Below are 560,388 nucleotides of genomic sequence, written 5' to 3' on the forward strand. Positions count from 1 at the left end.
AAGGACAAGACTTTACAAAACTTTGAATTTCTGAAACATGTAGGAGGCCTTGGTGCCAAACTGGATCAGTGTTCTCTTTTAAATGCATATTTGCTTTTCCAGAGGAAAAAGGTATTTATTCATAGCCTGGAATGGGTGAATTTCTAAAATTATGTAATTATAGATCTTGAGTTCTTCCGCCACTGACTTTTAACAGCTTCTTTGGAACAGTGTTAATTGAAGTTACTTGAATGGTTGTCTCAAATGGTTTCAAACCTGTAAGGCTATATAACTGGACGGGGCTTCAGGGCAATAGCCATGGAGGGCAAGGAAGAGTAAGCAGGTCTGCATGTTCTCCTGGAGAAGAGGCTGCAGGGAGGAAAATAGACCAGTATGGAACTGAGTGCAGCAATGGAAAAGTAGACAGGAGGGTCCAAGACTGACAAAGCTGACCTCCCAGGTACAGTTGCTCTTCCTTGATAATCGCTTATTTCTGTCTGTTTCTATATTAGGTAGTGGGGAAGGACCTGTCTTATGTTGGTAAGAATCAAGAGTCACACAGGGAGCATCAGCAGGTGATAAATTTTTGTTCTACCTGTTATGTGGAGTGATGTCAATCAGAAATACCTTCTGTTACTAGATTGTGCTGTTTCTTGAAGCTTTTCTTTTGCACTGCCTGAAATACTCACATCTTCAGGTGATCCAGAGCTAAGAGCCAGACAGCTCTGCAGGGGCAACCTGAAAGGTGCTGTGCATTTCGGCACGGTGGTTATACAGCAAGAAAACACGGGCAGCGTTGTCACTGGCCACCTCGTTCATAGCAGTAGTGAACAGAAAGGGAGAATGGGAAGCAACCAGAAATGTTCTGCTCTGTTGCTGCATTGTGAACATGCACCTGGTTTAAAGGTGTCTCTGCGTGGCAGACATCTCTTGGACTTCGCTCATCTATTTATTAGGTTGGTGCAAAAGGAATTATGGTTTTTACATCGTCAGTATTTGCCGTTTGATATTGGAATACATTCTTAAATAAATGTGGTTATGTTATACGTCATTTTAATGCACTTCTCTTGCTTTGTTTTTTTGCTACTGATTTATTACTTGCTGTTTATTTTAGGCTATGGAAATGTTAGACAACAAGCAAATTTGAACAATTTTTATCTTGGAGTTCAAAATGGGTTGTAAAGCAGCAGAGACAACTCACAGCAAGGACAATGCCCTTGGCCCAGGAGCTGCTAACAAACATACAGTGCAGCGCTGGTTCCAGAAGTTTTGCGGAGGAGATGAGAGCCTTGGAGATGAGGAGTGTGGTGGCCATCGGAAGGTGACAACGGCTCATGGAGAGCGACCATCCAAGCTGATCCTTTTACAGCTACGTGAGAAGTTGCCGAAGACTCAACGTTGATCATTCTACAGTCGTTCGGCTTTTGAAGCAAATTGGAAGGGTGAGAAAACTCGGTAAGTGGGTGCTCATGAGCTGGCGAAAAATCAAAAAAAATGTTTTGAAGTGTTTCCTTGTCTTATTCTACACAACAACAAACCATTTCTCGATCAGATTCTGATGTGCGATGACAAGTGTATTGTATATGACAACTGGCGACAACCAGCTCAGTGGTTGGACCAAGAAGAACCTCCACAGCACTTCCCAGAGCCAAACCTGCACCAAAACCAAGTCACGGTCACCGCTGGGTGCTCTGCTGCCAGTCTGACCCCCTACAGCTCTCTGAATCCTGGTGAAACCATCACATCTGAGAAGGATGCTCAGCGAATCGGTGAGATGCACCGAAAACTGCAGCACCTGCAGCCGGCATCGGTCACCACAAAGGGCCCAATTCTTCTCCACGTGGCGCCCGACGATGTGTTGCACAACTGACGCTTCAAAAGGTGAATGAATTGGGCTACGCAGTTTTGTCTCATCTGCCAGATTCACCTGGCCTCTCGCCAACCGACCACCACTTCTCCAAGCATCTCGACAGCGTTTTGCAGGGAAAACAGTTCCACAACCAGCAGGATGCAGAAAATGCTTTCCGAGAGGTCGTCAAATCACAGAGCATGGATTTCTTTATGCCACAGGAATAAACGTATTTCTCCTTGGCAAAAATGTGGTGACTGTAATGGTTCCTATTTTGACAAATAAAGATGTGTTTGAGCCTAGTTATAATGATTTAAAATTCGTGGTCCAAAACCACAATGACTTTTGCACCAACCTAATAGTTAATGAATACTGTGCATCCACCTGTCTCTTAATATTTCTACCTGGTTTGCCCTGCTAGTGCTCCTTTGAGTTTGGTCAAGCTTTTCTGTGTTTCACTTGAGTAACTAGGAGAATTAGGGTTCATGTTTTTGTTTCCTTCATTTCTACTGTATTTGGAATTAACATGAAATAGTTTTGGTTTGTGTGTGTGGTGGTAGTAGTTATATCTCTGCTGCTATTTTTATAAAAAGTACCTCCTGCTAATAGCTAATGAGTATTAACTTAAAGTATGGAGAGACTCAGTGTGCAAATAGCTGTTTGGAGCCTGGATCGGTGCTGTGCTGCACACTCTGTTTCTCACGTTTGTTGCTGGAATTATGGTACAGTAATTCATGACATACAATGCTGAAAAAATTTGACCTCCAACTTGGAGTTCAAGATGGTAGTGTTCATTAGGAAGTGAATCAAGATTGAACAGATGGAATTACCATGAGGATCTACTATGAAATTTTGCTGGCACAGTTGTATTTAATCAGACAGGCTTTGTTTAAAGCAAGCAGGAGCCGACTGCAACCGTCCTGCCTCGTGTGACTGAGCGGTGTGTGGTAACTGGGATACGCTATCCAGCAGGGCTGTCAAAATAAGCTGAAAAAGATGGTTTTGTTCATAGACTAGCCTAAGTAGCATCACTTTGCCAGTTAGGCTTTTGTGTGTAACAATTTAATGGCTGTGACTTCAAAACTTGCATCTGGTTTTCTTTATCCCATGAGTTACGGGAGCCCAACTTTCACGCTGCAGGAGCAGTCGGCTCAGTCTCCTGTGTTGGGTGTGTGGTGCTGGAGGGGTGTTAGGGTAAGTTTTAATGCCTGGCCGGGAGCTGGGAGTGCCATGGGTGCTGTGGCAGGGACAAGTGCCAAATAAAAGGAAATCTGGTGCTGGGGAGGGCAGAACTTGGACTGCACGGAGTGCTTTGGTGCATGATTCGCAATTGCAAAATGAGTGTTCCCTCATGAAGGAAATATCTATAGAGGGGTGAGGAGCAAAGGAACTGAAACTGACAGGAATGGGCAGACTGTGTCAGTGCTTGATATTTTTTTCCTTAATCTTATAAACAAAAGTGACATCCCCCCTAACTAAGGAGAAGCTCCTCCGCCCCTAGAGCTGCTGCCTTTTAAACTCCGGCCCCTCGGCGGGCTGGGGTCGGTTCCGACACAACCTCCGGGGCGGAGGAGCGGCTGTGGCCGCGCGGGCAGGACCGGGCTGCAGCCGGCCCTCACCGGGGGGGGCTCGGCCCCGTTCCCCGCGAGGGGCCGGGGGCGGGGCCGGGGGCGGGCGGGGCCGGGGGCGGGCCGGGCGGGCTCCGGCGCTTCTCACGCGGGGCCGCGGCCGCTTTGTCTGCGGGGAAAGTTGGGCGGCGGGGCGCGGGCTGCGGCGCCGTCCCGGCACCTGCTGAGGGGGCGGCGGGGCCGGCCATCCCCTTCGCCTTCCCTTGTGTTCCCCGCAGCCGCCGAGGGGCCATGGGCGCCCCTGCCGCCGCCTGGGCGCCGTGGTGCCTCCTCAGCGCCGCGCTGGCCGCCGCTGCCTCAGGTGAGTCCCCGGCCCCGTCCCGCGGGCCGCCCCTGCCCTGAGGAGAAGCCGAGCTCCCGTGCCGAGGAGCCCCCCTCTCCCGGCCGCGGGGCTCGGGGCGCCTCTCCCCCGCCTTCCCCCTTCTCCTCGGCCGGGCGGGGGGCCGCCTCCCGCCCCCCGCCATGTTGGCGGCCTCTCCACACCCCGGGGAGGGGCAGCGGCGCGAAGCCGTGCGGGCCCCGGCCCGGCTCTGCCCCATGCCGGCTCTGCCCCCCGGCCCTTCCCGCTCGCAGTCACGCGTGGCGTGGCGGCTTTGGGCCGGCGGGCCGTGTCCCGCTGCCAGCACGGCGGGAGGGGGGCCCGGGGCTGCCCGCCGCGCTCCGCACCTTCTCCTGGCGCCTGCAGGGCGAGGAGGCGGCCCGGGGCAGCAGCCAGCCCGCGGCCGCGCCGAGGCTCGGCTCTGTGGGTGTAGTTGTCCGGAGCCACGAACACGGTGGTTTCCCGCGGCCCCGGGCGCTGGTGGCCCCGGCGCAGCCGCCTGCCCGCGGAGCTGGACACGCACCCGCCGGGGTGACAGGGACAGGAGCCGCGGCGGGCGGGAGCAGGAGCGGCACCGGCGTCGCTCTGGTGGCAGGAGGGTTCCGTTCAACTAGCTGGTGTGCGGGCGTTGCTGTGGGAGCGCTCCGAGCGCCCGCGCAGGCAGCGGGTGTTGCGTTCATCTCTTCTGTCACTGAGCAGGTGTTCTGGGCAGGCTGCTGGAAGTGCGCGGCTGAGATCCTGTGACACTGCCCGCACAGGGTTGAGGGTGTTCGGCTTGGGGGTGCAATGTGGTTGCGCACTTGTGATCTTGGGTTGTTTTCTGGTTTCTCCTTCGACAACGTGACTTTAGGTTCTTGGTTTCCAAGTGGCGGGCTACCCAAGCAGTGCTCCCGCTGTAACGCTGCGTGTCCCCTTTGATATACTGGTGAACACAAGTAGTTAGAAATAGCTCTGTGTGAGCTGGGGAATTGCTAGATGTGAGTTTGGGCTGTTAACTTGTGGGGCAGTACCCTGAGAGACTTAATGTTTTACAAAAAAACCAAGAGCCCAAACCAGTAAACCTCAGCCTCCTGCATCCAAGACGCCCAACACAAAAATACGAAGGCAAAAAAGTTTGAGGGTTTCTTCCCAAGCTTCTGCAGTATGTGAAAGATATGTTCGTTTGGGGAAACCCTTTTGGGTGAGCTTTGCGATTGCAAACAGTCATAAATCACAGCGGTGCCTCGGAGCTGCCTGCAGAGCCAGGGCTCTGGAACAAAGAGCGATGTTGCCGAACTTAACGTGCGTGGTGTGGTCACGTCTTGGGCTGGCCCAGAACTGGGAATAAAAATATACCTGAAAAGTGGTTATAACTAAGGATTTTTCAGAGCCCTATAAAGATGAGTTATATCCTTTGTAACTTGTGAGGGAGTGAAACGTGTTTTTGCGTTAGGAAGAATCAGATTTCCTGCGTTTGCTCTCCAGCCGTGCGCGCTGGAGCGAGGCTGTGTGTGCAGAGCGCGGTGCAGGGCACGGTGCAGAGCGCGGTGCGCACGGTGCAGGGCGCGGTGCAGGGCGCGGTGCAGGGCACGGTGCAGAGCGCGGTGCAGGGCACGGTGCAGAGCGCGGTGCAGGGCGCGGTGCAGGGCACGGTGCAGGGCGCGGTGCAGAGCGCGGTGCAGGGCGCGGTGCAGAGCGCGGTGCAGAGCGCGGTGCAGGGCACGGTGCAGAGCGCGGTGCAGAGCGCGGTGCAGGGCACGGTGCAGGGCGCGGTGCAGAGCGCGGTGCAGAGCGCGGTGCAGAGCGCGGTGCAGAGCGCGGTGCAGGGCACGGTGCAGAGCGCGGTGCAGAGCGCGGTGCAGGGCACGGTGCAGGGCGCGGTGCAGAGCGCGGTGCAGAGCGCGGTGCAGAGCGCGGTGCAGAGCGCGGTGCAGGGCGCGGTGCAGAGCGCGGTGCAGAGCGCGGTGCAGAGCGCGGTGCAGGGCACGGTGCAGAGCGCGGTGCAGGGCGCGGTGCAGGGCGCGGTGCAGAACGCGGTGCAGAGCGCGGTGCAGGGCTGTGGGAGGTCTGCGTGGGTTTGGCCGGTGTGTGCTGGGCTGCGGGCGGCAGCTGCTCTTTGCCGCCGCGGCCTTTTCCGTGCCTGCTGTGCGATGAGCTCTTTGGCACACGGCGGCTCTTTCACAGCGTGTTCACAGTGCCTGGCACAAAGGGCCCGAGATGTAATTACAGCCTCTTCAAGCACAAGTAAGAAATGCCTTTTTTTTTTTTTTTTAAATAGTTTTCCTGTGTCTTTTTGATGTCTTCAAATCCTTGGTGGGGGCTCTGATGCCATATTTTACATTTTAAGGTGATAAATCATTGTTACGTTCATTCTTTTAAGGATCTATATATGCTAGTGAGCAAAAAACCAAGGGCAGCAAGCCCTTTTTTTGAGTAAAACAGTTGAGTTGTGCTGATCTTCACTAACTGGTAATAAGTTTTGGGTGGTTTTTTTTTCCATGTGCCATTTAACAGTATATGACCTTGTGTTTTGCACCGATTTTTGAGGATGGTGAACCTTGAAATTATCCTCTCTTGCCAAAAGAAGAATGTGAGGGAGGAGAGATATGTTGGAGGGCAGGAAGATAATGGGTATTTGAAAATCAGTGCAGTAACATGAAGTCGGGAGAAAGCATGACCGAGTGTTTTGTTGCTTTTGTTTTTTTTCCCATAAATGGGAATTGCTTTGAAGTTCAGGTAAATAAATGAACAGGTAATTGCTAAGAGTCAGTCTCTTCATCACCTCCTGATGGTGCCTGTGCAGCCGCTCGTAGCTGAGCTGAAGACCAGCTGGAAGGAGGAGCTCTTGATTCGAAGCAGCGTAGCTCCAAGGTTTCCTGTACCAATTTGTCTAATCTCCATTTTACGCAAAACACGGCTCTTCAGTGAGGAAATTCTTCGTTCTCTGGGTGGTCCCTTGAGGCAGCTTTTTCTGCGTTCTTTTCATCTTTGAGTTTCTTGGGTTGCTTTTGATTTCGCATTCTTGTCGTGTTTTCAGCACACAGATACATGTAGTTTGAGAACAGGCTGTTTCCTAGATAATCAATTGTCATTCAGCTTACTCATGATTTTAATTTCTAACTTCTTAATCGAAGGAGAATGTATAAAATATGTTTGAATGGGTGTATATCTGTACCTCTTGCTTGGAGAACCTTTTAGGACGGCTGATGCAGGGCGAATGCCGTGAGCCTGTTGTTGGGTGCAATGTGACCCATTGTCCACAGAGGAGTGATCTGGGAGCAGGAATTCATGCTGGCTCTTTTTGCAGTGATTACATTTTTATGTATATGTTCCTGTGCTTTTTTTTTTGTTCTCCTGTAAATGGCAAGAGGGTTTATAGGAGCCCAGAGAAGACACTGCCTTTTAGCATGCCATTAATGTTGTGTAGCCTTGTGTTTTTAAGGGCTGTATTTTGCCTTTGAGTAGCTGTGGCTTCCCTTTAGTTCAGTGAGAGCCTGGACAATTATTCAAAGTTGAAAATGGGTTCTGAGTTTCATCTTAGGTGTATACTGTGCGAATTTCCATCTGACGGGGGCAGCCTTGGTGACAGCGGAGCGGGGAGACATGAGCACCTCCAGTGAGTGGGAGTTGTTGTCTGTGTCCTTCTGTCTGAGAAAGACTGGGTAATTTCTTGCAATTATAACGCTGTGATGCTTTCTGTGTTGCATAGGAGGTTTTAAGTTCACTGGGGGGTGTGCTGGTGTTACTTGCTTCTGATCACTTCCCTGGTTTTTGTCCCGCAGGTGCCTGTGTCTACCGAGGCTCGTCGTTTGAGGTAGGTGAGCTTGAATGTGTAACGTGGGAGAAGCGTTTGAGAATGTGCTGTTGAACTTGGCTCTGGTTTCTGATTTTCGTCACCCCTGCCGCTGGGGTGGCTGATCATGCCGCATTTCGGCCTGCTGGAAAGAAACAGCAAACTAAATATTGCCCTTAGAGGAGTTAGGAATTCTCTCTGGGCCTTTGAACCCAACCACTCTCATTCTCAGCACAGCTCCGCCTGCTTCTGAGGCTCCTTCTTTGTCCAGTGTGTGAAGAGATGTGAGAGATTTCAAGGTTTTTGGAAGCCGTGTGAATCGGAAATGTGCGGTCCTAGGCAGGCTAAAGGTAATATTTTATAAAATGTCTCAGTAATGCTAGGATATAGCTTGTGTTGTGGGTTTTTTTCCTGAATTAATAAGGTATTCATGACAACAATTTAACACCTTTTCTTCTGAGCTGATTATGGTAAGTACTGTGTACCCAAGCTGCTCTTTATAAACCCGCAGTATTTTCTTTCATAGTCTTCCTCTTGGCATGTACATAATCCTCAAGTAACTTTGTACAAGAATCATTGTTTTGCAGAGTTTGTAAGCAGTGTTTTGCTCTGTAGCACTTGTCTGCCTTGCTCTGGTTCTCTGGCCTAAAAGGAAATGCTCGAGAAACTTGCTTTTCTGGAACTTTTTTGTACCTGGCTCCAATCCCACAACAGGCTTGCTCGGGGATGTGTTCCCGTAGCCAGGAGGCAGCGTGCAGCGGCGCTTTATTTCCCGCAAAGCTCTCCAGCAAAGCTGGACACGTGCTCTGTGTGTGTGTGATGTGTGACCACCGCATATCTTGGAAAAAACTGGTGGCAGGTGGTTCTTTAGGCCTTGTGACATAAAACTGGGGTCTCGTAAGTTTTTCTACCCCAAGAGGGGAATGTAGGGAGGTGAATGGTTTTGGTGGGTGTCTTGGGAAGAAGCAGGAGGAGGCTAAAGGTGTTTTCTTGTGTTAGTGATGCTCTGTGGAGCTTCGCTGTGGGAACAGCAGCTGGAAAGTTGGTCTGGATTCCAGGTTCCATGCATCGTGAGGCAGGTTGCTTTCTGCTGAGCACCGCAGCTCAGTAAGGGCACAAGAGAGCCGAAGGGTTGGTGAGGGGGCTGTCATCCGCCGCTGATAAATACTCGCCTGTCAGTCAGAGATTTCATTTGCTTTCTGCTTGCTAATTGGTGTTTTTTCTCTGCTTTTTCTTTCGCTGCTGCTCTGTGTTTGAAATGCTAGTGCGGCTCTCGATAGTAGCTTGCCATAGCATTTGTACATAAAGGCCGTGGGATAATCTACGTTAGATGTATCCCGTTTAAGGAAATTGCTTCCAGTATCTTTGATTTTGTCTTTAATAAAAAGATTATTGTGTTTTTTATTAAGAAACCACATCTGTAACAGCAGTAGTTTTCGGCAGCTGTACAAGAGGATCGCTCTGCAGCAGAACTTGGAGCAGACACAGAATTGACGCAGGTGTACAACTGGCATTTATAATGAAGTAAAACTCGAGCAACTCAAGCTTGTCATTTTTGGAGCAAGGACCTGTCCCGTCTCTAACTGTCATGTCTGCAGATGTGCCTGCTTTCCTGTCTGAGTGATGTTTGCTGTGGGAACAGGCCTTTGCTTGCTCCTCCATGAGTATTTCAGTATTTCTTCCATTTTATGTGCACTAATGTAACAACTTTTCATTACTCTTTGGAATTGAATATAGATTGAAGGACAGGCTCTGTGGCTGCAGCGTGCAGTCTGAGAACAGGTACTAAACCCACATAGTTTCTGACTCAGACAGGGAAAATATCACGTGCAAAGTAACAAACCTGTGGGCCAGGTGCATCTTCCTCTGTAACGCTGCTTCACGCTTTCTTTGGGTGTCTGTGTTGGGAACTGCACAGGGAACCGTGGAAACTACAGATGGACAAGGAACTTGACTAGGGTTTGTTTCACTCTCTGGTTTGTGCCACTTGTGACAGCAGCGTTGATGTTGGCTTGGTTAAGCGTGGTTCAACGCAGTGCCTGTGAAGCACTGATGCAGCTGTCTGACAAATGAACACCGGGAGCTGTTGCCTCCTGGCTTTGCTGGTACACTTGTGTTTATTGGAGCTGGGGAGGAGGGCATTTTTTAATCACCAGTTGGGATTCTGCATGTGCAAGTTGCCATGTCATATCTGTAACAGTGTCATCATGATGAACACAATTGGTTTTTTTCTCCTGTATCCCAGATCATTAGCAAAGTAAAAGCCTATTCTGCATGTAATCTGTGTCTTTGTCTTGCTGCTTCATCTCTGGCAAGGCTGGGACCTGTGTTCACGAGCCTTTTTGTGCCCCCTCCGCGAACAAGGGCTGGCGTGCACTGTGCAGAGTAGGTGTTGTGCTCGGAAGGACAGTGGCACAGGGTAGTCCCAGCTGGAGCTTGTGACTGGCCTTGCTGGGAGCTCTGTGTGGGTCACTCCTGGAGTGGAAATCCCTTGGGGGTGTGTTGAGCTGGTGGGTGTGTATTCTTCTGGATGCTTTTCTTACTGTCTGCCTTTCCAAAACAGATGTGCTGACAGGGGCAGAATAATTTATAGAATAGGATGAAAATGGCACTCCTGTGACAAGTTCAGTCCCTTCCAGTTGGGTTTGTGTACCAGTTCGGTAGCATGAACGAAGCCTTCTTTAATGGAGCCGACAACAGCTTTGGTGTGCTGACTGCCCAAGCCATTACCCAGCCTCTGCAACTCCAGCTGTTTCATGTTGCTGTCATTTTATTGACTTGTTCCTTTAAATCTGTAGACAAGGTGAGAGGCAAGAAGCTGGGCACAGGAAACAAGGACAAGCAGATGGACAATTATTTCTTCAGAAGATACTGAAGCCTCTTGTGTGTGCAGCAGCTGCAAAATTAGCCTTAATATCTTGATTATAGTGCCAGCCAGAGGAAGCTGGTGGTAACATGGAACAGCCCCAGGTTTTGTGAGTGTGATGAGTAGTGGTGTGACCAGCTAAAGGAAAAGGTGGGCACAGTTTCATGCCGTGGCTTGACAAAGCTGGACTATAAAGATGCCATTGGGAAGGGATTTGGTTTGGGGAAGCTGTGCTGGGCTGCGTGCTGCTCTGTGCAGCGCTGTGGGAGCTCTGGCTTGAGCTCCGCTTACTGGTCTTGGCTGCTGTCGGCTGCATCGTGGGTTAAACTGAGTTTTACTGGTGCGGCGCCCTGCCAGAGAAGAGCTGGGATGGATGCGACAGCAGAATTTGGCTGTGGGGTTCGGCACTAGTGGTGCTGCTGTGTGCCCAGAGGGCGACAGGAAAACAGACAGGGGAAGCATTCGTGGTTTTATCATTTGTACATGACTTTAGAAATACGCACTTAATGCGTTCAGTGAAGAAATCCCAGTGGCAGGATGAACGTGCAAGCTAGAGATGTCATCTGTGTAGAATCTGTTCCAGGGGAGGAATGTGCCTTCTGGGTGCATTTGCTTACAAACCATTTACTCACTGGAAAAGACGGGTTTTTTCTGAATGACAAGAAGGCACTGGGCCAAAAATTGCAACCTCATCTGATGGCTCCCCCCTGGAGCGGCAGCACCCACGAATAGAGCTGTTGCCAAGCCTCAAGGCAGATCTGTAGAAACTCCTGTGCGTTAAACTGTGGCTAGAAACACCGTTATCTTTTAGTGTTCCCTGCTCTTGAGGGGTTTATTCGCAGTTTCATGTGTAAGTAGTTGCGGGCGGACGGTTACTGGCTTATTGCAGGAGGGCTGTTTGCTGCAAGTCGTGTTTTGTGGCACTTGGCCGTCTCTCTCCCTTCTGCTGCAAACCCGGACTCTGAAGTCAATCGAAAACTCCTTGGGGCATAAATCAAACATTTTAAGTGCAGTGAGCGCAGGCGCTGCAGAGTTGCTCCAATTATTAACACCGTTCGTGTTCTGCATCTTGCTTGGCTGACTGAGCTGCTTGTCTGTCAAGGGTCAGCTTGTGTTTATGCCTTTTTCTGAGGAAAAACACATTTTTGTGTTTGATTTCCATCCCTGCTGCGGAGGCTTGTGTTCCTCCTCTGCCTTCACCTTGGAGGAAGCTTTCGGATCCACACAACCAGCACGGCTGCCTCCTTTACTTAGCAGAGAAGCAAATACACATTACTATGTTTTTCTTATTAGCCGGGGGGTAGTGTAGGTGGGGATGAGGAGACATTCGCGCCACGCTGAAAGCTCCTATGTGTGGGAGGTATTGATGAAGCCGTGTCTGGGTGTCTCTGCCAGCTGCCTTGTGCTCGAGGAGCCTTCAGCCCTGGGATGATGAGACACGAAGCCACAGGGCTGTGAATTAAGGTGGGAGTTGGTTTAAATGGCAAGTGTGACTTGATAAATGACACTTCATGTCTGGTAGACACTGCAATGAGGAAAGACAAGTCCCTGTCTCCACTGAACTTTTACTTTGTGGTAATCCATGGACATCGTTGCAGCAGCTGCTGGTAATGCGTGCGAGCATGAGTTTGGGGCCTGGCTGGTTCCTGTGGAGGTTTCATGAGACAAACATGGGGCTTTTGTAACACTATAAAGCACCAAACAAGCCAGGCAGCTTTTCTTGAAAGGAAATACATTATTAATTTGGAGTTTGAATGGAAATGATGGACAGAATAAAAAGTCCTATGCTAACCCGCAGTAAACGGTACTGTACTTCTACCAAAAAACCCACCTTACTTCCCTTTTTCCTTTTGAAACTGCCTGAAAAATGATTCAAATTAATTGAAGTGCTTTGTTGACTTGAACATGTTCAAAGAAGAGATTTAGGATTAGCAGTCAATCAAAAGAGCAACGTGACTTTTCCAGAAAAGGAAAAGGAAATAAAATATAGCTCTTCAGATAGGCCAGCTGTTCATCTTTTGAATTCTGCTCTGCAGTCAGTCATGGTGGAGGCCACAAAACGATAGTGAAAGTAAATTTGACATGTTGACAGATATCCATTGTATAAATCCAGCTTCCATCAGCTCTGTTGTCGATCAGATCATTGACTTCACGTGCACATTAACTGTACCTTTCTATGAGCACTCGCAAGGAGCTGGACTGACCGGGGGACACGGCAAAAGATAAGGACATGAAATGCTGGAGGTGGCTCCTTGCTCAGCTTTGGAGGTGTTTCGTACGTGATTATGTTTGACTTCCTTAATTGCAGTGGCAAGTGTAATTGGAGTGGAGAAACCAAGTGCTGGTTTCAAGTTCTGCGTCTGAAGAAAAAAGCGCATGGAAGTGTTGGTGCTAAAAGCTTGAAGTTCATGACAATAAAACAGCTGGAATTATCCAAGGTGACCACATGTGTCACATTTCTGCTTAATAAAGTGTCCCTTTGAATCTTCTGATTAACGTGACAACTTCTTTCTGTTACCTCTGTATATTTTGCTGTCTCAAGTTTAAAGAAAGTCTGATTTTATGCTTTTTGAATCAGGTTCGTGTTTCCATCTGTAGTTAGTGCTGAGTCAGCAGTGAAAGGGACACGTACTGAATAGAAAATGCTTTTTTCAAGATTTTGAACGTCCCACTCCAGGTAGCTCATCTTCTGAATAAATTTAGTGACTATTTAAAATAAATCTTAGCCAGTGCAAAGCACTCTGCTTAGAGAATGTTTCCAATTAGCAATGGAAAAATGAGCCTCGCTTTAATTTCTTTAGAAGGATAACAAGTTACTGCTGAAAAAAGAGCTGAGAATTGAAGATTGCAGTTGAAGGTTTTGCATGCTATTTTCTACAGTGGCGAAAATGGGTTTTTTAAATCATGTGATTTAAGCACCACTGCTCATCCTCAGCTTCACCAGAGCACAAAACTATAAATTTCTGTTTATAACAGGCATATAACACTTGGCAGCTATAAACTCTTGTTCACAGCAGCACGATTCTCCCCTCTGTACAATGTTCAAGCAAACATTTTCCCAAATTCTGTGATATGACCCAGTTTGCTGTGGGGTGCAGAGCAGATGCGTTCTTGTAGACATGAGCACTGACTGATATCTACAGATAAATTGTATTTATTGAACGGGTATAATTAGGTGGGGTGACTCCCCTGAGACTTGGGACAGTAGTGATGGAAAGAGGGGGGAATTTGGTGCGGCGGGGCCTGATTTTGCAGCGCGGTGGTCTAAGCCTGCGGAGAGCAAGTGCCTAACACGGAATAATGGTTTTATGCAGCGAGTGGGGCTTAATATCCAACTTACACTTGGTTTGTGTGGCTGTGGATGGGAGCGCAAGGTGATGGAAAACGGGCCTCTCGATGTGAATTGTGTGCAGTTAGGGTTTATTAATACGAGATGCTCCTCACGTAGGAGATCCCTTCTGCTTGGTGGTTTCGTAAAGCTGAGATCAACCGCAAATTGAAAATAAAGACAGAAGTGTTGGCATGGAGAGTGTTTTTTGAATAAAGCACGTGCTACGTGTGTGTTCCTTCCTTGTGTTCCTTTAAAATAACAGCATGAAGACAGAGGAATGGGGATAGGCCGTCTGTACTTCATGGTACCAGGTCAAAGCAGCTTAGGTTTTAGGTGAAGATTATTCACCTGAGGAGGTAGTGAATTCTTGTTTCTTTACTGATCATGAATTATTTCTTTGTGAATCAAGGCACACACTTTAATATGTAATAACTCTTCTTGTGTTTTTTTAGTGATTCTAATATAGAAGATATCTAAATATCATTTTTTTAGACTGAGGAAAATAAACCCCTCATTTAACAGGGGAACACAACACTGAGAGCACAGCTGAGGCTTAGGATGTTCCAAGACTATCACATTTATTTTATTATGTAGCGACTTCAAACTTGCTCTGAATACCAAATAACATACAGTAAAAACTCTTGAACTTCTCCAGGTTAGTTCTCTATCTTTGTCCAAGGAGTTTGACATGGTCCCCGCAATCAATCAGTACAGCTTGCATATCAGTCTTATTTTATGTGCTTTTTCATTTTTCCTTCTGATAACAAGTCCTGTGAGCTCCACCGTCCTTGTGTGACTATCAGCTCTTTGAAACATCCATAAGGAGGAAGGGCTTGAGAGCTGGGTGGTAAAGTCGCTTAAAAAGCCGGAAGAGTCTGCTTAAACTATACCCTTAACTTACTGTAAGCAGGGGCGGATTACACCGTGCTGGGAGACTATGGCCGGGATCCAGACAACTCTATAAGCTGTTGCATTTCAAAGGTTTTTACGTTTTGGGGGTGCTGTGAGGGTGTTCACGCCTCAGAAAAGAACCGAGGCTTTGCCTGTGGAAGGGTAAATGCTGCAGCTCCTCCGGGATGGTGTTTCAAAGGAGAAACCAGTAAGTGACTGAAGGTGCAGCTGAAGTTCCTGATGTGAATGACAAATGCACCAAACCGGACTCTGTCACAGCTGCCCCCACGTTCTCAAGTGGGGGCAGCAGAGGTGGACACGGCGAGAGGAGCCGTGTCCTTCTCCTGACGTGTCCCCGTGCAGGGGCAGACTTTGCTCCGGCATGCACTATGTCTTAATGCACAACTCCTTGCAACTGGAGCACAAAACTGGTTTCTTTGTTCACCCCGAGATGGGTATTTCTCAACTCTCTCTGCAGTGGGCTGCAAATACACTAAATTTACTGTCCAGTTCCCTTCTGCTTGTCTCCTCTCCTGGTACACTTGCTGATCATAGATTGTTCCCATTCACACACGTGGTGTTTGTGGCAAAAAGAGATTTTGAAACGAGTCGTCTTTACTTTAGATAGCACAAAAGGGGCAAGGACAATTAATAAACTAAAAGAAGATTTTATGGGTCGTGGGGCTTTGAGCTTTCACCAGGGACTGCGGGCTGTCCGCAGTGACTCTCTGGCTGTCCACAGTGACTCTCTGGCTGTCTGCGGTGACTCTCTGGCTGTCCGCGGTGACTTTCTGGCTGTCCGCGGTGACTCTCTGGCTGTCCAGTGACTCTCTGGCTGTCCGCGGTGACTCTCTGGCTGTCCGCGGTGACTCTCTGGCTGTCCGCGGTGACTTTCTGGCTGTCCGCGGTGACTCTCTGGCTGTCCGCGGTGACTCTCTGGCTGTCCGCGGTGACTCTGTGCAGCCTGTGGTTTTCTCCTTGCAGATGCGGGTGTGTGCTGGCTGTATCGTTCTGCTTCAGGGGTCTCTGGTGCGTCCCGGCCGGTGAAGGGCTGGTGCTTCAATCTGCGCTGTGTTGTGGGAGGTGATCTGACGTCAGCCTTATTGCGAGATCAAGGGCCTCACAAGAGCTGCCCTGTTCCACCTTTTCCATCTCAGTGATCTTTCTGGATGCAAACACTGGCGTAAGGAGATGATTAACATTTAATAACAGATGTAGGAGCTGTATGCTAAAGCATTGTCAGGAGGTGTTGGATTTCTTGTGGATTCATTCACCAGGACAATTTGATAATTACCCAGCATTTATAAAGTTCACGAGTTGTTGTGCCTTCCGTCTTTCCAGATGCATTTGGAGAGCCTTGTTTAGGAAATAATTCCCTGTGCTTTATCATTTACTTTTCCTTTTTAAACTCCTCACATGAAAAATTCCTTTTTTTCTTCCATAGGTCACTAATGCAGGTTGTGTTTCCTCATTCCTTCCCTCTCCTCAACCCTGAAAAACCTCGACTGGGTTTCCTGTTTGCATTTTCTCTCTGGAGTAGGGGTTGTGACGTCCAGTTAATTGGTAAAAGAGATGGTGGCAATCAGGTTTTGCATGCCGGGGAGAAGGGGCAAGAGCCGTGTCTTTGGATAGCCCCCTTTGCAGGAAGATTTGCGTTCTATGTTTCTGTGTCAAATGTGATTTTAGTTTTGAACTATCAGCACTTGCTTTTCTGTCCTTGTTTCTTGCGTGTTGTAAATGACGGCTCACCAGAAAACTCATTTTCTGTCTCTTCAGTGCAATAATTCAGAGCTGCATAAGTCACCCAGTGGAGCACAGTTCTGGAACAGTCATCTTACTGTTTCTATGGGCTGCTCAAAAATCTTCAATCCTATTCCAGGGGCATAACTTTAACACCTATCAGATGGCTTTTAAAGGTCTTTGAGCTTAACAAGAAAGTTTTAATTATCCCCAGATTATATTTTACAGAAGTGGTGTTTATGCTCTGAATATACGTGTACGTCGGTAGTTTTAGGAGAGGTAAAACGAAGAGAGCTTGGTTTAGGTGGATCTGTACGTCACCGAACGACACTGAATATTTAAAAGAGAGTTTGGGTATGATCTTGTCAACTCTCAAAATGCCACATAAGTCTATTAAGGTTGAGCTTTGCGTCTGGGTAGCTGGATGGTCACACGGAGCAAAACAGAAATGCCAGTATGAAACCCCCTCACTGTCACAGTTGTTGCACGGACTGGTTATGTTAATTGCTTTAAAGTTGTCCAGGATAAATAGTTCTCTGAGCCTTTTCAATGAACGTTAACTCTCCAGTTGTTGTTCTTGTACCTGCTGCTTTTCTCAAGGTGTCCAAGATATTCCTTGGTGTTTTTGGGAAGGCATATTGTGGATGGAAAAAATCCCCGGTATGAAACTCTTCCAGATGGGCGCATCGATGTTGTATCCCCGCTCAGAGCTGTCAGCCCTGGAAGCGGCTGTGAAGAGCCACGTGGTGCTGGGACGCGCTCAAGTTTATGATGCCGGGAGGTCTGTATTTCTGCCACACATATTAAACAGCTTCTCGTGTGAATATATACAGCAGAGTCCGCTGGAAGAGCGCTGTAATTCTCCTAGTGCTGTGATTTATTGTCGAGTGCCACTGGAATAAAATACGGACTTGATTTTGTAATCATTATAGCTACTTCAGATTCATTCGGTAATGAATCCTCTAACTAACCCCGTGAGCTCAGCATTGGAAATATCTATATTAGCAGCTGGAATACCGTGGCGAAGGAAGGGTCCTCGGCATTTTCAGACAGTTGTGTTTCTGAGGATCAGCGAGGAAAAAAAGCTCTCGCTCCTCCCCTGGGTGGTAAATCCTGAACGTGATTCCTTCCTGCATGTATTTGAAGAATTTTAAACCAGATGTTTTGTTACACAAAAAAATTCACAAGTTTCATAAACTGCTTCCTGTGTGTTTTGTGGCGATCAAAATTAAACTTTTCGAAGGCTCAGAATTGGGAAATTTTAATTTAACTTTGATACTGAGCATAAATTTTCAGCGACATGGTCGGGAACTGAGTTAGGGTATTGCAGCGAGATGACAAAGATGAGAAATTTTGGACCTTGCCGCGTGATACATACCCTTTTATTTATCTTAGTTATCAAACCAGAAATCTTATTGCTAACAGCCGTGTGGTCTCCTTGAAAGTTTTAACCTTTTCATTTCCTGGGAATTAATCTGTTGTCCTACGTGAACAGATTTGGTCATAGCTGTGTGGGAATAATCCCTTCTGGTGCTGAACCCATGTGAGAGCAGGATGCTGGAGGTCAAGTCTCCTTTTGTGCTTCATGGATATCCAGTTTGCAGAGGAAATACAGGGTCGATGTTTAGGTATGAGCTTGTAAACTGATTTGCGCAGAGCTGTCGTTGCTGACACACTAATAGTCAGTTCTGAGTCAGTGGATGCGATAAATCCTTTGATGCGTTGAGCCGGGTACAGTGGTTTCAGGTGAAAACATGAGCAAACTTGTTAGCAATTTCTTTGGTGCATTTTTTGCAGATTTCTAGATTCTTCTATAAATGTAGAAGGCCTAATTTTGTTTCGTGTTTAAGGAGTTAATTTGCAGTTAAATTCTGAATATTACAGAGTAAAAGTGACTTGCTACATTTTTATTGTGCTGGATTTTTTGTTTGTTTTAGAGAATGAGAATTTTAGAAGTGTACAATTCTGAAAACCCAGGTTTGATTTCAACTGTGAGTACTGAACATTTGCATTGATTCCTTGCGATCTCCATTCCTCAGTGGATGTGCAAGATCACCACATGGAAAAGGAAGCTGAAAGTGTTGTGGGAAACTTTCTACAAGGAAAGTGAATTGTGTGCTCCCGTTGAGTGGTCTGAAGAGTAATTCTTACGTCTCTCTTCCTTATTTCATTTGATTTGTAATATGGACCCCTCATTGGTTTGTAATATGAACCCCTCTTATTAGCATTTTTTTACTGTTATTGTGATGATGGTTTCATTAATAAAAATAGGAAGTATTAGTATTAAAAATAAATTAGGGATGATGCCTTCTAAGCAGAATATTTTTGCTGGGCTCCCACTGCTTCAGTATCAGCAAGTAGTGTTGATGCTTTCGAGCCGTGTCTTTGTTAAGAATGTGCATGATGCAGGCAGCTCTGATTTAGAAGGCAGGCTCAGCCTGTCTGTTGTTAGGCTTGTTTCATTTTAGAAGCTTGACATTTCTGTGGTAGGTGAAGTATAGATTGTTAGACCCTTCTCTAATATTGAAGTCCAGCCCAGTGGACCACAGCAGTTTGCTAATAGACAATAATTTCTTTCCTTGTAGTCTTGCATGTAAATATGTATTTTGTTTTGCAGGTACCAGCAAGGGGGCTGATCTGACCTTCAAGGTCATGTCTTTTACTCAGCGTCCTGTTTACGCAAATGCCATCTTTAGACTCTAGAAATAGCTGATAAATCCACATGTTCAAACTGAGGAGATGATCATTCTGAGGAGATGATCATTTCTCGTATGGCAGCTTCGATAAGTAACCTCCTCGTTAACATCAGCAGTAGTGCTGTCTATGTAAGAGCTGCAATGAGGTCTCTAAACATAATGTTTTCAGTGCTTTCTGTATGACGCCAGCATGTTTTTAACCTTACTGAAGTCATTTCATGCTTCTGTAGTTCATTGGCTTTTTAGTGTATTTATAGAAGGTATTTTTTTTTTCAAGCACTGCAGTAGAAATGATGAGAGCATCTGGTTAAATCCATCACATCTTGTAGAACAGCCTCTTAATGGTTATTCTCAGTTAGATGGAACAGAAAAAAATAGCCTTGGTAATTGATCCTTTCTTCCTTTAGATGGTTACACCAATATTTTAAAGGCTTTAGATATTTAATATAATTAGAGTGCCATAAGTGTCACGGCTGTGCTTTTCTGCGATGGAAGCCGCCTCAGTTAGCTATGAGAGCTGCGAAACAGAGACGCGTTTCAGCTTACGCTGAGTTTCAGGGAGCTCTGTTTATAGCCTCTTGTTTTACTGGAACATGGTAAAGAATGCATCCGGGAGCTTTTACTTTTCTAAAGAAAATTTTCTTTCTCTTTTGGAGTCATCTGGTTTCTGTGGTGTTCCAGACCAGCCTGTGCAAGCAAATCCACAAGCGGACTGAACTCAGCACCCCAGTCCAAATGCGTGACAGGATGGTAGGCAAGGATACCAGGCTTGTGTAGGAAGACGGTGATTTACCTGGGTTTAGGTTAAAGCCATCTAAGGACCCTGTACTAAGCTGAGAGTTGGGTGAGGATATAACTCACCTGGGGCAGGTTCGGGTGCCAAACTAATTTCATTATTGTATGCAGGAGAATGTTCTGCTGTTTGCTCTCCCAGTAGTACAAAGTGGTCTGGTTTTGGTACGGGCTTACCCTGAGCCTTGCCCGCGAGATGAAGTGGAAGCAAGAGAGCTGCGACTTGTTGACATCTGCGTTGGGAAAGCTCCCTGAGCCGGCGTGGACAGCGGCATCTACCTGGAGCGATGGAGCGGGGTGGCGCCAGGATCCTCGGGCAGGTCAGAAAGCCGAGAAATCCCCGCCCCGCGCTGGCACGGGGAGTCCATCTCTTTCTTAATCTTTCTGGGAAGCGGTGCCGGAGCGATTTAGACTGTGACTGTAGACTTGCCAGTTTACAGAGAAACTGGAGGCGAGGCCAGAGATGCTTGGGGGAATGTGATCAGTGTACCTCTATTTGGGGAGCCCGAATTCCTGTGCTCTGTGGCTTCAGAGGGCTGGGTCCTCAGCTACTGTAAATGGCTTTGGCTGCTTTGATGTCCAGGGTGTTTTACCAGCTGAGCACTTGACCGTAACGCTGGCAGTCAGCCCTCCAGCCGCTGAGCTTTTTGAATACTTGAAGCAAGGCTGCAAGATAGGAACTGGTTCATCGGTGTTTTCCAAAGAGAGCATTGATTCACCTTTGAGCTGTACCTGTAAGGGATTTGCAGTAACCCCAACCGCTGCTCTTGTTCTTTCCTCATCGTGGCCGTACATGTGAAGTTTCGGCTCATTTCCTTTGAGCCAAACTCGCACATAATCACATCAAGAAATGACTTAGCTTTGGATACGAGTTGTAGGGAAAGCTGGCCTCAGGGAATGTGTTAAAGCAGATATGCTGCCGGTGGGATTGAGATTCCCTTCAGACGCCCTCACCGCCAGCTGCCCCGCTGGGGATGGAAGTTCCTCTTGTGCTGATGAACCTTTTTTGTGGGCCGATTCGAAGCGAGGGGTGGTGGTAGCTGTTTAGGATTCTTGGGGTTTTTTATGTTTTTTTGATTAAAAGAACGCCTGCAGGATTCAGTCTTACTCAGGCTACCAGACTGAGCAGTCTGTGAGATCTGCCCTGGTGTGCGGCTGCTGGGAGGGAAGAGAGAAGTTACTCATTAGTTGTTCCTTTTCTTTGCTGTTTGCATGTGAAGGTATCGGCAATAAAGCTGGCCTGGTAGGTTTGGGCCAATTCCTTCTTTTCTTAAACCAGGCAGCACTGAGTTTCTTCGGCGTGTCATGAAGAAGTCCCTGTCTTGTTGTCATGCTGTGTTGTGCCAGCTTCCAAATACAAAAATGCTGGTTACGGGGGTTTTAATAGAGCAAAGCATAAAGCTCGCATCACCTGGGCTCTTGTGGGCATGGCATTCAGGGTGTCCAAAAGCTCGACATTAAGACAGATGCAGCAGCACGGACACTGGTGTCAGATTAGACAGAAAAGGCTCTATTCTGTGCCCCACGCGTGTTTCTGCGGTAGTTTTGGTGGGGTTGCTCTCATCAAACGTGGTTATCTTTGCCTTCCCAGGCACTTGGAGTGCTGGCAACCCGTCTGTGCTTTGCCTCTGGCTTTTCTGGGCACAGCTCCCGGCTCCATGTTCGTGGCTCTGGTTCCTGGCAGGGCACTTGCTGTGGCTGCTGAGAAGTCAAATGAGGCTTTTTATGGTGCTTTATTTTTTGCTTGGCACAGTCGGTTTGGTCACTAGGAAGGTGATGATCCCCGTGTGTCTGAAGGAATTGGCAGAGGATGTTTTAGGAATCCGAAGAAAAGTGCGTTTCTGTCTCTCCTCCCCTTTGTTTCCCCTTTTTCTTAATCATCATTTTGTATAGACTTCCAGAGGATTTTCTGATGAGCTTTTGGCCTCCTTGTGTTCCAATCGCTAGTTTATTGACTATGTTGTCCATATGGTGACCTTGAAATGAGGGCAATGCAGTGTAACTGGTGCGCCTTCCTCAGCGCAGACGAGAAAGGAAAACTGAGCAGTGACAGGGCTTTTTATAGGTTTTTATAGTTCCTCGGATCCTTCCCTTCTCCCGCTCCCTTTATCCTAGTGTTTTGCCTGGCTTTTTAATACGAACATGTGTATAAATAAGTAAAAGTTCCTGCAGGCATCATACTTTTTGGCACAGTACTGTTAAAGACCTGTACTTACGGGGTCCTGTTTGCAATTTGATCAGATTTTGTTGTGGATTTAGGGAGGGAAGAAGCCTCGCTGCTCTTTGCTGTGGACTTTACACACTCAGTGGAGGCCAGAATTTAAGTACTGTAGGAGAATATAGGTCAACAAAAGGGCACTGTAGTAGTACTTGTTCGGAATTCCTCTAGGAAGGAAGGAAGGAGACGCGATGCTCAGCTCCGGGTAAGCTTTTGGAAAGGACGTCTTTTGCAAAAACTACTGCTGCGTCCAGAGTCCCTTGTACAGTTGACAGGGGACACTGGACATCCCGAAGAGCAGATGTGTAGCTGCTGGATCTAATCCAGCTTTTATTCGGGGGTTCTAGGGAGTACTTTGGCTGCACGAAGCTGTTTTGCAGCACCTCGTGGATGAACCTCTGGCGCGGAAGGCGGAGCGGAGGCCGGTGTGTCACTGAGGTCCTGAACCCCCTTCTGCAGGTGTGAAGGGGACAGAAAAGTTTCTCATCCTTTGGGGTCTCGAGGGGGTGAATCTGCTGTGAACAAAATCCAGGGCCGGGGGGTGTCCACAACGGCTGCTTGCGTAGGGGAAAGCGCGTACCCGAACCTTTGAAGTGTTAAAAGCAGGAATGTGCATCCGGTGCCAGGTCCTTGAGAAAGGTGTCTGTACCCTTTAAAAAAAAGAACTTGGAAGCTGATCAGAAAGGTGGTTCATTATATTTTTGCACCCTTAGGTTTACTGGGGATTTGTTTTCTGCCAGATGTTTTGCTGAGCTTGTTTTGTGCACACATCATCTGAAATGTGACTGTTGGTAAACACAGTATTTTGGGTAGTTCCTTGGGATAATATTAAAATAAAAACCAAACAACAGCCCTGCAGAATTTATCAGTCCAAACAAAAGAGGTTTTACAGAAAGATTTTTGTTGTTTTTCAAAGTGTTTTTTATTTGAAAGCTTTTGGTTGAGTGTTTTGAGCAGCTCTGGTGAACATGTCACCTTTGCAGGGGCTGTAGATGAAGGTACCGCAGAGACAGGCAATGAATTCTGCTGTCACTTTGGCTCTGTCACTGACCCCCCCAGTCACCCAGCGCCAGTCCCTGCTCCTTTCCCAGCTGAACTGGCCTGTTTTCTCTCGACCTCAGGTGTTCTCCGCAGTGATCCTGTGTACTGGCACTGGCTGTTTGTGCAGCTGAGGGAACCTCCAGCGGGTCTGGGTCTCCCAGACCCTGCAACACACCTGAGAGTTATTAGTAGAAGTTGCTGAGGGCGTCCTTGTGAGCAGAGATGCTTCATTTTGTTCTACTCACTTGGTTAATTGTATCAGAGCTGAGATCTTCTTGCACTCCTCCTTTTACCTGTGTCTTAGTTTCTTCTGACTGGGAAATATTTTTTGTTCCCATTTGAATCTCTTTTTTTGCTCCTGTCCCTCTGTGACAGGAGGGACCAAGGCACTGATCTGGCAAAGCCCCGCACTCAGATGTCTGCGGGTCTTTGAGCGCCTGGCGCTGGTTTCGGAGGGCAGGAGTTGTCCCTTTGCAGCGGGGTAGGAGCAGGTCTGCCCTTCTGATCACAAGGGACTTGGGAAATGGAAGCAGCTTGTCTCTGAGCCTTGTGTGTCGCTCCCATTAAACATTTATCCGGCGCGGGATCATTTCCCAGCCCCAAGGAAAGGAAACGTAAAGCGTCAGACTCTTAGGGATTGCTCCTCGTGGTTTGTGAGCCAGAAAGGCGAAGCTGGGTTTGCTTTGGAAAGCAGTGATTTGCTGTGTGGAGTCACTAAACGTGTTTGCACATGACTCCTTTGGGTGTGCATAATAGTTTATCTTGGGGACCTACCACAAAAGCATTTATTTCTTCTTATCTTGCACCAGAGGCCAGGGCCAGCTGTATGTTTTTGTTTCTGTTGCCCAAGAACTAGATGAATTAGAGGAGAGACATCCAGGGTCTTCAGGCATTCAGCGTTTGGCCCGTCTCCTACCTGCTCGCGCTTCCCTTTTCCCAAAGAACAGACTCCTCCAGCTTTGCGCCTTTATTTGTTCCCCAGGGAAAGAAGGTAACGTTTCAGAAGTGCTTTCATTTTAATTTCTTTTATTGTTTAAGGAGTTCAAGTGTGCTGCTAGAGAAGTGCCTACGAACATGGCCTTGATAAATCGGGCCCTACAATATAGGAGAGGGCAGATTTCAGAAAAGAAATCATAAACTCTAGTTGGTTTGAAAGCACTGGTTCTTTACCCGAACCGGTCAGTCTGTGCGGTGAGCCCCACTGAGCTGCGATGTTTAACTGGCGAGCTCTGGGTTCACAGCTCAGCAGGAATGGGGTTACGTTAACCGAGTCTCTGGTGTTGCTGGGACAGCTGTAGAAATACCGGTCTGACTGTTCCCTGTTCTGTGACACCAGTTTGGGGGGGGATGTAGGAGGATGGAGGAGATCTGGGGGAGACGCTCGACCGTGAGCTCAGTCTGAGTCATTTCTCAAGGGGAAGGTTAACGGGTTATTTGTAGAAGACGACAGAGGGAATGGTAGTTCTTAAAAATAAAACTCCTCTGTCCATAAGAAAATGGAGTAGCCAGAAGCTGAAAGCTAGATAAATTCATCTTAGAAATTCAGTCAACGTTTACAGTGAAGATAGAGAATCACGGGAACAATTTCCTGAGGTGTGCTGTGAATTATTCTGTATCACTAGAAATCTTTAATCACGGTCGGCTTTTTTCCCTAAAGTTACGCTGTGCTTAAATTGCAGCTTTTGGACCAGAATCGAGAGTTCGTTAAGTCAAATAGCACAGACCTCCTTGCATTAAAAACCAGGAAAGCTCCAATTTGGTATGAGATCAGTGCAAGTGCAGTAGCACACAGACAGCGTCATGAGGAAGGTGTAGTATTCATCTCGCCTACTTTTTCACGTCACACTGAAGGGGAAGCTGAAGTGCCGTGATTTTGTCTTTTTGCTTCGGTAATACTCTGTGCGTAAGCGAGTCAAAGGTAAAAGATGTTTCAGCTTCAAAGGCCGGGCCTTGATTGCACGTAACTCTTGCTGAAGAAGCCACCTGCAAATACTGTACAGAAATGGTCTGTAAACATGTACAATGAAATTATTTGTGTGCTTCTTGAAGCGCACCAAAGAAAGGAAAGGGAACAGGGGAGGATTCCCTCCCTACTCCATTACTGCTGACATCCAGCTCATTTACAACCTTTTCCTGTGGGTCGTGCTCTGCACCGGCTGGTGTGACTGACTGCAGGGAAGTTAGGATGGCATAAACCCAGTGCGAGATCAGAATTATGGAGGTTATAAGCTTCTGCTGCATTAGAAACACAGTTTGCAGTAACAAGCTGTGCAGTGTTCTAGCTCCTGCGAGGATTAATTACAGATGGGAGCTGTGACAGCTACATCAAGTACCTATAATGTTGTGCAAACCTCATTAAGCGAACTCGGTAGCAGTGCTGTAATCTAAGAGAAATGGGATAGGATGATGAGGGAAGAAAAGGAAAATACTCTGCAGGAACTGGAAAAAAATCCTCAGTGTCTAAATCCGCTGCAGCAATTGCTTCTGTCCCTTAGGCTTTAATGGGGGAATTTTAGACCACAAGCTTTTAAACCTCTTATCTGATAAAGCCTTGGTAGCTTGAATTAAGAATATCTTTCTGCTAATGTCTGCTGAGTTCCTCTGAGTCGGCAAGTCCTGGTTTACCTGGCACGCTCAATCCTTCCTGATGGCCGGCAACCACATGGATTTCATCGATTCTTTCTTGCTCGTGGAAATCCAAGAGGAGGAAAAGCTGAACTTCTATTTAGAAACGCTTCTGCTTTTAATATGCCACGTCTTGGTTGCCAGCACAAAAAGTTTGCGTGTTTGTTTAATGCAGTTTTTTATTTGGAATTGGGAAGCGGACATTGTATTAGGCATTTTGGACTGAATAGCTGTGTCGCTTTGCCTCTTTGTGATTTGTCCTCAAAGAAACTGCAGTATATTATCGAAGGAGAGGGTTTCTTTTAAATGTTTCCTCCAAATAGCCCTTACTGCCTGTGGCTCCTCTCCCGGTCCTTGTCTATGGACAGTTGCGTTAGTGATGAATTGTGCAGCTCTTCCAGGATAAGGAGGCTAAAGCGAGACTGTGGGTTTACGGATCCGGATTGTGTTTTGATTCTTTTCTCTGCTATTTTAGCTGTACGGTGCCCCCCGTGACTTGCAAAAGGTCAGCTGAGTACAGTATTTTTTGGAGAATAACACTGAACATTTTGATGCATCAATTCAGGATTGGGAGCATGACTTTACGCACCTGTTTTGAAAAATGTTGACTTTCAAAATGTAATCTTACTTTTATAATTTGGGAGGGATTAAAAGACAAACCTCTCCTGCCTAATGTTTCTTTTCAATGCAGGAAGCAAGTTAAAAAGTTACACTGTTTAAATAAAGGTAAATTTCCGGCTATGAAACTATTTCAGCTTTCATATTGGCGTTAAGTCTGGATTGTTTTTTTTAAATGCATTTTTGTCTTTAAAGTCTTCGTTAAGGAGCCCAAGACGAGAAGGCAGACCCTGCACTGACCTGTAGGTACATCCTGGCAGGAATTGCTTCTGGTTCCCTCCGGCTTAGATGCAGCTGAAGAGACATTTTGGCCTTTGGGCCTCGTCAAATAACACGATATGATCTCCGTGTTTGGTGGGTCAACCACATGTTTTTAGGGGGAAGTGCTGGAATTTTTATAATTAGTCATAAAATGGTGCAAAATTGCTTTTCAGTTTCCTCTCAAAGCTATTCCACTGAAGGAAATCTTCAGTCCTGCTCTAAAAATGCTTCGTGGTGTATGATTAAACTTGAATAGTTTTCCAAAGCTGATGTGTAGAGTATCAGTGGGATCTCTGTGAGCTCTTCTGCTCTTCTCTGCAGCCTTTACACCAATTTCCTTGAACTTTTCCACTCGGAATACTTATGGCCGTGTCATTTCTGTGCACGTGTGCATAAAATGATAAACCGTTCTGTGGCTCTTTTCCCAAAGGGGTGAGAGACTTTATCTTTCTCCTGGCTCTCTTGCTGTTCCGTGGGTTTACAAAGACGTCTATTTGTTTTTATAACATGTGGCACTGTGGTGTTTTGCAAAATTAGTGCCTGGGTTTTTGGCACAACTGTAGGGCAGGTTGCTCTTAAACAAAGCTCTTGCCCGGCGGAGATTGTCCCTTTGTAAAAGCGACAATCTAAAACTGACATAGTGATACATTTCTGGGGTTAACAAACAGTAAAATCCTTGTTTGCAAGAGCAGAAGTCTTGTCTGAACTCTTGTTTCTTCCCTGTAACCACTAGCTAGTATTTGACTTCAGTAAGCATGAAGGGCAGAGGCTGGTTTATGTCTGAAAAATAACTTTAAACAGTCCTAAAATCACAAATGACGTGGGATTGCAAGTTTGGGGAACAAGGCTGCAGTAAATACTTCCTAACCAGCGGCTGTGGTTTCTGCTTGGTCCGAGTGTCGGGTGGTTTATATGAATATGTTGCTTTTCAGATTCTGAGCTGTTCCTGCAGAGGATGTAATGATGGAAAGGCCTTTATTCCATTTCTTTTTTCAAGAAATATGGCTTTCCGCTCACTACAGACGTGGTATGTTGGTTGATGAAGTTCCAGCACAGAAATCACCCTTCGTATTGGAGCAGCATGAAACGCGATTGCCCAGGAAAGATGTGTCCCCAAGCAAGGCTCTGTTGGGAATATTAAAAACGGCTTTGCTAATTGTTTTCTGTGACAGTCTGCAGCTCACGTTGCATCTTGTCGCTGCCGCCTTCTGCTCTGGGTCCGGCGTGGAGCCAAACCTGCCCCGACCAGCGGGAGGGGATGGGCACGGCCCACGGGGCCCTGTCTGCAGGTCTGTAAAACCACGAGCGGTTCTTGAGCAGGGAGGAATTGTCGGGCAAACCATGCATGTGAATCAGTAGGAAAAAAGATGAGGAATCTGACTTCCCACACATTTTTTATGAATTTAGGGATCATAAAATACATCTGTTCGCCGCCGCTTTTTCCTCGGGTGTCCTGGCACATACCAGAGGTGTAATTGCGAATGTGAAGTCAGTTAAAACATACTTAAGGCCATTGTGAGGAAAACCCGTGGCCTTTTATATGCATGCGGGCAAATAAATCGCTCTCCAGACTTGATGGAGTTACGTGTAGTTTTAACTTTTGTTCTAGGAAACAGACGTGTAGAAAACTGCTCTGGTGAAAGGTGGAGTGATAAAGGTGCAGGAGGGACGGAGACGGTTCTGCCAGTTCAGGAGGGCGCAGGGTGGAGGAGACAGACAGGTGGATTAGGATGCGCAAACGTCGCGTCTCATGCGTGGCTTTCTTGTGCGTTTATAGCTACAATGAGAAAAGCACTATAAGGATTGTTGGGACTTAAATAGTTAGGATTGAAAAGCTAGTTTAGAGACTGGTAGGAAGGCTGGTGGGAATGGATGGCAGATATCACCATCTTTTTGGCAAATGTTAGTGGCTGGGCCATAGGGCACCTGGATTGAAATGCTGCTGCTTTGTCGCTCTGTTGCGTGGCTGGATAACCCCAGGCACATGGAATTGTTCTGTTGCAGGGAGTGTTGGTCCGTGTTACGTGGGGCTTTGTGACGGACCTGCTCGCTAAACGCCGTCACTAGAAGTACCAGCCCTGGTCCCAGTTGTTGTAGAGCTGATAATGTTCCGTTTGCCTCCTGTCTGGTGTCGACTAAGCGAGTTTTGCATCCAGCCCTCATTTTCTCGACACGTGTTCGCATCTCAGCCCTGTTACATAGTTTATTTTTTGACTTGCAGAATTTCTCTCTGTATCTGCGGCTGCTGGAAAAAAAATCTGTCCGCTTTGGTGGCTGAAAACAAAAAGTGTCTAGATATTAACATAAAAATTCCACAGCTGATCAAAAGGCTCGGATTCCTTGGAGAAAACCAATCATAAATGCACAACAAAGACGTTAATTTTTGGACAGAACGCTTGACTCCACTCCTGCGGAGAGACGTGGAGGGGTGAGCCCTGTGCTCCAGTGCAAAGCACGTCGCTGGTGTTTTGGTCAAAGAACCCAGTTCAGAAAGAATCCTTGTGTGTGCCACTTGTGGTGATTTCTGTAATGTTTTTTGCGCATCTGCCTATATAAGAGAATACAGCTCTCTCGATCCAGCTGTCCCTTGACTATTAAAAATACTTTCAAAACAAAAAACATTGGCTAGTTGTCTCTAAATACTTCAAGGTCCTCAGAGGAGATTTGCAAACTGAAATCTGTTTCCCATCTGTCAAACTGAGATCAAAACATACGGCCTGTAGCAGGTTTATTTGTTATTCAAGCCTTCATAGCACCTTGTCTCTTGCCTGATCCAGCACTGGATTTGCCCTTTTTTCTGTTTTTAAAATTCTGCTGTTAAGAATTGTGAACATGGGCTGAGAGGAGATTTTTCTATTAACTGAACTGGTATAAATGGACATAATGCAGACTTTTGAATAATGCGCAAAGGAATAATTGTGCCTACGGTGTTATTTTGTGGAATTACACTAACTTGTGCTAAATGCTGCAGAGATCTAACTTGTATCATTATTCCTATTCATATTATCATCTCTCATTCATTGATGTAAGGCAGGTGTGAGTCTGGAATATCGAGGGCTTGTTCTGGTGCATTCCTGTTTGCCAAGGTTTTTATTTTACCTGTGAAGTCAGCATCAATCCCAGGAAATGCTTTTCTGCAGATGCCCTGAAAAGGAACATTCCTGGAGAAATCGTAGGTTTATCACCATCCGTTTAACACCTTTTCCTTCCTGTAACTTGGAGTGACCTGTGTCGCTGCGAACCGTGCTTGCTCAGGAAAGGTATTTTCCCACAAGAGCTTTTTCTTCTACTGAAGTTAATTATTCACAAGAATCGCAGGGCTTATTCTGTCTTTTTGTTCTCATATCAACTGCCTCATCTCAGGTGTATTCAAGGTGATAGGAAATTCTTGCATAGCCCTCACTTAGTTTTTTGCCCATTGCTAAATATGGGGTTTTTTTCCTCAAAGTGAGAAATAGCTGTGTCTTGCAAAATGCAAGTGGACCATTTGTTGTGTGTTGAGAACCAGTTCTTTGATTACAATTGAGGACCAGCACTAAATGATTTCTGGAGGCTGCTCTTTGTGCAGAGCCATCACATCTAATACATTTTGCTCGTTGCTTGCTCTTTGTGAAGGGACTTTTGTGTGTAAAATGCCTAGTGCAATTAGCAGATGACAGAATGAAATGAAGCGTGTAGGGTCAGCTTGCAAATATTGACATCTGTTGAATGGAAAGCTGAGATGTAAATCACGATGTAGGTCGGGCTGCAGCGTGCTCATATGAAAAGCCATGAACGGGCTCACAGGTGAAGCTCTTCTGTCCGGACAAATGTACCAAAAAGGGCAAACTGCCACTGATTCCAGCCAGGCATCAGAACAGCTCGCCTTTTCCAGGCAGGGCTTGTTGCATTTCCCTCTGCAAGATAACCTTTGGAGCACGGAAACCTGGCAGAAAGCATGGATTTTCCCCATTGTGAAGTGCAAAATCTGGTGATGTTCTTTTTACCATAAAGGAAATGTTTTAGGTAGCTGAAGAATAGGTGAGGCTTAACTGGAATCAGGATATTCCTTTTGCATTGAATCGAATTGCACTTTCTTGCATTTGGAGCCTACTCCTTGCTGTGGGTAAGATTCTGAAACCTTTGCCTATTTACAGCTATTACTGGGCATAAAGCAAGAAAGTGTCTGAGAAAACTTCTGTATTTCACAGCCGCCACCTCTAGGGACAGACTGCGTGAACTAGAGGAGACTTGGAGTCATTCTGCCCATTTTGCATCCTCCATTTGGGTCCTGCAGACCTTTTTCTTTGGCAAAGCTCTCACTAGAAGGTCATTGAGGCATTAGCAGTTGGTAATAATAAACTCTGTTTCTGTTGTTATTCATCTTTGTTCTCCAGCTTGTTGTTTTGATAGCAGATCCCACGCGTGCTTCTTGTGAGGTGCCTTTTACTTTGGCATTTTAAAAATATAATTTAAATTTGTTTCTTCTTGAAGTGTCTGTTAAATGTCCTTTTTTTTTTTTTTGAGTCTTTCTAGAGCAGACGTTCCTGTTGTGGTGCAGCATTGGGAGCTGTGTTTCTCCCTGGAGTTCCTTTGGATTCTGGGTGTTGAAGCGAGACTCTGTGCGCATTTCGGCTGCGAACCCCAGTACCCCGCTCAGCCGCCGTTTCAGAAGGCACGCTGCTGAGGGGCAGTGCGAGGTGCAAATAGGCTGTTGGGAGTGAGGAGGGAGCTGCTGCAGGCTGCAATGTGCAGGGTTAGATCTCAGCAGGGGAACGGCTTCCCCCCTTACTTACTTTTGGCTCCCCTTTGTCTGGAAAAGGAATTTTTGTGAGAGGGTTCTGTACAAGAGATAGATGTTGGGAGGGCTTACGCTTGGCAACCAGCTGGGACTTGGATGTCTCTGCATCTATACTTGGTGTTTCCGCTTGGTATTTTCCTGCAGATATTCTTGTGTTGGGACATTTTTTTTTCCACAGAATAGCTGTTGGTACCACGCACAGGCAGGTACTGCATAGTACCGGAATCTCTTAGGTGTAAAAACATTATGTTATTGCATGATGCTTTTCGAATGGATGAGTGCCAAGGAACCTTCAGATCTCTCATCCTACCAGAAACAGGTCTGTGGGGACCATGCCGCTGACTTCAGCAATTTTCAGTGGTTCTGTCTTCCAAAAACACCGCATGACTTCCCGCCAGAGGGAATCCTGCTGTCGCGCTTAAGGTCTGGTGATATAATTTGATCACAGAGAATATACAGGGCGACGTTGTGTTGCATGTGTCGTGTGTGAGCACCACTCTTGGTCTTCCTTTCTGTGTGAAAAATCCTGCTGAATTTTGAAAGGTGAGAGGACAGCAGTGAATATATTAATAAATCATCATTTCATAGACATAAAGGAGGTTGGAGTGCGACTGGGCAGACTTGTATGTATCGGTAGCGAGGCAGGTGCTGGGGTTAATCGTGCCAGAAATAGAGATCCCGGCCAGGGCAGAATATTCCCCCCCTCATCGCCCTTGGAAACCTGTAAAACACGGGTTCTTAGGGAAGGTTTCCAAAAGTCCCTTGTCAGGACAGTTTGGTACTTTGGAGTCCGTCCTTTCTTGCTTGAAGAAGACTAAACTTGATTTTTCTGGCCTTCTGGGTAAACCATTCACATCATTCCCACTCGCCTTTGTTTGTGGCAAGCTCTGAAATGTCTCTAATTAGGGGAAACATTGAAATGGAAAGCCATTAAGAAAGGGTTGTATCTGTTGAGGTTTTCACACTAGCGCTCGTGCTGGGCGTGTGGATTTGAAGGAGGAGGGTGCTGTACGTGTGCTCTGTGGGTCCGAGTGACCGGAGGGCTTTGGTGGCTCTGATTAGCCACTGGAACACATTTTGCTGCTTCAGGCAACAGTGAAATTACTGCTGGCTCCGTCTGATTTTTTGCCCGGTGGGGAGTAAGCAGCCGCGTCCGCTGCATGCACAGGAGAGGAGGGCGGCCTCAGAGTCCTGGGAATACACAGAATAAAGCACTGGCCGCAGAGCAAAGCGCCATCACCAGAGTCTCGCTGGGGTCTGTTGGGAGAAGGGGAGCCGGGGAATTCTGGAGACTTTGCAGGCAGCATAGGAAGCTGTTTCGGGGAGAGGTGGGTGTAGGTGTTTAGTAGCCTTCGGTCCATAGGAGATGCTGTCCCAAAGAGTCCTATGGACCATGTTTGCACTGTTTGACCAGCCTCGCGTCAAACTGACCTGCGCCTTTCTTTGGAATAAACTGCCGAGCACTTACCCAAATGAAATTACAGACGCCTGTTTCAGCACCAACAAACAAGCATGATAATGGATATTACAACTGTGGTCGATGTGGTGTGTTTAATTGCGAGTTCCTACAAGTAAATGACTTTTAGATATCGTATAAAAGAATTAAATCCTAATGGCCTGACCGTATGATATAAAGCCCTGTGGCAACTGAATGGCTGATGGTGGTTCTCAGTGGCTGGAGCTGTAAACAGACACTTCACACACCATTTTCCCTGCAGCTGCGCTTTGACTGCGCTTGTAATTGAAGGATTAGTTGTCCTGAATTTAACCAGACATGCGGAGGGAACGAGAGAAAAAGAAGAGAGGAAGCCTGTTCTTGCTCATGTGTCTGCAAAATGCTGAACACACAAAGAATCAAGTAATTGAGACAAGTCAAATGTTTGCACAAGGGCATTTCTGGTGCCCCCATCCTTAGCAGGACTGAGGTTCAGTTTGCCTGCAGGACAGGATGAAGGAGACGATTGTAGAGCCGAGCCGTGGTTTATTTTGTTTATCTGCGGGAGAATCAAAGCAGGGCAAGGTACAGCTTTGGTGCAGGGTCAAGCGTGGGTTTTGTTAAGTGCAGCTTTTGTTTTTGATTCATTACGGGAGGTCGAGGGAGGAGGGCTTTCCCAGGTGGGCGCCAGCACCAGCAATCCTTTGGCTGGAAGAAGAAGAAAATCTGGGAGTGGAGTGAAGGGTACATTTCTGCTGACCTTGTTGGACTCCAGTATTTAAACAGTGAGGACTGATGGCTTTGTGTCTGGGTTGCTCACTGACAGACGCTAAAATGGCCTTCCGAAGGGCCGCTGTCTGCCATTATCCGATCCCTTTAAAGAATTTATTGTGGAGCACCTTCCTTTGTTCCCCTTCACAGTCTCACTCAACACTTTTGTTCTGGATTGGAATAGTGGAGATCCCTTCCAAGGAAGGTGGTTTTGCTCGCCGTTATGAATTACCTCCCGTCTATTAGCATTGCTGTGTTTCAGAGCGGCGCCCTGTTTGTGTTCAGGGTGTACTGAACAGCCAGCGTTCTTCCTCGGGTTGCCAGCAAACACACCTGGCTCCTAGAGACACGCTTGGGAGATTTTGGAACGAGCAGGCGAGATGTATAACGGTGTGCTGATAAGTCGTGGATACCTGATGGTTTTGTTTTAAAGAATGCTGACGCGAGGCACGCTGCAGCCACAACTGCCGCACGCAGGTGAGCTTTGGCTGCTCCCGCCAGGGTGCTCCGTGGAGATCCAAGAGCAGTTCTCAGATCTCATTTGGTTTTGTCTATTTTGCAGAAATTGTCGTTTAAAGGGACGCATGTTTCCAGATGTGATTTAGACATGTGAGCATGCGGGAGTAAAGCTGACACTAGCAGCTTGTTCTGTGGAGGCCGCCAAGCAGGACTGACCATCATTCATTTCCCAGCTTGCTGACACGAAAGTGGAAAGCTCTGCTTTTCTGCCATTTCCCGAGAGGTGTGGTTCCCCGCTGGCTCCTTCCTCGAGTTTGTGCAATTTGCCGTTACATTGGAGCGATGGACATAGTACGAGTATTGTGTGTGACAGGCTGCTCCTCCTAGGACTTCCATCTTGCATAAATCACTTTTCTTATGCCTCTCTATAAAATTTAAATGACATCTGGAAGGAAGGGACTTGCCAGACCCATCCATCTGAAATATTAAAGTTGTTTTACGTTATGTTGGCATTGCTCGAATCAAAATCTCAGCTCTCGGGATGGGACGTGTGACCAGCTGAAAATCAGGGCACAGCACCCACAGGAGACGTTTTGGAGAGAAAAGGTAATATAATTTTTTTCACTCCAAGAGTGTTTGAGCTTTAGGTTTTCTTCTGCTGGGATAAGCACTGAGAGTGACTGCCTATAGTCCTTGGGTTTTGGGTCTGCAAAGGGGCAGGTTTGGGTCTGTGTTACACTTTGGTCCACTGGTACCTTGAGGCCGCTTGCATTGGTTCTTCTGCTGTTTGGATGAATAATCGGAATGATCTCAATGTAGGAACTGAGGGGTTCACCACTGTGGTGCTGTTACCCGTTGACAAAGCTGCATACAGCACTGTGCAAAGTGATTTTCCTTTGCAAAGTTAGGGTTTGGAAACAAATGTTGTCATGAGACAAGATGTTTCGCGGGGATACTTCACTGTGGTTTTCCTCAGAGGTATTTCAAATCAGCACTAAATGTCATTTCCTTTCAGAGTGTTTTTACTTTTCTGGGAAAGTTTAAATAGCTTAAAAGACGAGACCTTGTCATCTGAAAATTTTGAAGGCATTTGAATGATGAGATTGCACCAGGAATGCAAAATTTGGTTCTTTTTGTTACAGTGTGACTTTCCACAGCTGATAAATTTTTGAAAGGTTGCTGAACATAGCAGAGCTGACCAAGAAAACAAAGTGAGTGCAGGGAAGATGGGAAAGGGTAGATGAAGTACAATGGCCTTGAATATTAAGTCTTTAATGTGCGATGACAATAACAAATGGAAAAATAGCAGAGAGAAGGAGAAATTATGGCAAAGAAGGACCTCATAGGAAGCTGTGGAAGAATCTTCTGCCCCACCCCAGGTGACGCGATTGATTTTCTGAAGATGCTTTGCCTTTTTCCAACCCGGCACCTTGCCAGGCGTTTGAATTTCCATTGGGTTCCTGAGTGCACGTAGCAGGGCTTACCGGGGCGCGGTGCAGGGCTGGATTAACATTCTTTACAGGCTCTCATTTTCGGACAATCTCTGTGATCTTTGCTGATCCCCGAGCGCGTGGTGGGAACCACGTGCGGGTGATTCCCCGCGGGTGACGGAGCTGGAGGAGGTTACTGGCAGTTCCAGTCCCTTTTCTTTCCCCTGGCTGTGACTTGGAGAGCCATCAGGGGCCTTGGCAGCCTCTCTGCTGTCCTGCTGCCCCATGTTTTCTGTCTTTTTTTCTGGCACGATGCTTTACAGCTGGATTTGTTCACTTGAGCATGGCGGCATGAGCAAAACCCCGTCCTTTGGTGGCATCCTGGTTACCATCTTTTCATTGTGCTTGCAGACCCTATGTGTAAATGCAGCTGTAATAATGTACGGATGACTCTGCCCGAAAAGTTATACTGGGGTAGCTCATCCTCTTCCTCTCGTTTTATAAAACTCTTGTTTTCACAGTGCAAATTGTGGGGTGGGGAGGGGTGGGGTGGACGTGATACGACTCGTGTGTTGTAGCTCATGGGCACTTGAGTCTTGGTGTGCCGTGTCTGCAGACGTGGGAGCGGTACCCAGATCAATCACACAGGTATGAGCAGTAAAACAGCCCATGTATCGGCTTGCTTCCAAGCCGAGCACGCTCTGGGCCAGCCTCTGGAACCGCGTGTCTCTCTGTCCCTCCTCAGGGGATGGGAAAGCTCTGCAGATTAATAATGGGATAAGAAGCGATTTCTTATCCCTCAGGAGATCTTTTGTTTCCGAGCGCAGTGTGGCTTGGCCGCCTGAACGCCTCAGCGCGACGCGGTGGGGAATTTGGGGCTTCCCTGTGCTGTCTGCTGTGGCAGGACAGCCCTGGCTCTCTGCAGGCTCCCATCAGCGTCGTTCCGCGGCTGGAAGGAGCGGTGCTGCACCCGAGCATCCTCCCGCAGCCGCACGCTGCGCTTCGCAGGCTTCACAAACACTCGTTCCCCTTTGAAGGTGGAGGGAAGCCGAAGAATTTTTAGCGTGCTGTGTTGAGAAGAATCACGGGTTTGCTTTTGATACAGTCTCCGTGTTTCGAGGAGTCTGCTCTCGATTTGAAGCCACCTGTGGCCGCGTTCAGCTTCGCGGAGGTGATCCCCGCGTGGTCCAGCTGCTGTTTTAACACCTGTGTCCTGGGAGGTGATAATGGAGCCGCTGCTCCCTCTGCCTCTCCCTAACATCCCAGTGCTTGTGCAAGGACGTTGCTACAGATTTGAGACAATCATAAAATGAAACGGGTGAGTCAGCGCTGCCACATGTGCGTTTTCTGGCCTTTTGTACCACCAATGCCAAACTGCTGCGTGATCACAGCCCATTCTAAACTCGCGTGGAGGCACAGAAACTTAACATGAATCCAGCTCTAAGGCCTTACGTGGTGATTTTTGGCTAGGCAGAGGAGGTTGCTTGAGCTCTTTCACAAAGCGATGCTGCCCTGCACAAAAACTGTCTCGTTTAGGCTGTTGCTCAGAGGTTGGTGAGGGCTGTGTTTATGATGGCTTCTTTCAGGCTTTCTCAGCTTGCAGAATAAACCCATAAACCTGTACTTCGGGGCCCAGAACTTGAATGAAGATTAATAGCAGGACTTACACACCTGTCGGGTGGCTATAAAGCGCCATATTTACCGCAGCATAGAAGACAGCACTGAAATACTTAATGTTCCCAAGCCACTGAAAAACAGGCTTTCTGACCATGTCTGTAAATGATAGCATTTTCTTTCCAGAGCCTTAAATAAGGTTTTTCAGGGTGCCGAGTCAGAAGCATGAGGCCCAAGTTCAAGGCTGTGGTCTGGGCTGTGCTTTCCACTGGTGCTTCATTTACTCTGGGCAGCTCACGAGAAGCGAAGTGTCTTGGGTTCAGGCCCATGGCAGATGCTTCCAGGTGCCTCATGGTAATGGAGGTTGTTGATTTTAAGTTTCTTTCCTTCTCGGATTCCTTGCATTCTCGACTGCAATTTGTTATGCTGTCTTTACAATACACCTTAATGAAACTTGGAGTGTGTTTTGTTCTAACATAGGTCAGTCTAGCAGGCTTGTGAACCTGTGGAGTCTTTCAGTTCAAATCAACGTTTATTGTGTGTTGGGGTTTTATTTTTCCCCTTCCAGCTTATTAGGTGGCCAGAAGTAAATATCCTACCGAAAAGAAAGTGGATTCACTAGTCTTGCATCTCCCAGTTCAGTTTCATTTATTTGCTGGGGGAAAAAGGGGAAGGAAAGGAAGGAAAAAACATAATAGAATATTCTTCTAAATCACCTACCGTTTTTTATTGCCAGGTTGTGCTTTTTTTTGTATGCTACTGATTTGAAGAGCATGGAAAGTAAAATGCAGACAGACCCCTGAAAGCGTTAGAAGCACCAAGGCCGTGGCGGTGGGAAGTCCCATCACCGAGGTGTCGGGAGAGACGCTTGCACTGAAATGAGGTTTGTGATTCAAGTCGCTGAAACTCCTTGTCAGGTCTTGGAGTTCTGGGAACGCTCCTCTGTAGTTCTCTGCGGCGTTCTCAGAAATAGGTCTAGTGCAGCCAAGGATTAACCTGCTTTTCCTTTGGAGGCTCTTCTGTCCTTGTAACTAAGTTCATCAGGTCACATTCGTACTTTTTGTGGGATTCCTGGAGCTTGAGGAAGTGTCCAGGCTGCATTTCTAGCACCAATTCCCTCTTAATTCCTCAGGGAAGCTCTGCATCCTTTCGGGTATAGGCAGCTGTCAAGTGTGGGATTCTTCCCAGACTTGCTCAAAGTAGATGCTGATGAATGAAAACTTTAAACCTTACTGGGATCCGGCAGGAACCTGGTGCTAAAGGCGTTGTGAGGGTGTTCCTGAAGCCCTGGTGAAACTACCTGAGCAACATCTTGAAAAACGGGATTTCCTTCTTCGACGGAAAATTTAATTAAAAATTGCAAAGAAGGGTTCTACCGTCTCACAGTATCGTTATTAAATCTGCAATGAGGCAGGAACTATTTCCAGGCAAGCGTGAAGCAGCATGACGAGCACGAGCTCCCCCGTGTCAGGGGACATTGATGCCCGAGGCTTCGCATACCCAAGAGATGTGCTCGGAAAAACACATTAGCAAGCGTTCATTTCAGCGTGTTGAGGAAACAGAATTTAAACGGTTAACAAAAGTGAATTTTCAGGTGTTACTTTCGATAATATTCTGTCTATTTTTGCATGTCTGAGGTTGGAGGAAATATGCATTTTCTTCTGAACTGAAAGGGTGCGTATGTTTCACCTCTGCTGAATATTTCATAGAGCAGCTCCTGTAGATTAACACCACACTACAGTGAAGGAATAAAATGCTTGGATATAAAACTGTCCCTTTTTTAAACCATGAGCATCAGAGAGATTTAAGGACCACCCAGTTTGTTTTCAAGAGTCTAAATAAGTCCTTCTGCGTGTGCTCTGTCTTACCCTTACTGCTCCAAGACCATTAGAGCTTGCCATATAAACTGTTCCCAAGCTTCTACCACAGATTTATTCTGAGCAGGATGCGAAGTACTGAGAAGGTGTGTGTCTTTGAAACGGTTTGAGCTACGATTACAGGCACACAGAGTTTTTTCATTGGGTTGTCTGTGCTGGAGGTTATGGCTTCCATTGTGGTGGCCACAGCTGGAGGGACGAGGACAGGAAAGTCGTCTTTCGTGTCTTCCGTTCTTGGCCAGCAGGAATCTTACTGGGATTCACAATCTGAAATTACGGTAGGAAGTTTTGGTTTTTTAAAATATTTGCCACTGAAAGAAAGCCAGTTCTGGCATATTTCAGGGTGAAACGGTTGTGTGTGATGTTTTTCTGCACTCTGTCCCGGCAGTCAAATGTGCTGATAATGCAGATGCTGACTGGACAGATGTAATCCCTAAATCAAACAGTAATAAGAAAAAAACGCTCTGCTGGAAGAGCTGCTCTTTTTCACCTGCAATGCCAACCTGGCACGAGGTGGTTCCCCCATGCACTCCAACTTCCAGCACCTTTAGTTGCTTCACAGAGGAGCTTATGTCACTGAAGGGTGCTGAGACCTGTCATTTGGGAAAACTGCGTTGCTCTGTTTGCCAGGGCCTAGAGATTGGCCTCGCGTTGCGCCAGGGGAGGTTGAGGTTGGATCTGGGGAACAATTTCTTCCCCCAAGGGCTGTGGGGCATTGGAACAGGCTGCCCAGGGCAGTGCTGGGGTCACCATCCCTGGAGGGGCTGGACAGACGGACATGAGGTTCTCAGGGACATGGGGCAGTGCTGGGGTGGGTTATGGGTGGACTCAGGGATCTTGAGCGTCTCTTCCAACCAAAACAGTTCTCTGATCTTTCCTGCTGATAGGCATACCCCATACCTGCTGCTACCCTTCAGTGCAAGTACTGTTGCTGGACCTAATGCCTGATTGAAGCTGCCAGACAGGCTGCGTGTGTTTAAGCAACTGTGCCAATCGCTTTTGCAGATGAACATTTTCCACTTGCTCCTTCATCTCAGACCAGGCTTTAGACACGTGCCGGTCATTCATTTTGGGGTTTGATTTTCAGTTTCTGTTTTTTTCTGAGTTTCCCTGTCTGTGCGAGGCATTTAACTGGCAGCTCCATGCACCACCTGGTTTTGATGCCCTGCTTGGACCATGGTGCTTCTCTCTGTTTTGGTTAATCAGCAGTTCAGGTCCTTTAGGAACAGGGCGGTTGTAATTAATAGATGGATGTGTCTGTTCTTTACACACACTGTCTGTTGCCGTTGCAAATCCAGTTGCCTTTTTTTGGTTCACTGACAGTGAGTTCCTCAAGATTGTCCCTCCCTCTGTGGGGCAGGCAGGAGGAAAATCCTTTTTGTGTTCCCCGATTAACCCATGGGGAGGAGGAGTGCTGAACGCTGCTCTACAGAAAGGTTTTTTATAAAATACAGAGGAAATAAGGCAAAAGATGTTTTTGAAGTGTTTAAAAACCAGTGGCTTTTATGACATCTTACCTATAAAAATGGTCACAGCGACCTCTTTCCTTAAAAGAAGAACACAGACACATACATCACCTTTGCCCTTTTCAGGACATTTTAAGCTTTATTATGTTTTCGAGCCTGTAGTTTCTGCGTGCCAAAGTCAATTAATTTAATCATTTGTAAGAGAAGGCAACACGGAACCTGTGTATTAGGGAAAAATACTAAGCTGTGACATACATTTTGCTGCCATTAATTTCAATTTGCTTGGTTGTAAAATTACCGCCTTGTTAAAGCCTGACAGCCAGCAGCGAAGCAGGGGCTCTGGAAACAATACCGGAGGACACGAGGCCAGCCTGCGAAATCCCTTTTCTGCAGGCTCTCACAATCATGTTTTGTTCAGTACTGAAGTCGTTGTTCAGGAAGATTAATGACTCCACAGGGCGTTCACAGGGGTCCGTCCCCTTCAGAAGGAAAGAGGGAGCCAGTTTATTAATCGCGTGGAAGGTAAGGACCTGAGGGCTGTGTTTTCTTGCAGCTGTAGGAGAGATGATTGTGGATCCATGGCAGGATTTGGGGGGCGTGATTCCTTGCTCTGCACTTTGAAAGGACGCGTCCTAAATATCCAGCTTGGCTTTGGAGATGCCCATATATTGGCTAAAGTGGCTTGCGAAATTGCTCCAGGGTGTATTGTTGCCTTCAAGAAGTTACATTTCGCCCAATACTCTACTTCGAGGGCCTGTTGCAAACTGCTCTTGCTGAAGGATATTTTCTTCCCTTGCTGAATCAGCTGGCTGAGCTGCAATGATTTTCATGCCCTGATGGTTTTTTTGTTAGAAACAGGATAAAAGACACAGCCTACCTTGTTCATTCTGCCCCGGCTGGGTAGAGTTAACACTGAAGCACTTGGCCCGGCGTAGCCAGCATTTCAGCCGCACGGCAGGATGGATTTGAAATGATGCACCCTGCTGGAAATATTACCTTATCATTTGACGTGTCTGTGTGGGGACTACAGCGGATATTCCCTTCTCCTTTCAAAAACACTGAGAAGAGGCCGTGCTCTGCAGGGATCCCTGGTACTGTATGTGCTGGATTAAGTCGGTTTAATGGCCAATTTCCAATCTGTGAATGATTTTTTTCAGGCTGTGGTTCCGTGCACGGTTCCCTGCGGTTCTGCGGCCTTTGGTGTTCGGTGGTGGCCGCTAAAGTCCCGCAGCTCTCACAGATGCAATTCTCAAGCAAGCAGCAGCATTTTCAGGGGGTAGAAGGTAACCTGGGTGCTGTTGGACAGGTGAAGCTGCACTTTGCCTTGGGTTATGGTTGAACTCGATGATCTTGAGGGTCTGTTCCAACCAAAATAATTCTGTGGGTGCACCCGCATGCTTTGCACATATGCCAGAGCATCGCACAGTGACGTTGTGACTCCTGCTGCAGAGACAGCCATTAGATTGTAATAAATGCTGTCATTAAAGCCGTCATCAACCTTAGGTTAAGTTAATCCTTTTCCTCCCTTCTTTTCAACAGCTGCTCAGTCGAACACTCTGGGTTCCACAGCCGCTCAGAAGTCATTTTGGGGGAGGATGTTTGAAATTTGCCACTTGGCAGGTTAGGAACCGTTTGAGTAAAGTGGGAAAAAACCTGCAGGAGGGACTCCAAATGTTTTTTTCTGCATGGTAAGGAGAATTGCTGGTGGGTGCAGCTCATCAGACTCGATGCAGGATTTAGCATGGAAGAGATGTGCTGCGAAAGAAAATGGCAGGAAAAGCCCTTTGCGGTTGAATTGTCTCCCGTGTGCCCTTTCGACAGCCGCAGCGCGAGCACAGCGAAACACATCGTGCCGAGATCTCAGCGCTCACCTGCAGAAATAGGACTTGAGTGGAGGAGTCTGGGGTTTTCTGCTCTTTTTTTGCTCGCACTAAGCTGCCAACTGGGGAAAATTCCTGCTCTCTGCAGAGATCTGCTGGGTTCTCCCACCATTTACTTGCCCGACCCCCGTTTTTGCCCCTTTTTCGGAGCAGCACGCTGCAGGCTTTAGTTCTACACGAGGGAGATGCTTTATTTTCCCTTTCCCTGTGTGTGATTAAGCACTGAAGCCTCGCTGCCGATGTCAGCCCTTGGGGTTTCCACGGGTTCAAGGGGAGACTGGCTGAGTTCCTGGAGCAGCGAGCCAGCAGAACTATTAGATGCAGAATCACGACTTCTGGCTTAGGAAGTCGGTGAACCGTGAACCGCACGGAGGCTGTTTTTGGAAGAAGTAGAACGTTCTATATTTGTGTTCTGGGCTGCCTGATTTTGGCAGTTGTCAACAGCAAACTCATGGGCTGGATGGGTCTTTGCTCTCACTGCCTGCAGTGGTATTAAAATTGTGACCCCGTCCCTTCTAGTAATTGCATTTTACTATTAGATATTCACCACGTCCTTTTATAAATGGACGCAATGTGTGGAAAAAGTTTGCAAAGAATCTGCAAGCTGTTTTGGGCAAGGCTTTCCTGCTTGTTGCTGCATAAGAAAATGTTAGTAAAGCAAGACAAATAAAGGAAGAATGGACGGTGCAGAAAAATGGGTGGTCGGAGCCTCTGGTGCTGTGCGGGTGTTCTCACCTGGGGCTTCGTGGTGTCAAAGTGTAAACCAACCTGTATTGCCAGATACTGCTATTTCCTGGGAGGCCTCTTGTGTTTTATTAGTTAAGAGGTGCCTTATTGTAGAGTCCTGAAAAGAGGAAGTAATTTATGATTTCAGCCTAAGAAAAAGAAAAGGAAACCAAGTTCCTACTTGCGTTGACAGCGAGTAAAAGTTTAAAAATGGAACTGACTTTGTTCCCTCCAGGCCTTGAGAGAACCTCATTGTCTCAGCACTCGAAAGCCAATCTTCTGCTTTGGGGCTTGTTGTTAAAATTGTGGGCTTTAATCTTCTTCTTTTTTTAAAAAAAATTTTCTTTCAAAATTCTCTGTTGGTTTACAGAAAGCAAGGAAAATCGCCTTCCTTCAGTGGTGAGAACTGGCCTGAGATCTACTAGGTCTAAAAACTTAGTGCGATGCAACTGTGTTGCCTTTAATTAACTGCTTTTAAATGCAACATTTTTCTTACATACTCATTACAGAGGAGGTTATTTAACTAATAAAAATTATAGATAGTACTGCTGTTAATTTTTCATTGTAGAAGTGCTGGTACGAATTGATTAGAAAGGGGGAGGAGTGCATAAGAATCAGAACAAAAATGTGGCAAAGTACGGTCACTTCGGTGGTTATCGGTAGCAGCGTTTCTTCCAGGTGTGCAGTGTTTAGTAGAAAGGATGTATTTCACTCCAGGTAAATCTACTTTAACGGCGACCAAGCAAAACACATTAACCTTTAGAGAGGAGCGCTGCCCAGCAGAGCAATTGATTTCTTGGTCTAAATAAAGATTTCTGTGTGCTGATTTAAAGAATGATTAGAAAAAAAAGATTTTTAAAAATGGTTTCAGTTCACCTACGCTGTTTGCTCACTGGGTTTTCGATTCCCTTGAGCCCTTCCCAGGCGGCTGCTCTTGTGCCTGTATGAACGATGATAAAGTGTGCAACAGCATCCCGCTGGTGTAAGAATAACTCGGAACATCCCAGTCTGCCCATCCCTGAAATCACTCAGGGCTGCTGGGAAATGGTGTTGGTAGACTCTTGATTTTTGCAAGGGGACGATTGATAAAAAACTTAATTAGAAAGTGTAAAAAACCACCAGAATAATGAACCATATTTGAAAACAGTACCTTGTTTTAATTTCTGTAACCATTCAATTCCCTCGATGGAAGAAGGGGGAAAGTATCTTCCGACTCCTGAAGCAGCACGAATGTGTTAATGTGTTAATTTACACCCTGCCGTAACTGCTCTGTTCTCTCCTAGGAATCTAGAGCCAAAACAGATGAGCTGAATTTCTGTTTGGTTTCAGAGACCGAGCCATTCATATGTTGTTCTGCTTGTGGGCGTGCTGGAATAACCCCATTAAAATCCCGTTTTCAAGGGGCTTTTATTGTCAGATTTGGAAACATACTTGGCGGTGGCAACAGCTCCCTCTTGCAAAAGATAAAACATAAAGTCTAAACCCAAATGGACACTGAGAATCTTTTATGTGTCTCTGAATTGCTTTCATCTCTTTGTGGCTCCATTAGCGGGCATCCCCACGGAGCACGCTCGCGGCTTCCCTGACGTCTGGCTTTATTCTGCCGATTTCCCGGTGCCGTCGACTAATTGGAGTGGAAATGAGAAACGAGAAATGAGAGCGGCCAAGTCTCCTCGCTTGGCAGCTGCCGGCGATGCTGGTTGTCGGTACCAAAAGCGAAATTGCTCTGTGCTCTGCCTGCCGTTCCCCTTGGGAAGTTCAATGCGTCCAGTTTTACTGGTTTCTCACAAAGGTTAGTGGTAAGGGCACGTGATAAGCAATAACAACCACCTTGTTTTCAGCACGGCGGTAAGAATTTCAGGCTCAATCGCTGGTGAAGATTTCGGCTGGAGGCTGCTGGGTTTGCTCTGCTGATTAATTGCCGCGTTGCTTGATGAGTGTGGTGTGCAACAGGGGACAGTCTGGCATTCGGATGGGCCGAATGTTTCCATAAAGCCGTAAGCGATGGGAAGGGGCCGAGGGGCAGCGGGGCCACGAGCCAGCTGTTGTGCTTCTCATTCCGACAGTCACCGCGCCGGAATAGAGCACGGATTGTTATCTGGGGCGGTGATATCCCACGTTAAGCAGCGTCTGATCAAATTACTGAGGCTTTTTCCGTATTAATAGCAGACTCTGATTATTTTCAAGCAGGTGGGTTGGGTTTTTTACTGCGGTAGAGGAGGAACAGGTGCAGCCATGTGAATTTAAGATAGCCAGTGGAAAAAGCCACAGTCAGAGAGATCTGGGTCTTTCTGCGCCCCAGTTAATGTGACGTAGTGGCAACAACAAACCATTGATGTGCAGCTCTTTTGCTCACTGTCCTGCGTTCTTCTCCTCATCAGCATTCTCCAAACCCAGTACATTCTTGCGCGATTCTCCAGTGTCTTGAGATTTATTTTATTTTGTCTCGTGTCTAGGTGCCTGCAAGCTCTAGAGGTCTGTGAGCTTATCTTGCTTTTTTGGCCGCTGTTCTGGAAACCAACCAAATAATGTAGATGTATCTCTTCTTGCAAGTGTGGCGTTTTAAAATTCAGTTGAATTAGATACCATTTCGTCTTTTGATGTAGGGAAATCCAAATAATTAATAAATTATAATGGCACTAGTTGGCGCTTAAGGAGCGCTTTCCATCTTCAAAGTGCTCCGTGCACAGTATTTCATTATTTATAATGTTAATTATATTAGTACTTGCAAGGCAAAAGCTCCTTAAGTTGTTGTTGATAAAAGTACACTCTTGATAGGAATTCAGTGCTTAAATTGTAGCAGATAATTTATCCAGTGAGGTACAGTACCTTGCAGAAGGTGTAGGCCAGATTTACAGCAGTGCTTTAAGTCTGGCTTTGTGTTTTAAACGGTGACACCTGGGAACTTTAAAGTGTCTTTGTAAGGACTGGATGTATAGGAGCCTTTCCTGTATGGCTGGGGCCTTGTGTCACTGCTGAACATGTTACCCAGCTCGGGTGGACCCAGGTCTCGGGTCAGCTAAGGGCAAAACTGGGGAGACCAAAAAGTAAAATAAAACAAAATATTAGCAGTCTATGTTCTCCAGGTCATAAGAGCTCTACATATGCACCCATAAATCTTTTTCCACTTTTCTGTATTAGCAGCTGTTAGCCACATGCTCCCATAAACAGGGAACACTGAAATTCGTTTGAAATGTGATCCTAGAATAGTCTGCAGCCAGCAATGCCACCAAAAGCAATTGTTGCAATAACCTCCCTGTTCTTTTCTGTATTTCCACCATGTGTGTGAAGTAAACGTGCTGCTTCTGTCTCCCATTGCAAAGGAATTAAATGGACTCGCACTTGGGATGGCTCACAGCCAGAGCATTGGGTTTTGCTCGATTTACTGTGGCTGTAACATTCAGACATTTGGTAGCATTACAGAGAATAAACCCCCCACCTTTCTGTTGAGAAATCTGTAAACCTAGTTGTTGTCAGAGTTTTCAGATTTGAGTGCAGGTCTTTTGCTCGATAGTGAGGAATCTTAAGCTGGATCTTGAACTGTCCAAGGAGCTGAACGCCCAGACCTGTGGAGGACTCACACATCTGAAAAATCAGGTAGTTTCCTGGTTATTAACTAGATTGTGAATTCTTCAAACCTCCGCAGAGCTGTGCTGGGTTTGGTCTGGCAGCTGGCTGGCGGAAGTCACCAACGCGTGCGCGTGCTTCTGCCCGGTGGATTTAGAAAAAGCTGATTTGAGGCCACAGGGCTGAGCCAGCCTGCTTGGGGTGTAAGAGAAAGTAGGGGAGGGAGAGGACCAAAGAGAAGGTTTTCTTGTCAGAAACTTGAGCATTTAAGTCTCAGAATTTGAGTAAGGGCGGCTCTGTGCTCACTTCTTGCCGTGTGAGTCCCTTGGCCGTTTTTAGGTTCCGAGCGCAGGCTGCTCTCCAGCCTGGGCATCGTCCTCGCACAGATTTTCTCCTTCGCCACCCACTGCTTCGGGATTCTCCTTTCCAGCTGGCAACAAACCAACGAAGCCATGAATCAGTAGATACATCAAATGGTTTCGCCAAGCAGACTGAACATCACTTCATGCCGGTGGAAAGATGTTAGGGGTTCTGGGCGTTGTCGTGGTTTTAGGGGTGTCAGAGCGGATCTGAGTACGGTAAAGCTTTTTTAAAGAGAGCAGAATGGAGCTGACTGTGGCGTGTGTGTTGCCTAAAGCTTGCCACACACCCAGCTTCACCTGAATTTATTGTGTAGCTGTGCCGTAAATCTGCTGGCAGAGATGGGGTCTTGGTTTCTGTTCCACACCCAGGGCCGTGTGTATGTGAGAGGAGAAGCGGCTGTGTTACCAGAGCAGAAATTACCGTCTCTCTTTGCCTCAAGGGACCATACACTTACCGCCATCTCTTGCTGTCATTAAGGTTAATTTTGCCACCATCATTAACAGAGAATCTCCCTAAATTTCTCATGCTGCTGGAGCATTTGCCGCCTGTGCATGAACTTCGCCATGAGAGCAGAGCACGGTTTGATACCAACAAAATGCTTTTGTAAAGCAGTGAAGAGCCAGAAGGATTTTTTTAGCAGTATTTCAGGTTGTCCCACTGTTTGTAGGTTTGCAGTCTTGATCCAGCGTCAAAGAAGAGAGAAGACTCTGCCAGGGCCCTTTTTTGGGCACACAGCGTGGTGACACCTTGTGAGGCACCTCTGAGTTGCTTGGTTTGCAAACCATGGTTTGCACAGCCCGGTTTGCAGGACATTACATTAAGTTTTCAGACCTGCACAACACCCGGCAGCTTCTACGTAAGTGCCTGAGCAAGTGGCCAGATTTTCCAAGCTTTTTCACTCTCATTAAGCAGTCTAGTGGGCCTGTAAGGCACATTTTGGTGCTTTATCATGATGCTTAACAGTTTCGGTAGTTAGTCCTAAATGTGTTCTTCATAGTTAGCCCTAAATGTGTTCTTAGTAGTAAGCTGTTAATCATGTTTGTGTGTCTTAATTTGCCTAAGTCGTACTTTACACTGTGAGTAAATTGACAGTGCTGAAGTAAATCACCACATCATGTAAATGAGTAGCGAAGTCTGGATTTTTTTTTTCACATGAATTAAAAATGAGGCTTAATGGTTTGGATAGCGGTCGTCTGTGCTACCCAGGAAAGTTTCCTGCATGGTGTAAATTGAGCCTAGTGCCTGCACGGCCGTTGTCTGATGGAAAAGAGCTGTTCGGATGGGAAACTCATCTTTTTGGTTCCCTTTTCTCGGGGATGCTGCTGATGCTGTTTGATGTCAGGACGGCTGGGAGTCAGCGTTGAGGAGTAAAGAGAAGGACGGTTTTATTTTCCAAGGTAGAGCCTGTTTGTACCTGGCTGTGCGTTCCAGCATTTTTGGCTGAATCCATTTAATTTCAAACCTGGTCATTGAGAAGCTTCCTAGAGATGTTGTAATGAGGTTATTGGAGGTTACGTCCCATCAATTATCTTGCCATTGTAGTTGATCATTTGCCGTGCGTGTCCTTGTCTTACAACTGCGTGTTCGACGTTACTGAGCGAATAGTACTGAAGTCGTACCTGGTGAGTGCGTGGCTGATGTGTTGCAGACTTTACTCTTCCAGTCTGTCTGCACTGAGCTATTTGAGCCGTTTGCTGTTGCATAAAAACAACACATGCCTTTTGCTGCGTAGGTCTGATTTAAAACTCGTGCTTGTTTGCAGAATAACACAACGTGGAAGCCAGATTCTTGCCAGGACTGCCAGTGCCACGGCAGCATCGTCACCTGCGAGCCCACGGCCTGCGCAGCCCCCAGGTGTGACTTCCAGCAGGTAGGAGCTGCGGCCGTCCCGCCTCTTCTGTGCCGTGGGAGGAGCGTCAGGTCACGCTGGAGTTCCCGGCCTTCCGCCGCTTTTAGCCCCTGGAATAGTTATATGTCAAAATGCCTTTTTGGGGTCCGGCACACAGTGCGTTAACATGTGAAGGAACGATGGGAGCAATTGGGGTAATTGGTCCTACAGTCCCTGTGGAGGCAAAACTGCTCTTGTGTTAAGAGGGACACAAAAAGAGGATGCGGCATGAGGTGCTTCCATGGAGGAACTGGCAGAGATGAGTTGGTCGCTTATCTTTATACACTGCAGTGTCAGCTGCCCTGTCGGCCGTCTGTGCTCGGCCGCCTGCCTGCAGCTCCCCCTGAGCCCGGCGCTCTGACCCGCAGCAGGATTTTGGGGGGAGCATCGAAGTCTCGTTTCTCCTTGTGGGGGTGTGTGTGTGCCCAGGCTCAGGCGCAGTCTCGGTGCCCTTTTGCTTCTCATTGATGCAAACCTGTGCTACGGCTAATTGGCCGTGGGATTGGTCTTGCTTTGGCATCGGGATTGCTGGGTTAGCACGCGTGAATGACAGTGAAAATTAGTGTTTTAGGGAGGCACTGCTGATATAATTACATGGCCTTATGAAGCAGGTTAAAATGTTTTCCGATATGACAGCATTAACAAGGAAATTATTTTGATTCTTACTGGTTTTCCCCATTATTATCACTATTCAAGCAAGACTGAAATATTGGGAATTTTTGTGCTAAAGAAGAGAGAAACTAAAAAGAGTGCTGTCATGAGCACCCAATAATGCGTGGGCTTGGTAAGTTGTTGTTCATTTAAAAAATCAGATAAATGAAAAGATGGCGAATTTAAAGCTCACAAAGGGAAATAGATTTAGAGTATGAAATGAACCTCTGTGATTCCTTGACATGGGTGATCTTCAAGGCAAAGAGTTTAAGTGTTCCATAAAGGTCTGGCCACTTAAACGTTGAAAAGGATCATGAAAGATCTCAGAAGAAAAAAAAAATCCAATCATCCTTCAAGCATAAACTGATCAACAAGGTCATAAATCACCGTCCCTCTCCATGGTTTATTTCTTATCTGCTTATTAGGAGATTTATGCTAATATTGCTGGTCTTGTTTACAGTGACAATGCAGAAATAGAAACAGTCTCTGCAGAAAGCGTAGCCAGAGGTGTTCTAAACATCTGTGTGTAAAACCTACTGCTGGGTGTACCGAATGTTTTGAGCAGGCGGAAAAATCCACAAACGTTATTTCTGTTGTGTGACCCAAACCAAACCAAACCAACAACCAAGAGATCCTTCAGTGAGTAATGCTGGGTTTTGTCTTGAAAAAGAGCCTTCTAGTTATTCTTTGTGCTGGTTTCAAAACTAGTCCAGCTGGAGACTTCTGAATTGCACTGTTAGGGGTGTAAATTCTCCTACCGTTGTTTTGATGGCAAAATGTCAAATAGAGCAAACTGATGTTCTGGCTCTCGGCACAGGCATCTGCTGGAGCAGCGTTATATATTTCACTTAATGCTTCTCCTCTCTAAACTGAGAGCGTTGGGTCCAGCAAGGCTCCACGTCTTTCCCTTCATGTCAAACCCTGTTTTTCATGTGCCCCGCTCACTGGATTTGTGTGTCTCTTAGGGAGAAGTGCTCCGCATCGCCCCCAACAAGTGCTGCCCTGAGTGTGCCTCCCGAGCCGAGGGATCTTGCCAGCATGAAGGACGGATCCACAGCGTGAGTCCTCTCTCACACTCCTCTGTTTTTAGCTCCCCGACTGTTTGTTTCACGTCAGTGAAGGATGTTTAGCCGACGTGCAGGAGCAGGATAGCTCGTTGGGATATTTTCTGTCGCTATGAGATAATGAAACGGGAGTTTGGTCACCAGGGTTTGCAGGAAGGGGATGTGCCGCTGAGCAATAGTGTATCCCGCTTGGCCTAAGGGGAGAAAGTTTCCCACTCATTCATTCTCTTTACTGGTTTTGTGGATGATTGAGACAATACAGTAATGTAAGGGGGGTGCAAAACACATTGAACTTGACATATTAGCTATCCTGAAAGAAAGCTTTTCTCTCTGTAGCCATCTATGCCGCTGGAGATTGATCTCTGTCGTGCCACCTGGGCTCCGTGTTTTGTAGTCCTGAATTATTCAAGTAGCAAGTTCCAGGATGTGGTTTCATCCAGGGGGCCCGAAAGGCCAAACCAATGTCCACAGATAAGAAAAAAAAAAGATTCATGGGTAGTAGTTAATGAATCATGTCGAGCAATAAGCAAACGGAGAAAAATGGCTTAGCAGTGAACCCAGGTCCTGCGTCTCGTCTCTTACAGACTTTTCTGTTTGACAGGAAGCAATCGTGTCCAAATCTTTAGAAATATGCTGAAATGCCCAGATATATTGGAATATCTGAACCTTACACTCTGTACCTGAGGTGGATGGTGTAACCCTCAGCATGAGGCATGACCAGCATGAAACTGTTACGAGCTGGGCAAAGACTGGAACAGGAGCGATAGCACATCCATCTGCTTTTCATATTTGTTTGTGCCTGTGATTCGGGTGAATCTGCACTATGTAATATTACATCATTATTTCTTCTTGTTGTTGCCGCATTTTGCTGTGTTGTACTCTTGCTGCAGCTTTTGCCTTTTTGCCCTTTGGAAACCTGTTCTTTGGGACGCAAGTGAATAAGCAGCATCCCCATGGGGACTGTGGGCATATTTGTACCTATAGTCATTATGTCACCCCCCCAGTTCCATTGTGCAGTGGTCGTTAAAGAGGGTTTTTGTCAGCACAAGGTCTCATCCTGATCATTGGCGCAATTTTCGTGAAGCAAGGAGTTTTCTGTTTTGTGGGTGAGCCACCGTACTACTTTATGGCCTGACCTTCATTCTACAGCTCCCTGGCTGGTGGTAGCTTCGTCAAAGAAAATCTGCATCCGTTATCTGGCAAGAGCTTTTCTACTCCCTGCCTAAGTTAATCTTGCAGGTTTTGTAAAAAATAACACGATCTCTTGGAGAGTGTTGCAATACACCAACATGTTCCTTCTTGGGGCCAGTTTTTCCTCAGTCTGCCTCAGGGTAGAGATATTTGTTTCTGCGTTAATGAATAAGCAAATCTAATGAGATTTTACTCGTAGTGGAGGGTGTAAGTATGTGAGGTGGGCGGTGTTCGGTGTTGTGGTCAGGTGTGTGTTGGAGCCTGTGTTGAATATTTCTCTGAAGGAAACATGTCTCTAAACTCAGAGTCTGCCCTAGAGGGGTACATCCCATCGTCTGGGGCTTTAGCAGATTGGTTGTTGCCAAATCCCTCTCTGCAACAGGATGGGAAATAGGGCTGATCTCCAGCTTCGCTGCTTTACCAGTTTTAACTTAATTTTTGCCCCTACCAGTGCAGCCAGGAGAGGGGGCTACAATGCGCGGAGCTTGACTAGCCCGCAGAAGAATAAACACTAGTTGTAGGGGAAATTAAAATATTTACGGGTCTCGCTGGCAGCTGGATTCACGTGTGTTTTCTGTGCCTGTCGTGTCGCACTGCAGCACGGCGCGCAGTGGAGTGGCCCGGGGTGCATGCTGTGCTCCTGTGCCCGCGGGACGGTGCAGTGCAGCCCCGCGGCGTGCCCGGACCTCGCCTGTGGAACGGGAGAGCTGCAGTACACCGCCCCGGGATCCTGCTGCCCACGCTGCGTGGGCCGCGGCCGTGAGTATTGCCTGGGACTGGGGCGCTGCTTCAGCGGTTTAAGCAATAAAACTTGCACTTAAGCCCCGTTGGGCTGCGGTCATCCAAGTGGTAGGTCACTGGAAATGTCCTTTCGGTCCCAAATCTGGAAAGATTTTCTTGTTCGGTTCTGTTGGGAAGACACTGGGGTCAAGCGTGTCTCTTAGTTTTCTCTGTCCTGCTACCGTATTTGCGTTTTCAATGTCTTCACCCAGAGGTCAATAGGAAGCGATAAGCTTTAAGCAGTGCGCAGTTGTGCCCAGTGCTTACTTATTTTAGAGATTATAATCTGGAGAAAAATAATGCTGATGCTTCCTGTGTAGTGAGGGCACTTCTGGTGCTTGCAGACTCGGACTGCAAGTTCCAAAAATGCCTGAGCTGTTGGATCCTTCTTCTCATAGAAGTCCAGTGGAAGAAGTGCATCCAGAGCTCTTAATTTTGAAAGTCTAAAGCTCTTGAAAACTGGTGGCCTTGCCACTGGTGTTACCTGCTTTGACAGTCCAGAATTTTGAATTCTGAGATGCACAAAATCCGTGTTTTAATTATGGGTGACAGAAAGGGACTAAAAGGTGCTGGGGAAAAAAAAAAAAATTAACCGATTTTTTTAAATGTCTCTTAGAGCCCTGCTCCTTTGATGGGCAGCTGTTCCGGGACGGCGAGGACTGGCGCCTGGGTCGCTGCTCCAAGTGCGTCTGCAGGGACGGAGCCGCTCGGTGCTTCACAGCGTCCTGCCAGCCCCTGCTCTGCAGCCAGGTCAGGAGCCCTCGGCCTCACAACTGTCTTCTTTCCCTTGGCAAGATCCGTTTCTCATGCAGATGTACAAATCAGCAGGCAAATCAGCCGAGTGGCAGGCAGGCAGTTTGGAAGAGCGAGTTTCGATGTGTGGAAAGAGTGACGGATAAGTCTGTCGGTACACACGTGCTGTCTCTCTCTTCCCCAGTGTGTTCTTCCCCACCATCGTCTATGATTCTATGCCTTTGCTGGCTAATTAAGCACAAATACCATCTAAAGAAACAGTAGGGTTGACCAGGAAGTATTTTTATTTCTTTGGTGGAAGGAATGAAACCACAAGAATGGGGGTTTATCCTCACAAACTTCCGTGTTTGGTTTGCAGCTGGGAAGTGTGGTTTCCAGGTCTTGTTTACTTTTTTTTTTAACAAGAACTCCAGAAATACAGTTGAAAGTAGTCAAATGCAGATGAAATGAGAATCTCAGAGAACTGTAGAAGGGTTTGTGTTGCAGGGCCCTCCCCAGCCCCCCCAGCGCCCCCCTGCCACAGGCAGGGACATCTGCACCAGCTCAGGTCGCTCAGAGCCCCGTCCAGCCTGGCCTGGGATGTCTCCAGGGATGGTTCAGCCACCACCTCTCTGGGTACCTGGGCCGGGCTCTCACCACCCTCAGGGGGAAGAATTCCTTATAGCTAATCTAAAACTACCTTCTTTCAGTTTAAAGCCATTGCCCGCTTTGACTTAAAGAGTTTGGAAATACAGGCCAACTTCAGCTGAAAGAAAAGTCTCAGGCCACTGCTCCTTATGTGCACTTATGTTTAGAAATCAAGAAATCCAGCGAGATTAGTTAGGCGAGCTCAAGGAGCGGCTCACTGGTTTAGTCCAGTTGGGAGAACTGGGACATTTCAGTCTCTAAGGTCTTTGCTGTGGACAAACGGTGAGTTTCTGGTGATGCTTGCCCAGCTTTCCGTTGTGGGACCAGATGTTTGTGCGATTAACATTTTTTTTGACGGAAGCCTCAACTGTTTCTGTGCGTGCTAGTCACGTTTTGCTTTGTCCTGAGATACTCAATTAGTATTGTTGACTAAGTACTGTCTGTTAGAACAAATGTATGCCTGCTTTAGATTCCTCCTTTCCCACTCCAAATGGGTGCATGTTACCTGCTGACTTGATCGCACTAATGTTTAATCAGCTAATCATTAGGATTTAATTTGTGGAAACAGAAATGACTGTGTTGTTGCTGTGATGTATCCAAGAACAATTGAGCGAGAGCATCAAATCCAATTCTGATGGTGTTCCAGATATTTTTGTCCCAAGGTGCCCTCTGGAAGGGACACGGGCAAGGTGTGCAGGGATCCTGCTCTGCTCTCAGTCCTACCGAGCGTTTTCATGCTTGCGCCTTTATCTCTCTCTTTTTCTGCATTATCCACACCCTGTCAAAGGCAAAAAATAATAAGAAAAAAGAAAACATTCTCCCAATATTAAATTCTCATGTATGTGAAATTGTAGCAGGAGAATTACAGATACATTTTGGATGGATGGAGTTGAGTCGAGCAGGAACCATTACACTGATGTGAAGTGCCAGCCTCTTCCAATGTGATCGAAATCAGTCGTGAAAACGTTTAAATTAAGATAATCCACTTTTAAGCATAATTTAACACCTGTACAGATAGTTATGCGATAGGGATTTAACTGAAACAGTGCAAATGCCTGAGAGATGGTGAGTGTAAATCACACGTTCAAAGCCTCAAAATGCACCAATACTGAGAAAAAAAATCTCTTCTCTCCTAATGTGCTTCTCTACACAGCTTTATGTATACTTTTTTCTCTGTATACCCAAATATATGTGTCTGTACTTGATCTCGTGTCTCTGTGTATGTGTCTTTACCTGCATCTATATACCTATCTATGTATTTGGACCTCAGTTCCCACCCAAAGAAGCCCAGAAAATGAGACAAAGGAAATATCGGTCTTGCCTTCCCCACTGGTCTCATGCTGTGAAAACTGCCCGCAGATACCGGAGCCAAAATCAAGCCTTGAGCGGCTGTGGGTTATCGCACAGATGCTAAATACCTGGAATTCCACACTGCGATGCTCAGCCCCGTCTTAACTGTTCTCTCTCCTGCTTTGTATTTAGGATGAAGTGGCGCTTGTGTCTCCTGGAAAGTGCTGCCCAGAATGTGTCCCAAAGCCCTGCTCAGTGTCAGAAAGAGTGTACCAGGTAACCTTGCACAAGCCGCACCAAAAGTTCTGGCACATCCCTTTTTCCCCTTCCCTGACACCTCGCTGTGTGCCAGCACTGAAAGCTTAGCGCAACCTTTCCTTTTTTACCTCCTGGAACGACAGAGAAATTGAAAGAAATCGGGACCAGATAAGAATTTGCTGGCAAGCAGAAAGGAAGTTTGCAGGGTGAAGCAGATTAGGTGCTTTCTTTTCACACTTTTTTGAGGGAGGAAAGCAGAAAGCACTGGTGAAGGTCCAAGTAGTCTGAAATGAATTTATTGTGTTATTTAATGAATGTATGTGTATGTGATTTTCTCTTAATGAATATTTTTTGCTAATAGCAGTAGTTAAGGCCTCACCAATGTCACTGACCTACAATTAATGACAAGCACACACCAGAGAGTCATCTTCGTACCTTTTCTTCCTGTTGATCACATAGACATAAGTGTTTCTTAAGAAGGGTTTATTGTCGGGTACAGACATGCAGAAGGAGTCATCACATTCAATAGACGTATTCTGGAAATCATTTGGTTGTTTACGAAGAGTGTTTAACAGTTGTATGGATGTTCTTTTTGGACAGCATGGCGAACAGTGGAAAAAAGACGCCTGCACTGCATGTGCGTGTCACAGAGGGGAGGTCAGATGTCTGAGAGAGACCTGTGATGCTGTCACATGTGATAAGGTAGCTGAAAATCATTCCTGTACCCGGGCGCTGTCACTCTGCCTGCACCAAAGGGTTCAGACAGTCCTGCTCAACGGCTGCGGATGTTTTTGCAGGGGGAGAGCAAAGTGCAGCGCTCCGGGAGGTGCTGTGAGGAGTGTGTGTCTGCCGGGGGAAGCTGCCTGTACGATGGCACTGTCAGGTACCACGGCCACATGTGGAACAGCACTCGCTGTGACTTCTGCCTGTGCCATGAAGGGCAAGTCACTTGCCAGCCAGCAGAGTGTGCCAAAGTGGAGTGTGCCAAGGTAAGAAAGGTTTTCTTCTTTCAAGATGTATCTATCAAATCTTCTGATTTTTTTTTCCCCCCTTTTTTTTCTTGACTGACATCTGGAGACACTCAAAGAACCTGTCCTTCTTTCGGGGCTTGTTTTGTGCGATTCCCTTGAAAACACTTGACAGGAGTAAACTTGAGATTTCCCATGCGAGATTGCCTGCTCGGTGCGCTGGCACTGTGCAGCAGCCCAGTGTGAGTCAGCGACCGGTTTACCTTGGATTCCCCCCCGCGCTGCTGTCTGCCTGCTGCCAGGGAGGCGCTGGCACCCAGAGGTTTCAGTCACCGCTGGCTTTACCAGGAGCCAAACCTGGGGAGAGATGGCCAGGTCAGAGATAGTTAAAAGCTCAAGAAATGTTCCTTTTATCTTCATTCCGTATGGTACAGTAGGCATCAGTAAAGTAGTTGGGTATGGAAGTCGGTGTTCCACTTTCCTTCATTTTTTTCAGTGCCATTCTTGGCATAGAAGTGGTATAGAGGTATTTTAGAAGGTATTTTATTGCCAGCACTGTTTACTCCAAAACTAAATCCTCCCCAGGTTGTATTGGATCTGTAGTGGATGTGCAAAATGCATTAGATGGGGATGAACACTTCACACACAGACACACACACACACACACACAAATATGTTTTGAATTGGGATAAGACTCTGTTGTTTGTCACTGCATCTGGTTTACTCGACGGGCTGATGTCGGCGTTACTGCAGCTACTCACAGCGCCAGGGAGGAGAGGGGAGGACGTGCGGCCACTGGGTTTTCTCTCGCTGGTGCCGCTTTTCTGGCCATGGCCTGTGTGTGAAATCTAGAGGAGCAGCACCCTGTGTTGTGCCCGAAGTCCAGCTAAAACCTGGATGTAACGGATTCGCTGGATTAGGTTGTTCTAATGAGTGTTCAAAAAAAGTAAGAACCCACACATGGGGTCCCGAATGATGATCGTGCAGAGAGGATGCACCCAGGAGTAAAAGTGTGTGCTCGCTCGTCTGAGATTGTGCCTTTTAAGTAGCAAACATGCATTGAGTATGGGACCCAAACTCTTGGCGCTGGTGTGGTACTGCCGGTGATCGTCTGACCTTAAACTGCACAGAGGGATTTTGCTGGGTGCGAAGTCGTGGTTGTCACAAGAACTTGTGCACTTGCATCCGTTGCAGTCAGCGTCCCGTGTGCCGTGGCTGTAAGTGGGATCATGTTCACTAATGATGGTGGCATGCTGTCATGGCTCAGCAGGGAGAATTATTTAATATTCATGCTCACGCCTTGGATACTGACAGAGAATCCATTATTCAGGAAAGCTGGGGATATTTTACAGGACAGTAGCTGGAGATGTTAACATGCAGGGTTCAAAAGCGTGCAGCATTATCGCTCATGCAGCAATTTTTCAAATTCAGGCTCTCATAGGTAACCGCCCAGCTAAAAGCCCAAACAACTAAAAAATGATACTATTCGTCAGAGTATGAACCGCTGCAATTTTGAATTGAATGAAGAGTGATTGCTAGGTGAAGGGAAGGAGGAAGGCAGGGTCCTTTTTAAAGACAAGAGTTACGGTCCCAATTGATAAAAGATATTTACCCAAGGATTTATTATTTTGCATGGCTTCCCTTAAGACAAAGTAGCTTCCTCAAGTCATGTTCAGCCGTAGGTGACCTCAGTAGGACAAGGTGCACATTAATTGCAATAAAATATTCAGCCAAAAGCAAATAAATTTTTTTCTCTTTCTCTTCTCCTTTTTGAGATGCAGGTCTGGTTTTTAGGCACCTGCATCAATAAATCAGCACCGGTGCAAACCTTGGAGCATTTGGATTCATCTCTTCATTAAGGCCCCATTAATTTTCTGGTCACATCGTCCTGTTTAAAGTGTAATGAGGCCACAGATACAAACTGCAAATCCTGGACAGCAGCATTACGTGAGGGTAGGGTAGAGTTTTAGCTTTCAAACCATTTCAAACAAACCTGTCCAGCAACTGCCAAACGCAGCCTGAACAACCCGTTGCTGGAATATTTCTGCTAGAAACTACAAGATGGGTAAAATAGAGCTGGTAGGGCGCTGTGTGAGTGCCGTGCAGCCAGCAAGCTGCAGAAATCTTTCTGATATTTAGAAGGCGCGGAGCTGGGGGATGGAGGGTGGGCATAGATTAAACAAGTGCTCAGCGTATGTCAGCACCAAATCTAATTTGGTAATTCCTTAGTAACTTTTTTATTTGTATGTATCTGTCTGTTTGATGGCTAGTATGTGTCACCTTGCCTGTGTTTACAGTGCACGAGAATCTGGTCCAGAAAAGCTACTTAGGCCAGGAAATTGAAGCTGTTGCTTTCGAGTTGTGTCCGGGCTCCCTAGGACAGAGTCTCCCTCTTTTCTAAATATTCAGCTTCCACTTGGGCACAAAAAGTTGTGGCCAATTAGGGCACTTTGTTCCTTCTCCCGCTGCTAAATTCTTATCTTCAAACTGAAGTTATTTAGGTGGATTCTGGGGAGTTGTACGCTTGTAACAAAGAACAGGCTTTTTCCATCTGGGATAAATACAGCATGTACTTTGAAATTCTCATGGGGAAAAAAAGTAGAATGCTGAGAATGAAGGTAAGCTTCTATGCATTGAAATCTTGACAGCCGTCTGGTAAAATCCTAGTGATTCACAGTAAAAAATGGCATTCCTGTTCTCAGTACTTGCAGTGGATTATATTGGGGGCTTCTTGCTCTGCGGGATTTAGGGATGAAGTGATGGAGCGATGGCCTTACCCCTGAATTCCCTGGCTTTTCTGAGGTTTGTTCTGCAGCTGCAATATTCACAGAGCACATTTTTCAAACTGTAGCTACAGAGATGAAGGGGGGATAGAGAGAAGATAAGGTGAAATTAGATATTGGAGATTGCATTCCAGGGCAAGAGCTGTTCTGCCTCTGCATTCCACGGTGGGTTTGGTGGTGTTGATTCCGTTTAAATTGCTGCAGCCTTTCTCTTCACAGGGAGAAGAATTAGTTCACTTAGATGGGAAGTGCTGTCCTGAATGTATTTCGAGTAATAGTTACTGTGTTTACAAAGAACATACCAAAGCTGTGAGTATCCTGGTACTTTGGAGCATGGAATAGTGAGTTACTGCAACAGGAGTCCAGTATTTTATGAATATGTTCAAGGAACTTTCCTTCTGAAGTTAAATAGAATAGAAAAGAAACGTGATTCTGTGATTAAGTAACATACTTTAAATTTACCAGTAACGGACTTTTCATTGCTCTGGCAGATGAGGACTGGAGCTAATGGCTGCTCTTTGCCAACAGATGTGAGAAATGAGAAGTTTAATGCTGTTCATATTTTTTTTTCATGCTAATACTTCCCTTTCCTTCCTCAGATCTCTCTCCCTGACCCAAGTGAGGTAAAATATATTAAAGTGTCAGGTTTATTCTAGTTCGTGCTTTATCCCTTTTAAGAGAGAGCTGGCACAAAAGCTTCAGGGGCATTTTTTCTGCTTTTTTACTTCCTCTCGTTGTACCAGCACAACTTCAGCTGCCGAGGGCAGGTTCAGGGGCCTCCCAGGCAGCCCCAGGGATGCCGGTTGCAGGAGGGGGACAGTGGGTGCGAGATCTTTCCGCTCCCTCGACTGGTAAAAGTCAGCAGACGTGAGGTGCGATGGGTGGTTTTGAAGAAATTAGTGGTACCTCTTCATCTCTGTCCTCAGTGATGGAAAACGAGGCAACGCGAGAGCAGGGGAAGTAAAGTCCTGTCAGGGTTGGGAAGAGATTTAAAGTGTCACACAAAGGTCATTGTGCAAAGACAGGGATTCAGACAAAAGACAGATGGTGGGAATCTGTTCAGAGATGCAGCAGATTCAAGAGCCGTGAAAAAAAGAAGTGGTCAAGTGGGGCAGCAAAATTTGCAGACGTGAGAAAATGCTGTGAGTGTGAGAAAACGAAGGTGGGTGATGAAGAAGGAAGGACTTATTGCTAGCCGAAAAACATTCCTCTTCGAGAGAGTCCTGAGGGAGAATGTGTTCGCGCGTTCACGGGCCAAGGACTCTTCTCGGTAGGCGCTTTGTAGGCTGCCTGACTCTGGCAAGGCAAAGGAGGTTAATGGTACAGGAGCACGCAGTCCCGTGGTGGCAGGTTTAATTTACTGCTAGCTCTGACGTAGCCTTCCAATTAACTCGGGGATTTCTGCGCGTGGCAGAAACACTTAATTTGTGCCAGGGCTCGCTGTTGATGTTTGCTTTTGGGTGTCACCTCGTGCAGGACGGCGAGAAGTGGGCCGAAGGGCCGTGCAGAGAATGCGAGTGCCGGGAGGCGGAGGTGACCTGCTTCCAGCGCTCCTGCCCGCCCTGCCCGCGGGGCCACCTGCCCGTGGGGACAAACACTGACTGCTGCCCGCACTGCCAGCCAGGTACGGACCCGCGGCCACCGCTTCTGACCCGCGGCCACCGCTTCTGACCCGCACTCGTCTCGGGTGGGAGCCTCTGGCGCGCGGGTTGTTCTGGCGTCCCTGCGGCCATCGCTTCCCCAGTGCCTCTCTAGCATCCACCTTGAATCTTAACGTGTCTTTGGTTTGTAGTTGCTAATCAACTGGTTTCCGTATAATTTAATTAGGGTTTCTAGAGAGGTTTAGGGCTCCATCCAAAAGCTTGCACCGGCTTCATTTAAATCACAGCTTTCCTTTGGCAAAACAGTTTCTCCTTGGGGTTGGTGTTTTGAAAATCACAGAAGAGTTTGGGTTGGAAAGGACCTCTCCAGCTCCCCCAGTGCCCCCCCTGCCACGAGCAGGGACATCTGCACCAGCTCAGGTTGCTCAGAGCCCCGTCCAGCCGGGCCTGGGATGTCTCCAGGGATGGTTCAGCCACCACCTCTCTGGGTACCTGGGCCAGGCTCTCACCGCCCTCAGGGGCAGCAATTTCTTCCTCAGGTCCAGCCTGAATCTCCCTCCTTTAGTTTAAAACCATCACCCCTTGTCCTGTCACAACAGGCCCTACTCCAAAGTCTTTTCCAATCTTTCGTATCGCCCCCTTTTAAGTCCAGAAAGGCCGCACTAGGGTCTCCCTGGAGCTTCTCTCTCAGCCTGTCCTCCCAGCAGAGCTGTTCCAGCAGTCTGAGCATTTTTGGTTTGGCTTTTTTTCTTTTTTTTTTTTCACACGAGTTTTATAAGGCAGGAGACTCCTTTCTGAATCTCAACAAGGGTTTTGAAGTTCATGGGCTCCTGGTAATTTCTTGGGAATTACCAGGAAAGAAGATTACGTGGAAAGAAGAAAGAACCCGCTTACACTGTTATGCCACAAGCTCACCTGGAGCTGAATGTCTGCGAGTTAATAATTGTTTGGAAAGATTAGGATAGCCTTAGCTTGTGTGTTGCTAATTTTGCATATAAATTCATTTTTCTCCAGGATGTTGTCATTCTTCTCGATTTACATTTCATAGCTGGTAGACTTTAGCTGTGGTTTGCTAATTTTTCATATTGGTGGCTCCTCTTGTTGCATTCATGTAACTTCAGTTTTATCAGAGCACTCCACTTAATGTTTTATCTCAGTAAAAGGAAAATAGCCTCACAGTTTAATTATCTTGTCATTTGCAGGAGTGCCTTGGCACTTTTGCTATGTTAATGTTTTAAAGCTTGTTATTTACTACATGCTAATAAAAATGCAAAGCACTGCGAGTAGAAAAGTGAGGAAAAGCGGTTTTGGGCAGTCCAGATAAAATTGTCGTAGATTTTCAAAATGGAACAGCATCTGCACAGGTTCCTCAGGAGGGAACAGTTTATGAAGTGTTCTCAGCACCCACCTATTCTCCTTCTTATCAAGAGGTGCCACTGGGTACTGGTTACCCTGGCAAACCGTGGTAGTGTTTTGGAAAATACAGGTTTTGAAGTCACGGTATTGAACATACAGAGCCAAAGTTGCATTTTTGTGTCCTAAGAGATAAATGGAAATTTCCTTTACCAAAGCCTGCCGTATTTCTGCTCTCTTTTCTTGGTTTGCAGTGGAACGGATGAGAAACAAATGCAAAATGCAGCCTGCAGCTGTGAGCCCATAGCTTCAGTCCCTAACGCATCTCCTGCATTAAAGCCAGGAAAAATTGATTGCTGCTTCTCAGGGATGCGCTGGGGGAAGCAGACAGAGAGAACCCGATCGTTCTTAGCCCGTGCAGAGCACCTAGCCCTGAGCAGAGCTGTGTTTCTGTGAAAAGCAGCAAATAATGCCCTCTCACGGAGAACATTCGGGTTGGAGCAGAGGGAATTTCTTCTGTACCCCCCTGAGTAGTCACTTCATTGTCAGACTGGAAGAATGGTGCTGCGTGTACCTTTGGAAAGTTGTTGGAAAGAAACAGGTAGAGACAGAGCCTCCCATTCATTCCTCCTGTTTATCAATTTGGGTTCATTGTTACCTTCAACTCTCTATCTTCTGTAGCTCCTCATTCTTTCCTCAGGTACAGCTCCCTGGAAATGTGCAGGTTATTTAGTGTAAATGAAGGAGACTTTTTGTCTTTCAGATCCTTTTTCCTTGCTCCTCAGCAATGTACTATTTTGCCCCTTTCACCCCATTTTGGAAGAAAAACACCCCCAAACTAACACATCTTGAACTACCAGCAGAAGCTACTAATGAATTTCCCTTTGATTTTGGAGGACGCTTTGTTTCGCGCCTTCCTGATTAAAGCACAGCTGATGCTTTTTTGCCTTTTGTGTGTTTTCTGTGTGCCAGCTGAGTGCCACCCGGACTGCCTGACCTGCTCGCAGTCCTCGGATCGCTGTGACGCCTGTCGCGACGCCAGGAAGTGGCTGCAGAACGGGCGCTGCGTGGAGACGTGTGAATCCGGCTTCTACCAGGATGGGGGCATTTGCTTAGGTAACTTCTGCGAGGGGTTGCAACCTGTCTGGTGACTTATTTTCTCTGGGGCTTGTTGTCTTTTTGTTTGTAGGATCCCACAGGGGCTGGAGCACGAGTGTGATGGGAGCGGCTGAGGGAGCTGGGGGTTCAGCTGGAAAACGGGAGCTGAGGGGAGACCTGATCAGCTCAAATTGCACCGGGAGAGGTTGAGGTTGGATCTGGGGAGCAATTTCTTCCCCAGAGGGCTGTGGGGCATTGGAACAGGCTGCCCAGGGCAGTGGTACAGTCACCATCCCTGGAGGGGCTGGACAGACGGAGATGAGGTTCTCAGGACATGGGGCAGTGCCAGGGGTGGGTTATGGGTGGACTCGATGAGCTTGAGCGTCTCTTCCAACCGAGGCGATTCTATGGTTCTGTTACAAATAGATTGCCAGGCTTTGTTGGGAGAAGCGTTCAAGCACCAAGTAGTAACCATGGGCTCAAGGCTCCAGGAGGTTTCAGGCCCCTGAAAAACATAAATTCTCGAACTTTTTTGCCAAAATAAGGCAAAATTATCTCCTTTTATCAGAGCAGGGGAGCCTTGCTGCATCGAGACATTTGGGATTAACGCATCTTTCCTTCTCTCTTGCTCTCTCTCGGCAGCCTGCAATGAAACGTGCTCCACCTGTGCCAACGGGTTTGAGTGCCGGTCGTGCCGGGCGCCCCTGCTCCTGAAGAACGGGCAGTGCGTGACCTCCTGCGGGGACCGACACTTCCAGGACCAGCTCCTCTGCGCAGGTAACGCCGAGCAAAAGGAGACTGCAATTCCGCTTGAGAGCAAACCGGCAGATAAAAGCTGTTCCCGAGCTGTTAGATACAATCCCGTTTGAGGGATCTGCTGTTGACACAGGTGTTAATGTTCACCCCAGGATAAAGCGAGGAGTGAACAGAGGATCTGAGTCACACAGTGTAAAATTGATTACCGATTGGGGAAATATTTGTCAAAATTCCTCAGTGGATCAGTTCTGTTGGTTTAAAACTCTCTGCTCTTGAACACTGTGGTTTTTCACCACTGTCCTCTTTCAATTCAGAATTCTCTTTTGGCAATGGGACTGTGGGTTTTGTGGAGTTGAGGAGGCAAGGCAGGGTGTATGCACTAATTTTACTAAGGATATAATTTTACTAAGGACTGAACCCCCTGAGCCGTGCCTGGCAACGTGGTCACGGGGCTTTTCTTTGAGTTCAGTACAGGCGAACTGTAGCTGTGATGCCAGAGCTTTCAGCAGAGGGGACTGTGAGGTGACCAGAAAATCGCTTGAAGGGATGGGGGATTGATAGGTCCTGGCCAAGCTCACAGAAAATACTTTTTGGAAGAGTTTTTTTCTTTGCTTTGCCATTTATTTGTTTCACATGGTGTGCTCTTCCAGAAAGTTGGTTGGAATAACGGTTTTCAGGAAGAATATCTACAAAGAAAATCAGTAATTCCGTAAAATGCTGAGATGTGTCTAAATCCTACATCTTAGCAATTGGAAAGACTGAGCCTAAGACTGGAAAGTTGCAGTTTTCTCTTTGATGGAGCTATGATAGTGCTTTTATGAGCTTCTCCTGCTTCTTTCAAATATTTGTAATTTTCCTGAACTGTAAGGCAGCTGCTTTTTCATCGTGACAGTTTAATTGTTTTCTCTAAAGTGAACTCTTTTCTCGTCTTGATGCTGACCTTTTTAGAAGGCTTCTAATGATTTCTGCAGCTTTAATTCAGCAGAGGTGTGGAGCACACGCTGCTCTTCTTGAGCCATCGCTTCACTTTCTTTGGAACTAGCCCTCTTGCTTAAAATTAAATACAGGCTTGGGGCTTTTGTCAGATTTCAGGGGAAAGCACTTGAGATTCTCAGCCCAGCGTCCCTTTCTGAAGCGGTTTGCCTCGAAGAGCTGACCATTTGTTCAGGTTTTGAAAGTCTGAAAAACCTCTGTCCTCCAGCAGTGGCTGTAGACTAAGGCTCCATTGTGCATGGTTAAATAGAAAAGAGAGACCCAATCCAAAAGAATTTATAGGCTCAAGTATTAAATAATCTTCTACTTCATTTGGTTTTATTTTAGCATTTCCTTTCCACCTGCTCCTGGTGTTTTAACTGGCAGTGCCCATGTGCTGCTGCAGCGGCAGGGAAAGGCTAATGTTTCATTTTATTACTGGTTTGGAGATTATGGTTGTGCATTCCGTCCAAGTTTGCAGTCACGCGTGCTTGTAGCTGAAAGTTGCTGGGAAAATTTGTTCCTGTTTCCTCAAGGGAATTAAACCAATTTGCTTTAGTTCTGCTTGGCTGCATTTTCTGCATAAAGTCAAAGCAGTGGAGAAAGTCTGAAATTTCAGATAGGGTCGATAATTCATTGCCATTCACTCTTTCTTTATATCCTCTTCATTTTTATAAATCTGTAATCTGATTGTCCAGATGAGCCTTAGACCGTTCAGAAATATTTTTCTTATAATGGTTTTAACATCTGCAAGGAGCATGTTCCAAAATCACAAAAAGGATGAACTAGACTGTGTTAATTGCTATAGCTCCAGTAAACTCCCTCTTGAGGAATTCACTCTGGAGATGAGAGAGACTTAAAAGAATAGGTTTCTTAGTCCATCCTGTTGTTGAGACGCCTTTGTCTGCGTTTTAACAAAACATAATGAATTAGTCTTTCCTTTTGTTTGTGTTTTGTGACATCTGGTCTAATTGATTCTATTTTGAATTTTGGAATACAGTTGTTTGACCTCTTCCCTATTTTAATCTTACACTGAGGTTGTTTCTTACTCCCTCCCTTCTGCTTCTGTAAATAATTAAAGCTGTTAAGAGAAAGTAAAGTTGAGAATAAAAGGTTCAGTTATGTAGCAGTGCATTTAAAGATCACGGATCGGTTGGTACTGGGAGCAGAAATGAAAGTTGTCAGCTTGGTAGAACAGAGCGGCTCGAAGGACTTGCAGTGCTCAGTGCTCTCGCTGCAGTTTTCTGACTTAATTATTTATGTTTTCAAGATTATTCAAAAGCCCAGGCAGAACTCAAGCGTTTCTGCTTTCATCTCCCAAAACACGAGTGCTGAAAACGTGTAACTTGACACTAACAGGCCTGGCTCACTCTCTAGCAAAGCGCTGGGATTTTTCCTTGCAACCCGTTGTTGCTCTGCGCCGTGTCCCGTTGTTGCTGTCTGCCGTGTCCCGTTGTTGCTCTGCGCCCTGTCCCGTTGTTGCTGTCTGCCATGTCCCATTGTTGCTCTGCGCCCTGTCCCGTTGTTGCTGTCTGCCGTGTCCTGTTGTTGTTGTCTGCTGTGTCCCGTTGTTGCTGTCTGCCATGTCCCATTGTTGCTCTGCGCCCTGTCCCGTTGTTGCTGTCCGCCCTGTCCCGTTGTTGCTCTGCGCCCTGTCCCGTTGTTGCTCTGCGCCCTGTCCCGTTGTTGCTGTCTGCCCTGTCCCGTTGTTGCTGTCCGCCCTGTCCCGTTGTTGCTGTCCGCCCTGTCCCGTTGTTGCTGTCCGCCCTGTCCCGTTGTTGCTGTCTGCCCTGTCCCGTTGTTGCTCTCTGCCCTGTCCCGTTGTTGCTCTCTGCCCTGTCCCGTTGTTGCTCTGCGCCCTGTCCCGTTGTTGCTGTCTGCCCTGTCCCGTTGTTGCTGTCCGCCCTGTCCCGTTGTTGCTGTCTGCCCTGTCCCGTTGTTGCTCTGCGCCGGCTGGCAGGTGAAGCGAGGACATTTCACTACCTAGGGATTTAGAGCATGAACTCCTACTCTGCAGTTAACTTTTGAGTGTAGACATGCCCTGAGAATCATCTAAGCTGGAATGAGATACAGCTTTTATCAGCAAGGGAAATTATCGACCGGAACAGAAAAGCGTGTGCAGTCTTCACCTTGGGATGGGAAGTTTGGTACTCGTTGTGCTGCGAGTCAGCCACGGTTTGCTGCCCTTGATAGCGGTGATGGCGCTTGCCGTACGAGCTGGGGGGGATCCTTTCGTGTTCGGGATGCCCATTGTCCTTAGGAAACACTCCTCATGTGGGACTATTCGCAACTAGAAGAGCCATGGCATTATGGAGAGATCAGGGGTAAGATGAGGAGAAAAAAAAGATGTGGAAGGTGAGAAGGAGGAAAGCAAATAGTTAACAAGGCACTAGAAGATGATGAGAAAAGAGAAAATAAATGAAAGGTGGAAGCGTGGACAAGACGCAACCAGAAGGAACACCCAGAAGACCGAGTGCTGGGCAGGAACTCAAGTGCCCCATTTCTTGGCACCCCAAACACTCCCTTTTCTAACCCCAAGCGTGTCACATCACACCTCTGTTTCAGTTCCCTCCCTGTGAGATGGAGATGATAACACTTCCCTGCCTTGGGGAGCGGCGAGATCCTCTAAGGTGGGGTGTTTATCTTACCCTGCGCAATGCAACTCAGATATAGGCACAAATACAGGTGCTCCAGCTCATTCATTAACAAACCCAGGAGCAGCTATGGCCTCAAGTAGACAGAAGCAGCATAACATGCAAAACAGTTGCAAGGTGGGAGTAGTGGCGATGGTTGATCTGCTGTAAAATTCCTTACGGCTACCTGGGTTGCGAACACTTCAACCTGTTATTGGAGAGAGGATGAATTGTGTCTCACTTAAGGGGTTTATCTTGGCAGGAAGGTGTTTGCTTTTGTCACCATTCCGTGTGTAAATTCGCTTGTAGTTACATGAATGAGCTGCTGCTACACCCCCTGGTTCCTGCGTTACACTGAGGCTACTCAGATGTGTTTTTCTTGGGTGGTTACAACTTTAGACATGTTTGCGGATACAGGGCAAATGTCGTCAAGCGCTGTTTTCTCCCACCTGCTGTGTTCTGGGAGCACAAGCACGTACCTGCCTTATTGTGAAATAAGAAATTTAAGGACATCTTTGGAACGTAATTGGGTGTAATCAAGAAAAAAAATCTAATAGCTGAAAGAACTGTAATTTGCACAGTTCCTGGAAGCACCGGTAGTACAGGATTTAACGTGCGTCTGCTGCACGGATTCCGTAAACCACAGTGGGCTGAATTTCCCTCAGAGTTGAACTTAGGCAGTTTGGAATAAGTTGTTTTCAGCAGCAGGCTGGCTTGGGTGAATTTTGCAGGATCCTGAGTGCAGCCCCGCAGTCTGGTCGTGCGTTTGTTCGGGAGGCTGGGTAATGTCAGTGCTCACGGCAGGGGGCCCAGCGCAGGTCTGGTTTTTAAGCAGCATGTGATGGGATCTCTTGTCGTGCTGCACATGCAAAATGGTGTGAGTTGTGCCTCTGAGATGGCCTGGGTCAAAAATACCAGAATAGAACAGAGGGTTTCGGTTGGGAGGGACGTACAAAAATCTTCTAATCCAACTGCCTGATGACTTCAGGGCTGACCAGAAGTTCAAGTGAATTATTAAGGGCATTGTCCAAATGCCTGTGAAACACCGGCAGGCTCGGGGCATCGAGCAGCTCTCCAGGAAGCCTGTTCCAGTGTTCGCCCACCCTCTCGGTACAGAGATGTCTCCTGACATCCAGTCTGAACCTCTCTGATGCAGCTTCAAACCATTTCAACGTGTCCTACTGCTGGATACCCAGGAGAAGAGCTCAGCATCTCCTTCTCCATTTCCCCTCCTCAGGAAGCTGCAGAGATCAGTAAGGTGGCCCCTCCGCCTCCTTTTCTCCAAAAGAACTAACGTAAGAACAACAGTGTGGTTTTTGTTTGCTTTTCCTTTTCCGAAGCGGGGAAAGCCTGCGAATTCAAGGAACAAAACCGCAAGAAAGTGAATTGCTGCAAACTCTTCATTTTAAATAGCTGGTCGATCGGTTGTTAATCCTTCACCTTTCTTTCCTGCAGCTTGTCACGAGTCCTGCTCCTCGTGCTGGGGGGCTGCCGAGAACAACTGTTTGTCCTGCAGAGACACCTCGCTCGTGCTGAAAGCCGGGCTGTGCGTGGCCAGCTGCGGACAGGGCTTTTATCCCAAGGATGGGATCTGCACCGGTAAATACCCCTTTTCTTCCTCCCATTGCAAGAAGTTTGAGAAATGCTCTACGAAAAGGGAATCAATATTTCATTTAGCCATGCGGCAGCTGTGATTTTATTCATGTCTGAGAAGCCAGATGCACCTTGTGCATAAATATCCGATGAGGAAAGCTGCTGTTTGTTTGTAAGATTATTAATTCATTTAAGCTAATCAGATGCTGAAAGATTTAAGGTTTTTTCCTCTCACTGAACAGCTTGAAAGCCTGAGTTGTTTCTGAGGGCTTGACAAATCCATTTGTCTGCGGAAAGAAAAATGGCCCTTGCCAGCAGGTTTCTGTAAATTTGATTATAACTCAGCATCACAGTAACTAATACCTGCACAACAGATGAGACTTGGGAGCTGGGAAGGTTCGCTGAGAAGAAGGGGAAGAGAAGGCTGGAGAGAATTAAAGACCTAAGTCAAAGAGACCGTGAAGGGGAAAAAAAAATCTCGAATAAATAAAGAATCTGAAATTGGGCACAAGCATTCAGGCCAGCTCTGGGTTTCCGCTGGCAGCCGCCTCCAGCAGAATGGAAGGACTGTCCAGCGTCGTCACCAGAAATGCCGAGGGCTTGTCTGTCTCCATGCAGGTCTGTCTGAGCCACAGCGAGCTAGAGAGGCCTTAAAGCCTGCTGCAGGTTTATAAAATCCGTGCTATTCTGGCCATTTCTGGATGGATTTCGCTTTGACCAGGTTTCCCTTCTGTTTGGTTGAGGTCTATATCAGTACATTTTACCTGGTTTTTGAAGTGTGTGGACTCGAACTCTTACATCTGTAGCTGAAAATCGTTTAAGCTCAAAAGGAAATTTTACTTAGATACAACTTTGCCGTAATTTTGATTTTTATTGCCAGTGACTTCTCAAAACTGCATAGCTGTTCCTCACAACCTCCAGGAGTTCAGGCCTTTCATCTTCTACCAAAACCACGCATTTTGCTACCCAACTGGAATGCTGTGAGCTGTTTCAAAGGGAGGGTGTGTGAGTAATGGAGAGAAACAAAAACTGGTTAAATAAAATGCTCGGCCCTTCTGAATATGCAGCAGACACCACCGGAGTTGATTGTCAACATTATCCTGTTCAATTTCAGATGCATTTTCACACTTAAAACTTTGACTTGAGGAGGGAAGGGGGTCAGAAATGGCCAATTTTTACATCATCTTTTATTTCCCGAGCAGTCTGAGAACCGATGCTTGTACAAAGATTTGTAAAGATTTATTGAGATGGTTTTCGTACGTGAAATTCTTCAGAATGGTGCTCCCTGTTCACAGACTGTTGGTGACAGGAAAAAATACAACATTAGCTGGCGAGGGTGCGTCAGGAGCGGAGGGAGCGCTGGTGTAGCCCCATTCCTGGTATTTGGATTTGTTTAGAGTCCTGGACGGGTGCAGGTCAGCACATACATGGCTGTACTCACACGTCTGCCCTGTGAACGTCACTGCTTACTCAGGCAAGTGCAGGAGGTGACTTGTGCTGGAGAGGGACGTTTAAAGATGCCTTTCTGACCAAGAAAGGAGGAGGCATGGTTTGTGTGACTTGACTTTATCTGTGTGGCCAGGCTGGTGGCTCCGTTCTTTGCTTTCTCGGTGCATTGTGTTAACGAGCTGTCCTCTTGGGCAGCTTGCGACCAGTCCTGCGAGACGTGCTCTGCAGACCAGCCGCGCTGCCTGAGCTGCGCTCCAGACCGGGTCCTACACGCCGGGCAGTGCGTTGCGGAGTGCCCGGACGGATACTTCCCCAGCAGCAGCCGAAGGTGCAGAGGTAAGAGGCATCTTTGCATCACCTTCTGTAAGGCTCTCGAGGCACCCTCCAGTGTTGTCTTATTTTCCTTTACCTGTGGGGAGGGAGTATTAAGAGTGCAGAAGTGAGAGCAGGGACAGGGAATTTGATTTTTTTGTTGTTGTTTTCTTTAGTTCACTCGTGGTAGGTTATTTTAAATAACCTCTTCGCTTCGCAAAGCACATTAAGACATGCCGAGATAAATATTCCAAACACTCTGTGAGTGGGAGTTATTACTGTTACTAGTTATTAATACATGTGCACTTCTGCTGAATATTGTGCCAGCTGGGAGTTGTCAGAGTTGGCCGGGAGAGGCTGCAGTCAGCAGCACCGCTCGCAAGGAGAAAAAACAGAGATATTTCAGTCCCGTGTGCTCTGTTTCTTGAACAGCTTGTCATGATTCGTGCTCCACGTGCGAGGGACCTCTGGCCACCCACTGCACCTCCTGTCCCCTTCCGCTGGCCTTGCGCCAGGGCCAGTGCCTGCAGGACTGTGGAGAGGGTTTTTACCAGGATCACGACGTCTGCAAGGGTAAGATATGTGCTTGGAGTACTTCCCCAGCTGCTGGAAACCGCCGTATCCAGATTGGCTTTTGTCGGGATGTGCTCGGAGTACCCAGCTGCGATGCTGATCCTTATTCTCTGCTGAACTGTTCAAGGCATGAGTGGTTCCTGTGTTTGCCTGCCATTTGTTTCCCACTTTGAGAAAAAGCGAATTTTCTCAAATACTTTCTGGTTTCCACCAGACTTAGTGATCTCGGGGGCTTTTATTTAATCCATGCTGTTGAAATAAACATAACATTGCTTTCAAGATTTTCTTGACACGAGTTAAGAGGTGAGTGAAATGCTACATGAACCTAGTAGATTTGCTAAGACTGAGATCATTCCCGCAGCAGTGGAAAACCTGAAAATTCAGAGGATGAGTTTATGCTTTGTATGAGCCCTTCAGACCGTCATTTCTTGCTGTCTCTCCTAGTGAGATTGTGTTCACCCTTGCACTTCCAGAAATTAAAGGCTGTCCGTGACACAATACTGCAGTTTTTTCCCAGCATAGTTTTGTTCATCAGCTTTTTTCAAGCAAAGAGCTGTTCTTTGGAGAAGGGAAGACATCAGAGTATTTTTCTGAAATCCCTATTCCGTTATAGAAAGTACAGCACCCTGTTTATGGCACAGATTTCTTAGCATGCTCGTTGCCGCATAGTTGCGCGCTCTTTGCTCGCTCCTTGAGTATCGGGCTGTCTACAGCAACACAAAGCTGGAAAGAGGGATGAACACGAGGGCCCAAACCAGCGTTTTCTCCCCTTTCTCTCTCACATTCACGACCCGATGCCAGGGTTTGCAGGCTGTCCCGTGGCTCTGACCGCTCTCCCCACCTCTGCCCAGGTTGCCACCCGTCCTGCCGCGCCTGCTTGGGCCCCGGCGCCTCCCGCTGCCGGCGGTGCCGGGTGCCGGAGCACGTCCTGCAGCCTCGCCAGCCCGCCGAAGGAGCTGAGCACGGCTTCTGTGTCTCTCGCTGCCAAGCCGCGTTCTACCCGGACAGCACAGGAGTCTGCAGACGTGAGTACAGGGTGGGAACGGTCGTTCAAAGCCTTCGGCACGGAGCTGCACTGGATCTTGGGTGTTCAGGGGCATCTTGTGTGATCGTTCTTCAGTGCTTTTAGCTCCTGTACTTCCCTGTGACAGTCCTTGGATATTTAAATTCAGTAGCTTTCAGAACGGCATATACTAGTACTTTTGAAGGAAAATATCCTCTACATATATTTTGTGACTGAAGGATTCAGGTACTTGGTTTTTTCAAACGACTTCGTTCAAGTCTGCACAGCTTAGCTTAGCTTTCTTTTTATTGAAGCTCAGTGTTTCATTTTCACTACTGACTGGTTTTGAAGCAGAATCAATCTTTAAATCCTTTTCAGAAAAGGCTGAGCTGTGTCCGTGTTAGCCCCTGGAGCAGGTCAGGACATCCCACAGCAGTTTTTAGTTCTGATCCATGCCCTGCAGCACACGTGCCATCGCTGAAATACCAAATAAGTATTTCCATCAAGGCTAGAGATTGCAGAAGAGGAGAGAGTGGCGTACATCAGGAATACGTGTGGTTTCCCACTGCTTTCAGGGAAAACTATCGTGGACTTGAGCGAACAACGTTTCCTGGGTGGATCAGCAAGTGAGTCTGGCTGTACAGAGCTTGTGGCAGACGCTGTGGATGTCTGTACAACAAACTTACTGCAATATCTTGAAAATAATGCAGACAGAAGCAGGCTGAGAGGTTAGACTGAAGGGCTTGTGCCAGCCTAAGCCCAAGGAGGAATGATAGTTTCACAAATGGCAGTGATTGATAGTTTCACAAATGGCAGTGATTGATAGTTTCACAAATGGCAATGATTTCCCTGCGTGGAAAGACCAGTCACAGAGACAGTGACTCTACAGCGCTTGGATAAAGTAACAATAATAACAGCAACAGTGCTCCTGATGGCTATTTCTTCCTGTTCACAAACAAGTGGACGTAATTTAAAATCCATTTATTTTGATTTTGTCTCTTCATCTCAACTTGATGGCAAGAGTCTGTACAAGCTTATTTTTTGCCTTCAGGGATCTTAAAAAAGGAAGAAATGGCACTTTTTGTGTGTGTGTGTTTGGAGTTAGTCTGTTTTTAGCAGTGTCCTACACAGACCATAAAGTGTCCAGCGCTCTGAATTGGTTCCGAAGGCTTTAATGTGGAGCCCCCAATCCACGCAGTGGCCCTTCCTTGGCAGGTAGTGGGTTGTTTTGGCTGAGTCCAGGTTACGGTATGGAAAGCGAGGGAAGAAATCCCTATACCTCTGCCTCAAACAGTGAACAAACAGGCCTGAGCAGAGCTCGGTGACAGCGCTAAATTATGTCATTGGTTAAAAATGCCAGCACAGCCCCACACGTTATTAGCTCTGCCAGCTTAGGAATGGCATTAGGACAGTGGTTTGATTTATTGCAGAAGGGTGGGAAGCTTCAAGATTTCAAACTTGGAGCTACCCCTGTAAAATAGTTGTGCAAAGTTTGTAGATGCTGCTTTCTAAAAAGGCAAACCCACAACAGATGTGCACCATGCCCACGATACCTGTGCAGAACAGAGGCGCGTTCATATGTAGGTTAAAATGCGTCGTTTGAATTTTTACCTCTGTGGTTGTGAATTTCTCGCTAAACCACAGAAATATTTTTACCCATGGTTTTTTAATGCTTGAGATTTCCCTGGTGAAACTGTAAGAAATTTCTCTCTGATTTGATTTGAGTCACTTGAGCTGAGTGTACTTGGATAAATCATTTTATTTCATTTGATTTCTTCTCTCCAGCCCTGTGTCCGTCTTCTCTCCCCAGAGGGCAGGAAGAGTCTCTGTGTTTAGCAGAGGTCCACGCGTGGAACCTGTGCCCTCCAGTCACTGCCCTAAGAAATACTGAGTTTTTAACTGGTGATTTTATACATTTGTGTCAGATTACCTAGTTTAACATGGCTTGTTTTAGGATCAGTACCAGTAAAGGTGAAGAAGTCTCTAACTTTGTAACTCCACGCTCTTCATTCTTGGTGAATCATACTTTTAATGAGCATTCACTTCGGTGGCCGTGAAGTTGTTTGGCAGCCCAACTCTACTTATATTTGCTCTTAGTGCACCAGGATGGCTGATGATAACCAGAGATGCTGGATAGAAAATCCTTCCCGGGGTAACTGCAGGGTGATAGCAAAAAAGATTATTTTGCAATCTGGTAAGTTTGCGGAACCCCAGAACTCCTATGGGGAGGTGTTGCACGGTGTTGTGCATCTCAGCTTTCCGCGTCAGAAATTAACCGTGTGGGTGCAAAGACAGATTAAATTTGCAGCTGCCATTGCTCCTTACCTTCAAGAAGTGTGTTGTGCCGCCTTTGTGCTCCTGCCCTTTCTGCCTTTCACGAGCAGAGAGTCCTGCCGAGGAAGTCCCTGGGGAGAAAGCCGTCCAGCCGTGCTCCAGGGCAGTGACGACGAAGAGAAGCTGGACGCTAATTCCGCTCTCCCCACCGTCTGGTTCTCCCTCCCCGCAGAGTGCCACTCCTCCTGTGCGGGCTGTGCGGGGGACTCGTCACAGGACTGCACGGCCTGTCGCGTGTCCCACGTCCTGCTGGCCGGCCGGTGTGTCCCCGCGTGCCCCGCGGGGCTGTTCGCCCGAGGACACCGCTGCTCCGGTGAGTGCCTGGCGCAGGAACGCGTCTCAGTGTGATTAGGGATGCTGTCAGGCTAATATGAGGCTATTTAAGTATTTTCAGGGGAGAACAGGGTAGTCCAGTTTCAGGAAATGGAATCTCCTCCTAATGAGAGGGAGGCACACACATTGGATCATAAATTATAATCAGTTTTGCTCCTCCGGGCTGCTTCCCTGAAGATATTTCGTGTTTATTTCACTGGGCTCGGATGGTGTTCCCGGCCAGCACGCCGTGGCAGAAAAGGTCTTTGCTGGACAACACTGATGCGTGGCCTGCTTTTGTTAGGCTAGATAACCATATTGTCCATGTGAATTAGCTTTATTTTTATAGCTGCTGGCTATAGGGCTGGGTTTAGAAGGGAGGAATTCTGCAGATACGGGAGAAAAGCCAATTACATCTCTGGGCACACCTGATCAGTAGTGGGGACAGCGTTATTTATTTGTGTCTTAGCCTTGCCCACCAGCCGGCCAGTGGCCTTCGTGCGGCTTGTTCAAACTTGTCTTAAGTCCCCTCCTGAGGGACCACAAGGATTAAAACATGTTTGCCACTTGCAGAAAACGGTGGCCTCTGGGGTACGCCGTTCATTAGCAGCTGCTGAGTACAACGGGCGAGGAAGTGCAGGCGTTTGAAATCTGATTAGTCCCTCCGAGGTCATCTGAAAGTTTTGTGTTGTTTTATAATGGATTTATTGAGTCGGGCATCCATGTATCTCTTCCGGCAGTAGAAGTTTGCTGGTTGCTTCCCTGGGAGGCCTCAAGTTCAGAGAGAGAAACCTCTTCTGAAGTCCATTGCTCTATTTATTCAATTTATTCATCCAAGGAACAGCTCTATAAATACATTTATTTGGCAGGCCTTTGTAAAGATTGGTCGATTTAGAGGTTGTGAGAGCCCAGGTAGCTGCCGAGTGCTGCATCGGGCACTTTCCGGCTCCCGCAAATGTCTCAGAAACAGAATTTCGGTGTCAGGAAAGCGGCATCTTCCTGTGCGCTGCCAGCTTAGATCTCTGCTGCCTTTGAACAGCAAAGCTCAGTTCACGTAGGTGCGTCTCGAGAATGGATTTTTTCCTTTTGAAGGTGGATCCATGGGCAGGATTGCTGAGAAGGTGCTGGGACGTGGCACATCAGGTCTGAACCGCTGAAACCTGCTGCTGTGGGGAGGCAGCAATTGTGCGTGGCCTGGGGAGTCCTGACCTGGGAGACTTTGTGCTTTTATTCACCGAAAAGCTTTTAAAGTAGTTTTTAAGAGTTTTTTGCAGGTCATTAGCCGTAGTATTTCTGTCTCCCTCAGATCTGTAGCGTGGAAATCACGTAGTACCGCATCTGGCTTTAGAGATGCGAGGGTGCAAAAGCAGTCCGAGTGAAATGTTTTTGAGGAATCTTAACCACTTTCTCTGCAATCTTTTTTTCTGAGATTTTCGCAGACAGAACAGCTGATGAGCTGGCGTGACATTCAGGTTTTATTGGTTTCGGTTTGGGCAGAAATCATTCCTGGATTGTCCACTCAGAAATATCAAACTCATGCCACTATAATTTTCATACGATCCCAAGATGTTTAATGCATCCCACTCTTTTTCTTATGTGCACAGCATATGCCGGAGGGAGGCATAAAAGGACCAGTCTCTTTTTATCTTGTATTGGTCTATACCTTGATTAACGCACAGAACAAATCACCTTTTAAATTTTTCAACTAATTTCTCATCTGGTTTATTCAAAATGAAGGACGTAAGAGCCTTCCAAAGCACAACTCTGCAGTCACTGGTGCTACTAGGTCGTTTTATGACCCCACATTTTGTAGGAGCACATGGTTACGGTATTACAGGGGCTGGCTTTCTGGGGAGGGCAGGGAGTAAGATAAGCTGTAACGAGAGCGTAACAAGCGTTGTTGTCCCCAGCGTGCCACCCATCCTGCAAGACCTGCCGTGGCCCCTCGGACTCGGAGTGCGTCAGCTGCCACCCGCACGCGGCCCTGGCCGGCGGGACGTGCAGGACCAGCTGCAAGGACGAGCAGTATCTCAACCTGGTGGGATATTGTGTGGGTGAGTGAGAGGGGGCGGCGCGGGTCACACCCAGCGACGATCTTTCCGCGGCGCTAACCGGGTGCTTGAGCACGCGGTGTGGAGAGATCAAAATGCCCGCTACGGGTAAAGTGTCACACAACCGAAAATGCCATTCGGAGAGTCTCCAGTGCGTGTAGTATATAGCAAAGCCACTTGCCGCTCCCGCTGTACATAATTTTACAAATTGTGTAGGGCACGTAGTAGAGAGAGGGAGACAAGGCTGTGTTTTGCCAGACTTGCTGCTGCGCGGTTTGCTGGGAAGGCTTGAGCTCACGTGTGTGGAGCCGTGTGTCTGGGCAGCAACAGAGCATTCGTATGATGAATAGTATCATCATGAACACGCTCTCAAAACCAGGATGGGCTGCAGCTCATCTCTGTTGAGTTTGTGTCTTGCTGCAGTCCGGGCTTTCCAGCGACCGCCTGTCACTGTATGGGGGACCAGCACCAGCGCTTCAGAAAGCGAGTTAGGGAAATGCTGGGGATTCCGAGAAGCAGTTTTGTGGGGCTGTAAAGACAAACTGGCACAGCTGGCACTGCTCTGTGTGTTTTTGGGAGGTTTACACAGATTTATACACAGGGGTTATACTTTGAGGATGCTCGGTGCCTGCACTTAAGCCTATCATCAGAAGGCACTGATTGCATTTACCTGTTTAAAAAGAAAAATGGTTTTTAATCCATCACACAGACTTGTATAAACATATCCTGGGAACTGCTCCAACAACTTCTGAGCTTTATCAAGCCATTTTTTTCCTTTATCAAAAAAAGATACTGTGTGTGAGGCTTACGCTAGGCTGAGCAATTCCAAATGAGATAAAGAATCCTAAGAAAAGGGAAAAATGCATTAGGCTTACTAAATATATCCATTGAGAGGCTATCGTTCTCAGTTTAACATAAATGATTCCTGCTCTCAGAGACTTATTTTTATTTACATATATGCGTTGTGGTTCTTTTAATGAAAGACTTGTTTTTCCACTCTCCACAATTTTACGAACTGTTTCTTCATCTCACTTTTAAACAACAGGGGAAACAAAGTATCTGGGGAGTAAGAAAATATCCTAAAAGTACTGTACAGCTCCTTAGGTGTACAACAAATCAGGTTGGGGAATCAAGGTGTTTCAAACGGTCCAGTAATTACAGTGTGGAAATAATTGAGCATTTCAGTGCAAAGATATGGCCCATACAGATACATGTCACGTGGGCACCCTTGATGTTCACCTGGTCTTGCATGTAGATGCATTGATGGTTCTTTGTCCAAGTGAAGTTTTGAAAATCCTTGTAAAGGAACATAGTTACTGGTTACCCTTTACAAAAGAAGTCGTGCTTTGGCCTTGGGTTTGCAGTCTGAAATGTGTTGCTCTTTGTGCCAAATTTGTGTCTGATGTCGAAGCAGAGGTTGTGTGTTGTGAGTTCTGCTAAATAGCTCCACGTCCAGGTTGTTAAATTTCATTCCTCATTCAGCACTGATTGAATTGCTAAATTTGCCCTTGCAAGTTATTAATTACCAGCTAAAGAGCAGCTGTCCCATAAAAGAGAACATTAAAACCCCTGACACTTGCATAATATATGATTTGCATCGGAATCCAACAAAGCTTTTTCCTTTGCATCCCAAAGCAATATTTTTTACAATTATCTTCCCGTTTATCTCGAATTCCTGACCCTCCAGGCAGAGCTGCCTTATGACTTAGAGGGGCTGCTGTGCGTTATCGCCGCCTGTCACACTTCATGGGCCTGCGGGGGAAAATCTTTCATACAGGACGGAGAAAACCCACTGTCACTTGAAACCATTTCCTGTGAATTAATGTTGTTATTGTACAGGTTACCTGACTGAGGGTTGGATCATTTGCCTTGTTAGTAGAAGAAAAGAGCTTGTTTTCAGCAGTTTATCAAATAAGCCTTTCAGATGTAAGCAGAAGAAAGACGAAATGGCCTCGAGTTTCAAAAGATCAATGAGTTCCTAAGCTTTGGTTTGGGCACACTGAATTTGTGCCTGTCTTCTTGGGGAGTGCTCCATTGATTAATTTCGTTTTATAGCTAAGGGGTATGTACAGGAATGTGTTTGTGGCTTTAGCAGTCCCCTCTTGGGTCTCAGGGCTTCTGTGCTTTTTGTCTTTTCAGTTTGAAAACGTTCTTTGATTTCTCTCTCTTATCCAAGGCAACTTCAGCTTCAGGAAACATTGCAGCCGCCAGTGTGAAAAACAGCGCTGTTGCCAAAACTGTTGTTTTGCTCAGAAAACCCTGCCCTTTTCTGATAAATGTGACTATACTGAATAAATCGCATGCCTGTCTTGAGGGTTCCGTGTTGATCTTGAGGCCGGTGTTGTCCCGATTCGGTGGAAGGGCACTTAGAGAAAGGCGGAGGGACCGTGCGTGGCCGAAGGAAGGAGCTCAGGGGCTGAGCTGGAAGAGGGCGCACCGGAGGAGCTCACCTCGCCGGTCTGTGTGGCAGCTTCCCCTGCAGGTCTGTGAACGGAGAGGCAAAAAAACCCCCTCCAAAAACCGAGCCAAAGCAAAAGTGCTGGGCAGTGCTCGGTGTCTTTCTGAATCAACCAGGCTGATTTTCTTTCTGGATTTCCTGTAAGGTGCTGGAAAACGTTTGCATGCCGAAATACCTGCAAATTACACAGTGTTTTTTAAGTGCTAATTTAAAGTAGGGGTCTGTTGTAAGACCCATACCTTACTTTAGAATTAGAAACTTGGATCAGGGAGGTGTATTCTAAAGAGCCCTTACGAGGGGAGGTGTATTTAAACAATACAAGTGGTTGATTGCTTGGCAAATGGTGGAACTGAGAGGTAGAAATGCCTCTGGTTTCCTTTATAAGCATTCACAGACACTTCAGAGATGATTTTGTCTCCCCAAACAGTCCTCTCTGTCTTCACAGGCAAGAGAACAGATACTTTCCATATAGGAAGGACGCTGTTTTCTTTGTTATCTTTGCATGCCAAGAGAAAGCTAGAGAGTGTGGAAATAAAGTAGCTTTGGAAACACAAGTCTGTGTAAGTAATTAGATTATACTTTACAATGAAAGTTGATTTCCAGGAGATCAGTGATAGGCAAGGTTTTGTCTGGCAGGTTTTTTTTTGCATAGAGGTGACTTGACAAGGAGGAAATTAGAGCTGGCCGAAAGAGTGACAGGAAGAAGTTGTGTTTGGATAGTGGGAGGCAGGTCCATAGCCTCGAAAAGACGCGCAGCGGGGCGTTGGGACTGTGAGCAAGGTGGTGACGTGCTGCCCCAAAGATCCAGTGCGGGAACGAGGTAACCGTCACACTGACCGGCAGCAACCTGGGAACGCGAGGCCTCCGAAAGCCCAAAGCCCGCGGGCGAGAACTGGCCTGCGAGAGGAGCCGGGGTGAGGGTGGACGGGGAAGAGCCCGAGGCAGGAAACAAACCCGACTGTGCAGTGCTATAGGGAAACATGCAGAAAACTCTCTGCTTCTGTTAGTCCTCACTTCAAAGGGAGCCTGCTGTGAAAAATTTAAATAATCTTTTCCAAAACAAAGCACTTCGGTTCTTCCTTTACTCTCTCACTGGGTCCCCAATGTCTGTCAAATTCACCATGAGTGTCGGTCCTGGTTTTTTATTTGGTGTTGTGTGCTCTTTGATCTCCAGGCTTCCAAAGGAGCAAGAGACTGATGGGGCTGATTCATCCTAAAACAGTAGCTGAGAAAAAGAGCTCTTTCAATACAAAGGAGCCACCACAGACTGTAAAGAGAAAACCGTACTGCAACAGCACCTAGTTTTGTAGATACTTATTTTTGTAAAGGTTCGTTTGGGAGAGTCTAGTTATTTACAGTAGATATTGGTTATTTGGGCATCATAAGTTTTCTCTGTCTCATTTTTGTGCTTTGTTTGTGGGACCTATTGGCTGTACACAAGAGTCTCCTTTGTTCTTCACCACTGCACAACATTGCTGGGTTTGGCGACTTACTGCACCTAACCAAACTCTTTATTAGAGAGCAGTGGCTCCAGCGAGAGATTAATCTGGATGACAACTATTTTAACAATAAGGGGAGTAGACATACTGCCAGGTAAATGTGGAAGCATAAGAAACGAGTTGGATTTATGTTAATTTTATTCAATATAAATGCATAAAACTTCACCCCACCTGCAGCCCTGTGCAGAGGAATTACCTTTGGGATGATACCTTAGTCCTTGCTCTCTGCCGTGAGCTGCGTGTGATCCTTTCTGTTTCTGTGAGGTTACAGATGGATGGCAAGTCTTGCCACTCTGATGTCAGCGCAGGTTTGGGATCTTTGGTTGGGATTATATATGGGATGGTGCTTTGGGTGTCGAGTTCGTTCCCTGTGCAGTCCGAAGCTGCAGCTCGATAACCCCAGTAAGCTGTGACCTCTGGAAGGAGGTTTTGAGGTTTGTCCCTGGCTTTGGGAGCATCACCTCATATGTTAATGTGCTTTTCTTATCACTGTCCTGACAGTGATGGACTGAGAACTCACAGGGTCACTGTCTTAAGCATAACATGTCTTCTTTGGCTGTTTGTTTCCCAGCTGCAAGGCTGGCAGTGTGAGGCAGAAACTAGATAAGACTGTATACGCTGTGAAGCCAGGAGGTGAAGGAGACAGCTGTTTTAAAGAATCCCTGCACGCAGTCAGAGTTGCATTCACTTCTGCGCTGCACCTGCGCTTTTCCAGCAGCATTTGGTAAGAATCATCTCTGCGTGATGTGCAGGAGGAGCCGGGCTGGGGTTGGACTCCAGTTGCTATTGCGTTTTTGCAGGGCTGGGTGCAGAATTCCCCCGGACTCCTATGTGAACTTGTCTTCAGCTTGTAAATTAGATTGCCCGGCAATCTGTAGTAATGCTGTCCTGGGAGACAAGAGACAGCAAGTTGAACCTTTCCTAGAAATCTGACACGAGGCCAGGCAGGTACTCAAATCAAACCACATTATTACATTTATTTCAAGACAGTCGTCATTTCCTTTATAATCTTCTGAATACGGTAATTAGGGTTAATTTGGCTTCCAGGTTGCCTCACTGTTGTGCATACAAAAGGCTTGTTGTAAAACCTTTTGAAGCACCTAGGTTCAGGCAGAGGTCAGGAGACACAAACTGGGGGAAAAAATGAAAAAATAAAAGGTTCTGAGGTGCTCTCATGCAACTCTAAATGCTGTGCTTGGCCTGGGTGTCTGCGGTGGCCTCTTCAGGGTAGGGATGTCTTGTGTGCTTGGGAAAATCTGAACGGTAAGAACCACGGGAGAAGGTCGTGCAGGTTATACCTGTACAGAGTTAAAATTAAAACTTTAGGTAGACGCACCTAAAATCAGAGACAGGTTTGGGAAAAGCAAAGAGCTTTGCGCTGGCCTTGTACAAAGCTTTCCCAAGCTCACTCGAGGAAGGATGGGAGAGAGGATGCTTGGAGGGGCAGGAGATGCGGAGAATGTGTTTGCGGAGGAAAAGTGAAAACACTGTGGTGCTCAGGAAGAGCAGACGATGGGGATGAGGGCAAGAGGAAAGAAATGCTCTTAGAATGCGGTAATTTCTGGTCGTCTGTCTTGCAGACGTCTGGAAGTGCGGTGTTCAGCACCCGATCCCAGCCCTCACGCACCGGATAGTTCCATCCCTCGCGTCTCCCTTGGGTTGTCAGCACTGCGTTTCCCCCGCACGGTTCCATTTCGTCCACGTGTGATGGTGCTCTCCCCTGCTCCCTGCAGACTGCCACCCGTGGTGCCGGCGCTGCGTGGCCAACCTGCGGGACAGCGGCAGCGTCTGCCTGCAGTGCCAGAACGCCCGTCACCTGCTGCTGGGGGAGCGCTGCGTGCCGGGCTGCCCGCCGGGAGCCTACGCGCTCGACGGCGCCTGCAAGAGTGAGTACTGCCCACAGACGCCTCGGATCCTCATTTTGTTCTCTAGGCTTCTGTCCTTGGATCTCCTCCAGGTTTCGTTGTTGGTTTGGTTTCATATTCCAGTCTTTGTGTGAGATGCTTTGTGTTTCCTGGACTCTTGGAAGGAAGTAGGTCGCTTTTCTTGTTATGTGGCTGACAGAGACATGTTAAAGCCCAGTGCATCTTCCGCTGAACAAAGGGTATTATAGTTTATTTAGAGAGAAAGAAATCAAGACAAGAAGCTCTGCACATGAGAATTAACATGTAGATGCTCCTTTTGCAGGAAGGGACAGTTCCTAATCGAGTCCAGCCACTGACGGCTAATGTTGCAAAGCTTCTCTCAAGCACTCCGGGAGCTGAGCATTTATGTACTTGTTTTTGACAAATGAAATCTCAGAGTATGTATGAAATACGCTCTGTGCCATTTAATTGGAAAGACCCCTGAGGGGTACTTTGCCTTCCTGGAAATTCAAGCCTGGGGATAACTTTTCTTCCCTTTAGTGTAAAGGTTTCAGTTAAAATAAGTTTTGCATTATTCAGGCTGTGTCAAAGCTCATATTCCATTTTGTGCTAGCTTTTAAGTATAATGCAGGCCCTTTTCTGATTTCTTTGCCTGCTTTCTCTTATGATTAATTGCCCTGATAGCTATAATGGTGGCATCAATCTTTAGGTAGAGGCTTATCAAGAAATAAAACAGACTAGTAATTTTGTGAGTATTTACCCCCTTTGGAGAAATTAATAGGATACATTGGTGTCATCCGCTGTGGTATTTTAAATCTCTTCAGTCTGACTTAGAAGCACAAGACGAAGGGATGGAAAGGAAGCAGGGAAAGAAAACAGGTAGGTTGGCATAAAAATCTCTCTTAAAAAATGCAGGGAAAGAAAAAGGTAAGTAATGCACTTTGTGACTCGAGGCCACCAGGGAGATTGCTGGCTCTGAAGAGCTGTGGATTGATCTTGTAAGACTGAGTGTCCAGGCAGTAAAATGAGAGGTGGGATTTTAACATAGGCAGATGTAATAACGCACCCAGGGACAGCCAGTTCGAACGTCACGCACAGAGTGATGGCATCCTCGCCGCGATCTCGAAATAATGATCAATCAGTCTGTGAAAATGGCATCCCCGGTGTTCAGCAATGCTGAAAAAAACAAATCGAATGTCAGGCACTGGTATGAAATGAAAGTGGAGTAGAAGAATTCATTCTGACGCTGTTGTGAGCAGCAGGACTGAATGTGGGGAGCAAATGGGTTCTGCGCAGCGAGCAAGGGAGCAGGCCAGGCTGGGAAGCAAAATCGGGAGTGAAAGGGCGAGACCTGAAAATAGTTGAGAGAAAGCCTGAGAGGGACGAACTGATACACACTTGCCCTGTTATTACTTCTCACTGATAGAGAAGTTTAGGCCAGATCCTGCCAGGTTGTTTTTAAGGGGAAGAGGAGGTTGAAGAGAAGAGGAATGGGTAAAAAGAGAGAGAAATGAGAGGAGGGGAGCGAGGTGGTGTGCAGGGTACACAGAACACAAATAAACCTGTTTAATCTGTCAGAAGCTGGGTAGGTTCCACTCCTGAGCACTGTGCACCGGTGGACTTCAGCAGGAACTTTTGGCACTTGATATCACCACGCTCGCTCTCTGAGAGTGCTTCTGCTGAACCCTGTGAAATGTAATCAAAGATCTGCTTTTCCTTGAACAGAAATCTTTGTTCTTGCTGTCTGCAGAGTGCCACCCCTCGTGTAAAGCCTGCAGCGGTGAAGGTCCCTTTTCCTGCTCTGCCTGCAACGCCAGCCTGGTTCTGGCCCGCACCGGCGCGTGTGTGTCCGTCTGTCCTCAGGGCTACTACAGGGACGGCAGCCAGACCTGCAGACGTGAGTGTCTGTCTCCAAGCCATCTCTCCTTCGCACAACATATTCACTGACATATCTTCTCTCTTTCCTTCACTTACTCTTCCTATTACGAGGAAAAAAAAAAAAAAACATTTCAAGTGCCTAAAAATTCGATGTGAGTCGACATAAGTGATTAGCTGCCTTAGAGCCTACGGCATGGGTTGTATTCAAAGACAGTTGCAGTTTTGTTATTGACTTCAAAGACAGTAAAAATCTGCAGGAGAGCTTGTGCAGGCTTCCTTCTTAAGCTGTTGGGCTGGAACACAGAGAAGCGACCAAAAATCCTGGTGGATTCTGGGCTTTGTGAAAACTTGCCAAGGTTAGACCAGTTTTCATCACTATGTACAAAGGTAACCCCCTCCCCACTGCACTGTAAGTACCTGCTATGGAATCTGTATTAAGACCGTAGTGTTTATGCCACATTTTTCCCCGTGTGAAGCCTCAATAGAAACACGGTACAACTTTCTGGGCACGTCGCTGACGGACGTAGTTGAGCTGTGCTGTTTTTGCCTCCAAGTGATGTGATGCAATTGATCTGGTGTTAAGTCCGGTAATGTTTTATCCTATCCCTGCTATCCCAGGGCCTCCCTTTTCCTTTATTATTCTGTGCTCACTCTGGCCTTGACATCAATTGAGTCATTCCTTGCATAATTACTGGGCTTGATGTTCCAAAATGCCAAATTGTATGGCCCAGAGGCATAAGAAATATGAAAAAACCTTGCTTAAATTGACCCACTATAATACACACACCTAAAAAAGAGTGAGTGCTTTAGTGGTTTGGTTGCTGTGAACCTAAACACTCGGTTTTGTGAAGTCCTGCATTACCCTGATTTAAATTATCCTGATTTATGATAAAATAACTCTGTTGCACTGCACTGAGTATGGGTATCAGTGTCATCCTAGCTAGATCAAATTTCTTTAGTGATGAGATCCCACAGGAGAAGGCTGATATGGTTGTCAGCTTTACCTGCCTTTCGTCAAAATATATGGTTTTCCCGAAACTATTATTTCCATCTCCTCAGCAGAAATGGAGACACCTTGCATAAATTCAAGGAAATAGGTGGAAGAGTTTGTACCATTCTTCCGTTGACAGAAAAAAAGGCTGTTCAATAACAATGAAAAAAGGAAAGTAATAAAAAAGAAGAATAAAAAAAAGGAATGATGGGATTCTCACTGTCCTGCCTAGTTCCTACAAGGTCTACAAGTTATTCACTGTTCTCTCCAGCAGTGTGGATTCTCTTACTGCTAACTGCACCAGAATACCTCCCTTCCGAGTTAAAATGCCCTTTTCTAATGAAAACTTTCCTGTTGACAACGCCCGCCTTAGGACATCTTGGTAGAAATGGAGCGTTCCTGAGGACCGTACCCTTCCCTTTGGTTCAGTACCCCTTTGGTTCAGGAACCCCTTTGGTTCAGTAGCTCAAATGCAAATAGATTTCCACGAGCAAATTCAGCTACACTGAGACTTTTCTAATCTCCTTATTGCAAACGGCTTTTTTAAGAAGTGTATCAAATCCCGGTGCCAGGAAGCTCAAGGCAGAGTGTGTTGGTGCTTTGGATTTTTGTCATTCCAAGTGTCACTTGTGCCTTTTCGAGTGAAGTGCTGCTGATAAGCTGTGGAGATACAAACCGTCCTGGGCTGCTGGAAAACTACCACTTAGAGGGCACGAAAATTGCGTAAATGGAGGTTGGCTGTTAGGCTGAGGAAATTCACTCTCTCTTCAATGTTTATTTTAGTTGCCTGGCACTTTTGAGGAACTCGGCTTTGGAGTGAAGTTCAGAGAGATGCTGAGTGCAAGTATGGAGTCTTGGAGATATTTTTAAGCTCTGACTCACTGGCCGAGGATCAGTGCAAAGCTTAACACATTCTTCATGGGTTTAAAAATGCAGATATGGAGTCATGCTGATAAAACAAGCAGACAGGATTGCTCTCAGATACAGTTTTTGCTTACTTTCCTGGCACGCCTCCGTCGGTAACTTGATTTCTAAAGATTTAGACCTCGTGAAATATTTCACTCTGCTTTTAATACTCGGCTTTTTGGAGCGCTTACAAACAGTAATTGTTCCATGTAGTATTCTTAAGTTAGGCGAAATCAGACTGGCACCAGAGCACCTGAAAACAGCTACTAGATTCTTTAGATAAACATTTTCTTAGAAATTCGTTTGTACCTCAATAAAATGCAGACCTTCTATGGCATTTTTTAGATGAGATAAAGTGACTGTTTTGAAGGGCACTGAGTTCTTATTTCAGTGGGAGCAACGTGGGTATTTTCACATTTACTTCAGTATTTTGAGGTTTTGTGGTTCTAAAATTCTAATTTGAGTTAAAAGCTAATTGAAGTGGATCACTAATAGAACTGAACTTCCGTGGGTAACACTGGTATTTAACACCTGAACTGTAGTTGAGCTAAACCCTATGAGAGTCTTGTTTTGATTTTCCATTAAAAATGGCCAGCTGTGCTTTCTTCCGTAGTGTAGGCACTTGGGGCTCTCTGGACTTTGATCCTAGATTCAGTAAATCCCTGAATTACTTTTTTTTCCTGGCATCTTTATTTGCTCCCCACAGCTCCCAAATTTCACACTGCGTGCAAACAAGAAGGTGGAGACGCTAAGTGAAGTTAAACGGGCCTTTGGTCCTACCAAGTTTACCAACAGGATTGCAGCTGTCCCTTGTGGTCTCCAAATCTGAGCATTTATGAGTTTAGTCTGGCATTGTGTGAAATGCGGGTTGCTCTAAGAGATTAAGAAAAACAGAGACAGGCGAAGCTCTTATTTGGGGATTTGAACTCAGTGTATTACCCTAAGCTGTCCAGAGGAGAGTAAGAAGCAGTGCGAGATGAAACAGCCTATTCCAAATGCAAGGAGGCTTTTTACATTTTGGAGGCTGTGAAAAGGAACGCAAGAAGCAAAAACTCTGACGCCTCCACAGGTTTCTCTCAAAGAGGACAAGAGGAGTAGCAGGGCTGCAGGCTAATACCATGTTTACTTGTACAGCTGGCTGGTGCACGGGTAATGACAGTTATTTTCTTTGTCTTTGCCTTTCCACAGCCTGCGACAGCCAGTGCCTGAGCTGCGAATCGGCCGCCGGCTGCACATCCTGCAGAGATCCAGCCAAGGTCCTGCTGTTCGGAGAATGCCAGTACGAGAGCTGTGCGCCGCAGTATTATCTGGATTTTTCCAGCAAGACTTGCAGAGGTGAAAAATACATTGCTGGTTTAAAGAAAAAAAAAAAAAAGGAAGAAAAAACAAAATTGCAAGTGCTTGGGTTAATAATCAGTTATATTGCAGCATGACGGCCTGCTTTAAAAAGTATGGGTGGGGGAGTTGTTCAGTGACAGACCGCTTGCGGGGTTTTACAGTTTTTTCTCTTTTTCGGCAGTCTGCTGTCACATACTTCAGCCCTTCAGCCTTTGTTGCAAATCCTCCTCTTGCAGATGATTTAGGAATTGAGCTGGCACACTTGCCAAGGGTCAGGCCCAGCAATTCGTTTAGCCATGGGTCAGCTGAATGATGAGTGAGTTTGCCAGGCTGAGTGTTTTTTAAGGTGGTTATAGGGCCTTGGGTACTTACCTGCTTCTCTCCGTCTTATTAAACGCTGCATCACTGGGTGACAGCAGAAACAAGAGTTTGGAGCGATTTAAAATGCACATGACTTGAAAGATTTCCAGGCTCACCTCCACGAGTCCTTGCTTTCACCCCCTCATGCTCTTGCCCATTTCCCTGGCTCATCAGCCAGTGTGTCGGTCATTAACTGCCCATTAAATACCCGTCTAAGTGCCCCCAAGGGACACAGGGTAGCGTTGGCAGCCCGGGTCCTCCTTGGGCACACGAGCATGGTTGGGACTCTGCTGAAGGCTGAGTGGACTGTCCAGGGGGGTATTTGGACTCCGAGGGACAAGGGTTGCATTTTCTTCTGGTAAGAATCATTTGAAAGAGCGAGATGGATGAAGCGGGTGGGTAATTGCTAATGAGTGCCAACCTCAGCGTTGGCAGAAAAGGAGCACTGCTGCTTACGGGATAAAGTCAGACTTTATGGGCAACAAAATTGTGCCAGCGTTAGCAGGTCTGAATGCTGAACGAGAGCCAAGCCTGCTCAAATTTGACATAGGTAGGACGTGTTAGGTCCAAGAGGGGAAACCAAAATAAGTCACTCAGTACAAATCATGCTTTTTTTTTTTTTTAAGTTTAACCATTTTTACTGTTCTATTTGCTTCCAAGGTTTATATTCCCATAGCTTATAGACCCCAAGCGGTAAGCGCTTGTGGGGGGCATGCACCCCAGGAAGGGCTGCCCAACGTTGACTTTGTTTTTTCTTCCAGAGTGTGACTGGAGCTGTAACGCGTGTAAAGGCCCCCGCAGGACCGACTGCCTGCAGTGTATGGAGGGCTACGTGCTCCATGAAGGAGCTTGCGTGGAACGGTGCCCTGCAGCTTATTACCAGGAATCAGACACATGCCAGAGTGAGTTCTCCTTGAGCATTAACTTCTAATCGCTGCTGCCAACGTGTTTCCGTGCTCGTCTCCGATTTGTGTCCATCTTGCATTCAGAAAGCACCTTTTTAAATTCAGATTTCTCACCATCCTCACACACACCAGAGCTGCAGTTCCTGCAGGGTGTTAGAGCAGGAGGCAGCAGAAAGTGGTGCTGAGCTGGACCCTTTACGTCCGAATTTCAGGATGTGACGATGAGCGCTGCCTGCAGTGCCGCCAGCCGGACCAGTGCAGCCTGTGCAAAGCCCCGTTTTTCCTCTCGGACGCTCGCTGTGTTCACGAGTGTGGGAAGCGATACTACGCAGATGAGGCACGGCGAAAGTGCACAGGTGAGTTGGGGTTTGTTTTCTATACGTCGATTTTTCTCTGCAAGGCTGGGGTGAAGGGGAAGTGCTTGGGCGCTGCGTTAAGCTCGGGGTGGAGGCGATGCAGTCAGCTGGAGAACGAGATAACAGGCTGTATCTGCATTTCGACATGCCTAATTCAGGGGGAATGACATTCGGAGTGAAAAACAAGTATTAAAAGCACATTTTTGGGAAGGTTTCAGTTGTATTTGTGGACTAATAAGCTGTGTAGGAATTGAGGGTGTATTTGAAGTATTTTTTTCAAATTGGTACAACAGTTACTTAAACTATGTTTCTTCCATTTGGAAGATCGCGTCAGGTCCTGGTAGTTAATGGGAGACAGTGGTCAAAGAAGGACGTTCTTAACTAAACTCTGTGCCTTTTCTCTGTGATTATTTTTGGCAGGTAGGTAAGACAGGAACAGCAGTGGTGTTCCCGTTCTGACCCGTGGGGACAGCTCTGCACGCCGGTGATCGTGTTGTTTCTGCAGTGTCTCAGTGGGGTTGTGTTTTCCATCCAATTCAGCTTGTCCTCCTGGCTGTTTGGAGTGTGACAGCGACAGCCTGTGCCGCCTGTGCGACAGCACCACCTTTCTGAAGAACAACATTTGCCTTTCTGCCTGTGGCCAGGGTTTCTATGGCAACACGTGGACCAGAGAGTGTGAAGAAGGTGAGTGTCTCTCACGCTAAAGCCACTGACAGGCTTCCTGCGGGTTTTAAGGCCAGAAGTAGTGTTCATTCAGTGGCGTTATTGGAATTCAGTTTTGTGCGCTTTCGTGTTGGATCTTAAAAGCTGGCAGCTGTTTTTCTCTGATTTTTTGTTTCATAAAATGTGCCTGTACGTGGTTTTCTAAGCGAAGTTACCTCGTTGGGTATGGAGGCACGTCTTTCCAATTGCAGCACCATTTATCACCACTGCAGAACAAATGAAAACACATCTCGGGGGAAATCCCTTACTAAATCAACTGTAGTGCTTACTTATCTTTGTTCGAAATGAAGATTTACTAGTCCATTTGCAGTGCGGGCCAGTATATGTCAGTTTGGGTTTTGTGGTGGGGAATTCAAGGTGGGAAGCGGCTTGCTTCAAAATCGTAGTGGGGACTGGGGCGGATTGTGGTTCTTCTGGACGTGCTGGTTTTCCACCTGGGTCAGTTACGAACGGGGCATTGTGAGGGTCTGTTATCCAAAAGATGGTAGTGACAGGCAAGCTGGGAACACAGCCCATGGCTGTGAAACAAGAAACGTTCACTCGGTAATACTTTTTCCCTTCTCCTTCTCTTTAGTCAGCAAGCGTCCGTCCCTCTTCCACGTGAGCGGTCCCCTCACGGTGGGCATTGGCGGGGTGAAGCCCCTGGACCTCTCCTTGCTGGGTGTCCGTGAGGTGGCCGATGACATGGGACAGCTCGTGTTCCACGTCGCCAGCGCTCCCTCCAACGGCAGACTGGTGCTGCTGGCCCGCGGGAAGGAGCTGCCGCTGGGCAAAGGCGACCGCTTCAGCTGCCAGGACGTGAGGGAGAGGAGAGTCCGCTTCGTGCACAGCAAGGACAAAGCCAGGTGACTGTGCCGGTCACTTCTTTCAGAGCTCTCGCCTTAAAAAAAGCGGGCGTATCTTGAGAACAGGTGTTCCATTGTCCCTAGGAAACATTCTTACAGTAAAGCACATTTCTTACTTCTGCTAAGTAGATTATCAATTTCAGAAGTACTGTGCTGTAGTATAAATGATGATGCAAAACTTTTTATGATAGAAGAGGTCACTGTGATCCAGCTACCAAGCCTGTTGTGCTCTGGGGGTGCAGGAGTCTGTCTCATCTTTAAGATACTCTGCTGTGGGTTTAAAACTGACGTTAGTCCGGCTCTTACTACAATTTCTTGCCACTGTCAGGAAGATGCTCAAGTGATGTCCCCACTGTGCTGTGCAGCGTGATCTGCATTCAGCCATTACTTCTCAGCCTGCGACATGCACTCTGTTAGTGTCCTGGGATAATTAGTGCTGATTAGTAACTGGCGATGCTCACACTGCGAGCGTGTTGCAAGGACACGGATTTTTCCTGCTGCCAGGCAATGAGTCAATCATCTTGCCAAATTTTGCACTTGATTTACATCGCCATAAAGCCTTGGGACTAGACGGGTATCAGAATTATTCTAAATTTCTGCCTATATATATTCGGGTGTTCTTTAATCCATTGTTTTCAATAAGACTTTTGGGGTGTCCTCCTGATGCCAAGGAATTGTCTCATGTTCACTAGACTTAAAGCATCTGTTTCCGTATCAAGCTTTTTTTCTTTTTTTTCTGCCTGGTAGTCACAGTGCAACATCAGGATCTTGTATTGAGAAACATGGCTACTTTACGTTCAAGGTTATTGGGTGGCATTATTAAAATGTAAATAGGAATGAAAAATGCTGAAAAGTGGGAGCTTCTATTCTGAAACCAGATAAGTGACATTTTCCTTAGGCAGCAAACAGCTGACATTTAGAATCGGTGCTTTATCTTGGAGATGCCAGCCTATGTGAGTAACATTAGTTAAAGGAATATGGGGGTATATTATTACATAGTTAAAGGTATTTTATTACATAATTGAAAAAACTTGAGCTAAAGCTTCTGTTGCTAAGCTAGTCATTTTTACTAGATATATTTTTATCATTATTGAGTCCTGCAAAAGCACTTCATTAATTTCTATTATGCTCTGTTTTGGCTTGTTGGGGAATTGTTTAGGAAAGGACAGTTTTCCTTGAAGGTCAGCGATCAGCAGTTCTTCTCCCATCCCGAGGTGGTCAACGTTCAAGCGTTTTCAACACAGGTAAGGGAACAAAGCTTGGAAACAACCCAGATTTTGCAGCACTTGGAGCCCTGGTTTCTTGCAGTGGTAAGAGGAGCCGGGCAGGATTTGAGCCAGTGTTCAGGACAGGCAGGTTAGACTCAGCTTTTGTGTGGTTGAGAAGCAGCCGAAAGTCATGTGGAAGAACTGTGCCTGGGATAAGTGTCTGAAGATGCTGGCCCGTGTAATTTTGCTTGTGCAGGGAATTAGAGCTGCTCAATTACAGAGCAATGATCAGCGAGGGCTGAGTAGTCCCTACCGTTTAAATTATTCCTGGGACCCGCGGAAGGTCTTGTTCAGTCTCTTACTGCGGGGCAATTGCAGGATGATTGATCCCTGTGGCAGGGATGCATTGACAGTCAAGAGCGTTTACTTACCTGCTCTGTGCTAGGACAGGTGGGAGTTAAATCAGCGCGAGCTGTTTAAAGTGGGTCTCTTAAACCGCACGCCACTTCCAGGCAGGTTGATGGTACTGCCCAGTATCCTTGTCTTTCATATTATTGTTATTTAAAGTCTGTGGCACCGTGGGCTCACTGGGACTGGGTCCAGCTACTTGGCGTATTTAGCAACGTAAAGAGACTTCAAAGTGCAAATGAGGAGTCAGCTACTCTTATGGCCCATTTTCACCCTCCGAGGGGCATTAAATGGCTTGGTAAGACTGTAACTGGAGATCTAGCCTCATCCTTTCTCTTTGAGTGCTTCCTCCTGCTACAAGCTTGACTCAGCGTCCATCCTTACAATGAGTAATTGAAGAACTGAATTTCTCTCCATCGTTGCACTGGCGGGTGAGTTTGTGTCTGAAGGAGCTGGTGCTTTTCTGTGCTTGGTCCTGACTGTAGTAGGAAATGTAGCCAGCAGCTCAAAAATCTGGCGAGCTGCTGACGTGCCCACTAATGACCATGCTGGGGAGCTGCAGGGGTCTCCAATTTACTATATTTAGTGTTCCTTATAGGAGACCGCTCCTCCTGAGATGCATAATCTCTGTGAGTCTCTGACAATCTTGAGACTTTGCACAGCTTGTTGTTTTTTCCAGATTGGGGTCCTAGAAGTGGGAGCTTCAGGGTTAGGAATTATCATTCATTTTAATTGCATTTTGTTGCTTTTAATCATTATATTCTATATTAGTAGTTGTGTAACTTCTGGAAATTAGAAATGTTCTAGTTTGACCTTTAGTGTAAGACAAACTGTGGATGTTGATCCTGTTGCATGTATATTGATTCTGGCTGGTGCTGAAATCTTTACTCAGCCTCATCTCTTGTTTGCCTCGGTAGGACGTTCACTCAAGTAAGAGCTGCAGTCACTGCCCCGGAATACATAAGTGAGGTTTAGTAATAGGAATTTTGCCTGCCGCTCCTTAATAGCCGTGACAAATTGCAGGCGGGTGAGCTGGCAGCAGGTAAATCTCTGCTGAGCGTTCCCGGGGCTTTGACTTTGTCTCTGCGGGATCGCCCCCTCCCGAGGCGAGGGATTAGGGATCGCAAACCACATGTACTGGCAGCAACAGAGACTGCAGATTTAAACTTCCTTGATGGTGAAGAACTAGGGAACTAATTCAAACCAGCAGAAACGGACTGTAGCTGATCTTCATTTTGGGATTAATAAGGCTGTGGTGGAGTCTTTGAAAATAAATAACTAGTGATGCTGACGACACCCAGTTTTGCTGTCTTTGAGATGGACTTTTATCCGTTCAGGACAAGCAAAAGCACATCCCTCAGTGCTAGCTGGTTGACTCGTTTCCACTCAGAAGCATTAATTCAAGCTTCTGTCTCCCAGTTTGGCTCACCGCTGTTTCTATCCTGCGTAGATTATTCCCCCCTCCCACCATTCTTCCTTGCTTTTTTTTTCCCCCCTCTCTCTGCAACTCATTTTAAACAGGCAATCCGCGCACGCCGGTTGTGTGGGGTCTTATTTTCAAGCATCAGTGCTCTGAAAGATGTCTGAGTTACCCAAGCTGGAGTTTATACACAGGGAAAATGTGGTATATCTCCATCCCAACCCACCCTGAACTGAGTGTTCACAGACATAAATCTTCAGTATCCGAGGCGCCTGTGTTCCAGGTGGACCCGCAGACACACACGTGACGTGTAGACCTGCCAAAATAGCTGGGCTCTGCGCTTCCATTTCAGTGTGCGTGGATGGCAGTGGGGCAAAGCTGTGTCTCTTGTCTCTTATCCCTGCAGATGACAAAGGGAATACAGGCTCTGACTGATAACTAAATTGCTTTCTTTATAAATGTCTTGAGTTTTTTTCCTTTCCTAAGCTTGCCGTGGCATAAGAATCTTCTTTTAATGTAGATAAATCAGTCTGAATTTCTATGTATTCTTAGATCAGTCTGCTGGGGGGAAAGTGTGGAGAGTGATTCTCTGCTGCTTGGAAATAGATTTCCAGGGATGAAGTGAACTAATTTAATTTCCTTAACACCACGTTTTTCCTTCCAGACTTTGGTCATGATCAAATTGCTGAGGTTTAGCCAACCTTTTGTGTTTCAGGCGCCATACGTGTTCAGAAATGAGGCCCTCCTCATCCGCCGAGGGGAGACGGGCACCATAACAGACCTGCTGCTCGGTGTGAGAGACAGCGACAACCCCCAGGACGTCGTGCTGATGGTTTTAGAGCCTCCACGTCACGGGCAGCTGATCAAACCTCCTGGGCACTCAGCTGCCGCCCCCCTGTTCCACCTTGCTGACCTTGCCGGCGGGCTGCTGCGTTACGCTCATGATGGCTCCGACAGCCGGGACGATGCCGTTGTTCTGCAAGTGAGCGATGGGTACCACTTCCAGAACATCCTCTTCCACATTAAGATTGCTCCCAAGGTACGTGCTGGGACATAAACCCTCGCAGGCAAATGACAAGTCTGGAGAAGTGTCGCCGTGTCCCCGAGGTGTCACTAATCCTACATTACCGACAGGCTGTGGTCAGAGGCAGGAGGAAGTAGTGGATTGATGGAGTTTTGGAGGTCATCTGGATTTTTTGGGTTGTGACAAGAATGGTTCAGCTCCAGTTGTGCAGCTTTGACAATTCAAAGTCTGTAGTTATTTGGTAGAAAGACCTTCTGGAGTTGCAGGTGGGAGTTTTGCCCTGGTGAGGGCGATGAATTCAAGAATGAGTGGATGAGGGGGAGAGAGGGCTGGTGAGATGGGCAAACCAGTCACCAGGCTGATGTGGGACACGAAAGGGCCACACTTGAGCTAAAACACTTGGCTAATAAGGTGTTTGACTGGTACTTGGGGGTGGTGGCGTCCCCCAGGGTCAGGATCGCTGCTGCTCGCTCCGTGTTGCTCCTCCGAAATCTTTCACTTGATGCATCTTTGATAAATTCCCTAAGGACAGGGCACAGATACCTAAATTCAGAGATTACTAACATTGAGCTTTTGCCGCTGTCCCCGTTGGGTGCAGAATGACCGAGCCCCTGTGCTGGTGACCAGCCCGCTGGTGTGGGTGCCGCAGGGAGGGATGCTGCAGATCTCCAGGACAGTTCTGCACGCCGAGCTGCCCGGTGCCCGTGACTCCCACATCACCTACAGCATCAGCGGGGACCGGCCACGACACGGTGAGTGTCTCGGGAGCCTGGTTGTCAAAAAACAGGGGTCGCTTTTCACCCCGCATGCCCCAGAGTCTCCAAGCGCTGAATAAAAGCACAGAATGCTGGTTATTTTGGGGGAAAAGGATGTTCTTTGCAGCTGTACTGCGATTCCTCTCTGGTATTTTGCTCAAATGAACAGCATTTTAGGGAATATTTCCTTGTAATACTCTGCTGAACAAGTGCTGCTAACCTCGTATTTTTCCAGTTCAAATGGGCATGTGAAGTAATGAAGTCCTGCCTTGTAATCCGAATTTCTCCAGCTGTGTTTCTCTGGTGGTTGTGAAATTCTGATGGATTTACAGCCTTGTGAGAGCAGAATCTCACTCGCCGCCAAAAGATAATATCCCACCATGGCTGTCTGGTTTAAGAGCAGCACAGAGTTCATATTTACCTCTAGAAACTGCCGAGGAAAAGTTTACCATGAAGAACTGGAGAACTCCCGAAATTCCGTGACACTCCATTTAATTCCCACCAACGGAAGAGATTATTGACCCAACCAGAAATCATTTCTTTTCATTTTCTGAGCCGGATGCAATGAGAGGATCCCTTCAGCAACACCCGTGCTGGTTTTTGTGTTTTGCTGTAAGAAGAGGCTGGTTTTTGTGTTTTGCTGTAAGAAGAGGCTGGTTTCCGCAACAGCTGCCAGTACCTGATGCAAACATAGATGATGTTATTATTGCAATTTAGAAGAGAAGTAATTAATTTGTGTTCCCCCTCTAGTTTTCTGCAGATGAAGGACAGTCTTCTCATTTTTAATAAGCATTTACATGAAAGCAAGAATTTTTCCCTGAGGAGCTTGTCTCCTGCTGCCTAACCCTCACCAAAATTTATAATCCTGTATTTGTATCACCGTAATTATCTCTGCTGTAATTAACTGCAGTAACACAAACGAGTTTGTAGCTGCAGGTGAGCAATAAGCAGTAGAAATCAATGGTCTTAAAATTTTGTCTAAAATACTATTTCCTGGAATGGGAAGGAAAAAATAAGACAGGGCAATGCAGAAAAGGTGTCCTTAGTCAAGGAGGGCGTATGTGCCTGTCTTAGTACTTGACTAATGGAAAAGACTTTCATACTTGTAGAAAATATCTCATTTGATTTTGGATAGAAGCTCTGGAAATTGCAGCTGGGTGTGCCCGTGTATTTCACCGAATTGCCTGAGCGTGCACAAGTTGTACATTCGTGTGTGCAACCCATCAACAGATGCTTTTTGTTAAAAAAAAATATATATTTTAAATGAAATGGTAATTATAAACTACGTAAGTAAACACGGCAGAGTTGGTCCTTCTCATGAAGTTAAATACGAATTTATAAGAAGACTCACAGACACGCATTTTGCCTAAAGCTGCTTTGTGTAATTGTTTCTTCTCTTACTTTGGGGGGCACGAACAATGTGCAGGGCCCAACTCCTCCAGGTGTGTGATGAGCATCTTCAGAAACCACACAAAAAATTAAGGTGTGAACTCCCACGAGCAAAAGCGTAAGATTGGGAGTGTAATTAGGGTCCTGATAAGGGAATATTAGCATGGCGTTTGATGATAAAATGAAGCGTGATATTTCAGCCTGCTGAATTATTTTTTATTACTCCAACTGCTGGAGGGTGGTTTTGTGAAACGAACTGGGAGAGCTTGGGATGGGTATTTTGCACAGCAGAATGATTAATGCTGTAAGGAGAGCTGAAGTGATTCATAATCTAAACATGTGGCTTCCCAACTGGCGGCCATGAGGGATGATTTCAAAGACCAGTAGAAAAGCACAATATACAACTAACAAAGTATTTAGAGAGTGGATAAATTAGGGGAAATGTATAATTTTTTCACAGATTACATGTCAACTCCAAAACAAGTCAATTACATTATAAAATAGCAAAATATGCCATTTATTTTGATACCGTAGCTCTTTGTCGGGTTTGAATTTTGTTCAATTGTGTGATTAGGAAGAATGTTCACATCGATGAAATCGATGCGAAGGTTTCGACACCCTCCTCTTGGTGGGTGGCACTTGGCTCTTGGAGTGATTTTATTAAATGATGTTCTGCGGTTCAAGTCGGTTGAACATCAGCAACCACGTCAAACTCCAGCCATGCCCTGGAGGGGAAGGTGCACAGTCCGCTGCGATGCTTTGTAACCCCCATCGGTCTCACTTCTCTCCCGTCCCTCCTCAGGAGCTCCAGAACGTGCGGCGTGTCCTTGGCGCCTGTTTTTCTGCTCGGTTATAACAGGCTGGTCAGTGGGCAGAACGACATTTTGGGAGCTTCAAAGTTGCAGATGCTGTGCTTTGCGTGGCCGCGTGTCTCTTCGATGCGCTTGCACAAGTGACGTGATCTGCCCTTGGCCAAAACAAGAGAGAATTTCCCGATGTCAGCGGGATGTTGCAAGGTCCTCTAGCGGTTTTTGGGAGCTCTGCTGCAATCTCCGCTGGTCACACCACAGAATCACAGAATGTCAGGGATCGGAAGGGACCTCGAAAGCTCATCCAGTCCAACCCCCCCGCCGGAGCAGGAACACCCGGAGGAGGTTCCACAGGAAGGTGTCCAGGCGGGTTGGAATGTCTGCAGAGAAGGAGACTCCACAACCTCCCTGGGCAGCCTGGGCCAGGCTCTGCCACCCTCACCGGGAAGAAGTTTCTTCTCATCTTTAAGTGGAACCTCCTGTGTTCCAGTTTGCACCCATTGCCCCTTGTCCTGTCACTGGTTGTCACCCAGAAGAGCCTGGCTGCATCCTCCTGACACTGCCCCTTTCCATATTGATCCCCATGAACGAGTCACCCCTCAGTCTGCTCTTCTCCAGCTCAGAGCCCCAGCTCCTCAGCCTTTCCTCACCCGGGAGATGCTCCACTCCCTGCAGCATCTCCGTGGCTGCGCTGGACTCTCTCCAGCAGTTCCCTGTCCTGCTGGAGCTGAGGGGCCAGAACTGGACACAATATTCCAGACGTGGTCTCACCAGGGCAGAGCAGAGGGGCAGGAGAACCTCTCTGACCTACTGACCACCCCCAGATGGAAGAAAACTGGGACTTGGTGGCTGTTTGTCTTTGGATGCTCATGAGTCAGTGCCCAGGCCCCTGTTCCCCTTTGCCCCTGGCCGCTCATTTTCTGTTTTCCAGGCGACGTGGTGCTCCTGGTCCCGCCGCCGGCAGACGGCCCAGCAGACCCGCGGCAGCTCCTGCCCGACGGCCGAGCAGCCTCCCCGACCAGCTCCTTCACCCAGCAGGACGTCAACGACGGCCTCGTGTGGTACAGGCACTCGGGGGCTGCGGGGCAGAGCGACTCCTTCCAGTTCCAGGTACAGCTGGTGTGCAGGGGGTCGCGCAGCAGTTCCGCGGGCGTTTTTCTCTGGCGTGTCTCGCGGTGTGTCCAGAGACTCATTCTCGCTGTGACGGGGACCCGTTGGCCACTGACTTCTTGCCAGCGGGACAGGGTTGTCCTTTGGGGACACCCTACCGATGCGCTTGGGGTTGCTTTTGGGGAAGAAATAGGAACAGAAGTGCATTTTTTTTTCCTTGCCAATCCTTAGCAAAGGGAACAGAGCTGCCCTCCTTCTTTCTGCAGTCCCTCAGCTCATAATTTAATTTTTGCTCCAGAGTACTCCTTGCGAACACACAAACAGGTACAAATGCTCCCCAGCAGATGTAACACTGAAATAAATCCCACCTGCCCACAGGTTTAACGGCCACAAAATTCCTCAGACAGGTTCTTGCTGTTTGCTTGGAAGGTTTCACAGCCTCTCCTAACGCTAAGCCCACATGAACACTCACGTGCAGTATTTAGTACATCTGCTTTAGGCGTCAGAAAATGTTACTGTAGCACCGCAGAGGCAATTAAGGTAATTTCTAAAGTAATTAACGTAAGTGATAACGAGGAATTTGCGAGTGTCAATGTTGAACAAGCTGATCTTTAGCTTAATTGCTACATTGCTCTTACCAAGTGTGCATTTTGCGTGAGTTAAGTGTTTGGGTTTAGTATCTCGGAGCAATAGCAATAATTGTAGGGCAAGCGCTGCTAAAAAGGAGCCGCAGTCGCACCAGCGACCATAACACATCTGTGAGTCTGGGACCCCGGGTTGGGGCGTCTCAGAAAAGGACAACACGTTGTTTAAGTATTTTGGCAATTACCATTCAGACGACAGCAACTCAGAGCAGGTCCAGCAAATGGCTGAAGTAATTCCATTCAATTCAGCAGAGTGTGCGTTTTTATGCATTTTTATGCATTATCTTAAAATTAAATGTGTGCTGAAGTTCATTCTTGTTCACAAAGTGCTCTGTTGAATTCAAGTCTGGACTTGCATCCCTTGCAAAAGATAAAGCAGTGACTAAAGTCTAACAAAGAAGGGGGCTGTATTTCTTTGGGTGCTCTTCATATCTCAGGACTGCTGTGAATGTTTGCAGCCTTCTGTCTATGGGAAGGTTTTGGTCCTTTGAATTCTTAGAGATTTAATATTATCTGCCTTATATGCTGTTACTGCAGGGTTTACTATTACAAGTTAGATAGAGTTGACTTCAATTTGGTGTTATAGTGGTGTATGGAAAATCTTCCTGGGTCTCTCACAGCCGGTCCTGGAAGATGTCGTGATCGCAGGAGTCACTGCCAAGGCAGCGCCATTATTAGCACACCAGTTGTTTTCACCTCGCCAGCACAACTGGTGGTCATTTTGTACTGGGTTTAAAAACCCATTATTTGTTCTGTCCCTGTGACGAAGGGTCCCACTAACGTGTACGGACGGCGGAAAATTCAGCAAAACTCTGGCAGTGAAGCAGGAATGAGCAGGTGAGGGTAGGGAACTGGCAAACAGGTATATTTTAAAGCACTGATAAAGAGGTAAACCATTTATAGATAGTACAGGCAATAATGGAGAAGCCGGCTGGCGTTTAAAGGCCTTGGTTCCCAGTGACTACCATCCGTGTACGCTTTGGGTTGGTGTCTGCTGGAAAAGTGTGTTTCGTACCTTCCCCAGCCAGCAGGAGAGGACAGAGAAAGTATCGAGCGGTCTGGAAATGCAGGGTCAGGATCCACCGTGTGCTCTTCCCTCCGCAGGTGTCCGGCCCACAGACCAGCGTGCAAAGCCACGTGTTCACCGTCGCCGTCCTGCCCCAGCCCCCCCGAGCCCCTCGGCTGGCCCCCGGCTCCTCCTTGCACGTGGCCGTAAGTGTGGACCCGTTAGAAATGGTGAGAGTGAAAAACCGCGGGTTAGAGAGACTGTAGCGAATAGACCTTGCCGGTTTATTGGAACTGTGGCCCGCCTGCAGTACAAAGTTTTCATCCATCCTTCTGACTTCGGGGGCACAGATTATAATGTATTTGGAAACCTATAATGTATTTGGAAACCATTCCGACCAGGCCATGGAATCTGCATCCCTGGGACTAAATTACCTTTTCCTGCAGCATCCCAGGCCCTGGGAGTGGCCCTTCTGATCAGAGTGGTCTCTCCAATGCAGTTCTTTCCCCAGTTGCATTAATTTAAAAGATGACCTCGAAGTTTAAAGCTGTTTTTGTGAGGGAGAGCTGGGTGTGGAAACTGGAACGTAGCCCGCAGTCGTCTGCAGCGTTATTCATCCCTGCTGATTTGTGCAGAGCCAGTGAGGTGCCAGCAGCTCGCTCAGCGTTGTCAGACACAAAACCTGAGCCCCTGGGTGCTCCCGGACAGACAGAAGCACACGGAGGGGTCCGTGCAGTGTGGGAGAGCGGACGTGGGGACCTCCCTCTGCAGGACACCGTGGCCTTGTCCGGGTTTAAAACAGCGGCGACCTTTTGCAGGCAATAATAAAACGTGCTCAGGCTGCTGCCTGGAGCCATAGCCAGCCTTGGATCGTTCTGCTCCTGACTTTTTGTTGTTGTCACTATTGACAAAATTGATAGGCGAGGTGTCTGACTGAGCTGTGCGGTGCTGGATTTTATAGCTAATTACACAGCACAGAATCCAGTAGTGCCATAAAATACATTTTACCGAGGGGCACCTTGCAACCCACAGCTCCTTCCTCTGGGAGAGACAAATAGGCCCTGGGGGCAACTGTGAAGCCACCATGACCTTAAATCTTTTCATCATAAAAGTGCCCTTCCCCGCATGGGCGTGATCGAGGTCTGTTCATCCGCCTGCAAACTCCTGCGGGATCAGAGCGGCTTCTCAGCTGAAGGGCGAGCATTGTGGCCTTGTCTTTGAGTGTGCTGCTGAGAAAAGTCAGGGGAAGTTTGGCGATTCTGTGCTGGTTAAGCCTGACAAAACATCTATGCTGTTTTTCCTTTAATCAAGTGACCTGTTTCCCCCATAGCGATAGAAGGAGCTGCAGCTTCGCTTCAGCAAAATGCAACTGAGCTGGGGTTTGTGAAGGAGAGGGACAGTTTTGTAAGCACATGCAGAGGGGCTTCTCCCTTCCCTCCCAAAGCGGCCGTGTGAAAGGGAGAGCGCTGTTCATTCTAAGCCTGCCCTTTTTACACAGAGCCATATATTGCAATGCTGATATCAGAAATAAACTTTGTGGCTTTAGATTTGTGACAGGGTGGCCTTGCAGGCAGGTGAGTGTCAGGATTCCGTGGGCTGCACTGGCTGTGGCAGGTAGAAACCTGTAATTTGTTCCTGAACCTGATGGTTTCATGTTCCAAAGCAGATGAATTAATTGCTCATATCCTTAATTTAGCTTCTTCATACTTTGTCTGTGATTATGAAATGAGCTGGATGCTTTTCACACCCAGCTGAACTGTTTAATTCAGTGATGGAAGGATCAGGACATTTTTAGACAGATTTAAAGCAAAAAGCCAAAGCTTTGGTTCATCTGCATTCCAATGGAAATGGCACTGAATCATTTCCAGGATTTGTTTTTAAAAAGGAAATCAAGTCCGGCCACATCAGACAACACCAGAAAACAATGTAGACAATGAGTTATATCTTAATCCAGGGAGGTTTTGATCAAATTAGATTCTCCTTTATCTCTTCGTAGTTGCTGTAGGTCAAAGAAGAAATTCCTCCACCAATGTGTTGAGGTGTGTTTAAGTGCCCCATATGACTCCAGCAATTTTTTACTTGTTATGAAGCTTTACTGTCCCCTGTCATCTCACCCCAATTAGTCTCTGTTCTGTCCAAGTGTGAGAGACTTGGTAAAGGTGCATTCAGAATGTCTCTTCTATTTAACTGTAGCAAAGCAAATTCTCTTTGGATGCATTTCTGGGTGAATCTCCCCATGTCTCTGGCACTGATGCTCATGGTCTGATGTGTTTATTGAGGTGCTGGAGGACCGTGTGACAGTGATTGAGCCCCATCACCTCTCCTTTGTAGACCCGGAGGTTCCCAGCGAGAAAATCCTGTTCAACGTGACGGTCCCTCTGCTCCCCGGCCAAGGCAAGTGTCCTGTTCCCAGCGCACAGCTGCTGCTGGATTAGTCACCGGGCCTGCTGAGCACAGCTCATTTTGCCCTCCGAGTATCTGTTAATGTGACCAAGCTCCTTCATTAGCTTCCAGACACCTTGTTTCTTAACCCAATTTCTTTGGTTTAGGAGTAAACTGCAGAGCTCAGGCAGTTTTCTTAGTATTGTCTGGAATATATTGAATGTTGTGCCCTATGGCTTTCTGCTTTCCACCTCTCTAGCGAGGGGCATTTGAAGAAACAACTGAGGAATCTGTTTAATTTCTCGTGTCCCAAGAACCCATCCTCAATGCAGTCACAGCCATCTGACTCATCCAGCAGCCCCTGGAGATGTAAAAAGAAATACCTGGGGAGAGAAAAAGAAGCTGTGGCCTCGGGTGTCTTGTTTTAGAAATAAAATAGATTCCTCCCGTTAATCCTGAGCTCTCTGTCTCTGCAGGTATCGTGGAGCACAGAGACAGGCCTCTCTCCCCAGTCAGGTATTTCACCCAAGCAGATATAAACCACGGCAAGATCGCTTATCGCCCGCCGAGTGCAGCCCCGCACTTGAGAGAGATCACAGCCTTCTCGTTTGCAGGTGAGCAGCTGGACGGTCCTTGTGGTGCCGTGTCAGAGCGGTGGAGGTGGCCGCGCTGCTGGGGATCTGTGCTGCACGGGGGCTTAGTCCTTGAGACCGAGGCTAGAATTGACGAGCACGAACCGTATCCATTTAGCGAGGGTATTTATTAGAAGATTTCTACCCTTACAGAAGTAACAATCTGGAGCTGGAGGCAGAATGGTGAAAATAGGACACACTTCAAGCGTGTGTGACCAGTGGATGGGCAGGATTGTGTGATGAAGTGCCAGCCCGTGGTGGATGCAGTTCTGTGCATCCCCAGCCCTCCCCTGACATCAGGAGGGTTTCACGGTCAGAGGAGGGTGTAGCACGTTGTCTTGCTTTCCTGTCCTGACCACAGCTCTGTACTTGTGTTTGTCCCATCAGGTCTCCCGGAGTCCGTGACCTTCCGATTCACAGGTAGGTGAACCTTCTGCTCTTCCCTGGCCAGAGCAGCTTTCATCCTCATGCCCTGCACATTACCTGTTGCTCCTCGGCCTTTCCTCTGCAGCAGGCATGCCTGCAGGCGCTCGGTAGGGATTTCTGGACATGAACGTGCCTGGCGAATATTAATTGATCTGTATCTCAACAGTGTTTTGTAGAAGCTGCGCTGCAGCTCCAGAGAGATGTCTTTTTTCCTTAGCTGCTTGGAATCTGTCCTAAAAGCTTGATTCATTCCTGTTTTCCCCCCAGTGTGAACAAGAGTTTTCCTCTGCCTTTTTCTAAGTACAGCATGAAAACATTTCCACAGTTAAATGATTGCTGATAAGCTGCTTACTGGTATAATATAAAACCTGTTTCCCTTTCCCTGTGCTTTCTAGCACAGGTGTGCAAAGTGATCCCTTGGCCCAGAAAAGTCCATATTCTGACTTACGAGTGCACCTGGTAGAGATATGGGAGATATTGCTTACACGTGCACACACACAGACTTTTACAAGTGATGTTTGTCTTGCTAGGACTTGAGTTAGGAGCAAAGACAACTGTTTTTCGCAGGCATGCGTTGTGCGTGTGTGTCCACAGGGAGAGAGGTCGGTGGGGTGGGGTGGGGATTTGTCCAAAAAGCTGAACTTCCCAGGTGAGTCCCTGAAGCAAATCCCTTGTCTCAGGTGTGGTTTGTGTCTGTGTCTAGTGTCTGACGGAGAACACAGCACCCCGGAGATGCTGTTTGTCATTCACTTGCTCTCTGCGGAACAGCAGCCTCCACTCTTCCAGACGGCAGCTCCGCTCCTGGAGGTGACCCGGGGGGGCAGAGCCACCATCGGTGAGCAGGGGCAGGGACAGGTGGCAGCTCTCAGCCTGAGGGATGGTGTTTGTTGCCAGGAGGCCATGTGGGTGGAGCAGCTCCAGAATTATTTGACTTTTTAGGCATTGACTGAATTACAGGTTTTTTAGCTCCATTCACAAGGGTAGATCACCAAACCTGAGGGATACTCCCAGCGCAGCGTCCGAGGATGCTGAAGCCTGTCCTCCCTTTCGCCGGCACAGGGACCCAGCTGGCCGTAAGCGACACGGATACAGCTCCTGAGGGTCTGTTCTTTGAGCTGGTGAAACCTCCCCATCACGGCATGGTGCTCAAGTCCAGCGTGGACAGGCAGGAGCGCGTGAGAGCAGGTGAGCTGAGCAGAAGTGTTCTCGGGCAGGAGACGGGGTCAGCACCTGCCTGTCCACACAACCGCGTTAGTTGGCCAGGAGGAGACGGATTCCTCTGGCAGATCCGATCCAGCGGTCAAAAGCTCCTGTTGATGTTCGTGGCAGCGGTTCCCCATGTGTGATCAGATGAAAAAATATTATCTGTAGGAGAGCAGTGCAAGCAGGAGATGTGGAGAGGGAAGCCTTATCGAGCTGTGACAGGCATGAGCTTCCAAAGCAGCTGGGAAGAAAAAGAGGATCTGTGCACTCCCAGAGAACTGCAAAGATCCACTGGGGCTGTGAAGCTGTGAAGGTTACAGCCTTTCCTCTTCGTAACGTGAATGTCTTTATAACTCACAGCCATGTCAGGATGGTATTAAACGCCAGTTTAGTACGTGATTCAGCCTTTTGCTAAATTGGGCCCTTAGGTGGTTTGAACTGGATTGATGCTCTGAGCAGAGTCTTTCTGACCTGTGCGTTTTCTTCTTGGGAAGGCGACACCTTCACCTACGAGGACGTCACTCGCAACGCTCTGCAGTACGTGCACGACGGCTCCTCGGCAGCGGAGGACAGCATGGAAATCTCCGTCACTGACGGCGTCACCACTGTGAGCACGGTGCTGAGGGTGGCAGTGTCCCCCTGGGATAACAACACTCCACAGCTGGCCCCGGGCTGCTTGTTGGCCGTCACCGTGCCCAGTAAAAGCTCCGTGACTCTCTCGCGACTGCACCTCGCTTATACTGTAAGTTTTCATCTGTTTCTCTGCCCAGTGAATGCTGCCGGCCTCCCTAACCCCCTAGATGCTCTGCGGCATGCACCTCTCTGCCGTCAGTGTGGATTCTTGGCACAGAGCTCGAGTTTTCACTGTGTCCTGACTGCTGCTGCCAAAATGGGGAGAAGAGGCTCTTTAATGCCAGGGGGTTTTAGGGCTGTCTCCTTTTGACTGAGATAGAGGTGAGCTGCCATGCTGACACGAGAACGGAGTTAATCCCAGGTTTTTGTGTTAGGCAGGCTTGCTAATAACCCACATGGATTTGCTAAGTCATAATCCCTTGAAAACTTCAGCCCACTCACAGCCCTTCCAAAACTGCCTGGTTCTTCTGGACACGCCTGGGAGAGGAGGTTTGAGCGACCCCACGTGTTGGACTCCTTGGTACCTTGGGATTGGTCCCAGGGGCTGCGCGTTGTACAAGAGTTATCCTGCTGGTGGAATTCAGAAGAAAGGTGTTTTTTCCTCCTTGCAGATGGTTTAGCAGCAGAGGCACTGGCAGGGGGTTTCAGGCAGCAGATACACTCCCCTTAGAGAGCGGGCGGGAGAGATCGCGGTGTGGCTGTCAAAGACAGGATGAGGTGGGGTAAGAAGTCGAATGTTTTTTCCAAGGGATCAGTCTGGATACAAGTCTGGGGTCTGTCCTGTTCTCCTTTTAAGGAGGAAGGCAACAGGGGAGCAGTGCAGGTTTAATCTGAGCAAGGGCACAATTTGGGAAAACAAGATTTCATTCCTGAAACGTTTGCTGAGGACAGGATGATTTCTGGCTTGTGTCTTGTCTTTCAGGCAACTGATGAAAACTTTTAAAAGGCAGATGACACCTGTGTCGTGATATCATAGAGACAGTCTTATTAAATGTCATTTAAAAGAGCCAAAATCAGATTTTAGTTTAATGTGAATCTGGCTTTTGCAGCATTGCTCTGTGTTAACCTTTTTTTTTTTTGAGCTAAGAACTAAACTCAGCCCCGTGTCTGAAGCACTGGTGGGCAACAGTGACTCTCTGTGCCAGGTATCAGCTCAGTTTTGGCTCACTTTATCTGGAGTCAGGAAAATAATATTACCTAAGTGGTCCAGTCCACTAGGAGTGTACAGCAATTCAAAACCAAAAACATCAGGCCTATGTCTGGGAGATTCTGTTGATGTGGTACAGGGACACAAAGAAAACCTCTCTGAGCTGAGAGAAAATGAAAATGCCTTTTGTGGCAGATTCTGGGAATGTCAAACCAGTCGACTCTTCTCTCATTACCAGAGCATCACTTAATATTCAGCAGTGGGTCTGACCCAGCCAGCTTGGTGTATTTCCCTATAAATCAGTTTATTCCTCGTTCCATTTCTAGTGGAGGGAAACGTGCTAATCTTGTCTTGGTTTGGTTTGTTCCTTCCTGTTTAGGACGACAGCTCTCCTGACTCGGAGATAAGAATCCAGTTACTGTCTCTGCCTGCACATGGCAGCCTCCTACGGGCGTCTGGCTCTGGTGATGAAGAGCTTGCCAAGGTTTATAATTTCACCATGGAAGACATCAACAACCAGAGGATCAGGTATCAAAGAGCTGTTCCCCTTCAAGCCGTGCCAGTTAAAAGCTCACTGGGCTTTCTGCAGCAAACTGCTGTATTCTGTTAGTACAAAGGATCAAAGATTTCTTTTTCCCCTTTTTTGGCTCTTGTGTCCTTTGAGATGATAAACGAGAGCATTTTCCTGTGTGCGGAATTAGGTGTTTATGCTGTCTGAAATGCCAGTAGTCGGTGTGTCTTCAAATTGTGGGATTTTTTTTTCTGTGTCCACAATGTTGTGGCGATACTTCAGGTGGGCAGCAACTAAATCAGGGATTTAAAAGAACTGGGGGAACGAACGTAAAGGAGGGTTGGGACCTGAAACAGCCCCTCTCTCTCAAGCGGGTGCGTTCACCTGGAAATGCAGGGGTGAGCTGTTTCTGCTGGGCTGTCAACGAGAGCCCCTGACCCTGACTGCGTTGTGACTTTCACAGCTACTCCACCGTGTTGGATCCCGGCACGCAGCCGGTTACCGACACCTTCCACTTCGCCGTTTCTGACGCCGAGAACAACCGGCTAGACAGACAGGTGTTCACCATCACAATTGCGACTGCCCAGACAGTCCCGTCGCTCATCGCTTTTGCTGACCACATCACTGTAAGTGGCTGCCCAGGGTACCAGGGACAGTGACAAGAAAGTGCTAGGTGTGAGGAGTTGAACAAAATTCCTGGATTTACGGGAAATCACTGGAGAAACGTGGTTGTTGCACATGCGATCCTGTGATTGCAGAGGGTTAACAGATCAGTTGGAAGCCAGAGGAGGCTGACGGTCCTGCTGCATCCTGAACCTTATCTGCTTCCATCTGGTCTGGTCAGAGCTGAGCTCTCCACGGGGTGTCCTGTCAATATCGGTGGAACAAGTCTGACTTAGCCCTGTTTAATATTTCGTCCCTTATTTCAGCAGCTTATGTGTAAAAGATGAGCAGAAGACAAGTCTGAGAACATGTGATGCTTTGAACTAACACACAGCATTCCAGAGTCCTTATCAAAGCCTTCTGAAGTCACCTGCTCCTTTCCAGCTTTGCATTCCCCCTCCCTTGCCTTCCAAAGGTTCCCCTCGCCCCACACTGCAGGTCTGGCCTTCCCAGAGGTCAGCGTGACTCTGCCAGTTCTCGTCTCCCCTGATAAAGCCCTCACAGGCTCCTCTTGGGCACCCAGCAGGCTTTGTTCTTCCCGTCCCACCTCACCTCTCGGCTGATCTCACACCGAACACATCTGGGGAGGATGGGACAGGATTTCAGAGCAGTGAGAGCACCATGAGGACCAGGGAAGCCTCTTCCATCGAGGCAGCGGCGTTCAGTGCCAGCTTGCGTGCTGCAGGGTGTTGTGTGCATTACTTTTGTCATGTGCTTTTGCTCTCCAGGTGGATGAGGGGGGCAGGGTCCCACTGCTGGCTCGGCACCACTTGGCTGTGGATTATGATGCTGCTGCCAGGGAAGAGCTGAAGGTCGTGGTTCTTGCTCTACCCATGTATGGCTGCATTGAAAACACCAAGACAGGTAAACTGCTCGGCTCCCTCTTCTTCCTCCCACTGGGGAAAGGGAATGTAGGGATGGACATGAGGAAGAAATTGTTGGCCCTGAGAGTGGTGAGAGCCTGGCCCAGGTACCCAGAGAGGTGGTGGCTGAACCATCCCTGGAGACATCCCAGGCCAGGCTGGACGGGGCTCTGAGCGACCTGAGCTGGTGCAGATGGCCCTGCTCGTGGCAGGGGGGCACTGAGGGGGCTGGGAAGGGCCCTGCAGCCCAAACTGTTCTGTGATTCTGGGACTCTGTGATTGCCGTGCTAGAGCACATTCTGATCTGTCTCATTGTAGTTCCTCTGTGCAGTGCTGGTTGGCATCAGTTGATTGTAAAGAATTCATAAGTTCAGCTTTACAAGATAAACTGTCTCTGGGGAGCATTTCCTCCTAAGTCTCATTTGTTGGAGGCTGCTCCGTGTTGTGAGGTTGGGACATTAAGAGCCTTTTCAAGCCCACATGTTGTATTTTCATCATACTTTATTTCGGCTGTCCTTGTTACACAGAACTAACTTTGCTGAATTCCTCTAAATGTCCCAGTGAGCTTTAAGGCTGCAAGAGCTGTGGCAGAGCATGGCTGGGAATGTCCTCTTATTGTATTATCCAAAAAAAGTAGGATTTATACCATATTATACAAAGATGTTCATCCTGGAGACTTGTCTCCTTAATCCTGCCTAACAGGAGTGGCGTGTATCATTTTACTTAAATCGTATTTGTAAAATATGTGCCATTTTGGTTACCTTGAGCCTCTCTCCTCGAACAGGCCACAGCTGGGTGACTTTCGTGGGTGCGAGTCTTAGTTTTGCAAGGCGAAGCTCAATACAGAGGTTGTGTTGAGGCCAGACGGCACATTAGCCGTTGTCTTATCTCTGAAGAAAGCCAAAGCGATGCTGGGACGTGGGATTGCTCGTACCGCACGTGAAACTGCAGCTTGCCTAACGCCTGTTCTAATGCAGCACGTGTTGCTCTCTGCAAAGGTCATGAGACGTGTGAAAACCACGTTAGAGGAATGGACGTCCCTCTGCACCATTCAGTGTGCTGTTCTTCCCCTAACCCTGCTGCTTTTATTTTCAGTTTCTCAGTGAATTGCACATCCTTTCACTGGTGGTGTTCTGCTTTGCAGGTGAGAGTTTTGGCCCGCAGAGCGCTGTGACCACAGAGGTGTCCTTCTCCGTTCAAGATGTTCTGGACAACAGCATTTACTACTTCCAGAGCGTCCACAAAAGCATCGAGCCAACAAGCGATGTTTTCAGCTTCTACGTGAGCGACGGCTTCAGCCGATCTGAGGTGCAGAGCGTTAACATCACCGTTCAGGTACCGCCCGCACTTCTCCGGCTTCTCTCCTTTCACACAGACACATGGCAAATCCTCCATGTGTCCCATGTATTTAGGCTGTTCTGGGAAGATGTTTTAACATACAATGTACATACATAAATGATCCGAGGCTGGAACAGCTCTGCTGGGAGGACAGGCTGAGAGAGTTGGGCTGTTCAGCTGGAGAAGAGAAGCTCTGGGAACACCGTAGTGCGGCCTTTCTGGACTTAAAAGAGGGCAATAAGAAAGATGGGGACAGACTTTTGAGCAGGGCCTGTTGTGACAGGACAAGGGGTGATGGTTTTAAACTAAAGGAGGGAGATTCAGGCTGGACATGAGGAAGGAATTGCTGCCCCTGAGGGCGGTGAGAGCCCGGCCCAGGTTCCCAGAGAGGTGGTGGCTGAACTATCCCTGGAGACATCCCAGGCCAGGCTGGACGGGGCTCTGAGCGACCTGAGCTGGTGCAGATGTCCCTGCTCATGGCAGGGGGGGCACTGGGGGGGCTGGGAAGGGCCCTCCAACCCAAATCACTCTGTGATTCTATGATTCTATGACTTGTAAAAGTGCAAGCTTCTAATTTCTTTGTCAAACATGAGAAGGGGATTAAAGAGAGTGCCCTTCCTGCTCTCTGTTTTCTTCCCCTGACACAGACACATAATTCCCCTGTGACTGAGAGGACAGTTGTGTAGCGCAGCGTCTTCCCCAGGGCTTATATCTCAAGCGTCTCCTCCCTCTTAGAAGCAGCTGTGATGCTGGATAGATTTGGAGAGACTGGCGCAGCCCACCCGTGGATATCAGCACCAATACCATCATTTTGGAGCTTGTATTTTGTTCAGGTGGCCATTCCGCTTTACTGACTGTGCCTTTGGGACCTGTGCAGTGGCAGAATGACGAGCCCCCAAAGATGATGCTGGAACCCACCAGAGTGCGCGAGGGCTCAGCTGTGGTCGTTACCAACACCTCCCTCAACCTGCAGGACCTGGACACCCGCAACAGCGAGCTTGTCATCCTGGTCACCAAAAGTCCCGACCACGGTAAGTCCTGACGAGCTGGGGAGCGTGTCCTCGTGTGTCTGTGTGCGTAATAGCCCCTGATGTGAGAGGGAATCCTGGCATGTACATGTAAAGCACATGCAGCCAAATTCTTACCAGTTTTGGCAATAAGCAGAAAACTTCCTTTGGTTTTCCAGTGAGGTTATGTCTGCCTCTGTGGCTCCCACTGGGAGCTGGTACGCAAAGAGTTCCCAGCACATCATTTCATCTGCACCTCAAATCCTGGGGTCAGTTCTGGGCCCCTCACACCAAGAAAGCCCTTGAGGTGCTGGAGCGAGTTGAGAGAAGGGAACGGAGCTGGTGAGGGGCTGGAGCACAAGTGTGATGGGAGCGGCTGAGGGAGCTGGGGGTTCAGCTGGAGAACAGGAGCTGAGGGGAGACCTGATCAGCTCAAGTTGCGCCAGGGGAGGTTGAGGTTGGATCTGGGGAACAATTTCTTCCCCAAAGGGCTGTCGGGCATTGGAACAGCTGCCCAGGGCAGTGCTGGAGTCACCATCCCTGGAGGGGCTGGACAGACGGAGATGAGGTTCTCAGGGACATGGGGCAGTGCCGGGGCTGGGGGAACAGATGGACTCGATGATCCTGAGGGTCTCTTCCTACCAAAATGATTCCAAAATGATTCTGTGATCTTTTCCCCATAACTCTCCCGTATCTGTCACTCACCAGGTCACCTCCGCCGCAGGCAGACTGCTGCGGAGCCCCCGGAGCGTGGACACGTGCTGGCCCCGGGCTCGACCTTCACCTACCAGGACATTTTGGACGAGCTGATTGTTTATACCCAGAGCGGCACAGCAGCACAAACAGACGAGTTTGGCTTCTCCATCACGGATGGTCTCTACACGCAGACGGGGACGCTGGAGTTCTCCGTGGAGCACCCCAAAAAGCAACTGCCCTCATTATCTGTCAACAGAGGCCTGCAGCTGCCCGCTGGTACGGGGAGAGGGGGAAATGGGATTGTTTGGCATTGCTGTGTGCTCCAGTCTAAACCAGTCACTGAGCTGGGCGGACTGGAGCTGTTTGTGGACTTTCTCCCTGGCCCAGGCTCTGTCGCACACCTCACAGAGCAGCACTTGGAAGCAGCAGCTGTTGATTCCGATGACACGAGGATCAGATTTGTCATGAAGAGGGATCCCAGCGTGGGCCAGCTGCAGTTGGCCCAAACTGATAATCCGGTCCAGATCTCTGTCGAAGGACCTGTCAAAAGTTTCACCCAGGCTGACGTAAATAAAGGTGAGAGTGCTCAATTTTAGGTAACCACAGCAAGTAATAATGTGGCCTCATCTTCATGGGAGAATGACTTGAAGCAGGGAAGGGAGAGGGAAAGAAGTAAGATAAGGTTGTTATCTTAGAGGAGAACCCCACATAGTTAAGCAAGTGTTAAAAAGTCTCTCTCAGCAGAGGAAAAAGAAGAAAAAGAAATGAAATCCTCATCCAGGAGCTCTGTTAAGCCCCAAGTGCCCCGGCTTGTGGTGCAGCCTGTAATAAACTGGCTCATTTCTCCTGTCCCTCTCTGCAGGGCAAGTGCTGTACAGTCACAAGACAGGGGATCCTGGCGGAAATTTCACCTTCCTCTTCGACGTGATCGATGCGGACGGCGACAAATTGATGGACCAGGTTTTTTATATTAGTGTTCTAGGTAAAATATAGCGCGAAAGTTACGTTTTCTTTGGGGCAAACCTCAGGCCTTCATAAATTACCACCCTATATGCACAGCAAGTTACGACGTAATTCTTGAGATGCAGTTTTCATTCACTCTTTTTATCTGCTTTATTCCTTTGAAGTCTGGGGCACGGAGAGAGTTGGCGGGTGTGAGGATTAGTTCTTTGGCTTCTGACAAATTCACTGAAGAAGGCAGAAAAATTCCCCTTAATGTCTTCATACTGTCTAGATTGTCTCTAAGACATTATAATGTTATCACCCCCTCAGTTAATGCCGAGGCCTAGAGTAGCTGTTTCGGAATTACCAGTCTGGGAGGTGGTTTATGTGTATTTTGTCTTTTACTTGCCCAAGTACCTGATTTGTATAAGCCCAAGGACAGGAGGGTGACAGTCTCCTAACTCAGCTTTGTCTTTAACCCTTCCAGAGGACAGGTTTCCCCCCTCCATCGTTGCTAACGAAGGGCTGGTCTTGGATGAAAACTCGGCCAAGACGCTCACAACCCTGCAGCTCCGCGCCACGGACCGGGACAGTGAGCCCAGCCGGCTCCGGTACCAGCTCACCCGGCAGCCACAGCTGGGGCAGCTCGAGCATTTGGCCTCCCCAGGTTCGCAGTGAGAGTTAAAGACTCGAGTGCTTTTTAAAATGTTTGCCGAGTACCTTTCTGTGTCTGTGTCACACCTAACGACTTCTCAAGATACCACTGTAAGTCAGTGTTGAAAACGGGGCTCAGCCCGTTCTAAATACGGAGTACAAGGAGGGAAAGGGGGAGCAGAGACCCTGAAGGGATTTTTGAAAAAGGCCTGTACTCGGTGCTGCCTGGGTTGTATCAGTCCTGCAGGGCAGTGGAATCCAAATGGTCCATTTTTCCTTTTTCTCACATCTCCTCTCTCACACTCTGCCCCGAGAGGCTCGTCCCCAACAGGGTGTCCTGGCAGCCTGAGGTGCCATCCTCTCATTTGAAGCCTGGGAACAAGTCTGTACTTCTTTGTGCAGAAAGGCTGCAGCTACATTAATGTACAAGTTGTTGAGCGGAGTTTTTTGGAGGCTGTGCCAGGTAAATCCCTGGCTCGGCTGAGGTTCGTGGTGCAGCCTGAACTGGAGCAGAACAGGCCAAGACTGAGTGCCTATGGCTAGATACGACCAGCTCCCTGTATTTCTCCCGGCCTCGCTCTTTCTGTTGCATTTACCCCCTTTTTTCTTCTTTTTCTAGGAAGGAGAATTACTTCTTTCAGCCAGGCAGACTTGGACTCTCGCAGCATCCGCTATGTCCACACCAGTGACGCTGAGAAGCACACGGATGCGTTCACCTTTTCTGTGTCTGATGGAACGAACGAGGTGGGTCCCAACATGTTCTATCACCTCGGTTTATTCTGTAGTATGTGATGGGGTTGGTTTTCCTCTAGTGTGCTCACAAGAGGCAGTTAGACGGAGCAAAGGAAAGGAAAAAAGCCATGCAAGGGCTTGTCATTTGGCAGCAGTGGGTACTCTTACATCCCCTGCCCTGAGAGATCAGATATATTGTGCCGCAGGGAAGGGAATGAGCCCCATGTGGGGAAGGGGAAACCACCGGAGATGTTTCCTCGTGAGGCTGATGTACCAAGATTTCAGTGTCTGATTGTCATCTGCTCACCCTTTGCTCCTGGAGCTCAGCTGGAGCGCAGGGCACTGACGACGTGCCCAGAAGCACAGTTCGACCCTTGAGAAACATCTCCTTCCTGCTGTCTGAAAGGGAGAAATTCTGGCTGCAAATAGAGGGAGAGGGACAACGTGGAGGGAGGGAGGGAGGGAGGGAGGGAGGAAAAAGTGGATGTCTGTAAATGTCACAGAAAGAAGGGTAAATTAGTGGGGAGGGGCAGAAGAGGTTGCATTCACATGGTGTGAGCTTAGAAGCTCTTGTTTACTTACGGAATAAGGCCAAGATGAAGTGACCCAAACTCAGCAGATCCCTGTGGTCCCCTTAAAGCATGAACTGTGTCCCTGGAGTTGCACTCTTGGCAGACTGAGTTCACCAGCAGTGGCTTTTCCTCCTGCTCCAGGTGAGCCAGACGTTTGACATCACCATAAATCCTGTGGATGACTCCTTGCCCATAGTGCAAAGCCTTGGGATGACTGTTCAGGAGGGGCTGAGGAAAACCATCACCGAGTTTGAGCTGAAAGCAAGAGATGATGACACAGAGGTAATTAGGCAGGACTCCCCCGAGCCTCCTTCCCCCTCCCCTGTTCTGCTGCCTGTCTGGGCTCTCAGAAAAACAGGCTTATGTTCCAAGAGAGAGACTGCAGTGAGTGTCATCCCTCCCTGTGCTCGTACCCTGTCTGTCACCACGTCAAACAAACAGCTTGTAGGAGGCCCGGTTTGTGTAGAAACAGAGGAATGAGTGTTTGAGCCAAGCAAAGTGCTGGCTTGAGAAATGACTTCACGTTGGATGTCTCAGAGACCCATAAACACGAGCCCTGAGTGACAAACACAAAGGTTGTCACTGCTCTACTCCGACAGAAGTGACAAGGGGCACGTGTGGCCTGGAACGGCTGCAGAACGGGGTCTGCTCTTGGGTTTGAGGGGCTGGCACGAGGGTGGGAGCCATCTCAGGGCAGCCGAACCAGGAGTTTGGTGGGATGTGTCCGGCCTAGTGCTCCCTGGTTGGGGTGGTTTTGCAGCCAGTCACCCTGGCAGAGGGATGGAGACAGGACAGGGCTCAGGGAACCCAGTTCAGCGTGTGGTGCTGTGTTTCAGTTCTGGCTGGAAACGCTGTGCTGGGAAAGCTGTCAGGGTGTAGAGCCTCTCTGCGGCATCTCGAGCTGGGAGGACCTGCCCGTCCTCGGTCCTGGGCTCACCTCATCGGTTTTCCAACTCCGTCTCCTTGGTGCAGGCTGAGTCAATCACATTCACGGTCGTGCAGCCCCCCCGGCACGGCCTGATCGAACGCACCAGTTCCGGGCAGCGTTACCGCCGAGCTGCCACCTTCACGATGGACGACATCTACCAGAACCGCATCAGCTACAGTCACGACGGCAGCAACTCGCTGCAGGATCGCTTCACGTTCACCGTGAGCGATGGGACAAACCCCTTCTTCATCATGGAGGATGGGGGGAAGGAGGTAAGGGGAGCAGAAGGGATGCGAGGGAGACCTTCTGTGGCTAGTACGGGGCTGCCAAACTCATTTCCACTGAGGCCACATCAGCCTCGTGGTTGCTTTCAAAGGGCCGAATGGAATTTTAGGACTGTATAAATGTAAGTACTCGTACCTATGAGGTTCTTAGGGACACAGATTAGTGCCAGGGTTGGGTTAACGGTTAAACTCGGTGAACTTTAGTGTCTCTTCCAACCAAAATGATTCTCTAATGCCACATTCACTGGTGCAACCGCCTCTGTGTGTGCAAACTCGCCCCAGGACCTCAATCCAAACAGAGCCAAAGGAGCCAAGCTGGAGATATGGCGGCCCAGACTCTGCCCCCCAAAGTAACAGCTGTCTCTCTGAACTTCTGTCAGGTTGTGACAGCAGCACCGCAGCCCTTCAAGGTGGACGTTCTCCCTGTGGATGATGGGACACCCCGGGTCGTCACCAACCTGGGTTTGCAGTGGCTGGAGTACATTGACGGCAAGGTAACTGCGGGCCTGGGCTCAGCTTAGATTGTTTCTTGGGCCGGTCCAGGAGAAGGGGCTGCACAGGAGAACATCCCGATCCGTCAGCATTTGTATTTTTGTGGTAGAGAACAGGTGTCCCCCTGCGCCCGTGCAGTGTCTTGGCAAAGGCAGAGCTGTGCAGGCCTGCCTGCTTGGCAGCTTCATGAGCCAAACCAGGCAACCTGGCTACTGAATTGCTTCCTGGGCCATCTCTTTTCCTGCCGTTGGCAGAACCACCAGGCTTGGCTCTTTTGGCTCTTGCGTGAGCTGTCCCGTGCAAGGCAGCTCTTGTCCCCCTCCCCAGGGTGGGACGTTTTCAGTTTTCCTGGTGATGGAAAAGTCTTCATGATGTGCCACAGCAGCCATGGTAGAGGTATTATATATGGCTTTCAGAGCAATGTGGCGTAGGGATTTCTTGCTGTGCCATGCCTTTGTTTTGCTCAAGTCCAAATCAAACCCAGGAAACTCTCTTGTGCTCGGACGTTCCCTGGGTTTTACCTCGCAGCGTGGTGTTTGACGGAGGGATGGTTGGGCTTTTGGGATGAATCAGACTCACGCTGCTGGATCTCCAGAGTGTTTGACTCCCTTGCTTTGGCTTTAATCCAGGCAACCAATGTAATCACTAAGAAGGAATTGCTGGTGACAGATCCTGACACAGATGACAAGCAGCTGATCTACGAGATCACAACTGCTGCTAGAAATGGTTATGTGGAGAACAAGCTGAAGCCAGGGACGGCTGTGACCACCTTTACACAAGGTATGGAAGTTGGGCTCTGTATTTTCACTCCTTTCCTTCAGCTGCTTCAGTTTGCCAAATAGCTTGTGTGTGCTGAGAACAAAAAAGAAGGTGGGAGGGGAAAAGACAAAGGGTCAAATCTCACAGGTGTGTGCAAAAATAAGGTATGAACTTCGCTCCAAATTGCAAGAATCCTCTGATTTCTGAGAGATGCCAGCCTGTGTCCTGTAGCATGCCTGGGTTCTCCAGACTTACTATAGCTGGAGATTTGACTTGCGACAGTGTAGAGCAGTGATTTTAGGGCTGGAGCTCAGGAAACATCTATTTGAGTGCAGAAGGCCATAGGGCCTCAACCTGTCGGCAGTGAGAAGGAGCCCCGTGAGGACACTCTAGCTTATAGAACAGCGCTGAAACATACACTGCCCAGGCAAACCCACGGCCTTTGTGTTTGGTCCAAGCTACGTTACATTTGCTTTGTTTTCAAGCGTGAGCTGTTGTGGATAGAGCCCAGGCCAGGGAATGACTGTGGCAGCTGGTGGGCTTCTGCCGCAGGCGGGACCAGGGGAGGTAGAAAAGCTGCTGCAGCACTGAGGGCGTGTGGAGAACCCGATCCCCGCGGCTGTGCAGATCACAGGATCACAGAGTGGTCAGGGTTGGAAGGGACCTCTGAGAGCATCTAGTCCAACCCAGATGTGTCTCCATGCTGCTCGTCGGTAAAATTGCTGCAGAATTTCTGGGTCGGCTCACTGGGTGTCTCCTCCCGGCAGAGGATGTGAACCAGGGCCTCATTCAGTACGTGGTGGACGAGGAGAAGGTTCAGGAGACCGTGGACAGCTTTCAGTTCCTGGTGAGGGACAGCAAACCCAACGTGGTCAGCGGCAACATCTTCCATGTGCAGTGGTCTCTCCTCAGCTTTACCCACACCAGGTAAATGGCACCCTTTTTTGGTCAGTGAGAAGCGCCTGCTGGGTTAAACCACGCAGCAGGGCTGCGGAATGGCTGATGTCTTGGATTTTCCGTGGAGGCAACAGTCTGCGGTGCTCGTTATCAGCACAAACACATCAGGTTCACTCCCCAGCCCGTTTATTGTCTCTGCTTGATGCGTTTCCAGCTACAGTGTCCGAGAGAGCGCCGGCTCCGTGAGCATCCCGGTGAGGCGAGTGGGAAACCTCAACCAGTACGCGATCGTCCTGTGCCGCACGGAGCAGGGAACGGCCACCTCCAGCTCCGCTTGGCCGCCGGGACAGCAGGACTACGTGGAGCACGCGGGGCAGGTGGGCTGGGGACACCGGGAGAGGAGAGGTCACCGACCTGGGGTGGCAGTGACGGCAGGAGGGCAGTTTCCCACTGAGAAGCTGGCGGAAAGCCGTGGCGTGCTTGTAGTTATCATGGCTACGCTTGGAAACTGGGTTATATTTTCAGTGGCTTCCCAGCCCGGAGTGCCTGGGAGCTGCTGGGCTGGGTTGTAACTCAGTGACATCCAAACTACATCTTCCAGAAAAACATCTGAAATGGGGATTTTAAGTCCCCCAGAGGAAGAGCGCTTCTCTGGTGAGGTTGTTGCTACAGTTAGACATGCCGACTGTTACAAAGTCTTTAGTTTTGGTGGCATTTGGTGGACACGAGCTTCCTTGTCCGCGATCCTTGTCCTTCGTGTTCCTCCAGACCCAAGTGTTCTGCGGGGCTGTGTGTTTTCTGCTCAGGCAGTAACTCACTCTCTCTACGTGTTTAGGAGCTGAAGCTCCTGAAAACTTTCACTACAAAGTAATTGCACGGATAGTTGGTAGGACTTGTCTCTGTCCCCAGCCGTTTCTTCCTTCAGAGACCTCATACCAGACACTGTCTCCCCAGTGCTGTGTATGGGACCTCCAGCCCATCAGCTTTTGTCTCCTTGTCTGTGCACCTCAGGATTGTCTTGATCACCCTCAACACAGCCGCTGGGATTTCTTACTTTTTCTCCAGTGGCTCTTTTGGCACGTTTTCAGAAAGCCCACTTTTCCTTTCTGCCTCATCCTGTACTGTCTAGAGCCCTGGATTTTGTGGCTATTGCTGATTTAGTAGAAGCATTATATCATCATGATTTAGAAGGTATTTCAGTAGCTTCTTCTTTCAATTTAAGCAGGTTTTGCGATCCTGTGGCCGTGAGCAAAGTCCCCAAAGTGCTCACGCGTGAGAGCTGGCAGTACTCTGTCTCTCAGCAAAGCTGATGGTGCATGTTGTGTTAACGAGTTGCTTTCAGAAGAGGGTCTCTTCTTTTTTTCCCCTTTTTTTGCTGGCGGCAGAGAGGCTTTGCAGCAGCGTTCTGACAGATCGGCATCGTTGCTCATGCCAAGGGCTAAACCCACAACTGAGGTCAGGAGGGGTCGGGGCTTTCGCTCTGCGTTTGCTGTTGCCTTTGACCCTCACTGGCCATTAATCCGCAGTTGAGGTCGGTGTCCGACGCTGCCTGCACAGGGTACACGACTCGGGCTGGGTCAGGCAGGAGGGACAGAAAGTCTCAGAGCCCATTCCAGAGCGAGCAGCCCTCCCATTGCCTCCAGGTGCAGTTTGAGGAGCGGGAGGACACCAAGGCCTGCACCATCACCATCAACGACGACGCCGTGTTCGAGGGCACGGAGAGCTTCGCTGTGGAGCTCAGCGCACCGGCCTACGCTCTGCTGGGGAACATCACCCACGCCACGGTCACCATCACGGACACGGAGGATGAGCCCACCCTGCAGTTTGCCAGCAAGACGCACCATGTCAGCGAGAGCGCTGGTTTTCTCTCCGCTCCTGTGGAAAGGAAAGGTGGGTCCTGCCGGGCACGGAGGACTTTCCGTGCTGCTGTGGGGCATGGGAGGGAAAGAGGCTCCGCAGGTGCTGCCGTGAGCGAGACGTGTTTCCATAGAGTTATGTGTTGTATTCTGTTGTGTCTTAGGGGACACCAGCAGCACGGTGTCTGCCATCTGCTACACCGTCCCCAAATCGGCCAAGGGCAGTAGCCTTTCTGCACTGGAATCCGGCTCCGACTTCCAGTCCCGGGGGCTGGCGGGTGACAGCCGCATCGTGTTTGCGCCGGGTGTCACCACCACGACGTGTGACGTGATGCTGATTGACGACAGCGAGTACGAGGAAGAAGAGGAGTTTGAGCTGGTCCTGGCCGATGCCTCGGATAACGCCCGCATCGGCAGCCGTGCTTCAGCCACCGTCTTCATTGCCGGTCCCAATGATGTCTCCACGGTGTTCCTGGGAAACGCCACTTTTACCGTCAGCGAGGCTGCCGGTGAGGAGTCGCAGGGGCTCCCCCAGGGCTGGGGCGGGGGCTTCGAATCATTAATCATTTAAGTTGGAAAAGACCCTCAAGATCATTGAGTCCAACCATAACCCACCCCTGGCACTACCCCATGTCCCTGAGAACCTCATCTCCGTCTGTCCAACCCCTCCAGGGATGGTGACTCCACCACTGCCCTTCTGATGCCCCACAGCCCTTTGGGGAAGAAATTGTTCCCATGTTCAGGGTTCCCGGTTGCTCTGTGCAGCAGCTGGTGCTCGGAGCAGGAGCAGCAGCGCAGGGAGCAGGGCCCGCTGGAGGGCAGGGAGCGGTTTTGGGGCACGTGGCCGCATTCTTATCTGGGTTCTCTCTCCTATGCACCCGGTGATGCAGGAACCGTTGAAATTCCCGTCCTCCGGCAGGGACCTGATCTCTCAGCCCCCATCTCGGTGTGGTGTGCCACTCGGACGTCAGACCCTCCGTCTGCCAGCCCGGGAACCGATTATGTCCCCAGCTCCAAAAAGATAGAGTTCAGGCCCGGCAAGACGGAAGAGGTGAGGAGCACTGGGACGCTGAGCAGTCTGTCTGCTGACACTTGTCTCTTGTCCATTTGCACACTCTGGATTTGCCTGCACTGAAAATCCTCTCAGGGCCACGTGAGAATTGTAACTGAACCTGCCAGGCCCAGGCTGGCATCTGGTCAGCTCTCCAGCCAGAAAATATTTGGTCAGGCTGCCTCTCCCAGGATAAAGGGGTCTGACTATTCCCTGGAATAATGTGGCAGATTTATCTAGAAAATTGTTTCCATTGATGAATGAGCTCGGAAAAGGCCTGACATAATTATATTATATTAGACACCCAAATGCGAGTGCCGGGAAGGGTGACAGCTTTGCACCTCTCCAAGCGGGACTTGTGCTTTCCTTGTAGTTCTGCACTCTGACCATCCTGGATGATGCTCAGTACCCGGTGATAGAAGGGCTGGAGACATTTGTCGTTTACCTCAGCTCGCCCCACGGAGCTGAGCTGGCCAAGCCCTTCCAAGCCATCGTGGCCATCACTGACGTCTTCCAAGACGGTAAGTTATCCGCGGCAGCTCTGTCGGGTCTGTCCCGGCCTCTTTCTTAGTGCTTCCACACAGCATGAGGCCGGTCTAAGGTCATCCTTAGGCTGGACTTAGCCTGTTTTTCTGCGATCCTTCCATTCTGTTTGGCTGCCCCGTTTCTTTCCATACATTGCCATCCACAACAGCTTGGAGTCTTCAGAAGTGCAGGATGAATTTTTCTGTGGGCCAAGGTCCCCCTTACTATGTGGGAAGGTTTCACTGGGTGTTTCCTTTTTCTTGCGTTTTAACCTCTCTTGTATTTGCTTGCCTAAGGAAAGCACACACTGTATAATCTATTTTTGTAGCAGTCTGTAATCATTTCTGCCTTGGAACGAAGTTGGTGTTTCCTCTTGGTGCTCCTGTCTCTCTGTGGAGCTCCAACGCTGCTTGACTCTGTTTTTCTTGCCTCCCGCAGTGCCGAGCATGCAGTTCAGCAGGGACACATACACGGTGAAGGAGCAGGAAGGGACTCTGCACATCCCCATCTTCCGCAGCGGGGACCTGAGCTACGAGTCCTCTGTCAGGTGCTACACGCGGAGCCGGACAGCAGAGGGCACGGAGGACTTTGCGGAGAGGAGGAACGCAGAGGAGTCCCGCATCACTTTCTTCAAAGGGGAGAAGGTGAGCAGAGCCTGGCTTGAGGAGAGTGAAGAACCACTGACGGGAGAGGTTCAGATCTCCTCCTCGCCTCTGCGCTGTCAGGGCAGCTGGGAGAGACTCTCCAAGCTTGTTTTGCAGCGATGCTTAAGGTCACAAGTGCTTCTGGTCCTGCAGATACAACGTGACTCTGAAAGCAGTCTTTGTTTTGTGATAAAACGGGTTAAAACACGCAGTGCAAATCCTGTGTGTCAGCAGGACTGGGAGTTGCTGTAGCAGAGAGCCATGGGTTTGTGGACGCAGGTGTCTTCACTGCTGTGTCTCGCCATGTACTGTGTGGTTTGTCCACACCGAAGTAGCAGCCTCAAAACCAGAAGTGTTTGTTACAGGGTTGACAGTATTCAGACATTGAACTCGAGACAGTGAAGTTACAGTGTGGCCTAAGTGGGTTCAGGGATTTGTGACTGTTTGCTGTTTCCTCCCGCTTTCTTGGCTGCAGGTGAAGAACTGCAGTGTTTCTATCAGCGATGACTCTGCCTTTGAACCAGAAGAGCAGTTCCAGGTCTGTCTCGGTAGCCCGCTGGGAAACCACTGGAGCGGGGCCAGGATCGGGAAGGTGGACGTGGTGACCGTGACCGTCACCAATGACGAAGACGGTAAGCAGGGACGCTCGGTGAGGATGTAAAAGTTGTAGCGAAGGCTGCGGTTCCACGGCTGCGGACTGGCCATGTGCCATCACCTGGCACGGGCTGAGGGCCTGTGGTTCAGGGCGAAAATCGTGTCCTGTCCTCCGTACCCCAGGACTTGTGTCGGGGTTTGCCTCACCCTCATTCACATCCAACCTTGGCTCACCCCGGCTGCTCTGAACACCTTTTATCTGTAAACAGCTGGTGACAAGTGGTGTTTTCTCTTTCCTGCTGTTTGTGCAGCACCCACCATTGAGTTTGAAGAAGCCGCGTACCAAGTGCGGGAGCCGCCCGGCCCGGAGGGCATCGCTGTTTTAAACATCAAGGTGTTGCGGCGAGGGGACCAGAACAGGACCTCCAGAGTCCGCTGCAGCACCCGTGACGGCTCCGCTCAGGCCGGGCTGGATTACTATCCCAAGAGTCGGATGCTCAAGTTCAGCCCAGGTAAAGGGAAGGGAGGTGCTTTGGATCACGGATTTTCACTACAGACAGCTAATATAACACACGGGCGTTATTAATCCTCAGATGGCAGCTGCAGCAGATCTGCCACCTGAGCTATGGGATCAGTTATCGTTGCTGGAGTTTTATGTGTAAAGTAGACTCCTATGTGGAAGGAGCTGAATTATTAATAGCAATGAGCAGAAACAAAATTGATGACGCATATTTTGTCATAATGTCTCAGTGGTTGTAGCCTAGAGCAGCTGAGCTGTTTTTAATGAGAACTTCAGGGCAATATCGGTTGATGAACCGAGTTCTCTCCGTTTCTTGTGCCTTTTCCTCTCGCAGGTGTGACCCATCTCATGTTCAAGGTGGAGATCATGTCCAACGAAGACCGGGAGTGGCACGAGTCCTTTTCTGTGGTGCTGGGCCCAGATGACCCCATGGATGCTGTTCTTGGAGACACCAGCACTGCAACAGTGACTATTCTGGATCAAGAGGCAGCCGGGAGCCTGATCCTACCAGCACCTCCCGTGGTGAGTTGCCTGTTACAACGACTGTGATTTGGAACCTTCACGCACAGACCGAAGACCCCGGCGGGGTTTCCGAAAGGAAATTAAGAGCTGCCGCGATGTGGCAGCTTGGAGAACACGTCAGGAACATTCGCCTTTTCAGCAATGCCGCCGTCTCACGTCTCTCCAGGTCGTCAGCCTGGCCGACTACGACCGCGTGGCAGAAGTGACCAAGGCCGGTGCCAAGAAATCCCCTTCGCCAGGCTACCCGCTGGTCTGCGTCACCCCGTGCGACCCCCACTTCCCCCAGTTCGCCCTCACGAAGCAGCGCTGCGGCGAGGCGGGCATCAACCAGTCGGCCATGCAGTTCAGCTGGGAAGTCGCGACGCCCACGGACGGGAGCGGAGCCAGGTCGCCTTTTGAAACTATCACCGACAACACGCCGTTCACCAGCGTCAACCACAAGGTACGTGGCTCGTGTGTTTGGCTGTGGGGTCGTCTCCTTTCCTTCTGCTCCCGTTGCAGGAGGGACACAGCTCAGGGACGAGCCGCTGTTGCTCCAGGCGCTCATTTTGCTGCACGGGTGGCCCCAGAGCTCCCTGTCCCTGGGCTGGCCCTGTCCTGCCCCCCACACAGAATTACCCTTTTCCTCCGGGGGCTTTTCCCAGGCGCTCCCACCCACGCTGTCCCAGCAATTCTCAGGCATCCAGGGGTGTTTCTAGACCGTGCCCACTCATGCACAAGTCTGAAGCGCTTTTAGTGGGTAGCGCACACTCCAGGTGCACAGAGATTAAGACCTAAAGTCTCCTTGGATTTGGGAATTGGTGTGAGACGCATGCTGCTTTGGGGATTATTATTTTTTCTGTTGGCTTCAGAAAATGGGGCGCCGTTCTTCAGCGAGCCTGCTGTTGCTAAAAGCAGCGCTCCTGTTGCCGTGGGCAGTAGCTGTGAGCGCTCGGGCGCTTCAGTAAAGCCCTGGTGGCCGGGGACAGATGGAGCCTGGCAGATGGTGACAGCTCCAGCTCCCTCTTCCCCTCCCTCCAGCGGGTGGGCAGAGTCAGGAACCCGTCAAGCTTTGCCCCACACGCGTGTCTCCCTCCCGGCTCCCGCAGGTGCTGGACAGCATTTACTTCAGCCGGCGGTTCCACCTGCGCTGCGTGGCCAAGGCTGTGGACAAGGCCGGCCACGTGGGGACCCCCTTGAGAAGCAACGTGGTGACCATCGGCACTGACAGCGCCATTTGTCACACTCCCGTGGTGGCGGGGACGGCCCGAGGCTTCCAGGCACAGTCATTCGTGGCCACTCTCAAGTACCTGGACGTGAAGCACAAGGAGCATCCCAACAGGTGGGAGCCTGGGGAAGGGGAGAGCGCGTCCTGCGCCGGGCCCTGCGGTGACGGAGCCGCTGTGAGATGAGAGGAGAATGTGTGTCTGAAGCATGTCTCACCCCTGGTTTGTTCCAGAATCCACATCTCGGTGCAGATTCCCCATCAGGACGGGATGCTGCCCCTCATCTCCACCCTGCCGCTGCACAACCTGCATTTCCTTCTCTCCGAGTCCATCTACAGGCACCAGCACGTCTGCTCCAACCTGGTCACCGCCAGAGACCTCAAAGGCATCTCGGGTAATCTTTAAAGACACTTTTTGCTGAATACTAATACTAATGAATCTTCCTGCACTAACAGCAGTGAACAGAGTTGCCCTGTCAGAGGTGAGATGCGATGCACGGGGATTTTTCAATAACAATGACGGGGTTAAGCAGCATTGCTCTAGGTGAGAATGTTGTAGGTTCACACCATGCTGGTGATTTTTTTGCTTTTCGCATCTGTCTTGTGATATCTGTGTGGTTAAAGAGGAACCCACAGGCAGTGGATCACTCTGTGTGTGTCACAGAGGTAGCAAAAGCAAATTCACTGCTACAGTAAGTGCCAGAGCCAGAGAAAAAAGGCAGTTTTGTCCCTGAAGCACAGGGTAACGTGGTCCACGCTTGTTCCGTGGTGGGCAGGGGGTGCTTGATCTTCATTCTGTTCGTTTCACACTCAAGCTGTTCTGCATTTCTCAAAGTTTAACTTCAGCCTTTCGTTAATGTGTCCACCGGTTTGGCTTTTAGGATTCTCACCTCACTCCTACAACATTTTCCCCTGCAGACCTGTGCATATGCAGGATAATGAAGGGAGAGGAGCCTGTGAAGTCCCCAATATAATAAAAGTCACTGATGTGATTTGAGAGGGAAAATGGGGTCTCAGTGCTCGGCCTCGAGCTCTTTAATCTCTGCTCCCCTCGAGTGACCCGTGTCCTGCTGTCTGTCTATCCCAGAGGGCGGGTTTCTGGATGAGGTGACCTACAACAGCATCATCCTGGGTCCCGGCTACGACCGCCCGTTCCAGTTTGACCCCGACGTGAGGGAGCCCAAGAGCATCCAGCTCTACAGGCACCTCAACCTCAAGAGCTGCCTTTGGACTTTCGATGCTTATTACGACATGACTGAGCTGATTGACGTCTGCGGGGGCTCCGTCACCGCCGACTTCCAGGTGAGACGCCGGGTTTTAAATATAAGGACGCACTGGAAATACAAAATACTCCCACTTGTGTTCCATTCTCTTACACTTTTCACCACGTTCTTGGCCAACATAAACGAGCACAGAACAGAGCAGAGACACGTCAGTTCACACCGCTCAGGGCAGCGAGGTCATGGGAGTTTTTAAGTAATTTCTTAATTCTGGCCAAGAGCCAGAAATGTTCTTACGTAGAATTGTGGCTTTCGCTCCCAGACATGCGTCAGTGCCCTTTCACGGGTGGGTTATACATGTGCGCTCCTGAGCAAGCAGAATTGATTATTTTTAATTCACGGAATTAGAAACCGGGGTGGGTTTTTTTTGAGGTGAAGTGACCCCAGCTCCTTTTGTACCACGACACCGGAGCACATCAGTACTTACCCTTATGTACAATGCAGATTTGTCTGAAATACCTACACCTAAATGGGAAGGTGTGAAACGCTTTCAGACTGGCCACTTTTGGCCTCAGTTTTTCTTTAACATGGAATGAGCCTGGGCCGGCGTCTCTCCTTTGCGTAACCGCCTTTTGGGTTTTCTCGACAGGTCCGGGACTCTGCTCAGTCCTTCTTAACCGTCCACGTCCCGCTCTACGTGTCCTACATTTACGTGACAGCGCCGAGAGGTTGGGCTTCTCTGGAGCATCACACAGAGATGGAGTTCTCCTTCTTCTACGACACCGTTCTCTGGAGGACAGGTGGGTCCCGGGCTCTGCGGGACGTACAGGGGATGATCCCAATTAAACCAGGACTTTGTGGCGCTCCCTCCAGCGCCCCTGGAGCTCCGTGAGGCGACAGAGCCCGCGCGGTGACGTTGTTCCTGCCGCCCCGCAGGGATCCAGACGGACAGCGTCCTCTCGGCCCGCCTGCAGATCGTCAGGATCTACATCCGCGAGGACGGCCGGCTGGTGATCGAGTTCAAGACTCAGGCCAAGTTCAGAGGTGAGGGCGTGAGTCCCGACGGAGAGAGCCGTCCAACCCCAGTTCTGTCCCGAAAACACGAGTCCCTGTTCCCGGGAGGAGTCCCCCTGCGCTGCCTGACCCGGCCCCTGGTGTCCTTCCCCCAGGGCTGTTTGTGCTGGAGCACCACAGCCTGCCCGACGCCAGGTCGGCTTTCCTGACTCCGGAGCACCTGGGAGGGATCCAGTTCGACCTGCAGCTGCTGTGGAGCGCTCAGACTTTCGACTCTCCTTCCCAGCTCTGGAGAGCAACCAGCTCCTACAACAGGTGAGGCCGACGGGTTCAGCTTCTTAAGCGATTAACATGGCGTGTAATTAACCAAACCCAGAGCAACCCTGTCGCCCTTTAAGCAGCCGCGGGCACAGCAGTTGTGTGGCCAGTCAGCAACTGGCCCAAGTCACAGACTCAGAGGCAAAAATCCATTCATTGCATTGTAAATGCACTTTTCTAGCAGTTAAGCCGAGGCAGGTAGATACCAGCGGTGATGATGTGTTCAAGGTTGTTTTGCTGTCAGCAAGTTATAAGCGGGATTTTGCGTCCACAACTTAATCCGTAGCGCTGTGCTTGGTGGAGGTCGGTGTGTTAAGATCTAGGAAAATTTGGTTCACTTTTAAAAGGAATTCCTTTCTCTAAGTTCTTCCCATGGCTGTTTCTTCCTTCAATCCTGCTCCTTGCACAGAGGCTCAGATTAAACCCCGCGGGTCACATTTGTCCCTCCTGCATCTGCTGGAGCAGACGGACGTTTCTGGGGAGGGTCGGGTCCTGCTGTGAATTTTGTCTTGCCCGCTCACCCCAATTAGAAGACGGTGAGTGTCGGGCAAACACATCACGTGGGTGCCAGCTCGGGGTGTCGTTGAGTGACCGCGGCGTCTCCCGTCTGTCCCAGGAAGGACTACTCCGGCGAGTACACCATCTTCTTGATCCCCTGCACTGTGCAGCCCACGCAGGCCTGGGCAGAGCCCGGCGACAAGCCCCTGCCCTGCACGGCTCACGCTCCCGAGCGGTAAGGACTTGGCGCCACCCCAGCAGGACAGTCCCAGCCCGGTCGGGGGGGGTTTGTGGTTCCTCAGGTGTGTGACACGCGGTGACAGCAGCGGGAAGGGGCAGGGACAGCGCGTCACCCTGGGCTGAACGCCACGGCCCGCGGGCGGCCGGACCAGCAGCGGTGAAGCAGGAGGGAGGAGAGGGGAAGCAGAGCGTGCGACTGGGGGTGCGGGCAGCCCGGACCTCTCCTTTTGCCTCTTTCTGTGCCCATTTTAGGTTTTTGATCCCGATCGCCTTCCAGCAGACGAACCGCCCGGTTCCTGTCGTCTACTCCCTGAACACGGAGTTCCAGCTCTGTAACAACGAGAAGGTGTTTCTCATGGATCCCACCCAATCCGAAATGTCTCTGGCAGAAATGGATTACAAAGGGGCTTTTTCAAAGGGTGGGAGTTTTGTATTGTTCATTCTTACCTGTTCCACTCGTACCTGACGTTTCTGTCTTCCCAGCTTCCATGCCTACAGGAGAGAAGAGTAAAATCAGATTGGGCTTTACCTCTTTTACAGCGGTGGGCGCGTTCCAGCCCTGGAATAGCGTGACCAGGAGACAAGAACATGCTCTGCACAGCGTTCTGTCGCCTGCACACGCAAATCCAGCCCTGCAGAACCTGGAGCCACGTGCGGCTTGGTGCATTTGGCTCTCACAAGGCTTCTCTTGTTCATTCCTTTTTTGTTGTTTTTTGGAGAATTTAACCCGACCGTTTTTCTCCCACTCTCCTCAGGGCAAATCCTTTACGGCCGCGTGCTCTGGAACCCCGAACAAAACCTGAACGCCGCCTACAAGCTGCAGCTGGAAAAAGTCTATCTGTGTACGGGCAAGGACGGGCACGTGCCTTTCTTTGACCCGACGGGCACCGTCTATAATGAGGGGCCCCAGTACGGCTGCATCCAGCCCAACAAGCACCTGAAACACCGATTTCTCCTCTTGGTAAGTGTTCCGCTGCCGACAGAACCACCATGTCGAGTGTTGTGTGTGATAGTGGCCGGACAAGTCTGGTGTCTCAGGCTCTTGCTGCCCCAGCAGCCCTGGGAACTGAATGGCCTTCCTGGCAGCCCGGGAGAGCATCGACAGGCAGAACATGGAGTGCGGAGCACAAGTGACAGCTAAAAACAGCAAACACAAGGGAGAAGGGGAACAAGTGATGTACCGAGCTTTTAAAATTGCCCTTGATCTGCTGGTACCGTGGCTTGGAACTGACGGGACTGGCAGCCTGTAAAGGGAGATTTATGTACCAGTTACACAGAAGTTTTCCCTCCTTATATAAAGCTACAGTTAGCTCCCAAGATGCATTCTGCTCTAATTACACGCTTCCTGATTACCATTAGCCCGCATCCCCGCTGGCAGCCCTGTTACCCGTCCCAGAACGAGGTGACGTTGCCGATATCAGTCAGTTTGGCATTAGCACATCCGAGCGGGCTGGTTAAACTCTTCTCTATGATCGGTTCTACCGGCCTGACACAATTAGCGCTAAACCAGCGTGAGATCGTGCGGGTCACAAACCCCCTCTTCCTAACGCTCTCTGGTCCCAGGACCGAACCCAGCCCGAGGTGACCGATCAGTATTTCCACGACGTGCCTTTCGACGCCCACTTCGCTTCCGACCTGGCCGAGTTTCGCTCCGTCAGCAGCGCGCCCGGAGTCGACGGGTTCACGCTCAAGGTGGACGCTCTCTACAAGGTACGTGCCCAGTGGGGTCGGGGGCCCCAAAACTCCCTTCTCTGCCCGGGATGTCCCGAATTCACGGGATGAATCGCGGGCGCTGGGCCCGGCGCTGCCCAGAGAAACTGAATCTGGGCTGGGGAGGGTCTTGCAGGATTTTATATCGCGATTTCTGGGCTTTTTCATCCCTGCCCAGACAGGCCTTGTTTGTAACCCAGTGGCCTGTGTCTGCTTCCTGGGCTTGTACCGTAAATTAACAGCGGAGCCAGGTAAGAAACAAACTCCAGCATGGAAAACGGAAATGAGGAATTTGTTCTGGTGATGAAGGTGGTTTTGGTTTTTTTTTTTTTTTTTTAAAGCAGTCAGGAAAGGAGCTCTTTAGAAACATATTATTAATGTTCCTGAACTAATTACTGCAGTTGCCAAAGACAGGTGAGAAGGCTGAACACCTCGCTTGGTGACGAACACGATTGTGGGTGCCCCTAAAACCACACTGAGCTGCTTTGTTGGTATTTGTAGGAGTCAGTAAAGGGGACGAAGGTGCAACCAGCTCCGCCTTGCCCCAGCAAACCCACCTTCTCCCAGCGCCCCCGTTAGAATTCCCTGCCCGCTTGTCTTTCTGCAGGTGGAAGCCGGACACCAGTGGTACCTTCAGGTCATCTACGTGATCGGCCCGGAGCGCATCGCCGGGCCCCGCGTCCAGCGATCTCTCACCCGCCGCTGGCAGCGCGGCCGCCGGGACGCGGCGCTGGACGACCCCTTGATCTACGACAACGAAGGCGACCAGGTCAGGAACGGCACCAACATGAAGCCGCTGACGCTGCAGAGGGAAGAAGCCGCCGCCGCGGCCGCCGCGTCCCCCGCTGCCGCGTCCCTGGGCGGCGCGTTGGCCGCCGCGCTGCTGCTGCTGCTGCTGCTGCTGCTGCTGGCCGGAGTTTGCGTCCTGGGCGGGAAGCGCCGGGAGCTGCAGAGGAAGCGAGAGGAGCGTCCCCTGAGCCCCGGGCGGGAGGGCGGCCGGTTCTGCACCGTGCGACACGGGACCGGGACCGTGCCGGGGGAGCCCCGGGGCTGCGCGGGGAGGGGCGCGAAGGGGGAGCGGCTGAACGGGGGAGTCAAAGCGCGGAACGATCTGCACGACGGGACGGAAGTTTAACGCAGCACGTGCTTTGGGTTGGTAAAGAACGCCTTTTATAAATTGTAAAAAAAAAATAAAAGACTTTAAAAAAAGGTAAGAAAAGTTGTGCTGTTGTTTTTATGCTCTGGGGGAAGGCAGAGCGGCTCCAGCAGCGACCCCAGGGCTTTGGGAGCCTTCAGCAGCCCCGGGAAAGCCTCGTTTAACAGCCGAGACGCGGCGTTTGCTGCAAAAATGCGGCAGAACCGTCCAGACAACACAAGTGCAGCCCTGGGGCTGGGGGCTCGGGGCTGGGAGGCTCGTTTTGGGGCACGGACGGGAATTGTCCCGGGGGGGAGAGCGAAGCGGCACCACGAACCGGGGCTGCCCGGGGGCCGTTCCTGCGTGACCCCCCCGCCCGGCGGTCCCGGCCCCGCTGTCCCTGTCCCGGTGCCGCCAACGGCCACGAGGTGGCGCTGCGCGCTGCGGTGCCGCGCGGTGCCCGCCAGGGGGCGCCATCCTGCGCTGCGCTGGGGGCGGGGCCGAGAGGGCGGGGGGCGGGGCCGGGAGGGAGAGGGGCGGGGCCGGGAGGGGCGTGGCCATCCCGCGCACGGGCGCGCCCCGCGGCAGGTGGAAGTTACGCCAGGCACGCCGATAGTCCGTTTGTGATGGGAACCCTTTAATGAACTGTAAAAAATGAAGCGTTTTGGGGGCTTTTCCTCCCTTTTTCACTGACAACGGGCTCCGGGGATCGCTGCCTGGCTGCGGGGAGCCTGCCGGCCTCGGAGCTGCGGGGCTCGCTGAGACCCCGGCGTCAGGCGGCTCCTGCGCGGCGCCGCCGGTGCCGGTACCGGGAGCTGCGGTGCCGCCCAATGCGCGCCGGGTGGCGCTGCCCCCGCGCTGCCGCTCCGTGTCCGCCAGGCGGCGCCACTGCGCGGGGCGGCTGAGCCCGCGGTCACGTGACTCGGCGCCCCGCCCGAGGCTTCAACAGCTCCCCCGGGCCGCCAGGGGGCGCCGCTCCGGCGGGCGCACGCGCGGAGGCGGGAGCGGGGCCGGCGGGGAGCGGGTCCCGCTGCGGGCTCTGCCGGGCCCGGGGGAGCCGCTGCTGGGGGAGCCGGTTTCCACTCGGCGGGGCCGCGGGGCGGCTCTGGGCCCTGCGCGGAGCCGGGCTGGGACCGAAGCCCCTTTCGTTCCGGTCCCGAGCGCTGCGGCGGGAGCAGAGGCTCATCCCGGCGCCGGGCGAGGAGCCCGTACGGCCCCGAGGCGGCGAGGACGTGCCCGGTGAGTGTCCCGGGGGCCCGGGGAGCGGGTCTGTGCTCGGGGCTTCGCCCCTCGTCCTGCTGCAGGCCGGGGAGGAGGGGCCCGTCCCCCGGCAGGGCTCCCCCCGGGGCTGGAGGCTGCCGGGGGGGCCCCGCGGTTCCGAGCCGGGGCCGGGCGGGGCTGGGGGTGTGTTCGGGCAGGCGGGAGCGGGCGCCGGGAGGTCCGGCCAGACCCGCTGGGCTGGTGGGGGCCGGGGGGTTTGGCCGCGGGTGTTTCTGCTCCAGCTCGGCCTGGGGGGCTGGGTTGTGTCCCTGGTTGTGGGGTTCTGCGCCCGTCTTCTGTTGCTTTGCGCGTCTGTGGTTTTTGGGGTCTGCTCTCGTGGTTTTTGGGGTTTGCAGTTCTTGTTTTTCGGTTTGTGCTCAAGTCTTTGTTGGATTGTGCACCCGTGCTTTTTTCGCTTTGTGCACCTGGTGTGTTTTGGTTTGTTCGCCTGCTGCTTTTTGGTTTCTGCGCCCGCCCCGCAGCCCCGCCCGCCCCGCAGCCCCGCGTTGCCGGGGGAGCCGGGCGCTGCCGGTCCCGGCTCTGGGCTCGGACCCCGCACGGTGCGGCCGGGGGCGGCAGCGCCCGGGGGACCCCCGGCCCCAACCGCAGCGCCTCCCCGGGTTCCGCCGTCCGGCCCTTCGGTCCCCCCAGGGCTCCGCTGCTTTTTTGCCCCGTTTTCTCCAAAAAGGAGTTTCTGCGGCCGCTCAGCCCCCCCGTGTGTCCCTGCCTTTTTTTTTTTTAGACACTTTGACAGCTTCTCTGGCTGTGAAGCACAGGACAAACCTCGCAAACACTCTAAAATACGTCTTAAAATAAAATTGCCAAAGCTGTCATTTAAAAGGAGGAAAAACACTGACCAAATGCCACCCCAGTATATGAACTGAGGGGCTGAAGTCACCACGATTAAAATGGAGCGATGAGCTTTGAATTAACTCCGGTTCCTCCTCTCGTGTGGCTGGGGATGGTCTGTGGCAAACCCCATCCTTGCAGCTACAGTGAATTTTTCCCTAGGTCGTCCCTGAGATGATATCTTACACCCTTGAGCCTTCATAATTCTCTTGGAGGGGGAATGTTTTTCGGTGTGTCGGAGGATTCCTCCTGACCATAACTAGGCCATGGACAAGGGATGCATCTCAGCGACAGAGCGAAAGCTGCAGAGACAAAAATGCTCATTTCGCATGTAACCATTTTTGCTAGGAATTGTAAGGACTTAGATATAATAAGATGCGTTATTCTGCACCGAACTGCAGAAATTATCACAGGTGGAAGAACTGACTTGACTAAACCCGAGCGCTGACCCCCTGCTCTGGTACCACGTCTGATCCCTGCGGGTAAAAGCAGGATGGCTAATTCTGTACAGGGGTGAGTGTTCGGTGTGTCAGCGATGGCACTTCCATCCTTGATCACCGGAGCCCCAGGGACAACGGGGTGAAATATTGGAAGTGTGGAAGCCGCGGTCCCACAGAGCTGGGACACGGGCATTCCGCTGGTCCTGTGGAATCGCTTCTAGTTTGGGGTCATTTCTGATGCCAAAGCCAGGGCGTATTTGCACCCAGGAGGGATTGTGAGTCAGTATCTCCACGTTTAGTTCAGTAGATCACGGCGGCGCAGGCTCCTTGATCTAGTGCTACAAACCAGAGAACTGAATACTCCAGTGTGCTGGCATTCCAGCTGAAAACAGCCTGACAACGCAGATTTCTTTATGCTCCCCTCCTCTTCTACTTGTCCCACCTACGACTGTGATTTCTACACTATGCTTAATGTCACTCATCTCTTTTTTTAACAGTGGAGGAAGAGCCGAACTCCTGTTTTCCCCTGAGGCTTGCTGAACCGGTCTGCCTGTGTCAGCAGAGCACGTCTTGCACCTGCAGAACTTGCTGATCAGCCCTGGTCTGGCCTTTAGTTGCACCTCAGTATCTCCCTGGACTTTGCATCTCAGAGATGCTCCAAACTCAAGTGCGCAAGTAGAAACCACGATGTTGTCCAACCGAGCACTGTGCAACCCTGAAATATAGTTTTACATTTAACTTTGCCAGAGATACAGTTAGTTTCTGTGCAACTGAGAAGGTGGAATTCACCAGGCTCCTGAATTGTCAAAACTAAAGCTCTCCAAGCAAACACCCGCAAGAATAACCCTGCATGTGCCGAGGGCTTTGCTCTTCCTGAAAAACCTCAACACCATCCAGGGCCCCCGAAACGATGCTCGGTATTTCTATTCCCATAGCGTTTTGAAGTCGTCTTAATGCGCATCTTCCTTAGGAAGAAAAATGTGCAAACTGGGAAAGAAGGGCCAGATTTCAGTTTGGGGTAGCATGGCCAATGCAACCTGGGTTGTGTGACGCCCGTAGGTGTAATTAGCATTGCAAATGAAGAAGTTTAAATCCAGCAACAGGTGGGTTACAGTATCCTCGAGCTTTACTTTTCAGCTTGCCTCTGATCGTTCCTAAAGGAAAATGTTGTGGTTAATTCTGTAGGTATTGTACTAAGTGACACGATTAAAAGGGAAAAGGTAATTGAAAAGGTTTGGGCAGGTGGAGACGCAGCAGCGGCAAGGTCTGCTTGACAGGGACCGGGGCCCATGACCCAAGAACCAGCTGTTCCACAGAGCTTGGACATCCCAGCTTGTTCTCATTCCTCACCTGGTGCTGAGCCCAGGAAAGGTTTTCACCCCAACAGGGCTTTAATGGAGCTCACCCACCTCCAAAAAGCTTTTTTCCTACTGATGGTTTCAATCCTTCTGCTCATTTCTGTGTCTCCCCCATCCTGGGCCACCCCAAAAGCGATGGCTGGTTCACACTCCTCAGTCCTGCTTAAGACAACAGGGCGTCCCAAGGGCTGGTTTAGAGAGGCACCCTCTACACACACCATCGCTGTCAGAAAGCTCTGTACTGAAAACACTTAGTATTCTTCCCTTTAAAAGATGATTTTTCTCCTGATTTATGCAATTTTTGCTCCAGCAGTAAAGACATTGATTTACATCACCATAAACCAGCAGCACCTACTGCCATGTGGGGGTGAGCGTGTCCGCGTGGTTTTTAGCTCCATAAAACACCCCGCTTGCTGGTTTTGCCCCCGGCTGGGAAGAAGAGCAGCAGTGGAGCTGCTGGTACAGCTCACCCGGCTGGGGACGCTGCAGGAAAAAAGGAGGAAAACAAAACCCAAACCACTTAAAACACAAGTATTATGATGGGGGCCGGTGTGCTGTGCTGCGCACGCCGTGTCCCACGAGGTTAAGGACATCTGCGTCACACTTGTACAGATAATCACACAGGGTTTACAGGGCATGAGACGCGTACTGGGCTGGGGAGGGTCAGCAACACTTCCACATGCGTTTTTTTGGTGAATCCGAAGTTTTCGGACAAAAAACATCTAGAGGGCCATTTATATTGCCTAGAAAATAAAAAAGTACTTACTTTCTGTACTAAGGAAACTGTTTTCTGTGCAAAACCATTTTGACCACTTCCTTCACGCACATCTATGAAGTGACTTTTCTCTTGGCATTTTCCATAATCCAGCTCATTGCAAGGAGAGAGTAACATCTACACAGATATTTGACTCTGCAAAGAGGGGATCAAAATTCATCCCTGTTCAAGCAAACCCCTGAAGATCACTGACTTAATCTGGCCCAGGAATAACTCACACCTATATTTGCTCTACACTCTGGGGGGAACAGCAGTATGTTGTAAAAGGCGGTTGGTTTGTGGTGTTTTGTTTTGTTTTAGTTAGAAATGGGACACAGGAGTCACAAGTCTCAGGTTCTGCGCTGTAAGTCACTAAGCTCTTATTTTAACTTGTATCGTGTTGCCCACGGCAGCTGCATAAACCAGGAGAAACTCTTACCTGCATTGTCAGCGTCTCCAGGCTTTGCTGGCTGAGGCTTGAAAAAAGGCATGGAAACATATGAAAATTCTGTAACACAGAAATTCAGGGTAACAGAATTAAAACAGAACACGAGAAAAAGCGGATTTGCGTGAATAAACATTTTGTCTCGTTCTGCCATGGGGAGCAGGGAAGCTACGCACCTGAAAATGAGCTTGGAGGTTATTGGTGACTTCAGGGCGATTGTCATTTATTGCAGTTCTCCAAAGAGGTCTCGCCCCAGAGGGACATCTCTGTATGAGCTGCTGGGTGCGCTTTGGAGTCTGGATCCGTCTGGTAAAGAGCTGCGGGAGCTTTTTTCTTGCGCTTGTGGCTGTGAAGATGCAGCTTCCTTCTCCCTGTCCGACCAGTCCCTTCATCCCATCAGCAGTTAGCGTTGGGCCCTCTGCCGTCTGTGGCTGCAAAAATGAAAATGTGGGTCATTGGGCCCAAACAGGGGTCGGGGAGGATGTGTGTGTGTGTCTGGATTTTCTGGCCTTGATGGTCTTTTCTGCACTTAATTTCTTTGGTTCTGGAATTTAAAAGGGCAAGACTGTTGTGAGCTTTAAATCAATCTTTTTCTATTATTATTAATTTGCAAATCCATTAAGGATATCATGTCATTTGCTTTTCAGCAAGGGGCATTATTAAGAATTAAACTTTACTGCTCATATTGTTGTTTTTCCTCGACATTTTCCGATCCCGTTATTTCCAATGCCCACTTCTGCACAGCTGCCATTACCTGCAAACCACGCACCATTTTTTTGCATTACCTTTTTCCCTCAAAGGCAGGAGGCGGCGTGGGCATGTGCTCGGCGTTGGCTGGTATCCAGGGAAAAAATTGTTTAAGGTGGCCGTAAGAGCAATTGAGCCTGTGTTTAGAAGGAAACTTCATCCCAGTCAATTTAAAGAATCTTTACCTGAACGCTATCCAGGCAAACTCTTATTCATGGTGCAGGGCTATATTAAAATGTTAAGCGCTCTTTCTCAGAGTTGTTCTCTATCGTTTAGCATATGCTGGAAAGTTCTAATTAAGACGGGGGGAAATAATGAACGTTGTTCTGCACTCACCTTGGCTGCATCAAGCAAACGCTGAAAATCCAGAACAAGTGCAATTGCCAGGGGGGAGTATCTGCTGCTCAGCTCCACCAGGACTATATATAAATATACGAGGTGTATGTATATATAAAAATATAGGAGGTAAAAAATACGCCAGGCTCTTCAAGTGTGACCCTGCATGTGCTCGAGTTACCTGGATGTAAACAGAAAAAAAGCAGTGAAACATTTCCTCACCGTCATATGGGGACTGATGTACTCGGGTTCGAGGTACGGAGGCAGTTTGGTGCCCCGTGACGTGTTGTCCCCAGCACCCCCCAGCAGGGATCCTCCTGAATCAGCCCCTTTGCACCCCTGGCCCCGGTCAGGCCTTTGGAGCTGAATCCTTCACCCCGGGGGCCGGAGCAGCGAGGGCAGGATGGGGGTCTCCTGGTGTCCCCACGGCAGGGGACGGGGCTGTCACCGCCCCGCGCCTCCCGGGCCATGGTACAAAATCACAGAACAGCGGCACTTTCCCTGCGGGGTTAACGGAGCTGCACCCAACTCACCAGCCCTGTCCCAGCCAGCCGAGCTGCTCCCAGCTCCCTAGAAGGGTCATTCGGGTGCTGCTGTGTTCTCTGATGTGTCATTAGGGACTTGGGCAGGCTTTAAAAAAGTCATTTTTTATCTTATAAACCTGCCGTAAGTGCCTCGAAGCCCGCTGAACCGACAGACGCCTGCCCCGCAGCTCCGTGCCCGGTGACCCCAGCGCTGTTTCCCACCGGTGTTAGGGCGGCAGGCGGATGCTCGTCCCTGTTCACGGATGGAAAGGCGGCACTTCGCAGCCTGTCCGGAACTGCTCCGCTCCCTCCGCTCTGCACCACGAGTGTACCTGTTCAGCCGACTAGAGGAACCTCACACTACTTTGAGCAGGAATAAGCAGCGCATACAATATAACTATACCAAGGAAGACCCGTATTTTGCAGTTTTCACGGCAGACAGTGCCCGGATAATTTGTTATTTTTCCCTCCTTCCAGTGAGTTTGGGAAGACACTCACCTTCGCCTTACTGAGCCTTTTCTTCCAGAGCGGCAGATTTCCCTTGCCCGGTATTTTCCTTTTCATTAGGAGGTTTGTAGCAGGTTTGTTCATTGCATGTGTGGCCAGACTGTAAAGTGAAATTGATTTACGATGTCCTCTGAGCAATCAAATGATGACCCGATCTTGTATCAAAGGAACACTCTCCAGTGGGCTCTTCGGGTTTTGCATCAGCAGCTTCTACTTCCACCGTTATTCACCTGTCCCAGCAATGACCGCTTGAATTTTGAAGCTCTTTTGGTATTGTTAGTATGTCCTTTCTACCTCACTTATTTTTACCCTTTCTGCTTATCCCGGTACTTGCGTTTTTTATCAACACCATCTGCGAACATCTCGCATTTACTAATGAGTCTTACAAACTTTAACCTTACCAGATAGAAATTTTTGTCTCTATACATTCCTTCGTGAAGGGGAACTGGAGTCATTCTTGGTAACAAAGGCAATATCGTTACACTGTTTTGATGTAAACTACCCAAAGTGAAAAAGATGAAGCCAAGTAGGAAGTCTTTGTCCTGTAAACTCAGTCAATCCAGGAGATTTTTCTTCAAATGATGTCTAAGAGAGCATTTACTTCAGCCTCCATAAAGGAAGGCGGCCCCTGCCTTGAGGAACATTATTTGGGACAGAGATGGAATAGGAAGGACGGGGTTTTGTGGAACAGAACGGTCTGCAAACTGACCCAGCCTTTTAACCTCTTTCTGCAGAGCTGAGGAACGAGAACCCGAATAAGCAGAAGGATTTATAGCCAAGCTTTAAGTGACAAAACTCTTGAACGAGTGCCGCCTCAAAGATTCCGGTCAGAGATTTCTGCACGCGAATTGTTCGCGGTGCTTAGAAAAAGTCATCTAAAACTTGGGAAAGCGGAAGAGCGGGTGCGTTCCCGTTCTCCTGCCAGCCCAGGCCTGCCCGCTGGCTGGACCCGCCGCTGTCCCCTGGGCTGCCCGGGCGCTTCCCCGTGCCCAGGTCTCGCCCGACGTTTCCTCTGTCACCAGCTTCTTGTGCCCGTTCCCCGCTGCTTCTGGTGTATTTTGAGCAGCACTTCACCCCAGCGCTCTGTGACAGGCACTTGATCAGCGTAAAAATAGAAAAACCACCAAAACATCTCTGGTCTGGTGGGAAACAGAAGTCGTCTTGTCTGGAAACGAGGAAAGAGAACTTGTCAGCTTTGCCGTGATAAGCCGTGAGTGTGAAGGACCCGGCACACGCACTTTCCGTGACGGAGGTCACCGGGAATCCACGAGAAGCAGGAATCGGTGGAAGGAGTCGGGCGTGCACAAGATATTCAGGGCAGAAAACTGGGGCAGTTCCAGGTGCTTTTCCAGGTTTCCACAGGAATCAAGGGGGCTCTCAAAGTTGTCTCACAAGCTCAAGAGAAGATCACCCATTACAAAGTACACCAAGGTAACTTTTTCAGGTTACCCTTCCTGCAGTTTTCCCCTCAGGTCCGGCCTGAATCTCCCTCCTTCAGTTTAAAACCATCACCCCTTGTCCTGTCACAACAGGCCCTGCTCCAAAGCCTGTCCCCTTCTTTCTTATTGCCCTCTTTTAAGCACAGAAAGGCCGCGCTACGGCCTCCCGGAGCTTCTCTTCTCCAGCGAACAGCCCGGCTCTCTCAGCCCGTCCCACAGCAGAGCCCTCGGCTCATCCTGGTGGGCTCCGGACAGGACACCTGCCGCTCCTGCCCTCCCTCGGGAGGAACGTGGTCGGTGAGGAACGATCTGCGGCGGCTACTCGCCCTGTAACGCCGTTGCCAAGCAGTGTCGCGTGTCACAGCCTTGAATTCGGGGTTTCCGTCAGACGAGAAGTCACGGTTTGAGGCGCGTGCTCGTACGGCAGCCCAATTAACTCAGGCTCGCACCAGCCTGCGGGGCAAGAGGCCGTGGACGGAAAGACCCCAGGGGAAAACACCTCGGCCTGCCCCAGCGCACCCCCAGCTGCACGTTCTGCGCTCTGGCACCACCCCCCCAGAACAGGCCTTTGCACCCGCTGCCCCGCGCGTGCCGGCCAGCCCGGCCGGTGTGGGCAGCCCGCAGCACTCACCGCGGCGGCAGGAGCCCGGCGGCAGCGCGCAGGGAGGACAGGGCTGCTCCACCGCGGCGACGCAGCAGGCCACGCAGGGGACCACGTCCCAGCGGCTTCGGCGGCGCGGGACACGCTGCCGAGCAGGGCCGGGGCCGGTGACAAACCCCAGCAACCAGCGGACAAACACGCGAGGATGAAGCAAGCCCCAGGAGGGCTGGCAAGTGAGCTGGGTGGGAGCCGGAGGCACCAGGAGAGGTTGATGAGGGCAATCAGGGCTATTAGTGCCTCCAGGTCCCACCTGGCTCTCCTCAGGCCGGTGTGAGTTGAGGATTTTACCACTGGTCCCCGAGATGCAGTAGACACATCGCGTTCTGAAATTCGGACTGCAGTTCCTCCGTTAAAAAAAAGGAGTTTTACTTGTTATAAATGTTTCCATCAGGCTTCTCTCTTACCTCCCGACCCGTTCTTGCCCAGGCTTTTCGAGAAAAGCCGACGTCCATTCCCGGCAGCCTGCGCAGGCTCCTCTGCGGCGCCCAGCGAGCCCTACCTGAGGGACACCACCGAGTCCCGTGGGTCATGGCCCCGATGGCTGCAAACCGCGGTGCGAAAACCTCTGTGCCATCGCGAGCCTGCCCAGGCCCATCGGCATCTGCTCGCTGAAGCCCCCGAGCTTTTCGGAGCGGCTGGAGCGGACGCACCGGCTTTACCGGCTGCTCCGCTCGCTCAGCCCGTCGGTCCCACCCGCTCGCAAAGCTTCTTGTACCCCCCAAGTCTCAGAAGGGGTTGGAAACCAAGCACCATGGTGCTGTGTTCATGGGGATGATGGTTACGGAACCTCCAAAAGGACGGGGTTTTTGGGTGCCCGTGCGTGCTGGTGGAACTTTCCTGTTGCGGCCGAGTAACCCTGGGAAAACCCAAGAGGCAAACAGTGATAGGGGCTGTTTATCTTTTTTTTTTTTTTTATTAAAAATTTAGTATGAATGACCAATGGAAAAGTCACAATGGAGTACCAAGAACATTTTATCAAAATTTTTAGCAGCATTTAAACAGTAATAGACTCCCAGCCTCCTCCGGGCACCCCTTGTCCTTGACCTCCCACCCACGAAAACAGTAACTTTCACCCCAAATGTGCTTTCCAAAGCTGTGCAGGGGATGTCACTGGCCATTTCCCACCCTGCTCCCCCAAGCTGCCGTGAAAAAAATAAATCTCAGCCCACACGCAACCAGCAGCCCCGCGGGGCCGGGTCCCCGTCCCCCGCCCCATGGGAGGCCGGCAGTGCCGTGGGACGGGTGCCCATCCTTTCCGCCCCAAAATCAGCGCTAAACCCCCGTCCTACCTGCTGCTGCCCCTGGCCGCGGTGGGGGTCACTGTGCTCCCCCACCTGAGGGCACAGTGGCTGTGGCTGGATGGACAGGGCACGGGGAGACCGACGGTCCGTTCCCCCAAGACGCGGAGGGGAAAGGTGGAAGGTGAGATAATGTCAAATTTGACCCACAAAATGAAGTCGGTGTGACGGGGAGAACCGTGGTCTGCCTACCAGAGGAGCGAGGATGAGGAGAACTGACCTTTTGTGTGTGCTTGCTTCTTGTTTTTCAAGTTACATTAAGACATGAAGAGCACAATCCCAGCCTTGCCGGCGGACGCTTGGTGAAGACAACGTTAAATTAGGGGTGGGGAAAACACAACACAGGCCCACACGTGTAGACAAGGACACAAGGTCGGCAAAGCTATTCCCCTGCTTCTTTGGTACTTCCGAAACTTTCTTATCCAAAATATAGAAGGGAAATGCACCATTTAAAAGTTACTGTTTGTAAGTATTTACACAGCCGTAACCGTCACGCTATGATACACAAAGATCAATATGATATGGACAAAGTTATTTTACGAAAAGCACTTCCGCACATTTTATTTTGTTCCAGTATCTTGATAGCTTTTAAAAAAAATCCACGTTATGCAGTCCTGTACCTCGCTTCTGCTCATATCAAAGGACAAGAAACATTTCCTAATCCATACTCTTCTTCAAAAGATTAAAAAATCGCCACCAAAATGATACACTATGTACAAATTTTACTAAATATTAAATTCTAGGCAATTATTTTCACCCCACTGATAATATAACTTAGGTGTTGTTACCTACTATATGCATATATAATTTCTTTAATATGTAAGAAATGGCACCACATCACCATGTCACCAATATGACACATCGTTATGTACAGCAGATAAGAAGTTAGATATGGAAGATGGATCCTCTGCGGCCGGTTCTCCCCGCAGGAACTCTGCTCCCGGCCCGCGGCTCGGCCGTCGCCCGTTTTCCCCGCCGAGCAGGCGCGGTCAGACGTAAGGCAGGATCCCGTACATCAGCAGGGCCATCACGCCGGCGCTGAACAGCCCGGCCACCGGCACCGTCACGAACCAGGCCAGGAAGATGTTGCGGAACAGGCGCCAGTCCACGGCTTTCTTGGAGCGGATCCAGCCCACGGCCACCACCGAGCCCACCTGGGGACACAGGGGACGGGGCGTGAGGGGGTCCCACTAACACACCAATGCCAGCCAGCTGATACCAAGCGATGCTCGGGGATAAGGTGTTGCGCCAGGGGAGGTTCAGGATGGATATGGGGGAAAACTTCTTCCCCAAAGCGCTGTGGGGCGTGGGAACAGGCTGCCCAGGGCAGTGCTGGAGTCACCATCCCTGGAGGGGTTGGACAGACGGACATGAGGTTCTCAGGACATGGGGCAGTGGGTTATGGTTGGACTCAGTGATCTTGAGGGTCTTTTCCAAACAAAACAATTCTGTGATTCTAAAAGATGATGACGATGGCTCTGTCCTGGCGGCTGGCAGGAGGGGGACACTTCTAGGGTGCTCCAACCTTTGCTTCTTTCAAGGATCTCCTGGTTTTTATGGGTCTCGGCATCAGCCAAAGGAGACTGAATGCCCTTGTGGGTTTTTCTGTGCCTCACTAGCTCCCGGATTTATCTCTAGCTACCCCTCAACTCGGTCTGTCGAGGGAGGGAAAGCCAGACCATGATCTAAGTCATAAAAACCCCTGGAAAGTTGTTTTTCTTTTTAAGGCTCTGCCAGAGAAGCGTAGCACAGGGCAGGTCAGCTGGCTGGGGCGGAATGGTTCTGTGATTCTACAGTTCTGCGATTCTACAGTGCTATCAACAGCACAGCAATGGCAACGTAAGCGGCTGAGCCCCCCCAGCAGTGACAGCAACTCGGCACGGGACAGACAGACAGACAGACAGTGCCAGGTCAGACCCAGCGCAGCCACCACCTACATCAGCTCGTTAGTCTGAGCCCAGCACGTTATTTTTTTAAGAAAGAATTAGATCAATTCCAGTGAAAAATTAGGCAAAAATTTCAGAACCGCCGCGTTTTCTTTCTGCCCTGGAAGGGGTTCTCGGTGCCGTTTAACAAAACCGCGTAAATCAGCGCAACTCTACTCGCAGCACAGGGTCAAGCAGCAAGAGGTGGGAAAGGAATATCTTGTTGGGAAGGAAGCGAAACTCCAAGACGCAGCCGGGCTTGTGCTCCCTGAAATGCCTCCTCTGCCCCGTGTCTGCTTAATGTATAGTCCCTGCCTAGAGGAGATGGGCTGACCCGTGTGCCGAGCCAGGGACGGGCAAATGCTGGGAGCACAGGGAGAGGCAGGATGGGGATATTGAATCAGAGTCCTTCATTAACACCTATTTAACTGCAATGATTGCTTAACATTTATTTTTGGAGAAAAGAGTTCTTTGTGGAAGAGCCTATTGCCTTAGGACAATAAGACTCTCAAAAGCTCCTAGGACAGAACAAAGGACAACTAAAACTTGGTATTTTAGGACTGAAAATGCCTTGACTTAAAAAAGAAAATTTTAAAAGTGTCCTGACAGAAGAATGCACCCAGTATTTTGGAGGGCGACTTCAACGCTGTGCCAAAGGACTGCTGTGAAATTACCTGAAGGACTGCGCTTGGCAGGAAACACAAATCTGAGGGAATAAAACTAAGGGGGTGGTTTATTTTTCCAGTCTAAAGCTTGATCCAATAAGGAAATCTGTTAGCTAGTACGCAATCCAAACACACCGCAAAGGGACAATGTGCTCTGCTGTATTTCGGACGTGTATTTAGGAGATGAAGCAGCATCTTGCCCAGCTGAGGGGAACCCCACGCTCCTGCCTGTCTCAAAGCCGAGGAAAGAGCCTTTGGTTTAGGCTTTAGGCTTTAGGCTCGGCTTTCCATTTCACATGTGCCGAGCATCGCTCACCGTGCGAGCCCGCACTCCACGGACAAACACCTCCTGAAATCTAAAAGGTATCAGCGGCGATGGCATTGGTAACCTGTTTTAAACACCGTTCGGGTTTAGTTTATTAATAGCGATTTTGATGGACTAAGGTTAGGAGAGTAGCTAAGACTCGGGTGTAGGGCAACTACACCGTCTGCGCAATTTCAGATGATGTCTACGTGGAGATATTGGTTTGAAACCAGTGCAGTTTGCCTTCAGGATGCTCTGCTGAAAGCGTCACAAAAACGCTGCCGGCTCCCTTGGTCCCGTGTGTATCGCAATAACACACCGAACGCCAGCCTTCCATTGGAGCAACACACAGAATGTTTTTTCAAAACCCCCAAAATCGTAACGGCAAAAGGGAGCTGACTGCGTGACCCCGGCAAAGTGGCTTTTGCGCAGAAAAAGCACTTATGTCCTGCACTCTGATTTGATCAGAATGTGAAGCCGTTCGGCCTCTTACAGCTGAGAAATGCCTGTTTATTCCTCCATCCCATGCCTTTGCATTATCTTCCTCACAAGCTAACGCTTCTCTTCCTGGTACCATCCTCCAGTTTGCTGCCACGTCCCCCCCAAGACCTGAAAACTGCTGCCCAGAGCTCTCCTACACATTGGTCTCCATTTTTCCTTATATCCTTTTGTCTCCCTCCACCTATGGTTTTCATGCTGCTCCTTCTTTGCCATCAGTTTATCTGGCTGTTGCATGTTCAGTTCTATTTTGCCGTGGAGCACATGTTGGGGAAAAGCATAATTCCCGCTCCCTGATGCTTAGGAATATGCTCACTTCGAACCTGTTTTCTTTTTGATTTCTAGGGCAAAACAATTTTTCTGCTGATTTTTAAGGTGGCATTTCTGTCTCAAGGGCTGACAGCATTTTCAGAGAGGCCATTTTCCTGCGGAGTAAATGATATATAATAGTTCCTTTATTCCTCCACCAGTCCCTGGGAGAAAACAAGGAACGTATCTGTGCAAAATACTTGCTTTATCTCGTGTTGATCGGCCAGGATATTTCAGCTCAAGATCTCGTGCTGCTGAAACACAGAGTCGGTTACAATGACGTGACATCCTGGAACAGTCAAATCCTATTGCCAAGTGGATCTTCCCATTAAGAGGGATCCATCTAATTAGACGCAGCAAAGTACAGGGAGCAGACGCAGACTAACCGCATTAACTGCTTTTATGGAAGTCTTTTTTAAAAAGAATTATTTTGCCCTGCGGTTAGAAAAGAGCAGCCTTTAACTGCGTCAAGTCAATCAATACCTCCTAATCCTGCCCTCTCGTTACCTTATGGCTTCTTGGACGTTTCCTTTTAAAATTCGGTCTATTTGTCTGCCCCAAAGTGCATTTTCTCTTTCTTGAGGGGTGGCTAGAAACGCTTCGGGCGCACAACTCGGGTGATCAGAGCTGGACTGTTCTCCCTGGCAAGCTCCTCATCCTGCATTCGATTCAGCCGCCAGCTCCAAGGAAGGTGGTTTCGGGATGGCGTTTTCAGAGGGGATCGCGTTATTCATTCCCCCCAGCCCCGCCGGGTTCAGAGGAACCCGCGTTCGGCCGACGCCAGGAACTCCGAGCGGCCTTTCAGAGCAGCTCAGCCTTGGCTGCTTTTCAAAGAGCTCCCGGCACGAGAAAGAAATGATTTTGCAACAGAGGAAGGCTTTCTGAAAAAAACGTTTCTTTTTCTAGAAAAAGGGCCGATTGAACCAACTCGGGGCGTTTTGCAGGATGTGTGGATCTCAGTGACTCTTTCACTGGAAACCAGGTCAAGGATGCCCGGTTTTTTTGGGGGGTTTTTTTTGGTTTTTTTTCAAAGAACTAATCACAAGGGCCGGATTCTGTATTGTAATGCACAAAAGTGAGGACAAGTTGGTTTAAAAGAAGAGAGACATTAAAATATTAGCGATGTTTTTCATACAGGTGGCTCTCAAATACGTATAACCGGAATCACACAAACTACGAGTCTACATGATTTAATTAACTCTATATTAGTTCGGTATGATCACGTAAGGATGAAAGATGTTCCAGACTTTTGTGCAAGTACTCGTAACGCTGACTTGGTTTTGCGGCATCGCATGGTGAAGGCAATCTGCAAGAATCGCTATCTCTCGTGTTTTGTTACGGTCGGACCTAGCGATGTGATTTACTGATGGGATCACTGCAAACTCCAATACCTTGCAATGGGTGGAGCTTATTGGAATACCCACATTTGAGGCTACAAGTACCGTTAGCGCACACATTACTTCAATGCAAAATCCACTGTGAAGAAATAAAAAACAGACAAAAAAGACAGATGGAAAACCCGTCATACGAGCATTATCTGCAGGAAATCCCATGCCATGCACTTATCGAGAGAGCAGATATAAATGATGAGTGGTGTGCAGCCTCTGAACACGGGAGAAACGCCGCCCAACCAGCTTCAAACGGCACCGGAGGAGGAAAACAGCTTCTTCCCTCTCATCGCTCGCTTTAAAATTGAGCCCAGGATTTTCTAAGTAAGCCTACGGAGTCCAGGCTCCGCGGGCCGCTATGCCCAATTGCAGCAACTTGATGTGACAACTCCAATGCAATTTTTTCTTTTTTTTTTTTGAAGCCTGATTATATTTTTCCCCGCCTCTGCCTAACCCTCGTCTGCGGTTCTGTTTTCCCCTCGCCGTGCCATTATCCGCCGGTCCGGGCGGCACATTTGAAGGCGAACATCCAAGCCCACCCCGGGCTGCGGGGCCGGGCGAAGGCTTCATACCTTGCAGTGTGTAGTACTGACTGGAAGTCCAACATTGGAAGCTACCACAACTGTGAACGCCGAAGCCAACTCAATAGTGAATCCACTGCGGGAAGCATAAGAAAACACTTCACAATCACTCTTTGCATCCGCTCGGGCTGATACCGTGCAGCGTGCCCAAGTCTTACCCGTCTCTTCTTTGACTGTTTTATCTCCAACTGATTTTTTTTTTTTGGTCATAGGAATAAGTTAAGAGAACAAGGAAGGGCTGAATAGGAGGGACAGTAAGGTCTAGTCATCATGGCTCACCGCGTCAGGGACTTCTACTGGTCTACGCTGCGGTGAATCATGCCTCATTAGTAACTGGTTAAGCAGCAGCAGAGGTCGAGTATGCATTAAGGATGAAATTTACTGTAACAAATACTATGGTTTCAATAAGCCTGAAGCACACTGGGAAAGCCGCCGTCATCCTGCCAGTTCCAAATGCACCTTGTGCTATGTCGGTGAGGTCACCAGCAGGAGACTCGGCTCACGTAGACCTCTACGCCTTGAATGCATTCACTATTAGTTCACAGGGTTATCTTGGGTTTCCTTTCTTTCTCATTCTTTCTTTCTCTCCTTTTTCATTTTTTTAGAAAGATGGAGAAGTCGAAGCTGGGTTATTGTTAAAACCAAATCACAGCATATCCAGCAAACTGCACTACAAACAAATGGCAATTTCTTGGCAATTTCTCCCAAGATTGCACAACCGTAACGAGAACGGTGCGCCTACCTGGACGGCGTGATGGGAGTGAGGTCTTTACCCATGGTCTGGATAACTCTTCTGCCCCAGACCCAGAGACCCACGCAGATCCCAACGCCCCCATAGAACAGCAGCCAGACGGGGGTTGACGCTTCTTGCATGACACCACCTTGCTCGTAGATAAGCCAGAGCGCCACGAGGGGTCCGATGGCATTGCTGGGGAAACAGAAAAACAGCACCCTGGTTACAGAAATGCAGATAATTGCCTTGGAAGAAATGTCTTATTTTCTACGTGGTCTGACTTGACCCCTTCTCGCTTGGCAAGGCTGCAGCAGAGCATTCTTATCGAGTTGCTTTTTCAGCTGTCACTTCACCACTGATAACTACAGCGGACGCTGAAAGGAATTGCTCTTTTACAAATGGTTTCCTGAAATGTCAGAGTTGGTAATGCCTCATTGTGTCTGTTCTGGGAAAACAAACAAACGAACAAGAATTTTCAGTACTGCACTGAAGTTATCTCAAAGTTTACTAGTTCAAGAGCCCTGCATCTTTAAAATTCAAGTCTTAAATTAGCTCTTTTTGTCAAAGAGGGAAATAATGAACAGAATTACCGTCCTAGACGAGAAGATACAGACATCATCTAGCCTGACACCCTGGAACTGCTGCAGACAGGATGAGGAGGCAGCGGGAGGGCGAGCGAGCCCTCGTCAGGGTGCTGTGCAGCGGGTGGGACTGGACCAGAGGAGACTCCTTGGTGACACGAGCTGGCGCCAGCCCTTTGTGCCACCCGCTCTGCCGCCGGCTCCAAAAGCACGGGCAGGCGGCGACACCGGAGCCCCCGCTCCTAACGCAGGTCACCCAAAACTGCCTGGGGCCAGCCTTCTAACTCGCTTTACTCTAAAAAACCCCATCAAGTTTCTAGAAATTAGAGTTTGAAGAAAAACCTGAAAGCCGGTGTTCAGTTACTATAGAAGCTTAAATACTAAAAAAGCAGATAAAAACTTTGATGTCCCCCTTTTTTTTTTTTTTGCTGCTCTTTCACTAAAGCGAGGAGCTGCGTGCCCTGCTGAGCAGCGTTTATCCCCGACCGACAGAAGCATAAGCTGCACTTGGGTCTAAACACTCAGGAGAAGAGCAGAGCGAGCCCGCCCGATGCCATTCCGATGCCATTCCGAGGTCGTTCCGATGTCATTCCGATGTCGTTCCAACAGCCCGCACCGCCAGAGGATCTCCCCTCTTTGCAAAGCAATAAGGAGCGCGCGTCACAGCCGCCTCACCCGCCACGTTTAGTCGCTGGTCTTGCTCCGAGGCACGTGGACGGAGTTAGAGCCAGTTCTAACGTCCAGCCCTGTGCAAACCCAGCCACCGCAACCCACCGGGAATCCTTCACTTGGTTCAGGGGGCTGAAGACACTGGGTAGCGATGAAGGACTAAATACACTAAAGAGCGAGTTCCGCTGGCAAAAATACTTTAAATATATACATATAAACACAAAATACCGATACTGTGCCTGAGGATGCATTGGATTTGTTGAATTTTTGCACGAGTGAAATGACGCTATGTGAAAAGCCCTTAGTGCCTGGATGCAAGAAGTATTTTGCCCTGAAGGAAGAAGAGATTCTTGACTGAAGAACCACTTCTAACATTTTTTAAATTGACCTAAAACTTCTTGGCCAGTGTTTGCAGGTGTGGATTAAATTCCTTGCACGTTTAAATGCTTTACTGTGCAGAGAAAAAGGAAAGTAATTCACTGTACCTTCAACTGACGGATGCGGAAGGATGGACAAAGGCAACTAAAACATTGAACAAAGGGAAAACAAACCAGATCATCCCTTTTTGTAGTGCTGTATGACATGAGGACAACCTCCCTCCTGAAAATAATAACAAGTACAATTGGAACGAGCCCAGACACTGATTCCTGGCTATTCTGAAGAGATTATGGATGGATATTTGTCAGCCCCAATGTAAACGCGCAGAAGGAAAAGGCTTCAAAAACTGCGGCAGCAAACTATGCGCTTCGGTACCAAAAATCCAGTTTTAATTATTTGCAAATGCTACACCTCTGCGAATCAGCTAAGCTTAATCCTCGAAGGAAAGGTTATTTTCTTAGTTGTGGCAAAGGCAAAACTCTGCTGACTTATGAGCAGCCCTGGAGGACCCGAGCGGTTGGTGCTGATGCCCCAGAGGTGACTTGTGATACCTTCCCTGTAGGACAAGAGAACAGAGGAGCCCTGGATTATAGAATCATTGTGGTTGGAGAAGACCCTCACAATCATGGAGTCCAACCATAACCCAGCCCTGGCTTCCTACGCTAACAGGGAACAGCGCTAGAAGAAGCTGTTGGGCCTGTCCCACCACAAAACTGCCAGGAGCTCTCCATGAACATCGTGACTCACGAACTGCGAAGACGAGGAGCCTGGAATACATCAGCTTGCAGACATCACCACTAGCGTGGGCGATCAGCCATCCTTGGCGCCAGGAAGGGTTCGTCAGCAGAAGACAACCAGACCCAACGGCAGAGTAAGAGAGAGACGACACACCAAAAAATTAAAAACAAGGTGTTGTTAGATAAGAAACTTTGCTTTGAGACCTTCCGTGGTTAATAGATGTCTCCTACAGCCGGGTGACCGAGCAGAAGAACCACGAGGACGCCGGCTGGACGGGGATGTGGTTTTCACAAGATTCCCCCCCGGTTCGATCTCGTGCGGCTCAAGACGCGGCCAGCAGGCAAGCAGACCTCAGGTCTGCCACACGTTGGGCTGACACTCACTTCACAAGTCTGTTCTCAAGAAGTGATTTTTCTCTGTCTCTCTCCCACGCCGCTCCTTCGCTCGCCTCAACTCTTCTTTGGGCTGGAGCTATTTGTGGTAGCTTAGAGGGAGAAGAAAAAAAGAAAAAAGCCCAGGGGCTCCCGATCCCTATCTACATCTATCCATATGTAAAACTGCCACTAGGTTCCTACGAAAGCCAAGTGCTTTTGAGGACGTTGCCATTTTAGTTAGCTATTGGGTTTAAAAGCCAAGGTAAGCTGCTCTCCTTGTGGTGTTACTTTACTTTTGCACACCTAATACACATTTTTCCACTGAGCACAAGAGGACAGCCATTACAAGTTAATTTTACGATGAATTTATAAAATGTTACGGCATATAAAATTATAAACATTATAAAATGTTGCGTCTATCTGCCATGCGGTTTGTTCTCCATTTTCCGGTGGTTTTAACCATCTCTGCGGGGCTCGGCGGGGCCCGGTTCCTGGCAGGAGCAGGACTTTGTAGCGGGGTGGTGTGTGGGGGCTCTTTGCCTTTTCCGGAGGCACGAGAGAGGATTAAACGCCATCTACAGAAATTCTTGCACTTGCAGACATGGGTCAGGATGGTTTTTGGAGACCCCTGAGACAATTCCGCTCGCTCTCTCGGCTAAAGGTGAACTGGCGCAACTTCTGTTGTCAATCTGTCCCGCACCATTTTTGTAAAGCTGTGGTGACAGACAGCATTTGACAGCGAATCTGAGCTATAAATAGGGGTTTGGCTTCTCCTCTCCCCTGCGAAACAGATAGTATTACCAACCAAAAAAAACCCCCGCATTCAGCCATCACGAGACAGGCTTAGAAGTCAGTCTGCCCTGCACACGAGCTGACATTTTTAGGTGTCTTTGAGTCACAAGTCCAGGCCCTTCTCTGGAGCAACCCATTTATATATTTATCTTTTAATTAAGCATTTCTTTCCCAGTAATGGAAGGATGCCCTCAGCTGGATGCTCCATCACCAAACCCCATCCAACCTGTCATAATATTTGATGAACCCGCAACATCGCTAGTACCTCACCACTTCTTCTTTGTACTAGTAAACAGCGAGCTGTTCAAAAAGAAAATCTAACTGCATCTGAATGCTGTGCCCTGGATGAGCTTTGCTTTACAAACTGCCACCTACAGACCACTCGATGGCCACGCGTGGATTCTCCGCTACCTGAAAAACCAGATTGCGTTTCAGCCGTTTTTTTCCAGTTGAGCAAAAGAAGCTTCACGCATTCGTTATCACCGATTAAAACCGAACCACGAGCAAAATAGCTGAGAAAGCAGCATTAGGCTTCCAATATGACAAATATAATTACAAAATCCCTAGTCATTCGAGTATTTCCCAAACCAGGATTTCACAAGTGAAATTTTTTTCCACCGGGGAAATCAGCGGGATGACATTTCTGAAGATGCTGCAATTACGGCTGGAGACATCACCCACTTGAGGAAGGGTGCAAGGAAGGTAACGCCTCGATGTACCAACGGGAAAAAGAAAAAAGTCCTAATCTCCAGAGATCTCAGATTATTGAGTTTTATCCCAGTTCTGGTAATCAGACAGTTTTGAAATGGCGCGCATACGCAATAAAAGCGTGCCACAGCTGCGCCCCATGACGTGTGAGCTTTGGCTGTGTTAACAAATCACGGATTTCTTCCTCTAGCTCGTAGCCACACGCTGTAAATGGTGGCCCTGAAACCCCCAAATCCCTGGGCACCAAGGATTGGGTCCATCCCAGCATAGAATCATTTGGGTTGGAAGGGACCCTCTAAGATCACCGAGTCCAACCGTTCACCCACCCCGGCACTAACCCGTGTTCCTGAGAACCTCATCTCCGTGTCTTTCAAACAGAAGAAAACCAGATTTCAGGCTGCTCTTGGTAATTGTAATGGACAGATTAGGTTCCTAAGTATTGTAGGGAATCTTGACTGCAGCTCTCAGGGAGGGAATAAGAAATACTCATTTTCTACTCCAGCCTTATTATGGCTCCGTTAGACTCCCCATTCAGCCAGCAGACTGAATCCCACTCAGCTCTGTGTGCAGGGAGATCCGGGCAATGTTCTCGCCTTTCCCTCCATTAATCCCGTTGCCTTTTCTTCGGGAAGAGGGGAAAAGGCGAGTCCCGGCGCTGCCTGTGCGCTCCGACCTCCAGCGCCAGTGAAGCCTGGAGGGAGACAAAAGGAGAAATTCCTCCCCCTGTATTTTGGGCAAAGAGGAATTTCCTAGTCTCACTTGCATCGCTTTGATTAACAGTGAATTCCCTACCTGGGAGCAGTTCAGTTTCCCTAAAACTACTGAGAGAATGTGTAGAAATTTATTATAAATATTAAACTTTTTTACTATGGCTCTGAAATAGTTTTAGATCCTGCCTTCAGGAATGCAGCTCATATAGTTTGGATAATGCGTAGGAGCGCAAGGCTGACGCTTTTCTCACAGCACAAAGAGCAGATTTTAATCTGCAAACCTCACGATGATCCACAGCGTCTTTCCAGGGGGTTCATCCTGCAAGAATTCAAAGAATAACTAAGCTCTGGAGGTTGCTGGAGTCGTCAAAAACCTCCTCTTGTTTGCCCGGATGGGCTGCGGGGCTGATGCTTTCTCATTATACGGGTTGCGGCTGCAACGCCGAGCCCCGGATCATCCCAATTCCTGCTGAACCAACCGGTTTTTACAGAAAATAAGCTCAGCCCAGCTCACCCGTAGACGCACCTAATCCCAGGCTGTCTGGAAAGCTGGCTCCGCACAAGCGTTTGGGAAGCTGGCAGTTCTCCTCGTGTCACGCTCCTGGCCCAGGGCTTTTTTTTCCATCCTGCCCTTTTTTATTCTCCCGTTGCCCTTGCAGCGACCCGACATGCTCCCTTTGTGCCCAGCTGCCGGGACCTGCTCCCTCGGCGCCACTAATTAAGTTCAATAACAACAACTTTTTTTTTTCCCCCCCCTCCCAGTGGTTCTGTCCCAACACATTTAGCTGGGATTTTAAATTCTTTAGCTTCCATCCAGCCCATGTGCACGATAGTGTGACAAAGCTCCTGGCCCGGCTCAGTTAGTCCCAGCCCTGGAAAGGCTCCAGCATCCTTGACACAACACATAGAAGCTCCGCGGCAGTGGGGACTCGGGAGGGGATGGTCTGAACAAAACACCCACCCAAATACGGAATTACTGCAACTCCCTGTTTCTTGTAACGCCCAAGAGCTCCGCGCTGGATCCCTGCTCGTGTCAGCCTGAACACGAGCCCTGGCTGCTACAAACAGCGGTGCCTACAATACTAAAAAGCTTCATCTTGGAAGAAACTGGAGTCTGGCTACCCTTCTTACAAGTTAGTCCTGCAGTCTAAGGCAGAATACTCATTTAACTCCTCCAGGTCCAGGGGCAAAGCCTGGACAACGAAACACAGGGGATCTCCATATGATTTTTTGCTGGAAGTGTTATCTAAACACCACGAGGCATTTCTGCTCCGTAAAGTGTTTCCGGGCTGCATCACGGTTCAGTCCATACCGTACACCACTGCCTCGTGCTTAAATATGCTCTCAAACAGGTCAACTACTGCAGTTTCTTAATTTTTATATTAGCTTCTAATTTTTCTCTCTTCGCTCCTCTTATCGGCTCCTGTCCCTTCAAACAGCCTGATGGAAAATAAATAGAAAACATGGGAGGAGAGCAAGTTCCAGGACAGGGAGTGAAAACATAGGAGACAAGTCCAAAAAAAAAGATGTGGACTATGGAGGTGCTGCCCTAAATATAGGAGTGAGGAGCTTAAAACCAAATGGAGAGGCAAGTGGGATTTTAAGGATTGAAGAAGGAGGAAAAAATAGAGCAGCAGCTTGACAGCAGCACCTAAAATAAGCTGAAGGAAGGAGGGAGACGAAGAGGTAGCAGCCCTGGGTGGAAGCTGAACGGCCCAGGCTTGCTTTGCTGCAGAAACACGGAGGGAAAGCTGCACTATTAGCCAGGTTCTGCTGCATTATTTTTGAAAAAACCACGCTGCCTTTTCAGCTCTGCAGATCCTTCTGCGACATGCGGAGGACCCAAGACGACTCCTCTGCTAGACAGAGGACTGGCCAAATGTCCGGGCAACGCAATCCACGGATCAGTACCTGCACCCCAGAGTGGTTTATCTACTCAACCTTTTTGGCATACAAAGCGGGGCTTTCATTTTTATCGCTTGGCTGGAACTCGGTGCAATTGCAAGGACGGGTTCCTGTGCGAACTGGGATTCAATCCTACGCCCACGACCAACTTCTTGCATTTCTACCAGCCTTGGCAAAATGAAGCTAACGTGTTATTTAGTGTTTTGGTTACACGATTTCAGCTTAAAAAGAGATTTTTAAATCAGCCACATTTCATAAAAATGCACGCCTGCTGGCAAATTTGGTAGGATCACACTGACTGAAGCGGAGATGTGCAAAACACTAAAAAATACGAATTTTCAGGAAGGGATATTGCCAAGGCAACGAGCCAGCCAAAATGGAGAATTCTGGGGAAATTAGGCTGTAAGACGCAACAAATCACACTGCGCAGAGTCTAAACCTTGTCTTTCATCCCGTCCATCTCCTGTGAGGTTGTACGCAGGTGAGCAACACAAGCGCAGACAAAGAAGGTGTAAAATGCTCCATCCCGAGCCTATGTCTTGCGTCCTTCATTCAAAAGTCATGTACTTTGTGGAATAAAACGGAGCCTGGCCTTGGAATGGAAAGAGGTTGGGCAAATGAACGAAGAGACATTATTTTACAGGGGTTTGACCAGGCAACGTGTGCGTGGGATTTATAAACTTCTGTAGGACTTGGATTTTAAGGCTTGTGAGATTTTATGGGCTATTTAGCGATACATCAGTATCACTCACACAGTCCCAGACCCTCCTAGATTCAGCGAAGGGAGGTTTACGAGGGCTGCGGCACCCGAAACAAAGACATTCTGACATTTTTGCCATGCAACAGGACAAAAGATGAACTTCTGCTCATGACAAAAATAGCCTAAATCTCTCATTTGCTGATGGTCTCCAACCTTGTAGATAAAACAGGCTGCGAACTCTGCAGGGCTGGGACTGTCCTGTTCACTTTTACAGCAGTCAGCATGCCGGGGGGGCCTCAAAGTTTGCCAAAATTAAACCAGAATTAAAGTACTTACTGCAGAAAACGTTACCGTCAAGAAAAAAATAAACCGTTGGTTGAGCAGCCCAGCACCTGGAAAGCACTGGGGACAGCAGCATCACGAGTCTTGCAAAACTCAGCCCTGATTATCATCAGCCCGCAGAAACCAATACGCTTTCTGACCGGCCGTGCTGCCAAACCTCGCTCCAAGCACCTCAACTGTAAAAAAATGGTGGTTTTTGAGACCTCGCCCTCTTACCTGACATCATTACCTCCGTGGGCAAAGGATCCGAAACAGGCTGTTAAGATCTGGAGGAAATGGAAAAGGAGGTGGACCTGAGACGTGTCTTTCTCCTCCTTGTCCTCCTCCACGGGATCCACCGGCGGCCGGCTGGGATCCGCCAGCTCGGAGCCCAACTTCATCTCCACGCCGCCTTCCTCCGCCTCGATCTCCGCCTCGGCCACCGCGTTGCAGTAGCTGGAGTAGCTGTCGTAGCGGACCCGCTTCTTGGAGTAGGAGACGGTGTCCCCAACTAACTTCTCGCTGTCCTCGGGGGCCGACGTGTCGGCCGCCTTGAAGGAGGAGTGCACGGGCATGCCGCAGATGGCCGCCGTGTAGCACGTGTAGCTGTTGTTGCGCCGCAAGAGTTTGTAGTTGTTTTCTGGAGCGGGCCTCTCGTCGGCGGCCCTGTCCAGGTGTATTTTGTGGAGCAAGTCTTTGTATAAACCTGAGTCCTTGTGCACGGTGTGGTACACGTGGCCGTCGCTCCTCACCTGCCCGTCGAAGCTGAAGGTGCCGTTGGAGACGGGCGACTTGACCGAGGTGTGCGTCATGGAGAACGCCCTTCCTACAACAGCAGAAATTCAGGGGGTTTATTTCCACGCAACGTCACAGAGCAGCCCCCCGGCTTCCCGCTTTGCAACGCGGTAAAACAGCAGCGATCCGAGGGCACAGGACAAAGAAGATCATTTTGCAACACAAGCGGCGAATAAGGCAAAATTCAATCCTCTGCGATAGGAGGTTAAATCCTCCAGTTCTTTGAAAACCTCATTTCTGTCGATTTCCTTACTTGTAAAATAAGTTCTACTTTTTCTGAGGTTGCGTCCACATTGATCAGACACAACAAGTATTTCAGGAAAGGTGGTCTTACTGTGATTTCATATGGCATGTGAGGTCACGTGTTAAAATTACCTATACTTAAGAGACGTTTATATAACTTGCAAAAACAATTAAAAAAACAAGAAAACAGAAAGAAAAAAGTTCACATTCTGCAGAAATATCTCCTCAGCTATTCTGACATTTTGTCTATCTTATTTTTATGAACGTGACACTACTTCTTCCCACTGCGTACATTTCCCATGAGTGTACGCTGTCAGACACACGTCACAGCCAAGCCAATATTTCTGCAGAAACGATCTTTTTCATTTCCCGACTTCCCAGATTTCTACCGTGCCACATCCAGAGCTGGTTTTTGAAGTGGAAGCACAGAGGCAAAGGGCTTCACGGCACAACTAATTTGATTTTGTAAGAACCAGATGAATATTTAAGGCATGTATTAACCGAATTGCAGTGCTCTCTAGATGTTAGCAAAGTGATATCAGAGCCAGCAGACAAGAGAACAAGAAGAGCTTTATGCACACAAGGTTACTTCTTATAAATGTACATTCAGAAAACAACGCGTGAGATCCTTCTAGTGGACACGGTCCAAACAGTCACGCGTTTGTCAACAAAAACCAAACTCTTTTCATCTCCTGCGGTAGTATGCTAATAATCTTTATGCCGAATTTAACCTTCATACATCAGTAATTTGCATTTTCTGTATTTTTCCACTGCTTAAAAGGATAGAAGCACCATTAAGGATACAAAGTAAAGCAAAAAGGAAAGCAATGTTTGCTTTCGGCTGCTTCTAAGACTGAAATACAGCCAAACAAAATGCAATTATTTTTAAGTCCTCTCTAGAAAATGTCACTTGTAAATGAGCACCTTTCCCAACAAGTGCTGAAGAGGGATTTGAGCTGGAAATCGCAAACGCTAACTTACCGTTGATAAAAGAAAGAAACCTTATGGGAAAAGGGAGCAGATGAACCCCCTGGTGCTGTCTGGGGTTCTTACCATAGGGCACACGGGGATGGTTTCCATTTGCGATGGTATCTGATGCCCCCGCAGCTTCTGTTCCGGAGCCGGTGAGGGGAATCGTGCTCTCGTCAGATGTTTTGGCACCGGGAAGCTCTTTAAAGACTGGTGTTTCTTCACCTTGAATTTTATCGAGGCTTTCATCTGATATCCTCGACAGCGCAGCATCTTTCTTTAACTGGCCTAAGGAAATAACAATACTGTAATTTTAAACCCAACCCACCCTTCTTGGCTGCTTGTGTTTCCACTCTTTGCATCAACGGCACAGCTTAATGTGGATACAGTAACCTGGCTCCATTTCTTTATTTATTTCTAACACTTATCTTTACTAAATTAATCTGAGAAACTCCTAGACCATCTTTGTTTCTTCCTATAAATTCACCGATGTAGGTAACCAAAGTAAAACACCGAGCTGCTCATTTATTAGTGAAATCTGAAACTTTTCTCTGCGTTTTAAACACTGCATTTGTTGAAAGTCGCAAAGCAAACGAGCAAAACACTGTACAGCTAAAAGCTGTGGTGAGTCCAATTTACTGTAAAGTTAAAGAAGTCACTTAAAGATAACAATTCTGACAGATTTTTTTTTCTTCTTTAATATTTCCTTTACAAAATATAAACCGGATTATATTCCAGGATTCACGTTCCTGTTTCTGCTGGGCTCTGGAAGCAGCGAGCACTGCAGCGGATGCCTCAGGAGGTTTGAACTTCTGCCACGGCAGGTTTTTAAGAGCAGGTTACACAAATTCACGAGGAATTGTTCAAGCCTATCCCGCCTGTGGGTGGGAACGGGACTGGGTGACCTCTCAAGGGCGCTTCCAGTTCTGAAACGAGTTTTTCCATGATTTCACACTGCTCGCATTTCATCAAGCAAACTACTTACTTTCTATTTTCCTCTTCATCCAGGGACACACGAAAATCCAGACTAAGATGGCAAAGACTAAGGACACGCCGACTGATATCAGAGCAATGGCCCACATGGGCAGTACCAGTCCCAGTACTGTGAAGACAAAGAAATAAAACACATGCAAACTGTAAATTAACAGGATTTAATTCCCTTCGGCAGTGGAAGAGCAGTCTGTTGCAGAAAAGCCTGTGTTCACAACGTACTCAACACAAACGGGCTGATAATTTTTTTACCATGTATATCGGTTATTGCAGTATTTAAGCTCTAGTTGACACGCAGACTTTTGAAGTTTAGTCCTCCGGTTCTCTTTTGCCCCACCGTGACCTTATTTCTGAAGAAATCAGGGGCAAAACTCCCCCATCGGGGCTGCGAAAACAAGTCAGCAGTGATTTTATACACGAATGCACATTGAACCGTGTCGCACATCAGGGTGAGCATTTACCTGACCTTTGCTCTGGCCAGTAAAGCCTGATACTAACCTTAATCCAAGCCTTTTCCTGCTCATGACAACAGCTTCGTGTACCACCTGAGAGCTGAGCTTTGGGTCCTGCAACGTGCCATTCTGTCGATAACTCGCGTTCCTGGAAGCATCCCCCCAACAGAGCTCCTTGCGCTTGTTTAATTAAACGGCCAGGCCCTTAATGAAGAAAGAGCTTGGGCTCTGACCTTTCAAACCCCTCTACGCATGCCTATCTCAAAACCTACATGATTTATTCATCCTTGTGAGCAAATGTTGCCAGGACAGAGGCCTTGGAGGGCAAATAAGCATTTCTTGAGTACCAAAACCCCGAGCCCCACCTTTTTATTCACACACTTCAGAGGCTGCCAAGATGAAACAGAAGGGACGTTAAGGTTCTTATTTAATTTGTTTTGCTTAATGAGTCACCGCAGAGTGCCTGACCTACTTCTGCAGTACAGCTAATGAGGAAATGTTGGTTATACAGCTGATTTACTGTGAAACATTCGGCTATGTAGCCAAGTAGGACTTCGACTTAAGAAAAACGAATGGTTGAGTTATGTTACCCTCAATGTGGGAAATTCTCAAGCTTTTTATGAATTTCAGTAGTGCTACGCTGTCAAATAGAGTCTACCAATTGCATCTGCCTAGTACATCCAGTATGTCAGGTGCTAGAGGAAACAAATTTCCGTTCAAAAATGTCACTTTCTAAGCCTGCTTTCTTAATTCAAGGGGCACAGTCAGCAGTCTCGCTTCAACTCGCTGACCATTCATGACTCTGAGGCAATAATCTAATCTAGAGATAACATTTAATGACCAGACTCTCCAATAGTCAAGAGCACTGAACACCTTTTTTTCTGAACTCTTTTGCTGTGAGGGTTTAAATATACACTGTTTAAAATATAAACACAAATTTATACACATAAATATGTAAGTGTAAATATATAAAAAATGTAAGTTTGGGTATAAACATAAAAAGGATATAAACACAAATATATAAATGCACATAAAATACACAAATATAAAAATGTAAACTTAAATTAAGTCCTGAGAAATGACACGTCTAGTTTCCTTCTACTGGAGTTGCAATGAAAACACAGCACCCCAGAGAGAAGCTGCATTAAATGCAGAAACAGGCGTGGGGCTTCTTATCGTTGAAGGGAAGTAAAGAAGTAAATGTAATTAATAGGCTCCGTACCAGATCTGCGAGAGCGAGTCAGCTGCTGTCAGCGGAGCTGTGGCACTGGATTGAGCACAAACGTCCCACCTGCTCTTACCGCCTGCTCTGACCCTTCCAGGTAAGTACATCAAGGAGGGAAAACACCTTTGAGAGCTCAGCGCGGCCTCAGATTTATGAAGCCAAATCCGGCACCTCAACCTTTCCCCTTCCTCTAAAGAGGGATTTTTTTTTTTTGTAACGGGGCTCTTCCCCACTAACCAGAGAGATCGGGGGAGTCACAACACCCCGTGTGAAACAGCAGCCGGCAGGTGTACGATTTACTCTGCCCCTCGGTAACTCCTGGGGTGGGAGCTGAGCCAGCGCGGCACAGCACGGAACCACAGACGGTTTGTGTTGCAGGGCCCTCCCCAGCCCCCCAGGGCCCCCCTGCCACGAGCAGGGACATCTGCACCAGCTCAGGTCGCTCAGAGCCCCGTCCAGCCTGGCCTGGGGTGTCTCCAGGGATGGTTCAGCCACCGCCTCTCTGGGCACCTGGGCCGGGCTCTCACCACCCTCAGGGCCAACAATTCCTTCCTCATGTCCAGCCTGAATCTCCCTCCTTTAGTTCAAAACCATCACCCCTTGTCCTGTCACAACAGGCCCTGCTCAAAAGTCTGTCCCCATCTTTCTTATCAGCCCCTTTTAAGCACAGAAAGGCTGCACTACGGTGTCCCCGGAGCTTCTCTTCTCCAGCTGAACAGCCCAACTCTCTCAGCCCGTGCCACAGCAGAGCTGTTCCAGCCTCGGATCACCTTTGGGATCCTCCTCTGGATGTCGTTACACGCTGTAGGATGTTACACGCTGTAGGAAGCTTACCCGGTGCCCCTGTGTACATGATGGAGAACACGTTGATCGCTATGGTAGCAGCATAAAACACTGGAAGGGCGCGGAGACCGTTGGGCACAGGATCTTCCTGCATGGAAATCAGAGGGGGAAAAAGGAAATATTAGCTGGATTTTCCACCAGCATGAACCACCATGAGGACACACGTGCTGTCAAGGCAGCGCCAGGCAGGTGGAGCTTGCGGGTGGACGATGAGGGAAGGGTGGTGACCTGCCTGGTGACACCCATCCCACGGTGCTGGGCCTGGCAAGAATCGGTGTTTCGGGGAAGCCTGAATGGGAACTTTTGGGAAAACTAATGGGAAGGAGCGAGATGGGCTGTACTCGCAGACCTGCTGTGTGACCTGGGGCAGGTTTCCTTCTGCGAGTGTTTTCTCACCTCTCTTGTCTCCGAGATGAGGAGTCCCTTGCGCTGTGCAAATGAAGGACGGGGCTTTGATTTTTTTTGGGGGGGTGGCTACAAGCATCAGTGCACCCTGGCCATCACAAAACCTTATTCCTAACCTCTCGGTTTTGACGAGTTAACAGAAATCCCTGGAATATTAAGTGTCTGGGTGTACAAAACTGCTAACATGTACACTGTGAGCGTGCAATGCTCCTCACGCTGCTGCGCCCGCCATGCTCTTGTGCCTAAAAGCCTTTTTTATTTTTAATATAGGCACACAGCACGAGTCGCTACCTGCTTATGCCAGAAGCTTTATGATCTTACTGTTTTGTGAATGGTCCAGATGGCAGACAGAAGACAGTTCCCTTAGCTTGAACTTCTCCTGCCTCTCGAATGCTTAAATATGTGGGGTTTATGCCAGAGTTCATGTGATTTCGATGACTAATTCCTTCAGCTGTTAGGTTTTGAATGCAATAGAAGAACTTTTCCTCGTCCTTTACGCAACTTGAGTCATTTCAGATTCAAAGCTGAGCCTGTCCAAGTTTATCATCTGCTTTTATCGCTGATGTTTATTGACATCAGAAAGAAAGAATGATGAAGCTGAGGTGACATGCAGCATTATTTATAGCAAAAGAATTAATCCCTCATCTATTTAAGTTCCCTGTATAAGTACTAATACAGCGTCCCTTATTTTAGGTCATCGTCATGCACTGCACTCCCCCACTTCAGCAGGTTGAATGGCGTGAGAGAAACAGAAAGAGCAGATAAAAGTGTTCTGGTCTCCAGTCTGCGCTGGGTGGCAAGCAAATAATCTTCTACACTGGAGATATATGGACCGATGTTACCTCAAAGCTTTCAACTGGTGGCTAAAACTCAGCAATTCGAGTTTCTTGAGGGTCTGGGAAATGTACAGCTGCCCATCTCCTAAAAAAATGACTGGTCTCGTGCCCACAAAACAAGCCATGAAATTCCAGCTCTGGGGAGACGTCAGCACTCACATGAGAGCCTGGGACAAAACCTTCGTACCGAGCGCTCGTTATCACAGGGAGGTTCCTTTACCTTGTTTAAAATGAAGAATCTAATCAGCACAAAGAGGATTCCAGACATCAAGCCAGATAACAGGGGTGAAATAAACCAAGAGGCAACTGTGTTAAAAAAAAAGACAGAATGGAACATGAAACAAACAGTATAGTCACACAAGAGTTGAATAAGTAAGTAGTCAAGGAGCAATTAATTTAAAACCGTTCTTGTACAACCAGAATTAATGTTCTGTATGTTCACTTATTACTAGTGCAACTCAAAGTCCACCGACACATAAGTAATGCTAGGTACTGCTAGAAACATCAGCCAAAACACTTCCAGGTCATTTTGCAGGTTTAGCAATCAAAGAAATCAGGAACATTTTTTCTAGTTTGCTGCAGAGTGGGCCAAGAGAGCCCCTCTAACTTCCTGACCACCACAACCTCGAATCTTGGAAGCGAGTGGAAAGTAATTGCATCCAGCAGGACGCCGCGCTGCTCGCAGGGCAAGAGTCTCTGTTTCCAAAATGCCAGTGAATAACGCACGCACATTTTTTGCAGGCCAGATTTACAAGTGCCCAGGACCAATTTAACTTGGAGTAGGTGGCAAAACTCCCACTGATTTCAATAAAAGCGGATTAGGGCAGCGCTCTGGAAATCTCATCCAGAGTGATTTATCGTTGGTGGCACAGCTAACAGACTGATTCCGCTGTCATTGCAAACTCGCTTCTACTTTGAACAGAATTAAAAACAAGCACGCGTTGCTCCAAATTCTCTAAAGCTCAATTGTGTTCCCGTGCCTTCAGCATCAAATCCTTTTACGAGAGAGGGTTTAGGTTGCGCCTGGGATTCCGAGGCTTCCAAAACAAGGAGAAGCGCTTCAGAGTCCGGCTTGGCTGGGCTGAGCCTGGCAGTGGGCGGCTGCGAGCTAAACATGAGCGGTTCTGCCCGGCTTTTGCCTCCCCGGTGCTGGTGGGTGGAGAAACATGACTGTGGGCATTCATACGACGGCTGGCATTGTGGAGAGCAAGAACGAGGTGCCACGAAAGGAATTAGAAGAGGAGGAATGTCACCTTGAAGCACGTGTGCGAGGGACAAAGTCTCCTCAGTTGGCTGCAATTTGCATTTTACCCCTTTCTCGGCCAGAGATACGCTGCAGCCCTTAATGAACATCTTCTGCACGAGAGGACCAGGGCAGAGAATCATTAAAGGAGGGAGCGCTACCAACGGAAAAGAGATTGCCAGGCATGGTTTTTTTGCAGGCAGCGCACACGGTTTCACATAAAGGCAACGGCGCTTACCAATCTTGACAAGCTGCATCCACTGGACTCCCTGCGTGCCGATGGCGACCAGGGAGAATCCAATCGTAGCACCGACGATGCAATGGGTTCCTGATATCGGGAGCTTCAAGAACGACGCAATCAGCTGCCAAACAGCAGAACCTAGAACAAGAAGGGGAAAAAAAAAAAAAGCGTGGGATAAACAACAACGGTGACGATAACGTCACGCAGAAAATTCTTCGCCACGTCCCCACATTCTTTTACGAGCGCTGCCTACACTCCACACGAACAACGGAGATCTCCTAAAGAGAGTTTTGTTCCTGGTCTGTCTCTAAAAGCAGATACTAAGAGGGTTCAACAGCAGCTTTGAACGCTGCATCTTACTTGTGGCCTTTTCTTACTACGAGCTCTTCACGCTGCACAGCAGCTCCGCTCTTTTCTGAAGGACTCTGGTATTCCCAGCCTGTCTGATTGAATACACAAACCATCTGCATCCAGCTTCCAAAGCCTCATTCTTGAGAGCTGGACCTGGAAGCCCCCAAGTGATCAACGTTCACCATTTCACTAAGGAACCGCTCACACTCCCAAACTCAGACGTGTGTTAGAGTCCCCAGTGGCAGCAATGGAACTGCCATGAGAAATCTCGTATTTTCTGGCTCGTGCCACCAGATCTGCAGCAAACACGGGTGACAACGCAAGGCTGCTGAACATGGGCTGCTACTCAAAATCCCAACCTCCCTCCTCAGCTCCAACAGGGCGGGATGTTCTCGAGGTCTCGAAGCAGAACCATGTACAAATGGTGATTTGCTGGCATCACCCGTGGCTACGTTTGGAAGTCGCCCAGTTTGTAAAACCGATCTCTCCTGGAGCACTGTCCCAAAACAACCGGGACTCCTGTCACTATCGGAAATTCTAGATCGAACGAGGAACACCTGCTCTTTCATTTTTTGGCTTCTCTTCCCCTGGTACTAAAATAAAAATAAATCCAACTTGAAACCTTTGACATGAACTTTGAGACCAGCAGGTGGAAGTGAGGTGAAAGAGAAAACAGATGGTAACATCTGCAAAGAGCTCAATAAACAGATAAGTCAGCCTAGATATCTAATTACAAAATATCCAGACTAAAAAATAGAGAAAATGCAACCGGGCCACAGCTGCGCTGCTGTGCAGGATCAACACTCAATAAAGTGACAATTAGTTAAGGCTAGAGAAGTACCACGACTTACCCTCATGAGCAACAGTCCCCAAATTCCCGACTTCCCCAACAAACATCGTTTTAATAGGCCAGAAATTATTACATTTTCAAATTTTAATCCCATTGCTCCCTGCTTCCTTCTCTCTTAGGAGACAAGGTCACCCTGAAAAATCATCATCTGCTGTTTGCTGCGAGCATCAAAGGATCTTCCAGCAACATCTGGAAAGAGGATCCAGCGACTTTTGGTCTCTCCCAGACTGTTGACTCATTTAAGCCTCATCAAAATTCAGAAGCTAAGTCCATTTGCAAAAACACGATCATGATGCATGAGAGGATGGGGGGAAAAAATGCAGAACACAAACAGAACGGGGAAAAGAAAACACACAGGAAGGCTCAGAAAAAACACAGAAAAAAAAATATTGGACATCCAGAGAAAAGCTGGAGATGGATTTGAGGAAAAAAAAAAATGGAAACTGCAGTTTGTAACTTGCAATTAATTCAGAGATTTAAAATGTGGAATTTCTTCTTAATGCCCTTAACTGGGAGCAGAGAATGCAACTGGTCATGAAGTTCACAGAGGCTTATGTAAATACGCATGCAAATAAGTTGTTTTCTTTGAGTTTCTGGCCAGTTGCCTCCGCAGGAGGTATCTGAGACTTAAAACTTTGCCCGGCCAAGGATCAGGGTGCCATAAATAGATCCAGAAAAGGAAAACGACCCTTCCCGCGATGGGGCCTGTGAGTATCAAGAAGGCGAAGGTCAGCAGATGCGGGTCACTTACATTTCGGAAGGTGTACGCTGCTCCCGCGGGAGGCGATCGGAGCTACCTCAGGAGGCGGACGTTACAGGGGATGCAGCGGGTGGCACCGAACAGCTGCCCCACAGCTGGAGGGGAAGCCCAGAGCAACCCCGCGGGACGTGGGGAAGGGGGAAGCGACGGGGCTGCCCCACAGCGCTGGGGGGTTTAAACCCACCTGCCACGCGCACGAAGCCACCTCACAGCAGACACCGGTGCCCAGTGTCCACCTCAAACCATTAACATTTTAAAAAAGCAGCAAAACTTTCCCACTTCCCAAAAGAAACGGGAAAGCGACCGCGTGCAGGAGGCCTCACCCACCTCCCGTGCAGGTCCTGCCTGAAAACCAGAGGGAGGTTAGAGGAGGGAGGCGGAAATAATGTTTTAAATCAAGTCTAAGGAGGAAAACCTTTGAGTGGAGGATCCTTTTCAAGCAGAGGATGCTGTGACACTCGTATAAATGACCCCGTCCCGGTGTGCAGCGGGTGCAGGGCCGGTGGGACGGGCAGGCTGGCCCCCTGCCCAGGGAAAGCGGTGCTTTTCCTGCCATGTCCTGCCCTTTGGAAGCAGGTTTGCTATCGATCCTCGAGGGAGCTCTCCCAAAGCTCGCAAAGCCTCTTGCATTTAAACAAAGAATAAATACGGTGGCTTAACGTTACTTACCTCAGAGCGTGGTATTTGTTCTAAACGGAGATTAATGTCCCTGCAAAGGGAAGCGCTCGGGACAGGCTCTAAGGGACACACAACGGCCGTCGGGTTTGAGTTGGAAAAATTAAAAAGACCTTAAATGTGTGCCCATCTATCTTTCCTGCTACTTTTACTTTTGCCAGGGGCCAGGGTGAAGCATCAGATTAACTGCAATCACTCAGCTACAGAATCCGATCAAGCAAATCTGTCTAGATTTTCTGTAATTTAAAAAAAAACCTATTTAGGTAATTCCTTCTTTTATGTATGTAATGCAAACTGCTGTTTCTGTAGGATCTTCTGTACAGTCACAAATGCTGTGGTTGCATATTTTCCATTTACTGTCATAAAAATCTCTAACGTTAAGTTTTTTCAGTACCCTAAGAATCCACTTAAGTGAAACTATTTTTTCTTTTATTAGTCAGAGGGCTGACCCATTGAAAAATGTAAAGGATTAGCAGCATTTAAAAAAAACACAGGAGACTTAAAATAATGAATACAGGCCCCTGCATTCACAAAAAACCAGATATGCATATCCAGGAGGTGGGGAGACTTAAACTTAATTAACAATATTCACACCGAACAGGACGACACATACAGAACGTTACTCAGAATAAGAAACTCTTACTCACCGACCATGGCACTGACTTCTCCGGCCATGAGCAGCGGGACCGTGTTGTTGTACAGGTTCACGTCGATGATCCCTTTCCGAATCGTCTCTCCCACTTTCGCCCCCAGCAAGACCGAGCCGGTGGTTTCAAACACCGAAGCCAAGATGCAAGCCTGGCGCAGGGTGACCACGCCGGAGCCCACAGCCGTGCCGAAGGAGTTGGCAACGTCGTTCGCCCCCACCGAAAAGGCTAAAATAAAAGCTATGATGAAGCCCACGATGAGCATCCACAGGTACTCATCCATTGCCATCTTTCCCCGAACCGCGGACCGAGCGTCCCCTTTGCAAACAGTTAATAGTCAAGGCTGGAGGGCACCGTAACGGATTTGGAAAGCAGATTTCTTGTAAACAATGAGTTCTCTCTGGAAAGTGCTGGGTAGTGTTAGAATGTGAAGAAACTGCTAACTGCTGATTTTCAAACTACTATAAATACTGTTCATTTGGCTGCCGTCGGTCAGCAGTGAAACACATTCCATATTTTGCTCCCAAACCGGTACGACTGCGATGTTCTGTCCTGCAATACAAAGAGCAAACAAACAAAAAAGAATTTTTAATATTATTATTTTTTTAAAGGAGAATACTCAGCGGAGCCCATAACAATGCGTGTTTTCAGAAGTAAACAGATGATTTAAATCCACTAATGGGGGTCCTACCTCGGCATGTGACCGTTCTAACCATAAAGCAACTCAGAAAAGGTTCAAATGAGGTCACCTCTGCAGCAAGACGTTTCTTGCAATATCACTGGCCGGGAAAATCTTGTGAGCATTTCAAAAGGATTTAGAGAGGTTGGGCGTTTTGTGTTGAATCTACTGCGCAGTGTGATAAACCCTCTTTCTATTAACAGAAGGAGGATTCGATTCTTCTTGGCTCTTTGCACCCAGTGAATATAAGACCAGTAGAATATACAGACCGTATCATACAGCTGATGTATATCATCCACCCCCACTGCTCTCAGCAGACCTCTTACATTTTCTCAGCCACGGCCAGGGATGCGCTCCTTTGAAAAATGACTTTATCGATGCGCCTGTCTAGGAAACACCACTGAAAATGCTCCGAGGAGCATTAATATTCAGCTGTTGCTGTTACCTCTTCAGTCTCGTACAATCTACCACATCCCCAGTTTCAAGATCCCGTTTTATTTCTTTCAATCACCCCAACACAATGTAGGTCCTACGGGAGCAAGGAGAAAGGTCCCCAAAACCTCCGATATAATGGCAAAATTAAAAAATAAATGAGATTTTGTGTATTGCCAAGAAGCTGGATCCTTGAGAAAAACCAACAGCAGAATACCACACCTATACTTAAGTGATGTTTTCCTGGAAAACCCCATAGTTGCTGTCCAGGCTTGGTGCTTTCTCTAAATAAACCCACTCAGAACAGACGTCCCTTTCTGCCGGCTCCAAACCGGCTGAATGGTTGTGGCTCCAGGCTTTTCCAGACATGGAGCAGACATCAGTCCCCGAATGCCTTACACCCTAAAATAACATCTCGGGACATCTAAACAGCTAAAAACGTTTGCATTAGGATTTTCATCCTATGAGATTACGTGAGAAAATGAAGGACCAATGTGGTTTTGATGCTTGAAGTCTTGTTGCCTTTTGATAATTCAGGAGCGTTCAGCTCACTGAGTGCAAAGGGACTTGACAGAGATGGAAAAGGCCAACAAAATCTTAAAGAAACAATTAGAATGAGCACTCGTTTGCCTGCGAAGAAAGACGAACCTCTTGTTGAATTCATTTGCTAAAAGATTTCTATTATGCCTGCTAGATTTTCGCTAGGAGATGAAGCGCTGGACTAGGGTTCTCCCTTCATCCTGGTGATTCGTGATTTAATTCTTTGTCCTGCGTGGATTTACGCGGCACCTTCGCCAAGTCGGTCTCTGTGCCTCAGTTTCCCCTCCTGAAAATGGGCAAAATTGACTGAGCTCTGTGTTTGCACACAGACACTGTGATTATCAGAGCAAAGCAGATTCCGATTCCCAACAGAGATCTGCCCTCTCCAATCGACCAACCTACCAATTTACTGCCCATTTCTTGGATGAGAAAGTAGCCGGGGGGGGCTGGTTTTGGGATTGTGACATTTCCCCACCGCAGCCGAGTTCGTGGGACCAGGTTGGCCAAATCCCCGGCCACAGCGAGTCCCCGCGGCTTCCAAAATAAACCCCCGAGTCACAAGGCTGCCCTCGGTAGCCGCCCTGGGACGGGGGTGAAGACCTCCAGATGGTCCCAAAGAAATAAAGAGTTCGAGCGTGCGCTGCTAAACCTCCTCGTGAAGGCCAAAGAATTTCCCAGAGTTCGCTGGCAAAGGGCTGGGAAAGGCAGCTGTGTGATCTCCCTGCCCGAAACGGGACACGGCACCTTGGCAGGAAAGGTGTTTGGCTCCGGTCACGTTGTGCAAGGTGACGGTTCGAATCGGAGCTTCCTCCAAACCTCGGGGGCTCGACGTGACCTCCCCTGTTTGCACGGGGGGCAGAGCGCAGCGCAGGCAGGCCTGGTCTGCAACACGGGGAAAATCCAAACAAACACAGGAAAGGGACCAAACGCACAATTGAAAATTAACAAGTCGGCAGCATCGGAAAGGCTCTTACTACCCCCAGCCTTCAAGGGATGCTAAACATATACAGGAACGAAACGAAACAAACAAAAAAAGGCACATTACTGCTGTGAAAGTTTTCAGAAATGCCAAATATCCTCCAAAGTAGGCCAGTGACTAAATACAGACTAAACCTTGTAGCGTGCTTCTTTCTGGAGCCCAAAATACATCTGGCACGCTCAGACACGCGGAGCCGTGCTCCTCGTCACCTGATCCGACCCAAGAGCTCGCGGCGCTTCACGTCGTCCTGGGACAAAAAAGAAACCGGGGAAGAACACGCAGCAGGGAACGGCAGATCTGCTGTCCGCTCGACAGCTGGAGCCGCAGCCCGCTCCTCTCCTCCGCTCGCCCGTGTGTCATCGCTGCGCCCCAGGGTTTGCCGAACGCCATTGAGCCCAACCCGCCCGGGACCCGCAGCTGGAAAACTTCACCTGGATATGACTCGCGTGCTCCGTGGCTTTGGGGAACTCTTCTGGAAGCAGCGGGGCTGCGAACTCACCCGCGGGCAGCGGCGTTTTCGAGGGGCCGCGTTGGTGCCGGGGGCGGCAGGACCTGGAGCGGGGCACACGGAGCTTCGAGCTGTGAGAAGCTGATGCTGCGTTAAGGCAAGGTTTCTAGCCGATATAGTCACGATCCGTAACTAGAGAACTGCACTTCAGACGTTCAAGTTGAAGCTTTTAACTGTTTAAGTAGACTCAGGAACTTACGCAACTTGCACCGTGGTGAGAAAAATCTGATTTTTTGGCAATGCCGAGCACGTCCCTCTGCCCCGCTGGCAGATGATCCAGACACCCCCCTCGGACTTGGTTTTGTTGCTGGCTAAACATCTTGTTATAACTCTGTCAACACGAAGTGCTCCTTCTTCCCCAAGGGAGAGATTAAAAAAATACAACGAGGTGAGGAAGCACCTTGATTCATGCAGAATGACAAGTGAACCCTCGGGAAACAGCCAGGATCCCCTGGCAGCCACGAGATCATTTTAGGACATGGTTTGATACAGACATTTACAAAGACAGCTCTTCTGGAAACTACTCGCAGTCTACTTCTAAGCCTAGAGAAGTTTCTAGTGAAAAATTAATACGAAATTTGAAAACCAGAGTTGCCAGCTGTTGCTGGTGTTTTGGTTATTTGGTTTGTTTGGTTGCTTCCTTCTTTTTGTTTTGTTTTGTTTTCACCTCCCCAAACAAATTGCTGCTGAAGGGAACACAGAAACATCTGACGACAGGGCCGAGCGGTTAAATAAAAGCTCAGGACGAAGTTCAAAGTCTAGGGCAGCAATGGGAGTGCATTACCCACCAGCAACCCGACCGCCTGGCACGAAAGGGAACAAACAGAGACCCCGTCAACGGCCCTTTCGTCTTCCCTTGGCTGAAAATTAGGGAAGAATCTACTGCACTCATGTGAAACATTGAAAGGTGATTAAACTATCCCATACGCAGCTCATCCTGTGTAATAAATCTGCCCACATGCAGCTGAAAAACTTTCTCCCGCTGAGGACGGGGCAGAGACTGAGCGAGGCGCCGGGTTTAAATGCGCCGCTGTTGTTGCCCAAGCACGAGCAAAACTCACAAGCCAGCAGCTCGTGTAGCGTTTCTCAAGGTAACTCTGACAAATATTCCGGTTTGCGTTCTGACAAGACACGGGGGGAGGACGGTTTCTTCTTCCCCGCAGACGTTTCATGACGGACACTTGGATTTAATTTGCGCCGACAGGCAGGTTCACTTCTATTTACCAGCAAAGTCTGTCTAAAACGCTTCCCCGCCAGCCGCTCCTAGGAGCTTATTCCGTATCTCTAATTTCTGTCTGTGGTCCTTCATTTAAAACCAACCTGTTGGGCTTCCCACCTACGTATATAAACTCTTTAATGGATCTGGCACAGAAACCAAACCTGATTTATAACCGAAGCTGCTCACGTTGTTCACATCAATAGTCCTTATCGTTTCCAGTTCGTGCTTGGGCCACACGGCTGGTAAAAATCTCTATTTTAAAGCACTAATACCACACTCAGAGCAGGAAAGGTGGTTTTAATTTGCGTGGTTCGGGACTAAGGACATCCCTATATGGCTCTAAATTACACACACAGGGCTTGTCACAAGGCCAAGCGTGATGCAAGTTTAATGCTCTGGGACACAAAAAGCGCCCTCGATTTACTTTAAAAAAATAAACTACTGCATCTGCAGCTGGTTTTTGTATCAATCGGTTCCTGTCCGAACACGGTCACGATATGTTTAAGTGTATTCCACGCTACTATACTCAATAAGGACGCAAGGCTGGACCGACAGCTTTGCAAGGACTGGCACCCAGCTTAACGCTGCAGAGGGACTGTCACTGTCACCTCCCAAACTGCCAGGGGATGCTGCTTTTCCTTAGCCCCTATCGACCTCTGTTCTCATCGCTGACAGGTCAAAAAAACACATCTAAAATAGTTACCGTGAGATTCTGTCGCTGGAAACATGCCCTAAAAACACAGGCAGCAGTCGAGTTTAAACAGCGGCTCTGCAACCCAGGAAAGACATGTAAAGTATCAGCAAGTCCTTGTTGTTCATTTGCCGATAAATGACTTATTCTCTAACTAAAGTACAACTCGATCCTTCAGTGGCCGAACAAAGTCTTTTTATGATTCGACACTACAGATTTTTGAGAGCCATTCAGAGAAAACGAGTGTTCGCAGTTACGGAAAACACATTTCATCAAAGAAAACCACGCACAGAAATCTTGAAAACTCACCCAGTATTCAAAAGTCGTTTCAAGAGAGAAAAAGGAGCTGAGTTCTTCCAGCGACTTGCCCTGTGCTGATGGTAAATAAAGGCTGAAGTCTAAAATAGACATGCTATGGTGGGGCGCAGCCTCATCTGGGCATGCAAACCTCCCCGGGGAGGGGGTTATACCTGACACGGGGGGACGGTCACCCCGGGTGGGACGAGCGGGGCACCGGACGAGCCCCGGGAGCATGGACGCGAGCCTGGAGTCTTTATTCCAGTAGCTGAAAATCTGCCTCCTCTTAAGCAGAGAATTCTGCCGGGGGTGGGCACTGATAAAACACAACACTGCGTCACGGCTGCACGGCCCCGCAAACCAATCCAAGGCAGCGCGTATTAAAAGCAACAAACCCTTCCTCTCTTTTTTCTCCTTTTTTTTTTTTTTTTTTTCCCCCCTCCCTCCAAGCACGGGCACAGACAAGAAAGGAAATCTCATTTTCAGAGTGCCGGCTGGGCGTTTTTGGTGCCATCAGGTAACCTCTGGGGAGCCCCGCGTGTTTTATTTGCAATCACTTTTAATTCAAACGCACACGCCAGCCGGGTACACACATGGGACCTGGGAAGGACGGTGCTTTCCCCGCGTCAGCAGAGGTCTCGCAGGCTGCAGAAAATTCAAGATGTGCGGGAGTTTTGCCTGGATCGATGCCTAGACAAGCAACTTGGCTTTCAGCGGTTCAGCCCGAACTGCCCACATCCAAATTCCTTCAGCTGCTTTTAAGTGGGAAACATTTTTGTGTGTACGTTAAGGCAAAAATAATGCTTGCCTAAAAGGACCTGGCTTGGCCTTCTATAAGGTATTTGCTTTAATATTATATAATGCAATTGACCCATCTTATTTGGCAAAAATCAAAACTGCGCTGTCACGGTTTGAAAACTGACAGACACGAGTTTACTTAAACAGGTTTCTAGTTTATAAATAAATCATGTTTTAAATTTAACTTATAGGTTTTGGTCCGTTCTGAGTCACTCAAAGCCATGGCATCATATTCCAACATAATAAGCTTAAGTCCGTCCTGAACATTTGAGAAAAATCAAATCATCGGTTTAGATCTGCAAACGCAGACTCGGAAACATAATTCTTATCTCATCTATGTTTTTTTCCAAGTTTGAATAAAGGATATTTCCTAACAAGGAGGCAAACGTTTTCTAAATTGGTTAAATTTGGCTGCAGATCATGTTCAGGGATAATATGATAAATCTGAAAAGTGGTTTATATTTCTGAAGAAAAGTCACATGAATTAGTGAACCTACATCATCTCCTACAAAGAATCAGGGCAAAATTCCAGCTAGAAATCTGCAATGCAGAAATGTCATGAAAAATCCCCATTAAAAAAGAATGAGAAGTATTAGGCCACGATCCTTTATCGGAAACGCTGCCTCTTTATTTAAGGTTAATACCCAAGTGCTCTTAAGCTTGCACTACAGCCCCTGACTTTGTGCAAAGCTGCATCTCTTAAGCCTGGTCTGAGCATCTTTCCTTTGAGTCCTGCAACAGGCAAACAGGCTTCCCGGGATCAGAAAAGACAGGTCGATACTTTTACACCGGTTTTCCCATCTGTACAAAAGCGCCGTATTTTAACAAGAAAAACGTTAATATTTTCCTGCAGATCTAAACACATCTTAATAGTTTGGCGGTTTTTTACAAGTAGAGTCAATCAATCCAAGTAAGAGCGATCATAACTGTAAACATGAAGTCAGCCTGTATTTATAGGTCTGAATTCCAAGGTTTTAAGGCAGTGAATAAACAAACACAGGAACTTTCTTGGAGCACTTATTTAACTTTATAAAGTTAAATAAAAAAAAAAAGAATGCAAAATATTATTTCATGTTCTGTTTATAGCTGATAAGTTGTTGATGTCTGGCTTGGTAAAGCTTGAATGCAAACAGTCCAATTAAGCGCTAAACCCACCCCAGTTTTCGTTAAAAGACGGGCTTAAGAGTGACCACCACCGGCATGCCGACACAGGTAAAAGGGCTGTGGAAAGGACACGTTAGCTGGGAATATCTCGCGTTCCAAAGGCAGGAGTTGCCAGCCCGACCTGTGGGAACCCTGTGGGACCCAGGAGAACAAACTGGAACCATCGGATCCCACTGGAACCAAACTGGATCCCACAAGCCGGCCCGGCCACAGTGGCCGTTTCTTGTTGAGCTGAACTGCAGAGCTCGGCCGAGCCGGGAAGCAGAGGCTGTAATAAACAGCGCAGGAAAAAAGAAAAGGAAATATCTTCAAAGTTTTCGTTCTGCTAAATCAGCACTGCGGACCTCAGGCAAGGGAAAATCCAAGCCAAGATAGGTTGACCACTAAAACAAAGCTACAATTTGGGATACCACTAAAGAAGAGGGCAAAGGAAAATTTATACGACCACAAAATACACGGTGAGGATTGGCTTTTGGCAATGGCAGCATCACTTCGGTTCCCATCAAACCAAATACTTGTAGAAATGATAAATACTATATATTACAATCTCGATCAGATATCATCATTGTTTTTTCAATTGTAATTTATTCTGGGAAGTGCACAGTTGAGAGATCCCTGTTTGATTCAGCAAACCCACACTAGGCAGATTTACATTCTGGTTTAAATGCTGATTTAAACAATTAATTTTAAACCCCTTTTGTTTTGCATTTCTGAATCACTGATTTTCTGAAAGATGCCCAAGTCCTTGCTTACCAGCAACCACTAAAACAAGGTCAATTTGCAACTTAATGTAACTTCCATATCAAATGTAACCATCCTTTTTGCCATTCAGATGGGAAGGCTACATAATTAAGCAATTATAGGTATTTTAAAATACATACATTTTAGTAGAAAATAATAGGGCGTGATTGTCATTTTCTAACGTGAAAACCTGCAAGAATTGGAACCTGAATACCTGTAAACTGCATTGGGTCAGCACGGGAAATACAATAAAAACATCTGAAAGCCGCAGAACATTGTTCCAGTTGAGTTGTGCCAATGGAAATAAGGTTCCTGAGCAGCAACCGGAGCTTTCGGGCTTCCACGTACCTGCTGGTGCTCTGAAATTTGGAGCCGCCAGCAGCTGGAACTGGGGACTTTTCTGCTTCTCTTACCAGTATTCGTGTCCCTGACCCTGCCTGGGAACCCTTCATCTTCAAACCAAGAAAAGAAAATGAATGAGGAGGAATGAAAACGGGTGGCAGGTGACTGCACAGCTATTTCATAGCGTCTCAAAGAAATCCAGCTCTTGCAAACCCCTCATTTCTGGTTTTCACGCTGTGGACACCACATGCCGATCATTACCTGGAAAACAGCCCTGAGATCCTCAAGGCTGACGGAGATTTAACACAGCTCTACCCAACGCAGAACCATTTCTGCGTGCTCCGGTAGCTCCATTGTGTCTAAAAAACACCAACAAAACACTGAATATCTGCTCTGCAGACAGCTACAAACAGAGTAAGTTGCAAACACCCAGCCCCGATCAACAAAAGCACGTCTGCTTTTGCATATTGGGTAGCAAGCTCCAACATACTCCATCATCTATTGGGACAACCTCGGAACAGAAAGACACGCAGCCGTGGTTCACGGTAAGGAAAACCATCTCAGGGGCTCTCTGGAAAGTCTAACATGGTAGACACAAAAATTAAGAAGCCACTTGACATTCGGGGATGGAGCGACTCCTCTGCTCTGAGGAAGCAAACCGTCTGGATGGGCTTTCCTGATACCCCTGGACAACGTCACGCTGTCACCCAAACCTCTTCGTCCCGGGTTCTCCAAGAGGACATCCCACCCACCTCCTGAGGGTGGAGGTGAGCTGGGCGCCGTGTCACAGCGCGGGACTCTGCTGGAGATCAGCGTGCCCATGGAGCGAGCTCTGGGAACGCCACGAGGAGGAACCCGCAGCTGGAACGTGCGGAGGGCGACCCGGGCGGCGTGTGGCCGGGGACAGCCGGGCTGGCTCCCAGCCCTGCCACAGCACAGCCACCCCGAGCCAGAGCACTTCAAAGGCGGCAACCCCTTCTGAAGGAGCAGGGCTCTGGCCGAGGCTCTGGCCAAGGCTGAGTCAAGCGCTGGCCCAGTTAATGCCAGGAACCGGACTGGTGTTGCCCACGACCCCGGCTGATTCATCAGAGGCTGAGCCTACTGTGTCCATCCTGCCCAAGAAAACGGGGGAACTGCTGCTTTGAGCTTCCCTGAGCTTAATCCATCATCACCCCAAGCCTGAAGAAGAGCAAGCAACACAGGCAAAGCATTTCTAAAAACCCTGGCTACTGCTGACAACTCAGCATCATCCTGAATTATTAATGGACTTATTGCTGCCTTCACACAAAACACACAAACTGTCCCGAGACTCTCCCGTGGCAAGCCAAAAATGCGCCTCTGCACATTCGGAGGTTTATGCAAAGATCCCCTCGGTAAACAGCCAGAGCGCGGTGGCCAACAGCCAACAATGTGAATTTTTCAGATAAAGGCAACCTGACACCTCAAGCCCCAGATCGCTGCTGTTTCCACGTTGGCTCGGGTTTCAGAGAACAACCGCTGTGAGGCCAGGAGAACGCGCTGGGGCTCCCCGAGCCCAACGACCCTCTCCCTTCAAAGGGAGCCAGTGTGGAGGAGCGGCTACCAACACGCCAAACCACGCTGGCCGGCTCTCAACAACCTCCAAAATCCGTGTGGCCAGCAGGATGGAATCATACAATAATTTAGGTTGGAAGGGCCCTTCCCAGCCCCCCCAGTGCCCCCCTGCCACGAGCAGGGACATCTGCACCAGCTCAGGTTGCTCAGAGCCCCGTCCAGCCTGGCCTGGGGTGTCTCCAGGGATGGTTCAGCCACCACCTCTCTGGCCAACCTGGGCCCGGCTCTCACCGCCCTCCGTGGAAAAGCTGGAGCAGAGCTGAAGAGAGCGAGCCGAGCGCCAGAGGGGGAAAGGACCAGGGGTACACCAGAGAGAGGAAGGACGATGACACTTGGAGGTGCCGACTGGGGTTATGGGAGTTAGTGGAAGTAGATGATTGAGGTCAACGCATTGTGGCAATGGAAATTCTGCTTTTTTTCTACAAGCATTGCCATAACAAAGTTATAAAGGTGGAAACAGCAATGAAAGCTGTGACCTTGGCTTTGTTTCATAGGAACAGGAGCCAAATACGACACCAGGAGGCTGGTGACCATGCCCAATACTGTCTGGAGACCACGCACAGAATGGCACCTGCCCGCTGAGCGGCCTGTTTTCCCCCAAAACCCAACAGCTGCTGATCCCTGTTCTTCAGAGCCCATGTAATGGTCCACATGTATCTCCTGTAGCCTTCACTGCCAGACACGAGGAGCACGACGGTGAAGCGAGAACCTTGAGTTCCACCTACCAGGCAGAGTTAACGTGCCGGTTGCTTCACCACAACATCATAGAATCATTTTGGTTGGAAAAGACCCTCAAGATCAGAGTCCAACCCTGGCACTAAGCCATGTCCCTGAGAACCTCATCTCCACGTCATTTAAACACCAACCATGTGCCTAAGAACCTCATCTACGCATCTTTTAAACACCTCCAGGGATGCTGCCGGAGCAAAAACGTGGCCGATAAACTCGTCACGTTGGCCGGGAATTAAATCATCACCAACACAACACGCCAAAGAATGTCCCAGAGTTGGGTACGTGGCTCAACGAACACCTCCAAGAGGACTTAATGAAGGCACATGGTCCTGGGAAGCAGGTCAAGAAGAGCTAAGCTTTACCTTCTACAAAACAAAACGTTGGTCTCCACTTCAACGCTTCATCCTGTGCGAGAATCAGCGCTGAAAATCATCGGAAAGGCCAACCTACAAACCAGCTTAATATAGCGGCTTGGTCTGGGGTCGTGTTATCAAGAAGTCTCTCCCTTGGACGAGTTGCTGCTCACGGAGAGATGGCTCCTGCATTTATCTGGGCTTTTTCCAGCCCGGGAGCAAACCCTGGTAACTAGTGCTGGTCCAGCGCCTATGTCCAGTCTTCCTAAAGGTACGGGCAGGATAACGGGACACACGTTGCCTCCCTTAAAAAAATTAAATACAGATTTAAAATAAATAAATATTTTTTAAAAAATTAAATACAACGAAGCCTGTGGCAGCCAGGTATGACGACCACAGCACGCGAAGAGTCCCGTGGAGCGTGGAGATGTGTGTGGAGCACATTCCTGCAAGATCTGGAAGGGAGCGCAGTCTGCGTTTGTGGGACTGATAACAACTACAGCCACTCGCTGGTATCCTTACAGCAAATGAGCAAGGGGGGGCATCACGTAAAGAACACTGAATACCCAGGGGAAAAAAGTATGTAAAATATATATATTTTTTAAAGAAGTAAACAAGGAATCTATAATTAATAAACAACTGGTTGTTTCTGGTCACTGAGACCTTCAGAAGTCACAGAAGCTGTTTCCGCTTTTATCTCTTCTACACATAAATAGGGAAAATTAATTATGCCATTTTTTCAACTGCCAATCAGTTCCTGAGCCTCGAATTAGCCAGATATTGAACAAAATCCAACAAATACAATGATGTGAAGAAAACAGTTGCTCTGAAACGCTGGAGTACATTACTCCCAAAATGGGCTTAATATTTCAATCAACACTGTCTCCAAGCATTTAACCGATTATATTCTGCAATTATTATTTTTTTTGAACTTCAGCAGACACAAACTCCCTTCATTTAATACAAGTAACTAAACAGATTGCAATAAATTTGGGCTATATTACATGTTTGTTTCTTTAAATCTGAAGTACCAGGGGTTTAAAAGAAACATAATCCTTTCCAGCTTTAAGAAGTTCTCAACCAAGAAAAACTTATTTTCCATTCTCCAAGGTAATCCATAATTTAGACTGCATTGTTCACTGACGTACATTCAATTCTGGGATACGGTGGTGTCACTCACTGAACATGAAACTCACGTGTGCAGAAGACCATTCTGTACCTACTTTGAAACACAATTGGCAGTTACCACCAAATATATTTAAAATATGAAAAAAAATTACTAACTGACCCACGGGCTACTCTACTAGTTGTGGGATTTGATTGAGCCTGGGATCCTCCAGGGTTTATTCATAAAAAATAAAGAGAATGTAGCTGCATGAAGTCCCGGGCACAGTTCTCCATCCAGGAGAACATGCGGAGACCCCGCACCGAAAATGCCTCACGGTGGATCTAAAGAAGGCAAAGACCACGAGAGGAGCAACATGGGGCGAGTGCAGGGGCAGGGGTAACACGAAGACAACAGAAATGTGCAGATTGACTTATGCCAGTCAACAACAGGAACTAAAGTTTATTGATTTCAGTTTCAGCAACTAAAAATCCATGAAAACATTTTCATATCATACAGACAACACTGTCCCATATTAATTTTTCTGTCAAGTAATAATGTAGGCTAGGATTTTCTCAGTCATCACGATTTACTTATCGATTAATACAATAATACCTATTTTAAAATATAAATATTACTAAGTGCAAATAGGTTTTGTACCCAATTGTAACTTAGCTGCTCATTTATATGGCAAGATCTAAGTAAAGCAATGGAAAAAATATAACTGTCAGCTACAAAAATAGCTGCACACATTCTCAGCCACTGTCTCTCAACTGTTCCCTTTATATCCACTGTAAAATTATTTCCAACACACTAATCACGTCCATTCAGAAGAAACTAAAATTATATGATTTCCAACTATTTTCATTAGAAAAAACAGTCCTTTAACAACTGCTTTTACTCTTCCGTCTAATTATATACTCTTAAAGGCCAAATATTCAGTCAGTATGCAAAAATAACCATGGCCTTTTATTAAGGCTGAAATACCAGATAAGAGTTTGTAAGAAAAATAGAGATGTTCTTTGCCTCTACCAGCAACACTGTCCAATACAGGAAATTACCATTAATTTCAAAATTTTGTATACACGCACATCAATGTCTTAGTACCTCCATAACAGAGACTTAGAAGAAGTCAGTCTGTTCACAGGACGGTAACGTGCTGGACCGTGGGCATGGCCGGGATTTCCTTGGAGATACTTCACGTAACAGCCGAGACGTTAAAAAACCCCCTACATTTCTAAAAAGCTCTCCCCTAACTCAAATCTAAGCAATCTGAACTTAAAACCCTACAGCCCTTACCCATCTGGAATGTTTTTGTGACCAACGGTCAAATAAAAAAAGACTGAACCGATTAATATTTGATGATGACGTCTGTCTAAGAACAGCGCAAGAAGAATACATTATAAGGTTACTCAAATTAGAGCGCTAACGCTATTTTTTTCTTTTACCTATATACCTGTCACACTTTCTATGCAAAGGCTGCTTATACTAAATGCAAGCAAACCCCTTGATTTCCTGTTTCGTAACGATCATCATCTGGTCTTCCCCATACTCAATGTACATTTCTACAAAAACCCAAAATTGATTTCGAGTACAAAGCAGCAGCTTTCTGATCCACAAATGAAAACTACGGCAATGTTCTGCTCTTCCTAAAACACGCTTGAAGCTGTGATTATATTAAAGACACAGATGTGAGGGGATTTTTCAGCTTCCAAACAGATACGTGAACAAGGTATTACGATCCAGGGGCCGCAGGTAAATGAACAAGCAAGTAAACTACGTGATGTTTGCGCAGCGTCCTCCCAAATCCTGCAATCCCTTCTAGCAAGTCTGGGTCTACATCTCCCTCTTCTTTACTCATGTTCTTCTTGCATGGCTTGGCCTCAGAAACTTTTCCATGCCTGTAACGGAAACTTGAGCCAACTTCTTAAATGTCTGATTTCTTCATCTCCTCTCATCATCCACTTCTGCTCCTGAGAAGCTCCTCATCATGACACCTGTATCTCAAGAAGCAAAACAGGAAACATCACAGGGATGAAGCAAGGAAAGATGAATAATAATATGCCTCTGCATCTTTAATAAAATCCCAACTTCCACTCAAGTTCCTTTTAGGAAATAAAAGAGTTCCTCTCACAAAAGCCAACTTTTGCCACGCTAGGTACGTAAACATCTCCTGCCAGAGCTGGGGGAACCAACGAGATCTCCCCATCTGCGCCTCCGTTCCTGACACGAGCAGCAGGAGAAATCCTGTTGGATCTCTACCCGCCGTGGAAAACAGCGCCGGGTGCCAAGCCCGCAGCACCGGCCTGGGCAGCCAGCTCGACGGAAAAGAAACCGCTGACCCGCTGCCGAGCACAATGCGAGTTGTCTCTCCCCGGGACCCCACTGTCCAAGTCCGCAGAGCTCCAGCCCACAACGGAGATGAAAAAACCAAGGTCTAAGCCTCTGCTCTGCTTCCCCCACTGCTCCTCTAGCCACACAACTTCCACCAGTTTGCATTTTTACACACTTATCCTCTACCGGAGGAAGCGCTTCCTCTGCATTTATAGCAATTTAACTACAAGGTGACAAAGGCCTGAAGTATTTTCAGCGCGTCTTTGTCCACAAAATCGTGTAATAAAGTTTTGGCTTGGGGCGGAGGGGACTGGCCTGTCTGTTTCTGCCATCCAAAACCTGGGATCAAGCAGGCCCAAAGCCAACGGCGGCAAGAAGGCAGAGGGATGACTCATCTGCACGACGGAGACGCAGCCATCTCGCGTCCAAACTGTTTGCCTGCCTCACCATTTTGCCCGGATGCTGAACAAGAAGGTGCAGGAGAAACGATCTCTGGAGCCTCCAGAGCCGTGGAGCCTTCAGGGCAGACGAGCAGGCACCAAACCTGCCCAGTCCGCAGTGAGACGGAAGCATCAAAGCCATTTTCTCTCTCTCTGTCAGGGTTAAGGCCATCTTTAAATAAACATTAGCACCGAAATCCCTTCCTAGCAGAGGCGGAGCAGATCCTACTTCTTATCAGCTACTGCCTCAAGTTCTCAGAATTCCACCTCCCACCTGAAATCTTCCTTTCTTCTGCAAAAGTACTTGACAGCAGCGTGCTCAGAAAGACAAGCGGAGTCCTTCCTCAACTCCTCCTAGTGAAACGACGGTCGTTTCAGCTCTCTCATGCTAGAAACGAGGGGTAGATGTAGGAACAGGGTCCCGTTGGAGCAGAACCAGCCTTGGCTTTGATTCTTGCATATTGCAGCAGAGAAGATCACTAAGCCTTGGATGGTCAAGGCTAGAAACGCTCTGACAGCACTCAGGGTATTGCAGAAACAATAGCTGTTAAGTAACTGGACAGGAAAGAAATGTATTTGCTGTACGGGGATAGTGTATCAAAGAAAAATACCTATTTTCTCAATTCTGAAGAAGTCCTTACCCTCCAAAGTGCTTAGAAGGCAAACAGTCCTGAGAGCCTGTGCCTCACGGGTCACGCCTGCTGTCGAGAAACATGCCACTGCCCGCTCCGACCAGCAACCATCGCAGCTTGGAGAGCTCACAGAGCGCAAACGCCGAGGCAGCCACACATGTCCCGTCAGCAGGACACCCAGAGCACAGCCAGATAATCATCCCATTATTTTATACCACAGTGATCCTTAATCTTTTATCCTGACGATCACCCTGTACGAGAAACAGAAGCCACAATTTCACTGTTCCATAACAGCGATGTAATTCCGTATTCTCTCTGAGCATCACAAATTAACTGCAGACAAGTAATTCAATTTATTATTGACATCCTCGCTCGTTAATCAGATGTCTACACTCAGCATATGTGCAACACAGATTACAAAACATCCAGGCTGCTCACAGTTGCAAGCAGAAAGTGAACTGTACAAAAAGATGAATAATTGTCAAAAAGATCTGACGCTGGCTGTCACCTGAAACAACTGAGGAATCTTCAGTTTTCTTTTGAAGAGACAATTTACTGGCAGGCTGGTACTTCCAGCTTTGATCTTCATAGCAGCCAACACTGCAGAAGAATTTTGTAGCTCAGTAATAAAACACAGAAACCTCCTGGGCTCTTAACTCAATTATCGTATTTTGGCAAGGAAGCCTTCCCCTTATACCTTGGGGAAAAATCTTCAGATTAAACAGCACATGTTTTAAAGGCACATGGGCCTCAGTTATTTGGTGTAACTGTTCACGCACCTAACTGCTTTGAGAGAAAAAAATATTTCACAGCACCTTGCTTGGAAGAGTGATCTTTTTCCTTGTTTCCCAAGGAAACAAATGTTATGCAACCACACCAACTGTCCCGTACACAAAAATGTAAATTATAAGGCCAATTTCAATGAACGAAAGGGAAGATGTTTAAGGTACCGCAGTGCCACCAAAACTGAGAAAGCTGCAAGAAACTCTCGCTTTCTCTGATTCAGTGGCTCGCAGAGCTACTTTTTAATCTACAGAGCAATACAGCGACACCATATGTGCCCATCGCAGCTTCCATCTTTACGTGGGCTGCTGCTGACGCGTTAGCCAGCAGTTCTGGGGACTCCTTAAAAGCTCTTGGTCAACAGTTGTCATCTTTCTCCAAGGAGAAACTGCAAAAGCAGACACGCGCTGCGGTACGGGTGGCCTCAGGAAACCCTAAAAAGGGAAAAAAAGTGCTTCTCAATCCCTTTCCACAAGCTCCTGCCCAGGCAGGGAATGCCGAGCGCTGCCACGCCGGGTCAGATTGCTGGTTCGTCTCTTTGAGAATCTGCCTCCCATGATCGGGACCAGACACTTTGGGAGGTGGAACAGCTTGGGTAGCGAACAACGATATAATTCACCCAAAGGGAAATTCCTTCCTGACCTCATCAATTAGCATGAAGGTTTATATCCCTAATTTATTTTTAATCCTATTTACTGCAACTCTGGACATCGTCATTATATGTATAAACGTCCAGGTCTGCTTGGAATCTGACTAAACTTTTGGCCTCGGTAACATCACGTGGCGTAATTATGCCAGGTTTCAAATGCACTGATTTTCCATTTCATTTAAATATCCCTTTGTTCTTGCAGAATGGAAGCAGCACAGCTATTAACCACCTCGCTGCCCCTCCTGGGCTGCAGCCCGGCTCGCACCACGAGCTCCCATGCCATGCTGTTAGAGCAGGAACAAAATCCAAGGGATTTTAAGGCAACGATTCAGCAACTTCTATCAGTTAGCCTTGGTGTCCCCCCTGAAATTATGATAAATTCGGTTATAAAAGAAGAGACAAGAAGCATACTGTGCTGGGCTTTTCAAGATCACGCAGGAACCTCTCCCTCTGAGCTAAGAATTCCCATCTCCATGTCCAAATAAAGGACAACAGTGTCCAACCAAGCAAAACCGATCTCGTTTTGCTGCTGGCTGGTGTCGCAGCGAGCTGCAGGTTCCCCGGCGCAGTAACTTCAGCCTATGTTGTTGCTTATGGACGAGCTCGTGATGTACTGGTCGTGATTATCATGCGAAGTACTCACTAGAGCTGCAGTGCGATTAGTCACCGCCGCTCCTGCTCACACCCCTTGCAGGAGGCACCAAGGTAGAAAGCCACACCTTCATTTTGGTGAAAAAAAAATTATAATAATGTATGCAAGCAGCAGGCAAAGAAGGGAGACTCTTAAATTAAACCTGAGGTTCTGGATCCTCTTGTCTCCCCAAAACAGTCCTCCTTTCAGAATCATGTGGGCTAAATTTTCTTCTCCCAGCTTCTAGAACTAAAAGTTCAGACCCCAGGATCTTAATGCCAGAGTCTTTAGGAGAGAAAGAGGAGGTCAGGCTGGTATCTCATGGGAAGATGTCATCTCACAGCATCCGTGAGGGACACCACGCAGCCATCACTGCTTTACCACAAGCCTTTTGATTACGGGCTTGGAACTGGTGAGTTACGGCAAGAGAACGCTTCTTTGCCTCAACCAAAAAGAAAATTACACCATTTCATCCCCCTTGAGAAAGATCTTCAAGAAGCAACCACTCGAGAGAAAACGCCTGTCCTGGCCTACGGTTCATTAGTAAATGACCAGAATAAGTGCTAACAGAACCACTTTGCCAGCTCATTAAGTGATACCACTATATGCAGCTTTTTTCTCTATTTGAGTCTGTCATATACTGATTAGAGTAAAAAAATCCACGGGTCTCATAAGGGCCGTTAAACTGCCCCACTGCACACTTCTCAGTGACTGGTTTAATAGTTCCCTAGTTACTCGGGTCAGGCAGTGTGTAGTTTGCCTTTGGCATCGCAGGGTTCACCGAGGTGGAAAGAGAAGATGGTAACGACAGAGAACGATTCTCCCATCGGCAGGGGCAAAAAGCGATCTTGGGAGGCCTCGAGCGAAAGGCTTTCAGGGCTTTTGGGTCACTACTCAAGTGAAAAAGATGCGATATTTTCTGTTTATCATGCACAAAAAGCACAGTTTGGGTGAGGAGATCTTTTAACGGACTCAAAGGTATTTTTGGCTGCTAGAATTCTCAATCTGCTGTGCTAAAAATAGCTTTAAATAAATGTGCAATACAAGCAGTACATGCTTTGCCTAAGAAAAAAAAAAATCCACTGGCCACTTGCAGATCATGTGAACTCGGTTATTGGGTTGAGCTAAGAACACCGATTGTTCCGAGCCTTATCTGACTGCAGACCTGGATCTGTTCAGCAACGGCACCGCCACAAACCACACGCATGCCGAGCCACGGTCTATGACCAAAGCGAGTGAAAAGCTCCTGTAAACAACAGTCACTGCCGTTTAACGAGATGGTCATGAATAAAAGAGAGAAGGCTGAGGAAGCCAGCGCGTCACCGCTCCCCTTCCCACCTTCCCTCCGTAAAGAAAAAGCAAGAATTTCTCTTCTGTTGGTCCATATTAAAGAAATTGGATGCCTTCAGCTATCAATCCCTAAAGTCCACCAACCAAAGCCAGGAAAGACAATATTCTCACTTTTTCCACTTTTTCATCAAGTAGCAAAAGGGTTCCCCTAAGTTTTGCTGGTTTTACCAGCAGTGTCACAGAAGCTGGTTCTAATATTGCTCCTGGGAGCGTACTACACAACCCGAGCGACGGCAAAATAAGAGTATCTCAATGATCCCGAGTGCTCTGCGCCGGGTAAAGTTCACAGCAGCTGCTGGGGTCCCAGAGAGCCATCCGAGAGAAGCGCCAGAAATAACGCGATCACACCGAGTCTCCCGTTGCATCTTTCCTGCTCGGGAATTTATGTTTCACACCTTACGCTGTCAGTCAAGAGCATATTCCAAGCTATGTTTGCAGGATGATCCAGAGGATATTTTGGAAAGTCACACAGCCCTCCTGCCAGCCCAGTCTTTTCAAAACACTCCTATTCCATCACAAAAAAAGACAAATATTTCTATAATCTTGTCCAAACTCTGGTCTTTCACAGGAGCGAGCTATAGATGCCTTCTACCCATCACGGATGTCTAAAACCAGTTCCAGCAAGTCCTGACAGAAACTGAAGGGCACTGCTCCTTCACAGGCTCAGGACCCAAGTTCTGCTTCAGATGAACAAATTTAAGCTATTTGCTCATTGCTATTTAAGCAAATCCCTAATTTGAGCAGCCCTTTTCAGGATTTTTAAACCATTTTGCTGTTGGATTAGAATTAAGCCCAGTTCTCCTAAAACCTCTCATTCCCAGGCCTCTGCAAGGGGACAATCACTTTTCAAAGCAGTGCCTAGCTATAACTGAGAAAGAAGACATACGGCTATTTTATAAAAATGAGTGGTGTTTTTCTTTTACTGGAGTTTTGCCACAAATTGCCTTCGAGGGCTTGGTTCAGAAATTCCAAATTCAGTTTATTGTTTTTCTCATCGAGAACTAACTCCTTTTAGCAATTCTGTTAATCTTGGAGTCTGGAGTTATTTTTATTAAAGTAACGCCCAGAGTTCAGATATTCCATAAAAAGACCAGGAATTATTTTTATTAAAGTAACACCCAAAGCTTGAACATTCCTTGCACAAGTCAGGCAAAGCACCTTCATTCTTAAAAAGCCTCTTAGCCCCTTCCTTGTAAACACAGATTTCATGGAGACAACCGAGCACTGAGTTGGAAAAAAAAAAAGGTTATTTAGGCAGGATTTTTCCTGCCTAAAAAAAATCCTGAGCCTTTTGCTCTTAGCACAATGGGGTTTTTGGTTTTTTTTTCCTTCTCCCTTCTCATCTTCTGTTAGGGAAGAAGTAGCACCCGTTTCCACACCCCGATGTCAGATTTCTCGTTACATTTTTGCGTTGGCTTTGGCGTGTTCTGCCAGCATCCCTGTCATACTCAATATATGTCCCTTGGCCAGGAGGGAGTCCCGCCGACCCAGGCGAGACCAATTTCTGATGGAGCTTGCGAGATTAGAATAAATTTGTTCCTTTGGCCCTTAACTCCTATGCCACAACGGAAATGGGGCTACAAAATAAAAGATCTTACCTCCGCTCTCAGGGGCCTGGGGCACCGAAACCTTCGGCTCCTCAGCGGCAGCCGTGTCTCCGGGACAAGACCAAGTGCTGCCTTTTTGCTCAAGCGACTACTAGTTAATAAACTCAGTTACGTCACCCAGGTTCCTGACGGTGACTAAAACAGGGTTTACGTGTTTGGAGGGGAGGGGGACTTGCAACTGAAGAGCGCTCTTTGTCAGCGAGCCTCCTCCAAACGCTGCTGCTCTTTAGGCACAACATGCCAAAGACATCACGGAGTTAATGACAGGTTTTCCAACAAGGTGCTTCTTCCCTGTTGAAGAAGGCACGTAGGGGCAATTTTCAGTCTCTTTAATGTAGAAATTAGGGCCGGGGCAAAACCTTTTCAGTTCCTCTGGAGGAAAGATTAAGTTGCCACACACTCACCTTTCTCTCTGCAGCGTGTATAATTTCAGCTTGCTCAATAGCAGCGGCACTCCTGAGTTCAGGAAGACTTTAAAAGGAGCGATTATGTTCACGGAAGTAAGCTAACGTGAATAAACTGCCCAGGCAACAGGGAGACATTCCAGAGGCCTGTGCTGTCACCAGGCTTTTGGCCAACGCTGCTTAATTGTGTATGCAAAACACAAATTACAGAAAGATTCATCACAGGTTAGAATATTCTCAATGAATAATTTTGCAGTGCACTGAAGAGGCTTCCCTGCAAACCTTCCTGGGATGGAGGCACTGGGATCTTCTCCCCATTTTCGGAGCTTCGACGGGTGTCAGCGGTACAAGTGGCAGAGCAAAGGCTTCCTCGATGGATCGGGATGTTTTGGGAGGGAAGTCTGAGAGGAGGTTTAGCACCACCCGAGCACCGTGCTGCTGAAATTCATAGCTCTTACGGCCATGAGGCACCACGGCAGCTGCTACAAACTATGTTCTCATCTGGGCTTGGCTGGCGCGTGCCAGTTCATACTATCCGGGCACATAACACTGGACCGAAACCCAAAATGCTCATGGCACGGGGCAAGATATTTTCACTGCGAGGCCCACAGAGTTTACAACATCTTCAGCTTTAAACACAGTCATGCTCATAGCTGAAAAATATTTAAGACCCTCCTCAGCCTTGTCACGGAATGTATAAAGCTCTCTCTGAAAAGCTTCGATCTTCTGTGCAGCCCTGAGTGTAAAACCTGGCCAGCCACATTTTTACTTGAGAGGAGAGAGATGACTTTCCCACCACTTAACAGAAGATTATAATTTTCACATAAGATTACAGAGTCACAGTTGTAACTCCACCAGAAGGCTACATTTACAAAGATCTGACTGTTCAGCAACTCCCACAGACACAACAGAGCGGTCGGATTCTCAAACACATCTGAGTTATAATTGAGAGCAACTTGTTAATGCTTTTTTGCAGTATCTTATGGGTGCAAAGCTTTAACTGATTTGAAAGCCTTCCCTCTCATGCTTCAAGTGATCAGGCACCACTAAAGCTACAGATCATAATAGCTTATTAAACAGTATTGAGTAAGCTAGGAAGATTTGCCTCTGTACAGCATTCTCAAAAATAAACGCAACTGAAGATAACTTTGGCACAATTTTTTTAAAGGTCACAAGCTTTCCCCACCCAGGACATCTACTAATCCAGCACAAACTTTCTGTGCATGCCTATGAGCCTGACTGCTGCAAATGTACACACACAAAAAAAAACCCCAAACTATTGTCTCTGTCTGTCTTTGCTTTTAGGCACACTTCTTTCACTACCAAGTAAAGAAAGCACTGTTTTCCTACATGCAATATTGTGAACTTACAGGTAAAAGTCTCTGCAGAAATTTAAGGTCAAACGCCAAAAGCTGACTGCACCTTCCATCCCAAAGCACACCAGTACTGTAAAACTGAAATATAAATCCCCAACAAACCAGGGTACAGTTTTGCTGGGAGAGAACTCCAATAGCTGCACTGAAGCCAGGAAAACACCCCCTGCCTGCCCCTTGCTCACGGCTCAAGCACCACTCTGCTACCACCACAACAACCGCACAAGGTACGCGCTCCGGAAAAGCTTTGGTCTTTCTTGCTTCTCCTTAAAAATGTTTTGCCTTGACAAGTTTGTGAAGATACCTGCGCCACTACCTCAGGTCTACAAATCCAAGCAGAACTGCAAGCGGCTGGGGGTTTCTAAGCGCTTCACTGTGCTTCCAGCTCAGCTGAGAGGGAAATTGTACCATTATGAGCTACAGACAAAAAGACGGCTGGGTTTAGTAAACTGGAAAGAATGGGTACATAGGATCATGGAGTGGTTTGTGTCACAGGGCCCTCCCCAGCCCCCCCAGCGCCCCCCCTGCCACGAGCAGGGCCATCTGCACCAGCTCAGGTCGCTCAGAGCCCCGTCCAGCCTGGCCTGGGATGTCTCCAGGGATGGTTCAGCCACCAGCTCTCTGGGCACCTGGGCCGGGCTCTCACCGCCCTCACGGGCAAAACCCTCTTCCTCCCGCCCCGCCCGAGTTCTGACAGCTGCTCCATCGACGGGCGGGAGCCGCACGGCACGGCCAGCGCTGCGCAGGACGCGCCGCGGGGAACGACCGCCCCCCCGCTCCCGGGCAGCGCTGAGCCCCCGCCGCCGCCGCGGACCCCGCGGCCGGGGGTGAGCCCTCCCGCCGGCCGTGCGGGGGGAGAGAGGGAGCCCACCCGCGCCCCAGGCCGCGCCGGCCCCGGCCGTGCCCCCGCGTTCCCCGCGCCGCCCGCCCGCGCTTTCTCCTCAGGCCGCCCCTTCCCGCCTCGGCGCCCCCTGCGCGCGGGGCGGGCGGACAGACGGAGCCGCGCGCCCCCGCCGCGGCCACACTCACCGCCCAGCGGGCGCCCCCCGAGCGGCGCGGACAGCGCGGACAGCGCGGACAGCGGCGGCAGCGGCAGCCGGCACGGCCCGGAGGCGGAAGCGGCGGTAGGAAGTGAGGTCGGAGCGGAGGGGTGGGCGCCGCTTCCGGGCCGGGGTGAGCGGCCCGGGGTGGAGGGAGCGCGGCCGGGGGCCGGTGTGTGTCAGCGGCGGGACCGAGGAGCGACGGGAGAGGCTGCGGCTGCAGGCCGCCGGGGGCGCTTTAGGAAGGAAAAGGCGCCGCGGCTTCCCGCGGCCCTCCCTCCTCAGCCTCCCGCTGCCCGTCGCTGCTCGGGCGCGGAGCTCCGTCCCACCCGCCAGCCCCCGGGGCTGCGCCTCGCTTTCCCCCGGTCGCAGGTGGGGAAGCTGCGAAAAGGCCCGAACGCGTCCTCCTGGGGGACAGAGCCGCCCCGCAGCCTCACACCGCTCGGTGCCAGGTCACTTACCGTCCCTACAGACGCTGAAGTACAGACAACTTCAACCTAACGAACAAGTGTGGTGGGAGCGGCTGAGGGAGCTGGGGGTTCAGCTGGAGAACAGGAGCTGAGGGGAGACCTTCTGATCTCTGACCTGCCTGAAAGCAGCTTGGAGCATGGAGGGGCTTCATCTCCCAGGTACAGGTGACAGGACAAGGGGAAATGGCCTCAAGTTGTGCCAGGGAAGTTTCAGATTGGATATTAGGAAAAAATTCTGCCTGGAAAGGGCTGTGGGGCATTGGAACAGGCTGCCCAGGGCAGTGATGGAGTCACCATCCCTGGAGTGGTTTAAAAGGCGTTTGGACGAGGTTCTCAGGGACATGGTTTAGTGCCAGTGTTGGGTTATAGTTGGACTCAATAATCCTGAGGGTCTCTTCCAACCAAAACGATTCTATGATTCTGTGAGATGAGGTGAATAAAGACAGGTTTCCTAACATCTGAGCAAACTGCAGTGCTGTCTGCTAGTGCTCCAAGGCTTAATGTATTTTACCACAGAACTGAAAAAAAAACCCACTTTCTGGGCACACGCTCCAGCACTCTGCTCTTAGTGTCCTGTTCCCCGCTCAGCCTGCTCAAGTCACATAACATCAGGAATTACAGCGTGATACGTCTTCAAGTAGTTTTCACAATTAGATGCTTTTATTTAGAAGTCACTTCTGCAGCGTTCTTTTTTTATTTTGTGGTTTATCTTGGAAGAAATACATAACTGGGGTGTGATATCTATTCTGGAGAAGCTGTGCTCTTTCTGTTTAAGCACATGCTTACAGACAATCCTTTAGACCAATTAGGCTAAATTAAGCTAATCGCCTTTGCTATTAGCATCATAGTATTTGCTTTAAGTGTTTTCTAGACATGCAGTTAGCCATGTACATCTCGGTTCTCAAAGCTTCTCCAGGAGAGGCTGACAGTATCATATACACAACCTCCACATAAACGCGGAGATCAGAAGCTTTGTGCGCTGCCACCAGCGACACTCCAGGTTCTCAAAGCTGTTCCCCTTCACTCGGCAGCGAGGCCACAGCACCCGCGTTCACCTTTACCGAATGCATTCGGCAAGTTTGACAATCCATGATAAAGGAATAAACCAGTTTTGATAGGTACTGCCTCGCTTTTTCTGCCGTTACCAGAGAAGGTAGAAGCTGATTCCCAAGGTGCTGGCAGCGAGAAATAATTTAAAACATTGGTTAAGCTCACACTTCTCTGCCCTCAGAGGTTGCTCTGAGCAGGTCTCTCCTGCGTTGGCACTTCCATGCTGAACGTTTCTGTAGGCATTCAGTTTCCTTCACAGGCTCAGGGGAAAGGTACCGAGAACAAAGTTGTTAGGCAAATCGCCTTCCTTTCCCCATTGCCTTCGGCTACGTATCAATGCAGAGGCACGGACGATCTCCCCGCGCTGACCCTCATCAGCAGCGCGGGATCCGTCTCCTGAGCTCCTACACACATGGGCGTCACTCCACCGAGAGCTGGACGCTTTCCGTCTGTTTTGGTGGCTGCTGCTGCTGTTCGTACTTCCTCGCTGAAAAAAAGAAATGCCCATCAACACCATTTATTATATACATGTATATGTACGCTTATATGCACATCTATACATATACACATGTATAAATATGGCAATAATCAAGAAACAGACTTAAGATCAGAGAATGTAATTTCACCGCTTAGCCACACAAGGGGAAGCTTCAGTCATCACGTGGAACTAGGCTTGCAGCACGTGGCCTTGGCAGGGCTGAGCAGCAGGCTCAGAGCAAAAGGTCAGTAAATTAATGGCAGAGAATTATGATTCTGTCCAGGTCCTTTCATTAAAAAAAAAAAAAAATTAAAGACTGTGGCTTCAGAAGCAGCATTGCAGATGGCCCAAAGGACTCATTAGTCACATGGCTGATCTCCACATCACTCATCTCCTCCACAATATACAAGCCACACACTAACAGCTACTCTGACTTCAAAACTAATCTGGTTGGCAAGGAAAAAGGGAGATCAAAGAGTTTGTGTGCAGTGAAACAAACATGAACAACAAACACCAGCAGGCGTTCCCCTGTAGGACGCATGTCCTTGTTCATTCCTACAGTGGCCTGGTTGAAGAATCTGTACATTTAAAAGGTAGTTTTAACTCATGAAACTATTTCTTGCCTTTGTCCCCTCTAGGCATGCAGGTGAAGCAGGTGCAGGTGTTTCTCTGAAGTGGATCTCTGGAACCACGGAGCCATGGGGCTCTTTTCTACCTTCAACATGACGACGGGAGTGGCAACGCTTGTCAGGTACAGTATGATTCCCATTGATTTTCAATTTATGAAGCCGAATTACTCATGATTCCGCAGTCCCCTCAGCTTTTCACGAACGCATCCACGTTTTGGCCATTCCCAGCTCTTTTTAGCTTCACCGCGCGATTCGTTTTGACATCCAGAAGCGCACTGCGCTCCCTCGCGCCTTGCTCCCGTGACGCGCACTCACACACCGCCCCGGCGTCCCCATCGTGCGAGGACGGGGAACCTCGAGGCCGCCCCGGCGGGGCCCCCATTCCCCCGTCACTCACCGATGGAGTACATCTCCAGCTGCTGCCGCAGCCGGATCTTCTTCATGCTGTCGTAGAAGTTGGGCTCGGGCGGCGTCTCGGCGGCCGGGGGCAAGGTGAAGATGCGCATGATCCTCCTCTTGTTCCTGCGAGGGGACAAGGCGGTGACAGGCCCGGCCCGCCCGGGAGGCCTCTGCCCGCCCCCCCCCGCCTCACCCAGGCCTCCCGCTTCCCCTCACCGCCGCGCGTAGACGAGGAGGGCGAGGCTGGCCAGCACCACCAGCAGGTACACGTTGGTGGCTTCGTTCCAGGCTTCGTGCACCGAGTAGTCGATGGCGCCGCCGTCGCCGCCGCCCGCCCCCCCCGCAGCCGCCGCCATGAGGGAGGGCGCGCGGCCGGCCGGCAGGGGCGGCGCGGCCGGAAGTGACGTCATGGCTGCAGGCGCCGCGCACCGGCCCCCCTGCCGCCATCTTGGGGCGGCCCTGAGTCGGGACAGCGCGGCCTGCGGCTGCCCGCTCCTTCCCTCCGCACGGTTTCATTTCCCGTAGAGCTACTAGTCCCCGGGGGAAAGGAGAGAAGTGCGTGACAGTTTCTCTCGCGGGGCGTTTAACAGTTTTTTGCTGTCACGGTGCCGGTGGAAGAACGCACAGGCAGGTTGAGGGCTGGCCAAGGTGGGAGTTCAGCAGACTTCGTGGGAACCGCAGGACGTGCGGTTCCAGCTAAAGAGCCTTCGACAGGTTATACAGAAGTGTGTTTTTTATGAGTGTAAGGAGTGATAGCCCAGGCCAGTGAGAATGATATCTTGGGTTGGAAAACCGCCCCCATATGTATGATGTGTGAATGTTGGGCCTGGGCGTGTGAATGAGTGGGTCAGAACGCTGCCCACAAGATAAAGAATCACTGAATCCCAGAATGTCAGGGATTGGAAGGGACCTCGAAAGCTCACCCAGTCCAATCCCCCTGCCGGAGCAGGAACACCCAGATGAGGTTACACAGAAGGTGTCCAGGCGGGTTGGAATGTCTGCAGAGAAGGAGACTCCACAACCCCCCTGGGCAGCCTGGGCCAGGCTCTGGCACCTTCACTGGGAAGAAGTTTCTTCTCATAGTTAAGGGAACCTCCTGTGTTCCAGTTTGCACCCATTGCCCCTTGTCCTATCATTGGTTGTCACCGAGAAGAGCCTGGCTCCATCCTCCTGACACTCCCCCTTTCCATATTGATCACCATCAATGAGGTCACCCCTCAATCTCCTCTTCTCCAGCTCCAGAGCCCCAGCTCCTCAGCCTTTCCTCACACGGGAGATGCTCCACTCCCTCCAGCGTCGTCGTGGCTGCGCTGGACTCTCTCCAGCAGTTCCCTGTCCTTCTGGAACTGAGGGGCCCAGAACTGGACACAATATTCCAGATGCGGCCTCACCAGGGCAGAGTAGAGGGGAAGGAGAACCTCTCTCGACCTACGCATGGGAATGTGACTGAAAACAATCACGACATGAGTGTGGTGTGTTTGGGATAACATTGGTTGAAAAAACACCCTCTCTAACCTCTTGGTCCAGCCCCGTATCCGTAAACCTATAAATTGAGAACTGTTAATAAAAGAGGGCTCAGCTCAGCCTGGCTCTGCTCTCGCTGCTGACAAGAGCTCTGTGCCTGTGCCTCTCTGTCTGCGTCTATGAATCGTTCCTCATTGCCGCAGACTTGGAGTCAAGAGACCTTTGCCCGCTGTGGCTGGTGTTTGTGCTGCCGTGGCAGAGCTGCATGGGATGGAGCTCAGAAGTGAAGCAGTGTCTAGAGAAAAAGGGGCTTGAGGTGGTCAAGCACTTTCACTGTTCACATAGAAACTAAATTTGACAGTTGTCAAAATAGAACTTTCTGAAAAATCTTGCTGCCTTTTTTTTTTTGGTGCCAAAATGGGAGTTGCTGGATATCGAGGTGCTAGAGAAGCAGAGCTTACTCCTGTGTTCCGTATGCCCCTGATGCCAAAAAGTAGATTTGTAGGATTCCGCTTTGGCAGAAAAGGCAGAGCAGAGCAAGAGTTTCAGTTTAGAAACTTGAAAACTTGAGCTACTTAATGAGATGCAGATTAACTACCAGAGTTACACACATTTTTGTACTGCCTGGTGTGGCATGTTTGAGCTACATTATAGGTGAGGTGTGCTGTCCTTTCTCCGCTCCCAAGCTGCTTTCTACCCCGCTCTGGCCCTGGTGCCTGCTTTTACTGGATCTTCCTTCAGACACTGCAACTATTACAGCGTAGACGTTGTGAATATGGTTCATCGCCGTCTACTGTGCACACATTTGGGGTTTGCGCTCATGTTGTGGTTATCTGTCTTCACCCTTTGTAAGGCAATAAGGGGAAAACCCAAATATTTTTAGGGTGTGATTGATCTAACGTATGTGAAATATTCCGAATGAGTCCTCCTGCTCTCACCCTGTCCTGAGCATGGGGGGCTCCGGACACCTCGCTTGCATTGCACCCATTTTGCAAACATCCAGCCAGCCTGGGGGAACACCATCCTTTGGGGAGCTGCTTTCTCAGTGCAAAACGTGCCAAGTCACACTGTTTTCAAGCTATGGAATAGCTTCATTTTAAGATGCCATGGGCCAGGGCATAAAAGAATAGGAGATGAGTTAAAATGACAATGTAAAAATAATAATAATTAAAAAAAGCTAAGGCACTGTTATCATGAGAAAAGTTTCTTGCCCCACACGGTGTGGGAAAGGAGAATAGCAATTAGACATAATTCTAGGTTATTAAATCGGGATGGCACCCATGCACAGAACTGTGGAAACCACTAAGACAAAAAAAGAGTTACTGCTTACGCAACACGACACAGTTAATTAAGCATGGTTTCCCAGGGATATTGAACAATTTCTCCTGAAGCTGAGGCTCTTTGTTTGCCTTTTTAGTATGTTGAACTTTTCTGCTAGCAGGCCTGACAAGAAAGCTTTACAAGTCTGTGGAAGAAAAGTAGAAAGAATAAACATAAGTAACTTGGGTTTCAGTGCTACGTCTGGACCTCAGCTGAGATCGGGCTCCCTTGTACTGGGTGTAGAGAAGCTGTGTTTAAGCTGGACCTAAAGGCACTTTTTGTATTAACCCTGCAGCTCAGCTCTGGCCAACCCGGGAAGGGGCTGGAACGCCCCAGGACTCGGCTTCCTGTCCGGAGGAACGCAAGGACTGCATCCCCGCAGCACAACTCCAGGCCTCAGGGCTTTCTCTGCAGCCTTCAGCACACAAGGACGGACTCTGCCTCCCGCAGCAGGTGCCCGGTTTGTTTGATTTAATTAAATGTTCAATTTAAGGAGCAGATAATCCACCCACCCCCAACCTTGGAGACAGGCAGAGGGAGATTTTCTTCCCCCATGTGCCCCTCTGAGGTTAGCAAATGTTAAGCAGTGGGTTAGGACAGGTTTAGGTTGAGAAGCACAACGTCTGGGGCTGTGGTGAGTGTGACAGCCTTGCCAACCTGTGAAAAAGGGGTGATCTCCCACTCACTGGCCGTTAACAGTGGGAGCTCTGGGTGTGTAGGCCTTCTGCCTGGCTTTCGAGAGGAATCTGCTTCAAATACCAAAGTTGGGCGACTCTTAAGCCTGGATTAGCTTGTCCTGGTATCCTGTTCTTTCCTTTTATAGCTTGGGCTTAGTTTCTGGGGTCCTGAAACACCTTCAGAAATGGGAATGGAAGCTGCTAGTGAGTTTGCTCAGAGGTGTGACCTGTCTGTGTAGATGATGGAGCGAATTTATTTGTAGCTTGGATGAGGTGGGATGGGACAACCAATGCTTGCAGACGCTGTTAATGGGTGAGGAGGACGTCAGTTGTTTTCTGTTTTCTTATAGTAAAGCAGCTTGCAGGGAAAGGACTATCCCTGTGTGCTCTGTGGAGCATCTGACCTCCAGGATCCTGGCCTGTGACCAAAGCATGTAGGCATCAAACAAATCATATATATTAATAAAAATATATAGTATGTGCATAAGCTATTTTGGCAAAACGTAGCTCATGGAGACCCAGGCTTAGTGGCTAGTTTTCCAACATTGCACAGTAGCAAGTAAGCCTGGGGAGTTTCAGCAATGAATCAGACACAACCCCTCACAGGAACACACTCTTGGGCAGAAAAACACGTAGCTGTGTGATTTTAATTAAGAAAAACAACCAAACCAACTTTTTCAGAAGTGAGAACTTTGTTCATTCCCCAAAGAAACCTAGCGCATACTTGATAAAAGCACCCACTTCGGTTCCATAGATTTATCAAGAGAATTGCTGAACAGGGTTTTCCAGCTCTACAAGGAAAGAATTAACTTCCCAAAAGTCCTTGGCATCCACCAACTACTATAAGTTTGACTGAAAAAGCTGCTGAATATTTGACAGTTTTGAAAATCTGTTTACTTCATATCCAAAATGTGAATGCTGGAATCTAACAGTATGCTCACTCTTTTCAAAATTCTGGCCAAAGAATCTCTGTGTATCTCTCTATATAAATAGATAATTTTTCATGGATTTTGAATTCCCCAGAGCTAAACAGAATCAGAAATTGCTGAGACATAAATATCACTGTAATGCAAATATATTCACCATTTAATCCTGATAAATACTGGAGTACAGACTTCAGAGCACAGACCGACAATTATTTGAAATCATGTGGTCATCTCAAGTATACAGTATTTCAATTAAAATAAAACCACAAAATCCTTTTTCTTTTAAAAAAGTACTACCTAGCATATAATTTATTTGGATGAACCCTGCAAATATGTGCATTATATCATGCTAGAAGAACTTCAGAACCACTTTTTTCTCGTTCCCAGGGTCTCTTGACTGTTGGTAAGACATTACAGTCATAATGATAGAATCGGTTACAGTTGCAAATTCTGCCAAATATCTCACAAATTATACTTGGCAAACAGCAGGGCTGTTTTTTCACAAAGATAATGATCTGATGTTTTGTTTAAGTGGCACCAAAGGAAAATATTGGTTTAGAGCTTGTGATAGAATTTCAAAAAGTTGGTGTGGTATTCTAAATTTCTGATAGGCTTAACCGCTACAGCTCTATTCACTCCAGAATAACATGGGCTTTAAAAGTATCCCTCAAAAAAAGAAATTGGTGAAAACTGGAATGGCCAGCAAAGAGAATTGGAAAGAGGAGAGCCAACTGTGTGTAGAGCTGTCCTGCCCCTCATTCCCCTCTCAGGAGGGCCTTCCCTCTTCCCCTCAGGGGCAAAGGAGCTGGAAATGTGGGCAGGAAGGGATTCACACAATCTTGAGATTGCAGAAGGGATTAGTGGGGAAGAATGGCAAGATGGAGAGGGTGCAAATGCCTCTGATTTTACTGAAGGACTGGAAGGAGGTGACACTGAAACTTGCTTGAGGTTGCACCAGGCTGAGATGAAAAAGGATGGTAAAGTACACAAACACCATGAACAAGTTGAAGGAGAGGCAGCCCCTTCAAGTGGCACGTGTGGCTCTTCTGACAGCCCTTAAATCTGTCTGTCCTGTTACTACAGACTCGCTAATGCAAACAGGACGAAATTTTTCAGGGGGTTGTAAAAGTTTGCTAGCAAAATCCTGGCTCGGAGCCTGTTCCTGGCTATGTTTGGGCATGACAAACTGCGACTGCTAATAACTACAGCTAAACTGACCTTCCTGGTGCCATCTAGTGTTCCCTCGGAGACAGAAACAATATCCCAAAAAAGAAACTTTGAAGCTCCATAATGCTGTGTGGAGAACAAATGTCACTTATTCCTGCTGAAATACAAGGCTCGACAACACCCAAGCTGAAGGAGACGGAACAGGGAAGAGCCATGGGGAGGACCCAGTACTCAGGGTGAATGTTTAGGGAAACACCTTTTTTAAAAAAATTGGAACTATTTCATCCAGGAACAGAGAGAAACATCTCCATGGCAAGACAATTTTTCAGAACCAGAACTTATCCAAGTTTATTTTCCCTCTTGTGACATTAATCTGGTCGTTTGCAATGTGCAACGGTACATGACAGAGCATGGATCCAAGCAGAAGCTTGTCTTAGGTGAGAGACCAGCTTAAGCTTGGCAGGTTCTTCTTGTCTGTCCTTGCTACTCATAAAACGTGCACGGTATGTTTACTTCACAGCCATCAGAAGCTGATTTTCCTTTCAAGTATATATAACCTTTTTTACCATTTTCCACTGCAGAAGTGGAAAATGGCAAAAAAATCTCATAAAAAAGGACTCCTGCTGGCATTGAATGAATTTAGTCATTTGCAGGAAAATTTTCTCATGTGTAATAAAATGTTGGTAGCACTAGAACACACGTGCACTTGAACATAACACAGACAGACTGACTGCATGACCTCAGCGCAGTCATAACCTGGTTGTTTAGGTGAAGAGGAATATCTGCGCATCCAAAGAACAGAAACAAACTCTTCAGCAGAAAGGACCAAGTACTTCTCTGCTTTCAACTCGCCTCTCGAGTCAAGACAACATGAAAGTTGTCTCAGGCCCTTCGGCCTTTCAAAGACCTAGTCCACAGAACAAGAAGTCATCAGGTGCCTAATGTCCATGTGTCTCATTCATATCATTCCTGTTTTTTCCCCGAGTGCGAGGACATCCCAATCCCAGCCTACTGCTGGATTAAGGCATCATTATTCTTCCTCTCCAACTGTTGGTACCAGGCTGTAACATCCACGTAGGTACCAAGAGCTTTCTCTGCGGCACACTGAGAAGAAAACAGCCTTTCTTTATGCCTAGTGGGCTTTGAGTTCATACCCAATAGAGCTGTATGCTCTGAAAATAGGGCTTTTATTTTCCAAAGCTCACATTTAATGCTCACTGCTGAGGAAGGAAGTTACGTTCTTTTCCAGTTCCTTGTTCTCCCTCCTTCCACTGAGTCATGATGACACTCAGCAAGGATAAGTGAATGAGACAAAGCAACTCTTCAGCTCTCTCCCTTCATTTAATTTCTATCCCTCCTCCTCTTCCAGTGATAGATGGAATCACAGAATGGTTAGGGAATGCCACTGGAAAGCTTGCACAGCTCCAGCATTAGGTTTGTATATATATATATTTTTTTTAATCAAAAGGTATGAGTTCTTGTCTTCTCAGTTTCGGGGATAGAGATTTTGCCCTTCAGGCAAGGTAAATAAATAGGAAGGACACCGACTTCAGTGTATTGTCTCCTGATTCCCTATAACATTTCCCTAGTCCCAGGCATGGCCACCTCCCGACTCAGCAGAGCTAGAACTCTCCGGTAGGTGTCCAAGACCTCTTGGGCAGAAGGCCTTTCAGATGGGTCCTTCTTCTTACATGCTGCGTGGATGTCAAACAAGTGCAGTCGCACAATGTCACTCCCTTCAACGTCGCCCAAGAAAAAACTGGAGACATCGGGGATTTTCCAGATATCTGTTTTCTCATCGTAGTGGGGCATGAGGTCGTCCTCAAACGGGACCTCTTCTCCGTAGGGCCAACGCTGCTCAGGAGCCACAAACTCACCCCGCAGCTCCCGATGACCGCACTTCACCAGCCTGCCAGCACTTCTGTTCACAAGAGGCAAAGCATCCAAATCATTCACCAAGATGTGAAAGTCACTTGTTAGGAGATACTGAGAGAGGACCTTGTCCAGGTCATTGGAGTCACACATCACCAGGGTGCCCAGAGGGCTGTTGTGGAGGTACCGAAGGATGCTGACGTAGTCTATAGCGAGCATCAACCTGCGATACCAGGTGTTCATAGCCTTGTACTTGGGTATGTGGAGAGTCTCATTGAGGCCCCTCAGGGAGCCCAGCGGATGGTACTCCGTGAGGATTGTGAACTGCTCCTCGCAGAAGCCAAGCAGCCGGACAACGTGCTGGCTTTGGAGCGCTTTCAGCATCTTCAGTCCGTGGAGAAAGTCCTCTTTCAACTCGGGGTTGGTGAGCTGCGAAACAACCACTTTGTTCTCCTTCCACTCGGAAAGGAAGACCTGAGGAGACACAAGAGACACCTAAGACAGTGGGGACAAGAGAACTTTCTTCCACCAGCTGCTTCCAGCCCCAAGTGACTTTCTTAGTCACAAGTGCAAGCTACAGCCATCCAGAGTCAAGCCTTGAGGTAGGGCCATGTACCTGTCACCGCAAACCCTTCCTGATGTGATTACATCACGATTTTCTGAGTTTTCTTTGGAATGGGCAATGCGGATGAATTAAATGTTTTCACACCACCCAACCGGCCCATCTTACTCTGCCACAATTGTACCACGCTCCACAAGCCCTCCACTGATCTCTGTCATTTTGCTTGTGTAGCTGGATGTTGTTTGGTGTCAGGGAGGTGGCCCAGGGCTCCCGTCACCATTCTCATCAATAGCCATGGATGTCTACAGTAATTACCTGCTGTGAGGATAACGATAACAACGGTTTGGGCAATAACTAGCCAGCAAACGGTGAGAGCTCTTTTATCCACAGGAGAAAGGAAAACCAAACTCACCTTTTTCACAGCGCCTTCACCCACACGTTTGAGTTTCCTGACTTCCCTGTTCATGGCTTCACAGGACAGCCACGGGGAACAATTCTTCACCCCTCCCAGTTTGAAGTGCCCGAAAGGGCAGAGGCCCGGGTCCGTTTCGGCGCGTCCCGCAGAGCCGCGAGGCTCGCTGAGGTACAGGTAGAGCAGGGCGTTGAGGAGCAGGACGGCCGCCAGCAGCAACGCCAGCGACGCCGACGACACCTCCCTGGGAGGAAACTCCCTCCGCACCAAATGCGGTTTCTTTTCCATGGCTCCTGCGCTCTCCATCAAAGCCGGATGAGTGATGATGAGCGCGAGCCTCTTCCCGTCGCGGGGGATTTTTCGTGGCAGACTGTGCAGCCGCAGCCCTGAGCCCACGGCGCAGGCCACATGGCCGGCTGGAGATGCTACAGCCGGTTTCCCTGCTCGACGCTCACCTCGCTGCTTTCCCACGCGGGGCCCGCGCTGCCGCCCGCCCCGGCCGAGGCCGCATGACCCCGCAGGCCGCGGCGGGAAGGACCGGCCGCGCTCCGCGGCCGCGCAGGGTGGCGAGGGTGGCGGCGGCGGCGGCGGCGGCCCCGCCCCGGGGCGGAGCAGCGACATGGCGGCGGTGGCGGCGGTGGCGGTCGCGCTGGGTGCGCTGCTGCTGGCGCCCGGGCTCCCGCGGCCGCCCCGGGAGCGCCCTCCGCAGGGGAGCGGGGCGGAGGAGCAGGCGGTGCCGCTGCGGCGGTCCCCGGCCCGCATGGACCAGGCGCTGCTGCTCGTCCGCAACGAGCTGCCCGGGCCGGGCCTCCGGCTCGCCGGCCGCTCCGGCGCCTGCCACCAGGTGAGCGGAGCCACCGCCCGGGGCTTTGTCCTCTTGGGACAGCCGGGGCTGCCGGGCTTTGCTTGTTTCCCCGTGGCTTCGTTCGGGTGCTTCAGTTTTATGTTCGTGCAGCTCCTGCTCCAGCCCCTGGGCATCTTCCCGTGGCTTTTCATTTGCCGCTGTGCAGAGCTGGACCCCTTTTCACTCCCCTTTCCCACTGAGGGAACTGGGGCTGTTCAGCCTGGAGAACAGGAGCTGAGGAGAGACCTTATCGCTGTCTGCAACTGCCTGAAAGGAGGTTGGAGCATGGAAGGTGTTAATCTCCCAAGTAGCAAGTGATAGGACAAGAGGAGATGGCCTCAAGTTGTGCCAGGGAGGTTTCAGATTGGATATTAGGAAAAAATTCTGCCTGGAAAGGGCTGTCGGGCGTTGGAACAGGCTGTCCAGGGCAGTGGTGGAGTCACCATCCCTGGAGGAGTTTACAGGGCGCATAGACAAGGTTCTTAGGGACATGATTTAGTGCTAGAATTAGGTTATCATTGGACTCAATGATCTTGAGGGTGTCTCCCAACCGAAATGATTCTACGATTCTAATGAACTCCCTTCACTCTCTTCTTCCACAGTGCTTGTACCAGTTCCTGGCGTTCGTCCCACCAAGCAACGGGAGCGAGAGGAAGCCAGGCACGGCCGCAGTGATGCTGGACACACAGCATCCGCTCACCCTGCTGCTCAACGGCTCTGTAGCTGATGGAGAGCTCTGCAAGTATGTGGCCCAGCCCCAGGGAACACCTGGATCGCTTCCTCTTAGATATATACTTTTTTTTCTGCCTGCTTATCACATCCTTTTTCCCTACTGTTCAGACCTAGAGTTCAGTCTTGCCCCTGCTGCTGTAACTGGTGCACACTGTAGTTGTGCTGAAAGGATCTAGGCACAAGCAGGGGACGAAATGGTGTGTGTACAAGCGCCTGCTTTCTGTTGCAGAGAGGCTGTTGGTGCGTGAAGACAGGTGGTGTAGGAAGCATGTGTGTTGGGTAGGGGAGGGTAATGCTTGGCAAAGATAGAGCCAGGCAGCCCCTGGCTAGATCACACTGTTCGGCCAAGTTTTCAGCTTGCTTTTCCTGCAAGCAGCCAGGCTTACAGCCCCCGAAATGCTGCTGTGGTACCTCCACATAGTGGTGATGGCTCAGCATTAATTTCTTTTATCCTTTGCAGGATTCAGTATCATTTTGGAGAGTTTGGCAATTATTCCCTTGTGGTAAAAACCCTAAGTACAAGCACCAAAAGTGTTTCTTGTGACCTAGTCATCAATGAAGGCCCTATCAACAGCTACCTCCGTATGTAACGCTCTGTTTTCCCCTTTCATTCTATGACTTGCATGTCTCCCAACTTCCTAAAACGCCTGTGCAGCCACTGGCGCTGTGCTGAAGATGTGTCATGGGCTTACTCCTCTCCCAGCATCTTACCTCCTTATGTTTTATACACCTTGAGGCCCTGACCAGGCCTCTTCACATGAAATAATGTATGACCACAAGCTTTTTGCAGCAGGGGTTAACCCAGAAAAATCTGCGTGTGTGTGTCTGGAGGGAGATATTTCCGTAGTTCCTGTTTCCCTGCATTTTTTTATACGTACACAGAATCTTCACTCTCCTTCCCTCTGTCCTGCTTCTCTCACAAAATGGGAAACGATTCATACAACGTTTGGATTTTTCTTTGTTGTTCTGCTTTTTTGTTTATCTCTTTTCCAGGGCTGTTTCCAACTCTTGTCTGTGTCTCTTCCATTCTTTTCCTTTATATTACAGGGTGTTTCAAAAAGATGGACCCAAAACGCCTGGTGCTGTGATTTCAAATTGGGTCCATCTATTTGAAACATCCTGTAGTTTATTCTTCAGTCCTTCCAGTTTTCCTGCTGTAAAGAAAAATCCTTCATGCTTGCAAACTTGGTGTATTACCCTCTCCTGTGTCCTCTTCATGTTGAGGCTGTTTCTAAGTCTCTAGTTTCTTCTTCACAATGCACGGCACATCGTCTCTTTGTCACTGCTGCCTTGTGATGCAGTGCAGTTTTATTTTGCCTTTTTTGTGCTGAGATGTGCAATCACTGCACTGCACTCTGAAACAAGCCTCCTTCTGGGTTGGGTTGGGGGGCTATTTTGTTTTGTTTTGTTTTGTTTCTGAGACTCAGCTGGGGATACGTATTGCAACGAGAAGGTGGTGAGATGAATGGTGGGGTGGGTTGGTTGTCGAGTCTGTGTCACACTTGGCCAAACCCAGGCTGGTGAATGGTTCTGTTAGATCACTTACAGAGTTGTGTTTTCCTCCCTTTCACGTAGCTATTCTCTTTGCTTTCCTGGTTTACATGGGGATCCTTGCCACCCTGATTGTCGGGCGCCTTTTCATGAAGTAAGTGAACAATAATACCTCCTCGCATGTGAAGTGGGGCTGCCAGTTTAAAAACACATGTCATTGTGGGCTAGTGCTTCAGGGTCCCACTGGAGCCCAGCTTGTAGATCGGATCCTGTTATCAGGTTGCCACATACAAATTAAGTTGTGGTAGCTGTCCATATGATGATAAATCCAGAGTGATATGTGTACTGGATGACGTGAGTCATCCCTGACTGTGAACAACCCGAGAATGAAGCCCCTAGACCTGAGCTCGTGGCAGTGTAATTATGTAGCTGGACTTAACTGGGGTCTCAGGTACTGACTGAATCTCAGTATTACATATATGAGCTGGGAAAATGGAAATAGGGACTGTCCCAACTTTTGATTTATACTGCTAAATAGTTGATATTAAGATGAAATTGGCTATAAACTACTTCTTGTTTTGCTTTGTGTTTTAAACTGTTACTACTTTTCAGAATTGATCCAGTCAGAAACTGGGTTTACAAGAAACTGAACCCCAGAGAAACTGATCGTCTCATTAATTCTGTGAGTGACCACAGCATCTTTAATTTGTATTCTGTAGCATCTCTGAGGAACACACACTATCTGGGCATGTGGGGACTTGCTTATTGCTAGTCACTTTTTTCCCCTTGAGCATGTTCCCCTTGGAAAATCCTGTATTTGTGTCAGACAGGCAATTTTATGTCAAGGGAGAGCGCTAGACTGGGTTTCCACACAAGCTTAGTGGATTCCCAGCAGATCTCTTTCAAGTCTCGACCATACAGCTTTGTGCCCTCTTTAGTTCCCTTTAACAAATGTGTCAGTGAAAATACTGTCCCCTTCTGACACAGACAATGCAAGGGAAGAGATTCCAGCTTTCGTGTCTGCTTACAGCACAGTAGGAAGTTTTGTGAGATCTGCACTTCAGTCGTGATTTCTTTGGCAGCCCTGGAGCTGAAATTTCTGTGTGAGCGGTTTGGTACTAGAATATAGGTAGATCACCACAGTCCAGGCTTCACATCTAGGAGGTCCAAACCTGTCTGGAATTGAAACACTTGGGAGAAAAGCTCTGCAGCAATTCTTAAAGTTGTTCATCTCCGTAGCTATGTCACAGTGATGTCTGCTACTTTATGCAAAGAAGCCTCCTGCTTTTGAAAGGATTCATTTTCTGCTGGTTTAGCTCTCTAAACAGTCTCTCTGTGGTGTCAGATAAGTGCCAGGGGAAGGGATGGATCCTGTTCGACAGTCGGCAGCGGGATCTGCTGAACTCTATTGTAAAGCAGCACTCCCAGCGACGGCCAGTCTGTGGCTCATGTGAACTGGACCCAGTTCTCCTGAGTCTCAAACACAGGCTCTTTTCACTGCACTGCTGTTTCCACCCTGGTCAAAGGTGGAGTGTGGAGCATCTGCAAATATTATTGCAACATGGTGGAGCCATGAAGGGGTTAGAAATAGCCAGTGGGGAAGCAAAAGGACGAGGAAGATGGGGAGAACAAAGACAAACACAGTTCGTGCTGACCTGTGTTCCCAAGGTAGCTGACTGAGCTGCTGACCTGCCCTTGGTGTGTCTGCTTTGTTCCCTAAGGAGTGTGGGTCCCCAAACGCAGCGGACTCCGTTAGCAGTGATCCTGCCCCATGGCTGTGGAGCTCGGCCCCTCGGCAGCGCCTGCGTTCCCTGGACACGTTCCGAGGGTGAGCAAGACACCTTCCCCAAAAGCAAAGCTTCCAAGGGGAAGGAGATTTTTTCCAACAAGGGGTTGAAAGCATATGGAAATACACATTAATAGCAGATGAAGGGTTCAAGGGCATCTGTTTTACGTGGGAGATAATCAAGGGTTTAATTCTTGGATTTTTGGAAACACTTTGCAGTTGATCTAGTTTGAGGAGACATTAAAGTTGTGGCAGAGGGTGGAAAAGAACAACGTATGTTCAGTACAAAAACACTTTGTGAAGCATGTTACTTTGGTTCACCGCCACCCGTGATCTTTGAAACGCTACTTCCTGGCTGGCACAGCCATGTACATAATATTGCTTTAAAAATAAGATAAATTGGATCTCATGGTTAGAAATGTTTCAATGGGGGTAAACGTCAACTGTGTGTTCATAAATATGTATTTCATCCACATGTGATACTTTGTGTGTGTTTTTCTGTTGTCTTTTCAGGCTCTCTCTTATAATTATGGTGTTCGTTAACTATGGAGGAGGAAAATACTGGTTCTTCAAACATGAGAGTTGGAATGGTAAAGTACAATCAAGACAGTTAATCTGGGTTGGGTTTTAACTGCAGCAATACCGAGATCTGGTCAGCGTTGCAGCTGCTGCAATGAGCTGTGCTGGACGCTGTGCCGGTTTGCCCCAGCTGGGTGTCTGATCCGTTGGGTTACTGGGCAAAGGAGTCAATAGTCCTGCTCATCACGCAGTGACAGGAACATTTCAGATCACAATCGCTGCGTGACCTTTTAATTTTTTACACGGGTTCATGTCTTTAACTTTTCTGTCTTGTTTAATGACCACAATCAAGCCAGTAATACTCGCTGCTGTACAAATATAACGCCTCTTTGGGAAGTTGATGGGGAGGGGTCGGGCATGCTGCTGCCCCAGTGGAGAACGGCAGGGATCCCATCCCTGAAACCTTTCCCGAGACACAGCAATCAGTTCTAACTGTATTCCTGAAGAATGGTGAAAGCAGTGAAAAAAGATGATTAGCTGTTTGTAAGTTTTGTTTATAACAGGTTTTAGATTTTGGGGCATCAAATAATTGCAAGCAGCCCGCAAGTCCCCTGGAAGCTCAACAATATTGTTCAAATTGAGGGAAGGTTCGAGGTAAATAATGTGTTCCTTATTTCTTTGTAGGATTAACAGTGGCAGATCTGGTTTTTCCATGGTAAGTCTTCCTGAAGAATAGTTCTTGTGCCAAGTGATTGTTAATGAGAAACCATCTGAAGATGCTTGTTTAATTTTGGGGAATGGAATTTTTTGCTGGTTTATGTATTGCTGCAAGAAGACCAAAATGCAGTTACTTCCCTGAACTTCATTGCCTCAACTGATGAGCGAAGGAGTTGGAAAAGCTCTATAATGCAGGCTCTGTTGTTTGGGAATTCCTAGCGAAATAAAATTCGTAGGAGAAATAAAGTTGTCCGGTTTCTGTTGGGCCCATGCAGGCTCCTCAGTTCACTTTAGTGTTTTCTGTCACACACACGTGTGATGAGACATCTCTCAGCTCCATTTCCCATCTGCTCTGTTCTCCAGGTTCGTGTTCATCATGGGGACGTCGATATCGCTGTCACTGAGCTCTGTGCTGAGGAGGGGAAGTTCCAAGCGGAAGGTGCTCGGGAAAATCCTCTGGAGGAGTTTTCTGCTCATCCTGCTGGGAATTGTAGTTGTGAATCCCAATTACTGTCTTGGACCCCGTGAGTGGAAATTACTCTCTTGTTACTCTGCAACTGTTGTTCCTGCCTCCTTGGCTGGGCTGATGAGAAATGACGGTGTCAGCCTCGCTGTGCTGACCAGTTGCACGAGGGGCAGTTTGATGCTGTTCAGTTCTGCACCATTGAATTTCCTATCGATACGTCAGGTTTTACTGCCAGAAGTAGCCGATCAGCTCACACAGGCTGGTTTGCTCCTCCGTTGTGTTTTAAAAAATGCTGAAGTAAAGCAGGGCTGGTAAAAGCCATCCCATCCCGTAGGAGGCTGGCACAATTCTCTCTGTTTGACCCCTGTACCGACCACCGTTTGTCACCTTAGTGGTGACTTTCCCAGGGTTATGATTTACAGAAAGGGGGGTGGCAGAGCGGAGGAGTCTCTTGTGCCTGCACATGCCGTGCATCTCGGCTTTCCCTAGCCAAGGGCAGCTTTCATTTTCACAAAAGAGCTCATGTCTGCTCCTTTTCCACATTGCACATGTGTTTTCCAGTGTCCTGGGATAACCTGCGCATTCCTGGCGTGCTCCAGAGGCTGGGATTCACCTACCTAGTGGTTGCTGCTCTCGAACTCCTGTTTACAAGAGCTGGGGGCGAGAGTGGGACCTTGGTGAGTTACGTTGAGAGCTGATAAATTATAGTGGGGTAGAGTTTGGGAGCTTTTGCTCTTGTTTGGGCACAAAAAATGCATGAGAAAAGATGAGAAAACATTTATCATCTTACTTGATGTGTAGTGCAGTGTGATCTGGTGAAAATTTCAGAGAACACGCATCCTTCAGCGTCCCGCTCTGCATTTTATCACATCTAACTTTGCTGTATTTGAGGATTTCACCGATGCATTTCGATGGTGTTGGAAGCATTCCCAGGCACTTGTGGCGACTTTCCACCGCCGAGGGACCTGAGGGACGGGCATCTCTGTGCTGAGTCCTGTGGCCTGGCTTTTGTCTGGTTAATTTTGGCAGTGTTTTTTCACAGCAGGGGAAAGTAATATTGCTTTTTGGCCTTTCTGGAGTCTTCTTTTCCCAAAAGGCTTTTGTTCTACTCATGAATCAAAATGCCTTTTGACATTTTCCAAGCTCAGAAACGTTGCGGGCTTTTGTTGTGGTTTGTTCCCTGCCCCCATAGCCCCCCACAAGTAACTAAGTGAAATTGTTTGTGAAGATGAAATTAGTAGACCCCAGTTTTGCAATGACAACAGCTCCTTCTTGTATCTGGGGAACTGCCTGCCAGCAAGTACAGGATGTGCCCAAGGGCATTTTGTTTTACTTGCCAGCTAATCCCTCAACTCCCTTCATCTCCCACAGGAGACGCCATGTCCTGCTCTGCGGGATATTCTCCCGTACTGGCCGCAGTGGATTTTCATTCTGATGTTAGAAGTGATTTGGCTCTGCCTGACCTTTTTGTTACCAGTGCCAGGTTGTCCCAGGTAAGACTGTGCACGCAAGATGACTTTCTAGGAGGCATCAGGTTGTTTTTCTTCTACCGAGTAGAAAATACATTTTATTAGCCATAGAGAAAGAACAAAGAGGAGAGCTTTTAGGCCAGTGGGGCCAAGGGAAACATTTATCGTGTGAAAAAACTTTCTTTACTTTGGTACTAAAGTACTTGGTGCTATAAAGGGGACCTCATTGTTCCTTTCTGTCTAAACAAGAGGCTTAAAATCTCTTTGGGGTCTGTGTACAGCGATATATGATCATCACAATGTCATCCCTGTCTCTTTGCCCCCTTTAAAGGGTGAGCACCAGCAGAGCAGGTGGAACCGAAGCGTTGCTTTAGGCTCCTGATACCACCTGTCATGACGTTGTGATGAGCAAAACCGGGTGGCTGCCATCCTGCTGTCACGGAGGGCCTGGGTTTCGCTGTGTGCCTCTGGCCAGGGAAAATATGGAGGAGTTAGTGTGCTGGGCTAATAAATCAGCTGCTATTCAGGTGGAGCGGAGCAATTCTTTGTGCCATAACCTGTGTGTTTCTGTCCCAGCGGCTATCTTGGTCCTGGGGGCATTGGAGACTTTGGAAACTATGCCAACTGCACTGGAGGAGCAGCTGGTTACATCGATCGTTTGCTTCTTGGAGATAAACATATCTATCAGCATCCCTCTTCAAATGTACGTAGCCTTGGGTTTGCAGGGTGAAGCTGCAGGCCAAGACTGAACAGAGCTGTCAGGGTGCGCTGCAACAACTGTTTTCTCTCTAAGGTGATTTACCAAACGACGATGCCGTATGATCCTGAAGGGATCTTGGGGACCATAAATACCATTTTTATGGCATTTCTGGGACTGCAGGTACCTCTTTTCTTTTTGCCTGTGGGCTGTAATGGGAAGACTTGAAGGGATCTTGGGAGTGGAGAGGCAACTTGGTTTCTTTATTTAAGGCTGAGACTGGTTCTAACAAAACCTTTTCCAGGGGAATGCTTGCAGGCCGGCTTGGCCTGAGGTGCGTGGAAAGGAGCGTGTGCTGGAGCAGGACAGGGTGCGATGTGGTACTGTGGAGCAGCTGTTGGGGCTGGCTGAGAGTCCATGTGCTGTTCTTCCTTCCTGCAACCCTTGCTGAGGGAGATGGAGTTAACACAACAAAGCTGCTAGTCCTCTTCCTCACTATTAACGTAGTGGGGAAGGGAGAAAAGGTGCAGCTTTACTGCTAAGTGGGTTGCATTTACATATTTTCCCCATCTGTGTCCATTCCTTGCAAAGAATGCCCATTCTGAGCCTTCCAGCCACTGAGCTGATCTAAACCCTGTTGATGTCTCCATCTTAGCACAAGTAGCTGGTGGCAAATATATTTGGCTCTCAAAATGCAGTTACATTTCTGGGCATTAATTATTTTTTTAAAATTTTTTTTATATTAGGCAGGAAAAATTATCTTGTTCTACAAAGACCAGCACAAACAAATTATGAGTCGGTTCTTCATATGGGCCATAGTAATGGTAAGTCAGACAGATGTGTAGCTCTTTAATAGACACGTATTTTTATGCAATGCAAACTTACTATTTCTGATATGCGTTGCATTGGTTATATATATAAACTTTAGCAACTTTTGGTTTCAGGGAATCATTTCTGCTATCTTGACAAAGTGTTCTAAAGAAGAAGGGTTTATTCCCATAAACAAGAACTTATGGTAAGCAAAGAGATACGACTTTTAGTAATGATTTCGTTAAGTACTGTTTTACCTTGGAGAATGTTTTACCTTTCTTATATTGAGATCTGTCTGCATCACATAGTTCTCTAAATAATCTTTCTTTTGAAAATGTGTGTAGGTCAGTATCGTACGTGACAACCACAAGCTGCTTCGCCTTTGTCCTCCTCTTGCTGATCTATTACTTTGTGGATGTCAAGAGGCTGTGGTCGGGTGCTCCATTTTTCTACCCAGGTCAGTAAAATCTCATCAGGAGATGTATTCCTTCCAGTTCTTGCTGAACTGATGCTAACCTTTTATGTTTTCTGCGCTTCCCTTGTCTTTAAAAGAGTTGGGGTTTAGAATGAGGTTACCTGAGAGATGCCAGAATGATTAATGTGAGCTTAATCTACGCATAGAACTGGGATGTTCTAGACCAGATATTTAGGAGAGAGGGACAGTCAGTCTTTAAAGGAGTGCTAGAAGCTGCTATTGCCAAATGAGTGTTCCAAGTTTGGTGCTGAGTTAAGGCCCCTGGGAAGAGCTGCCTTAGCACCAAGCAAAATACCGCAGCTGCTGCGCAGTTGGTTTGGAAAGGACTTACTGGGACTGGGGTAACCAGTGGGAAACTCAGAGGCCTGTCAGCAGAGTCCTCCCGCTTCCCAAGATGTGGGAGATGAAATCCCTTGGGCAGCCACATAGGTTCTGTCTCTGTTTGTAGAGAAGCCTGTCTCCCAAAGCATCCCGCTGTGGTTTCAACCACAGACATCTGAGTCCGGAATGTGAACCCACAGCAGAGGGAGCAGCGTTGGTGCCGGGATGGGAGAGGGGCAGGGTGACAGCAGGGATCGGATCTCTCACCAGAAATCCCAGAGCTTTGAAGGGCAGTCAGCATTTGTTTGCAAAGGCAAGAGATCTGACCAAACTAGCTGGTGCTCAGCCACCCCAAGACAATAATTCTGATTATTCTCCTGTCAGTGAAACTGCACGATACCAATTTTGTTATATTTTCAATTCAGCATGTAGGTTGTCTGTATTTCTCTTCAATAAATGCCTGAGGGGGAGAGAACCTTTAGGCTGTATTTGAAAACACACGTGTGTAGCATCTTGGAGCCAAGTGACATTAGTTCTTGTCTCATTGTCACTCTCGTACACCTGGTGTGCCTCTGCCTGCTGACTCTGGCCACGCTCACACCCGCTCCTCCGCATGGTCTGACCTGTGCTTACTTTCAGGAATGAATTCAATCCTGGTCTACATTGGACACGAAGTCTTTGAAAACTATTTCCCTTTTAAATGGAAGATGCAAGACACTCAATCCCACGCGGAGCACCTGACTCAAAACCTCACCGCGACAACTCTGTGGGTCGTGATATCGTATTTACTTTATAGGAAAAAGATATTCTGGAAAATCTGATCAAGGTGGTCAAGGCCTAGTGGGCCTGGATGAGGCAAGTGCACAAGGCGGATTAGCCTGAAATATTGCCACTCCTGCTAGGCGGGATTACTGAAAAGGGATCCTAGTTCAAGTTTACAGTGCCATGGAAGTTGTCATCAAGACTTCTTTGTGACTTAAGGGACAGTACTTTCTTAGTTAGCAAAAACCTACCAGTCTGCTGCAGTTGGTCTCTTTCTGTTTTCTGCCTTTTGTAAATATTTTACTGAACTCCCTCCTTCATGTAGAGAAACTGAATATATTTTGAGAGCTGGGCAGTCAAAGGCAGCCTGATGGTGCTCATGATAGGAACTGCAGGGATCTGGGGTTTGTGTGAACCCCTGGCACCTGCAGCACGCATGCACCCCTTGGCACTCACCCATCTTTTTAACTGGGGAGCACTGGGAGTGGCCCTGGCCCTGCACTTGGGTGACTGGGAACACGGTGACTCACTGATTGTTCTTGTCTTCTTGCCGTTTGGGCTTGGATCAAACCCTGGGCTCAGGATCCCGCCAAAGCCTACCGCCAAAGATCTCTGCTGACGGCTTGATGAGTTGGCACGTGTGATGGGTGGCCTTTATGTTACGTACTTCTGGCGTGGAGCGGTCCGAGTTTCACAATCTACACTCTGAGAGTGCAGAGAGGCACTTTATAGGAGATTTTATATCATCACTGGGATGTTACCAAAGCTCGATCGAAGCATTGCTCTTTCTGAATGGATTTATGTAAGGGCCCTGAATCTAAAAACCAGCAATACAGGTAGAATTCAGCCAAAAAGGAAGATAAATCAGACCAATTCAATGTAAGAGAATAGTTTTTGGAAACTCAGGAAATTCACTCATGCTGTGATTTCCAAACGAGTGCTAATAAATAGTGCTGCAATACCCTGCTGTGTTCTCTGTGTATGAATAAAGGTGGAAGGAATGAAGACGCATGCCTTAGTATACTGCTATGGAAAAAAAAAAAAAAGGACATTACAGAATACTTCTTAAACAAAGTTTTATTTATAAAGTTTGATCTACCCATGTAAGAAAACTAAGCGGTGAACAAACACTGAGTAGCGTTTGTGTACGGCAGAACCTGTAACTCACAGGGAACTTCTTTCACTCTCTGGAAAGTGATTTTTTCCCCTGCCAAAGGCTGTTGGTACAACTGAGAGCCTTCCCCTCTCTCCGTAAGACACGTTGCATCTCGGGCCAGTCCATTCACGCCAGAGTCTGCAGCAGCAGGATTTTCTCGTTAACGCAGAACCTGTGCAAGACCACCATCAGGTTTTCCCCGCAGCGCGAGACCTGGCGCTCCATGGCCAGGCGGAAATCTTCTTTCACTCCTTTAGTGATGCCCCGGGTAACTGTATGATGCCTTAAACCGTGAAGGAAAGAGACACAAAAATCAAATCAGGGTTATTTGGTGCACTGCAGTAATTTAAAAAGTGCTGTAACTTGCTATCTACCTATTGTCTATACCCACGTTCATATAAGGAGAGACAAATAGCCAGTGCTATGCTCATTTTTAAGAATCAAGTAGTTTACAAGTCTTTTGACAAAAGTTCATAAAGGTCTGTGCTCTCACTGCTTTGATTATGACTGTTGGGGATTGGAAAAATAATGTTGCTGCTCTGGCCAACAGGAAAAATGTATTCTTGTAACTCAGCATGTGCAGTTCTTGCTTGGGGAAAAGAATTCTTTTTTTCTTGCTACCTTTACTGCCCAAACCACTTCCCCCTTGCGATCATTTCTAGAAATGGTTGGAGCTGAAAGAAGAGCAAAACCACAAACCTGCTTTCTCGGGAGGAAGGAGGCAGACGGCTGCTGCCAAGAGCAGAGGGCATCTTGTACCAGAGGAGAGTGCAGGAAGGAGCTAGAAAACCCTGCTAGATAATCCTGCGGCACTGGTCACTCTTTGATTAATGAAAGGCACAGCGGACACTTCACAGGCCAACACAAAGCCCAGAATCAGCCAGGCTGTGAGTTTGCATCAGTAGAAGCCAGCTCTTGTGGAGACACTAGACACCTGGCAGGGATTTTGTTTATTCTGAGCACAAGTTGAGGATCTGAGGGCTTGTTTTTAAACAGAACAAGCTAAAGTGATGCTGGCTGGGAAAAAGCCTGGGATATTGCCCTCTTAAAGGCCATTCTTATGAACAGGTCTTTGTCCTCACGCTGGCCAGCAGCACTCAGTACCTGAAGTCTTGTTCTTAAAACAATGTTCTGCAGCACCAGAGCTCTACACTTTACTTGTACTGGTCCAGAACTGAAGGCACAAGACCAAGACTTTGTAACGTCTACCTGCAAGCCCTACTTGGAGGCAAAAGATACACCCTGAAATGAAAGCCCTAGCGCTACTATGGGAGCAGCATGAATTAGAGAGAAAAGTATAAATGCTTATGTTGAGACAAGTCCTGAGTCACAGTTAAGAAGGGAAGAGCTGGACTGAACCCAGCAAATACACTGAAAGAAAGGAAATTAAAGACAATAAAGGGTGAAGGCATCTGTGCCAATCCAGAGATGCTGGAAACGAAAAAGGGCCAAGTCCAGGAATTCCGCTCATCAACAATCCCACCCCAACTCCACTCACATCAGCAAGTCCAGCGTTTGAGAAGAGACTTGTCACAGTGGCATTCTGTGCCCATCGCTCCCTCTCTGCCCATCAGCAGAGACCTGTGAGCTGTGGGGAAGGCAAAGGGGCTACTGAACACACCAGCCTGGAGCTGCCGGGCCATTCGCTGATGGCTGCGTGAAAACGGCGCAGAAAATACTCCAGAATATTCCGAGTTTATGGGATACGCCCTGTTTTCCATCTTTACTGTTTTAAACATCGCTGGCAGCTGAGTGCTATGGTCGGTTAAAACCTAAAGGAGAATATGCAACCTAGAGCTGCTGAGCAAGCCAGCAGCGCTTCTGAGGATGTGTGGCATTAATAGCTGAAACTACAATTCAGAACAACCGAAAGGAAGAAAAGCAGTTACAAATGGGCTTGGGAAAAAAGGGGGTTATATGCTTGCTAATATGTGATTGGACATCGGTATCATTTTGGGGGGATTTCTGCGTTTTTGTTTAAATTCAACAGTGTTTATTAAAATTGAAAGGAGACGGATACTGGCAACTTATGGGAAAAAGAAAAAGAAATGTTATAATAGAACAACATGGCTTGCCAGGCAATGTAGGCACAAATGGAGAAAAAAAAAAAAAGAAAAAAAAAAAGAAAAATACTGAGTAACAAATTGCTGAAAACCATGGGCAGTAAAACATGTTGACAAAACACAGCACACTATGAGCGGGGTTTTCCACTCGGTACCTGTCAGCAGTCTGTATGCTGGGCTGTAGCACAGGTATGAATTCCTGCTGCAGTAACCCCAGGGGAGGGCTAGAAGTCCTTTAAAAAACAGCAAACAGCAGCATTCAAACACCCACACGCCACCTACCCCCCAGTGCAAAACAACTCTCCAGAAAAAGGAGCAAGAAAGAACGAGGATGAGACCACGGAGCAACGTGAGCACTGAGCAGCCGAAGGACCTTACAGCATCAAACATGCAAATATCCCCAGACTTCATTGCAAGGCTGTTCTGCAACTGTGGTCAAAATATATATATATATACACACACAATTATTTTTGGACAGTTACACCGGGATAAAGGGCAGCGGGAGAGCCCACCGCGTGGAGCTACGGGATGTGCTGCTGAGCCCAAGCCACGTGCATGCACAGCGGGTGGCGGCCAAGTCGCTGTATGTTGCAGGTTGCACAAGTATCTTTTCTTTAGCTCACAGGTGGCCTTTGTCACCTTTTCCAATTCAAACCACACACAAAAACAGCTGCTAGAGGACGGTGCGATGTCAGAACACAAGTGCTCCCTCAGAACAACCTCCTGTTGAGGTAACGTGACCAGGGCTACATGAACTAGCTGCCAAAAGGTGCTTTAGCCAAAAAATGGTGAAGTCTTTATCTCTGTGTGCGACGTATAACATGGGCTGACAACCTCACACCTCCAACCTACAGCAAATCCAATGCCCCACCTAAGGAGAAACGAGAAATTTGGTCTAGAGAAGTCTGGTGTCAAAATGTCACCCAAATCTTACAAGGCACCCAAGCACCGAGTGCTTCGTTCACCCCCGTAGGTGCTAAGAAGGGAGCAGAGAAGCAAGACTCACGCTTATATTCCTATAATATTGTGTCAGGTGTCTACTAGGTGGGCGTTTTGGTTAATATCTATAGTTTATTAATGAATATGGATGGTGAGCTATGCTTACAGAAGTCAAATAAAGAAGGGGCATTTTAGTAGTACAGAAACACTCTACAATAACCTGAAATTAAACGTTCACAGGAATTATTCAGTCTAACCTGAAATAAAATATTCACAAGAATTATTCAATCAAATGAGGTAATTTTTCAAGAGTTCTTGGCACGGATGAGTCCAGTACTTGCAAAAATGGACATGGGAACAGGAAATACAAGGGAACAGCACAATGTTACTGCTCCCAGGGTGACAGATGTTTGCAAAAGGGATTCTGCAAAACTGCATTTTTATTACTCTTTGCAAGATCTTCAGTCAGAACTAAACATCCCCAAGTGCATAGCCAGAATAAAAGTTACACTTTTGAGATACTTAGTTCCACTTCAATCCCAGATTTTCCTCCTCTGGCCCCGAGGAGAGATGAGACGGGAATGTGAGTAGAGGCAGAACACACAACACCTTTCATATTGAGTTTACTCAGTGTTTGGTAGAGTAAGATCAGACTAATTAGATTAAGATTTATCAAAAACGGAAGCATATATGAATCAGCCATTTCTTGCATATTGTTGTTTTCCTCTGTAACGTCGCTGGCTAACACTGCCGCTACTGCCAGTGAAATCAGGAAAACTGTGAACCCAGGCTTGCCTAAAACCGAGCTCAAAAGCACTTGAGGGGTCAATTCAGAGCTCATCGTAGAATTCTCAACACTGCCAACAGAATGAACTGGCTGTATCACCAGTTAAACCCAAACCATGGACCCTCCTCTTCCCACAATGGATACAAGCAAAGGGAAAGCGAATGTCTGTATTTTTTAGGACCTGATTATAAGTCTGCAGGCTACCAATATCTTCCTTCAGCTTTGGAAAACCACACTGCAGTTTGCTTTCCTGGGTTCAGGAAAATGAATATATAATTTCCTATAAAGTATAAGGTACTGAGGAAAAGTACCGGAAGAAGAATGTGGAATCTACTTGAGGAGAAAATGTCCTGTAAGTCATGAAACAAAAAGCTGTCTATATAAAAAACACATACCAGGACTGGTGAGAATTTTGAAAGATGACAAGCAGTCTGCAGATTTAAAGCCTACCAACCATTTACTATAGGGGAAAACAAGAAACAGGGCTTATCTAAAACCCCAGGAGGAGGCAGGGATGCTGCTGAGGTCGACACGGGTGGGTGACACCATCCCTGAGCGCAGCTAAAAACCTTCTGGGTACCAGGGGAGCCAACGGCATCTCCCATCAGCGGACTGCGCCCTCAGCGCTCCCTCCCGCCGTCTCTCTGATCAAGTTGTTCCTGTGCTACGCGTCTCAGCCACATAAAAGACACGGTACATGGCCTTTTGAGCTGGACGGGGATATTTGGCCATTTTGGTTCACTAAGCACAAAGGAACGGGCCTCTCTTCTGTGAGCATTTTCATCGTTCGGCAAACAAAACACTGGGCAAAAGGAGGTCGGAGAGAGATTTTTGTCTTCCTAGAAGCGCTGCTCACCACCTACTTCCTGACTGGTGGGGTCAGAAGAGTCAGTAACTGCTACCACGCCAATCAAAATAAAAGCTGGGAGGCAGGGAAATAGCACTGAACTATTACAACCAACTTGAGATGGCAGCTGAAAAGTTACCGAGCGTGGTCTTCAGTGCGGAGCCCTCTTGCTGACAAAGCTTTTTACTTAACATCACACGTGGCGCAGTGTTCCCCGGTTCGTGTTCTCACACAGCGGGTTACAAGCAGTGAGATAGAGCAAGGGTAAGACTTTGAAAAGCTACAGCTTGAAAGATAAAGCTCAGTCACATAATTAAGCACCTGTATTTCTTCTTTAATTACACCTAGTATCTCATTTTAGCATTGGTTACCTTGGACTCTGGAAAATATATTGACTAGTCCAAATTTGGATCTAGTTCTCTAACGCTGGGCTCCCATTTAAAAAAAAATCCACCCATTTCTAGTTAGAAAGTGAACAGCCAGAACACACTGACCCACACTGGAATTTCGACAAACTCTAGCAGTTATGTTGTCTTATGAACTAAAATACCACAAGTTCTAATAAACAACCACCAGGATATTCCAAACATTCTGCCACTAAACCCTGCAGCAGATACTTGTTCAGTCTTGACTCCAAACTAAGAACACTTAGGAAGTTAATCCAAATTATTAATTTCCTTCAGCATCTCGTAATAAGCTAAGCAGGATAAGCTTGTTCGGTACGTAGCAAGAGATGACCTGCTATTAGAGTTTACCTGGAGTGTAATTTAATTAATGTTTTGTTCCCAAGTTTTTCATCCTTCAGTGGTCTTTCATAACTTTGTTTACAACAAACAGTGTTTTCTGTTCAACATTACTGTTCAGCAAAATTATTCAAGACCACTTTGTACTTGTGCCTCATGATTTAAAGAATTCTTGCAAAGTGCAAGTGTCTGGTTGAAAAAGCAAAACCGTAATCACTTTAATATGAATCGTCCTAAAGCAAATGCAACGAAGTTCTGTAGAAGTAGAAGTTTAAAGTTGACGAACCCCCAAAATGAAATTTACAGTTCAGCAGGAGAGTCAGAAAAAGAATCTCCTGGCCTTATTTGAACTCTTCAGCCAACTCCTTCAATTTAAACTCAAAGATATGTCAAATCCACAATCCAGAAGATTTCACGAAAGCAAAGACAACTAGAACACCCCTTTTTTTCTTTCAAAGAAAACAGTAAATGCTTTTTTATCCTTACTTGATCAACATTGCTTGATTTGGCAGCAATTCCAGATGAATCTTCCCTCCTTCCTGTGTTCTTAAATAAGCAAATTCCTCCAACATATCAATATCTGAAGAAAACGTTAAAGATTTGAGTAGGGAAAAAGCGAGAGAGAACATTCCTTCTTATCCCTCCCATCACTGCTGAAAGGACAGTCCAAGTGAGCAGCTATTGAAACATCTCATTCTTCAAAGTGATGAAGATCAGCACAGTGTGGATTCCTCATCCTGCACAAACTCATGAGAAATGGCTTTTTTAAAGTGCAAAATGCACACATCAATCGATATATTTTCTTTATTTCTCTCTTTCTCCGTAGAGTCAGACAGAGGTAAATAAAGCTCATCGCTCCAAACAAATTCCCTGGTTGTTTTCCTTCCTTTTCCTGCCTTGCATGGTATGAGAGCGTGAGGCTGGGACAGGAGATACCCCCATGGTGGCACACCCAGTTTTATTGTGGTCCCTTATTGATCTTTTCTTTCTTTCTTTCTTTTTTTTTGCTTTCCTTTAACACCACGGCTTTTTCTAGTTGTCTCAGATAGGAGTTAGAGCACTTGCCTCCTGGGGGCCATGGCTGGGTGTCTCTTTAGGCTTAAACATTAAACTGTCCGTGTGTGTGTACGCTGAGCAAAGCAGATGTCAGATATCAGGCCGCAGGAATCACGCTTTGCATGGACTTTGACACAGCTCATTATCTTAACCCCAAAATCTTACCTATCACAAGAGGCTTGCGTGGTATGGAAATAAAAACAGAGTGTGATTTGTGGAGAAGAGCTGCTGCTGAAAGTATCCAACAGCGTTTTCAACACCCCCGCAGAGAGTTTGGGATGTGCAAGACGTTCTCGGTTAGAGAAAGGATACTCGTGACGTAGTTGAAGAAGTTCTCATACTGGAAGTTTCCTTGCTGGCAGATTTTGTTGATGGCTTTCAGGAACAAGTTCTCCCCACGCGGCCACTCATGCTGCAGCAGAACCACCACGTGGCCCAGCGCCATGTCGTCCCTGCTGTCCGTGAAAGCCCGGAGCTTCAGGGCAAAATGATGTTGAGACAAGCGGGAAAGACGTGTTGCTTTTGTAAATATGTGGGATTGATCTCACCTATGTCTGTGCAAAGTTCTTTAGGAGCGTTATTGCATTCTGCCCTAATATATACATTTAAAATCGGCTGCAAATTTCCAGCCAAAATACCAAATTCACTTCACTCGCCTATAAGGGAAGTCTGAATACAGACCAAAATATTTGGACATTAAAACTATCTCCTCTGCCCAAAAGAGGAGAAAAAAGAGAGAACAAACCCTCCTCCATTAACACTCCCTCCCCTCAGAAAAAAAGCCCCTCCACAAGCCCAGGTAGGTGAGAAGCCCTGGAGGCCCAGCCCTTCACACCAGTCCCAGCCAGTTTCAGGACTCAGCGACATAAGCCGGGCCTGAGAGCACAAGAGAACGCGAAGCCTTGACTAGAGCTCACCTTGAAACACGCCAACAGGAGGTGCAGGCAGTACGGCATGATGGCTCTGCTGGTGCACGGCCAAAGCTTCAGGTCAGACCCTGCAACAAAACACTTCATCAGACGCTTCCTCATGATTCGCTAAGTTTGAAATACATTAGAATAGAGAAAAACGGATCTACAGTTGCCTGATTTCAGGTAGGGGGGTAAACTTTGAAGATAAATTACAAATGACTCAAAACGTGAAGTTACGCGTTTCAAAATCTTTCCTTCGTTTCTCTTTTGCTGTGGTAGGACTTTGTCACCAACAGACATTAACAGGTACCAGCAGGAAAACCACTCGCAATAACCAGAGGGCAACTTCCTCCTTTTTCATAATACGAAAATAATTATATACTCAACCGAAACGCACGAACTAAAATTATGCTGACACTGATTTTAGGGTAGTAAAAACTCCATACCTTTCCTGAATTTAGACTTGACTTTAGGTTGCTCCTCTTGTACTTTCCCTCCTTCTTGTATTGGAAGTAAAATACAGCACATGAGGTCAAGCACTTTTTCACATGTTTGCTGTAACAAGACGAGAGATATGATGATGCTAAGTTTAAATTAAAGTTCTTAAGATTTATTAATAGTGATTAAATATTTCAGACACAGCAAAAGAAAAGAACTATCACAAAATTCCCTGCTAGAACTTCAGTGGACTTAATGTGTAACTTAGTCTGGCTGAGCAGAGACAGAGCTGTGATATGAAATGTCACTGAACAGTCTCTGAGAGCCTACAAATGTCATTTTAATGGTGAAAAAATAAGTTTTGGCATTCTTCATTTGAAGAGTGTAAAATGAATACAACTAGAATGAAAAGCTATTTTATTTTGGAGGATTAAGTTTTCAAATGAATTCTTAGAATAGTTTGTAAAAGCTCATTCTGACCATGGTAAAAATAGAAAGGAAAATGGCAATTTGACAGCATGACAGAAATGCTATAAATTTTTAATGCTATTTCCTAGAGACAAGAGGCCTGTGGGGATATAGAATCACATTTCCAATGAAAAAGTAGTAACTGGAAGGGACAAAGACTTGTCCATAGTGCTAGGATGATGTCAGGTCCTAAGAGACCCAGCCTTGACTGCTGGTGCTCACACCGGCTCAGACCACCGGCCACTCCTGGAACATTAAATGCACAAAATATATGTTGCAAAGGTAAAGCAAGTTCAGAGGTCAGGCCTGACAATATTGTTCTGGAGTCTCTTATACCGTCAGTTGATAACTAATTGCTTTTTCCAAGACAATCACAGAAGTTTATTTTCTAGAAACCTTTTCTTGCCCTTGCCACATGGACCCTCTACCAAAGAATTTTCCTCTCAAGATTTAAAACTTTCAGTAAAGTTAAGCAATTCAAATTTAAGGTTACATTTACAGACAACTCAAACGCTTGAAGGTGTGGAAAACCATAACTACACCTCCCAAGTCAGAACTACCAAACAGACGAGATCAGAGAGATGCTGATGGGCACTGAGATGTGCCAGAGCGCAGCACGGGTTTGCCAGCCGGACACCGTGTTGGAGGTGGGCTAACGAGAACCTTCCGAGGAAGACGACAAATGGGAAGCACAGGGCTGGACGATGAAGGGCCATGTGTGGAACGCCATACGCACCCGATATTCTCCAAGGGCAAAGTGGCACGTTGCTAACTGGATTAGCGCTCTCTGATTCTCTAGGGATCCTTGTCCTGTCATTTGCTGTGGAGAATGAGAGCCCTGAAGAGCTGCCAAGTGATGCAGGCTGCTAATTGCTTTTTTGTATTGCCCCTTTGAAAAAAAGATAGAAAAAGACAGCATTAGGGTCTTCTGTGTACAATGGCTTGGAGGATAGAGAGAAAAAATCCTTTACGGGAAGCTTTCAAACAGAGGGCATGCAAGTAACAGGGCTTTAAAATCCTAATTTAGCAGCACGCACTCCAGTGATGTGCTGTGTACAGCCGTGTGGAGTGATAAGCAGAATTCTGCTTTAAAAAGCCTGTTTATAAAATCACACTTCTAACTGAAACAAATAATCACACTCCTCAGAGTTAATCATTACTTTACTTAGTTGAATAAAGTTTGCAATAGCTCGTGTTCGGTTACAGGCAAAAATAAAAGACCTCCAAAAGAAAAATACCAAAGAAGCAGCTTTATTCTGCAGATAGCAGTGGACAATCAGTCTCATTTCTGAGAAGAACTATAAATTTTAACCGAGACGCGTTAAAAATCTGCTGCTGTTTTAAAATACTTCTCTCTGATTGCCTTCCAGTAGAATGTACTGACAGGCGAAGCAAATGCACTTTTCTTCCATAACACTATATATATGTACTGGTCAAAATGCCACCGCAGGTGTCTTTTCCATACGCCAAAATGAGCTGGACTCAACAAAGAGCTGTTAGGAGAGAAATTCCTAAGTCGGGTACCTTGCCTGGGGTAGGAATGCGGTGATTCCACCCCAAAGGGTCATTGGTAGATACTTCAAGCAGTCCAGCTGGCTAATCAGAACAGCTCTTCATGTCATGGAGTCATTTTCACTAGGTTTTACTTGATTTTTTTTACCTGGTAGATGATCATGTCTGTAAGAAAGATCCTCAACCAAAGCCAGGTGTCTGTCTTCCACGACAAGCAAATTCTGGTGAACTCTGCGCAAGTGGTCAGAGAAGAAAACGTAAAAGAGAAAATGATGTATTTCATGGATTTGGGTTAAAAATCAGTTGTCTAGGAAAAAAACCCCGCATAGCTGAATTGAAAAATGAAAACTCAAAACAGGCAGAGTGTGAAATATTTCAAATGTAGGATAATCTTTTCCTGTACGATCATATTTTGATTATGCTTCTCTTCATAGTGTCCAACAACTGTAAAAGCAGCTAAGTGGCACACTTTGCCTGCTTTTTAGAAGAGAATTTTGTTCTCAAGGTTATCACACCAGATATTATCACAAAGGGAGAGACACAGTAAAGACCTGTCTTCTTAAGCCTGACCTAGAGCAGCCATTAGCAGCACATGCTCACCCAACTCCTGACCAACCGCTCCCTCAGTAAAAGCTGCTCCCAGGAGAAGTAACCGGTGAATAACCAAAGGTGCGTGAAGAGTGAATAAAAATTCAGGAACAAAACATTCAGAGTTGAAACAATAACTGCTACAGCTAGATCAAAAATAGTCAGGACCCACGGTAAATTCAATTTTAAGGACTCCCAATGACAGTTCTATTTTACCAACAGCACAATGACTCTTCTGGCCAGGAATGACGTGTAAACGCTGCTCTGCAGCTGGCGTTACCTTTGTCCAGTGACTCCAGGGAGTAGAGCAGCTCCCAGCTCTCTCTGGCCAGTTTGAAGCTCTCCAGCACCTCAATGGAGTTTGCCAGGTCTGCCTTGTTCACTGTGATGTGGCGACTCCGCGCCTTCCCAGCAGGATCCTCGTCATCTGAGCTCTGCTTGCCAGCCAGTGTAAAACACAGAGAGTCACTTCTTAATTTAGACTTATTTCAAATGAGTCTGAAGTCACACAAGTTCCACTGAACGCAAGAAAACAATTCTGTACTAGAGAGTCCTGGTTTAAGTGCCTTTAGGTGACCATTTAGCTTCCGTTAATATTAGAATGATCTGGTTTGCTACCAAGACACTCAGTGGTGTAGCGTGATAAACGGTATCCCAAAATAATTCATTCTGTTAAACACTCCGGACCACCGCCGAGCTCCAGCCACATTATCTTTTAAAAGTACACACACACACTTCACATTTTATCACTCAGTTTAAGCATATGGTGGCATAATGCAAAGGAAATTGTAGAAGTGCATACTTCTACCAACAGAGAAATTCTATAAAATAGTGGGCTTCCACTGTTAAAGAAATGGATGTATTCACAGTCCAATCATGAAAAGTCAACTAATGTGGAGGTTTGGCTGTAGAACACCTGACCGCTATAGCTTCCATTTTTAACCGCTGCTGCGGTCTGTGCTGAACTCCTGCAAGTTGAAGTATTCACATCGGCACGTAAACATCTACAGCAATTGCTACAAAAATTGTTTTATTTTTGCTGGTTTTAGCAAAAAAAAAAAAAAAAAAGTTTGCAAATTGTGGCCATAAACAGCTATTCCAGGATAGCTTTAAAAATACATCTATTACATCTGTATCAAAACCACTGTTGTCTAAATTCCAGTACCAATGCCATTCTTGTTATGAATGAAAAAGTCTAGAGAAGTTACCATTGTTTTTTCTCTTCCTTCAGCAAGTTTCCTCTTTTTGTGGATGTGTTTGTTCCGATCGATGTCGGTATCACCATAGACGTTGGGCACATCCTCAAGAAGAATCAGCGGGGCTTGGTTTGGGGCATTTGGACCTGGATTTAAAGAGAAATTAATTCAAGATTGCTCTAAAATGATCTGAAAGGTCTCATGCCTACACCAAGCTGGTTTTGTTTCCTTCACAAGTAATTATTTATAATGCACAATCTGAAATTAATTCACTTAAGTTCCATAAGCTTAAACTCAGCTGGTCAAGCTACTCTTTTCTCCACACAGCCTTGTGGTCAAGGTCAGAATGCATTTACCAGGCATCACAAGAGTTTGCCTGAGAGCTTTAGAATATCTTTGAATCCTTTTCTTAGGGAGCAGTAACCAGATACACTCAGGCAGCAGGTGTGGGTGCTCTCATCAAGCGCTATTTGCTTCTGTATAGGTACAATTACTCAACGGCTGAACAGAACAAACGTCGCTAAGTTAACAGGCACAAACACGGCAAAGCACAACAGTATCCTCAAAATATGAGAAACCAAAGCAATGTGCTGACAGGCACTGATCCCTCAAAAAAGTGAGTGTATTTTACCACCAGATTTCCCTGTAAGATCACTGAGTGGCAGCTTTGCCCCCGCTGATTTCACTGTACAGAATTAAATCTTTCATAGACTGCCAGAGCTCATCACCGCTCCCCAATCCTCTAGACAAGCCTCATTTTGAAGCAGAGGAGACATAATTTCTGCTAACTGGGACGACCCTGCCAGTGTTTCACAGGCATTTGGACAATGTCCTTAATAATTTGCTTTAACCTGTGGTCAGGTGGTTGGATTAGATGATTGTTGTATGTCCCATCCAACTGAAATATTGTATTCTATTCTACTTTATTCTGCTTCCACTGCTGTCACAGAGCATCCAGGGGGATCTGGCACATGTCATTTCAGATCTCAGTGCTTAAGTTTCATTTGATATTATATAAAATAGGAACAACTCTTCTTAATCTCAAGCAACATTGGTACGTGGCCACTACTGAGAAAGTTTTCCTTCCCCAAATTATTTCTCATTTCCCACAATCAAACTGCATATAGATGTGCAAAGCTCACACAGAGAAATGTAAAGGAAAGGGGAAATCTATTAATCCGTTTTCCCTTTTTCAAATCTCCACCAGACTAGACAATAGTGCAGATGAGTATTATTAGTATGTGCATTTGTTCTCTTTATATTTGCAGAAAGATACGAGACTGAGGCCTCATTCGTAATTGCAAAGAACTGGTTTGAAAGCTTAGTACAAGGAGAATCCATTTCATCTCTTGCCATACAGGAACCCATATTAAGCTTTTCCCATCTACCCAAAACTGACGTGTAAGGAGTCCAGTACAACAGAAGTTAATGTCACAAGAAAAAACCAACCTGGCATGCTTAGCAAATAACGTTGCCTTTATTCCAAAACTTCCAGTCCTAAACCAAAGCCAAGCCTAACCTCGCCCTTTACTTGGACTGCAAACTTTCTCTGACATTACTGAAAGTTACACGGCCACAGAAAGCGCTGTGTTGGTTTTTTTCTGCCAAACTGTGCTCTAGAATTCAAGCTTACAGAGTTTTTAATTGATTTCTAGCACAGAGTGTTATAAATAAACCCCTAAAAGCATCAGCCCAAACAGCAACTCCTGCCAAGGCTGCAGGCAGCCTTCCAGTTCCAAGAGGGGTGAATCACCTCATTCATTTCTCAAGTCTCCAGCAAGGCAGATAGGAATTATTTAACAGAAATGCATTGAAAAGTTTTCTCTCAAGAGGTTTCTTGCAAGTCCGTGCGCATGAGAAGAATTTGGTCACAGATCAAAGCTCGGAGCTACCGGATTAAGGAGCTGACGGCTTTTTTCCCCACAACGCTTCCAAAATATGTACCATCTTATCCTACAGTGAGCCCTCCAAAGAGAGGGAGGAAAAACTCTGATGACAGGAAGGATATGAAAGGCACTGAATACCGCTGGACTTTAATGCTAAAGCAGAAATGAGTAAAAAATGTCTCGGAAATCTTTTCCTGCTGTTAGGAGATGACGAGGGTGCCAGACACGCGGCACCGAAGGGCCTGTGCTCTGCCCTCTCAGCACATGCTCTTCCTTTGGTGGTTCTGCCTGAAAACATGCGCTTTAACATGGAAGAACAATCCATGTGTTCCAAGGAACCTGATTAACCCCAAAACCACGGATTTGAGGGGGCAGGAAAAAACACAGGTAACATTCATATTTTACGTGTTCAATTTACAACTTACTTACTCCTTAATTAGTTAAAGATCAATGTGCAAAGCACACTTAAAAGATTATGGTTAAACTACACCAAAAAAAATCCAAGTTGGAATCTTGTGAAATGCAGGAAATCTTTTCCTGTTCCGTTTTATAAAATACATTACAAATAATTTTGCACCTGGGACACGGCAGCCCCGGCTGTGCACACAGACTGGGGCAGGAGATGCTGGAGAGCAGCTCTGCAGAGAGGGATCTGGCGGTTCTGGGTGACGGCCAGCTGAACCATTAGAAACTAACCTTGGAAGAGCGAGGGCTGGATGTTGCTGACGTACTGGAATGCATTTTTGAAGAAAACCAACATCGTGGAATACACTACTTGATTCTTATATTTAGCGTGTGCGTCACTATCGAAGTTACTGATGTATCTGCAGAGGTCTTTCATTCGGTGCAAAATGTCACCAAAACTTCTGAGGAAGAGAGACAATAATAATTCAATTCGTTACACAGACTCCAAAACGAAAGGTAAGAATGCATAGAGAATATGGAAAACTTAATGTTTTGGCTGAGGAAGTTGTACGGTCTTGAAAGAAAAACTGCACTGAATTTAAACGCAGGTTAAAATCCTTAAACCCACCTCCTTAATAATTAAAAAGCCAAATTCTCCTTGAGAAGCAGGATCTAGAAAAGTACAGATTTCTTACCTTCTTCCCTTATCCATTTGCCACTCGCACCTCATTCCCACCACGGACAGTATTTTGAACAGCCTCTCCCAGGGGTCTGTGATCTGGGAGGATTTCTCTGTCAGACCGTCTATTACATACTTCTGAGAGCTGCGCTTGCTTGGAGACAGAATATCGGAGGAGTCCTGCGAACCTGGGAGAGCAAGCACATTCCTCTCTTTGTAAAGAACCCAAACCAACTGATTTCTTTTCAAGGAGGGGACGTGTCAAAATGTACACCTGAGTTTTCAGGGTAACCGTTCTTCCCTGAGAAGGTAACGGGGAGCGGGAGGTGTTGCTGCCCCCACGTACCAGAGAGGTGGTGGGCTGGATAAGGACATCTGGGACATTTTGTCCTACCTCTCAGTACACACGTTGAAGCATCGTGACGTATTTTGATGTAAAAGAACTAAGAAACATCAAATACTATTATTGATCTTTGTCTACTGGATACATTACATAAAAGTAATGCACTCTTCACTATGGGCCTCGCTTCAGTAATACTAAAATATATTCTAGGAAAGGCTGATTTTGTGAGAATATTCTTACCTTGATATTGGCTTTCTGTCTGTGTAGGTCTAGTTACATAGTTAATATAAAATTCCGCTGCTTTATTCAGATATTTATATAACAAGCTGGCAGGAAGACGAACATCAGGGTTGTTAATTATCAGAGGAAGAACATCACAAACTAAAACAGAAAAGAAACCAAAAAATCCTTTAGGTTTGTGGGGTTTTTTTGTTCTGTTTGTCCTCTGTAAGGTTTCTTGATCAGCAAAATAAAGCCTCCATCGCCGGCTGACAGAGGATGACCCAGAACCTCACATGAGTGAGAGCGATAACAATTTGTCCCATACGCTCAGCCTGGCCTCATGTGGCCGGAGCCCGTTCTGACTAAAGCGGTTTTCTAATCATAGTATCCTGAAAGTAGTTTACTGAACTCAGAATCTTAGTGCCGTACTATAAAGTTGTATAATAAACCAAGAACGTGAATATCTTCTTACCAAATAACTTTCTGAAGCAATTCACTGGGGATTCTTGGTCTTCAATACTTTCAGCCTCTAACAATGATTCTCCAAGGCCCACCTGTGCAAGCAGAGGGGAAAATCAAACCCTGGACCAGTCTGTTCAGAAACTCTTTAATCTGCGATTCAGTGGAGTTAAACAGTCACTCAGGGATGCAGGAGCAGTGATGCACTATATGGCAAGAGCTCCAGCAGCGGTTCTGTGAGTCAGCACAAACACGCTGCTCCTTCAGAGTCCGAACTCAAAGCACTCTGCCCTCAGCGAGAGGCTACAGACAAAATCCTGAGGCAATATTCTTTCTGCACATACTCCTCTACGCTCCGTTGTTGTGTAGTTCTGCTTTTCGAAAAGCATAGAATAATGTTTACATTTACAAAAAAACCAAAGTCCTATCTGCTTCCATTTGTTTGCTGCCCAATTCTTTCCTGGTGGTGACCTCAAGGTGCAGCAATCTGAACAATTAACCACAATTCAACAAGAATAAAAAAGACCCAGGTCCTCACCAGGGAAAAGAAAATACATTTCGGCAAAATCTCAAGAAACAGAATGACGATATCCTGAACAGTTTCTAGGAGTTTGTCTTCTCTTACCCCGTGTTGCACCACAGTCTCTGGGAAGCGTCGCAGAAGCAGCAGGAGCATTTCTGCCCTTTCTAGGGTGTTAAAACATTGCTCTGTGGCCTTCAGTAACATTTCACACTGCACTCGACCAGGAAGGGTTTCAAATAATCCTTTAAAAGAAAAAAACGTTTAACTTGCTATGTCTGAACTGTACAGGTGACTGACAGAGGGTTATAGACTAGTCAATACCACCTTGCCATGCAGAGGAAGAGAGATTGCCTTATACTTTTTTGGCTTTTATTATCCATGCCTGGGAAAAAACAGCTGTTTCTTTCAGAGAACATCATATGAGTATTGATCTGTGTTTAACTGGGCGCACAGAGCTTGTTTAACAAGTAAGAGTGCTGATGAGTGGGATACCGAAAATCCTAATACTTAAGTATTTGACGTTTTAAGATGCTTCTTCAAGATTTTTTGTTTATTTTTTTACTCAAGTCCCACTCCTGCAATTAATACTTCATAATAAAAAGGTACCTTTTCAATTTGAACTTCCAGTGAGACAATGAAAAGAAACCAAAAGATTCTCCCTGTAAGTTATATGTATTCTCTCCAAAAAATAAACACAACCCATGAAAAAGCAAGTGTTTCCTTAAGTGGAACAGCTTGTATGCAGAGTTATGAGCTGCTCATCTTTAGAGCTTCTGAAGAGCATCTTGAAAGAGCAGATTGTAGTTTGTCCAGTGCAAATCCTGCTTTCAAAACCACCTGTGGTTGCCAGCAGTGAATGTCAAGACCTTCTGCTCACTTAATTTTCATAACCCTCACTTCATACGTATAAATTCACCCATTTTTACGATCACTCATTGTTCTCTGCAGTCAGTGGGATGATGATTCCTAAGTCCCATTCCACATATTCCCTATGGAACCTCTTTTCTAAATGCTTTTTGTTCTGGCAGACTTCGTGTGCCCATATCAACGACCATGCAATGGGAATCAGCTTCTCATGTCCCTCTGTCCTTCCTAAGGTTGACACACTGAATGAAGCCTCTGCGGCTGAGCTGAGCAAGCCTTACCTCTTAAAAACTGTGTCTGCTTGTCCTGCGAGTCATTCCTTAATGCTGCCGTAATAACACTGATCTCCCTCCATACTGCAGGTTGGTCTGGAAAGTTCACAAACCTGTAATAAAGTTTGAGGTGAGGAATGCACAGTGATCTCAAAATCTGTTTCCAAGGCAAAACCTTCCTGTGAAAGAATGTGCGTGGGCAAATGGAAAATAAACCCTCCTTTTCATTATTTAGTTTCAATTAATAAGGCCTTCTCTGCTTAATTTATCCACACGGACTTGCAAGAACACTCACGTTATATTTTTTGAAAGTCTGACGTTTATGGGAACAAGCACCTGGCATAACTGTAGAGCTGCGGCTCCGATGACTTACATGTCGTAGAGCAGCCGGCCCGCAGACACTGTCCGCTCGGCATTCCTCTCAATCGTGTACATCTCGTACTGCGAGACGGGAGAACAGAACATATATCAATCACGTTAGTCCTTCCACGCTAAAAAAAACATCCCCAGTTTGCCACAGCAGTCTCAATCACAGCAACGGAAAGGATTGCAACATTTGCTGTAGGAATTAAGAGCTGAGTTTAGACTGCCTAATCACACATTAAATTATGCATAAACTTCTGTATGATAATGTAAGTAATCTAATACTAACATGCTGGCTTTATTTTTAGACAAATAAAAACATTAGTGAGAGTTCTTTGACTAGGGTTTGCTTCCAGTCAAACACAGTGCAAAACCTCAAGGTATTATGAAAACCATGGGCAAGAGAATTACTTGAAATCCCTATTAGAAATGACTATTTTTTTGCAACAGCAAACCCAAATATTTCATCAGGTGCTAACAGAAGAAGCAGAAAGGGACCTTCCCCCCAGTTGTTAAAGAAACAATATTTTCCCTTTCACAAAGCATTCACGGGAGCGGATTTTATTCCCGTGGAACACGAGGAGCAGCTCCAAGCTCGCCGCTTTGTGTTCCACCGCCGGACACCACGTTCCCAACAGCCGCCCTGTGCCTTCGGCGGGGAGCGAAACACCGCCGGGTCGGTCTGCAAAGGAGCGCTGGGCTGCGAAACGTGGGGCTGTGTCTGGGCCCGCCAGGGTGCTGGGCCCGACCCCTCCCGGGGGGCTGGGCTTGGTCTCTCGTGGGGTCCTGGGCTGGTCCCCGTCAGGGCAGCCGCCCTTCCCCGCGCCGCAGGCCGGGCCCCGCCGCCGCGGTAACAAAGGAAACCGTGAGGCCGCATCTGGAATATTGTGTCCAGTTCTGGCCCCTCAGCTCCAGAAGGACAGGGAACTGCTGGAGAGAGTCCGGCGCAGCCACGGAGATGCTGGAGGGAGTGGAGCATCTCCTGTGTGAGGAAAGGCTGAGGAGCTGGGGCTCTGAGCTGGAGAAGAGCAGACTGAGGGCTGACCTCATTGATGGTGATCAATATGGAAAGGGGGAGTGTCAGGAGGATGGAGCCAGGCTCTTCTCGGTGACAACCAGTGATAGGACATGGGGCAATGGGTGCAAACTGGAACACAGGAGGTTCCACTTAAAGATGAGGAGAAACTTCTTCCCGGTGAGGGTGCCAGAGCCTGGCCCAGGCTGCCCAGGGGGGTTGTGGAGTCTCCTTCTCTGCAGACATTCCAACCCGCCCGGACACCTTCCTGTGTAACCTCATCTGGGTGTTCCTGCTCCGGCGGGGGGTTGGACTGGATGAGCTTTCGAGCTCCCTTCGATCCCTGACATTCTGGGATTCTGCGATTCTGCGACAGGCGCCACCGCGGCCCCGCCGCGTCCCGTCACCACGGCAACCGCCGGCCCCGCCCCTCCACCCCCATTGGTCGAAGCACCAGCCAGTCAGGCGGCGTCCGCCGCAAGGCCGTGTGGGGGGAGCGCCGCGCCCTTAAATGGCGCCGGTGCGGCGGCGCCGCTCACCTGGATGTTGAAGTCGGCGGGGTAGAGGCTCCGCGCCGTGATGAGCCAGGCCTTGGCCGCCCACAGGTCCCCCGGCACCAGCTCGCGGGCGCGCTTCACCAGGAACTCGCAGTCCCCCTGCGCCGACATCTTGCGCTGGGCCCGGCGGGGGGGTGCGCATGCGCCCTGCTGCCCCGAGGCGGGCCTGCCCCGCCCCCGGCACGTGGCTGGGCGCTGCTGGCGCCGCCATATTGGGAGCGGGCAGGGCCCGTTGTGCGCTGCTGGCGCCGCCATGTTGGGAGCGGGCAGGGCCCGTTGTGCGCTGCTGGCGCCGCCATGTTGGGAGCGGGCAGGGCCCGTTGTGCGCTGCTGGCGCCGCCATGTTGGGAGCGGGCAGGGCCCGTTGTGCGCTGCTGGCGCCGCCATGTTGGGAGCGGGCAGGGCCCGTTGTGCGCTGCTGGCGCCGCCATGTTGGGAGCGGGCAGGGCCCGTTGTGCGCTGCTGGCGCCGCCATGTTGGGAGCGGGCAGGGCGTGGTTTCTGCGAAGCGATGCCTTCCTGAAGTTGGGCTGGCTGCAAGTCGAAGTGGCTTTAATAGGCCGAGACTTGGGGCTCTGCTGTTCAAAACGTTCTTACGGCTTTGCATCAAGGTGACTAGCAGAGGGCAAGGGAAAAGAGGAGCTTTCCCTGCAGGAACTGGAACTAAGATGAGCTTGTTACTGGTGTTTCTCCCTGGTAAGGTCCTTATGACAAGCCTGTCTCCCTGTTACCTACCTAAAACGTAGTTTTTTTCCTCGTAACTTGCCTCCTTTCAGGGAGGCTGTTGGCTTCTGGTGTGGCAGCAGACCTGGCTGACTTTGCGTTGTGGAGCTTGAGCTGGTGGAAGGCGCCCGTTCCCACCCCGGGGGCTGGCGTGGCGGCCCGAGCGGCCGGCTGCGCGGGCAGGCCAGGCGCTGGGCTGCCCGCGGTGGCATGCCGGCGCTGGGCTGCTGGCGCTGGGCTGCCGGCGGTGGGCTGCCCCGGCCTCTCTCCGAGGCTGCACAAGGCCCACAGGTGCCTCTCGTTATTCCGGCACAGGTGAAAATGTGTTCTCGGCCTGCGAGGCTGCCACGGGTTTTCAGCTCTAGAATCCCCTCGGGGGCTGGGAACTTGGCTTCTCCGCTCCCCGTCTCCTTACCGCTGCAAACTCCCCGTGTTCCAAACCCGCCAGCTCTACGAGGAACTTGCCACACTCTTCTGCTGAGAATCTTACTTTGATTTCACTCTGTGGCCACAACGTTGTGCCCTTTCTCAGCGCTTTTGCTATACGCTGATCAGTTGCAATTTGAAGGAGCACAAAATACGTGGCTAATTTGCTGGGCAGAGGTGACAAAGCCACGGCACAAAGTCAGCTGTCCCTAATAAAACAGATGCCTCTTCTGTCCCGCTATCAAATCTACAGACTGCTGCAGGACGGCACAGCTCTTTAAAGTGATTTTACTGCAAATGCGGCAGTGTTCATCACCAGTCGGCATGTGTGCCTGTCCAGAGCTCTTGTGCAGATGTAAATCCAACTTTGAGTTGAAAAAAGGAAAGGAGTTTTGCTTTGTGGGGCTGAATAAGATAACAAGGTTGTGTATTCTGTCTTTTCAGGAACTGCCCCTCTATGCTGCTGCTTGTGAGGCCGGGATCAGGGCACTAGCAAGAGTGAGATGGGTGGTAGCTGGTTATCAGAAGCTGCTCTTGAAGAGGAATGTGTGTGAGGAGTCCTCTGCAACATTTCCGGCACAGAACTGCCCCCAAGAGACCAGCTGGCCAGAGACATGGCAGGTTTTGAACTGGTCTCACAAGGAGTCCTGAAAGCCAAATGTATTTTAATCCACTAGGCCAAGGGGATTCACCTCCAGTAAATTAGAAGCACTTCTTTTTTTTCTTTCTTGTGTGTGTGACTGTGTGTTAAACAGACACTTTGATCTTGTATTTCATTTAAATCTGTGAGTAATGGTTTGGTTTTTTTCTCCAATGAAATATTCTGCTGCCTCTTGCAGAGATTTGCTGAGCACTTGCTCCTGCCTTTATTCCTGAAGCTACACCTGTCAGCCTGTCTACTCAGCACCCCAGGGAAGAAGGCAAGAGTCCCAAGTTTTACATCCTGCAAACAGCATAGCAAGAAGTGTGAAGGGGACACAGATGAGGGCGGGAGCCACCTGAGGGGTGTTTGGGCTTCGAAGAGTTTGCTGGTAAGTTTAACAGAGGATTTCAGATAAGAATGCCTGACCCTGGACTTGGGAAGGAAAACTCCGTCCTGGGAGCCAAGCCGGTCAGGGGTGCCGGGTCTGGGGCTGCTTCTCCACCTCTGTTGGCTTTCCCGCGTTCTCACACAGATGGGGCTGGTTTGGTTTGCTCGGTGCCGGGCACGCTGAAGGTCTCGATGCTTTCGCCAGCTGATGAACCGTGCCCACGCAGCCTCCTTCCCGCGGGAGCTCGGGACCCAGCTGAAATGCCGATGGGAGCCTTGTTTACCAGGAAGAAGCTTTGTAACCTGCGGCAGAAAATCGGTAGCATTGACCTTGAGGCGCTTTAATCATCTGATGCTGTTGAAGGTTGTCTTCCCTGGGAAAATTGTCCCACTTCTTGAGGAAGAACTGTGAGTACCAGCGATAACGTGTGGTGGACTATGAGTCAACCACTGTATGCCATAAACATGACAACCCGGGTGAGCTGCTTTGAGTTCTCTCTGCTAAACAAGCTGGCTGTGTGGTGATGGTTTTTACTGCTCACAGATCAGTGGATGAGCCCAATTTGAGTTTCATAATCATTTAGTTTGAGTAAATGTATGCTAAATATAATGAATCGCCTAGCATTATAAGGTTGTGCGCTTTTTTAGTATACTCTTCGCTTCATGTTCCTTAGTAGGCTGAATTTGCTCAAATCTTAAGCTGTGAAGTTCTGCTCATATTTACCAAAAGCAAGTACAGATTACACTGAACATCTGCGAGATAAGGTTTAATTCACGCTTTGCTGGGAAGGATGGAACTGACTGGGGAGCAAATAAGGACTTCAAGGTTAATGAGGAGACATTACAGACACCTGCAAAACAGGGCCTGTTTGGCACTTTGCTGAGAAGAAAAGGGGTTTGTTGAGCCAAAACAGCACCTTCAAGGCTATGAACTATAAACAGTATCTACAGCTGAACAAAACAGGCCTGTCTGAAATCAGTGGAAAAGATCCAATGAGAAGCAAGGAGACTCCAGACTCAAATATCGCTATTGGACTGAATCATGGTGCGAATGCTCTGTAAAGATGTAAAAAAACCGATGGTTTTCTGTGCTTGGCTGGACCTCTGCACAGGTACCCAGCTTGAGCCAGCCCTCCTGCCATTCTACTCCATTAAATTACATTTCTGTTAATTCTGTTGCATGAAAGTTTGCTCTGTGAACGGTTATTGGGCCTTGCCTGAAAGTTTGCACCTGGAGTTCTGGAATAGAGGCTGCAGAGCGAGCGGCTCACGGGCCCCTGCAGAGGAGCCGCCTGAAAGCTTGTTCTGTGAAGGGGTATGAGGCTCCTGGAGAGCAGCTAAAGCAGCGTTCAGCTTGGTGTGTTTCCTCCATGCAGTAAATAATAGAGTGAACCTGCCACCTGACTCTTTTAAGTCGTGCTTTTCTTTGAGTGATGTAAACGTGGTTCTGTGATAAGCAGAACTCTGAATCGGGTGCTCAGAAGGGGTTTGGTTGGCACTGGACAGCGGCAGAAGCCTTTCGTGTCGTTCTCCACCTTTTAAATGTCTGGATGGGTATATCCTCGTGGACACGATCCCTTCCGTGTTGTCTTTCCTCACTTGCCCCCATGGGCTGTTAAGGCTTACGCGGGCTGGACTAGTGTATTAACAAGTGCTGGGGGCAGGTAAGTCGGGTTTGTGGAATGTGATCGAACGGTGTGTGATGCGGGGGTGCCAAAGTCACGATAACCACTGTGCTGTGTGATGGGAGCCTGACTTTCTAGCTGTTCTTGGGCCTGGGGACCAGGAGATGCGCTCGCGCTCTCTCTGGTATGGCTAGCAAGGAAGCTCTAATTCTAACATTTTATTTTCTGCAGCTTTACAAAGCTAGTGAAAAGGTCTGGAAAGGATCAGTCTTGGTGTCTTATGGGTGAGGCCTTGGTGAAGAGGTGCCGTGTGGAGCTATCTATGTGTCATATTCTACACAAATCTAGTGGTCATGCGGAAGGGTTTCTTGGTTTATGGACTTTTTTTTTTAATTTTACCAATTCTATGTCCTTGGGGTTTGTGCAGAACAATTTCTCCAGCTGAGCTGAGTTGTCTGGGCTGCCGGTGCCTGGGAATTTGAGGCTGAGACCAAGCGTCTTGTTTGTCCCTTGGAGCTGAAGGACACGGTAGATTGGACTTGTGACCAGAGGGAAGAACACAAGGAGAGTGGGAATGCAGGAGTGGGACGTGCGCGATCAGTCACAGCCCTCCCCGTGGAGCAGAACCTGTTCGTGGCCTCCTCGGTGGCAATGTCTGTGTTTCAGCAGACCTGGTGCCTTCTCATGGAACAACGGAATGGAGGTCTCTGACTCCGGGCTTGTCTATATATTCTTGACAGTTAAATCCAAATTCTGGCTTAAATACACTAGCATTGGTCACAATCCATTTCTGTAATAGTCTAAGTCAGCTTTTAATAAATGACCTGATTTTCACCTAATAATTTAGGTTGAAAGGGCTGCAGGAGATCATCTGGTCCAGCCACTTGCTCCAAGTACAAATAATGCAATGCAAACACAAATAATGCAATTTGGCAGTGACGAGGGCTGGGGGATCCACGTTTATAGCGGCAAACATTTAGATAGTCTAATGAGCAGGGGTTATGAGGTGTGTTAAAATACTTGCCTAGCTTGTGGGTCTGGCACACCGAACCCGATCGCAGTTCTCTCCCACCCAGCAGGGCCAGAGTTCTCAACCACGGTTCTCTTGTCACAGGTTGTGTGTGTGTGGTACGCGAGCAGGACCTTGCATTCCGTTTACAGGGCTCAAAGCTTAGCAAATGCCAGCTTCCGTTGGTAAATTGGGTGTATTTTATCCAGAAACTTATTTTGCAATGTATGAAAGCACTTTTTAGGGGGCTAATTCGTTTTCACCTGGAAGGGTTTGAAGAGAAGAGGTTCAAGAGGTAATTTTTCCCTGTAGAAGTTTTCTTAGTAGATAAAGAACATGGATAGGGAGAACTTCTCTCCTGGCCGTACTTCCTTTCCACCTGCTGACTTCTCACATATTTAGGCTCATGATGGTCCTGTGGCAACTCTGGAAGATGCAGAAATAGAAGAGAAATTGTAAATTAACCCGCTGCAGATGTTTGTCCGTGCTTTTAATCCTGCAGTCACGTCAAAAAGTGCATTCCACAGTTGAAATATCCTCTTTTTCCTTCCTTTTACAGATCCCATTCTTCTTCCTCGCAGGTTCTTTCTCCGCAGGTCTTGCAGGTGGCCTCGTCACTCGGAGCATCATTCAAAAAATGTCGGTGTCCGCAACCTTTTTATGATTGCGAAAGCCGTTCTGGGTTCCCTTTCAGGCGGCAAAGCTGGGGAGGCGGGATTGGAGCGGGTTGAACTGCGCTCCGGACGCCTTTGCTCGGGTCTGCGTTGGCGGTGAACCAGACGCGGGGCGGTGTCCTCGGGCGCGGAGGTTCTGCGTGGCGACTCCCCGCGTGGCTTTGTGAAGGTTTAACGCGGTTGCTGGGTTTCCTCGCTCTCTCCGCAGCAGATACGCAGCTTGGGGCTCTGGAGATGCCATCAGTCGTGTGGCGGCCGTTCCCGGGAGGGCTGGTGAGCTCATGGCTCCGGTGTCGGTGCCGTCCGGGCTCTGCAGCGCACGCAAAGCCGGGGCAGCGTGTGGCTCCTCATCTCCTTTCATCAGCGAGCGCCGCTTGGGCTGCAGAGTCCCGATGGAATTACACGGGAGGCTTCCCCTGTAAGGACCGCGTCCTCGGGAATTCCTTCCCAGCAGCAACCCCGCGTGCTGCGCGCAGAGCAGTTTCAGCCGGCGGGCAGTCAGCAGCAGCGTCCCGCTCGTAAGCCGGGGTAATGTTCACTAATTTGAATTTAAAAACGCCTGCGTTTTCCCCCAGAGCAGGCGGTTCTCATAGGCGAGCACAGGAACGCACGTGCGCGTCCTTACCCCTGGTGAGCGGGTCGAACAGCGCGTCTGTAGAACCGTCCCCTCGCAGGACGCAATATGCTCGGAGCATATTGAAAAGCCGTCTCCAGCAACAGCTCGAGCTTCAGCAGCTCTCCCCGCTGTTCCTATTGCACACTGGGCTCTTTGACGCAACAGAAAGAGCTGCCTTTTTTTTTTTTTTTTTGCTTCCTCTTAAACCTGCCTGGCCAATTTAAAGCTTGTGGATATTTCTTCCCCCTCGGGGAAAGCTTATGTGAGGATTTTCTTTTTTAACAGCTCATTCTGTGAAACCACTTTTTTTTTTTTTCTTGTTTGCTGTTAGAAAAGGTTGGAGCTGAACACGAGACATTTCTTGCAGGTCAGTGGCTGAACTCTTGACCAGAGCGTTTAAATGTGAGCGTAGCTTTAGCAAGCGCTGTAGTTCAGGAGGAAAAAGCAAGTTAATAAGGCTGTGTTGTTGGTGCCCATGTGTGCCTACTGCTGGAATAGGAATCTCTTCAGGTCTTCAGTGGCTGAGCTCTGTACAGATGAATTTACCATCATTCTTTTGTAGACAAATGTACCGAATTAATATTTTATTGAAAACTGAGGCAACATCACAGTTATGCCTATATTATTTAATTCCCGAATGTCTCTACTCCCTCAAAATGCAATAAACCTCAGTGTAAATTTCAAGTGTAAAGTTTTTGCCTTTTTATTTTGAACAGATTTTCTTTGAGTTGGTTTTTTTTTTACTTTTCAGCACAGGTTACTGGGCAGCATGGAGCTCCCGGGCTAGTGCCGTCTGCAGGGAACACAGTTATTTGCTGGTTTGCATTTCTTCTTACATCGCTATCGAGGGCACTAAGAACTGGTATAGACATAACGTCTGTCTCCAAGCGGTAACTGAGGTAAGACAATCTTCTTTCCCTGCCTCTGAAATCAGAATGTGAAACAGATGCAGTATTTTTCATTTCTAGTTACTAAGATTGTTCTGTTGCTGTTTGTTTTTTCCTGTTGATAGTGTTAATATGTTTGTCACAAAGCTGGTCCTTGTCTGTCTAACATGATATTCCTGTTTAATATTTTGTAAGTCCTGTATTTTTATTTCAACAATATCTACTACGTATCTGCGTGTTTCTATTAGCTCGTGCACCCTAGATTAATGGTATATCAGTTTTGTGATAGCTTTGGTTTTCTCCTCTGTTATTACCACATGAAGTGTGTGAGTGCATTTCTTGCCCAGGGTAGGCAATTCTTGTGCAAACTTTGTAAAACTGAGTTACAAATTGTTTCCGCTGTGAATCACTTTCCTTGGAAGATGACGACTTTTATGGTAATGTTTAATTTGAGCAGAATTGTTTTCAAACGTACACAGTGCATTTTTGGTGTATTCTATTTTTAACAGCACTCTAAAATAGACAAATAATGATTCCGATCGGGCTGTTTCCTTCCTCGCCCGCGCCACGCTGCCTGTCCGGGAGGTGTGTAGCTCTGAAGGGCTGGCTCGTTGTCTGTGCGGATCAGCTGGAAGGGGTCACTGCAGCGTTAGCCGTCTGCAACTGCCTGGAAAATGGAATTTGCATGGGAAGCCACTTACTGCTAGTGCCTGGAGAATCAGAAAATACTACTTCTTGTTTGGTTCTTTTTAAGCAGTTTAAGAAGTGATTAATTTCTCTCTTACCCTCTTCAGTACCAAGGTTATATTTTTTTTATAATTCAAGATTTTTGACACATGCTTTACTATGATTTAAGTCTCTTTTCGATCAGTCTGAATCTTTGTGCCATCTCTTAGCAGGGGCAGCGTTGTTTTGAGGCAGACGTGCTGCACTGCAGGTCTGGACACTTTAATTTAGAAAATGGTTCTAAATCTATCCTGTTTGGCTCCTCTTGTCTCTGAAACTGTTTGCTGCGTGAATTTCAAATGCTGGTGGCTCCATTCAAGAGATCTATCTTTTACTGCTTTGTCGAGAGGCTTCTTTTCACTTGGGAAGGTATTTGTTTCACCGGATGTTTGTGGTACCAGCTTTCTACCCAGCCATGGTTAGCAGAGCTTGTGTGTATGCTTAACCTATTTATACCTGGTGTATATTGGAAAGGTTTCTTTACCCCGCCCCACCGATTTGATGCTCTTCTGACAAGGTTTTCTTGTTTTTCCCCTAGTTTGCCTTTCAGGTGCCTGTTGACGAGCCCAAGGTCGGTTCCTGGGCTGGGGAGAGCAAGCTCCGTGGCCGGGGCAGCACGAACCCCTCAGTCCTCATTCCGTCTTCTCTTCAACATTTTTCAGGCGGTGCCGTGTTAGTCTTTCATTCCCAAACGCATTTTGTGTCTGTCAAGACAAGGGGTCACCCTTGTTTTTAATTATTTTGTTGTTAGGGACCGAAAGATATCTTTAGTGCATTGGTTACCTTACTGCACTTGACTGGTTAGTCAGAAAGAGAGTAAAGCTCCTCATCTCCCTTTGAGATTCTGTTTTCAGGAAGAATGTCTTCATGGTGAGATGTATTTTTTTTTTTTTTTTTTAACCAATGAGCATATTATTAGGTTGGTGCAAAAGGAATTGCGGTTTTTGCATTGAGATTTGCCGTTTGATATTTGAATACATTCTTCAATAAATGTGGTTATGTTATACATCATGTTAATGTGCTTTTCTCACTTTGTTTTTTTTGCTGCTGACTTATTACTTGCTGTTTATTTTAGGCTATGGAAATGATGTTAGACAAAAAGCAAATTTGAACGATTTTTGTATTGGAGTTCAAAATGGGTTGTAAAGCAGCAGAGACAACTCACAGCATCGACAACTCACAGCATCAACAACGCCCTTGGCCCAGGAGCTGCTAACAAACGTACGGCGCAGCGCTGGTGCCAGAAGTTTCCCAAAGGAACCTTGGAGATGAGCAGTGTGGTGGCCATCGGAAGGTGACAACGGCCAATGCAGAGCGACCATCCAAGCTGATCCTCTTACAGCTACATGAGAAGTTGCCGAAGACTCAACGTCAACCATTCTGTGGTCGTTTGGCTTTTGAAGCAAATTGGAAATGTGAAAAAGCTCAATAAGTGGGTGCTCATGAGCTGACCAAAAAAAAAAAAAATTTGTTTTGAAGTGTCGTCTTATTCTACACAACAACAATGAACCATTTCTCGATCAGATTGATGCGCAATGAAAAGCGGATTGTATACAACAACTGGCGGCAACCAGCTCAGTGGTTGGACCAAGAAGAACCTCCACAGCACTTCCCAGAGCCAAACCTGCACCAAAACCAGGTCACGGTCACCGCTGGGTGCTCTGCTGCCAGTCTGACCCCCTACAGCTCTCTGAATCCTGGTGAAACCATCACATCTGAGAAGGATGCTCAGCGAATCGGTGAGATGCACCGAAAACTGCAGCACCTGCAGCCAGCATCGGTCACCACAAAGGGCCCAATTCTTCTCCACGTGGCGCCCGACGATGTGTTGCACAACTGACGCTTCAAAAGGTGAATGAATTGGGCTACGCAGTTTTGTCTCATCTGCCAGATTCACCTGGCCTCTCGCCAACCGACCACCACTTCTCCAAGCATCTCGACAGCGTTTTGCAGGGAAAACAGTTCCACAACCAGCAGGATGCAGAAAATGCTTTCCGAGAGGTCGTCAAATCACAGAGCATGGATTTCTTTATGCCACAGGAATAAACGTATTTCTCCTTGGCAAAAATGTGGTGACTGTAATGGTTCCTATTTTGACAAATAAAGATGTGTTTGAGCCTAGTTATAATGATTTAAAATTCATGGTCCAAAACCACAATGACTTTTGCACCAACCTAAATCATACTCAGTGTTGTGTGGAGCTCTGAAGGGCTCTTTTGCTGACACTAGTGGTAGTAGCAACTCACGATGAGCTCCGAGTGTGTGGTATCGCTGCGCTTGGCCCCAAGGTCTTGTGGTCTGTGGAGTCCACGGGCTCTGAAGCAGGAAGATGCGGCTGGAGCGAGATGATGATGATGTGATTAGCTGGATGTGCGAAAGGTTTTCTCTTATGTTTCTGGTTGTCCAATGTCACAGTGAGGAAAAAAAAAAAAACTATTATCAAACAAATGACGACTTGGATAAAAATACCACGGGCTGAATGTCTCCCACATCTGCTTTGGGAAATGCCACAAGCCCCCTGAAGAAGCTGGAGGAACTTTCTTCCTCTCGCTCCGCCTCAGCTGTAGCAAACCGACCAAGTTAGGGCCTTAAGAGCAGGTTTCCACTCTTTCTGGTTCATTAACTACTCATTTAGGCTACAGCTATAGGTAGTGAGTGCTCCGGGGCGCCTTCCTTGGGAAACACAGCCAGGGCAGCCTGGTCTTCCAGGCACCGTCTCTGCAACTCCTGATCGTGATGTTCTTTGTGTGGATCCCCACTGTGAAGTTTCTGGTGACTGGAAGGCTTCAAAGAAATCACTGATGAGGCTGTAGACACTTTGCAGGTTCCTTTTGCCCCCCCTCCCTTGTTTTCCTCAGAAGTACAGGCTTTGAGTCGACGCTTTGAAGGGTCAGTGGTGCAACCACATAGGTGAGAAAGGACTGTGGATTATTTACATCTGCTCTGTAGACTGTCAAAGGCAACACAGCCCATGTAGCTTCTTGCCATTGGTAGAAAGTAGAGAAGAAATGTAACATTCAGCTCTGTAAAATTAATACTTTTCCCCTCCTGTATTCCTTATACTGAAAGCAATAGCTATTTTTTTTATTTAAAGGTACAAGCTTAGTTCCTGAGTTTTACAATAGTCACAGTTCTGGATTCTGTTTTCTAGTTCATCACCAACAAGTTTACTGGTTTTAGGCTAAATTATAATATGCTAAGCCAAGCACCATTAAAGCCAGTGGGAGCGTTCTTTACTGTACACGAGCATTAAACGTCGTTGAGATCTTCAGCCTGCCCCGCGCTCCCGTGAGGTTGCAGTTCGGTCCCGTCGAAGCCATAACATCGACGGCCGTTCTGCCAGTTGAATTGGTGGCCAGTCCCAGCTCAAGAGAAGGGGCTTGCGGGGCCGGTGCTGAGTCGCCACTGTCCTTGTGTTGCCTTGATAACAGGGAAGCATAAACCAGCCCCTTGGACGGCGGCATCATCCTTCTGTTCAGCTGTTCTTTCCAAACAGGGAGAGAAACTCTGCTGAAGTGAAATCCTGGGGAAGAAAAAGAATTTTTTTCCTTTTTCCGCTCCATTGTGTGACTGACAGTGGTCCTGTGATTCACTGGCAAGAAGAAACGGAACAATATTAACTCCAGCAACCTCAGAACGGCATGCGGATACCCCAGGGAATTGATTCTGCTGGAGGGGGTTGGGGCAGCAATAGGTTTCTGGCTGGCTATTTCTGTGCAACTTATTTGTTTTATAGCTAAGGTTATAAATAGCTGACAGTTCTTAAATTGAATAATCCTCTCTTCCTCTCTGGGACGAGAAACTGGATCCGGATGTTCAGAGCCTGCAGCCAGATATCCCTATTAATCATCTGTTTGTCATGTTGCCTGGATTTTGAGGGAATTCTCCTATTGTTGCTATTTTGTGTATGGTGAAAAGACTCCCCCAGTAGCACGACGTGTGTCCTGCGTTTCAGCTCAGAGTTCTGCCTGTTAGATGATGCACTATTTCATGGCCATTTTTAGAAATGAGAATTGCTTAATTTTCAAACCGGTTGAGCCGTCTGTAACTCCACCTGGTTTGGAGATGGTTTGCTAAGTGATCGCTGCTTTCGGAAGTTGGCTCGATGAAGAATTGCAGGGTAAGATATTGCAACCGCATGAGTGGATATGCAAAGGGAACGAGGTGGTGTTGCACGTGCCAGGGATCGGTGGTATTCGCTCCGGGGGAGCAAAACGGGTCCCAGTTACGAAGGATGCCTTGTCTTTGTATTTATTTTTTACCCTTGCAGCCCTTCATAAAGCTGTTAGATTTCAACTTGGCCAGTCCCAAGTATACCTGTATTTGAGTTCTTTGTATTCATCCAATGGTTTTCATCAACGTTTAGGGTGACTGTGTAGGTACTGACAGCCTTCGCGGTGGGAAACTTCAAGAGGTGGGTTGATTTGCAAAGGAGGATTTTTACTTTGGCCCATTAAACAGCCTTTCCTATATACACTTCTAATGTGGAGCCAGCGTTTAAGCAAACCATTCCTCTTCAGCTAGAGTGGTCTGAAAATAGAGGTAACAGTTTTGAAACACCCTTTTTACAGGAAACTTTATTGTTTTATTTGTGAGAAGGTGAAGCCTCTTGTTTTCGGGGAAGAGATTTTAAATGAACTTGTGGAAAGCTTGTGAAAAGCTCTTAGCAAAGGATACGTAGTGTGTGTTGTGAATCGGGCTGTTCACACTGGTTTTGTCTCATCAGACTGCTGTAAAGTTAAATAAAAAAATGAGGGGAACGTGTAACACATCAGGATATCGACTCCAATCCTAGAAATTGGAAGCAGAAATATTTTAGTTTGATGCATTTATTACGGAAGTGGTGGTTACCAGCTTAGAAACCAAAGTAGAGATTTGTTTGAGCCATAGGGTGAGAACATAGGTAAAGAACATGTCACCTTCTGATTTGAGGACGGTGTGGGGTGATCCTGAGGGACAGGGCTGCGGGGACACATTCTCCTGCTTAATTGAACCAAGTATATATAGATATTTACGAATGAATTAATAAGCTATTTCATAAATATCTCAGCTTTCTCCGAGAGTTGTTCAGGAAATGAAAAACACTTATGTAGCGTGAAAGGAATGAAAGGAAAATTTCTTAGCGTTAGAGGAGCGAAAATAAAGCTTCCCTCTAAAATCCTTAGGAACTAACTATGCAAAGAAACTAGATCATTGCAAATGTAAAGTACGTGCAAAAGTGTGTTTTGAGAGCACATCTCAATACTCTTTAAATACATCTTTCAATGCTCTTTAAAGTATTACCGTGAGTCAGTAGCCCTCATTTTTAGATGTGGCCAAAAAGAGTTTAGAACCGTGCATGTATGTTTGCGTTTCTCCAAATACGGTTTAAACTTCTTTGTTCTTGGTTAGTACAGGTGCGCCGGTGAGCCGTGTCCAAGGAAAACGTCCCCTTTTTTTTGAGATTTAGGGGAGGTATGCTACAGATTTTGTTGTGGTTTTGGTGTTTTTTTCTAGTTAGTGCAGGGCTGTGATTTTCTTGCCCTCTTTGCAGTTCATTTGCTTGAGCTGGTGAAAACAAGCTCATCTGGTGGTAAATCTTTATGGTTTTTTCGAAGGTAGCGATCTTTCTTCAGATTAGGATCTTTTTGGCTACGAACTACTGAAGATGACAGCCTGTAAAGTGTCTTGGAAAAGGCCTTTCATCTCTTCTTGGAACCCTCTGGCATTTTACTGGTCTATTTTTTGTGTGTTTTTAACCTCTGTGCCTGATACTAAGACTTTTCACTTGTTTGCTGTAACACTACGGTTTTATTTTCAGGCACCTCCACCACGCCTTTTATGTGTGTCACGTATTCCTCCTCCTCTGTATTGGTGTAGGATTTCCAATTATTTCCATATTCATGGAGCTCAGTAGCTACTCAGCCAATTGAAACAGGCAGGCTGCTCAATGTCTTTTCCACTCCAGGAGTAATTTAATCAGGGAGTAACCGCATTATTTTTCCAGAGAGCAGAGCTGTGCGTGCCAGGTTATCTGCAGCAGAGGAGAGCATCCTTATTAAAAAGGTTTAAGCATTTTGTGCCGTTTTGTGCTTCTGCAGCTTGTAGCATGGCTAACGGTGCTGTCTCGATGTCTTCTCCAATGTGCACGATTCCAATGTAATCAACTACAGGAGGTTTAGAAAAGAGGATGGATGAGTCGTGGGACCGTATTTATATCATATGAGATTGAGTTTCAAAGCCGCTTGGTCCTGAGAGATCCTTAATCGCTGCGGTATTTGTTTTACAGAAGTGCTGGTGCTCATAGAGCAGATTAAATCTATTTCTTTAGTTTCCCTCGGGACCCTCATCCTGGGGTTAAAAAGTCTTTAATGGAAGTTTGATATTGGTACGTTCCCACAAAAATCTTTCAACTTTGGTAAGACAGCAAGGGACGTGGTAGGAAAGGGGCGTTAGAGGATCCCAACCCAGCCTGTCTTGGGAAGAGCAACAGCGGAGAGTCCCGGGGCTGCGCAGGTTTGGCAGGGGGCACTGGAGCAGGGCTCCCCGTCGGCTCCCCGTCCGCTCCCCGTCCGCTCCCCGTCCGCTCCCCGCTCCTTCTGGGGCCACATTGAGGTTTCCTGGCTCTTTGTAGCTGCAAACCTACTCGGCAGCAAATTTCTTCACGTCGTGAGGTTATTTTAGTAGCAAGTGGTTCTCTCCCATCTTTTGGCCCTACTTGTTTACTCCTCTATGCGTGTTTTTCCATCCCTTAGCAAAGCCAAGGGAGTTGCGTCCCCAGTTTGGGTATCCCAGTACGAATGGCTGGACTGGAAGACAAAGCGTCTGCACTCGAACCCGGTCCCGGTTCCTGCAATGAATTTTGGGTTGGACCATGCAGTTCAGGTATTCACCAGATTCAGCAGTTAATACTGTTCTAAGCCTCGGAAAGAACCTCAATAATAGCATTTTTCTTCAAAATGAAACTAAAACCTCCACAATTAATTTAATTCTTCCATGTAGTTCATACATAGATGTCCTCTGTATATTTTTCTTCGAAACGATTTGGGAAATAAGACAAATCCAAAGTGTCCCGATGCCTGATTAGAACGGTGGCATTCCAGAAGAAATGGGAAAAGTTATTGAGAAAGTGCATGTTTATAGGAAAACGTAGCAAAGAGGAACTAAATGTATCGAGCTGCAATACTCTGAAAATCGTTTTTACGTTGTCTGCTGCACCTTTGCAATCTACCTAGAAGGCACAAAATCAGAGGTGTGCAGAGGTTTGTTGTCCAGCGCTACCACTGACTGTTGTTTTCAGTAGTAAATAATAATTTGTAAATTCTTTTTGGTAGCTTCAGGAGTTACTGAGGTCATCAGTATGATGCCCTTGTGTTATCTGACAAGCGTTGATAGGCTGCGGTGTCTGTGTTCTCGATGTTGCTTTAAATAGTGGGACAGAGATGCTTTATCCGGCGTATTTTACGTACGGCACAGGGAAATAAGCCTTGACAGTTTTCTGTACGCTAGAACCAGTGCTACCTGTTAGAAATGTTCTTCTTCTAGTATCGTGTCTTCATTTCCTTAACTCCTTGGGGAATTTCCCTTTTACAAAGGAAAAAAATTCCAGTGACCATCACGGTAATATCCTTTTGGGAGCATAAATTGCCCTGTCCTTTAGAAAGCTGTCTCATTTTTCCCAGTAATGGGTAGAAATGTTCCTGTCTGAGACTGATCAGGAAATAGGCAAGCCGGGGTCTTTAAAATCGTATGTTTTTTGATATAGAAAGCCTTCAAACTGAACAAGCTGGGCTGTCTGAAGTGGGTGTGGTGGAAGCATTTTCTGGTCGCTCTGTGAGTTTTTTGACAGCCTTGCAGACTGAAATGGATGGAGCCTGAGAACGCACCGGTCTCGTGAGCACAGCCACGCCGGCCCGAGCGTGTGTTTGGGCTGAGAAAGGGCTGTGTGTTGCCGCGACTTCTGAGCGCGGGCGGCTGAACTTTGTATATTTGCAAGCAGTAAAGTCTGCTGCTAAGAGATGCTGTGCTGCACGGGCCTCTAGTGAGGTGTGTTTTCAGGGAATGAGCCTTAGCGTGAATTCCTCTGGAAACGGAGGCTGCCCGAAAGCAAGTTCTTCTGCCCATTACTGTGAGTTGTCTTCACTTTTGCCTCCCTTTGCCTGGATATTAGGGACCCATATCTAGAGGGACCTTCACGTGCAGTTCCTCAGCTGAAGAAGCTGCTCCTCATCTTCTCTCTCAAGACTGTGAATGCTTCTTTTCCCGTGCTCATGGATGTAGAGGGGCCCATCCTATGGTGGCTTTGCCCGTAGCTATAGTCCTTAAACCACAGCCTCCCACTTATGAAGGAGGGTGAATTGCATGGAGCATCTCGTCTGGAAATCAAGGAGAGCAGCAGAGCTTCCACCGTGCAGAAGGTGCACGTGTCAAAACAGCCACCCCGAGGGTGTGCCCTCTGAAAGCCAGGAAATGCACAAGGATGCTGGGACATCCCAGCCAAGGTATTTGCTTCACGCCTGCTCCTCATATTCCTTCTCTCTGCCCCCGTGTGACAGGTTCATGTGAAATTCCAGGTCTGCCAGCAGCTGGGGAACCTCGTTGTGTAGCTGCAAATACACACACAGGATTTAGTTTTAGGCTCCTAATATTGAAGGCTAAGACGAGGTTCCAGAGGAGTCCTAATTTCAAGGTATTTACCATTTTCTTACCCTTTTTTCCGCTGGCCTGGAGCCGTAGTTTTTACCATATTGAAACTTTCTGGGTGGATTGCCAGCACTCATGTGCATCTTTTAGAGAGCATGAGGACACTCTGGGCCACTATCTGCTATTTTCATATTCACTGGGGGCCCAACTGGACCTGACTTCACCGTGCAAGGTGTTGAACAGTAGAGAACGTCGTTGTTCTGGAGGAGTTTACTGTGTATAGGTACAATATGAGCAGAAAGAAGATACAGAGGGTGGTAGGAATCCGCACAGCGTTGGCGTGGAGCAGAACCCGCTGCCAGGAGCTTGGCCTTTCCAAAGGGAACGCGGCGAGATCCCACACGGAGCGGTTGGCTCTGCCCCACGGACAACCGCGGCAATATGCGCTACTCAAAGTTGGGGCGAAATGGCTTTATTTATTCAACCATGTTTGCAATAGATTCTTACCCTCTTTTTCTTTTACCCGCAGATGACTTTATGTCCGTATGCCGCATTTTGCTGTGCTGTATTTAGACTTGTAGTGATGGATGTACGCGTGATTCCTCAGCTAGCAAGCAGCTTGTTAACTCAGATCAGCGCCTGGCCCTTGCGTTTCCTATATTTAGAGTCGACGGTCCATTTTGAGGCAGGTGATCTGGGATAAAGCAGAAGCAGGTCGATAAAACCAACGGGGGGGCGGTCAAGAGCGTCTGTTTTTCTTGATATTCTTTCCTTTTTCTGCCGAGCGCATCTGGGGCGTGTTGGATTTACCGGAGACGCACGGCGCTGTTGACAGACAAGGTGGTTAAGTTAACCAGGTAGATTCCTTGGGCTCCCATCAGGAATGCGGTTCTTGCTGTGTGTAGATGGATCTGGGGAGATAACTCAGCAGCCAGCGCAGTGCCTGACATGGGGTAATGGAGAGATCTCAGCGTGGGTGTATTTTACTTACAGTAAATGGGAGAGTCCTGCCGGGGACTGCACCTTGCCCCAGTGGGGCTATCCACAAGATCATAATCTTTGAACTTGCCAGTTATTTTTGAAGGAATACACTTTTCTTGATTCTTTTTGACTGGAACTTAATAGAACCAGTTGAAGAAGTACTAAGGAGGGAGAGCAGCTGTTAGAAATGGTTGTCTGCTGAAAGAACTTAGTCACCAGCAGCTGGAAGTGCGTGGTTCCCCTGGCGAGGGAGGAGATGGAAGAAAAACAACCTTGAAGCAGCGTGGGGGGGTCAAAATAGGGAAATATTAGGTGGGGGTTTAACCCTGGTAGGAGAATTGTTTCTCGTGCATGTCTGTAATAAAGTATAAACGTATGCTTAGGGGAATGACAAGGGTTAGGAATATTTCTCTTGTAAAAGTGTTTTGTTTTGTTTTCCTGCCTTCCAAAGCACTTGGTATCCTGTGCAAGAGGCGTTATAAGCCATTAAATGGATATCTGACCTGCTCTGCTCTGTCAAGCAGCTTCTCTTACCTCTGTTTAAAAACGCAGGGATTTCCCTCAGCATCTCCAGTTTTACTGCTGAAGATTTTGGTCATCGTTTGGATGCAAAGTTGAGCTGTGTTTAAACCAGGCCCTTTCCACTTGCTCCGTGTCCACATTCAGATGCCATTTGCTCGGATTTAACTCTTTCCTGCAGAATCTTTCAACTGGTGTTTTCCACCAACAGTGGCTGCTCACCTTCCTCCCTCTTCTAGGCAAGAAAATTCTCATGTTGTTTGTTCTTCAGATCCCAGTCCTGGAAAATTCTGCCGGTTAAGATGATGGCAGCTAGATAAAGGGGATGCTTTCCCGTTATTTTTTTAGAGACACCACATAGTAGTGCACTGAGAGATTTTGTTGCTGTTTCTAATCGCCCTCGTTGAACTAATTCTGCGCTGATGGAACAATCTACAGAAAGGAGCTGGTGGAGGTGTAAGGATAAAAGAAATATAGATCTCAACCAGTTTTTATGGGCTCCTTCAGGTATTTCGTATTTCAGTGTTCCCACGTGTGGGATTGCGGAAACTTTATTCATATCTACTCAGCTGTTACTGCTTATTAACAATGCACTCAATAGGAGTAATTGGTTATCAGTATAGGGACTGCAAATGTTCACACCTGTGATGGAGAATGTGTTGCACGGTTACAGCGAGACCTTTAGGGAAGATGATGGGATGATGTGCACTTCTCAGAGACTACAGAAAACAGCTGCATTTCCCTTTCAACGGGTTAGAAAACAGGCCGACTAGAGGACGCGGGCTTGGGAATATCTTCCCGTGAGTTAAACCCCCGTGGGTTCTCGTTGAAAACAGTATGATTTTAATATTCTGCAGAAAACTCTATTAGAAGGAGGGGAAGGGAGAAATCTGTAATGGCATAGCAGCAATTCCTTCCTTCTATTTTGTTAGCTTCTGTAGCTGTGCCAGCACATATTCTAGCCAATCTTTGTTAAAATAAAAAATAATATCATTTGCAGGCAGGTTTCCATATGAACAGAAACAAAGACTCAGCAGCACAAAGCTTCGTGTCGTAGGGAAATCTCTTTTCTTCAAAAATTCTCGTAGGTTGTGAGAATGATACTTTTTTTTTTTTTCCTGTTTTCTGAAGAGCTTTATAAATGCATCATATTTCAGGAAACTTTTATTTGAAAGTATGAACTCTCCTGAACTCTCCTGAAATATAATAATAATAATTTAAAAAATAATTTTTTAAAAAAAGCTGGGTTTTCCTCAACCTTGGTGTCTTGTTAAATCAAACCAAGCCAGTTATCTTTTTGATGCAACAAGAAAAAAAACCCCACAACAACCATTTCAGTGTGAGTTCATATTGTGTGTGGTATTTCACAACTTTGCATTCAACGTGCTTTGCTTCTGCTTGGAGCGCCAAGTTGTTGTTTTAAGCGATGGGCTCTTTGAACCTTTCAGGAAACGCTGTCCTGACTGCGGGGTGTATTTCTCCTGTGTAACAAAAGAGGGAAAAAAATAGAGCTTTTACTGGCAAGGGAAACTGGCTTTACTGGTGTCATCAGTCAGCTCTGCCTCTTGTGTGACCTGTTAACATTTAACACGTTTCTACCTTGAACGGCTTGTTTTTAAGAGCTATTGACAACTGCAATTAAAATGTCCGTAAGAAACTAGGGTTTTAGTCCCAAACACTAATAGAACTCATTGCAGGAACTGCAATTTCTTGCTAACCGATGAGAATTGAAATCACATTTGTGGCTGTACATTAGTGTGTCAGACAGCTGTGAACTGGTGTGTCAGGTTAGTTGCTGGAATTGAGGTAGTTCATAAAGAACTTGAAAGCTTAGATCCTGTTTTCAGTGTGATTTGAGGATCAGAGGTGAAATCTTAGAAACTGAAGCAACTGTGAATAGATGTCTCATTAACACTTGAAAATGTGGCTTGGATTACTTAGCTAAAAGATACAGAAATGTGATGACATTTAAAATAATTTTTAAAATATATTTTTACTTATAAGCATTTGACTAAAAGCAACGTTTTCTGTGGGTCTCTGTGCATTCTGGCGTTTTCCAAGAAACTCACAAAACCTGCCGTGAAGTGGGAAGTCAAAGGACTGTGACTTGTCAAGTGAAAACAAAGCGGACCACCTTGACCTATTGAAATGTTTTATTTCAAAATAAATCCATAGAAATGATAGGGTATCATACAAAGATAAACAGCTTTGTTCTGTTGAAATCAATTGACCTAAGTAAAACTTTATTGATGGTTTTGCAAGATAGTTCTTTACTTTTTGGCTGTCTTCATTTTTTTTTTAGTGCATTTTTGAATGAAGAATTTAATGGTCAAGTAGATAGATTGTACCGTATTAAATGTAGAAAGTCTTCCTTTTTTTTTCCCTCTGCCTGGACTTCTTTGCAGACTTTGCTGTAATTTAACGAAGGTCTCATAATAAAGAATTGGCTAGCTTAGTGATGAAGGTAGAGTAGGTGAGATTTGAATATTATGTGTGTCTCCAATAAAGAAATTTAAAAGATATTTGGAAACTTTAAAGAGAAAAATCATTTTACAGAAACAACTAAAAACGCTTGGGCTTTTCAAAGAATTAGGAGGAGACTCAAGGAAATACCAAGGAAATGGTAGGTCTGAGCAAACCCCCGTGTATCAAACCAGTGGTGATGAACTCGGTGGGACTTGTTCTGTATTAATAGTCAGGGCGAACCTGGGGGAGGAAGGAAATGTGGGGTGAGTCAGGGGACCGGCCTCTTCCTCTTCATCAGCGCTGATGGGGAAATGTGGATTATTAGAGCTGAGCTTGGTATGTGAGGTCTGGGAGCTGGGAGCGCAGGGTGGGTTATTGCTGGGAGCGCAGGGTGGATTATTGCTGGGAGCGCAGGGTGGGTTATTGCTGGGAGCGCAGGGTGGGTTATTGCTGGGAGCGCAGGGTGGGTTATTGCTGGGAGCGCAGGGTGGGTTATTGCTGGGAGCGCAGGGTGGGTTATTGCTGGGAGCGCAGGATGGGTTATTGCTGGGAGCGCAGGATGGGTTATTGCTGGGAGCGCAGGATGGGTTATTGCTGGGAGCGCAGGGTGGGTTATTGCTGGGAGCGCAGGGTGGGTTATTGCTGGGAGCGCAGGGTGGGTTATTGCTGGGAGCGCAGGGTGGGTTATTGCTGGGAGCGCAGGGTGGGTTATTGCTGCACCTGCTGGACAATAGTCTCAATCAGCAATATTCGTTCGTATCCTGATAATTCTTGCTCAGGCTAGATAGATAACACCCCAAGCCCTTTATACCTGCTAGACCAAGATGGTTTTTCTCTTGATCCCTTCACTCTTAATGATTTGATTCGAATCAGTGCCTTGATACCACACTACCAGGCAGATTTACTTTTTAGTACAGGGAGCACAAGCCTGAGGGCTCTGCATTGCCATGAGGATTTAGCAGTAGACTTGCGGGAGCCACGTGTCTCTCCGCAATTCGCACGTGCTGGACTTGGGAGGCAGGAAAACTCCTTTGTTTTCTGTTCTGCTGGAGTTAATGAAGCTCAAGCCCACCATCTAGCTTGGTAGTAGCTGTACAGGGATTGCTGGCGAGGAGGAGAGGAGGGAATCTCCTCTCCAACTGGATTCTTCAGACTTCTTACAACTATATTGCTATTATACTTCATGAGGACTTGCACGAGATAGGGAGCTGAAGTCACCGTTATTGTACTTTATTGCTTAGCAGCTTTTTCTCAAGGCTGTGGACTTTTATTACACTTTGCAGGTGCAGCTGAAAGGCTGGTCTGACGGCAGCAAAACATGCGAGCCCTGCCTAAAGCTAATAAGCAGACAGACTGCTTTGCAGCTCAGCCTAGCTAGGTTTGCCTGTTTCTGAGCATAGTCACATGTTTGTGCATTTTTATCAGTGATAAATGGCTCTCTTGCTTAATTAGATGCACGCTAAAGCCTTCACTAATTCCTGACGTACTTCACAGGTCTTTGTGCACGCACCGGACTCCAGGTTTCGTCCAAAGTCTGGCTGTGGTACCAGGTGATGCACACCTGGCAGCATCCTTAGGGCTCCTGGCATAAACTGATACATGTTTGTATTTTGTGCAAAAAATATTATTTGTACAAAAACATTTAAATGGAAAAGCAAAATTTATCCTATTATTTGTTTTAAGCGGGAAAGACTAAAGTGAAGGATTTTGTTTTCTATACATCTTACTATTCTGACTGTCTGAGCCATTTCAGAAGCTGGTGTGGCTTGGTGTTGTGTTAAAAATGAATTCAGTCTTTCTGGAAGCCCTCTATATGCAGAGCAGTTGTGGAAGTAGATTTAAAATGAAGTAAATTAGGGTAATACCTGTTAGCTCTTTTCCCTGGCTGCAGCTTGTCCTTGTTTTGTTAGCTAATTTCCTGCAAAAAGAAGGCGTTCAGGGTTAGCACGCTGTTATCCGTGGGGTTGCGTAGGGTGATGGGAACAAATTGGAATAACGTTGTTCTGGGGGAGAGAAAGCAGTCTGGGAGTGATGTTGCAGTTATTTGAAGTATTAGTTCTTTTTTATAATAAACAGTGACATTATTGGTGTGTGGAGATAATTTTAGATGATGCATTGGTTCTTTTAGACGTAGTTAGAGCTTCATTGATGTTTAACTTTTGTGGTTTTTTTGCTTTAAAACTAATTTGATTTACAGTGAAGAGTGGAAGGCAATGGCACTTTCACTCTGACTTGTGTACCCATGTTGATACCCCCACGTGCAGAATGCGTATGCACTGGGAGGAGAAATGGACCCCAATACTCCTTCTGAGTAGGTGCTTTTTTGTAATAGAAATAACAATACTGTAGAATAAACACCTCTGCCATGTTTACTGCATATAACAGTGGAAGACTTTAGGAGCACCTCTGGATTTCTGCTCGGGAGGGTCTTGGGAAACCCGACTTGAGAAGCCCAGCGCACGAGGAGCTCAGAGCGCAGCTCAAGTGCTGTTCAGTCAAGTTACTGATTTACCTTGATAAGAGGGAACCAATTAAATTAGCAGCACTGGGGTCCAGAGTACTAACGAAGGGAAATATTACGACTTCTACATGGGTTTTGAAACTCTGAGAGTGAGAAGCCTATAGCATCGTTTTGAACGTAAAACCAGCCACTTGGCACTTTCCTCACAAGGACGAATGTAGTATTTCCAGGAATAGTGATGCTTCTGAGGGCTTCTTGTTTTAAGATTGCTTCTAATAGTTGTTGTAAGTTATTTGCTAGATAATCAGGTTGTAATTCTTAATTATAGAGGGGAGCGGCGTCATTGTCTTTCTGTGGGCAGGGTTAGAGACTGTTTTGTTCATGAGTACGCATGGAAACAGAAGTAAGATCTGTTGAAGATGGCTCTGGAATCAAAGGTTAGGAAACCAAGGTTTTTACCGTGAGTTATCTGCTGTCTTCAGGTATTGGTTTTTAGCGTTTTGATTCTGGACGCTACTTTTAACAATCCTTTATTTCTGTTTCAAGTGCTCTATCAGCTGCAGACGTCAGGATTTGATGCAGTTGGTTTGAGATGTGTCGAGCGTCAGCCCAAGAGGGAGCAGCGCGGTGGCTTTTAACGGGACAATACAGGAAGGTTGTGAAGGTGCACCCCGTTGGTTTATCAGGCAGGTTCTTTTATTTATTCAGCCTTTTTTTTTTTTCTTTTTAGTTCAGTCCTGAGCAGATGAACTGGGCTGAGAAGCAGATGAGAAATCATGGCTTGGCATTAAGCATAAGTAATTTATTTTTCCATTCCCTCCACGCGCATCTTAAACACCTGCGTGAGGTTAGATTTTAATTCTTGTGACTTGCTCCGTTGTTCTGAGCGGCTTGAATTCCTGGTGGGGGGCAGAGGGGAAGGGGGCAAAATCTCGCTCATGACATTCAAGCCGACATTTGTCTGCAGTGCTACGCGCAGGCTGCGTCATTAAAAAGCTGAAGGCAAATGCCAAGTGGCTGCAGAGTGTCTTTGTTTTGTTTTGTTGGTAAGACACTTAAAGTCTGGGTGAAACGTCTGTCTCCTCCTCCCTGCAGCTCATGTTGGAGATAATTATGATTCCAGTGAAACCTCACTGCAACGTGTGCTGCTGTTCAGTAAAGACGTTTCAGACACCCACCTGGAGGCTAAATGCAGCTTCTGCCATTCACTGCCTTTATTAAAAAAAAAAAAAAAAGAAATTGAAAAAGTGTTGTGTGCTAAAATGGTAGCTGCCGGTCTCAGTTATATCTGCAATAGGAAGCTGTGGCAGAAAAGACTTGAAAACACGGAATTGCTTGGCATTGCTGCTGCCACACGCTCTGTGAGATCGCTGCCTCTGCAAATACGACCGCTCTTCTGCCACCCAGTTCTGTCCCGACATGAAGAGCAAGGAGAGTGCAGAGATCAGAGGGGAAATGCAAATACAGGAAAATATTGTTTCGAGTCCCTTTCTTCTGCCCAAATTCTTCATTTGGTCTTTAGGAGTGAAAAATTCAGGCTTGAAAATGCAGCTCTGTGAGCTGGGTGACCTCTGGCTGGGCTCACGGGTGCAGCTGAGGCTGAAGATGATGTTGCAAACAGAAGGTTGTTTTAAGAATTAATGTCCTTTGCCTCAGCTATTCGTTTAAGCTTCTCTTTGCAAATAGACTAATACTACTTGATGCAGCTGACGGCTGTAAAATACAGAGGCGTTTTTGTCAGTTCCTGGAAAAACCTGACATTTCGGTTTGCCTCCCCTTCATCTCGGGCTCTCTTCAGCTGGTGTGAAACCGTGTAGGTTTGGTGGAATCAACAGCAGGGTTGTTAGGAGGAGTCACCGTCCCCAGCTTTTTGGTGCCGTCTGTGCAGCCGAGCCGCCGTGGCCGTGACCACCTTCAGTGTTGACTTTAAATAATCTGCTTTTTTTGGCAGTGGCGCGGATCGGGACTGCTTTCACAAGCATGCCCAGGAGACAGTACAGTAATGTGTGTGTACGGAAATGTCAATCACGGGAGCCACCAGTACAATTTAATAATATATTTGTAGCAAGAGAGGGCAAGTAATGAGCGCTTGTTGTCAGGATGCTTCAGCTGCGATGGCAAAACCTGCAGGAGGAAGATGGAAATCCTCGTGGCCTGAATTTCTTGTAATGAGAATGCCGGTTCAAAGGACAAAATAGCTCAGCTAATTTACTGCCCTGAAGTGCGTTTGAAGATGCTTTGTCGATGGGTGAAATTACTAGATAGAAAAAAGGGTACCCTGAAGAGAGACCCAGTATTTTTTAGCAAAGAGATATACATGTACACACACACGTATATTTTAAGGTCAGCATTTGAAGAGCTCTTTACCCGAACCTTGAATCTGATGCTGCTTATAGAAATTAAACTGTGTTTCTCTAAGCCCTTGAGACGTAATTTCAGTTTATGCCGTGTTAGTACAACTAATCCTTTCAGTGATGTTCAGCTCCTGCCCGCTCGGTCAATGGGGGAATTGTGCGGAGCGGAGCGTACGAGCACAGCGGAGTTTTATGTCCCACATCGTGCCACTTCCTGGCCCTCTCCCGCCGCACACCACCTCCTTGCAGCCCTCCAGCCACATCTCTTGTGCCGTTAGAGATGCCCACACAAATTTTCCCTGCTTTGACGAGTTCCTTTACATTGCAGGAGGCTGGCTTTTATAGCACGTCCATAGGAAGCGCCTCCGCTCCAGCCTTTCGCCACGCAGGAGACAGACTGAAGATGTAGGCAGCTGGAAGATCTGAAAGCAATGAGGAGGTGTGCTGAGGCTGATGGTATTTCTTAAAGTACACATGTTTTCTGGGAAAGGCGTAAGATAAACAGGAGGTGATTGTGGCGAGCCGAGGAGCGGCTGTAGCAGACCAAGATGTTCCAGGGAGAAGATCGCTGCGAAAAGGTAAGGGCACCAGCTTCATCCTGTCCTTTCCTTTCCTCCTCCTGCTTGAGTATTTTCTTCAACACCAACAATTCTTCCTTTGAAAATGCTGACATTTTCTGGAGAATCCTGTAAATACTATAATAACCGTTCCGCATTAATTTGAGTAAAGCACAGTAGTATTTTTATAGCTCGCTCTAGCCCCCTCAGTTCCTACTCTAAAAGTTTGTGATTTTTTCCTAAAAGCTCTGCAGACTGATAAAATATAGATAACATTGCAAAGATCAGAAATATCTCTGCATGATTGCTGTATACGGAGTAACAGTCCAGCAAGACATGGACAGAAGAGGTCGGGTAGCAGTTGATAAGAAGTCCTACAGAAAAATTTGACTCGAGACTAGAGATAACTCTGAAACTCTTATCCTCAGATAAACTTTTTGTACCTAAGGGTCTGCCAGCAAGGATGTGTGACTAACAGGACTAGGAATCTCTCTGGTCAAAACCGGTGGCATCGTGCCATGCGTGCATCCAAGGGGAGACTGTCAGGGGGTTAATTCGATTGTCACTCAGCCTTGGCCTAGGTCTATTGTCAGCCGAGAAAATTATAAAGTTCCTTGAACCAGTGTGGATTTGAGCCAAAACTGAGGGATTCTGAAAATCCCACTGGTAGTGTTTTCACCGTAATTGCTTTAATGTAGCTTACAGCTAGATCAGTATTCATGTTCAGTCATCTAATTTTTCTTTCCTGTTTATAAGTCTACTGAAGGAAGTCTTACTAAAATGATATTGTTCACAATTTTAACTTCCCTTATTTTAACAAACATCTAAGCCAGGTTTTCCTAAACCTTCTTTATTGCCTTCACTCCTGGCAGAAAGCACATGCGGAAAACACTGTAAGACTATACATAGCTGCAAGACTCTTTATAACAGTATGGGAAACAGAAGAGGGCCTTGAAATGATAACGTAGTGTGCAATGATGCCAGCCTCTTAGATGGAAACAAAGCTTCCTGATTTTGAGTAAGACTTGACCTGAACGCTCCTGAAAAAAACCTATCCCGAGTTCTTTGTTTTTCATGGGTGCGTCTGGTAGGATATGTCAAACAACGGTGGTCGCAGCAACTGGCCTTGATAACAGTTTCTAGTTTCTTGGTTGTCAAATCGCTGCTCCAGATCAGGCTTCATCTGTTCCAACAGGACCACACTTTGTTTTGGGAAAACGTGCCTGGAAGCTGAAATGTGAGCGGTAGCTGTGGGACTGACTGCCTTCAAAATGTGGGTGCTCCGAGAGCTCTTGGAGGGCCAGCATTGCTCACATCTGACCGCAAGCTAACAGGTGGTCCCTTCCTAATATATCTAAAGCATGGCAGCCTGCGAGGCCTGGACTTAATTTTTCATTGGCAGTGGGCCTAGCCATGTTCCTAAAACAGAGCAAACAGGATTTCCCACGTAAGGGTCTGGGCACCTTTCACATCTTAGCGCAAGTGCTCCACAGCTCTGAGATCCTCCAGAGCAGCTGAGAAACAACAGTAGATTCTTAGAACACTCTCAATGGTCTGGACTGAATGACCACATTCTAATGTGCGTGAATCCTTGTCATTTGTCTTTCAGGTCCTCAGGGCCCATCAGCCAGCAGCTGACGACGTTGCAGCAGCGCGGGTGTTGCCGTGAGGATCCGGAGCTGTCCTGTCTGCTTTGCAGCTTGTCTTTTGGTCCTGCTGGGCAAACACCGGAGACAGCCCAATATACGAGCAGAGCACACATTTTGAGAAAGCTAACGAGACGGTTTTTGTACATACATGCATCTGTGTAGGCGTACTCCAAGTCCAGGAGCCTGTGTGGCACTGTGTGGACGTAAGAACTGTTACATGTGTGGGGTTAGACTCCGCTTTCTGAGAGATGATGCTCCGAAGAGGGTTTATTATATTTCTCCCCCGACTCGCAGGCCTGCTGGTGGTGGCGTGTTGCTCGGTGTCTATCGTTTATATGTTGGCTTGCACACCCAGGGGTGACAGCCAGCAGCTGGCCTTGCCCAGGGCGCACAGTCCGACTGCCAAGGAGGGGTACGAGGCCGTTCTGCAAGAGCGAGAGGAGCAGCACCGTAACTACATCGTCAGCTTGAAGAAACAAATCGCCCAGCTGAAGGCTGAGCTCCAGGGCAGGAGCGAGAAGCTGAAGAGCGTGCAGGACCAGTTCCCAGGCCCCCTGGACACGCGGCTGGACCACAGCAGCCCGCAGAAGGCCCAGGCTAACCTGCTGGCCTTCCTCCGCGCCCAGATAGACAGAGCAGAGGTGCACAGCGGCGTGAAGCTGTCCACGGAGTACGCGGCCGTGCCCTTCGAGAGCTTTACCCTGCAGAAGGTCTACCAGCTGGAGACGGGCCTGACGCGCCACCCGGAAGAGAAACCCGTCAGGAAGGATAAGCGAGACGAGTTGGTCGAGGTGATCGAGTTAGCCGTGGGGAGTTTGAACGATCCCGAGGGGGACGGCAACGCCAAACACCGCGTGTACGCAGCCTCCGACTTCGTGGAAGGTTTGTACGCGGACAGCGGGTTAGAAGACCCGCTCGGTACCCGTGGGGCGTTCTGGTGGGGCTGTGTTGATGGAGATGGGTGTTATCTCTGAGCGCACATCTGGGCTGGTGTTAGCTGTGACCCAGCGATGCCGTCTCAGCCACAGCTGCAGAACGGCAGCTTTTCTGGGGAGGGGGCGTGGGTGACAGCAGAGCCTGCCAGTCCCTCGTGGTGCCCACGGCGTGCGCTCGCAGCTCTCTGGGCGTGCGCTCGCCTCCGAACTGGCAAAGCAAGGGGGAGACCATCAGGCTGCAATGCCAAATCTGTTACCGGTGTTAGGGCTGACAGCTCCAGTTCCAGTCGGAATGCCAATGTTACCGTCACTGCCACCCGCACCGTTCTGCCAGAGCAAGCAGTGGCGAGATAGGTTTTGAGCTCAGTAATTCAGCTGGTATCACCCGTAACTGCCAATAACTATGGAAAGCTGAACCTTCACAGGGTATCTTCTATACCAGGGCTCGTGCAGCTCATCCCTTGGATTCCAAAATGAGCTAAACAGGTACTTGTCTTTACCCTTACATGTAATATTGAGGTGGTATGTGTGGGTTTTTAAAGCACCGCTTTTAACAGCAGCCATTTTTTGTTTCCCATCTTGTGTCGCTAAGTCTGAAGCACCTACTTATTTCCAGTCTGGAGCTTTTTTGCAGCCAGCCAGCGGCACCAGCGGTTCATACCTGGTCAGGGCAGCCCCTGCTGCACGGCAGCTCTGACTTAAAAGGGCAGGAACATCCGCAGCAGAAGCATGACAGGGGACACGATTTCACAGAACTCGTTCCCAAGGACTCACAACTGGTTCTTGTTCAATAAGAGCTACATTTTGACTTTTAATACGGCTCACCTAGTTTCAGTCCATAGGAACCAGCACATTCACTGCTTGTTGTTTGGTAGCCTTGCCTGTGAGATTTAATCCACAGCTGACCCAGCTGAATTTAGTACAGGAGGAAAAACTCGCCTTTCTCATCTTCAGATGTTTGTGCTGCAGACTTAGAGGACATGTGGGTAAAACAACTTTATGGAGTGACTGCTCTAACGTGCTGAACACAAACCTCCACGCTTATCCCACATCACTAGACATTTTGCTGGGTTTTTTTTCCTTCATCTTATATTTATGAGTAGAGCAGAGCAAGGCGCATCCTCCCTGTGATGAAGACTGTGTGTATATGGTTCTCCAGCGATCATGGTATCCACAGACAGCAGGTTCTTGGGACCGTGCCAGGATTTACCTGCCGGTCGGGCAGGTGCCTCCCACAGACGGAAAATGGGTTATTGAGACTGGAGAGGTGGTTGAGGCAGGTCCTGGCCCGACTCAAGCCCAGGCGCTTCTTCCACACCAGTCTAATTCCCGTCTCAGACGTGGGGCCAGGGCTTGGGCAGCGGCAAGTGCTGCTGGCTGCCAGTGTCTGAATGCACCATGGAGCTCTGTGCTTCCACTCTCCTCTTTTCTGCGTATTGTTTCATTTATCATTTCAAAATCTTGTTTCTACTGCAACAGTGGTGGCTCTTTATGCGCCGATGACCTTGCTGGCTTTCACACGCAGTGGTGAAGTGATCCAGAGGGAAGGAGCCCTGCGTGCACCTTGCTCTGAGCTCCAGAAACCTTCCTCGTGTCCTCCCCGCAAGGCAGGCCCTGCTTCTGTAGGTGCCAGGCAACAAATCCTCATTCTTAACTCAGCGGTGCAAACTCACGTGTTTGCAAACGCAGGGATCCGTGCATCAGGTCTAGAAACAAAGAGCCAACGCGGCAGAAGATTTCCCTGCGGAGTTTCTTTGGAAGTCTCTGTCATCTCTTGGCAGTTCCTTCTCCCCTTCCTTCAGTCTCCAAGAAAGGCAAAAACTGCCAATCAAAGCACAAACAAATCTGTTGCTCTGTATAACTTGAGGAGGAGAAGGGAAGACTGCATTTTCTGTTACAATTCTGCATTTCCAGCGTGGGTTGGACTTGGAATTTGTTTTGGAGACAGCATTCTGCAGGTGCCACCGCCTGCACAAGTCAATAACAGGCTGGACTATGTGGCATCTTCTGGCAGCTTCGTACTAATCCAGTGACACAGCGACTACGAAAGGCATTACCCATAGAATTGCAGAATCATTTCCACTGCTGTTTTCATTTTCTGGAGCTGCCCAGAGTAACTGGAGCTTTCTGGGAGACGTGGCCCGGGTCTGCGTTGAAAGTAATACCACTTAACCCTGTAAGCTTTTTATCTTGCAGCTACAGGCAGAAACAACAGCGCACACAAGCTGGATGCACCTTTTCTGCTAAAGCTGGGGCCGCTGCTCTTGTCCTAAGGTTGGGCAAGCGGAGGGACAGGCTGAACGAAAAATCAGGGAGCCGAGGTCAGAAATAGCATTGAAAACCTGAACTGCCGCTGTTGTGTGTGAGACTCGTGTCTTTGGTTCCGCCCTATTCAGCAAAGCCTTTGACTCCCACTTTACTGAGATGTCTTGCTGATCCTGAGTCATGTCAGCATATCGAGTGGTGCGAGTGAATCTTGGGCCTCTTGTGTGAATTTTTCTGGTTTTGCGGGTCACGTCTGGTACCTGCTGTCGCTTTTTTCAGTGCTCGTTCATTGCTAACATGTGCCAATAGGAGAGGTGGTGGTGTGGTGCAATAAACTTGACTAGGGTCCATGTCTCTTCCTCTGTTCCATTTTGTGCCTTTATTCTTGTCTTTGCAGAGGGAAAATATTTCTTCCAACGCTACTTACATTTGAGAAATGTTTTGTCTTTGTGGCTGGGATCTCTTAAAGTGCCGCATCCTCTGCAGTTTTAGACAGAACCACTTGTGCGTGGGAATTAAGACTGTGACCCTGGTACCTTCCGTCTGAGCTGAACTCCTTCTCAGCAGATTTGCAGTTACTTGGAATTTGGATAGGATTCTCAGATGGTTCTCCTTGCAGGAGTAAGAGCTGACACGTGGTGGAATTTTCCATTTTTTTCTTTTTTCGAACTGAGAGAACCACACCTTCTCCCCATGGCTTGAAAGGAGTCCATCTGGCTGCTGCTCCTCTTCTCTCTTCGCGGAGGCACTTGGACTGTTCAGCCGCTATAATCCTCCCTCCTGCCTCCTTATTCCTCCCACTTCTATCCCGAGTTCACTGCTTTTCTGCCACGAGCAGGTACTAAGAAAGAACATGGAAAAAAAAATCAGAAACCCGTGTGTTATGAGCAGGCAAAGGACCGTTCTGTTTGCAGTAGAAAGCCAGAATAACGGATCTGGTCGTTAATTTATGTAAATGTCAGCAGAGCTGAATAGGCTTGGAAGTAATTCATTTTCTCAAAGGTGGAGATACTAATTTGGAGGCTCTGAAAAGCCTCAGCGATGTGTTCCAAAAGTGAATCGCTGTCTGGTGATACTCTTTCCCAACAGGAACAGTTCCAGAAAATCCCTGGATTACTTCACAGATGCTTTGCCATGGCACTGTCAAATATGCTATATCGTAAATTTTCCTACCTGAAGTGTACATGGCTGTCTAGTGACCGTAATTTTAAATAATATCTTGGAGGCAAATTCTCTAATTGACAGCTAATGGTGATGGGCTACCTGATGCAGTTTTACCCTGGGAGCGTATGAGAGAAAGGACGATGCTCTTCCTCGAGGGCTGAGATGATGCCGTGAAGTGGGAAGAGCACTGTAATATCGAGTTAAATGGGGACGGTGAAAGCTGGTAAATCCCAATAGCAATTCCCACAGCATCTAACAGAACAGCAGTGGCGAGCACGGGTCCGAGGGAGCGTTTCTGTTGGCAGTGGAAGATCCAAAACCTACGGTCTGCGGAACCAGGGCTAAAACTGTCATCTGCTCCACAGCATTTGTTAAGATGGCCCCACTGCCTGCTAGTTATCAGCTCCGTGTAGATTTCTGAAACTTGTTTGCCTGCCCTGCTGAACAGAGAGCAGGTATTTTCCATTTCTTCAGAGCGCCCTGGGCATTGCTGCTCTGAAAGGTGGATACTCAGTGCTCTTTAGTCCACCCTTCAGCCCAGGTCTTTTGTTTGCTTCTCGTTTGTCCTTTTCCATCGTTTTAGGGCTAGTCTCTGAGCCAAAGCTCCTGTTTGCTCACCTTTTTATATTGGGTTTCCAAAGGCTTTGACTTGCCTTCCTGTCTCTGAAAAGAACGGTGCCAATTCTGAAACAGAGCTGCGAGAATGGAAGCAAAAGACGGTCGATGAACCTTCTTTTATCCACGGTGAACATCTAGCCTTTCCAAGGCTTTAGTTTGAGGAGCAGCCTTTTCAAGAAAGGGCTTTTTGGTTTACCTTTTTGAGACTCTTCTGCACCCTCCTTGTAGCTCATGCGTTAGAGTTGAGGCTGCTTGATGCACGTTTCTGAATCACGGCAGAGGTCCTTGGTCGGACAAATGAAGTAGTGTCTTCGGAAATGGAAAAAACCTCATGTGAAAGGCAGGATATTCTGCTGGGTGAGTCCCCGGAGCGAGTCAAGGCACCCGGGCTCGTTTCCAAGGCTTGCTGCCTGACCTTGGGCAAATCGCTTCATTCTGCGCTTCGAAAAAGAAGATACGCAACTTCTTGTCAGTTTAGGTGCTTAAAAAAAGGAAAATGGTTCACATGTGCATCAAGAACAGCTATGTTTAATTGCATGCATTAAGCTTGCATGCAGTTGTCTTCAAGATAAAACGTTAGGATTACAAATTGGGTAAACATGTTGCGCGAGGGAACCTTGCCTTCACCTGAACTGCTCGTTTGCAGCTGTAGCAGAAGCCCTGGACAAGGACGGAGCCGCAGGGCCGATGTGTGTGCGGCACTGGCAGGGACCCCTTGGGTCACAACGCGCATTCTGCTTGTTCACCTGGCAAAGCTGCTTTTGTTCCACGAAAGTCGCACGTGTCTCTGGGGAGGTGCCGTTTGCGGGGTCGTTGTTTCTCGGCTGGGGTAGGAGAGGATGGAAAACCAAAGAGGTTTACGTGTTGCATGGCAGATGTTTTTAAGAGGGTTAATGTAATTTAGATCTCCGTTATGAAAAATGTCACTTTGCTATGTCAAATATGCGAAACAGTCCTATCCATTTCTCCCTAGAGAAAATGCAAATCAGCAATGTTACACACCAGGGAATGACTAAGATTTTTTTTTTTAAAAAAAGGCACTACTTTGATCGAGCTGTTTTTCACAACCAGATGGGAAGAAAAAGACAAAAGTCAAGCAGAGGAGTTTTCTTCCAGATGTGTTTTGCTTGTCTCTTCAGTTTCTGCAAGAGATGGAAAGTAATGCAATTGGACCCGTCTAGTGATGAGGCTGTTGGGATATGTACAGTGGTTTGACAAGTAGTTAGAATTACCATTTAATTATTCGTCCTTAAACCAAACCGATCTGACTATGAAAAAGCTTTATTTCAGTATGCACTATAAGGACCCAAGTGTTGTTTGGTGTGAGTAAAATCTATAGCCTTTTTGCCAAGTTTATCTCATTTCAGTTATCAGAATAGTGTGGGGCACGACCAACACTTTTACAGTCCATGCCAGCCCTCAGCATGGGACCAATTTCATCCGGTGAGTATGTTAAAAGTTCACTCCATATAGGAAATAACTATGTGCTTGTATGAATTAAAGGTCCTTGGAGATGGTCTTTTGCAGTTTCCAGCCTGTGGAAACTCCATAGCGTCATCCTCGCAGACCATTACTCACCACAAAGGAAAAAGTCTCTTGAGAATCAAGTTAAGAGGAAAGTTTCATTCTGATTGGCACTGGGTGAAGCTGGTGGCTGCTGGTTCTACAGTCTTATTAGGAGACTTTCCAGAGAACCTCACAGAAAAAAAAAAAAGGAAATTAATCATTCAGATCGCAGCGTGCGGTCAGACCAGTCTGAAACACAGGGACGGCGTGTCTGCTGGGTTGTTACTGATCGGTGACCTCCGGGGCTGTGGGACTCGGCCAAACGTGCCGGCGAGAATACCAAATATCCCTGCAGCCCGGGGCCGCGGCGCCGCCAGCCTCCTCCAAATGACACTGCGCCTCATACTGCTTTAAAAGTGGGGTTTTTTAAATTTCCCTAAGAGCCCAGCTTTAATCCAAAATCTCCTCTCTCTTGTTTTCACGCAGGGATCTACCGCACGGAAAAAGACAAAGGCACGTTGTACGAGCTGACTTTCAAAGGAGACGCGAAGCATCAGTTCAAGAAGATTGTTTTATTCCGGCCATTCGGCCCTGTAATGAAAGTGAAGAATGAAAACGTCAATATGGCTGACACGCTGATTAACGTCATTGTGCCGCTGGCCAAGAGAGCCAGCAAATTTCGGCAATTCATGCAGAATTTCAGGTGGGTTTCCCATCCACTCCTGCCTTTGCTTGATCTTACTTGGAAAGTAAGATGCAATTTTAGGAGTTACAGAGCCCTCGCTCGGTAAAAATCGTGCTTCTCTTCAGTAATGTTCCATTGTGCCACTAAGAAGTCGTTTTTGAGCTTAGGGAGACTGAAAGGCGTCGGGCTGCTTAGTGCGTGGTGGAGAAGCAATTATATAACAGCCCTCGGGTTCCGGTTTGTATGGACCTGCATTATGAGCCTCAGTCTGTTTTGTTGGGGCAACGCGAGAGTGAGGTGCAAAAGAACATTTCTAAGGAGAAAGGGAATTAGTGCTCCCAGACACTTTGCCAGGCCCTCGTGGAGGAAAGATTAAGGCAGCAAGAGGCGAGAAGGAAATGTATTTGAAATCTCAGGACAGTTACTTTTAAACTGCTTCTATTTAGCAGCAAAGAGATGATGTTCAGAGGGAAAACTTGATTGAGATGTAGCTTTAAATAGCTGCCCTGAAAAGACTATGTTAGCAACAGATAGTGACTCTTAAAATGGGATTTGTTTTGCTTAATTACAGCTGTCTAAAAATAGGCACCTTGTCTAAATTAACCATCCGCGTGCTTTAGGATGGGAGGAATCACCCTCTGGCCACGCTGATCTCTGCTGATTATAGTTGAACTCTTGCTGATTAACCTTGTGCGGGTGAGGCGTGATGTCTATTGGTTCACGTTGGTCCTGCCCTTAGGCAATCGGCTTGATGGACGGTTGATGCGTAGGTTTTAGGAAATGTTTCTTAACAAAATGCTAAAGGTATCAACTCTAGAAAATTTGTTAAAAAAAAAAATCAAGGTTAAGAAGTAGAAGTATGTATAGCATTTTTACAGTCCCCCTTCTGTTCTTTAGGGAAATGGGCATTCAGCAGGACGGGAGAATTCACCTCACTGTGGTTTATTTCGGAAAAGAACAAATGAGTGAAGTCAAATCCATACTTGAAAATACCTCCAAGTAAGTAGCTGAGTATCTAATGTGCGCTGTTCATACACAGCTATCGTACCGTGAACTGGAGACTAGATAGCTTTCCAAATTCATAGTTGTGCCAACTGGGTGGAGAAAACTCTAGTCTTTCTTTTGTGTCACATAAAAACTTTGTTGCCCTGACAGGCCCATAGCTGTGGTTTTGTGATATTGGTCTTCAGAACAACGAAGCAGATTTTACAGTAGTATGGCCACAGGTATTTTATATTTTATATTTATGTATATTTTCCTACTAAAGATATTTTCATCCATCTAAGCCTCGTTGGGGTTTTTGCGAAGCGTGCCCAGAGAGTGTCTGTGACAGGAATGCTAGCGCAGGAGAACACAGCTCAAGCTCTGAATGTAGTGGAAATCTCCTCCAGGCTCAGAGCGCACAGACATCTCTTCCCCAAAACCACTCTCACAACCACGATGCCGCAGATTTTGAAGTTAATTCTTCCATATTGAGTTCCTGCCCCTGCTTGTGCTGAGAGCTGGAAGGACAGGGTAAGTTGTGAATATTTTCCTTCTCCTAGGTCAGCCAACTTCAAGAACTTCACCTTCGTCCAGCTGAACGAAGAATTTTCCAGGGGCAAAGGATTAGATGTTGGTGCTCGAGTCTGGAAAGGAAACAACGTTGTTCTGTTTTTTTGTGACGTGGACATATACTTCACGGCCGAATTCCTGAACTCCTGCAGACTGAACACGCAGCCAGGTACTGCTGCTCCTGAAGTCTTTTGTCTTGTAACAGATATTTACTTACTGTCTCACAGCCTTCTCCAGAGTATTCTTGCCTTTGAGCTGGTAACGAAGCTGCTGTAAATCATCCTTCAAACTTACAGAACTAATTAAGACGTATAAAAATTCTGTTGCTGTTTGGCTTTTGAAAGGTCAGAAGACCTCTGCTCCTCCATGACTGAATTTCTTGCTTTTGGCACCTGTGCTTTCTGGAACAGCATCTTTTTGTTAATTATATCCTCACGTTCTCATGCAAAGAACACAGGCTCCGTCCAAAACTTGCGTGACTTTGTCTGGATTTAGTCTGGCCTGGACAGCACCTTGTAGGCAAGAGAAGTGTGTTTTACGCAGCTTTTAAAAAGGTTAACCCCTTGTCATTTCCAGGGAAGAAGGTGTTTTATCCTGTTCTCTTCAGCCAGTATAACCCCAGTATCATTTATAGCCACCAGGATTCCATCCCACCTTTAGAACAGCAGCTCGTAAGTACATGTTTTTTGTAATGCCTGCTTTTATTTGGACAAAACAATTTGAAAAGCTGCATGTGCTCATGGGTATCGTTTTCCTATTCCTTGTGCACAGTCACATACCACACAGGCAAAATTAACTGCAGCAGTCGCCTTACTGTCACTTCTACAGTTAAGTTTCACAGGGAAGTGTCTTGGTACCGTTTGTTTTAACCTTTGTTTGGTGTTTCATACCTGGAACCCAAGAATTTAGACCACGTCTGCTTCTCTGCCAAAAGAGATTTTCTAATTAGCGAACAATTCCTCTGCGGTTTGCTGGCTCGGGGTGACAGTGCCCCATGTTGCTCTCGTTGCATGGCACCCGTTCCACTGGGTTTATCTCAGAGGAAACCTGGTTTTGGTAGTACCGTGGGATTCACATTCGCTTTTCTCTCCCTGAGGAGAGGCCTCTGGGAATCCTCAACCTTGTCAGCGCTGGAAAAGAAATAGAGTTTAGCTCTCAGGCTAGCGTAAATTCCACAAAGTGCGTCGTCAGGATTGCGCAAATATTTATAGCTAATATTTGAATCATAAAATGTGATGCTTATGTCAGAAAAAGCCTTTTGATTTGAAGAAATACTGCCAATCTCATTTTTATGTAGATTTTAATATTTTCAGCCCACATCAGTTCCCAGGCATGCGGCCAGATCTGTGCCATTAGAACAAGACAGAGTTAGTTCTCTATCCTCGTACTTGGGCAGCTGAGGAAAAAAAAAATAAACCTTCAGAAATCTTTGAAAGAAATTGATTTGTGCAGCAGCCACTTGCACTAATGGAAAATAATAACGCTAATGCGTTTGAGTAGCTTGCTGTAAGGACATCGTTATGGAGGTTTCTTGTTCCAGTGCAGACCTGACAGGTGCAATCTCATTTCCTTTTAATTGGCTTCTGCAGCAGCTTGGCTTTTTTTGAGGAAAGGAGAAATGAGAAGAGAGAGAGAGATGTGAGCAGTAAAATAAGAAAAGCTACTGAAGTGGTTATGAACAAAAAGGGGAAGCATGAATGAGAAATCAGAAGAGACTATTTTATAAGAGGATTTTTTTGGAGAGGAAACAGTGAGATTTGTAGATCCAGAAATGGAAATCCTGTCTCGTAATCTTCTGTAACTTTGTCACAGGCAAAGCCAAAATTTTCCAAACCAGCTGCTAAGGGGTAGGTTTGTAACCAGGCCTTCAGGAGTGCCAAGTACTGCTGGGTCGCTCAGAGGATTTAAAGACCTGCCCCAGTCCCTCGAAACTCTTGGGTGTCCCAGCCGATGGCGTGAGGTCTCTCACACCCGTGAACTGTGATTCTGGGGATCTGTGCTGGGATATCTGCTTTTGAAAGTGTGGCCGTGGCGCCTCTCTGCTCGGATTTTCTACCCGTAATACCAAATGTTTTCATGGTCCATCTCAGTGGTGCAGGCTGCACATTCATTATGACAAAGGTTTTTATGGGATATGTATTTATCACCTAACATTTCTGGACTCCAGTTTTAAGTGGGTTACAGGAGTTCTGTAATGGAAAACTATTCTTACCCCTAACCTAATTTTTGTCAAAATCGAGGTACTAAAGAAGCTGTCAGTTGTGCGACCAGATTGGAACCACTGTTTGCATGCAGAGCTCTTGGATCCACAGTCCAGATGCTCCATCTGCTCTGCAGCAGAATGTGGCTTCCCCGCCTTAGCAGGATGTTTCTTACGTCAGATTTGAGTCCCGCAGAAACTAAGGATTTTGGAGGATGTTTTTCCCCAGAAGAAACAAACTCCAGAGAGTGATGTGGTATTGCTCCATGCGGTCAACAACAGCAGGAGTCCATCTGGATTAGAGGAAGGACTTATGTAATTCTCCTTGATAGCTAATGGTACAGCTGGTTTTTTGGCACAGGAATGTGCAATAAGTAGTATATCTACAAAAAATGGTTCAGGATCAACAATGGATTTACGTGGGGGAGAATAAAAGTGCAGCTGCTCCATTTCTAACCACATTCAGGGACTTGTGTCTCAGCTGCGCACACTGCAAGCATTTCTGTTCCCGTTTAAATATTCCTTTCCCTCCTTGCAGGTTATTAAAAAAGAAACTGGATTTTGGAGAGACTTCGGGTTTGGGATGACTTGCCAATACAGATCGGATTTTATCAACATAGGTAAGAGTAATACACTCCAATACATCTGCCTTTTTACTGAAACACAGAAAATTATGATCAACTTCCTTTTCCTTGGCCAGCGTGTCTGTGCCGCTGATGTGCAGCAGCGCTCTGGGTAGATGCTCAGACTGTCCCCAGGTGCCGTAGAGGTTACTGGAATCTAAGCTCTGCTCAGTACAAATAACGCAGTTTTGGCTGATGGTGGAAGATTTGAAGCTAAGAAATGTGGACATTCGGGCGTTGGCAGAAAGTCCGGGTGTTCAGAGGGCTGACTGGAGAACAGCGGCGGTGCGATTAGTAGCGTTGGCTTCGCTGGTGCCTCTGTGGTTTCACCCGGGTTTTTCTTTGCGCCAGGTGGCTTCGACCTGGACATCAAAGGCTGGGGCGGCGAAGACGTGCATCTGTACCGCAAATACCTTCACAGCAACCTGCTGGTGGTGCGCACGCCGGTCAGGGGCCTGTTCCACCTGTGGCACGAGAAGCGCTGCCCGGCCGAGCTGAGCCCGGAGCAGTACCGCATGTGCATGCAGTCCAAGGCCATGAACGAGGCGTCCCACGGCCAGCTCGGCATGCTGCTGTTCAGGCAGGACATTGAGACGCACCTGCGCAGGCAGAAGCTGGGCAGTAAGAAGACGTGAAGCCAGCAAAGGGAGGCAAAAAACCCACCCGGCTCTGGATTGGACTACCGGGTGTTTTGGAAAAGAGCCGCTAACGAGAAAAGACAGGATGAGACTGAAAGAGGATGGAGGTGAAAGAACACGAGGGAATGTGCTTGTCCTCTGTTCTGGTTTTCCAAAACAGGGCTTTTAAGTGCTGCGTTAGCCAGACTGTCCAGCACTTGCTGCTGGAGAGACTTGGACACTTGATGAGATTTGGGGTCGGGGGGGCAATGATCGTTACACAAATGTGGTGTTCACAGTAACAACTGGGTGTGCTTTGCTGCTGAAATGTTTCTGAGATGTGGGCAGTTATTTAAAGGATTGGCCCTTTAGTGGGCAAATAATGAGTTACTTTCTACATCTAACCTGGTGTGTCTAGAAAGGGCTATTTTTTTAGTAAGTCCAGAGTTCCTGCTCTGAGAAGGAAATCTGATTGTTCAGGGTGGTTAAGTTGGAGTGGCCAAAAATCTTTTTCCCTTCAGGGGCCGGGGCAGGGGGGACAGCAGCGGGTGCACTAGCGGGATACTCCCGGTTCCTTCAGAGACGAGAGGCGTCTCAAAAAGTGCTTTCTAAAATTCCAACAGAGAAGGCCCTACCAATCAAGTGTGATGTTTCAAAAATGCTGTAAGGTGGTTGAACAAATGCTTGTTCTCTTCTGGGGACAGAGAACCAAAAGCAAAGAGCCGTGTCTGCATCACAGGAATCATGGTTTATCTCTGCTTTAGAATACTGTTGGTATCTCAAGATTTATTTTTAAATGAAGTTGGTTTTGCTTAGGCATTATTTTGTCATACTTCAGGTTTTCTACTTCTAGCCTTACTAGGAAACAGTGCAGCCTTCCAAAGCGTGGAAAATGCTCTGCAGATCGGTGTTCCATGTGGATGGGAACTGGGTTCAGATGAGTGAAGTGGTTTTTCTGCACAGCCTGGGTGCTGGAGGAAAAGCAGCTTTCCCACGCTGAACGAAAGGGAACACAACTCGACTTGAGTACTGATTTAACAGCAGACTTGAAACTCGGGATGTCAGATACCCAAACTGATGAACGCTTTCTGACTCATACCAAAGTATTCCTTCGAAACCAAATCTAGAGCCTTGCCCAGAGCATAGCAACCTTTTTGTAATTAACAAAATAAATTTTTGTGATGGATTACTGGACCCTGCAAAATCTCTTATGATAATTATAGGTGTGTTCTAAAAATTAGTCTCCTCAATACTTGTTTTCAATTGCCTAAAACTGTTGAAAGCACACGTTACTGCTCTTGTAAAGCTTTTTTTGTTTTTTATCCTGACTACTGTTTATCATTTTAATATTTACTAGCCAACAAAAAATGCATGGGTTTGGAAATCCCATTTGCTTATCCACATGCTGTGATCACTTTGTTTTATAGCTTCAGATTAATTCAAGGCAGTCCAAAACCAGGTTCTGATTTGGTTTTTGGCTTGTAAAAGCAGGGGAAAGAAATAAGCAAGATTTGACTGACCAAAGAATAGAAAATGCTCTGTGTGGTGCTGCAGCGGGTAGGAGGAGAGCCTAGAAACCTCTTTGGTAAGCGGAGATCGTGCTGCTCCAAGTGCCTCCTCCCTTGGCACGTGTTTCCTTGTGTTTGTCTTTTGTTGGATGCGAGTGGTCTATGTTGTACTTCCCTTGCAAGTCACCAAATGTCCCAAAATGCTGCAAAAATACAAAAGGATCCGATGGAAAAAGAACTCTGAAAAAAAAACCCAAAACCAAAACAAACCAATCCCCAAATCCATCACTTACCATTGAAACTTCAGCAATAACACAAGTAGGTCTGCCAAAGAACTTCTTCTTCCCGGAATACGTGGTACATTGTTCACAAAGGGCTTTGTTTTGACGGAGATAATGTACAAGTATTTGTGCCGGGAGGAGCCAGGCACGGCTGGTTGAGTAGCTGTGAGCTGCTCCAGGGTGGGACTTGTTCCTACGGTCCCGCTTAAGCTGAATTTGAAACTGGGTGATGCGTATTACGAAAGTTCCGTACTCAGAACTTGCCCCAAGCCCAGCCTTAGCTATTTCCCATGATGGTTTTTGGTATCTTCCCTTAGGTTTGCCCTGAGAAAGTTAACGTAAGTTGGAGGTTGGCCCCGTTTGTAGAGCAGAGCTAGACAGATCTCCAGAGGTCACTTCAAACCTATGTTAGTCTTGAACTTCAAGGACTAGGCATGCGGAAATTCACCACTCTGGGTACCTTAGCAAGCACATCATCCGGCCCCTGTCAGAGCGCAGGAGGAGCTGATGGCAGCACAGGTCTGCCGGGGCTCTGGTAAAGGTGGAGGGTGAAGGACACCGCGAGAGAGGGGAAGATGCTGTGGCTGTGTGAGCCAAGCAGAGCTGGAACAGCATCGACGCTGGTTTAATTTTGCTGTGGCTTTTTTTTTTTTTGTGGACAGTTGCATGCTCTGGCTAAAGGCACGCAACAGACTGCTGTACCCTTCCAGGTGTCATGATCTCTCCAGCAAGCAGTTTTCACGTGTCACCGCTCTTGCGCAGCATCCCTTGAGGAAAGACTCCACAGAGAAAGCTCCCAAGACAAGTGAAGCCGACATCCCGCAGCGAGTCATCCCTGCACCCCGAGCTCTCAGCATAACCACATTCGGGAGCAATGGAAGAACCAGTCTTGAGGGCTCTGTTCTGGTGAGGGTGCAGTCATCTAAATGAGCAGGGATAAAGCTTCAAGTTTCATCCTTCACAGCAGACCAGTGAAGCTCGGAGTTTTTAAAAACCTGAAGCGCGATTTCTTTAAAGATGTGGGGTAGGTGTGAACTTCCCCAAGGCAACACTTGCAAACAAGTAGTTATAATTTAAAGGGATGTGAAGCTACCGGTTCCACTATAGATCTCAGAGATAAAACCAGTCGTGTCCGCACAGTCCTGCTGTGTCCATGCCAGGTCAGCCCGTACCTTTATTTCTGCAAGTGAATACTGTGATTTTTTTTAAAGGAAACTTTGTGTCCTGTCTTTACCTGCCCGCAGGTATACAAAGCACATCGTGATTTGTCTCCAGCAGGACAACAGCAATGGCACATTCTTCACGTGAGAGCAGACGCTAGCGTTTCTCTAGCATTGTGGATCTCTGAATGACCATTAATTCTGGACATATTTTTGCAAAGAAACAGGGAAGGAGGGATTTTTTTTTTCTCCTACAAATGATCTAGCACTCCCTTCCAAGGTTGTTCCTGATCATGTTGAAAATCTCTGATACGCGTGATATTGTGCTCAAGTAGCTCCAGAAGTCGTTTGCCCTGCTGGAGTGTTGTTTATTTCAGACTCTCGCTTTACATTAAAGCTTTATGTTGAGCAAGTTAAACCTGCTCTAACTGGAGTGCAGTCGTCCCCTCCTTCCTCATGTGGAAACCACCTCTCAGTATAGTTTTAAATTTTAAGACCAGGTGCTTACAACAATTTCTTTTAATCTGTATTCTGCAAAGCACAGATGAACGTAGTTTTTGAACATTCCCTCAAATTAAGCAGAGTAGCCCTGGTCCATCAGAAGGAGAACAACTGGAACAAGGTGGAGTCTTGTTCACTGTTTGAGGATTGCTTCTCTGAAAAATGGTGTTAGCAGATTTGCACCACAACCCTCAGCTGTACGGTTTGGGTTGTGCAACAGCTCGAGTCGAGGCAATCTGGGTGAGGATGAATTCGTGCGATTCCATCCAGCCTCCCCCCCAATATTCTGAATTATGTCTGTAAAGAGCAGTGTAACAGATACTAAAAGAGAACATAACCTTGAAGGAAAAAGTTCTATGTTAAAGTTTACACCAGATGCATCTCAGTAATCAGGACATAACTTGCAATAAATAGCTCCATTTTGGAAAATAGTGTTCTTTACTGGCAAACTCTCTTCTGGAAACTGTCCTAATACTGATACAGGTGCTGCTTTTTACATTGCTTTAGGCTCTGTGCATGTTTTAAAGTCTTTCAAACAAGTTCCTATATCCCTGCCCCCCTCTCTTTCAAAACGGTAATCCCTCTCTGTGCAGAAAGGCCAGTGTGGGTTTAAACACAGGTTAAAAGAGTGAGGATCTATATTTGGGAGTTAAAGGACTTGGGAAAAAAAAGGCACTTTTCATGAAAATCCCTCTTCACAGAGAACACCTTTCCCTGGAAGGCACCAAAGGTTTGCTTGAACATCCTTGGCTCCGAGGGCACAGCATTTTACAGGGTTAAGCTTCACATCATACAATGACTATATCAGGAGCGATTCACCTCTCTGAGTTGTTTTGTGCCTTCAGGAAGGTGCGATCTCTATTCAGCTGCGGATACTAATCTGTTTCCAAGATGGCACACAGATTTGCATTCAAGAACAAAAGGCAGCTCGAACACAGAAGTCCCCCAGCAAATCTGCAGAAACCCACTGAAAATACGAGGCAGCATCTCCCTGTTCAATTAATTGCTTCTTCTGACCTCCGCGATGCATCCAGGTGCTTTGCAGCTTGCCAGGCTTTAATTCGGTTGATCCGAGAAGCCCAGGACGGTGCTTGTCCTCCTGCCGTTTTGTTGTGACGGATGTAACGTAGAAGGACCTTACAGCAACCTTTTCAGGTAAACATCAGCAGCTCTGCTTCGAAGCTTAGTGTTTGTGAATACGGGCACGGGGCTGCACGGCGAGACGGGGACGCTCACTCAAAGAGAGAGATGTAATCTGGTTCTTGGTCCTCTTGGCCGCACGGGTAAAGCAGCAGCTCCTTCCCCAAGGAAGTGATGGGTTCATCCTGTTGACAGAGGATGTGATTAACCACCGGCTTTCAAACAGAGCAGGGTACAGCCCAGCCATCGCAACATCACTGTCGTTGTATTTTCTGCTCACCCAACTCGCCAGGATCCCACAAGCACGGAGCCAAATCGAACACAAAAAGGAGTCTGTGTGAGTGCGCTGTCACCTCTCGCCTTATCAGCTTTTCTACTAAATAGCGTGTAGCGATTTGAGCCCTGCGTGGAGGGCGTTGAAGGGGAGTGACTGGGGTTCAAGATGTCTGAGATGTTGTCTGAGTTGTGCCCAGCAGGCTGGTGTGCCCCTCTGGAGCAGCACATTGGATACCCGACAGTAGCTAAAACGGGTTTAGTTATCTACTTTAAAGCAACAGAATCTCTTCTTTCTTACTTTTAAGTGTCCTGAGGCAATTAAACAGATAGCTAATGAATGCATTGCTAGATGTTCACCTTATGGTAGTCCACAAGGTCAGCCAGCGTTGAATGTTGCAGCTGGTCCACCCCAAGGAAGCTGTAGGAGTCACCGGAGGCATCGATGAGGAAGTGTTTGCATCCCTCCCCGGACCGGTAGGAGAGCACGTAGCCTTTGATCTTCTCACTGACCCGGACCAGAAAACTCCCCGGCGCTGTTTTATTCAGCAGCTCCTCTGCTTTCTTCGAGGTGAGGATACCTGTTCAAAACCAAACCATGGAACCGAAGGGAAAAGAGCACTTGTGCAGGACTGGATGGAGCGGTTCTCACAAGAAATCTTTCTTGCTCTAAAACCATGGCACTTCCACCCATGGTGTGGTTCCTTGCCCAGTAGCCCGGGAAGAACATCACTACCATTGCCAGTAACAGACCGTGGCCTCGTGGGCTGCTCTGAAAGCCCAGTTATGAGAGGATAACGCTTTCTTTGCTGCAGTCTGGGAGCTGAGGGGTTTGCGCAGCAAGGGAGATGGATGGGATTGGGATGACCCGTTAGAAATGGGACAAAAAGGTGATGGACGATGAGTGCGTATGGAGGGAGAATCATAGAATCATACAAGAACAGAATGGTTTGGGTAGGAAAGGACCTTCCCAGCTCCCGCAGTGCCCCCCTGCCATGGGCAGGGACATCCGCACCAGCTCAGGTTGCTCAGAGCCCCGTCCAGCCTGGCCGGGGATGTCTCCAGGGACCTGGCGCCAAGGATGAGTGAGATGAGGTGATGAGATGTGCCCAAATGTCTCTCACCATGTGGTCCAAACAGTTACCAGGGTGACGGTGCATCCAGTACAGGGAGGCAGGTGTGGCACAGAGTATTTTGAAGACCTGATCTCTGTTCTAACACTTTAGCTTGTCCTCTGTAATGCTAGAGTAACTTAAACTAGGCTAATACATAATTAAACCAGAAAACTTAGCCACCTTCAAGAGGCTCCTGGCCCAGCCTGTGTCCACACTGCAGCCACGTTAGAGAAACTACTCCTAAAGCGTTGGTTTGGGGCAGAAACGCCCAGGACTCACCATGGAACCAAGGTGCTATTGTGTCCGTGCTTTTCTGGTAGCCGGCTCGGAGAGGGAACTGCTCCTCTTTGAACCACTTGATGATGCTTTCTTCGGTGGAATTGGAGATTGTCCTCTGGATTCCCTCTTTCCTGTTAGAAAAGACCGTGGTTTGCACATCAAGCACAAGTGACAGCTTCTGAGTCCTTGGCAGGACTTGTCTTTCTGTCAGGGTGTTAAGAACAGCCCTAAACAGGAGGTTTATGCTAGTGCAGCCATCAGCAATGGTACGTGGTTTTCAGTGGACACTTAACAAAAAGGATGTAGACAGAATCATAGAACCACAGGAGGTTTGGGTTGAAGGGCCCTCCCCAGCCCCCCAGTGCCCCCCCTGCCACGAGCAGGGCCATCTGCACCAGCTCAGGTTGCTCAGAGCCCCGTCCAGCCTGGCCTGGGATGTCTCCAGGGATGGTTCAGCCACCACCTCTCTGGGCACCTGGGCCAGGCTCTCAGCACCCTCAGGGGCAGCAATTCCTTCCTCATGTCCAGCCTGAATCTCCCTCCTTTAGTTCAAAACCATCAACCCCTTGGCTCCGTATTTTTTCCCTGCGGGGTGTCTTCTCCATGCAAGGAGGAGAACAAACCTTTCCCGTCTCACCCATCCCACACTGGAGCAGGAGCATCTCATCCCTCCTCTCCTCAGGGGTGTCCGTACCTGATCGCTCTCCCGTTGGCCGTCGCAGGAGGTAGAACTTTAGGTTTTGGGGGGAGAGGCGGGTACCGGAGCGGTCGCCGATCTCCCGCCGCGCCAGCCCGGGGGGTCTCTGCCGGCTTCCCGCGGTGGATGCCCTGCAGCGACAGCCGCCGGTAGTCGTCCCGGGCTTGCCGTGCGAGGGAGCGTCTCTTCTCATCCGCCGCCTTGGATCTCCGCACTGGAACAGAGAAGGAGCCAACAAGCAGGTGAGCGTTCAGCTTGGCTGCCCTTGGCCCTCCCCTGTTCCCTGGAGCGAAGGAATAACCCGTTTCACCGGGTGAAAGGTGCGTTTGTCTCCCATCGCTTCTGGGCATCTGCTGCATAACAGGGCCCGTTTTTTATTCCTTCAAGTATAAAAAAATCTGGGTTCATTCTGGGCACCAGGTCTCTTTGTACTTAGAGACGATTTTTTTTGGTGTTTCGCCGCCGATTCTTGGTTTCAGACACGGATTTCTGTGGTGCCCTTTCTGTGAGCAGGGGTGGAGAGGGCAGAATAAATCTGCTGGAGTGACCCCAAGTCAATCCTCGGAGGGATTTGAAAGCGCTGGTGGTTTTTGAGTGTGGGAGAGAGTCTCGCTTGGACGGTCATAGAAAGTAGGAACCTTGCTGGGGGTTTTTTGCTGGAAAACTGCCGTGATCCTGGAGATTACGAGCATTCAGTAGCTCATCCTGGTCTGTCTGTGTTAGGCTAGTTCTTTCCTTGCTTTTGTAATCAACCTCAGATATTTTAATTGTTTTTTTTAATCAGTAAGAAAAATAAAATCCCTGGCCTAAAGTGGAAACAATTGGTAGTACAGCATTGCCATCTACTGAGCAGCGGGGGAGGAACTGGGAATAAAACGCAACACTTAGGAAGGATTAATATTTGGCAGCAGCAATGGGTGCAGCCGCGCGTCTCGTACTTTTTGCCGTTTTCCTTCCTATCCCTGGGATTAATTACGTGAGGCGGCGCCGCAGGGACCGTGTTTGGCTGACAGGGAAGCGGGGGAGTCCTCGCTTCTGTTTCATGCAGCCTCTTTTTTCATGTTTTCATGTTCTTTCCAAGGTCTCTGATCAGCCCACCCTGTGTTGTGCGGAAAGGAGCTTCACCCCAGCCTTGCACTGACCTTCTTCACAGAACTGAGTTTTATCGAGCAGCAAAACCCTCCCCGCTCGTTTCTGAAGCCCAAAAAGGGCCCCGTTCACTCCAGTGAAACGAGTTTGCCTCCAACAAAGCACTTTTGAAATTGCCCCCATCACCCGTCATCCTTGTCCTCGTGAGTGATGGTTACTGCAAAGTCCCACAAAAACCCAGCTTCTAGTTTAAAATGAGTTATCTGGGCTATATTTATGTGGTTCCTATCTGTTGCTTGTTTTAATAGAGCACCTGAGGCTTGCCACACGGACCCACGCTGCTTGGCCTTGTTCTTAATATTTAAAACTATAATATTCCAAACAAAAAACAGCTTGAGCAAAATATAGAAAAGACTGAAAATGGGAAATGTTTACAAATGGTAATGTTTTCTGCAGGAAAAATTGTCCATTTCCCTGCCCAGCTCTAGTCCCAGTGCCGTGTGGACTCAGGAATATTTCTGACAACGCAGCGCTGTATTTTTGGCAGTGCTCACCACCCACCCGCCAAATATTTCGTGCCAGTGTTGCATGTTTGACCCCCCAGGCCCCCGGGGTTTCTCCATCCCCACAGGAAAAGCTCGTCCGAAGCTCTTACGGGATTCCTGCCACTCGGGCTCGTTCTCGTCCGATTTCTGCGGCGTCCTCCAGCTCTCGGAGCCGGGGTGGCTCTGCGGTGGTGGCTCCTGGGGGGCCGTGGGCTCTTCTCCTGAATTTCTCCTCTCTGCTTCTTTCATCTGTGAAAGAAACGATATGTGCAGTGATTTCCCCCAGGTTAGTTTTAGCCCTGCTTTTCAGCTAGTCTTAAAATACCCAAAACTCTGCTGTTTATTGTGAATCCCTCCGATTTCGACAACATGCAGACCCTCTTTCTTTCCAGCAGATTACAATAGAGGAAGGAATGGAAAACAAATCTATCAGAAACCATGGGGAGCATCTCCTGTCTGCCAGGCTGACCTGCTTTATGTCACCTCCACATCGTCCCACCAAGCATGACGAGCGTGGCAACGCTGGAGGAGACGAGTCCAAGAGGTGAGGATGTTCTTAGCATCATAGAATGTTGAGTTGGAAGGGACCCACAAGGATCATGGAGTCCAACTCCTGTCCCTGCACAGGACACCCCACAGGTCACCCCGTGGGTCTGAGGACGTTGTCCAGTCTCTTCTTGAACACTGTCAGGTTGAGGCCGTGACACCTCCCTGGGGAGCCTGTTCCAGTGTCCAGCACCTCTGGGTGAAGAACCTTTTCTGAATGTCCAACTGACCCTCCCCTGGCACATCTTCCTGCCATTCCCTCGGGTTCTTGGGTCAGACAAGGCTCTGGAGCTGACTGGGGCTGTGGGATAAAGCCTGGAACCCATTCGAGTCGTTAGGAACATCCTGGGTTGCCACTGACCTGTTGGATGCCGCGCTTCCTCAGGTGGCAGTCGGCCAGCATCTGGTGGACGTCCCTGGCTTCCCTCTGGGAGGAGAAGAGCACTGAGAAATGAATGCTCCTCAGACAGCCCCAACCATAGAATCATCGAATCATTTGGTTGGAAGACACCCCCCCAAGATCGAGTCCAACTGTTCCCCCAGCCCTGGCACTGCCCCCTGTCCCTGAGAACCTCATGTCCGTCTGTCCAACCCCTCCAGGGATGGTGACTCCAGCACTGCCCTGGGCAGCCTGTTCCAATGCCCCACAGCCCTTGGGGGAAGAAATTGTTCCCCAGATCCAACCTCAACCTGCGCTGGTGCAACTTGAGCTGATCAGGTCTCCCCTCAGCTCCTGTTCTCCAGCTGAACCCCCAGCTCCCTCAGCCGCTCCCATCACACTTGTGCTCCAGCCCCTTCCCCGGCTCCGTTCCCTCCTCTCAACTCGCTCCAGCACCTCAAGGCCTTTCTTGGCGTGAGGGGCCCAGAACTGACCCCAGGATTGGAGGTTTGGCCTCCCCAGTGCCCAGCACAGGGACGGTCACTGCCCTGGGCCTGCTGGCCACACCAGGGCTGGTACAGGCCACGGTGCTGGTGGCCACCTTGGCCCCAGGTCCTTTTCCTCCTGGCAGCTTTCCAGCCACTCTTCCCCAAGCCTGTAGCGTTCATGGGGTTGTTGTGACCCAAGTGCAGGTTCTTCCCTCCTGACCCATCTAGGAGCAGCTGTCACCAGCCCAGACCAGCCTTAGAAGACAAAGGGTTTGCCTTGTCTTGGAGCCATCTCCCCGTTGGACCCCACTTGCCTCCCACGGCGCAGCGAGTAACGAGTTAATCGTACTGCGCTGCTCGCCAAGGACACCCTGTGTTTTATCTTCATCACCTGCTTGGCTAATATTTAATACGAACGTGGCTTTCCAACTTCTCCCTCTCTTGGACAGGGAACTAGGAGCTTCGGATGTGTGATGGTAGATCAGACCCCCCTCCCCTGCTGCAGACAGAGCACAGCGCCCCATCCCTCGGGTTAAATGGGAACCAGGTCTTGGAGGAAGCACCATAATGAGGGACGGGAGGAAAAAAACCCTTTCCAGACCTAGAAAATGCAAGAGAGGTCTTTGGTCTGGATCCCTCCTAATAGCAAAACCCTGAGAAATCTGGGAAAAATTACTAATAATAAGACAAAAGAAATTACTAGCAATGTAATGTCAGAAAACAAAAGTAACATACACAAACCCCCTCTATTTCCATGTGCAAGACCTGGAAAAGGGGTTAGATTTTTGGTGGTGGTGGGATTTTTGGTTTGGGGGGGGTTCTTTTTTTTGTTCTTTTTTTTTTCTTTTTTTGTTAGCTGTGACTAATAGTTTCCCTTGAAAAGAAAAAACAACAAAGTCTCCCACACAGTTGCTCAACTTCAGCAAACAGTGCTAAGAAAAGCCCCGTGTGACTCAGAGGCTTTCAATAAAGGAGACAGAGCCACTCCAGATCTTCAGTATTTTGGTACCAGAGGCCCTTTGCCAAAACCCAACCTTCAGTTATGCTGCTTTTTATACTGAAATATGCAGCGGCTGTGTAATAAAAGAATATAGGCTCATCCGAGTCAGCAGCAAAAGGCTGAATGAAAACTCTGCTGCGTGAGTTGGGCTTCTCCCATTAAATTGACAGGATGTTCTGTTCCTTCTGTTCAGCTCTGGTCGCACAGGTAGTTAATTTAACTTCTCAGTTCTCTGCAAACGGCTTTTTGCTGCTAGTTGAAAAAAGCAGAAATGTGTTTCTTGCTGGGCAAAACTAGTTCCGTAACGGAGCACCTCAGCAAAGCAAACACTGCAGTTACTGCATTTGGAGCTCCCTGGGCTGTCAAGGCCATAGGCTATTTTCTAACTCTTTTAGAAGATCGCAAAAAAAAAAAAAAAAAAAAAAAAAAAAGAAAAAAAAAAGAAGCTAAAATATGAGGATGCTGGTAAAACGATCTTCATTTGTGGTTTGGTGGGGGTTTTTTTTATAAGTAGGTGATTTGCTTGAGGGCTGCGGCAGATCTTGGGATGCCCAAAAAGCCACCGGAGCCAGGCGCAGCGCGGACGGAAGGTGTGCGACCCGGCTTTCACCCGTGGAGGATGGAAGCAGAGGAATCAAGAGTAACTTCTCCGTTGGTACAGATCTCAGAGCACGTATCTCTGATAGAGATGGAGAAAAAGGGAAAGAATACCTTTGGGAGCTCCTGGCTTTTCCCTGTGGCAGCAGCAGCGGTTTTTCTCCCCTTTTCCTTCTTTTCCTCCACGGTGCTTCTTTTATTCCCGTGAAGATCCTTCTCACCCAGGACTCCCGGTTGTAGCGACTGTGTTACGGAAGAGTCGATCTCTCTAAAACCAAAGAGAAGGAGGATTTCGGAAGCTGAGGGCGTCACTTTCTGCTCCGCAAGCACAAGAAGCGGCGTGTGTGCCGGCAGCGATGGGATCTCCCCATCGGGTCGGGTGGAATAATTAACGTGCTGAGTCGCGGTGAGTAACTGTCACCCTGCAGCGCGCGGGCAGGTGAGTCAGAGCGAGCCCAGCGCGTCGCCTGCTGCCGTAACAGAGCTGGCATTTCCTGGGGTTTGCAGAGGGTCCGGCGCTGGGGCCATATCATGGGGGGCTTGATGAGCAAATCACAGGATGGTTTGTGTTGCAGGCCCTCCCCAGCCCCCCCAGTGCCCCCCCTGCCACGAGCAGGGACATCTGCACCAGCTCAGGTTGCTCAGAGCCCCGTCCAGCCTGGCCTGGGATGTCTCCAGGGATGGTTCAGCCACCGCCTCTCTGGGCACCTGGGCCGGGCTCTCACCACCCCCAGGGGCAGCAGTTTCTTCCTCAGGTCTCTGCCAGCATTGTGCACACCCCCAGAAACCAACCTCCACCCGCGCCTCCTGCCTGCGACTCCGCTGGGCAGTCACCACAGCCCCTACGGAGAGCCCTGGGGTCTCCAGAAACGCCGTCTCCTCCTCACCTGCCCACCCGTCCCGCTTACCCGCCCTCCTGGCCGCGCTCCCTCGCCAGCCGCTTCGCCCTTTCCGCCTGGATCTCTTCGCAGATGACCGCGTAGGGTTTGTCTGAAGGATGCTCGCCCATCACCCAGACCCAGACGTCGTTGTCGGCGCCCAGCTTCCATGTCACCGACTTCCCGCTGCCTGGAAGAGAAGCGGCTTCCGTGGCAGACGCTCCGTTCGGGGCGCGCGTCCCTCCCGCCGTCCCCTCCCGGCTGCTGCCGGCGACAGGGCCTCGGCAAAAGCGGCTGGACGTGCGGAAAGCTCGGCCGGGGCCCTGCTTCACCTTCACCTCCCGTTTGGTGTCGTGGTACTGAAGCCGGGTGGGTGGAGGAGACATTTCTGAGTCCGGGGGCAAGGGAGGAGACCCGGCGCTGTTTTCTCCCTTGCTTTAATTCCTCGCCCCTGCCGTCCCCGAGCTGCGTGAGGTGCGGGACAGCGGGCAAGAGCGCTGCCTTCCCCGGGCCCCGCGGCATCCCAACCGGGGGCTTGGGTCTGGAGGCACAACGGGACCTCCCTGCATTCCGGTGCCTCGGGACAGACGCTCAAGCCCGTAGTTATTTTATAGACAGTTACTTATATAGTTATTTATAGACAGATTCCAAGGCCAAATTTAGTGGGAACTTAATGAGACGCATCTCCTGGGGGCAAGGAAGCCCTGTCTGCCCAGCCGGGGGAGTGGAGCAGTTTGGGCAAGGACAGACGTACCGTCTGGAAACACAAGTGTGCTGCGTCCCTAGGAGAAGAAACGACGCTACGGCCCCATTATCTCCTGCTCTAGGAGCAGCTGGCTTGGCCAGACCAGCCGCAGACACTCACCTTTTCTCGGCGGTGGCTTCTTGGCTGGAGCTTTGCTGGCGGCGGCTTCTCTTTGCTCCCACCGCCTGATCTGCTCCTGCCTCATCTTGAAGAACAGGATCTGCTTCTGCTCCTCGCTGAGCTCCGCCAGCAGCTCGGGGTCGATGTACATCTCCGATAGGATCTGTTTCAGCATGGCTGCGGCTCGCAGTTACCCGCGTTTGCGGCAGCGATCTCCGGGGCTCGGATCTGCTCCGACAAGAACAGGTCCCTCCGAGCCTGGAGCAGGAATGCAGGCGTGCCAGGGTAATTATACTCCTTTTTTTTTTTTTTTTTTAGCTCAGACTTCCTGCACAGACCGAAAGAAAAAAAAAAAAAAAAAGGTAAATAAGTATCTTAAAACCTGCGATTAAGATTCCTGGAAATAAGAGGTGAGCTCCCACGCAGCCCCTGCGCGCTCAGCGGGGCCAGGAGGGCCGAGTGCCGGAGCGGGGAGGTTGTGCCGATGCTCGATAAACCCGGTGATAGGATATCAAAAGAGCAGCGAGCGCTGCCGGTCGCAGTCAGCAGAGGCGCGGCTTGGCCGTGCCCGAGCAAACATTCCTGCTGGGCAGGGAATCAATGAACCCACCAGCTCCTCCTTCCAAAAAGGAAAACTTTGATGTTCCAAAGCCCAACCTGCCTGGGAAAGGTGGGGAGGGCTTTTGGTTCTGCTTTTAGGGGGAGGGAAGGAGTAGGTTTGGGATGTTCCCGTCCATTGTAGGGGGAAGTCAAGGGAGGAAGAAGGCCGAGGTGGATGATGAGGAGCCGAGGCAGTTGACATGTCCTGCTGATGTGTCTGCTCCAGGCGGTGAGCCCGGCGTGGGACACCCCGGCGTGGGACGCCCCAACGTGGGACACCCCGGCGTGGGACACCCCTGCATGGGACACCCTGGCATGGGACACCCCAACGTGGGACACCCCGGCGTGGGACACCCCTGCATGGGACACCCTGGCATGGGACACCCCAACGTGGGACACCCCAGCATGGGACACCCCGGTATGGGACACCCTGCTGTGGGACACCCCAGCGTGGGACACCCCGACCCAAAGGGATGGAACAGGTGGGGAGACGGAGCAGCTCCCCGGTTCGTGCCGGGGTGCTGGGTCGTGTCTGGTGCACGTCAGCGAGGACCCAACACCCACACAGCTCCGGGTATTTACACTGACAACAGGGGTTTGCACGCAAAAATTGGGGAGCTGCCAAGTGAGGAGAGAGAAACACGGGTAAAGACCTTGAAACCAGCTCTTATCTTTTCTGGGTGAGCTCAGGGACATCAGGAGGTGGGTCAGCCATGGTTTCGGTGACATGGGGCAGCTGGGGCTTTCTGGACACCCTCTTGGGTGACGTTGCCAGCAGGCTACCAGCAAATTGAACGAGTGGGATTATTAATTCCTTCTGCACAAAACCTGGACGCCAGGACGTAGCACAGGAGGTAGGATGAAGGGGGGTGGTTGGGCAGGAATGTGGAGGCACAAAGGACGCAGACGTGGCAGGAGGACCTGTGCCACGAGTATCTATGGAATCTTGGAGTCAAAATTCAACAGGTGTCTTATGGGAGAGGGGATGGATGCCTGGGGACCCACACGTTGGAAGGAAAGTGTCGGGAGCACCTTCGGCTTCAGGGTCTGACTGCTCGGCTTCTGCGAAATTAAATAAAAGAACAGAGGAGGAGGTGGGAGAGGAGCCGGCGAGCTGCCTGCAGCCCCGGTGCAGTGAAATCCCAATATATTTTCACCAGGAAGAGCTTGAAAGGAGCTCAGGGCAGGGAGACAAGTTGCTCCCGAAGGACCAGGGCAGACCAGGTCACACCAGAGCATCACCCGTGGCCAGGAGCAGGAGCCGGAGTCCCCAGGACGGCACGGTGACCTGAATCAGGTGTGATCCTGCTCGCTTCTGTTTTGTTTCTCTTGTTACTTTACATTTTCCCTATTAAAAATGTCAATTCCAGCAGCCCTGCCTGAAAGAGAAGCTGTTTGCAAACAGATCTGGGTGTCAGAAAAACGCTTTTGATTAAAAGTGGGTCCCTTAAGCTTTTAGAGTTTTATAAAGACAGGAAGGAGGACACAAAGTTCGGGGATTATTTTAGGTAAAGCGCTGTCTTCAGAAGGTACTTGATGTTGCTGCGATTGTGACAGTCTCTTTGAGCCAAAAGGTGGGTTTTGTTTGGAAAAATAACCAGAGTTGGATCTCGTGTGGATCCGGAGCAGGCGCTGGTGGCTGCGGGCACCGTCTGAGCTCTGCTGGGCTGGCGGAGACACTGACAGCGATTAATTAATCACCGTGTCTACAACTGAAGTGGCTTCTAACATAAGAGACGCGTTGGCACGCGGGGAGGTGAAACGCGTTTATTCCCTCTGGCTGAGAAGGGTTTGTGGTTTCTGTGGGCCAAATGCCGAGGGGTTTGTTAAACTGAGGACGCTCAGTAAGTGCAGACTGTGAGCTGGATTCCTGCTCCCTGTGGTTCTTCGAGCGGTTAGCGGCTCAAATCTGCTTTTGCAGAGCTGGATTTCCTTGTAACATTAGCTGCAAGAGGAAATTTCTAACGCTCTGTCCCAAAGACACCCTTGAAAGCGCCAGCTACACTGGGAAATCACGTAGGCATTCTGAGAAATTTCCAATATTGATTTTCTAGTGGTCACTTCATTTAGGGTCTTACGAGCTGCAGGTCCTTGTCATCTCTGCCATATGCTGCTCCCAAAGTCTGAACTAAAGCTGCGTTACCGACCCTTGGCAAGAAGGGGTTTTGCTGATGCTGTTCCAGCTGTGAGGAGGTAGAATTTTGGCAGCTCAAACTTAGGGAAGCCGAGGAGTCATGGCAGTGGAACCTCTGAGCTGGAAACTCACAGGAAAACTCTGGGAGAGGTCTTGTTAAACGTTCTACTGCTTGTATTTTTTTTTCCCCCAGGAGTGATAGATGGGAGCTGGTTTTATGGAGGAAAAAGAGACGAAAGGTGCCAAAACCAGCAAAAAATAAAAAGCAGGGGGGGAGGTCTGAAGGCAAAACAGGACTTTGGGGGCTCTACCACTCGAGTACAAGATAGTTAAGTTGAAAGCCATAAGGGTAAATGCAATTCAAAGGGTGAATGACCCTTCAGAAAGCAAGGACACGCTGCTGCAGAGCAGCCGCTGCTCCTGTAAATCATCTACCGGGAGCAGGGGAAACGCGAATCCGAGAGCACACGCGGAAGCGCAGGGACTTGGACAAGAGCTGCCACGAGTTCTGCTCATGTGTGACACTCCAGCCACCAGCAGCCACTCCTGCTCCTCACCATCGATGCTGCCCGCGGAGGGACAGGATCTCCCAAAACCAATATACAAACATACCTAGATACGCATTCAATGTGCTTCACACCAATAAATCACAGGAGAAGGTATTAAATGAAATAGTGGGGTTTGTGCTGATTTTCTGGGTTTCTTCAACCTGCTGCACACATATCTCTTTACCAAAAATGTGTCAGGAACGTTCAACTAAATCCTTATCCTGTTCTAAATAGGGGAGTGATTCATGTCTCTCTTGTTTTAATTTTTTTCTGTTTCAGCTGGAAGGAAAACTCCCAGTTCGGTCATCACAGAAGGACAGTATGACCATAAAAGCTTGGTCCTTGGAAGACAGAACTGTTTGTATTTTATTTAGCATAAATAGACAGATTCTGGTGTATGACACTTGAGAGAACAAAACCAACGAAGTCACCGCAACATCAACTGCCTTGAAATTACTTATAGCAAAACTGACTTGCCTTATAGGTCCCTGTTTTTTCTGGAGGTTATTTTAAAATGATTTTGCAGGGGTTATGTTAAAGCAGGCACAAATGGATGAGGATGGTGACAAGGAAAAATAATTAGATACAGCAGTGGTCGCCGGACACATGCTCTCCTTGCAAGAAGAAGGTTTATTTCCTCCTAGAATCAAGTACAAATATCTATACATAGTGAGAATCATCTTCCTATACCAAAATTACTTAGGGCATTACCAAAGAGACAAAAGGGCTGAGGTTAACACACAGGATCACACATAGAACCCTGCCCACTATAATAAAGTTTTTCTAACCCTAACACCTGCTTTAACCTGTTTGCATGTTTTTAAGGTGGGGAAATGAGCTTTGAAATTTTATTTTTTTTTCAATGTAGACTGCAATATTTATGTTTCCTATTTGCATGGGATGGTTTGGTCAAGGCAAAGACCGTTTTTGCAAGCGGGAATAAAGGTTATTTACCTTAAGCCAAGGCAGGGAGGGCTCTGAGTCTGCCACGTCTGGGGAAAATGGGAATACTAGGAGAGAGACAAGGGACTGACAGGCAGGGAATTGGGGGGTATATTAGCTGACCGCGGGCTCTCCCCCTGTTTTCTCCAGCCGTGCCCTCTGCTGGCGCCGGGGTCGCTGCGGGTCCTGGGCGGGAATGAGCCGGGAGCGGGGCGGCAGTAGCCGCCTGGGCGGGCGGGCGGGCGCTGGGACCCAGCGGAGCCTCCGCCCCCAAGTGGGCGGGGCGTTCCCCAGGGCGCCTGCGCGGGGCGGGGCCTGAGGAGCTTTGTCCCCTGACGGCCGCCGTTGTTTCTCCATTTGCTTCTTTTCCCGCGAAGAGGCCGGCAGTGCCGGGTCACCGGGCGGCGGGACCGGCCCGGCCCTTCGCCGGGAGCTCGGAGCGGCGGAGGGGCCGAGTCCGCCCGCCCCAGGTGAGAGGCACGATCGGCCCGGGGAGCGGCAGCACCGGGGGGTCTCTGGGCGGAGGCGGGCGGGCAAGTGCGGCCGGTGCCCGGGCGGCTCCGCGGAGCAGCAGCCGCGGGGCTCGGGGCGCCGGGGGGAATAAAGCCCGGAGGGCCGGAGCCCGGCGCCCCCTGTCCCCGCCCGAGCCGGCCGCGGCCACACGGGGCCGGGCCCGCCCCGCGGGTCCCCCCAGCCAGTTCTCAAGCACCGCCCGACACCGCCGGGGCTCCCGGCCCGTCCCCGGCACCACACGCGGGGTTGGGTTCGCTAGGGGGCTGTGGGGGCTGATGGAACTGGAGCCCCGTGTCCCGGTGCTGGGGTTCAGCAGCACCGAGCGAGCCGGGCGTTTCCCAGCCCTGAGAAGGGAGCCCGAGCTGCGTTGTCGGGGCTGGGAAAGGGGCTCCTGGGGCTGGAGCAGAGCCCAAGGCCTGGGCTTTGGGCTCGGGAACAGAGACCCAGCGGCTGTTCCTGGGCTCAAACCCAGGGGCCAGGTTGGCCCCTTGGGAGGGGGCTGGGCAGAAGCGGGGGGCTGGGGAGCGGGGGGGGGCTGGGCAGGGGGAGCCCCTCGTGAGGGGGCTTGGGGCGGGGGAGTGCCCAGGGTGAGGGCAGGTGGGGGGGCCCCTCGTGGAGGGGCTGGGGGTCCAGACACCCTGGCCCCCAGATGTTCAGACACTGCCATGCACCAGGCTGTTTCAGGTGTTCAACTTAGTTTCTGGCACGAAAAGTGATTTTTCCCCCCTCTTTTATTCAAGGACTGTTCAACCACTGGACTAGTTATTAGATAATTAGTTCATGTTTAATTATGACAGGTCATATTCATATGCAAGTTGTGACAGTGACTGATTTACAATCTGGCCAAAGGCCAAACTCATTGGAACAAGCTGGAGCTGAAGAGGAGCTGGACCCACAAACAAGCTTGAAGCTGCACAGACTGGAGCTGGAGCTGAAAGAAACCAGAGCAGAAAAATTGGAACTGAGAAGAACTGGAACCAGAACTCAACTGGAGCCACCCACAAGCTTGGTGTGAAACATACGAGGCACAAACACAAACTGAATAAACAGGGTACACACTGAACAAATGAGGGCACAAGCACAAACCCAATAAAAACTGGTACACTACCAATAAACAGGTGAAGAAACCAAAACACACCAGGTGCATAAACTCAAACCTCAATGGGTGCACAATCCAACAAAGACTTGAGCACAAACCGAAAAACAAGAACTGCAAACCCCAAAAACCACGAGAGCAGACCCCAAAAACCACAGACGCGCAAAGCAACAGAAGACGGGCGCAGAACCCCACAACCAGGGACACAACCCAGCCCCCCGGGCCGAGCTGGAGCAGAAACACCCGCGGCCAAACCCCCCGGCCCCCACCAGCCCAGCGGGTCTGGCCGGACCTCCCGGCGCCCGCTCCCGCCTCCCCGAACACACCCCCAGCCCCGCCCGGCCCCGGCTCGGAACCGCGGGGCCCCCCCGGCAGCCTCCAGCCCCGGGGGGAGCCCTGCCGGGGGACGGGCCCCTCCTCCCCGGCCTGCAGCAGGACGAGGGGCGAAGCCCCGAGCACAGACCCGCTCCCCGGGCCCCCGGGACACTCACCGGGCACGTCCTCGCCGCCTCGGGGCCGTACGGGCTCCTCGCCCGGCGCCGGGATGAGCCTCTGCTCCCGCCGCAGCGCTCGGGACCGGAACGAAAGGGGCTTCGGTCCCAGCCCGGCTCCGCGCAGGGCCCAGAGCCGCCCCGCGGCCCCGCCGAGTGGAAACCGGCTCCCCCAGCAGCGGCTCCCCCGGGCCCGGCAGAGCCCGCAGCGGGACCCGCTCCCCGCCGGCCCCGCTCCCGCCTCCGCGCGTGCGCCCGCCGGAGCGGCGCCCCCTGGCGGCCCGGGGGAGCTGTTGAAGCCTCGGGCGGGGCGCCGAGTCACGTGACCGCGGGCTCAGCCGCCCCGCGCAGTGGCGCCGCCTGGCGGACACGGAGCGGCAGCGCGGGGGCAGCGCCACCCGGCGGGCATTGGGCGGCACCGCAGCTCCCGGTACCGGCACCGGCGGCGCCGCGCAGGAGCCGCCTGACGCCGGGGTCTCAGCGAGCCCCGCAGCTCCGAGGCCGGCAGGCTCCCCGCAGCCAGGCAGCGATCCCCGGAGCCCGTTGTCAGTGAAAAAGGGAGGAAACCCCCCCAAAACGCTTCATTTTTTACAGTTCATTAAAGGGTTCCCATCACAAACAGACTATTGGTGTTCCTGGGATAATTACTGGACTATTGGTATGTCAGGTATCAACAAAACAAAACATAACAAAACTTCCCTTCTGGTAAAAATCTCTGAATAAACAAGAAAAATTAGAGCTCTCTATGTTCCAGAGTTTAGAAATATCAGACACTATTTTCCCCTTCAGGTTGGAAATCAAATAAAATCTTTGGCTGGAAGAGAAAATCAGGGACATTCCCCATTCAGCTCTACCTGCCCACCCTACTGCCCTTTGTATTTTCTGCTTTTCCTCCAGTTTCTGCCCCAGCTGTTGCTGCTGCTGGTTTGTAAGAACCTCTGACAAAACCCGCAGTGCCAGGACGGGAACCTAGGCAGTGTCTGTGGAACAGCCCACAGGCCCTTGGCACCTGCTGATTATTTGGTTTTGGGGTAACAACAGGTGCCCAGATTGTGGGATGATCCAGAGAAGGTGAAACAATCTACATGTGGCACCTTCTGCATTTATAACCCCACGTGGGCCGGGATGCAGCACGTATTTGAGACTGTCTGTAATCCTAAAGGAAGAATTAAAATATGGGAAACACAGCACAGATAAGCTGGGGGAGCACCGGGCAGAACCCCATGGCTAGTCAACGACCCAGGTCGAACCCTAAATTTACCAGCTGACACAGGAACGCTGCACAGACTGAGGGGGATTGTCAGAGTCCTTAGAAACGGCAGGAAAGAAGAGTCCAAACTGGGCTGAGGTCTGAGGATGCCGCAAGGAAATCTCGAACATCCTACTGAATATTACACCTGACTGGTTAAACAACTGAGAATGGTTGGAGGAATCAACTCTGAAAAGAAGGAAACAGGACTTGGGGGAACTTTCTTTGCAGAGCACTCAGCCCCAGATATTAAAAATATATATTTGCTAGGCATATGCCTGGATGACAGGGCGAAGGGTTGGATGAAATAGTCAGCATTGCTACGTTTGTGTTTTAAGGCAGGGATGAAAAATATCTGAAGAAAATAGAAAAACCAAACAAACAAAAAAAACAAACACAAGGAAAAGAACAAGAACAGGAACAGAGAGCTGCTCTGTTGGCAGCACCACTGAACAGCAATCCAAGGCTCAGCAGATGAGGATGCCGAGCTGTTCAAGGCAGAAGCAGAGGAGGAAATTTTAGGAGCAAAGGGCCTCGAGGAACAGGAGACTCCTGTAATTACTGTGGACAACAAGGGCACTGAACATGGGAATGCCCAGCACCACTAAAGGGCTTCCCAAAAGCTCCTCTCACCCCAGCACTGTGATCTTTGCTGCTCTGGGCAAGAGCGGCAGCTCCATTTCGCCAGGACGGACAATGAGCCGGGACCGACGGGGCAGCCACTACGGTTTCCTCTTCTTCTGGGCCAGGCTCTCACCGCCCTCAGGAGCAACAATTGTCTCATGTCTGACCTGAATCTCCCTCCTTTAGTTTAAAACCATCACCCCTTGTCCTGTCACAACAGGCCCTGCTAAAAAGTCTGTTCCCATCTTTCTTATTGGCCCCTTTTAAGTACAAAAATGCCACACTAAGGTGTCCCCGGAGCTTCTCTTCTCCAGGCTGAACACCCCAACTCTCTCAGCCTGTCCTCCCAGCAGAGCTGTTCCAGCCTCGGATCATTTTTGTGGGAAGAAAAAAAAAAAAAAAAATTCAAAACATTTCATCACTGCCTGGCCAGGTTTGTCACCAACACCACTCAGCGGCTGATGCACAAGCACACAAGAATCATAGAATCATTTCAGTTGGAAGAGATCCTCAGGATCATCGAGTCCAACCAGAACCTAACTGTAGCACTAACCCATGTCTCAAAGAATCTAAATGCCTTTTAAACAAATCCAGCAATGGTGACTGCACCACTGCCCTGGGCGGCCTGTTCCAATGCCCCACAGCCCTTTGGGGAAGAAATTGTTCCCCAGATGCAACCTCAGCCTTCCCTGGCGCAACTCGAGGCCACAGCGCTGGGCCCGTCAGCGAACACACGACTCCCCCTCGCTGTCCGCCCCTCACCGGCCTCCATCCGCACCCGCCTGCCGCTGACCCTCCGCCCCCCGCGTCGCGACACGCCGCGGGCACCGCCCCGCCTCCCTCACGGCGGCCGGCCCGCCCTATTTCCTCCTATACCGGGGAACAGCCGCTCGTTTGCCGGTCGCTTCCGGGTCCCCTCCGCTGCCGCCGTTCCCCCCTCACAGCCTCCCTGGGGCGGCCGTTGGGACCGTTCCCCTCACAGACCCCCAGGGCGGCCGTTGGGACCGTTCCCCTCACAGATTCCCCAGAGCGGCCGTTGGGACCGTTCCCCTCACAGACCCCCAGAGCGGCCGTTGGGACCGTTCCCCTCACAGACCACCAGAGCGGCCGTTGGGACCGTTCCCCTCTCAGACCACCAGAGCGGCCGTTGGGACCGTTCCCCTCACAGATTCCCCAGAGCGGCCGTTGGGACCGTTCCCCTCACAGATTCCCCAGAGCGGCCGTTGGGACCGTTCCCCTCACAGCGCCCCGGGGCGGGCGCGCGCCGCGGCCGTTGCGACAGGCGGGGGGCGCGCGGCGGCGGCTGCGCGCGAGGGCGGGCGGTTGCCCCTGGTGACGGCGCGGGGGGGGCGCGGGCCCGTCACCGTCACCGCCGTGAGGCCTCGGTCACTTCAACCCGCCTTCAGCAGAGGAGCCCCCTCCGACCATGGAGAAGTACCAGGTGCTGGGCCTGGTCGGGGAAGGCAGCTACGGGGTGGTGACCAAGTGCCGGAACAAGGAGACCGGGCAGATCGTGGCCGTGAAGAAGTTCCTGGAGAGCGAGGAGGACGCGGCGGTGAGGAAGATCGCCGTGAGGGAGGTCAAGCTGCTCAAGGTGAGCGGGGAGGGCTGAGGGCAGCGGGCCTGCGTTTCCAATAAAATTTGGAGCAAAACGATGGCTTTTTGCTGGCTTCGTGCTTAAATTCGTAGCTCGTCGTATGGCTGGTGGGTGTTTGTGTCGCGATGTCTGCCATGAGCCACTGCATCCAGGTGGTTCATGCAGAGCGTGACTTTTTTTTTATTTTGAAGCTCCTATTAGTTTATTGCTGTAGCAATAACTGCTGCAGGCCAGGGGAATCATAGAATCATTCGGATTGGAAGAGACCCTCAGGATCATAGAATCATAGAATCATTTCATTTGGAAGAGACCCTCAGGATCGTCGAGTCCAACCATAACCCAACTCTGGCACTAACCCATGCCCCTGAGAACCTCGTCTAAACGGCTTTTAAACCCCTCCAGGATGACATAGCCCGGCCAGGGTGTTCCCTGGGGTGCAGATCCAGCCTCTCCCCTGCTCCAGGTGCCTCTTCAGGGTGTATTTTGAGTCCTAGTCAGATGTTTTAATATCATCTTCAATAAGACAAAATGTCTCCTTCAAGCAGAACAGCAACCTTCGTGTCTGTGATGTGTGTTCCCTGTGGTAAAGGCGCCAGTTGTGGAGAACCGAGGGGTGTGGGTGAGATCTACCTGCAGAGAATTGATGGGTTCCCAGGAGAAAACCCCCTCTTGAGACTCCGTAATAGTCCTTTAAGGAGCGGTGTTTATCCGGTCAAGTTGTAGGCGGGGTGTACATTTGAAATGTTGGGTCAGTTTTGAAAGGTGCTTTCATTTCAGTTGCATCTGACTGTGGCTTACCAAGTATAAATAAAGTTCAAGAGAGATGTGATCAGGTCTTGTTTATATTTCCACGAGCAGCCAAGCCATGGTAGATACATTTACTCTTTGAGCTGTAGCTGTGCAGAGCTGTTTTTCAGTGTCCCTGGGCACTGTGCTGGATCCGCTGGAGCTGAATATGTAAGTTTATGTGCCCTGTATTCCGCAAGGAAAGGTAAAAGGGATCCACAAGGTTTCCATTACCTCCTGGTGGTAACTGTGCCCTCCTGCGTTGTGTCCCAAATAACAGTACCATATTGCTGTCGATTTGCTGTAAAAAACAGATAAATGTTGAACTTGTAAAACCCGCAGGTGAGTGGTGACCTGGATGCGTGACAGTGTGTCTAACCGGCCTGGGTGCCGGCGTTATCTGATACGGAAAGCTGCTTCTAGGAATGTTTTATTTTGTTTTATTAATGGCACTTTCCTGGCAGGCTTGTACTGCAGGCAAGAGGCTGGAGGCGAACAGGTAACAAATTCCCCAAAGTTTATCAGTTAGCAGCTGGCCCCTAGGGTGGAGCCAGCTGCTGCTGTGTCCCTTGCTGTTTGAGTGTCTGCTTTCCCTGGTATCCATTGTGGATGCTTTATACTCACCTAAACGTCCACTCGTACTTCAGTCAGCATCTCATCAGCAGTGTTATGTGGTGTAGCATCCTTGTGTGGGTTGATTTATTAAAGATGCTTCCCTTCATGGGCCGTAGATACTCTGGGAAAATACTCAGGTGCTTAAGATAAAGAGAGTTTTGTGTGTGTGCTTTTCAGTGTTTTCTCATATGGTCTTTGGGCTTTCTCTCTCGCCTTTGTTCTTCATCCAGAAGCTTTTGCAAGTTCCTAAACTGTTTCACTGCCAGATTTTTCTGCTGTGTTTCTTTGTAAATATGGTGACAAGGATGTAGGGTGGCATTCTGTGGCGGGACATATATCCGTCGTTTTGCTTGCTTTTTTTGAGCACCTTCAGCCCCGGTATTTGCCATCATCACCTCCAGCAGGAGTTGCAGCATTTTCCTCCTTCCCTTGTCCCATGGGTGCCTGTCCCTGTGTGCACACGCACACGTGGTAGTTTTAAGTGTTATGACATGAGTGATCTGTCTGGTGAAGAAATGAAGGAAAGTCTAATTACAGGTGGAGTGCATCTAGGCTTTTCTGATCTGGAGTGTTCTGGAGTGGGAATATGTGCAAGCCTGCCTGCTCTCTTCACAAATCTGCCAGACTGTAGTCCCTGTGCTGAGAAGGAAGAAAAACCTGATCTCTACCATCACTGCAAGAGCTACAGACCCTGAGAGTTAATAGAAATGTAGGTGCTAGAGCTCGAGATGCAGCCTCTTTTAAAGCAAGCCTCTGTTAGTCTGGATCACACCTGATCCGTTGGCAAGGCTCACTTAGTTACCAAGTCGAAGCACGTACCACATCCCAGGTCTGTTGGGAATTAACTTGTTTTCTTGGGTAAATGGGAACTTAGCAATGGGAACATTTCCATAAATAGCTCAATAACTGTGGCCTCTCACTGTGAAAATAAATACCTGGAGATATAATCTTTTTGTAGTTTCTTCACTTGCATACTCCCAGTGAACCTGATTTTTTTGTTGTTGTTTCCTTTTTTTTTTTTTCTTCCTGCTCTGGAGTCTGGGCTGAAATTTATTCTTGGCTGAAAATGGCAAAACCTCTTCCCTGCCAGGCTCCGAGGTAATAACCAACTCCCATCGTAGTGTGGGCTGTTCTGTGGTGTGTGGTAAACTGGTGTTACAAATGTGCAACAGATTGGAGGCAGATTCTTGTCTGGTCAGAATGTGATCACACAATAAATAGAAAATACAGCTGCTTTTTTAAAAAAAAATATTTTCATTTAAGATGCAATCATTTCCTCTAAACTATCTTCAACTTTCCCTTTGCATAATATTAAAAAAAACAAAAACAAACCCAAACAACTTCAAATCCTTGGCTTGTCACTTTTTGCTCTTAATCCACTAGGCACAGTTTAATAGAAGCTGTTCGATTGATAACAGAGTATTTTAGGTAAGAATGATGAACTTTCCTTTTATCCATTCAATGTGCTTGTAATTGTGGTACATGTTCGTTATTGTATATGTGTATAAGCTAGCAGTGCCAACAGAAATGCTTTGAGTATTTCAGGAGCTTAGCAGGAAAGTATTCTAACAGTGTTATTAGAAAAATTAAGATACAGATGCTGAGTAGTTGGCAGCTGGATAGAACACAGGTATTGCAACTGCTTTTGTTTTTCTTTTAAATGGACATGTAAGAGGTTTTTTTTTTAAAGAGAAAGGAATGAAAGAGAGGAAGACTAAAACTTGCTGGAAATGCGGGAGAGAAGAGATGAATCTGCTTTGGGTTGTTAGGAGAGTCAAAGTTTTCTTCAAACATGGAGCACTGTGTTCAGGAACCCTTTGGATCCTGTCTGGAAGGGGCAGCTGGTATTGCAGGATCAGGCAGGGCAGCCTGGTGACACTTAGTCACCTTGGTGACAGCATCTCCTAAAGGAGCTCGTGTCTCAGAGCCTGAAAATCCAGGGCCTCTGGATTTTCCTTTCCCGTGGCGAATCTATGTTGGAGGTGCTGTTAGGGGCCTGCTCTCTCACGTGTTGACCATGTGCTGCTCTGGAGGTCTTCTTAACCTCCTCACAATTTGTCTCATGTGGAATATACGCTTGCTGTAAAGCTTGTGAAGATGGAGGCACAAGTTAGAGTCACCTCTTCTGTGAGGAGAGTGTCGTGAGAAGCAGGATGCATGAGAATTTCCAACAACACAACAGTGTATTTTGAGCATCCCCATTAAGAAGAAATGTCTATAGTCAGTATTTTATTTATTTTCAGGTTTAAAACACAGGTTTTTGCATATATCAGGTGGTGGAAATCCTCCAAGTTATGTTTAAAAAAAAAAAGGCAAAATAAAACCTATCCTAAAATATCAGTGAGCTAATTTTAAAAACAAACAAGTGTGGGTACCACAGCATTCCAGGGCGGTGCGCCGGCTGGGTTGCAGATAAGTGTCTGGTCTTAGTTTACCCATTAAATGCTGTCAGGCTCTCACCAAATAATTCCCATTTTATAACAGCAACTGAGGCATGAGAATCTCGTGAACCTGCTGGAAGTGTGTAAGAAGAAGAAACGGTGGTATCTGGTGTTTGAATTTGTGGATCACACGGTGCTGGACGACCTCGAGGCGTTCCCAAATGGCCTGGACTACAGCAGGGTTCGGAAATACTTATTTCAGATTATAAGAGGAATAGCGTTTTGTCACAGTCATAACGTAAGTATGCACAAGAAGCCAGCTCTGCCGTTAACCTTGAATGAACAGATACAGAACTGTATTTTTTTAATACGTATTAAAACTTGAGGAATTAAGCTTTGGCACAAAAGGAAGAGGCACCTTGATGGAGGCTGGCTCGTCTTGTAGAGGGACATAGCCTCTCTTTCAAAAGTTTGCTTCTGATAGCATCTATATAAACATGTAGGCTTGCTTTTTTCTCTTTTGTACTTTGAGGGGTTTGTTTGTAACCGATTTGTAACAGGTTTGCCACTTTAATTATAGTCGTGTAACTGTATGTATAAACACACATGCATTTATTTATTTGTATGTTGGGGAAACTGTTTCTCTTATGAATTCCTAAAATACTCTTCACATTTAACTGCAGGACATGCCCATGGCCCTTGCAATACTTACAGCTTTTAAACTGGTGGTTGAGACCAATTTTCCCAAACATAATAAATTGAGCCTGTTAAAATACCTATAGTAAATACACCTGCAGAGCATATGCAGAGCGATATATAAAATTAACACTTCTGCATGCAAAAAATTAGAGGTTCCATGTTCACCTGTGCACTTGGGTTAGCACTTGTTTGCCAACTGTGTGCATGTCGCTGTATTTTACAGAATCCATGTGTTTGCCATGCCTGCAAAAATCTAATTTTCTACTTGCATGTAAGCAAGTGATTATTTTTGGTGAGCCATTGAATTTACTATGTAGAAATGGGAAATTGATTTGTCTCGACTTGCTTTTCTCTCTGCAGATAATCCATCGGGATATTAAGCCAGAGAACATACTCGTCTCCCAGTCAGGAGTTGTAAAACTCTGTGACTTTGGCTTTGCCCGCACGTTAGCAGCTTCTGGGGAAGCTTACACTGACTACGTGGCCACCCGCTGGTACAGGGCTCCAGAGCTGCTGGTGGGAGACATCAAATACGGCAAGTAAGAGACTCACAGAAGGGCTGTGGGGAGTTTGGGGGACGACGCTCTGATTTTTTGAGGGGGAGGGAGGACTCTTTGCTTGGCAAACAGGTTAAAGGGATGTTGTTCAGCATCATGGGATAAATGAGATTTTTTTTTTCTTACTGGGATCCCAAGTGCCACAAAACCAGGTCAGAATTTAAACTCTGCCATTCACGGGTCTGTTCATACAACTGTGCAGGTTTATGTACGTCCCTGTGTTACTTAGAGTTCATTTTCAGTAAATGTACCTGGAGAGCAGATGCCTGCAGAAAGAAGGGCTGCTAACTTTTGTCTCTCTCGAGGACAAGATTCTACTAATGCCTTACGTTGTAGTATTATTTTTTTTAAGCATTGGGGTCTGGAACCTGATCTTAAATCTGCTAGTGTTTGCCTGCTTCAGGATCTAAATACCTGCCATTCATCAGTGCACTTGTAAGCTTGGAAAACTTGCTGTTTATGGGGCAAAATCCACCCTCGGGGCTTATAACCTTGGACTGGGCTGGCTCAGCCTCTAGCTCAAAGAGACGAATGAAGCCGTGCTGAGCTGGAGTGTTGTGGTTTTGTTGTTTGTCCCAGGGCTGTGGATGTGTGGGCTATTGGTTCTCTGATCACAGAAATGCTCACGGGACAGCCCCTGTTCCCTGGAGATTCAGACATCGACCAGCTCTACCACATCACCAAGTGCCTGGGTAAGAACAGCCCATCAGGCTTCTAGTCCCCGCTTACTAATGAAGGGGTCAAATCAGTTTTGACGGGGGCTGAGGGGGAAGGCTGTGGTGTGTGCAGAACTGTTTCTGAGGGCGTGTGCTCCTAGCACCTTTTACAAAGGGAGAGCTACGAGCAGGACAGTGCGGTATTTTTTCCATGTCGATGCTTTGTTTGTGTAATTCCAGGTAACTTAATTCCAAGACACCAAGAGTTATTTTATAAAAATCCCCTCTTTGCTGGCATGAGGTTGCCTGAAGTGAAGGAGGCCGAATCGCTGGACAAACGCTATCCCAAGCTCCCTGCTGCTGTGCTAGATTTAGCCAAGGTAATTTGCCCCTCATCTGCTACCGAAGTGGATGCTTTGTAGATAATACACAGCCCCATACTTTTTACTTGCTAGCAGAGCTGCGTGTGTAGTGTTTTCTGCCAACCACCTCCATCTGCTGGTGGAGGCACCACAAGCAGGTAGGTCTGGGTGGGACGGCATCCAAACATGTCCCTTGCTCTCGGAGCTGTGTGTCCACCATGTGTGGGAGTTGGGAAGCCTCCAAATTTGTAATAGATTCAGAAGAATCCTTCCAGGGAGTGTCTCTTGTGCTTTCACGCAGTAGTCAGAGTACCGGTATGCTGGGGAACTAAAACACCCACTTGGTTGTGTTTGAAATGCCTAAAGATCAAAGCAGATCCTAACATTTTAGCCGAACAAAACTGAAAACAAGGGAGTCTTCCTGAGGGCGGAATGATCTATTTGTCTGACAGGTATTCCTTGTGTAACGAGGCTTTGTGAGCGTTAGCGATTAGAATGGACGCAGCCAGCAGACATTAAACTTTTGGGGGGACTGTCTGTCTCTTGAGCTCATCTCAATGCAACAGGCCCTAGAAGGGGGAGGTTTTTGGCTTTTTTTTCTTGACTTCATTCAGAAATACTAAACCCTTTGTTTCTAATGTATTTGCCTTTTTTTTTTTCTTGACTCCATTCGGATATCCTGAAGCCTTTGTTTCTTCTCTAATGCTTTTGCTTTCTGATGTTTACACTGATTTGACAGAACTGTCTGCAGATTGATCCTGACAAAAGACCATCCTGTGCTGAACTCTTGCAGTGCGATTTCTTTCACAAGGATGGATTTGCTGAAAGGTAAACAGTTTATTTCTTGCTCAGAGCAGGTTAATATTAGAAGGAAGTTCAGCAGTTGTGTTTGAAGAAGGCATGCTGGGTTTGCAGAGCTGACAGCCGCTCAATGTCTTGGGTTTGTTTGGTTTTAGCCTTCCTGGAAATGGGAGAACAGTTGAAAGGGAGCACATTGCCTCATTAACTTGCCATGACGTTAATTCGTCAGCGTGTGCACCCAGTGTCACGCCGTATTGGGTAGTACAGTCTATCGCCGTGTTCTCTCTCTGTATCTGTGCCAGATTGGGATACAAACACCTTTAGTGCTGTGATGTGAAAAGTGTGTCCTTGTAAGATTTTATTTATTTTAATGGATGCATTATATTTGGCTTCTCATTACTTAAAAAGGCATGGTTTGTTTGATTACTTAAGTCCATAGAAGCCCAGACTGAACACCAACTGATGGTGATACTGAGATTAACAGAAGCCCCTCTCTTTTTTCTTCCATTCTATGGAATGTAGATTTGCACAGGAGCTTAAATTAAAGATTCAGAAGGATGCCAAAGACCATCAATTACAAAAAAAGTCAAAAATCAGCAAAAGGGACAAAGATGATGCCTTAGAAGAAAGAAAAATGCTTGATGTCCAGGTTGGTCAATCTTTGTTTTCCAAACTTGTATTTTTAATATTTTTTTCAAGTTTTAAAATTGCTGTATAAGTAAGTGCAGGAGTTTAAGTGCGAGTTTTGGTTCAAGGCAGCACAGGAGGCCCGTGACCCCGCAGCGGTGATGCTCAGCGCAATACAGCGTGCAGGCTGCTGCGTGGAAGTTCTGTGCCTTTGGTTTTAGCCTTTTGGCTGCTACAAGGTTGCTCTAGTGCTTGGCTCCACAGGCTGCAAGTGGCTGTTTGGCCGGTCCCTTGCCGGTAAACTACATTGTGGTGCAGTTCAAAGCAAAAATGGAGCTGAAAAGAGAATCAATTAGGAAGCCTAAGTCGTGCCAGACGAGCAAAACATCCTTATATGCTGCTGCTTAGCTGTGTTAAAGCCCTGTCTCCAAAATTGCGTGTTTTGCTTTCAGTCAGATGCAAAGGACTAGAGGCTTCAGAGTGACCTTGAGGTGACACTGAGCTCAGTTCTTGTTTCATTTTTTCGGAAGCAATGGAGATACGGCTGTTCCTCATCCGATACTGCCGATCCCATTCTAAGGTGACTTATTTACAGAGGGTGCAGGAACCTTGGCAAGTCTCCTCCTGTTTGACAGAAAACAGACGGTTTCCACCTAAAACCAATTCCATCTCCATCAAATCCTTGCACAATTGTATACGCTTTTAACTTTTTTTCCTGTGTGCGCCGCTCTAAGCTAGTTTGCAAACGTGACTACAAGAGAGAGATGATGCTTGTCTTCCCGAACAGGATTTCAGCATTGACCCAAAGAGCAGAGATGCAAAACTGTTCAAGGCAAAACGCTCTAAAGCTGACGCAGAGAAAGCGGATCGATCCTCCAACCTGAGCTCCTTCTACGACAGCCCGATCAACCCCTTTAAAATCAGCCCTCAAACCAGCCTGAAAGATTCCAGCAGCAGCTTGGACTATGCCAAGAACACTGGCATAGTTATTCCTCCCATCAACCAGAATATCTCTCCCACTACAGCTGGGATGGGAAACCATAATTACAGGTATGGGAGCAGAGACAGAAGAGCTTTTATCCATCGTCTCTGTTGCTGGGGAATGGCAATGTCCTGAGAGGCGTGCAGGGTGATGATGTGGAAACACAAGGTGTGGGTTTCGGGGAGGACGTGGCCAGGAGCAGCTCTGAGGTGGAGGGTTGTACATGGGTCAAACTTCTCTGTTCACTGCGCTCACGAGGGTATTCTCCTCATCAGCCTTCTTTCTTGGCATGTAATGATGGTGTCTCTGGGTGTCTTGTGTTTGTTGTTTTTATATTGACCATGTAACCCCAGTTAATGCAAAGTTTGGGGCATTTCTGATTACAGAGTTGATGAAAAGAGTAAAAAATACTTGAACCCATTCCTAAAGCAACGGAAGTGTTCTCCAGCAGGCCATTACAGTGTCAGCCTCACACCGGTAAGTCATCAGTCTTTACCTCGTGGCAAAGCAGAATAAATTTCTAGCTAAAGTGTGTGCTTTATTGTCAAGAATCCTACCTGTTGCAGCCTTCGCCATAACTCCCAACTAGAAATATTATTTTCTTTGCTCCTTTTTTTCCTACAGGTGTGTTGTCCGTTATTCTTTGTTAATATTTATCTTGTATGAAACCCAGTTTATGTCAAAGGACAGTTTGAAACAGGGAGGGCAGCCCAACACAGGAGACCCATGAGATGTGGAATATATCCGTGGCTACCTGCCTGGCCAGGAGAAGTAGATAAATGTGTGCTGCGCTACTGAAGCAGAATTTAGGATTTGGATTTAACAGTTATTTAGTCATGTCATAAATGCATTTAAAATTTTTGAAAAGTGAAGTACTGAGCTCTCCACTGCACTCAGCACCTAGACAATATTCTTTCCATGCTAGCAGCAACATTTGCCTTTTGGCCTGGAACTAACCCGAGCCATTCTGCAATGGTTGTTTTGTCTCTTTGCAAGCTTAGGGTGCTTAGGTCGTTGTGGGTTTTTGCTGTGGCTCTTCTGTCATTTCCAGTGTATAATGACACTTGAGCAGAATGGATTCCTTTAAACACGTTAGAGTATTTTCTTTTTCTCTTGTACAAGTTCCAGCTGCAGTGGAACATTGCTGTGTTCATGCTTTTTTAAGCTTAAAAATAGCTTTGTTTTTCCTGTATGTTCATGAGCTGGTACTTATGCTTTTGATTACAGGTTACTAATGAAAAAAACATCCTTCAGGCAAATAGGAAAAAATGGGAATTCTCCAAGACAGATGTGCGTTTGCCAGAGCTAAATCATCTCCCTGAACTGAGAGGAGCGGAAGGTATGAACTTGCCCGTCCTCTGAATAAAACCTGCATCCTAATCAGCGTCAGGAAGCAGCGTGCATTACAGCTGTCAGCTCTTGCTTCCTTAACGCTGTATGCATTGGTTGTGTTTTGCAGCGTGGCATCCCAGATTTCTGAAAAAGGAAAATAAACCGGCTTCAGAGTCTCGTGTCCCTTCTCTTGCTGCCATTGACCTCCATAACCCAAGTCGAGCTTCACAGCAGGTAACACAAGCAGTAATAAAACAGTCTGTGCTGCTTTGTATTTGTTTGGTTGGGGATTTTCCGAACAGTGCGACCCACAAGTTTCCAGTGTGGCTCTCGAGAGAAGCAGAGGGAGAAAGTGTCAGAGAGGGAGAGAAGGGGGAACTTGGCAACTCTAGTAAAGACTAATTCCTCAGTAATGCAGAGATGTCATTTGGGAGTTGTGGAGTTCCACAGGCAGCCACCTTGGCCACCTTCTCAACTTGCCTGTTGAGATTGGGCAGGGTGTGTTGGGGGAGGGAAGGAGCATTTTGAAAGTCTGATTTGATCCAAGGACAGGTTGGTTTTCAGTTGGGTGTTGATATCATGTATGTCCCTACAAGGTGGTTTCTGACTGTCCTCTCTCTTTATACTGTACTTGGAAATGGACCCCTTCATTTTTACTTCTTTTTCCTTGCTGATTACCAGCTGTCGGGGCCTTTGCCTGATGCATCCGAATCCAGCTTCCCCAGAGTGGAGCACTAGCCTTACGGAGAAGGGGTAGATCGCGCCTGCCTGCAAAAGGTAGGCTTTAATTTCTGCAGTGTGGCTTCCAAACGAATTGTTTAATAACACTTATCTATTTGGGAAGGGCAGTGGGGAAAATACTTGTACATCTCACATTTAGGGCTGGGATATGTAGGAGCATGGATCTTTCTTTAGCGATACCGAAATTGGCTGTGGTAGATGCTGGGCATTGATGTTGGAAATGAATCGGCTCATGAAGTCGGGGGCTGAGGAAGCTGATGGAGTATGAAGAAGGGGAAACGGGCTGCCTGCATGTGAGGTGTGGGGAAGAATGGGTTGTGTGCACAGCACTGTTAAGTGCATCACAAAAAATAGACTTGCAGAAAGGGAGAAAGGCGTTTCGGGGGGATTGTCAAGTTTAACATTAGGGAAAATTTTTAGTAACTATGTCATGCGATCTAAAGTTATTTAACGTAGCTGCTGTTACCTCAGTGCTCTCCAAGTGTGAGGGAGGACTTGGGGAGAGAAGGAGGCTTAGGAAAAGTCCTGGCGGTGCGGTAGATTTGTAGTCCTGAGATTGAAATACTACATTTGAACTCTGCCACTCTATGCTTTTGCTTAGTGTTGTATTTTACCATTCTGGATTGTTTTAAGCTGAGACTTTTAACGGTCTGTCGTTTTGCCCATTGAAAGACATGCAGTTCTCTAAGTCATTTTGTCTGAAAAACTCATAGAAAAACAATGGTGTGGTTTCGTTTGTCGTTTTGCTTTTTTTCTGTTGGGGTATTGTTACCTCTTGCTGCTCAGTGTGTTCCGGAGCACCTGCTGCACGTGTTGGAGCTGCTCTCATCCTCTGGAAAGCGAGAACTGTGGCGCTTACCTGCACGTTTTACTCCTGCTCACTCCTCACCTCGCTGGGGCTGGGCAGGACTGTACCTTCGGAGGGAACACAAACTGGGGGGTTCAGGAGGGAAAGACTCCCAGGCACCGCAGCTTCCCTCCTCTCTGCCCGGGCTGGTGTTCTCATGTTAGCCACACATAGCCAGGAGTGTCATGGCAATACTGGTAACGCGCAGGTGCAAACTGTGCCTCTCAGGGGTTTTATTTTGGGCTCTGGTGGTTCCTTTTTGAGGAGAGGAAGCAACTGCTGACTCTGAAATCTCTGCCCGAGCACTGTACGTGCTCTTAATATATAGGAGTGTGTTTCGCTCTTATATTCATGTGATGTGATGGCTTAATGCTACTAGGAAAAAAGGAGAAAAATCACTGGGATAGGAAGCGATCCTGCTAATGTGAGGGGAAATAAACCTTACTGAAGTTGTCTCATCTGTGAAGCACAGAGGTGTAAGTGCACGGCTTTAGCAAGGTAAGGGCTTGTAATAAATAAAAATAAAGGAAGCATATTATCAGGGAGGACCTCTGTGTTTTTGTTTCCCTGTCCCATAACGTGGTCCTGCTTCTCTCCTCTTGATGCAGGTGGCTGAAGCGGTGGGAAGGATGCACCGGAATGTCCAGGTGCTGACTCGGGAAGGTCTCTGCGGGCAAGAGGAGGATCCTTGACTCTGGGTAACCCATGTCTGCCACGGGAAGGGCTCCGCTCAGCCCTGCCACAGAGCTCGCGCTGCCGTTGCCGCTGGATTTCTTGCACGTGAAGCAGCTCCTCAAATGCTGACCCGTTGGCCAAGGGGCCAAGGTCTTCACTGAGGTTGCTCGGTGGTTATTGGTTTGTGACAAGGCCAGAAGCTGGTGTGCGGGATTTGGAAGGAGGCCAGGCTTGCTTTTGTCAAACCGCTGCCCTCTTGCCAGGGATTTCTTTTCAAAGAGTAAAGAGAGTACGGAGAGCTGCTGAATTTGCCCTGTTTTGGTGTTTACCTGGTCTGTGTTGGAAGGCACCTTTGCCTTGACTGAAACGTCCAGGAAGATGACATTTGTGCAAGAAATACAACACGTAAAAGTTTCCCAGCTGTTCTTTGCAACCCTCGCTAACACTCAGCAGCACGTGGGACCTTGTGCCAGGTTCCTTTTCCCTCTGTGCTTTTGTCCCCCAGTCTGTGGGCGGTTTGTCTTGTGGGTGTTAAACCAGACCTGTTGTCTGGCTGCTGTTAATGTCGAAAGAAAAATGTCGCTATGAAATCCCGAGCTGTGGTGCAGCTCCTGTACGGTCTAGTTAGTTTATCTTTCCACAAAACGTAGCCTTTCCTGTTGATGTGTCATGGCAGAATCCGAGATGAATGTTGCTGTATTTATAGCTTTGTGGCCATGCTGTGTTTTGACACGTACGTTAAAATTTGTAAATAAAAAAGGACACACAAATTCCAAATTTCTCATTCCTATCGTGCGCCAACCCATGTAAGATGTGCACACTTAGTCTGCCCTGGAGCTGGCGCTGTATCTGCTCGTTTATTTTGTTGGCATTGCCTGCACTGAAAAACAGGACTTTGGAATCGCTTTTTATTTCGCGCTTTGTGGCGGATGAGAGCTTTTTCTCATCATTCTTGGATTACAGCTGCTCAGGATCGTGGCTTCTGTGGACGTTCTTGTTTTGCTTTTCAGCATCTGCGTTTCCCTCTTTCTTTAGTGCTCTTCAGATGAGCCAGCGCTTAATTGGCGGGCAGGAAACTGATTGTGAGCGTGGGGTCCTCGTTCAGTTGAGAGGCGACTTCTTTGGGTGTATAAGGGGGCCTGGAAGAGGAGGTAAAAATTGTATTTTCTGTGAGGGTAAAAAGAAAAACATTAGGAAAAAAAAAAGAAGAAAGGTTTAAGGGGGGGAGGAAAAGGTGTATTTGCGAGTGAGGAAAAGGAAGGTTTAGCGGGAAGAAAAGGAAGGTTTATGGAGGGAGAAATTAAGGTTTATGGGGGGGAAGGAAGGTTTGGGGGGAAGAGAACAAGTTTAAATGGGAGGAAGAAAAATGAGGGGTTGGGGGGGGAGAAAAGGAAGGTTTAAGGGGGGGAGAAAAAGATCTGAGGTAGAGAAGGTTTAAGGGGGCGAAGAAAACTTGGGGGTGGAATACGCAAGTTCTACGCGGGGTAAGGCAGGCTTGGGGTGGGGACAGAGCTCATTTCGGAGCAGCGCCGTGCGCGCCCCCGCAACGGCGGCGGGGCGGAAGCGGCGGAACCGGAAACGGAAGCGGCGGAACGGCCGGGGCCGGGCGGCCATGGCGGCGGGCGGGGAGGAGGAGGAGGGCTGCGAGCACTACCGGCGCGGCTGCCTGCTGCGGGTGAGGCGGCGGCGGGGCGGGAGGGCCGAGGCGAGGCGGCGGGGACGTGACCGCGGCCGGGCGCTGATGGTGGGCCGTGCCCTTGGCAGGCACCGTGCTGCGGGAAGCTGTACGCCTGCCGCCTGTGCCACGACGGTGCCGAGGAGCACCAGCTGGACCGCTTCAGCGTGGCCGAGGTGCAGTGCGCCCGCTGCCGCCTCCTGCAGAAGGTGGGTCCGGAGGATGGGTGGCCGTGGCGCCGCCGCCACGTTGGTGCGGTCGGCCCGGCCCGCCACGCTGCGTGTGCGGCGGCCGGGCGGCTGAGGGCCGCGTCCCGCCTCTCGCCCCTCGGCAGGCCCAGCAGCGCTGCGAGGGCTGCCACAACCTCTTCGGCGAGTACTACTGCGGCATCTGCCACCTGTTCGACCGCGACAAGCAGCAGTACCACTGCGCCGAGTGCGGGATCTGCAGGTGCGTGCGGGCGGGGGCGGCGGGGGGCAGCTGCGCTCGATAACGCTGCTTTTCTCCTCAGGATTGGTCCGAAGGAGGATTTTTTCCACTGTTCAAAGTGCAACTTGTGCCTGAGCTTGAGTCTTCTTGGAAAGCACAAGGTAAGAACCGTGGAATCACAGAATCATTTTGGCTGGAAGAGACCCCTCAAGATTGAGGCCGCCCATAACCCACCCCAGCGCTGCCCCGTGTCCTGAGAACCTTGTGTCCGTCTGTCCAACCCTCCAGGGATGGTGACTCCCCCTGGGCAGCCTGTTCCAGTGCCCCACAGCCCTTGGGGGAAGAAATTGCTCCCAGTAACTCCGCATCTCTAATCTCACGGCTTGAGCTGTGGGAGCTCCGGGAGCCTTTTCCTCCTTCTGCTTCCTGGCTCTTTAGTTTTTAACACACTAAACCACTTGGTAATTCTCAGAACTTCAAAGCTACGTGCAAACAGTAGCATTTTGTACGTCTTTTCTTACTGTTCTAAAGGAGTTTTAGAATTTAGGAGAACGCTGGTATTCACACAGTGGGATAACTTTTTATTTTGTGTCTTTGCAAAAGTGCATCGAGAACGTGTCCAGGCAGGACTGTCCAATATGTTTGGAGGTGAGCTCCTTCCTCCCATCTCCTGCGGTTGTGTTTGGCCGTGCCTTGAACTGTGATGGAATTTTAAGGCTTTTCTTGTCTTTCGTCCGGTGCCCCAAACAGGACATTCACACATCTCGCGTTGGCGCTCACGTCCTGCCCTGCGGTCACCTCCTCCACAGGTAAAGCACACGTTTGAGAACAGCCAATTCCTGCTCCTTTGCGCGGAAAGTTTATTTGTCAGCCCTACAAGCCTGGTTATCCTGCCAGAATTTTAAAGCACCGTGATATATAATGCCAGGCGCCTTTGGAGAAATAATTGTGTGTTTCTCTTCTGCTCATGTCATAACCTCGAGGTTGTGTTTTCCCTTTCTTGCTCCAGTTTTTTGTGTTACAGACACCACTTTTTGTTGCCCCTCAGCTCTCCAGATTTGTTGCCCAAGTATCGGGCGATTTTTGCCAGGAAGCTTTCTTTTCCCTTGGACTCGGGTTTATTTTATTTTATAAAATAAAAGCACGTCCTTCATCTTCGCTCAGTCTAGTTAACATCAGCGATTTAATTCCTCTTACTGAGCTTCTTGTCCTGTTTCCTTTTCAGAACGTGCTACGAGGAGATGCTAAAGGAGTAAGTATTTCCAAACGACCTTTAATATTTTTGGAATCCAAACTTGAAGAGGCAAAGATTGCAATGCGGGTCTTATGCTTAATAATGGCTCCTAAAGGGAGAAGCGGCTTTTAACTTCCAGTTGTTTGTGAGAGCTTTTTATGTGTGGTGTTTCTGCGTGGCTGGTGTGATACAACACTTGCCCTTTTGGACTCCGTATCTGAATTAGAGTTTTATTTTTAATTTTTCCCCGGTTGCGGCAGGGGTTACAGGTGTCCGCTGTGCATGCACTCGGCGCTGGACATGACGCGGTACTGGCGGCAGCTGGATGACGAGGTGGCGCTGACCCCCATGCCCGCCGAGTACCAGAACATGATGGTAGAGGTGAGGGGCTGGGCTCGCCGCTCGCTTTTCAGCACGTCTCCAGGGCCTCAGGAGCTTCTCCTGGATCAGGAGCCTCCGAGGAGATGGCGACAAAACGTTGCACATCTTTAAAATTAAAACACTTCCCGCTTCACGCCCTGGTGACAAACCGCTTCCATAGCCACAGTATATTGTCCAGCATCCTCTTGGTGCTATTTTTTTTTTTTTTCCCTTTTTCTGCGCGTCTAGATTCTGTGCAATGACTGCAACGCCCGCTCCACGGCGCAGTTCCACCTCCTGGGCATGAAGTGCAGGAACTGCGACTCGTACAACACGGCGCAGGACGGGACCTGTCGGCTGGCGACCGAGGAGCCGTGACCAGGACTCCCGGCCACAGAAAAATAAACCCGCTCCTCAGTAATAAACATACAAAAAGTTCTCACGGCACCGAGTGAAACGTGGTTTCGTGAATGCGGGTGCATTTACACCCGTTTCTTCCCCGTTTTGCTTTGGGCCGCGTCCGTAGCTCGATGTGTCGATGGTCGCAAACGTTCAGGGCCGACGTGGGGCCAACTACTCCAAGCCCGAGGCATTTGCTGAAGTAGTTGCAGTTTGTAGAAGCACTCGAGTAGTGCAGGGACCAGTTTTCTGTGATGTTTTTGGTTTTTTTTTTTGTTTTCTAGTGGCATCTGATTTCCTTGTGGGGAGAGAAAGGAGGGCGGAGGAGTGCTGCTTTTTAAAAAAAAAGACCTTCCCACCCTTTTCTTTCAAGGTGTTTTCAGATTAAATGTAATGAAGAGTTCAGTTTATGAGAATTTCAGGACATGCGAAGTGTCCCAAGTCCATGAAATGATTTTTTTTGTGTTAATGCCCAGTTCGTCTTCACCACAGGACCACTTGTTGACAAACAGCAGCTTTTCTTACCCTGGCCATTCCCCTTTTTGTCGGAAATCCAGGATTCGGGTGCCGCTGTGACTGGACCTTCCCTGTACCGGAGTCTTTTTTTCTGAAGCACTTTTCTCTCTGTTTATATAGTAAATGTAAAATAAAGTCTCTATTAAACTGAATTATACCAGGTCTGATACTTAATGTATTTGCTGGAAGTTTCCTGTTGAGTTCAAACAACAATTTAAGGCTGAAAAATGGGTGTTTAGCTTCTTTCACCTGTTTGGGTGGTGAGGAACCAGGTGTGTGCCCAGGTGGCCCCCGTCACCTTGTCCCATAAATCTGGTGCTGGGGGGGAGTAGGGCGGTTGGGGAGGGAGCAGGTGAGATGTTCTGTGTTGTTCACACTGGAACTTCTTGATTTTGGGGGTGCTTGCAGGGGAAGGTGCATTTTTGGAGGTTGGGGGGCTCACGTGGTGGGCACCATGGGGTGGTTTCCTCACAGAGGCTGCTGTTAATGGGGGGGGGACACACTGAAGTGTCTTCAGAAGCTGAAGGGCAGGAGGAACGGGGTGGCTGGAGCTCTTGCTGCTTTTCTCCAGCTTTGCACAAGTGGGGTTTGGGGTGGGACCCCCTGGGGAGCCACTCGGAGGGGACGTGGCCCGGGGCAGGGGTTGGTTTGATGATGGGGCTCTGTGGGACTTGTCAAATGAGAAGTTCCCCTTGGGCTTGAGTTGGAGCTTCTGCAGATGATGAGAAGGACTCATCTCTTGCTTGTGGACGAAGCTTTGGGTTCCTCCAGTGAAGCTACCAGCTTTGAAGCCCCCTCCCAATGCGTCCCATCGTCACCTGGTGGCTTCGCTACCCTCCCAGTTGGCTGGAGACCTCCCTCCAGGTAAGTCCTGAGGGTCACCTGCAGGGCTGCTCTGCCCCACGTCCCACCAGCAGCATCTCAGAGCCCTCCTGGGGCTGTGGGACACAGTTGGGGACATCTGGCCTCAGCAGCTCCAGCCTCACCGAGGTTGCCGGGAGCTGGGCATGGTGGTTTTGGCTGCCCAGAAATGTTCAGTGGTGCCACCTTGATGTTTTCAAGGTGCTCTTCATGTTTGGGTGTTATTGCTTGAAAAGTGACGTCCCTCAGACTTCAGAAGGATGGACTGGGGTAACTGAGATCAAAATGTGACATCAGAAGGTGTGTTTGGGATAAGGAGGCTGTAGCGTGGGGGGTGTTGGTCTCTTCTCCCAAGGAACAAGCGCCAGGACCAGAGGAAACAGCCTCAAGTTGTGCTGGGGGAGGTTGAGGTTGGATCTGGGGAGCAATTTCTTCCCCAAAGGGCTGTGGGGCATTGGAACAGGCTGCCCAGGGCAGTGCTGGGGTCACCATCCCTGGAGGGGCTGGACAGACGGACATGAGGTTCTCAGGACATGGGGCAGTGCCAGGGCTGGGTTATGGGTGGACTCGGTGATCTCGAGGGTCTTTTCCAACCGAAATGATTCTGTGATTCTGCAACATGGACCTCTGCAGCCAGCAGCTGCTGGAATCCAGCCTTAATTACAAAAAAATACAGAAAAAAACCCCACCAAAAAGCAGACATTTGCCCTGCAAGCAGCTGCTGTGGAAAAGCAGACGCAGCAACGCGTTCATTAACTCGCCAAGACAGAACATTTAAAGCAGAAAGCTGCTGCCGAGGCCGGGCAGTTGTGCGTCTTGCAGCTTTCATTTCCAGAGCACTCGGCTCATTAGCAGCAAATTGTTTCCTGCCTGTGGTTGGGTTTTTGGTGTGTTTTGTTTGTGGTTGGTTGGTTTGTTTGTTTGTTTCCCCTGCAAAAGTACTGTCAGTTTACCCAGCTGATAAATAATAATAAATAATAACATGAGGGTGCAGCTGCAGGTCCAACTTTGAGCGAGCTCCCCAGCATTGGAGGTTGAGAAGGAAAATTATATTGAGGGGCTTTTGGGGTTCGGTTTGTTTATTTGTTTTTACGCGGGGTGGTTGGAACGGGTTTTTTTTCCCTATTTGAACACTGGGAACTGCAGTAAGATGCTCTTACCCTGGTGTAAATTAGTGGGTTTAACGAGCATTGTTGCTCCTGGACCCGCTCATCGTGCCGCGCGTCGTTAGTATCCGCTCCATTAATTCCAGCGAGAGCCTGAGGAGATGATGCTGGGGGAAAATATTGATGAGATCTCGGCGTATCAGCAAATGAGCAAAACAAAAGGTTAATTAGCAAGGCCGGAGTGGGTTTGGAGGTGGTCGGGCAGGAGACTTGGAGGGGAAGGGGATGCTCTGCACAGGGCAATGGGAACTATTTTTTTTTTTTTTCTACTAAATAAAATACCTCTGAGATTAAATTTAGCCAAAAAGGGGGAGATGGGAAGCCTTTTGCTATTTTTGTAAATAAAATGAGCTTGTGTCAGAGTTATCCTGCAGTTTTTAAAAAGCAAAGCGGGCAGTGGGGGAGGAATTATTTTCTTTTTCTTTTCTTTCCCTTTTCTTTCCCTTTCCTTTCCCTTTCCTTTCCCTTTCCTTTCCCTTTCCTTTCCCTTTCCTTTCCCTTTCCTTTCCCTTTCCTTTCCCTTTCCTTTCCCTTTCCTTTCCCTTTCCTTTCCCTTTCCTTTCCCTTTCCTTTCCCTTTCCTTTCCCTTTCCTTTCCCTTTCCTTTCCCTTTCCTTTCCCTTTCCTTTCCCTTTCCTTTCCCTTTCCTTTCCCTTTCCTTTCCCTTTCCTTTCCCTTCCCTTTCCCTTCCCTTTCCCTTCCCTTTCCCTTTCCCTTTCCCTTTCCTTTCCCTTTCCTTTCCCTTTCCCTTCCTTTCCTTTCCTTTCCTTTCCTTTCCTTTCCTTTCCTTTCCTTTCCTTTCCTTTCCTTTCCTTTCCTTTCCTTTCCTTTCCTTTCCTTTCCTTTCCTTTCCTTTCCTTCTTTCCTTTTTTAATTTATCTCTCTTTTTTCTTTTTTATATTTTCTTTTTTAATATTTTCTTCTTTCTTTTTCCTTTTTTCTCTTTTTTCTCACCCCCACAATAAAGCACTTTTTCTGCTCATCAAGCCCACCTGTTCATTTTCAGGCCAGCTTGCGCCTTGGCCCTTGCTGGCGCAGACCGAACCACGTCACCCAGGGCAGGTGAATAAATCAAATAGCAAGTCTGGTAGAGCAAGATTTTACATTTTAAGGAGGATGCTCTGAGCAGCAAGAGGTGGCACCAGAGTGCGTATCTCAAAGGGGTGTTTTCGGCTCCGTTTCCAAACTATAGGGACAAATGCGACCTATTTATTTATTATTTCCTGCTTGGAGTCAGTTGGGAACATCCTCACACCTGCCTCTTCACCCACAGCAGCGAGGACCATTAAAAAATACAATAAATTTCGCAATAAGTCCCTCATTCATCCAGAGGGAGCAGAAATAAGGCTGGATCCCGGGCGCGGTGTAAATGTCTTTAAAAAGGCTCTGGTTTGGGCTGCCGGTGTGGGAGCGGAGTGTGAATTTCCCTGGGAAATCAGCCTCCCGCCGGGGGCTCGGGTTCCATTTCTTGGCCAAGCCTTCCTCCTAGAAACTCAGCGTTGTGCAGAAGATGACACCCCATTTCTTTCCTCCTTCGTGAAAAAGGAATTTATTCCCCTGGGGATTATATATATATTTTTAAAGTGCACGGCTTTTCCTCTCTCCTTATTCCCACACTTAATTTAGCACCAGCCTTTGAGCAAAGCGAGTGGGAGGGGGATATTTTTGAGTCCTTGGGGGTGGGCTACGGCTGCTCTTCGCTGCTGCTGGACAATGTCAAGCTCAGAAAGGATTTTAAAGCCCAGCAAACCAGCTCTGCTCCCCGCCGTGTGACATTTTCTTGCTGGGGTCTCGGGAGAACCTTTTCTGTGTGGTTTTGGGGGGCCGCGCGCAGCACCGTGCCGTCCAAATTGTTTCAGGAGCAGAAGGGTGCTGGTTTGGGTTTTGCTGGGTTTGGGTTTTGTTTGTTGGGGTTTTTTGGTGTCTTCGCTGTTGTTGGTTGGTTGGTTGGATTTTTTTTTTTTTTTTTTTTTTTGCTAATGCATGGAAAATTATTATTATTACATGGAAAATAATGGGGTTTCCCCCCATTTCCAGTGGATTTTATAGGTACTAGTTGGGTGAGGTGCATTGGAGGGACCGGGGAGCTCCTGGGCACCCAGGTCATTTAGCCCAGGACAGGAACGTTCCCTCTTGCTGCCTGTGCCGGGAATTATTTAAACCCTGAAACTCAAGAAGAGAGCGGTCCTATTATAAATCTCAGCCTATAGGGTGATATATACGATATATACGGTCCCAGCCCCAACGGTTTCCTGGGCTGCATGCGGCTTGAAGGTGTGATGGTGGTTTGTGGCTTTATTCTCGGTTTCTACCCAGTTTGGGCTAAAAGAGGGTAAGGAACAGCTGAGCAGATAGACTTAGTACCAGCAAATCCTGTGCTGAAGCCTGGCTGTTGAGCCAGGCTTGAGCTACCCAGCCAAGGCTGGGTTTAATCCATAAAGAGAGGTGAAGGGATGGGCTAAAAAAGACACGAAAAAGGAAAACGCGTGATGGTTGCGGGCAAGGGAGCTGGAGGAGATGTCTTCGGTTCTCCTTGACCGTCCCAGGTGCTGTCGCGGTGCCGCCTCGTTTATTACAAACTCGCTTCATGAAAATCAGGAGGTGACGCGTCTGCTGGTGGATGCAACCGCACGGCCCCGAGCTTTGGTGTTCCCGGTTTCCCCGCCTGCAGCCACCCAAAGCGCCTTCGGCAAGGGGGATCTCGGGGGACCCCGCGCTGGCTCGGGCTAATAGCCCACGAGAATCCAAATGAAGAGGAGAGGCGCAAAACGCTGCCAAGCGGCGCAGCTCTGCCCGGGGCTACAGCAGAGCTGCTGCGGGCTCGGCGAGGGACGGGGCTGTGCTCACAGCCCTCGCGCTTCTCCCAAAACAGCCTCCGCTGAGCCACAGGTGTCCAAAAAAATTTAAAAAAAAAAAGAAGATAAGAAATAAGAAGAAAATAAATAATTTTAAAAATAAAGAAGACATAAGAAAATAAGGAAAAACAAATTAAAAAATAAGAAAAAAGAAATAAGAAACAAAAATAAGAAAAATTTAAAAAAATTTTAAAAAAAGGTAAAAGAAGTAAAAGTAAAAAATAAGAAAAAAAGTAAAAAATTTTTAAAAAGTAGGAAATAAGAAGTAAGAGGTAAAAAGTAGGAAATAAGAAGTAAGAGGTAAAAAGTAGGAAATAAGAAGAAAGAGGTAAAAAGTAGGAAATAAGAAGAAAGAGGTAAAAAGTAAGAAAAAAATAGGTAACAGATGAACAAGACATATTAAAAAATTAAAAATATTTTTAAAATAAAACATAGGAAAATAAAACTAAGTAAATCAAGCTTTTGGACACCACTGCCCTGCCAAAGCGGCCACTCTGAAGGGGAGGGTGTATCTACAGTGTATGTTTCTAGGATCTATCCAGGGTGTATCTACGGTGTATGTTTCTAGGATCTGTCTAGGGTGTATCTATGGTGTATATATCTAGGATCTATCCAGGGTGTATCTACGGTGTATGTTTCTAGGATCTGTCTAGGGTGTATTTATGGTGTATATATCTAGGATCTATCCAGGGTGTATCTATGGTGTATATATCTAGGATCTATCCAGGGTGTATCTATGGTGTATATATCTAGGATCTATCCAGGGTGTATCTATGGTGTATGTATCTAGGATCTATCCAGGGTGTATCTATGGTGTATATATCTAGGATCTATCCAGGGTGTATGTACGGTGTATGTATCTAGGATCTATCTAGGGTGTATCTATGGTGTATGTATCTAGGATCTACCTAGGGTGTATCTACGGTGTATATATCTAGGATCTACCTAGGGTGTATCTACGGTGTATATATCTAGGATCTATCTAGGGTGTATCTATGGTGTATATATCTAGGATCTATCTAGGGTGTATCTATGGTGTATATATCTAGGATCTATCCAGGGTGTATCTATGGTGTATATATCTAGGATCTATCTAGGGTGTATCTATGGTGTATATATCTAGGATCTATCTAGGGTGTATCTACAGTGTATGTATCTAGGATCTATCTAGGGTGTATGTACGGTGTATATATCTAGGATCTATCTAGGGTGTATCTATGGTGTATATATCTAGGATCTGTCTAAGGTGTATCTACACTAAAGCAACCGAGGCTGAGCCCACTCCCCCGACTTCACGCACTGGCAGCCGTTACACAGAAATTGGGGATTAAAAAAAAAGCTTCACTGTATTTTAGTGGGCGAGTTTTCCGAGGATTATAAATAAAGCTGTGGAGCAAGCAGCTACCTGCGCGGAGATGTGGCCTCAGCCCAGGAGCGCGGGTGGTCAGCGCACCGTCCCCTGGGCTGTGTTTGGGGTGAAAAAACATAATTAAATAGAAAAAAAATTAAGCAACGAGTTTCCGCATGAGCATCCCCCCTCCCAGTCTTCAGAGTTTCCTACACAAAGGCCAAAACTCAAGTTTATTGTGGGCACGGTGCACCCACCCTGCTGTCACCCGTTGTCCCCGGGACCGGTGTCCTCTCGGCCCGGTGCGGGGGGCAGCGGCGAGGGGGTCAGCAGCCGAAGCACTTATAAATAAGGGATATTTTTGGTGGGTTTATTTGTGGTCGTCATCCCTGCTAGGAGTCGTCGTAGAGAGGGTTGTTGTAGTTGCCCCAGGAGCTGTAGTCGTGGTCATCCAGCAGCCGGCCGTAGGACGAGTTCCTTGGGGTGACAAAACCACGGCGTTAGCCCGCGAGGGCTTCCACGGGGGCTTGGTGCTCTCAAAATGCAACGTATGCACGTTACGACCAGCAGCGTTTGGGATGATTTTGGCCCCAAGGGTGACACAAGTGTGCCCAGGTGGCCACCGGCATCCTGGCTGGTACCAGCCCTGGTGTGGCCAGCAGGCCCAGGGCAGTGACCGTCCCTGTGCTGGGCACTGGGGAGGCCAAACCTCCAATCCTGGGGTCAGTTCTGGGCCCCTCATGCCAAGAAAGGCCTTGAGGTGCTGGAGCGAGTTGGGGAAGGGGCTGGAGCACAAGTGTGATGGGGCGGCTGAGGGAGCTGGGGGTTCAGCTGGAGAACAGGAGCTGAGGGGAGACCTGATCAGCTCAAGTTGCGCCAGCGCAGGTTCAGGTTGGATCTGGGGAGCAATTTCTTCCCCCAAGGGCTGTGGGGCATTGGAACAGCTGCCCAGGGCAGTGCTGGAGTCACCGTCCCTGGAGGGGTTGGACAGACGGACATGAGGTTCTCAGGACACGGGTCAATGTCAATGGTGGGTTATGGTTGGACTCAATGAGCTTGAGGGTCTCGTCCAACCAAAATGGTTTGGTGACTCTATGATTTTAGCAGGAGACACCAGGACAGAAAACAAGCTCGGGCAGGACTTTACGCCCGCAATGAATCAGACTAGGGAATTAAAACAAGACCTTTGCTCGTCTTGGTTGTCAGCAAAGCCTCGTTAAAGATGTTCAGTGCTGGGCTGTGCTGCTGTTTATGGTCTACGTCACAGCAAAACCCGTGGCAGAAGCCTGCCCGGGGGATAATTACTGGTTCTGGCTGTGCGCTGTGCGGCGTTGCTGGCATTTGAGTGAGTAAAATGAAGATGAACAGCTCTGCTTTTCAATATTGACGTGGTACAAAACACAGCTGTGCCGGGACTAGAGGCTGCCCGTGGCTTGGGGACGGCACCTCCCCAGGGCTTTGTCCCCGGGCACCCCCTTTGCAATGACCAGAGGGGCTGCTCCCCACCATGCGGACACCCCCTCCCCAAAGCGGCGCCTCGCAGCGCCCCATAAAAAACCAGCCTTACCTGATCTTGAGGTACGCCGCCGCCCCGAAAACCAGCACCACCACCACGATGACAGTCGCGGTGATGGCCACGATGCTCCCTGTGGGGATGGGGTCCGTCAGAAAGGGCAGCGCTCAGCAACGCCCCCAGCCCCATCGCCGCCCCCACCCCCCGGGCACCACGAACAGCCCCTGACCTTGCCCTCCTCCTGCTCCTACCCCACCACCACCGTGGCAGCACTGACAAGGGGTTTCCCCCCACAATCCTTTCAGCACAGGTTTTTGGGGTGCCACGCACCCTCCTGCAAGCTGCCTGGGACCCAAGCTCGCTGCTGCTGCAATATGGGGCTTAAACCGTGTGAAATTAGGTTGGATCTGGGGAACAATTTCTTCCCCCAAGGGCTGTGGGGCATTGGAACAGCTGCCCAGGGCAGTGGTGCAGTCACCATCCCTGGAGGGGCTGGACAGACGGACATGAGGTTCTCAGGACATGGGGCAGTGCCAGGGCTGGGTTATGGGTGGACTCGATGAGCTTGAGGGTCTCGTCCAACCAACATGATTCAATGGTTCTATGAAGTGAGACTGGATGCCACCACCTGGGGACACTTCTGTCCTCACTGAGGTGCTCAGTAGGGACTGGGCTTTGTGTGAGGACTATAGACTTGCTCCTCAATGCTCCTCCTGGCACCCGGTAGCATTTAGTGCTGAACCAAGGCCAGAAAATGCTCCCAGATCTCTCAATTTTCTTGCTTTACGAAGCACTTTTAAGGTCTTTGAGCTCGCAGAAGGGCGCGGGTCAAAGCTAGCATGGGCTTGGTGTGGTCTCCAGGAGGGAGGAGAAGAACATAGACCAGGCTGCACCCACTGTCAGGGCACTTCTTTCGTCTTGTCCTTAAGCGTTTCAGTGCCAACTTGCAACTAAGGATTTTATTCGTGTCTCGGGTGTGGTGTCTATGACTCCTTGTGTCCACGGGTGGGGTGGATGCTCCCCCAGAGAGCGAGTTAGGAAAGCCCAGCTGTTGCTGAACGGCGCTTTCAGAACGTGGACCACCTTTTCGCTTCCAATTCCCCTCTGATATAAGCACCCTGAGGCTGACATTATATAAATATATATATATATATATGTACATGGAGGGTGGTGGTGCTCACCTGCACTCAAGGCGCGTGGGACCTCTTCCATGGTGACCCCGGTGGAGACGGTGGTTTTGCCGGTGGCCTCGGCTGCGGTGGGACTGGCCACAGTCACTGGGGGGGACGTTGGCTCCATGGCCAGGCTTGACGCCATGGCCAGTGTCCCCAGGGAAGGGACATCCTCGGTCAGCGCCGGCGGCTGGGTGGTGCCAGGGCTCGTGAGGACATCAGGCGTTGCGGACAAAACCGTCCCGGGGGATGAGCGTGGGTCGCTGGTGGGGAGGGAGGATGAGGAGGACGCAGGGACACCCGTAGGGCTGGGGGATGCCCCCAAATCCGTCGTGCCTCTCGCCAAGCTGGCGGTATTTGCTGTCCGTGGACCTGGGGCTGTCTCCGAGGTTGGCGGCACTGAGCTGGGCTTGGAGGTGACGGGTGGGCCGTCCGCTGCGGTGATGGAGGTGGGAGCAGGGGATGGTGCCGCCGTGGGGGTGGCGCTGTGGCCACCGCCCTCCGCCAGCCTGGAGATCACCCCACCTCCAGCAGGTGCCCTGGACGAGGGCACTGAGGGCTGGCCAGGGGCTGGCGTGGGCAAAGCCGTGTCCCTGGAGCCTGTCCCCACCGAGGGGGAGGGAGGGCTGCTGGGGACAGGGGGTGACACTGAGGAGTCATCGCCCAGTCCTGGGAGGGAGAGATAGAAATATTAATAATGGGCAAACTCTTGGGACAACGTGGGGTTTTGGTGAATGTTAAAGGGCTTTGGAATGAAGCTGGAAATGGTTATTGGTTTTAAAATGCCGAGAGAGATCTAAAATTGTTGTCAAGCACTGGAACAGGCTGCCCAGGGCAGTGCTGGAGTCACCATCCCTGGAGGGGCTGGACAGACGGACACGAGGTTCTCAGGACATGGGGCAGTGCCGGGGCTGGGTTATGGGTGGACTCGATGATCTTGAGAGGCTTTTCCAACCAAAATGATTCTGTGATTCTATTCTATGCAAATAAACATACGGCAAATATCACTGCATGGCAAGAGGTGAAGGTTTAAACCAGACTGTTTCCCCACGCAAGGCTGGGATCCCTCCATTCCCAACAACCTCTCCTTCGTCTTCCCAGCATCTCGCAAAGCGGCAGGAGAACAAGTTCCTCCTCTGCAGCCACCACACAGCTGGGAATGATAACAAGATGCTGCTTTCTCCTCCCCGCCTCTTCTCCTTGTGCATTCATTCATTTGTCTCCATTTCTTAGCACCGAGATGAGTCATTCTTTCCTCCATCCCCACCAGCAAACTGCTGGGGTTTTTTTCCACTCCCAACTTTTCTACTCTCCAGGGTTAAACTCAGCACTGGGCCATCACCAGCAGCTCCCTCGGCATGGCTGGACTGGAGGAAGAGTGTGCCAACCCTAAACAACATCAGCAGGGATTTTTATTCCCATTCATTCCTTTATTCACACCCCCAGAGCATCCCAAGCCCAGCACTGGGAACGGTAAGAACTTGCTCCAATAAATTAATTACAATGTGAGTGTGGAGGACAAAAAAAAAAAAAAAAAAAAAACAACAACTCTGCAAAATGCTGCTTTTTTTGGGAACCCTGAGACCAAACTCTTCCAGCTCCAGAGACAGGAGCTTGGTGGTCATGTAAGTGAGAAACAGCAGCAGGAAGAGCCCAGAAAATGACCACGGTAGCTCTTCATTAACAGGATCTTGCAGGTCATACCTGGGTGGGCATCATCACCAAGCCACCCCCTAAGGACCTGCTGCCACCCGCCACCGCCAAAGCTGCTTCCCCCAAAGGCAAACCCGAGTTCCACCTGTGCAGGTCACACCCAAGGTAGCAAGAACGGACCCAGCTTCCACCAGAAATGTGGGTTTTTAGAAGAGCTGTTGCTGTCCCACGCCGTGACTCTTATTGCAGGTAAAGCTCCACCAAGAAACTGTGGGGTGGGAAGGACTCGAATTTGGGAGCTGGGGCTGTGCGATACAGGGTTCCTCCAGAAATGGTGGGGTGAGCAAGGACTCACTGAATCACGTTTTTTGGGTGTTCTCAGCCATTGGTGCAACCAAGAGGCTGCAGGTATCTCGTACAGCTCCACTCATCTCCAGTGGAGGAGGACAGCAGAAGGGACATCTCTGCTGAGGACCTCTGGCTCACAAGAGTGAATGCAAGGTATGTGGATGACTTTCATCATGGCATTTTCTGTCTAGAAACTGCAAACACACGCTTGGCTAGGGATTTAAAGCCAGTTCTGGGGCAATGCTTTTACTAGAGCCCAAGCCCCCAGTGTGTTTGACCCAAAATTGTTTTTCCTGGCCCTGTAGATGTCTCATTTCCCAAGCAGGAGAGTTTTGGAGGTGGGACTAAGACCATGGGTGCCCTGCACATCTGACACTGCATCCCTGTCTGCAGTGGTGAAGTAGGGAATTATGTACCTCACTGCAAACTATTTCCGTGTAGTTCTATTTGGATGGGCTCCCTCACCACTCTACCCAGCATTTGGTCTTTCTTTGCCCCGTAAAGTCAGAAGGGGTGTGCTGTTGCCTTGATTTTTGGAGCTGGTGGAGATAACACCCAAGAAAGACCTTCCTCAGCCTCTTGGTCTGCTGAGCCGTAAAGTTGGTAGACCTTAGGATAAGGAGATGGACGACAAGCTAGAGTCTGGTTATTAAATAAGTCACCCGCCTCAGCATCTGTGGTTTTCACACCCAGCCCAGCCACAGCAAAGCACCCAGGGGTCCCACCTCCTCCTTCCCAAAGTTCCTGCAAAGCCACCACGTGCTTCTGCGGTCAACAGGGCACTCTGTGTGTACCCATCCCAAAATGTCTATGTGTCTGTCTTCTTGGTTAATACCTGGGAATTACTGGCGTGTGAACTTGGGTTGCATTGCTGTGATAATCCCGAGCTTAAAAGCCATTAGTTCAGATGAATGCACCAGTTTTCACAGCTTGACTTCACCCAGAGCATCTCCCCGGGACAAACCCTGGCCACAGCGCCAGCTCCATCCAACAAACCCGACAGGTCCCCGTCATCCTCCAGCAGAGGCTGGTGTCTCCCTCGCTCTGTTCAGGCCCTGGAACGCCATAAAATCCAACATTCCCTGTGCTGCTCCAGCCCTTGGGTAGCTTTCCGCACTGCTGTGCAGCCGGCAGCAAGCGCCAGGTCCCCTCCAGCACAGACAGGTCCCACGCCTGAGCCTCAGCCAGCGGGGTGGTGGCACCTGCAAAGCACCTGCAGAAACAGCCCAGAGCCACCACCACCATTCAGGGCATCACTTGCAGTGGCCAGAAACAAGCTGCAAGAACCTGCCTCTTCAATATGTTGCTATTGACGTTCAAGTGGTTTTTGCCCTTTTTTTCCCTTTTTTTTGCACAGGGACGCTGGTACCTCCCATGCCCTTTCTTGGCCAGGTTGAAGCATTCCCAAATGTTCTTCCCAACAGACTCACAAGGTATCATCACTGTAAATGTCAATGTTGCTTGACAGCAGCTGAACATGACCCAGCGTATGCCCAGGTGGCCAGCGTGGCCACCGGCATCCTGGCTGGTACCAGCCCTGGTGTGGCCAGCAGGCCCAGGGCAGTGACCGTCCCTGTGCTGGGCACTGGGGAGGCCAAACCTCCAATCCTGGGGGCAGTTCTGGGCCCCTCGTGCCAAGAAAGGCCTTGAGGTGCTGGAGCGAGTTGAGAGAAGGGAACGGAGCTGGTGAGGGGCTGGAGCACAAGTGTGATGGGAGCGGCTGAGGGAGCTGGGGGTTCAGCTGGAGAACAGGAGCTGAGGGGAGACCTGATCAGCTCAAGTTGCGCCAGCGCAGGTTGAGGTTGGATCTGGGGAGCAATTTCTTCCCCCAAGGGCTGTGGGGCATTGGAACAGGCTGCCCAGGGCAGTGCTGGAGTCACCATCCCTGGAGGGGTTGGACAGACAGACATGAGGTTCTCAGGACATGGTTTAGCGCCAGGGTGGGTTAATGGTCGCACTCGATGATCTTGAGGGTCTCTTCCCACCTAAATGATTCTATGATTCTGTAATTTCAGATGTGTGACTTCTCCAACAGGCTGCAGACCACCTTTTCAGCCCACGGAGTGACGTGTTGCTGTTCCATCGAGCACAGCAGGACTCTCCGAGGGCAGGTAACACCCTGAAAATCTATCACCCCTTTATGAACATTGATGCCTTTGGTCTCTCCTGGATATAGGGAGCTTACCACCTCTCTGCAAAGCCACCCATGTTGCTTGTGTTTGTACTCGAGGTCAGCAGAGCCATCATGGTCTGCTTGAACTTTGGAGACAAACCACCAGGGATCTCAAAAAGCTGGCAACACTGCTAGCCAGGATGAGTCAGGCAGTTTCCGATAACATCTAAGGCATATAAATTCAGAGGGCGAGCCAAAATTGGATGCAGGGACAGTCCTCGTCCGCGGGCTGAGGGCTCCTGGCCAAGCCGGTCACAAGTCACAGGGACACGTCCCAGGAGAGCGAGCACGGCCAAAGGCAACGTTGCTGGAGTCGTTCAACTCAGCCCTGGTTTCCCCCCTCCCTCTTTGCTGGGCAGGGTGCGGGGTCGTTGCCAGCCTGGTGTTGGTTTCCAGATGGACGGTCACGTCTGCTGGCAAACCCTGCCTGGGCCAACCCTCCATGGTCCTCTTGCTCTGCCCATGCCGTCACCTCCATCGCGTTTTCTGGGACGCAGCATCTGCGCTGGGCTCGAGCCCTCACCCCCAGCACATCGCCCCAGGCTGTGCCCCCTTCGCACCGCAGGACGAGCCCAGACGGGACCCCGGAGGTGACACAGGCTGCTTCTCAACCAGTGAGGATGGGACAGTGGAAGGACCTTGCTGAGGAACGCCTGGGCTGATGGCTCCACCTGTCCTCGTGCCACCGCACCCAAGGACATCCTGCGTCCCAGGTGCGTGCTGCCTGGTCCCAGGGAGCTGGGGGGCTACAAGGGCCCCCCCAGCTTTTCTGCAAGCCCGATCCTGTACCGACACATCTGAGAAAGTGAAAAAAAAAAGGGGATTTCCTTGTTTCTCCAGCACCTGGTTTGTAGGAGCAGCAGCTGCGAGCAGGAACCAGAGCAGTGCCCAGAAACGAGGGACAAAAACCCACTAGAAACCTTCTTTTAGGACCAGAGGACTTCAAAGGCCATTAAAAAGAAAAAAAATTCAATCAGGGTCTGTCAAAGGGACTGAAGGATGTTAGCTGCCAAAGGATGCCAAACATAGCTGGGCCTGGAGGATTTTATCCATCTAATTCCCTTAAGGTAATTGACCATTCTTCTGTTTTTCTAGGTGGTCTTCCCTAGGAGGACCCCAAGAAAATAGGAATCCGGAGCTACCGTAATACAAATATAAAAATCCAAAGCTCCTATAATGCAAAACTAAAAATCTAAACCTCCTATAATACAAATATCTTGCTGTTAGGGAATATTAATCTCAGTCACCTGCCAGCCCAGGGAATGAATCTGATAGAGTTAACTCCTCCTCCTATTTTCATGCTGTTCTTCTGGCTTATGCGTGCAACGGTGGGCGTCTCACCCTTGCGCAAGCTGAACGCTTCCCATGTTCTGCTCGGAAAGCAGCTGCCAGAACCCAGCTGGCACCTCTGTAGCGATGCATCTCTCAGACTCTCCAGAAGCAATCAGAGCAAGCTTAAAAAAAAAAAAAAACCAACCAAAACCAAAAAACGGTTACGCCAGCTGAAAAGCAGCGTAAACACCAGGGACCGTCTCCAGCCCGAGTGGATGACATCAGATGGAGCGGCTCCGCCACAGCAAACAAGCAGCCGCTGATAAGGCAGAGATGCAGCTCTTAATGACAGCGGCTTCGTGACTCATCACAGCTGATTTAACTACCAGAAGGTCCGCACGCCCTGAGCCGCACACCACTTGCTGCGGTGCCCTTAATCTGAATTAACCGAGACACTCGTACCCCAGCTGGGGTCGGCGAAACTCCTCCAGCAGCCAAGCCCCCAGGGAAATAGAAGTTTCTGGATTATTATTTTTTTCTCTTCTTCCTCTCAGCAATTAATCCCAACCATATTTACAGGCAGCATCCAACCACCCTTTCTGAACAAGAAATATGACTGAAGAACAACAAGTTACTGCGGAAAGAAGATCTGTTGGGCACCCACATCAACCCCTGCTCATGCAGTGGAGTTGGGTACCGGGTTTTTATGCCAGCTTAGCAGTTATTTGGGGATGGGCACTAAAAATGGTCCTTGACTGAGATCATACTGAAGCAACATATCACTGAGCTTTTAGGTCTCTGCTTTTGAAAACAAAAGTTAATGGGAGCCTCATGGCACATCCCCAAGACCCATCCAGGGTGGGCAAAGAATGTTAAAACAGCCCCGTCCTCTGCCCACAACGATGCGATACGTTAAGATTGGGGATGGGCAAAAGAAACAGAATTAGAAATGAAGCCAGAATATCAGCGGAAACTGAGAAGAAGGAAAAAAGGAAAAAAGAAAAGAAGAAAAAAAAAAAAGGAAAACCACCACCACCAAAACCCCACCACAAGTTAGAGACAACCCACCCACAACACAAGTCTAAAAGCCACACAGATCGCATAAAAAATGGGGGCCCAAGCTGTGTTCTTTCTGCGCAGTATTCCTGAGAGTATGGGGAAATAATTGTGGATGATTAATTGCAAATTGTGCTGCTAGTGAGGGAAAACATGTGCAGGGGCGAGTTCTTCTTTCAGCTCTTTTTTCAGAGATACAACCAGACCCTAAAAACCGGGATAAGCTGGTGTGCCTTGTTCTGAGTTATGTGGGTTTTGGCACACCGTCTTTTTTTGACCTTCTGCAGGTTCTGTGTTTTGCTGGTTGTCCCCAGGGGCCGGTGACAGCGTGACCCCGACTCCTCCCGTCCCACAGCATGTGTTGGTTCGTGAGCAGGAGAAATGATGCAGAGCAGTAAAGCAATTTATGGTTAAATATGGGGCGAGTACTTCCTGCTCGTGACCTTGTTGGCTCGGTTTTAGTTTCTGTGGCTGGGGATTCACGAGCCTTGCGGTGCTTTTTCTGCACTGCCTCTTCCCCCTTGCTTGCGCTCAGGTGCGATTTTGATTGCGTTGTTGTTTTTTAGCTGTGAGAAGCTGGTAGCATCTGGCCGTGGGAGGCTGAAGGTCCTTGGGTATAGCTAAAACGGAATAAAACTGGTTTTAGCTTTGGGTTCAACTTGTTTTTCGAGTAAATCAGCACTGGGCTGCTTTGCCTTGTCTGTCACCGTGTAATTTGGGCTTTGGTGTTGCTCATCTCCCTGGTGGAAGGGTCCCACGTGCGGTAAACAAGGGTCTGACTAAGCTCACGTCGCTCTTCACTGGCACAGGGCAAGGGGAAGGGAGGATGCGGTGGTCGTCTTCGGCGTCGAACTTGTGTCTCCGCTTCTCTAGGGGACTTTTTATCTGCCATAAATAAGGAGGAGAGGGGGCTCTGGGAGCAGCTCTGCAGGACCTGGAGCTTGGCGTGACCCACGTCACGTCGGAGGGAGCACCCAGCCAGGTTGGTACCACTCAATGGTTATTCTTTGGAAGGTCTTTGAGCTTAAAAGAGTAAAGCAGGGCCAGGACAGTGGCTCTGCAGGTCTGTAGCACAGCTCCAGCACTGCGTGTGCTTTCTGGTGACCTGTAATTCCAGCGGCAGCCAAAACACCCTTGGGCAAAGCGCTGCTTCCTTGCCGTCTGCTTGGCTCATGCTGTCTCACCTTGATTTTTCAATGCCAGGTCGCGCCGGTGACGGTAGGACGGGATGAGGATCGCAAGAGGAGGAAGAAACCAAGTGAGAAAAGCAGGGGACCAGAGACATAAACAGGTAAATATCAAAGCTTTTGGAAAAAAACCCCAAAACCAAAAAAAAAACCCAACAACTGTTGAGAAGCCAAGGCAGTCGGATCAAATAAATGTGCAGTGGCTATGATTTACCAGCGAGCTGAGCTGGCTTCCTGCATGATGACTTTTCTCCTGCTGAGTGGTCCTTAAGTGCTTTAGGTCTAATTGCTCCTGAAGCTTTCTGTAGCGAAGAGGAACGGCTCCGCCATGGAAATCCATCTTCTGTCTCCGCGTGTCCCTCACCACCCTGAGACCCCAGCCCTTTGGGACAGGCTGTCCCCAGTGCAGCTGGCCAGAGCTCCCTGGGGACGTCCCTCGGCAGGGAGGGTGCAGCCCCCGAGGGGTTGCTCCTGATCAGACCCATCGCTATCCACCTCGTTGGACGTCACTGTGCTGGAATCTCTCGTAGATGCACGGTCTGGCTTGGCAAAATGTGAGCCAAGGGGCCTTGGGCAAGGTGGCAAAGAGGGGGTCCGGGTGGTGTTTTTGCTCGCTGGTGTGTTATTGCCTGGCTTGGGAGCAGCAGCTGCTCTTCTCCAGGTTATTACATGGGAGGAAGGAGCTGACGTGGGAGCCTTGCATGTTTTTCAGACGCTGAGGAAAGCCGTCGCAGGGAGATCGTGAGGAACCAGGCGGGCAGCTTCAGCACCTTGCGGTCTCTGCTCCTCCACGGCAAATCGCGATGAAATTATAGCAGAAAAGAAGATGAAGGTGAGTCTCGAGAGGGTCTTCTCCTCTGGAGAGTGATGGAGCAACCTGTGCCAGCCGGTCCGTCCGCACAGCCAGTGGTGTGTGATGAGGACCCGGGCGGAAAGTCTCTCTGTTCCTGGTCCCCCCTGGCTGGCAGGGCCCTGTGTCCCCGGTAGGGCGTGCTGGCAGGCTGTCACCTCCTGTCACCCGCTGGCTTTAGAGGGCAGAGTGTCACAAAGCTGCTGGGAGCTGTGGGGACTCTTCATCTCGCCATGAGCTTTGCCCTCATTAAAAGCAGGTTTGTTTTACAGCAGCAGCGCTTTATAAAATGATTCCAAAATTATTTTTGCTTGATTTAAATACAAATAAGCCCTTTAGATATTGGCTGTTACGTTTTTCAAGCATGCTGACGTGCGTTATGCTGTGCTTGTTTCCCTGGGATGTTATACCAGGGAAGGAGAAGGGATTTGTCAGCAATTTGGGCTGGGATGCCAGACCAGCCAGCCCTCTCCTTGTCCATGCCGCTGGGCTCGGGCACCCTCATCAGACAATTTTTCAGGCTGATATCTGTGACACAGCCCTCGATCGAGCCAGGCGTGTTGCAAACAGCAGCTCTGCCCGAGCGCCAGCAGCCCGGCCTAATAATTTTCCTGGCTAGCTACTAATTACTGCTGCTAGGTACAGCATTAACCGTGCGTCAGCCCCGTCCCAGCCTCCCTCTGGCGCGGGGAAACAACTGGGCTCATCAGAGGAATTTCTGAGCATCCTCTGGAAAGGCCGCATTAGAGGCTAAAGATGTGTCTTGCTTGTTTGGGCTGGGCGAGGTGATAATTATTGTATTATTAATGTAATACCTACGTATCTCCCTGCTCTTCAGCTGGCACATGGGGCAGTGGGGCTGGGAGCGGTCAAAGCCGCCTGGACCAATGTGGCGCCATGCCCTGAGACCCCAAAAAGCAGCTTTTTCCTCCCTGCAGAAGCACATGATGCCTTTAAAGCCAAAAGGTTCCGCTTGCGGGTACTTCTCATCTGCTGGATGGGGAGAAGGGCAAATTGCTAGAGGGGAAAGCAGGCTCAGGGCGTTTGTATGGGGCCAGGCATCATGTCAGGAAAGCAGCTTTGAGTTTACATCCACAGTAAGAAGTAATAATAGGATAAAAACTTTCTTGTGGGAGAGATGCTATTATTCTCTTACCTGACCAGGCAAAGCCCAGCCTTATTTTGCCCCAATGTCCTCTCTGTCACTAAGTCCTGGAAAATGAGCTTGAAGTATATTTAAATAATATTTTTGATGTTCTCTCAGGTTACAAATATATTTTTTGAAGTATTCGTTCTATAAAAAGTCGTAGAAAGCACCCGAAAGATTCGGGGCTTTGGGGTTGTTTGGGAGCAGCCCAAGAGTCCTGGGGACAGTGCTCTGGGGAAATATTTCCCAGCTCTTCTGCCAAGCCCTGTTGATGCTGGTGCTTCGGAGAGGGATGGTCATGGGAACAGCTTGGAATTTGGCCCAGGCTCTGGGAAAAACCCGCCTCCCACCCCCAAAGCGGCCGCGGTCTGACTCCCAGCAGAGGCATCCCCGAAGAGCAGGAATGGGGGGCACTGGCCAAAATGCAGCTTCGTCCCCATCCATCCCAAATGAACTTGCTGAAAAAGCGCAGAAACAAGAGCTTTTGGGCCAAACTCTCCGTTTACGAGAAGGATTTAGCCAGGTCTTTATCCTCTTGCCTTAGTGGGGTTGCTTAATGGGGGAAGATCTCCCCCAGACTGGTGTGGTCCACAGTGCTGGTTTGCTCCTCTTGCAGAGCCCATTTTGGGGACCTGGCTGCTGGCTCCGGGCTTTCCCAGCTCGGTCCCCTCGCGCCGCTCTGCCGCAGGCCCAGAGCCATTCAATAATTTAATAACAACGGCTTCACCCGACGTGTTTCTCCTTGTGCGTGTCCCCGGCGCTCTGTTATGCGAGTGTGTTTTTGATGTTCCTAAGCAAGCAGCTCTCGGTGTTTATTTAAAAACCCAGCCTGGATGGAGGGATGAGCGGTGCATGCTGTCATGTGAAAGCGCTCGCTGTCACCCCGGCTGGGGACCGAGCCGCCTCCTCTGACCGTCTTATGCGGGGAGAGACGTCAAGTTGGGGTGTTTCTGTGAAATGGGGGGGTTGATATCGCGGGGGGGGGGGCAGGAGGAGGGAGATGCCGGGGAAAGCGCCAGGTGCTGGGTGCGCAGGAGCCTTTGCTCAAGGTTGGACCGAGCGATAAAAGCTCCTTCAAAGTGGTGACCACGCTGGGAAGGGGGAGATACAAGGCTGGGGGGTGAGCTCCAGCCTGGCCGGGGGGGGCGCTGCCTGCGAGGGGGTGCCGGTGGTCCCCTGAAGTTGTCCTCCTGCATCCCAGCAGGGGACCAAGATGGGGACCCCTCTGCGGGGCAGGGGGTAGAGGACAGGAGGGGCGAGACCCCCCGGGACCGCGGTAACTCCCCGTCCCCACCGCATGGCTCCCGCCCCGGCGGTCCCCGCTCCCCCTCGCCCCGGTCCGGCGGCGGGCACTTACCTGCCGGGAGGAGGAGGAGGGCGAGGAAGAGGCGGCAGGAACAGCCCATGGTGCCGGCGGCGCTGGCAGCCGCGGCCGGAGGGGCGGACGCACCGCCCGGTGCCCGCCGCCCCCGCCCCCGGTCCGGCCCCCGCCGCCGCCCCCGTCCGGCCCCCGGTCCGGCCCCCGCCGGCAGCACAGCGGCACCTGCCGGCACCGGGATGGGGCACGGCGTGCAGGACACCAGGCGCCGGGTCCGTCGGGAGGGTACCGGCCGCTGGGACCGGGCACTGGGCACCCGGCGCTCGTCCTGGGTGCTGATCACCGCGCCAGGACCCGGGCCCAGGCACGGCGCGTTGTCAGCGGGCATCACGCACCGGGACCGGCACCGGGCGCGGGATGCTCTCGTCCCAGCCGGTGGCATTGGGCTGGTGCTCGGGGTGCTGTCACACTGTCCCTTGAGTCTCTCCTTCCTCTGGGCCCGCGCCAGCTCCTGCCTGGGTAGGACTTATGATGGGGACAGACTTTTGAGCAGGGCCTGTTGTGACAGGACAAGGGGTGATGGTTTTAAACTGAAAGAGGGGAGACTCAGGTTAGAAATGAAGAAATTGCTGCCCCATCTTGTGGTGAGAGCCTGGCCCAGGTGCCCAGAGAGGTGGTGGCTGAGCCATCCCTGGAGACATCCCAGGCCAGGCTGGACGGGGCTCTGAGCGACCTGAGCTGGTGCAGATGGCCCTGCTCGTGGCAGGGGGGCACTGGGGGAGCTGGGGAGAGGCCTGCAACACAAACCCTCCTGTGATTCTACGATTTAAAAGCAGTAAGTCATGTGTGCCCCTTGCCAGGGCACCCCTCTTCCCACAGGCTTGCCCCTGCCTGCCCTCCCTGCAAAAGCTGCTGAGCATCTGTCACCTGCCGCATTCGGGGAGCGTGGGGCCTGTGGGGGAGGACGCCCCGAGTCTGTGCATCACGGGGAGCCCGGGCAGAGCCGGACAGCCAGGGCCCTTCCATGGTGTTTGATACCTGCAGTGAACAGCCCCCAAAATGCAGGTCCCACTGCCCAAAGGACCCAGCCAGGAGACAGCTGCAGCACAGTGGAAGGTACAAGTGCCTTTTCTTTTTTTTTTTTTTAGAAGAGATTTTAAATCTCTTTCCTTCTGGAAAGCGCTTTGCTCCGGGTGAAATGTTTTCAGGCTGAACTCATCTTCTCCGCTCTTTTGCACGCTCGCTACGAAAAAGGATGTCCTCGAACCCGCGCCACCGCCAAGCTATCTTTAACTGGGCTTACACAGCCATCCAGTTTGTTGCATTGTGTTGCATTTTTCTCAGGATGGATCCTGGCTCCAGGCCTAAAACAGCAGGACAGAAAGTCCAAGTCAGCTGCTGCTTCTGGAAGGGCTGGGACGCGGCTGCCTCGCCGTACGTCGGTGGCTTTGACGCACCATCGGCATCTCGGCTCTCCTTGAAACCTCTCCTCTGCTTGGGAGGAGGAAAAATAATGTTGTTATCACTGCAGGAGCTCGGCACCGTGGGAAAGGCACGCTAACATCTCTGCCGCCGCTCTCCAGGCCTTTTTGTAATTTTCTTTTGCAGAAAGTGCCACTATTTCTCATGAGGAGGAGAGTTCTGGTGGCCACCTCTGCCTGGCCACATCTGCACGGCCACTCCTGCCTGGCCAGACAGGTCCCTGGGAAGGCGTGATGCTGACGGTGACAGTGAGAGCAGAGGACATATGGCCGGCGAGGTCCCTTTTGGAGATACCTTCTGCCAGACCTTCCTGGTTCCTACCAGAGAACGGAAACCGTTGCCTCTGGTGACATCTGCCTTGGGGCTCCAGCTCTTTTTAAATTATCTTTAACATGATTTTTATCCCAAGTTTTATCCCGTTATGAAGGATGCTGAAGGGAGACTGTTTTCTTTTGGTGGGCACAAGGATCTTTTTCTGCCTGCTCCCTGCCTTTGCCCACCCCACCGTGACAAAGCCACCTCCTCTTGGCTGTCCCCGTACCCCGGCCAGGTGCCAGCCCCTGGTTTCCCGTTGTTGCCCAAGTCCTTGCTGTCCTCACCAGAGCTTTGCAACGTTTCCCTGGTGGTTTAGCACCCCCTGCCTGCTTTTGGGGGGGGGCAGGACTGGGCTCTCGCCCCACCACCAGCTGGGAGCTGGGGTGACAATGCGCCAAGGAGGTGACAGTACTGTCATGCCAGAGCTTGCGGCTCATTTTTTAGCTGGCCAGGGCTCCCAGAGCTCGCTCACCCCCTGGCCAGTGGCCAAATGGCATGGCTGGGCAGCTGCCAGCACTTGCATTAATAGTTACCAGCTTGCGGTTTGAGGTCACCCGTTCTTTCCAGTCTTTCATTTCCCCCCTCCCAGCTTATTTCATGCCTGTAAACCGCAACGAGCAGGCGGCAGCCCCCGTACTCCCCCAGCCTCGCTACCCCGGCCTGCCCGCCCGCTGCAGGCAGGCCTGGTGCCCCTCTTTTTTGTTTTGGGTCTGGGACAGCATCATTTCACAGCACCACACCCCTGCTGAGCATCCCCAGGTGCCAGGAGGGGACAGCCAGCATCTCGGGGGGACACCTTCACCTCCACATGGCTGGGGGGAGCAGAAACACCCTCCCAGCCACCCCAAGGCTAAAACTGCCCCCCCGCCAGCCCGGCGTGCAGAAGGCTCGTGCCAAGGCACGGCCCCCTCGCAAAATAATTTGTAGCTGCCGTCATCCCCTGCCAAAGGCTTCGGGAAGGGTGTTTTATTAGCAGCTCGCTAGGAATAAATCTCCCTTTTCATAACACGCCGGCCGGGGATAAATAGCTTTTGGGGAGGTGAGTCTGAGCTCTGCCCACAACCCCCCCGGCCCAGAGCCCAGCTCGGGAATGGGGGCGGTGGGATGGGCGGGTCCCCCCCTGAACCTCCAGGGATGCTGCTGGGGGTGAGGCACCGGGGACAGCGTCTGCCCGACACCTGCTGCGCTGCCCGCTCCCGGCGGGACGACCAGCGGGGGACACGCGTGGGGGTGGGAAACACGCGTGGGGAAGTCCCTGGACCACGGCGGGGGACTGCCCAGGGATGCCCGCGGCGGGACAGGAGCCGGGCAGCGGGAGGAGGAGGAGGAAGAGGAGGAGGGCGGCGGGGCCGGCAGCGGCCGCCCCCGTCCCGCCGCGGCCCGCCCCGCCGCAGCTGCCGGGCACCGGGGCAGGCGGAGGCGGCGGCGCGCATGGAGGCGGCGGCGGCCCCGGCGGCCCCGGGTGGCGGTCCCGGTCCCCTGCTGCTCTGCCTGGCCCTCGCCTCCGGTAAGCATGGGGCAACCCGGGGCGGCGCGGTCCCCGTGTCCCCCCGGCCGGTCGCGGTCCCCGGCTGGGTGCCGGTGTTCCCCCTGTCCCGGCCCGGTGTTCCCCGCTCCTCCCGCTGTCAGCCCGCGTCCCGGCCCCCGTCCGGCTCTCTGTCTCAGCCCGGTGCTGCCCCTGGTCCCTCCCGGTGCTTTCCGGCTCCCACGCCGGTGACCGTGCACCTGCCTCTCGGTCCCAGCCCCGTGCACCCCCGTGCCTGTCCTGCTGCTGCCCCATCCAGTCCCGCTGCTCCCCGATCACAGCCCACCGAGCCCCTGTGTCCCTCTGTCCTACCCCATCCCGAAGCTGTCCCTGTCCCACCCCATGCCAATGCTGTCCCTGTCCCATCCCGCTGAACCCCGTGTCCTCCTTGTCCCGTCCCATCCCAATGCTACCCCTGTCCCGTCCTGCTGAGCCCCTGTCCCACCCCATCCCAGTGCTGTCCCTGTCCCATCCCACTGAACCCTATGTTCCCCCTGTCCCACTCCATCCCTCTCCCACCACAGTTCTTGCCATGCCCACCTTAGTGTTCCTCCAGCCCTGTACCAGTGACCCCCTGTGTCCCCCTCACAGTCCCATCCCAGTGCTTCCCCCATGCCCAGACTGGTGTTTACCCAGTCCTGTCCCTGCACTTCCCTGCACCCATCCCAGTGCTCCCCCATGTGCCCCCAGTTCCCAGCCTGGTTCTCCCCACCATCCCAGCCTGGTGCTCCCCCACACCTGTGCCTGTTTGGCTCTGAATCCCTTGGGGCCAGGGAGTCCTGGCCAGAGGCTGGGACGTTTTTACCACCTGTAGATGGCACATCGGTTGTGTAAGCCCAAATCCCCACGTTTCGCCATCCTTGGCAGCGCTGGGAATGGGGATGCAGGGAGGGGAAGCCAGTATTTGTTTGGCAAGACCATGAGTGTCCCTGTGTTAGAGCAGAATCAGGGCTCTCCCTGTTGTGCGACCTGGACATTTAAACAGCTCAGAGCCCTTGTGAAGGTGGGGAAGGGAAGATCTTGTCTTCCCATCTCGTTGGAGGTATTTGGGTTGGCTGGATTTGAGGGAGGAAGCAAGCCAGCAGCCTGTGGTGCTGCTCCTCAGCCAAAACCCACCGGGCAGCAGTTCCTGAGCGATCGGGCAGCAGGTGAAACAGGCAGCTGCGTGCTCGGGGCTGGCAGGAGATAACCACAGCTGGGCTTGGTGATACCCTCCCAGCAAAGAGCAGCAGCCCCAGGGTTTTTGGGGAGCCTTCCCCTGCACAGGGAGCAGTTTCGGTTTGGCTCTTCAGCAGGTGCTCAGCAAAACCTGCCAAACCTGTGCTGGCAGGAGGAAATCAAGGGTGGCCAACCTGCTCTGCGGCCGGGGTGCCCACCAGGCCAGGCAAAGCCTCGGGCAGCTGCTCCCCTGCAATTCCGGCTCTCCTGGGGCAGTGTGGGGGGGTGTTACGGCAAAATAATGCAGTGTTTGGAATGCTTTTGTGGATTATCTCTGCCTGCTTGGGAAAGGATGTGGCCTTAGGTAGAGGAGCTGCGCTCTCTGAGCATCAAAGAGAGGAGGTTGCTTTGCACCCACAGCTCCCGGGTGTCGGGGTGGCCCCCCCAGAGCTGGCGGTGCCTCCGGGCAGGTCCTCGCCGAGGGGCTGCCAGCCGGGAGGATGCCAAAGCACCGCATCTGCTTGCATTAAGGGTGGGGATCTCGTCCTGCTGGGGATCTTTCCATCCCGAGCTGCCAACTCGGTCACCAGGGATGAAGTCAGGCTCCCGCCCTGTGCCGCCCGCAGCTTGTTCCCTGGGAAGGGGGGGAGACAAACACCCCATGGCTCGTCCCCTGGCTCCCACTGGCCAGATGGCTTGCGTGTAAGGCACCGATGGTAAGGGAGCAGAGGGGTACGGACACTGCTCCATCCTCACCCCGCCAGGCTCTTCCAGCTGGCAGGGGGATGCTGGCCAGCAGGGAAGCCCCGCTGGAGGCTCAGCCCCAGCCTGGTTGCAGCTCTGTCACCTAAAGCACGTCCTCATGGCAGCGGTGGCTATATATAGCCAGGAGGGACGTATGTGCTGGGAACACCACTGCCACAGGCCAGGGGGGTACGACGGAGGCTGGCCAGGCAGACCCTCCGCTGCTGCTGCGGTGCCAATGGGAAAACACAGGGTACCAGGAGCTGCCCAAACTGCCCCCCCCATGAAGCCTTGACATGGCTGAGCTGCGAAGCGCAGGCACTGGGGCTGGGAATCCACCTTTCCGTGGTGTGCTGCCCCTGTGGGAGCCACCCAGCACCCTGCCCCAGCAGGCAGGACCTGTCCCTGCTCCCGGGGTGCCAGCGCAGGCGGGTGAATCCCCGGGGAGGGCTGGGCTGGGAGCGGGGCCGTGCTGAGTCAGTGCTGGTATGTCAGCGATCCGGTTACCGCTGCCGCGACGTGCCGGGGCTGAGCCGGCCCGCGGCTTCGTCCTGCGGCCGTGGTGAGCGCCGTCACCCCTTTCCCAGCTCGGGCCATCCCACGTCCCAGTGCAGCGGCGAGCAATACTGGGAGCGATGTTTGCAATGGGGATTTAGCAGCGCTCAGCGCTTGGGAACTGGAAGGGAATGGGATGAATTGCAGCACTGCCGTCTCCTCGCTCTCATGGCTGGTGTGGTTTTTTGGTGTCCCTGAAATCCAGGCTCTTCAAAAAGGGACAGTGCAGTGAGATGGTTCTCCCTGGGGATCCCTCCTTGCAGCCTCCCCAGGCAAAGGGGCTGCTGGCTGCCCATGGGCAGGGCTGTGCCCCCCAAAAGCCACCCCATGGCTCCCTGACCCCTGCAGCGGGGCATAGAATCATAGAATCACCCAGTGCCCCCCCTGCCATGGGCAGGGACATCTGCACCAGCTCAGGTCGCTCAGAGCCCCGTCCAGCCTGGCCTGGGATGTCTCCAGGGATGGTTCAGCCACCACCTCTCTGGGAACCTGGGCCAGGCTCTCACCACCCTCAGGGGCAAACTTTTCTTCCTCACGTCCAGCAGCAGTGGGCGAAGTGGCCAGGGCGTTGGTGGGTGGAGGAGGCAGGCGGGGACCGGCTTTCCCTTCTCCTCGCCCCAGGGAAAAGCTGATGCTGGCCGAGGGAGGGGGGTGGCGGGCGCAGCTGCCGAGCCCTTTGCTGGTCCCCTCCCTGTGGCTGCCGTGGGGCAGCAGCAAGGGTGTCAGGCTCTGGCCGGGCTTCCCCTCTGATCCACCTCCACTGCCTTTCAGGTTTGGCGTTTTTCAGCTGCATGGGCGCTGACATCAATGTCACCACTGGCCACGGCACGGATGGGCTCTCCTGCGGCGCAGCCGAGAGCTGCACAGGTAAAAGATGGTGACAGCCACACGAGGATGCTCGGGGGAGCCGGCGGTGTTGCAGGGGAGCATGGCGGTGGGTGGACTGCGCATCTCACAGTGTCCCAGCCTGCTGGGGCTGCAGCAGCTCCGCGGATCCCCAGCCCCCCTGCTCACGCAGGGTCACAGAGCAGGTCGCACAGGATCCCAGGGGATTTGAATGTCTCAGAGGAGGAGGCTCCACACCCGCTCTGGGCAGCCTGGGCCAGGCTCTGGCACCTCCCAGCAAAGAAGTTTCTCCTCGTGTTCAGATGGACCCTCCTGTGTTTCGGTCTGTGCCCGTTGCCCCTCACCCTGGCGCTGGGCACCACTGAACAGAGTCTGCTCCATCCTCTGACACCCACCCTGAGATATTGATCCCATCGATCAGATCCCTCTGAGCTTCTCTTCTCCAGCTCAACAGCCCCAGCTCTCCCAGTGTCTCCTCATCACAAAGACGCTCCAGACCCCTCAGCATCTTTGTGTCCTGCGCTGGACTCTCTCCAGCAATTCCTTGTCCTTCTTGAACTGGGGAGCCCAGAACTGGACCCAGTGCTCCAGATGTGCAGAGCAGAGGGGAGGACAACCCCCCTCGACCTGCTGGCCACACTCTTCCTCACGCACCCCAGGTCCCGTTGGCCTCTTGGCCACAAGGCCACGCTGCTGGCTCCTGGTCACCCTGCTGTCCACCAGGACCCCCAGGTTCTTCTCTGCAGAGCTGCTTTCCAGCAGGTGCACCCCAACCTGCACTGGTGCGGGGGTTGCTCCTCTCCCGGTGCAGGGCGCGGGGGAGAGGGACGAGGCTGAAGGCCGAGCAGGGTGTTTTGTCTAGCACAGCCGCCATGGATGAGGGACGCGGCCGGGGCAGCCGTGCCACCCCAAGGACACATGTGCCAGCAGGCAGCTCTTTGCCGCTGGCTGGGCTGGGACCTGCCGTGGGGATGGACCATCTCCGGGATGCTGCCACCTCCGGGCAGGGCCATAACCCCTCCAGGGGGGGATTTCTTTGTCCTTGTCACCCCCCCAGGTAACGTGACGCAGCTGCGACGGCAAGGTCACTTCTCCAGGTGCCCGGAGGAGTACAAGCACTACTGCGTCAAAGGGAGATGCCGATTCCTCGTGGCCGAGAAGGCGCCGGCTTGCGTGTAAGGCACCGATGGTGGGGACATGGTGACACAGGGCGGGGGAGAAGGGAGCAGAGGGGTACGGACACCAGGGCGGTTTTTCAGACCTCTCCTCTGCCTCCCCTGTGCAGGTGTGAGCAAGGGTACACAGGGGCTCGCTGCGAGAGGGTGGACATCTTCTACCTGCGGGGCGACCAGGGACAGATCGTCATCATCTCCTTGATCGCGGCCATCGTCACCCTCATCATCCTCGTCGTCTGTGCCTGCCTCTGCAGTCAGTATGTGGGGAAACGGGGGCGAGGGGCGGGGAGGGAAGGGGCGGCCCCGGACTGGGGTGAGTCCTGCCCGCCTGCACTGGCCTAGCCCAGGTTTAATTTGGGCTGCCCTGCCTGTCCCTGCAGGACGCGGCTTCTGAAGGTGCTGGGGGGGTGCATGGAGCATCGTTTGGGGGGCTGGAAACCACATGTGATCCCATCCAGGGGAAGGGCGAGAGCAGAGGGAGGAGCAGCATTGCTGCGATGCCTCATTCTATTTTTTTTTTTGTTTTAATTATTATTTCCCCCCCCCTCCAAGTCACTGTCGGAAGCAGCGGAGGAAGAGAAAGGCAGAAGAGATGGAGACACTAAACAAGAATTTGCCTTCCAAAAGCGAGGACGTGCTGGAGACGGACATCGCGTGAAGGTGCGTGGGGCCGGGGGCGGCTGAGCCCGGGGGGAGGGGACACCCCCAGCTGGGGGCGGCTGCCGAGGCTGAAATCGTCCCCTGTCTCCGCAGGAGCTCCAGGTACCTGCGGGCAGGTCCCGGACAGAGGCAGCGGCTGGCAAGGGTTAAAACCTACAATGGCTCCAATAAAGGGGTGATGGAAAGTGTCCGCATGTCGCCGTGGTCCTTACAGGTCCCTCTTGTCACCAGCGGGGGGGTCAGGCCCAGCCGTGCCCTCAGCTCCCCCCAGCCCATCCCGCAGCAGCGACTATTTCCAGACATCTTCCCCCCTGCCCGATGCGGGGACCCGGGTTGTCCCCCCGCCGGGTGCATGGGACACGGGAAGGTGTCGCCGGTACCGGGAGCTGCGGTGCCGCCTAATGACCACCGGGTGGCGCTGCGCTCTGCAGTGCCGCGCTGTGTCCGCCAGGCGGCGCCCCTGTGCGGGGCAGAGAGGGGCGGGGCCGGGAGGGAGAGGGGCGGGGCCGGGAGGGAGAGGGGCGGGGCCGGGAGGGGCGTGGCCATCCCGCGCACGGGCGCGCCCCGCGGCAGGTGGAAGTTACGCCAGGCACGCCGATAGTCTGTTTGTGATGGGAACCCTTTAATGAACTGTAAAAAATGAAGCGTTTTGGGGGGGTTTCCTCCCTTTTTCACTGACAACGGGCTCCGGGGATCGCTGCCTGGCTGCGGGGAGCCTGCCGGCCTCGGAGCTGCGGGGCTCGCTGAGACCCCGGCGTCAGGCGGCTCCTGCGCGGCGCCGCCGGTGCCGGTACCGGGAGCTGCGGTGCCGCCCAATGCGCGCCGGGTGGCGCTGCCCCCGCGCTGCCGCTCCGCGTCCGCCAGGCGGCGCCACTGCGCGGGGCGGCTGAGCCCGCGGTCACGTGACTCGGCGCCCCGCCCGAGGCTTCAACAGCTCCCCCGGGCCGCCAGGGGGCGCCGCTCCGGCGGGCGCACGCGCGGAGGCGGGAGCGGGGCCGGCGGGGAGCGGGTCCCGCTGCGGGCTCTGCCGGGCCCGGGGGAGCCGCTGCTGGGGGAGCCGGTTTCCACTCGGCGGGGCCGCGGGGCGGCTCTGGGCCCTGCGCGGAGCCGGGCTGGGACCGAAGCCCCTTTCGTTCCGGTCCCGAGCGCTGCGGCGGGAGCAGAGGCTCATCCCGGCGCCGGGGGAGGAGCCCGTACGGCCCCGAGGCGGCGAGGACGTGCCCGGTGAGTGTCCCGGGGGCCCGGGGAGCGGGTCTGTGCTCGGGGCTTCGCCCCTCGTCCTGCTGCAGGCCGGGGAGGAGGGGCCCGTCCCCCGGCAGGGCTCCCCCCGGGGCTGGAGGCTGCCGGGGGGGCCCCGCGGTTCCGAGCCGGGGCCGGGCGGGGCTGGGGGTGTGTTCGGGGAGGCGGGAGCGGGCGCCGGGAGGTCCGGCCAGACCCGCTGGGCTGGTGGGGGCCGGGGGGTTTGGCCGCGGGTGTTTCTGCTCCAGCTCGGCCCGGGGGGCTGGGTTGTGTCCCTGTTTGTGGGGTTCTGCGCCCGTCTTCTGTTGCTTTGCGCGTCTGTGGTTTTTGGGGTCTGCTCTCGTGGTTTTTGGGGTTTGCAGCTCTTGTTTTTCGGTTTGTGCTCAAGTCTTTGTTGGATTGTGCACCCATTGAGGTTTGAGTTTATGCACCTGGTGTGTTTTGGTTTCTTCACCTGTTTATTGGTAGTGTACCAGTTTTTATTGGGTTTGTGCTTGTGCCCTCATTTGTTCAGTGTGTACCCTGTTTATTCAGTTTGTGTTTGTGCCTCGTATGTTTCACACCAAGCTTGTGGGTGGCTCCAGTTGAGTTCTGGTTCCAGTTCTTCTCAGTTCCAATTTTTCTGCTCTGGTTTCTTTCAGCTCCAGCTCCAGCCTGTGCAGCTTCAAGCTTGTTTGTGGTTCCAGCTCCAACTGCTTCTGGTTCCAGTTATTCTGCGGCTCCAGCTCCAGCTTGTTCCAACAAGCTTGGCCTTTGGCCAGATTGTAAATCAATCACTGTCACAACTTGCATATGACCTGTCATAATTAAACATGAATAAATATGAACTAATTATCTAATAACTAGTCCAGTGGTTGAACAGTCCTTGAATAAAAGAGGGGGGAAAAATCACTTTTCGTGCCAGAAACTAAGTCGAACACCTGAAACAGCCTGGTGCATGGCAGCGTCTGAACACTTAGGGGCCAGGGTGTCTGCACCCCCAGCCCCTCCACGAGGGGCCCCTCCATGAGGGGGCCCCCCCACCTGCCCTCAACCCCACCCCAGGCAATCCCCCTGCCCCGGCCCCCTCCCACCCCCCCCAATCCGCCCCCACCCCGGGCACCCCCCCCGACTCCCTCCCCCAGTCCGGCCCCCCCTCCTCCCCAGCCCCCCGCTTCTGCCCACCCCCCTGCCCAGCACCCTCCCAGCCCCCTCCCAAGGGGCCAACCCGGCCCCTGGGTTTGAGCCCAGGAACAGCCACTGGGTCTCTGTTCCCGAGCCCAAAGCCCAGGCCTTGGGCTCTGCTCCAGCCCCAGGAGCCCCTTTCCCAGCCCCGACAACGCAGCTCGGGCTCCGTTCTCAGGGCTGGGAAACGCCCGGCTGGCTCGGTGCTGCTGAACCCCAGCACCGGGACACGGGGCTCCAGTTCCATCAGCCCCCACAGCCCCCTAGCGAACCCAACCCCGCGTGTGGTGCCGGGGACGGGCCGGGAGCCCCGGCGGTGTCGGGCGGTGCTTGAGAACTGGCTGGGGGGACCCGCGGGGCGGGCCCGGCCCCGTGTGGCCGCGGGCGGCTCGGGCGGGGACGGGGGGCGCCGGGCTCCGGCCCTCCGGGCTTTATTCCCCCCGGCGCCCCGAGCCCCGCGGCTGCTGCTCCGCGGAGCCGCCCGGGCACCGGCCGCACTTGCCCGCCCGCCTCCGCCCAGAGACCCCCCGGTGCTGCCGCTCCCCGGGCCGATCGTGCCTCTCACCTGGGGCGGGCGGACTCGGCCCCTCCGCCGCTCCGAGCTCCCGGCGAAGGGCCGGGCCGGTCCCGCTGCCCCCGGGGCCGCCGCCGCACCCGGAACTCGAACCCGCCCGCCCCGGAGCCGCAGGCACAATGAGAGCGCGGACGGCAGCCGCCAGGGGACTAAACTCCTCGGCCCCGCCCCGCGCAGGCGCCCTGGGCCCCGCCCCGCCCGGGGGAGGAGGCTCCGCTGGGGCGCGAGCGGAGGGCGGGGCGGCTCGTCGGCCGCAGGGTCCTAGCGCCGCCCGCTCCCGGTGACGCCGAGCGCGCTGCGGGCACACCCCGGCGGGGCGGGAGGGGGCACCGATCCGCGCAGGCGGCTCCGGGCGATCGCGGCGGCGGGAGGCATAGGGCCGGGACGTCGCAGCCCAGGGCACCAAGCGCAATCCGCTGAGCAGCGGGCCCACCCCCAGCCGCGCCGCTCGGCCCAGCGCAGGCGCACCGCGCCCGGTACCGGCAGCGCTGTCATGGCGGAGAAGGCGCAGAAGGGGTGAGTCCCGCCGCCCGCCGGTTACTTTCCCCGCACCCCCGGGGTGCGGCGAGGCTCCCTTCCTTACCCCCGCCCGCTCCCCTCAGCGATGCCGCCCGCAGCATCCCCCGGAGCACCGGCCCCCCCGGGTCCCTCCCCCGCCCGTTAACGCGTCCGTTCCCGCAGCGTGAAGATCGCGCCGGGGGCCGTGGTGTGCGTGGAGAGCGAGATCCGCGGGGACGTGGCCATCGGTAAGGGGTGCGTCCCCCCGGCCTGACCCCGCATGCCCGGGTGCCGGCGCGGGCGTCGCGGCCGGCCCGAGCTCACGGGCGGGCTGTTCGGCAGGGCCGCGGACCGTGGTGCACCCCAAGGCCAGGATCATCGCCGAGGCGGGACCGATCGTCATCGGCGAGGGGAACCTGATCGAGGAGCAGGCGCTCATCATTAACGGGTCGGTACCGCGGGGTGCCCCCCGTTTCAGCGCGGCTTGTTCGCGGTGCGTGCCCCGGGGGCCGGACTGGGGGCCAGAGGGTGTGTTTGGGATCCCCAGGCTGTTCCCAGACTGGGTTTGGGGAGGGCGGGTGTTTTCTGAGATTCTCTCGAGCTCCCTTATCTTGTCAGCATGAGCTGGTGCTTACGGCTCCTTACGGGTGTTATTTTAACAGCTCCAGGGAGCTATAATTTAATAAAACATTTATTTTGTTTGTGCGGCACTATGACTAGGGAAGAAGTCCTCCCTTTGTGAATCCCTCTGCAGCCGACAGATCCTCATCCTGGAAGGATCTAATCCTGAGAACGAGGGAGTAAGCGGTCTCAAAACGCTGGCAGCCGGGCTGGATTGGATGGCATATATGTGACAAAATTGAGAGCCGTCTGTCAAACAAGATCTTTCAGATCTCAAAGCTTGTAATATATTATTCCATCTTGCAGGTATCCGGAAAATATTACCCCAGAAACGGAAGAGATGGAGCCCAAACCGATGGTGATTGGCACCAACAATGTTTTTGAAGTTGGCTGTTGTATCCTTGCTGTGCAGTGAAGCTGTCTCAGCCCCGGAGGGCTTTGATGGACACATAGATGAGGTTGTTAGGGACATAGTTTAGGTTATGGTTGGACTCAATGATCCTGAGGGTCTCTTCCAACCAAAATGATCCTGTGATTCTATACACCGTGTGTGCAGATCAGTACGGAGGGAAGCACATGCAAGCTCTGTCAAGGTTTACCTTTTGAAATAAAAGCGAAACATTTTCCAGTTTTCTTTAATATAAATCCCTAGATTCCCAAGCAATGAAAGTGGGAGATAACAACGTCATCGAATCTAAAGGTACGTCTGGGCTTAGTGTCTGTTGGAGACGCTGGGATCAGCGAGGCACCCACCTTTCAAATCCTCTCCCTCGCAGCGTTTGTGGGCAGGAACGTCATCCTGACGAGCGGCTGCATCATCGGCGCCTGCTGCAACGTCAACACCTATGAGGTGATCCCCGAAAACACCGTCATCTACGGGGCCGACTGTCTCCGCCGCGTCCAGACCGAGCGGCCACAGGTGGGTGTGACACGAGTGACACGCCGTCACCCTCCCCTCCTCTGCTGCCTGACCCCCCCACCTGTGTCTTCCAGCCCCAAACGCTGCAGCTGGATTTCCTAATGAAGATCTTGCCAAACTACCATCACCTGAAGAAGACCACGAAGGCCACGTCCACTCCTGTCAAGAGCTGAGCTCCTTCTGACCTGGCCCTTTGGAGCACGACACGCTCACTGGTCTCTGCATCCTTCATTCCATCTTTGAAAAAAAACAAAACAAAACAAAAAAAAGAAAAACGACCCCCGTCTTGCTCATTTGTGTCCTTTATTTAAACTCCTCCGAGCATCTCCGACCAGCTTTGGATCTGTCGTTTCTCTCACGCACTAGCTGTATTGTACGTGCTTTGTTTCAGGAATAAAAACAATGCCTGTTTCTCTTGCCAGGTGGGATTGCAATCCTTTCGGACGTGTCTGCACTTCCCAGCAGCTCCGTTTCCCGCCAGCCCCTGAGATTCCTGGGGGATGTTTTTTTACGACTTCCCTTCCCATCCTTGTACAACACCACCTGATGTTCTCCCTCGGTGTGGGAGGAAACGGATGTTGTAGCAGAAATTCCTGTAGGAAAGAGAGGGAGACAGAGGATCCCCAAACACCAGCTGAGCTGCAGGACATGTTATATTTTTAAAATTATTTTAAAAGCACTCCCCAGACAGATTTGGGACTAGGGATTTCGGGTGGGACAGGTCAAGGCACAAAAGTGGTGCAACACCCATATATACAGAGCTGAGGGGATTTTCTCCCTGAGTTCAGTTGCAGGGATACCAAAAAAAACCCCACAAACCACTAAATAAGTGGAGGAAAACAGCAGGAGATGAAATGCGTCTCTCCTCCACCTTCCCCCTCTGCCAAAAAATAAGATGAGGTTTTGCTGTGAATTTACCCCAAAAGCAAGAGGCTCCAGCAGATCTGGGTAACTAGACGGGTCCCCCCTCTTGAGGCCACCTTGCCCTTGTAGCTGGACATGTCCCGCTCCCTGAGGCACGGCTGGTTTCCATCTCCCTCCCAGCACGAGAGGTTCTGCTCTGTAAATCGCGGCTGCAGAGGCTGGAAACGCTCCCGTGCTGCGGGGCTGGGTCCAGCCGGGTGCGGGCAGGAGGTGCAGGCAGCTGCCCGTGGGTCTGGCTTGGCCGCTGAGTTGTGGAAAGGTGAGCCGTGACCTTGACGACTCGTTCCGTACAAGCCCTCTCCGGTCAGCGGGATGTCCTCGGTGTCACCTCCGGTCCCCGTGCGGGCGGCATCTGCTCCGGACACGGCTGCTGGTCAAATGCTTTCCATCCCCAAATTCTCCATCACGATGCTCCGGAGCCTTGCGGGACCACTGAGCCCTCTGTGGGGATGCAGCAGGATGGGGTCAAGCCAAAACTGAAATATAAAATCGAAGAAGCAGGGTGTAAAGTCCGGCATCAGGCTCCCCTAAAGCCCAGCCTAAGCAGGGAGTGGGGTGGGAGCCTAAATGCAGGGCCAGGGGCCAGGTAGGGAGGGGGCGTGGATGGTGGGGACCCCAGGTGGGGCTGGTTGGGGCCATGAGTGTTTGCCCCAAACGCCTGGGCAGGGCGATGGGGGGATTTGAAGGGGGCACCCACACCCAGAAGAGGGAGTGGAGAAATTTGGGCCACAGTCAGGCTCGTGCCCAGTGCCTCAGGCAGCCACCCACTCACCTGAGAGTCCCCGGTGGGGACGTCACCTCCCTGCCACTGGCCAGCCCCCGGGGCCCTGCTCCCCATCCGGTGCCCTGTGCCACCAGCACTGTCCCCTCTCCTGCCCCACAGCCCTGCTGCAGCGCTCTGTCTCATGTCCCAGGACTGCGTCCATGTCCCCAGCCCCGTGCCCTGTATCCACAGCCGTGTGGTTTTTGTCCCCAGCCTTGTGTCCCATGTCCCCAGCCTTCTGTCCTGTACGCCCAGGTCTGTGGTCCTGCGCCCCACGTCCCTAGGACCGCATCCCGTGTCACCACCCTTCCGTGCCGCGTCCCCAGCCCTGCAGCACGCATCCCACGGCCCCCCAGCCCTCGTCCCTCCATCCCCCGGCCGCTCCCCCATCCCCATCCCGCCCCCTCCCTCTCCCCGCCCCGTCCCTCCCCCGGTCCCCACCGCCCCGCCCCGGTCCCCCCGGTCCCCCCCCGTGGCCCAGCCTTCAGCACCGCCCGCCCCGGCCGCGGCTGCCGCCGGCGGGACGCGGAGCGGGGCCGGACGCACCATGAGCAGCCTCCCCGCCGAGCGGGAGGGCGGCCCCGCCGACACCGGCCTGCCCGAGGAGGAGGTAGCGGGGGGGGGAGACCCCCCCCACGGGGTGGGGGTTTGGGAGGGGGGAGGGATCCGGCATCGCCCCCCCACCCGCGACCCCGGGGGGCTGCGCTCCGCGGGTGCCCACGCACCGCCGGGGGGTCTGCGCCGGACGGGGGTCCCGTCGGTGTCCCCGGCGCCGGGTACCCCGGGCTCTGCCGGGGGCGAGCGGCGGGCAGCGCATCCCCCGCGCCCGGGGACCCCCCTCCCCGCGGGGCCACCGCGTGTCCCCCCGCGGGTGTCCCCGCGAACACCCCTCTGCCCCCCGCGGCGGAGGACACCGGGCGCAGGGGACATGAAGGGGACAAAAAAGCCTCGCCCTGGGGACGGTGCCGGGGTGGCATGTGGGGTGACGGTGCCAGTGGGTACCCTGCGTGCGGTGGCCCTTGTGTCCCTCCCCCCGCAGCGGGTCTCACCCCACAGATGTATGAAACAGCCCTGTCCCCGCGGGTGACAAACCCCGCGCCCACGCCGCGGGGACCGGAGTGGTTTTTTTTTTGTTCTCCGTGGCTGCTGCCCAAGTTCCTGGTTTTGCCCATGACCTTGAGCGGGGAATGTGGACTTTGGGAGGGTGCAAGCGGGCGATAGGGATCTGCTCCTTACCTTTCACCCGCCGCTCTGCACCCGCCCGTCTCCATGGGGTCTCGGGTTGATGGATAACGCCGGGATGCAGGCACCGCAGATCCGCTCGCCTTCATGTTTTTATTTCAGAGCCATCTCCAGTGAAGTGGTTCCGCCCTGAAACTTCTCAAAGTTTCCCCAAAGCGCTTCGATAAAAGGGAATTTTGGGGGCCGAAGTGCTGGTGGCCTTGCTGGGTGAGAGCCAGGCGATGCCGCTGGGTCCTTGCAGGTGACGCGGCGATGGGGCACGGCCGTGGGAGATGTCCCGGAGGACTTCCCAAGCGGTGTGGTGTGTGTTGTGCCGGCGAAGGGCAGGATCCAGGGGGGCGAGGGGCTGGCCCTCGCACTGCTGGCCCTGGGGGAACCCCTAACCTTGAGCAGGGGGCTGGTGGACACGATGAGACCCAGGAGGGGACAGCTGCGAGGTGCTGGGGTCCCCTGCCATGTCCCGGTGTTAGGAGGGCGAGGGCTGCCCGTGCCTGCATGCTGGGCAGGTATTTTCCTGGCACAAGTTTTTGCCAACCCTGGCTGGAAGAGCTGGTGCTTTCGAGTATTTGCTCAAGCGTAAGGGAAGCGGGGGGTGCCCAGCACCCTGCAGCCCTCTCCTCTCCCTGGGGTTTGCCTTCCAGCCTCATGCCCCCACAAAAAAGAGGGAGAAGCAGCACCCATCCCAGGGAGGTAGACTGGGGTGCAGTGATGGGGGACAAGCCCCTGCTTCATCCCCACTCCTCCTCCTCAGGCTGGCTGGGGTCCCACTGCCTGTGCCTGGCACCCTGGGGCATCCTCCCCATCCCTCTCGCCTCCCCCCCTAGAGGGACCCCCGGGCAGGGGGGTCCCTGCGGAGGAGCCTGGCGGGGACAGAGCAATTTGGAAAGGAGGTCACGTCACTCCGGCTGGGTGAGAACGGCATGTAAAAGGCACGACGGAGGCCTTATTTGGTAACGGAGCGGCTCTGGAGAGCCCGGCTGGCGGCCCTCTGCCCCATCCCATGCCAGATCCCTCAGCGTGGGGGGGACCGAGTGTGAGGAGGGGACCCCCGGGATGGATTCTGGGGAGGAAGGTCCCCAGCAGGGGGATAAGGTTTGTCCCCATGGCCCCTGCATCGCATCTCCCCCGTGCTTGTGCCTCCTCTCCTTTCCGGGGCGATCGGGAGCCAGCCCCGGGGGGGGACGGGGCCGTGTGTGACCTCCCACCCGTGCCCGCAGCTCCTTGGCTCTGTTGCAATCCCCCAGCTGCTCCCTTGGCTTTTCCTTCGCCGCTTCCTCGTTCCAGCCCCGACGCTGCTCCGCGCTCGCTCTTTCCCAAGGGCTGCTCCTCTCCTCCCATCATCCGCCCGATGTTCTGCTGCCGGTCCAGCCCTTCTGCATCCCCGGGACGGAGGATCCGTCATCCCTCGGCCATGTTTATATCGGGGAGTTTTGCGGGTTGCTGGCGTGCTTACACCCAGCCCGGGAATCTAAACCCAGCCGAGGGGGACGCTCCATTAACCGAGAGAATATTTACGCAAGGGCTAATCCCCGCGGGGATGGAATGCACCCCGCCGCGGGGGCAGGCAGGACCCCCCTGTGCCGGGGGGAAAGGCTGGGCTTGCCGTGTGTTCCAGCTCCGTCCGGACCCTGTGCCGTCACCCTCCAGCTTCCCGGCGGCGGGCAGCCAAGCGGCTAATCGGCTGGTAGAAAATTAAAGCGAGCCCCTGCTGGAAGGCAGTGGATGGGGAGCTGGGGCTGAAGGAGGTAATTAAATACCTCGTAAATGAATCACCCGGACGCCGTCCGCCTCTCCCCTCCTGTCCCCGGCCTGTTAAAGTCTACTGGGGGTGGTTTCCGCAGGGGTAGGGGAGCGTGACGGCGCCCGCGGGGCACCCGGCATCCCTCAGGGTACCCAACTTCCCTGGGGGTACCGCCGTCTGGTGGGGGTCCCAGGTGGGCAAATACCCCCCTGGTGCCTGCTTACCTTTGGGAGACTAACCTGGCTTGTGGCTTCAAGGTTCAGATTGGATCTGGGGAGCAATTTCTTCCCCCAAGGGCTGTGGGGCATTGGAACAGGCTGCCCAGGGCAGTGCTGGGGTCACCATCCCTGGAGGGGTTGGACAGACGGACATGAGGTTCTCAGGGACAGGGGGCAGTGCCAGGGCTGGGTTATGGGTGGACTCAGGGATCTTGAGGGTCTCTTCCAACCAAAATGATTCTGTGATTCTATGATTCACGCGAGGAAGAGCAGGAGGAGGGCTGGGGCCGTCCTCAAGCCACTATCTGGAGACCCCAGTCAGCTCTTAGCCCAGGTTCCCCCATCCTCGTTTGTCCCCAGCTCTGATTGTCCCTGCAAACGCCACCAGACCTTCTCCAGTGTCCCTTAAACCAGTTCCCAGACTGGATGTGGTGGTTGAGGGACAGCATAAGGTGACAGTGGGACACACAGGAGGGATGTGCCAGGGCCAGAGGTGGCTTCCTAAGGACAGGAGGAGACTTTCTGCAGGGACAGTAAACACCAGGAGGGGCCAAACCAGGAGGGACATGGCAAGGGGACTCGGTGTGCTCGCCGTGCGGTCCTGTGGCCATCACCATCCTCGCTGAAGGAAAGCGAGGTGGAGGGCACCCGCAAGGTCCTGCACCTGCGGCCAGCAGCTTCCCCTGGAAGAAACCTTGGGTTTCACTCCAGATTCAACCCAGAAGAAGAGATGGAGAAACGCTTCCCCAAGAAGAAACTCTGAAAAAACACGTCTGCGCAGCAGAATTGAAATGGGGTTTCTGCGATAAAGCTCTTTTTCTTCCCCCACTAAGGGCAGGATTTTGCCCCGGGAGCATTTTTGGGAGAGGATGGGGGCCGAGCCCCCGGGACGGCTCAGCGCGGGGAAGCCTGGGGCAGCTCCCCGCGGGCTCCAACTCCGCTTCCATTTAAGGGCAGGAGAAATATTTCCGCCTAAAAATCTTTCCCTTGGCAAAAAAAATATATCTGTCCAGCCTGCAGGGAATTCACTCCCTTTTGCCGCTGGTCCCAAACCCTCCCACCTGCTTGTTACCCAGCGAAGGGATGCTGTTTACGTAGGACCTACTCAAATAGCCCTTCCACTTCCAGACCCCCCCAGCCTTCAAACATCATTTTGGGGCTGGAAAGCAGCTCCGGGGCCCTTTGGAGTCCTCTCTCTCTCTCTCCCGCTCGCCGCCGGGTAATTTTATGGTTTAAAACTTGGCCGACCCGCGTTTGAACTTTCCAGGAAAACAAGTCGTTAGCAAGGAGAAGCCTTTCCTTGGTGAGGCCGAATTTTGGAGGGGTTTTTCAGGGTCTTTTATCTCTCCTGTTCATCTGCTGCGCTGCCACGGGGTGAAATTATCTGTTGAGCCTGGCTGGTAGGGGTTTGGATTTCAGGAACACGGGGGATGCTCAGCCTCCTCGGGAGGAAAACCCAGCCGGGAGGGCAGCTGCACCTCTCTGAAGGGGAATATGTATATATTTTTTTTTTCCTTGGAAAGGGTAAATTTACCTTCTATACATTGAATTTCATGGATATGAGGGAAGCTCCTCTGGATGAATCCCTGCCCAGGGAAATTCAGGCAGTGTCTCCATCAGGAGACGGTGCAGCATTGAACGCCGGGGGATGCTCCATCACCCTCTGATCTCAGGTTTTCTTTCCATCAACCCCGGATCTTGGATTTTCTCCCGATCTCAGGTTTTCTCTCCATCACCCCCAGACCTCGGATTTTCTCCCGGCAATGGGGACCCAGCAGCGATGGGTATCAGCATCATGTTGCCATAAGGGCTCTGTGGGAGCAGCCAGAGCACCTTTTGTTATTTAAGAGCTATAGGTCAGCCAGAGGTTTTGTTAAACAAAGCAGGAATGTTTGCTGGGAGATGAGGGGGGCAGATACCTTATCTGCAAGAGAAAGGAGAAAAGTCAGCAGAAGAATCGCCCTGGGTTGGCTGTTTCTGGCTGTTTTGCATGGCCCTTTCCCCCTTCCAAGAAAAAAAGAATCAAAAGAACCCGCCAAGGTTTTCCCCTCCTCCAGCCCAAATGTGGCAGCTTGTCACCCAGGGGTGGGTCACTTTGGTCCAGCCCCCCCGAGAACCAGCTCTCATGAGGTATTGGGGTGCCTGAAAATCAGAAGCTACAGCCATCAAATGCCCCCCCAGCAGGATCTGAGCCCAAACACAGCCCCAGGGCCACGGGTAGGGTACGTGGGAGGGGGGTCCAGGTGGGGCCCGTTGGGGCCATCAGCCCCAGGCACCCATGGGTGGCCTGGGGGGTCCCAGCCATGGCTCACCGAGGGATTTGGGTGCGATTTGGGGCTGAGGAGTGAAGCACCAGCAGCAGATCCAGCCGTCGGGGTCTCCTGCCCAGTTACAAACTGGTTATAAACCAAAACCATCCCCGCTCAGGTCTTGCCCAGGGTTTGGTTTGACCGTCCCCACGGAGCCCCATGAACCACGGGGCTGGTTTTGGGGGACCCCCACGCTGCCAAGGTGCGGGGAAATAAGGTCCCCAGGGACACAGCGGGAGGACTTTTAGGGCTTATTTACCCAGCAGAGTTTACTGCTGAGGGATTATTTTCTTACCTGACCTTCCCGGGCTGGTAACGGGATTATCACGCTGGTAGATCGCGGCTGCCCGGCCAATTTCTGTGGGCAAAAGCGACTTTTTGTAGCTCAGGCAGGGGTGACGGTGGAAGGCTCCTGGTTTTTGGTGGTGGCAAGATCCGCTTTGTTCCTCTCCACCCCTGTATCCCTCCTGGCCACCCCTGTTGCCCCAGGGGCGGTGGAATCGGGGTTACCCAAAGACCGGGATGAGGGAGGGTCTCCAGGAACCTCTTTTCTTCTTTTCTAGGTGAGGACGCTCTTTGTCAGCGGGTTGCCCCTGGACATCAAGCCCCGGGAACTTTACCTGCTCTTTAGGCCCTTTAAGGTACCAAATTGGGGAGGTGGGGCTGGAAGCTCGGGGCTGCGCTGGGCCCCTGCCCCATCCCCACCGACCCGGGTGGGACCTGCGAGCACCCGCTGGTTTCCCAAATAATTGGGTCATTTTATTCACCGAAACAACTTACTGCGCCCGGTAAAACACCGACAAATGGCATCGGGCGCTCTGATTGCGCTGGGGTTTTAATTGCACGTTGACTTGCACCCCGTTTAACAGCACAAGTTGACTGCAAACCTTTTGGGTCTCTTGACCCTGCTAGATCTGGAGCTCAGACAGTGTTTTTTTCCAAATAAGAAGGAGAATACTATTCAGGAATGCAGCATCCCTGCAAAAATCCAGCGGCAATCCTGCAAAAATCCCCAAGCTGGTGCTGAGCCTTGGCAAGCTCAGCCGGCTGATGGATGCAGGAGGTTTCCCTCCACGGAGGGACAGCCAAATCACAGAGATCTCCACCAAAAAAACCCTTCTTTTATTCTTTCCTTACAGGGGTACGAAGGGTCTCTCATCAAACTCACCTCCAAGCAGGTAGGAGCTGCTCAAAACGGGGGCCGAGCATCCTGGGGCATCCCCGCCCCCCGCTGCGCCACCCCCTCCCCGTGTCCCCGGGATGGTGGGGGGACCCTCCGCTGCTCCCCATCATCCTCACGTCTGCCCCTCTCTCCTTCCTCCGCAGCCCGTGGGCTTCGTCAGCTTCGACAGCCGCTCCGAGGCCGAGGCGGCCAAGAACGCGCTGAACGTGAGTGTGCCACATCGTTCCATCCGCTCCCCTTCGTTCCCCAAATCTCTCCGAATTCCTCCATCCCCGGGGTCGTGCATGTTCTCCTGCCCCAGCTGGTCCCGGTGCTTCCCGGTCCCTCCGGCCGATCCCCATCCAGCATCCCTGGCTTGAACCCCATGAATTCAACCTGCGGGTAAAACGATAAAGGAAGGAATAAAAAACATTAAATTGTTTGATATGAGTCCATGAGAGACGGACGCCTTTCCTGCTTGTCCAGTGGGAAAAATACCAGCTCAAGCTGCAAAAGCTCGCGAGGAGAAGGAAAAAAATACACGGGGGAAAAAAAAATCCCACCCTGATGCTGCTTAGACTAGAGTTCCTCACCGGCTGGTTATTCAGCCACCTCACCGCGCTCCTCTGAGCTCTCAGCCTCCTGCTTTAGGAAAAAAAATCAGAAGATAGAGCAAATTTCACTTTCCTTTAGCAGCTCCCTCCTACCTGTGTGGAGTTCACCTGAAAACCATCAGGGGAGGACCGTGTAATTCTCTAATTCCTCCCTGGTTTTGGTTTTTGTTCGTTTGTTTGGTTTTTTCTTGACTTCATTTTCGATGTAAACCTTTTTTTTTTTTTGGCTGCGCTAATCCCTCTGGATAAGAGCTCGGCCGTGCAGGATGCCGACTGCCAAATACGGTGCCGGTGCTAACGACGCCGGAGGAACGCGAGCCGCCCCGCGGCCCAGCAAATTATCTCGTTTCAACGCTGGAAGTTGACAAAAAATAAATCCCAGCCTGGGGTTATTTTTGCTGAGGGGTGCTCACCCCCCGCCGGGCCTCCTTCCCTCCCCGCAGGGCATCCGCTTCGACCCCGAGATCCCCCAGACGCTGCGGCTGGAGTTCGCCAAGGCCAACACCAAGATGGCCAAGAGCAAGTTGGTGGGGACCCCCAACCCCAGCGCGCCGCTCCCCACCGCCGTCCCGCAGTTCATCGCCCGTGAGCCCTGTAAGTGGAATCACAGAGTAATTTGGGTTGGAGGGCCCTTCCCAGCCCCCCCAGTGCCCCCCTGCCATGAGCAGGGACATCTGCACCAGCTCAGGTTGAGAAGGTTGAGATGGGGTTGAAGTTGGGTCAAGGAGATTGAAGAGGTTGAGGTTGAGTGGGGGAGGTTGAGTTGAAGAGGATGAGGTTGGGTTTGTAGAATCTTGGAAGGGTTTGTGTTGGAGGGCCCTCCCCAGCCCCCCCAGCGCCCCCCCTGCCATGAGCAGGGACATCTGCACCAGCTCAGGTCGCTCAGAGCCCCGTCCAGCCTGGCCTGGGATGTCTCCAGGGATGGTTCAGCCACCACCTCTCTGGGCACCTGGGCCAGGCTCTCACCACCCTCAGCACAAACGATTTCTTCATGTCCAACCTGCATCTCCCTCCTTTAGTTCAAAACTATCATCCTTTCTCCTATCTCAACAGGCCCTGCGCAAAAGTCTGTCCCCATCTTTCTTACCGGCCCCTTTTAAGTCTGGAAAGGCCACAATAAGGTCTTCCTGGAGCTTCTCTTCTCCAGGCTGAACACCCCAACTCTCTCAGCCTCATTTGCTCCGGGAAAAAAACCTTATTCAAGCGATTTGATGTTGCACAGGCGTCACAGGTGGATGTAAAATGCTGGGCTGCCAGAGGGAGCGGAGATGCCGCGGGGGGCGGTGACGGTGAACGCTGGGGTGACTTGGAAGCAGGAGCACCTGGTTGCCCCAAGCATGGTGGCCCCAGGAGCACGGGGTCCCCAGAGGTTCTGCTGGCACTGGAGAGGGCCCGGGGCAGGTGACGGCCAGAGGACCTGGCGCAGGTGACGTGGAGGAGCCTGCGGTGCTGCTTCACTGGGGGGTTTTCAAGCCGTGGTTGGGGTCTCGGTGGAGACCTGGGCGATGTCTTGCCGTGAACGCGCCGTATCCATCTCTGCGCAGACGCCGTTCCTCATCTCACCGCCGCACGCTCTCCTTCGAGCTAGCCAGCACCAGACCCCTGGGGTAATTAAAGCTGGCAGGGATAACGGGCTCAGCGTGGCCACCCCGGCGATGCAGCCGGCCCTGCGGCACAGCTGGCCGCGTGTTCCCCGCGAGTTCAGCGCCGGCGTTGGCTTTTCGGGTCAGTTCTCACCAGCAGCACATGGCACATCGCTTGTCTACAGGGGATCAGCTCCGCTCGTGCCCCCACCTGCTGTCGGGGTGGAGAAGAAAGGCCGAACAGCACGAGGCACTGCGGGGACAGCAGCCGGCGTTAACTCTCCTTCTTCTTTTCTTGCAGACGAGCTCACGGTGCCCGCACTCTACCCCAGTAGCCCTGAAGTGTGGGGGCCGTACCCTCTGTACCCGGCGGAGTTAGCGCCTGCCCTACCTCCTCCTGCTTTCACCTACCCTGCTTCGCTGCACGCCCAGGTAATTCGGACCCATCTGCCACCACTGCGCTCACCCCCCTACCCGCCCTGACCCCCTTCCTATCCTCAGGGTGCTCACCGCACCGCTAACCTCTAACAGGCACTGTCCCCCTCCAAATGTAGCCAGGACACCTCTCCCTTCCTACCTGCACTCTCGCCCGCACCAGGGCAGGCGGGGAGGGATGCAGGATGCGGGATGCAGGATGCAGGATGAGGGATGCAGGATGCGGGATGCGGGATGCAGGATGCAGGATGCGGGATGCAGGATGCAGGATGAGGGATGCAGGATGCGGGATGCAGGATGCAGGATGCGGGATGAGGGATGCGGGATGCGGGATGCGGGATGCAGGATGCGGGATGCGGGATGCAGGATGCGGGATGCAGGATGAGGGATGCGGGATGCAGAATGCTCTCAGTGGCTGGACCATCCCCATCAGTCCTGGCACCGAATGAGCCATCTGGCTGCTGGCACGGTGCGAGATCATAGAACCACAGGATGGTTTGGGTTGGAGGGACCTTCCCAGCTCCCCCAGTGCCCCCCCTGCCATGAGCAGGGACATCTGCACCAGCTCAGGTCGCTCAGAGCCCCGTCCAGCCTGGCCTGGGATGTCTCCAGGGATGGTTCAGCCACCACCTCTCTGGGCACCTGGGCCGGGCTCTCACCACAAGATGGGGGCTCCTGAACCCCCTGCTGCCCATCCAGCATTGCTGGGGTGCTTGTCCCTCCCTGGGCAAGTGACGTGCGAATGGACGACCCGTCTTTCCTTGACAAGGCGCTCTCTTGTCGCAAGCACTATTTGGGGTGATGGCAGCACGCAGCCGTTAAAAATTAACCACCCACCTCAGGAGAGGAGCCGGGAAGAGAAGAGAAGATGTGGAAATGGGGGCGGCGGAGGCTTTCTTGGTAGTTCTTGGCCTTTGGGGAATGGCCAGCACTGGAGCGGCATTGTGAGGATGCTGGGATGAGACCCCTGCCATGGCGGGGGGGGAACAGGACATCACCGCGGCTTTCACACCTCGGCTCCGGCTTGTACGGGAGCTGGAGGAAACAACGACCTGGAAACAGACTTGGTGGATAAGTCACATCGAAAAGGCTTTTAGCCCTGGAGGAAAATCGCTCAGCATACAAACCAGCCGCAGCCTTTGGATGAAACTCCGGCTTTCCAGGCTCTGCTGTTTGTAGGAAGAGCGGCGGTAAATATTATTGCAGCGACATACTTGCCTCGTCAAATCGCTGGCGAACAGGCAGCACTTGTGCCGCTCGGGAGGCTGAGGAAACGGCCGGCGGAGGAAACGGAGGCGTGAGGATGAGCCTGGCTTTGTGAGGGTCCCCCGGGAAAACCCGGGCTTGAAGAAATAGTACCCGCTGTGGTTATAGAGCCTTCAGGTGCTCCCAGCGCGGCGGGGAGGATGCGGGTGGCACCTTCCCCGTCACCCCAGGCTGCTGGGGGGCCCCGCAGAGGGGTGCCGCCACCTGAACTGGAGCTGCTTTACAGGATTTGCTTGGAAATCGGGACGGGGTGGAACTTTTCCCTCCCCGTCTCGTGTGGGATTTGCAGGTTTTAAGCAGGGACGAGCCCCGGTGAGACCGTCCCAGCTCCGTCCTGCTGCTGGAGTCCGTGCTCAGCCCCAGCTGCTGTTACTGGCCAGACTGGAGCTGGGATGGCCACGCCGTGTGCGTTTCGACCTCTCTGTGCCTGGGGAGGGCTGGGGGGGTGGCTGGCCCCCCTCTCACCCTCTGCCCTCGTGTGTCTGCAGATGCGCTGGCTCCCTCCCTCCGAGGCTGGTTCTCAGGGCTGGAAGTCCCGTCAGTTCTGCTGAACGCTGGGTGAGTGTCGCCTCCTCCCGCCCGGTGGGGCTGGGGCCACCTCCGCGCTCGCCCCGAGCTCCCCCCGCCGCCGCTACGGGGTCACCCAGCTGGCCAGATACACTCGCTGAATAACTCAGCCTTTTGTGGATAAATAAACGAAGGGATGCCGATGGAAAAGGGGGCAGAGGCTGGGCCGGTGCTCCTGCGCCACCGCCCTGCCTGGCCCCGCACCCTGGAGGGCAGCGGGACCGGCCGCGGCTGCAGCCGAGCCGAGACTTGGACCCCAAAAGCACTTACCGGCTATTTTAGGCTCAGCAGATAAAAATAGGGAGCGGCGAGGCTCTGGGAACCAGCAGTTCTTCCAAAATATGGAGCGAGCCAAGGTTTCCAGGTTAACATGTAAGCACAGAGCCGTATTTGGGAAGGGGAGCTGAGCGCACCCCGTGGAACGGCTCCACCTTCCTGCAGCCACCCTGGTAGCTGCCATGGGCGCGAGGATAGAACCATAGAATCATTTTGGTTGGAAAAGACCCTCAAGATTGAGGCCACCCATAACCCACCCAGGCAGCACGGCCACCACACAACCCGGGGAAGGGCTGTCAGCTTCCCGAGTGCCCAACCCTGCCCCAAAAAGGAGGTTTCTTAATCTCATAGAATCATTTTGTTTGGAAGAGACCCTCAAGATCATCCAGTCCAACTGTCACCCTGACCTTGGCACTGCCCCACGTCCTGAGAACCTCATGTCCGTCTGTCCAGCCCCTCCGGGGATGGTGACTCCAGCACTGCCCTGGGCGGCCTGTTCCAATGCCCCACAGCCCTTGGGGGAAGAAATTGTTCCCAAAATCCAACCTCAACCTGCGCTGGCGCAACGCGAGGCCGTTTCCTCTGGTGCTGGCGCCTGTCGCTGGGGAGGGGACGGGCTCGGCCTGGACGGGAGGGCTGGGGACCCCCAGCTTGGTGACCTCCCGGCTCCCCCAGCCGGACAGGGACACAGCGCGGTGACCGCCGGCTGTCAGCGCCCCTGACCCTCTGCTGTGTCCCCCGGCAGGTCTCAGGTGTGTGATGGTGGCCTGCAGTCAGTCTTGTGGGTACGAACCGAGTCTTCCGAGGCGGCTCCCGGGTTGGCGCGCTCTCCGCAAACCCGCAGCGCGCTGGTAAGGCTGCAGCGCGGCGCTCGGGGGGACGCGGCCCCTCTGCCGCTTCGGGGAGGGGTGGAAGGGTGAGGAAATCAGTGGGGATGTCCCCGGGGGAGCAGGAATGTGCCCTGGGGTGGAGCCCTGCGGGGCAGCCTGGCTGCTCCCACCACGGTACCGAACCACGGCGCCAAACCACAGCACCGAACCACAGTACCAAACCACAGTACCAAACCACGGTACCAAACCACGGTACCGAACCACGGTACCGAACCACAGTACCAAACCACGGTACCAAACCACGGTACCAAACCACGGCACCAAACCACGGTACCAAACCACAGTACCAAACCACGGTACCAAACCACGGTACCAAACCACGGTACCAAACCACAGTACCAAACCACGGTACCAAACCACGGTACCAAACCACGGTACCAAACCACGGCACCGAACCACGGTACCAAACCACGGTACCAAACCACGGTACCAAACCACGGCACCGAACCACAGTACCAAACCACGGTACCAAACCACGGTACCAAACCACAGTACCAAACCACAGTACCAAACCACGGCACCAAACCACGGCGCCAAACCACAGCACCGAACCACAGTACCAAACCACGGCACCGAACCACAGTACCGAACCACGGTACCAAACCACAGCACCGAACCACGGTACCAAACCACAGCACCGAACCACGGTACCAAACCACGGCACCGAACCACGGTACCAAACCACGGTACCAAACCACGGCACCGAACCACAGCACCAAACCACAGCACCGAACCACGGTACCAAACCACGGCACCGAACCACGGTACCAAACCACGGTACCAAACCACAGTACCGAACCACAGCACCAAACCACAGCACCAAACCACAGCACCAAACCACGGCACCAAACCACGGCACCAAACCATGGCACCAAACCACGGCTCTGCCGTTCTGTTCCAGCGCGTATCTCGTTATCGGGGGCGAGAGTTTCGGCAGCCCAGGAATGCCTCTGAATTACCCCCCTCCCTGCCCGGTAATCTCATCTCGCTGCCTTCTCGCTTCCTGCCTTGGATCAACAGAGACTTGAATTCCTCCTAAGTGCAAAATTCAGCTCAAATTTAACTCTCCAGCTTCCCAGCTGCTGCCTCCTCCGTTAAAACCCCGGAGGCTACGGCCATCGGGAGGAGCAAAGCGAGGCCAGCGGGCTCCTGCTCGGCTTTGCCTCAGCCCAAGACCGTGGCTGCTCTGTTTTATTTTTTAACATCCCTCTCTGTTGTTACAGGCTTGAAAAACCAAAAAAACCCAACAACCTCACCCAAGTTTGGATTCCTCCAAGACTTTCCCACAGCCTCTATCACACATCTGCTCTCCTAGAAGAGAAACGACGAGCATACCTAGTAATAATATTTTCCTCTTTTACACTGTATATTTGTAAGAAAGAGCGCGTTACTTCTGAAAGCATGGTTTTGACAGGCATTGCTGTAGTGTTTGAAAAGTTGTTTTCAAACAGAACCATAGGAAAGCGGACTACAAAAACCGAACAACAACAACAACAACAAAAACCAAAATGAGAGCAAGTATTTTTGTACCAAACCTCCTAAACAGGACAATCTTACACTGGGTCGGACCACGGGATACTGTGCGCGACTTTCGAGCGCGTGTAATCCAGGCTCTCCATTCCCTGCCCCGCCGGCTGCAGACGCGCGGTCTGCCGGAGTTGTGCTCCCCATCCCGGCCGCGCCAGCCACACGTCTGCGCACACTTACAGTATTACCCTTTTCTTCCCCGTTTTACCAGACGACGAGCAGGTGGGGACAGCGGGGAACTTTGTGACGGTGACTTTTTCTGTACCTGAGGGCTGCGCTGCACGGCTCGCTGTGCGCGCTCCGGCAGCGCGGGGACCGGCGATGGGCACAGACCAGCCGCGCGGGCACCAAAAGGGGACAATCCACGTCCTCCTCCTGCCAGGACTGCTCCGGGTTGCGATGGGCAACGCAGACTGCTGTATGAGATAAAAAAAAAAAACAACAAACCAAAAACCAAAAACCAAACCCTCGCTTCACCAGCTTACTCAAGGTTAGGCGAGTCCTGAGCAAGCTGAGAGGCTTAGGCGCCCGCCTAGCGTTAGGCCAAAGCGCTGGGCTGAGCGGGGTTTGAGCACCGCGGTTCTGCCGGTCCGGCTGCTGCTGCGTCACGTTTCCGTGTTTCCACGAGCAAAGAGGCTGCGGACACCCGTGGGGCAGGATCTGCCACGTTTGCCGAGATACCCGCACAGAGACCGCTCGACGTGCCAGTCTCTCCTCTTTCTTGCTCCGGGAGGAATTTGGAAAAAGAAAGAGCAAAGCAAAATTAAATAAATTTTTTAAAAAGCCCCGAATTTCGGTTTCTTGCAAAAAGGAGGCGCAAAGCTCTTCTCGCCTCCCGGCCTTTCCCCCAGCGTTATCCCCAGGGAACACCGAGCTCAGCTGCGCCCGGGACAGGGCGCTCGTGGCGTTGTTAAACACCATCACCTTTTTCTTCCTCCTTTCCTTCGTTCCGTGGGTGGGTCGAAATAAAGACGGCAGAGATTTCAGCTGCCAAATTGGCGGGGAGCAGGGGGGGAAGAGATGGTGAGATGGGAAACTGTCCTGTTGGGGGTTTCTGTCAAAAGCGGGACAGATAAAGGCAACGTGAGAAGAAATCAATCCCAAGACAAACCGTGGAGCAGCTTTAAATGGAACGATACCAGCATTTCCGAGCAATGGACTTAACTCTTTTAGCAAACTATTTCCTGTACTTTGTCTTGTGGGGAGAGGAGAGAAGCTCCCACGTTGTCTACTCCGCTTTTTTGGAAATATGTTTAAAGGTACTTTTCTATTGTTAATTTTTTTTTTTTTTTAGAAATAAAAGCAGTGGTGATTGTTAAGTTACGTGCAGAGCGTTGTCGTCGTGTGCTGTGTGTCTGGTGAGGAACGGGGAGAGGGACCCCGGCCGCCTCCTTCCCCTCGGGGTACTTAAAGGTGATTTTTCAGGGCAGAATCCGTCCTGCTTTGGAGCTCTAGGAAAGCTCCAAAACCCAGGCTGGAAGGAGCAGCAGACTTTAAAGAAATGACTCCAAGTTTACAAAGATGTTATCAGTTAGTTCTTAAACCTACTCGTCTTGGCACCGAGCGCACAAGTTAAGCGGCGATTTTCCATGAGCTCAGCCGCAGAAGAGGCAATTGTAACCTAGAGACGAAGGGCCAGATGATTTTTTTTTTTTTTTTTAACACGCTGAGAATTTTCAAATGCTCGGTCCGTAAGCCCAGCCTAGAAATTCCGCCTCCCTCCTCCGCTCCGATAAGCGTGACCAGCGTTCCCGGGAGCCTCAGACTCCAGAAACAAAGTACCAGGAGCAAACGCAGCCTGGCCAGCGGCGCGGAAAGGACCCCATCACAGCGCTGCGAAATGTCCGGGGCGGAAGAAAAAGGCCTGGCGGTGTCACTTGAAACGCGGCTGGTGGGGATGAGCTGGGGAGTTAAGCCCTCAGTATTGGGTGATAATTCCCCTGCAAGTCACAGCTTTTTTTTTCCGAGTCTTTTTCTTTCCGACCTGGGCACCGCTTCAGCCACAGATGCTCTCGGGAGCAGATTCGTGAGCAAACATCCTCGCTAAGAGAGCGATGAAACGCTCACGCGTCCTCCCTTCGCCCGGGCGCAGCATCTGCCCTGCTGCAAACATTTAACCTCTCGAACCAGGGTTTTGGTTTCTCCCCGCTCTCCGCGCCAAAACGCTTTCGGCTCTGTGCCGATGGGCACTGTCCTGGTTGGCAGGGGAGGGAGCACCGAACCGCTCGCCCGGCCCCGGCGTCCCCTTTGCCCGCGGTGACCTTTCCCCAGGCGGCCGGGGGAACGTTCCTTCCCCGTGACCATCAGGGAACGGCCAGAAAGGCCCGAGCTGCTGGCGGACACCAGGAGGTTGCAAAACGGGGTGCCAGGGACTCCCGGTCCCCCCGTCGGGGAAGAAGAGGGGAGAAGCGGGGGCTGGAGTCCCGGGGGGTGGTACGGAGGCGCGGGCAGGGATCTGCGGATGGTGCCACGAGAAGGGACACGAGGGCAGGGACAGCAAAGGGCAGACGGAGCCGGCGCCTGGGACGGGGAGGAGGAGGGAGCCCGACACCCACGGGCCTCGTCGGGAGAGGGGGAAGGAAAAATAAAGCCGGGAGAGGGAAGATGAGCCAGCACTGGGGTTTGGCCAGGCTGCACGCAGGCTGGGAGCGAAGCAGCTCGGAGCCATCGCACCGCCCGGGAAGGACGGGGATAACGGCACACACCGGCTCACGCAGGGCACCTCTTATAAAAAGCATCTAATAAAAGCCCAGAGCTGTCCCCGGAGCTGGGGCAGCCGCCCCCAGGCCACCAGCGCCTGCTCCGGGGGGACACTTCAAACCACGGAGACGAGCACCCCGCTTTTTCAACAGCACCTTGCTTTCTTTTTTTTCCAGCAGCTTTTTCAGTAGCAGTATCTTCTAATATGAAATTACAGCCCCAAACTCAGACAAAGAATATAGAAACGCAGTGGTGAAAAGTAACTTTCCATGCTAGTTTTGCTTTCCGTGTTTAACTCCGTCTGGAGTTAACTTTGAATTTACGTACGCGACGGAGTCGCTGTAACCCCGTTATTGAGAGGAAGATGAGGCTTGTTTAAGCCCAAGCTGCAGTCTGTCGATGTAAGCTTCACGCCGAGGATTCTCACCAAACTGCTGGAATTTCCCGGTAGTTGCGTTGGCTAATTTATGGCCACAACTGCATTTAAGAACGACCTCTTTCTAGCGTGGTATTTAGTGACTGGTGTTTTAGTAGAAAAGCTCCCAAACTTAGCGGTATGAAATTTATCTTCTACGTGCAATATTCTAAAACCCCGTTAAAACAGAAAGAAGCCTACAACTTTATGTGATAATTTTGCTTTATTTGCTTGGGGTAGTTACAAACTCTTGCTGTCTGAATGTTGATAGTGTTACCTGCCTCGCTGCCACAGCCCAGAAACCAGATGATGCTGGAGCTTAAAAAGCGAAGATACCATTAGCAGATTCCTGCAACGCTGCTTGTGAAACACGGGGGAAGTCAACCATTAGCAGAGCCTGGACCTCATCTCTGCAGTCTCCATAATTAATAAGTAGCTCAGGAGGGAATAGAGAGCACAGCGTAAGTGATGGAGGCAGGAGGAAACCGCACAAGTACTTCAGGCCTTGGATGTAAGCCCAGAAGTGCAGGTATCATAAAAAAATTAACTTAATGGAAGGACAACCTGCCGCCTTCGCCACCCCTTTCCCCCACTGTGCTCGCACTGTGCACGAGGCTGGCGGAGCCCGACACGCGGGTCCCGGCCACCCAAACCAGAGACAGGGGCAGCACGGCACCAGAGCTGCCGAACGGGCAGCACCGAGGGACCCGCGGGAGCATCTGGGCGAGAGGGACCTCAGGAGGTCTCCGGTCCAGCCTCCCTCTGGCAGCAGGACCGCGGCCAACAAGAGATTGGCACAGCCCGTGCCTGGGCCACGCTGGAAACCTCCGTGGATGAAGACACCCCCACACCAGCTTATTTTTTTTTTCCAAATACCCAAGCCAAACTTCCCACGTTCCCCTATTATGTCATCTGCTGTGGCTGCCAAAAGAAGTTTGACTGTATGGTCTTTATAACGGCCCTCCACGTCGCTCAGCCCGTGATTAGATACGCTCCCAGCCGCTGCCTCAGCACGGCGAGCTGTGCCGGCCCCCAGACCTGCCCCAGCATCCTGCGTCCCCCTCGGGCGGGAGGGGAGGCCCGAACTGGACACCGCTTCCAGGGGTGGCAACAGCTTCCCTGCTCCACTGGCCCTCTCCTCCGCATTACCTGGGAAGAGAGCAGCTCCCGCTGTGCGACGCCCAGCTGAGAGAAGCTGCCTTCGTGCCCAGAGCCCGGCTGTGTCCAGACGAGCCCCTTCTTTGGGAGAGCTGCTCCTCGTCCTTACCTGCTTTACGGGGATGCGTCCAGAGAGCCTGGGGCAAGACAGACGCGGCTGGGAACGCACCTATGGAGCCAGAAAAACAGACCTGAGGAGCAGCGCAGAATCACAGAATTACTTCGGTTGGAAGAGACGCTCAAGATCATCGAGTCCACCCATAACCCAGCCCTGGCACTGCCCCATGTCCTGAGAACCTCATGTCCGTCTGTCCAACCCCTCCAGGGACGGTGACTCCAGCACTGCCCTGGGCAGCTGTTCCAATGCCCCACAGCCCTTGGGGGAAGAAATTGTTCCCCAGATCCAACCTGAACCTGCGCTGGCGCAACTTGAGCTGATCAGGTCTCCCCTCAGCTCCTGTTCTCCAGCTGAACCCCCAGCTCCCTCAGCCGCTCCCATCACACTTGTGCTCCAGCCCCTTCCCCGGCTCCGTTCCCTTCTCTCAACTCGCTCCAGCACCTCAAAGTCTTTCTTTTGCAAGCCCCTCTGGAGCCAGGCTGGGCAGTGCTGTAGCCTTACCAGCGTTCACCAGTAAGCGCTCCACTCTACTGGACATCCTCTCCCAGATGCAGCCGCTGCCAGAGGCCCCCCAGGCAGTAACGCACCACGGAATTCAGGCCCGGTACATCAGCAGCGACCGGAAAGCAAGCAACGAAACTGGAAATAATGAGATGTCAGTGCCGTAGCTGCTTCTAGTCACATCTCCAAAGGCAGCCCCATCCCATCGGTGGGTACCCGCAGCCCGGCAATCCCTGACGGCCCCGCAGCGCCTGCCCGCGCTCATCGGAAGCGACAGCGCTCGCCGGCTGCATCCACGTGCGGGGCTCCACAGCGTTTGTCAGCGGTCCCTCGCCGCCCTCTCTCCCCTGCTCTCTAAAAGCCTTGAATGATCACGATGAATTATAGATCAGCTCTGGTACAAACCGCCTCATGTCAGTTTTCTCATTCGACCGTGCAAAATCCTGCTGTTTTCCATCCCCTCCCAGAAGGACCGTCGCAGTGGAGGAGGAGGTGAAATAACTCCGCACTTAGAGCAGCTTTTAGGAGAGCAGCCGGCAGAGCTCTGTGTTCAGAGGTGTGACACCCCGGGGCCATCAGCTTGTGCCTTAAAAAAGCCAACAGTCAGAAGTCAACAAGAATAACATTTTGATTCAGATTATAGTAGTATGTACTAAAATCAGAACCGCAGTCTTGTCTTTGCACCTGAATAAAACGTACAGACGTTCCTTTAGTACATCTCTATATGAACCTGCTTCAGTACAACACATGAGAAATCCAAACAAGGTGTTTAGGATTATGGTTTCTTTTCAAAATTTCATGTAATACTCCTTGGCGGAGATAAAAATTCTATTTGTTTCATTATGGGATGACACTGTTTGCAACACAGCTGACTAGGAAGGAGAGATGCTTTCTATTTATCAAAACTTTTAGGTTTTAATTCGTAGAGGAGAAGATGAGGAATTCTTTGTAAGATAAAAAGTATGCATAAAAAAGTAAGGGAACAGCATTTGTATGCCCTCGGGTGAATTAGGGTGATATTGAGGCAGAAACAGGGCTGAGTGCCCGTCTGGGGCTGCTCGCAGACCTCAAAGAGCTGCGTTTCTCTCAGGAATAGCTCTAGCGACTGCTGCACACACTGTCCTCGCAGGCACGCGCTCAAGATACAATTGTGCAAGCAAAAAAAGGACGATGTAGACAGCAAAGACCGGAAAGGAGAAGAAAAACGGAGTAACAGGGCCCCAGGAGAGAGCAGGATGCTTCTCAGCAGCCCTCGGCATCGCCCGGCTGCGGGAACGAGGACTTTGCCAAAGAAAGCAAGCGGAGGGCACGGTGGCTTAGGCCACCGGGAGAACAATCTTGCTGGACACGGAATAAATTAGAACACTCCAGAGGAAGGTGAAACTGGTTTAAGCTTTTAACAGCTGTGAACTCTTACGCTAAACTTCAGCAAAAAGCCTGATTTGGCCGCGATGCTGCGAAGGGGCTGAAGCGGACTGGAGCGGTACCAAAACGCTTTCGGCAAACAGCCTCCCGTTGATGCAGTCTGAGATGTTTGCATCATTTGATTTTTAATAGGTCTCAGAAAAAAATCCCGTAAGGACTGCTGGGAGCATCTTCGGGAAAGAAACAAGTCCCAAATCTTCAATATTTCTTTCCTGCTCTCCTATTTTTTGACCTAACATATTTTTAGTCTTTGAAAGTAGCCAGAGGCATTTTCTTTAGATGCCTCTACTATCTTAATCACTTCAGCAGAGAAACAAAGCAGAGAACCTACCTCACAGCCGGCCTTTCAGGCTTTGGTTCACAGAGCAGAAAGGATAGTGCTATGAAAGGCGCTGGAGAAGTTACCCCATTAAAACCCCCAAAGGTATGAAAGGCAACTCAGAGCTCACTAAGAGCTCTGCTTTCCCCAAGCACCCCCACCAGAAAAAAAAAAATCACTGCTCAAAAATGCAGCAGATGGAAGAGACCCCTTTTTTTCAAAAATTTTCTCAGAGTGAGGATGACAGAAGAGAGGTGAACAGTTTTGCAAGGGTGCCACGTGTGCTTTAAACCAGAGCTCTAAGGGAAAACTAAAAAGCTCCACGAGGAATCGCTTGTGCTTACCTGGAAGATATAGGAAAGAAAAACTGTTTCAAAACCAGCTGGAGCAGCACGCTTTCTATTTTTATATATATATATATATATAAAACACACTATATATAAAATTAACAAAAAAGAGGAAACCTACTGGCATTTAGCAACTGTTTTAAACAAGGTTGACATGTGCGATGCTGGAGTATCGTCTGTTTCTCAAAAGAGCGCTCTTTGAAATCAGGTATATCGCACAGAAGGATAAACGCTGTGCTTACATGAGTGTATTTCTCCTCCTGCGCTTCCCCAAGCCAACAGGAATCGTTCGGTGCTACAGCAAAGCAGCTTTTTTTCTTTGTCTGTTCACGTGTCCAGATCTGACGGCCTCTGCTTCAACCCCCCGATCCGTGACGCTCGTGTGTGCAGCAGCATCCCGCTGTTGGTGGGGTGTCACCGTCACCTGTTCTGTCTTCGCCGCTCACCCCAGAAGAGCAGAGAAGCAGCTCCTCTCCCGCAGCGCCATGAAAACAATATCAGCATTGATTGGCTCGGGTTCAGTACAGAAAAATAAGTTATCGAGAGGACAGAATTTGGCTACACTCCACATCACTGCGCAGAACATCAGGCATCTACAGGGAGCTTTCGTCTGAGCTGATTTTCCCCCTCTCCCAAACAAGAATGATAACAAAATGACAGTGTTAGCCCAGAACAATGAGTCATTGAGAAGATAAAAATATAGCAAAGATGCCCTTACCTCCTTGCAAAGGAAAACGCAAGACGCACAAAAGACATTGACTCTCTTGTTCTTTAAGGAAGCAACACTGGAAACCAGCGTTGTAAGTTTATTACTTAAAAAAAAAAATTGCTTCAGTATTACACTCTCATTTTACTTCCCTCCTGCCCGTAGAGCAGAACTGTGCAATGCACGTGCGTCCACACCAGGGAGGAGAAATCGCCGAGGGCAATTTCTGCTGCGCATGAGGAAGCTCCAGCTGCGTGTCCACCCCGCAGCCGGCCCGGAGCTCGGGAGAGGGATTTTCTCTGAGTTTGAGCCTCAGATACCACCCCCGGGTTCAGCAAAGCTCAATCCCTTGGCAAGGAAGGAGCTTACAAACCGTGGATGTATTCGACTGTGAAAGAAACTTGCCCGCAGTGATTTTAGGAAAAGGTTTTCCTGGGATAGGTAAAACAAATGCTGTATTCGATTCTACTAGAAAGCCCCTTGGAAGGAATTCCATGTAAATACCCATGAAGCAATGTAAAAGCAGAGTGAAGCACTGACCACAAACCCCTGTGTTACATGCTGAGCACCGTTTATCACTCTATGCCAAGAGGCAACTGGTGAGAACCTCTTACTTAAAGACACATTTCCCATCAGCTAATTAAATTAAGCTCTAAATTTAGTAGTTCATACTTGCTCTTAAACCGACCTGTTTCACCTGGGCAGTTGCTGGGATGGGGGAACACATCACATTACTATATACAGTCAGTCTTTCTGCAAGCAGACGCTGAGCCCGAGCGGCAAAAAGCCGATACAAAAACGCACGTTTGCTACAGAATCCAACCGGTCACTGTTTGCCAGGAACAACATCGGAGTAATCTTTTAATACTCCGGCCAAATGGTCGTTGTGAGTCTTAAATCGACGTTTCTTCTGAGAGGCTGGTTTCTTCCTCCTCTGAATGGGAGCCTAGGAGAAGAAATAAAACAGTTGTCAAAAAGACCTGCCCTCCAGCTGCGACGTGCCATGTGTGAAAAAGAAAACCTTCTCCCTAAAAAGTAACCATTCTTTTTCTCCTAACGTATTGTACAGCTTCAACCAGTGGCTTCCACTCACGGGGATTTCTGGCATTTACCCTCTTGAAGCTTCTTGGATGACACTGGCTCAAACAAGTTACAAAAATCTCAACTGCTGGCTACAGCATTGTTCTTTGCAACTTCTTAAAACAGGTCACACTTCCCCGAGCTACACAAAGTGGCTGTGCAAAGCCTCACCAACATGTTTTGGAATGAACACTGCGAGGTCAGGATGGGGGGATCTCTTAGAAAGATCGATAATTTGTATCTCTTACTATTTTCTTTGGTCCAGCGTCTTGCATGGAAGAAATACCCTGCCGTTTCAGATACTCTTCAATTTTCTCCTCATCCATAGAATCCACAGGGATGCTCCTCCACAGCTTCTGAAACTCTGAAACACCAAACAAACCGTCGTTTTACACCCCAATGAACAAAGCCTGGGCGAAGCCCCCACGTGAAGGGAAAAAACCAGACTTGATTTGAAATGCCGAGGTGTTCTGGCATGTCAGTGTGTGGCCACACGGATGCAGCGATCAGGGCCAAAACCCACTAATCACACAGCCTTTACCCACTCCAAACTTCGGATGCACTTCCGAAAAAGAAAAAAAAAATCCCAAACCCCAACCAATAGAACAACAACCCCCCAACGCTTAATGGAAAAAGATGAGCCAATTCTCATCTGTGCAACTGCACATCAGGAGCACCCATGGGCGACGTGTGCTTTTAATGTTGGTTTGCTACAGAGTCTTTCTTTTTGCCGAGCATCTCTATTGCCGTGTGGACTGCCAACCTGTTCGATAGGCTTCCGTTCAAAAGAGTTTGGAGAAGGGCAAGAACTACCCACAAATGGCAGCTTCATTTGCGCGTCTTCAGCTGCCACTGTCCTGGGAGACCTGTCATCTCATAGTCCGACTTACTGAAGAGTCAAGATGTTTACTTCAGTGGGTTTAAGCTCGTCTGTCACTGTAATATAATACATGCCGTGCTGTAGAGATAATACATCACTAAAATTCCTCTGGTGTTAAAAAGAAGAGAGATACCTTAAAAGCCACAGCAGCAGGAAAAAAAAAAAAAAGACAGAGACTGTAAGTCTTAATTAGAGCAGCTGCCATCTGCCCGCACACTTTGTGCCTCACGTAAAGTCTCGCGGAGCCTCTGGAATGTCTTCTCCAGGCAGCGGCTGGTACGATCCTCCCTCCCCTCACTCCCTGGGCAGTAAGTCAGAGATCTCCTGTCAGCAGGTTTGGCTAACAAACTATAAATAAAACACGAGGCACACATAGCAACGCAAGACTGAATTTTTTCCCTTTCTTTCCGGATAAATTTAGTATAGGGCTGTCAAAACAAGCCCCATTTCTGCATGCTCGGGAAGCTGTCCGATGCGGCAGGCGACGCAACGCTCTAGACGCGCTGCAACGAAACGGCGCTGCGCAAAAGGCGTACGTAACAGACTTGGAGCAGTTCCCTTCCTAATGCATCTTGTTTCCTATCAAAGCACACGCTTTAAGTCTCAGGTCTCACTTTTCTTCCTGTTGCCAGCAGTAAGGGGCCATGCGAGCTTTCCAGGAAACAAAAGAAAGGAATTTCGCCAGCGAAGAACAACAACAACGTTCATTTTTGGCAATGCGGCGTTTTTGAAGAGAACCAAATCCTGTCAAAACGCCACTTTTGGTTACAAGGAACTAGTGCTCAGCGTGTCTCTCATACAGGCGGCACAGCACAGCGGGATCACCGAGACTGCCGTTTGCAGGTGACTTAATGCAAGGACTGACACGGTACTCACAACGTTCTCCGTCTGCTCGCCCGTTTTGGGCGTGATTCCGGGCTTTCAGCACAGCTCGCGGTGCTGGCTGTCACAGATCAGTTCTCACCTCATCCTGTTGCGGCAGGTGCAGAAGGTTGTGTTGTGATCAAACCCAAACACGCAAGAGAGAGATTTCTCAGCCATGAGCGCTCAGATTAAGTCTGAGCAGGGTCCTATCGCATCCTCCGGTCTGAGCAGAACATGCTCTTTAAAGCTATTTCTTTTCTTTTCATGTCCCCTCCCTGTCCTCACCAGCCACGCTGGACTCGGCTGGACACCGAGACCTGCCAGTGTTTGGGAAGGTCAATCAGAGGGTGGGTGTGCAAAAGCAGGATTGTGCTTTGCAAGGGGCCCTATTTCACGTCAGGCATTTCTGCAGTTCACACATTAAGTGACGAGGCTTCATACCAAGGTGTGACTGTCAAACAGATCCCTGTGAGACACAGGCACGGTGCACACAAAGTGATAACAGATCAGAGACTTGATAACTTCGAAATTTTACATGTCCTTCTACTTACGGTGTCCTGCTACAAACACAAATGATATGTCTCCTTATTAGAGTCCATAATATACAAATGAATACGCCCCAGCGCAAAAGAAAAGGCCAAGGATGTGTGCTTAAGGTTAAACTGGTCTGCATTCTTCTAGGGAACAGAAGTGAAAAATTAAACACTAGAAAATAAATGGCCAGCTCTTCGAGGATCAACATGCACCCAAGTGCTGATCACGGTTAATATCTAACCATGGCATTTTGCATTTCTTGTCATGCAGCAGTTATACCTCCATTACACCTTCACATCCACCCTTTTAAACTAGGCCAGGAAATATGAACGTAACAGTCACCAAGAATGAAAAGCGCAGAGCTAAAATGGACTTCACATACAGACACTATAATCTGCTAACTGGCCACGCCAGAGTCACTATACAGCATTCTGCAACTCCATTTAAAAATTCCTCCAGAAATCAGGCTGCGTTCAGCACTATTGCTTTCATCCCAGTAACTGCAAAAGAACCTCATTCCCCTGCCAAAGCTCCATGTAGGGAGTTAAAATACCTTAATGCTCAGGAAACGGGGAAATCACAACAGCAAAGCCCTCTGGAAATTGCGTAGATGAGGTTCTTAGGGACATGGTTTAGCGACAGGTTAATGGTTGGACTTGACGATCTTGAGGGTCTCTTCCAACCAAAATGATTATACGATTCTAAATACTCAGTGAAAGGGCTGGTTTGGAATTAAACGCAAGGGATAAAGGTGGAGAAGCACAGAGCTGCTGCCCTTCCGACAGCTGTCAACACCAACGATTTGTTTTGAAGGTGCCATCTAAAGGGAAAAGGAGAGAGATCTGTCATCTCCTCACCAAACCGATCCGGTATAACACCAGGCACGGAGCTAAATGCACCAACTGAAGAAAGAGAGCAGCTGTCTGGCTGGCACCGAACCATTTCCACGTTACCTGTCAGATTTATTCGCAGGTCTCCAAGGATAATGCCCCTATCAGCTAGTGAAAGTTTAGACCTTGGCAATACGCTATCTGAATTATTGTGACATCCTCTCTGCAATCTGAGAATCTGTGGGAAAAGCTGGCAATAACTACGGTTCTCAAGAAAAAAATCCTCTGCGTTTGTAGCTGTGGTATTTCTGCACCTCAAAATTCACAGCCTTGACCTGGGACAGAGACTTCTCCCAACTTCTTCGAGGAGAACCTGAAATACTGTCACCCTGGCCTCTGCTGTGGCTTCAAGCAGCAAAAGGGGGGTCACCAGTTGTAAAAAGTAGATCGTGAGAGAGGCTCTTCTTCTTCTCTCCTCTCTTCTCTCACCGGTGAGCAGAGTGGGAAGGGACTGTCGGAGCAGAAAGCTCGCCACGTGCTGCCCTGCTTCAGCCAGGCATGGAGAACAGGTCCAGGAGCACGCGTTCCTGCAGCGCACACAACCGTTACCATGACAGAGCACATCCAGTTTTCCTTCTCCGTGTCCTCTACACCATCAGAGCACAGCGCAGGTGAGAGACTCTTCTATCAGATGCACTAAACTATTTGATAGACCAGCCAGGACATGCATCTCATAGCTATGGAAGGAAAAAAAAAAAACCTGTCCAGTTGTCTAGACAGCTTGGCTTCACCTGACTGCAGCAAGCTGACAATTCCTCCTACCGCTGAGTCTGCTATGACAAGATAGATCCCAGAAAAAAAATCCCCTGGGGAGAAATTTCCCAAGGGTTTCTGGCCTAAGCAGGGCAGGTGCTGTGAACCCTCCAGGAGACAGGCACGTTTCCAGTAAAGAACTTTGGAGTCCCGATGGCAATGCAGGTCTTCCTCAGAAGAGGCAGAAAGTCGTGATCATAGAATCACAGAATCATTTTGGTTGGAAGACACCCCCCAAGATCGAGTCCAACTGTTCCCCCAGCCCTGGCACTGCCCCCTGTCCCTGAGAACCTCATCTCCGTCTGTCCAACCCCTCCAGGGATGGTGACTCCAGCACTGCCCTGGGCAGCCTGTTCCAATGCCCCACAGCCCTTGGGGGAAGAAATTGTTCCCCAGATCCAACCTCAACCTCCCCTGGCACAACCTGGGTGATGCCGGCACCCAAGGCAGGTGCCTGGTGTCTTGCCTGGACTATGAACGAATCCCATATGCAATATCTTCCAATTTCATCACTAAAGTATTTTAACTTGGAAGCCTGGCAGAAACAACGCTACTCACGGGCTGCTCCCTTGCTCCTCCAGATCACTGACTTCTGGTCTTTTAAGGAACGAGAGGAGGGAATGAGACCAGGAGCTGAGGGAAAGGCCAGTTTAGATGTTTGCTAACTTCTGCAGCATCACGATGCACAGACTTAAACCAACGAGCTCTGACCTCCAGTCACCACCACATGGCAAAGCAGAGGGCAGCATAACGAAGATTTTGCAAACACCTTCTCTTTCCAAAGTACCCCAGGGGTAAGGATGCACTGCCACCCCAACTTCTCTGCATCGCGGGGTGCCTCATTTGGAAAACAATTTGTGCTGACGTTCCCCGAGTAATTATTCTCTTAACATGCTCCCTGTCTATAAATGCTTATGTTTAGGGAACACGGTCACGGTTACACAGCTGCACGGTGACTTCGGCGCAGCTTATCCCGCGCTTCTGCCCGCTTCACCTGCTCTTGCAAAAAGGCTGAGATGGCTCCTGGAGATAAACTGCTACATCACGCTGGTAATAAAATCTGCCAGAGATTAAAATAGCTTAAAAATCTTCACTGAGCTGAGCCGAAATCTGAGCACGGGACAAGAACAATCACAGGGCAGAAGGGAAGAAATAACTGAGTAGCGGGGAGGATGGAGTCATGCTTCCCAACAGTCCCAGGGAGCACAGCGCTGGATTTACAGCAGAAGGAAAAGGTGTTCTGTGTGCCTCTGGACCACCTTTGAATTCAATGCCAGAACCCTAAGTCATTGCTGATCCCAAGCAATTTTTATACTGTTAAATTTAAGAGGCTTTGGCCATTCTTTGGATCTCTTCAGAGGTGCTTAGCAAGGATATTAAAAAACATGTACAATTAAGTATCCACATTTTTAGGTGTTAAAATACTTCCTATATTGCCTTACAATCTCTAACAGTGAAGCAACCAGAATGGCTTTTGGAAATGCAGCCAGCACAGGGTGAACGCTTGGTTCCAGCCCAAAAAGGCAGTGCTTTACTTGGCTGAAGCACCCGAAATCTAGTCCAGCTTTTATAAACGCTTTCGGCTACACACTACTGACAGAAGATTAATTAGTCAGGAAGTCAAGAAGGAACACGCGCAATCTGAACCCTCCTTGGCTAACCACATAAAAGGAAGAACAAAAGCTGTTCCTTACTGCAAAAAACCTTCTCCGGTTCCCTGGAGATCACAATATATAGGTACTGCACTGCTGCTGCAGCATGTCAGGATTTATTTTCAAAAGGAGAGAAAGAAAAGCTTGTTTGGCCACGAAAACAACTGGGGTACAGCAACAGGACACATAACTTTTAGAGGATGTTCATACCAGCCAACACACGTTCAAACTGGAGAGAGAAGCGTCATATGCGAGAATCACGCACCGAGGAGCGCAGAGCCCTGATTTCTAAGGATAAACACTAGACTAGAAACATATTTTGAACTGTCATCAGCTACTAGATCAAAGAGCCTGACGACAGTTCAAGGCTTAGTTTGCAGCCTTCTAGAAAACTTCGTTTTAAGGTTGCTGGAGATAATGAGCTGAAATAGCACTGCTAAGCCAGAAAGGTGTCATAACTCATCCTGTATGCAGAGAATTCTGCCAGCGACTCCCTAAGAGACAGGCTTGTGGTGCTCTGGAAAGAATCGGAAAGCAAAACCGCCCAGGAAGGACAGGTTTTCTTCATTGCAGGACAACACAGTTGGAAAAAAAGACCCATTTCAGCTGCAATGAGTAAGTGAACCCGCTCAGGAGTTGTGGCATACACAGGCAGATCACAAAATTCACAAGAGAGAAATTATTCCTGCCCCCTCTCAGAACAAAGCACCTTCATGAGCGGAAGAAGAAAAAACAAACCCAGCAGGAATAGAACAAAAGAAAAAACCTAAAAATACCGCTTTGTGATCAGATGGGAACGTGCTGCCACCTGCGGATGAAAGGCAGCCAAGCCACCTTGAACCGCAATACACTGCACACTATCGTCCTTTCCTTACAAAATGCCGCCCAGCATGGGGAGATTAACGGCTTCAACACTTTCTTTTGAGGGTTTTTTGAGGTTTTTTGTTGTGTGTTTTTTTTTTTTTTCTTTTTTTTTAACCTTTTCCCTGCTTTCATAGCAATGGCTTGGATTGCTTGTTCCTAAATACATCAGTGCTGGGTGTGCTAAAATATTACGTAGTGTATATACACAGATTTGGATTGATACTGGCTACCTGATGAAGAGCTGACAGATGTCTCTCACTACATCTTAATAAAATGGGCTCTTATATTAAACTCCAGCTAATCCTGGAGCAACAGGATAGAAATCTCTCTCTGCTAACTCTTTTAGGGTGCTTGGATGCCCATTATCTGGAAAAAATTGCATAAGAAGAAAGGATCAGCAATCGTGACTGTCACACAACCAGTGGTTGCTAAAAACTTAAAAGATTTATCTTAACAATATGCAATAGCATTGATTTCTAAATGTCTTGGCCACGTGAGGATCCTGGCAGAGACAATACCTGAACAGGATGAGTGCTAATGGTAAATTTGGGCAGTTGGGAGGCGACGAATTCCCCAGTGAATGCAGAGTACAAGCTTCTAATTCTGCATTTCACATACAACTCCGACTGCCACTATCAAGAAGTGACAGAAATTATGGTTTAAAGAGAGATTCGCTTCAATATTTTGAAAGAGTTTTTATATTTTTAAATGCAGGTGTCACATCTACTTAATTATCTTTGTGGAAGAAAGCTATTATTACCGAGAGTACAACTGTGGTACATAACAAATAAGTTAATGATACACATTCCCAGTTGATTAATTCTATTGAAAATAGAGAGTCTCTGTGAGCTAGTCAAGGAAAAAAGAGCTTTGTGCTTTGTTCTGCAGTCCTGTAAGCACAGTTCAAGTTGCTATCAAAACTCTTTCCCTTTTTTACCATAATCTGACATTCTATGGTAAGACGGCTTTCTGTGGCACGTTACAAGAACAGTACGTTAACAACAGGAAGCGTTCAGTGTCGTGGAATCATTTAAAATAAGGTCTTTCAGCACAGACTGCCTTCTCCTTTCTGCACTCACAGGTATCCAACATTGCCATAACTGTCACTATTGGAACACACAAGCTTTTACCCAAAGGCCATTCTTTGGGGTTTTTTAGCTGCCCTTTACACAGCCAAATGGTCGATGCCATTTTAGTCACAGCCAGGCGATTTTTAGTCTCTTCTGTACTGCTACACTCGAAGGGAACTGCTGGATTCTTGGCGTCAGGTTCCAATGTATCCATCATAAACCAGCAGATAATACCCCTGAACTCACTAGTCTTAGTCTCGTGTTAATATAAAGCATTTTCCTGATATCTGGATACACCTAAAGTTTCATTATCACCTTAAAAGACTGCTCTACCTGAAAACTGCTTTTATATATATATAGGTACTTAAGACTAATTCAAATCAACTATCACAGAAACATATGTAAACCAACACCTACCTTCATCCACAGTAAACTGACAGCTCTTGTCATTGTAGAAAAGAATTTTCTTCTTATCAGGGCGATTAACAAAAATGATCTGGTCCCCTAAAGCCTCGAAAACAAATGCAAAAGAATAACTCAAAATCATTTGGTTTCCAAGAATAAGGATTCCAATTTGAACAACAGACCCAGACCTTGTGTGAAGACAAGCACAACAAACTAGAGAAGCAGCAAAGTAACTGGCCATGAAAAGCATCCCAAGTGGATGCTGACAATAAGTACGCTAATAAACCTAAGATGAGGTACGGAGGACTGAGATCAAGGTATAAAACCAGAACTAAATGCCTGCAGTTGGAATGTAGGAGATCAAAAGCCTTTTGTGAGAAAGAGCTTTGACAGCTGTGCTGAGACATCAAGCCAAATGTGAAAGTCAAGGATGGAATACAGAAAAAGCTACAACATTAGACCTTCGGAAACAGCTGTTGAGCTCTCGCAAGAACAGAAAAAACTCAGGAGAAACTTCTCTTTTAGCGTCTACCTCCTGTTTGAGGAGCTCAGTGGAGGGGCTTGCTGAATCGCAGACACGCGCTGCTCACCTTGATGGCTTTCTGTGCGTTGGGCAACCCTTCCTCGATGTCTTCTAAAAGGATTCCTCCCAGCCCTCGCTGGTCGTGCTTGTCCAGGAGCCTGAGCAGAGCCTTCTTATCTTTCAAGTTGTACTTGGGTTTGAAAGCATACTTCCCATCCACAACTTCTATTTTTGGATTGTTGACTAGGGCCTGTAACAGCAACATAAATTTCAAACCATGAAAAAGCGTGCACACTATTAACTTCGTTTTTTCCCAGTGTGCTTTTGAGCAGCTAGAGCGCATCAGTCACACGTTACAGCTGCCAGTCTGGAGGTCTGAGTTTGAAATGGGTTTCAAATCCTCAGATCCTAGATCCACCAGCCTAAGCATAACTCACCGCAACATAAAGCATCGAAGGAGGATTAGTATAATTCACTTATGCCTGTGGGCTCGAAAGTGTGTGAAGCCTCTTAGGGCAGAAAGCCGCACACATTCCTTTTTGGAGAAAGGAATGAAAATAAAACCAAGAGGGAACGCAACAAAGTGTGCTTTGGCTGAATTAGAAAGTGCAAGCGGACCTCTCTGTTTATTGAACTCCTGTCATATCGATGTCATGGATGCGAAACGCATTACCCAGGGGTGAACAAAACAGGAGTCAGGAAGCAGCTGTAGAAGAAACTGAGAGGACCAGACCCCCTGCACAGTAGGATTTTACTTAGGACGGACAATTGAAAGGATTTAAGATACACTCCGAATCAGTTTTGCTGTGCAGCCAGCACCACAAGGGATGTTCACCTGCGACAGAGGACAACTCTACTTAGTTTGTTCTGCAGATGCCAGCCTGACCCTGAAAGGAGAAAGAGAAAAGACACGGGAAGTAGAAAGGAGGGAGAAACCACCTGAAACAGGAACTTTGGTGCCGCAGGGTATCTGTTCACCTCTTCTCATCCAGAAACAGTTCAGTGATAATTCTATATACGCTTCTTGGGAGGAGCTTTTTCATTCAATCTTGACATTCAGACTCCTTATGGAAACAACCCGGAGCTGCCCTCCAGAAGATTTTGTCAAAGTCAAGCTCCCATCACAGGCAGCGTTGCCAGACTGGAGCTTCCCGTACCCAAGAACATTAGCGTTGGCAGCGAAGGAACGTTACCGGCTGTGTTAGTTAAAACCATCCTCATTTTTACTGCGCAGAGACTTTTTTCCCATGTCTCAACAGCCTTCACCACTCTGTTGCAAGGATTTTAAACATGATCTGAGCTAAAGCCAGGTAAGCCAATCAAGTATAAATACCAAATATGGTATTTTGCTGATTTATTCATCTTGAAATTCCACAAAGACATTCAGGTCAATCGAGCATGAATATGAATACGGTGGCAAGTGAGAGTGAATCTGTAAGAGGGAAATCTGGCATCTGGAGTGAGCCTAATGAACTCTGGCAGTTGAGTTTGCAGACCTACTACCCCAAAATTTCAGACATAAATTTCACATCAGAATTCTTCATTTCAGTAAGTAACAAAGAACTGTAAGCCCACGAATTTTGCACCAAACTCCTTTGGTTTAGTTAATTTAACATCCTCAATATTGGAAGAGCTCTTGGCTTAAAATTGTTTAAAAAATAAATTCCTTAGGAAAAACAGCTTGTTTATATAAAATTAGTAATGAATAAATTCAACTTGATGTAAAATACACTCTCTGTGTAACATTTCTAACCGGTCCTCAAATATGTCCAAATAGCTTTCATTACACACTTACCTCGAGAGCAGGAGGTACAAGACAGACAGACATGTGAGTCAATGTAGCTACTTAAAGCAGGGGTTATATATTGATAGAGTTTGTAATTAAATAAACACGTACAATTCAGATTTGTCATAATCCTCTGATCTCAAATTAAAATCTAAACATATGTTTTCTTTACCTCGCTCATTAACCATTGTTTCTGTTTGAGTCCGATATCTAAATGCTGCGTTTCATCCAAAATCTCCTCCAGGGTTAGGGGATGTGTATCCCCACGCTGGTGCCGAGTCTGGAAAAGTAAACAGGATCTATTAGAGCTCTGTACTTATTTTATTCAGCGACTCAATTATGGTAAAGTAACTACAATTGGTACAATGTGATGACAAAACCACTTCTGAAAAACCAGGATAGACACGATACACATAGCACAAGAGTTTCAAGTTGGGTTTTTCGAGAATTTGAGGAAAATAAATTAGTACCAGCTGAGATTGATGACGAAGTCATCTGTCAAGAACCAAATAACAAGTTATTTTGACAAAGAGCTCAAGAATCCTAAAAGCTGACAGCATCTTCCAAATTCTCTGTTGAATGTAAATAAAAACTATTCTCCTAGTTTTAAAGTGACCTGGAATAATTAGGATTTCAGTAATGGAACAATATACTGACCGCTTTGTACCAACAGGATTTTGAATTTAGCAAGCAGCTGAAGAATTTAAAAGTTCGAGATATTCAGTGTCTTTTAGCTACCACAGAAGAATAAGTCACTAAAGTATTTCAAAGCATTGTCATTTTACATGGAAACACCGTACCTTCATGTAATTCACTATTTTAGCAAGGACTCCAAACTTGTAGCCAGAGCCTCCTGAAAGGGCTTTCAAGTTAAACGACCCATTGCTGTGATCTACAAAAAGGAGAAAACAAAGAATTAAATGTTGCTTTCAACGACACCTTGTCGGCTTTGCACTCCGGCTCTTTCTCACATTGCATTTATTCCCAAACAGTATTAAAAAGTCACACACCAGGTAAAGGAAGGCTGTGCTTGTTGTCTTGGGCCTTTTTTTTTTTTTTTTAATTTTAAAGTGGCTGTAGTGGAGAATTTCTATTCCAAACAATTCAACTTGGCGCGCTGCATTACTGGAATAGTAATTCAGCATCCCCTTGTTGCCAAAGTCTGGTTTTGTCTTAATGTATTGTGAGGTTTGCTGCTGTGTAAAGCTCCTTTTAAAAAATCTTGCAAGGTTGTTAATGACCGTTTTATTAATTATGTAGCACGGCACATTAAACAGAAATATCCACAACAAACCGTGATCAAAAGCCACAGGCCTGTTACCAGCACAATGTTGCTCAGACTTAATGGTAACAGCTTTTCTGAATTTCAGCTACACCAGAAAAAGAAAATTCCTGCTTTGTCACCACAGGAATTTTTTAATCCACTGGCGATTTCTAATCAAAGTTGGCAGGACAGTAGAGACCTCAGAGATCCTGAGCTCCTGCTATTTCTGTGGAAAAATCAGCCGAGGGAGGGAAAAGAAAAATTAAAGTGAGTGTGTTAACTGAGGGGAGCTGCAAAGCCAAGTCTGAGGGCATGGAGGAGAGTGGCGACGAGGAGCAGTGCAAGGGGTTTGCTGTGCCGAAAAAAATAAAGCAAAAAGGAAAAAAAGATAATTATATTCTAGAAAAGGCACCTAAGATGCCAAGTTCTTCACAGGAAACTCCAAATGAAGTTTCTAAAGTCATTACACTTCAGGTGAATTTTTTTTCTTGTCTGTCCCACTGCATCTCAACCTAGAATCAAACAAATCTGCTTTCAATAATGACTGTGAAGATTTCGTGGAAACTGGTGCTAGTACAGTAAAAAAAGTAACGCCCAAGGAACAAACGTCAAACCTAAAACTCGGCGCCTGGTAGTTGTCAAGCTATGAGATCGCATTAGAAGATTTACATAGCATGACAATTCTAAAATTAACATAGAATAATCGGTGTAAGTCCAGCTACAGAAGAACATTTTATTCTGGTTACTAAATTAAGATAGAAAAAGGAAGAACAAAAGCTGGCTCTGCCTGGAAATACAGCCTGTAGGGATTTTCCCCCCACGTGATCCCTTTTTATCATTAAAAATTAAGGTATATGAAGGACATTTTATAAATCATACGTGTAACGAGAGGTCTAAAGTGACTAAAATAAAATCAGAGGTACAACAAATATATAAGATGACTTATCACATATTTGCTCTGTCAACTGAATCAAGGAGATTATCTCGTTTAATCTGCCTGGCTACAGCCCGCTCCGCTTCACGGCAAGGAAATCCGACCCCTCGGCGGAGCTGATCTGCAGATATTGACATTTCAAACGCTGCGGTTCAACCAGAACGACGCGACGCGGGGTCACTGCCACCGTCACACGCAATAAAGAGCATCCCGAAAAATCCAGAGTGGGAAGGGGTTTGTTTCTTATTCGAGACAATAAGAGTCAAATAGGTGAAGGGTTTGCTGCTGGGGATGGGGTTTGATGCAAATGAGCAGAAAGGAAGTTGTCAGCAGCATCGCGCTCTGGCCGGTGCTGGGAAAGCTCCATCTTCGCTGTGCCACGGGCTGCACTGAAAAAAGGGACCAGCGCAGCGCTCGTCAGCATCCTTTCAGACCCCAGGTAGGTGTGCAGCGTTTTATACCCTTGTCTTAAGGTTTATCTTGACTACTGGGAGAAAATACGCCAGTAACCTACGAGCCTGTGAAAAGCTGCTTAGAATCAGGATGATTTTCCCGGCGGTTCCGCAGGGTTTTGTGCCGCTGGAGGCAGGGGGAGCTTGTCTTGCGCTGTCAGACAAGCACTTTCACCATCTGTGCGCTAATGGAAAACTGATGACCGCTCCATCTTACCGAAAAGCTAATGCACCCAGCCGAGATTCAGCAAACAAAATGGGTTTTGATGCTAACTGGGGAGGCAGCTCGTTTCCTGCAGCCTCACATTCCTTGCAATTGTTTCTATATGTTTTTACAGAAATGACAGTGAAAGGCTTTTCCTTAAAACAAAGGCAGCTAAACCTGGAATTTAAGAACTGCATCTCCTGAGCGGGTATTCCGTAAACTGTATCAATTAAGCTGCCTAAAAGACATCTACATTCATTGACACACTAGAAACCCCTGCTAGGATTTTTTTATGTCAGGGTAGGAAGAAAATCCCATCGCATATTATTGTCCTTGCAAATACCGGGGCAGTGATGGATGCAATACAAACAGAGGGGTTAGAATCCATGGGAGATGTGGACATGCTGTTAACCCAGGATGTCTATTCAGGGGTTTCTTAAACAGGACTTCCTCGGTACTGCATCAAAATGATTTTTGCCAGTCATTTCCCTCTGCTCTGTGAATATGACAGCAAATAAAGCTGCTCTTCTGCAGTGTCTAAAGATGACGATATTTTAAATTAATACCTAATACAGATTTACAGAAGCCATTTTCATTAAATATTTAACTCATTGCATTTTGGATACGTACAAGAGCTGAACCGCATACAAATCAGACTGGCTTACAATACCAATTTAAATTGTGCTGTTAGGAAATAAGTAAAATTGAAAGATGAAACCAGACCATCTTTGACTGCTTAGGCTGAGCTTATTATTGCTGTGTTAATTCTGAAGGCTTGGCAACGGCTACTTGAGTCTTGTATTTTAGTAATTACAGCCACAAGTGGCTGACATTTATCTGCCTGGCCTCATTCAGATCTGAGGAGATCAGTCAAGAAGCACCAACCACCTCCAGCACGGGGCTGAAATTGAGCATCCCTGTGTGCAGAGGAGCTTCCCCAGGCCGTGCAAACCGCTGATGGTTGTTCCCGGCACGGGGCATCGTCCTGGGCTGGCAAAGGGTCCTGGCTACACCGTGCCAACGTGTCCAGTCCAGACGGTGGCCCCAGATCTCCATCGCTTCTAATAACGACTAAAATACTGAATTTTGCACCAGCAGAAACAGTTGATTTTTGTACCTGGTGTTGACGGAGCGAGCAAACTTACGTGGAACAGATTCCAAGAAAATCCTCAGTCCTAGAAATCTGTTCTAAAAGCTCAAAACAAACCCCATCTCCTTTCTTCCCTGACGATATTCTCTTGCCATTTAAATCAGACATTTAAATCCTGCTTGTTTTAATTACCCCTCAAAGGGGACTGCAAATCCTTTTATTCAGCCCCCTCTCGCTCTCTCACAGATTTTCAAGTAAGTCTCCCGACCACCCCTTCACAAACCCTCCTGACTTTTAGCCCCGTCCCCTACAAAACAAGTCAGCCGCGTTTCCTTCCCAGACCCTGGCCTAACCAAGCCACGCTCTGAAAGCCAAGACCCAACTCAAGAGTACTTTTAGCTTGGATTTGCTCTGCAAACTTTTGCTTAAGAAAAAAAAGTTCAATTAATCTTTGTCTCAGTCATACTTTGTGTATTCAATTACAAATTTGTGTATTGAGTTACAAATTTAACAGAGGAAACAGTAAGTTACTGCAACTCCTCCAACAAATATCTGTATCGAACACTAATGCCAGGTATTTTCCCAAAAACAAAGGCATTCTGTCTCAATTTATATCTATTAAAGACAGAAGGATAAAGAACAAAATGTATACTATTTGAACAATAAAAATAAGACAGAAATCGCAAGCTGGTTTGGCTGCATCATCATGGTTTTCATAATATCCTTTTCAAAAATAATGACAGATGCTTCGGCTGCCCTAAGTCACCTGTTTTAGTAGACACCATCATACTTTGACTTGGCCACTTTCCATTTATTCAGGCATTTTGTAGTTTTCATGATCTAAACAGGTTGACCGCAGAATTATTTCTGCGATACACCAGCACTCTCTGTGAACAAAGCTTAACGAACAAAACATCGGCACTGCCCCTTTGTTTTGATTATTGAACGAAATTAAACTCAGTATGGGCAGCCAGGACTATTTTGCAACGAGCATGGCGAAGTTTTCACTTTTTGCTTCATGTTCAAAGCAAAAAAAATCTGTGAGGCATGGAAATAAGAGTCTGGGTTCCTACAAAGTTACCAATCTGTATTACATCCGACTACACACCAAAAGTACTGCACATTCCCTCAGTTTTGGGAGGCAAAGCCAGGGAAAAAGAAATGCACAACCATAAAGATCTTATTGCCAAACACCTCATCCGCCTACTTATCCACAATTCGCAGAGAAATTCAGAGGCAGACAAAACTGCTTTTTTTGTTCTAGATACACCGCAGAAATCGCTGCGGCACAACCTGCTTTCCCTCTTTCACGCCTTTCCCAAGGCAGGTTTGCTGAAGGCAGCATCTTGTTTCGTGTCCCTGCCGCCACAAAGCAGTCTGGTCTCCTGCTGGGTCCAAACAGGCCGTTATTGGGCAAAATACAACATTCCTTTCCTGGCAGTTGAGCAGAGAAGGCAGCTGAGAAATAAGAAATCAGGACTCCTGAGAAATGTCCGGGTTTTCCTTGTCATCTATTCTAATGACCGTGGCACCGCAAACGGGCCAAGATTTCCAAACGTGCCCAGTGCCACTGGGGCAGTGGAAATTCTAAAACCATGAGTTTTCAGAAACTAGGATTGTTATTTTTTAACAAGAAAGAACAACCAAAAGTTCAGCTACATTCTTTGGAAATACCCTCTAAAATAGTCATGATTTATCTGCTTTTTTTAAAGACTGATTTCTTTCATTTTCCCAAATAGGAGGGGAAAAAAACCCCAAAATATGCAACCAAACTCCAGTGACGTTGACCTGTAGAAAGCTCTTCTAATCGCTCAGGCGTGGGAAGGAGGCACACGGTTCTGTTTTTCTAGGAATGCCAAAAGGGCGCTGGCCAACCTCCAGAGCGATGACCGACAGGTTGCTGAAACCACAGCGTAGCCCGAAAATTATCTTCGTCACCTTCTTGTCTTTGTGTACACTTGAAATAAAGAAGCAAAGCTTTTTAATTCCAGAATAACTTACACTACATGATGCATGCACGGACCAGTCATTACCGAAATAAGTGTACCAGACAAATCACAAAGTTGTAGTTTCTGGGTTTGATACTTTTGAGAGCAAATCTGCATATTCAACAATCTGTGTTTGCAGAAGGTGTCAGCACCCAGTCTGAGATCGAATTCTTACAGCTTGGGGAAATAAAAAAAACCCCAACACAACAAAACAAACACACAGTGTATTCTTGATCACTGGAGTCCTCACCAGCTTTGTTTTTCTGTTTCAGCCCCCAAAGCCGTGACAGCGAAGGCGCTAAGACGACTCTTGGAGAATGGCAACCCTCAACGCCACTCACTGGAATGAGACCACAGCCGCTTCCCAGCACCTGGGCTTCCAAGTGCAGAAAATTTACCCTTTCCACGACAACTGGAATATTGCCTGCTTTATTATTCTGATTATCTTCATCTTCACAGTAGTTTCTCTGGTGGTGCTGGCTTTCCTCTATGAACTGCTGGACTGCTGCTGCTGCGTGAAAAATAAAACTATGAAAGATTTGGAGAATGAACCCAACCCTGTCAGGGCCATGCTAAACAGCTTCAGAAAGCGCGAAACAGAGGTGGTGTAGGAAGGACTGGGCAGTAGCGCTTGAGGAAGGTTTAACGCCTTGAACGAAGCATCCCGTACCTTATGGATGAGCAAGTCACACGTGTTTTTCTTTTGGACTTAAATACAATAGCAAAGGTTACTGATTTATCTCTGGATGTGAACTTGGATAATCAGCAAAGGCTTTCCAAGTGCTTAGCAAAAGGATGGTCTGTTGCAGTGTTATGGTGGAATAAAAGATTGTTGTTTTTAAATGAACTTTTCTTGTTTGTATTGAGTTACTAGCGTAGATCTTTCTCTACCTGAATGAACAAATGTTGTCTAACATGCATAAAACTGTTGCTTAACAAAACTGCTCAACGATCCGATCAAACCCACCGCAAAGACACAGCGGTGTCCTCCCACTGAGGCGAGCCACGCGGAGGTGGGAAAGATGTATGAGGGGTGAGAAAAAATACATGAGATCCAAGCGCTGAAGGGCAAGAGAGGGGACAGGAGAGGCCTGTGTGAATTCTTGCCTTCGGCAGCTCTTCTTGTTACGGGTTCCTCGCTTTTAGAGGGTGCTGGGAGGAAAAGTAGGCCGACGTGGAATTTGTCCCTAAAACAGTCTTTCCTATCCTCCCGTGGTACGATCTGACCCCTTCTCCTGTTCCAGAGAACTTCTCTCCTCATACTTCATATTTGAGCAATTTTACCAGCTTCTGGGTGTTGAGACACAACTAACGCACTCAGACCTCTAGCTCACCAGGTTATTTTTCTTCCATAGCTCTGTTGCATCTATTGTTTTTCAATCCTTAAAAGTTTAGCAGTTACAAGTAACAACTGTAATAACAGCGTCCAACAGCGTGGCCACGGGTAATGGTTAGTAATTCTTTCATGCTCCTGAACCCACTGAGAAACAGGTCTGTGAGAAATGTCCCATCCAGACAAGGGCTGCACATGGAACAAAGTATTTAACTAGAAAAAAGCCAAATAACATCCCTGTCATTAGGGAAACGAAACCCACTTAACCGTCAAACAGATGAGTAAGCTACGACACTGATCTCGCAGCCTGTCCATGTCAAAAACACCATTGTGCTATGGCCACTACTTGTAATTATCTCTTACTACTTTTTTTTTTTTTTTTTAATATAAACTCCATAAGGTTCAGTATGCTTAAGATCCAGGTGATCTGAACACACTAAAATACTTAATTTGATTCCTGCTCTTCCTGGTTGGTGAGCTGGAGTCACAGGGTGGCCAGAGCACAGGTTAGTACCAGCGGATGGAGTCCAGGGATTCACCGGCAGAAGCCAAGTCCCTCCTGCAACCACAAAACGACACAACGCCCACTGCAACCATTTGGCTCCGATACGCTCGTTACCATTAATTTTCAACGTGCAGAGGATGCTTTAAGCTAAAAATCAAGCTACAAGCACAATTAATTGATGTCCCGAATATAAGACAATTCAGGATTCAGGCCCAGACAGATGATAATGCCTTCTGCTGTCAGGGGCATGGGGCAGATGCCTCGTTACCTTCTGCTGTATTTGACAGCGCAAGCCCCAAAAGACTGGTGTCCTGCTCAAGAGCGGCCAGCGGGACAAACCGAATTAACTAACAAGCCAAACAACACTCGCCATCGCTGCCGGTTTCTGCTGCGCCAGCTCCGGGGTCTCACGCCTTCCCAAGAAGCACACACAGCGAAAACGCTCAGGACTCATCCCAGCTGCTCGTTTCACGGGTGTCTGTAGGAAGCTGGGTGTCCGCACAAGGAACAGAAGATAAAGATCTACCCTCGCGCAGCCCAAGAGCCTCACGGCGACTCCTTCCCGCGCAGAACGTGCCAGAGAAGCGAAGCTGCGAAACAGCTCCTGGAGATTTCAGCTCTGGGTTTCTGTTGGCTAAGATCACCAAGACAAAGGTCTTGGGGTAAAGACTAAGACCTTAGCCACAACTTAATCAATAAAAAGAAATAAATAGATACAGTCTATTTCATTTATTTTTCACTTACTATTCTGAACCAAGTAAACAAGGCAGTTTCAAATTTTTTCAAAGAGCTTGTTTGAATGATTTCAAACCACTATCAGTGTAACTATTCCCACTGGAAAGCTCACAACAAATCACACCAGGCCAGATTTAGCTATACGGTCACTTGAACGTTAGCGTGACCTCAATGCCTCTCCTCCCAAAAAAGGGACAAGGGCGGGTTCTCCGAGTCACAGACCCACGGAGTGATGGAGAACCTGCAGTGCTGACACGTACCCACTTTGACAGTACTTACCATCTTGGCGGTCAAACACGACACAACTAGGACTGATCCCCCTCATTTTCATTTCTTTGGGGGAGTGGGACAGGGACCCGTCAACACCAGTTTTGACTCCGCCTCCCCAAGACTCATCTGTGGCACACGCATAACCTGACAGGCACATACTTATCTGGTGATTCCAATAAAAAGCGGGTTTTGAGGCAAAGGACTTCGATGCTGCAGCATCGCAGGGCGACTTGGGTTGCTTGAGGCTGCTTAACCCATTCGGTCGCTTGCCAACCTGAACACGTGTTCTGAACCAGCTCCTAAGAACAAGAGTGAGAAAGCTGGTCCACTCTCCATTATTTTTCTTGCATCCTTGCTGCTTTTGCAGTACACTCTCCAGGGGAAAACAAAAGGAGGCTGAAATTGTTCTGCATAAAAATGTTATAGAAATCCTGAAACCTTTCTGATACTGTCTGGAATGAAGCCAGCAGCGTAAAAGATAACACGTATTTCCTTGCAGCCACAAATTCCTATTTGTGTCAACTAATCATTTAACAGCTGCAACAGCACTTAAAGAAATTCTCAGCCCACAAAACCACAGAAATTACACTTTCTTTATCTGCTCTGCTGCTTGGCTATGTGTCTACTCAACTCCTCCAGATCAGACTCAGGTTTGAACCATGCACCCTCTCCCTGGCCCTCCATCCCTCTTTCCCAGCAAACCGCTCTCACTCGGGATACGCAGTTTAGGATATTCCATGTAGAATTTGATTTTATTTGGAGAGGTCAGGGAGGCAAAGGGGCTGATGGAAACCTGGCATGCCTTGGTTTATTTTAAAATGTCTGGCTGATAAACTTGGTGCTCTGAGCAGCTGAAGGCACATGCGCAAACTCTCTACTCTTCCCCTCAGACAGAAGACGCTCCACTCCTCCCGCTGTTCTTGACGGTTTTCTCTGCTGATGTCAGTCCTATTGTTTCTTTTAGAGTTTAGAAGAAAGCCACACGGGGTATTCAAAATACAAGCAAGCCACGAATTTGCACAAAAGGACATTTTGTATTTGGTAGTTTCTGACATCTGGCTCGCCCTGTAGAGCGCATCAGAGGATAGTCAGTGCTTCCAGAGAACCGAAAAGGCCCCTCAAGTTACACATCTCGCACGGTGACATCAAACACAGAGCACGTTGCTGCGTGCAGACAGACCTTGTCTCTGCTGCTACATGTGCTGCACTTTTCATTTGCTCACACGATTTCGGTGCTGCTTTATTAACTGCTTATTTGTCATTGAGAGAGGTGTTACCGGCACCACCGGCCCAGGGAAACAATGAAACTCTTGGCAGACGGAAACCTACGGGAGCTCTGGTGTTCACGACCAAAGATGAGCTCCCGGGTAAAGCAGGAACGATTGTTAATCATGACACAACAGCCAGACGTGATATAAGTTGTAAGATCTTTCTCGTGCTAGCCTATGACCTTCAGTTTAGAAAACAAGAGTTTTAAGCACTCTCTCACCAAACAGAAAAAAAGAACAAGAATGAAACCGCTGTTACTGCTCATCCTGTGGGTCTGGGCGTTTACTGACATCCACAGAGCAAAGCTGAGTTTCACACGACATAACACTTCCTCCAACTGAGGAACAGCAAAGACATCGCAGGACAGGCCCTGACCTGTAGACGTGGCAGCAAAAGTCTTTTTTCACATCGCGTAAGCAGATTTCTTTAAAAAAGCGTCAACTTAAGAGAAAGAATGACAACAGCCACTAGCAAAATTCACGGATAGACAGACTCACGTTACTAAACCATCTCTTAGAGGTGGGAAAAACCAAACAAGCGTTGAACAGGAGGCTTTCACCAACCTGTGTTTTGTTTGGAGCCGGAGGAACCGCCTTGTTCTACCTTTGCCTTCTTCTTTTTGGCAGCAGAGGAGTCGGCCGAGGGCGCCGGGCGCTTCTCCACGGCCGGCGTGGACAGGGCGCGCTTCTTGAACAGCTCCCGCTCCCGCAGCAGGCTGGGCTCCATGGCTCTGCCCCGGGGGGCAGCAAAAAGGCAAGAAACGGATATTTGAGTCAATGAGGCATTAAAGAGTGAAGGTAACCACGAGGCAGTTTATTTCTTATTTGTACCCTCCTCTTGCTGCGCGCGGGCTTTAAGAAACCGACGTTTCTACGGATTTTAGCGTCGGAACGCACAACTTTTAATGAGGAGCCTGAGGGTGGGATTTCACAACGGGGTCTCAAAGGCCCAGCGGGTTGGGACGGCAACGGGGGCGGACGCCGAGCGGCCGCGTCTCCACCGGGCCCGGCCGCCTCTCACCGGGCCCCTCAGTCACCGGCAGCGACGCGACCGCCCGCCCAGAACCCACCGGCGGGCGGCGAGGCCCGAGGGGAGCCGCTGCCCGGTTCAGCGGCGAGGCCGCTCGTCCCCTCTTTCCCCCCGGTGGCTCCGTGCGCAGCCGGGCCCTCCCGCCCCCGCCCGGTTCCCGTCACCGGCCGCTCACCGGAGCGCGAGGCGCAGGCCCGGCCCCGCCGCTGCCCGCCTCCTATTGGCCCATCCCGCCCTCCCGGCGGCCTCTGCGCCGCCGCCTCGCCCCGGAAGTGGGTGCGTCGTTACCGTGGCAACCGGCCCGCAGGCCTGAGGGAGAGCGGCCGCCAAAGGCCTCTAAACCCGGCCCGACACTGAGACAAAGCGAGTTCGCTTGTTTATTTTTTAACAGTAATAAATTTCACACAGTGAAAAGTATTTATCTGCCGCCAAGTCCGAATCTCCCTCCTCTCAAGGAAGGAGAGAGGCAGCATGAGCAATGAAGAGGAAATAAGGCTTTTCAGAGGAGGATTGAGTAAAATAAGTCTGTGGTTCTGTGTTCAGTTAAAAATCCCTTTTCTTGTGTCTGCTTTTAATTTCTTGGTCTGGGTGGGGGGTACAACAGGCAGTGCTGCTGTTCTGAACCATTCTGGTACCTTCCTTTTACAGGGGGGATGCGAGCTCTGAAAGAAGAAAAATAAAAATAATTTGAAAAAAACCAACATAGAAAGGGGAAAGCATTGACACACATAGCTCTACCCCCCAAAATCATGCTCCTCAGGAGACAGAGAGTCTTCAGCAGTATTGGAATGCTTACGTCTCCCCTAAGCACAACACCCTTTTAAAATAATTGAGGGATTAAGGATCATGCTGGAGCAGGGAAACATTTGGCCCACACAAGAAAGCATGCTAGCACAGCCCAGCCGTGTCACACCGACCTCAAGGATGGCCCTTGTGGTTTGTTTTGGTTTGATTTTGTTCAAAAAAACCCAACCACCACCAACCAAAAAAAGCCCAAGCCAAACCCAAATAACTAAACAAAACCATCACCTACCAAACACCACCAGCTGTCTAAACAACAACTAGAACTGCCCCTCTGTGTGACCAGTGATAGAATATACCAGCAATCAAAAAGATCATTTTATATTAAGAGAGCTGCTGTGCTGTTTAAGAGTTACACCTACCTTTGCTTCAGGGATGTGGATCAACTGCCTAGACTATGAATAACTACTTGTGTGCATCATGTTTTCGCCCTCATATGAACATCCAGCTGCAAACTGAAGCAAGTTGTACAGCAAGGAGTGCTGGTCAGAGACAAAACACTGTATGCACACTCACACAGCTTGCGTTTCTATAAACATATATATCCTTGATGCCCCCATCATCCAGTCTCACCCAACCCTGTATCTCCAAGAGCAAAGGCAGCCAAACAGCCTCTGAAAATGTTTGTAGTAGAGACTACTAGTCCGCAGGACAGGAGGGAAGTAGCTGTTAGATCTATCACAGCATTAACACAGACCTGATTCAGCAGGAAGGGTGTGTTTTGAGGGTTTTTTTTCCCCCTTAAGTACATGAGCCTGTATTTATGGAGTTCCAACATCATTGCTTAATGAGATCACTGGTTCCTATCCATTTTACTTATGATTTTTTTTTCCTTTGTGGTGAAATGCATCCATTGCAAACAAAGGGAACCAGTACTCCAGCTTTTTTTGGTAATAGAAAATACCTCATCCCAGAGGCTCTGAGAACTTCAAATCCTTGCTTCTGACTCCTAAATGCTGTGTTTCCAAGTATGTTTTTACAGCAAAGGTGTCAGTTAAAAATTGAATAGTGGGCACAAAGGAATTAGTTTGTAATTTCTACATAACACCTGCTGGCTGTAGGTTGGAACAACCAAGCTGAGACTTGCGGATCAATGACACATCCCAGTATTACTGACAGCCCTGTTAATGAGGTTACCCCATGCTTTATTACAGTGAGAACAGCTGTTTACCAAAGCTGAAGGCCCCATTTGCAGATGCATTTTCTCAGCTCCTTCCTCCAATGTCAGATGGATTGAATTATCCTGTAAAAGCAACAGAAATGTAAGGTTGTTAAAATCCATGAACATTCATGAGCAGTCTTAAAAGCTGTTTGCTATAGGGAGTTGTTGGAACTAGGATATCTTCTGAAGGTGAAGTCAATGATGATTATTTGGATTAGCTTTTGAATTTGCAGTCTACTCATTTGTTTAATAATTATCTGATTTCTAGTAGCACATCATTCTTCTTATTTGCTCCAGCAGCTGACAGCAGCAGAAAAAAAGTGTAATCGGAGCTCACGCAGTTGGACTGCCAGATAGTCAACTTCAGGGACAAGGCGGCTCAGACACAGATACTGTAAAACTAGAGAACACGTAGGGATGGAAGCCACTGCCAACTGGGCAAAATGGCAAGGCTTGAAAAATTGTTTGAGCCAAAGCTAAAGCAACTGGGGAGAACTTAGAATATCAGCTGTTTCCTCCACTGCCATGTATACTGTAAATCCAGGATTTTACCAGGGACTGCTTCCCAAAGGGCTGGACAGCAGCAGAAAATCTTCCACTGTACTCTGAGGCCACTATTAAACTGCAGTTGTGACGGTCCTGCAGTGGCGGACCCCCAGGTACCTGATCTGCTCGCTGGGCTGCGTGTCCAGAACCTGCCAGAGCAGAGACAGGCAGGGAATGCCACAGATGAGCTCCAGGGATGTGTTTAACAGACCACAGCGAGGCTGCGCAGGGGCAGCCCCTTCCTAGGGTGAAATTTTGCAAGAGGAACCCTCTGGTTCTGCTCTAAGCATCCCTCTCAGAGCAGAGGGAGGCACAGACCTACTCAAAGCTGAGGGAAAGGTGGGTTGGAAAGACAAGAAACACTACATGCCACTGGGAACAGCAACATTATGAAAGAACTTTCAGTCTGCTCCTACAAAAATGCAACATTCTTTCCACAAAACCAGCTTTTTATATCTTTTTACTCACTTTTGTTTCATTCCACGAGGCACCTTCCCCACTTGCTTGATGTGCTCCCGTTTTTTCCTGCTGCCCATCTGACCACACCAACTTCTTTTTGACACTTGGGCCATCCTGAGACTTATTTCTGTTCTCTTTCTCCAACAATGCAATGGTCATCCTGATGAGATACAGTTCAATATTTGCAGGAACAAGCTTTCTAATTATGTGAATTTTGGTGGTGTCTTGGAAAAAACATAAATACAGTATTATTTTCAAGTCCTCTTGCTCCTTATTCAGCTTTATGTTCTGTAACACATCAGTTGCCCCTCATTAAAGCATAGGATAGATTAAGGTATGGAAAAGGCTAAAAATATAAAACACAGGGGTCTATTCATAAGAAACCATATGAACTCATGGGATAAATCCCCACCTCATTCACACTCAATCTCGCTGTCCTCAGATTTAGTCTAAATAATATCAGAATTGCCTGCCTCTAACTGGTCCCATGGACTATTTTCTCTTGAGGAAGGTGGTATTACAGCGGCTCAGGCCAAAAAGCCTCCTGCTTTCTGCCATTCTGCTACAGAAACTGGCAGAGCAGGAAATTCCAGAAAGCAAACAGTCTGGCTGGGCCTGGAACTACTGCTGAGAAGATGCATTAATCCACAACAGGACAAGAGTAACGAAGCGAGGAAGTCAGAAAAGTAATTAAGCTACTAGGCCAAGATTCAACTTCAGGTCACTCATTCTCGGAGCCACCAGTCAGTCCATGGTTCTCTTCAGCCTCTGAATGAGCCCATGGCACCACATGGTATGAGAAGGAAAAATATCCTCTTCCCACACTATTCTGCCTCTTCACCATGAACAAATAAATACCCAGCAGAGAAGTTTCATTGGGGAAATTCTACAGCTATTATTAAGCATATTTTCTGTAGATGTCAGTACTTATGGGAAGACTTTGCCAGGCTGATTTTTTTTTTTTTAATCTTGAGTAAACACAGGCTTAAGAATGATACCCAAATCTTTTCAACAATATAGTGGTGGATCTATTAAGTGTTACTCCCCTTTGTTCTTTAATAAATCACAATGGCCTTATTTTATTAATAAAACATAAGCTCTAGAGAAAAGCAATGACCCTGGCACTGCCAGACTCTGCCTCACCACAGCCAGACTTCCCAGAAATAACTGGATCTACCTAAAGCAGCAGCAGAGCTGTCAGGTTTTTTGTTCCCTTCACCTGCACGCCACTACCACGAGAAGCTTCAGGTCAGGGCTGCCATGCTCACCGGAGGCAACGGGAGGATTACGGATAACATCAGAAATGATCTGTTGAACGTGGGGAGTCAAACCTGCACGCTGCAGGTCGAGCGGGTAGCCAGCTTTCAGTGCTTGGAACAGATGTGTGCCAACCTCTGATACGGGCAGAGATCTGGTCTCACTGATGGTGCTCTAGGGAAACAAAGGCAGAAGGAATTGAGATGGCAGAAGCGTCCAAAATACAACTGAGAGCTCAAAACCTGGCAACCTCCCATTCCCAAACAGCAACCGGGGAATACTGGCACACAGCAGCGCAGCAAAGCTCCCCATTTCTACCACAAAGGAAACGGATGCTCTCACCTCACAGCTAAGCCAGGATCAACACAGCTCCTACTTTGGGAGATTGGTGTCCAAGCCTCAGATGTCTCCTGCTGAGGAGCTGCAATGCACCTGACCTTCTGGTGGCCCGTTCAATTGGTAACATCAATGCAGAACATGGATAATAGAGCCAAAAAGTTCCCCCTTATTTTCTCATCTCTTAAATGATTTTTTCCCTTAAAACATTTGCCTTGAGGAGACACATCTCAAATTTAATCTACCTAAACTTGCACTTTTCAAGGAGAGATTTTTAACTAGTTGTCTTCCTCAAAAGAAGAGGTTTCAAGCATTACTGATTTTTCCCCAGACAATACACACACTGTGCATGTAATCATAATTATTACTGGATACAGAGCATCAAGTTATCTGTCAATTATACAGCTGTTCCTTGTTAATTAGTCCTTAAGTGCACTTTTAAGTTAGGGACTATCTGACACTGTTTACCTGTACTCTTGGGAGGGGCAAAACAAAACTCAAAGCAACTTCAGTTTCCTACTGTAGAGTGAAAACACAATAAAAGTCTATCAAAGCAGCTCATGAGGCTCCTCTTCACAGGATATGACGCCAGGTCAGCCACACACCCTGTAGCACTTGAACAACTCTGATGCTTCAGGTAACTTGTCCTCAACTTGTGTTCACAGCAGGCAACACAACTTGCTGAAATCTGAACTAAAAGGCCACAATAATCCTTCGCACTTATACTTGAGTTTTGCAGTGAACCTTCCTATGAGCTTTGTTTTGTGAACATTCAAGTCTTTCCAATGGAGATGGCAAAAAGGATTTGCCATCTAAATGAATAATAGGGCTAGTGAAATTTATTCAAGTGGTTATTAACCTTACAGATATACTGTATATAGAGCCCCATGCTTAGTGTCCTTCCAGATCAGGAAGTTTTGCCTCTATGTTCCTACTACTGTGAGAAGAAAAAAAAAAATACAGCAGCAGGCAGAACTAACACTTGGAATAGAAACACATGCTGCACAGCTGTACTGAAACACACCAGTGAACAAACAGCAACATTTCTGCCCCATGCCCTGCCAAATTACAGGGGCCTTGTATCTCACTGCACCCACCTCCCAGCAAGCCCAGTTTGTCATAGTTTTACTGGTCCAGAGAGGGAAGCTGGATGAGCTACCATTTGCCAGGAAAGATATTGCTCCAGTGTTTTAAAGCAACCCCTCCCCAGCAGCGAGCAGAGATTCAAGAGGATTGTAAGTCCCCAACCTACAGACCAAATACCCCTCCAGCCATTAGTTTTCATGAGGGAAAGGAAGAGCTCACCACCGAGAGGTTCTTCTCTTGGAACAGGACATAGGTGACGTGCTCTGAGGGAGAGAGGGCTCTAGTCTGCCGCCAGGGAGATGCTTCTTTCTGATCTTCAGATCCAGACGGGGGGAATGTGTCCGACTAAGTGAGATAAAGAGGATTGAGAAGGAGTATATCCCAGTAACAGCCAATGGATCATCCTCCCATTATCTGGAGTTCTCTGAAAAAGCAGAGATGGGGTTATTCATCTCTGAAGAGGTTGGTTTTGACCCTAGAACCTGTGTTCCTCAAAAAAGCCAAAGCAAAGAGGGAATCAAAATGAACACTCGCCTGCTCCCATCTCATTAAAGCAAGCACAGGGTTGGCCCAAGGGGCTTGCAAAAAAAAAAAAAACAAACCAAACACCACCAAAAAATGCCCCACAAAACCAGTGTCCAGGTCATAGAGCTTCTTGCTTGTTGCTCACTACACAATATTCCATCAGAAACTGTGGTGTTCTGTTTGCTCTTTAGTATGGAAAAATCCTTCATTTATTGTAATCTTTTGCTCACAGATTTCTTGAAAAACAGGAATGCTTTTGGTCTCCAATCCTAGATCACAATAGCTTTCTGTGAAATGAAAAAAACCACTCCAGAGTCATCTCAAGGATTACAGAAAATAGTGTTGCTGCTCTACCTGCCTTCCAGACTACATAAATCCCTTTAACTGTAGATTTACATAGAAATTAAGACCCTGAAAGCAAAACTGCTTCCTAGTTCCACCATTCCTCTGTGCCACAGCCCCTCCTTGGTGCTACTGCCACAGCAAGCGATGAGAAGCCATTCTACAGAAAGTCTTGGACAAAAGAACAACTCTGAAAAGAAATCCAGCTCAAGCAGGAGTATGTCCAAATGCTGGAAATCTAAGCTTTTCTGCCAGTGTCCTCAGGAGAAACTCTGAGGAATCGAAGTCCTGCCCTCAGAGGCAATAAGTCATGGAGAACGAACATTTATTCTCCCTTTGGCCTCCAACCCCAAATCACAGCAACCAGCTACAAGCTCTCAATAATAGTAGACACTTCAGTAAATTGTACCTGCAAACCATTTGCTTGGCAGAAATCCTTAATCTCAGCCAGGAGAGGGACCAACATGGTGGATTTTGCTTCAGATACACCATCAATTCTCTTCACATTCTCAACGGTTGTAGGCCTGGTTTGGATGAATAATGAAAGCTGTTGAAACATCCTATGCAGAAGCTTTGAAACATCACGTGTCTGTGAATGATGTGCTTGCACTACAGCTCTATCAGTCGTTACTTTCCTGTGCCATCGTCATGTCTACAACTAAGTTAGCTCAGTGTTTGCCCTTTTGTATCATGAACCTTGACTACAGCAAAAGCTTCATGTTTTCTGTTTAATACTTTGGAAGGTCAGTTAACCATGTCTACATTTATTTAATCTGCCAAGAGCACATAACCCCAGATATTCTCTATAGAATAGCAACATATACATTCCAAAAGTAGCATTACCTAATGGCTTTTAGTAGCTGGGGAAGGCACATGAGACGCATTATACCCAACTGCCCCACAAAACTCTCACAATGAGAAAGTGGTGGTTTTTTTTTTCCCCTCACCTCCTTTCAATACTTATGTAACAGTAAATTGTTTTTATTATTTTATGCTACAGAGCTACCCACGCAGGGTGAGGGACAGCTCCTAACATGTAGCTGGCCCTTCTCAGGATAAAGGCGTGCTAAAATGATCAAAACGCACTGGAGAGAAGTTGGAAAGGTAAAGACTGGTAGAAAACATGCACCTTCCCCCATTGGTCAGCCTGACAGGAGGTTTGGTTACAAACACATGCAGATTTGGCATTTAGGGATTTTTAATCAAAACCAGAACAAAGCAGCAAGTCTGATGTCAGTAACTAATTAACTTACAGCAGTCAGTGGTCTACAAGGGTATTAGTGCAAACAAAGACCCTCAGGAAAAGAGCAGCTCCTCTCCCAACAAGGCACACTCGCACAAGAACAGCAGAAAATGGGTTTGTGACTCAGCTTTTCAGTTTGTACAACATATCTGCATGCTGGATTTACCTTATTCGGGCCATGTCCACCAGGATCTTATTGGTTGCCAAGACAGCTGGAGGAATTTCCTTCTCATTAGCTACCTTCTGTCTAGCTGTCAGCAGCTTGCCGTACAGAGCAGTCTGCGAAGGAGAACACCCAATTCTCTTAAATTACCTCGCACAGGTATAATTACTACATGAGGGAAAGTTATAGCTTCCCTTGTCTTTCTACTAACATATAAAAAGCCTGCAATCCATTAATTCATCTTAACACCTTGAAATTCTCTTCTAGGGCTCCTCTTCAAAAGATGTTTGTGCTATCCAGAGCTGCCCAAGCCAGCTGCTGCACCACAAGAGGACTAGGGGACCGCAATTCACAGATATCCCCTCTCCCCCAATAACTTACCTCTAGTTCTTTTTCTCGGGACAAAACAGCAGATTCTGGGGGCTTCAAAGGAGAAGATTTCACCCGCAAGTGCTCTGGAACACTAATGAAAAAACGTTTACCTCTGATTAGACTGCTATGATTATACCACAATCTCTGTTAGTGGATAAGCTAGAGCAAGAGCATTCTTTCCTAAATAGAGTGTGAAATAGCACTTTTTTTGGATTGTAGCTGTCTGTAAGATCATTTTTCTCCATGTGGCTACAGGGGGAACTGAACTGCTCAGACATGCAAGGTGGGTTTAATCTGCAGGATCACACAAGCCAGGAATTACTTGCTCTGCTTTTTGCAGAAACTTATTTCTTTTGATCTCAGGGAGCCTCAACTTTATCTCTGTCTTCTCCAGACCAGGGTAGAAAGGCAGAAAGCCAGACTCACTAACCTTACATGAGTTCTGCCAGCTTTATGAGCTACTCACAACTTCGCTTATTTGCAAACCATCCAAAACCAACCATTCTCCATTTCTTGTTTTAAATCATCACAACTTTAAACCCCTTACAGTTTCAACCATCACACAGAAGACAGACAAAAAACCCCCAAACTTCAGCCCAGTAAAGATATCCAATATGAATCTGCTATTGCTCCTATTTAATCAACATTTGCTATTTTTCTTGCTATTGAATTCGAAGTAATACCAGTGAGAAAGTTTGTACTGCAGCTATTAAAGCTTTCTTTGCCTGGGACACGCTACAAGCGTACTGAACGTTAATGCAACTTGCTAAATTCCACCAAGCCTGTTCAATGTTGTAATAGTTCAATGTTTTGAAATACAATGCAGTGTACAGCAAGTTTTAAGCGCTTTTTCATTGTGTAATATATTAAACATTTTTATGGCCACTTTGCAAAGGAATTATGGTTTTAAGGATCATCCTACAAACAGTATCCTAGTAACGCAGTCAAAAATCAGGTAATTGTTTTAATTTAGAATACTGTACCTGTTAAGCGTGTTATTGCTTCTTGAAGGACTTTTACCTTTTCCCTCATATGAAAACATTTCAAACAGAGAGAGCTATAAGAAAAAGACAAACAGATGCTGATTTACCAGTCTCTCCCTTCAGTTTGCCATGAGCACCAAAATATTCATTTGTGACACCACAATACACCTGCAAGATTTTTTTTTTAATACCAAAAAGAGGGGCTGTTCTCACACCGACCTGCTTGACTGGAGACCGTGTTGTCCCTTTGGTGTCTGTGGAGCGCTGCGTCGAGACCACAGGGAAAGCTCTGCTGCTGCAATCAAATTCATCACATCTTAATCCAACCAGACCGGGTCATTTGTACAGTAACACAGCTATTTTCAAAAAACATTTTGCTAAGCAAACTGATTTGAACTTGGTACAAGGATATCTCTAGCAAGAGTTGTTATCAGTTTTTTTAAACTAGAATCAAAATTCTTGGTGAAAACTGTGAGGACCTCAAAGCCTGTTGATACCAAAACTTGAGCAAGGAACAAAGATCTTGTATTACAGAAGACAAAGATTTTTGTGACGTTGTTTAAAAAATAGTTTTAAAGATCCCATTTCTGAAGAAAATCAACTACAAACTTTGTTTTGCACTAAGCATCCAGCTTTTGCTGCTGCTCACTGTTTAATACTAAGCAATACTTTCTTTTCTTCTAGAAGACCTGTAGAGAGCAGCTGCAAGAGCCACAACAGCAGAATACTAGAAGGCAAAAAAAAAAAGGTACTTTGTCATTACCTGATTTACTTTTTTTTTTTTTAGTGATACAATCTAGACACCAGAGCAGGCATCCAAAGGCCAAGACCAAAAAGCTTTCCTGTGATATTATTTCTTGTCACAGTGAAGCCTCCACAACCTCTAGTTCACCATCTTTCGCCTCAAAAGGAATGAGCAGAATGATGGTGTGTGCAAGCCAACACCATGCTCTTCATTAAATAGAACCAGAAGCAAAAGATTGCAAGCAAAACTCCCCATTTTCTTGGAGCTATGAACTCTGATGACAAAACCCACCACTAACAAAAAAGAAAAACAACCACTTTTGCAGACACACTCACCAAGAGTCAAAACAGCTAAAAATTTAAAAAAAGAAATTTGCAAACAAACTATTACACATTTGTGTTGAACCAATTCTTATTACAATTAAGATGTTTGTTTCACATTCTTAAGTTTTAATAAAAAGTAGGTCAAGTGCATAATTGGGAAGGCAAGTCACTAGCTGCTCTACTTAAAGTGTCACACTTAACTCATCAGCATTAGAAATAAATAAGTTTCAATGGATTTTCCTCTAACAGTTCTTGTCTTTAGCTGATAACTTTATCCAGGAGGATGCATTTCCACAACGATGCGTTTCCACAACACGCTTTCACGCTACCTAGAATCACTGATGAACAAACACTTTGACTAGTTTTAGCTGGGGAAGCCAGGAAGGGATTTCTCCAATGTACATCTCCCCAGTAACCTTCCCAATTCACACAGCTGCTCAATTAGCTCCAGCAAAGACCTTGGTGATGAAGCAGTGACAGACTGAAGCTGGAGACAACAGGTCACCTTTCACACCAGCAGTCAAGAGGTGTCTATCCCAGAACTCCCACTGGCTTTCTTAAATTATTTAAAATACCACCTAAAGGAAAGCTTTGGCTAGAAAAATCAAGTGCAGAAGTCTCCTGTCCACCCTAGCCATCTTCAGAAACTGGTGATCAGATGTTAAATTAATAAAAAAAAATACACTCAAGGGAAGACTTGCACTATAATTACCTTCTAGGAGGTTTCTGCAGATTAAGGTCTTCGCTGGACTGTAATAGAAGACTTGGATTTGAGGCAGATCCAGCTTTTAAGAGCCAATTTCTACCCTGTAATAAATAAACAATATGGCTTAGCTGTAGATTACTCAGGGGGATCTTCGAGGAGCAGTTTCACACTAACACGTACCTTCTGGGTAAGTGCACACGTGGTTGCAAACTTGCTCTGCCCAGAGACTTCTTTGAGGAATCCTTCCAGTATCAACTGTTGGCTGAGCAGCCTCCACCAGCTCTCCGGCCGGTCCTTGCCACTACCAAAGAGACGGTGCCGGCGGAACCTCTCTGGCAGCCGCTGAGAGCTCTGAAATTATTTAAGGATTGGTCAGACTTCTCCAGTCCTTGTGGAAGGAAATCTCCAATACAACCAGTAAACCAAAACCCTGAGATAAGAGGAGCGCGTCCTCAAGAATGTTTCCCCAGCGTAGAGTCAGAAACCAAAGTTTTAATTCAATTTTACACAATATCCACTACAATAACCACAGCTCAACGATAAACCATGGCTGTTGCTTTGCTCACGTCACCTGAAGAGCAGTTTCACCTCTATTAACCCAATCCCCTCCCGCGCTTTCTGCTGAGGCTGGGATGAGATCACAGCTTTATTTCACAGCAAGACCCCAGCCAAACCCAGGCTCAGACCACGGAACAGTTCCAGCATCTCCCATGGCACACAGGGGAGGCTGTGGGGACCACTCTGCCATCCCCAGCAGCGGTGCCATCTAGTGCAGGTGTGTTCCATCAGTCCAGTCCCCTTGACATTGCTGGAGTTCAAACAGAAGCAGTTACCCATTCTGGTTTTCATTAAAAAGAGCCTACTAAAGAAAAAAAATAAATGCATAAGTCCTGTTTAAATCCCAGGACAGGGGTAAAAGCCAGAAGCAAGCTCACTGCAGATGTCTCCTCTAGTCCTCCTTCATTGCTAAGTGCTTTCTGTTTGCTTTTTTAAAACAAAATTTATTTCATTTTTGTTTTTAGAAGTTGCCAATGGTTCAAGAGTCTGATGGGTTCTCAGCCCGCCCCCCCAACAGACAATGGGCTCAAGCCCCTTTCACAAGCAGCGAAACTCTTGGCATAAACCTGGAAAGTCAATGACTTTTCTGAATCAGGGACGTAAGAGGGAATCAAGCACTAGCAGCTAAAAGCATCTTAGAAAGAAGCTGCAATTTATTGCTAGAATCTGAAGTCAGAGGATTCAGGCTTCAAACCCTGTTATTTGTAGAGCTGCTGAATCTCCCTCCACTGAGGAAAGCTACAAGTATTTGTTTTAATTACACATGTGCATATATACAACAATCATCTAACCTCCAGAGCAGCATACACATGTGTATATACAGATCTAACCTCCAGAGAGCGTACACGTGTGTATATACAGGTATCTGCAATGCTGGTTGGATAGGGACATCCCATGGGAGGAACGGAGGGAAAGAAGGGGATAATGTGACCAAAAATTACAACCTTGGACAACAGGAGATGACAGGGCCCACCTCTGGCCAGTTATGGGGCTGGTTTTTACCACCAGTTTTCTAGATTCCTGCTGGTATTTCCATCAGAACCCCTCCATGCTAAGCCAGCTATTAAGACAAGCGAGTCACCTACTCCGCAGGCAAAGAGAAAGCGCCAAGTCCCATGTCCCCTCTTGTAGAGAGCCCTCATTCAACTGTCAGCATGGGCTATTTTCAAGCATGACGACATCTCTAGGCTTTTAGCTATGCCAGTCACATTTAATTACTCTAATGGGTGCACATTTCCAGAGCACGGTTTTGACTTGGAGAACAAATTCAATGATGGAAATATCTATAAAAGGAGTAAGATGCCAAACAGAAAACTTGGTGGCCATATTTGGGTTAAGTATCATCATGTAAGCTTGGCATAGGACCTACCATCAGAAGTCAAGACAGCTATTTCAACTGCATACAAATTAAATGCTAGAGATACCACTAAAAGCCACTCACGACCGGCCATGGAGATGATTAATAAAGTAATTTCTAAAAGAGCTACCAACTCCCCTGTTTGCTGAGAAAAGGAGGCTATTTTTTGAAGTTGCTTATTCTTTGTTCAGCAGGGGTAGTATGAATGAGAGCTGCCTTGACAGACATGTTAAAGTTTCCCAGAGGACCTTGCTTGTTTTCATGGTCTGACTCAGCTTTCAAGAATAAGGTAAAACCCAGTCTCCCTTGTGCTCCACCCAAAGCCTGCTGGAGGCCACCTGTATTTTGCAACAAGATATCACTAATCTAAGAGCATGAATTCTCCAGAAACTGTCAACAAGCTTTTACAGCAACACTCGACAGCCTCGGACAGATAGTGCACCTAAACTTATAGTGATGTTGATGGAATAATTCATAGATTGCAGCCTCCTTTCTAACCAGATGCAAAGCAAACATACTTTTTGAGGAAGAAGCTATGTCAGCCCAGAGAAAGTATTTGTGTAGGCACTAAAATGTTATTCTGTATTTGCAGTAAAAATCTGACATGATCTTCACTTCTGCCAGTGATGTTTAATAAATTAACAATCAAGACTACCTTAAAATCTTTAACAATGTATTTTTCCCCTAGACACACACTTGTGTGACTATTAACAACCTTCTTACTAAAAGGAAAACATAGGGATACCATTCACCCAGTTTTATCAAGTACTCCAGGTGAGGTTTTCCCTAGATTGTAAACATAAGTGATTCTGTTCTTATTCCTGTATTTCTAGTGAGTTTCTCCCCTAGTATTTCAAATGTGCAAATATGAAGACACATGAGTCATTTGCATTCACATTTATATTCATTCTACTGTTCTACTTGCTGTCTTGCTCCAAAACAGCCGGCAGCACAAAGCCAGAACATAAGCCATCATTTACTTTATTCAAACATAAACCAATGGATTAACAAGCAAAGATGTGTTTATTCTTCATTCTGAAAAGGCTATTCCTTTCAGGATATATTCACAAAAAAACCCCCACTTGGTACTAAATATACATCTATGTGTATGTACTGTTGGTATATCAATGAAGATGGACACCGTAACAGTCCCTCCACTCTCAGAACACGTACAAAAATATTTTTACTTGTACTTACAGATCCTCGGAGAAATAAAATGGGAACTTTGGTTCCAAACTTCTCTTCCAGGGCACTCACTGCAGACAGCAGCTGATGCGCTTGCTTCCCAAAGTCCTGCAAACCGCCCTCTGAGTCACTGGAGGCTGCAAAACCAGCAGCTCTGAAAGGTACAAAGAAAACCAAGTTTAACATCCATAGAAATCAAGTCCCCTCGCCCTTCTTTCAAACACTGCTTAGCAAGCATAAAATACGCAGTTTAATTTATATAAACATGAGACCAAGCTAAAGTCCAAATCACATGTGGTTATGACAGCTGCACAACACAACACTAAGCCGTTCTTCATGGTGCTCAGTGTGATATCACATTGTCTCTGTCATCTTCTGAATTTATCATTTGAATATTTGGTCTGTTTTAGGCATCCAACACATTTCTTCAATTGCACCTAGTAGTAGGGTCTTCTGTCTTTTTTTGTTAAATAAACACTCAAAGGGAAAAAAAACCAACTGCAAATAGAAAGAAAGAGCAACTCCATTAAAGATTTTTCTAGGTTTGTTATTGCACGTATCCCTGATGGAGGTACCTTATAAAAACTACTGGCACAAATCACTTCAAAAGGAGGAGATAAAGGATTATCTATTCCAGCAGATTTCAGTTCTGCACCACAATTTCACTATGTGGCTCTTGACCAGCACAACAAATTATGATGTCACAAAATTATCTTATTGATTAGTTTTAGCAGAAGCCAGAGAACAATTTCTTAATCCTTGAGCATGCAGGAAATGTAGCAGAATCAATAACATCTTTGCAGAAAGCAACACAAAAACACCTTGTCTTTGATCAGGAAGCATCAGGCTAGGGGCAAGAACAAGGAATCATTTGTTGTAACTCCAGGGAAAGCATGTAGGAGAGTGAGGAAGGTGTTTCTACTCATACCAGCTGCAAAAATCAGACGCATAAAGAGTCGGTTCTTTCAGACAATTTGCCTTGTAGTCAGCCTGAGAGAACACAAGCTCCTGCACCTGTCTTTAGGGAAGAAAGCTTACCTGGATCTGCAATTATCACAGCATTCTTCTGTGCCCGTGATGCCGGAGGAGACCTTTCGAAGCTGTTTGTCTTCAAAATGAGACAGGATGATTCTACCCAAGGGAATGTAGGGAATTAAATGAAAGACCAAGAATTTACACATAAAATTCCTTGCAGAAAACAGAGTTGAAATCAGTATTGTTAATTAATTCACTGGGGAGCCAATTATTTGGCCTTGATTCCTCTAAAGAAAGGGAAGTTTATTTTTTTAATAGTAAATAAGCACCACTTGATGTATATATTAATATAAAAATGCTGAAGGTCTTATTTCTTTATACTGCTGTTTAAATACAGAATAACGCTTTGAGTAAAAGGAGCCTTCTGGTCACAACTTCCAGTTGTGACGAGGTCGCAATGGCTCTTATTGAAGCTGACTGAAGTTACATAAAACATGAAATGAAAGGTAGCACTCACTTCCTCCTGCAGCTGTTCGACACAAGGTAGGTCTCTATTTTTGCTAACATCTTCAGTTTGTACAACCGGAACTTTTCATTGCGTATCTCACTGAGAAGATGTCTGTCCGACAAAAGAAACAGTTAAGCACCTTATATACTGACCACTGTTCCCCTGTCCTACATCAAAAATGACATGCCAGACAGCTGCCTCAGTCAAGTTCAGCAGAAACAGATAGAAAAAGAAATACCCTACTAAAACTAAACCTAAAATGCCCACCTGTTTTCCATAAACTTGATCCCTGTAGCATGGGGCATACTCAGAACAGCACCATATTCATAGTCTTCTGAACATAAAGATTATTCTAAACGGGACGGACAGAGGTAGAGCAAGCTTCTTCCAACCCCACAAGCTCCTAAGCTGCAGACATCCACACCACAAGGCACAGAGCACTGGAAAAAGGCAATTTCCCCTCAGTCTCTAGTTTTTGGTCAAGCTCTCACCACTGCCACTTTACAAAATAAATTAGGATATCACCACTCTTCTTTCAGGAAACTCAGGGGCAGCATGTTAGGGCACATCTACCTGTGGCCTGGTTTAATATCCGTTATATTCATCACTGGAAGCATCCAACTGAGGAAACAGCATGGGAGGATGTGATGGCTGTAGGGAGCGCTCGCTCTGCCCTTGCTCTGAGCTGCCGCACAAGCCAAACCAGAGCCACCGTCTGCACTAACCTCCCTGTGCCACCCAGCACGCAGAACAGGCCCTTTCTGCAGGTGTTGGGCTCCACATGAACACAGCTACACTCTTTCCAGCTCAAAAATGAGCAAAGCAAGTTTGTCTTCCTGCCTGGAAGTGGATGGTTTCACAGGCTCTAGCCATCTGATGACACAAGTCATCACCTGTATGATGAGAACTCCGGTCAAAAAGGAAACTAAAAAAAAGTTTCCTTCATTTAGACATCTAGACAAAGGACAGAAACCAAGTAATTCTACAGTATCTGTACTCAAGGGGTGATGATGGGTCTAAAAGCAGGTTGGACAGGTCTAAAAACAGGTCAGGTGATTTACAAGAGAAGCAACCAGGTTTTGTCACTGCCCACCTTGCGAGATACCTTCAGGAAGCAGAACTGGAACAAGGACAAACTCATCAACACCAGTGTACTTATGGATTATCTTCCAGAAAAAGCACAGAGGACTTCATGCTGCATGTATGCAGGAAAGGACTCGAGGTCCTTCTGACAAACCCGCTGCATTTTCAACCAAACCCACCCTGCTCCTTTTGCTATATTTTGCCTATCCATGTCAAAACGGCTGTTTTCAGTCATTTACCTGTTCAAGGCCAAGTCCGTCCCAGTCCACAGGACGTGACAAGAAGCAGGAAGCCCATCACGCCCAGCTCTCCCGATCTCTTGATAATAGGATTCCATCTCCTTAGGGGCACCGTAATGAATAACAGTGCGGATATCTGCTTTGTTGATGCCCATTCCAAATGCCACTGTAGCCACAACACACTACAAAACAGGAGCCACATGGGGAACATTTTGAAATGAGCATCAAGAACATGCCTGGATTAACGCTGACACAGCTGTAACAACCTCTTGCTAGGGGCTCCAGATTCAGCCCGGATAAACTAGCTTCAAACTCTGCTTCTACAGTCCTGGTGATAAAAATGTCTGATTCTGGCCAGAGCACAAGCAGAGGTTTATAAACATGAGAGCGATGGTGCGTTGTGGCGAATGCTTGAGTGTCTTCAAGCAGTTATTCTCAAATAGAGGGCACAAAAGCTGTTCTGAGGAGGAACACAAGCAGTCACAGCTTAACTCTTCTCCACAATTTTCCTCAGACATGACTATTTAAGAGACTTGCTAAAGAGATTTGAAACAAACCAGGAATCTTTTTACTGTCAGCATTGAGCAGCAATTTCTTTGCCCAGAACTGGAGATAGAGCAAATGGGAAACGTGCTGATACTTCCAAATTCTTTCCTCTACCGGAGACTCCACAATCATGAAAAAAAACAACAGGCAGACTTAGTTTCCTACATACCTGAATTTCATCCCTCATGAACTGATGATGGGTCTCTCTCCTCTGCTTGATTCCCATACCCGCATGGTACGTGCCACAGGCCACCTTCAGTTTCATCAGCTCAGATGCAACCTGTTCCGTGGCTTTTCTTGAAGGGCAGTAGATAATAGTGGGGCCTTCAAACTCGTAGGTAGAACTGCTATAAATGACAGCAGCGTGTAAAGACACAGCAGAAGTCACCCTTCTGCAAAAAGTCCAACTGAACTTCATGGAAAAGGCAACGTAGCTTTTCCAGTAGTTCAACTTTGAAGACTTCTAAATTTAAAAAGATTTTAACTGATCCACTTGTACACCAGTCGTGTGGAAAAATGGACTGGGGAGTCACTTGGTGCTCCTAAGTTTCTTTTGCAAGACACAAGATTTTTGCCCATATAGAAGCAGCAGGATAATGCCTCTTGATTTCCTTAGTCATCAGGAAATGTACTTTAACAGCTGTCACTTTTGCAAGGTTGAGATGAAAAAAATAGTTTATGGTGCTGTAGAGGCACACGTAGCTTGCAACAAGGAGAGGATAGGGGCAGGAAACCACCCCCTTGGATACACCACTGGGTCTGCTCACAGAAAAGGACCCTAGTTCTGCTCAGATTAGCTTTATTAAAAAAATCTTAATACCTCAGATTTATGAAGGATTCATGCACATATTATACACTACTTTTTGTAAAGTTACTTGCTGGCCATTCCGTCATAATGATCTGAATTTCTACAATGCCAGCAGGTCCTCTGAGGGTCAGACAAACCTGGAGAACCTTACGTCAGCAACACATATCTGAGGGATCGACAAAACCAGGCTTAAAGCCTTACCTTCCTTTCCGAGTAAGGAACTGCTTCAAATCCCTAAGGATATCGCCACTTTGCCGTCCAACTTCTAGGTACAGGTTAGGCCTGTCAAAACTGGTACACGTGACCTGGGGATTCCTCAGGTTCAGGCACTTCATGATGTCTTCTCTGATTGACGGACTTGCAGTTGCAGTTAGAGCCACAATGGGAACCTGCAATGACAAGCAGAAAAAAAGAGACCTCATGGATTTTTTCTTCTTCAAACCATGAGAAACCGTGAGTCAAAACCACAACAGCGCTTTAATCTATGGTCACTGAATCAGCTCGGCTATTTGATAAACACAGTTAATATTTAGCTTCCTAGAGCTTACACTGTTCACGAGAGTTGACAGGGACACCACACTTAAAATAAGGGCTTTATTCTGAATGCGCATTTTGTTTAGTTATATCTTCAAGACTACACTGATTTTCTGTCTCGGTTGGCTAAAATTAGGAAAAGTAGGACAAAACTTCCAAGGAGAGGATCTGAAGTGCAGGTCTAAATTGTGGAGCTTATGCAATAAATCTTTGAGGACTGTCTAGAGACTACAGTTGCTTGCTCTGACAAGACAGCCAGTTTAAAAAACATAAAAATCCCTCAGTGTTGAACCAGAAGCTTTGGGTCATCTTCCACAGTATAGAGATTCAAAGTCCTCAATTTTCACAAGTTTCTGGTAGTCCAGGTTCAGATTATCCTCCATCGAAGCATTTAGAAGAAAAACCCACAAAACTCATTCACTTGACAGGGACTGCATTAACTCCAAACCAGCGTGCTCAGTACACTCAAAGCAACCTCGAAGGATTAAAATTTCAAACTACCGTATAAAGTGAGATCAAATCCTTCTCTTATACTGGAAATCAAATGTATCAAAGCCTCACCAATGGCAGAGCCTTCTTCAATAAGCCTAAACTTCTAAAGGAATTTCGGAAGTCATGGCCCCACTCAGAAATGCAGTGAGCTTCATCAACAGCTACGAGGGTGATCCCTGAGGGGACAAAACCACAGCACGGACACATGAACAAGGCAAACAGACCAGCACCCAAAGTCACAAAACACAAACATCACATTCTGCTCAATCGCAGGCTTTCCTGTGAAGGCACCAATCTGCTTACACTTTTGTTTCCAGGATGCTTTCTGCTGTACCAGCTCCCCAAGCCTGTTTTAATAACTGTCTCTTTCATAAAAAGGCTGCAGAGCTTTTCAGAGCCTTCCCCACCACCATCCACAGATCCAGGTTCCTTCGCCAAGCTCCAGACCACCAATGTGTCCCTCTCAATGGGTCAGACTCTTCAGATACCTCTGACAGGAGCTTTTTCTTTCCCCTCTTCCTAGACTTCCTTAACAATAGTCACAAAGACTGATTACAGATGTCATTGTTTTTGTCTCCTGGATTGTAAAACAAGGCCCGAGTCTCTAACTGTATTGATGAGATAAGTACAAGTCCAGAAAAAGTGAGGGGGGTCAAATATGCCCCGGAAAATTAACTTCTTTTCTGAATTGGAGGGAAACCACAGACATGTGAATTGCTTTTTTCCCCTCAATAGTCCTGCCTGCCTACAGCACCAGAAACTCAACTCCTTAATAAAAAGTCTAAATTCTTGGAGTTTACGTGCCTTGGATTTATCCTAGTATAAGATGCATCAGCTGCATCGCTCTTTGATGAGAATGGAGTTTAAGGTGCAGTATAGTGTTTCAAAACAATTTCATCATTACATTCTGAGAAAGATCAGAGAGGTCAGAACACTTAAAAGGCTGTTCAGTGATATACCTTTCACTTCCTGTGATTTAAAGATGAGTGTTTCTGCAGCTCTGGTCTCAGAAACTCACCCAACGTTTCCATGCCACGGCCATGCTAAAGACACTACTCACATATGATTATCTTTTGAGCAGTAACAGCATCGTCTGACACGATTTATTGGCCTCTGAGCTCACTAGTGGTAGGAAACTGGTAAAAAACGTTCAGGCATTTAAAAAGTTTAAGCATAATTACAAATTTAAGCTGCCTGCCAACTCATCCACCACCTTATCCCTAACTTACCAATAGTTTGGTCAAGATCCTTAAGGAACTCTAAGTTGCCTGAACAGAACTCTGGAGTCATATATATGACTCTGTACTGACCCCTGCAACATAAAGAAAATACACCATCATGGAAGGAAAAACCCCAGACAAATCAACCACATGAAACAAAACTCTGATTGTCTAGAAGATGTTACTGAAAATAAAGACTTATGGGTGGGGAGTAAGAAGCAAATGAAGACAGTAGGAAGCATTCCAGACCCACAGGAAAGCAAAGCAGTAAACAGCACTACAGGAAAAGGCAAAGAGCCGATATTTAGAACAAGAAAGGACAGTAGTGATGAGCTGGTGACAAACAGACATCTAAGACCTATGTAAAATCCTATACGAATCACAACAAAGCAGAGCCAACAACCCTCATCTCCCCGGGGTGAACACGAGCAACATCCCCAACCGACAGGTTCCAGGTCTGAGCCACAATCAGGAGTTTCAGCAGCGACAGATCAGGGAGACGTCCTTCCCCTCACAGCTACGGCAGAACCCGCAGCCCCAGAACGCCAAGCCAGGTCTTACGCTTTGATGCATTCTTTGATCTCTTTCGACTGAGCCGATCCAAGAAAGCAAGCTGGAACTCCTGACATTCTGCCAGAAAATAAAGCAGAGTCACAAACACATTTGCTCAATGCTTTCTGCCTTGGTTTTCAGCCTGTGCCAGCACTTTGTAAAAGGAATTCAAGCTGCAGGGTCAGACTTCCCTCTTCCAAGGATCTTTGCAGGGAACTTTTTCAAACAGGAGTTGTTGGTGACTATTGCTGCCACCCAAACGCTCTTCCACTTTCCCTCCAGCTGTTCCCCACACACACACTTCACTAGTGCAATAAGGAATCAGAGAAATTAAGATGATTTTCTTTGCCCAAGAGCTAAGTTTACTAAGAACACATCCAAAACCAAGAAAATGCCGTGTTTTCTTTAGTTATTACCTCAGGCAGTTCATGACATTTGGATCTAAGCCTTACTGGCTTCCAATTTCTTCGCCTTACCTTTTATCTTTTGTGAACTACTGCTGCTGACTGCATCTGCTCATTTCCAACCAGGTGGCTGCTTTTTAATGACAGATTCAGTGGTCGCACTTACCAACTCGGCCACTTTGTATTTGACCTGTTTCAGGAAGCTGCAGCCCATCCTCTTAACTTGGTGACTAACAGAATTTTCATTACAGCCCATTGTTCTGATAGCTTCTCCTCCCTCATTTCTCCGCCTTTCAGTCCTTCACAGAACTGCACCCAGACTGACGGACAAATTACCGAACCGCATCAGGCTGCAGAAATTCAGTCTTCTCAGCCTTCCAAATGAACGACCCACTGAGAAGGTGGTGAATAAACCCTTTCTACTGAGGAAACCAGTACAAAAGCCAAAGCAGAGACTGAATACACATAGACACCCTGCAGATTAATACTCAGTGTAGGAGCTGGCTACTGAGCGAGCTTAGGCTGCCCAGCCATTCATCTGCACCAGATAAATAACACACAATTGATGTTCCTTACTTTAAAAAAAATCTTTATAACCTCTCTTTCACAAAAGACCTGTTCTTTCTAAGTTAGACAAGGCAGGACTGAACTCAGCGTGATTCCCGCAGACTGTACTAGGCAGTAGCATAAGCAAAAAATTTCAGAGGTGATCAGCTGTTACAACAGAAAACACGTACAGAAAGCATTAACAGTCACTAAAATCAGAGAGATTTGTCTTGACCACACCTATAACTGCTCCCGTAAGAGGGATTCAGCATCATCCAACTGTTCCTGCTTCAAACCATTTAAGGAGCAAAGAGGTCAGATGTGAGAAGACCCACATCACTGTCCATCTTCAAAATCTGATCTCTGATCTGAAGGGCTTCCAGCTGTATGTCATTGTTACTTTGCAGGCCCCAAGGAAGCCCTACCAAATTGTGACAGAAGTCTCAGAGGCTCGTGCAGCCTGTGAAGCTCCCTCATCAGTTTGGTCTGTGCAGAAATGGTCTGTGGATTCAGAAATACTTGAGAGGGATCCACCTTCCAGAACCACCTCCAGCACAGACCCTTTGCTAATTCAGCCTGTAATTCACCCAACTGGCAAATCCAGCCATCTTTAGATTATTTACACAGTTTGCACGTGTTCCTTGAGAAACATATGTTTTACAGCTGACACACAAGCAGCTTGCTGTATGAAGCTGCAACTTTAAACAACAAAAAAAATGTCACAAGCAAAATTTGTGAGTGTCCACAGGAAACAGAGCAGTAGCTTTTTACTACTGCTTTACTTACATCAGCTGCAGCACCTGGTCCTCCATCAAGGAGATAAGAGGACAGATGACTATTCCTGTAAATCCAGTGTAAACAGGAGGAAACTGGTAGCACAAGCTTTTCCCATATCCTAAATAATAAAAAAAACCCAGAAGTTAGACATCATGCTTTCTCTGCAGCTATAATATACAGCTATATAGGACAACTCTAACATGTTGCTGAGCCCTAAGGAAAAGTAGTTACGTTTGTTTTGCTACTAAAGGAACAAAGATATATCCATTCAATATCCCTCTGGATGCCAAGGTCAGTGGCAAAGACTGGGACAGAAATACAAGGAGCCAGCACAGCTGGCTCAGACTTAGTCAGGGTACCCTGCTCATATCAGCCAAATGGACCATCTCCAAGTTTCAGTCTTACTCTCCCCCAAAAGAAAAACATTTCTGACTTGTTAGGATGTCAAGGTAACTTACCAGTTGCCATGACAACAAGATTATCTCTCCTGTCTTCTAAAACAGAATGGATCACTTTCCACTGGACCCTTGAAATTAAACAAAGGGGAATCTTTCACTGTTGCCACCACACATAGCATGTAAATTCTGTGAAACTGCATATTCAGTGCAAATTCAGGTTCAAGAAACCCTCCTGGCTGCCTTACAGTATTCTCTTAGCAGGCTACGACCACTGCAACTACCGCAGGGCATCCCACCGACGCTGCAGCAAGCGCTGCCAACAGCACCAAGGTGAGGAACACGGGATGCAGCCACTCACAGAACATCACTAACCAAACTGGGTCTCCCACACATTAACTGCCCCACAAACACTGGGAAAACTACAGTGATCTTCAACACCAGATATTCAAACAAGACCTTGATTTTGCCAAACAATTCTCATCCTTTTATGGTCTCACAGGCGTTCATCAGGAAGTACACTGCATTAAAAAAAATCCTCCCCCCCACCTCATTTTCAAAAGTTTATTTTGAGTAAAATAGTTTTCCCCACCCCAAGCGTTGCTCTCAGGCTGCATCTTGCACGGAAGCCACCCACCACTGGTCATTCAGGAAGGTTTCATTCCATCCCTGTTAAACTTCAGAACCGTAACAGCAACGTTCACGTACAAAAGCACACAAGGCATTGAGATGACACCACTCTAGATGAGGGACAAGCTTCTGTCTCTCTTCGAGCCACACGAAGGAAAACCAGACTAAGAAAGTTAATCATACAAAAAACCTAATACTGTGTGGCTTAAGCTTTTTTGCGGTTTAAAGTACCTGATACAATAAAACTTTGACAGGAGGCATGCCACCACAAGAGGCAAGAAACTCATCCTCTACTAGCAGAGTACAATATAGTAGTTAACACTTAAGATTTATTTTGACATCATTTTGCAGCAAGTGCTGCCTTTTATTTTTCCTAGGAACTTTGCAGAGGCCCAAGTCTGTGAACGTTTTTTAAAATAAGCAGCGATAAATCATCTGAGTTAAAAGAAGGCAAAGAACATGAAGACTAGAGTATGCATTTCAATGCAAAACATACTTACGGTTTAAAAGATGAATGCCCAAAATAAGTCTTCAGACACGTGATTTGGCTTTCACTAGGTACTGGCAGCAATGGATCTTTAGTGGGAGAGAGGAGAAGAAACCTCGTCTGTGATTAAGTTTTAAAAAGACAAAGCATTGTCCTGACAGTCTGCTCATGGTTAATGACGCGCAGGACCTAGGATTTAAGTAACTTCAGTGAAAAAAACTTGGAAGATATTTACAGGCTAGAATAAAAGGATTGAAAATAAAAGGATAAAAAAAGCCAACAGGCTCCTCAGAGAGCCTGCATGAAGAGAACATATGGCTTGATTAACGAGATAATAAAGCAATAGGTATTGTAATGCATAGCTGCATGATTTAGAACATTTTCAGGCGATGTAATAGAGATGTTTTACCAGGCATGCCTTTAAAGACCCTGCCGAAGTCATACCAATCAATACTTAACACTACACATTGCTAACAAAGTCACAGTCCCAAAATGACACAAGGGGACCCCAATCTTGCTGTGAACACTGAAGAAACATCTTTGAGATCTCCGTTGAAGTTTATAATTAACATTCAGCAGTAGAAAGCATTATATTTCCATCTAGCTTGTGTCTGTTGGGCAAGCGCACATCCGGATTAGCAGCATGTCAGGCTTTTTTTTTTTTTTAATAGAGATGAAATGAACAAAGGAACAATTAACTCATCTGTCCCCATCTAGCAGCCCATGTTTTCCTGGCTGATGCTGTTACTTTCAGTGAATTTTCAGATCAGTTTTGCTCCCAACAAGTATGCCTAATGTCTACTGACTACAGCAGAAATCAACTACATCATGCCAAGGATGCTTCGAAATTTTCATCTTCGCACATTGGCAAGTATTCCTTTTGAAACCCAGGTGAGCTTTAACCTTGTGCTTTAAAAAAAACCAATCACAAAAATGTCACTGTGCCTCCACATCTGCTTCTACAGAGTGCACTATTTTTTTTATTCTGTTATGCACTGTAACTCATGACATACCCAAATGTTCCTCCTCTTCTTCCTCAATGCCTTCATCTTCCTCACCATCCAGCACAGCGTTCAGTTCTGTGTCAGGAGTTTTCCTGGCTTTGCTGGACTCTCCTTCAGTCAAAGCTCCTTTAGAATTGTCTACATCCTCTAAAGACTGCGAAATCACAAGAAAAAAGAAAATCGACTTGGAGCACGAAAGGCTAGATACAATGCATGTCTTGGGTGACACGCATAGGGACATGCGAGTTTTCGTCTGGTTTTGGCTTAACTTAGATCTATTGGCATATGACAAAGGAAAACACAGCAGTCAAACTACTGCATCAATATTTTGAAGACATAAGAACTTCTTGTTTTATAAAACAAAAAAAGTTTGGGTTTTCCTTTTTTTCCCCACTTTAACTAGATGAAGGTAGAAGTCTTGCCAAGAACTGACTTAAGAGGTTAGTGACAAAAACCAGAAATGCAAAGAATGGGATCCCAATGTTATGTTACACTCATTGTTTCCAAAACATGGTACTCCATAGAACACTAAACTACTTCTATTCAAGTTAACTTTTTGGACCTAAATTCCATTTCTAAAAGACTGACACGCAGCACTGAGAACCATCCAAAAGAGCCCTGGTCCTTTCCTGGAATAAAACTCTTTTTTCCCCCAGACCTTTGAATCTTGCTTCTTACTCAGCTCTAAGCAACACACTTAACCTTCTTGTGCACAAGCACACGAACACTTGTGACTGCTCTGGAACTGTTCAGTCACTTCACCAGAAACACATACACAGTCTGAGGGATTAGGAAAGGCCTGGGGGAAAAAAAATAAGACTCAGCATCTAAATCTTCTTTTCAGGAAAAAAATTATACAAGTACAAACACTCTACTAAGACCAAAGAGCATCATCACTACAAAAGATTAAAACCTGAAAACCCTGAGGAACTCACTTTAAGCATCTCCATTTCTAGTTCTTCATCACTTTCAATGACACAGGAAATATTTTGTTCGTTGTCTGTGGAGCTTGCTTCCTAAGGAAAAATAAAAAACCAAAACTTATCAGCAAAGTTATTCATGCTTTACCCACATCTTTTCAACCTTCTGTATAAGCTATGAACTATCTCTGTATGCAAATAACTACGCTAAACATTCACCTCTGAAGGTTGCCCATGAAAAAAACATATTTGAAAAAAATATTAGAATGCAACAAGTCCCTGTCTTAAAGAAAAAGAGAGATGTCACCAGATGCAGGAAACACTTGGAATGTAAGGAAATGATAATCTGATTTAACAGGCACTGATCCACACTTCAGCAGTCACTAGGAGGAAACCACTACTGGCAGATCCCTTAAAGATCTGCTTTTTACTCACACCAAGCTGGAGCTGCTCACACGCAGAAATACCCATATCAGCAGAAATTCTTAGGTAACAGAGCAACTGAAAAAGGAAAACTACTTGGAACATCTAGAGCTTCTGCATTCAGTTCTAATCCTCCCAACCACATGACTGAGGAGCTGCTCAGCGCTTAACTACCTCCACAAATGCATTCCAGACTCTGAGCCCTTTTAATCCACTTTCATTTTCTCTCAGGAAAACAGTTTTTTAAAGTCTTGGATGTGATCACTTCCTCTGTTGAGTGTCAATGATTAACGAGGGCTTCTCTCATTACCTCAGGTGCAGCTTCGTTGAGAAATTCTTCAGCAGCTTGACATTCCAGGATCTGGAGCTCTTGCTCAGTAATGTCTAGTGACATGAAGTCATCTCTGGCTGCTTCAGCCCCGTCTTCCACAACAGCTTCACGTTTCTCTGCCTCTTCCCCATCCATATCTTCCTCCCAGAGGCCAGCTAGCGTAGCATCAGAGCAGATGTTCAAGTCACCTTCATGTTTTTTAGCAAATTCAGGCATTTCAGCTTCCTGTGCTTCAGCATTTCCTGACTCCACTTCAAGTTTTGCTGTTGAAGTTGCACCACAGCTCCGCTCCAAGACAGAGGGGGAAGCTGAACCACTGCACAGCACTCTTCTTAAGGTGTTGACCTTCTCTCTTAAGTCAGACAATATTTCTGCAGCCCTGGAAAGTAAAACAAGAACCAAAATGATTGCTGCAGTTGCTACATACATCTCAGCCACAGCAGAACTGAAGATTCTCAAGCAGTCTGGTTGTCTGCATAGATTTTGTCCAAAACTTCAGACAAAGGCTTGTCACTCAAATGTAGTTGGCACTCATCTTCTATGAGAAGAAAAATAAATTTCTTTACACTGAATAGCCCTACGAAGATTCTCCAAATACACCATTTGTGGTATTGCCCACACACTTGTATGAAGCCTCCAGACTTCAAGCAGTTAGTCAGGCAAGCATCTTAAATACCTAAAAGTTCTTGCTGTGCATTTCAGCAAGAAAACACAGATTTGGCAATGTTCAGTGTCAAACTCCTTGCAATGAGACCAATGACAAGCTATGTTCTACCATACCTGTGTACAAAGACAGTTTCCCCATCAAATGTACTCTGCTTGCTCTTCTTGAAAAGGATGCACAGATAACAGACACGGCTGTCAACAAATGCATTTTGTTGCATCAGACCTCAGCATCGAAGAGCAAAACACTGATCTTACAGGTGTAGTGGAGACAGGCTGGCAAAAATCTCACCTCTGCAGATTTTCAAGTTGTCCAGAAGAGTCAGGGATGTGAGAAGCCAGGCCCATTATCTCTTCAGCTAGAGAAGTCAAGTGCTCCTTGATGTCTTTTGATGACATGTCACCTGTAAGAAGCACCAGAGTTATTTCACAATAATTGAGGTGTAACATCTATATGCAAACAGGTTCCCTTCGAGTAACTGCATTTCCACAAGATCTACGCTGATGAGACAGCCTTTGCCAGTGTACACGCAATCGGGCCATGCTTCCCCACACTTCAGCATTGCAGCTTTTCCAGCAGCCCATTTACACATGCTCAGGAAAAATGGGAGAGAACGGGACCATTAGAAAGTGATCCTTCTCAGTACAGCTTCCAGATGCTAACACAAATACACCAGAGCCAAAAAAATTATACCTCACCTTAAGGGAGTAGTACTGCCACCTGTCTTAGATAGAAAAATTCAGCCAGCACGGAAAGGAAACAAACTTCCTTCCTCCTCCTTTCAAACATAATACATAAAATGCTTAGCTTTCTTTACAAAGCACGTAATGGAACAAAACCTAAGATTTTTAGAGTCACTTTTCTGATCAAATAAATCAAGCTAGGCTGCTCTAAAAAGAAAAAAGGTCCTATTTATGCACCTCAAGAAAAGCATTAGCTGGTAACACGTGTTTTTTGGGGTCTTACTCCTTCTTAAACTAGGTTTTTGTCCCCGCATCAGCAGAATTAACTCACTGAAGTGTTTCCATAAACTGGTCTGACACGAGGAATTCTTACCATCTCTGTATACAGCAGAAACAAACAGCATACCAAGACTGCATTCCTACATCACTACAGAAAACAGTTCCACAGTACAGTAACCCAAGTCGTCTAAGAGCCTTAAAGGCTTCTCTGGAATCTGCCTCTAACTTCCAAGAAGCCAGACAGTGGTGAAACAAAGATACTCTGAAAAACCTGTTGGGAACTAAAGCATTTAATTGTACACTGAGAAAATCCCTGAAAGTGTAATTTACCTCTTCTTAAACCAAATAGTTTCCAGTCACTGTTACTCATATTTTTCAGTTTTTGATAAATGATGAAGCCAGCCTGCAAAGAAAAGGGGAAAAAAAAAAAATCAGTACTCAGCATTCTGCAGAGAAACCACATCTTTGAGACTAAACAAAAAAGCCCCAAGGCTGAGTTCAGCGAGCCATGGCACAAACACGTTGTGAACATCAGATCCTGAGTTTTTGGCCCACACTGCAGAACGGTCAGTGCTCCGCACCAGTGCGCTGCTCATCACAACCATGTCACGATTTACAGAACGCTTCACAAACAGCAAAGTCCTGACTCGGGGTCCACATTGTAGTGGCTGCTCTTATCTAGACTTTATAAAATAAAGTCAGCTGCAAACGGAGAGCTCCAGGTACTCTGCTCCCCACCTGCTCCACCTCATTCAGATTTTACATCACGCTCCAAGAGAATAGCTATGAACCCACTAAGATAAATTCTGTGTGCTTAGGGTTTCCCTTGATATCAATAATAAGTTTCAACAGGAAAATGCAGCCTAAAGCCAGGAATGTGCTAATTAGGCTACATATGTTAATCGAAGCATCTTGAAGAGGAAAGAGAAAGAACCAGGTTAGTCCCTCATGCCTCCAAATAGCAGGTCAGCAAGAAAAAAAGGCTTTGCCTGGGAACAGCGGGTTACAGCAGCTGCAGCAGGCAGCTCTGGGCACTGACAGCCAGAGCTCCTTTCCCTGCCCATTTGGGTCCTGCATCTTCAGAGGTGCCAATTCTCCATGATTTAACTAAACTAGAAAATATGTATGGCTCCTAGGTTGGAAAAGACAATAGGGGCCACGGTACCACTTCCCTTCCCCTCATCTAACCCAATCGCAGTAATACAAGCCGAGGTTTTTATTTCACTGCTGTAAAGAACAATTTTCTCCCAGGAAGAGGGAAGCACCTGGCAGCACATTGGAAAATCCCTTCACAGAACTGAAGGAAAACCTCTTTTCAAATTGGTGAAGATGCAGAGGCTTCTACAGAGCTGCACAAATTGATATACAACTGAAATAACTCTTGCTGGTAATCCATACTGTGGTTCTGCTGGATTAACCACTGGAGAAGGTTAGATTTCTTCAAAGCTGCTTATTAATTTTATCTGACATACCACATTAAGCAGGAGCTGAGTAAACTGGATTTTCATTCATAAGCAGCTCAGGATGACCAAAAACCCCAGCAGAAAACACACCCTTAAGCACTAACAAGCTACAATGAATACCTGCCGACAAGGGAATAAAAAAAAAAGTTACCCACTCTTCACAGAATAACAGAATTTTAGGGATTGGAAGGGACCTCGAAAGCTCATCCAGTCCAACCCCCCTGCCGGAGCAGGAACACCCAGATGAGGTTACACAGGAAGGTGTCCAGGCGGGTTTGAACGTCTGCAGAGAAGGAGACTCCACAACCTCCCTGGGCAGCCTGTTCCTCTTCACTTCAATCAGCAATTATTGTTTTTAATAAATATATCTCAAGCATGTTACATCTAAGTGAGATAATTGTGCTGCAAGAATTTCAGCTTACACCATACGGATGCAGATAAAACTCGCATCCCTGCAGTGGCAGCGTGTGGGCACAGTTGTTGGTGTCAGTGTTACCTGGGACGTTCAGAGCGCAGCGGAACCTCCAGGAGCTCTGGTTCATGAACAGGCTTAAATAAAAAGGCATATCTCGCAATTACATGAAACAGTAAGAGGTAAGAACCTCGAGGAAGGCTCAAGGCTGCTGTGGAAAGGGCTTTCTTCTTTCTACGTGAAAATTCTTTCAATTTTCTATGTGAAATGTTCACCACAATATCCTCTTTAAGTGATCTCAGCAACAAGACAGGTCACTGGATCAAGTACGAGCAGGACCAGCTTCAACATAGAAGATATTGTGACAAGTCTGGGTGAACACAGGGGTTTGAAAGCTTAACACGGACAAGGAACTGGGCAGCAACCTACTCAGTGGCATTTCCACCTTTAAGCACCCCATATCCACAGCAGAGCACAGAGTCTTCCTACGTTCATGGTATATTCCATAGCAAGAAGGCATTACAAACAACAGCCACAACCACATTAGAAGGGAATTTATCAATACAGGCAGAATCTCTTCTGTTACATACATAGGCATCCGTGGCTGCATACAGTTTCTGCTCCTCTTTGAGTGGAAATTCTTCCCAGTTACCGCAGCGGACAGACTTGTCCTTCAAAAGCTGCTTCCCAAAAAGGTGCTTTACCAGACCATTTAGACTCCATAACTCCTTACACTTCAGCTAGGGAAAAAAAATGAGAAAGAGGATTTGTTTAAAAGGGAAAGTAATTGGACTTGGCAGAATATATTCCTAGAAGTGGTGAAGTGTACTTAAACCTTGATTAAAGGGCTCTGGATTAGTCAGACTAGCTAGCTCCTCAAAGCAGTGACTGCTCTCCAGGCCTAACTCTGCTCTCATCATCCTGACAGGTCATTTGGCCCTTGGAAAGCCATATTTTCCTGCTCTGAAACTGTCATGTTAGAGGACACACCTACACAGTCAGCCTGGAAAGACTACAGAGTCTGGTGAGTCCACGTAGGGTGAGCTGGTATTGCCACACTACCAAAAAAAAAATAAAGGAAATATCTGTACAGTGTAGTCTCTGGCTTGATAAAATAAAAGCCATGGACTCAGAGTGATCCCTCCCTTCTCTAGGATTTTTTAATTATTTGGCTTTCTAATTAGAGAAACTCAGTATCAAAAGACCAGGAATTTATTTAATTCAGGAATACCAGTCTGCCCATCAGGTTTTTTGTCACCTTTTGCATGTCTGAGAAACCAAGCACAAAGTGCAGTTCTGCACCACGCTCATGCTGTTCCACGTACTGGCAAGCAGTTAACCCAAATCCCCAGAAATCGCCCCGCCACGCTGCTGTTTTCAATTGCTTTTGTAATTGCAGTTGCCAACCACAGTTGCTACATGCTATTGTCTGAAGAGCCAGTTTGAGAAACTTTCCTTCCCACCCCAAGGACCCGGGACCGGTAGGCACAGACTCCTGCGATTCCAGCTTGGGAGAACTTGCAAAACACGCAGAACTGTGGATCCTGACAGCGGTGGCAGCAGCAGCACAGCTCATCCCCTTAAATCTGGGACCAAAAAACCTCCCAGCTGTTCATTTCAGGTTCCCCCAGCCCTCCCCCTCGCATTGTGCCATGATACATAACCCTACTCTTTGTTCTCTCGAGCTTTGCTTTCAAGTTTATTTTTGGTGTGTTCTCTCCTCAGCAGAAAGCTTTAAAGCTGCTATCAGAAATCACACTGCTCAGTTTCGTGACAAAATATCCAGGAGCTGGATGCTGGGGCAGGGGATTAAAAAAAAAAAAAAAAAAAAAAGCCTTGATTTACAGAAACTCGCAAGCTTGGAAAGAAACAGATCCTTCTATTGCTCCAGCAAAACAGTTTAATTTGCACAACTTCCAACCCACTAGGAATGGAAACTTCAAGGTGGCTCACACAGAGAGCACTGCCCTGAGTGCTGATAACAGAGCATGTCCCTCTCCCACTGCGAGTTATTTACACGGGGTATGTAGAGCACAGAACCAAGAAAGGTATAAGTAGTATTATTTCGGAGTCTAAATCTCTGTCCTCCACCAGGAAACTAGAGTTGTTGCTATTATCCTACCAAACACAAAGCACAGAAGGAAAGAGAAGAGCATGGAGAGACTGAGCACAGGTAAGGAAAAACCTCGCATGTAAAAGACACAAAAGCTTTAAAGGGACCCACTAGAACTAGGAATGGCAGGAGGATTTGGAAGGTAAAGAACTTTCTGCTCTCTGTGCTGATAAGAGGGCACAGATCTCCCTACATCAAATGATATCTAACTGAAATCCACCTACGCTGAAACTCATGGGGCATCAATGCAACGCTGCTTCTCAATAAGAGGCGTGGGGAATGCCACCCGTGTGAGAGCAGAGGTGACAACGGCTTCAGAGCCATGCAAAGGAACATATTTTTATGGCTCCAGATGATGTGAGACACACCTCGGGATGGAGGACTTCATGGAAGACCTCGATGCTTCCTGCCCGTCTCAAGCAGGAGGGAAACCTCCCTTCCAAAAGAACCCTGACTTGGCACAGCCTGGCCATTTCCAGCACTGAGAAAAGAGATCAGCAGCTGCATTTAAAGAGCTGTACCTTGTACATGCAAAAGGTGAGCAGGTCTGAGAGGGGACAAACATTCATTAAGAACTGGCTCAGTGAAATACACCACTGAATTCTGCACATTCTTGAGAATTCCTTTTAAACTCACTCCTTTTTTTAAGAATAAATTGTAATACATCTCCTTTATTCTACAGAATACATTCGCTATCAGGACTGAACTCTTATGAACAAAAGGAAATCTCCTTTCGTACAGCACAATAACAAGATTCCCTCCCACAACAGAAAGGTGTTAAGTTTTACTTTCTCATTAGCCACGTCAGCCAGCTCCACAAAGCTCTTCAGCTGGATTTCAAAGTCACTCATCAGCTTCCATTGATCTCCCTCAATTCCTACGCCAACCTTTTTAATTGTTTCATCTTCGAGCAGCCTTTTGAGTCCCTTGGGAAAACCTAAAATAGATTAAGCCCAAACATGAGAAACTCAATACTGGAAGATGGCAGAAAGTCTAATGGAAATGACAAAATCCTAGCACAAAGGCCATCTGCAAAAAACTCTGCTTTTTCAGGAAAAGCCCTCAAAGTTGTTCTGTTTAGGTGGCTGCTTGTACTCTGGAATGACTGGGAACACCAGTTGGTTGTAATGTATCATCTGCAGACAAGCAGGAATGAAATACTTGAAATATGCAAATTCATTCTGCATCTGAAAATGAGTTCAGTTGAGAAATTCAACACCATTATTTCATTTGTCTTGGTGATCATTAGACCTCACGGCAACAAAAAAGAACCTCTACGTGCATAAGATACTTGAATTCTAAGAATCGGATGCTCAAAACCAAGTGTAATATTATTTTGCTATTTTCCACATGAAAAATCTTTCCCCATTATTCTATTTTGCATTCATGGGAAACAGTTTAAGCCATACGCGTGGGGAGTCACCAGGAGAACAGATTCCATGGAGGCTCACTCAGTGCTGACACTGGGCTGGTCCAACAACGGCATTTGGAAAACACAATTCACCAGCCAGATCCTCCACCAAGCCCAGATAAGGTTGTCTTTTAAGTAGGAAAATAAATTCAAGGACGCGCACAGACGCTCAAGTATTCTATTTCAATTCAGCCCAAACTGATGGCACAGCAATCCTGGATTAAAGGATATTTTCAAGTTTACAGGACTGAATAAAGGCACACGGCTTTCCAACCTGGTTTCTACAAGAGAAAACGGTCTCAGACACTTCACACTTGAACAGAAGCGCCTTTTTCTCCCCTCTGTGTTCATTGCTATTTAAAATTCAGAGCACCTTATTTAAATACTTACCTTCAGGAACCCACAGCTGGATACCTGGAATTTGTGCTAAGTGCAATTCTAGCACCTACAGACACACAGTGTTGTACACACACAGTACATGGGCTCTGGCTTGGTTCTCATTTCAAATTTCACTTTTTCTCTACTGTATTAAATATTTACACCCTTCAACAATCACTTCACATCACTGATGTTGCATTACACAAGAAACTCCACACTTTTATGGCTACTGCTGACACTATACAGACTCTTGTGCAACAACGGCCAGAATCAGTTGTGCTGTGAAGCTGCAGGTCTGATCCTAAGTATTAAAAAATTACCACTTAAAAAGGTCTTAGTTTAATACTATACAAAGGCTACAATCTGAGAAACAGGATGTATTTCCTTAGAGTCTCTACGGAAAAAAAAGGCTAAGAACTGGAAAGCTATCAATATGTATTAAATTCATGTCCTTCATGTGATGCCTTTATACAGTCCAACAACTCTTTACTCTTCCTCCTCCAAAAGTACAAATCATCTGCAACAAAAAATATCCTGAGCCTTATCCGACTGGGTAGTTAAGCCAACATTGACACTTATGCAAGTCCAACTTATTCTGAATAATGAGCAGAAACTGGCTGTGGCTCCTGCAAAAAGGCTGACACACCTCACCCAGTTCAAGGGGCATCTCCCATTGGCAAGAACAAAAATTCTACACAAGATTTCAGGCAGAAACACCATTCTCCTGCTGTAACATGCTTAGTGAGCGGTAGCCCACATGCAACTGCACCCAGCAGCAGCCCACAAATGTTTTCACTTGTAGAACCAAAACCTTTTGTGCACTTGTACCTTTCTGCCTCCCAGATTGAATAGACTCCAGCAATTAAATTTCCACCCCATTTGCTGCAAATGACAAAGGATTGAACACCAACATTAAAACTACAGCTATTATATGGCAGCACGCGTACCCCAGGGAAATCAAGAGACATCTCATCGGCATAGTTTCAATCTAACATTGAAACCAAAGGTTATAAAATCACAGCCTCTTTCCCCATTCCTGTTTTCCTTATTTAGAAGCTTTTATTCAGATCCATAATGAATTCAGATTGGTGAAGCACATCTCCCCTCGCTTTTCCCCATAGCTGCACCGCACCAGGTATCCAGCACCCATTCTGAATACCAGCGTCACAAAATGCAGCTACTAGGAACAAACAGCACGACTGCCATAATTTTTGAGGGGTTTTGTTATTGAAGCCAAATTAAAAAGAAACAGCCAGCTAAATTTAGGTTCCTTGTTTACTTTGGCATAAAAAAGAAAGCTCATAATAAGAGCAAGGATTGGAATTTTTTAAACCCAACTAAAGTATTCTTTCCCAGAGAGAAAAATAATCCTCAAGGAAAACTCTTTTGCCCTGTTCAGAACCTCAGACTTGGGCTAAGATCCTCTTGATATTCATGGGCAACACTCTAAGAATAAATCCATTTATTATAGGCGGGAGAAGAGGGATGGATTTTTACTGTCAAATGTAGTATGAAATATCGACTACTGTTCCCCTTCAAACTAAATCACAACAAGCAGAGGGCCCAACTAATAAGAGAGGAAGTACAGTACCTGACATGGAGGAGACATGAAACAAATAGCATTTGTCCTCAGTCACACACATCTGGATTACAGCTATTTTTGCCATTTTTCCTTTAGTATATGATGGTGGCCATTCAATATCAAATCCAACAGCAGCCCCATCTGATAAACTCTGCCTAGGAAAACAAACAAACAAAATCACACAATATTCTTCATATTTAACCGTTCTTCTACCAGTATTTAGATATCAGCCTTAAGTAACCTTACACAAAGATGATTAAGAACATCACAGCCACTACATTTCCCTTTCACATCTACAGGACACAGAAACCATTTGAAAAAAATCAAGACTGTGAAGTGGTGAAATTCCAGGGGATCCCAAAAGCTCCAAGAAACCCTTCAGAGCCGCCAGATGTTGAGCGGATCTTGCTGCACATAAACAGCCGTGCAGCAAGCCTCACGAAACCACCAGATACAAAAGGCTATGGAATCATTTATTTTCTCTTGTTATTTATTCATGCCACTGCACTGAAAGTTTGGTATAAATTTTTTCCACCACTAATGAGTTGTGCTATGCAAAAATAGGGGAAAAATTAGTAATCCATTTGCATCATGAATTTACTACTTTTTCTTTGAACATACTTCCCCTAGCCATGAGTTCACACATATGCTCAATTCCTTGCAGCTCCTATTTCCCCGTGAAGTCATTGGAGTCCATGGAATTGTCCACAGCGTGAAAGGCACAGAATCTGCACTAGAACCTTTGCTGCTCTCGCCTCAAGGGACTGCGAGATTATCGATGGCATCTCCCACACAGATCAAATGGGAAACCAAAACTGCTCCACATAATGGAAAACAATGTATTTTGAAGCCACCATGCACTGCAGATGGACCAGGGAAGTGTCTCACGTGGATAATTCTCCATCATGAGAAACAGGTTCCATTTGTGCTCACAACCAACAAGTGAGACACAGGTGCCACACATAACCAGACAGCCAATGCGACCAGATGTTTGCTACGGTTGCACTGTTGACCTCCATACACATTGAATGTTCCATCAGTCAGGAGAGAGACAGAGAGAGGAGCCAAGTCCTTTTCAGAGAGAAAAAAGCACTCCTTAAAAAAAAAGAGAAAGAAAACCCACAGAGTAAGAGCTATTACCTGATATCTTCCGAGAGAAGGGAACAGTCACTGGCTTCGTAGCTGTAAACGATGGAGCCGCTGAACTTGAGGAAGGGCAGCCCCTCTTCCAAAATGCTCCTCTGAACAGCAGACTTCTGTAAAAAAAAAAAAAAAAAGACATTTGGAAGAGGCTCTTTTACCAGCCACAGAGAGGCATCAGCACTGCACACACTGCATCCCAGCACAGCTGGCACCGGGGGTCACCCACACCTCACCACATGTCACACGCAGGGCTGGTGTCACCAGCAACTCACAGAGTGATACCCCATCCTTTATAAAAAGATTTGGGTTCATACCCCAATTTCTTGGCTTCACTCCACACACTGGGACTGATAGCATGGAGATTGAATTTTCACCTCAATTTAGTTTATTTGGATTCTTCCCAAGATTAAGATGAGGGGATAAAAAAAAAGAATTTGACAGCGTCAAAACGCCCTTAAAGCTACTTCAAATGCTGTAGCACTTCCACACCTCAGAAATTTGAGGAAAAGTATTTAAAATGGGCTATAATTTGTTAATTAAAGTCATTGTTTGAGTCATCCAAACCTGCTCAGGCTCTCATCCTCTGCCAACTTCGTTTCCGTACAGCTGTGAGCAGCAGCTCAGGTTCCCGTGTTTCAGGCAGCCCATTTCACTCAACCCTGCCACATATTCTGTGCGAGGAACTTCACAAATATCTACATGAACTCCAGGGATTTAAAACCACATGCAATATTTAAAAGCAGAGATATCCTCCATCAGCAGATGAATACTGGTTAACAAATCCAAGCCTTAAGCACAGAAGGTGAAAATGAACCCTCCAGCTGGCATTTTCCCCACTTTCAGAAGTGTATTTACTGAAATTTATTGACTGATGAACTTACTCAAATTGCAAAACTTCTGATGGCATTCACCTGTCTCCAAAACCTTCAGGTTGGTTAAAAATATGCAAGTAAGCCACCATGCCAATAATAACAGAAATGGTTAAGCATCACACAATAACACTTGAAGAACAAAACAATCTTGTCAATCAAAGGCCACAACACATAAAACAGATTTTAATGCAGTTTCAGAAACAATAAATTGCCTCCAAGGGGGAGATTCCACACCAACAAACAAAGATACTTCTGATTTTACACTTGCACAACAAAACATTTCCTTCAGTTAACAAAGGGCGAAGTCTTCACCCAAGCCCTTCCCGGAAGGGCTGGTTGAAGCAGCGTGCCACAGGAAACCCAAGTCAGGTTGGTTTGAATTAGCATTTTTTAATATCCATGCTACCAATTCTTCATTCCCACTTCACAGAACAAAAAACCTGCTCGACTGAGTTTCCTGCTTTTCTCTCATTCATTAGTTTTCCAAACGTTAAAGCGGTTTCAAATGTTCCGGAGGAGGCCCCTTCTAGTGGGAAATTTTATACTGAATCAGCTCATGTATGCAGGAAAAAAAAACACACCCAAGGATACATTAATGTTCCTTGAGCACCAGAAATTTCAACATAATCTTGCTGATCAAGTAATTCTTCTGGTATCTGAGCTACAAAACCTGAAATACTGAACTTGTGCAAGTTCAGAAAGCCAGAGTGCTTTAACCAGAGCCAACTCCCATCCCAGGCCGCACCTTGAGGCCACTGCTTTTTGAGCTCCCAAACTACAGAGATGAAAACTCCGCAGTCCTTGCTGCTGTACAGCCCACTATACTGGGTGAGCAATGCACCAAAAGCTCCCAATACTTGGGTGTTTTTGTCACTGAAATTCGAAATAGCCAGGAAGAAATTTCTACAAAGGTAACAGCAGCAGCCTTTGAATGACACATGATATTTTAATTTTTAAAAAGACTTCAGGAGGTTCAAGCAAACAGAAATAACACAACAGTACTTAATGACAGTTCATAGGACCAAATGGCTGCAGTCAGTCTGATAACAGATATCTGAGGCACAGGTCTAACTGAAAGCATATGGGCCAACGTTGTTGCCTTTAAAACAACCCCCCCCCACAGGACAGCGTACCTTTTGAGCACTCACAGCTCCATCCTGGTTCTGTGTAAGCATCCACTGTGGGTATTTATTTTGCAGACTGGTAGTTAGCGAATCCGGTTTATCCATTTTTTCCACATTTCTGTTACTTCTGCAGAAAACAGAACAAAAATATTAGAATAGTCAGCAAGTAGTAACAAAACATGCTGTTAAAATCATCAGGCCAGAATGAGATCACACTAGAATGCCACCCCAAAATTAAAGCACTTTGTGCTCGAGAATGGACATTTACAGAGCTGCCTGCAGGAAACCTGAAAATAGATCTGTGTGTTATATTCTTGTTCATGTCAGGATGAAAAAGAACTTAAATAAATCTCTTATAGTCCCTATGGAAAGAAAGTTCTGTTTAGTTTTATGGAGACCAGCGACTGGGAACAGAAGAGCACACCTGCTGCCGTCTCTGCTCAACACAGCCCTGCGAATTTGGCAGATTTATCTGGCATTTTAGAGTAGAGCACAGGAACCAGCTACCTGGCTTCAAAGCACAGTCAGCTGCGCTTGCTGACAAAGGAAACAAGTCAGTAAAAGCCAAATAAAGAATTACCAGACTCACAGAAACCTTGTCTCAAAGCCTGCACTCCCTGCACAGGACACAGAGCTGTGAACATGCAATAAAGATTAAAAACAACAAACAAAACCACACGGAAATTCTAGGGAGAACTACAGCCAAACAAGGCACACTCTGCCTACGCTCTCTAGTGTGGACTGTATGATGGCAGAGGTTAATTATTAATTTACCTTCTCCATGGAGAAGTTAGGAAAGGTTTAAGTTAGGAAGCCATGTTTTCTGAAACAGCTGTGGATTTTCAGCTCTGAGCACCAGTGTTGCCTTTTGGAGAAGGGGAGCAGGGTTTCCTAGTTGTGAGCAAATGCTGATGGGCTCAGAGCTGTCCCAGCTGCTCCCAGGACTGTTTCCAACAGGATTTAGAAACCTTCCTGGAGATGGAGCTCACAAAAATGACATTTCCCATCCTCATTCTTCCCATCTGGCCACCATGTGCCCAATACACCTTATGAACAAAATCAGACCACCGCTGTCTTAGCGAGAAGATACTTTCCAGCTGCACTTCCTCACTAAGAAAGTACAAATCCTAGGCAAACCACGCTGTTTCAGTTCTTCAGTACTCAAAAATGCCTTTTTATTTATGACTGATAATCCAAGCTAGGCAGAGTTTCTCCCTTCTTTACCCACCCACTTCCGCAATAGCCTTTGAGGTAACAGTCGGTTATACAACTCCAAAAGGTACTTTAATACTAAACCAGTCACAGAACAGCCACTATGAAGACGCCTCGATCAGAGCCATTCTGTTGCTGGAAGCTGCAGCTGCTGGAAGTGACAGAAAAGAGCAGAGAGGCTGGAAGCAACGAAAGGACACCCAGACGACACCCACATCTCCAGCTCTAACACCACATATTCCGACAAACAACTAAAGCTTCAAGAGCGCCTTTGAAAACCACAAGACACAAGGACACCCTGCTTGCTGCAGTGTCGCCCACCTGTCCGGCCTTAAATGCCAACCTGAACCTGCTGTTCTGCGTCCAGCTCTGGGTCCTCAGCACAGGATACACATGGACCTGCTGGAGAGGGGCCAGAGGAGCCACAGAAATGATCCGAAGCTGGAACAGCTCTGCTGGGAGAATGGGCTGAGAGAGCTGGGCTGTTCAGCTGGAGAAGAGAAGCTCCGGGGAGACATTAGTGTGGCCTTTCTGGGCTTAGAAGGGGCCAATAAAAAAGATGGGGACAGACTTTTCAGCACGGCCTGTTGCGACAGGACCAGGGGTGATGGCTTTAAAATAAAGGAGGGAGATTCAGGCTGGACATGAGGAAGAAATTGCTGCCCCTGAGGGTGGTGAGAGCCTGGCCCAGGTTGGCCAGAGAGGTGGTGGATGAACCATCCCTGGAGACATCCCAGGCCAGGCTGGACAGGGCTCTGAGCAACCTGAGCTGGTGCAGATGTCCCTGCTCATGGTAGGGGTGGCAGTGCGGGACCTGGGAAGGTCCCTCCAGCCCAAACTGTTCTGTCATTCTAAGCATTGCATTCCAGTCAAGGACAACAAGCTCTGCTCCAAATTTACACACGTTCCCTCAGGACAGCAGGCGCAAAGCCACAGCAAAGGTCCCCATCCACGCACCAAAAAGCCTTATTTCCACAGCGCCAAACCACAGCCTCACTGTCCCTCCCCTTGTACCTCGGGCCCGCGCACCAAGCGAGCGCCCCAACCCCCTCAAAATCCCGTCTCGGGGCGGGGGGGTTGCGCACCCCAGGTCCAGGCCTCTGGGTGCCACAGGGCAGGAGGCCGCGGCCCCACCGCAGGCTCCTCCCCACAGCCGCCTCCTGGCTCCCGGTGCTGAGGAGGCCCCGGCGGTGCCCGCAGCAGGCCGGGATCAGCGGCGGCGGACCCGGAGGCGGCGCGTTCCACCCTCGCTGTCCTACCGGCCTCCCCCCGGGCCCCACCACGCACAGACACCAGCCCGGAGACACCCCAGGGCCCTCCCAGCGGGCCGGGCCGGGCCCGGCGCCGCCACTCACCGTCCGCCGAGCTCCCTCACGGCGCCGGCGCACGCATTGAACGCCAAGACGCGTCGCGCTGTTATTACGTCACCAAGGCACCCGGCTCCGCCCCCTCCACCCGCCGTCTCCCCGAGCGGCGGCGGCGAGAGGTTACCCGAGGTGACGCGCATGCGCGGTGGGAGCGGCGGCAGCGGCGGCCGCGGGGCACTGTGGGTAGTGTAGTCCCGGGCCGGGCGGGCCTCGCACCCTCCGGCACCCACCGCGCTGCCGCCGCCGCCGCCGCCGCCGTCCGAGGCCGGGCGGGGCCGGGCCGGGCTGGCGGGGCGGGGCGGGGCGGGGCGGAGCGGGCGTGCGCCAGCCCGCGGCTCTGCGCGGCGGGGGGGGGAGCGGCGGGGCCGCCGGCTGCGGACGGTGGCGGCGGCTGAAGGCTAACGGCGGCGATGGGCGCTGAGGGGTGAGTGATGGGGACGGGGGGCGGCCGAGGGGCGGGAGATGCGGGGCTGGGGGGCACCGGGAGGGCACGGGGGGCACTACTGGGGGCACTGGGACTCAGTATTGGGGAACTGGGGGGCCGGGGGAACAATACTGGGAGTACTGGGGGCAGTACTGGGGCAGTACTGGGGCAGTACGGGGGCACTGGGACCAGAGATGCAGTGATGAGGGAACTGGGGGCAGTACTGGGGCACTGGGACCAGAGATGCAGTGATGAGGGCACTGGGGGGGCAGTACTGGGGGCACTGGGACCAGAGGTGCACTGATGAGGGCACTGGGGGGGCAGTACTGGGGCAATGGGGGCATAGGAGACAGTATCGGAGGCACTGGGAGTCAGTATTGGGGAACTGGGGAGCTAGTGGGGCAATACTGGGGACACTGGGGAGGAAGGAGGTGAAGCGTTGGAGGCACTTGACTGGAAATGCAGTGATGGGGGACACTGGGGAGGCAGTACTGGGGCACTGGGGGCAGGGGCTGGTACTGGGGGGTTCCCTGGGGGCAGAGGTTGCAGCTCTGGGGGGCAGTGGAGGGGGATGGGCAGTGCTGGGGAGGACCCCAGTGCCCCCCCAGTGTCCCCCCAGTGCCCTCGGGAGGGAGGGCAGGGACACAGAGTGGTGTGGGGGGGACCCTGCAGCGGGGGGGCTGGTTTGTGGTGCCCCCCGGGGTCCCTCTCACTGCAGGGAAGCGGACACTGAGGCAGCCAGAGGGCCGGGGCTGGGGGGCGGGCAGGCCGCCACGCTTGGGTGTTGGGGGGGTCTGGAGGGCTGCAGGAGGGGACAGCGCTGGCAGGAGGGTCCCCACGCCTGGGGGATGTCAGGCAGGAGCCGGAGCCGGGCGGGGGGAAGAGCGTTGGGGACGGTGTGGCCATCGTGGCAGCCAGGAGGGAACGCCGGCGTCTTTCACCGAGAGAGTGAGCGGCGAACGGAGCCGCACGGCGAGAAGCCAAGCGGGCCCCTGGTGCTGATGTTGTTGTCTGTGTCTCTTGTTCTGTGTCATTTCCAGCTGATCGGTAAAGATGGAAAGAGGGAGAGGAGGAGGAGGAAGGAACCTGGGAGGCTCTGGCTTGCACAGGAGCATTTATTCCCAGTCCCAGCAGTACCAGTACCCGGCCTCCTCGCAGGGGAGCTGCATGGAGATCCAGGAGCTGGCCTCCAAGAGGGTGGACATCCAGAAGAAGCGGTTTTATCTGGACGTGAAGCAGAGCTCCCGAGGCCGCTTCCTGAAAATTGCTGAGGTCTGGATAGGAAGGGGCAGGCAGGACAACATCAGGAAGAGCAAACTGACCCTCTCCTTGTCGGTGGCCGCGGAGCTGAAGGACTGCTTGGGGGACTTCATCGAGCACTACGCCCACCTGGGTCTGAAAGGGGGTCCCGGCCACCGACACGAGCACAGCGATGACAAAGAGCAGCATCCCCGGAGGAGGCAGCAGCACCCGCCACCTTCGCCTCCGGTGTCTGTGGGCTCTGAAGAGCACCCCCACAGCGTCCTCAAAACGGAGTACATTGAGAGGGACAACCGCAAGTACTACCTGGACCTGAAGGAGAACCAGCGCGGCCGCTTCTTGCGGATTAGGCAAACTGTGAGCCGGGGACCTGGCGTGATGGGTTATTTCGGCCATGGCTTGGGACAGGAGCAGACGATTGTCCTCCCGGCGCAAGGTATGATCGAGTTCAGGGATGCTTTGGTCCAGCTGATCGAAGAGTATGGCGAGGGGGACATAGAGGATCGCAGGGCGGGAGGCGATGAGCCCCCGGAGCTCCCCGAGGGCACCTCATTCCGGGTAGACAACAAGCGCTTCTACTTCGACGTGGGATCCAACAGGTACGGCATCTTCCTGAAGGTAAGTGAGGTGAGGCCACCCTACCGTAACACCATCACGGTGCCCTACAAAGCGTGGACACGGTTCGGGGAAAATTTTATCAAGTACGAAGAAGAGATGAGGAGGATTTACAACAGCCATAAAGAAAAAAGAATGGATGCCAGAGGGGACAGTGGTGAAGAGCAAGAGGGTCTCGAATAGAGTGTGTTGGACTGGCCGTCTGGTAAAAAATAACAAAACAAAACAAGCAGAAATCGGTGAGAGGGACTGACTTGTAGTAATTTAAACCCACTCCTTTTTTAAATCTTTTTTTTGTAAAGTCCCTTTTCCGGTAGTTCTCGCTAACTCCAGTACGTAATGTTATCTGGTTATCACGTTAAATTACGCCCAAAACATCTCTGTATGTCTTATGAAAGTACCAACCTCCCGAGTCTGTATGAGTCAGCCGCTTCGAGTGTTGAAGACTCTGAAAGTACATGTATCAGCACAAAAAAAAAAAATCTGGCACTCTAGCCTTTAAATAGTCTAGATAAGACTTGTGTTGCACTTCAACGTGATACAAAAAAAAGACCCAAACCAAACCTTGTGCTGACATGTATCGATTTCTGCTTATGACGGGTTTTTGGAACTGAATTCTGCCTGCGCTCGGTGAAAAGGCTGAGCGGTATAGCCACGGGGCATTTACAACAAAAATCATCTCTGCGCGAATTGCTCATATGTGTATGAGGAGAGGGAGAAGTTTTAAAACTGGCGTCTGCTGGTTACTGAGACTGAGACGATGATTCCGTGTGGGTAAAACCTCGATAACTGGTCAGACCTTCATAACGTGCTGGTAAAGAGCAGAAAATTTGTTATTTATTTAGTACCTTTGGGCTGACCTGAGTATCCCAGGAGGGCAAAGTTTTGCTTGAATGCTAAGCCTTTGAAATTAATGGTGATGAATAATAACTCACTCCTCATCTAAGTGTTCTGCCCACGCGAGGCCGATGATTTTTTTTGTTTTTAATGCATTCGTCTGAAATTTCAGAAGGTATTTTTGTACTAGGGGTGTTGTGGGTTCCAGCTGTGGAGCGGGTGCTCAGAGGGACGGCTGCGACCGGGGCTCCCGGCTTCTCTCCCAGTCGTGAGACGAACGCGGTCACGATGTTCCCTCGTGCGAGCAAAACGCCGGGCGTGTTCCTCCTCCCACCATGAAAAAAAAAAAAAGCCCTTTGGGGGGTTTGGTGCATCACTGAATTTGTCTAAAAAGGCATCTCTCTCGTACTTCCCCGTAGCGCGGTTCGGAAGCCGCGGTTACCGCCGCCTCGGGTTTCCCGTCGTGTTGATTTGACAGGTGTTGTTTTTTGGAGATAACACCCGTGCCCGCCCTCGCCCCCTCCCACCGCTCACAGCGGGGCCGTCAGCGCGCGGTTTCGTCCCCGGTCCCCACCACGAGGTTTTGGTGCCATCCCGCTGAAATCCCTCGTCACGTAAATTCTACACCTGGCGATATAAATTCTCTGCCTGGAGGGAGAATGCGTACGATTACCTGTTTAGGAGGTTGAGGAAAGACTTGGAAAATTCTTTGTCGTTTCTTAAAAACTGGATATTATAGCGCAATGGGGCTTTTCCAGCCTTTGGGCACCTGGCTTCTTTCCCTCTGAAACCAGCGGGAATTTGATTCAGCTCCAGGTTCTCCCTGTAACCTGGTACCCACCTTTACAAGGTTTTTTCTGCAGTATGCATTACGGGATCCAATCAGATATTTATGATAATTTGAATTGTTTTTTTTTTATGGAGTGGCCTAGTGTGCACATGGACCGGCTGTTTTCCCATTTGACCATTACATGGTTCTTTTTTTAAATCTGTTGAGAAATTTATCTCCAACCAGACCGTTCATCGCTCTTAGTCTGGACCCACCTGCACGCTGCACGGCCGTGCTTAATCTGAACCTGTTGATGTCATTAACTATAACGAGTAGAGTTGGGGAGGCAGGGGTGGGAACCAAGAGGGTAATCTGGACTTTAGTTTGGGTACTAAAAATACTCGATCTGTTTTAACTAAAAAAAAAAAAAAGAAAGAAAAAAAAAAGAAAAAAATAGAAGCTTGCACCAAAGTCACCGAAGAACCTTTAGGAAAATGTTACGATTGTGACAGGAAGTAAGAAAGTTAATTTCACTGTTTTAGGTGATTCTCCCTTTAAGCAAAACCACACGTAGCAGTCAGAGCAACCGAGCCTTTGGTTTCGGGTCACAAATTCCTGTCCGTTTCTGTGCAGATCGCTCATTTGGGTCTTTTCTCAACTCTCGGAGAGGTTTTCTCACTCCACCCTCAGAACAGCTCGGAGACCCTGATGGACCAGCTGGAGGTTCAACGGGCTCCTGGTTCATCCTTGCCCTTAGGGCTTTGGTCCCAGTGGTTTTAACAGGTCAATTAAAGAAAAAATAAATAATAACTCCACATCCTATTATTGGTGTGAAACCGGAATTTAGGGAATGAGTCCTTGATGCGTCCGTGAGCGCATCGCTGACTGCTGCTGCCCGTCACAGTGCCTGGAGTAAAAATTCACTTGTGTTCCAACAAACCGGAGCTATGAATGTACAAACTTTTCACACTCGCCTTCCCCTTCGTGTTTCCTCCCCTTCCTCCCCGTCCCAGCCGCCTTTGCCTCGAGGGATCAGAAAGCTCCTGCGCTGGCATTTGGCTGAGATAACTGCATGTGTTGTCCATGATCACGCCTTCCCCATGTTCCCCTAGTCTTGGTGAGGAAAATACTTGCGACGGGCAAAGAGATTGAAAAGGGATATTTTCTTCACCGTTTTGAAAGAAAAAAAAAAAAGTGCAATGGCTTTTCTTATTGCTGCCCGCTCGGCGTTTCGGCTGAAGGGTGGTGAAGCGCAACCTGGCTCCATCTTAGGCTGCCAGCAGAGTGTGTTTAAAGTGTTGGTTTTTTTTAAAATCTTTTATCCTGCGTTAATTAGTTGGCCTTCCGATGGCGTTAGTTTATTGTAAATATTCCCCAGGAGTCGCTGCTGGCACGCGGGCATCCCGCCGGATCCGCTAATGTGGTTATTCCCCGGCATGGGACGCACCTCCAGATCCGCACCCGCGTCGGCGTCTTCACAGCGGTGGCCGACGGGCAAACCGCGGGCAACGGGTTCCTGGAAAGCGCCGGTGTTTGCAGATCTTGTCGTTGGAGGGTGATACAGGCTCGGAACGTAGCAATGCAAGGCGGTAACGTTGAGATTCGGAAATGGGTTCCGCGTCGTTGTGGTTTTTTGGCAGCGCCTCTTTGGCCGCTCCTGCACGGAAGGGCCCGTCAAGGTGCCCTGGGAGCGCTGAATCCCTCGTGCGTTTAAAATTTTCGTTCCTGGTGCCCTGGAACTGCCGTGTCCCTTAAACTTGAGCAAACACAAGCTTATTTGCACTAGAAAGAACAGCCAAAAACAATCCTTAGGAGGACAGGGTGAAGAGCACCAGTCTGAACCTCTTTTTTTGTTTTTCTCATGAGAGAATTCCCTGTGAAAAGCCCTCACCTCTATTTCAAAAATTGTATGGTCCCGGCAGAAAGTCTGTCCGTTCAATAATTAAATCGTAATGCACTTTATATTGTGTAAATAATAGACTAGGAGCACATGTCTGCTCCCGCTCTGGTAGGGGGATGCTTCGCTCACGCTGAAAGAAGCTGTCTCCTATTTTAAGGATCCTTTCAAACCACCAAGAGTGGGATTGTTGGGTTTTTTAAATTATTTTCCAGTTTCGATTTGCAGAGCTGCTGAGCACCCACAGCTCCGCCGTCGCTGCGGCTCCTCACCCCGTCTGCAAATCGAGTCCCCAGCAGCGCCGTCGAGGCTTAAACCCGAGTTTTCCACATATCGCCTTGACAAAGCCAAGTTCAGCAGCTCCCTCGTGCTGGGGCGGTCCCTAAAAAAGCTGATCCCGGGTGGGGGATCCCCTGCTGTGTAGCTGGGGGGGTTTGTGTTGAGTGCAGCCCATCGAGCCGACTTTCTCGTTAGGATACGGAGGCCGGGGTGCGCTAACGAAGGGTCGGGAAGCGTTTAGCGCTGGTGCGAGGGTGACCCGCCGGGCGCTCCCGTCTCGATGATGGACTTTACCCAGCGAGAAGCTGCAGCGGCTGTTGGTAACTTACTTGTCGTCGTAAGTGTTTCTTATCTGTATCCGATATATACCAATTCATATTCACATATAGGCATTAATGTATTTATGTGAGTATATCGTAGCCTGAAGTAGCTCGTAGCAAAATAATCTTATTTATCTCAAGTACGCGGTCTAGAGAGGGGGCAGTTTTCTCCTATTATCGGTCTGGATAAAGGCGTTATTCCACCCAGAGCTGGTTATGTGCTGTTTATCGCGGCATTTTTAGGATTTCTGCTTTTAAGCGCTGTCATTCTGTAGCTTTTCGGCAAGCTTGCGAGGGAAAACTGAGTCAAAAGAAGGCAAAACTTCCTTGGAGGCGTCGTCGAGCTGTAGGTGAGCAGGAGCTGCAGGTACCGCGTTTCGGTGCCGTTTCACAGTCCCCTGGCTCCACAGACCTGTACTGTCATGTTCATAAAATCCCAGGTACTAAAAAACCCATCCTTTATACAAAAAATAACCGCAAGCAATTACAAAAATCAATGTCAGCACACTTTTTTTTTCTGCTAAAGATGTCATTATAATGATTGCATCATTTTTGTTTTCCCTATATCCTACTGAAGTGACCTGACCTTGCGGGAAGGGGGTTGGCAGCGGTTATGACACCTACTGCTCGCTTGACTTGCGGCCCTTTTATCAAGCGTAGTCATTTTTATAGCAGAAAAAATAGGTTTTTTATCGTGTATTTTTCTTGGGCAGATTTTGCACTAGGTTGAAAATTAATTAAGAAGCAGTTTTAGTTCCACGGCATCCCTACATTTTGCTGTGCGTGCATTATATTTAGATACAATTTATAAAACAATTCTTAAAGAAAACCGTACCTCCCATTTAATTTTCTGTGCTGTTTCCCTCCAAAATTAAAATGCCGTTTATTTTTAATGACTTCAGATGTTGTGATGTCTAAAGTTCACCTTTCCCCTCCTGCCTTTGCTCTCAGTAGCAGTGAAACCTGTGTGGTCTTGGTTGCCCTCCTGCAGTTCGCTATCGCTTCGCCCATCGGGGCTGCGGGTGTTTTGGGGTGATCCAGTGCTGCTCCAAAATGGCCAAATTCTGTTGTGACCACAGGGAAAAAAGCCCCTGCCAGGGGACATGGTGGTTTGGGAGTCAAGTATTTTGGAAAAAGCTGAAGCCAGGTCATTCGCCACTCTGTTTCTCCAAAATCCGCAGAAGCTTTCACGGGCTGACACCGATTTTTCTTCCTAACATTTTGTGGCGCCCGTGTTCAGTTCCCCGCCCACACCTTCCTAAAGGCAACAATATTTTATAGCAAAATATCGAGGTAAAATAAAATATCAGGAACTCCTGATAGATGACATGGATTAAAAAATCGGTTCTCCAGAAATGTCAAAGCATGAATTGAGGTTTTAGGAGCCGGACGTCATTTTGGCATTTCTGTGACAGACATAATTAGATTGCTCCTTCTGACGCCGAGGCGTCGTGTGGAATGTACGTGTACGTTAACTTCTCGAAAGGTATAAGCTGGATTCACGTTCTGGCTTTTTCTGCTCGTTGGGTGCGTTTTGTGTCTGTGCTGTATCCAGAAGTACCGGCTGAGCCGCCGGGTCCCTGCCCGCCCCCCCAATAAAACCCTCATTAACGCCTTGCTAATTCATCTTCCTATCCGATAGGCTACCTCAAACCGCACGTGGAAATCGCGAGTCAAAAAAGGCATATTCCATCTTTTAGGTGTTTCAGACCCGTTCTGCACGCTGGTATTTGGAGGGGGGTGGATGATGGCTCCTGCCTTGGAGCTGCTGGTTGGAAATATCCTAACAGTGTTGGGGGAAATCCAGCCCGTAGGCAGAGGTAGTTTGAGTGTAGCTGTTTCTTCGTCTTGGTGATTTGCCAGGCGGAGATTAATTGGAGGAAAAGATGGCCCGTCGTGTCAGATGCTGGGAGACAGCTGAAGGTAAAACTGTCTGCCCAGCCCCGCTAAGTGCAGTGCTGATACAACATCTCTGAATTTATGAGTATATGGCACACAAATTAACGTAGAGAGATGGGAGAGAGGAATATTTTAAAAATACACATGCATGTCTATCTTAAAAATAGTATTTTTTTTCCTGTTTCAAATAAGTCCTTCGTTTTTGAGACGCTGAAATTTTAGCTGTCGTCTTTCCTGTTTTCCCTACCAGAGATGTCCGATGTGCAATAGGGGCAGGAAGACAGATTTCTGAAGCAATATGAACGCCCTGTACCACTCACGTTCAGTCTTTACGCTACAAATCGCCTGCAACGGAATCTGCATTTCCAAACAGCGGCCAGCGCGTGCGATGAAAGGCCGGGCTTAACCTCGGGCTCTTACATGGATTCCATGTGGTTCCAAGCGCCTGTTGTTGGCAGGAGGTGGAGGGAGAGTGGGGGTAAAACCAGAGATAAGCGCTTCCCACCCGGGCACAGGAACGAAAAGGCAGGAGGGGGTGGAGGATTCATGCTCCGGGGAATCTCCGGGATTCGATCCGATGGTTTGATCCACAACGCGTCGTGTCCACGGGGCAGCTGCTCTTTGCAGAAGAAAAGGATCGGTGAAGGCTGGAGGGGATCAGAGGGATCAGAGGATGGGCCAGCTGGGAAAGGGGCTTTCAAGAAACAAACTCCGCGCCTGTCTTTCCGAGGGATTTGTGTCATTTTTAACCAGCCCCTTTGCAGATGGTCGCTGCTTGTCGCGCCTTCGTTTTCCTGGGCTGTGGTGCTCTGAGGTCTGATGTACAGCGGCGGTGAGTGTTAACGGTTGCTGAAAGCTGCGCTTTGAATGAGGGAAGTGCCGTAATAACTGCAAAAACTCTGGAAAATCTGTTGGCATCTCAAGCTGGGTCTCCTGATAGCGGGGACTGGATACCTGGGGCTTTATTCTGCCCGTGCCACTGTTCCCCGCTGATAAAACGGGGTGAACGCTGCCTCCCTACCTTGAGGGGCTGTGATAAGTTCCCTTGGCGTTAGAGTTTTTGTGATGATCTGATGCTGATTGATCCTGATGGTCTCTGAAAGCAAAATAAGAGGAAATTTGGTGTGAAACATACTGAATAGATAGTATGCCGTGTTTGGAAGGTATGCATAGGTAAGGCTTGGATTACATAGAGAGTGATGAATGAAGAAGAAACATATATACTAGAGGAGGAAGGAAAGTCGTAAGAGATCGCATAATTAAGCTCTCTATACAGTTGGAATTAAGGTTGTGTATATAATCCTTACTTCTGGTACTTCCTCACCTTCGATTGCTCAATTTTCCAGCTTTTTTTCTCTGCTGTTTTGTGTAAGGCTGTATTGGTGTCTTGACTTCTTGAAAAAACGCTGGGTTGCTCGATAAATTTGGGGGTTCCATCCTGAATGGAGTCTTGCAAGCCTTGCAAGACATCCTGTGCCTCCGGCTTTCCTCTAAGGGTACATTTCAAGGTCCACACAACGAAAAAGCTGCTATATTTTTCCCAAGCTGAACAACCTGGAAAAACCTCCTCTGTAAAATCTCCAGTGCTGGATATTCCTCCCTCCCCACCCCGCTTGCCCTCAGGCCCTTTTCCTGCTGCCCAGCATGTTTTTTTCCCCAGCTTCCATCTCGTTCTGTTGCATTTTGCCTTGTAGGCGAGAGGCCGTGCGCTCCAGGGGAGTTACCAAAACGGTTTGTTCTCGTCCTTGCTGCAGCCCTTTTACATAATTAAAGACTGTTGTCAGGTCTCTTCTGCATCCTTTTCTAAGCAAATACAAAGCCTTCCACCCAGGGTAATTTTTAGCCCTTGTCGTGTTCTTGTTGCTTTCTGATGAGTCTGTCTTTTTCTTAAATCCAGAATTAAAGAATCCAAAATCGGGAGACGTACTTTTGCTGCGGTCTTACCAGCTTCGAGTGGAAGGATTGTGAACAACACCAGGTTTTGTACCTCCAGTATGCTGGTTTTTTGACATGGAATCTTGCGTTATCCTGACCAAGCTGCATCTCATCTCTTCTCAGATTCTTTCTTGAGTTTGCCAAGATCATTCTCAGTTCTAATCCTGTACTGTCTGCAAGGTAGATAATTCTTGTCCGCCATCAAATCGTTGATTCAAATACAGAAGAAGGCAGGATCCTCGTCGCGATCGCGCTTGGTATGGTCCTTCCAGAGTGACTGTGATACTGATTAAACAGACTAATTGTAGAAATCACAACCTGTTCTTCCTTGAGGCTGTGATTTTTTTCCAGCTGCTGATTTCTATTTCTCTCAGCTTTTTCTCAGTAGGCTCTATAGAATCTAAACAGCCATTCTTGCACTTGTTTAGGAGTTTTAGAAAATCCGGACTATTAATACACCAGAGCACACATTTTCCGCGAAGCTTGGCAATAGAAATCTTTGCTGTACGTGGTGGGGCTGCAGAATACTGTCTCTCATTCATGCCTCCGCTTCTTGCTGAATAGGACCTAGAAAAAATAGCCCATCAACACACGTTCTCCTAAAGATTAAATATTCTTCTAAATACTAAATATCATGGCACCATCCCTATCTTCACGAAAGAAGCACTAACAAGATACCTGTTCAAACGCAAATGTCAAGAATTCATCGAGTGACAATATAAGCTCCCTGTGCCAGCTTGTTTGGAAATCTAGGCTCTCCTTTTCCACATCTCTGAGGATTGTCACAGAAAAGTGTATTCTTGTCATGCGGTAATGTCGATAGTCACCAAAATGTTTACATGAACTTTGCTAGTTTTGACTAAATTTTTGTGTCTAAATTGGCATTTCTCTCTGCTTATTCTGCCTCTCCTGTTTCCTCTCCTGACATCAATGTTTGTGCTCGTGTCCCATCTTTCCAACCGCGCATTACATTTCTGGGCTTTCTGATTTTCTGCAGCGTTAGTTCTGCATGGCTGTGACTCGCCTCTCAAAAATTTGGATCTTAAAGCAAAACTGGCCAGCATTTGAATTTCAGTTTTTCACAATCCTTCCAGCAGTAAAACACTCAACAGAGGAAGAGCTCCTTCTGCTTTAAACTAACTCAGAGCATCGCGTCATTATCGGGACCTGAAAAACAAAATAACAACCCAGCGTTTGATCAGTATTTCTGATGGAAAAGGTGTGATTGTGGGTTCCCTAGTTTTGGCCCGGAGAGATGTTTCAGAATCTTGCTGCGGGTCATCTCAACGTGCTCAGGGTGACAAGCCCCCAACGCTGCTCTGTGTGGGAGATGGAGACGCGTCGTCCGCTGCGGTGGAATCCCAAAGTCAGCGAGACACTCGGCGTTTGCATTAACTGCATTAAAAGCCCTGGGGTTTTTTGGGTTTGGTTTTTGTTTTTTTTTTCCAAGTCCCAGAAGCTCCAGCCGCTCTGAAAGTGAATTGGATTTTCCTTTCTATCGCAAGGTGGTCTGACAGTTCGGTGTCGGTGTAACGACAGGAGTTCCTCCTGCTCTGTGCAGGCTCTCACACCGCTTTCTCATCGCTCGACACGCATATCCAGCACCTTCCAGAAGCGCGTTTAAGCGTCTTACTCACATCTGCCATGCCACAGCGGCTCTTTCTTCCCTCCCCTTCCGAGAGGAGAGGCTGAACGTGCCAATGCCATCCTGGTATTTTTACCAGAAGTTAATTATCCCCACTGCTCTGCGTTAATGAAGCACGTCACTTGCCAGCAGCTGCACATCCTGACGGCTTCGCAGTGCAGGAGCAAACCAGAGGGTTTGCGGGGGGGCAAAACTGGGCGTTTGCGTCGCTCCCACCGCCCGGTGGGTCACCGGTGTTGAGCAGGAGCTCTCGTGTCTCTGGAGTTTCCCCTCTGCCCGGTGCTGCTGCGCAAATTGTCATTTTTGCTCTGGGCGCAGCGGCGCGGAGTTTGCTCTGCTGCCGTGCGGCTGGGATCTGCCTGATGTCAAAAGATGGTTTCTTCCCCAAAAAGCTCGCGGGGGAATCCGGGGCCAGAGCCAGCCCATAAATTCAGGTGGTGGAGCAGTTCCGGGGACTCACTGGAACTCGGCGCGCGGTCCACAGATGAATCGCAGCCTGAGGTGCGTTCACCATCGCTGCTGCTGCTTTTCTTCCAGATTTTTGGACACACACAAGGTCTTTACAGCGCTGATCAGAACAGGTAGTTGCGAAGGAACTGAGTCGCCTCCAGCGACGGTCTGTTTGCCGAGATGCCAACAAACCCTGAGCAGAGTTTGAGAACTGTAGCATTGTGCTGTTCCCATTTTTTTTAAGATTTTTTCCCAGCTATGTGTCGCAGCAGGGATGAGCAGAGCCCGTTGATAATCAAGAACATCCTAAAGCCAAGTTAATGCATGCCGAACGCTCTTCTTCTGTCTTCGCCTTTCCTGGGGGTGCAGGATTATACCGGGTGTCTGTGTTGAGCAGTTAGTCCTCCAGTCCAGAAGGGATTTTGGGGCAGACTGCCTTGTTTCTCCAAGCTCTGATGCTTTTGCAAATTCACTAAGGTAAATCCCAGGGGATGAACTCAACCCTAAAACTTTTTTTGATTAAGCTGTTTATGCTTTTAGCTTCTCAGTGCTCTCTGGCAAGTGAATTTTGTCAACTGGTTTCAATTCAGCATGTCCATCTTCCATTCCACCCACCCCTAATCATCAAACATGATTTTGCTGTCAAGTTCTCTAAAGCTGTAGCGTGTCCCCTCGAGATGTGATCGCTTTTCTTTCTCTCTGAGATACCAAAGGTTTTGTTGGACCTTTCCCGAAGGTTACATGCCCATCACTGTATAGTTAGTGGTGAAATTGTTTAATTTGAGCATTTTTAATAATCCCTCCCATGCTGGTATAATTAGGAAAAGTTTTTTGGCTCGGACACTTGATTATAAAGCTGAGAATAGGCGCCGTGTTAGAGAGAGTGAACTAAACCTCGTGCCTCTTACGTCAGAGTGTACCCTTTAAACTGCCATTTTATTTCTTGCAGCATGGGCAGCAACACCTGTAGGCGTTTGTACGGCTCCATGTGCAGGGACGTTTTCCCCTCGCTTTGCTCTCAGGGCCCGGGCCCGGTTGTGCCGTTCCCTTTCCCAGTGTGGCCACTAAGAGTAGTGACCAGTCTGGTTCCTTTCTCATGGGTGACCTGGCCCAAAAGCCCTAAATTGGGTTTTTCCTGAGTTTACCACCTTTTATTTTTTTAAACCCTTTCTTATGAACCTCTCTGGAAAGGTCGTGCAACACCCAAAGGATCCTCGGTTCCCTCCATCCCTGTGCGTTTCTAACCGCTGTGGCCGAGGTAGGGCAAAAAGATGCATAACCGGTTTTATTCTTCCCAGGCAATTGTTTTCCCCTGTGTCTGTTTTGATCCGCTCTGCCCTTCACCGCTCCCGTTGTGCAGCTCTGGTCTGCTCCTGGAGCCGCACGCGGGCGGTGGAGCTCCGGGAGATGTGCACTGCAGGCGGAGGAGGGTTCTCCTGAGGCTTGGGGTGATCCTGCGGCCAAAGAGCAATTATTTAATCACATGGCCATTCGTTCCCTCTGTCATCGTTCCCCTGGGTTGCACAAACCAGTTACCTGGGGCAGATTTGATGGCAGAATCATGGAATCGCTTTGGTTGGAAAAGACCCTCAAGATCATCAAGTCCACCCATAACCCAGCCCTGGCACTGCTCCATGTCCTGAGAACCTCATCTCCGTCTGTCCAACCCTCCAGGGATGGTGACTCCAGCACTGCCCTGGGCAGCCTGTTCCAATGCCCGACAGCCCTTTGGGGAAGAAATTGTTCCCCAGATCCAGCCTCAGCCTCCCCGGCACAACTTGAGGCCATCATGCTCTTGTTGTAGACGCTCCGTTTTCTCCTACCAGCCGCCGTGCAACATCTCACTTGTGGTCAACATGTGGCAGCTTCCCCAGGGACGAGCTTCACCGCGTCTGCTGCAAGTATCGCTCTGAGCGTAGACTCTTCTTTCTCCCCACAACTTGATCCTTTGTTTTGTGTAACCTTAATTTTGTTTCATTGAACACAGAAGTAGGCCACAGTCTGGAATTGCGCGTCTCAAGCTGAACATTGCCGGGATTTCGCCCTCCCCAGGACATTGAAAGTGGTTGCAGAATAATTAGAGCTGCCTTTTTTTTTTTTTCTGCATGCGTAACAGCGAGATGCTTCCACATCAGTTTGGGAATCAACCTGTGGGTTTGGTGTGGGTGAGCAAATCCAGGTAGGTGGGATGAGCGTACCCACAGCAAAGGTGGGACCGAGATGTCGAGATAGGAGCTGTGCCTCTGCCAAGTCTTCCGTCTCTTTCACAGTTCTGCGCTAGCTCTGCTCGTGTGTTATCTTGAGGAAGGCATATTACTGAGACTTTTCTTTTAAAAACAGTCATTTTATTTGGCAGCGCATGTTTCGTGCTGCTGTGTGCCCCCACCCGATCAAACCCACCATCCACAGGGTAAGGCCGAGGTGGTGCCTGCTTACCTCTCCCTACAAACTGCTTTTCTCACCTCTTTTCTGCCCTCGGGACACCCCCTCTAAAGTAGGGAGAGCCTCCCTAAATGTGCTCAGCCCTTTCTTTCGCAGCCCACAGCCTCGCTGGTTTTCAGCAGCAGCCCACGGCTTCTGAAAGCTTCTTGCCTTTCCTGAGAGGATCCAAGAACGGGGAGGGACCGCAGCTCCAAGCCTGGCAAAGATACAGCCTTTTTTTGCTGCCTAACCTAGAAAGGAGGAGATGTCACCCCCAAAATATTCCCACAAGCCCCCCACAAAAAGAGGAACGGGCTGTTTTGGAGAGCACAGTTGGGCTCTGGGGTGGCCTGGTCTACCCTGCGTTGTCTGCCTCCAGACCTGCCGAGACAGGCTCTTAAGTGCCTTCCTCTAGAGAGATGCCGCCTTCTCTGTGCCGCAGGAGGAGATGGAGAAAGCACCAAACTTCTCAACCTCCTCGGGCTCTCGACAATGTGAGGTTCGTTCTCCTCCATCCTGCAGCCCTTGAGCTGTTGCATGAAGCCCTGGAGCTGCTTCTCCGGTCATTCCAAACCAACACCGACCTCTTCCCCTCGGCGGGGCCGAAGATGCTGTGCAGAAGGAGGCCAAGTGCGGCCAATACGTGGGTATTTCCCCTTGCCGCAGCCTACACACCAGCCTTCTCCAGGCTTCCAAGGGCTTCCCACCTTCCTAGCCCAGCCGCTCATTTTCTAGACGAAGAAAAATCGGTAGTTTTGTCCCAGCCATACCTGGAGCGCTCTCTTACCAGTGAAGGAGTTTTCTCCCTCTCCTTTGAATTTTGTCTGCATGCAGAAATTCATGTGAAATGAGCGTCATAATACGGGGAATGGGGAGAGCAGAACAGAGCGTTCCTCTGGATAGGGCTTGATACAATTTGCAGCAGCTTGTAGAAGATTGGCTGGAAGGTAAACTGATTTGGGCTAAAAAAGCTGGTGCTGTTAAACTCTGTTAGTGATTCTTTCGTAGATGGTCCAAAATAGCTTTTTTGTGACCTCTGACATATAGAAAAGATAACCATATTTTTGATCTCAGATTGAAGAAGCAATTTGTGCTGGAAGAAAACTTATGTTCTTTAGAAACCATCTTGGGATGGCATTTGCTGTCAGAAACATTGCATGGGGAACGTAAAGAAAACAAACCAGAAATCACACGTCTGATTCAACCCTAGGCGAGGCTTGTGGAGCGCTGCCGCTGAACGAGCCAGCCACGCTGAATTCGGGTTGTATTCCAGTCGTGATCCACCCTCCTGGCCACACGAAAGACGGGAAATTTCCGATAACTGCCCGCATGTTGAGCTGGCGGGTTGTGTTTCGGGGGCAGTACTTGGTCACCGGCTGTTGTCTAGGATGCTGTTGTCTAGGATGCAGAAAAAAACCCCATGTTTCTGGTTCAATTTCAAATTAGGGGGCTGGTTTCTGGCAAGCTAGCCCCCCCCGCCGCCGCTTCAACTGTGCATTATTCTCTTTTTCTTTGCGCTGGTCCTGTTACACACCACTCAACAGCTGCTGCATTTAATCCCAGAAGCTGTAGCTGGTAGCGAGCAAAGTGATCTCCATATAACCTCTCTCGTGCTCATAAGTGTGCATTATGAAGCTTAACCGACGGTAATAAAATGTTTTGCTTTCAACACGCGGTCCCTGCGGTCCAATGTTCCCATCTTCAGGCACCGTCGTTGCAGCAGCATGATGGATCGGAGTTCTTCTCCTGCCCCCCAGGAATGTGGCTCGTAATTCTGGACGCGGGCATCGCCGCCGGTGTCTGGCAATGCACGTGGATCCCTAGCGAGGAGAGGCGGAGGACGCCGAGCAGAGCCCTCGCGGTGCTGGTGGCTGCATCCCCAGGTACTGATAGAAGCCACAGCTGTGGCCGTGAGGTCCCCGTGAATAAATTTGTCATGTACACTTTGCTCCCCTGGATGCGTTTGCCCTTTGACAAATATTTTGATGGCCGAGGAGGAGCTGCTGCAACAGGAGGACTTGGCCGAGGCGCTTGGTGTCCTGCTTGTCCATGGCCACCGGTGCAGGGACACTTCTCCATCAGATCACAGGTCACAGCGCAAGGTTGGAGTGAAGCCCCTTCGAGGACATGTGGGGAACAAAAACAGAGGCATGTCTGCAACCTGAGGGCTTTTTCGTCCTTTTCCCGACTTTTTACAAGTTCATGGGTTTATACATTGTTTTTTTTTTCTTTCCTGCATACAAAAAAGGGCATTTTTACGTCACCCAGCACGATGGATTTTTTTGTGCAGGGGGGAAAAAGATGCTTCTCATCCATGTAACTGTACAAAATGCAGAAAGTCTAAAACCTGTGCATGTGGAATTTCATTCTGCTTTACACATCATTGGTGCTTTTATTGAAAGCATCTTTTCCCTGATAAATAATTTAAAGGCCGTACGATTTTCCTTCTCTAAACCCAAAGCATGAATTTCAAAGCAGGGAACTCCAAGCGTCATTTTTGTGGTGCAGCGGGTTGCATTAGCCCTACAGCTCATATTTGTTAAACCAGATGCGGTTTCCCGTCCTTGAAGTCGATAGCATTTCATTTCAAAGTGGAATTTCCCGGGCAGGGCACCCCCAGAACAGCAGCAGTACAGTTCTGCACGTACAGCTGTTTTCGAGCAATGACAACACAGCCTTTTTCTGGAGATTGCCATTTTGTAAATCAGCTTCTTCCCGAGCAGCCGCCGCTAGGACTACAAAAAGATGGATGATTATTTCTTCCCGGAATCGGTCTTCCGCTGCGGGATCTGGTTTTTGTCGTGGTAATTTGCATAGAATTAAAAATGGCCCCGCGCCTTCGGTTCGCATTACGCCTTGGATACCGAGCGGTCTCGGATCACGTTTTCCTCGGCTGTGTCTGGGAATCGCTTTATTCACCGCTGAAAATCAGCGTTTAACTGTGGTGTGCAGATATCCGCAGGCTTCAACGCAGCAAAAGCCTCAGCTTCGGGAAAAAAAAAGACATCGCTTCTAATAAACCTCCAAATTAGTTGGGTTTTGGAGACTGGAAAAGTCGCCGAGAATATTTAGATGAGAATCTAGTGCTCCAGCTGATGGAGGATTTTAAAAATGCCTTTAAAACCCAGCGCTCAGACTGCAGGTAAGGTCACGGGCTGATGTGCAGCCTTTTCTCCCAGAAAACCTGTAATTTATTTTATTTTATTTTTTTTAATTTAGCAGAGTTGCCAGTCCACGTGAGGGCAAAATTGCAAGGAGTCTCAGGCCAAGGGTCTCTCTCCTGACATGTTCTTAGGACAAACTAAAGTAGGAAGAACACAACCTGACGTGAAAACTTCCTGGTGAGAGCAGTGCGGGAAATTCTGGTGCAATTGGAGGCAGTGCCATCGCATCAGGTTGATGATCCGTTTCCACAACCACTTGCCAAATATGAAAAGACCTGGAAAATGAGGATTGTGGTACTAGAGTTTTCACGCTGGCAGATTTTCCGTAGATCCAAGGGTTGGGTTTGGTCTCGACGTTGAGGTCGGTGGTACGTAAACTAAATGTTACCCGAGCGCCTATGTACAACAAATGGTGATATTTGCCAGTCTTGCAAGATCTCCGTAGCCCCCAGATGCATCACCTGGCTTCTTGCTTGTTTAAACAGCAGTAGGGAAAATAAGTGACCTGAGCTTGACACTCTGCTTTTTTCCCCTCAGCACATTAGTGTTACCTGTTTCAGAAAAACCGTCTCTAGTGTTTGCTCTCTGATAGGGAAAATATTTGCAGCTTTACCTGAAGCATACCCACCATACTCTGCCAAGTCCAGTGAGCCAGTAAGTTTGTTTTAAAAAGAGCTTTCTCCATTAAAAAAAACCCCAACCATACCTGGTTCAGACGCACCAGATGTTGCCTTGTAAAACCGGCGAGTTGACAGCGATGGGTGCGGGGCCTGGGGAGACACTTGTGTACTCAGTGACCTTTTTTCGACGTGCCTGCTGAAATATAGCGAGAATTGGAAGTCCGGTTTTCCCCTTTTCTATTTGGCGCTTTCGTTTTGGGAGAAAATGCCCTGGTTTTGGCAAGCGCTGAGCAGCTGGAATAGCCAATGAGCTATTGAGAAGCGCGTGTTGAGAAAAAGGGGAAATGCCTGAGGTGTCAGGATGAATTCTCATTTTCCAGCCTCTTCCCAGGAGCGCGCTGATCCAAAGTCCTTCTCCGGAGTGTTTTCCTTCATCACAAATGAAGATGGGACGTTAGGAACGTCAGCGTTCACTAGACCGCCTTCGTTGTCTTGTCCTTGCGTTAATTGTCCTTTCACTGCTAGGGTGGCGAAGAGCAAAAAGCCAGCTTAACGCATTGTCAGAAAGCTAAAAAAATAAACCCAAAAGACAAAGCAAACCATGAATAAATAGGTAAACAGGCTAACTGTAAGATAAAAGGAGGCAGTCTGCGGCTCGACTGCTCTGTGAAGTGCATGATGAAGCGTCAGCGCAGCTCGTTGCAGACACTGGGCAGGTTTTCCAGGGTTGCTTTTGCTACACTTCCAGTGTCGTAGTTGCAAAGCCTCGTGAATATCCCAAGAGACTCTTGGGTTTGGGGTTGGTTTTTTTGGTTTTTGGTTTTGGGTTTTTTTCGTAAGGTGCGTCCACTCGCTTCCTGAATGGGTTTGTGAAAGTGCCAGAGTTCCTGGAGCTGTTCTGTATCGTGAGCGAAAAGGTGTCAGTCGTTTGCTCGTGTGTGTTCACAAGCTGAGCCGTGGCGTTCTGCATCCCCCCGCCGTGCTGTGATTTGAAGCACTTTTTGGTGTGGCATGTGCAGTTGCAGTGCTGTCTAGTTTTTTAATTTCAGCCCTCGCTATCCCCCTGCCCCGTGTTCTCCCCGTGTTTTGGACACTGAACCAAACCGACTTGGAAACTAGCACTTTAAGTACTAGTAGTCACTTTGCTTCTGACTGTACTGAGCACTGCACTTTTGTAAGTACTATTAGCACTGAGTTTTGAACCCTTTATTTTCTCCGGTCTATTTAGCCCCTTAGGCACGTTGTTAATTGCTTAGGGGCCATAAAAAGATATTTTCGAGGTGTGTGTCGCCACTGTCTGGTGCCTGACTTCCATTCCATACCCGTTAGCGATTTTATAGATGAGGGAAATAAACCCATCGAAGCTTATTTTACACAACAGGACCAACATCTACGTGACCGACGTCCAGGCAGACGTGGGCATTGAAAACTTTGAGGTCGTCCAGAGACCCAACCGCATGGCTTTGAAAAACACCAAAGAGAGAGGAGGAGTCTCAAAAAGGGATCGGGATGGTGCAAGATGGTCGGGTTTACACTGGGAATCGCGCAGACCTGGAGCGAGGAGCGTGGGGCAGAGGTTTAGGTACAAGACCCTGGTCTGCGTGAGCAGGGGGGGTCTGTGGGTCAGCGGAGTTAAAACCGGCCTGAGATGCCGGTGAATTAATAAAAACTGCGCCCAAGCCATTGCAATAAAAGCCGTCTTTGTGCCTGTACTGCAAGTGCTGTTGAGATTGATTGTGGGCTTAAACTACAGAAGGTATTTTTAAATAAAAAAGACTTAGAGAAGATTTAGAAGGTGGAGTATAAGAACCATGGGGTTTGCTGTGGAGTTCGAGAAGCGGTGTGAGGAGCTGAGCGGGTCGCGTGTTAGGAGGCAATTCAGATGCGTGTGAAATTCCTGTATGGATGGAGCTCCCTCGCCAGCAAGAAACCAGTAGCATAGAGTCTGTCCCAACCAGTAAACACAGCTGGAATTCTCTGGGATTTAAAACAGGATGCAGAACAGTCCGGGTTTTGATGTCCCACACCGTCCCAATGGTATTTTGCTTCTCTAAAAGCCCTGGTGGGTTTTCCATAGTGGCAAATAAATTGTGAGAAAATAGGTGTCTCGGCTTGGCTTGTTGTGGCAGATGAAGCATTTTTCCGAACCAGCTCCGGTTTCAGTGGCTGGTTTCGCTTGGGTTCTATTCAAGCTTCCTTCTGTAGACCATCATGGGTTCGCGTGTTCAATGGGAATTGAAGGTGGTCAAAACCACTGCAGACCCTGACCCCATGTATTATACTCTTATATTCCCTAGCGTATAATTTAAAAATGGAAATGTAAATAAAATCCAGACTTGTTTTCTTTCTTTCCCCCACCCCAGCCAAATGAACCATGCAAATCTAGCTTTAAAGAAATAGCGCCCGGCGATGTTGCTGCTCTGTCTGACCCCCGAGCGGTGGGAGCCGAGGCCCAACGCCCCTCGGCGACTCAGCGCCCACGTCCCGCTCAGCATCGGGCTGGGGGCAAACGGAAAACGGCATTTCCAATACCATTCCATCTCAAAACTTTTGGAAAATTCACTCCCGCAACGAGCTCGTCGCTCTCCTTGAGTCCTTGGGAATTAAACTTGCGGGAAAGTGGGATGTGGAACAGGTTTGGTTTTGGTTTTCCCCCCGCGGGTGTAGATTTTTGCCCTTTTGAGCCGGCGTCTGGTCCTTGGGGCAGTGAGAATTGAGCGTTTGCTCTGGCGCGGCGCTCGTGAGGCCCGAATGCAAAGCCTTGTGCGGCACCTCTTGCTTCAGGAGGATTTTTTAGGCAGGAGAAAGCTTTTGTTGGGATTTGTAGCTGCTTAGGGTTTAAGATAGCTCACGGGAAGCGCGTCATAATGGCACACAGGCGATGTTTTGCCGACCTTTTCTTTTTCTCCAAAGGAGACTCTTTAATTCGCCTCGATAGTTCATCTCCCGGAAAGTCTTTTCGGACCCATGCAAATGCCCTTGAAATGAGTCCAGTTCATTAAAAAAAAGTTGTGCATTGCAGGAAGCAGTCGTAAAACGTGCACACATCCATGCGCCTATCCGTGTGCATGTGTGGACGTGTGCGTACACATAGAGATATATTATTTCCCCAACTGTTCTTATTTTTTTGGGGGGGATGGTTTGTTTTTTGGGTTCCCCCCTTCCCGGGATATTATTAACCAAAAGGTGTTCTAAAGTCATGGCATGAAAACTCCTCAATGTAAATCTGAGTACCTTGTGATGCTAATTAACAGGTTTTTCCTGAAACTTTATGTGATGCTTAATATTTTTCTTAGGAAGTTTCGTTTAATGTTAGATCATTGTTCTGGAGGATGTTGGTCCTACTGGCATTAAACTAATGGAAATAAAATGCATGTGTTACAAGTGTAGAAACGGTGAAGAATTAAGTGTGAACTTACTGTACGATGCTGATTCTGTTTTCAAACAATCTGTTTTGCTGTTCAATAGTTGACATATGGAAATGCCAATGTACTGTAATTTAGCACTTTTCCAATGGACCCTGTTCTCACTATGCCCGAGGGAAGAGGTGATTTTGGCTTGGGGTCATCAGGATTCGACCTCTGGACTTTTTCTGTGTGTTTCGGCACCAGAATCGGCCAGGGGGAAACTCAGATTTGAGGTTTTTCTCATCGATTTGGTGGCCGGCGCGGGGCGGAGGGGACAATTTAGTGTTAACAGGGTGCAAAGTGTGACTTGTCCTGTACTGTACTGAAAGGGTTAATTGGTCAGTGGCTGTATTGTACTGTATGAAAACTCATGAATTGCCTTGTATTATTTCCAATGGACTGTCCCGTGTCCCCCGACTCGTCCCCGACCCGTCCCCAGGTTTCCCAGCAACGCGTGTGATCTGTTAGGTCCTGCAGACTCTCTGGTGCTAAAACCTTTCCGTATCCGATGGTGCTCCTGCGGACACTGACGGACAACACGCGGACCCAGAGCTTGAACTTCACCACGTCTTTCTTGTCTGTTTGTATGAAGTCCACACACACACACACACACACGCTCACGAGAAAACAAACACACATGATAAACTTGAATTTGTTTCGAAGCATCATTGACAATCTAATGTTTTCTATGTCTGCTTTTATTTGGGATGGCCTTTTTTCTAGAAAGCAGCGCGCTGGGAGGGGGTTTGGTCCCGTTCACGCCGTGGTGGGCAGGTGTGACTGCTCCGGCACCCGGACGAGCTGCTCCCTCGCTGATCCATCATTGATCCAGCGAGGAAGAGGAGCTGCAGGTGCCTTCGGATGTGCCCGACCATAAAAAGCCGCCGGCATCCCCGTGACCGCCCCGTCCATACGTAGGTCGGGAGGGACAAACCTGCCGCTTCCTTTGTGGCAAGAATTGGCTTTATTATGAGGATGGAGGCAGAAAATTGGCGTCACGGGGAGCTCCTGAGGGCACCTCCATCTCCTGCAGCATCGCTCGTGGAGGAGCTGCCAGCCGAGCCTGAGGTTTTGCGGGTGACACACACGTCGGGTGGTGCGAACAGACCCATCCCCTCCCAACCCTCCCCTGACGTGAGCTGCTTTTTGGACAAAATAAAATCTGACTATATTTTATATCGATTTGAAAACAAAAGTCTGATATTTACCCCGTCCTCAACTGAATTTGCATATTGTTGTTTGCCACGATATTTGTTCTGTCTTCAAATAAATTTGCTTACTTGTGTAGTCTTAACTGTCTGCTCTGATTCTTATAATCGAATTTATCGCCACTGCGACGTGACTTCACAGCGTCTCTCCTCCGGGCGCTTCCCGTGAAGGCGAGAAGATGTGTCTGCCCAGGAGGGGAAATCATTTCAGCCGCGACTCGGAATATAAATGTTTCTCTCTCGCTTATCTCGCATTCATCTCCCTGGGGCTTTTCAATTTTATGTTTTCTTTTTTTTCCCAGTCTTTCATCATCAGACCCTGCTACCCGGTAAGCGCACGGCTGAGGAATGCCTGTGCTTCAGTCCGCTTAATTTGAGAGATGGAGTCACTGCTAATACGTTTCTGGAGGGTAAGTCGTTTCTGACGGCGGCAGAATGAAAGGATTTACGGCTCTGAGCTCGCCGAAAGCTGTGGGCATCGGCATCGAGAGCGGAAAGTTGGCATCAGTCACCGGAGCCGCGGCGGCGGAAGGCAGTGCCCTCCAAAGGCTGCAAAACCGATTTGCACCTGCGTTTCCAAGGATATAATCAAATCAGCCGGTGGGCAGAATAAAAGGAACGAGCCAATATTCCTGATCTGTGTGCATTTGCAAACAAAAGCTCTTGTGACGCTGTCGGGTTCTGAGGGTTGCCCCCCCACTAAAAAAAGGCTATTTTTGGATTTTAAAGGTTGCAGGCTGCTGCAGGAGGGTGTTTTATATTCCCTTAAAAACATATTTATACCCAAAGGGAACATTTCAGGGGAGCCCGTACAAGGGCTGAGGTTCTCGCCCTTCCCTTCGGCAACTGTTAGGACCACAGGGTCCATTTTCAGGGATTTCTCCCCCTCTCCAGGCACTGTTCCCCCCTCTCTTTGCCTCTTTCCTGCCCTCTGCACTGACCTGAGGATCTCCCCGGCTTTTTCTTCCCAGTTTCTCAAGGTTTTGTCGATATCTCCTGCTCCTCCTTGTGGTACAAGCCTATGGGGAAGGACGCTGGCACGGGCAGGAGGGAGCAGAGACGAGTCCTGCGGGGAACAAGAAGGTACGTCTCCCTCCAAACGGGGGGCAGTGGGTGCTGCTCGGTCCCTGGGAGCACCAAGCATCGGTGTATCACCCCAAATAATGCAGATTTGCTTCCCCAGGTGATTTTTTGGCAGTCCCCCCACCCCGGGGCGGCTCTCCTGGTGCTGCCTCTCTCCTCTTTGGGGGCACCTGGGGACATCTGAGACCCATCTGGTGACCCCTCTGCCCGCAGAGATGGGGACGGTGCCACCAGGAGCTGTTATTTCCCAGGGCAGAAGAACCCCCTGCAATAAAAGTTGCTGAGGGACTCGGTCCTCTCGCTGCCCATCTACCAGATGTTGAGGAACTGCAGGAAAATCCGCCGCTGCAAAATGAGGGGGAGCGTGGGAGCTGAGCTGCTGGGAAGATTTATTGTCCGCTGCCACACGGGCGGTTTCACCTTATCCCAGCGCTGCTCAGTTCTCCACTGCGATGCCACAAACACAGGGAATTCGGTGAAAAATAGCCTTCTGGAAAGAAATGACGAATAAAACATGCAGGTGTATGCGAATGGCTCCGGGCGGGCAGATTTTCTGGGTGCTGAAATGGCAGATGATGGGCAATCTTTAAGAGTAGCTACCAAAAAAAAAAACCAACCCCAAATATATGTATGTGTGTGTATATATATATGACTCCCTTTACTTTCTTTAATGTATTTTCAGTTGGAAAGCTCGCTTCAGTGATCTTCAATTTTCTCCTTCACCTCAGGGCGAAGTCCACAAGTTTGGCTGCTTTATCCAGTGGGAATGAAGGCAATGGTTCCTGGCAGAAGAGCACCCGCGCAGCCCGAGTACCTAAAGTGAGATACACAGTTTTTCCATCTGACAGGAAAAAAACACCGCGGGGACTTCACTGGCTTATCTTATTCTGCTAAAAATCTCCAAAAGGTTTCCCACCAATGATCTCCTAAAATCCTGGTCCTCACTGCCTGGGGCAGGCATTGAACCCGAGTGTATGCAGCACTCCAGACTGGAATTATTGTTAATATTTGTGTTAATTAATACCATGCTGCGTTCAGTACATCACGGTACACGTGCTCCATTTTTGATTGTGTAAAATTAGACCTGTGAACACATATAATGTGGTTTAATGCATACCAGAGGTCTAGGGCAGCCTTGCAGTATCGCTCCACAGAATTTCGAAGCAATTTTGGAGAAGCGAATTAATAATACATATTAGCTGAACTGATCGAAGAAAGACGGGGATTGTTATTACGTTTCACAGTGAACCACTGTCCTGCTGCCAATGCTTGGGGCTCGACACCCAGAGCGGGTGCAAAAGCTTATAATTGTGTTTTGTTTTTTCGTAGAGAGAATGGAGCAGGAAACACCAGGAGACACTGCCATGACTTGAACATCGGATCCTGCAAAACAGTGGGTGGTTGGAAGCCCCCACCTCGGATCAAAACCCGAATCTGAGCCCTTGAATTGGGCAGAAAAGCGTGGAAGCGGTTTAACCCCAAAGCCATCCCTCCACCTGTGTTTAATTTTCCTCCGGGGAGCGGGAGGTGCCTGTGCAGGAGACAACAACAACCGCCCCGGCAGCAAACTCCATATTTCAGGATTTCAGTGGGACTTTAAAATCACGCACACGCTTCGTGTTGGCCTCTTACGGGGTGGAAGCGGCGCCGATTCTCTGTGATTTATTTTGCTTGGTACCATAAGGCATTTCAGGCCCTTTGGGCAGAACGGACGAGACGCCAGCTACCATAAGCCCGTGTGTACACAGATCCAGGTGACAACGTCAGCAGGCTCCTGAGTCACAGGTGGCACAGAAAGGATACGAGGGGCTCACCTTGTCCCCACGCACATGGCATCACAGATGGTTTGTGTTGCAGGGCCCTCCCCAGCGCCCCCAGTGCCCCCCTGCCATGGGCAGGGACATCCGCACCAGCTCAGGCTGCTCAGAGCCCCGTCCAGCCTGGCCTGGGGTGTCTCCAGGGATGGTTCGGCCACCACCTCTCTGGACGCTGTCTCCGCCCGGCGGCTCCGGGCTGTGCCCGGGGGGACGATCGCGACAGCCCGGAGCCGCCCGCTGCCGGCGGGGCGGGGCCAGGAGGGGCGGGGCTCTGAGATGGGCGGGGCTCTGAGATGGGCGGGGCTCTGAGATGGGCGGGGCTCTGATATGGGCGGGGCTTTGAGGGGGAAGCGGCGCCCGCCACGCGGGGTGGGCGTGGCCGGAAGTGCGCAGCGCCGGGGGCTGAGGGGGGTTCCGCCATTACGCGGTGCCGAGTAGGCCTCGGGTCCCGGTTGTTGCGCCGCTCCCGTTCAGGCGGGCCCGGGCCCCCCCCCGCCCTCCCGGTCCGGCGGGCAGCACCGCCATGGAGGAGAAGGGCTTTGCCAAGGAGCTGGATCAGTGGATCGAGCAGCTGAACGAGTGCCGGCAGCTCAGCGAGAGCCAGGTCCGCAGCCTATGCGAGAAGGTGAGTGTGTGAGGGGCCGGGCCGGGCCTCGCCCGCGCCGCAGGGCCCGGGTGGGGACTCCCCGCCGGCAGCGCTGCCCGGGCCTCGGGGATCAGCTGGGGGTTGGGGCTTGCGGGGGTGGCCCAGGCTGCCCAGGGAGGTTGTGGAGTCTCCTTCTCTGCAGACGTTCAAACCCGCCTGGACACCTTCCTGTGTAACCTCAGCTGGGTGTTCCTGCTCCGGCGGGGGGGTTGGACTGGATGAGCTTTCGAGGTCCCTTCCAACCCCTGACATCCTGTGATTCTGTGGGTGAAACGCCGCGCAGGTGCGGGGGGAGTGCGGAGGCCGCGGTGGGGGAGCATCGGGCTCGCTTCCCCCCGGGTTCCTCGCTGTGAGGCTGTAACATGGCCTGTAGCACACCCCAGGGGGAGAATCGCCTGATACACAGCGGCTCTGTGTTTCCGCTGTCAAAAATGCCGCCCTTATGGTATTTTTCTGAACACAGAACTGTTCTCAACACTATGGTTTTTTACCTTTTCTTTTGCCTTGGATTCAGCTGAGCTGCGGTGGTGTGTGTGGGGAGGAATCTGTTCTGCCTTCCAGCAGCCTCCAGTTGTTGTGCTTCTCCTTCGCGTCTTGTCTTAGACATCAATCCTGAATTCGGGGGGGGGAACCTCCTGACATGCAGTGTGTGGCCTGGGAAAGCAAACAGGGTGGACGGTAAGCCGTGCAACTGAACTGAACACTGGCTTGCGAGCTGCAGAGAGGGAGGCTGAAACAGAACGAGAAATGGTTGGATCAAGGGCATGCTCTGCTATTTCGGACCGTCACTTGGACAGTCCTTTGACAGGTTGCTGGTTGGTCTTGTTTAGTCTTAGCTGTCAAGAGGCTTTTTTTTTTTTTTTTCCACTAGGAGACAGGTCTTCAGACTAGTGTTGCATTTTGTGAGAGAAATTAAACCCCTCTGTGTGAATGCTCCCTCCGTACTGCAATCTGTGGCTAACTTAGGATTTTCTTTAATCACGCAAGGTGTGACAGCTAAAAAATTGAAGTGCTAACAAAGGTAGTAACGCAGATTATGATGATTCCTGTTTGTTTCTTTTTTGGGTGAGCAGCAGAGCCCAGCTGTGTGTCAGGCAGTCCGGAGCAACTCTCAGCTTCCTTTCCCAAGTGGACCAGTAACTCTCAGGTGCAGAGGGTAGAGCAGTTGGTTCAGCGTTCTCTTTAGCGTTATATCGCTGGCAGCAAACTTGACATTGTCATGTTATTGCCTGTGTGTCTCACTCAGTTCTCTCAGAAGCGGAACATGTTTCTCGAGGCCTGTTCACGGTGCTCATCGCAAAGGTAGGCGCTGTTTGTTTGGCCATCAGGCAGGAATCCAGGCTCTGGCTTCCTCGCAAATGCTTTCACCAGTGGTCCTGACATCGAGCTCACCCCCGCCCAGCCTCTGTTTTCTGTCTCCTGTTCCCTTTTTTTATTCCATGCTGGGACTGTCTGTTTGTTTTATGATTATTTCTCCAGAGTTCCATAAGCTCCGATGGAGTGTGGCGAGAAGGGCTGGTGCTGCAGCAGGGAGCGACAGCGGTGGCCTGAAGAGTAGCTGTATCTTGAATCATGTTGGTTGGAAGACACCCTCAAGCTCATCGAGTCCAACCATAACCCACCCCTGGCACTGCCCCATGTCCCTGAGAACCTCATCTCCGTCTGTTCAACCCCTCCAGGGATGGTGACTCCAGCACTGCCCTGGGCAGCCTGTTCCAATGCCCGACAGCCCTTTGGGGAAGAAATTGTTCCCCAGATCCAACCTCAACCTGCGCTGGCGCAACTTGAGCTGATAAGGTCTCCCCTCGGCCTCCTGTTGTCCAGGCTGAACCCCGCAGGTCCCTCAGCCTCTCCAGCCCCTTCCCCAGCTCCGTTCCCTTCTCTGAACTCTCTTGAGGACCAAGAGCTCTTTGTGGCTGTGCTGTCTCCTGTGTGAGGCCCCTCATAAGCCTAAAATAATTTTTTAGTGTGATCTGTGCCCTGATCCAAGCATTGGTGGTTGGGAACTGCTGTTCTGCCCGATGAACTGTTACAGAATACCGTTTCCCTTCTTCCCTGGACTGTGCTGTGAATTAAGGAGCCGTGGCTGCTGTGTTAGGAGCAGTTGGAGGACAAAGCCAGCAGGTTGTGTTGGTACATCAGCAGTGCCACAGTAAATAGGGAGCGTGGCAGCTCAACGCACCACGTTTGTCGTCCAGGTGACAGGTAGGAACCCTGACCCTGTGGCGCACGGCGTGTTTCCTTTGACACAAGTATTCTTGCAGCACCGAGTTTTTAAAGGTCTTCATAACTGATCAAAACTACTTGGGTGTGAAAAAAAATACTCTGCGGTGCTCTCTGTTGGCTTAAGATTTTAGGGAATGGTTTTATCATTCAGCTTGTAGGGGAAGGGAGTTTACAAAAGCTTTGGGCTGTGCAGGCTCAGTTTGGTGTGAAGCAGCGCTGCCAGGAAGCTGCTTTAGTTTCTTTACCTGACATCACATTTGGAGAAACCCTTATCAACCCTGTTTCACCCCTTTTGGGTGACTAATTTTGAAGAGGTCAAGCACAACGCTGCTTCTTGCATCAGGTAGAAATTTGTGGAAGAGCTCGGCAGTTAAAAAAAAGACAACATCAAAACCAAAAAACTTGAAACTTTTAAATCAAAATGAATCAGAGGGGAGGAAACCCCAACGAAACAAATCCCAGACTTGCTTGTGTGGGTCATTATTGTTTTTAATTGCTGGCATAATGGACAGTAATAAGGGAAAGATTGAACATAGCTAGGGTTGCCAAAGATATGCCAAATTATTATGTGCTCTGAAAGGTCTTGAAATGTGCACCTGTAAAAATCACATTCTGTCTCCACCTGCCCAGTTACAACATAATGTTGGCAGCTCATCAGTCTTGTGTACTGTATGCAGTTAATCAAGATGTCATCTAAAGACAACAAGAAAACACTTGTTTCCCATTCTGCTGGTCTTTAATGTGAAATCTAGCTAAAATAATGCTGACATTTAAATGCTCATAGAAGGACAGACAATTATGGTCACTGCTGGAGCGTGTAGATGCAACAAATGTTCCAGCATGTTGGGGAAATGTGCATCAGATGTCTTGCATCTCATACTTGTTCTTTTAACATCATGGTGGTAGACTTTCTTTACGGCAGAAGGTCGTTAAAACCTTTTCCACTCTCAATGGAAATTAGATTTCTGCCTCGGATGATGCTTGTGCTTCATAGGAGGTGCCATGGCAGCTTTCTGCGCTGGTCCTGCCTTTGGTATGGTGCACTTGGGTACTGATGGCAGGGTAGTGCTGGCTGCGTCCAACCACTTTTGGACTTGGGTGGGTTTTGCTGCCCCGTGTAACCTGTTTTTTGGACAGCTAAAGTCAGGCGGAAAGGCCGAGCAGTTTGGTTCATGAAATAGGAAGCGCTCCCAAGTTTGGACATGGAAATCTCTGAGTACTTATGTTTTAAAGTTCAGATCAGTGAATGAGTTCTAGTGCAGGTGAAGGAGTTGAGAGCCATCCTCATTATCTCAAGGAAAAAGGTTTCTCACCGAGGTGATAAAATGGGTATGAAAAAAGGTAAGTAAAAGGCCGTCTCTTAAATTAAACACAGGCAAGCAGGCGCCCATAACCATCTCCCTCTTTGTAGCTCCTTTTTTCTATCCTCACTCTTTGCGTGCGTAAGAAGGATTGCAGTCTTGTCGCTGTGAGCAGCTTGAGAGCTCGGTGTCCTGAAGTGGTGGGACAGGATCCTAATCGCTAACAAAGACTCGCATTTCTTGTGCGGTTATTGAATGGTAATTGTCAACTGATCCTTCAAACCAAGCAGCAGGAGCCAGTTGTTGCTGCAGGGAGCGTTGCTGTTACTGGCACTTACCTCTGACGCTTCTGCTCTCTGAGATCATTTCAGCCAAGAATAATTTTAGGAGAACGAGCTTCTGTGCTAATTGGTGAAATTAGGGTGAGTGATGGAGCCAAGTAGCATCCTGGACACTGTTCAAACCATGAAATTCCAAGTGTTGTGTTGAGTCGTGGCCAGGAATTTTTCATCTCTCCAGTGCTGACACTCATCCCGGGGTGTGCTGGCCCCACGCGTGCACCTTGACACTCCGTGTCACTTGGAGACACCGGGGTGTCCTCTGCTGCCTTCTGGCCTCCGCCTTCCACCTCATTTGGTGAAAATCTAGTTGGTTCTTGTTCTGGCTGAGCTCCTTGAGATTTTAATATCCTCAACACGCTTGTTGACATATTATTTTGGTCTGTCGCAGCTGGGGGAATGGCGGTTCAGTTGAGTTTTGATCAGAAACTCCACGGCTGCTTAAGTAAGAGCCTCTGCAGGTCACACTGGTGCAGTAAGTGGATCTTCCAGAGGAGTTGAGTTTCTCTGCTCTCAGAGGATCTTGTATGCAAAGCAGGTGCTTGAGGTCCTTGTTTTTCAAGAACAGAGCTGAAAATCTGCCTCCTGGTTGGATCGTAATCCCCTTAGTTGTGGAACTGGCCCGTGCAGTTATTGTAGACAAATAGGAACAGTGTAGTGGTTGATGTGGGTTTGATTGTTAAGGCTCTCACAGAGGGGTTAGTCCCTGGTGATCCTGATGGTAGCCTCAAAGCCGCTGTAGCATCTCAGGTTTCGGAGTGGTGCGCTGAGGGGTTGTGCTCAGGCTCCAAGACTGCTCGCTTTCCTCGTGCAAGGACCACACAGTGAATTGTTGGGATGGGAATTCTCCAGCCTCTCTCCACGCATATTGAGGACTGGACAGCAGATGAGCTTGTGTTCCAGTCAACGAAGGTGATCTACAGAACCTAAAACTGGGTAAGAGAGGAGTAGCCAAAAAATAATCTAAGTAGTTTTAGCAAAGATGTGGTAACCATTGTGCTTAATGGAGGCTTATTTAATAAAAATATCTAAAAGCAGCTGATTTTTATTCTCACCTGGATATAGTTTTCATCCAAAACAGTTGGGACACATACTTAAGAAGCTGATAATGTTAGTCACCAAAAGTAGCTAAAATATGACTTGAAATCAGCCAAAGTAGCTAAAACTTTACTTGAAGACACAGTTATTTAGCAGCTTTCTTAAGTAAGTGAGTGGTAATAATGCAGGGCAGCTTGCTTGCATCAGAGTTTTCTATCCTTGTTTTGTAATGGTGCTTTTGCTGTTTGAAGCCATTTGACTTTTGGGTTAGCTCTGCACGGTGAAATGTCCAAGCGGAGCACACTGGATAAGTTGCAGCTATTCTGGAGTGTTTTTAATGATGCTGAAGATTTTAAAGGTTTTGTTCCGCGTTAGAAAGTCACATGAGGGCAAATGTCTGCAGCCAGCTGAGCTCAGCTCCCTGGCCTGATCTGAAACAGCTCTGCCACTCTTAAATGACAGACTTAATCTGTTCGTGTGCATAGATGTTTATGCACATAGTGTGTTAAAATAGGCTGAAAAGGACTAGTACTAGATGTGGTTGAGATGCTGGTGAGCATGTATCTGTACAGTGTCCTGCATCTTTTCCCCAGAGGCTCCAAGGAAGTGTATTTCTGTTGGTGCAGCTGGGAAGGGAGCAGTTTGTGTGGTATGAAAAGGCAGAAAATACCTCGCTCCCAGCTTTTGTGGTTAAGTTAGTTCCAGTGTACAACAAAACCGATCTATTGCTTTGTGCAACAGCAAGAACAAACCGCAGAACTGGTTTATGTCTGTCTCTCGCTGAGGGTAGAAGCTCTCAAAAGGCGCTATCGGTGCTTTTGAAGATATTTGAACAGAATTTGAGTACTACGATGCAACACATCCAGAAGTTTGCAGTCAGTTTAGAGCTGCAAGGTAGACCGCACGTCATCGAGTCTGTGTGCAGGATGTGTCTTTGGGGCTCAGGGGCGCATCCCTCAGGTGACATCCAGTGCAAGTGGCACGCTGGTTGCTGCCCAAGCCCTTGGCTGCGTGGGTTTCAGCTATATTTTCCAAATATGCGCTTTCCCTAAAAGAGACAAGGCAACTGAATGTTTGAACATGAACACAGGCATCCTCGGGGATCCCACCGAGAACATCCTCTGCAAGCAGCTTCTTCCCAGATCATCCTGAGGGAAGGGACTGGGCGATGAATAGCCAGATCGTCACCTGCAGGTGACTGTTTGTCCAGATCCGAGCGGGCCTATTCATGGGTGTTCTCTGTGCCTGGGATGTGCCTGGAGCATTGATCTGCAGCTGATGGGCTGGAAGCGGCAAAACAAACATGATATTTGATAAGGATAATAAGGTAACGCAGATAGGCTACATTACATGGCTGTAATTAGTGGAGGAAGAGATGACTAAATCCAGGGATGCTTTCCCTCTGTCTGTGGGCAGTTTGTTGCCAGCTGGGTACAGCCAGGGAAGTTGGTTGTGGCTCCGTATGTTTCGATTGCCTCTGACTTTGGTTTTCCAGTTGTATGTGACCTGCCCTTAGAAGCTGTTCAACTGTTGTGCTTGGCAGAGGATTGGAAACCTGGCAGGCAAAAAGTGCCCTGGGTGAGAGAAGCGCCTCTTGTGTACGCCATGATGTTCTGTGCCAAGTTAGTCCAGTGAAGCTCAGGAATGCTTATTTTCCTCGGTAGTTTAGGCAAAAAAGAAGAAATCTGCCCTTGTGCAGATTTTTACAAACATGCCATTTGTAGCGTGTGAAGGTGGCAAGGGGAAGGGTTCCATGTGGCTGTGTGTAAGGACATCGCCGCAACTCGAGTGACTTCTGAAAGAAGCCTAGGAGGTCATAGTTTTCCTACGAGTGTATCAAATAATATCTCACTTTGTGCGTGTTTGCAAATCACATTGTGCAAGGAACCGTAGTAGTTGTCAGGACGGCATGCGCTGTCTCCTGGTATTTCTGTCCTTCCAGCGGACAGCAGGAGTGCTGGATTATCTCTGTTCGTACAAGTCTGGCACTGAACTCTTGCTGGCGGGACGGGGTGGCCTGCGATGCTGGGGGGACAGCCGCGGTTCCCAGGGTAAAAGCTTCTGGGAGTTGTGAAACTGAATAGCACTTGACTTTGGCAGTGGGATTAGAGCGCTGCCGGCATTCACGTGCCTGAGATGGGCAGACCCGAGCTCTGCTGAACACACAGGTGGAAAAATCTGTCAAAGGACTAGTCTTGTTTTTTTTTTTAAAAAAAAAAAAAATCAGTTGTACTGAAGAAGATCACATTTGCCCATGATGCTAGCGAGGCTTATGGGAATAGCGCTTCATCTCTACTGCGCTTCAGAGATGTTTGGAAGGAGCACAGGATTCATGGGTGAACCCCAGCGGTGATGCAAGTCCGGAAGGTTGCACTGCTTCATTTCAGGGGAGGCCAGGAATTAATGTGTTTAGTTACTGCGTTTGTCAGTGCTTGTGGTGCAGTAAGATCTTCCTGACCTGGCCTCGCTTGTATTTGCACACAGGGAAATACAAATGCACTTTGCTTACCCAGCATGCTGTTTTTCCAGTGGTCAGCTTGAGCTTGAAATCAGCTTTCCAGCACGGATGCAGTGGAATAATGTCTGCACCTGCTTATGGAGGAGCTTCCTGCCTTTTTGTCCTAAGTGTGTTTTTTCTTGCCAGGCTAAAGAAATTCTTACGAAAGAATCGAACGTGCAAGAGGTACGTTGCCCCGTTACTGTCTGCGGGGATGTCCACGGTCAATTCCACGATCTTATGGAACTCTTTAGAATTGGTGGCAAATCCCCAGACACAAATTACCTGTTCATGGGAGACTACGTGGACAGAGGCTATTACTCGGTGGAGACGGTGACTCTTCTAGTAGCATTAAAGGTACGGTTTGACAGCTCTTCCACAGCAGCATTGGGCAAAACCACGTTTTGGGGGAGTTTAAAAAGAACTACTGCTCCCGTTGATGCGGCTATTGGCTTGAGATAGACAGTTATAAATTGAAATGCGTTAATGTACACTTGCTCTTGTATAACAGAGCTGAATGCTTGACTGCTGTTTGGAATCTTTTGTTAATATTTCTTTCTATATTGATGGTGCAGTTCTGGTGTTAAAGAGGAGCTTGCTTTGTCCGTAGGTGCGTTACCCAGAACGCATTACAATACTGAGGGGCAATCATGAAAGCAGACAAATTACACAAGTGTACGGCTTTTATGACGAATGTCTGCGGAAGTACGGCAACGCCAACGTCTGGAAGTATTTCACAGATCTGTTTGATTATCTGCCGCTTACAGCTCTAGTAGATGGCCAGGTAAGCCTTGGGTAAGGAAGATGCACAATTGATCTCAAACAAGTTCCTTTAACTTGTGCTCCGAGTATTTTTTAGAGCCTCTGTAGTTATTGCGGGTTAGGGGAAGATGTTAGTGAGGTGTTAATAAAAGTTGATGGTGCGGCAAGACGTTTGCATCTGCTGCCTAAGGAATGGCAGGGTGTTATCGCACGTATGGTTCATTTTAAATGACGGCTCAAAGAGTGGGAATCCCCTCATGATATGTTAGATGCCGGTTGATTTGTGACTGTGAGGCAAGATATTCTTGAAACTGAAGCCGTGCTATCTTTGCTGTTGCTCTGATCTTCCTATGCAAGGGGAAGCCTTTTAGTTTTCTTTCCTTCTGCGGGCATTGAATTTGGTTTCTCTGCTGCAAGAGGGAGACAGCTGTCATTGTGAAAGAATGACAATGGGGTTAAAACCAGCTGGTTCTGAGATCAGTCTTCCCATAACAACATGCACTGAACGGATCGCTCTTTCTTCCCCAAACAGATATTCTGTCTCCACGGTGGCCTCTCTCCATCCATAGACACACTGGATCATATCAGGGCTCTGGATCGCCTGCAGGAGGTTCCACACGAGGTAACAGGAAAGGAAATGCAGCATCAGCTGAGATGTCTGCTGCTGGAAAATGCCAATGTAGCCTTACACTGAAATCCATTTAAACAGTGGGACAACAGATTATTGCCTGTCTCAGAGCTAGAGCAGACGAACATACACATTTGGGCAAAACACACGCAAGTCAATATGCTTTGGTTACAGTAATCTGCAAAAGGAAAGCTGGGGGGGTGGTTCACAGCTGGTTTTCACAGAATGATGGAATTCTGTGACTGTCATGCTGACTGAAGGAACAACATTTGGCAGGGGAAAGTGTTGAGTACCCTCAGCCTTGTCCCAGACACGCTCCTGAGGAGACAACCACTGTGTGAAGCCATGTCGTGTCACCGTCCCTCCTCCCCAGCCAGTCCTTCTGTGCTGTTTCACCTCGTTCAGCATTTTCTGGGGGCCTGATGAATTTGGGGGCCTGTGTGATACACTGAGGTGCAGGAGTCTCGTCTGGAGGTGATGTGGGCTGCCAGCTTGAGGTCCGGTTTGAAGGAACCACCTTCTGAGCTCAGAAGCTCCCGTAGCTCTTCTGTGTAGGAGCGATCGGGGTTACAAACGGATTGAATGCTCCCCGATTACAACAAACTGCTTTTCCTGACATGTCTTTGGTATAACAGCAAGAACAATGCAGCCGGGTCTGCCCAACCCTTCCAGAAACCTGCAATAAACTGTATAAACGATTCCCAGAACCAGGAGGCTGCCTGGTGTGACTTCCAGCTGTAGTTAGGTGTAAGGATTCTATAGTTGCTGTGGGGTTTCCACAGTCCTGTGCTGAAATCTGCCTTTCCTGAGGACCTCCACATGTGGTCAGTGTGATCCCCGCTGCAGGAAACAGCAGCCAGCTTGGAGAAATAAATACAGGGAGTTTTTCCTGCCCCTTAGTTCCACGGCAGCTCAGCAGGAGAAGCCGCTGAGCTCCGTTTGTCCCTGTTAGATGATGGGCACCGGGATATTTTTAATACATCAAGTCTAACAAGAGAGTGTTCAGGAGAGGGAATGCAGCGGTGAGTCCCTGCAGCAGGGCTGCTGAGGGCTGCACATCCACCCCGAACAGGCAGCTTGTACCCTCCACGGCTCCTTTCCTGCTCTTTAATTTATTACAACTCGCCCAGCACTCCTGAACCCTTTGTGTGTCCTTGAACATGCAAACCTGCTTCCGTGGCCTTTTTTAGACTCAGAGTCAGGTGTAAATACATGGATTTGCTTTCCGTGTCTTGGTATCTCCTCGACAGGCAAAAGGGAGATGGTAAGTGGTGTGTGGAAGAGGAGCTGGGGACAGTTTTCTGGTTACATGGGCTAATTTCTTGGGCCGCTGCGTACCTATGTGTGTCGTCGGAAAGGATGCTGACTGATCCCGTGAGTAACTAGCCCATATTACAAATGTTATAATAAACTCGTGTGGTTTGTGCAGAGAAAAATGTGCTGTCAGTCTTTTTACTGTAAATAAATTATATTTTTAAAGCAGCTTTTTACAACGGTCTAATGAAGAACGCTTATCTTTTTTCCAGGGTCCCATGTGCGATCTGTTGTGGTCGGATCCGGATGATCGCGGTGGCTGGGGTATATCGCCACGTGGTGCTGGCTACACCTTTGGGCAAGACATTTCCGAAACGTTCAACCATGCCAACGGTCTCACGCTGGTCTCCCGTGCTCACCAGCTCGTCATGGAGGTAGGGCAAGCACGTTCTGCCAGACGGGGCTAACAAAAACAGAGGTGCCAATTATTGTCTCCTCTGGTGTGTTTGCACGAGCCGGCATGGAAATATTGCACAGGTGAAGACCAAAGTGGGACTTCAATCATGTGAAAAAACCAAGAACTGAGCAACATAAAATGATGTGTTTCGACCTGCTGTGTAAATAAGGGGATGTTCTGCCCCCCTCTCCCAGTAAATCACCAGAAGGACCCTGTCGCACCCCATTTGGGGGAGTAATCGTCTCCTTACGTGCTGCCTGCTCCGCTTATGCTGCTGTGGTAGACGGGCTGCCCTGTAATCAGTGATTATGGGGATTAAGCTGTGATTTAGGCTGTCGATAGGCTCTTCTCTGATGTCTCGCTGGACAAATGCCAGGTGGGTCAGCGGAGCAGCTGTATTTTTAAAATCTAGTTCAAGTAGATCCCTGGAGTGATCCTGTGTGGCAGAAGTCGCTGGCGTCAAGCAGGTAAGTTCTACTTTGTGGTGGATGAAAACTGAAGGTGTACCTAAAAATCTCTAGGTTTCCTTGCGGTGCAATCCGTAATTTGTGTACAAAATGGATAAACACACGGGTGACGGGTCACTGGTCGCTCTGGAATGGTGGAAGCGGTTTTTGGTGGGCGACGGCCGCTTCTTCCTGTGGTTATGTCTTTTAATGTGAGACCCAGTTGGAAATACTAGAAGTGTACAATTTCACAAATGCCTTTGGATCGTTTCAGGCCTTAAGAGGAACTTGAAACAAACTGACGTTTGAGGTTTAACAGAGACCTTTTTTTTCTTTTCTCTTTGTTTTCCTTTCCTGGCAGGGTTATAACTGGTGCCACGACCGAAACGTGGTGACCATTTTCAGTGCACCCAATTACTGTTACCGCTGCGGAAACCAGGCTGCTATCATGGAACTAGACGACACTTTAAAATATTCCTTGTGAGTAACCTGTCTGACCCTTCCCAAAGGGGTTCTTTTTCTCAAGTCCAGCTCCACCCACTTTGGAATTGCACGTTGCAGGGCTTTACTTGCACGAATATCTAAAAATAAGTAGTAAGTTATGCTCTTTAAAGCTTTTCTTGGGTACTGTGTTATCTCCACCGGAGCTTCTGCATTCCCTTAATCCCTCTGCTGCCCAAGTTTGCTGTATTTATTGTCATCTTTGGCAGTACCAGGCTGCGTAAAGGTTGGTGAAAGAGTCTCAATGTTGTGTTGAGTTCTGCTGCAGCGCTGGCTGCTGGGCGGCCTTCACTCCCCAACTGTCATTTTTGGGACTTTTTAATGTCTGGAACATTTTAGATGGGAGCAGCTGGGGTAAGAAAGGAGGAGAGCAAGTCTGGTGTTTATTGTGGCATTGGAAAATAGTGAAAATTATGCTTTTTTTTTTTTTTTCCCTGCAGCCTTCAGTTTGACCCTGCGCCTCGTCGTGGAGAGCCTCACGTTACCCGCCGCACCCCAGACTACTTCCTATAAACCTCACCTTTGTCGGAAGGGAGTTAACACCCGATGTTTCTAAAGAGCAACAAGATTTCCACATTTCTGTAAGAAACCGGGGTTCGTCTCAACTTGAAAAATCCCCATCATGGACCAAAACGTGCCATACAGAGGATAAAGAGCGCGGAGCACAACTTGAGACTGAATTCCTTACAACACTATGTATACCCTGTACCGAGCAGTCCGACCGTCAGTTTGCCTGCTGTATTAGTAGTCGTCGTTTCTGGGTTTATTTTTTTTTTCTTCTGGACTGTTCAGAGAGGAAAAAAATTAATAACACTTCCATCTCCTTTGACGCTTCTTTGTAATTTTTTTTTTTTTTTCCAGTTCTAGTGTTTAACTGGCATGAATTAGAGTTTATTTTTGAGGGAAACGCACACTAACTTCTCCCCCCACCGCTCTTTATTTTATCCAACGACCCCCGTCGACTTAACTGGAGAAAGGAAGCGATTCCTGCTTGGGAGCACGTTGTCATAACACGGATCAAAACGTTCCCTTTCGAGCTTAATTCCCCTTTTCTCTCAAATTCTTGAATCCTGACTTTTTGGGGTTATTTTTTTTGGGGGGGCGGGGGGTGGTTTGTTGCTTTCCCCTCTGTATATTTGTCCTGGAAGTGCTTGCAACCCTCCTTTTTTTTTTTTTCCCCCCCCCCCCGCCCAAAACCAATAAACTTGCCGTTGTCAACCCCAAGTCGCCTCGTTGTGCTGGACGGGGCGGGACCGGGATGGGGAGGCGGGACCGGGGGTGGCACCGGGGGCGGGCGGAGCATCGCGGGGTTGTGGGGGGGGAACCCCAAGCGAACCCGGAACGATGGCGGCGGCCGCTTACGAGCTCTTGGTGCTGGGGGGCGGCTCGGGGGGGCTGGCGGGGGCGCGACGAGCGGCCGAATTGGGAGCTCGGGTGGCTTTGGTGGAACCGCTGCGCTTGGGGGGCACCTGCGTGAGTCCCGGGGTTTGGGGGAGAAGGTTGGGGAGGGTGGGACGGGACGGCAAAGACACACGAGTAAAGGGTGGGAATCGCTCCATCATGGAGTTTTGCGCGTGGGTTTGCTTAAAAACAGCCGGAAAAAATTAAAATATAATTAAAAATTAAAAAAACACCCAGCGCCTTCCCGAGGGGAGGGGGGGAAACGCACCCGTCCCGCTGCGAACGCAGCGGGACGGGTGCGTTTCCCCCCCTCCCCTCGGGAAGGTGCTGGGCTTAATTTTTTAGTTTATTTTCAAGCTGAAAAGGTGGCAAAGCAGAACTAGAAGGGGGGACTGTGAGTCAGCAAAAAGCAGGAGGGAAAAAAAAAAAAAATTAACTTGTTCCGAGGACGCGCTCGAGTTTTGCGCTCTGAGTCGCTGTGCTCGGAGTGGGAGTACAGGAGAGTGATGGCATGCAGGGGTTTTTTTCTAGTAAACCCGGTGAATTTTTAAATGGGGAAAAAAAAAATAACTTGTATTTGGAAATCGCGCAACTTCCATTTTCTCCTTCAAGGAAGTGAAGGAAACAGGCAAACCGCAACAACTTGGGGTGCCAAATGCAGTTACAGCCCTTTCCTTTTTTTTGCCAGAAACCCATAATCCTTTTGTTTTTAACTGGAATTCAGCACCAGCCTGGTGTAGGATGCTCTCTAGACCATTACATTTTTAAAAACTAAACTTTAACGCTGCAACTTGCTCTTATTTCCCCGTAGGTCAACGTGGGGTGCGTGCCGAAAAAGGTAAGGGCACTTTTTGCAGTGGTTTGGGTGGCTGCCGAATTTCGGGGAGGTGCTGACCTGGGATGCAGGGAGGAAGGAGCAGGGAGGAATCCGGGGCTCGGAGCGGATTGAGCAATCGGAGACGCAAACAAAATAAATGAATCAGCCCTGGGCAGAGGTCAGGCATCGGGAAGCGCGAACGGGGATTTTTTCCCTGGAATCAAACTGCTCTTCCCAACTCATCGCACGGTTCGCACGGGCAGGTGATGTGGAACGCGGCCGTCCACGCGGAGTTCATCCACGACCACGCCGACTACGGCTTCGAGACGGCCGGCGTCAAGTTCAACTGGAGGTACGGGTGGAAATAAGACGGATGGAAACCACCGTTTCCCATCGGCGTGGTGTGGTACATGCCCCGTGGGGAGCAGGCTGGCCAGAGAGGTGGTGGCTGAACCATCCCTGGAGACACCCCAGGCCAGGCTGGACGGGGCTCTGAGCAACCTGAGCTGGTGCAGATGGCCCTGCTCGTGGCAGGGGGGGCACTGGGGGAACTGGGGAGGGCCCTTCAACACAAACCATCCTGTGATTCTGCTGGGCAACTCGAGGCTGTTCTGTTTTGTGGCTTGGGTGCCACGTACCGAAGGGACTGACTATTTTCCGCTGAGCTCTGGACGTTCATTCACTTCCAGCGACAATAACTCCCCGCACTCTGTTCCAGAACAATTAAAGAGAAGCGCGACGCCTACGTGAGGCGCCTGAACGAGATCTATGAAAACAACCTCAAGAAGGCGAGGATGCGTTTATCCCACCAGCCGAGCAGGGAAGCTCTGCTGGATTTTTGGCCACTTTTCCAGCCCTAACGGGTCTCATCTCCTCTTCTCTTTTCTCTTCTCTTCTCTTCTCTTCTCCTCTCTTCTCTTTTCTCTTCTCTTCTCTTCTCCTCTTCTCTTCTCTTCTCTTCTCTTCTCTTCTCTTCTCTTCTCTTCTCTTCTCTTCTCTCTTCTCTTCTCTTCTCTCTTCTCTTCTCTTCTCTTCTCTTCTCTTCTCTTCTCTTCTCTTCTCTTCTCTTCTCTTCTCTCCTCTTCTCTCCTCTTCTCTCCTCTTCTCCTCTTCTCTTCTCTTCTCTTCTCTTCTCTTCTCTTCTCTTCTCTTCTCTCCTCTTCTCTTCTCTCCTCTTCTCTTCTTCTCTTCTCTTCTCTTCTCTTCTCTTCTCTTCTCTTCTCTTCTCTTCTCTTCTCTTCTCTTCTCTTCTCTTCTCTTCTCTTCTCTTCTCTTCTCTTCTCTTCTCTTCTCTTCTCTTTCCTCTCCTCTCCTCTCCCCCATGCAAGCCCTGGCTCCGTGAGCTGCCTCTCGCGCCTCCTCTGCTCCCCATCGCGTAACTCTCGCTCCTCTCAGGCTCACATCGACATCATCCGCGGCTACGGCAAATTCACCGCCGACCCCGAGCCGACCGTCGAAGTCAACGGGAAGAAGTACACGGCTCCTCACATCCTCATCGCCACGGGCGGGCGCCCGGCCGTCCCCCCTGACTGCGAAATTCCCGGTGCGCTGGGCGAAACTGCCCGCTCTGCCCAAGGCAGCGGGTGTTGGGGGGTGTGGGTGGGAAAGGGGGTGCTGGCGGGGCACGTTCTCCTCCCGAGGGGTGTGAAACGAGCTTTGCTCGGCAGGTGCCAGCCTGGGAATGACCAGCGACGGCTTCTTCGACCTGGAGGAGCTGCCCAGGTAAGGGGGGCTCATCCCCGCCAAAGCCGCCGCCGGCTCCGCTCGCCTGCCCACGGTCTCGCCCTCTCCGCAGACGCAGCGTGATTGTCGGCGCCGGCTACATCGCGGTGGAGATCGCGGGGATCCTGTCCACGCTGGGTTCCAAGTCCTCCCTGCTGATCCGCCATGACAAGGTAGTGCGGCCGCGGCCCGCCCCGCGGCCCGGCCCATCGCGGGGGCTGCCGCCGCAGCGGAACTTCGGGGGGGTCGTTTTTTGGCCCTTGAACTTGTAAAGGAGGGTCCGAGTCAGCTCGAGGTCAGGGGGGTGGAAGGGGCAGGAGGCTGTTGGGTGTAAGGAGGGTCCCGGGGGGACAGATGGGGCGTTTCTGGGCAGAAGAAGAGCGCCGGCGTGCCAGTGTCCGTGAGCCAGCAGCGTGGCCTTGTGGCCAAGAGGCCAATGGTACCTGGGGTGCGTGAGGAAGAGTGTGGCCAGCAGGTCGAGGGGGGTTGTCCTCCCCTCTGCTCTGCACATCTGGAGCACTGGGTCCAGTTCTGGGCTCCCCAGTTCAAGAAGGACAAGGAATTGCTGGAGAGAGTCCAGCGCAGGACACAAAGATGCTGAGGGGTCCGGAGCGTCTTTGTGATGAGGAGACACTGGGAGAGCTGGGGCTGTTGAGCTGGAGAAGAGAAGCTCAGAGGGATCTGATCAATGGGATCAATATCTCAGGGGGGGTGTCAGAGGATGGAGCAGACTCTGTTCAGCGGTGCCCAGCGCCAGGGTGAGGGGCAACGGGCACAGACCGAAACACAGGAGGGTCCATCTGAACACGAGGAGAAACTTCTTTGCTGGGAGGTGCCAGAGCCTGGCCCAGGCTGCCCAGAGCGGGTGTGGAGCCTCCTCCTCTGAGACATTCAAACCCCCTGGGATCCTGTGCGACCTGCTCTGTGACCCTGCGTGAGCAGGGGGGCTGGGGATCCGCGGAGCTGCTGCAGCCCCAGCAGGCTGGGGCTGTGGCTCTGTGCTGCCAGCTGTGTTTCGGCAGCACCCACCTGCTGCCCGCTATTCTGCAGCCGTGCGTGCCACCGCACCCCTTTCCTTGAGCTTTACTTCGTGTCATGACTTGAAAAAAAGAAAAGAAAAAAAAGAAAAAAAAGGAAAAAACAAGCAGAGAACAGCTTTATCATTAACCAGAAACGCCCCAAACATCTCAGGGCCTGGCTGGGGCACAGGCACAGGGAAATGCTGCTGGACGGGGCTGCAAGGCGGTGCCTTCTTCATCTGATGGGGCTGGGGGGTCCCTGCCCAGGTCCTGAGGACTTTCGACTCGTTGATCAGCTCCAACTGCACCCAGGAGCTGGAGAGCACCGGGGTGGAGGTCTGGAAGCACACGAAGGTAGGGGCGTGCAGAGCCCGCCGTCCCATCCCTCCCGGTGCGCGGGGCTGGGGGACGAGCCAGAGGTTTGGGCCGCCCCTGTTGTTCCCGCAGGTCAAGGCGGTCGCCAAGTCCCCCCAGGGGCTGCTGGATGTGACAGTGACCTCCTCGGTGCCTGGCCGTAAGCCGACGGAGGGAACGATCCGGGACGTGGACTGCCTGCTGTGGGCGGTGGGCCGGGAGCCCAACACCCCAGGGCTTGGCCTGGACCGCGTGGTGAGATGGCAGCGGGGGTGCTCGCAGGTCTCGGGGGGCCCATACGTCTTTGGGGGTCCCAGGGGTCTCCAGGGGCCCCACAGGTCTTTGGGGGTCCCATGGATCTCTAGGGGTCCCACAGTCTTTGGGGTTCCCACGGGTCTCTGGGTTTCCCACAGGTCTCTGAGGGTCCCATGGGTCTTTGGGGTTCCCATGGGTCTCCAGGGGGTCCCATGGGTCTCCAGGGCTCCCACAGGTCTCTGAGGGTCCCATGGGTCTTTGGGGTTCCCATGGGTCTCCAGGGGGTCCCATGGGTCTCCAGGGCTCCCACAGGTCTCTGAGGGTCCCATGGGTCTTTGGGGTTCCTGTGGGTCTCCAGGGGGTCCCATGGGTCTCCAGGGCTCCCACAGGTCTCTGAGGGTCCCATGGGTCTTTGGGGTTCCCGTGGGTCTCCAGGGGGTCCCATGGGTCTCCAGGGCTCCCACAGGTCTCTGAGGGTCCCATGGGTCTTTGGGGTTCCTGTGGGTCTCCAGGGGGTCATATGGGTCTCCAGGGCTCCCACAGGTCTCTGAGGGTCCCATGGGTCTTTGGGGTTCCCGTGGGTCTCCAGGGGGTCCCATGGGTCTCCAGGGCTCCCACAGGTCTCTGAGGGTCCCATGGGTCTTTGGGGTTCCCATGGGTCTCCAGGGGGTCCCATGGGTCTCCAGGGCTCCCACAGGTCTCTGAGGGTCCCATGGGTCTTTGGGGTTCCCGTGGGTCTCCAGGGGGTCCCATGGGTCTCCAGGGCTCCCACAGGTCTCTGAGGGTCCCATGGGTCTTTGGGGTTCCCATGGGTCTCCAGGGGGTCATATGGGTCTCCAGGGCTCCCACAGGTCTCTGAGGGTCCCATGGGTCTTTGGGGTTCCCGTGGGTCTCCAGGGGGTCCCATGGGTCTCCAGGGCTCCCACAGGTCTCTGAGGGTCCCATGGGTCTTTGGGGTTCCCGTGGGTCTCCAGGGGGTCCCATGGGTCTCCAGGGCTCCCACAGGTCTCTGAGGGTCCCATGGGTCTTTGGGGTTCCCATGGGTCTCCAGGGGGTCCCATGGGTCTCCAGGGCTCCCACAGGTCTCTGAGGGTCCCATGGGTCTTTGGGGTTCCTGTGGGTCTCCAGGGGGTCCCATGGGTCTCCAGGGCTCCCACAGGTCTCTGAGGGTCCCATGGGTCTTTGGGGTTCCCATGGGTCTCCAGGGGGTCCCATGGGTCTCCAGGGCTCCCACAGGTCTCTGAGGGTCCCATGGGTCTTTGGGGTTCCTGTGGGTCTCCAGGGGGTCCCATGGGTCTCCAGGGCTCCCACAGGTCTCTGAGGGTCCCATGGGTCTTTGGGGTTCCCGTGGGTCTCCAGGGGGTCCCATGGGTCTCCAGGGCTCCCACAGGTCTCTGAGGGTCCCATGGGTCTTTGGGGTTCCTGTGGGTCTCCAGGGGGTCATATGGGTCTCCAGGGCTCCCACAGGTCTCTGAGGGTCCCATGGGTCTTTGGGGTTCCCGTGGGTCTCCAGGGGGTCCCATGGGTCTCCAGGGCTCCCACAGGTCTCTGAGGGTCCCATGGGTCTTTGGGGTTCCCATGGGTCTCTGAGTTTCCCACAGGTCTTTGGGGTTCCCATGGGTCTCCAGGGAGTCCCATGGGTCTCCAGGGCTGCCACAGGTCTCTGAGGGTCCCATGGGTCTTTGGGGTTCCCATGGGTCTCTGAGTTTCCCACAGGTCTTTGGGGTTCCCGTGGGTCTCCAGGGAGTCCCATGGGTCTCCAGGGCTCCCACAGGTCTCTGAGGGTCCCATGGGTCTTTGAGGTTCCCAGGGGTCTCCGGAGGGTCCCATGGGTCTCCAGGGGGTCCCACAGGTTTCTAGGGTTCCCACAGTTCTTCGGGGTTCCCCTGGGTCTCTGGAGCTTGCCGTGGGATGGAGCTCCCACCACGTCCCCCCAGCTGGGCACACGGGGGCCGCAGGGACGCTTCCCCCGTGCGCGTGGCCGGTGGCGCGTCCCGCCTGCCGAGCTGGCCGCCGTTTCTCGTGGCAGGGCGTGCAGGTGGACGCCAAGGGCCACGTGGTGGTGGATGAGTACCAGAACACCACCAGGAGAGGGGTCTACGCCATCGGGGACGTCTGCGGGAGAGCGCTCCTCACCCCCGGTACGGCGGCCGTGCCCGCCCCGCGCCGCCCCCCGTCCCCGCGCCCCGCGCGGCTCAGGCTCCCCGTCCCTCCCCGCAGTGGCCATCGCGGCCGGCAGGAAGCTGGCACACCGGCTCTTCGAGGGCAAGGCGGAGTCCCGGCTGGACTACCACAACATCCCCACCGTCGTCTTCAGCCACCCGCCCATCGGCACCGTGGGCCTCACCGAAGGTGGGGGCGGGCAGGGCGGGGGGCCAGGCTGGGGACATGGTGAAGAAGAAAGGCCTTGAGGTGCTGGAGCGACTTCAGAGGAGGGAACGGAGCCGGGGAAGGGGCTGGAGCACAAGTGTGATGGGAGCGGCTGAGGGAGCTGGGGGTCCAGCTGGAGAACAGGAGCTGAGGGGAGACCTGATCAGCTCAAGTTGCGCCAGCGCAGGTTGAGGTTGGATCTGGGGAGCAATTTCTTCCCCCAAGGGCTGTGGGGCATTGGAACAGCTGCCCAGGGCAGTGCTGGAGTCACCATCCCTGGAGGGGTTGGACAGACGGACATGAGGTTCTCAGGACATGGGGCAGTGCCAGGGCTGGGTTATGGGTGGACTCGATGAGCTTGAGGGTCTCGTCCAACCAACATGATTCAATGATTCTATGAAAGGATCTGATGTCCAGCAACCTGTGTGAGCCTTGCAAAATGTGCTTGGGCTCCCTCTTTATAAACACCTCGTGGATACGGTGCCTCCCCGTGACCTACATGTCGTATCTTCTGCTGCAGATGAAGCCGTGGCCGCACATGGGAGGGAAAACGTGAAGATCTACAGCACGTCCTTCACCCCCCTGTACCATGCCATCACCCAGAGGAAGGTGAAGTGTGTCATGAAGCTGGTGTGTGCCGGCAAGGAGGAGAAGGTGCGTGGAGGGGAGCGGGGGGACAGCAGGGAAGTGGCAGGGACCACGGCTGGCTGTCCTCTTGTCCCCACCCAGCCCGTTCCAACCTGCTCAGACCAGGTTTTGGGCCAGGATCCAGCTCCCCCGGCACCAAACTCAGTGTCCAGCCTGGACTGCGCCGGTGCTGGGTCCCATCCGGCCTCTCTCTTGTCCCCCAAAGGTGGTGGGATTGCACATGCAAGGGCTGGGCTGCGATGAAATGCTGCAGGGCTTCGCTGTGGCCATCAAGATGGGGGCCACCAAGGCCGACTTCGACAACACGGTCGCCATTCACCCCACTTCTGCGGAGGAGCTGGTGACGCTGCGCTGAGCCAATGGGCGCCAGCAGCCCCGGGGATGGCAACAGCAGATGGGGGAAATGGTTTTGTATTTGTCTTAAAAAAATAAAACACCTTAAGTTTGGTTGCCTGGAGAGCCATGTGTCTGTAGAATCGGCGCAGCTTGGTTTGGAGCGGAGAATAAATACAGTGATGCTGGCGGGTCTGTGTTTCTGGCTTCGCGGTGACTGCGGAGGGGGGTGGCCTGGCCCCTCGGGTGGTTTGGGTGCTCAGAGCGGGTGTTAGGCTCTGTTGTGTCTCCATCCCAGATGGGAAAACACCAGTGGGCACAAAATCCCTGCCCAGCCCTCCCAGCCCTGGCAGTGGGTGTTTAAACAGCATGTTCAGCTCCCAGGGGCTCAAGTACAAGCAAAAGCCTGAATATGACGGGCAGCCTCAGTTATCTGTGCTAGGTTTGAAAGAAGAATGGTTTGCAAGGCTCATTGCAGTCCGAAGCACAGAAGATTTTCCCTGGGTTTGCCACAGACCATCCCCAGCCACATGAGAGGAGGAACCGGAGTTAATTCAAAGCTCATCGCTCCGTTTAATCGTGGTGACTTCAGCCCCTCAGTTCATATACTGGGGTGGCATTTGGTCAGTGTTTTTTCTCCTTTTAAATGACAGCTTTGGCAATTTTATTTTAAGACGTATTTTAGAGTGTTTGCGAGGTTTGTCCTGTGCTTCACAGCCAGAGAAACTGTCAAAGTGTCTGAAAAAAAAAAGGCAGGGACACACGGCGGGGCTGAGCGGCTGCAGAAACTCTTTTTGAAGAAAACGGGGCAAAAAAGCAGCGGGCAGCGGAGCCCCGGGGGGACCGGGGGGACCGAAGGGCCGGGAGCGGATAGCGGAACCCAGGGAGACGCTGCGGTTCGGGGCCGGGGGCCGGAGCGCCGGGCTCGGGGGGCCGGTCGGTGCCCCCCTCTCCGCTGGGGTTTGCCCGCAGCGGTCTGGGCGGTGCTGGGCGGGCGGGCGCTGGGACCCCGCGGACGCCGGGCCGGACCCCTCTGACCACGCCCCCGCTCCTCAAGCTCCGCCCCAGCGGAGCCTCCGCCCCGAAGTGGGCGGGGAGTTCCCCAGAGCGCCTGCGCGGGGCGGGGCCTGAGGAGCTTTGTCCCCTGACGGCCGCCGTTGTTTCTCTATTTGCTTCTTTTCCCGCGAAGAGGCCGGCAGTGCCGGGTCACCGGGCGGCGGGACCGGCCCGGCCCTTCGCCGGGAGCTCGGAGCGGCGGAGGGGCCGAGTCCGCCCGCCCCAGGTGAGAGGCACGATCGGCCCGGGGAGCGGCAGCACCGGGGGGTCTCTGGGCGGAGGCGGGCGGGCAAGTGCGGCCGGTGCCCGGGCGGCTCCGCGGAGCAGCAGCCGCGGGGCTCGGGGCGCCGGGGGGAATAAAGCCCGGAGGGCCGGAGCCCGGCGCCCCCCGTCCCCGCCCGAGCCGCCCGCGGCCACACGGGGCCGGGCCCGCCCCGCGGGTCCCCCCAGCCAGTTCTCAAGCACCGCCCGACACCGCCGGGGCTCCCGGCCCGTCCCCGGCACCACACGCGGGGTTGGGGCTGTTCGGGTGTTTCGGGGGCTCAGCAGCACAGAGCAGCCGTGAAACCGGCTCGGGGCCCGTTGGGGGCCCAGCCCCGGCACGTGGCGGGTTTGGGGCTCTGAACCGGCCCCGTCCGGGGTTTTCCCGCAGCAAGAGCTGGGCTGGGAGATGGAGAACGAGCTGCGGGGGCTCCCGAGGGACAGGAGCGCCCTGGGGGTGCGGGGGCAGAGCGGGACCGCGGGGTCTGCTGCCCGCCCGGCCCCGCCCCTCGCCCGGCCCCGCCCCTTGCCCGCCCGGCCCCGCCCCGCCCTTTCGGCCCCGCCCCCAGCGCGGCGCAGGATGGCGCCCCCTGGCGGGCACCGCGCGGCACCGCAGCGCGCAGCGCCACCTCGTGGCCGTTGGCGGCACCGGGACAGGGACAGCGGGGCCGGGACCGCCGGGCGGGGGGGTCACGCAGGAACGGCCCCCGGGCAGCCCCGGTTCGTGGTGCCGCTTCGCTCTCCCCCCCGGGACAATTCCCGTCCGTGCCCCAAAACGAACCTCCCAGCCCCGAGCCCCCAGCCCCAGGGCTGCACTTGTGTTGTCTGGACGGTTCTGCCGCATTTTTGCAGCAAACGCCGCGTCTTTCCTGGGTTTCCCGGGGCTGCTGAGGGCTCCCTGTAAGAGTCGGTCTGAAGAACAGTTTCTGCCTGAACATCACCATCAGGGACTTGGAGAACAGATGGACTGACAGAAAGAATTGGACAATGATTTGGAGAGAGACCTGAAGCGAGGAATTGTGTTGTGCAGGTCTCTTCGACCCGGGGGCTACAGGTGACACTGGCTGCTGGATGGACTCCACCTGCTGCCTGAGCCAAACTTGCCCCCACCTCCTGAGAGGAATTGTGTTACGAAGGCCTCTCCGACCTGGGGACAATAACTGCTGTCCAGAAGATGGATTTTCACCTGCTGCTTGAGCCAGACTTGCCCCCCACCTCCTCCCTGTAACAAAGGCCAACAAAGAAGAGCATAGCAGAGGCTCGCCAAGGGTCTTGAGGTCACCCAATGGACCAGCAAGAGACCCCTGACCAAGGCAGCGCAGGCGCAGACGGGCTCTGGCAAGAGAAGCCAGGACTTTTTGAGCCTGCGCTGTTAAGCCTGGATTGCGTAATAAAGGCGGAGATTGGCCTCGATCTATGGGAGTGAAGGGGGTGGTGAAGAAGCATAAAAGACAATTCCTGATGGGACACCATGGAGATCTTCCCAACGAAGGATCCTGGACCACGACGGAGGACCGGCAGGACTCTTCTCACGGGACCTGAGACCAGAGGGACGCCTTTGGGACTCGTTTGGTGGTAACTATTGTCCTCATTCCACTTTTTCTTTTTACCTTTCCTTTTTCTCTACTCTCTCTATCGCGTGCTGCTTTACAGGCAAATTAATAAAACAACACTGCTTGATTGAATTATAACCCCTTGGCGCTTTGGTTGCCTTAATTTTGCGCTTTGAGATCAAGGTAAACGAACCATCACGAGTCCATCACCGAATGGACCGTGACATTAAATCAGCGTCACGGGCAGGATTTTGAGAGACAGAGGGGTGCAGGTAGTGTCTGGTCTGTATCAGGGGAAGGACGTTTCGCTTCAGCCGCACCTGGCCCTACACTGTTATCAGTGAGAGGCGTCCAGAACGCAAGGGGGGCGATTCGGATTTCCCGCACACCACACACGCCTTGGCGTAAAGCACTCCAAACTCGAGTTGAGGGCTCCGTCTCTTGAAATCAAACCAAAAGATCTCAAAGTGCCAAAGGGGTGTTGTTCTCATGATGATGAGAATTGTCTGCTAGGGATAGTGAAGGGGCAATTTTGTGGTCTTTGTGTAATTAAGTTGAGCCTTCCTGTAGCAGATTTTTGGCCCCTTCAGCCACTCGGGAAAGAGAAGGGTGACACAGCAGTTGCTGTAGCTTGGTGTAACTAAGTTGTGCCTTCCTGAAGTGGGTTCGTTCCCTTCGTAATGAGAACGACTGAAAAAGCTGATAATCAAGATTCTTGGTTAGTAAAAGAGCGAGACTCGTTCTACACACTTTTAGCAAAGTATGGAGCTCGACCCTCCATACCTGGAGAAGACTGGGCTCGTGATAATTGGGCTAATTTACAGAGTGTAGTGGACCGAGTGATTTCTCTACAGGCTAAGCCTAAGTTTAGATCAGATAAGAACAAAGCTGTTGTGTGTGCTGTACTAGGAGCCAGCCTGGTAGCAGCGATAGAGGATCGCTTTAGGCGACGGAGTAATGACAGTAAAATTATAGGATCCCTTGAAAATCTGGTGCAGGTTTTGCAAAAAACTACCTCCAGTTTAGAACAACAATTCGAAAATTGTTTTCGACAATTGGAAAAGGAGAGGGAAGAAAACCGCTCATTAAAAGCTGCTCTAAAAGAGGAGTGTTTAAAAAACACAGGAGTGCTGAGGGAGCGGGAGCTAGAGGGGAAAAGTATCCGACAGGTAGATCAAATTTACCCTCAGAAAGAATTAGAGATGAGAAAAATGCCATGAAGAATACCCACACATAAGACCCTTAGTGAAAACAGGAGGAGGATACTGACCCTCACATTACAAGAAGGCAAACTCCTTACACTGCCACTGAACTAGCCAAACCAAAGAAAGAGTATAGTCGTCTTCCTAGAGAATCTGAAACGGAGTACGTATGGTGCGTATCTCTTACTGGGGGGGACCAAATTCAGTTAAGTGAGCAAGAAGCAAATGGTTACTGGGGGCACGGAGTTTTCTTAACAACTGGTGACAGACGTGCCCCGTGGTCCCTAACCCAGCGAGCTGCTTATTGGGCTGGAGGGTTAAACCCTCTGGATAGGGGAGAGCCCCGGCAATCACTGGCACACCCGATCAGTTGCTAGAAAGCGTACACAAAGCAGCCTGCTTGCAAATGATACCTGAAAGAAAACTGATTCCCGAATGTGAATCCCCGATGATGCTGCCAGTGAATCCAGACGTGATGACTCCTTTGATAAGGGGACTCCCAGAGTCACTTAAACCTACTGGGATTAACCTTCAAAGAACAATTGCACTGATGAATCCAGTGGATAGGTTAGAAAGTTTAATTAGGACCCAAAATAATAGGAGTGGGGACCAGAGGGATGGAGCTAATACCAGCGTTGACTCCCCCTTTACCCCTGCCCTGACTTCCCCAGACCAACCGAATACTAAAAAGGTGTGGACATGGGGGGAAGTAGCACAAGAGATATTATAACAGGAAATATGGCCCTGTAAAAGTCCTAGAAGAAAGGTCGAGGGGAATCCGTCAGATTGAAGTTCAAAATCCACCCCTCCCTACTGATATTGCTGTTGCCGCTTCAAGAAAGGAGCGCCCGTACTTTAAAACAGGAAGGGGAGAACAACCAAAAATCCAACAAAAATGGTGGCTTTTAGGAATTAAAAGGGGAGTTCCCAGAGAGATAATGGAGGGCTTACCTCTGGACAAGCTGAGTAAGCTTGTATCAAAGTGGCATAATCCAAAGGAATATAATCCAAAGGAACATAATCCAAAGGAACATAATCCAAAGGAACATAATCCAAAGGAACATTCGCGAAGCGTGAAGGAAGTCCTACCCGTTATACCTTCAGACCCCTGCCCCACCAAAGCTGAAAGTCTCTCCCAAAACAAGGAAAACTAGAACCTCCATTCCCTAGTAGTGTGCGGGGGAATGGGGGATGGATTTATATCCGACAGCTCACGCACACAAAAAGGGGAGATTTCTTATCACAGCTATAGTGGGTCCAAAGCGTGCACCTGTAACATTTCTAATCGACACCGGTGCACAGATTTCTGCTCTAAGTGAGGCAGATGCTAAACGGTGTGGGGTTACTCCCTTGAAGCGATGTTTTTGTGTTCTCAATGCCTTAGGGTCCACAGAAGTTACGAAAGTTGCTTGGGTAAAATTGTTATTGCCAGGGAACAAGAGCACGATCACTATCCAAATGGTGATTTGGAGACATTCCGAGCAGCTTGCTAGGCATGGGTGCCCTCAAAGGGAGACAGTGGGAAGATTCGAGAGGGTTGTTGTGGACTTTTGGAACACCACAGCTCAATGTCAGATTACTGCAAACAGCCCCTCCTCTTCCATTTAGCGAGGTTACCGATGTCAGGCAATATTCAATTCCGCTGGGCGCAAAAGAAGGTATCGAACCGGTCATACAAGAAATGCGAGAAAAGGGAGTGGTAGTTAACACTCACTCTCCTTTCAACTCTCCAGTTCGGCCAGTTAGAAAACCTAACGGGGCATGGCGACTTACAATAGATTTTCGGGGCTGAATGCCAACACTGTTCCTTTAACTGCGGTCCCAAGTCTGACCGAACTAATAACAGTGATACAGGAAAAAGCCCATCCAATTATGGCTACAATAGATGTCAAAGACACGTTTTTCATGATACCATTGCGATCAGAGGACAGAGATCGTTTTGCTTTTACATGGGAAGGGCAACAATACACGTTCACTCTGCTTCCCCAGGGGTACAAGCATTCTCCCACACTAGCTCATCATGCTTTAGCCCAAGAGCTAGAAAAAATACCCAAACCTGAAGGCGTAGCTGTTTATCAGTACATTGATGATATTCTTGTGGGAGGGAATGACATAACAGAAGTGGAGACAACCCAACAGAATGTAATTTCACATTTAGAAAATCTGGGCTTGCAAATTCCCCCCGAAAAGGTCCAAAAGCCCTCACATGAAGTAAAATTCCTGGGAATGTGGTGGAAAGGAGGGATGACTTGCATCCCGCCGGACACCTTTGCTTCCTTAGAACAGATAAAAACGCCTGAGTCAAAAAAGGATTTGCAGCATGTTTTAGGGTTGTTGGTCTTTTGGAGGAAACACATCCCGGATTTTTCTATCATTGCTAGACCTCTTTATGACTTGCTAAGAAAAGGGGTAAAATGGGAATGGACAGCTTCTCAGGAAGAAGCTATGCGATTACTGGTTTTTGAAGCAACAGCTCATCAAGCCCTTGGTCCAATTCGCCCTACAGACCCTTTTCAGGTTGAATGGGGATTTGCTTTATCAGGCTTGTCAGTTCACATATGGCAGAGAGGCCCTGAGGGTCCAGCCTGACCTGTGGGATTTTTCTCCTGTGGTTTTAAGGAAGCTGAGAAAAGGTACACTGCCTGGGGGAAAGGTTGGGTTGTTGTTAGCCTGATTGCACGACAGCAGCCGATTGTATTCAGAGGCCCATTTAAAGTTATAAAAACAGTCACTTCTGGGACCCCTCCGCCTGACAGGGTGGCCCAAAAGGCTTCAGTGCAGAAATGGTATGCTCAGATTGAACACTATTGTAACGTTTTCTCAGTTTCCGAAGGAGCTTTAAAAAACCTAGCTATACAAGAAATGGAGAGCTTGGATGATGACCAAAACAAACCTGCCTCAGCAATTCAAGTCGCACCTCCCTTTTCCCAGGATAAGTCAGTTAGTGCTTGGTTTACTGATGCTTCGGCTAAAAGAGAAGGTAAAGTTTGGAAATACAGGGCAGTAGCACTTCACACCTCTTCCGATGAACAAATTATAACAGAGGGAGAGGGTAGTGCACAAGTAGGTGAACTAATTGCAGTCTGGAGTGTTTTCCAACATGAAGCACAAACTGCTTCTCCTGTCTGCATTTATACTGACCCTTATGCTGTATTTAAAGGATGTACCGAGTGGCTTCCCTTCTGGGAACAGAATGGATGAGAAGTAAATAGGATTCCAGTGTGGCAAAAAGAAAAATGGCAAGAAATTTTAAGTATTGCTAGAAAGGGGAATTTTGCTGTGGGCTGGGTGGCTTCTCATCAGGTAGATGGGGGATCTGCAGGAGAATGGAATAACCGAGCTGATGAATTAGCAAAGTTAGCCCCTGTACAAAAGGACCACGACGGAGGACCGGCAGGACTCTTCTCACGGGACCTGAGACCAGAGGGACGCCTTTGGGACTTGTTCGGTGGTAGCTATTGTCCTCATTCCCCCTTTTCTTTTTACCTTTCCTTTTTCTCTACTCTCTCTATCGCGTACCACTTTACGGGCAAATTAATAAAGCAACACTGCTTGATTGAATTATAACCCCTTGGCGTTTTGGTTGCCTTAATTTTGCGCTTCGAGACCAAGGTAAACGAACCATCACGAGTCCATCACCGAATGGACCGTGACACTCCCAAAGCCCTGGGGTCGCTGCTGGAGCCGCTCTGCCTTCCCCCAGAGCATAAAAATAACAGCAGAACTTTTCTGAGCTTTTTTTTAAGGTCTTTTATTTTTTTTTTTTTTTTTACAAATTACAAAAGGTATTTTTTACCAAACCCGAAGCAAGTGCTGCATTAAACTTCCGTCCCGTTGTGCGAATCGCTGCAGGGGATGCGGCGGCGGCTTCTTCCCTCTGCAGCGTCAGCGGCTTCATGTTGGTGCCGTTCCTCACCTGGTCGCCTTCGTTGTCGTAGATCAAGGGGTCGTCCAGCGCCGCGTCCCGGCGGCCGCGCTGCCAGCGGCGGGTGAGAGATCGCTGGACGCGGGGCCCGGCGATGCGCTCCGGGCCGATCACGTAGATGACCTGAAGGTACCACTGGTGTCCGGCTTCCACCTGCAGAAAGACAAGCGGGCAGGGAATTCTAACGGGGGCGCTGGGAGAAGGTGGGTTTGCTGGGGCAAGGCGGAGCTGGTTGCACCTTCGTCCCCTTTACTGACTCCTACAAATACCAACAAAGCAGCTCAGTGTGGTTTTAGGGGCACCCACAATCGTGTTCGTCACCAAGCGAGGTGTTCAGCCTTCTGACCTGTCTTTGGCAACTGCAGTAATTAGTTCAGGAACATTAATAATATGTTTCTAAAGAGCTCCTTTCCTGACTGCTTTAAAAAAAAAAAAAAACAAAACCACCTTCATCACCAGAACAAATTCCTCATCTCCGTTTTCCATGCTGGAGTTTGTTTCTTACCTGGCTCCGCTGTTAATTTGCGGTACAAGCCCAGGAAGCAGACACAGGCCACTGGGTTACAAACAAGGCCTGTCTGGGCAGGGATGAAAAAGCCCAGAAATCGCGATATAAAATCCTGCAAGACCCTCCCCAGCCCAGATTCAGTTTCTCTGGGCAGCGCCGGGCCCAGCGCCCGTGATTCACCCCGTGAATTCGGGACGTCCCGGGCAGAGAAGGGAGTTTTGGGGCCCCCGACCCCACTGGGCACGTACCTTGTAGAGAGCGTCCACCTTGAGCGTGAACCCGTCGACTCCGGGCGCGCTGCTGACGGAGCGAAACTCGGCCAGGTCGGAAGCGAAGTGGGCGTCGAAAGGCACGTCGTGGAAATACTGATCGGTCACCTCGGGCTGGGTTCGGTCCTGGGACCAGAGAGCGTTCGGAAGAGGGGGTTTGTGACCCATGCGATTTCATCGCTGGACTGCCAGGTGAAAAATAACAATGAAGAACTGCTGGTAAAAAAAGCACAGAGCTCCTCACGTACTGCAAACCCCTGCAACTGAGTCAGAGATGCTGTGGGAGCTTTCTTCACCTTTAGGTGCAGGTACTTTAGACAAATCTGCATTTTAAATAAGGGTAAGTACTGATGCGCTCTGGTGTCGTCATGCTTTTGCTGGGGTCACTTCACCTAAAGAAAAAAACCCCAATTTTGGGAGCTGAAGAGGAACTGAAACCACAACAGGCTGGAGCCGAAGAGGAGCTGGAGCCGCAGAACAACTGGAACCAGAAGCAGCTGGAGCTGAAGAGGAGCTGGAACCGCCCACGAGCTGGAGCCACAAACAAGCCTGAAGCTGCACGGACTGGAGCCGGAGCCGAAAGAAACCAGAGCAGAGAAACTGGATCAGAGAAGAACTGGAGCGAAAACTCAACTGGAGCCACCCACAAGACTGATGTGAAACAAATGAGGCACCAACACAAACCGAATAAACAGGGGTACACACCAAATAAACTGGGGTACGCACTGAACAAATGAGGGCACAAGCCAAAGCTGATGCAGAATGCAACAAAAGCTGTTCCTCTCTGTTGAGGACATCTATAAAACAGTTTCTCTGAGTCACCTCAGCCTTGCAAGGAGTTTTTCTGGTGGCATTGAAGGACACAAGAAGCCTACCTCCCCCAGACGCAGTACTGAAGCTAGCAGATGAACACTAAATTCAAACAGAACGCATTCTTCCTCTCTTGGAAGGATTTGATCAAGTTTTCCAGTATTGTGTTTGCATCTATATGCACAGAATTGAACACATATCATTTTCTTGTGCTGTGTTTCCTTTTCTTTAAGGAACAACCCAAAGCTGAGGAAGCATCAGAAACTGAAGCGTTATGCTGTCCTTGTCACTGTCAATATTCAAACATTATTGCAAACTGTTTTCTTAGCAACTCCCGCTAAGATTCAGAAACAGTTTGCACATAAGGGTTACAGATTAAGTTCAGTCTCATTCTTCAGCTTCCCCTCAGCCCACAATGTAAAATATAGTTGTACTTTGAATTTAGAAGACTGACTAATTGTGTAAGATACCTATCGTTCATCCATGGAGAAGGCAGCACTTAGGTACAGTTTCTCCAAGACAAGGTGCACCTTAAATGCTGCCTCAGTCTAAGTTTTCATATCTTGGCACTGAGCAAATGCCCTGAAGTCCAAGGAAACCAATGACGACACAGATCTCTTTTTGCAAAAACTTGGCTTGCGTAAATATCTTTCACAGGCCAGGCAGTTATCAGCCTCCAGGCTCTCTTTTGCAGTCCCAAAGTACTTGCTGTTAACATTCATCCTCTACTAACAATATCAAAGCATCATAAGACAGAAAAAAAAGCCCCGCTGCATCTTCACATATTTATCAATTTTCAGGCTTAGGGTCTTTTTGCAGAAGCTTTTGTAGATAAGGACAGACAAAGTTTCAAGCAAGGAAATATTTGTCTGTGTAGCCTTTAGGAAAAGCACATCTGGAGAAGAGAGGCAGACAAAACCTGCAGAAAGGCAAACCTCTAATAGATTAGCTGCGTGTCAGAATTTGTCAGCAGTGTGACTCATCCAGTGCTCATTCCCACCGTAATAAATCATTGCTTTTCTAGGCTTGAATTTTCTCACTTGCTGTTTCCCCACAGCACTGCCCGAAATAACCCAGCGCTGAGCACCCCCAGGAGTGCCGCACGCAGTTCATTGTTAGCAATATGATTTTGGCGAAGGACGGAGAAGGGTGGTGCGACGTATGAATAAAGAAATATTAAACAGATAAACAACAAGGATCAGCAGGTGGATTAGAAACGAATGGCACGGCATAATTGCAGTATGCTACCCTGCACCGAGTCATCGGCTGGACTCCAGCCTGACTTTGTTAACGCTATTGCCGTCAAGCAGTCAGTTGTTTTTCCCTGTCTAAACATGTTGGTGATTATAGCCGTTCTGAGACAGAAGGTCCAGATTTTCAAGCACACGCAACATACCTACCAGCAACTAAGGACCAAAAGAGCAGCAGAGTACCCCTCTGTTCCTGCTCTCCCTTCTTCCCAACAGACCTTCCTCTTCTGCGTTTCTCTTCTGCTTGCTCAGCTTCAGCGCTCCGCACATCTCCTTTGTCCCAGCCTTTGGTGTCGGGGCCAAATCCAGAAGTCATCTCCTAGGAGCCCCAGCTGGATGCTGCGTGGTGTCAGCGGGTGCTGGAGTTTCTCTGAGTACCTGAGGCTGCGCTGAGCTCCAGGGCAGGTACGGAGAGAAAGCGGGAGCGCATGAGTAGGGATGAAAAAAGAAAGGAGGCGTCTAGTGTGAAAAGGACGGACTGGAAGACTTCCTTTGCTGGGCATTGCTGCAGTAATTTTTGCCAAGGTTGGAGGAGGAAGAAGCGGGTTTTCTTTCCCCACTTGCCTTGGGGACTTGCCGCTGGGTTTTTACCTCGCTGAAAGAAGAAAGTAAAAACTCAGGTTCAAAATCACGGCCCACCACAACCCCACACCCTGTGCCTCCTTTAAAATGACCACCGAGGTCATCCGATGCTAGTGTAACACGGGAGAGGCTTGCTCAAAGTCAAGAGTTGATGCAAGAAATATAAATTCACTAATGTAAAATAAAGATGTCTGATATTCCTGGTACAGAGTTAAATAAGGTTTTCTTAGAGCTGCTTAAACCAGAACGTGCCTGTTTTCTTCCATTCTAGCAGATGTTGTTTTCCCTCTGAGTTACAGACTACAAGCGACAAAAGGATCATGACTTGTAATCGATGGTAATTTAAAAATCAAGAGCCGTCTCTGTGGTGTGACTGCCCATAAGTACTGGGCAGGCTGCAAGGACAGTAACCTCCTCCTAAATAAAAGAAAATCTTACTGGCCATCTCCTCACACCGCCCTGTGTCCTGACATCTCTGGAGCTAGAAATTTATGCCATCAGGTTTTTAAAAGTATCCACAAAAAGATGCTATTTCAATACACAGGTGAAGTGTTTTAGGTGGTAGCACAGGAACCCCGGCTTCCTGGAAGCACACTTGGACAAAAGGTTGTACCTGTCTGTAACCTATTTGAAATCAGCACACAAATAATGACACACAGCATTCTTGGTAGGGTTTTAAATGTATATTCAGATGTGGCCCTGCAGAATGATGCTGGTTTTCAAGATGCCCCACGGCAAAGCTAGTCTCAGAAGCTGGGGGGGGGTAATTCACGTAAAATAATAGCAATGATAAATCTACAGACTAGAATTTGCAGGGTAGGTTTAAGACATTTCCATCCAGATAGTACTACAGACAATTTAAAGACAGTTGCAAGGTAGAAATACTAGAAAGGTTTTACTACCGTAAGCGGTGCTAGAAGTAATATGAGAAATCTTACAAATTTCCATCCAAATTTAAATCCCTCACAGGATAGAGTGAATTTTGCCAAAATCTCATTTAGCAGGAAAAAAAAAAGGCTGCAAAGTGATTTAGGAAATACAAGTGTGGATTTCCTTTTTGTTTTGAAACCTTACAGCTTTATAAACTTAAACTGTGTTGTAAAATGCAGCATTTCCCCAGATCTTTAATCTGAAAGGGTTGACCCGTTGTTCATTCGGGACCAGCAGAGCTGCACTAATTTTTAGTACTTTGCTTACACTGAACTACCAGTGACAGCCTGGAATTTGTGCAGAGCTTTCTGCCCTATTCTCAAAACACCGCAGAGACAAACTTCTAAGCAGCTATCGAAAGCAATAGACAAGGCTTTAAAGCCAGTCTGATTGTCGGGGTAGCTTATAATTAAACACAGCTAATTGTTGGTACTCACATGCCAAGTGTAGAACGGCTTGGGCTAAGAGGGGAGGAGGTTTCTGGTCCTCTGACCATCCCGACAAAGCGAGGAGCACACCCATCTCCCTTTCAGCTTTGTGAATAGCAGCTAATCCATTTACACTCTTGGTCAGGTATGTTTCTTCCACCTGATGTTTTAAAGCTCCTGGTCCAATCACGTCTAGGGCCTGAGGATGCGCTCTTGTAACACAGACAATAAATAATAACTCCAGCACCTGGGATTTCATGGATACGTATCTACTGTGAAAGCAAGATCTGAAACAGCCCACAGACCCGTACGGAGAATTTACAATCTCACCAGAAAACGCGGACATGACGCCAGCAAAGGAGCTGGCCAGTAAACTGCACATGACAGTGAAAAATACTGATTTTCTTACAAACCATACTATTAAAAATGGCACTGGCAGTACAGCACAGTGTGAACACCAATAGGAACATGATGGGTCCCTGCGTGCCTCAGCAAGCTTTTCTCAAGTGACAGCTAAAGCCTTGCACACCCACAAAAATTGTAGCAGGTTCCTTTTGGAGAAGGCCAATCTGATATGCATCAGCAACGAGAGAGGCAGAAATCTGAAGCTGAGATGCTCTTGGTGGCTTCTTTTAGGATTTCTGCATAGCAAAGTACTACGCAAAGCGCGATGCAAAAGCAACAGCAAGGTGACCCTAGTCTCCTTTCTGGAGAAGGAAATCAGACTGACAAGCATGAAAATAAACTACTCAGACTGCAATGAGCAGAATAATTAAATCTGGACTCCAAGGTGTGTCTGACTTTTAATTGTCCCTATAGTTAAAAATGGATTTTGCTTCTCCAGTGCCTGTTCACACCTGGTTCTCACCTGGACCGCTTATTCCAAGGTTCCCTCTTGGCTCTGCGAACCCAAATTTGCTTCACTGTTGCAGGTAACTAGAATTACTGATACGGAAAGATAATTACAGAGAAGCCACTGCAATGCTGGTTTCCATTCTCTCGCTCTGTTGCTTTATTTCCCTTTGGATGGCCAAGCTACCTACTTATTATCTAGTAACGTACCCACAAAAATGAACAGATTCATAACCATTTAGTTTGGAAATAACATAAACGGAAGAGGAAAAAAAAGGCAGATTTTTTTTTCTTTACTTCAGCACATCTCCAATTGCCCTGACCCTACACTTTCTGGATGTCGTGTCTTTAAAGAGATTCCACTGGGAATCAGGGACGTGCAAGGTTACGGCCTGATAGCCAACGCATCTTTGGTTTTGTAATTGAGCACTATAAGATCAGCAGAAAGACAAGGACAAAAGGTAAAAGGGAAGAAAGACTATTCTTTGGCAGGAGGGTTTTGGGAACGGTGTCAGCAAATGGCCTTGCAGCAGGATCTGGGGCTTGGGGCCAGTGTGTGGCAGGGGCACCACCCCAGGCCAGGAAAGATGGACACGCAAAAATCTTCAGGTACCTCAGCTGCAAACTGATGTTGGGCAAATTAATGATATGCATGTGAACGTGCATGTTTCAGTTTATTTAATGAGAAAACTAGAGAATTTTTGCATTTTACATCTGACCGAACCCATTCTTTTCTTTCAGCTTAGGTTGTGAAATTGGAGGAAAAGACCTGCGGTTCGTCTTTTCCACCAGTAGAACGATAAATGGGATATTGAAAAAACTTGTGGTAATTATTATTTTTTTTTTTTTAAGTCAGCCTTCTATAAACAGTATGGCTTGGACACTTCATTAGTAATACCTGCATGACACAGGGGAGCCTGCAGTCTCGTTCTTTCACACTTTCCAGTTCAGCTGTCTTGATCTTGTGCTGTGTCGAGATGGCCATTCAGCCCTGGAAAAAGACAAAAATGTGTGATGCGAGAAGACAGAGGAAAACGAACGTCAAACTGTGGCAACCAGCTACAAATTCATTTCCAGTTTTTTATCATCTTCTGACATATTATGTCCATATTAGTCAAGGACATCGGATTAGCTTCAGAACTGGAAGCAATGACACATCTCAGATCGGTGAGCACTTTACAAGTACGGTTATTTCTGGTTTACAGTTGGGGTCATAAGTTCATCTGGGGTGACTTTCCTACCACAACACCATAAGCAATTAAAGGGATTTGAATTAAAGTCTGCCTCTGTATCTTACATTACCAAAGGATGCCCGTGCTGTGCTGCACTTGCCCATTCATTTAATTTTCTAATGGCAACTCCTCTTCATGCCCAACCCAGAGACAAGAGCAGAAGGCACGGGTGAAATACTTTGCAGGTACTGAAGAAACAGCAAAGCAATGCTTCTCACCTACCTCTGGAAAGCATCCGCTTTTTGCAAAAGTTCTGCAGATTTCAAAAGGGTCTCCATAGGCAGCACACTTGACTCATGAGCCTCCAGTTTAACAGTATTATCCTCACATTTCACTTACGTTTCGGGAATATCTGGGGTCCTGTTGTACTAGGGAGCGAACAGTCGTGGAACAGGCAATGACCTTTTCTCCAGCAACCTTGTAACATGTATTGTAATAATAAGACAAGACAAAGTGATTGAAGAGAGAAAACAGACGGGCAGTTTATCAACATGTTAAATGCCGTCGCTCCCCAAAGCGCACTCCTCTCTCTCTCCTCATCTATCCGGCTGTATATTCAAGGATAAACCCCTTTATCTGAGCTGCATAGCTTCTCTCTTCACCAGAGAGAGGGAGATTTCCCTGACTTAACACGATGGTTTACACAAAGATCTTGTTCATGGTCACGTAGGACCCAATGTCCCACTGGCAGTCAGGGCTTCAGAAAAACCGCGCTGTTCCTGGGACCAGAAGGCCAACCCCACGTAATAGAGGTTTGCCAAGAAACCCACCGTGTAACTAGGCAATGCCAGGCTTGCTGCTTTTATTATCACGCTCGGTCAAGTGGAACTGGCACCGTGACAAGCGCTTCAGCCCCTGAAAGAGCACTAAACACAACATGGGTGAGAATAAATGCAATTCTCAGCTGATGGAGCTGTATCACCAAGGACATCCAGTCCACAAGTGTAGCAGCAACGGTGCATCTTTATTAACATTGCGTATTTCACTGCAAGAGACCAAACAGCGTCGGTAACCATGCGCTAGAGCTAAAGTAAGCCACATCTGGATTTGCGGAGTTATGTGGTTATACCTGCAAAACTCTAATACAGGTTTGGCCTGTTAATTGTGAGGCTAGAATTTGGATTATTTGAAATATGTTAGCTAGTATTTATATTAAATGCCTTAAAAATGCATTCCTTGAATTTGGGATAATGCCCACAAAGAAAACCATTATTATAATAGTAGCTCTTTATAGTACTTAATGACAATGCCCATACATACCCATATAAGTGCACAGACACGCAGAGTATCCATTAAAAACCATATATACGCATACTTTTATATACATACACAAACACAAACTCATAGAATGCTTTTCTAAAGGCCAATACTTTGAAAAGCACCCAAAGCAACATGAACAAATAGGAGGAAAAAACCCACGTGTCCAACATGATCCAGGGTGGCGTCCCCCTAAGGATGTATAAAATCATGGTTCAGACATTCCAAAATGTAAGAAATTTGAAAGCATGAGCGGACAATTCCTTTCCTTTCTTCAAATATTTTCCAAAACTCAGGCCTGCATCAGGTGCAGTTGGCAGTGAACAGATTATAAACATGCAGGCACTGAACAATTAACGGCAGGGAAAACTCATCTGTCCGTGAAATACGTTAATACAGGAGATCTGTCCCCTTAGCGCACAACAGCTGCCTCCGTGCACACTGTCACAGACTGGAATTACCGGCATATTTGAACACGTTGAGCTTTCATAAAACTGAGAATGAAAATAGAATGGAAGATTTTGAATTCACTTCCATTTATTTCCCACCTAAGAACATCCAGTTATTCAGATGAGACATACCACACTCTTGCTGCAGATGTGGGCCGGGGGGGAACTCGGCTTTGGAGAGAGGGGGCTGAATAAATAGGAGGAGTCTTGTTCCAAGCGTTTTGTGAGAGCTGCCAATACCTTCCTTCGCCAAAGAAAGTTGCCACTTACTGGACTGAGATAACAGATTTTATTTCTTTTTGCCCTTATTATGTGCCATTTGTAATCTGTTGTTTTCTACATTTTCACTGTTTACAAGTCTGTCCTCTCTTACTCAACAGCACCGACTTGTCTTCTTGCTAAGGCTGCTCCTTGTCAGATTTTTCTGGTTTGGGGAAGCGTGCAATGTAACCGATTCAGCAGGATGCTTTTCTTAAATGCTAGCACTAGATGACCACCTTTGTTATTTTTGCAAGGCTTCGTGGAATTTTGCAACTGAAATTCACAACGATAAACAACAGAGGATAACAGTCCTATGGGCATGCACGATTATTTTCTCTACAGGAGGCCGATAAAATCCGCTTTTATACTTAGTGTTTTGTATTTATTAATCTAGAACGCTCCCCAGTCAATTGCTTTTGTTTCTGTGGTACAGAGGACTTTAGACAGCAGAAAAGACACAACAGCTGGAATAAGATTTTGCAATAAAATTGACACTCAGCAATGGAGACCCTCTGAAAATATAGCAGATTAGTGGAAAGAAGAAGAACAAATGGGGGAGAGAGAGAAAAAGGAAAGAAGTTAACATATCCCAGCAGCTCACTTTTTATAACAAAGTTCTCATTAAATCTCAAGCTAATAATCAGAAATGCATGGGTGCTCTGGCCTCTTACAAAGAGATCTCCTATGCTGGAGCTGAGAAGAGCACACTCACAAATCTCAGACATTCACCTTTTCCACAGAAACGTAACCTATAGATGCATCAGATGCTGATAGACTCTGACCTATTCAGAGATGCAAATATTAGTAGAAAATGCTGAAACCCCACTTCTATGCCTCCACTGGAGGAAGCATTTTCAAAGCATTTCTTCCAAAGTGGAAGAAATCTCATCTGACCCAGTTTCCTCCCCTGTTTGTTACCTCCTGGCTGCCTCATCTGAGGTTCCACCTGCTGTTTCTCCATCTGCCAGCCTTTTTTAGATCAGAGGAACCTTCTGAGCTACACGTTGAATGTCAGGAAAGCTTGAAAATGTTGTTTATGTCTGCAGTTAAACAGATGATATTTTTCATTAAAAATGCAGCATAGAGATACTAAAGGCCAAGACATTATTTGCTTTCCGTTACCATAACTCAAGAGCAAATCTGCTTACGTGAAAACTGATGCTATTAGTTCAGACCTGCATATACCCAAGCAGAACGATAATACACCGTGAAGACCATTATTAGTGTATCTTCCAGTAATATCGAAAGCCCCAAGCTGAGGGCCAAAAAGTAGCAGATAATTTAGTCCTGGTGAGGACTTAGCTGGGGGATTTTATGGTAACCTCTGTTTTTCTGCTACTTTTGCTACTCTTACATATTCTACAGAGGGACCTTGATCATCTGATCTCTGCCATCTTGGAGTTCTACGTGGAATTATCAACATCCATGGAATGCAATGGGAAAAACTCCCTTTATTTTCAGTGAGGAAGGGATCAGAGCCCTGGAGCATCATCTAGAAAAAAGGGTTTCAGCAGTTATTTTCTCCCTAAAAAGCACACAGAAAAGAACTGGAAACTCACCGCGTCAGTACGGACTGCCATACATCACTTGAAAGTCATTATACCAAAGGCACGGAACACAGAATTAACACTATGATTTACAGTAATAACAACATTATTACCGTGTTCCTAATTAAGAACGATTATAAGACCAATTAAAGCTGTCAAAACAGTAAAAAAAAAGGCAACTAGTGTTTTTTCCCTGGAGGACTGGGATATGGCGAGTCTCATTATAACTCTCAATTTGAGGACAGAATATTGCTTTCAGTTTGAGCTGAAATCTAGGCTCTTAAGGAGAAGAGGGCTTCAAGCTATATTCCTTTCTGGCAGACATCGCTTGAGCAAATGTTATCACCACAGTGGAAGCATTTTTTTAACACCCAGGACAGACACTTAAAAAAAAAAAGAATTAATACAGCCGTATTTATGTAGTTCGGCTTTAGCATCCAACACAAATCTGATATTTGCAATCCATGCGTCAGTGTTCATCTCACCGCAGGAAACAAGACATTGGCATTTAGTTTACCTGGAAAGGATGGGCGTACGTCCCTTGAGGAATCTAATGAAAAGGCAGGTTGTTAGCAGAGCGGCGCATCACGCTGTGCTGCCGTAGCAACCGGGGTCCCAGAGCCTTTCGGGGCCATCTGAGGGCATGTTTGCAAGAGGCACAAGGACTAAACCTGTGGTACATTTGGAATGACCTGACAGCTCTGAATGATTTGATGGTGTTAACCTAGGAAAGAAAACAGTTACCTCCCGCGTGCTCAATGGGCCAGCCTCAGGAATCAATTTATTCTTATTACTGTTTTTTACAACATACTGCTCCCCACAGCATACTTAAGAAGTGCATGGCTTATTTGCAACATGCAACAGTTTAATTTGGTTCCCTGATAGAGAAACAATAGAGCAGTCAAGACCTGTGTGCGGTGGAAGAGAAAAAGAACAACAGAAATACGTATTCTACTTAGGCTGCTATTTGCAGTGCTGTTTCCTGAAGTATCAGGCACCCCGACTGCTCTCTGTTGTTGCTTTTGATGGGTCTCTTAACATGCTGGGGAAAAAAATAATTATAAAAAAATCCCACTGCAGCACTGGGCTTTTATTCCCAAATCCTTCTACTGGAACAGAAAGATCCTTAAACAGTATTAACAATTATAAAAGCAGTATCTTACATTGTGCCCTGTCCTAATATTAATTTTCCATGGATGCAATCAATACATTTGCCATGGAGGCATTCCGATGAATTTTAACAGTAAAGATGTCCAAGTCAGGAGATTCTTTTGACACGCTGCCTGTTAAAGGAGACTGCAAATTGCCAGTGGGTTGTTGCAGGTTATCGTGAGATATTTCTGCAAAAGAGAGCAGGGCTGGAGGTTCCATCGAGCAATTTGACTACCGATGAAAATATTTGTAAGTGACTTGAAATGATCAAGGGGATTCTTAATTGCTTTGAAAAAAACCAGCTTGATAGCAATTCCTGTGAAATAAATGAACTTCCTTAGGAATATGTGGCTGGGACTGGCAGATGACACGGGCAATTGAAACGGTGGTTTTCTAAGCATCATGAAACCAAGACGCTCACGCGATTCTGGCTCGCGGTGCCACGCCATCAGCTCGCGCTGCGTACAGCGGGGCAGCTACGTACCCGGAAAGATCTGCTCCACATTGGGATGTTAGTACCAGGAAGGCTGCGGAAAGGAGCTCAGGTCAAGAACAAGCTGGTTTGGTGTCCCTGTCTGTGCGCACCAGTGACACGCACTCTGTGGTTGTGCCCGGGTTTCCCCGTTTATAAAACCAGACAATGATACTTACCTGTTTTAAGAACTGTGCCCCAGCACACTGCAAAGACGGGCTGTGAGGGAAATGCCAAATCCCAACTCAGGATCAGAGAGCCTTCAACAAAAAACCACTGTACCATTCAGATTAGAGGCAACGTTTCATCCAAAATAACATAATAAAACATGAGAGAAGTAAAAAGGTCTCACATTTACTTTTTTTTACTGTATGGCAGAGTATCCACGCAAGATAATAACTAAAATTACCATGTCTAAAAACAGACAGTAGACTGTACTTTTGCTAAATGGGACTTTAAACAAGACAAATTGATTTCAGCTAATCCATCACCCTCCTGTATAGCCCAGCGCTTTACCAACCTCCAAACAGTAATTATTCAAAGGGCCTCACAATTTCCTCAATATCTGCTGCAACCCATTATTAATGGCTTCATTCCCTCTTAGGTTCTGCTTACAACAGAAAGTTTATGAGCACTACAAGTGAATCTATTTTGTCAACAATTTATTCCAGCTGAGGTATCAGCCCTGACACCCTCACTCTTCACCCAGGTTTTTGTACAGACTGCGCTTGTGTTTGCTGGTTTTCTCCTTTGCGGGAAGCTCACAGCCCGAACGCTTCAGTGTGGGCTTTTGGAGATAAAAGAAAGCATTATAAATCATCATTATTTTAGAAGTTCATTTTTAATGGCTTACATTTTATTTGCTTCCATTGAACACAGTTATTTACAGACACAAGTTAATAAAACACATCACAAAACAATAAATTTTCAACAGCTAATATTTATAGGTGCATAGTTCATGCTCAATTACCTTTTTTTATATGTATAATACATACACGTATATATAAAGCTCTCACAATAAGTCATCTCTGCACAGAAAGAATGGTCATAGGAAACAAATAAAAATTGTATCATAAACAATATCAAATTACTGACAGCCTATCAACAAAACATGTACAGAGTTAGAAATAAGCAGTAGACACTTAGGTGTTTTTATTTAATATTTTCTTTTTTAACTTTTAAACTTGAAGCCACAATATCCACAGCACGACAATGACCCTGCCAACCAGCTTTTATTTCAGCAGGAGGGAAATGCTGAAACAAGGTGGATACAGTCACAGATACTCCAATCATTGCTGATGGAAGACTTCAAAATACACCGTAAAAACTGTAAAAAAATTTTACGACTGGGCACATTGGAACTCAGCACTTGTACAGGATGGGACATCTTTAGTAGTCAGTAGATTTCAGGAGATACAAAGGAAGGAAAGGACTCTCATGCTTCAGGTTCATAGTCTTGATACTCTTCCTGATGAGGAGAGCAGAAATCAGCGCTACTCATATTTTAAATAAATACATCCCACTTCCCCTGCTTGTTCTAGTCCTAGTGGATCCAGTGCCAAAATATCACGGATTCTCATGCGATCAGGATCTTGCCATTTATTATTGTGTCACATCTTCCAGATAGTGCACCGTACAAGCTGTGGTATTTACAGGAGAGCTGGGCACAATTTGGCAGCCGGGGTTGCCAGGAGCTCAGCCACGGCCATTCTCTTGGAGGGAGAAGAGGAGCTGCCTTTGTGCCAGGCGCTGCAGAGACTCGTACGAGCCCGTAAATCATTTAATTATGCATTTGACTACAGGTACACGAGCAGCCCCCATGATTTCAGTGATATTCAAGCTCTTCATGATCAAGTATGCCTTTAAGTCTGCAGCTGGGTTGGGGTCTACATGTCTTGTGCCTCTCATTTTCAGACTAATTATCTGCGCTCCCCTAAAACATGTATCGTGGTGTCAGATATTGTAGCAATATTTTAGATAGCAGGTTCATAAAACTCAACAAAATACTTTACTCCCACAATTGCATTAACTTAAGAGTATAATAATGAATTATCGTGTTTTACAAAGCATGAAGCTTTGATAAATGGTCAAGCTATCAAAACAACCTACGGAGACGCAATTTTTCCCCATATTCCCTATCAAACGTAAGGAAAAGATACAAGTTTACTGTGGATTACTCAGAAACGTTTGAAAACACACATAGTATTTTCCCGTTGAACTTCCTTGCTGCCAAAAAGCAATGGATTTTCTGGCTCCCAGCTCTGTACCTCTGGGGGATTTGGCCCAAAGGACCACGTCTGCGCAGCCCAGAGCCCCAGCCCGTGCCAGGCTGGCGGAACCCGAACGCGCAGTCCCTCCCGTGCCCTCCTCCCACCTGCATCCTCAGCAAAACCCACCGCGGATTTACCTCCGGAGGCATTTCGTAAGCCTCGTTCTCAGGATCCACAGGAACACCTGCATTGTTCACCATGCCTTCCTGCAGGAAACTTTCTTCATTCTACATTTAAAACAGGGAAAGAAAAGCGGCAGGCTGTAACTTCTTGCCTTGTCGTTTATCCCAAAGTGTGTCTTTCCTCCCCACCGGTGGTGGTTGACTTCTTTGCCCTGTCCTTTGGTTGCAGGATGTTGTGAAGAGCTGGAGGACATCGGCTCCAGCAGATCTTCTGCATGTTCCCCAGGGATATCCATGAGAACGACTACTATCATCTTTCTGAACAGCTCAAGTGCTGATATCCCACTTCTCTCCTGCGATGAGCAGGCCAAGAAGTCAACCTGAACAAAAGAACAGTACCAAAACCACCCTGAGCAATGTCTTTGGGTATTTTAATCCCACAGAAAATGCTTTGGTCAAGTCAAGAAGCAAACCAAAACGAGGTTTTTTGGCTTCTTAAGAAACTGGTCTGGGAAACACTGTTCCGCACAAATTGTTTAAGTAAGTTGTCTCACTAATTTCTGTTTAATTACTCAGAGGAATACAGTCACAGGTATGCAAAAGTAGCTGTAAATCAGGCCAAAGGAATTAGGTAGTATCAAGACGCACAAATTAAACATATATGTACCTGAATTACCATTTTATGTTATAGACAAATCAATCTTCTCCTAAATCATGGTTTATTTTACAGTTCTAGCCTTTTCACAATGCATCTCAAAGTGGCCAAAAAAGAGAGAACTGTTGTAATCCAGACTATTGCATGTAGTTTTTTTCCTCCAGTTTTGGAACCTAACTATATCGATAAAAGCTTTTTCCCTTTCACGGGTCACACCTCTGTATGTTTTCTTATGTCAGCCAGCATGTTACCCTATGCAGTGTTAGTATACGACACGTGGCACTACCTGATACCCAGATTCTTCAACTTTTTTCTCTGGGTATCTCTTATTGACCATTGTAGAAGCGCTTCTATTTTACATAGCAATTTTCCTAAGAGCGTCTTGGAATTAATGGGATTGCAACAGCGTAAGGAATAACTTGCCAAATAAGATTAAGTGTTGCCCTAGAACTATAGATAGTATTTACCATCTGAAACATACCAATTAAAAAGAAAAAAACCCAAACATTCCAATTGGGCCAATTCCTGTAGTAGTTGTTACTACAGAAGTTCACAGAGAAGAAACGTGAGTTTTGCCAGAACAAAGACTGCTGGGGTTCATCCTGAACTGGAAGAAAATCGATAGGAAAATAGGCAGACTAGGTCAGTGGGACTATTGTGACTATGCTGATTTATACCTGTTGCCAACCTAGACAGAAATGCACTAAAAACAATTACAGACACTCAGGAAGAAACTGACTTTAAAAACCCCCCTGCAGGCTGGTAGCATAGACAGAAATACAGTATTAAGTAAGTCAGAAACCAGACTAATGAGGTAATTCTTCAAAGTCTGCAGTTTACAGGATAGTGATGCTAAATTCTATTTAGGATATAGATAAAATGAGGAGAAAAGAAGATAAACCCGAAAATCACCTCTGCAAGTTTAACACAAAATAGAAAATAGAAAATCATATGCCATTCCCTCGGGTTCTGTCCTTGGTCACTAAAGAGAAGAGTTCGGCATGTACCTGCTACCTGTTAACACCTTGCACTGCTCTATGGCATAGATAACATGGACAAATTCCAGAAAGTCAAGGGACACTGATGAATAATGTTGTTAATATCTTTATTTAGACCTGTGTCTTCCAGAAGAACTGATAATTTTGGATGTTCAACATGACAGGTAAGTTTTCAAGCATGAAATTATCAGAAAAACTGTGCCAAATTACAGTTCTGCCCTGTCTTATCAAAACACTTGAGCTCCTACGATTATTTGATGTGCAATATTTAATTTCCCTATCTTCTAAAAAAATTTTAGGAGTATTTATGCCTATTTACTTTCAATGAGAAGTAGCATCAATCTCAATCAGCTTTGACCAATATAGCTGAACACTGTGTGATGCAAGTTTTAAAGTGGTGCACTCGATCTCACGTATCACCTACAGCTCCAGTCTACTGCTCTCCTGCTAAATACAAAATACACTTTAATTTCTGTTTCGCCCTATCCTTAAGGAACGGCTTTGGCTAACAATCAGTACATCAAGTAAAACTGTGCCCAAAATCAGTCTCGAGGTTGCAGGATGAAAGCATGCAGCTCGGTGTTATCTGGAGCAGGGAAACAGATGGCAAGTGAAACTGCCAGGACCATTAGCAACGACGAAGAAAAAGATTTGCCAGTCAAATTTCAAAGAAGAGCTTCAAAGCTCCTACTCTGTTAGGAACCTTTGCCACGGGTCTGGGCTGTCCATCAGGATTACAGAGACAAAATGCCTAAAAAAGGCTGAACTTACATCTCCCAAGTTCCTTCAGCGAGTTCGGGATGGAGATTCCTCTACGGCTTCAAATAAAACAATCAGCAGCACCAGTAAAATACGACATCAATCGCAACACCACGATTTTTTGAAATGAAGTAAATCGTAAGCCACTCCAAGCCATCAAGGGAACCCTTTGCCTGGGAAAGGCTTATCAGCTTTGTCCAGCTGCAAGCAGTGACACAAACACCACCTTTCGTGTGGATGTCACTGCAGTTCAGATGAGAACCACGCGACTCAGTCACATTCGTTATATTTAAACGTACAGCATAGGAGACGACGTGATTTTTAACGGTGGCTCTCTCTGCTTCTGATGTAGCTTTCCTCTGAAGCTGGGATATCACAAGGGTAAGCGACTACCCCCGGTAACACAGAGCAATCCAATCTATACCTTATATTATTATTTATCTCCTTTAAAACAAAGAGGTGTTCTCATGATCAATAATTCCATATCCTAATTCATTTATGCAAGAGGAAAACCAACCAATAGGCCACTTCTTGTCTTAGAATGAAAGACAGGTTTTTCTCTCGAAGCTGCCATTTCTATTTTTAACACATATCGAAGGTCATTTCCAGAGGGAAAGCCCTTTATTAGAAGATCTGAAAAGCTAAACAAAAGCTGCTCAGAGATGAAGTCAGTTTTTAACTGGGGAGCACGAGCTCTTTTGCAGGAAAAACACTTTAAAAGGGGAAGATTACAACTCACGCAACAAACAAGGTATTAAAAGAAGGGTCAAGTGAGGATGTCTGCTTGTCCCCCGAGGCTTCCCCTAAGAAAAAGCAAATCCCTGCCTATATCTTGGTGTGAAGCATGGTCGCTCTGGCTCATTTTGTCAAGCAGCTTATAGCAGTTTAGAAATGAAGGGGAGCCAGCATCCCACCATTGTAAAGTGGTACATTTGAATGGCCCCAGACACCAGTTCTGACTCAGGGAACAGGTGGAAAATAACTGGTATAAAAGAGCTGCAAGAATGTTAAGTAGAACTTCCAATTTTAATTGCTGCAATGGCTCCAAAATGTTGACCCCCTCCTCTTTTACTACGGGAACAAATCCTGCTCAGCAGTGTGTGTGACAGTGTGAAATGACCCACTTTTACAATAAAATAGTAACATGTCTTTGAATGCCAAATTACTGCCATCAGAAATAAATTATTTTATCTCAAGTCACAGACGAAAGCAACTTCAAAAGGAAGCATTGTAATTGTAATGTAGTGGCTGATCTAAGCATTATAATTTATTATCTCTCTGTCTAGTAACACTTTTTTTTTCCATTGTGAATACTGAAAGAGTCTTACAGTAATACATATTCTCATTATTACTGGAGACTAATTCCTTCTGGAGTGATTCCATATTCTGAGATAAATAAACAAGGCTATCAAAGTGTCAGCTCTTCAAACATTTCTACGGGCAAGAGGAGATCACCCTAGAAGTCACAGCCTGTATGAACTCAACACCAGGAACAACCTCCAAGGATGATACCCGAGTTTTGTCTTCATTAAATAAAACTAGAACTTAATGATACATTAACTTGACTGACCACATGAACTGAAGCAATAGTACATATCAGCTTTGCAGCCAGCATGGAAATGAACAGCCTTCTTTGGATTTGGCTCCATTAAGTGAGTCAAGATGATTTTAAACAGCATGGTCCCAGTCAAAGCTGCGAGGTTATTTTACTATACTTTATTTGAAACTGCTTGACTATCATAAGCAGATTTCTTTCACCATTACACAGTGACTTCAGCCATTTCCAGGGATGTTTTTAAAGAAAGATCTCTATAGGGAGTGAAGAGAGGGCAGCATTTTCTCCCTCTGGAGCACGAGTGGATAAGCTAATGCCATCAGCATTGACTCATTTGCTTTTACTCTCCAGCTGCCAGGAGCGCTAATGATCGCATGGTCACCTTCAAAGGCTGTAACTGATTGACGGGACATGATGTTAGCGAAGTTATTATCAGCGAGCATCTCTCTTTAAAGCGTTCCTTCCATTCCAACCTATTACAGCACTTTACCTAGCTGGGCAATTTGAAAATGTTTCTTATAAGGAAGAAACCAGCACTTGCTCTGAAAAACTCCTGCAACAATTATATGAGCTACAAAGGTTTCAGGAGCATTTCCTGCAATTGCGATCTATTCAGCAGCAGATCAAATGCTACAAAAGACTCGAGAGTCAGCTTGCATTTTAAAATTTATATTCCTGAAATTTCCCTCTTCATCTGGGACCAGGTATACAACTACTCAGAGCTTTCACCTGCATGGGGAAAGAGTACTTCTTAGTCTACTGGCACGAAACACAAACATCAAACACCTCTTCAGCTTATTCCTCTCCTGTAGAATAAGAAAGAATTCTTTTTAACTAAGTGGAAAGAATTAGTTGATTAAGTTTACTTAGTGAGGTGTAGAAGGTGAGGAGACTCGCAAAGGACCAGCATCTAAATATATAATACTTGAGTATCTGTTTTTTCTTCCCCTCTTCCCCTGCCACCGTTACTGTTATTTTTGCTTTTCATTTCTGGCATTTTGCTTTTCATTTTTTGCTTTTCATTTTTTTTCATTTTCATTTTCATTACTGTAACCCTTCACCTCACTGAGCCGTTTTTGTACTCACACCTGTACCGCTGAGAGCAGCCTGTATTTGTGATCCTCTTTTCAGTCAACTGCTGCTGTTCCAAAGGGAATACGTACCGTAAAAATCTTCACTACTTCTTCATATATAGAAAATCATAAGAGCACACGTTCCGATGGCCTGGAGGAGTAATCTAAGTCACACTTATGCTTTAGGCAGGTTCAGCTTTCCCCAAATCATTCCAAACAGATATTGGGGAAACACCAACTTAAAAGGCTCCAGTGAAAAAAATTCCACAGCAATCCCAGGCAATCTATTCCCATGTTTAATTACTGTTACCATTAGCATCTTTCCTGGTGTCTAACCTCGATCTCCAACACTAACATTTAGTACCAGTATTCCCAGTGGACACTGTCCCCCTTTCTCTCTGTAGCACGGATTTGAACCTGGAAAGACTTATCCTGACTCATTTCAGCCTTCTCCGAACTAAACCAGCTCTTTCTGTTTCACAGAGTTAGGAAAATGTTGAGCATCCCCTACCCTGTACCTCCAGTGCTTTTTCACAAGAACCATCAAAGCAGCATAGAAAGTCAGTTGTCAGAATTGTTGGAATGATACTTTCCCTCTTATTATTAACCACAGTAGTCCCCCAAAACCTCAGCTGCCGAGCAGGGGTGTGCGCTCTGCCCTGGGGTCACGGCAAAGCCGGCACCAGAAACCGCCACAATTCACACGGAGCCGTTGGCCCCACAGCCACGAGGAGCACAAGGAAAGAGCAACTGCCTCTGACTTCAGAGAGCGGGCTCGAATCACACTCCAGCCACTGCCCCGTTAATATTTGAGCACACCAGAGGGAAAAATTACACATACACACCACAGAGGTAGTACACAAAATACTGTAGTTGACATAAAGCGTTGATTCTGTTCACTACATCCAGAACAGTAGGAAAAACTAATTTCTGTCAGCAAGTTTTGAGTGAAATACTGCTTAGCATTCGCACTCATTACACCCTCCACTTTGGGGATAAATAGAAAAATCAAAACCAAACCACTTTTCTTCAAATTCATGGCATAACAGCCAGGTACATGTGATTTACAGAAGTTCAGATGCAGCTGAGAAAGAATAATTTCATGCATGCTATGCCAATGAGAGTAATTATCAAAGCTTATTCCATAGAGATGAGGGTGCTCCATTAAAACAGAGAAATTGAGAGAACACATGTGGCAAACTAATTACAATCACCACACTTTTCTCCTACAAGTCACATTCGCAGTTCCTGAAATGAACATTGATATGCTGTCCAGAGCAACACAACATTTTCAGCTTTCAGGTTCTCACTATGATGGGGCTCTTTTATATTTTCAGTACTGAGGATGATGCAAAAGAGACTGGCAGGATGAGTCCGTGCTTCAAAAAAAGATGTGCGGTTATGATATGACTCCCTGTAGTTTGAAAACAAACGCAAAAACCTCTCTGCTACCAGCCATAAAGATTTTTCTCTGCACATGCTGCTTGGTGAACATTTAGATAAGGATGAGAGCCAGATATTGAGAATCACCCACGCAGAGCTGAACATAAACAACTCGCTTGCATCGCTGCCACAGCTGGATGCCCAAGTGTTTGCAAATGCTCAAGCAATATCAGTTAGACACCCAGCTGTTGCATTTATGTGTAAATGCCACTTTAGAAATGAGCCATACTAGAAAATACTCATGTAGAATACAAAGCTAAAAGAAGATGCATTTTACCATGAACAAACAAACTAAATGAAATTCGGCAGCGCACTATGTCATCATCTTTCAGTCGTGATTTCCAAATCATTTTGTTTCACTTATCTGATGATAAGTATCTGTGCATTCCCATCATAGGGGTACTTCAATGGCTGTCATTCAAGCATGATAATTTTTGTGGTGGTTTAGCATAAAGCCAGTTGACGTGTGTACTATTTCATAATAAGCATTGTTCAGCAAAAAGATTCAACGAGAAACCATACTACTGAAAATAGCAGTGATTTCTGTTAGACACACGCATCATTTCTGTAAGAGCGGGCAACAAACCGGCTGGTTCTTATTCTCTGCTTTAGTTGCCCATCTGGCAAGAATTATCCAAGAGCGGCAGTGGCATTGGAAATTGCGCCAGTGACTGCTCTAACATTATTAATCTTTCCTATGCTTACAATGTTCCAAACATATAGAAGTAGACTGTGGATGCTTAGTGGGCTACATTCACCTCAACAGGAGATGCTTCTGCCAGGATGTGCCTTGGACCACCCAGCATCCTCAAAAAGCTTTTTACAGATCATGAGCCAGTACCACAAATATTCGGAAACATTTTTCTGAATGGATTCTTGCAGGAGAGGAAATCAACACGTTCTTTACAACAATGACAACAAATGTATACTGTATACAAGCAATCTGACAAGAGAAGCTTGAAATAACATTACTTACCAAAGCCTAAAATCTGATCTACTTGAACATCATTTTTACACGTTTAAATTCATTTAAGCCCTGATTCAGCAAAAGATTTTCAAGCATACACTTAAGCAAGTAGTTAGTTCCACGGAAGTAAAAGCTTTTACATATATTTAATACTAAAATAACATTGTAGTGAATCAAGAACTGGCTTTAGAAATTCAAAGCGTTTCAAGCGCCAAAGAACGAACTACTTAATATGCTAAGGTATGACATCTTTGAAATCTGATGCAAACCATTTTTCTCCAGTGAGACAGACAGACTCAGCACTTAGCCATCCATAATTTCCCCAGTTAAAACAGTGAGAAGACGGCTCTTCTACTGTGCCATCAATGCAATAGCAGCATTAAGATTCACACATAAAGGGACAGCATTCCAGCAAAGTGTGTTCCTAACGCATGTTCCAACAATCCTATGGAAATCAAGATTTATGTACGTCAAAGCCAGCTTTGGAGACAATGTTCCCCCAATGACTATTCACTGCAGAACAGAACCCCTTCAGCACTGAAGTTATTCTTTCATACTGCTGCTGATTACCCTGTGAGAAAGAAAAAACGCTCCACTGCTTTGTGTTGTGTGGGTGATGCTCCCATTTCCCAGCTGAGTTGGGCCAAACATTTCTAGGAGGGGTGAATGTTCTAAGTGGGCTTGGATCGGTGCAATGACTCAGTGATCACTGCGCACGTGGGAGGACTTCAACCGTTCCACAGTGCTTCTCATATTCTGGCTGTCACAAATGCAAATGTTAGAGAATTTAAACTCATTTTCATCTTGTCATCCTAAAATCCGAAAAGGAACCTTTGATCATTCAGCAGCCCGTTAAATATTTAGCAGTTAGGAAGTAAATATTTTTTTTTCCTTTCACGATTGTTTAACTGGTTTCAAATCTAATACTAATTCCTTTATGTGAATACAATGTAACACAATTTGCCCATTTCTCCAGAAAAAAAAAATCCTCAATATTGTTTTTTTCCTTTCATGATTGTTTAACTGGTTTCAAATCTAATACTAATTCCTTTATGTGAATACAATGTAACACAATTTGCCCATTTCTCCGCAAAAAAACCCCACACCCCTCACATTAAAATTGATCTATCTTCTAAATTTTAACGAAAAAAGAAAACAGAATTAACACAGAAGATGGGCTAGTGAACCCCGTGAGCTGTGTAATCTGTATGCACAGAACATATGTACATCTTGGGTGCTTCTATGAAATAAATGTCAATTACTGTGTCCGGTTTGAAAGCCAAGTGCCTCGTGAATAGCGGCTGGAGACACGCTCAACCCATTGAACACAGAATTAACGCCGCCCTCTTCAAAGGTACAGGACACCAGTCCTGCGGGCATCAATGCCCTGCAGCACTTGAACACCTTAATCCCACTAAAGTGCACGTGATTGTATTTCATCGCAATATTAATCACGCGCTATGAGGCTATGTGTCTCTTTTTTTAGCTGTGAGCTGAAATTAAACACCTGGGAGCACCGAGGTGTAACCGGCTGTGTTGGTCAGGCTCTCAGCTCCGCCATCCTCCCATACAAACCCTCTCCCGTGCTTGTTAGCGTGTGTGTTACGTTAATGACTCCTCTCCATCGTAAAGCACTGCTTCAGACTCTTCATTAATCACTGTAGGCACACTGGCTTCTGCAGCTTGCTCAGAGTCCCCACGCTATGAATAATTCAGGCTTCAGCCTTACGAACAAAGGGAAGGAGTTTGTGGGTCAGGCCTTGCATTTCAGCACTGATTTTGTAACTTCCCAGAAAATACCTCACGGCTGTAATCCCTTTTTCTTCAGCCCGGTGTCGGGTATCTCCTGGATATTTGTCACCAGCCAAAATCTCGCCTTTGAAATGTGGTTGTTGGATGGCACGGGTGGCCAGGCGGTCACCGCTGGTGCGTTCCCAGCGTTGTGTTTGTACGCGTCGGTACCACAGCACAGGAAAAACTGACTTGCTTGTTCAACAGTATGAAAAACCTAGAGCAAATAATGAATACACTGCACTACAAGCTGATTTTATTCTTCAGATGAAGAAAAAAAATCTCCCTTGAAATATTCTGCAAGAGGCGCTCTATGTTTTTTGAGGAGGAGTCACTGCAGGTTGTAGGGAGGAGCGTTGACTTTTGATGAACTGTTGCCAATTTCTCCTGCATCCCAGTCACCACTAGATTCACAGCTCCTTCTTTACATCCCTTTCCATTTCGATTAACTGTTTCTTAATTATTTCTATAACAGCTTAGTTTTATTCCATTTGATAAATGACTTTTTAAATTAACACTAACTGCAAAGTAACTTGGGCTCATACTCCGCATTAAAACATGTTTCGCACAAATAAACACCAGGGCAAAGTGCACTGTTAGCAAAAACTAACAACATGTAACTGATGTAAATCTGTGTCCACCCATCAATTTGTTCTCTGATAAAACTTCAAAACCACTGTCAATCATGCAGACAACTCGCAAGGCATTATCACAGAGATAGATTAACCCTCTCCTCTAACTTCATTCACTGACAAGTGTACCGTTTGATACGGAGATTAGAGCTCAGGTAGAGTAGCACAAGAAACTTGACAGATCTGTAAGTGATGTATCAGGGCCGTGCCACTCCTTGACATACCACTTTCTCAAAATACATATTTTCTAGCTATCTAGAACTACGTATTCAGCAGGTGTGTATCAGAGCAGTTGCACTGACTTCAGACCCCGTGATTTATCACTTATCTACCATGCTAGATCGCTTATCTACCAAGACTGTAATTTACCCCGTATCACTGCAACTCTAAAAGCAAAATTCATTAAGGCTACAAATCTTCTCGGAGAGGCTTTTATACAGTCCTAACCAAACAGACGTAAGATTTAATTACCTGGAATATAGAACACTAACGCAATCTCAGAGGAAGACCGGTCAATCATACAGTCAGTGCAATCTGAATTCTCCCAATACCTATGGGTTAAAGAGCCGAGACAGTCCTGATCAGGCGTAGCTGCTTGACTGCACTGCTTAAAGGCAGATAATTTTGGTAGGGAGTTGGTTCTGAATGATCCCACTCGTTCTTATGAAAACCAGAAGCTGCTCTACAGCAGCTGATGGTGGTTTGGTTGTACACAAAGCAAAATTAAATTTGTTCTTTTATACAGTGAACATACTAACAGAAAATGATACACAAACTCAGGGATGCTATTAACATACAAACCAAAGTTCACATTAAGGAATAGACAGACAGAGATCCACTCGAAAAAGGTAAATATTTTCTTGATATTATAAAGCTGATGAACCTCTCTGATGTTGAAGAAAAAGTAACTTCAAGTAATAGAAGTTTAATGATGCGAGTGATCCTAGGAGAGAAAACATTCTCATTTTGTTCATCTGTGAGGGCTCATGCTGCAGCTGTTCATCATGTCCTGGGCTTTACTCTGTGCAAAATAACAACGTGGGAATCTAGCTTCTTCACAGGAATCACGGTTGGAACAGTTATTTGGCTATTAGGTTTTGGGCTTGTGTGGCCTAGTAACTATTCCTTATTTTTATCTTCTTGTGTCGCATCCATCATAACTGCTTTTCATTAAGACAGTTTTAAATGGTTGTATTTTATTTCATTTTAAATCTCATGAGCAATTTCCACCTCCAGATTACAAAACTGAGCTTTTAAAGAGCTAATGCTTGTCTTGAAAGTTTCAGAGCATAAAATCAGCAGAACATAGTACTATAATAATACACATCGGTTTGGGAGGGATGCAGATTTCATAACAAAGGGCCAGGAAAAAAAAAATAGGTGTCATTGAGCACTTGCTTCAAAACCTTGCTAAAAAAATTTCTTGAACCACAAAGACTTCTCAGATATTTCTGACTTCCATTAATACTTGTTTTACTTCCTTCGTACAGTGAAGGCAGAAAGTGTGCAGCTTTAGCTGAAAGCTGTATAGCACCAACCGATTTGGTGACTCAGTTGTCAGTTTGCAATGAGAAACAAGCAATGTTTTATTGCAGGAATACTTCCCTGTGGTTTGACAGGCAAGAAAAGCGGAAATAAATTACCTTCTCTGTATATTAAATTAAAAAAAAATAAAAATCAACAAAGTAACCCAGACATCAGCTGAAAAAAGTTTGTTTGCATCTTTTGGGGCCAGACCCGTGGAAGTGATGAAGCATCTCTCCTGCACGTCCATTCTACATTTTAACTGCCCCTGAGACTTGAAATCTCAGTAAACTATGCAGTAGGTGTTCAGGTGTCCCAGCACGGTACTAAATACTAAAGAAGCTTCCCAGTTCAGATAAAACAACTTTTTAGCTCTTTCCAAAACACATTTCTTTGCTTTAGTTATGGCAATCTGATGCTGCGCAATAGCCCATATTTAACCAATTGCCAATCAGAAGCTGTCTTTCTGCATCGAAGTGGAACAAAGTAATTAACTCTAACTGCTGAGCTTGCCAAAATGCTGAGTGCACTGACCCCGCAGAAACCCCTGAGCTTCCACTGGGAAGTTTCACTGGATTAGTTGTACATAGCAGAATCATGAAACCAGCCTGTCTTTACTGACACGTCTACACCAGCATCAACTCTTGGAATGCAGTTCTTTCACCAGTATGGCATACTCTGAAAAACTTCCTTTTTTATTTATTCATTTTTTACTGTCAAAGCTGTGTTGACAGCTGGGATGAAGTTCCTCAAAGAGCTATACTCGTATCTCTGTGCCTTCTAAACATAATATTTCCTTGGCCATCTATTACAACCTCTCATGGCGCACACAGAACCTGTTCAAGCTTTCCACACATTCAGCTCTAGATTGAATTCTGCATTTGCCAGGTTTGGGATAGTACAGATCTGCCAGCACGTCTCTGACATTTCTTTCCCAATTGATTATTAGACTGTGTACTTTGTTGTTTTCTCCCAGTGCCACATGACTGCTGAGAAAGAGTCTATTTTGAAGTCTGTAAAGTTCATAAGCAAAAAAAATGCCCTTTGGTGCTTGCTCTTTACAAACGGCCCAGCAGGAACTGGCTCCCAGTCTCCCTCCTGGACCATCTCTGTTCCCCAAACTGCTTCTTGAGGTTCATTTCAAGTGTGGAGCAATGAATTTTGCATGGCTACAAAGCCAAATAATCCCAGAGGTGTGCCATGGCTTGGAAGTCAATGCCATGTGCCCTTACAATTTCTGTTTTCTTTGGGAAGCTCTGGAGGGAAAAGTTGAAAATAAAACGCTCACTTCTAATACAAAGCGGTGTCTTCCAAATGCCAAAAGAATCTTTGTATGCATGCAGAGACACTTTAGGTAACATGCGGTGACATTACCAGATGTGACAAAAACACAGTCTTTGCTTGGAAAAAATCATTATTGTTATCGCCTGTTTTTTAAATGAGACAAGGAAAATGCTCAAATCCCGGTAATGTTCTTCAAAGGGCTGCATTAGAAATATGAAGAAGCAAAGTACTCAAAAAAAAAAAAATCATGATATGCCATCTGCTTTACGTTATCTTCTAACATCTATCAGCATTACCAGTGTTGCTAACATTACTCACCCTCCTCATGATACTGGGTGTTTTTCTCAGCTCCTATAATCAAAATTACACAACTGCATTTTATTTAAAATAAATTGTAAAAGTTCCTCCCCACCTGGTGGCTGTGGAAACCAGTGCAAGCTAGAAGCTCAGAAAAGCGAGTTAAAATTACTTAGATTCAGACTGGTAAATTTATTACAATCTTAAGTATACTCTAGGGACTATTTTTCAAAGTAGCTCAGCTCCCACAGGGATACCAAAGGGATAACCAGCCTTAAGATCCAGGGTAACATACTGAATCTCTCAAAACTCTGGTTTTAACAGAAAAATCCTGTTGCAAGCCCCATTTTTACATTGGCCTAGCAGAGAAATCAGTTGAGGTCTCTGCCTTTGGAAGTTCGGCAGTGTTCAAACGCTGGGACCACACATCGATCACAGGCCTCGTTTTCTCCCCGTCCACGCACAGTCCGTGTCCGGGAGCAAGGACTGAAAGCTCTGCCCCTCCTGCCAACTGCACGCCACTCAGCTGCTTCTCGCGGATTTTATTTTTATGTAAAGCGCAGGAGGATTTTGCTATCCTGGAGCCGAAAGCGGGAGACGGCCGCTGCCCGCTGACGGCGGGGTGCAGCTCGCGACAAGCACCGGCGTGCCAGAGCGGTACCAGCGCACCCTGGGCTGGCGGGAGGAGAAGGGCAGCGCGGCGCTGCTCACAGGGCCTTTCGGGCAGACCCAGCCTGGCCGAGCTGCCACCTGAGCCCTCCGGGTCCCTGTAGGTATCGCAGCACCTGGGCAACACCTGCAGCACCCCTGCTCCCTCCACGTTGCATCCCCGGCACGGGTGCCAGCCAAAACCTCAGCCTTGGCCTTTGACAAGATCCAAAGTCTTCAACCACGTTATCCCGCTCGGCCGTTTGGAAGGGAAAGTTGGGGCTGTGCTACGTAAAACCACTCTGTTCCCTGCACCCCAAGTTACAGCATGCTTCGTGTTCAGTTTTGGGCCCCTCACGCCAAGAAAGGCCTTGAGGTGCTGGAGCGAGTTGAGAGAAGGGAACGGAGCTGGTGAGGGGCTGGAGCACAAGTGTGATGGGAGCGGCTGAGGGAGCTGGGGGTTCAGCTGGAGAACAGGAGCTGAGGGGAGACCTGATCAGCTCAAGTTGCGCCAGCGCAGGTTGAGGTTGGATCTGGGGAACAATTTCTTCCCCCAAGGGCTGTGGGGCATTGGAACAGGCTGCCCAGGGCAGTGCTGGAGTCACCATCCCTGGAGGGGTTTAAAAGGCATTTAGACGAGGTTCCCAGGGACGTGGTTTAGTGCCAGAGTTATGGTTGGACTCGGTGATCCTGAGGGTCTCGTCCAACTGCAGCGATTCTATGATTCTATCTTCAGAAGTGCAGAACGCTCTGTGACTTATCTCCGACTCACGGCAGGCCTGTATCACCAACGGGACCTACCGCAGCCAGCAAACAGACCGCTTGCCCTTCGCTTCGAAGCTATTTTGATGCCATATGTGTCAAGGAAGAAATATGCACAAGCCCAGACGGCTGGTGCAAGCAGGCTTGAAGGAGCATGGCATGGCCCTGGATCTCCACAACCCTCACGCTCAGCCCAGGCACTGGGGTTTCCATGGGAAAGTTTCGACTAATAATACTCATCAGCTCAACTTTAATAACAGCACCCCAGTGTGCTGATCCCCCTCAGGATTTCTGCGTGCACACGCTTCAGTTCATGCACCCACACAGAAGAACGAACCCAAGTACACACACGGTCCTTTAGAGGAGCCAAGCCCTGGTGCTTCTCTCAGTGTGATTTGTAGGAGGCAAATTTCAGAGTTGCCTATCTTTTGCTTTCTGTATTTTCCAATATGAAGTAGCGCAGTTAGTAATTTCCTTGCAACTGTTACAGGTTTCTTCCCCAGCTGAGTCAGGAAAAAACCAGGATTTCAGAACATTTGAACGTTTCTTATAAATTCACCTCCCTTTCTCCTTCACTGCCAAGACTCCAACCTCAATAACACAAAGCCATTCCTCCCACACACTTAAGACCACTGAGCTCATTAATTACTATAAGAACTTTGTGCTTTCCTGCTGCACAGCTGCAAGTCTCAGCCTGTTTTCCAAGAGTCAATGTTTTTCTGGTTGCCATTTTTATTACCTAATTCTGTGCACAGAGGTTTGCTGTGTACCATGCGGACTGAGCCACATTTCTGCACAGTAGGAAACAAAGAAATTGGTAGAACAGCAGTATTAAAATTAATATTAAAACATTTATTTGATACGTCAAATAAAACAGCACTAAACCCAGAAGTTCCTAATTATATTACACTAGATTGAGAAAACATCGGCAAAATGTGTAAAATATACTGGAAATGGAAAATTTGAAATGTTATCAGGTATATTATGTTTTGCAATATAATTTAAGTCCATAGTAGAGCAGAATTGCCTAAACATTAGACAATTATATCATTATAGTTTATTCACAACAAGTAACTCTGATAGAGAAGACAAGAATTTGCGACTAGCCTTCAAGGAATTACTTTGGATGAATTACCTGAGGTTGATTAGGTATTCAAAACAAGACAGGGACATTATTCTTACATAAAAAACCACATTTCTTCATTTAAACAGGTTTTCAGCGGGAGCTACATGAAAGTGTGTGTATCACCCAAATAACACTCTTCAGGATTTTTGTTTTTTGCCAAAACCTCAATTGTACAAGCAAGTACACTGTCATTCTTTCTGTAATCCCTGGCACCTCTGTTCATTGCCCTTAAAAAATGATGAGCAGAGCGTGCAATAGCACTGGGCTCTCTTCTGCTCCAGTGACTAAGTGGTTTATTTTCTCTTCCTGAAGGAAAATCTGAAGCTGAGTGTTCAAAGTGTGGCTGAGTACATCACCTGCCATTGGTGAGCTCCTCCTCGGGCCATTTGGTAGGCACGGCACCAAAGCCCAGCTCTAGGGCAAGGCTTCGCCAGGCAGCTGAAGCCCAGCTCAGGTTGTTCACAGCAGAGTTGTGCCGGCAGAACTAGCAATCCCAGATTTTAGTGGTGCAGTGATTTCTCCATCAGTTTCCAGCAGGAGTCATAACTCGCTAGACTTTTCTCTGAATATCCATCTGACGTGCTGTAGCCGATTTTAATTTCCCTGCTATCCCCATTCTAACTCTCAGTTTGTCTTTGGATCCTTTTTTTTTTTTTTTTCCCCAATCAGAATCCTTAGTGTTTCTCATTCTGTTCAAAGAAATCACTGAGAACCGTAATAAAACCACTTCCTTGCAGAATTCTGTATCAAAATGTATTTTAATAGAGAACAAGTTAATTGAAATGTAATAGGTGCTGAACTCTCAGCAGAGGTACAGAGAAATTATTAAGCCAACATAGTGAACAACACATCTCCTGAACTTCTGAAACGGAGGCCATCCCTTTTGCTTAGTGACTACAGCTACAACCTTTAGAATAATCTTGTGTTTTTAAATTAGCCCTGCTTCTTCTCAGTCACTCTGTGGCGGTAAAATTACTTCTGTTTGAGAGGTCTAGCTAAGAAATTTATCCTAATTAAAAGATTGTTCCTTTTGACTAAAAGCTAAGGGGCTGTGATAATTTCCAACTCCGCACTCCTGAGCTGGGGTAATACCAGGTGTGCCACCCCTATGGGCTCCACCGAGACCCATCTCCCCACAGTGTCCATAGTTAATAAAGCTTCTGTCTGACCTGTTCTAATTGTACTTGCGTGGCTACGCTGTTTTGAACAGAACAGAATCATATCTTTCCCAGAGGCTCAAATGAAACTAATTATCGTATTTCATTTCCCTTCCCCAAACGGAGCAATAATTTTAGGGCGGCATTGTAGCTGGTGAAACAGTACGTCTTACAAATTTAACAGCAAGCAATAGTTCCCAACAACATAATGCATAATGCAAAACTCTGAGATTTACCATGTTTTTCATAAGCCTTAACATCCTGTACTCATCTATTCACATTGCATTGAATCCCCCTTTTTGGAAAGGGCTCCTACACATGCCATGCTAACAATGATGACATTTACAAGTTTTACCATGAGCCTTTTTTCTTCTCAACTAATTTTGTCATGGTAGGAGTATGTCACTTATTTATGGCATGCATTTGGGTGGAATGCAGGGATTTAATCACTGGCTTGAAGGATTTTTGGTTTTGGACTTTTTGGCCAAGTCTGCGTTCATTTAGGAGTGGTTCAAAATCAGTAACACTGAGGAGCCCAGTTGGAGGCACTTTAGAAACACCTATTTTGGGGCGCTTCTAATTAATCTCAGATTAGACACCCTGAAGTTAGAAAACTAATTATAGGTGACTCAACAATTGCCTTGGACAGCGTCCTAATTGTTAGTGCTAAAAATGACATCACTTATTTTGTTGCTGCTGAGAAGCAACCAAAGTAGTTAGTTGGTGCTCTTTAAAACACAACAGGACAACCAGCAATTTACGTTTCCTTTACCTGGAAACAGTCAAAATTGTAGTTATGTGCAAATAAAGCTTCACTGAATTGCTTTCTCCACTGCCAAGGGTAGGCTCCCATTGCACAGAGAGGAAAGGCTGATGGGAGATAATTGCATCATTAAAAAGCTAAAATGGGTACGTTATTCCCCTTTCTCAAGGCAACTCTGCTTCTGCTCTTTCACAGCCTCAGAGGAAGGACATTGCATTTGAGAACCACACCGCACAGGCCCCCTAGAACATCTCCCGACTGCACTGGCAGGAGATACAGGCCAACATCGTGCACAGCTGAAAATCCCGGCCCTGGAGGGAAACAGAATCACGAGCAATAAAACACAAAAGCTAATCTTGCCTGACAAGATTGCTGCTTCTGCGCGGATTTGCAAAATTAGCAGATTAAGGAGGCACGGTGGAATTACTTTGGTTAGATTTTAATGAGGCAGCTGGTGTTGTACCTCAAAATCTTAATTAAAAAAATTAATTCAAATTTTGAAGAAACACGAAGCCTCGTGAATTAAAACTGAAAGACTGAAAAGAAAGAATACTAATCAAGGAGAGTGCTTCAGTTTGAAGGAAGATTCCTCATCGGTTACTAGAAGGATTTTTTTTAAACAACTTCCTTAAAGATCTGTGACAGAAAAGGCAGTGTACTAGTCACCAATTTAGAAGCGGTAATGAAGTGGAAGGAATTCTGAACACTGGCAGCAGAACAGGAACACAAAAATCTAGAAACATTCTCAAGCACAAAAACTGAATAATTTATCCCAGAAGCTGTATCTGTGTTTGTTCATGATCCTAAAGCTTCACTTTAAAAAATAATACTATTTCTAGCAGGAAATCTTGAAAACATAAGCCAAGTGTAGCTGCTACACACATGTGCCCGGAACTGCAGGAAGACCCAAATGACAGCTCGGATCTGCCACCCCTCCCCTTCACTTCTGTTAACCCTGAAATCTAATGACAGCAGTTTAAACATTAGCACAATGAGCTATCTCAGTCTCACTGCAAAAGATGCATCCGTCTAATGCCCACACATACCCACAGAATTTCCAACATGAGCTGTGATGATGCTCTCCATAGAGAGACATGGCCTAGTCTTGAAATTTTTGTCTAAAACAAGCAGGTATCCAAATTATTGCACCTGGGCATTCCCGAGACAGTAGCAGTTGCACGCAATTTGTCTTGAACTAAGTGGTACTTTTACTTTGATTTTTTTTTTTTAAATAAAGTATAAAATAAACTGAGGCTTATCATGCAGAAACAGCCAATACAAATTTCTATCTCAATGGTGAACAGGAAATAAATTTGTAGACTGTGTCTTTACAAGGCCTATTTTAAAAAGTACCTAGGAGAAGCTGCAATAACACTAATCCATCACAAAATATCCCAGAACACTCGGACAAACACAATTCTTATAACAATTTAAATTGCATTCACCATTCCTTTTATTTACATTCTATTATCATATATATGAAAAGACACTGCAAATATGCATGCAGTAATGTATTTGCCAGAGTATTTGCACAGTTTCTTCAGAAAAGTTTTGTGAGCTTGGAAGACTTTCTATCCAAGCAAGCAAACTTCCAGCAAACTTCAAGGAGCTCGTCAACAGGACCCGCTGGAAACTGCCCTCGGGGACAAGGGAGCAGAACAGAGCCGCTTAAGTACGTTTGCCATAGAGGGCCATTCAAAGAGATTGATACCAAGCTTTAAGTTTCTTGCAGTAACAGGAAAACAATATTTGAAAATCTGAAGGCAAACAGCCATCACCCAAATAAAATTTTGATTAGTTTAAATTCAAGAGGACAAGCGATTCATTAGGGTTGGGCTGTGCCTGACTAGACAGATGGTGTCAAGATTTCTTTCAGCGTTCAGAAACCGTTGACAGCATGGTTTCCAAAACGCTTTAGGGCTGCTGGCGAATTTTAACCAGTGTGAATATCTGCCAGTAAAGCCCCAGGGGATGTTCCAATAAGCCACCTAAACACTACCTGTAGGTGCCTAAATCGATACTGGGGCAGGGAATCCACACTTACATACAACTGGCCAGTTGGGGTTCCTCCCTGTGACATCAGCATTACTAATTGGACTAATTAACGCAGCTTATAGTCTTCTGCCTCCCAAACAGCAAGAGAAATCCAAGCTTCCTGCCTCGCATTCCTGACACACTGGAAGCATCTGTTCTGAAGATGAAAAGTGACATTTGGCTTTCAAGTTCTTTGAAATAATCCGCGTGCTCTTCAGAGCGTAAGGACTAGTGACTTTTGTCAGTTTAAATGCTTGAGGATCCCGTTCTAGTGAGCTACATTTCTGTTGCTTTTTTTTTCTTGGATAAAATAAAAAAACCCCTCCCAAAGCACTGTGGGTGCTCTGAAGAAAATCCCTCGCGATTGGGGAACGTGGTTTTGGTGGATCCGCTCTGGGATTAGTGATACAGAAAGAGAAGTTTCAACATGGATCAGCTTCAGGCTAACATCTTCATATGCTAACTGGCACTGAACATTTGACTCCGTTTCCCACCTCTTTTCTCAAACAAAAATAGGCATTTTTATGTGGCACTTGAGCCAATCCTGTCTAAATAACGTGGCACAGAAGACAGACATTGTCAAGAAAAACATGCCTAGAATGGTACTGCTAGCTTATCTCATGCTACTGCATGTGTGTTCTGGTACAAAACACTTCAAATACAGCCCAAGTACTAAGATAATACTTAAATCACAAGGACAAAAGAATTAGTATACACTAGAAGGTACAACAAAAATAAGCAAGGCAGAATTCTTCCTCTGGAATTTAAAAGGGTAATTACTGGGATGCAAAATTACGGACATCTCACCTAAATTTCAATAGCTGCAGGTCTGTTCTCCTGATGTCTCCTTGTTGTGAACCTGTCTAGATCCTTGATCACAACCAGTAATAAGACCGAAGACTTTTCAAAGAATCCAAACTGTATGGAAGTCAAAACCTTCCCTCTGGTGTCTTTCTGCCTAAACTGCTTTCCAGTGATGGACATGAAGGGCCGAGACCAGAACAGAGTGTTGTACCGTCCTGTTCTCATAAAATAACTGCTCAGGAACACAAACTTCACCAGCTTTGTGATTGCTCTATCTGCTCCCAAACTCCCACCACCTTGCAAAACCGCTCTGCTGCTCTGGCAATCTGAAGAAGACTCTAATAGCTTATTATAGTCCAGAGAATATGGCAGTGAAGACCCAAACTGCTTAGCGTGGGAAAGGAGGAGGGGAAAGGGAAAAAACCCAACAAACAAAACGCCAAAAAAAGAAAAAGCAGGATAGTTCTAAGTTATTGTTACTTACTACGACATTAAATTGCCAGCATACAGATTAGGAAATATGCTGGTCTTTCATAAGGGAAAAAGTTAAAAGGCAGAATATGCCATCACTGACCAGGGCACATACAATAGACTAAATGCATATTAATAAAATAGTACTTCAGGAAAACAAAACACATGACAGTCTGGACAGTCTGCTCTATAGCACAACTCTCATTGTGCCTTTTTTTTATTGTGAAGCACTTCCACGCAATGCTTGACTAAACTTTATTTTTTATATTCACAGCTGAAGAACCAAACAGCTCCCCTCCAACAAGAACATCCTGCTCCCTGGATTTTGTGCTTCTTAATCTTTTTACTAATATCACAATTATATTAGTACTGACGAACAAGAAGTAGAATTGTGTATTCAGTAAGAAATCTGGCCATGTACCAAATTATCTCAGATGTTCAGTCTCCACAAAATCTTGAAAAACAAAATTGTTTATATGGCATAATTAAGTACTCAAAGACCAGAACAATCCCGAATAGAAAGCAGAATAGAAAGCAAACATCAAGTCAATGGGACGCAAGCTGAGTAGGTTTGACTGACAACATCATCCCTCCTTGTCTCGCCCCATCCTCCCTTGCTGTCCATACCCTCAAAGAGAAACAGTGACATAAAAACTTACTGTCAAATGAAGAAAATTCAATTGCCACCTTTACCCAGCTACCACCATACCAGCCATACCCTCTTGTCCCTGATAAATCCTAGTTTCTTTAAAATCTTCAAGACATACCGGGTTGATCAAAGAAATAATGGTACAAGCTGGAATTTGCTGTGGACAGGCTCAAAACAGCCCTTCTTCATGCAGCCAAAGATGTACCAAATGGGCTCAAGGGACGACTTTAACAGACCCCAACACCATTCTTGCATGGTAAGAATATGTTATTTGCTGCTCTGTACTATTTTGATGTTGTCTGATGTTTCTGGAATGGAACACCTGCCCAGATGACTAATGCTGACTCCCACAGTAAATTAGAGAAGACTACACTCAAGATGCTATGCAAGAACAATACAAAGAAGAACAAAATATTTTAATGTCACATTTTAAAGCCAGAAAAATTACACATCCCATTTATCTCCATTCTCTAGAGACTTCTTTCTAATCATTATTCAATAATGGCTGGTTGCAAAACTCTCTTTTTTGTTTGTCAAGGACAATTACTGTAATTTCTTTCTCATATACCACTTTAGCAGATGATGGTTGAGATTAACAAAAATTTGAACACTGTAGCATGTCTGGCTCCAACAGTAAAAGCTAAGCAGAAGTGAATCACAACCGTTCTGAACACAGAGTCTGAAAAACTACCAAAAACTCAGCATGGAAATATCTCAAGGACTGACTTTGCTTAATGAAACTATTGTAGCCAATCTACTTAGAGACACAATTGAAAGCATAGTAGTAATCAGAACAACTACAAAACAATGTACTATCGTTGCTAATTGTGTAGCTTGCATCCCACTAGCTGATCTTCCGAATTTCTGTTCATTACTCGCTCCAAAACAAGTGAGGAAGCTTCATACAACACCTCATTGTGAGGAAAAGAGCTCCTTTGATACAAAGATAAATGGGAATACTGCACTTCTTTGCCCTCGCCTCTCAACCAAGTCTCAAAGGGTGGCACATGCAGAATGACATTTTGTCAGAGCACAGTGTGTTCTTTTAACAAAGAGAGCCAGCCATCAACAGAGAGTAGGGCTTTGTGGAAGGCCACAATGTCTGGGAATGAGCCAGCCAAATTCCTTTCTCCCCTCCAGAAAAGATATATAAAAAAAAAAAAGAGTACAAAAAAAAAGAAAAACCCCACCAAACCAAAAATACAAACCCACAAACCAACAACAATAACAACCCACAAAACAATCCAATGCATCTCAGATATCACAATCAGAAATTACATGACAGTCTTACAATAGGGACATAACAGATGAGATACTGTAACACAGAAGCTCTTCGTTAATATACTACATACAGTAGCTTGAAACGCGAGATTTTAACAGCCACATTGTAGTGGTTTTTGCAAGCAAAGGGACAGCTCCTGTCAAAACGAAACCTACAAATTATTTCAAGTTTTATTCCTTCTAAGGAAGCTTTAGTAGATGCTACAATGGGGTGTGTTTTTCTCCCTGAATGCCAGATATGCTCAGCTAAATGTAAAGAAAAGCCCAAAAGTCAACCCTAGATCTTAATTCCCTTGGACCATCACTATTAATAAAGATGTTTCTATCCAAACTATATCTTTAGTTTCTCCTGCATAGCCACACCAGATAAAAATAATGTACCTGTTCATACCTGGGCAAGCTAGCTAGTCTTCAAATAACAAACTGAGTATTAGGGTGATAGAAAGCCTAGTCTGAGTTGTACATTGACGATTTGTAAGAAAAGCAGGAAAGCGTTAATCCCGTGCCGACCTCCCACCGATCTGCCTGGGGGGTCAGGCTCAGGAGGTGGTTCCGGCTGTGGTATTCACACAACAAATGCTCCTGAGACAGCACAAATGGGCAAGAGCAGAGCCAACACTTAGGACATTCTCGTACACTTTTCCCTTGGGTGTCAGCATCGTGCCCAGTGGTGGACACTCCGCAGCGTTTTGTCAATGGACACTGCCAGGATGGATTTAGCACCACCTGTCCTTGTCAAAACAATTACCTGTTTCTTAGGCAAATTTTAAATCCCAAGGTGTGCAGACAAAACTTCAGGTAACTGAATGTCCTTAAGAGTCTGTAGAACACGCTAGCTTGGAGATGGCAGCTTGAAATAAAATCAGCGAGAGTAACTGGTCAAATACGTATGATAGTTCTCCATGTTCCCATAGCCTGCAGACCAAGATGAATGACCAAGCGTGATTCTCCTGCAGGAGCCAGCGAAGGCTTCATTCAGCGGCTTCCCTTCCCACCTACCACAGAAAATCTGCAGGCATCAAACTGAGCTAAGGAGCAAAGCAGCCAACAAAAGAATCCACTACCCTCACCTTAACTGTCTTCAAGGCATTTATACCACTCCAAATATACTACAAACAAGGTCTAAGTTTTGCTTTTTAAGCCAGTTTCATTACTTTTCCCAGCCTCCCCTATTTCTAGGTTTGGGGAACAGCAGGAATTTACAGCAGTCCAGCCAGCTGCATTAATATGAAGCACACATCCGAAATGAAGCTTAGGGGAAAAAAATCTGCAGAGAGACCTAAGACTTAAACCCCCCATCTCATAGATGCCTAGGTGGTGTGTGGGAGGTGGAAAGAGGCACCGCTAAATCTGGTACCTTTCCTGTGAGTGATGAGCACACCACTCTTCCCCAAAATAGACTGTAAAGGAAACATGATGCTGGTGACCGTGAAAAGCAAGTCTGGTTCAGACAGCCGGTCAGCTGGATGTGAACACGTGCCCTCCTTCAAAGCTGCTCAAATAGCCATTACTTTACTTTTCTAAAGAAAGTAAAACGTGTGAAATTTATTGGAAATAATGATGACCGAAAAAAAAAAAATTGATCCTCATTTCAAAAGGCTGTTTCATAAATTCCAAGCTAACAAAAGGAAAGAAGCGATACAAACAAACCTCCCGGTGTTAATAGAAGTTTCCATCTTCCACATGTTGGTCTGACAAGCCTGTGCTACGCACTGTCCCAGAGCCGTCGCTAACCCCCCTTTCTGCTGTGCAAATATGTGCTCCCGACAGCCTTTCCTCGTGCTGTGGGTGAGGAAGAGCATTTAGATGCTAAATCCACCGGTCTGGCACCATCAAACGTATCAGACGCACTTCAGACAAATTTCTAAGACCATGGTGGGGATGAGGAGGAAGGGAGAAATCTTTCTTTTGTCTGAGGATCAGTGCGAAACTCATTCATATTTACATCACCTTTCCCGTGACTTTTCTCTTGACCTGTTAGAATAATTTTCTCCAAAGTGGGAAATTAATTCAGCCTCCAGCTCTGTTTGATCTCTGATCTTTCTCTACAAAAATCGTTTACATACAGTATGTCTATCTGAACTCTGTCAGTTATATCTTGAGGGATTTGTAAGATTAAATATTGTAAGCACAAAATTAAAAGTGATCCAGCCATTAAAACTGATGCCACTAGGGATCTGAAAAGCAGCATTTGTTCAGATCAACTACACAAAGCACGAGCTAAGTCAGAAGGGGGTTAACCAAACGTCTTAGAGTGCAATTCTAAGATATGCTGGATGTTAAGTAATAAACTGAAGTGTTCAATGCCACAGTGTAATGTTATTATTTTTAATTGCCATAAGTATATTCACTAGGCAAAGCATAGGTGTTTCAAGTGCACATTATCATCTATAAATTCAATCAAAGACACATTCTACCAAACTGGGGTTTTGGTCAGTTCCAGTGACTGCATACAATGCCATACATGCTCAGAACTAAACCACACATTTCAACACCTTTAAAATATTAACTGATTATAAACTATTAGCTTAATTAATTATAAATACTTCACATTAGAAGCAATCAGAAGCTGGTAGCCAGTTCTCAATACTAGAGCTGCTAACAGGTTTTACAGTTTCCCGAAGACACTCACAAAAAATTAGGAAAAGCTCCAGGTCTTAAAAGTGTTCTCTACCCCAGCTCAGTTGCCCTTCTAATTTACTTCCCCAAGCATATTTTGCATTTCTACAAATAGATTTCTTTAGATGTGATTGTTTGTTTCAACCACTGGCATCTTCCCTTCTTCAATCTGAATGAAGACTCCCTGTTAGAAATACTGTCTAGATGGATACAAACACATTTCTCAGGGGCAGCAGCCACCCTGACACACTAATTGAATTTTTCACACCACTCCAAGGCTGTGCACGTACATTTGCACCAGAGTGCATTCTTTGGGCTATAATACCATCACAGGGAATTAGTGAGAAAAGAAAATCCCTTATCTTCTTTACATGTAATAGCACATGAAGAAAGGATTACGTTTCACAATGAAAAGGTACAGCAGAGGTCGGACAAAAAAAAGTATATAGCCTTTGCTTTGTCTCACAGCCCCAGAGAAGAAAGCTGACACCAAAAGCCTGGAGGGCAATCAGTATGTCCAATACGTTCCAGAATTGGGTTCTCTGCCTGATTCACTCTTGCAAAAATCAGGTTTTTTTTACAGGACAACTTTAGCAGCTTACACCTCCGGTTTCCTCACACGGAATGTTTCACAGTAGACAAGCCTCCGGCAAAAAAAAGATTTGTAACCTAAATTTTCAGGTGTATTTGAGACAATCAATGTAGCTTTCTCCAGCAACAAATTCCAGTCTGCAGATATATTACAGAAGCTTTTGAAGCACATGCTTTGAGACAAGTACTTGAAAACCAAGAAATTATTACCAATAATCCTTATACAGGCCAGTTAACTTTCTCTAAGGGACATACCTAACACAGGTGAGAGCCAGACAGGTTAATGATAGTTTACTGTAGAAAAGATGGGTCATCGCTTCACTTTAGTTACGTGCCAGCAACTTTGGAGAAGTCTCAGATACCCGTAGGCTACGTACAAGCTTTTATCTATTAACCAATAGATACTTTAGGAAGTTCTATCAGTGGTCAAAACAGCCACCAAAATGGTGTTTACCACATGCCACTGCTATCCGCTGATTATCACTAGTCCTCATACAAACTTCCTTTCTACTACTAGTAGTGACGGCACTGCCAGTAAAGAGGTAATCCTAATAAAGTCATTGTGCCTTCTTGCTTGCTTGCTTTCCTCCTCCCTCTCCTTAACCCGTAGGTGTTTTGTTTTTCTTTTTGGTTTTTTCTTTTTAGATGCTGACATTGGATTGACATCCTGAAAATACAGATTAAGCCATTTCTCCACAGAGAGGTATTTCCCGCACGCTTCAGTCCTGAATCATTTTGAGGTTTATAAACCCCTCCTCACCCCAGCAGCTCCGTTCGCCATCGTACCTTTTAGGCGTCCCACTGCAGCACTTTGCTGAACAGAGGCTGGCAGACAAACGCACATCGCAGCGCTTGGCCACGGCGTCACTTCAGCACCACCAGCTTCCACCACTAGCTAAAATAATCTGCCATCCATGATGTTTGGTTTTTACAATACCAGCAAATGTCTGATATCATGCACAAACCCTCTGAAGATGACGACTTGCAGGTAGGCACTGGATGAATCACATTTAAGCTCCCTAACTTCCAAAGCTCACATGCTTCATCTTGGCTGGCAGAGGACAGGAACGCTGAAACATGAGAAGATGCTAAGGAGACCACTATCGTAACCCAGCAATGTTTGCAGGTTTGTGAAACCCACACCTTAAGTTGCCCAAAAATGCCACTATTAAGCCCGGCCAACCATCATGGGCTCCATACGACTGTCTCCCATCCAAAACAGCCGAACGTTTCACCCAACAGCAGGCAAGAACAGGAATAGTTGGCATGAATATGAATAATCTACAAAAGAACTTAAACACGTTCCTCTCTGCAAGCAGCACTTTCCTGAATATTTAACACTGGATTGGCAACTATTTAGAGAGCAGGGGAAAAAAATAAAATATCTGTTGAATACTGCACAAAATCCCCCAGATGGATGCACAGCAAAGACTGGGACACCGTGAAACAGAACCGGCCCCACGTTGGCCTGGGACACCTGCATAATGCAGTGACCACACACACGCTGGGGACACAAACACAGCAGCCTGGAATGTGCTGTGGACGCGTATTAGGCTGGTTAGAAATCGGAGTTCAGGGATATAGGAGGTGGAAGGGACACAAGAGGGAGGAAAAAGAGCATAGACTGCAAACAAACATAAATGCAAAAGTCACTCTCCTGGTAAAAGCACGGGGAGGATCTTTTGCTTCTCCTTCACAAGTTAAAGGAAAAAAAAAGAAAAATTGTGTTCTGCTATCTGTAGATATTACAAATACTATCTCATTATCATGACATATGAACAATTCCTAGTGGAGAATGTGTTCACCGTCCTATCAGCTAGCAAACAATTCTTGTTCTTGGAGATCAAGTGAGATTGGCATATTCAGTTTAAGGATGGGGGCAACTTATTCCTCCAAAATCAAAGCTAAATCTGTGGTTGAGCAATTGCTAGAAAACAAAAAGAAATATGATGCCACCCAAAAGCTCCTCAACTTAATGTGTTCCTAATTGCCTGTGGAGGAATTATGGTCAGAAATAGCGAAGGCAGCAGGTACAACCAGAACGTCCGTCTGCGCTAAAATGTTATCTCACAGCATGAAAGCCCTTAGGAAACCAGGAAAACTCACAAGACCTTTACATTAAACTCAAATTTGTTCATGAATTAATGAAGAGCAATAACCTCCGGGATATTTAGATAAATAACCACACAAGTTTTCTTCCCTTGTGACTCAACTCTTCTGCTTGAGTCACAGATGTCAACGCATGGAAACGCTTTGACAGAGAAAACGTGGTCTTTCTTTAAACGCTGTTATTTTGCCCTCTGAGAAAAGAAACCGTCAACATGCCCCACAGCAGGAAAGGCATTTTCTCTGCTAACCAGGGAGGCGAAACACAGGTTGCTTTTCAAAATCCTCCCAGCACTTCAACACACACAGAAACTCCAGCACTCCTACCTGGAGTCACCCATCTTTCACCATCTGTTTTTTCCTGAGTATTGTGATTTTCTGTGCGTATTCATCTCTGTCTTACCCAGTCTAATTTTAAATATTCCAGATAGCAGTGTTTGGAGTGAAATAAAATTAAGCTACTCATGTCTCATGCTACCAGAACTTGCACATACCCGTCGAGAAGTGACAGGTAAGATCTTACCATAAAGCAAAGGAAAGGTAGAAGAAAACCACGGCATTTCCTCACTGCCTTTGTGGCTTCCATGGCCTTCCTATTTATCAACCTGTTTTCCGTGGGCATCCTTAGCATGTTTCACCAAATAAAACTGCTTGTAAACCTCCGAGTCTGCTTCAGGCACTCTGTGCTGGTTTTACGGTGGTGTTGGGCAGTATCACCATATGCCAAGCCACATACACGGGGCTTGCCCATGTGGAAACACCAGGGGAAAACAGAACCGTGTTAATGAAACTGCATTACGTGGCCTCAATTAAATTGCTGAATTTATTTTGGAAATAAGTTACAAATCATTGACTCAAAGACACTTGCATTCCAATGCAGAGCATTCATATAGGATGGTAATGCAATTTGACAAGACTGCTGACATTCGGACCTCTGTACAACCTAAACGAATCCTGAGCTTTCCCATCCAAAAACTATGTGCGCTGTCACGAGGGGGAGAATTGACTGTGTACGTAAAGCAGATTGAAAACCTTAATACACCTACCTATGGGTACCTTATGATTTATAATAAATCACAAGTTTCCTGTTTCGAGAATATGGATTAGCTTTAGAGAATTGATTTGTTATGGATGTTTTAATAAAATACTACAACATTAATTCTGAGACAAGTAAGAAAGGCCCTACCAAAATAAATCAATCCAGCTACACTACAATCAAAGACATACGTCAGTTCACTGACAGTCCCGCTTCCTTCATGAGTTCAAAGAAACAGCTAAAAAATGCTTTCTCTTAAGAGGGGTCTGCTGTGATGCAGATCCTGAGCTACGTGGATCCCCTAATGGGGAATCTCTCTTCTCGTTCTTCCACTCTCAGTCCATCTACATACATGAAGAAAAAGAAGCATCACTAATTGCTGCGGAAAATCCTTTCTGGTTTGCAGTAGTCACTCATACACCATGCGTAGATCAAGAAATAGAACGGTGAGGGAAAAGGTACAACCTATCTCAAACTATGTGCTGTTCACTTGTTATGATTTAAATAGAAAGCGGAAAGCAAGCTTTGTCTGATCGATGTTGTGACTACCTGAGCGGGCTTTCTATACATCACCTAAACCACTTTGGGTCCCTTGAGGATGATTTACTGTCCACGAATTATCCTACGAGAACCATCACTGCTTGGCTCCGGTGTAGAGGGTTGGACCTCTGGCTGCTTGGCAGGCTTGCTGGGGATCTAGATTACACATATTTAATCAAAAACTTCTCCATCCTCTACTGTGACCTTGTATTAGAGCCATAAAAAGCAAGAAGTAGTTGAGGAGGGCAACTAGATGTTGCCGCACCCCGCAGCCTGCCCTGCAGTGCCTACAGAAAAGCACCAACCCCAGAAGTTAATGGGGTGAAGGCTATTTCTGCATTTGCCACGTCACTTACCAAAGTTTCTTTGCTCAATTCAAGGCTTGACTTTTTCCTCATAATAAGCTCTAAGGGAGATGAATAAACCTGCTTATTCGCCCAAAAGAACAGCAGCTTAAGTCTCATGTAACTCACACTTAGTGTCCTGCTTTTCGCCGGGGTCTATTGGCCTTTTGGGACATCAAGTGCCTAACAGCATAAAATGTAATGGAAAAGTGGAAAAACTCCCTAACTCCCTTCCTGAAAAATTAAATTGGATATCTTTGAGCTAAGATTTTCAAGATTAATCAGCCCACCTACAGGCTGGAAAGAAGATGGGGAACAGTGACCCTCCAACAAGGCAAGTACTCTGTGGAGTATACCCGGTGTAAAGATGGTCAGAAAACTGGGAGATATTCATATGCTATCAAAATGCACGGTTCCACCTAAACCAAAATTTTGCCACGATTTCACCTGTTTCTGGAACCTTATTCACAAAAAAATGCATTAAAAAAAGTCAGTTTTAAAAGTTTCAAAAATTTTCCATGTGGCATGCCAGTATTATGGCACAGTAGGAAATAAAATATGCAAACTATATCTCAAAAAGATAAAAGGAGGCAAAATGAGAAAATGCCTGTAAACTTTTTCAAGTACTAAGCAAAGCATTTATATCACATGCGGGTAGCAAGGGGGCTACTAAAGCGGTGCTGGGGACTTTGTGTTCTGCATTTAAACTTCAGGGACTGCTAACGAAGGAAACTTCAGTAAAAGCCAAATGTTGGTCTTGAGTTTCTAGTTATTTCCACATAAGTTTTCTACACAGATCTCTGCATTTTTAAAATGCAAAATATAAATATTTCATATTCAGCTTTTTTGTTTCTCTTTTTCAAACTACAGCTGATAACTAACACCTGCTTTTTGGGAACACTTGGGAATCTCAGTTTGCAACAAGACAAACCAGAAATCTTTGAAAGATGAGGTCTCTCTTGCATTTCAAAACAGGCGCTTAATAAAGTAGAAAAGAAACCTCTGTTCTGCCACTGAAAGAGAGACAAATCTTCAGAGGTGCTTCCAGGATTTGCATCCCTGCTCCTAGCAAGATTGCCCAAATCAAAAAATAATAGCTGGCTGGAGTACGCTGGGATGCTTGGTATCTTCATCAAAACTGAGTTGCTCTAATTTCAGCAAAATTACAGGGTGTTTCATCATGTCTTTATTCTCAGCAGCACACCGTGTCTCACAGAGCTCCCCTGTAACAAGGGCAAAAAAGGCTCCTGTACGCTGGTATATTGGATTATGGTGCTTCCTTGAAGTGGATTCACCCTGGCTCTAAACACTGGGGAGTGGTCAATGGAAAAATGTCGTCGTTCACGAGACGAGTTGTTCCGACCAAGAAAAGTAGTAAGACAAGAAATACTGTGTACCTGTACCAGATGGCTTTCATTCTTCTAAATGATTTTTCATATTAAACACGATTAGCAAAGGCTTTTAGTTAAATAATATTTTACATGGGAAAAAAAACCCCAAGCCTAATGTCTAAATTGACAGTCTTTTACTTACAGCCTTCTTTTTCCCTGAAAGCTTGGTAATTAAACCAATGAGCTGTATTACCTGCTCTATAATTATATTACCTATCTATACATTATCCGCTGCTGCAATTTTATGTTTGTGGTTACGGTGCTATTTACTATAAATGTGTTCAACTAAGAGGCACTCTAGAAAGAAAAAGGATTTAGCGCATATAGATACTAAAAACAATCCATAAAGATCATATCGATCCTAAAGATGGTCAGGACAAGCCCTGCTACTCTGTTAACTTTAGTAAGATCTACAGTACAGAAAATCTGTCCAAATACATCTTTGCATGGTACTCAAACTACCTTGAGGTTTCAGCTTGACTGGGGATTTTGGTGCTAGAACGGTACAAAATTAACCACCATGAAAATCATAGAACTTACCAACACATTTATTCTTGAGAAGCTACAGAATCTAGCTTGAGAAGCTAGAGACGTTAATTTAGTGAGGTTAAGAACTCCAATTAGTTAATTACCTATCTGAAAAGAATAAACTTTATAATCCATATTTTGCTCTCAGGTGATATTATACACTAGATATTTACTAGCTAGTAGCCCTTTGTCCTATCTGGATCTATATGCTCATGCTGAGCTGAAGATAGAATATTCAAAGGATTTCACAGCTTTCTTAACTTAGGAAAAAACACGTTCATTTCTACAGTAAATGTAATTATCATTAATCTTGCCTTTTTTTCCCTCGATTAATTTAGAAGCACACTCACACTGTACACAGAAATCAAACATGCTCAGAATAAATGTAAAACTGATGTTTCAGCTGTATAGCCCAGTACCTTCAGTTTGTCTCCTCTTAACAGAGAGAAGAAAGCATGAAAAAGAGAAGCAATTTCTTTTCTGCTTCCAGGAAGAGTCCCAGTGACCACAAACAACGGCGTTATTATGGACAGATTTTAAAATCAGGCTCCAATTTACAACTTGTTTATAAAGAGTTAATCCGTTTTGAATAGGCTCTATGCTCAGCACCAGCGTGCATCAGAAGTAATTTTTGAGCAATGCTGTCAATGCATGAAAGAACTGTAAGCTGGATAATCTTATGCATTGTTTCGCCCAGGTGAGCAGATCAGCAGCAGCAGATCCCAGGATGACCGTCAGTTTTCGAGGGGCTTCCGGCCGCGTTTGGAAACAGCCGACTGTGTGGATTGCACAGTCCCTGATTCTGGAATTGATGGCAAACGAGCAAACTCCTCCGCTCGCACGGAGGCTGAGTTTGTAGCAGTTCACAGAACCATTCAGGTCGGAAGGGACCTCAGGAGGTCACCGATCGCTACATTCAGTTGAGGATTTGGACTCAATTACACGGGTCCATGTGAACTGGAAGAAATCATTTCTCACAAGTTTAGAAGCCAACTAATAATAGATTAATGGCCAATACCTTTTAGCCTTCTGTGGAAAAAACAGCCTGTAATCATGCTACTATCTGCTTTTATGGATAAGCTTCATTTGCAATTCCTTGCCAAATCCCATGACTTGCTTACACTGTGCATCTTGCACAGGGGAGACAAAGACATTTGCTTTAGGACAATCCCAAATAGATGTCTATAGGAAAAATAATCTGCCAAAGGCATTGCGAGCCATGCTCAAGCTCGAGGAATTGCTAGTTGTGCTCTCTTCTTCCCAGTTTAGACTGGAGATACCATAGCCTTAAGAGACATAACCTTACAGAGATAAAATACACAAAATTACATTGCCCATTTTGACTGTATGCCTGGTTGGCACCTTGTTTCAGAAAAACCCACCCTATTTCCTACAAGGAACCCGTGCCCCACTGGCATTCTGAATGTGTGCGCCTGGTCCCCAGCCAACTGTTGGTTTACCCAGAAAACCCACGCAAAATCAATCTCATGTACTGTCATTCTGCACAGGAATGCAAAAACACGAGGCTGTAGAATATCTTTACGTGACTGAATTTTGATGTACTCCGCTAGGAGCCGCAGATACTGATCAGCTAGATGGCCACACTGCAGAGATGACTGAGAATCTCAGTCTAAAAATACCAGTATCAAGAATCAAATGAATGGTTTGGCATATCTGAAGAACAAAGCACCCGTTCAGAATAATGATGCTATTTATAGGGCTCTGGAATAATATGCATGTACATTATGGATGTTCTTTAATTTCACAGATGTGGTTCTATTCTGTTGCAGACATCATGACTCATATTAAAGCTTTACAATATACAAAACAGAATTAAATGAAAGCCAGCAGATATTTGCTTCACACTTTAAAATAAGGATCTATATGCATACATTAATATAAAAAATATTAGGTGCGGTAAATCCTAAAGTAGGTAATTGCATATTACAGCAATGGTGACCCTTAGGACACTGAGTTTGAACAGCTACAAGCTGAAAAAAATATCCACAGCATAAAACTATGAAAGAGCTTTAGCAGAAACCAGGTATACAGACTATTGTGGCCACACGATGCTGGCGTATCCCTTGGCATTTTATTAGATAACTCGATTTTGCAAATCTTCGACATGGCTTTTACAGTGGGCCATGGCCACATAAAATGCAACATTTTACTTATAGCTGAACAAAAAGAGAACTAAAAAACCCCTCAGGAAAACGGCTTTGAAAGAGAACAAAACCGCCTGCGAGACGTTTTCAAGACCAATCCGCCACAGTGGCATGAATGCCCACCACAATGGAATATTCCTTTTCCCCCAAACTAAAGCACCAAGAGGATTTGTCAGACAGACAGGAATACACTCCAACAACAGACAAAGGTGACTCTCTGAGGATTGAATTTAATAGCTCTTCTGGGCACTAACTGGAAATAAGATACACCATAGAACTTCTTCACACTAAATGCATATGACATGCATATTTTTTTGTGCAAATACTAATATTCTTCATAATCCTATTTTTTTCTAACCCTTCTATGTTCATAGAGAAAACAGCACAAAACCAGGTCATTTGTCTCTTCTGGGTTATTTTTGTCTCCAAACAACACTATACACATTTTGTAAAGCACCGTTCCCACCAGCTGTCTGGGGCCACTTTTCTTCTAGTGTAAGTGGGAGAAGATGACTGCAGTGCACCAGCAACAAAACTCTTGGTATTGTGCAAATACTTGATGTTCACCTCGGTGCTGAAATGAAGATATCTACGGGGTGTTTTATATGATGAGCTAGACCAAATTTAATCCAAAGAGTTCAGAATAGTTTGCAGACATTTTTGAGTTCGTGTCACTATAGTCATGGAAGATAGCAACTCTCCAGCTAGATCTTGACGTTAAATGCAATGTATTAACATCTAACCAGTCAGTGGACTGGTACACGATCGCTTCTGCTCTTCATCTGCAGAAGATACGATTGTGCTGTTAAACCTAAGGTTCTCTGACCTTGCAGCTCTAGTGGGCTGCTTTTCAATCCTGAGTTCTTTGGAAAAACAGTTGTCTTCCCATTCAACTGTACAGAGATCCTACAGCTGCCCCCCAGCCAGAGGCTGCCGAGTTCAGAATCACCACTAGATCACACTTCAAACCGTGATCCAAATTTGCAAAGACTTTTCAGAATAGTAAGTCCCATGCCCAGTCTTACTCAAGGTCCCAGATCGTGCAAGTCACTCAAAATACAAGTTATAAACAAAATAAATTTTCTTTGCTCTTTGTTTAGCGTTACACAGAGCATCCTGTGCTCATACCATTGACAAATGCAAAAGACATCTGCCCCCACCACTCAGAGAGGCCGCTCATCGTTCACTTATCCTGGAAAAGACTTAAGAAACGCACCTGTTTGGCCAGCGGATCCTTCTTGACCAAGCCGGTGGCTGCAGCAATGTTCCCTGCTCCTTCCACCGTCTTCTGGGCCACCGCTGTCACTCCTGTCACCACAGCTCCCCCAACATTGGACACTTGCTCTTTGGTCTTCTCAGCCACTGAGGAGAAGCAGAAGATGGAAAAACACATTATGGTTCTGGGAGCTCTAAGTTTTTCAGAGAATCATATCTATGACTGACAGCTCAACATCACGAGGAGCCATAAGGCCGTTACACATTGTGTACCCCAGAGTGGATCTTAAGAAATGAGATTGTCCATCTGATAACACTGGAGTGGCAGAAGTAAAAATAAGCCTATTTGTGGCTCAGCTTCTTTCACATGAAAGACATTTGACATTTTCGTTCACGTCTACCTGTACTTTAGGGAACAAAAGTCATTACTTAAGGGCTCTTATTATGCCCAACTCACTGTGTAACGTACAAAAATTGCATTCAATATATCCTGGTTTGGAAGTGCATTTCAATTAGTCCAAACACTTCCATGTTATATGGCATGGAAGACTATTTTTTTTACATTAGACACAAAAGCCACTGATTATTCTTTTACTTTTTAAAATACGCTTGATCAATATGCAGCTACTGTTGTTCAACCAGAGAATTTCCAATACAACCTTTCATCTGGCTCTCTGAGGTTTTTGCCCCTACTGCTGATGTGTCCATCCATAACATACTAATCTACAAAAAGAATGAATGCTGAAGACGCCAAAGCAACCTGAATTAATAGCTCACTTCTAAGCTCCAGGGAAACAAGAACTCATTTAGCCTACATACACCATCAGTGGTTGCCATTCTACTTTTCAGAACATTACTGGGCTCTTTCTGCTCATTCATCCCAAGGGCTCTTTCTGGCAGCAGCTTGCACTAGAGTGAAACCACTCTAAGAAAAGAGATGGGGTGACTTCATGCCTTAAAGTTAAATGTCTAGTTTTCCAGAAAACAAAAAAACCAACCAAGCAAAAAACCCAACACATTTACTCATCTAAACAAGGGACTGCTCTTCAAAACCATCCAGCATACAGCTTTGTAATTCTAACTAATCCAGCCCAAATCCTGCCTGATCCACAGAATGTATTTGTAGCTCTATTTGTACCCTTTATGGCCATGCTTTCAGAGACTTTTTGAGGCAGACTTTCTATGGATAAATTAGATTTCTTTAATTCCTTACATAAAGAGCATCATCTGTCCATATCACAGGGCACACAGCACAGACTGCTGTGATCGACATCAAATAACAACTATTAGGAAAAAGCTAGAAAAGTAAACCATGGGACTAATATGGGATTTTTATTAAAGACCCAAATAATTATCTGCTGACTGAAACCAGAGGCAGTGCATTTAACACTCATTCCAACTAAAGTGAAAAATCAGTAACCAATTGAGTATTATCTCTATTACGACTAAAACCAGAAGCTTCCATTATAGAGCAGGACAACAGCCTATACATTGTCTGAAACTAGAAAGAGAAAAACAATCTGTTCTGAAGATCTTCCAACTTATACATGCTAATAAGATACAAATTAATGAGAAATTTCACTGTATCCCTCCTCCAATGCTCTATTGCCATACTTTTTCCAAAAAAAAAAAAAATCAAATCAAATGTGGGTTTTGAAAAGCAAATGTTGCCCTCGGGCAGGTTTGACATAACACTAGCAAGTGTGGGGAGGAGTCTATGAAGATGCGCATTTCATTATTACCAGCTACAGATTACAAAAGCTCTGGATTCTACACGGGAAATTTATTTAGGAAGTTTTTCATTAGCTCTTGCAAACATATATCTTAAAGTATGTGTCCTTGTAACCCATTATATCTTCCAAATAATGTTAAGATCTGATTGTGCATGGTGTATTTCAGAAACAAAGGAACAGTTGAGACAAGCTTTTAAATGCTTTGATATTATTTAAAACGGCTAGAAGAAATCTCAAACAGAGCTGTGTAAAAAAAAAAAAAGTACCGTCTTGCAAAAATAAGTTTTAAGGCAAGTAATATCCTCCAAGAAATTAAAAAAAAAAAAAAAGAGTGAGAGAAATGTGTTAGGCAAGTTTCGGTATTGCTTTTTATTTTTCCTCTGCCTCATTCCTTTTCTGGGAGAGAAGGCAAAAGACAACAAAACTGACATTACCTCAAGATCTTAAAAAACCCTGAACCTCAAAAGAATAAAAAAAAATGATAGAATGCAATTGGGTGCCTGGTGGATGCTGCAATATAAACCACCTAATTCCTGCTGCCACTGTTAAGCCCACATTTCTCAGGCTATACTGTCATGGCAAGTACAACCACCCACCAAGAGCAGCTGTTCAGTGGCTGCTGTTCCCACCGCTGGAGCGTTTTGAGAAAGCTCTGGGCAGAGTCTTTTTTCTCCTTCCAGAAACACATTACCCGGGGAAAGCCTTAGTACATGCAAACACAGCAACAACAAACTAATCAGGCCACTAACACTGTTACTAGCACAACAACGAGATACCTGGTAAAAGTAGTAACAAAAGCAGTATATTTAAGATTACTCGGGTTTCAGGCATAGCATGAGGAAGCCGACACAGGAGTTACCATGAAAGATCTCGTGCGCTGCTTCGGAAATCACAGCCATGAAGATAAATCCAGCAAACCATACACACAGCACAGATTTGCAAAAGCACTGATACTAGTAGGAGAGAATCATCTTTGCTGTCTCTAAGGAATACCCAAACACCATCAAAGCCCTCATTACCAGACCGACTCTGGAAATAAGCTCCAGCCTGGCGACCCTTCAGCTCTGGAACCCTGGCAGCAGGAGATGAAAATACAAAATAGGTTTCCAGTCTCACGTATTTTATTGCTTACATTAAGTAGTGACAGGGGAAAAGCATTAAGTGCACACAAACAAATCAGTTCAGAATGTAGGGAGTTGATACCAACTAATTAAATTAATCTGAATACTGGGTTGTTTAACGATCTTAAGCCATCAAGTCTTCGTTGATGTCTGGTTTGCATTGCAGCACCAAGAAGCAGAGTAAATGAGCTTCTGCAGAGCTCTGCCCAGCTTCCTTCTGTCAGTCTACACAGAGACTGTCCATTCCACTAAATAATCCTGGGACCATGGACTATGACCATGCCAAGGCTAACTTTGAAACTGAAGTTCTAATACTGACTAGAGCACTCTGCAAAACTTATTAGCATTGAAGATATCTTTTCCCTACTTATTACAGACAATGCGGTAACACAGGGTATCAAGGCAAAACCTCTAGAGCAATTCAAAATGAGAACTAGTTGCTTTCAATTTTGAACTATAAAAGTAGATGAAAACCACAGAATTTCTCTGACTTAATGAAATTACTCTTACTGCACTAAATAGACTTTTGAATATGTATTTCAGCCAATAAGGTTGCCTTAGGTACCTGAAGAACTAATTACAAAGAAGCCGTAAGTTGGAGGTTCTTTAGTTCATACAGTTTACTGTAAGATACCTGATGGAATTCTGGCAAATGCAACGAGAACACCAATGACTGTGAGTGTTAAGAAGAACAAGAATGATCAGATAAAAGAATTAAGCAAAACGCTTGACTGTTGTTCATAACTGTTGATACTGAGTCTTGATTCAGCGTTGGGAAACAGACACATGTTGAAGCAAAGGGCTTTTTGTCTCATCTGTCGGACAAAAGAGTGGTTTACTTTATCAGGAAATGGACTGTAAATATTTCACCTTTGATACCATACGTTTCTGGACACTTATCCCTGGGAGATAAGCACGATGGATGAATTACGCACTCACAGTTGAAGGCCAGTAGACATTATTATAATTAGGAAGGTCAGATAGACAAGCTAATACACCATAAAACCAATGAGCAAAGCTGCTTCCTCTGCAGAAGTTCTAAGGGTGACCTGACAAATAACATATTGTATTCCTGTGAATCACAGCCTGGTATCCTCATTTTACGGTGTCTCGATGCCACTAAACCTGGTGCAATCAGGTCCTACTTTGTTTAAAGCGAGAAGCATCTCAGTCTGGTATTTCTGAGTTCAGAAAGCAACTGACCCAACAGCCCACATAGTTGTTGGGCACTTTGCGGTGTATCAGTCCCTTCACCGGCAAAGGGTTTTAAACCACAAAAACCACAAAAATAGCAAAACTAGGAAAGCCTTGGAATGCAGACAGTAAGAAAGGACTGCACAAGTGTGAATACGTTTATTTTGAGCTGTGATTCTAGTTTGCATTGACTGTCTCCAGCCTCTTGAATCATTTTTATTCACATAACTGAACGCGTTATTGCACCTCAACTTTGACATGACATTCACTCCTTGGTGCATCAGACAACTACCAAAACCAGCAAACTCTTAGTCCTATGAAAAGAGACAAGTCAGTCCTTACAAGTGCCCCAAAAGGCAGTTTTGTCATATCAACTTTATTAGCATCAATTTAAATGGGTTCGATTTCCAAGACTACTTCACCAGCATTTCTCAGTGTCTTCATACTATCTCTATAGCATCACAACAGTGAACCCAAGTCTGTTTTTACTGCTAGCCACAACAACTCTTCACAAACTTGCCATTTAAAAAAAAAAATTATTTTTAAAATACATGCCCAAGCAATTCCTCTGTTCTTACAATAGCAAGCCCGTATTGTTGCATTTTGGAAACGTGCCCTCTGGATTTTTGCATCAGGCCTCCTCACCGCTGCCTTTCAGCCTGCATGTCTTCTGTTCATTTTCCAGTTTTGTTCAACAGCTCCTTTCCAACAGATTAACAGGCTGGCAGGAAGCAAACCGTGGCACACTACTCATTATTCCCAACCTTTGGGTGCTTCACTTTGTGTTACCCATTTCCTAAAGTGGGTGAGAAGCAACCATCGCTTCGCCTAAAATTCCCAGTAATCTTTCTGAATTTTCTATTCACAGGCACAGCACATAACAGATGTGCTCTCCTTATGTTTGGCTTTGTAGTCTGTTTTGTATCTTCCAGAACAAAATCTTGTCAAACCTGTTAAAAATTCTATTCATCTACTTAAAATTTCCTGTCTCATTACACATACTGCAATCAGATAAAGATATATGCTCACAGGATTCAAGAGCAGTTGTTTCTCTCAGGAGGTGGGAAAGACCTTTCCCCATAGTTCCCCTACTAGAGTCCCAGTGCTCCAGCAAGTTTCATACATGTGCAAAAGCCCTTGATTTTTATTCTCCCACAAATCCCAGCTCAGTGAACATCACCTCTATTAACTTACTTGCTTGTGGTGTCAGTTGCTGTTATCACATCTCTGATATGTTTTTTTTATATATATATATATATGCATCTCAGATCTCATTGCACTGCAGTCTTCTACTGGTTACAGTAATGATCTCTCTGAATATTTCTCTTAATTGAGGTCTAACATGCTGATATATCAAACCTTGTAACAAGAGCATGGATGTTTAGTCTCAGGCTGAGACCTGAAGGACTTTCAAAGATGTTCAGTTTTATTACTAAAGATACTCTTGACTGACTTCTCAACCATTTATTTGGGTTGTGATATTAAGTGTTGCCATTTGTTTACCCTTCGCATTAGTTTATCTGAGCATAGGTGAATGATACACGGGCTGCAAACGGAACAAAAAAGAAAGAAGAAAGCCTTTTCTACTCCTTTGTTTGCTAATTTCTTAGGGTAAAGACTTTACACTTATTGACCATGCCCTTTCTTCATATCTCCAGAAGTCACACATTCTGCAGCAGAAAGTCACAAGTTCTATTCAACGCACTGCGGTCAGCCTTGGCTTTCCTGTGCTCTGTAGAGAGCAAAGACTTCTGTTCATTTTGCCACTTACTAGTCACTCCAAATTGTTGGTTACTGGTTTCAGTTCATACCTACAGTGAACCATGCAAATCAATTTAAAATGCAAATTTACTCCCTTTCAGTGTAGAAATGCTAACATGAACACACACATCTGGAATTAACTTCAAAGTTCTCAAGTGCTGTTGTCACTGAGAGATTAGGCAGTGCTAAAAAAAAAAAAATCAAAACCATCATAAGTGTGATAAATTCAAATCAGTTTATTGAAACTCTGAAATTTGTTTCTTTCCTATAAATCATTTCCCTTCTATCTTCCCACCCAAGCAGCTCCAGGGGGACACACTGATGAGTCAGAATCTTTTGGGAGCGCAGGGGGTGATGGGCACGTCCAGGCTGCAGAGGCAGCACGGCTGCAGGGACAAGAACACCTGCTCTGAAACTGTACTGCCTGTGTTTTCTTGGAAACAGACCTCAGGCTGGTGAAAAGAATCACCAAGAGCACAGATGATACTCAGATATTAAGTTCACATGGGATTCTCTGCGGCCACAGATGTGTCCATTTAAAGCCCTCTCCATCAGTCCCACCAGCTGACAAGCAAAGACACATTTTCCCCATCAGGCCATAGCATACCCTGTGTCTCAAAGACTCCTCCACGGTTAGAAAAACCAAAGCTCTAGCAGGGGCATCAGTCCTGGAGCCAGGTATTGATGACTTGGGTGCACCCCTTTCTTCTAAAGTCTCTCCCCATTATTGGGAGGATCAGGGAAAGTATTACCTGTGCTCCTGAACCTTTTAGCTATCTTCCCAGGGCCCTGAAATCACTTTTAACTGACCTTGCACTTCTAGTTGCAACTTCACTAGTACCCACCTGAAAGATCAGGAATTGGTAATAGCCTGAAGGTTGAACTAATCTCATCAGTCACCTGGTGACATGCCCATTGGAGGCCCAGAGAGGCAAAAAACTACCCTAAAAAGAGGATCTAACCAGCAAATGGGTGTTTCCATTCTGCTCAGGACAGAGTCACCAGTGACCACAGCTCACTGTTGTTTTTTCTCAGCGCTGGTCTTAATGCAGGTCATGCTGCAAGGGGCTGGTGGCTGTGCCCTTGGAGAGGGTGCTCACGCAGGCTTCTGTTCCTCTGCCTTACCATGTGCTTTGTCCACCACACCCAGAGCCTCACAGCTATTCTGTAAACGTAGCTGAGAGGGTTCCTCTTACAGCTGCCTCCAGCAACCTGCTTCCAGCCCTCCCTGCCCCCCAACATCGCCTTCCTCCTGGCACAACACAGGTCCTGGACCTACCTCTGTATCAGCCATGCTGAGCTGCCTTGCGCGCACCAGAGCCGGCCGAGCACAGCTCCAGCGGCCACCTCCTCTCGGACGCTCCGCAGCCTGCCCGCCAGGTCACAGCTCCCACAGGTGCAATTGCTACCGCGCTCCAGCTCTGCCAACATCCCATGGGCTCCGCCGGGAGCTCTGTGTGTGGGACTGCGGCGATTCCCGGACACCGAGAAGGAGCCGGCACCACCGGGAGCTCTGCAGGACCCCAGCAATTCCCCAACACCGAGAAGGAACCAGCACCACCGGGAGCTCTGCAGGAGCCCAGCGATTCCCCAACACCGAGAAGGAGCCAGCACCACCGGGAGCTCTGCAGGACCCCAGCAATTCCCCAACACCGAGAAGGAGCCAGCACCACCAGGAGCTCTGCAGGACCCCAGCAATTCCCCAACACCGAGAAGGAGCCGGCACCACTGGGAGCTCTGCAGGACCCCAGCAATTCCCCAACACCGAGAAGGAGCCAGCACCACCAGGAGCTCTGCAGGACCCCAGCAATTCCCCAACACCGAGAAGGAGCCGGCACCACCGGGAGCTCTGCAGGACCCCAGCGATTCCCGGACACCGAGAAGGAACCAGCACCACCGGGAGCTCTGCAGGACCCCAGCGATTCCCCGACACCGAGAAGGAACCAGCACCACCGGGAGCTCTGCAGGACCCCAGCGATTCCCGGACACCGAGAAGGAGCCGGCACCACTGGGAGCTCTGCAGGAGCCCAGCGATTCCCGGACACCGAGAAGGAACCAACACCACCGGGAGCTCTGCAGGACCCCAGCAATTCCCCGACACCGAGAAGGAGCCAGCACCACCGGGAGCTCTGCAGGACCCCAGCGATTCCCGGACACCGAGAAGGAGCCGGCACCACTGGGAGCTCTGCAGGACCCCAGCGATTCCCAGACACCGAGAAGGAACCGGCACCACCGGGAGCTCTGCAGGAGCCCAGCGATTCCCGGACACCGAGAAGGAACCAACACCACCGGGAGCTCTGCAGGACCCCAGCAATTCCCCGACACCGAGAAGGAGCCAGCACCACCGGGAGCTCTGCAGGACCCCAGCGATTGCCGGCACCGGCGGCCGCAGCCGCGGTAAATCACCCGCGGTAAATCACCCGCGCCCCGGCTGCTGACCCCGCCCCTCCCCGGCTCGTCCAATCAGCGGGCTCGGAGGCGCGGAGAACGCCCCCTGCCGGCCCGCAGTGTGTCCCTGCCCGCTGCTACTGTGACGCAATGGTCACGTCATACTCCGGCTCTGTGACGTCACACGGGCTGCAGTCAGTGTGTCTCAAAGTCCCTCCTTCTACATTATTTTCCTGCCTTGTTTGCAGCAGTAATCCCCGCCTCCTCCCGCTGCCCAGCTGTGAGCTCCTCCGCCCGCCGCCCTCCCGCCCCCTGCCCAGCTCCTCCCCACCGTGCCCCCCAGCCTGCCCCCCGTGACGTTCCTCTTCTCCACACCCCACCTTTCTGCCTCCTCGGACCACAGCAAGACAAACCCCGGCACCCAAGCTGGGCTTGCAGTTTCTATAGCTGAAAGTTCTTCATCGAAAAAAAAGAAAAATTAAGAAACACTTCACTTTTTTAAGCCAACTAGTTTATAACATCCCAGCACTGAATATTTCACCTTTGACAACAGGCAAACAACAGAAGGACCCTTGACTTATCTATTTCTACAAAAGCAAGTTATCTCCTTCTGTTAGGGAATCTGGTTTCATGAGTCTCCTGCCTCATACTAATACAGCCTGACTTTGATTCGGAACATCCCTCAAAAACCCTTCTCACATAGAAACAACTATATTAAATTTACATATTTGATTGTAAAACAGTGTATGCATTTTGACAAAATGAATGTTGCTTTCTGCCTCTCCATTTTTTAATGTTTTCCTATCATTCATAAATTGGAGAGCTCTCAAAAAAATACATGGAATTTTTAACAGCTAAATGGTTGGTTAATTAAATGCAGGCAAGCAGTTGAAATTAGGAGAATTGTCTTACCTGTTGTGACACCATGAACAACTCCTTCCTTGGTCCTGGAACCTGAACAAAGAACAATATTAGGTTGAAAATACATGTTCTTAAGTGTTGGTAAAGAGTACATGGGTGACAAAGAGGGATGAATATATAGATTACATACAGTCGCATACAGTGTTTTCTAAGATTATTAAAATTAATTAAAGAGACATTCAATCTAAGGGAAAGGGCAAAACCACCAATAAAGAGCAACGGCACGAGTATGTATTGACTGTGGAAAGGTGAATAATACGGGTAACACTTCTGCAGTTTATTTTTTGTACATGCTGACTTCATTGCCATTTTCTTAATAGCCGTGTTAATTAAGGCTCCCACTTTGGAAACCACACGCATGACTCTGCATGGAAACCGTGTTACGGTCAATGTCCTGAGGAGGATTATACAGGCCTTCGCAGAAGAGCAGAGCCAAGGTTTCCAGAAGATCTTTACAACTTAATTTACAACTCTTCTCCAGATCTCAGCTTTTACAATAATACAATTAAACACCGAAATATAAGTTCATTCATCAATATGTCCTGCTTGCTACTAGTGCCAATTTATAGGACCTAAGCCATGTATTTATGGCACTGATTGATTACAGCATTGAAAAGGCTCTGTTATCCGTGAGCGCGAGCAGAATAATAATCCATGGTAAGGAAGGGGAAACATAACGTTGCATCATGTAAAATGACATGTTCCCTTAACTGGCTAACGAAGAGGTTGAACAGCTAAGAAGTCTTTTCCCCCCTTTATTCTGGTTTTCTCTTCTGAAAAAGCTTGCTTTCTCTCACTGAAAATATTTACCACTGAAAGAATGGTCCATTTTATTAAATCCAAGGTGTTAATGTTTAAGGACTGGTTTTAGGACTTTGGTTCTTGATCTTGTGGCACCACGAGACCTGAAGAAGCAAAGCCCTTGGAACACATACTGGAATCCAAGCAGATGATGGTTCTAAAAAGAGACTAAACACCCTTTCGGGCTTACAGTATGTCTATCTGAACACTTAATATTAAGCATATGCTTTTAAATGCATTGTTAGACCTGGCCAATATCTCATTCATCTTGTTGGAGTTATTGTCTGCAAGCCAAGCTATTAAAAACATGGAAACCTGTGATAGCAAGTACTGAGTTCCCTGGGGCTGGTAGGAGCTGGATGGCCGGACAGAACTCCCTGAGGACTCTGCAATGGATCCATCTCCAGAGGGACACACGCAAGTTGATTCTTACTGCACGTACCCTGATGTAACACTGCAACTAACACAGAAATGCTCGTCTCTCTCTGTTAGTGGAAGACAGACTTTTCTTTAATGAAACCTCATCTCACAGAGCCATACAGAGCAGAGATACGCATAGTCAAATCCATTAACTGGCAAACAACCAGCTAGGCGGTGGTCCAGACCTCACAGCATATGTTAGAGCTCAATCCTATTTGCCCCACTACTGCACACTTGCATGGAAGGAGCTGTTTCTGCAGTCACAGCTACAACAGGATCTATAAGTACATTAGGACCAGCCAGAACAAGCGTATAAATAACAGCAGCTGAATTCAGTAGGACGACTCCTGGCTGGCAATGAAGGAAAGCTGGTCATCCATATTGTTTCTGAGAGAAACTAGCTGTCTTTCATTCTGGCATTCCCAAAATATCAATAATCTGGTTCATTGTACCCTGCATAAGAAGGGGGACAGAGGAATCAGTGTAGGGATAATACAAAGACCAAGGAACCTGACACTGACCTATACTGCTTAGGTGATTCATGAGCGATCGTACTACATGGTAATGCTACTTTTCTTTGCTATAATACACATTTTTGTGGAGGAAAGGAGAAGCATGCACTCATTTCTGGGATTTTTGAGACACGAACAGACTATTCCAAGCAAGCCCTCCCTGAGATTCAGGTTGCTTAGTCAGACCTGGTTAAAGACAGGGAGACATAAGCCCAAATAGGGTGAAGGCAAAATCATCGTCTAAGAAAAACACTTGCTCCCAAGTGCTGAAGCCCATTATTCATCAGACAGCCCTCGAGTCCCTTGACTACTCCACTGGCTTTTCTACTGCCAAAGGAAAATTAGAAACCTTATAAAAAGAGAGTGCAGCAGAGGAATTCGGATGGTCTTGCCAAATAGGTCACGACTGCTCTGCTCTACTCAAAGGCCACGTGCCAGCTAAGCACAGGGAGTAGTAAACAACTCATGCACGGGCTGCCCTGCTCCTGGTAAGCTATCCCTTTGTTCTGCTAGGGCATAGCACGTCAAAAATTATCGGACTGGAAACTCCCGTTCCTGAGCACTGAACATGCACTCGAGTCCACTGAGCAAAAACTTCAGCTCCCTGGCAGCACTCGCAGAGCTCAGCAGCACTCTGTGCATCACTGAGAGCACGCAGGAGCATCCTTTTTACCCTCAGTCCCGGGTTGCAGAGCAAGTGGGGGTAAGTATTGCCACTCGTTCCCTCACTGCTTCACACCAACAGCTCTCGAAGGATATATGGAGACACGGTTTTAAATTTATGGCGTACACGAAGCAGCACAGGACGGCTGAGCCTCAGTCCTCCTTTCTAATCAATGACCAAGCCATTGTTTGACATCAAGGAAGGTCCTGATGCTGTGCTTGGACAAGTCAAGACAGAGCCAGTGGTTTGGGCTGGTCAGTGCTGAAGTATATCAGCAGAGGAATTTAGGGGAAGAAAAACCAAACACCTGGAAGCATAAAGACACACTGCAGACTGCATTAAACAGTATCTTGGGTATTAAAAAACAGGACAAAGACAGTGGACTGGGGAAAGAAAGAAAGAATAGACTTCAGCAAAGAGAGGGAAAAAGATTCCCAGTTAATACTCCAATGTGCCGCTCTCCCTCAGAGCTCTAAGTTTCCCCCTGTGCCAAAGAGAACTTCTAACAGGTAGGAATATGTTACAGTCTCTCACATAATAAATAACAGTGGCCTGGGCAGAAAGGTCCAGATGATTTCCAGGTTTACTTAAATTCCACTGGTTTCAGTGGGAGACCATGTCACGCAGGGGATCTGGACCAAAGACTTCGCTGCTTAGGAATTCTCCAGAAGCAACGGAAGGCTGAATGTCATGGAGCTGAGTGTCGAAACTGAAAATGATTAGCAGGTCCCTCTCAGCCCAATGTTGTTATGCTCTTTTTTCGCAAGATGTCAGGCAGCTTTCACAGCATAATCTGCCTGCAAAACCGCTATCTGATAACCCAGCTACAGATACATGGAGGGAGAAACCTTCAGGAGCTCTAATGCAGAGTGTTGCTCGCCTCCGCTGCTCATCAAGGGGTTTCACCACCTTTTGCATTGCAACTGTAATCAGCCCACAGAACCAAAAGATTATCACACCAGCCTTTGCTAAGGCTGCTCAGAAGAGCTGACCCGCCAGAGCTCCTGGGGACAACTTCCAACCAAAGGCCTTTTTACCTGCATGGCTGAAACTGTGCACGTAGCCCTTTCCTCCTGAAAAGGGAGGCGTCTGCTGAAGGATCCTTCACCGTCCCTATGGGTCCCTATCATGTCTCAGGGCTCCACTGTCCTCAGTATTTTATTCTTAAAGTAAATAGCAAGCCTGCCCTACAAAGTTCAACCTCAGCAAAAGCATCTCTGAAGACAATAGAAAATCTGTTGCCTTTGGGAGCAGGACTAGGTTCAAATATTATTATATCACAGTCTGGAGAACAGGTCAGGCACGAAGATTAATTCAGCACACAACACAGGTTTCTAATACGAAGAAATCGATGACCCCAGAAGCATGGTCAGGAACTACAAGAAAACAAAGAAAAAGAAAGCCCTACCCTGAAAAATAACTCCAATATCAAGCACAATGTACAGTGAGAAACATCTATTTTGACATATTGAAAATGAGCAGACGCTCATTTTAAAATAGACTCATCTTACAATTAGCTTTCAAGATGACTGCCATCCCTGTTGGCAAGAGCTCTGAGCTTTGCTGTGGCTCAGCAGGAGAAAAGTGTGTTCCAAATGAGTAGTCCAAACTATCTGGAGCAGAAATAATTTGTTACAGACTAGCACTAACCTGCAAGGGCAGAGGGAATCCTGAAAAGACATCGGAATTGCAGAGACCTCAGTGCTCCCATTTAAAAGAAATGTGTCTGTTTTTCAGCTCTGGGTAATTTCTCTTCGACTCCTGTGCACATCTCCTTCGGCACACACAGCATCCCTTACAGAACTGACCTGCTCAAAATCAGCAAAACCGAAATGACCTACAGAATAGACCATCTTTTCCCTTCCATTCTTTTATAAGACCAGCTTTATTTGATGAATAGGATAAATAGATCCATAATCACTTCTTTTCAATGACCACTTATTCATATGGTTGTGGCAGGTTATTTTCCCGCGAATTTTTCATTGCAGCATTTGCAGGATAATCCCCTAAAACCCGATACTTGCTAAGTGAAGATGATAATTGTGCAATCAAAGTGCTGATCTGGGGTTTGAAAATAATTTTATCCCTGGCTCTGTGCAAGACTCTTGCGTGGCCTAAATAAGTAACTTAACAACTGCTTTGCTGCCTGGGGTTCTACCTGCCCTACCTCATTAACTGTAGTGGCTCTTCATGGAAAATATCTGCTATGGAAATGCAACAGTAAGTACAGAACATGAAGTTAATTTCAAAAGATGAGGAGAGGTGACACTTCGCCATGTAAAATGTTACTGTCGATGTGCCAAGGAGTCAGCATGGTTTATGCGCAGTTCCTGAATTAACCTCTCACGTTTCTTCTTTTAAAATCTCACTTAAAACCCACATGTTCTAAGGGATGCTGTGAAGTTACCTTCCGCTTCAGCTTTTCCATATTTTTTTTTAAAATTTATTTTTATTGTACCGAGCACCCCTCCAACCTTAACCTAGCAAACTCCTTGAACAGAGTGCTAGCTAGCGACCTGTACGGGAAGGCACCTCCTGTTTCACAGCCTTGTTCAGTGTGGCATTACCGATGTGGCTCCACAAGGCAGTAACGCCAGCCCAGTGCAGCGACAGAACAACATTTGCCTTCAAAGAACTGGAGCTCAGGAAGACACAACTCTTGTTTCTTGTGCAATGGTCTGCTATGAGTGATCACATATTATTTTTTCAGAAGATCAGCTCTGCTGAGGACCCAGCTGCGAACGGCGGGGTCCACCACCCAGCAGTACCTACCCACATACAGGACACCCTCTTTCGTCTTCCCCGCCGCCTCTGCCACACCCTGCTTGGTTTTTTCTGCTGCCGCTACAACTCCCTCCTTTGCCTTGGAAAGTCCTTTCATGAACACGTCCATGGCTGAAGAATTTCTTCACACAGCTCTAGGGGAAAAAAAAAGTGCACTTTCAGTAAGATTTTTTTCAGCTTTTTATCCTAGAAAGGGAAGGAAATTTTATTCAAACTGAATAGGATCACAAATACTTAAAAATTATATTATTTATATCCCCATATTAATTAGCTTTCATCCTCGTCTCTATTAGCAATACAGAAACACCTCTCTGTATGTGAGGTCGCGCTCAGTATTTCAGGTAGAAAGAACAGTGAAATAACTAGAAAGAAAATAAGTACAATTATGTGAATCACCTTTACATTTTCTCACATTCGTGTGTATATAGTATAATAAGTTAAACAGCGCTGCCAGAGCAGTTGCCTCAATCCCAGCAGAGCTTGGGGATCCCGTTTCCACAGGATCCTACAGAGAGGTTGCCGTAACACAGCTCTGGTGGGAAGATGGGTTCATTGATACAAGAACTCCCTTCCTTGCCTACTAAGGCATTGTTTCCGCCAAAGGACAGTTCTGTCCATGTGCCAGTTGCAAGGTTTAGCCCTGTGATTTGATGATACTCCACCTCTCATCCAGAGGAAAAAGCCAAATTGAAGAAAAACTCGCAACTTAAAAAAACCCGCTAAAACACGCCTTCGAAATGGCAAATGTTCACTTGCTATTGTTATAAGAAACTGCCATTACAACCCAGATGGACTGGAGCAAATAGAAAATTCTACTTTTCCAGTATTTTGTGCATGGCCCATGTCCTTCTTCTGGAAATTGAGTCTGCCTAAATGGATTCTTTGCATGTAGCAGGACTGAGAAAAGATTTCACTAAAAAGCAAAAGCAAGGATGCAGGTTTTTAAAGCACTGCCCTAAAGCCAGCAGGTGAGTTCTGTGGCAGCTGTACAACCCACCGCTACACCCAAACCACTAAAATAGTGATTAGAAGCAAGAAGTCACAGTCCCTTCAACGAATCTGTTGTCCTTTCTCTTCCCCTACCCACACAGAAAGAACGGCTGCCTGTTATTTTCTGTGCCGGAGGCTGGGTGGGAGGAATGGATGTCTAGGAAGGCATCTGGGCTGCTGCAGCTTTCCACTAACTCGTGACGAGCGTGCGAAGAAAGGCAGCGTTTGTGCTCCAGCCAAACTGCCTACGATACCTGGAACCCTGGCGCTATGGGGGGTGTCCCCTGTGCACACAGAGCCGGGGGAGGCAGCCCCAGCCCGGGGGGGGACAGTCCCCGGGGGACCCCCCGGTTCCTCCACCACGGGGGTCCCCAGGCCCGTCCCCGCCCAGCGGGCAGGTGCGGGGGCACCTGGGGACCGCGGGTGTGTATCAAAGAATACACGGGCACCTGCAGAGGGAGGGAGAGGGCAGGGCGTCCTGACTATATATATATATGTATATATATATACATAGAGAGAGAGGCACCAACCGAGGAGGGCAGGGCGATGCGACCGCACGGCACCCAGCGGCTCCGGCTCACACGCCGTGGGCACAAGGCGGCCACAGCGCCCGGTTTCTCCTCTCTCCCCCGTGCCCCCAGGAGGACGCTCAACAGGAAATATATACATATATATAAATAGTATTTTAGACATTTTATCTATATGTATAGACGCATACCCACGCACCCCTACGGCCGCACAGCCACAGCAAGCCCAGCCCTGGGCAGCACCGAGGCGGCCGGAGCCGTTCACCCCGCTCCCCCCGCCAGCGCCCCGGGAGCCGCCGCCGCCCCCGGCGAAGCCCCCGCGCCGCCCGCCGCTGCACTTACCGCCGGGCTCCTCCGCCACCGGCGACCGGCCCGTTCCGAGCAGACGTGGGGCGGTGGGCAAGGGGCCGGAGAGGCGGCGGGAGAGGCGCGGAGGGGCCCGGCGGGAGCTGCCCGTTCTCAGCACATCCCCGAGGGTGGGGGCCAGCGGGTCTGCGGTACCACCCCCGACGGCAGCCCCGCAGGCGGCGAGTGTGAGGGAGAGGCGAGGGGTGGAGAGAGGATGCGTCGCGGGAGGGAGGGAGGGAGGGTGGAGGGAGGGAGGAAGGAGCGGAGGGAGGCTTCACCACGCTCCCCCGCTTTCTCCCGCCCACCCCCGGCTGGGGTTTGCGCCCCCCGCCCGCCCTCCTCCTTTTTCGCGATCTCGGTGGGAGGCGGGATAAAGTGGGAGCGCTTGTTCCACCGGCGCAGACCAGGAGAGGAAGAGCAGTGAAAGGGAGACCGGGCGGCTTGGTCCTTGGTCCCCCCGGGACTCCGCGCATCCAGCGCTCGCTCCAAAGCCTGGAGCACCACATCTTAGAGTAGGGGAGCTGTCAGTGATGACTGCGGCACTCCTCTGCTTCACCTCACCCTTCAGTCCACCGAAGCCTTGGAAAATCCACCCAAGCATCTACCTGTTTTTTTCTTCTACTTCCAAATCTCCAGCGCTAATTGACTGGAGTTCAACATGATCATTCTCACAAGGTTCAGGATCCCAGCTCATTTTTAAGTTTGGGAGGTGATGCACTTGCAGCTGTAATTTGTGTCTTAAGTCTATTGAACACACACACACACACAATTTATCCCAAATCAGGAAGATTATGAGAAGTCCTGCCTCACTCCTGCCAGATGTGCCCGACCCCACACCTCTGCTCGCGTCCTCCACCTTACAACCCACGGCCACTGCTACTCAAATCTTCATGCGACGCATAGAAGTCACTTTTCTCCCCAGAAAGGGCAAGCTTTCAAACTTCTCTATTTTGGTAGCAGAATTTAGGCATGAAAAGCCAAGAGCAGTAGGAGACAAGGCATTAGAACAGATGGACCTTCAGCTTCAGTACATCAGTTCGTGTGTTGTATAAAATCCTGCAAGACCTACAGAAACAGTTTGGATTTTATTGCACTCCAAAAGGAGAAACAGAAGGTGGTATAGATGAGATACAAGGTTGTGAGCTGCAAGGAGCATCTTTCATCCATCACCTGGTGCAGACAGCTGATGCAGTCCTGGTTTCATTTTCATTCTGAACACGTAGTGCAGAGTCTTCCTTTTGTCAGGTTTCTTCATAAGCCTTAATATTTCTGTACTGTTTGGTAAACATTCTTTTGGTTCATTCCACTACTGGTTTTAATCAACCAAGCATTCCGCAATATGTTTTATTTCTTTGTGTAAGACAGCACGGACTGAGAATACAGATCATCGCCTCATAATTCTGCCCTCAAGAAAACCCTTAAGAAAGTAATAATAATTTAAAAAAATAAAAATAAGAGCCCAGGAATTAAATTAGATAAGGTGCCTCATCTCGTTCATCCTGCACAGCACAGTCATACTTAGTAGTGCAAGAACTCAATGTGGTATTTCTATTTCCTCCCAGTTTGGGGGAGAGGAAAATAGGTATCGTTTCAAATCAAAGTGAATAAAACCCATATTCTTTCTACATGTTGTTAACTGGCCCAGCAATTTATATGCCTTAGTATATAAACTGGCTCATTGAAAGCCACTCCCTCCGTCGTTCTCTACTACCCTGGCCAGTAAACTTAGACCGCAAGCTAGAACTAAAGTGAATATTTGACTCCTTATGTAAGTATTATCTTCCAGATTTAAAGAAATCTTTTGTTTCTCTCGCATGTAAGTGACTATGAGCACAAAATGTTGCTTTTCATTAGGCTGATATGAATCTGGATAGACTTATTTAATTATGTTACCAAGAACAGAGAATCTAGTATGATAAATAACCTTGTATATTTATGGCTCTACTTCTGAAAATCTTACAAAGAATAGCTCAGATGTTTGCATCTCCTGGTTTTAGCAAGGGTTCTTTTTTTTTTTTTGCCTTGTGTTTATCAAAGGGTAGCATTATGTTCTGCTGTTAAACAAAGTAACAGCTTGTCAGTTAATAAAATCATGCAGCTAGAAATAGAGAGGTAAAAGCAAGACAGATCAGCTGCCACAGCAGAAATATAGCTGAAAATCTCAGCTATAGTATTCAAAATAGGCAGCTTTTTCTACATCAGAGGGTAAGAGGCACAGAAAAATAACAGAGTAAGAACTTTGACATAAGAAATACTTCATTCTGAAAACGGATGGGACTTAAGTGGAAAACGGACAGAAATACGGTAGGGAATTACTGTTGTCTAGAACAGCTGTTTGGGTTTTTTTAGGTTGTCTCCTCAGTACTATTAGTATATCAGTAAGTTCTCCCCTGAAGCCTTTCCTGTCTGAAGAAGGGGTCGTAGCAAGCAGATTGCCCGCTGATCACATTTAAACCAAATCTTTATTTAATGACACTGTTTATTTTGCATGAGCATCTAGAGCAAAAATCAATTGAGCAGTAATAAAAACTCCTTCAATCCACCCCGCGTTGCAGGCTAACTTGTTGGTTTAGTTGCCAGCGGTCAAGTAAATCTGCTTTATCACTATGAAAAGGACAATCACTGACAATTGAACAATATTGCAGAGCAAAACTTGTCACAATTCACTGTGTTCAGGTTAAAAAATAAAACTGTAGAACTCTTCATGTGGAAGCACTGACTAAGTGTCCCCTTTGAGCACTGCACACTAAATGGAAACCTTTCCCCGGATTGTTCAGAGTGACTCACACAGGCTCACGGTGCCACCACACAACCCATGGTGATGTTACCCAGATAAAGGTACCTTTGAAAACCTGAAAAGCTGCAGAATGAAAGGAAACTGTCCTAGGGCAGACCATTCACAGGTTAACATTGATTGTTCCGCTGCAGGGCCTTTCTACTGATTGCAGGTAATCCGAAAATGGCCTTAATTTGACAAATCCATTGGCTGCATGAAACCGTGCAATTTTTATGAAAATATATTTCAGTCTTTGGATTTCTTACAGAACAGTTTACTGTGTGTGTTGCTTTAGAGGTAACTGGGAGTTCAGACCATTTTCACAGACTCTGGCGTCACGACATTTACACTGTGTGCTGGCTGCGCCACCTCGGTCACCAAAAACTCACCACACAGCCATCAGCTGCCACCACTTCTTCTGTAACACCAACTACAGGTCCAATTCAACTCCCATTCACGCTGACATTAAACCACAGATTGACTCAGGGGAACCAAGAATAACAGAATAAATGTCTGTGTAAGCACATTATTATCTATTCTGATTTCTTTGGCTCCATTGCTTATTACATGAAATCGCTTACTGGAATCATCTCTTAGTGCAGTTGCCACCCCACAGGCCTGTACCTTCTTGTTTCAATGTTTTTATTGCCACAAAACATTTAGGCACTTGTCTTGGTTTAGAATTCTTGGTTTCAAGGCAACACTTGGGCTATTAAGATTTATCGATATGCAGCACTAAGCCCAGCACAGAGTGACTGCAGGAGCCCCTTCCCAGTTCTTCACAAGGGGATGTATACTCAGGCTTGGGCAATGCAGACAATCAAGAGGGGGGGGGGAAATGTTATTTTTCCTCATATTCATGCACAAAATAAACATACCTGTAAATTTAATTTAATTTAAGTTACCATTCCAGTTACAGCCTCAAGCTCAGGTCTTGAAAAAAAAAAAAACTACCTTAGAAACATTATGTTTCCGTTAGGCTCTCCAATTCGTTTCAATTCACAAGCAGTTTGAAGCATTCACATTTGCAGTGGTGCCCAGGAGGCAGGAGAAAAAGACTTGAAAGATCCCTTAGGTAAGGGATGAGTTAGGTAAGGACCAAAGGGAGGACAAGCACGGTGGCAGCAGTCACAGCGAAAGGCCACAGTCACGCTCAAGTCCAATTTGTGTAGGCAACTCAATGAGGGGTTTGTCCAGAATGGAATTGCAAGTGTTCAGTGGGCCGAGGCTTCTGGAGAATGACTTTTCATGGATGAAGATTGATGGGGGAGAGGGCACGAAAATTTTTCAACCAACCATTAATGGTCAGATGGTACAGCCACCTGGAAGAAGGGAAGCAAGAACTGGCATCATAACATCATTTTAAATGCCCCAAGCCAGCAAGGTCAGAGTCACAGCAATCACGTACCTCTAGGAGCATCCAAGTGGGTAAGTCCCAGCGGTAGGATTGCTCGCTTCCCAGGCTGTTCGTACCATCGGTCAGTCTAATGCTGTCAGATTGAGAGATGCTCAGATTTTAATGCTTGGGTGACTGAAGCCAGCCATCCAAAGCAGCTAAACAAGTGGCCAGATTTTCAGCATTGTTGCCAGTAACAGCCCCAGATCAGTTACCCAACAAAACAGGGCTGCCGATTTAGTTTCTCTAAATAGGTGTTTTCTTTTAGCCAGTTAAGGCTTTGCAATGTCCGAGAAGTGTGTTGATAGCCAATGCTGTGGCTCAGACTCCTCAGTAGTTACTCCCTTGCTATGTGTTTGTTCTACATAAAAAATCCGTATGATCTTACCTGAAACAAACTAATCTCCTTTTTTAAAACAAGCAGACTGTTCCCTGTATCTCCAGAAAAACCATCCTGAAAGACTGGTCTGCTTTCATATTGGGCATCTGCACTTTCCTCTAGGCCAAAATACAGCTTTCCTTTTGTGTTTTCAAACACAGGTGCAGAACTTGTGCAGAATTAGCGTCTCGGGAGTTTATCTGGTCCTCATGGTCCTAATCTACAGGAGATATTAAAAATCTTTCTGAACTTAAATTTGTTTTCCCTACCGATTTATTTTTGCATTCACTTCTTATTAGCACTCAACTGCTGATGAATGCTTCATTGTGCTTGATGTTTTACAGCCATGATCAGACAATATTCTTTGCTCAAA

The 560,388-nt window shown here is 48.3% G+C and overlaps 22 protein-coding genes and 6 long non-coding RNA genes across 51 annotated transcripts; 16 read left to right on the forward strand and 12 right to left on the reverse strand.

Moving 5' to 3' along the window:
• Positions 1-3,559: 3,559 nt before the first annotated feature.
• FRAS1 (Fraser extracellular matrix complex subunit 1) lies at positions 3,560-132,016 on the forward strand. Its single transcript, XM_065634852.1, has 73 exons — positions 3,560-3,757; positions 7,537-7,568; positions 48,757-48,864; positions 50,499-50,591; positions 52,388-52,547; positions 53,185-53,318; positions 55,431-55,514; positions 56,097-56,198; positions 56,294-56,485; positions 59,467-59,556; positions 60,724-60,871; positions 63,174-63,317; positions 63,942-64,076; positions 69,116-69,259; positions 70,898-71,038; positions 71,447-71,587; positions 72,439-72,612; positions 75,097-75,237; positions 77,147-77,290; positions 82,978-83,130; positions 84,860-85,006; positions 88,073-88,219; positions 89,344-89,484; positions 89,700-89,843; positions 90,384-90,527; positions 91,141-91,411; positions 92,571-92,655; positions 95,163-95,486; positions 96,070-96,223; positions 99,356-99,534; positions 101,283-101,390; positions 103,464-103,578; positions 104,043-104,180; positions 104,586-104,618; positions 105,328-105,459; positions 105,684-105,809; positions 106,322-106,569; positions 107,987-108,135; positions 108,582-108,744; positions 109,510-109,645; positions 110,789-110,979; positions 111,860-112,013; positions 112,698-112,961; positions 113,073-113,261; positions 113,548-113,667; positions 114,115-114,294; positions 114,901-115,025; positions 115,727-115,867; positions 116,558-116,785; positions 117,178-117,291; positions 117,919-118,069; positions 118,816-118,975; positions 119,160-119,322; positions 120,589-120,835; positions 120,966-121,310; positions 121,692-121,852; positions 122,226-122,373; positions 122,816-123,021; positions 123,497-123,653; positions 123,927-124,127; positions 124,470-124,657; positions 124,824-125,099; positions 125,746-125,978; positions 126,096-126,256; positions 126,949-127,163; positions 127,731-127,881; positions 128,018-128,125; positions 128,251-128,410; positions 129,030-129,146; positions 129,404-129,570; positions 129,907-130,112; positions 130,715-130,861; positions 131,469-132,016. The coding sequence occupies exons 1-73, from the start codon at positions 3,688-3,690 to the stop codon at positions 131,994-131,996; spliced, it is 11,916 nt and encodes a 3,971-aa protein (XP_065490924.1). The 5' UTR covers positions 3,560-3,687; the 3' UTR covers positions 131,997-132,016.
• Positions 132,017-132,935: 919 nt separating this feature from the next.
• On the forward strand, positions 132,936-136,686 carry LOC135988207 (uncharacterized). The gene is made up of 2 exons (XR_010606118.1): positions 132,936-133,235; positions 135,043-136,686. It is a non-coding gene; the product is annotated as an uncharacterized LOC135988207 (long non-coding RNA).
• A 6,459-nt stretch (positions 136,687-143,145) lies between these two features.
• On the reverse strand, positions 143,146-191,946 carry SLC20A2 (solute carrier family 20 member 2). 14 transcript variants are annotated; one of them, XM_065635003.1, is made up of 14 exons: positions 173,937-174,045; positions 173,776-173,835; positions 170,814-171,600; positions 170,178-170,355; positions 168,419-168,970; positions 165,133-165,273; positions 163,872-163,957; positions 162,402-162,498; positions 159,886-160,002; positions 158,985-159,188; positions 157,131-157,719; positions 149,027-149,212; positions 148,276-148,360; positions 143,146-143,768 (listed from the first exon to the last, which is right to left on the reverse strand). In XM_065635003.1, exons 5-14 carry the CDS (start codon positions 168,705-168,707, stop codon positions 143,604-143,606), a joined length of 1,959 nt encoding a protein of 652 aa, XP_065491075.1. In that variant the 5' UTR covers positions 168,708-168,970; positions 170,178-170,355; positions 170,814-171,600; positions 173,776-173,835; positions 173,937-174,045; the 3' UTR covers positions 143,146-143,603. The 14 variants fall into 14 exon arrangements, with proteins under 14 accessions (XP_065491075.1, XP_065491070.1, XP_065491073.1 ...); XM_065634998.1 differs by having other exon boundaries at positions 173,776-173,840; XM_065635001.1 differs by having other exon boundaries at positions 173,776-173,857.
• LOC135988783 (uncharacterized) lies at positions 191,839-194,924 on the forward strand. 2 transcript variants are annotated; one of them, XR_010606230.1, is made up of 4 exons: positions 191,839-191,918; positions 192,307-192,463; positions 194,471-194,583; positions 194,690-194,924. It is a non-coding gene; the product is annotated as an uncharacterized LOC135988783 (long non-coding RNA). The 2 variants fall into 2 exon arrangements; XR_010606229.1 differs by having other exon boundaries at positions 191,897-192,463.
• SMIM19 (small integral membrane protein 19) lies at positions 192,943-195,273 on the reverse strand. Its single transcript, XM_065635012.1, has 3 exons — positions 195,077-195,273; positions 194,859-194,983; positions 192,943-193,841 (listed from the first exon to the last, which is right to left on the reverse strand). Exons 1-3 carry the CDS (start codon positions 195,268-195,270, stop codon positions 193,774-193,776), a joined length of 387 nt encoding a protein of 128 aa, XP_065491084.1. The 5' UTR covers positions 195,271-195,273; the 3' UTR covers positions 192,943-193,773.
• A 3,765-nt stretch (positions 195,274-199,038) lies between these two features.
• Positions 199,039-203,839, reverse strand: POMK (protein O-mannose kinase). Its single transcript, XM_065635011.1, has 2 exons — positions 203,261-203,839; positions 199,039-202,760 (listed from the first exon to the last, which is right to left on the reverse strand). The coding sequence occupies exons 1-2, from the start codon at positions 203,564-203,566 to the stop codon at positions 201,987-201,989; spliced, it is 1,080 nt and encodes a 359-aa protein (XP_065491083.1). The 5' UTR covers positions 203,567-203,839; the 3' UTR covers positions 199,039-201,986.
• A 36-nt stretch (positions 203,840-203,875) lies between these two features.
• On the forward strand, positions 203,876-215,504 carry HGSNAT (heparan-alpha-glucosaminide N-acetyltransferase). Its single transcript, XM_065635010.1, has 17 exons — positions 203,876-204,104; positions 204,707-204,846; positions 205,297-205,418; positions 206,412-206,481; positions 206,940-207,009; positions 208,049-208,155; positions 208,627-208,703; positions 209,317-209,347; positions 209,713-209,873; positions 210,377-210,492; positions 211,187-211,308; positions 211,861-211,987; positions 212,078-212,164; positions 212,728-212,805; positions 212,926-212,996; positions 213,136-213,248; positions 214,227-215,504. The coding sequence occupies exons 1-17, from the start codon at positions 203,880-203,882 to the stop codon at positions 214,406-214,408; spliced, it is 1,899 nt and encodes a 632-aa protein (XP_065491082.1). The 5' UTR covers positions 203,876-203,879; the 3' UTR covers positions 214,409-215,504.
• On the reverse strand, positions 215,420-234,770 carry INTS10 (integrator complex subunit 10). Of its 2 annotated transcripts, XM_065634993.1 has the most exons (18): positions 234,624-234,770; positions 233,080-233,147; positions 232,716-232,819; positions 231,673-231,812; positions 231,061-231,142; positions 230,607-230,747; positions 230,040-230,211; positions 229,636-229,805; positions 227,066-227,199; positions 226,138-226,291; positions 225,418-225,500; positions 224,494-224,646; positions 223,298-223,406; positions 222,858-222,937; positions 222,253-222,415; positions 221,371-221,464; positions 217,724-217,801; positions 215,420-215,788 (listed from the first exon to the last, which is right to left on the reverse strand). In XM_065634993.1, the coding sequence occupies exons 1-18, from the start codon at positions 234,750-234,752 to the stop codon at positions 215,632-215,634; spliced, it is 2,211 nt and encodes a 736-aa protein (XP_065491065.1). In that variant the 5' UTR covers positions 234,753-234,770; the 3' UTR covers positions 215,420-215,631. The 2 variants fall into 2 exon arrangements, with proteins under 2 accessions (XP_065491065.1, XP_065491066.1); XM_065634994.1 differs by lacking the exon at positions 217,724-217,801.
• Positions 234,771-235,137: 367 nt separating this feature from the next.
• On the forward strand, positions 235,138-238,211 carry LOC135988366 (uncharacterized). Of its 2 annotated transcripts, XR_010606138.1 has the most exons (4): positions 235,138-235,336; positions 236,234-236,486; positions 236,629-236,820; positions 236,965-238,211. It is a non-coding gene; the product is annotated as an uncharacterized LOC135988366 (long non-coding RNA). The 2 variants fall into 2 exon arrangements; XR_010606137.1 differs by having other exon boundaries at positions 236,234-236,820.
• Positions 238,212-262,213: 24,002 nt separating this feature from the next.
• CSGALNACT1 (chondroitin sulfate N-acetylgalactosaminyltransferase 1) lies at positions 262,214-274,851 on the forward strand. Its single transcript, XM_065634174.1, has 7 exons — positions 262,214-262,847; positions 268,940-269,156; positions 270,036-270,137; positions 270,683-270,861; positions 271,269-271,363; positions 273,431-273,512; positions 273,867-274,851. Exons 1-7 carry the CDS (start codon positions 262,214-262,216, stop codon positions 274,148-274,150), a joined length of 1,593 nt encoding a protein of 530 aa, XP_065490246.1. The 3' UTR covers positions 274,151-274,851.
• Positions 274,852-278,814: 3,963 nt separating this feature from the next.
• Positions 278,815-287,648, reverse strand: SH2D4A (SH2 domain containing 4A). The gene is made up of 9 exons (XM_065634487.1): positions 287,474-287,648; positions 286,639-286,798; positions 285,845-285,998; positions 283,628-283,693; positions 282,831-282,969; positions 281,084-281,300; positions 280,390-280,520; positions 279,356-279,576; positions 278,815-278,907 (listed from the first exon to the last, which is right to left on the reverse strand). The coding sequence occupies exons 1-9, from the start codon at positions 287,646-287,648 to the stop codon at positions 278,815-278,817; spliced, it is 1,356 nt and encodes a 451-aa protein (XP_065490559.1).
• A 4,425-nt stretch (positions 287,649-292,073) lies between these two features.
• On the forward strand, positions 292,074-293,343 carry LOC135988505 (uncharacterized). The gene is made up of 2 exons (XR_010606162.1): positions 292,074-292,167; positions 293,008-293,343. It is a non-coding gene; the product is annotated as an uncharacterized LOC135988505 (long non-coding RNA).
• LOC135988504 (uncharacterized) lies at positions 292,924-294,097 on the reverse strand. Its single transcript, XR_010606161.1, has 2 exons — positions 293,798-294,097; positions 292,924-293,141 (listed from the first exon to the last, which is right to left on the reverse strand). It is a non-coding gene; the product is annotated as an uncharacterized LOC135988504 (long non-coding RNA).
• Positions 294,098-297,029: 2,932 nt separating this feature from the next.
• Positions 297,030-310,098, forward strand: CDKL2 (cyclin dependent kinase like 2). The gene is made up of 13 exons (XM_065633420.1): positions 297,030-297,264; positions 301,153-301,347; positions 302,109-302,287; positions 302,885-302,997; positions 303,202-303,341; positions 304,063-304,151; positions 304,647-304,773; positions 305,539-305,801; positions 306,120-306,210; positions 306,961-307,072; positions 307,193-307,299; positions 307,747-307,842; positions 309,262-310,098. Exons 1-12 carry the CDS (start codon positions 297,097-297,099, stop codon positions 307,801-307,803), a joined length of 1,641 nt encoding a protein of 546 aa, XP_065489492.1. The 5' UTR covers positions 297,030-297,096; the 3' UTR covers positions 307,804-307,842; positions 309,262-310,098.
• Positions 310,099-310,919: 821 nt separating this feature from the next.
• On the forward strand, positions 310,920-314,095 carry RCHY1 (ring finger and CHY zinc finger domain containing 1). Its single transcript, XM_065634131.1, has 9 exons — positions 310,920-311,003; positions 311,093-311,212; positions 311,338-311,453; positions 311,515-311,593; positions 312,036-312,080; positions 312,183-312,241; positions 312,658-312,684; positions 312,927-313,047; positions 313,276-314,095. The coding sequence occupies exons 1-9, from the start codon at positions 310,941-310,943 to the stop codon at positions 313,402-313,404; spliced, it is 759 nt and encodes a 252-aa protein (XP_065490203.1). The 5' UTR covers positions 310,920-310,940; the 3' UTR covers positions 313,405-314,095.
• Positions 314,096-319,959: 5,864 nt separating this feature from the next.
• On the reverse strand, positions 319,960-334,028 carry PARM1 (prostate androgen-regulated mucin-like protein 1). Its single transcript, XM_065634504.1, has 4 exons — positions 333,899-334,028; positions 322,865-323,524; positions 321,738-321,816; positions 319,960-320,647 (listed from the first exon to the last, which is right to left on the reverse strand). Exons 1-4 carry the CDS (start codon positions 333,945-333,947, stop codon positions 320,563-320,565), a joined length of 873 nt encoding a protein of 290 aa, XP_065490576.1. The 5' UTR covers positions 333,948-334,028; the 3' UTR covers positions 319,960-320,562.
• Positions 334,029-336,701: 2,673 nt separating this feature from the next.
• Positions 336,702-342,509, forward strand: BTC (betacellulin). 2 transcript variants are annotated; one of them, XM_065634066.1, is made up of 6 exons: positions 336,702-337,163; positions 340,410-340,505; positions 341,509-341,659; positions 341,770-341,916; positions 342,212-342,319; positions 342,413-342,509. In XM_065634066.1, the coding sequence occupies exons 1-5, from the start codon at positions 336,761-336,763 to the stop codon at positions 342,315-342,317; spliced, it is 903 nt and encodes a 300-aa protein (XP_065490138.1). In that variant the 5' UTR covers positions 336,702-336,760; the 3' UTR covers positions 342,318-342,319; positions 342,413-342,509. The 2 variants fall into 2 exon arrangements, with proteins under 2 accessions (XP_065490138.1, XP_065490139.1); XM_065634067.1 differs by having other exon boundaries at positions 341,542-341,659.
• A 1,488-nt stretch (positions 342,510-343,997) lies between these two features.
• Positions 343,998-345,397, reverse strand: LOC135988517 (uncharacterized). The gene is made up of 2 exons (XR_010606165.1): positions 345,288-345,397; positions 343,998-344,355 (listed from the first exon to the last, which is right to left on the reverse strand). It is a non-coding gene; the product is annotated as an uncharacterized LOC135988517 (long non-coding RNA).
• A 97-nt stretch (positions 345,398-345,494) lies between these two features.
• On the forward strand, positions 345,495-347,768 carry DCTN6 (dynactin subunit 6). 2 transcript variants are annotated; one of them, XM_065634228.1, is made up of 7 exons: positions 345,495-345,812; positions 345,978-346,042; positions 346,137-346,287; positions 346,722-346,810; positions 347,068-347,115; positions 347,192-347,334; positions 347,409-347,768. In XM_065634228.1, the coding sequence occupies exons 1-7, from the start codon at positions 345,790-345,792 to the stop codon at positions 347,505-347,507; spliced, it is 618 nt and encodes a 205-aa protein (XP_065490300.1). In that variant the 5' UTR covers positions 345,495-345,789; the 3' UTR covers positions 347,508-347,768. The 2 variants fall into 2 exon arrangements, with proteins under 2 accessions (XP_065490300.1, XP_065490301.1); XM_065634229.1 differs by having other exon boundaries at positions 346,137-346,242.
• A 1,761-nt stretch (positions 347,769-349,529) lies between these two features.
• RBPMS (RNA binding protein, mRNA processing factor) lies at positions 349,530-364,174 on the forward strand. Of its 2 annotated transcripts, XM_065633594.1 has the most exons (9): positions 349,530-349,631; positions 355,095-355,172; positions 355,671-355,709; positions 355,858-355,920; positions 356,751-356,901; positions 358,192-358,322; positions 360,080-360,149; positions 361,180-361,285; positions 362,548-364,174. In XM_065633594.1, exons 1-7 carry the CDS (start codon positions 349,569-349,571, stop codon positions 360,140-360,142), a joined length of 588 nt encoding a protein of 195 aa, XP_065489666.1. In that variant the 5' UTR covers positions 349,530-349,568; the 3' UTR covers positions 360,143-360,149; positions 361,180-361,285; positions 362,548-364,174. The 2 variants fall into 2 exon arrangements, with proteins under 2 accessions (XP_065489666.1, XP_065489667.1); XM_065633595.1 differs by lacking the exons at positions 360,080-360,149; positions 361,180-361,285.
• A 6,460-nt stretch (positions 364,175-370,634) lies between these two features.
• Positions 370,635-393,133, reverse strand: GTF2E2 (general transcription factor IIE subunit 2). 2 transcript variants are annotated; one of them, XM_065634196.1, is made up of 8 exons: positions 393,091-393,133; positions 392,450-392,616; positions 382,642-382,733; positions 382,014-382,121; positions 380,123-380,305; positions 379,545-379,638; positions 371,869-371,984; positions 370,635-371,486 (listed from the first exon to the last, which is right to left on the reverse strand). In XM_065634196.1, the coding sequence occupies exons 2-8, from the start codon at positions 392,610-392,612 to the stop codon at positions 371,367-371,369; spliced, it is 876 nt and encodes a 291-aa protein (XP_065490268.1). In that variant the 5' UTR covers positions 392,613-392,616; positions 393,091-393,133; the 3' UTR covers positions 370,635-371,366. The 2 variants fall into 2 exon arrangements, with proteins under 2 accessions (XP_065490268.1, XP_065490269.1); XM_065634197.1 differs by having other exon boundaries at positions 371,401-371,486; positions 379,545-379,631.
• Positions 388,092-388,385, forward strand: SMIM18 (small integral membrane protein 18). The gene has a single exon (XM_065634873.1). The coding sequence runs from the start codon at positions 388,092-388,094 to the stop codon at positions 388,383-388,385; it is 294 nt and encodes a 97-aa protein (XP_065490945.1).
• A 155-nt stretch (positions 393,134-393,288) lies between the features above and the next one.
• On the reverse strand, positions 393,289-434,781 carry WRN (WRN RecQ like helicase). Of its 4 annotated transcripts, none has more exons than XM_065634744.1 (35): positions 434,630-434,781; positions 432,072-432,189; positions 430,064-430,179; positions 428,933-429,078; positions 426,341-426,489; positions 424,030-424,179; positions 421,895-421,967; positions 420,894-421,005; positions 419,918-420,317; positions 419,200-419,280; positions 418,274-418,418; positions 417,274-417,349; positions 416,207-416,274; positions 415,758-415,866; positions 414,031-414,099; positions 413,479-413,561; positions 412,319-412,425; positions 411,425-411,612; positions 410,585-410,762; positions 409,870-410,051; positions 408,557-408,658; positions 408,103-408,195; positions 407,077-407,218; positions 404,145-404,315; positions 403,971-404,065; positions 402,410-402,482; positions 402,191-402,264; positions 401,217-401,298; positions 400,839-400,951; positions 399,839-399,953; positions 398,782-398,907; positions 397,152-397,314; positions 395,893-396,107; positions 394,888-394,959; positions 393,289-393,577 (listed from the first exon to the last, which is right to left on the reverse strand). In XM_065634744.1, exons 1-35 carry the CDS (start codon positions 434,779-434,781, stop codon positions 393,455-393,457), a joined length of 4,461 nt encoding a protein of 1,486 aa, XP_065490816.1. In that variant the 3' UTR covers positions 393,289-393,454. The 4 variants fall into 4 exon arrangements, with proteins under 4 accessions (XP_065490816.1, XP_065490815.1, XP_065490817.1 ...); XM_065634743.1 differs by having other exon boundaries at positions 402,410-402,485; XM_065634745.1 differs by lacking the exon at positions 434,630-434,781 and adding an exon at positions 434,360-434,436 and having other exon boundaries at positions 402,410-402,485.
• A 1,337-nt stretch (positions 434,782-436,118) lies between these two features.
• PURG (purine rich element binding protein G) lies at positions 436,119-437,362 on the forward strand. The gene has a single exon (XM_065634274.1). The coding sequence runs from the start codon at positions 436,119-436,121 to the stop codon at positions 437,121-437,123; it is 1,005 nt and encodes a 334-aa protein (XP_065490346.1). The 3' UTR covers positions 437,124-437,362.
• A 23,718-nt stretch (positions 437,363-461,080) lies between these two features.
• On the forward strand, positions 461,081-474,002 carry PPP2CB (protein phosphatase 2 catalytic subunit beta). The gene is made up of 7 exons (XM_065633821.1): positions 461,081-461,316; positions 468,885-469,094; positions 469,348-469,521; positions 470,032-470,121; positions 471,654-471,815; positions 472,646-472,764; positions 473,226-474,002. Exons 1-7 carry the CDS (start codon positions 461,215-461,217, stop codon positions 473,296-473,298), a joined length of 930 nt encoding a protein of 309 aa, XP_065489893.1. The 5' UTR covers positions 461,081-461,214; the 3' UTR covers positions 473,299-474,002.
• A 127-nt stretch (positions 474,003-474,129) lies between these two features.
• GSR (glutathione-disulfide reductase) lies at positions 474,130-481,858 on the forward strand. The gene is made up of 13 exons (XM_065633590.1): positions 474,130-474,258; positions 474,998-475,024; positions 475,267-475,355; positions 475,722-475,791; positions 476,399-476,546; positions 476,671-476,725; positions 476,799-476,898; positions 478,012-478,098; positions 478,192-478,353; positions 480,383-480,494; positions 480,574-480,705; positions 481,244-481,377; positions 481,577-481,858. The coding sequence occupies exons 1-13, from the start codon at positions 474,130-474,132 to the stop codon at positions 481,724-481,726; spliced, it is 1,395 nt and encodes a 464-aa protein (XP_065489662.1). The 3' UTR covers positions 481,727-481,858.
• A 3,042-nt stretch (positions 481,859-484,900) lies between these two features.
• Positions 484,901-490,652, reverse strand: LOC135988118 (extracellular matrix organizing protein FRAS1-like). Its single transcript, XM_065633796.1, has 3 exons — positions 490,458-490,652; positions 489,573-489,854; positions 484,901-485,014 (listed from the first exon to the last, which is right to left on the reverse strand). The coding sequence occupies exons 1-3, from the start codon at positions 490,644-490,646 to the stop codon at positions 484,901-484,903; spliced, it is 585 nt and encodes a 194-aa protein (XP_065489868.1). The 5' UTR covers positions 490,647-490,652.
• An 11,900-nt stretch (positions 490,653-502,552) lies between these two features.
• Positions 502,553-555,654, reverse strand: SNCA (synuclein alpha). The gene is made up of 6 exons (XM_065634222.1): positions 555,459-555,654; positions 553,588-553,733; positions 548,410-548,451; positions 539,302-539,447; positions 504,108-504,197; positions 502,553-503,168 (listed from the first exon to the last, which is right to left on the reverse strand). Exons 2-6 carry the CDS (start codon positions 553,706-553,708, stop codon positions 503,136-503,138), a joined length of 432 nt encoding a protein of 143 aa, XP_065490294.1. The 5' UTR covers positions 553,709-553,733; positions 555,459-555,654; the 3' UTR covers positions 502,553-503,135.
• Positions 555,655-560,388: the final 4,734 nt, after the last annotated feature.

The sequence above is a fragment of the Caloenas nicobarica genome, chromosome 4, assembly GCF_036013445.1.
Source record: "Caloenas nicobarica isolate bCalNic1 chromosome 4, bCalNic1.hap1, whole genome shotgun sequence".
Taxonomy (NCBI): Eukaryota; Metazoa; Chordata; class Aves; order Columbiformes; family Columbidae; genus Caloenas; species Caloenas nicobarica.

Coding starts and splice junctions, on each gene's coding strand:
- DCTN6 (XM_065634228.1), top strand. CDS start 345,790: ATGGCGGAGAAGGCGCAGAAGGG. Junction 345,813..345,977: donor GCGGAGAAGGCGCAGAAGGG/GTGAGTCCCGCC, acceptor CCGTTCCCGCAG/CGTGAAGATCGCGCCGGGGG. Junction 346,288..346,721: donor TTCAGCGCGGCTTGTTCGCG/GTGCGTGCCCCG, acceptor TCCATCTTGCAG/GTATCCGGAAAATATTACCC.
- GSR (XM_065633590.1), top strand. CDS start 474,130: ATGGCGGCGGCCGCTTACGAGCTCTTGGTGCTGGGGGGCGGCTCGGGG. Junction 476,899..478,011: donor TGCTGATCCGCCATGACAAG/GTAGTGCGGCCG, acceptor GTCCCTGCCCAG/GTCCTGAGGACTTTCGACTC. Junction 481,378..481,576: donor GTGCCGGCAAGGAGGAGAAG/GTGCGTGGAGGG, acceptor TGTCCCCCAAAG/GTGGTGGGATTGCACATGCA.
- CSGALNACT1 (XM_065634174.1), top strand. CDS start 262,214: ATGATGCTCCGAAGAGGGTTTATTATATTTCTCCCCCGACTCGCAGGC. Junction 269,157..270,035: donor CAATTCATGCAGAATTTCAG/GTGGGTTTCCCA, acceptor TCTGTTCTTTAG/GGAAATGGGCATTCAGCAGG. Junction 271,364..273,430: donor CACCTTTAGAACAGCAGCTC/GTAAGTACATGT, acceptor CCCTCCTTGCAG/GTTATTAAAAAAGAAACTGG.
- PURG (XM_065634274.1), top strand. CDS start 436,119: ATGGAAAGAGGGAGAGGAGGAGGAGGAAGGAACCTGGGAGGCTCTGGC.
- SLC20A2 (XM_065635009.1), bottom strand. CDS start 168,707: ATGGCAATGGATGAGTACCTGTGGATGCTCATCGTGGGCTTCATCATA. Junction 165,274..168,418: donor AGAAGTCAGTGCCATGGTCG/GTGAGTAAGAGT, acceptor TTCTTGTTCTAG/GTTCTGCTGTTTGGCAGCTG. Junction 149,213..157,130: donor CACGGAGGTAATGATGTCAG/GTAAGAGGGCGA, acceptor CTGTTTCCCCAG/CAATGCCATCGGACCCCTCG.
- GTF2E2 (XM_065634196.1), bottom strand. CDS start 392,612: ATGGAGCCCAGCCTGCTGCGGGAGCGGGAGCTGTTCAAGAAGCGCGCC. Junction 379,639..380,122: donor ACGCACAGAAAGCCATCAAG/GTGAGCAGCGCG, acceptor TTTGTTTTCGAG/GCTTTAGGGGACCAGATCAT. Junction 371,985..379,544: donor TCAGTTTACTGTGGATGAAG/GTAGGTGTTGGT, acceptor TTGGTGTTTCAG/AGTTTCAGAAGCTGTGGAGG.
- BTC (XM_065634066.1), top strand. CDS start 336,761: ATGGGCGGGTCCCCCCCTGAACCTCCAGGGATGCTGCTGGGGGTGAGG. Junction 340,506..341,508: donor CGCAGCCGAGAGCTGCACAG/GTAAAAGATGGT, acceptor TAACCCCTCCAG/GGGGGGATTTCTTTGTCCTT. Junction 341,917..342,211: donor TGTGCCTGCCTCTGCAGTCA/GTATGTGGGGAA, acceptor CCCCCCTCCAAG/TCACTGTCGGAAGCAGCGGA.
- HGSNAT (XM_065635010.1), top strand. CDS start 203,880: ATGGCGGCGGTGGCGGCGGTGGCGGTCGCGCTGGGTGCGCTGCTGCTG. Junction 211,988..212,077: donor ATCAGCATCCCTCTTCAAAT/GTACGTAGCCTT, acceptor TTTCTCTCTAAG/GTGATTTACCAAACGACGAT. Junction 213,249..214,226: donor TGCTCCATTTTTCTACCCAG/GTCAGTAAAATC, acceptor GCTTACTTTCAG/GAATGAATTCAATCCTGGTC.
- WRN (XM_065634743.1), bottom strand. CDS start 434,781: ATGCGCGTCACCTCGGGTAACCTCTCGCCGCCGCCGCTCGGGGAGACG. Junction 417,350..418,273: donor AGAAGAGGAGGAACATTTGG/GTATGTCATGAG, acceptor CTCCCACTAAAG/ATCCATTGCTGCCAGTACCT. Junction 408,196..408,556: donor TCGAACAGCTGCAGGAGGAA/GTGAGTGCTACC, acceptor TCCCTTGGGTAG/AATCATCCTGTCTCATTTTG.
- LOC135988118 (XM_065633796.1), bottom strand. CDS start 490,646: ATGGGTCACAAACCCCCTCTTCCGAACGCTCTCTGGTCCCAGGACCGA. Junction 489,855..490,457: donor AGGTGGACGCTCTCTACAAG/GTACGTGCCCAG, acceptor GTCTTTCTGCAG/GTGGAAGCCGGACACCAGTG. Junction 485,015..489,572: donor CAGCACTTGCTTCGGGTTTG/GTAAAAAATACC, acceptor TTTGATTTCAAG/AGACGGAGCCCTCAACTCGA.
- RCHY1 (XM_065634131.1), top strand. CDS start 310,941: ATGGCGGCGGGCGGGGAGGAGGAGGAGGGCTGCGAGCACTACCGGCGC. Junction 311,213..311,337: donor GCTGCCGCCTCCTGCAGAAG/GTGGGTCCGGAG, acceptor GCCCCTCGGCAG/GCCCAGCAGCGCTGCGAGGG. Junction 312,242..312,657: donor TGCGGTCACCTCCTCCACAG/GTAAAGCACACG, acceptor TTTCCTTTTCAG/AACGTGCTACGAGGAGATGC.
- PPP2CB (XM_065633821.1), top strand. CDS start 461,215: ATGGAGGAGAAGGGCTTTGCCAAGGAGCTGGATCAGTGGATCGAGCAG. Junction 461,317..468,884: donor TCCGCAGCCTATGCGAGAAG/GTGAGTGTGTGA, acceptor TTTTCTTGCCAG/GCTAAAGAAATTCTTACGAA. Junction 470,122..471,653: donor TGCAGGAGGTTCCACACGAG/GTAACAGGAAAG, acceptor TCTTTTTTCCAG/GGTCCCATGTGCGATCTGTT.
- INTS10 (XM_065634993.1), bottom strand. CDS start 234,752: ATGTCGGCGCAGGGGGACTGCGAGTTCCTGGTGAAGCGCGCCCGCGAG. Junction 233,148..234,623: donor CCGCCGACTTCAACATCCAG/GTGAGCGGCGCC, acceptor CCCGTCTCGCAG/TACGAGATGTACACGATTGA. Junction 232,820..233,079: donor GGCCGGCTGCTCTACGACAT/GTAAGTCATCGG, acceptor ACTTTATTACAG/GTTTGTGAACTTTCCAGACC.
- PARM1 (XM_065634504.1), bottom strand. CDS start 333,947: ATGGGCTGTTCCTGCCGCCTCTTCCTCGCCCTCCTCCTCCTCCCGGCA. Junction 323,525..333,898: donor CCTCCTCCTCCTCCCGGCAG/GTAAGTGCCCGC, acceptor TCTCCCTCCCAG/GACTGGGCGATGACTCCTCA. Junction 320,648..321,737: donor GCGGCGTACCTCAAGATCAG/GTAAGGCTGGTT, acceptor TGTCACCCCAAG/GAACTCGTCCTACGGCCGGC.
- SMIM18 (XM_065634873.1), top strand. CDS start 388,092: ATGGCAACCCTCAACGCCACTCACTGGAATGAGACCACAGCCGCTTCC.
- RBPMS (XM_065633594.1), top strand. CDS start 349,569: ATGAGCAGCCTCCCCGCCGAGCGGGAGGGCGGCCCCGCCGACACCGGC. Junction 355,710..355,857: donor TCAAACTCACCTCCAAGCAG/GTAGGAGCTGCT, acceptor CTTCCTCCGCAG/CCCGTGGGCTTCGTCAGCTT. Junction 358,323..360,079: donor CTGCTTCGCTGCACGCCCAG/GTAATTCGGACC, acceptor GTGTGTCTGCAG/ATGCGCTGGCTCCCTCCCTC.
- SNCA (XM_065634222.1), bottom strand. CDS start 553,708: ATGGACGTGTTCATGAAAGGACTTTCCAAGGCAAAGGAGGGAGTTGTA. Junction 548,452..553,587: donor AGAGGGTGTCCTGTATGTGG/GTAGGTACTGCT, acceptor TTCTTTGTTCAG/GTTCCAGGACCAAGGAAGGA. Junction 503,169..504,107: donor CTTACGAAATGCCTCCGGAG/GTAAATCCGCGG, acceptor TCTCCTCATCAG/GAAGAGTATCAAGACTATGA.
- SMIM19 (XM_065635012.1), bottom strand. CDS start 195,270: ATGACGTCACTTCCGGCCGCGCCGCCCCTGCCGGCCGGCCGCGCGCCC. Junction 194,984..195,076: donor CTCCTCGTCTACGCGCGGCG/GTGAGGGGAAGC, acceptor GTCCCCTCGCAG/GAACAAGAGGAGGATCATGC. Junction 193,842..194,858: donor GCTGGAGATGTACTCCATCG/GTGAGTGACGGG, acceptor TCTTTTTTTCAG/CGAGGAAGTACGAACAGCAG.
- FRAS1 (XM_065634852.1), top strand. CDS start 3,688: ATGGGCGCCCCTGCCGCCGCCTGGGCGCCGTGGTGCCTCCTCAGCGCC. Junction 63,318..63,941: donor GGATGGGGGCATTTGCTTAG/GTAACTTCTGCG, acceptor CTCTCTCGGCAG/CCTGCAATGAAACGTGCTCC. Junction 123,022..123,496: donor CTTTCTTCAAAGGGGAGAAG/GTGAGCAGAGCC, acceptor TCTTGGCTGCAG/GTGAAGAACTGCAGTGTTTC.
- SH2D4A (XM_065634487.1), bottom strand. CDS start 287,648: ATGCTGAAACAGATCCTATCGGAGATGTACATCGACCCCGAGCTGCTG. Junction 282,970..283,627: donor GGAAGCGCGGCATCCAACAG/GTCAGTGGCAAC, acceptor TTTCTTTCACAG/ATGAAAGAAGCAGAGAGGAG. Junction 280,521..281,083: donor GCCAACGGGAGAGCGATCAG/GTACGGACACCC, acceptor CTTTTCTAACAG/GAAAGAGGGAATCCAGAGGA.
- CDKL2 (XM_065633420.1), top strand. CDS start 297,097: ATGGAGAAGTACCAGGTGCTGGGCCTGGTCGGGGAAGGCAGCTACGGG. Junction 302,998..303,201: donor CCACATCACCAAGTGCCTGG/GTAAGAACAGCC, acceptor GTGTAATTCCAG/GTAACTTAATTCCAAGACAC. Junction 304,152..304,646: donor AAGGATGGATTTGCTGAAAG/GTAAACAGTTTA, acceptor TATGGAATGTAG/ATTTGCACAGGAGCTTAAAT.
- POMK (XM_065635011.1), bottom strand. CDS start 203,566: ATGGAGAGCGCAGGAGCCATGGAAAAGAAACCGCATTTGGTGCGGAGG. Junction 202,761..203,260: donor GTGAAGGCGCTGTGAAAAAG/GTGAGTTTGGTT, acceptor GTGTCTCCTCAG/GTCTTCCTTTCCGAGTGGAA.